The 448,282-nt window shown below is 37.0% G+C and overlaps 15 protein-coding genes, 41 non-coding genes and 2 pseudogenes across 61 annotated transcripts; 35 read left to right on the top strand and 23 right to left on the bottom strand.

Annotated features, from left to right (window-relative positions):
• Positions 1-47,296: 47,296 nt before the first annotated feature.
• On the top strand, positions 47,297-69,474 carry LOC114356169 (mucin-5AC). Of its 2 annotated transcripts, none has more exons than XM_028309289.1 (3): positions 47,297-47,315; positions 63,465-67,908; positions 68,121-68,439. In XM_028309289.1, exons 2-3 carry the CDS (start codon positions 63,465-63,467, stop codon positions 68,258-68,260), a joined length of 4,584 nt encoding a protein of 1,527 aa, XP_028165090.1. In that variant the 5' UTR covers positions 47,297-47,315; the 3' UTR covers positions 68,261-68,439. The 2 variants fall into 2 exon arrangements, with proteins under 2 accessions (XP_028165090.1, XP_028165088.1); XM_028309287.1 differs by having other exon boundaries at positions 47,298-47,315; positions 63,465-67,913; positions 68,121-69,474.
• A 1,515-nt stretch (positions 69,475-70,989) lies between these two features.
• On the top strand, positions 70,990-73,064 carry LOC114356171 (uncharacterized). Its single transcript, XM_028309292.1, has one exon. It carries the CDS (start codon positions 71,103-71,105, stop codon positions 71,619-71,621), a length of 519 nt encoding a protein of 172 aa, XP_028165093.1. The 5' UTR covers positions 70,990-71,102; the 3' UTR covers positions 71,622-73,064.
• A 944-nt stretch (positions 73,065-74,008) lies between these two features.
• Positions 74,009-98,913, top strand: LOC114356162 (glucose dehydrogenase [FAD, quinone]). The gene is made up of 5 exons (XM_028309277.1): positions 74,009-74,222; positions 95,486-95,771; positions 96,683-96,840; positions 97,320-97,434; positions 97,521-98,913. The coding sequence occupies exons 2-5, from the start codon at positions 95,493-95,495 to the stop codon at positions 98,847-98,849; spliced, it is 1,881 nt and encodes a 626-aa protein (XP_028165078.1). The 5' UTR covers positions 74,009-74,222; positions 95,486-95,492; the 3' UTR covers positions 98,850-98,913.
• Positions 74,741-74,854, top strand: TRNAL-CAA (transfer RNA leucine (anticodon CAA)). The gene is made up of 2 exons: positions 74,741-74,778; positions 74,810-74,854. It is a non-coding gene; the product is annotated as a tRNA-Leu (tRNA).
• TRNAE-UUC (transfer RNA glutamic acid (anticodon UUC)) lies at positions 76,001-76,072 on the top strand. The gene has a single exon. It is a non-coding gene; the product is annotated as a tRNA-Glu (tRNA).
• On the top strand, positions 78,334-78,407 carry TRNAN-GUU (transfer RNA asparagine (anticodon GUU)). Its single transcript has one exon. It is a non-coding gene; the product is annotated as a tRNA-Asn (tRNA).
• On the top strand, positions 78,960-79,031 carry TRNAC-GCA (transfer RNA cysteine (anticodon GCA)). The gene has a single exon. It is a non-coding gene; the product is annotated as a tRNA-Cys (tRNA).
• On the top strand, positions 79,825-80,027 carry LOC114356203 (small nucleolar RNA U3). Its single transcript, XR_003656197.1, has one exon. It is a non-coding gene; the product is annotated as a small nucleolar RNA U3 (small nucleolar RNA).
• On the top strand, positions 80,711-80,829 carry LOC114356184 (5S ribosomal RNA). The gene has a single exon (XR_003656181.1). It is a non-coding gene; the product is annotated as a 5S ribosomal RNA (ribosomal RNA).
• On the top strand, positions 81,317-81,509 carry LOC114356196 (U2 spliceosomal RNA). Its single transcript, XR_003656192.1, has one exon. It is a non-coding gene; the product is annotated as a U2 spliceosomal RNA (small nuclear RNA).
• On the top strand, positions 83,184-83,265 carry TRNAS-CGA (transfer RNA serine (anticodon CGA)). Its single transcript has one exon. It is a non-coding gene; the product is annotated as a tRNA-Ser (tRNA).
• LOC114356202 (small nucleolar RNA U3) lies at positions 83,718-83,920 on the top strand. The gene has a single exon (XR_003656196.1). It is a non-coding gene; the product is annotated as a small nucleolar RNA U3 (small nucleolar RNA).
• On the top strand, positions 84,593-84,711 carry LOC114356190 (5S ribosomal RNA). The gene has a single exon (XR_003656187.1). It is a non-coding gene; the product is annotated as a 5S ribosomal RNA (ribosomal RNA).
• LOC114356194 (U2 spliceosomal RNA) lies at positions 85,783-85,975 on the top strand. The gene has a single exon (XR_003656191.1). It is a non-coding gene; the product is annotated as a U2 spliceosomal RNA (small nuclear RNA).
• LOC114356183 (5S ribosomal RNA) lies at positions 86,444-86,562 on the bottom strand. The gene has a single exon (XR_003656180.1). It is a non-coding gene; the product is annotated as a 5S ribosomal RNA (ribosomal RNA).
• Positions 87,613-87,731, bottom strand: LOC114356189 (5S ribosomal RNA). The gene has a single exon (XR_003656186.1). It is a non-coding gene; the product is annotated as a 5S ribosomal RNA (ribosomal RNA).
• On the top strand, positions 87,778-87,896 carry LOC114356182 (5S ribosomal RNA). Its single transcript, XR_003656179.1, has one exon. It is a non-coding gene; the product is annotated as a 5S ribosomal RNA (ribosomal RNA).
• On the top strand, positions 88,385-88,577 carry LOC114356193 (U2 spliceosomal RNA). The gene has a single exon (XR_003656190.1). It is a non-coding gene; the product is annotated as a U2 spliceosomal RNA (small nuclear RNA).
• Positions 89,834-89,952, bottom strand: LOC114356181 (5S ribosomal RNA). Its single transcript, XR_003656178.1, has one exon. It is a non-coding gene; the product is annotated as a 5S ribosomal RNA (ribosomal RNA).
• LOC114356198 (uncharacterized) lies at positions 90,886-91,050 on the top strand (annotated as a pseudogene).
• On the top strand, positions 94,156-94,348 carry LOC114356192 (U2 spliceosomal RNA). Its single transcript, XR_003656189.1, has one exon. It is a non-coding gene; the product is annotated as a U2 spliceosomal RNA (small nuclear RNA).
• Positions 98,914-99,483: 570 nt separating the features above from the next.
• Positions 99,484-99,602, bottom strand: LOC114356180 (5S ribosomal RNA). The gene has a single exon (XR_003656177.1). It is a non-coding gene; the product is annotated as a 5S ribosomal RNA (ribosomal RNA).
• Positions 99,603-100,175: 573 nt separating this feature from the next.
• On the bottom strand, positions 100,176-100,378 carry LOC114356201 (small nucleolar RNA U3). Its single transcript, XR_003656195.1, has one exon. It is a non-coding gene; the product is annotated as a small nucleolar RNA U3 (small nucleolar RNA).
• Positions 100,379-100,778: 400 nt separating this feature from the next.
• Positions 100,779-100,897, top strand: LOC114356179 (5S ribosomal RNA). Its single transcript, XR_003656176.1, has one exon. It is a non-coding gene; the product is annotated as a 5S ribosomal RNA (ribosomal RNA).
• A 629-nt stretch (positions 100,898-101,526) lies between these two features.
• Positions 101,527-101,645, top strand: LOC114356178 (5S ribosomal RNA). The gene has a single exon (XR_003656175.1). It is a non-coding gene; the product is annotated as a 5S ribosomal RNA (ribosomal RNA).
• Positions 101,646-102,046: 401 nt separating this feature from the next.
• Positions 102,047-102,239, bottom strand: LOC114356191 (U2 spliceosomal RNA). The gene has a single exon (XR_003656188.1). It is a non-coding gene; the product is annotated as a U2 spliceosomal RNA (small nuclear RNA).
• A 447-nt stretch (positions 102,240-102,686) lies between these two features.
• On the bottom strand, positions 102,687-102,805 carry LOC114356187 (5S ribosomal RNA). Its single transcript, XR_003656184.1, has one exon. It is a non-coding gene; the product is annotated as a 5S ribosomal RNA (ribosomal RNA).
• Positions 102,806-106,310: 3,505 nt separating this feature from the next.
• Positions 106,311-106,466, bottom strand: LOC114356199 (uncharacterized; annotated as a pseudogene).
• A 514-nt stretch (positions 106,467-106,980) lies between these two features.
• Positions 106,981-107,099, bottom strand: LOC114356186 (5S ribosomal RNA). Its single transcript, XR_003656183.1, has one exon. It is a non-coding gene; the product is annotated as a 5S ribosomal RNA (ribosomal RNA).
• Positions 107,100-107,639: 540 nt separating this feature from the next.
• LOC114356200 (small nucleolar RNA U3) lies at positions 107,640-107,842 on the bottom strand. Its single transcript, XR_003656194.1, has one exon. It is a non-coding gene; the product is annotated as a small nucleolar RNA U3 (small nucleolar RNA).
• Positions 107,843-108,610: 768 nt separating this feature from the next.
• LOC114356177 (5S ribosomal RNA) lies at positions 108,611-108,729 on the top strand. Its single transcript, XR_003656174.1, has one exon. It is a non-coding gene; the product is annotated as a 5S ribosomal RNA (ribosomal RNA).
• A 663-nt stretch (positions 108,730-109,392) lies between these two features.
• Gadd45 (Growth arrest and DNA damage-inducible 45) lies at positions 109,393-110,969 on the bottom strand. 2 transcript variants are annotated; one of them, XM_028309282.1, is made up of 3 exons: positions 110,668-110,969; positions 109,829-110,045; positions 109,393-109,639 (listed from the first exon to the last, which is right to left on the bottom strand). In XM_028309282.1, exons 1-3 carry the CDS (start codon positions 110,727-110,729, stop codon positions 109,421-109,423), a joined length of 498 nt encoding a protein of 165 aa, XP_028165083.1. In that variant the 5' UTR covers positions 110,730-110,969; the 3' UTR covers positions 109,393-109,420. The 2 variants fall into 2 exon arrangements, with proteins under 2 accessions (XP_028165083.1, XP_028165084.1); XM_028309283.1 differs by lacking the exon at positions 110,668-110,969 and adding an exon at positions 110,139-110,491.
• Positions 110,970-111,045: 76 nt separating this feature from the next.
• Positions 111,046-164,352, top strand: LOC114356163 (electron transfer flavoprotein beta subunit lysine methyltransferase). 3 transcript variants are annotated; one of them, XM_028309281.1, is made up of 5 exons: positions 111,046-111,132; positions 151,813-152,005; positions 161,038-161,168; positions 163,469-163,656; positions 164,043-164,352. In XM_028309281.1, exons 2-5 carry the CDS (start codon positions 151,821-151,823, stop codon positions 164,184-164,186), a joined length of 648 nt encoding a protein of 215 aa, XP_028165082.1. In that variant the 5' UTR covers positions 111,046-111,132; positions 151,813-151,820; the 3' UTR covers positions 164,187-164,352. The 3 variants fall into 3 exon arrangements, with proteins under 3 accessions (XP_028165082.1, XP_028165081.1, XP_028165079.1); XM_028309280.1 differs by having other exon boundaries at positions 111,046-111,171; XM_028309278.1 differs by having other exon boundaries at positions 111,046-111,181.
• On the top strand, positions 159,968-160,086 carry LOC114356185 (5S ribosomal RNA). The gene has a single exon (XR_003656182.1). It is a non-coding gene; the product is annotated as a 5S ribosomal RNA (ribosomal RNA).
• On the bottom strand, positions 163,040-163,111 carry TRNAA-UGC (transfer RNA alanine (anticodon UGC)). The gene has a single exon. It is a non-coding gene; the product is annotated as a tRNA-Ala (tRNA).
• Positions 164,353-164,619: 267 nt separating the features above from the next.
• On the bottom strand, positions 164,620-193,611 carry Tmhs (Tetraspan membrane protein in hair cell stereocilia). Its single transcript, XM_028309286.1, has 4 exons — positions 192,944-193,611; positions 168,713-168,811; positions 167,886-168,032; positions 164,620-165,030 (listed from the first exon to the last, which is right to left on the bottom strand). The coding sequence occupies exons 1-4, from the start codon at positions 193,344-193,346 to the stop codon at positions 164,837-164,839; spliced, it is 843 nt and encodes a 280-aa protein (XP_028165087.1). The 5' UTR covers positions 193,347-193,611; the 3' UTR covers positions 164,620-164,836.
• On the top strand, positions 165,170-165,288 carry LOC114356176 (5S ribosomal RNA). The gene has a single exon (XR_003656173.1). It is a non-coding gene; the product is annotated as a 5S ribosomal RNA (ribosomal RNA).
• On the bottom strand, positions 184,549-186,171 carry Tektin-A (testis specific tektin). The gene has a single exon (XM_028309284.1). The coding sequence runs from the start codon at positions 186,080-186,082 to the stop codon at positions 184,565-184,567; it is 1,518 nt and encodes a 505-aa protein (XP_028165085.1). The 5' UTR covers positions 186,083-186,171; the 3' UTR covers positions 184,549-184,564.
• On the bottom strand, positions 188,091-189,902 carry LOC114356167 (tektin-4). Its single transcript, XM_028309285.1, has one exon. The coding sequence runs from the start codon at positions 189,799-189,801 to the stop codon at positions 188,305-188,307; it is 1,497 nt and encodes a 498-aa protein (XP_028165086.1). The 5' UTR covers positions 189,802-189,902; the 3' UTR covers positions 188,091-188,304.
• Positions 193,612-194,298: 687 nt separating the features above from the next.
• On the top strand, positions 194,299-209,485 carry LOC114356170 (ribosomal protein S6 kinase-like 1). Of its 2 annotated transcripts, XM_028309291.1 has the most exons (12): positions 194,299-194,568; positions 196,492-196,662; positions 198,032-198,130; positions 198,743-198,881; positions 200,210-200,809; positions 203,177-203,283; positions 203,783-203,950; positions 204,447-205,001; positions 205,512-205,618; positions 206,235-206,478; positions 207,342-207,437; positions 208,389-209,485. In XM_028309291.1, exons 1-12 carry the CDS (start codon positions 194,476-194,478, stop codon positions 208,515-208,517), a joined length of 2,508 nt encoding a protein of 835 aa, XP_028165092.1. In that variant the 5' UTR covers positions 194,299-194,475; the 3' UTR covers positions 208,518-209,485. The 2 variants fall into 2 exon arrangements, with proteins under 2 accessions (XP_028165092.1, XP_028165091.1); XM_028309290.1 differs by lacking the exons at positions 194,299-194,568; positions 196,492-196,662 and adding an exon at positions 196,770-196,857.
• Positions 209,486-219,839: 10,354 nt separating this feature from the next.
• On the top strand, positions 219,840-311,979 carry LOC114356160 (cell surface glycoprotein 1-like). Its single transcript, XM_028309276.1, has 14 exons — positions 219,840-220,191; positions 258,030-258,086; positions 294,862-295,153; positions 302,918-302,988; positions 303,186-303,283; positions 303,611-303,744; positions 306,020-306,241; positions 306,703-306,846; positions 307,197-307,274; positions 307,754-307,933; positions 308,525-308,716; positions 309,051-309,083; positions 309,456-310,364; positions 311,852-311,979. Exons 3-14 carry the CDS (start codon positions 294,994-294,996, stop codon positions 311,977-311,979), a joined length of 2,349 nt encoding a protein of 782 aa, XP_028165077.1. The 5' UTR covers positions 219,840-220,191; positions 258,030-258,086; positions 294,862-294,993.
• TRNAM-CAU (transfer RNA methionine (anticodon CAU)) lies at positions 256,547-256,619 on the top strand. The gene has a single exon. It is a non-coding gene; the product is annotated as a tRNA-Met (tRNA).
• LOC114356205 (5S ribosomal RNA) lies at positions 259,731-259,849 on the bottom strand. Its single transcript, XR_003656199.1, has one exon. It is a non-coding gene; the product is annotated as a 5S ribosomal RNA (ribosomal RNA).
• Positions 261,983-262,101, bottom strand: LOC114356204 (5S ribosomal RNA). Its single transcript, XR_003656198.1, has one exon. It is a non-coding gene; the product is annotated as a 5S ribosomal RNA (ribosomal RNA).
• Positions 272,868-272,986, top strand: LOC114356175 (5S ribosomal RNA). The gene has a single exon (XR_003656172.1). It is a non-coding gene; the product is annotated as a 5S ribosomal RNA (ribosomal RNA).
• On the bottom strand, positions 277,589-277,660 carry TRNAE-CUC (transfer RNA glutamic acid (anticodon CUC)). Its single transcript has one exon. It is a non-coding gene; the product is annotated as a tRNA-Glu (tRNA).
• TRNAE-CUC (transfer RNA glutamic acid (anticodon CUC)) lies at positions 278,657-278,728 on the bottom strand. The gene has a single exon. It is a non-coding gene; the product is annotated as a tRNA-Glu (tRNA).
• LOC114356197 (5S ribosomal RNA) lies at positions 291,437-291,555 on the top strand. The gene has a single exon (XR_003656193.1). It is a non-coding gene; the product is annotated as a 5S ribosomal RNA (ribosomal RNA).
• Positions 296,243-296,361, top strand: LOC114356188 (5S ribosomal RNA). Its single transcript, XR_003656185.1, has one exon. It is a non-coding gene; the product is annotated as a 5S ribosomal RNA (ribosomal RNA).
• On the top strand, positions 297,735-297,816 carry TRNAS-CGA (transfer RNA serine (anticodon CGA)). Its single transcript has one exon. It is a non-coding gene; the product is annotated as a tRNA-Ser (tRNA).
• TRNAR-UCG (transfer RNA arginine (anticodon UCG)) lies at positions 298,781-298,853 on the top strand. Its single transcript has one exon. It is a non-coding gene; the product is annotated as a tRNA-Arg (tRNA).
• Positions 300,424-300,505, top strand: TRNAS-CGA (transfer RNA serine (anticodon CGA)). The gene has a single exon. It is a non-coding gene; the product is annotated as a tRNA-Ser (tRNA).
• TRNAR-UCG (transfer RNA arginine (anticodon UCG)) lies at positions 301,443-301,515 on the top strand. Its single transcript has one exon. It is a non-coding gene; the product is annotated as a tRNA-Arg (tRNA).
• Positions 311,980-312,723: 744 nt separating the features above from the next.
• Positions 312,724-317,758, top strand: LOC114356159 (induced stolen tip protein TUB8-like). Its single transcript, XM_028309275.1, has 6 exons — positions 312,724-312,727; positions 312,896-313,039; positions 313,379-313,456; positions 313,861-314,040; positions 314,669-314,860; positions 317,655-317,758. Exons 1-6 carry the CDS (start codon positions 312,724-312,726, stop codon positions 317,756-317,758), a joined length of 702 nt encoding a protein of 233 aa, XP_028165076.1.
• On the bottom strand, positions 315,853-321,687 carry LOC114356174 (uncharacterized). The gene has a single exon (XM_028309295.1). It carries the CDS (start codon positions 321,656-321,658, stop codon positions 320,603-320,605), a length of 1,056 nt encoding a protein of 351 aa, XP_028165096.1. The 5' UTR covers positions 321,659-321,687; the 3' UTR covers positions 315,853-320,602.
• A 4,333-nt stretch (positions 321,688-326,020) lies between these two features.
• Positions 326,021-350,634, bottom strand: LOC114356158 (lachesin-like). Its single transcript, XM_028309274.1, has 4 exons — positions 350,446-350,634; positions 329,678-329,888; positions 328,847-328,946; positions 326,021-326,186 (listed from the first exon to the last, which is right to left on the bottom strand). Exons 1-4 carry the CDS (start codon positions 350,632-350,634, stop codon positions 326,021-326,023), a joined length of 666 nt encoding a protein of 221 aa, XP_028165075.1.
• Positions 350,635-394,969: 44,335 nt separating this feature from the next.
• On the bottom strand, positions 394,970-418,836 carry LOC114356172 (facilitated trehalose transporter Tret1). The gene is made up of 8 exons (XM_028309293.1): positions 418,650-418,836; positions 406,933-407,162; positions 402,836-403,005; positions 400,840-400,993; positions 399,747-399,879; positions 398,379-398,608; positions 397,777-397,971; positions 394,970-396,968 (listed from the first exon to the last, which is right to left on the bottom strand). The coding sequence occupies exons 1-8, from the start codon at positions 418,720-418,722 to the stop codon at positions 396,714-396,716; spliced, it is 1,440 nt and encodes a 479-aa protein (XP_028165094.1). The 5' UTR covers positions 418,723-418,836; the 3' UTR covers positions 394,970-396,713.
• A 12,403-nt stretch (positions 418,837-431,239) lies between these two features.
• On the bottom strand, positions 431,240-442,966 carry Gmppa (GDP-mannose pyrophosphorylase A). The gene is made up of 10 exons (XM_028309294.1): positions 442,782-442,966; positions 442,072-442,270; positions 441,580-441,748; positions 440,781-440,992; positions 436,576-436,669; positions 435,687-435,809; positions 434,901-434,987; positions 433,710-433,830; positions 432,940-433,083; positions 431,240-431,482 (listed from the first exon to the last, which is right to left on the bottom strand). The coding sequence occupies exons 1-10, from the start codon at positions 442,819-442,821 to the stop codon at positions 431,382-431,384; spliced, it is 1,290 nt and encodes a 429-aa protein (XP_028165095.1). The 5' UTR covers positions 442,822-442,966; the 3' UTR covers positions 431,240-431,381.
• Between the last annotated feature and the right edge of the window lie 5,316 nt (positions 442,967-448,282).

Genomic DNA, 448,282 nt, shown 5'->3' with positions numbered 1-448,282 from the left:
TAGTCGTCTTTTACGACACTTTATCTACGATCTTATTTTATAAAAACGTTTCTAACACGGAAAAATACACTTAAAAAATCCAATGAAAGTTAATCGTCTTAATGGCTATCAAATCGCCTTGTCTGTCCATCTCTTGCCATTCCTTTAATAGCAATAATAAGCCTTTTAGAAAGTAAACGCTATACGAAATTACAGTAACTTCATTGCGTTTACTACGTTGAGTTCTCAATTTCACCGATTTTAAGGCCCGTAATACAAAACGATGTTCAGAACTCGATTTAAACTCAAGTAAAGATGGTTGAATTCATTTCGGGTCAGTCATATAAAATGTATTGAGTACAGATTCATTCGTGAGCATCGTTTTATAATACGAAACTAAGGGGCTACGGAACGAAGCTCAAAGCTAGATTCAATTTCAAGCTTAGATTGAGGATCTCTCGTTACCACTACCGTGATTTGAGAGTCATAAAGGCTGTAATCTATAATTATATAAAGCTTTCATTTTGAAACGTGGAATTTGACCAGCCAAAAATCCGAGAACCGCACGACATCTGACTTTTTTTAATTAACTTAAACTTTTGTTTTTGTTTTAAAAATGCACGTCGTGTGTTTAATGTCCGGTGTCCCTTCTTTGCTCACCCCTTTTGAGAGATATCCAACTCGAGTCGATGTCTCTCCGAAGGGATGCGCGAAGCCTCAACAAGGGCTCTCGCGGAAGACCAGCTTCTTGACATGCCCTTACGAGCATGTCAGGATAAATGCTGAGCGGCCTATTGGCACAGAGGCCCACTATTTTCTATATTCTATTGTGATAATAACACTATTGTGTTGTTATTGTTCATAATTTGTGCTTACTGTGTTCAATAAAGTCTATTTCTTTCTTTCTTACATCTGTCAAATATCGCTCATAGACCATCAATTAATTGTTACACCATAAATATGTAGACCAATCACATGACAGAATCTATGACTAAGATTGAATCTACATGTAGTTTGGATTGTTTTGTAATACGGCCCTGTCTTTCATAACCTTGTTAGCGATGGCTTCCAATTTCTCCTTTTGAATAGATGCCGCGACATCTTCAAAACACCGAAACAACAATGACAGTGACGACCACTTAGTACCCAGGGCTGCCACCGCCGACATTGATTTATTATTATTTACTTTAAAATTTTGATGCCGTTAAAGGAAACACGTGGATTATTAATAGCCCAATTAAAATTGATATATTAATAACTTTTATTTTCATTAATTACATTTCATTCATCAAAAACAAAACGGATTTATTAGACCGTGCCTGCTTATTATTAGCATTTCTTATTATTTTTACTTAGTGGCTAAGTTTGCCAGTCTTTCCCGAGTTCTACATAGACATTATTTCCCAAAGTAAAAGAGGTAATTGCCAGAAGAGTTTTTATTGCCTCTTAAAAGTTTATCGTGTACCAACGCTGTAAAAATGAGCTGCTCTTCCTACTTAACATTTTTCTCTCTACCAAAAGCTATTTTAGCTTCACTGTCCATTCATTCATTGTCATTAGCTAGAAGTCAGTCAGCCTCCTCAAGGAATTCAAAAAATATCATCTAGTTTTCATCCAACCACCATCAGCTATCTTCTTGACATGATATTATAAGTCCTGTACTTAAACACATTTCCTCCACCTTTCATCGGTTCTTTAAGAAATAACTCTGTTCTGCAGCTTTACTTTATTAACTCTATTTATTTTATTATAAGTATTTGCTCTATTTATCTTTTTTTTTGTTGTCCTTTTTTTGCTAGCGCTTTAAAATTTTCATTTATAAATATTTATTAATTGCCTACTTATTATTAGGAAATTAGCATTTTCCAAAAGCGCCAGCCCTACGTGAACACATGTCGCTAATAGATACCACTTTCGCCGATGACGGGAGATGACGGACGAAAGTTGTCAACGCTAACTCAATTAACCGGTTATAACCAGTTACAACCGGTGTAGAAAACCGGAACCGGCCGGAACAAAGGTAGTTTGGATCTGATTAGCATTTCGGCCGTTAAGTAAGATGTTCTCACATAAATTTGCGAATATATGGTAAAAGGAAGTCATAATAATATGGCACCTACTCACAAAAAGAACCTGTGTTCTTAGTAGTAGAAAGAGTAGTAGAATGTACAGACATACATATCGTTGGTTTAGTGGTTAGAGCGTTGGACTTTTCCAATCTAAAAGGTTCGGGGTTCAACTCCCAGATGCGACAAAAAAATTGGCTTTAAGGACAAAACGGGATTATCTGAAGAAAAAATGAAACACTTAGACTAGGCGCAGACCACCGATTTTTAGTTGGCCGATAGTTAGGCCCGATTTTAAATTGTATGAAGAATCGACCAAATCAAATCGGTGTAATGTGCGCACTTCCATACATGCCCAATGAGGATCAGTACTGTTGTAGAAAATTNCGGAACCCTCGGTGCGCGAGTCCGACTCGCACTTGGCCGGTTTTTTATCTATCTGCTAAGTCAAATAAAGAAGGCTTCGCAGTAAAATCGTTCGCAGTAAAGTTTTTCGATGTAACGTAACATCGCAGTAACAAGGCATCGCATCGATATAACAAGGCGTCGCAGTATAATAACTTCGCAGAAAGGTTTTCGAAGAAACAAAATTCGATGTAACGTTTGTCGCACTCACGTAGGTAACCCCTCAAAATTTGGGTCAATACACACAGTCTTGAGTGCAGATTCATACTTGAGCATCATTTCATAATTAAATACGAGACTAACTGCCGATTTCTGAGTTGAGATTTTAAGCTTGAAAATACTCATTCTCTACTTAAGTTATGAAGCCTATTATCGTTTCTGAATTAATTTGAATTTATTCAAGCCGACCGAAGTCTCGAAGTTTAATTACTCTTAATTCAGAAACTAAATCCATACTTAAGTAGAAAAAACTCAACTCAGAAGGGAAAAGGTCCTCCTTTTTTTTGGAAATGCTTTTTCGAACCACAAACATTTGTTTAGACTTTTTAGACCAAACGCAGGACAATATCTAGGACTAAAATTGAATCTAGTATGACAAGTTATTTTGTAATACGGCCCTGTCTTTCATAACCTTGTTAGCGATGGCTTCCAGTTTCTCCTTTCGAATAGATGTCGCGACATCTTCAAAACACCGAAACAACAATGACAGTGACGACCACTTAGTACCCAGGGCTGCCACCGCCGACATTGATTTATTATTATTTACTTTAATAAACTTTGGTGCTGTTAAAGGAAACACGTGGATTATTAATAGCCCAATTAATTGATATATTAATAACTTTTATTTTCATTAATTACATTTCATTCATCAAAAACAAAACGGATTTAATAGACCGTGCCTGCTTATTATTAGCATTTCTTATTGTTTTTACTTAGCGGCTAAGTTTGCCAGTCTTTCCTTCTTCAGTCTTTTGTTCTTTTTAAGCAAATAAATGTATTCTTATTCCCAAGTTCTACATAGACATATTTTCACAAAATAATGAAGGAATTAATTGCCAGGAGAGTTGTCTCTTTAGAGCTTATCTTATCGTGTACCAACGATAATGAGCTTAACTGCTCTTCCCATTTAAAATTTCAATCTATACCTACTTAACTGTCTTTTGCTGGGCGTAAGGCTCCCCAAGAAAATATGATCTCGTTTTCATTCATCCTTTATCAACTATATTCTTGTCTTCTTGACATCGTAAATGTCCTCTACTCTAAGATAACGCTCCCTCCAACTTTCATCGGCTCTTTGAGAAATACACTCTACATTAATATGTTTTTATTCTGTTTTTTTTTTCTGGATATTTGGAAATGAAAATTCAAAACCAAAAGCGCCAGCCCTACGTGAACACATGTCGCTAATAGATACCACTTTCGCCGATGACGGGAGATGACGGACGAAAGTTGTCAACGCTAACTCAATTAACCGGTTATAACCAGTTACAGCCGGTGTAGAAAACCGGAACCGGCCGGAACAAAGGTAGTTTGGATCTGATTATCATTTCGGTGGTTGAGTAAGATGTTCTCACATAAATTTGCGAATATATGGTAAAAGGAAGTCATAATAATATGGCACCTACTCACAAAAAGAACCTGTGTTCTTAGTAGTAGAAAGAGTAGTAGAATGTACAGACATACATTTCGTTGGTTTAGTGGTTAGAGCGTTGGACTTTTCCAATCTAAAAGGTTCGGGGTTCAACTCTCAGATGCGACAAACAAATTGGCTTTAAGGACAAAACGGGATTATCTGAAGAAAAAATGAAACACTTAGACTAGGCGCAGACCACCGATTTTTAGTTGGCCGATAGTTAGGCCCTATTTTAAATTGTATGAAGAATCGACCAAATCAAATCGGTGTAATGTGCGCACTTCCATACATGCCCNCATGCCCTACCTTCTACCTCTTCAAAAGAATTATTTATGTTTGTATCGATGTATCATGGATCTATGTCAAATTGTCCACCAACTTGACTGCTCTCTCAGTCTATCCTCTGCGAAACATTTATTCTTATCCAAACCTATCAGGTAGCAGGAAGACGCTGGATGCAGGCCGCTACCAACCGTGCGTTGTGGAAGTCATTGGGGGAGGCCTATGTTCAGCAGTGAACGTCCTGTGGCTGAAATGATGACCTAAGTCTTTCTTATCTTTTGCAAGTAACCACTATGCGCCTATACCTACGAATGTAAACTACCAAAACTTTAAACTTGTAAAAACCACAGTAGTCATTATGCAAATGAAACGGCAAAAGTAAATTACCTGACGGTTGAGTGTGCATTTTGGCACTTTCTTCGTAATCAAGGAAACATGCACTTAGGTTTAAACTTAAATAGTTACGTAACTTATATACTAAAGACAGAGTTAATAAGTGCAAAATTAGCCTACGTAACAATATATTATGATTGCAATCGCTTTAGCGTATAAATGGCCTTTTTGCTAGTTTTATAGAGCTAGATTTAAACATCTCTGAAATACACAGAATACAAACATTCTGGCACTACGCAATATAATGTGAAAGTGTGGATGTATAGTATACACAGATGGAGTTTGTTACTCTATCACGCAAAAAGTTCTGTAAGGATTTTGATAATAGTTTACAGTACTTATTATGTGACTTATTAGTTAAATCTGTGCTATTATTATTGTTTAATACGTCAGAATAATACATAAATTTTCTATAATTAATAACGATCTGTGACAAACACGATAAACTTAAGAATACCAGAATTATTCAATTTTCAATCACAAAGTTAACCCAAGATGACTGTTCAAAGTTCGAACCCCGTAAGAGACAAGTTTTCGCTATGTTTACCTTACTTTCACTGGCTTCAAATGAAAGAGCATAATTTAACTGGCTAAAGATATAGCTCTACTGCATCATCATCATCATCATCATTTCAGCCAAGGACGTCCACTGCTGAACATAGGCCTCCCCCAATGATTTCCACATCGCCCGGTTCCCGCTACCTTTATGAGGTCGTCTGTCCATCTTGCATGTGTCTACCTCGTAATAAATTAATGCCTGCCACTGTCAGTGTGTAAAGTGCCTTGTAACAGTAAACTGTGTCAGATATTTCTTGATTAAACTTAATTAACTTCCGTTACTAGTAAATACATAGTATAGACCTAGATGTTTTAGCTCGAGAGTTGGCAGATTTATGTGTGTTTAGTTAGATAAACTTGGTCTTAAATTATTCTCTAAAGACTTTAATAACTAGTCGATAGCCTAATGAGGCTTTAATTAAAATGTAATAATCATTTAAGCCGTGTGGTGACGGCAGAGTAGAATACATTTGTCACCAACCCCTACTCTTCCCGCGGGTGTCGTAAGAGGCGACTTAGGGACTACACATCAAGCAGAGAACGGGCAGCAGCGCTCTCTGAAAAACATCAATCTTTTAAACTGCGATCTCCAACCCGCCTGCCAAGCGTGGGGATTATGGAAAAACCCTCCACTGAAGTGGAGGAGGCTCATAGTCCAGCATGACTGTAAATTTAGGAACATTTAACTTGTAATATCGTAACACTAAAATTGTTTTAATTTTGTTTCAGGTATGTACCCGGGACTACATCATACAGAAACAAATTAATTAAGTAAGTAATGTTATTTTTAACCAAAAGTGTGGTTAATATGACATTTAAACTATTCGTCCATTTTACATTTTGGTCCTTTTCTTTTTGCGTTATTATTTCCAAAGCGAACTGTTTTAAGAATTTATTTACTTCTTGCATACTTTCACAGGCTAATTAAATGAAATAAAAGACAATTATCCTTATAAAGCTTATGGCTAAGGATTAATCTCACCATATATGGCTGCATTAGAATTACAATCTTTAAATCTTCCCCTTACGTGGGCTGTAGACGTTGTAATTTGGCTTTGTCCAAAAACTGGTCAAGAGTAAGCTGAATTTAGAGTAAACTGTTTTGTAGAGGTCGAGATGGTGCGAGCTCCTACAGGGAAAACTATATGACCTGATGATGATTAATGGAATACATGCTATAAAAACTCATAAAACCCATTTATTTTTGCAAATAGGCTTTTAAAAAGCACTTTTACACGTCCCAGTATTAACCCTACCACTGCTTCAGGACAATAAATGGGCCAGTGCTGAGAAGAAGCAGCGCAAGAAACTCAGTCACTTGATGATAATAATAATAGATGCTAGATATTTGGCTACAAAGCAAAGCTCTATAAGGTTCCACGATTCACGTAAGGAACCCAAACACAATTAAGCGCACTTACTGTAGGCGTGTACAAGGCAACCGAGTCAATGAATAATAGCAACTAAATAACTCAAGCTGAGTGTAACCCACTTCGGNCGCGTCGATCAACAAGTTTTATTTGTATACTAATATCTAGGTATACTTCTATACTATCTATACTAATATTATAAATGCGAAAGTAACTCTGTCTGTCTGTCTGTCTTGCTTTCACGCTTAAATAATTGAAGCGATTTTGATGAATGGCATAGAGATAATTTGAGTCCCGGGATAGGACATAAGATACTTTTTATTACGGTTTTTGAATCAGGGACGCTCGCGATAGTTTTTCTGTGACAGACAAAATTCCACGCGGGAAATTCATTCCTAATTATATTCTTTCAATTGAACTTGAATCAGAACTTGAGTTACAGTTGATTTTTGAGCTTCGTTCAAAATATGGGCCATTATTAAAACAGTTAATTACGAAAGTATTTCCTGCTCTATAACGTGAAGCGTTGACGTATAAAATTAAAAGAGTTTTGTTATAAAACTTCAATGATTGATCGGCTTTCGATTTTAATTGCACAATTAGAACAATAACTTAGAACAAAAGTTTATTATTCTTAACGTAATATTAATAAAGTATCATTATTTACTTTAATAACACTTTTTAGTCATAAACTAACAAAATCACGTTTAATTACTTCAATATATCATTTTATACTCACAACAGTAACTGTAAAAAAGATCTATTCAAAAAATTAAGAATAGCATTTTAAGAAAATTAAATGTAGGTATCTTCCATTTTAATTTTTAAAGAGATTAATTATAATAATAAGACATACTAAAACACCAATATATCTGTACGCGTACAATATGTGTACGCGTTCAGCGTACAAAATCAAAATCAGACATAAGCGTCGCACTTACGAAGTGAGGGTTGCGTACAATATTATTGTAGGCATTTTATGATAATAATAATTAATAGCTTATTACAAACAATCTTTTTTCTTTTCTATATCTCTCGTGTTTAAATCTTACTACAAGTATTCTATGTTGCCAGTAGCAGATAACGAACAATCAATTACAGAAGAGGAAAATCATTTGTTTCTCAAAATTTGTCGCTGAAGAGTTTGTTTCTTTGTTTACTTGAACGTGCTTATCTCAGTAACTTCGAGTCCGATTTAAAAAAATATTTATGTGGTGGATAGCCCATTTATTGAGGAAGGCTATAAGCTATTATAACGTTAGTCGACAGCTAATAGAGGCAGAGCAGTAAAGAAAAATGTTGCAAAAACGGGAAATATTATTCAAACTATTTTCACGCGAAGTCGCGGGCACAGCTAGTGTGCAATACCTATAACTGAAAACCAATAGCCGTCTTACATAACGTCCAAAGTGTCAACGACCTCACCAGTTTGCGCGGAACCCTAAAAATTCAAATAAGGAACGTTACTCGGATGAGTGCGGCGCGTGCGCACATCTAGAGCACTGGGCCACGCGTGCGCGTTGTAACACGGCACGGTTTTGCAATCAATACGAGTTTATTAAACGAAATCAGGAAACGATAATGTTTATGTTTATTAAACAAGTGTATAACGTAATAGGTGGTAAATATCTTTTTGTAAGGCGGCTGGGTACTTAGCCGCATTGATAAATATGTATAAAGAGTGCCACCATATTTGGCTAATAATGGTTTATTGAATTTCGTAATGGCACAGTAATATAATTACGTGCATGCAGTCACAACCATGTATCAGCATTTTCAAAAAACATCCTACCTAGCTACATCTAATCGTACTTATGATGTCACAAATTCGCTATGCAGCAAAAAGATGAAGGCGTAGTGAAACTATCACATATTTTGCTAATAGTATTTTAAGTTACAAATAACAATGATGCACTAAAAGAAGTGGCAATCCAAATATGCCAATAAAAAGTTTTCTTGCATTAATGGACATTATGTTTTAAAGTTACATTGCAACTTAAAAAGGTCCAATTGAAGGGCATAGTTACAGAAGTCCTTAAGTCCAAAAACTGAACTTGTCAATATGCCATGTTGAAACAAAAAAAAATGATCACTGAAATATTTCTATTTAGGTTATGGGATAAAATGTGCCCATTCAAGAGTTTTCTTTCACTTTGTGGACGTTTTAGTAAAGCCTCATCTCTTGCATTTTATGTTAAGTTTTAATAAAACCGTAAGACAATGGAAACAGCACATTCCGTCTCAGTTCCCGCTGTATCTGGAGCGCTCCGCCAATTTCTCCGCGTGGTGGTTGAATTTGAGGAATTTTTTCTCTCTCTAATAGACAGTCTGCCGCCTTGTTGGGAGGAAATAATTCAATGATGATGAAGGAGAAAGACTCACGAATGCTGGAATTCAATGATGGTGAAGAGAAAAGACTCGAATTCTGTGCTTAAATAAGTAATGGCTAGATGAAACAGGCAGGAAGGCGTTGGACGCAGGCTGCTACCAACCGGGTAACATGGAAAGCATTGGGGGAGGCCTATGTCAGTGGGTGTCCTGTGGCTGATATGATGATGATGAGATGAAACCTTTGAGGGGACAATAGCCCAACGGCCTCACCGTGTCAGACTGCCGATTCGAGATTTGAAGAACACTAGTTCGATTTTTATCAACCACTGGACAATTTTGTGTCATAGAAGCTTGGTTCTGATTGACCTTTTATACCAGGAAAACATATTATTATCATAAATATNACGAATGCTGGAATTCAATGATGGTGAAGAAAAAAGACTCGAATTCTGTGCTTAAATAAGTAATGGCTAGATGAAACAGGCAGGAAGGAGTTGGACGCAGGCTGCTACCAACCGGGCAACATGGAAAGCATTGGGGGAGGCCTATGTCAGTGGGCGTCCTGTGGCTGATATGATGATGATGAGATGAAACCTTTGAAGGGACAATAGCCCAACGGTAAGGTGCCAGACTGCCGATTCGAGATTTGAAGAACGCTAGTTCGATCCCCGTCAACCGCTGGACAATTTTGTGGCATTAGAAGCTTAGATCTGATTGACCTTTTTATACCAGGAAAACATATTATCATAAATATACCGAAAGGTAAGCATTCAATGATTCTGACTGAAATAAAGCAAGTTTAAATATCGGAAATTGAAAGGGCTCTCACTCTTCCCATGGATATCTTACAACAAGTCAAATGTCAACTAAGGTAATGGACAAAATATGAGAACATCAGGCACCTCCACCCCATCTTGCTCGTATAAGAAGTGAAGCCCAAAGCCTTTTCCATTTGCCTCTAGGAAAATAGATAGAGTCTTGCTCCTACAGTGAATACCACATGACCTGATGAGGAAGTACATTAGAAAAAATTACAACCAAAGCATACCTATCACCAAATCTATAAATCGGTAAAATTCAGCCCAAATTAGTGCGATCCTATTGCGTCAACCTTTGCGCAACTAACAAGCGTGACTAAAACAAAAGGCACGTGTGCGCGCGGCGGCTGGTTTCGGCGAAAGTTCGAAAAAAAGTGACACGCGCAACAGGTCGGAACAGGTGCGGTGCTGTTTTTGTTTTGATATTAATGTTAATGCGAAAGTTAATCTGTCTGTCTTACACAACGAAGAACCAATTTTGATGGAGTTATATGGGTAGCTTCCATTCCAGAACCTTTCTGCCCCATCGGTCATCAAGTGTTCTGTGCCTTACTCACTGAAACTTTATGAAGCTTGCTAATCCGTCGGGTTATAACAGCGACTTTTGTTTCTGGAAGAATTGACCTTATGAAGGTTGCAGGAAGCAACTGAATGCAGGCCGCTTCCAACCGATTCCTCTGGAATTCATCGAGATAGGCCTAAAATTTCCCATGGCTGATAATGATGGTATTATCTTACACTATACCACATAACACAATTATGTACCTAAGTTATCTATAAAATAATATTTGCCTGTATTTACTTAGGACCAGCGCGTAGAGCAATGGTGGCCAACCGGTCGATCGCGACTATTAGTCCAGTCGATCGTGGAGGCAAAAAATACTACATGATTGTGTACTAAGCTATGCTGTTTCATTTAAGATTTCAAGAAGTATGTACTCGTAAGTGGTAGATCACCCAGGGTTTCGTTAGTAAACAGTAGATCTTATGTCTAATCAAGTTGGCCACCCCTGGCGTAAAGTATTATGTCAAATCCTTCATTTGCCCCTGGTAAATTAGAGAGGGTCATGTTCCTGCAATGGAGATTAAATTACCTGCTGATGATTTAGTACAAATTACTTCTCGTCACATTAACCCAGTCCTACTCGTTATTAAGTGGTGTCGGAAACCCTACCTCCAAACTACATCACATATTACTTGGTAAATTCTAGCGGAACTATAAAATTTACCATATCCCTATGCTTTACCAAGCTAGAAGCACAACAAAAATTCTTAAAGTAGGCTCACTTTACATTTTTTTTAAAGAATATTAGTAGCGGCCGCCCGCGACTTCGTACGCGTGGATCCCGTTTTACCGCCTTAGGGTTTGAATTTTGTAAAATCCCGTCTTAGTGAGCATCTACGTTCTAAAAGGAACCCCCATGCAAAATTTGAGACTCCTAGCAATTGTAGTTTCTGAGATTTCGTGATGAGTGAGTCAGTCAATCAGTGACGTTTCGATTTTATAGATATAGAAGATTTTTATTGTACTAATAACTAATCCCGTTAGCCCTTCGTGGTAAGCTAAACATGCTTGTGTTACGAGTGGGCTCACCACAATAGTCGAGCGGCGGGGACCGAACCCGCGTTCCTCGGATTCGAGTCGGCCAGTCCGACACCTTCACCGTTCAGCTATCGTGGTTTCATTCGTCATTGGATGAGGAAATGGGCATAATTAGATATTAATAATTTGTTCATAATAAGTTACTACATAATTTATAATTAATGAAACTGTCTGCATGTACATGAAAAATTGCGCATATTTAGTAATGAATAATTAGCAGTACATACTTACCAATAAAATTACTTTTATTGTTGCTAACGATTTAATTCATGATTTTTTCTTCACTTTCGAACTGCTATTACATGAGTCATAATATTGCAATGTTGTTATTTTTATTTTCGTTTTGTTTTGTGTAAAATAATACGTACCATAGATAGGTATTTTTGAGATTGGAAAATCCAAAATGATGTTCAGAATCACGAAAGGTCTTATTGGAGACTTCGTCTCAGCTAACTTTAGTGTAGAACACTTGCTCGATGGACATATGACCTGAAGAAGATAGCTGACAGTGATAGAGATGACTTATGTCCAACTGTGGACTACCATTATCTGAAATGAAGACTAGGTATTTGTATATTGTCAATAGATGGCGCTAAATCTGGGAATTATTTTACTGCAGCACAAAACATGTAGATGGACTGACACTTCTGTACCTCTAGTAGGAAAAACTTTCGAGTTCGTTTCGTTGCGTATTCAAAGTGTCATCGAAAAATTTTGTATGAAAAATTAAACAGCGCCCCCTATATTATAGCCGCCCTAGGGGGCGCTGTTTAATTTTTCATACAAAATTTTTCGATGACACTTTGAATACGCAACGAAACGAACTCGAAAGTTTTTCGTACTAGAGGTACTGGTTCAAGCAACATTATGCCCATAAACCCATATGTGGCAATAACTCAATTAAACCACCCAGTTTCAATTACACAATTACCGGTTTTCAAATTAAGGCATTTCATACTTAGACAAATACAATTTGCTATCTTGTAATCGCTATACTTCCGACAAAATTAGAAATCGAGTAAAAAAATAGGCATTTATTAAACGGCAATCGGAAATTGCCAATAATACATAAAGTAACTGGTTAAAATTACAAATTAGGCATATAATTTTTTCTCGTATGTAGCTTCCGTAAGATATTTTGTTTAAAACATTATTTTATTATACAACTTGTTACTTTCGCATACGAAGTCGTGGGCGCAGCTAGTAAATAATACCTTTTTGATAGAGTCAGTTTTACCCTACTCTGGAGATTTATCTGTTAAATGAACAGCTACTTTTGGATTCACTGGTCCATAGTAGAATACTACTAACTATGGCCACAGAATAAATCTATGGCGACGATCTGGTAAAGGTCGCGGGAAGAGCCTGGATGCGGCCAACGCAGGACTGTTCATTGTGGAAAACCTTGGGGGAGGGCTTTGTCCAGCAGTGGACGTCATTTGGCTGAAATTAACGATAAGATAAGATAAGAAGATAAGATAAGAAGCGTTTATTTGCCAGAATACGAACTATGACTGGTCTCTTCTCTCTAATACAATTTAACTGTCAGAAATTCGAACCCAAAGCGTTTAAAGAGAAAGAGAGTCAAATTATAACCCCCGCCCGTGCCAAGAAGGCATTAGCGTTAATTCTAAGGCTGGGTTGCGCCATCTTTCTTTAGTTATAACAAACGTCAAAAGTCTGTCAAACTCTATACAAATAATTAACTTAAAAAAAAACCGACTTCAATTCAAATGCGTGAACACAAAAAAAACTAAAAATTGAAAATATTGCGTATAAAAAAGTTCATCCCCAATTTTCCACCCTTGGGGGTTGTTTTTTCTACACAGCCGACACTAGCCTAGTTAACATGGGCTAGTGTCGGCTCATATACCCATTTACCTAACACCCTGTATAACGACACATTAAAGTAAAAAAAATGTGTATCGTATGTAAGTAATAGTAAAATGATATTGCAACAAGATTTTATAACCTGATGTGCATACATAGAGCTTACAAAAAGCTTCAAAATAACTTGTAACATAAACCTGTCACACCCACGAGACACTTTGTGAACCACTTTTAATCTGAAGTCGGAAGCTAAACTAATTACTTGAAATACGGCCGCAATTAATTTATTACTTCCTTTAAATAAGTTAATTTAAATATCACCGAAGATTGATTAATAGAAGGGTCCCTTCACTAATAAATTAATAGTAACATAATGTATGATTGTGACATGATATTAAATATACTACCACGCAGTAGGCCTAAGGCGAGACCTTAGAACATTATTATCACTCTGTAATTATAATCGTAGACAACTTAGTTATTCCTAGAAGTGAAATTGTAGAAGTAAGTTAAGAGTGAGTTAAGTTACAACATGTCGCATTGAATTTCCGCTTGTTCCCAAGTTTCCAACGAGTTACACCGGAACGAATAACATCTGTTACCCATCCAGTGACACTGTTACTTACATGTACTTACACATTAACCCCCTTACTAATAAAAAGTTACACCGTTGTTGAACACTGTTTTAAATTGACATTTCATTGTAAAACACTGTTCAACGATCGTGTAAGTTTTATTAGTAAGGGCCAAGGGGGTTAGTATATTTAATATCAGGATAAAAGATATTTCGTTATAAAGAAATAATGCCCACAATACATTAAGAATCAAAATACTTAAGTAATCCTACTGTAAAAAAATACAAGTTACAGTGTGACAGACGAGAAAAGGTGTGTCACACATTCACTTCCTACATCACTCTGGTAATCGCATGCAATTTCGCTCGCATAATGCAGTAAAATTTTTGCTGTTTTACATACTCTTGCAAAGACCCTCTCACAAAATTATTTCTGACCTTTTCAACAATGTTGCTGTCACAAAACAAACTTAGAAAGGGTTCGCATCATTATATTCATAGTATTCATACCTCAGAGGCCATGGACCAATTATACCACTTCAATAGTCCAAATTAAATTGCCCAAAGCCTTGTGTGGGCATCGTGAAGATCTCTCATTGTTCCAAAATACAAACAATGGTTGAAGGCTGCTATCTACATACAATTCAAACAGATCGTTGCGCAGGTCTAAGGTGTCGGTAAAGCACAATTATCTCGGTTTTCGAGCTAGATTTAAGGCTATTTTAAATGAGATCTAAGATCTAATGGGAGATCCTTCAACTGCATAGTTGGTCTTTCTATAAAGACAGTTTTTTGTCGTATGGTTCTGACAGAGTAGAATACGGGACTATTTTCACCTCTCCTTCCTACCGCTGCAACTCCTGTGTAGCCAGGATCTACAGCTTAACCGCCAATAAAAGAAAGAGAAAGTAAATTAGAACCACCGCCACTCTTCCCGTGGATGTCGTAAGAGGCGACTAAGGAAGAAATATGCGAACATCAGGCCTCCCCAACTAGTTTGATCAGCGTGGGGAGTGTAGACTAAATCTTCCATTTGCCTCTGGTAAATTAGAAAGAGTCATTTCCTGCAATAGAGACTAAGTAAATGACCTGACCATGATGAAAACCTCAAAACTCGATTTAATTTAAGGCCTAAAAAAACTAGACTGAGTCTTAAACCAAAAGGTGCAGAATGGTAAAGAAGCTATGGAACGCTTTCCTATGCGAGTCCGACTCGCGCTTGGCTGGTTTTAACACCATAGCATAGCAATAGAGAAGCTTACCTACGCATAAATATTCTATAATAATTACACTCGCTTCACTACAAGGTTCTGAGCTTGCAGTCCTACGCTCTCTGCGATCGGAGGTTAAATAAAACGCCTACTATTGATAAAAGTACATAGCTACTTAGGCGGTTTTCATTATACATGGGAGATGAGGGCATTGTTAAAATCACTTGGTAACCCCCCATATTGGTTAGGACATTGTAGGCTTGAATGAAACTGACTATCCGAAAAAGAACGTGTTTCAGAAGACACATTAAGCCATTGAGTCTTCAACTAGGATTGTGACAGTTATTGCAACCCATTGGATTAACTAATTGTTATATTAACGTAATTTTAAATGTAAACAATTCATGAGACTACAGTGCACAATGAACATAGAACCTCCATAGACCCATAAAGTAGTCGTTTAAGGCCCAGAACACACGGTGAAACGCTATTGGAACGAAACTGCAACTTCTAGTTACTTTTGAGTTGCATTTAAGTTTCTGCCATAGATGCCGTTGAGAGACGACACATGACGCGACCAGTTTGAAACCGGTTTGAAATAGCTAGAACTTGCAGTTTCGTTGCAATTGCGTTTCACCGTGTGTTCTGGGCCTAACTCCACAGGTACCAAAACCAAGATACCATAACCAGTTTGGTACAACGCCATATTCGGTGGATGTCAGGACTGATGTGGGTTTATTTCGTAACGCACTTGCGAAACCTAGCGGTTGGGTTGTAAGGCCTTTTACAAGCGGTAGCGGGAATCGTTTGGGACGATACATGCAAAGTTGCAGTATAACTATAGATAGGTTACTCGAAGTAATAGAATAGAAACCACCACTTCAAGACAAATGAGAGAGAAGAAACTCATAATAGAATTATTATCAACGCTTATTGCAAATAAAGCAAGGTAGTAAGAAGTCGCTGGATACAGGCCACTACCAACCGGCTTTTATGGAAATCATTGGAGGAGGCCTATGTTCAGCAGTGGACGTCCTGTGGCTGAAATGATGATGATGATTCCAAAGTAGCACGTACCAACTCCATGTGTGATTGACGCCACGCAATGTTGCGTTTGATGTACCGTATCCACTGTTCACTTTTCTGCAAAACATCTACTCTTATTCACTGATCTCTTGCAAGAAACACTGCCTACAATACAGGTTATACAGGAATTACATTTACCAAAACTTGTAAAAACCACAGTAGTTAGCCGTTATGCAAATGAAACGGCAAAAGTAATTTAACTGACGGTTGAGTGTGCATTTTGGCACTTTCTTCGTAATCAAGGAAACATGCACTTAGGTTTAAACTTAAATAGTTACGTAACTTTTATACTTAATATAGAGTTAATAAGTGCAAAATTAGCCTACGTAACTCTATATTATGATTGCAATCGCTTTAGTGTATAAATGGCCTTTTTGCTAGTTTTATAGAGCTAGATTTAAACATCTCTGAAATACACAGAATACAAACATTCTGGCACTACGCAATATAATGTGAAAGTGTGGATGTATAGTATACACAGATGGAGTTTGTTACTCTTTTACGCAAAAAGTACTGTAAGGATTTTGATAATAGTTTACAGTACTTATTATGTGACTTATTATTTAAATCTTTGCTATTGTTATTGTTTAATACGTCAGAATAGTACATAAATTTTCTATAATTAATAACGATCTGTGACAAATTTAACACAAGGGATGCAACTTTCATCAAATTCTCGTTTATACACGATAAACATAAGAACACCAGAATTATTCAATCTTTGTATTACAAAGTTCCCTGTAAGAGACAAGTTTTCGCTTAGTTTACTTACTTTCACTGGCTGGCTTCAAAAGAAAGAGCATAACTGGCTAAAGTTAAAGAATAGCTCTGCTGCTTCATCATCATCATCATCATCATCATCATTTCAGCCAAGGACGTCCACTGCTGAACAAAGGCCTACCCCAATGATTTCCACATCGCCCGGTCGGTAGCGGCCTGCATCCAGCGCCTTCCTGCTACCTTTATGAGGTCGTCTGTCCATCTTGTGTGTGCCTACCTCGTAATAAATTAATGCCTGCCACTGTCAGTGTGTAAAGTGCCTTGTAACAGTAAATTGTGTCAGATATTTGTTGATTAAACTTAATTAACTTCCGTTGGTAGTAAATACTTAGTAAAGACCTAGATGTTTTAGCTAACTCGAGAGTTGGCAGATTTATGTGTGTTTAGATAAACATAGTCTTAAATTATTCTCTAAAGACTTTAATAACTAGTCGTTAGCCTAATGAGGCTTTAATTAAAATGTAATAATCATTTAAGCCGTGTGGTGACGGCCGAGTAGAATACATTTGTCACCAACCCCTACTCTTCCCACGGGTGTCGTAAGAGGCGACTTAGGGACTACACATCAAGCAGAGAACGGGCAGCAGCGCTCTCTGAAAAACATGAATCTTTTAAACTGCGATCTCCAACCCGCCTGCCAAGCGTGGGGATTATGGCAAAACCCTCCACTGAAGTGGAGGAGGCTCATAGTCCAGCATGACTGTAAATTTAGGAACATTTAACTTGTGATATCGTAACACTAAAATTGTTTTAATTTTCTTTCAGGTATGTACTCGGGACTTCATCATACAGAAAGAATTGAATTAAGCAAGTAAGTCATGTTATTTTTAACCAAAAGTGTCGTTAATATGACATTGAAACAAAATATGGTTCATTTTACATTTTGGTCTTTTTGCGTTATTTTTTATCCAAAGCGAACTGTTTTCACAATTTATTTACTTCTTGCATACTTTTAAAGGATAATTAAACGTAATAAAAGATAATTATTATCCTTACAAAGGCAGTTTATGGCTAAGGATTAATCTCACCAAATATGTCTGCATTAGAATTACCTACAATCTTTAAATCTTCCCCTTACGTGGGCTGTAGACGTTGTAATTTGGCTTTGTCCAAAAACTGGTCAAGAGTAAGCTGAATTTAGAGTAAACTGTTTTGTAGAGTTTGAGATGGTCGTCTTCCTACAGGGAAAACTATATGACCTGATGATGATAAATGGAATACATGCTATAAAAACTCATAAAACCTATTTATTTTTGCAAATAGGCTTTTAAAAAGCACTTTTACACGTCCCAGTATTAACCCTACCACTGCTTCAGGACAATAAATGGGCCAGTGCTGAGAAGAAGCAGCGCAAGAAACTCAGTCACTTGATGATAATAATAATAGATGCTAGATATTTGGCTACAAAGCAAAGCTCCATAGGGTTCTACAATTCACGTAAGGAACCCAAACACAATTAAGCGCACGTCTGTAGGCGTGTACAAGGCAACCGAGTCAATGAATAATAGCAACTAAATAACTCAAGCTGAGTGGATAACCCACTTGTAGNCACTTCGGCTTTAGCTGCACTTGCCATATTGTTTTGTATAGCAAAGTATCATGCAAATGAAACAAAGAATAATTCGTCGAAATATAACGGGGTAAGTGTCAATTTTACTGGCATAGTAGTGTAGTTACTTACTTTGTTATATCTCAAACGGTGTAGGAACTTTTATAAAAGCTCCCGGATGTTTTAATACTTTCCGACAGTTTGATTTTACACAAACTTAGCCTAACCTTCATCGTGAATCATTTTATCTATTCAAAGATGAGAACCTGTAAAATTTACAGAGCTAATAGCAATATACTGAAAAAGACAATTTCTGAAACACGTACAAATTATAATCCACCATTTCAGCCCCTTTAAGATTTTTACGACAAAAGGTGCCCTTTGCCTTTTCATACTATATCTACAAATCAAAAATAAAAAATAAAAAATTTTATTCAACTTAGACCATAGTGGCACTTATGAACGTCAAAATATAGCAAATAAAAAAAAATACAACAAAATTAAGGCAATAAAACCTAACATGAAGACTTCAGACTTTCGCAATTGTGATTTAATTGATCAATCATGGATGAGCACATTGGACTGAATCGACTGAATAAACTATTTGTACTTCTACTACCATTAATACGTCAATCAAAACCTTCACGGATTACATTCATTCATGTACTGCCTATAGTACACAACTTTCTTCCATTTACTTTCCATAACTACAATAGCAATCAAATACCGATCTATACAACCGCAAACCGAGCTATAGTGTATAAAAACTACGAACACTATGAATGAATAGTGACAGTTTGTGTACATTTATTTATTTTTATAGACAGGGTGGTACTTAGGGAAGTTGCGAAAAAATGCCTGAAATAGAAATCCTTTTCGCTGTGATATTGTTTTTGTGTGATTTTTATGTTGTTGGTTAAAAATAATCATAAATAATTACTTAACAGTCGTAGACCCGCAACATAAAGCCTGCTAGGGTACTGTAACATTTGTCGGCCGTTTGGTGTAGTGGTTCAGAACGGACTACTATGCCGTGAGGTCCCGGGTTCGATTCCCGGTCGGGCAGAAATTGAATGATGAATTTTAATTTCTGTGACGGGTCTGGGTGTTTCTATGTATTTACAAAAAAAAAAGGATTTACAAAAAAAAAGTATTTAAGTATGTTTATATCCGTTGTCTAGTACCCATAGTACAAGCTTTGCTTAGTTTGGGACTAGCGGTGCAGTGTAAAAATGTCCAAGGATATTTATTTATTTATTAATTTAAGTTGATTAAAACCTACTAGACCTTGGACATTTTACCCTAAATCCTAACTTTTTTGTTTATGCAAAACAAGGCAGATATTTGACCACAATCGCACCTGATGTTAAGTGGGATGCAGTCTAGGATGGTACATATCTGCCCTGTAAGTACCTATTCACTCTCGCCTTGAAAAGGCCCGGATTATAGTTTTCAACTAAACAAAGCTTGTAAGCCGTCTAGCCCTAAACTTATTGTAAACTGGTAATTGGTAATGTCAGAATACAGATAGATGATAAAACAATGTAGCATGTCAGCTACGGTAACAATTCATGAAGATTTATTTATTTATATGACATTTCCACACTAACCGTCACTTTAAAACACTGTTCAACAAGCGTGTAATTTTTATTAGTAGGGGCAAAATAATTTATTCCAGAAACCAAGGTTGTACAATGTACAGTGTCGTTGAAGAATTTGTAGACGTGTAATAAACATTTAAATAAATCACTTTTCCTCACTTCCGGGGGCCATTCTACCAAGTGCGTGCCTGTCCATAAATTACTAAGAAGAAAATGCCTCGTCCAAGATATAAATCAGCCACCATAATGGAGTCTAGAGAAATGTAAGTCCTAGTTTTCTAATAGGGGAAACTTACAGAACAGCTGATGAAGCGATCTTGGTTCAACATGCAAATAAATAGTATTAAATGAATATCCATTCACTTATTTATATCTTCCGCAGTTATCGTAGCTTTATGCTTTATTTCATCCGACTTAGAAGCCACACTTTCACGTGTTGATTTTATACAGTTAATGGCCTCGTGGTTAGTCTCTTGATTCGGAGATTCGAGTCCCAGACTATGCAGTTTTTTAAATATCCATTTGAATTTTGTCTTCATCACAAGTGGACGTCTCTCTCTAATTCACCAGAGCCAAATGGAGAATTTGTATATGGCCTACATTTTTCACGCTGGAAAGACGGGTTGGGGAGGCCTGATGTTCACATATTTTTGTTCTTTAGTCACCTCTTACGACATCCACGGCAAGATTAAGGGTGGTCCTATTGTACTTTCCCTGAAAAATATGTTTAAGCCTTAAACAATCTTTTGTAGTTAAATGAGTGGTACAATGACCTTAACCCCCTTATTTATTAAAAGTTACACCCTAGTTGAAATCTGGCTTAAATTGTCATTTAGTATGGAAATGTCATTATAATCCAGACTTCATCCTAGGTGTAACTTTTTTATTATCACGTGACTAGTATGTTATAGAAGGAACTAATTAAATCTTTAATTACAAACTGATGAATTATCCAACATCTTTCACAGCTCCGAGAAATCTCTAGATGACATTGATTGTGAGTTTCTGCCATACAAAAACCATCAGTATTTCTATAACCATACGAGCTACCTGTTATTTGAAGTGAAAGTTCTTGACCGACAATAGTATGTGTTTATAATGTTTTGTAATAAACCATTATGGCCGACTGGACAGTCCGGAGCCCGGCCATTTCTCTTGGGAACATTTTAGGCATTGTTGGTGTCGAAATGACTGTCTGTGAATAAAAGANGTCTGAGAATAAAAGCACTACGTCAAAGTGACAGACATGTTGTAAGACATGAGGGTAATGCACAAAAAGCGTGTAATTTTCGAATATTACCGCCATTCTAAAGGTGAAGAAGAAAGAACCTATTTTGTTCCTTAAAAAGAGTTGCACTGACACTTTTCTTAGATAAAAAGATTGCAAAACAAACATAAGTGTATCGACACAGCATATAAGTTAACATTGTGGCTCTTATGCAGTTGTAAAAGGCACAATTTTGCAACAAATTAATAATTACAAAGTTATAGTGCTGCACTTTTACGCACTCACTGACGTCACGGGCCTTTTCTTTAGAAATTTGGCACGCTTTATCTCTTTACATTTTCATAAGTTTTAAAAAGTGAAAAATATGTGTCGAGTAGTTTTTGATAAGCTCACTCACGGACTAATTAAAACTCTTGCTTTTTTACCCAGGAAACATCCTTATTGCGTTTCACTGTGTGTTCTGGGCCTAAGTGTTGAAATGGGTAATATTATGAAGACCTTATCATAATGTATATTACGTACGCTAGTCCTATCCTGGGAAAAACTGATTTCTCAAGGCATTAAAGATTATATTAAGTAGTACAAACTTGGATAATAGTTAACTTTCATAACATAACGACTTACTGACACTAATCAATTACCAAAAGAGCTTACTTAACACATAAATACGTTACAACATCAAAATATCGCAAATACACAATCAATTTATTAAATCCACTATNACATCCCCATTCTAAACGTAAAGAAGAAAGAAAGGCCCTATTTTGTTCCTTTTAAAGAGTTTCACTGTCACTTTTATTATAAAAAAAAGTTGCAAAACAAACATAAGTATCGACACAGCATATAAAGTTAACATTGTGGCTCATATACAGTTGTAAAAGGCACAATTTTGCAATAAATTACACATAGTCAAAATGACAATGACCAAAAGTGGTCCAAATGTCCACCACTAATGAGACCTATATTAGCTTATAGTCCATTAAATACAGATTAACTTTCAGTATGGGGCGAAAAAAAAATAAGCTGTCAGTAAAAAGTTATGACTGTTTGAAAAATTGTAGTAGTTTACGCGCTAATCTCAGGAACTACTGGTCCGATTTGAAAAATTCTTTTTGTTATGGATAGCCCATTTATCAAGGATGGTTTTAGGATAAATAACATCACCCTACAACCAATAGGGGCGGAGCAGTAAAGACAAATGTTGTAAAAATGGGAAATATTATTCAAACTATTTTCACGCGTACAAAGTCGTAGGCACTGCTAGTATAATATTTAATAAAATTCATCTATAACCCCGCGCCACATGCGACATGTCATAACATGCGTAGATTAGTCCAAAATGTGCAATGGATATAATGATATCAAGAACATTTTTCGGATGAATAGGTAAAAAACAGACTTTTCATTTAGTCATAACTTTTTACTGACAGCATATTTTTGATTGCGGTTTGGTTATAATGAATTAGTATTTAGTAGACTATTTTACTACATAGGTCTCGTTAGTGGTGGACATTTGGACCACACTCCATACATTTTTGGTCATTGTCCTTTGGCATCTAAAATCGTATCAAATTAAAAAAGTATATAGAAGACTTCTATTAAATTCTAAGTGTTGAAATGGGTAATATTATTAAGATTTTATCATAATTCTATTACGTAGGCTAGTCCTATCCTGGGAAAAACTGATTTCTCAAGGCATTAATAAAGATTATAAGTAGTACAAACTTGGATAATAGTTAACTTTCATAACATATACCTAACTTACTGACACTAATCAATTACCTACCATACCAATAGAGCTTACTTAACACATAAATACGTTACAACATCAAAATATCGCAAATACACAATCAATTTATTAAATCCACTATCCAAATAATTTAAATTCTCGTTTAACCAGCCTTCCGTTTATGCAATAAACTTATGTTTTATTTAATCCGCGCACTAAATGACGTAAGTAGAAAGCATTTATTACGAAATCGTTTGTTTTCGTGGGAGTTTTCCTTTTGTTCAAGGTTATCTTAATCTTTTTGGGGTTAACGACCCGGCGATTTTGGGTTATTCGACTTTTGGAGCGTGCGGCTGGCGTTAGAAAAAGACGATTGCGCGTTTTTTGCGTGAGAAAAAAACGACAAGCGCTTCAGTGTGGCGGAAAAATGGCGTAATAGTGGTAATAGCGTTGTATTTTGATAGAGTAGTTAAATAAATATCGATTTTAATGTTTTAATTACAAAGAAAATTGGTCTTATTTGCTTTTATTTATAAAAAAATGTGTAATAACGTATAAATAAAAGCATCTCGTGTAAATCTATAACATTTACGATCTCTGTATTATACCTATTAATGTAAAATAAAAATTATATTATCGTATCATGGCAAAACAAGACGTGCAACTTCTAAAAAACTTCAGGTCACCGACCTAACTTTCATTTCTTTCTTTCATTGCCAATGCTAAATTGCTCGCGTTCAACTTTAACCTTTATGTAACTCTGTGTCACGACAGTACAAACGCCATGTCAAGGTAAAAGCGATTGCATCTTAATTGGTCGTAATAGATGTTATTTTGCAACGAAAAGTCTAATGAACTGTCGAAGGTATACCTTCCTGACCAATTTTTGCCTTTCCTGACAATCTTTACCGTACCGGAAAACGCAGCGTGAAACGTCCACCCACAAGGTGCACCGACGACCTGATAAAGGTAGCAGGAAGGCGCTGGACGCAGACCGCTACTAACCGTGCGATGTGGAAGTCGTTGGGGGCGGCCTATTTTCAGCAGTGGACGTCCTGTGGCTGAAATGATGATGATAACAAACGTTAAGGCCCGGTTTCTACCAAGCGGAGCGGAGAAGGTTTTGAATAACCAATCAGATTTCATTATTTCCACATCTCTTCTCCACTCCGCACAGCTGTCAAATTCTATAAAAAAATTCGTCCACCCGACACATCTCTTTTCTCCGCTCCGCCTTGGTGGGCATCGGACCTTATTCAAAACATTCTCCGCTACGTTCCGCCTGGTGGAAACCGCCTTTTGTGAAGATATTAAGTCCGTTCTTTTCTCATTTTCACAGTTACCCTAAGCATGTAGACTCTCACGGGACGATGTGTTTTTTTCTTGTTACTACATTGTTTTGTGTTGCCAGATTCTGTCAACCAACACTAATTACGTTGCGAATTATGTAATTTAATTAATTGCAACCATGTAATTCGTTGGGTAACATTAAAAACATATGATTTACGTTTTCTCGAAAGATATAAATATTTCAAGATGGAGATCGTGGAACCTGCTTGAGTCTCATATAATTTACAATAACTTATTACTTTTGAATTATTTTCGAAAATTATGAAAATTAATTATTATTAGTCTTCTATGGCTATGGGCGATGGAGCGGGCTACGCTCGGAGTTTCCCTGCGTGATCGAATCAGAAATGAGGAGTTCCGCAGGAGAACCAAAGTGACCGACATATCTCGCAGAATTGCTAAAATCAAGTGGCAGTGGGCGGGGCACATAGCTCGTAGAGACGATGGCCGTTGGGGCAGAAAAGTTCTCGAGTGGGGCTGGAAGACGTAGCGTGGGCAGGCCTCCTACTAGGTGGACCGACGATCTGGTGAAGGTCGCGGGAAGAGCCTGGATGCGGGCAGCGCAGGACCGTTCATTGTGGAAAACCTTGGGGGAGGCCTTTGTCCAGCTGTGGACGTCATTTGGCTGAAACGAACGAAGTCTTCTTATTACTATCTTACTAAATGATTGCCTCCGTCAGGCCAGTGTGGGAGTATAAAATCCTCGAATTACCTCTGGTAAATTAGAGAGGGTCGTAATCCTGCAGTGGATACTAAATTACCTGATGATGAAATGATTATATTTGTCCAGACGAAACAGGGGAGTCTAATCAAAATTTAGCGGAGAGGTGACTTGACTTAAGGTCCTATGTCCCCTAGATGGGCAAAGGGCGTCCACAACAGTCCTCCATCGCGTTCGGACTTGAGCTTCGCGTTTCATCTCGCTCCAAGTCTTACCGATGATAGGTGATGAGGAAATAACGAAATTTGATTGTTTATTCAAACACATCTCCTCTTCTATCTGCTTTACTGGAAAACTGGACTTATTTTATTACCTAATAAGCAGCACTAATGCTAATGTAAAATAAGCAAAGAAAGCTATCGCGTAAAATCGACTAAGTACAATCAGTTCCGATGTTTTCTCCGTTCACGGTTCACGGCCACCGTGTCACCGATTGTTCCCGTGAACTTTCTCACTGCCCCCGATATTTCGATGTTTTTTAAATAATTATGTTTCTTTAGGCTTTATGCCATAGTTTGTGTCTAGGTTATTTGGAAACGGAGGGTTAATTTATGAGGATCAGGAGTTCGATAAAGTTTTTTCAATCCACAACGAGGAAGCCGGAAAGCGCAGTGTAAGACGTCCACAAGGTGGACTGACGACCTCATAAAGGTGCTGGATGCAGGCCGCTACCAACCGTATGAAAATCACTGGGGAAGGCCTTTGTTTAGCAGTGGACGTCCTATGGCTGAAATGATGATGATGATGAAGGAAGCTCTTGGACTCACCTGATATAAAGTGATGATCAGGCTGAAAATGNACATGCCCAATTGCCCATACTGATCAACTGCCCGACTAAACTATCGGCCGACGAAAAATCGATGGTCTGCGCCTAGGCAGAGTTGCACCACCTAACTTTTTGACCGTAACTTTAACGATAGGTGGTGTTTTTGTATGGAGTTTGACAGATTTTTGACATTTGTCAAAGTTAAAGTAAGATGGTGCAACCCAGCCTTAGTCGCTTATTACCTACTAGCTATGCTTAGTTTAAGGCTATTTTCAGTGCGATTATTGATAAAAATTCTAAGATAGCTAAATATTTTTATTGAACTAATTAATTAATTATAAATTTTCTAGATGTCTAGATTGAGATATAATTAAGAAGCTCTTAATTTAGAAAAAATATGAAAACATCAATAACTTACTAACTATAAAACGTCGCGTCGATCAACAAGTTTTATTTGTATACTAATATCTAGGTATACTTCTATACTATCTATACTAATATTATAAATGCGAAAGTAACTCTGTCTGTCTGTCTGTCTCCTGTTAATTGGTAGGTTTTGATGGAATATATCAATGAAATTGAGATTTTCTGATGCACATTTATTGCAAGTAAGAACACTGTTCCTAGACCACAGTAATAGACAAACTTTTTTTTTTTATTACATAGACAATATTTTATTGCTCTATGACCAAACCATTCATCAACATACAGCCAAGAGCAATATTCTAAATAAAATTATTATATACTTAACAAAATGGAAGCAAGCTCCACCCGGAATCTTCAACCATCTAAACATCTGAAGAAGATCTAGCTATCTTACCTCTAACTGCCATAATATGCTTAAACTTTATTGTTTTGCAAAATTGACAGTTTTGGTTGGAACCATGACAAACCATAGGCAGGAATTTTTTGCTAACCTAGAGCTGGGAAAAGGTTTCCACCGAACTCCTATCCATCGCCAACGACAGACGTCCATCCATCAGTCGCGGTAGAGCGCTTAACTGCACAAAAAGGCATTTCAAAATCAATGCTGTTCTCATACATAGTAAAAGAGTTTACTGTTGACTGTCATGGCTTACTAGCAACAACTTTGAAAGAATGCGCCGGGGCAAGTGTCCGATGCATTTCCAGTAGCTGTAACTAGATCCTACACAATGCGTTGCGGCAAGCAGGATATTGCATGTGTCAGTTGCGTAGGACTTTTGTGATGCGTGATGTATAGGCTATTGACTCAAGACATGTGACATATGGCAAGACTGTAGATTGTCACTTTTGCTGAAAACCGGCTCCTAAGTTTCGGCTAAAGCTCTTACCTATGCCCATTTTCACCATCAATACCTAATTTTTAAGTGACCCCTTTGAAAATAAAATTCCTGTGTGTTAACTTATGTGTCACTATATGGGTCACTTAAAAATTATTAATTGATAGTGAAAACGGGCATCAGTGTTTTTAATTTTTAGTAGGGTTTAAGTCTTCTTCTCTTGATTTATTTATTTATTTAGACTTCAATGCCAAAAATATTAACATTAGGCTTGATTCGTTTCTACCAAGAACTGGTGTCAGACCTAATTAAGCTAAGTGACCTCTGAAGTACGGAATTTTATTTCTTTTATTCTTATTTAATCAGAATGATTCAATCTTAAATCTTCTCAAACTGGGATAAACACAGTGTTGTTTTATTTATCCATAATCCATTCTTGAAATCAAACCTGGGACATCCTAATAAACTCTAACTTTGAACTGATACTCTCAGTTCAATTAAAATCAAGTCATGGGAATTTTTATCTGCTACAAAACTTTCTCAAATAGCAAATTAGTTACAAATAATCAATCTGAAGGCAGTTTAAAAGGTTATGAAATTCTTAAGACCTTTTAATAGTAACGCAAGATTATTTTTTCATTTTATACATAGTAACATACTTTATACTTTGTTGTAACAGTTGTAGCTACCTTTACAATATTTGGCAACATCCATCACTATTGTACAACATATTGAGCTTCAATGATTGCAATTCACAATTTTTAATTACAATACAACAATGTTCTCACAATCAGAGAGTTATAACTATCGATGGGAATTTTATTTAATTAATCCAACTATTGGAGTGTTTAATTATCTATTTAATTGTCAATTAAGATTCGTAGAACGGAGTTTGTTTATGCAAAAACAAAGGGTCGATCTCGTGATCTGATAAGGTAAAGGTTGGAACTTCGATCACACAGGGTGATTCCGTTTCAGGGATTTCTAAATTTTTGTATTTGAATTTGAAAAATAATATATTTGTGCCTAAGGATGTGACAATCCTTCTGTTTATTTTGAAACTCAGCAGCTTTGTTTAAACTGGACATATTATGTCCAGTATAGAAGGATCTACATAACTCTAGCCAATTACAGATATTATCACTGCTAACCTCTAAATAAAGCTTGACTGAGAATAAAGGAGTTATTTTAGAAATGGTTCCATTTTTTTCACAAAAAAAAGTTGAATTTCTAAATTCAAATTCAAATTCAAATATTTATTTGCACAATTTTGGGTAAACATAGTGGTCTTAAAACTAGTATAACTCTTCCACTTTATTCGGCAATGTTTAAGCTAACTTCAATATGAGGATTTATTTATCGAACCGGGCGCCCGCGACTTGGTATGCGTGGACCCTATTTTACCTCCTTAGGGGTGGAGTTTTGTAAAATCCGTTCTTAGTGGATGTCTACACCCTATAAGGAACCTACTTGTCAAATTTCAAGTCTGTAGGTGTTATAGTTTCTGAGATTTTATGATTAATCAGTGAGTGGTATTTCACTTTCATAATTTGTGTTTTGGTAGCGCTTCTTATTTCTTTTTTTATCCACATTATTGATGAACATTGAAAGATAATTGAAAATGTCTAAGATAGTGAAAGTGATTTAAGCGATAAAATTAAATTAATGTAGTAGAAAGAAAAATTTTACACAGAAGATAAAAATTAATAAAATTATTTGTTACGCATTTTAGACAGTTAATAGGCATTTAAATAATTGAAATAAAATAAAACGTCTATTACGCATCACTTCTATAACCTAATTTTACATTAATTTTGTAACTACACTCTGCGTCAAATAAATCGCACCTCCCGCGACAAGCACTTTCAAACGTATGCGTCCCCACTTTTCACCGATATTGGTACCATTTAAAAGCCTAGTTCTAAACTTCATTTCATTAAAGGAAAGGTTTTTACCCCAAAATGAACCACCTAAGTTTAACCGTAACTATAACGATAACCGGAGTATTTTAAAGTTTGAGAGATTTTTGACGTTTTTTAACAGACTTCATAAAAGGAGGAGGTTCTTATAGTAATCAAATCAACCTGTGTAAACCTATTCTGTCTTAGATCGTTTAATATGTATCGATCCATTTACCGGACTTAAAAGTAACTGTACCTTAGAAGCCAAGGTCTCGGTTTTACATATTTATGTTTATAGGACTTTTAATTGTTAATTAAAACCCAATCATTTCTAAAGTTAGAAAAATAATGGTCAATTAGATCTTTCAAGAATACGCAAATATGCTTTGTACCATAACCATTACCATAAAAATATGCGTTTAAGTACATATTTTACCAAAAATATTTTAGTAGTTTCCGTTGTTTGGTAGCCATAGAGCAAGCTGTGTGCTTCGTTTGTGACTAGATGGCGGATGGATGTTTTTCCAAAGATTGTTTAACCGTATCCAAAAAAGGAGGAGGAGGAAATCCACTTTTTCTAAGCAAAGGTTTATTTATACAATCCCAACTAATATTATAAATGCGAAAGTAACTCTGTCTGTCTGTCTGTCTGTCTGTCTGTCTGTCTGTCTGTCGGTCTGTCTGTCTGTCTGTCTGTCTGTCTGTCTGTCTGTCTGTCTGTCTGTCTGTCTCGCTTTCACGCCTAAGCCACTGAACCGATTTTGATTAAATTTGGCATAGAGATAGTTTGAGTCCCGGGAAAGGACATAGGATAGTTTTTATCCCGGTTTTTGAAACAGGGACGCGCGCGATAATAATTCCACGCGGGCGGGCGAAGCCGCGGTCGGAAAGCTAGTAACGTATAAATAAAAGCATCTCATGTAAATCTCTAACATTTACGATCTCTGTATTATGCCTATTATGTAAAATATAAATTATATTTCATTCATGGCAAAACAAGACGTGCAACTTCTAAAAAACTCCAGGTCACCGACCTCACTTTCATTTCTTTCATTGCCAATGCTAAATTGCTCGCGTTCAACTTTAACCTTTATGTAACTCTGTGTCACGACAGTACAAACGCCATGTCAAGGTAAAAGCGATTGCATCTTAATTGGTCGTAATAGATGTCATTTTGCAACGAAAAGTCTAATGAACTGTCGAAGGTATACCTTCCTGACCAATTTTTGCCTTTCCTGACAATCTTTACCGTACCGGAAAACGCAGCGTGAAACGTCCACCCACAAGGTGCACCGACGACCTGATAAAGGTAGCAGGAAGGCGCTGGACGCAGACCGCTACTAACCGTGCGATGTGGAAGTCGTTGGGGGCGGCCTATTTTCAGCAGTGGACGTCCTGTGGCTGAAATGATGATGATGACAAACGTTAAGGCCCGGTTTCTACCAAGCGGAGCGGAGAAGGTTTTGAATAACCAATCAGATTTCATTATTTCCACATCTCTTCTCCGCTCCGCACAGCTGTCAAATTCTATAAAAAAATTCGTCCACCCGACACATCTCTTTTCTCCGCTCCGCCTTGGTGGGCATCGGACCTTATTCAAAACATTCTCCGCTACGTTCCGCCTGGTGGAAACCGCCTTTTGTGAAGATATTAAGTCCGTTCTTTTCTCATTTTCACAGTTACCCTAAGCATGTAGACTCTCACGGGACGATGTGTTTTTTTTCCTGTTACTACATTGTTTTGTGTTGCCAGATTCTGTCAACCAACACTAATTACGTTGCGAATTATGTAATTTAATTAATTGCAACCATGTAATTCGTTGGGTAACATTAAAAACATATGATTAACGTTTTCTCGAAAGATATAAATATTTCAAGATGGAGATCGTGGAAACTGCCTAAGGCTGATTTACAAGTACTTAATTTATAAACTTTTGTGTTAATTTATCGTACTTGAGAAGATTATTGGCTAAATAATTACATTTGCAATTCAACCTGTGGCATTTGGCATATGAATCATCATCATCATCAGACCATTTAGTCTCCAGTGCAGGAGGACGGGGTCGTCCAATGATAGTTCTCTAATTACCAGAAACACCCCCCACGCTGGCCAAATGGGTTTACGTGACTATTCCCACCTCTCGTTCCCACCGCTGCAACTCCTGTGTAGCCAGGATCTGCAGCTTGACTGCCAATAAAAACTTAACCAGTGAAGGTCAAGTTATGCAATTTGCATATCAAGGTAATTATAACTAATCGGCAGTATTAATGCCCGCGTTAAGTAGGCAAAGAAAGCTACCCCGCGTAAAATCGACTAAGTACAATCAGTTCCGATGTTTTCTCCGTTCACGGTTCACGGATACCGTGTCAGCGATTGTTCCCGTGAACTTTCTCACTGCCCCCGATATTTCGATGTTTGTTAAATAATGATGTTTCTTTAGGCTTTATACCATAGTTTGTGTCTAGGCTATTTGGAAAACGGAGGGTTAATTTATGAGAAGTAGGAGTTCGATGTTCTTAATTGTTGGTAGCAAGTTTGTAAAGTGATGATCAGGGCGAAGGTGGAAGCGAGCTTCACCTGGAACCTCAACTACAGAGGAACTAGCTAATAAGTATCTTATCTCCAACTGACGGAACATTACAAGTACCTAACCTAAATCTTATTGTTTTGCAATATTATCAAAGCCTTTTGGTTGGCACCAAAGCATGGATAGGTAGACATAGACCAGGATTTTTTTGTTAACCTACAGCTGGGAAAAAGATGTCTTCAAAATTCCCAATTCTTTCAACAATGACCCTATCCATCGCCAACGACAGGTGTCCATCCATCAGTCGTGGTAGAGCCGTAGAGCGTTAAACTGTATCAGAAGCATAGTTAATCGCAAATTCAATGCTGTTCTTATAGCAAAAGAGTTTACTGTTGACTGTCACGGTTTACTAGCAACAAATTTGAAAGAATGCGCCGGGGCAAGTGTCCGATGCATTTCCAGTAGCTGTAACTAGATCCTACACAATGCGTTGCGGCAAGCAGGATATTGCTTGTGTCAGTTGCGTAGGACTTTTGTGATGCGTGATGTATTGGCTATTGACTCAAGACATGTGACATATGGCAAGACTGTAGATTGTCACTTTTGCTGAAAACCGGCTCCTAAGGTTCAGCTAAATAAGCTCTCAGTGCCTTTTTATTGTCTCTGCTCTCTCCAATCTGTGGCGTGCTTATACTCACGTTGCTGGTTGTGTGCGAAAAACATGTATAAAATAATGAAATGTGGACCAGATCCGCACGCGTGCCTAAATCCGTATCACAGAAAAAAGGCACTCAGTGTTTTAAGTAAGATAAAAAACCATCAGCTAATATTATTACAGTGCCTAAAGTTCGGCTAAATAGTAGGATTCTATCGATTGGTTTCTTATAAAACTGGTCTATCAGACTTACATAGTTAAGCTCAATGGGACCTGAAGTATGGAATCTTATTTCTTTCTCTTATTCTTATTTAATCAGGTTGATTCAATCTTAAATCTTCTCAAACTGGGATAAACACAGTGTTTTTTTTATTTATCCATTCTTGAAATCAAACCTGGGACATCCGAATGAACTCTAACTTTCAACTGATACTCTTAGTTCAATTAAAATCAAGTCATGGGAATTTTTCTCTGCTACAAAACTTTCCCAAATAGCAAATTAGTTACAAATAAATCAATCTGAAGGCAGTTTAAAAGGTTATGGAATTCTTAAGACCTTTTAATAGTAACGCAAGATTTATTTGTTTCCATTTTATACATACTAGTAACATATTATACGTGTATACTTTGTTGTAACAGTTGTAACTACCTACCTTTAAAATATTTGGCAACGTCCATCGCTATTGTACAACATATTGAGCTTCAATGATTGCAATTCACAATTTTTTTAATTACAATCCAACAATGTTCTCACAATCAGAGAGTTATAACTATTGATGGGAATTTTATTTAATTAATCCAACTATTGGAGTGTTTAATTACACTGGTCAACACTGGTTTTGCCACACGAACCTTGATAGCTAATTTTGTTTTATCAATCTACCCTCATTACTAAAACACAGTTGTCATATGTCAATTAGCCTCATCTTTGTTGTGATACGGTAATACTCATAACTAGCACTACGGCAGTAAATTAACAGAAACGCTTACAAGTAAATCGTTATAAAAAAAAATTGTCGTTGAATTTCAACACTTTTTTGGATTTATTAACCCTGTCAACATGTCGAGGAAGTGTAATAATGATCCTAACTCTTTTTGTTATGTTTGCGGAGAACTTACATTCAAAAAACAAAGACGAAATTTTAAGAACTTGTGTTGGAGTGTTATCACCAATGTTTTGGTTTTTCTGTAGTTATCAAGACAAATCCTGGGCCCCTCATGTCTGTTGCATAATATCCTCTCATGTCTTGAACAAAGGTGCACGATCTATGCCGTTTGCTGACTTATGATATGGACTGAACAGCGAGATCACGTTTCTGATTGCTATTTTTGTCTCACTGACATAAAAGGTATAAATTACAAGAAAAAAAACACAGTTATTTACCCTAACTTATCTTCGGCTTTAAGACCAGTCTCTCATTGTAAAAAATTGCCAGAACGAATACCAGTTGCAACTACGTCTCTGTTGAGAACGACAATTCACAACCGTCCACTTCAGGTCAATCTGTTGTTCCTAAAAATTGATGCAAAGATAAAAGAGGGTAATTTTGTTGGCCCTCAAATTAGGGAGTTAATGAATGATTCAAGATTTGAAGAAAAATTAAGCGATTTAGAAAAAACTGCATAGGGAAGGCTTTTAAAAATGTTGTTATAAATTTTTTGGGTAACCACAAGAGTGTCAGCTACAGAGAGTTGGTTAGCGAGCTAGTATTGTCATATTAAGCATTGGATTGCAACATGTCACTTCAGATCCATTTTTTAGACTCTCACCTGGATATTTTTCTGACAATTTAGGGGCTGTCAGCGACGAGCACGGTGAGAGGTTCATCAGGTCATTTCTAATATGGAAAAGCGGTACCAGGGCATATGGAGCCCAATTATGTTCGCAGATTACTGCTGGACAATTAAAAGGGACCAACCAGAAGCTAAATATATCAAGAAAATCTTAGATTATTAAGTCATTTATAAAAAAATAAGCTTTTGATATACGAGATCTGTGTTTTTTCTTAATATTTTAAATTATTCAATATAATAAAATCCTTGTCTAGCAAATTTTTTTTAACTGTTTATTTTTTCTTACAATCACCAATTAAAGTAAAAAATATCACAAAAGTCCGTGTGGCACGATAAAGTTAAAATTTTGTTGACCAGTGTTATCTATTTAATTGTCAATTAAGATTCGTTAGAACGGAGTTTGTTTATGCAAAAACAAAGGGTCGATCTCGTGATCTGATAAGGTAAAGGTTGGAACTTCGATCACACAGGGTGATTCCGTTTCAGGGATTTCTAAATTATAGAATTTGAATTTGAAAAAAAATATATTTGTGCCTAAGGATGTGACAATGCTTATGTTTATTTTGAAACTCAGCAGCTTTGTTTAAACTGGACATATTATGTCCAGTATAGAAGGATCTACATAACTCTAGCCAATTACCGAATATCACTGCTAACCTCTAAATAAAGCTTGACTGGGGATAAAGGAGTTATTTTAGAAATGGTTCCATTTTTTTGACAAATAAAATATTTATTTCCTCCACTTTACTCGGCAATAATATGTTTAAGCTAACTTCAATATGAGGCTTTATTTATCGAATTACTACCGGGCGCCCGCGCGCGACTTGGTATGCGTTGGGACCCCGTTTTACCTCCTTAGGGGTGGAGTTTCATAAAATCTGTTCTTAGTCAATGTGTACACCCTATAAGGAACCTACTTGTCAAATTTCAAGTTTTGTAGGTGTTATAGTTTCTGAGATTTCATCAGTGAGTGGTGTTTCACTTTCATAATTTGTGTTTTGGTAGCGCTTCTTATTTCTTTTTTTATCCACATTATTGATGAACATTGAAAGATAATTGAAAATGTCTAAGACAGTGAAAGTGATTTATGCGAGGAAATTAAATTAATGTAGTAGAAAGAAAAATTTTACACAGAAGATAAAATTTAATAAAATTATTTGTTACGCATTTTAGACAGTTAATAGGCATTAAAATAATTGAAATAAAATAAAACGTCTATTACGCATCACTTCTATAACCTAATTTTACATTAATTTTGTAACTACACTCTGCGTCAAATAAATCGCACCTCCCGCGACAAGCACTTTCAAACGTATGCATCCCCACTTCCCAACAATGTTGGTACCATTTGGAAGCCTAGTTCTAAACTTCATTTCATTAAAGGAAAGGTTTTTACCCCAAAAATGCACCATCTAACTTTAATCGTAACTATAATGATAACCGGAGTTTTTTGTATGGAGTTTGAGATATTTTTGACGTTTTTTAACAGACTTTATAAAAGTAGGAGGTTCTATGTCGTATAGTAATCAAATCAACCTGTGTAAACCAGGTTTAATTATTTCTTAGATCGTTTAACTGTACCTTAGCCAAGGTCTCGGTTTTACATAATATTTATGTTAATAGGACTTTCAATAATAATTGTTCTATCATGTGCAAACCCAATCATTTGTAAAGTTAGAAAAATAATGGTCAATTAGATCTGTCAAGAATACGCCGGTATGCATCGTACCATAACCTTTACCATAAAAATATGCGTGTAAGTATGTATCTACCAAAAATATTTTAGTAGCTTCCATTGTTTGGTACCCATAGAGCAAGCTGTGTGCTTCGTTTGTGACTAGATGGCGGATGGATGTTTTTCCAAAGATTGTTTAACCGTGTCCAAAAAAGAAGGAGGAGGAAATCCACTTTTTATAGGCAAAGATTTCTTTATACAATATTACTTATTATATACTTATACTAATATTATAAATGCAAAAGTAACCCTGTCTGTCTGTCTGTCTTGCTTTCACGCCTAAACCACTGAAGCGATTTTGATGAAATTTGGCACAGAGATAGTTTGAGTCCCGGGAAAGGACATAGGATAGTTTTTATCCCGGTATTTGAAACAGGGACGCGCACGATAAAGTTTTTCTGTGACAGACAAAATTCCACGCGGGCGAAGCCACGGGCGGAAAGCTAGTTACAAGATAAGTAGCTTAATCACATTATTAGGGTTTGATACAGTTCCAAAAGTCACCGACCATGACTCCTGATATTTGCTCGTCGAATTAAAGAAAATTGTATCGCATACCGCGGCTTTCTCCGTAATGATTGTGAGAGTACCCCCCACTACACATTTTTGATTTTGGATCCAGTTTCAGTTTACTTTCGGTTTTATGTAAGCGATGTTTGTTTTTTTGGCGATTTGTTATGGATTTGAGTTTATTGGAGGTGTGTTGTTTTTGTTACGTGATAGATAATATGTAATGTATAACTTCATTAAAAATATGGATGTAAACTGGTCATGTAATTGGTGTTCCAAACAATCATGTAACTGTTGGTCCAAAAAGCAATCATAACACTTGGTTGGTGGTAGTGCTTGTTTTAAGTTCGCCTGACGAGCTACCACCAACTTACCTAAGTCTGTCGCTATAACAACAATGTTAACAGCATGCGTTCCGATAGTTATAGCTACGAGTAAGATGGCCAGTTCCTCTGTGGTTGAGGATCCTGTGTGAATTACGCTTCCACCTTCGACCTGATCTACCTAAGTCTGTTGTCATAAAAATGTTAACAATGAGTTCTTCCAGTTGGAGGTAAGATAGCCAGTTCCTCTGTGCTTGAGGTTCCTTTCTATGCAGGCCAAAAGCTTCCTCGTCTGAAAAATCTGCCTTTTTCCCACAAAATATCCATCGATCTCTACAATTTCATAATAAACATAATTCACCCAGCAGGCGGTGATAAATAACTCTGCTTTTATTAAATGGCCGCGAGGCGTTTTCACTTTCACCCAAACTGGTCGATTGTATAAATTTAGTCTGACGTATAAGGTCGGGTAAATACTGAATTTGGTATCTGGGGTCAGCTTACTCATCTTTAGAAAGATACTATACCCACCACTTGACCGCCAAACCTTATCTAATAAGGCTCAAAGATTTGCTAGATACGCGCTGCGATCTACGGACAGGTCATAGTGAGCGAACGCAGCTCGCATTATGTATTACAACATTATCGGGCTCTATACCTTGACCGCAGACCGCATAACGCATTCAATACTGCATTGTAACAAATCCTATTCTCAGAAGAAGAAGGAAGGAAGAAAAAATAGGAATTCCAAAGGGTCAATATCCAACAAACCAATATAGGTTTAAACCATTTACTTTCCATGGTGTAGTTACACCATGGAAAGTAAATGGTCCCTATGAGGACCCATAACGTGAATTGTTCGCACTCTACCTGCTAAATCACATAAAACATAACAGACGACGTTATGTCAAGCTAAACACTGGGTCATCTTTTGTAAATAAATAGGTAATTCTGTAGCGAAAATGTATGATAATAAGTCTAATCTGATCTTATAAATCCTATTAATTAATATTAATATTTATATTATGACATATCACGTCAACGCATAGCAATCATTTGTATATTTGGATCAAATATGTAATTGCTCAATAATGAATAATAAATAAATAAATAAATAAATAAAAAGTACCGGGAAACCTAATATCTACTTTGCAATGACATAAACGGTCCAAATATAACTTCCTTAGAAAGTAAAACACATGCTATCTCCATCTTTGTCGAAGCAGTGGAGCGAGATGGCCGCGCCTCATGGTTGTCCACTTTGTAACCTAACCATCACTTTTACTAGTCTTGTATTATATTATGTCACACATCATTACTCCACACTCTTAGTATAAAATTGCATTTGTCACAACAGCAAAAATACTAAGGTGTGTTACAAAACGTAGCTTAAAACTCAATTCATAGTACATAATTATTCTCGAGAAGTTGAATTTGGATATCAAGAGAAGAATCATCATCATCGTCATATTCGTTATTATCAAATCATTTAGTCTTCACTGCAGGAAGAATACCCTATCTTTTAGTTTACCATAGGCAAATGAACGGTTTTAGCCTAGACTCCCCATCTTGGCCAGATAAGTTTGGGGAGGCAAAGATTGGTGACAGAATCTGTTTCTGAGATAGAATCAAGTTTTGAGTATTGTTTGTGACATTATTAAGTTCACTCTCACGCAAAGTTATTCCCTTATTCTAACGTAATTTCCACACATTTCCATCTATCAAAGACTGATTTAAAGTCTAGTTTATTCAACCATGTTCTCTGAAAATCATTGGGCGAGGCTTATGTCCAGCAGTGGACTTCTGGCTAAATGATGATGGTAATAATAAAGAAAGTTACACGCTTGTTGAACACTGTTTTATAAAGACATAGGTACTATACATCACTTTAAAACATTGTTCAACAAGCGTGTAATTTTATTAGTAAGGGGGTTAGACTCAAATCAATCTTGGCAGTTCAAAAGTCTAAATCCTATACCTAGACACGTGACAACGTATCAAGCCAAGTTCAAGAAAAAGAACTGGCTAGCCAGCGCCGAGTGTAATATCACACGAACCACTTGGTGCCACTTTTGACCCTATTACTCAAAACCTCTTTAACGTAAACACATAAAACTACGTGTGTTTAATTATATTTTAATCTTCCAGAGATCTGCAACCCTATCTCCAGACACATAGACACAGATTCGAGCAGCTCTCTTTCCGGTAAAAGCGCGGATTACTGCTAACGAGAGTGGTTCTGGCCAAATACGATGTGGGTGTGTTCCGATACTGCGATTATACTGTGGCTGAGAGAGTGTCGTTATGCAATGGAAAAATATTGTCAGGAGTAGTACTAGTAATGAAAATAGGGGAAATTATAGTGTAGGTAGAAAAATAGTCCAACAGATAAAAACAGCTGTGGAAATACTAAAGGACAATGTTTGTTTGCTGTGTGTTGGTTCTTAGGCTACTTCTGACATTGTCCTTTTCACATGACCTAGACCTAGCACAAAAGTAAACAATGCCTTTAATAGGGNTATTAAGGCGAAAGGGTAAGAATAAGAGTAAGGGATAAAATTGATAAAGAAGTCAATGAATCCGAAATGAAATGAATCTGGAAATGCGGCTCTCACACATTGCCCCAGTTGGAATTCGAACCTGCAACCACAAGTGATGTTGTAGTATAGCACCTAAACCACCAATCCAGATGCTCCAAAAGTACAAAACTGCATAACTGCAGATTCTCTCTACTTTGGCTAGAGCAAATTGGTGATACCTATCTCTGGCACATAGGTAGATGTAGCGACTAAAATTACATTCAATTAATTAGAAGGAATTTCATTATCAAAGCTGCCTCACCTTTTCGTTTTAACAACCTTACAAAAAAGTATTACGTCACAAATTCTCTGACACGGGTACATTAAAGATCAACGTCCGAACCAATTAGAACCAGTTTGGTCCAGTTATTACGAACTGGACCGACCACTCTTCCTGTCTTTTTGATGCATTTTTACTGCACTTGGCGCGTACAGATTACGTTAGCTATGAGTAAAGGTGGGGTCACACAAGCATCCATTGAAGTTATTGGCAAGTAGCTAACAGCTAAATTAGAGATACACGGGTCTCATATAAAAAATGTCGCGTTGAGACCCATGTTTCTTACCCAACCCGTCTACTTTAGTTGAAATGGAACTCAAAAGTTTAAAATCTTATAGCTCTGTTAAGTAAGGTCCCCATGGTAAATGAATACTGCATGCATTATTTCTTTTCATAAAGATTATTTATATTGTCATAGGAGAGAAGTCGACCCTTAACTTCGAATTCATCTTATTTTCTTTATTTATTAAACGGAAAAAATATAAAAAGAATACAATTATGTCTAATTTGTCAAAAAGAGGGGATGAAAAGGGGAACTAAGGGTCAAAGTGGTAGGTCCCCACTTTGACCCTTAGTTTATAAGGAAAGTTAATAATTTCTTAGTAAGGTGCTATTCAAAACATCACAGTTTTTGCTATTAAGTACTTATTTATTATTATAAATAAATTAAATCAGTGGATCAAATAAAACCACATTGAAAAAAAACGTTCTAAGATAATAAATAGTTTAAGCTGTGTACCTAGTGAGCCTTATTCCCTCAACCATCTCAAGCCTTATTCCCTCAAACCAGACTTTAACTCTAAGATAATAAGGATCCTTTTACTCTAAACATAATTTAACCACCGCAATAAAATGTGAGTTATGGTCGCACCAATCAAGTCTATGATTTCTTCCTACAGTCCAAGATATATCGTACGTATTGACTTTCATTAGAAAATCGACCATTAACGGAATCTTACGGAACTAATAATGAATGAATTATCTAACTATGACTAAGCGAAATTAATTAATTATACACTAACGCTTATTGGTTATTTTATGAATGAGTAAGGCATAACGATTACCGGTGTGTTTTGTATGGAGTTTGACAGATTTCTGACGTTTGTTAAAGTCAAAGTAAGATGGTGCAACCCAGCTTTAGTTATTTAGAGGTATTTTTTTAATCACAAAAATAACACAGCTTAAATCATTTTAGATTTTGGTGGAAAGATGAAGCATCAAGTTTGGCTATTTTGTTTTATTTTCTAAAGTGCGTCCAGCGTAAATCGTAATATTTATTTATATGTAATAATGATGGATTGTGACCATGAAGGCTGATTTGCAGCACCTAACTTTAACCGTAACTATAACGATATTTTTGTATGGAGTTTGACAGTTTTTTGATGTTTGTTAGAGTTAAAGTCCTAAAATTGAATTTGAATTTTGTCTTTATGAATCTGCGGAAGAATGCAATTTCGAAGAAGTGCCCTAATAAAGATGGTACAACTTAGCCTAAGGCTGGGTTGCACCACCTAACTTTGACGATAACCGGTGTATTTTGTATGGAGTTTGACAAATTTTTGACGTTTGTTAAAGTTGACATACCTACCTAAGTACCTATTTACATTAGTGTAAAACTGTAGGCAATAATGAAACAAAAGAAAGTATCTTCTTTTGCAATTCTCTCAAGAAGTCCGCGTGAGGATTTGGTAGAGTCACTATCATTAATCTATTTTATCATTTTTACACCTTACACTAAAAGTTCACAATCTATTGAAGAACTAACATTCTGAGGTAGGTTGATGTGCCGTTGATACACATCCAACGATTACATAGATTAAATAACGCTCTACTAATTTTCAAGAGCAGTTGCAGTAAACACCGACAAACCGACTTTTTAAGCATTTAGAAATTCGCTCATAAAGTATAAATTCCCATACAAATTCTCCAATTGTGGAGTTTCTTGCCAAAGTAGTACAAACCTTAACACAACCAAATAAGGTATAAAATTGCTTTCTCAAACACACGTTTAACTGTTTTGTGTTATNTATGTTTTAGCAAAATCGACTGTAAAGTTTAAAATTAACAGTACAGTTTAATACTTAATAGCAATATGCAATCAAAAGATCTAAATTGGCACTTAATGTATGTCTTTAAAAATGTCTAAGTACCACCTAAATACATTAATTAATTAGATATTTGTATTTTCTTTTTAGTAGAAAAAATGCACAGAATAATAAATGAAACATAGTCTGTGTACTTAATTGTTACTTTCTTGGCCGACTTTCTTGAAATTATGGACTTCCACGGTTTACCCCCGTTGATATGTCTATCCTACTTCACAAATATTACATACCCAGCCCAAAGTAATATTAACAACATAATTAAATTAACAAACATTGTAACACACCTCATTACATTAATAAAGTTCCATAATATAACAAGAGATGGCGCTGTATGTACTCTGCATCGCAATGGAGTTTATTTTCCCCATAATTTATTAAATTAAAATCACGATCCTTTGCGATTATAAATTTTTAAAACTCTGCAATAGATCATGCATCATCATTATTAAGTCATAGGTTATACAATAACAAGTTATGTTAAGATTTCTAATTTTACGAAAAGTCGTCAAACACGGTTCTAAAAGAGGTCGCTTTTCACAATTTACATGATTTTACATTACACGTAGAACAAGTTAGGGCTAGTTTTGATACTATCTATGAACACATTTTACTACAAGAAGCTATTATGTGAGGTTTCGTTAATTTCCATAATGTAAATAGGTTGTCCTACTTACAAGTCGTCGGTACATAGTCATAACTACATAGTCATATCGTGAATTAGTTTTATGTCATGCCCTTTATATTTATTGAAAATTGTATTTAATAGTGAAATGAAATAAGTATATTCAGTACCTACAAAGGCTCTTTCCAAGTCACTTATAGAAGTCAATGACCCCGAATCAGCTGTTTAATATTTCCACTTATAAGATTTCACTATCGCTTTTTAAAATCTGCCTGTCTCAAAATTAAACTTAACTTGTGATTTTTCCTAGAATTTAAGTTCAATCTACTACTAAGTAATATTCTGAGCTTTAAGCTTCAGTCATTTTATACAATCAAGAATAAGAAACACTAGGTTAAAAATTATTCACATTGACATCCAAAAATATAGCCAATATCTATTCAGGCCATCATCATTTCTATGGTTTCCATATTGTCCGGTTGGTAGCGTCCTGCGTCCAGCGCCTTCCTGCTACCTTGAGGTCATCTGTCCACCTTGTGGGTGGACGTCCCACAAGCTTAAGTAATAAATAAATAGCAAATGCATATCAAACTAGACATAGCTACGTCTTAGTAAAAATACGGACGTTGTAAAGCTTTACATTCAATATCCTACATGTTAATCCAAAGTTATCGCACAAGAACTTTCTTTTACGCTAAAGGAAAAGTGTTTTATTGGTAACTAGCATTGCCCGCGACTTGGTACGCGTGAAAACTGTCTGAATAATATTGCCCGGTTTTGCAATATTTTTCTTTACTGCTCTGCCCCTATTGGCTGTAGGGTGATGTTATAAAGCCTAAAGCCTTCCTCGATAAATGGGCTATCCAACACAAAAATAACTTTTCAAATTGGACCAGCAGTTCTTGAGATTAGCGCGTTCAAGCAAACAAACTCTTACAAACAAACGCTTTGTAATACTACGTATTTGTACCGATTCATTTATTATGAAGTTAGGTTGGAATTAGACTTATCTTTAATTTAATTTTGTATCACCAATCAACAGAAAGTTGTAGGAAGACATAATGCCTAATAGAGCTTGAAATCTTTAGATTTAATTTGTAAGCACTTATCGTATTTCCTTTTAATTACTGGTGGTTATGTTTAGCAGTAAATAATAATTAAGTTATAACATTATTGTTCTGTTTTATTTAAGTAGAAATTATTTTTGCAGAGGTTTTTTGCTATTTTCAACATACTAAACTTGTAATGTTAGTTTGAGTTTTAGTTAAAATATACTTATTTATACGACATTCTATGTAGAATGCACGATATAATAAATTAATAACTAACGATCCACATTAATATTTCATATATTTATCTATCCTTGATGAAAACGGCATTAAAATCCGTTGTGTAGTGTAAAAGATATCAACGCACAGACAGCGGGAACGACTTTGTTTCATTGGTAGAGGCATCATACTATCTAAATATATAAAAGGAGAAACTGACTGACTGACTGACAGATCAACGCACAGCCTAAACGGCTAAACGTAGGCACTTGAAATTTGGAAGGGACGTAGCTTAGGTACCGTAGAGGTGCACTAAGAAAGGAATTCCCGAAATTCCCACGGGAATGGGAATTAGCGGGAAAAACGGGATTCACGCGTACGAAGTCGCGGGCGGCCGCTAGTTACGTACATATAGTATGATTATAATTACGAGTATGTTAGACGCATCGAACTCATGCATTGATAGTGTGAATTAGTGTGCTATTTCATTACTATTTTATTTGTGAAAAAATCCTACTAATATTATAAATGCGAAAGTTTGGATGTCTGGATGTCTGGATGATGTTACTCTTTCACGCAAAAACTACTAAACGGATTTTGATGAAACTTTACAGTATTATTGTTTATAACCCAGAATAACATATTATAGGCTATAACTTATGACTGATCTGACTATTTCACGCGGGTGAAGCCGCGGGCAAAAGCTAGTGTTTTATATTTTATTCTTCGTAACATACTTATGTAGTTCAGAAGTCAGTAACTTTTGTAGTAATTATTGAACCACAACTTAGCAGTTACCACTTATTAGCTATATAATCATGTAAAGTATACCAGGTCATCATGACCGCACGCAACCACAGTCCAGTGGGCAGTCGCGGTTCGGTGCCCGGTCAGTGCATCGTGATAATGATTGATTTGTTTGTTGCAGGTAAACGTGCTCGACAAGCTGTTAACTGGAGTTTGACACGCTGTAAACTGGAGTTTAACCGGTATTTAGCAAAATAAGTTGTATAATACGATGTGACAAGGGTCTTTTGGACATTGTTCGTACTGTTACTTTGCAATAATGAAGGGAAGTCAAACCTTAACTTTGAACTCCTCCTATGTTCTTCTGATTAATTTCGTTGCGGGTCCAATGACAGTTTAACTTTCCCCCGGGATAAACTTGACCTTCACTGGTTGGGTTTTTATTGGCGATCATGCTCTAGATAACTCTATAAGGCCTAACTTCACAAACTCTTGACTTATGGTCCTATGTCCCCTAGATGAGGCAGAGGGCGTCCACAACAGTCCTCCATCTCGTTCGGTCTTGAGCTTCTCGCTTGATCTCGCTCCAGGTCTTGCCGATCTTTTTCGCCTCGTCCGCTACAGTGCGCCGCCAAGTTTGCCTGGGTCGACCACGTTTGCGTTTTCCTAGGGGATTCCAATCCAGAGCCTGCTTAGGGATGTGATCGGGGTCCCTTCGGAGAGTGTGGCCAATCCAGTTCCACTTGCGCAGTTCACAAACTCTACACCTTAATAAAAATATGTGGCTTGTGCCCGTTTTCACCATCAATCCCTAATTTTTAAATGACCCCTATGGTAAGACATAGCAGGCGTTTTGTTTTCATAGGAGTCACTTAAAAATTAGGGATTGATGGTGACAACGGGCATTAGTTAAATAATTTCACAGACAAAAAAACGCACCAGATTTCATCACTTCTCATTACCGCTGAACTACTGAATTGATTATTTATAGCTGATAATTGATCTAAAACCAAATACAATGGTAGTCCATAGCCTTGAAGTTACACTGGTCAAGTGACATTTAACTGGATCACGTTCTTGTGGCATTTGATAAAGTTTAAACTTATGTTGTAACTTATTATTTGTTTAGATCACGCCTTAGCCTTATTTATCAGTGCGGTAATCTACTTCCCACGATGTAATGAGAATTATTACAGTCACAAATAACTTATGACAAAAACTAAACTCTTAGCTATTTGGTTCCGGCATAGTAGAACCCCACTCTCCCGTGGATGTAGTAAGAGGCAATAGAATCATGCGAACATCAGGCCTCCTCAACCTTTTTGGCCAGCATGGGGAGTGTAAGCCAAATCCTTTATTTGCCTCTGGTAAATCAGAAAGTTCCTGCAGACTAGACAAAAAGTCTACCGGACTAAGGCTTGATTTTTCAATAGTCAGATATTATGGTCAGAATATTATTTTATTATCTTTTTTTTTATTGTTAGGAAAACAAACAGCATTCTATAACACATATAGAGTTACCAATGCTATGTTAAATACAGTATTATAACTTGGCAATTAATTAAAACTCGAAATATCAAAGTTTATCTGAAGAATAAACTTGCCATTTTGACATATTTCCCATTCTGAAACTGCAATGAGTCAAACTTATTCTTCAGCTAAGTTATCAGACGATAGAAAATTCGGCCCTAAATGAAATTTATACAGTGTGTCCGGGCATGTAGTGATCAAACTTTAAGGGCGTAATCTATAGACAATTTTATCGACGAAAATACTTCAAATTTGGGGCTTGACGCATTTATCGCAAAATTACAAGGATTTAAGTTTTTAATTTTTAGTTTTCACCTCTTCCTTCAAAAACAAGTGAAAGCGTGGGTAGCTTAACATTAATAAGCAAATATTTTATATCATGCGATAGCCAATAAAATTATGTATTAGTAGAAATAGAAAACAGACACAAGTTTCATACATTTTATGGGAGTAAGAATGGATTTAATTAGAAAAATACATGACTTTTTTCACTTCTTTTTCAGTTATTTTCCAACACAAGAAAAACCAGGTCGTTAAAGTATGTTTTATTTGCATTGTATTCTTAGTGTTTGAGCTATTCTACAAAACGAATGTAAATTTAATAGTCTACGTCTATTAGTTTCGATGTAATTGTTGAACAAAGATACCCCTTCCCAGCGGTTTCCATAGTAATCGTAATAGGTTGTGTGATTCTTTCAGGCAGTGCATTTTCGCATGTCGCGTGCGCTATGGAAACCGCTCGGAAGGGGTATCTTTGATCAACAATTACGTCGAAACTAAAAGACGTAGACTAATAAATTTACATTCGTTTTGTAGAATAGCTCAAACACTAAGAATACAATGCAAATAAAATNTATATTTATCTATCCTTGATGAAAATGGCATTAAAATCCGTTGTGTAGTGTAAAAGATATCAACGCACAGACAGCGGGAACAACTATGTTTCTATGATAGATGCTTGATGCATCTGCCAGTACAATAATGTGCTGTCTAAATATTTAAACTCAAAGGTGACTGACTGACTGACTGACTGAGTGACATAGTGATCTATCAACGCACAGCCTAACCACTAGCTAGACGGATCGGGCTGAAATTTGGCATGCAGGTAGATGTTATGACGTAGGCATCCGCTAAGAAAAATTTTTACGAAACTCCACCCCTAAGGGGGTAAAACGGGATCCACGCGTACGAAGTCGCGGGCGACCGCTAGTTTTGTTATAAAAATATGAAAAAACGTCACATAATTCATCATCATCATTTCAGCCACAAGACGTCCACTGCTAAACATAGGCCTCCCCCAATTATTTCCATGTTGCCCAGTTGGTATAGCGGCCTGCATCCAGCGCCTTCGTACTACCTTTGTGCACATAATTCAGCAGTAGTAACTTTTGCAGTAATTATTGAACCACAACTTAGCAGTTACCACTTATTAGCTATATAATCATGTAAAGTATACCAGGTCATCATGACCGCACGCAACCACAGTCCAGTGGGCAGTCGCGGTTCGGTGCCCGGTCAGTGCATCGTGATAATGATTGATTTGTTTGTTGCAGGTAAACGGGCTCGACAAGCTGTTAACTGGAGTTTGACACGCTGTAAACTGGAGTTTAACCGGTATTTAGCAAAATAAGTTGTATAATACGATGTGACAAGGGTCTTTTGGACATTGTTCGTACTGTTACTTTGCAATAATGAAGGGAAGTCAAACCTTAACTTTGAACTCCTCCTATGTTCTTCTGATTAATTTCGTTGCGGGTCCAATGACAGTTTAACTTTCCCCCGGCATAAACTTGTTGGGTTTTTATTGGCGATCATGCTCTAGATAACTCTATAAGGCCTAACTTCACAAACTCTTGACTTATGGTCCTATGTCCCCTAGATGGGGCAGAGGGCGTCCACAACAGTCCTCCATATCGTTCGGTCTTGAGCTTCTCGCTTGATCTCGCTCCAGGTCTTGCCGATCTTTTTCGCCTCGTCCGCTACAGTGCGCCGCCAAGTTTTCCTGGGTCGACCACGTTTGCGTTTTCCTTGGGGATTCCAATCCAGAGCCTGCTTAGGGATGTGATCGGGGTCCCTTCGGAGAGTGTGGCCAATCCAGTTCCACTTGCGCAGTTCACAAACTCTACACCTTAATAAAAATATGTGGCTTGTGCCCGTTCTCACCATCAATCCTAATTTTTAAGTGACCCTATGGTAAGACATAGCAGGCGTTTTGTTTTCATAGGAGTCACTTGAAAATTAGAGATTGATGGTGAAAACGGGCATTAGTTAAATAATTTCACAGACAAACAAACGCACCCTAATGTCTTCACATGATTTCGTAACTTTTTGCTACTGCTTGAACTACTGAATTGATTATGGCTGATAATTGATCTAAAACCAAATACAATGGTAGTCCATAGCCTTGAAGTTACACTGGTCAAGTGACATTTAACTGGATCACGTTCTTGTGGCATTTGATAAAGTTTAAACTTATGTTGTAACTTATTATTTGTTTAGATCACGCCCTATTTTATCGGCCGGCTAATCTACTTCCCACGATGTAATAAGTATTAGCTCGTTACAAGTCACAAATAAGTTATGATAAAAACTAAACTCTTAGCTATTTGGTTCCGGCATAGTAGGACCCCACTCTCCCGTGGATGTAGTAAGAGGCAATAGAATTATGCGAACATCAGGCCTCCTCAACCTTTTTGGCCAGCATGGGGAGTATAAGCCAAATCCTTTATTTGCCTCTGGTAAATCAGAAAGTTCCTGCAGACTAGACAAAAAGTCTACCTTTCTAAGGCTTGATTTTTCAAGAATATAATTTTATTATCTTTTATCTGAAGAATGAACTTGCCATTTTGACATACTTATTTGTCCATACCGAAATTCTCAATGTGTCAAACTTATTCTTCATCTAAAGCTAAGTTATCAGACGATAGAAAATTCAGCCCTAAATGAAGTTTAAGATCATCTAACATAAAACCTACCTCAAAGTCCACTGCCTTGTCACATCATGGCTGCTGATTACACAAGCCGTTGTATCACTTTCAATCATGTAACGAAGAAAGAGGTATAAGTTACCTCGTCCATTCATCGGTGACACCTGATCATCAACAGATATCCGATCGTGGAGATGGTAGAGTAGACTATACATGTTGTTAAGAGGCGTGCTGAGGTTACTTCTATAAATACTTTTTAGGGTTCTGTAGCCAATGGGACAAGGGAGCTAATGGAAAACTAGTAATTATGCCTCCATTGTCTGTCTATCTCATATGCCTTACGTAGACAGTTGAAAATTTCACAGAATGTTGCCACTACTTATAACAAGAATGATTTATTTTATGTCATTTATTTTCTGCATATAGGCTTTTAAAAAGCGCTTTCCTTTTACACATCCCTCCCAGTATTACTTATAGCACCATTGCTTCGGGACAATAAATGGGCTTACCTTTCAAAAATGCTAAGAAGTATTTTTTTAACTGAAGGGAGAAACGTGTTTTTACTTGGAGTTTTGTTCGAGCAGGACGTTGGTTACAGTTCATCTTATAAGATAGTATGTATGTACCCTTCATTTGCGGGTCAGACTCGCACTTGACCGATTTTCTACGTGACTATACAGCCCGTGATATCAAGTACGACCCTATAACGAGTACACTCAATAATATAGAAGCTAAGTGTGGTCGCCATTGGCATTGTATGGGAACTGCCAGCTACAGAACAAACAGAAAGTTATGGTAATATTGGTTTTAGTATTGTCGTAAGTAGTTGATGAGTAAATACTTAGTCGTAAATGCTTAATGCATCGTTAGAAAGTGGGAAACCACTTTTTAGGCGATAATAGCCCAACCGACATCTAACTGCCGATTAGAGATTCCATCTAGGTATTTCTATTTTTGCCATAGGTCCTGAACATTACATCATCATCATCATCATCATTTCAGCCACAGGACGTCCACTGCTGAACATAGGCCTCCCCCAATGACTTCCGCACGGTTGGTAGCGGCCTGCATCCAGCGCCTTTCTGCTACCTTTATCAGGTCGTCGGTCCATCTTTGTGGGTGGACGTCCCACGCTGCGTTTCATCACACATCACAGTTCACCTCAAATATTTGTTTGTCAGATAGAGGCAAATGTATGATTTGAATAATACTCCCCACGCTGACCTGATGCTTTTCGCATAATTTTGTCTCTTAGTTGTATTTTCCGATATTCACAGGAAGAGTGGGAATGATCATAATCTACTCAATGTTCTTGTTGCAGTCAAAACTCATAATCAGTCAAAACCACTTTTAGCTACAAAAAATCAGTCTAAATTCATGAATGTTATAAAACCATTTTGAAGTCTAATTTTGATATATACAACGTGGTCACACACTCACACCTGCCTTAGGTACCACAGTAATGTTGCTTTTTATCTTTTATCATATTTTTAAGAAATCTAGGTATTTGCTAGACAAAATATAAGTAAAATCATTACTTTGTATGAAATTTGGACTGATTGGTAAAATTTTAAATCAGGCGAAAGCCTAAGTGAAAAGTGGTTTTGACTAACTTCCTTGGGCAAAACCACTTTTCACTGGAATAATCAGTCAAAAGTGATATAAACCAAGAGCATCAGTTAAAACCACTTTTGACTGATTTTTGCAGTCAAAAGTGACCGATTATGAGTTTTGACTGTAACATTCTGACGGAACCACTCGTCAATACTACCCCAGTATTCTTTAGTAATCATTCATTAATGTAAACATATTCTTCCCAACACCTCTCGCGGGCAATACACACTTTCACTGTATGTCAATTACTACAAACAAAGGTTCTGTGTGATTGAGCCATTGTGAGCTTCTCAGGATTAATGGGATTAATTAACCTGATGGTAATCAGTAATTAACGAACGTCAAGTAAAGGAGTGGGCAATGTAATATTTGAGATATTACTCGTGGTTTGTGTGGAATGTTTTTCGAAAACAAAATTTGAAAAGAGGTTTGAAAAGACGGGGCAATATTTTATCAACCGACTTCAAAAAAGGAGGAGGTTCTCAATTCGACCCGTATGTTTTTTTTTTCTATGTTTGTTACGCGATAACTCCGCCAATTATGAACCGATTTGAACAAATCTTTTTTCGGCATATAGGTAATACCTCAAGGGTGGTCCCATTTAAATTTAATAATAGAAAAAATAACCCCCAAGGGTGGAAAATTTGGGATGAACTTTTTTATACGCAATATCTCCGCCGATTATAAATCAATTTGAACGATTATTTTTTTGTTGAATAGGTATTAACAAAAGAGTGGTTTCATGCGAATTTGAAGAAAACATTTCACCCCCAAGGGTGGAAAATTGGGGATGAACTTTTTTATACGGAATATTTTTATTTTTTAGATTTTTTTTGTGTTCACGCATTTGAAGTCGGTTTTATTTTTTTTAAAAGTTAATTATTTTACCGAGGTCTTACTAGTTTTCTTTCTAGTACCTACTTTATCTAACTTGGAGAAGGCCTTCGTGGACGTCACTTGGCTGAAACGAACGAACGAACTTTAAAATAAGATAAAAACTTGTAACTGTACACTTGCGAATTCTACTGACTGTCAGTTGTTATATACGAAACATTTTCTCGTGCGAATTCATTGCGCATGACCATATTTTGTGTCTTGTAAGCCCGTTTTCACCATCAATGCCTAATTATTAAGTGACCCCTATGGAAACAAAATTCCTGTTATGTCTTACCATAGGGATCGCTTAAAAATTAGGGATTGATGGTGAAAACGGGCACTAATCTCCTAAACTTAATTTCTGCGGTACTCTTGCCCAGTACTAGCGTGCCTGTGTCTTAATAAAGCTACGTAAATTCTTAATTAAAACAAAATAAAAACAAAAGACAGCGCTTCTTATTTTAAAATCGAATTACGTAAAACCGATCGCAAAGCATGCATTTAAAGACGTTCCGTTCCACGCAACAAACGCCCGAGATGTGCGCCCGCGCATGTCGCGGCTGTTGGGTGCATCGCCTTAGCTCGTTTTACTGCAAAAAAGTAAACCGAATCAAGTTGCAGTACGAGTTTACTCATTTGAATAATTGAATTGAAAATTGGGTTAAATGCTAATTAAGTAGGGCTGCGCCATTAGAAAAGATATTTTGGAGTTTTTTCTTATGACTGCGTTTCTTTTCATGCATAATAATCATCACTTTTTAGCAGGTAATGATGAGCAAAGCAATTATAAAGTCTTATTAATGACTGTTCTAATTTCAGACCTACTGAACTTGGAGTTTTGGGCTGACACTGTGTAGGTTTGTTGTCGACACGAAAAGAAGAAGAAGACCTACTGAAACGCATAAATTTCAAAATAACCCAGAACCCTTTGTCGTAAAACACTTAAATGCCGTATTTTGGTTGCTTTTCCAAAAGCAATTTCTTAGGGCATCAACGTCGTGTGGGGCACCAAATGAAAAAACAAAAACCCAACTGCGTAAAAATGAACAGAACAAGACAACTTAGTGTTCACAAATGCAGTCGGAGGCATCAATGACTAGTTCTTTTGTTGGTGATAGGTAGTCTTAACTACCTTGATGATTAAGATTAAGATAAGAAGACCGGCATTGCTTTACGAGTAGTCTCCTCCACTGAAGAAGCACCGTCTCTAATTTACCAGGCATGCAAAAAAGACTTAAAGCATGCGAACTCATCAAAAATCAAAATATTACTTGTAATCAAATAATTACGGTACCTACTTTGACTTCCGTATGTGTGCAAAGGCACCTACATAGTTTATTTCCCATTGTCTGGTTTAAGTTTCGATCTTGATATTCTGTTGACCGAGTGATCGCACTGCAGTGTAACGCAACTGCAATCATTGCAGTGCGTTGACTCCGCTCTCGTGAGCNTTAACGACCTGGTTTTTCTTGTGTTGGAAAATAACTGAAAAAGAAGTGAAAAAAGTCATGTATTTTTCTAATTAAATCCATTCTTACTCCCATAAAATGTACAAAACTTGTGTCTGTTTTCTACTTTTACTAATACATAATTTTATTGGCTATCGCATGATATAAAATATTTGCTTATTAATGTTAAGCTACCCACGCTTTCACTTATTTTTGAAGGAAGAGGTGAAAACTAAAAATTAAAAACTTAAATCCTTGTAATTTTGCGATAAATGGGTCAAGCCCCAAATTTGAAGTATTTTCGTCGATAAAATTGTCTATAGATTACGCCCTTAAAGTTTGATCACTACATGCCCGGACACACTGTATATGTATAGGCTCCATAAGAGCATTTGACGATTTGTAAGTAGTAATATAATTAGTTTGCACAAATAAAGATAATTTTGATTAAGGATTTTTATGATCATATCCAACTTACAACCTGCCTTAAAGTCCATTCGCTTGTCACATCGTGGCTGCTGATTACACAAGCCGTTGTATCACTTTCAATCATGTAACGAAGAAAGAGGTGTAAAGTTGCCTCGAGACCATTCATCGGTGACACCTGATCCTTCCGACAACAGAAATCCGATCGTGGAGATGGTAGAGTGGACTATACATGTTGTCAAGAGGTGGAAAGAGCTTACTTTTTCAAATATTTTTTTAGAGTTCTGTACCTTACCAACGGGAACCCATTAACATGCCTCCGGTCTGTAAACATTTTGACTAAGGTGTAGTTTTTAAGTTGACTTACTTGACTTATGGTCCTATGACCCCTAGATGGGGCAGAGGGCATCCACAACAGTCCTCCATCGCGTTCGGTCTTGAGCTATGTGTTTGATCTCGCTCCAAGTCTTGCCGATCTTCTTCGCCTCGTCTGCCACAGTGCGCCGCCAAGTTTGCTTGGGGCGACCACGTTTGCGTTTTCCTTGGGGGTTCCAATCCAGAGCCTGCTTGGGGATGTGATCGAGATCCCTTCGGAGAGTGTGGCCAATCCAGTTTTTAAGTTAGGGCATGTAAACTAACGTAGAGTAATCTTGGTTCTTCGTGAAATATTCTGGCAACTTATTCACAATGCGAGCCATTATGGTCTCGGCTTGGCAAAATTTTAAGTTGCTAAGTATTGGTGATTCGTGTATATTTATTTATTAAAAAACTTCATTGCACACACAAAAAATAAGCGGAACTAAAAGGCGAACTTAATGCTTATGTCTGTTCTAAGTGATTCTGTTTGATTAAGAATAATGTTATTATAGTCACATCCAAATTCAAATTCTTTATTGCATTTATCATGTTGTAAGATAATACTACTTTAAGGATTCGACTCGCACTTGACCAGTTTTCTACATACTAGTGCCCTTGATCTCAAGTAGTACGATCCTACAAGCTCAATAATACTTACGTGCTAAGATTTGTCGCCATTGGCATTGTATGGGAACTGCCAGCTACAGAACAAACAGAAAGTTATGGTAATATTGGTTTTAGTATTGTCGTAAGTAGTTGATGAGTAAATACTTAGTCGTAAATGCTTAATGCATCGTTAGAAAGCGGGAAACCACTTTTTAAGCAATAATAGCCAGCCCAACCGACATCTAACTGCCGATTAGAGATTCCATCTAGGTATTTCTATTTTTGCCATAGGTCCTGAACATTACATCATCATCATCATCATTTCAGCCACAGGATGTCCACTGCTGAACATTCCTCCCCCAATGACTTCCACATCGCACGGTTGGTAGCGGCCTGCATCCAGCGCCTTCCTGCTACCTTTATCAGGTCGTCGGTCCACCTTTGTGGGTGGACGTCCCACGCTGCGTTTCATCACACATTCACCTCTAATATTGGTTTGTCAGATAGAGGCAAATGTATGATTTGAATAATACTTCCCACGCTGACCTGATGCTTTTTTTGCATTTTCCGATATTCACAGGAAGAGTAAATAAATAAATATCCTTGGACATTTTACACTGCGCTTCTGGTCCCAAACTAAGCAAAGCTTGTACTACGGGTTCTAGACAACGGATATAAATATACTTGAATACTTTTTTTTTGTAAATACATACATATTATACATAGAAAACACCCAGTCCAATACAAACAAATATGTTCATGCACACAAATGTTTGTACTGTGAGGGAATCGAACCCGCAACCTCCGGAATAGTAGTCCGTTTCGAACCACTACACCAAACAAACAAAAGAGTGAGAATGATCATAATCTACTCAAATGTTCTGACCGAACCACTCGTCAATACTACCCCAGTATTCTTTAGTAACCATTCATCAATGTAAACATATTCTTCCCAACACCTCTCGCGGGCAATACAGACTTTCACTGTATGTCATTACTACAAACAAAGGTACTGTGGGATTGAGCCATTGTGAGCTTCTCAGGATTAATGGGCGCTGGGAAAGGGCACAGCCTTTAACTACGGGTGTCTGGATAACAATTAACCTGATGGTGATCAGCAATTAACTAACGTCAAGTAAAGGAGTGGGCAATGTAATAATTGAGATATTACTCGTGGTTTCTGTGGAATGTTCTCCGAAAACAAAATTTAACAAAATGTACTAAAGAGGTTTAAAAAGACGGAGCAATATTTTATTTTACCGAATTGTTACTAGTTTTCTTTCTAGTACCTACTTTATCTAACTTGGAGAAGGCCTTCGTGGACGTCACTTGGCTGAAACGAACGAACGAACTTTAAAATAAGATAAAAAAGAAAAACTTGTAACTGTACACTTGCGAATTCTACTGACTGTCAGTTGTTTGTTATAATTATACGAAACATTTTCTTATGTGAATTCATGCGCATGACCATATTTTGTGTCTTCTAAGCCCGTTTTCACCATCAACCCCTAATTATTAAGTGACCCCTTTGAAAACAAAATTCCTGTTATGTCTTACCATAGGGATCGCTTAAAAATTAGGGATTGATGGTGAAAACGGGTACTAATCTCCTAAACTTAACTTCTGCGGTACTCTTGCCCAGTACTAGCGTGCCTGTGTCTTAATAAAGCTACGTAAATTCTTAATTAAAACAAAATAAAAACAAAAGACAGCGCTTCTTATTTTAAAATCGAATTACGTAAAACCGATCGCAAAGCATGCATTTAAAGACGTTCCGTTCCACGCAACAAACGCCCGAGATGTGCGCCCGCGCATGTCGCGGCTGTTGGGTGCATCGCCTTAGCTCGTTTTACTGCAAAAAAGTAAACCGAATCAAGTTGCAGTACGAGTTTACTCATTTGAATAATTGAATTGAAAATTGGGTTAAATGCTAATTAAGTAGGGCTGCGCCATTAGAAAAGATATTTTGGAGTTTTTTCTTATGACTGCGTTTCTTTTCATGCATAATAATCATCACTTTTTAGCAGGTAATGATGAGCAAAGCAATTATAAAGTCTTATTAATGACTGTTCTAATTTCAGACCTACTGAACTTGGAGTTTTGGGCTGACACTGTGTAGGTTTGTTGTCGACACGAAAAGAAGAAGAAGACCTACTGAAACGCATAAATTTCAAAATAACCCAGAACCCTATGTCGTAAAACACTTAAATGCCGTATTTTGGTTGCTTTTCCAAAAGCAATTTCTTAGGGCATCAACGTCGTGTGGGGCACCAAATGAAAAAACAAAAACCCAACTGCGTAAAAATGAACAGAACAAGACAACTTAGTGTTCACAAATGCAGTCGGAGGCATCAATGACTAGTTCTTTTGTTGGTGATAGGTAGTCTTAACTACCTTGATGATTAAGATTAAGATAAGAAGACCGGCATTGCTTTACGAGTAGTCTCCTCCACTGAAGAAGCACCGTCTCTAATTTACCAGGCATGCAAAAAAGACTTAAAGCATGCGAACTCATCAAAAATCAAAATATTACTTGTAATCAAATAATTACGGTACCTACTTTGACTTCCGTATGTGTGCAAAGGCACCTACATAGTTTATTTCCCATTGTCTGGTTTAAGTTTCGATCTTGATATTCTGTTGACCGAGTGATCGCACTGCAGTGTAACGCAACTGCAATCATTGCAGTGCGTTGACTCCGCTCTCGTGAGCGATTACTATAATCGTACAGTGCGTGCCAAAATTAGGTGTCGATTACTATTGCGTGTGGAGTTATGTGACTAGTGGCGATATTTGTGCTACCAGTTGCAGGGTAATTTTGTAATTCAGGAAGCAGAATCATACTTATTCGCCTTCGGGAAAATAGTTAGTGTCCGTAAAAATTGGGCACCGCCTTACGAAAATGGTGGTGATTGAATAAGTCTAAGTTAATATACCTGAAAGAGAAGAAAAATAAAAGTGAGCTTTTGTGTGAATATTTAGACAGTAATTTCCCAAACTCTCGAATTACGTAAGTGTTCTGTATGTAGGTACTTAGATACTTATCTACTTAGATACAAAAATGTTATCCAGCTTATTAACTAACTATACTTTTGTGACCTATATCTAAATACAGCTGGATAGGATTTTTTCGTCGACACAAAAACTATTTATTGATACATAGATTGTTTAAGACCTTATGTACGAGTACAACCATGGAATGGAATAAAGATAATTATAGACTATTAATAGGAGTTTTATTACCAGCTTTCAAAATTTCCAAATCCGGGCGATTTTTTTGTCCGGCACTGCACTTGCGCATCGCTTCCGTTCAGGCACGCGGATGATCACAAAAACTGATGCGGCCATCCGAGCGACATATTTTAACATTTTTAACGCGTGTCGAACTTTATTTTCCTATTTCGTCGCATGAACTGTATGAAATGATGTGAAATGTATTTGTTCCATTTTGAACAAGAAAAAAAAATAAACAAGAAATGGTAGTTCTTTGAGGGGCTCTCTACATGTCTCTAAATCTTTTGGGCTCCACTAACGCTTCGAGACAAAAATATGTATAACAAGATTGACAAATGGCTGAAAACTCTCCTTACAACGGAGACTGAGCCAGGTAATTATGTAATTGCAAGACTCAACTTCCTGTAATACCTATGTAAATAAATTAAGGTTCGAAGGCAATAAATACATTTTTTATTTTCATTTAAGAAGTACTGTTTCAACCAAAGGACGTCTACAGCTGGGCAAAGGCCTCAAGGATTGCCATAACGACCAGTCGTGCGCTACCTGCATTAAGTGACTCCTGAGTTCTTCAATGGAAGGCTTGCCTATGCCACGTCTTTTCGGTTTTCTCCTTCTTATTTGTTTTGCTCTTGGTAGAGCGATTGTGGTCACGTTGAGGCGTTGTTCACATCGGTTGTAGAGGCTCTCAAACAACACAACTCCCCGAACTCTCTTTTCGGTTATGATTCATTTGGTCGGCCGTTTGGTGTAGTGGTTCGAAACGGACTACTATTCCGGAGGTTGCGGGTTCGATTCCCGCACAGTACAAACATTTGTGTGCATGAACATATTTGTTTGTATTGGACTGGGTGTTTTAGTACATTAAAAGACGTAGACCACCCTCAAAATGTATAATTAGCCACTTTCTGCCTCAGTCCTACACTATGTCCGCCCAGACTATGTCCATTGCNCTTATTCGCTTTCGGAATTAAAATACAGAATATACATAATTACAAGTTACATAGAGAAAAATCTTAGTGAAAATCGAGCACTGGCATAACAAATGGTAGTGATTGAAAGAGTCGCTTGTAGCGCAAACAGAAAAAGATAGGAATAAATTCCATGGGTGATACAAACTTTCGAAATTATTTGATCCTTTCCCTTGCTTAAGTATGAATTTTATAGTAAAAGCTTTTTTTTAAGCTTTTGTTATAATATTATGTAGACAGTAGTTTTTATTTTTAGTTATTTATTTTTATTTAGTGTCCCAAAAGTATCTTCTGTTTTTTTATATAATCTTTTGTATCTAGACTATGTTATGACTAGATACTATGATACAAACATGTGCATCCAGTTTATTAAAAAGTATACTTTGTGACAAAAGCATTACCTACCTAACTAGAGGTGAAACTACACTGTATCTACGCAATTTATGTATTTGTAAGCTGTTTGTTTTCTGAATAAAACAAAATAAAATAAATACAGCATCATAGTATTGTTTCGACATAAAAACTATTTATTAGGAGGTTTAGTTGTCAAAAATATCAATTACAAATCGTCCGATTATTTTGTCCGGCACTGCACTTGCGCATCGCTTCCGTTCAGGCACGCGGATGATCACAAAAACTGCGCCCGCGGCCATCCGAGCGACATACGCGCACGCGCCGTTTTAACATTTTTAACGCGTGTCGAACTTTATTTTCCTATTTCGTCGTTTTGAAATGATATGTCTGTTCCATTTTGAGCAAAATTAGACGCATGTAAAACTAAAAAATAAACAAGAAAAGACCCTTGAGGGGCTCTGTATTTACTTGTGTTGTCTCTATATCTTTTGGTCTCTACCTACGCTTTAAGACAAAAATATGTATGACAAGTTTGACAAGTGCTGTGGGTCTAGACAAAGTGCAAATTATAATCGCAAACCAGTCGAAAAGTGGTCGAAAAGCCCCTTTTTTGTATGGAGATTTGACGGATTCGATTTTCGATTCGATCAAAAACTGCGTTTTGTCTAGGGGGGCTGAGATGAACTGTTTCAACCAAAGGACGTCCACAGCTGGACAAAGACCTCCCCCAAGGATTGCCATAACGACTGGGCAGACAGCCTGCATTAAAATGATTCTCAGTTCTTCAATGGAAGGCTTGCCTTTCGGTTCTTCTTCTTATTCGTTTCGCTCTTGTAGAGCGATTGTGGTCACGTTGAGGCGTTGTTCACATCGGTTGTAGAGGCTCACAAACAACGCAACTCCCCGAACTCTCTTTTCGGTTATGATTCATTAATTTAATTTCAGTGTGCTTACCATGAGTTTACGTTAGGTGTGCTCGCTAGCGACTGCGTAAAAAAATGACATTAATTGTATGACATATTGTGCAGCGCCCCTAGCGGCTACTTTCAAGAAACAAAATCTTCATAGAGATTTTTGACGTACTCGCTAGCGAGCACACCTAACGTAAACTCATAGTAGGTACACAGTACATTAAAGGACATAGACCACCCTCAAAATGTATAATTAGCCGCTTTTTCTGCCTCAGTCCTACACTATGTCTGCCCAGACTATGTCCATTGTNTCCATTGCCTGTCCCATGATTTGCTATTAAGCATGTTTAAACTTTCCGCGACTATGTCTTTATTTAACGTAGACTTTTCTTAAACAAAGTTTACCTTTGAAATGGATACTTAAAATAATGACGTTGGTTTTCAACCACAGCTCCAACGCATAGGATTTCTACATCTAAGTCTATTGTAATAGGAACTCAAATTCTAGACTTAGCTTGACTAAAGGTGAAAACGTAGAACAAACGCTTTCACTACACAAATCAATATGGAACTAAAATAACTCCGGTTAGATCATAGTGCTGTGGCGGAAGTGGTCTCGATCGTAATAAGGTAGATAATGAAAATAATATTATTATAGGGCGGTGATTTAGTTCCTGTAACATTTAAGTCAGTTATTCAATAGGTCTTTATTCTCCACTAGCGGCCGCGCCCGCGACTTCGTACGCGTGGATCCCGTTTTACCCCCTTCATCTATCTTACGCGGTTTAGATTTTTTCATACAAATGTTTTTTCTCGCTAACTCCCGTTCCCGTGGGAATTTTGCAATAGCCTGTTGTAACTAAGCTTTAAGTTTACTAAGGTACCTGCATGCCAAATTTCAAGCGTCTAACTTTTAAGCGGTTTAGATTTTTCATACAAAAGGATTTTCCCGCTAATTCCCGTTCCCGTGGGAATTTCGGGAATTCCTTTCTAAGTGCACCTCTACGGTACCTAAGCTACGTCCCTTCCAAATTTCAAGTGCCTACGTTTTGCCGATAATCACTGACTTGTTGCTCGTGGTTCTGATAAGGATCCAAACTAATTTTGCGCTTAGAGAAAACACATTTTTCTTTCCCTTTTTTCAAACTATTGACCGGACTCTTTGGAACTTCTGGAAGGGCTCGTTCCATAGCGACAAGAAAGCTTAGGTAGGTACCTATCTACTTACCTACATTGTGCCATTCCAACTTCTACTGTTTTCATCTTCTTATATCAAGTTTTGTATATCAGCATTAAACATCTTTGAGAAGTAGGTACAAAAACTATAATGTTCCAGTCCAGTTCCAGTCTACAGAATCTTTACTAAATCTCCATACAAAATTAACTTTTTTTACAAATTATAAATTACAAAATTAATTACTTCAACACTCATGAATGTTCACGAATATGACAAATCAATAATTGCGACGCTATGACATAATCTTCTTCAAAAGCACAAAAACTATTCCAATCTCATNGCATTGTCTTTTCAAGCGTCTAACTTAAGCGGTTTAGATTTTTCATAGAAAAGGATTTTCCCGTTAATTCCCGTTCCCGTGGGAATTTCGGGAATTCTTTTCTTAGTGCACCTCTACGGTACCTAAGCTACGTCCCTTCCAAATTTCAAGTACCTACGTTTAGCCGATAAACACTGACTTGTTGCACGTGGTTCTGATAAGGATCCAAACTAATTATTACTTTTGCGCTTAGAGAAAACACATTTTTCTTTCCCTTTTTTTTTCAAACTATTGACCGGGCTCTCTGGAACTTCTGGAAAGGATCGCTCCTTAGCGACAAGAAAGCTTAGGTACTTACCTACTTACCTACATTGTGCAATTCCGACTTCTACTGTTTTCAAGTTCTTATATCAAGTTTTGTATATCAGCATTAAACATCTTTGAGAAGTAGGTACAAAAACTATGGTCCAGTCCAGTACCAGTCTACAGAATCTTTACTAAATCTCCATACAAAATTACTTCAACACTCATGAATGTTCACGAATATGACAAATCACCAATTACGACGCTATGACATAATCTCCTTCAAAAGCACAAAAACTATTTCAATTTCAGGTCCACAGTACCTTTAAACTAGATTTCCATTCTCCATACAAAATTACTCCAACACCATGAATGTTCACGAATATGACGAACTACCAATTTCGAAACCACTACAAAACGGTAAAGGCCGGCGCTTGCGCAAAACTATGTAAACTATGTTAATCCTAATTAACCTTAAGTATTCCACACACCTCCCGATTTCCATTACAAAACGTCCACTTTAAGGGTACTTACACAATAAGGAAACCCGTGTCTATGGAATACGTAACTTTATAGCGTTTTACTGATTTGCATGTGTGAATCTTCACACGAAGTAGGGCTGCCTGCTTTTTATTTTTTCAATTATTTATCATCTCTATTTTGTGCCAAATAAATAATCGTTTCTTTCTTTCTTTTTAACTTTACTGGCAAAGGATATAAATATGTTTTTGAATACATGCTTGTACAACTTTTAGGCCCTTTTCGATCCACAATTTTATCAGTTTCCAGAATTAAGGTATTTCACGTTCATTGATTTTTTAAATAATAATGTCTTCAACCCTTTCGTTTCAATCTAAAAGATTTAAATTCTAGTATTCCACAACTTCAGGTCTTCGTACCGTTCAAAATTCAAGACATAAATCATCCTCTTTAATTATCTTCTTAACATCCAGTGAAGTAACCCTAAAAATATTCTTATGTGACAACACTGACAACCCTAAGAATACGCAATCCTGCGCACGAGTCGGTGTTCCGACGTGAATAAGATGGTGATAAACTCATGGTGTCCTAGAAAGCGTATGGCAAACGTCCATGGCGTACGGTTGGTCTTATAAATACGGTCATTTGTAGCCCAAGGTCACACAAGTGGTTTTACAATTGAATAACCGAATTCATTTCAAAAACTAAACATTGGACTCATTAATATTATCTTCCAAGAAAAGTCCTTTCTCTGAATGTCGTTTCTCAGAATGTCTCTTTTTTAAAATGACCCTTTTTCAAAATACCAAGAAACGAGTTCTTGAGTGGAGATCACAACTCCCAAGCGTAGTGATAGGTCTCCAGCTAGGTACAGTGTAAACTTAAGAGAGGTACTCGCTAGCAGAAGCTGGATGAGAGGAACCGAAGACATAGGAACACTAACAGAAAAGTCCTATTCCGCGTTCTTTATTCTCTTTTATCCCTTTGATTACACCTTATTGGAAAGCAGACTCCAGGATTATTGGAGCAAAAAATAAACCCAACCGGACACCCCAGAATAGAGGTCTGCTAACTTCAGACTTACGCTTGGCGGTATTAGAAACTTCAGGTTTCCATCAGCATAATCTCTCGCTGAGTATTTGACCACTTTCTCTCCTTCAATATCCATCACAAAACATTTGCTAACCACCTGTCCATACTGGCGCCTAAAATGGCCCAGTTATTCTCACAACAAAAAGCATAATAATAGCAATTGTATGTAAATAGGAACAGCTGTTATATCAGTAGACTTTGTAAACAAACATACATAACAAAATTGCGCAATGTGTGTGAAATATGCGAGCTGCATCTGATGGGTTCTTCAGATAGTTTTTTCTCATGGTTACATTGTGTGAGGAGTCACATAATTTGTGTGCCAGATTCGATGATAACATTCTTTGGACTTCTAGGAAATATTTTGATGATAAGGCGTTACGAGTATTCTTATCTTAATATAGCAGCCGGCATCCAAAGCTTCATCACTGTATTAACTGGCTTGCGATGATATAATTAATATGTGAATTTGTTGAATAATAAAAGAAATGTTTGTTTCTATGATAAGATTGAATGAGATTCCCAATCCATTGTAAGAACTATTAATGCTAAATAAATGAAAGTGAAAGCAGTTCACACTGATAGATTATAGTTAGGAATATACAACATCCGATCCATCGCTTTGAAATACTACAGTAGTTATTAACACAGTCTATTCATCTTTCCAGATGGCTCTCCACGCCCTGCATCGACTGGCCTGCGTGGTTGCTCTCCTAGCCGCGACTACCACACAGAAGGACCAATCAAGATGGTCCCGCCAGATCAGCTCCTATACCGCAGACATCAGCGACTGGGTCCCACTACCCGGCCCCGTCGAAAGAGAACCGCCCAGCCCACAACCTCTACCCCCAATCAAAAGACAAGCCGTTGCGGAACCTAGGATACTGACTGAACCATTCCCTGGATTCACCAGACCTACGGGATTCGGCCAGGAACTCCCGCCGAGGAATTATTTTAACTCGCCAGCGAATAGACAGCTGTATTTGCAATCAGTGCCGTCTGCGCCGCAGAACTATCTGACAGAACAAGGATTCGGGCAGAGCATCAGGTTTGGACTGTCTCAGCCAAACTTCCCTCTGAACCAAGGATTCGTTGCCCCTCAGTTCACATTCGACAATGTCCCCGCTGCTCCGCCGGTCAAGCCTCGACAACAACTACCACCTGTGCTGCAAAACCCTATCAAATTCGAAAGCTTCCCGAAAATTCCGTCCAATCAGGCAAAACCATTCATCAACCAAGGACTGCCCAAGCTGAAGCCCGAAGCACCGAAGTTTGTTGACGGTTACAGAGTTGAAAATCTTACCAACGACTACACATTCAATAAAAAGAAAGTACAGTCGTTACAGAAACTCAAGTATGAAAGCTTCGACAAGGCCCCTAAAATAGAAACGATACCTCCCAAGCAAAAAGTGGAGAGGGAAGAAGTGCAACTACTCTACGTTCCTTTAGAGTCTCTGAACAGAGGACAGTTTAACTTCAGAAGCCCTATTACTTCATCTCAATTAATGAACACTGACTTGTATTCTCAAAGTCTGCCAAAGCCTAATCCACTCAAACAACCATTCGCAAACGAAGCGCCTAAGCCTCTAGTGAAACCAGTAGACACATACAGTACTAGTCAGGAGTACTACTCCAACTTTGACCCTCAAAGAAACGACCAAGTTAAATATTCGACGAATGCTTCCCCATTCCCAACGGTCGCAGCAACAACTTCAAAGCCGAAGAAGCTGAAACCTCATCAGCCACCGCTGGCCATCTTTTTGACTCAAGATGCTCGTAAGGGAAATCAAATCAAAGTAGGAGATGTCCTGACTTCTTTGAAACATGCCGACACCATCGCTGTACTAGATACTGTTAATCCTTTGAACGCACCCAAAGTATTCATCGGACCCTCCACTTTGACTCCTCCAGAGAACTATGTGAGATTCGAACTGCCGTATTTGTCGAACATTGAAAACACGGACAAGAAACTTCGTCAGCTCCCATTCTTTGTAGCACCTTTGAGCTATAACACACCTCAAGGATTTGCGAAAATACCATTCCCATCGCCTCATGTGGGTTCTGTTGTCATTAACTCCCAGATCAAAGATGCCAGTCCACCTGTTGCAAGTGTGATTCCCAACTCATATACTGTGGCACCCCAGCAACATAAACAGGTGACTCAGAAACCGAGCTTCACTTACTACAGTACAGCTGCGCCGAATACTAACCCACCAGTTCCAGCTAACCAACGTCCGCATTACTACTCTTTTGAACCACAAGCAGTCACAGCCATCCCGCCACAGAAAGAGCCTGAAACTAACGCAGCCCCACCTAAGACTGGCTCATACTTCTTATCCAATTTGGATGACCAGTACAACCCACAGTACATTAATTTCCCATCTGATATAAACCAAGAGCCCGTAAGAGATTACAACATCGGAAACAATAATAGAGTACAACCAGAAACCACGTCAACTACGCCCAGAACGACTGTCAGTACTACGACAACTAAACAACCTTCAACGTATTCCAGTCAGCTATTAGAAACTCATAATCCCTACTCTATCAACCAAGCGTTCCACTTCAGCACTCCTTTGGACTACCACAGCTACTATGATGAGCCTTTCGTAACTCCAGGATTTAATCAAGGCCAGAAAACATCTCCTACTCCAGTGTCACCTCCATCTAGCCAGCCTCCTAAGCCAGAAGAAATCGTTACTGAGAAGCAGACGTACTACCAACAATCGTCGCCGAATTACGTACAAAACTATTCGCCAGAAATTCATCACGAAGCTGAAGCACCGAACTACAGATACCCCGTTTACAACACCAATGACTACCCAAGCAAGCCTGAAGTTTCAACTGAAAACAACCAGAATGTTAATCAACCAGCTGCTGAGCCGGTTCAACCTGAGATTAACCAGAATTACCAATACACTTCCCAAGAAAATGTCGGGTACAATCCCCCAGCTTACGAGAACTTGACTGAAACCATCATTAATAAAATAACAGGACCTCCATCAGAAGTGGAATCACCGAAACCAGTTTATGAGCAATATGAAACTAGCCAAGAAGGTCAACAAGCGCAATCAGCGAGTTTCCAATCATCGACAAGTACCACGACGACGACCACGACAAGAAGAACTCCTTTACGAACAAGAGGTCGCCCTAAGTACACCACCACTCCACGAACTGACTCTACTGAAACTCCAACTCGGTCCCCAGTCACACGTAGACCATTAAGAGAAAGACGTCCATTACCACCAAGAAATAGATATGAACCTAATAAGATCACAACAGAAAGAGCCACGAGAAAACCAGCAGAATCTGGCGAAAGCACCACAAAATCTACCAGGACAAGGACCAGAGGGAAAGTTCAGTTTAAGCCTTCAGAAAGCGAAGACTTCTACAACAAGAAGAACAAGGGAAATTATGGAAATCAGAAGGAAGATCTGGCTTACCAGAGAGATGTTCTACACCAAAACTACCCCGTTACCCTGATGGAAAGAATGAGCACTGTCGACATCGAAGCCATTACCGAACCATCTCCAAAAGAGACATCTAACAAAAACCTTGACAGTGGAACGGAAACGTATGACGCTGAAAATGCTTACACACATGAACACAGTTACATCGATAATGGATCCAAGGAAAATTCTCCGGTGTATACTTCTGGTGCGGAGTCACAAACTGAAAGTGCAAATAACGAGGAATACGTTTATCAAACCAGGAGCAGCTCTGCCCCAATTCAGGCTATTTCTTCTTATGAAGATTCTTTTGAAAAACAAGAGGACAAATCGTCCAGACAAACCACTGCTGAACAGCGGCCAGAAATAATTTCGTACGCTACAGAACCAGTCAGTTCAGCCACTGAACAAAGTCAACCAAGCTACCCTGGCAGTAATGAATATTCAACAAAACAGGAGGATACACAAACGTCAGAAGATGCTGAAATTACTAAAGTTAACAGTCATGAAGTGAATCATGAAACTGAAACAGTAGAGAATGTCGTTCAGACCACACCGTCATACAACAGAGTAAGAGTACGTCCTGGAGTTATTAGACAGTACCACCAAGCTTCTTCCACTGAAAGCACAAGGAACAAACCTGAACGTAGAAAGCCAGTTCAGGCTGTAACGTACCGACCAGCTTTTGATAGGAGAAGAACGACCATGCGAATTGAAGAAATTGAAGCTGATTTAAAAACTAAACAAGTCCATTCACGCCCTGAAGTTCAGGATTATAAGCATCCCGTTTACAGGCCTGAACCAACCACAGAGCCAGCCGTAACTACTGCTAGCTCTGCAGACTCAAACACAAAACGTGGACATTTCCGTAGGCGACGACCAGTTTACACTACGACTTCCACTGAATCGTCGAGCACGAAAAAGACTTACGAAGTCAAAAACAGATTCAGAGGCCGAAGACCAACTGAAAAACCTACAGAAAAACCTGAAGTTCAAACTGATGCCGCTCCGACGACCACAAGAAACATTGCATACAACAGGTATCACACCAGACCCAGACTTTCAGAACGATTCAACAAGAAAACTGAACCTGAAGCTGAGGAGTCCGAAGACCAAGAATCGAACTACTCAATTAATAGACCCAAGTACGTTGCTCCTGAATCTGAGCAGTGGTCACCGAAAATTTCATCTGACTCGTTCAAACCTTACAACCCAAATGATATTGCGGATGACACCAAAATCACACCAACTGAAGAAAAGTCTGACAAAGACGAGAGTGATCAAGATATAATAACGGCTAGAAATGACTACGATGACATCCTGATCTCTGTTACACCAGCCACAAATAACAGAGGCAATAAGAAGCTACCTGATATTCCTCCTACCCTAGAAGCATATGTAGAACAAAGCAAAACAACCAAAAGTGATTCGGCAGACTCGATGTCTACGTTCGAGACTATGCTAGAAGAGGTGATGAAAAGCTTAGAGGAACAAGACGAGGATGAGTACACAAGCAACGTCATGAAACACAAGGGCGGTGAAATTGGTGAGATTCCTCCTGAAAGGATAATATCCTCTGGGGAAGAAGTCACACAGAAACCAAAAACGGAAGAACCAGAAGCCACAACAACGGTCAATACTGAAGAGGATTCTGATTACTCGAGTAAGGTAATTGATTGATTTAAACATAAATTTTAAATTTTTTGTCATTGTTAAATTGAAAAGTTATTTTGATTGTTAGTAACTGCATCATTTGGTAAATTCCCATTTCACAATATTTGAATTAACTATTCCATTAAAATTAAATAATTATGATGATGTAGGTAACTGAAATATCTGTGAATTTGTAATAATTTGTCTATTGTTTACTTACAGGACCAGACCGAAAAAAGCCGTCGTCGTGGCTACTGGAAGAAAGTCAAGGTGCGCCCAGTCACGGAGTCCATCGAAACCGCCGAATCCCAGTATTACACCAACACCGTCAACCGCCTCGGAGAAGCCGTTCCACCATCTAAACTCACCCACGACAAAACCAGTAAATACGATAAACCCCGATTCTCCGTGACAACTTACAAACCAAGCTTCCAATTCATTAAAGACTTCTTCGATTCCGAAGACGATTTTCCTGAAGATGTCCTCCCAACGATTGACATCCCCAAAATTGACAAACATGCGCCTGAAAAGAAACCTGTAACGGAAGAAACTTATGATAAAACTGAAGAAATCAGAACTACTGAGAAAACACCAAGTCCTGGTGATATGGATTTGGGCACAGGATCTCCAGATCCAACGCTAATGGATAGCATGTATTACAGCACACCGACAGAGCCTACTTCCAGCGAAAACGTTCTATCGCTTCTCGACCGCGCCGATGGATTCAGCTTTATGGACTACCTTTTCGGAGTTACGTCAGCTGATAACAAAAAAGTTAAGAATGAAACAACGCTTGACCCCACTGCTACTACAGTAGCAACTGAGGTTGACATAACTACAGAACAACCTAAATCAAAGGCTACCACTACAGACAGCACGTACATTCCAGAGGAATTCACTGTGACAGATGATAACACGGAAACAGTTACAGAATTTACTGATATAAGGAAAATTGATACTGTAGAACCAACTGAAACTAACCCGGTTGTAAGCTTCGAGACATCCTCAGAGTCAAGCTTCATGAATCCAGCAAACGTTGTTAGTACATCAATGTCGACAGAGATATCACACGAAACAGAAATATGCTTTAGAGGCAAATGCATCAAAACTAACAAGGATCTTTTATAAGAAGAATTAAAGTTAACAAATGGTGCTAAAGACCTGTGTTCAAAGTAGTGAAAAAACTTTCGTTGTAGTGAATAAGTGGACAATCTAAATCTTAAAATATTAGAGTCAAAAAAATCCTATGCAAGCGGATTTATGTGATATTTTCGCGTATCTCTTCGTGAAAAAATGTTGCAACTTCAATGTATTTGGTATTGCTAGTTGTAAAAATACGTAGTACCGCATCGCTTCGCTTGCAACTGGAATTAGCTTATTCATTATAACATTGTAGACTTATATTTATTGATAAATTAGTTTTCGCGGTGAAATCTTGTAAATAGTGACACTCTTTACTCGATTCCACCTTTTTACGAATAATAAATGTTTTATAGCTAACAAAATATAAACTTTTAGAAAGTGGCCACTGCTAAAAGTTTTTACGGTGTAATATATTATTTTACGTTATTCTGCATAGTACAGTAGAACGCCGATTATCCGAACGCCGATTAACCGAATCGCCAATTATCCGAATCGGTCCTAAGCGTAATATAAAAAATTAAAACCAAGTAATTTTTGATTTTTTTGTTGGAATTCGGTTATATTTCAACTGAGCGTTATTGTAGCAGTTCTACTATAACGCCAAGTAGAAATATATCTGTTTGTTAAACTAATTAAAGTTTATTCTGTGTGTGACAGTTGGTTTTTCTCTAATACCAGTCTATGTCCGATTATCCGAATTTTCGATTATCCGAATAGACCCCGGTCCCAATTAATTCGGATAATCGGCGTTCTACTGTACCTTTAGATTTAAGAGTGATAAAATGCACATTGATAGGTTTTTTTACTTTTTGTAAAATAATATTTCGACTGAGAATAATTATTTTTATAACCACTCGTAGTATAAGAATATTTTTTCTATTTTTATACTTCAAATATTATTAATTTTTATTTATTTCTCTATTTACGTAATTAATTTCAAGACATGGAGGGCATTTTGTGTAGATTATGTACTTATTATTTTACCCCACCCAAAGCTAAATGTAATAAAAATAAAACAAATACGATAATCTTCGCTTGTCTAATATATTTTTATTGCCTTAATGTCTAAAATTGTAATTTTAAATAAAAAAATGTAAAAAATAACTACGTTTTATTATTTTTCCAGTAATTTTTAAAGTCCCTAAGTACAAGTATAGATCCATCAAGGTTTATTGTCGACACGAAAAGAAGAAAAAGAAGGCTAAGTTCGAGGCAAACACTGCATTATAGAAATAAATGCAATAATTGCCTGATTCACAATAGATTGTGATTTCGCAGGTTTGATTCCCGGTTTAAGTACAGGGTGGAATTTTGTAATGCCACCTGGAAGGAAAGTACTCTTAAAACTGTATTAGATACTAGATACTCAAAACGTTCCTTTATTTTTGAAAAGAAAGAGAACTGCATTTACAGATTTCCGATTTTTCGAATATTCGCCACCATTATACAATTTTTAGAAATAATTTAAGATTTCATGGTTTTCCTTTCATTTGATTTATCAAGTTGGTTAGAGAGATTTCATCCTTTTACTTAACTCTAACGATCGATGCAATAAAAATACAGGGTGTTATTTTTAACAAATTTTAGTTGGTTCGATTCCCGGGTTTCGCAAGAACATTTTTGGAAATATTTGAATGCATTTCTATTTCTTTTCAAAAATAAAGGAATGTTTTCTTTGAGTAAAATCTTCTATCTACGTATTAAGAGTACTTTCCCTCTAAGTGGCATTTCAAAATTCCACCCTGTATAATCGATTCAAAAAAGTAAATATTATGTACCTACTAAGCATAGACGTATAAGAAGTTGTTCTGTTATTGTTAATTATTGTTTTACCCAGGCTTAAAACATAAATAATACGAGTATTTCGCCATTATTTTCACAATCAAAAATTAATTTATTTACTTACGACTTTTAGCTTGAAACGGAATGCGCCGCGTTGGCGCCCGCTGTCAAAATGTGTTGTGAAATGTCAACACAAAAGTGACATAACAATTTGAGGTTAAATTCCGCCGTGTGTGCCGTGTTGTTTGGGTTTGATTCGAGTCAAAAACATTATCCAAAATGCACATCTTGGACATTGAAACCAAAATCAAGGACGACATGAAAGCGCTGGGCTGTAAATCGGACATCAAGATAAACTTGGCTTACCATCTCTACATCCATTTGGTGGACGAAAAACTCATGTACGACACCGAATACTGTTACAATAAAGACATAGACACGCTCTACATAGTCGCCAGACCGAGTAAGAACGAGAAAATTAACATTTACGTTCCAATTCCTACGTACGACGACATAAACTTGGAATTCATTAATAAAATCCAAGAGAATTTGTGTACTGTTGAGACCGGGCCTTCTATCAACCTTGCATTCATTGAGGGGGATTCTACTACTGTGATTTACACATTCACGAAGGGTCTCGTTGAGCGACCGCCGCCTGAGAAGATAACGGAGCAGCGGAAGAAAGAAGAACGCAGAAGCTTCATCAATAATGAGCTGAAGAAATACAAAAACGATATCATGAACAATGCGTTGAACGGCGGCTTTGTCGATGACGACGACTGCCAAGTACTAGACTGAATTGGTATTCACAACACTGAATGGTTAATTATTACATTTTTATGCTTCGTCGGAAGTTATCATATTATAAAACCTTTCAACTTTTACAAATGGCAGCCATATTTCTCAAGCACAGCAATTATTTTAGTATGTTAACACAAAAAAGAAACAAACCAAGCAGTTTATAATTTTCATTGCAATTGTTAAAATACTGAAGTGAAATTGTATGCTTTATTTAAATTTTTTAATCGTAAAATAACAAAAGTACTCATATCAGACAAAAACAAGTGAAGGTTATTGTGTAAGTAAGTGAATGTATTGATGTTATTGATTGGTCATCATGAAACATTGTTTAAAACAACAAATAATGTGTAAACCATTACTTTAACAATGTATTTGTAAAATCAAACTTAATTATGATTTGATTTGTATTGAATTCGATTACAAAATTTAATATGCATTTGTCTAATTGTAATGAAAACATTCAACAAAAATGTGCTGGGTAGTAATATTTTTTTCAGTTAATGTTAAAGTATTGACTCAGATTAAAAACAAGTGAGCTATGATATGAAAGAAGTCTCACAATGTATTGTATGGTGTTAATAGCAAAAAAGGTGCAAAGATTTATCAACTTCAACCTTCAGAAATAAGGGCTGCCGTTCTTAACTTTTTGTTCCAAAATTAAAATTAATTTATGTAAAAGCATTTCTATTTGTATAAAATGAGATTGCAGGTTTTTGACCATTCACTGTTCATAAAGCAAAGCTTCATGATAGAGTTTTGCAAAGATTACACTCCGCTAAACCCTATGGAAAGCCGGCAGAGCAAGAGGATCCTGGATTCTCCAGGGAAGTTAGCATGGTCCAAGAATCGGACAGAAATGGAGAAGAATCAGTATGATGGCTGAAAAATATTTGCTGCCAAAGAAAGGGCTCCTATGGTATTGGAGGGTCTAGGGTTGCCAGGTCCAAAAACAAAAGCCAACTCTGTGCTTCAAGTGGCCGTATGTTTTACCCTTAAAGCCGGACATATCACTGGGGGAGGGGGGTGCAATTAGTGTTATAGCTCACGAGTGAGTACTATCATCATCAGTTGCCCAACATCCTGATGCGTGTGCTTCATATTATTCAGTGGCTCGACTTTAAATAAAAAGCCAAACACCTGGCAACCCTAGAGGGTCTTGAAGTATTTTGGCAGGCTGTACATAATATATGCCCCTATGGTCATTGAAAAGGCTTGGATGGGATAGGAGCTAATGAGTTGGAGATGTTTGTAATGTAGGTACTAAATCGTAGAAAGTATGAAATTTTGAAGGTTCGGTGCTGCCTGTATTGATTGTTTAATTAATTTAAGACAGGAAAACTTGAAAAATGTAACAATTTGAACTCAATTGATCCCACACAGTTAATGTATTAATTTCATATATTTTTAATGTCAAGATTGTGAATAAAGTCGAAAAAAATATTGGTATTTTTTATTTTAACTGTTGAAACCCACAAAAATCAGTAGATTTAATTATTTAGGTGGTTCCTTAGGATAATTCTATCAGCATAAATTGGGACAGTGAGTCAAGTCGCCCTCTCGCAAAGTGAGAGCATATTTCAATAAATCTTTGGGAGAGGCAAATGCGTTCTATCTCCGTTTCACAGTCTCACTGATTTTGTTTGGTAGATTTTTTTTTTATATAGCAACACAGACCTGTGAATCGGAAGTAAATATGTACCCTTTCGATCCTTCCCTATTCCCTGTAAAATAAAATGCATGTAGTACATACTCTTATTTAATTTACCCCTAAATTATTAAAAAAAATATAGTTTTAAAGATCAGTAAAATATAATTAAAATACCATAACAAATGTCAGAGCCTAGAAGATAAGGGTATTTTTTCCTAACAAGTCTCAAGTTCTGGAAAGGTGGACCAATGACGTCATAAAGGTAGCAGGGAAGAGCTGAATGCAGGCCGCTACCAATACCAATCGATCAACATGGAAAGCATTGGGGGAGGCCTATGTTCAGCAGTGGACGTCCTATGGCTGAAATGATGTGATGTGATAATGATAAAGTCTCAAGAAGGTAAGTATTTCACATTAATTGCGGCATAGTGTTATAAATAAAGTTACATATAAAAAAAAAACATATAAAAATTATACATCCAAATATTCACGAGTCACGAACGAATCGTTCGTTCGTAATTTTTTCCCCACACATGGCAACACCATTTTGGCCAGTTTTTTTTCTCCGCTTTTGAACGCAGAAGTTTTTGTTTACTCTTTGCAAAGTAAATATTTCGCGATACAATAAATGTAATATATTAATAATGAATCGCAAGTGTTCTTAGTAAAACGTGAAATAAAGTATTTAATAACTTAATTGACTTGTTTTAATAGCAAGCAACCGATCGACAAAGAATCGTCAATATTTTCACTTTATACTATGTACAATAAAAAGTTAGTGCAGTGTTTATTTGTGTAGCAGAACTATTTATTTATTACAATATTTCATGTGTTGGTTATCCTAGTAAATAAAGATAATGAATTTTATAGGTGTTTGTGTTGTGTTACAAGTGCATTGTAAATCGTGTTAACTATGTTTATAGGCTCTGAAGTGGCTTCAATAAGGTGAGGTAAGTTTTCAGAAGTTTAAATTTTGTTTCCATACCTATTTTCTTTTAGAAAATGAAGAAAATTATTTGTTTTCTAAACACAAGTACATGGTTGGTTCATCCATTTCGTTCGTGTAGAGACACCTACATAATACCTGAGGAACTAAGATGTATGGTGTAACTTATTACTTACCTGCTTTTAAGTTCCATTGCGATAGAATAGATGGCACTGTTTACCAAAACAAACATTTCATGGTTTTCCACATGCAATTTATGTAATATTGAAGCTTATCTTGAGTAGAAAGCAAGTAATAAAATATAAATTAGGTATTTTATGGTTTTACTAATGTAATTTGAAAAACCTGTAAGTATTGTATTTTTTATTAATCACATAAAATAGGCTTTATTTCTTTAAGATATTTTGTTTTGATTATTACGTCACGCATCAGTTTTTACATGAAATCATGATATTTCATTGCCAAATTCGTATTACACTGTGCACCAAAATGTGATTGCCAATTTCGCCATCCTCGTCATATGTCAGGATGGCCGAGCGGTCTAAGGCGCCAGACTCAAGGTTACCTTGCCCACCAAGTGGGTCCGAGCTGTTCTGGTCCTCTCTGAGGGCGTGGGTTCGAATCCCACTTCTGACAAATCTTTTTGTTTATTTTTTTTACTTGTCATGAAGTATCTGAAGGGTATGCAATTATGCATTACATAAAAAATAAGTTTTTTTAACAATTTTTTAATAGAAAAAATAGTTTAGTGTAAATAATGAACACAATACATGAAATAAAAATTATTTAAAAAAAAACATCTGTGGAGTAGACCTAGAACAATAATAATAAATTGAATATTATTGAATGTCATTGATCCAGAATATAATGAAGTATATTAGCTGAAATTAAATGTGTAAACAGATACATAGTATTAGATGATAAATCAACATGTAAAAGTTACAAGAATCGAAGAAAAATATAAGCTCAGTTTCTTTGATCTTTTTTAATTTATTATTAGCACTTTTATCTAGAGATTTCATCACACAAACAATTTATTCATTTAATATAAACTGCATGACTATCAAATTGATTAAAAAAATCAATATTATTTTATCATTAATAAATAATAATAAATAATATAATAAATATCCTTAGACATTTTACACTGCGCTTCTAGTCCCAAACTAAGCAAAGCTTGTACTATGGGTACTAGACAACGGATATAAACATACTTAAATACTTTAATACTCATTAAAATATGTGAAATGAAATCTGTAAATTAAAATTTATTATAATAACATTTTTTGTAAGTACGCAGTAGTAACAATGAATGAAATTAACTTGGGAGTCGCATCTTAAAGTTAAATTACATACATTTTTAATCACTTGAAATTATCTTCTGTGGTTATTTAGCAAATTGTTTTTACCTAAAATTAGGATATTTTTCTTGTAATATACTAAAATTCCATATTGAAAACTTACTAGTATATCCAAAAAGCTATTTTTAAGTAATTTTAAGTTAATGTTATAAAATTTATTATCTTAATGTTTATTAAATAAAAAAGAAGCTATTACTTATTAATTTATTTGCTAAAAAATTGGGCACTTTATAAACGATGACGTCACTCACCATCGACCACTAATGACGCCTTTATGCACAGCTTTCCCTAACTCATCATTGTCCGTTTGAAAAACTACTTTAAGCTCACTAACATTAGTTTAAAAATTGCTTGACATAACAATTTGGTTCAGTGTGTTCGTCAGCGGTATATGAAACCGCATTTCGAATCGCTACTCAACTCCCGTATGGTCTAGTGGCTAGGATACCTGGCTTTCACCCAGGAGGCTCGGGTTCGATTCCCGGTACGGGAAAATCCTTTTTGCATCTTTTTTTAGGAAGTTTGTTTATTTATGCCTTGTAAACTAGATCTTTAATGTCTTTCTTGTAAATAAGTCTAGAAAGCCACGAAAATATTTTTTCTTATAGTCAACTCCATACGAATGCCCTTAAAAATTCGGCTTTTCTCACGAAATCTCTGATAGGTTTGACTTCAGAGCGGAGTGTGCTTGACAAAAGTTGGTTATACGGACCCCCACCCAATGACATGATAGATTTTTTTTATGCATAACAAGGCAAGTATTCGACCACAGGTAAACAATACTTGACTTGTAGATAAACTAGCTAAAGGGACAAAATTATTTTTAAGTCATACCTCTAGCATGAACAACTTTCGTCTTCGAATCGTTTGCGTATTCGACAAAATTCGATACTCAACCTTCGAATTAAAACGATAACGTGACAATTTTGATTCTCAAATTAAGTTTCGTGCAACCATTTCTCATACTAAGTTCACTTTACGACACGTTCACAAGGGCGTTGTTGTAGTTTTCGTACTAAATCTTTTTATGGCGATTCGAATATGCAAACGATTCGAACTCGAAAGTTTTTGTGCTAGCCGTACTGATCGAAACTTTTGTTATTATGAAAGTATTGTACTGATTTTAAAATTCATGCTCCGTCAATAAATTATCTACACATTTAACCTCGTAAGACCGAAGAGTAAATTGTGTCGACTTCTAAGTATCGCCGAATGTGCTTTCAGAAGAACGAATAATTTGAAGTAGTAAACGCCGAGCACTTCGAGTAAAAAAATTTCTATGTTAGAGATTTTCTTTTGCATTCATATTTTCAGGGGCCCTATATAATAGTGCATAGAGCTTATTTTAGGTGAAAAATAATAAAAAAATGTTTTCTCTTAAAAGAACATTCGGTATTACAGACTTTAAAAAGGAAAAGTAAATAAATTGTATTTTATACTTTAAAGTAAAACATAAATGTAACCTTATTAATAAATTAATACTACATAAAGATACAATAACGATATTAATAAATGTAACTGAAAAGGAACAACGGTTTTAATTTTATTTAATGTTTCATAATTAGTACTTTTAAAAGTACTATCGGTTTTATAACATACACTAATGATAGGTTAAAATGTACAAGAAGTAAATTGAATATTCATGTTAATTATAATATTTACTAAACTAAAAATTGTGAAAAAAAAATCGCTGATTTAATTCCTTTTAAGTTTATTAAAATGTGTTTTTAGCAGTAATTTAAGGTTAATTTACATTATTAACGTATAAAATCTTTATATTTTTGTTAAATCTTTAAAGATATTCCAAAAAAAAGTCACTTTTACTTACTTTTTTTTAATTTTTCAGAACCTCATAACTTGTGAACGGGCAACTTTGGATGCGCGCTGATAGCGTAGGATTATAGTCAACAAGCCATAAAACAAGGCTCAAGTAGTTTCAAAGCAAGATCTGTCAAGGCTTAGTCGAAATCGACCACTTTATGTTTCATTCCATACAACGAAAATGGAAAATATTTTTTTCCAGTCAAACTATTGGTTTTAGAGAAAAAATTGTGCAGCATTTATTCATCAGAATAATGTAATCTATCGATAGGTATTTTTTTCAAATAGAAATTGTGAAAAAAATCGCTATGTCCATAAATCGCAATTTCGCTCCATAGTGAGCCGTACTGATCGAAACTTTTGTTATTATGAAAGTATTGTACTGATTTTAAAATTCATGCTCCGTCAATAAATTATCTACACATTTAAAGACAAAGAAAAAGGAGCTAATTCATATCAATCACCTTATTCAAAAGAATCCCAAGTCGCATTTAGCGCGTTCTATAAAATTAAAGTTCGTATTGGAACCCTTTATTTCTTAGCCCTTTAGCGTGCTTTAGCACTATTATTTATTCTGTGGCTTTAGCCGAACGGTGAAAGAAAAGGACTATTGTAGTTAACCCACTGATAACAAGAACGGATTGCGTTCACTTTGACCTGACCGCAGAACGCATAGCATCCAGTGTGGTAAATTCTACATACCTTTGTTTGTCAGGCTCTTTTATTTTGAAAATGACCCTTTCCGTAGGCACTAGGCAGCCATTATTTTTTGAGCCCATGGATATTGAAAGCCCATTGTTGCCATCCTGGGGCTATATTCCATTCAACGAATTGAGAACATCCTCCTTTTGTTGAAGTCGGTTAAAAAGACTGACGTCACACGCGAAGATGCGGTCATTGTTAGTAACTCATATTTTCGCGGTGACCATCACCGCCTCCGTGGCGCAATCGGCTAGCGCGTTCGGCTGTTAACCGAAAGGTTGGTGGTTCGAGCCCACCCGGGGGCGCAATATTTTTGCATTTTTTTTTCTTAATCATATTTTTGTTAGTCGTTCTACTTCTAGCTTTTTTTGCCTTCCTATATTATTTTTAGTACGTTTACAATGAGCTCTTAAAATTAGTTTATTACATAAGTAATAAAAGTCATTGATAAAGGGTTTTAAAAAGCTTTTTTACATGTTCCAGTAGGTATAGTATTGGCCCTCCACTACTTCAGGACAATAATAAATGGCACAGACAGATCGTCATATTTGTCATAAAAAAAAATCCGAAATGAATCAATAAATCACCATTCTGTATGTGGTATTTTTTTTAAACGGCCAATATTTTTCATAATTTTAAATTTTTATCATTAATCACTGACTTATTCCCAGTTCCCAGCTCTCGTTCGCGTTCCCACTACGATTGTCACAGAGGCGTTCCTGCTAATAGGGCGGTGTACTTATGATATTCAGCCTTAAAGCTCTAGTATTACGGTTCCTAATTCGTTCAACTTTTATCGCAAGATTCTAGCAAAGCGTAGACGTTAACTAAAAGTTATTTTCGTCCGCTACATCAGCGGGGATATAGCTCAGTGGTAGAGCATTCGACTGCAGATCGAGAGGTCCCCGGTTCAAACCCGGGTGTCCCCTGCCGGGCGATCGTTTTTGTTTAATTTTCGTTTTATATTTTGTTTTCAAGGGGTCTATGTTGCTTTTTTTTACTAATGATTATCTTCTTTTATGAAGTCTTTGTTCTTTATTACCGCAATGCTTATAAAAGTTTTTAAATTTTAGTTTTTAAGTTTATGTAAATATAAATTACCTAATTATAATTGAATTAATAAAGTTAAATAAAAGAAAGAAAAGAAAATATGGCATAATCTTTCAACTAAATCTTTTGTCGTACGTAAGTAATGGATGCAATTTTTCAACGAAATTTAAATTATGCTGGCAAAACATTTCAATTTCAATAAACAAATCACTCCGTTAAAAAATTGCTTAGTCTTATTATTTCTTTGTATCTGCAGAAAAAGAAAACTAATCTTACATTGTCTGGAAAAATGGGTTAATCGTTTCATACATCTCTGTAACTGATTTAACCCCTGTGGTCTTATGTGGTTTACCCACTGCCACATAGAGGAAATTCTCTAAGCACTGCAATGTGTGTTTTAAAAAATAAATCTGTCATTCTGGTGTTCTCTGCATTGTCATTTTTTCTATTTAACTTAAAATTAAAACTAAAAAATTAATCCCAACTAATATTATAAATGCGAAAGTAACTCTGTCTGTCTGTCTGTCTGTCTGTCTGTCTGTCTGTCTGTTACGCTTTCCCGCTTAAACCTNTACCGCTAGGTGTCGCTCCGCTCTGAGGAGTGGTTTTTTAGCCCGCGGTGTCCAGATTTTTTTTCCCGCAAAGACACCGCGGCCGCGGCGACCGACGGACAAGACCTTACTTCATAGGATCATTTCTATAGTAAGCTCTTCGCTAGACCTTCACACTATGTGAAACCACCCTTAACCACGTTGATGAGACGTGGCGCGGCGCCCTGAGCGTGAGGCGGGCGGCAGTGTCCACTGCCAGCTCTCGATGATCGTTCGCCCTCCGCTTCGGCGGAGGGGGTGGGGCGTTGTCGCTGTCTGAGTGGTTATTTTTGAACCCTTTTAAACCAATGATATTTCCGTTAACTTCATGACCCAAATAAACCTCCTTCACTATTTGCATGTTATGACTTGACTCGGCTAATTTCCGGATAGTGTAAAAGCAGCATTTAACTTTTCCCCGGGACATTCACCTTCACTTGTTGGGTTTTTTATGGCGGTCAAGACGTGGATCCTGACTACATAGTTAGGAGTTGCAGTGGTGGGCAATAGTGATAGTCCCATATCTCCTTGTTGCGAAATACGATCTCGTCTAACGGCCAATATTAGTCCATTCAATTGTTTTCGACCAATGATTAGTTAAAGTTGCTGGTGCTGCCGTTTCAATCAACATAATAATATCATCGGTCATAAGTCACTGAATAACGCGGCATGTCCTTGTATAATTCGTTGCTATGGCGCAGTTACACTGCGGGAATTGATCGAGACATAAAACATAGTGTAAACAAACACGCACTTCAGTTACTTTCATCGTGGGTGTATCCATTCTTCGGTGTGCGTGCTCGCGCTTCTGTTCGATCAATTTCCCGCATAGTGTAAAACGAGCTAAAACGTTGTGGTATAACTGCGCCATTAGGCGAGTGCCTAAGAACTTCTCAGCAGCCCAGGAGGGAATCTTAAAAAATGCTATGTTTTTTTGGAAATAAATGATTTTATTCAAACATGCTGTTGCCAACGTCCATACCACGTTGAAAACACCGGTTCTCGTCCGATCACCGAAGTTAAGCAACGTCGGGCGCGGTCAGTACTTGGATGGGTGACCGCCTGGGAACACCGCGTGATGTTGGCTTTTTGCCGCGGCTGTAGAATGTTAAAAATTAGCTTTAACATGCAGTTTCCGCGGTAAATGCTGTTACTTTTATTAATTCTTTGCAAAAGGATGTTTAAATACCGATGGATTCTGTTATTTCGCAGTCGAATTCCAAACACATTTAGATAACTTTATTTTGTTTGTTTAATGGGGTGCGGTTTGCACATTTAGCCAGAGTCAAGTAAATTAAAATATCGGAGACGATATTAACACTCAGTCACACTCAGTCGTCCCAATGTGGAACGAATCGGCCCTATCAGCGGGGAACTAAACATAGTACCCGCCAATGGCGACAGAGGGCGATAGAGATCCACTGAAAAGCAACCCACCGCGTGCTCGGTGCTCAACAGCATTGGTACAAATGTCAACCCCGAGATGTCACTGTGCATCGAGAGGCCAAATCCTGTACCGCGGTGTCCAGATTTTTTTTCCTGAAAAGACCTTCTGCGGGTCGATCAGTATCGTCATCGCTTCTCGGCCTTTTGGCTAAGATCAAAGTGTAGTATCTGTTCTTTTCAGCTTAATATCTGAAAGTTCCCTCACTGAGGGACCAGTATATTAAACTGATTTTTGTCCTTTGAGAGGATGTTCGGGGCTCGCTCCACTCCTCTCACGGGTCGGCCCGGCATTGCAGTGCCGCCGGGATCGGCCCACATAAAACTTGCCAACGTTCTTATTCTGAAACAGTATTGGGTGTTCCAGATTCTAAAGACTTGCATTGCATGACACTGACGAAGTTAATGCGTACTTTTACTGATACCACACTGATAGCTGATAGTGACTGACACGTACGTACGTACATGCTATGCTATAGTCCTACTAATATTATTTTATGACGATATTGACAAACTAAATTTCACGCGGGCGAAGCCGCGGGCAAAAGCTAGTCTAAAAATGGAAGGAAAACCGGATGATGACGCAGACAATAAGTTGAGTAACTCAAAATATTCCTTCAGGTTCAGAATGTCCAATTCCCAAAATGTCCAACGGTTTCAAAATGTCCAATTCCCAGAATGTCCAATTCCCAAAATGTCCAATTCCCGAAATGTCCAATTCCCGAAATGTCCAATTCCTGAAATGTCCAGTTCCCGAAACGTCCTATTCCCAAAATGTCCAATCTACTATTATGATGGGTTTTTTTAAAAAGTCCTCATAGACTTTCTTAAAAATTAGTAATTAATATATTTCTGTACAAATGCATTTAGTTTTTTGCAAAATCGGCATATAAACATAAAAAATTGTATTATTTGCAAAGAGTACGTAGAAAAAATTTGTAGCTACTGCACTTTATACTCGTACAAGTATGCATAGTTATTTATATTTTTTTCTTTTGGCCTAAAAAGAAAAGAATAATTTGTAAATAAATAAATGATTATTTAAATTTAAATATGGTTATTTATGAAATATTTTTAAGAAAGCCTATGAGGACTTATTTAACAAACCCATCATAATAGTAGATTGGACATTTTGAGAATTGGACATTTCGGGAACTGGACATTTCGGGAATTGGACATTTTGAGAATTGGACATATCGATGGCTCCTACGTATACTGGCGTAAGTGAAAAAAGTAAATTTTACAGGAGAGCCATTTTAGTGGCCAGAACCATATTTTTGGGTCATATCTTCTGACCTACTAAAACGAATTTAATGAAATTTCACATTTAGCCTTAACATGTAACNGAAAATGCGCTACCGGTTTACCCACTGCCACATAGAGGAAATTCTCTAAGCACTGCAATGTGTGTTTTAAAAAATAAATCTGTCATTCTGGTGTTCTCTGCATTGTCATTTTTTCTATTTAAATTTGAATTAAAACATTAATTAATAAAATAATAAATATAAGTTATTACGCACATATACACAACGTAATGTGATATCTAGTTATAGCGCCATCTTACATGTGTGCGAAGAACTAAACTTAAAACAGTTTTGCGATAGCCTTCATGATGGAACATAAATAATTTACATGTTCATAATTTTATTATTAAAACATTTTAACTTTTCAACGTTTTATTTGATATCGATTGCCTTGCCTGATTAAAAAAACTAAAAATCAATATAAAGAATTTAAAAAACATCTATTTTAATAATAATAATTTATCTGCAATAATACCTTGATAGCGACATGTGCGTGCGAGAAAAAAAATCTTTAAAAAAAAGCAATAACACTTTTTATATTTTTTATTAGATAATTTTTTTTATTAAGTTAAAAAATTACTAATGATAAAAACTAACTTATCAGAAAAAAGTTTTTTTTAACAAAATAATGATATTGAATGATCAAAAAAATGAATTGGTGATATGTTTTGCAATTTCGACCTTCTGACATATAGCAGTCGTGGCCGAGTGGTTAAGGCGTCTGACTCGAAATCAGATTCCCTCTGGGAGCGTAGGTTCGAATCCTACCGGCTGCGAAGTATTTTTATAAAATAAAACCACGATTTTACGTGATATAAAAGCTTCAATATTTAATTTTAATCAACTGACCAAAATAGAGCAGTTCAGTATCATTTATTTGCAAACAAATTAGAAAAGTTTGCTGACCATAAACAGCTGCGAACCAACTAACCAATTTGACTGACCAATATTTTTAAACACCAAAATAAGATATTTTGCTAATCAATTTATTTATTGATTACGATACCCAATCACAATTCTATTAATACAACAGGCATGACATCTGTGCTCGTTCAAGTCAACTAATTGCCGAAGAAGTTGTCTGCTTGTTACAGCTCGTTCTTAGGAAGAGGTAGTATTGATCAAGCCTACCGCTAGGTGTCGCTCCGCTCTGAGGAGTGGTTTTTTAGCCCGCGGTGTCCAGATTTTTTTTCCCGCAAAGACACCGCGGCCGCGGCGACCGACGGACAAGACCTTACTTCATAGGATCATTTCTATAGTAAGCTCTTCGCTAGACCTTCACACTATGTGAAACCACCCTTAACCACGTTGATGAGACGTGGCGCGGCGCCCTGAGCGTGAGGCGGGCGGCAGTGTCCACTGCCAGCCCTCGATGATCGTTCGCCCTCCGCTTCGGCGGAGGGGGTGGGGCGTTGTCGCTGTCTGAGTGGTTATTTTTGAACCCTTTTAAACCAACGACATCCCCGTTAACTTCATGTCCCAAATCATTCTCCTCCATCACAATCTGCATGGTACTTTACCCCGGGACATTCACTTACACTGGTTGGGTTTTTTAATGGTGGTTCCTGGCTACATAGGAGTTGCAGTGGTGGGGAATAGTGATTAGTGATAGTCCCACTCCCATATTATCTCCATGTTGCGAAATACGATCTCGTCTAACGGCCAATATTTTCGACCAATGATTAGTTAAAGTTGCTGCCGTTTCAATCAACATAAGGAATAAATATCATTTACAGTCACACACATTAGTCATCGAATAACGCGGCATGTCCTTGTAAATTTCATGTTTGATAAGTTATTCGTTTTTATGGGCGTAGTCACACTGCGGGAATTGATCGAGACATAAAACATAGTGTAGGTACACACGCACTTCAGTTAGTTTCATCTTGGGTATGCGGCATACCCAAGTCCAAGTATACAGAAGCGCGTCACATCGAAGTATTCGGTGTGACGCGCTTCTGTTCGATCAATTTCCCGCATTGTGTAACTAATGAGCTGAAACGCTGTGGTATAACTGCGCCATTAGGCGAGTGCCTAAGAACTTGTCAGCAGCCCAGGAGGTAGTTCTTAAAAAATGCTATGATTTTATTCAATTGTTTTGTCACCAACGTCCATACCACGTTGAAAACACCGGTTCTCGTCCGATAACCGAAGTTAAGCAACGTCGGGCGCGGTCAGTACTTGGATGGGTGACCGCCTGGGAACACCGCGTGCCGTTTGGTTTTTTGCTGCGGCTGTAGGTATTTGTTAAAAATTTACTTTAACATGCAGTTTCCGCGGTAAATGCTGTTACTTTTATCAACCGACTTCAAAAAAAGGAGGAGGTTCTCAATTCGGCAGTGTCCACTGCCAGCCCTCGATGATCGTTCGCCCTCCGCTTCGGCGGAGGGGGTGGGGCGTTGTCGCTGTCTGAGTGGTTATTTTTGAACAATTTTAATACTCATTGTATAAGAGAGGACTAACTTGGCCTAAATTTTCAAGAGGCGGGCCCGCTATTTATACATTAGTGTTTTAGTGTTCCTGAGAACTTCACAGCAGATAAGTTCATAAAAATGCAATGTAAGGGCGCATTCATACAATTCATACGAGATACATCTTTAAATTTAATAATAGAAAAAACAACCCCCAAGGGTGGAAAATTGGGGATGAACTTTTTTATACGCAATATCTCCGCCGATTATAAATCAATTTGAACGATTTAAATTTTTTTGTTGAATAGGTATTATCAAAAGGGTGGTTTCATGCGAATTTGAAGAAAATATTTCACCCCCAAGGGTGGAAAATTGGGGATGAACTTTTTTATACGCAATATTTTCAATATTTAGTTTTTTTTGTGTTCACGCATTTGTAGTCGGTTTTATTTTTTTTAAAAGTTAATTATTAATTCTTTGCAAAAGGATGTTTAAATGCCGATGGATTCTGTTATTTCGCTGTCGAATTTCATGCACACTTAGATAACTTTATTTTGTTTGTTTAATGGCGTGCGGTTTGCACATTAAAGCCAGAGTCAAGTAAATGAAAATATCAAAGACGAAAATAATACTCAGTCGCCCCAATGTGGAACGAATCGGCCCTATCAGCGGGGAACTAGAGTACAAACACAGTACCCGCCAATGGCGACAGAGGGCGATAGAGATCCATTGAAAAGCAACCCACCGCGTGCTCGGTGCTCAACAGCATTGGTACAACTATCAAGCCCGAGATGTCACTGTGCATCGAGAGGCCAAATCCTGTACCGCGGTGTCCAGATTTTTTTTCCTGAAAAGACCTTCTGCGGTTCGGTCAGTGTGGGCATCGCTTCTCGGCCTTTTGGCTAAGATCAAAGTGTAGTATCTGTTCTTTTCAGCTTAATATCTGAAAGTTCCCTCACTGAGGGACCAGTATATTAAACTGATTTTTGTCCTTTGAGAGGATGTTCGGGGCTCGCTCCACTCCTCTCACGGGTCGGCCCGGCATTGCAGTGCCGCCGGGATCGGCCCACATAAAACTTAAAAACGTTCTTATTCTGAAACAGTGTTGGGTGTTCCAGAATCTAATGACTTGCATGCCGACTCTGACGCAATTAATGCGTACTATAACTGATACCACACTGTAGTGACTGACTCGTACGTGCTATCATACATAATAATAGTCCTACTAATATTATTTTATGACGATATTGACAAACTAAATTTCACGCGGGTGAAGCCGCGGGCAAAAGCTAGTCTAAAAATGGAAGGAAAACCGGATGATGACGCAGACAATGAGTTGAGTAACTCAAAATATTTTCGCAGTTGTAAAATGTTCCAAAAGCACTTCTGATCATTTCTTGAAATGTGAATTTCGCAAAATGCGAACCTTTCCAGGATATGGCTAATGTAAAAAAAAATGTAATTCTAAAATAAAATATAGAAACTGAGAGTTTGAGACTATCGAAGGCATAGGAAAACAAATTGAAATGATAAAATAGCAAAAAGCCAACATCACGCGGTGTTCCCAGGCGGTCACCCATCCAAGTACTGACCGCGCCCGACGTTGCTTAACTTCGGTGATCGGACGAGAACCGGTGTTTTCAACGTGGTATGGACGTTGGCGACGACGTAGCAGAAAAAAATCATCTATTTCGATAAAAAAAAAACTATTTATTAGACTTTTTGTTTTTAATGTTTTATTCACATTGCATTTTTTATGAACTTACCTTGTGAAGTTCTCAACTAAAAACTAATCAATGACAGACACTGTGTGTGTTCCGTTGTTTTGTCTGCCACCAAACATGAAATTCAAGACACTTTAAAATGTTGCAATAAAATTAAAAAATACTTAATTTATGAAATAGTATTAGTATGACAATTGAGATATATCTGAAAACAGATGAAGTGACCTACGAAAGTGAATAAAACAACAAAACATATCGGGTGTTGTGTTACCAACTCACTATTTCATTACCAGCTTGCGGCGATTATTATTATGACACACATGTTTAGTTAGATCTCCTTTGAGTTTTCTCAAAATAATAAACTTAATAAACTATTCAAGCATCAAAATATGCAAAAGCTGACATCTATGCCCGCCCGAGTAATTACTTGAGAACAGAAGTTGTCTGCTTGTTACAGCCGACTGCCCGACCCAGAGGCGGCCATGTTAAACAAGCTTGCCGCTAGGTGTCGCTGTGCGCTGCGGACTGATTTCTTAGCCGCGAAAAAAATACATTAATAAGGGCTGATTTTTCAACCGTCGGATAACTTTTAACTGAAGAATAAGTTTGGCACATTGACAGTTTTAATATGGGAAATATGTCAAAATGACAAGTTTATTCTTCCGTTAAAAGATATCTGACGATTGAAAAATCAGCCCTAACTTGAATTACTGATACTCGTTCATCCAAAAATTAAAGAAAAATCGGATGATTGGCTGGCCTTGACGCAGAATGCGCACTTCGCAGGATGAACACTCAACTCAGTATGTAAATTTCACAATTGGAAAATGTTCCAAAAGGAGCACTTCTTAAAATGTGAATTTCGCAAAATGCGAACTCTTCTAGGATATGGCTAATGTAAAAAACAAATGTAATTCAAAATATAATATTGAAACTGATGGAGACTACTATCGTAGGCATAGGAAACCAAAATGATGAAACAGCAAAAAGCCAACATCACGCGGTGTTCCCAGGCGGTCACCCATCCAAGTACTGACCGCGCCCGACGTTGCTTAACTTCGGTGATCGGACGAGAATCGGTGTTTTCAACGTGGTATGGACGTTGGCGACGAAGTAGCAGAATAAAATCATCTATTTCGATTAAGAAACNGTCGCCAACGTCCATACCACGTTGAAAACACCGGTTCTCGTCCGATCACCGAAGTTAAGCAACGTCGGGCGCGGTCAGTACTTGGATGGGTGACCGCCTGGGAACACCGCGTGATGTTGGCTTTTTGCTGCGGCTGTATGTATTTGTTAAAAATTAGCTTTAACATGCAGTTTCCGCGGAAAATGCTGTTACTTTTATTAATTCTTTGCAAAAGGATGTTTAAATGCCGATGGATTCTGTTATTTCGCTGTCGAATTTCATGCACACTTAGATAACTTTATTTTGTTTGTTTAATGGCGTGCGGTTTGCACATTAAAGCCAGAGTCAAGTAAATGAAAATATCAAAAACGAATATAATACTCAGTCGTCCCAATGTGGAACGAATCGGCCCTGTCAGCGGGGAACTAGAGTACAAACACAGTACCCGCCAATGGCGACAGAGGGCGATAGAGCTCCATTGAAAAGCAGCCCACCGCGTGCTCGGTGCTCAACAGCATTGGTACAACTATCAAGCCCGAGATGTCACTGTGCATCGAGAGGCCAAATCCTGTACCGCGGTGTCCAGATTTTTTTTCCTGAAAAGACCTTCTGCGGGTCGGTCAGTGTCGGCATCGCTTCTCGGCCTTTTGGCTAAGATCAAAGTGTAGTATCTGTTCTTTTCAGCTTAATATCTGAAAGTTCCCTCACTGAGGGACCAGTATATTAAACTGATTTTTGTCCTTTGAGAGGATGTTCGGGGCTCGCTCCACTCCTCTCACGGGTCGGCCCGGCATTGCAGTGCCGCCGGGATCGGCCCACATAAAACTTGAAAACGTTCTTAATTCTGAAACAGTGTTGGGTGGTTCCAGAATCTAATGACTTGCATTGCATGCCGACTCTGACGAAATTAATGCGTACCTTAACTGATACCACACTGATAGCTGATAGTGACTGACACCACGGTAATAATATCATACAGTATTGTAACTTCATATAAACCGACGAAACGCGAGTTTTCCTTCGAATTTCAAATCACGGGACGTGGTCGAGATCCAGAAGTTAGGGGTGTCGCGAATGTGCCGAACGGACGTCGATGGCCTAGTGTTGAAAATGACTAAGGTGATTGAATTTAACTGACCGTTTTAAACGATCAAATTTGTCAAAAACTAGTAATTAACTGTCAGAAATGGTCATTTTCAGTCAGTTCGATTTGAAATGAAAATTATATTGTATAAAACCAGCTTTGGCCCACGACTTCGCCAGCCCGAAATTAAAGTAACAGGTCATTAAGTACTCATTATGATTAGTAGATTCAAAATTATTTTAGTATATTTTTTAAAATTAAATCTACTAATCACAAAACAACACGCATTTTTATCCTATTCCATTCACAAAGTATGTATTTTGTTTGTCTAAATAAAAAAAAATTACAATCACAAAACTAGATAGAAATTCTTAGTGGACAGATGTAATTTGAATGGGTACCATAAGTGAGCAGCCCTATCGCATGTTGTCATACGGTGACGTACCGCGGGGCTGTTGACATTTATTTCAAAAATATGGCCGAGTTGGAATACTGTATAGATAGTATTACCGTGCTGACACGTACGTACCATGCTATGCTATAGTCCTACTAATATTATTTTATGACGATATTGACAAACTAAATTTCACGCGGGTGAAGCCGCGGGCAAAAACTAATCTTAAAATGAAAGGAAAACCGGATGATGACGCAGACAGAATGAGTTGAGTAACTCAAAATATTTTCGCAGTTGTAAAATGTTCCAAAAGCACTTCTGATCATTTCTTGAAATGTGAATTTCGCAAAATGCGAACCTTTCCAGGTGGGTCTAGACAAAGTGCAAATTATAATCGCAAACCAGTCGATAAGTGGTCGAAAAGCCCCTTTTTTGTATGGAGTTTTGACGGATTCGATTTTCGATTCGATAAAAAAGTGCGTTTTGTCTAGGGGGGCAGGATATGGCTAATGTAAAAAAAAGTGTAATTCTAAAATAAAATATAGAAACTTGAGAGTTTGAGACTATCGAAGGCATAGTAAAACAAAATGATGATAGCAAAAAGCCAACATCACGCGGTGTTCCCAGGCGGTCACCCATCCAAGTACTGACCGCGCCCGACGTTGCTTAACTTCGGTGATCGGACGAGAACCGGTGTTTTCAACGTGGTATGGACGTTGGCGACGAGGGAGTTGAATAAAATCATCAATTTCGATTAAAAACAACTATTGCATCTATTTCGATTAAAATGAACTTACCTTGTGAAGTTCTCAACTAAAAACTAATCAATGACAGACACTGTGTGTGTTGTCTACCACCAAACAAGAAATTCAAGACACTGTTTCAATAAAATTAAAAAGTACATAATTTACTAAATAATATAAGAATTGAGAAATATCTGAGAACAGAAGTGACCTACGAAAGTGAATGAAACAACTAAAACATGGGGTATTGTTACCGACTCACTTTTTGATTACCAGCTTGCGGCGATTATTNACATTTTATTATTATTATTACTACATTCAGTTTCCGCCACTACTTTTATTAATTTTTTGTAAAAGGATCCTTTATGTAACGATGATGTAGGTATTTTAAATAAAATATCAGAAAATTACTATTTTCTTTACTAAAATCATACATCTACTATACTAATGTTATAAATGCGAAAGTAACTCTGTCTGTCTGTCTGTCTGTCTTGCTTTCACGCCTAAACCACTGAACCGATTTTGATGAAAGGCATAGAGATAGTTTGAGCACGTTTGAGTCCCGGGAAAGGATATAGGATTGTTTTTAGAAACAGGGACGCGTGCGATAATTTTTTTCTAAAGGAAAGCTAGTCAGTCTAAGTGGAATCACATGTGGAACTAACTCGGTCCAAGCAGCCGCGGCCGTACGCCGTACGTACACAGAGTACATTAGTACGAGTACTACACGGACGGCGACAGAGGGCGCTAGGGCTCCGTTGAAAAGCAACCCACCGCGTGCTCGGTGCTCAACAGCATTGGTACAACTGTCAACCCCGAGATGTCACTGTGCATCGAGAGGCCAAATCCTGTACCGCGGTGTCCAGATTTTTTTTCCTGAAAAGACCTTCTGCGGGTCGGTCAGTGACGCCATCGCTTCTCGGCCTTTTGGCTAAGATCAAAGTGTAGTATCTGTTCTTTTCAGCTTAATATCTGAAAGTTCCCTCACTGAGGGACCAGTATATTAAACTGATTTTTGTCCTTTGAGAGGATGTTCGGGGCTCGCTCCACTCCTTTCACAGGTCGGCCCACATAAAACTTGATATCTTCCCATTTTCTGGATCTATGGTGTTCCAGATTCCAGAATAAAAGTTCAGAAACAACAACTAAGCTAGTATTTTACTACATACGGATAACCTGTTATTATAACAGTGCAATTGTTTATTATGATTTATTTGCGCATAAAACCCTATTAATGTTTATTTTCTGGTGAAGTTTAATAGAAATCATACATAATACATACGTACAACAACCTCATGTTATTATAGATATTAATGGCAAAATAAACAATTGTATTATTATCTATTTTTANGAGGGGGTTGGGCGTTGTCGCTGTCTGAGTGGTTATTTTTGAACCCTTTTAATACTCATTATGCATAAGAGAGGACTTGGCCTAAATATTTAAAAGGCGGGCCCGCTAGTAACATTAGTGTTCCTGAGAACTTCACAGCAGATAAGTTCATATAAATGCAATGTTAGAGCGCATTCATAGAATTCATACGAGATACGTCTTTGAAGATTAGTTAAAAAACACGATACGTCTTGATGGATAGATATTTCACATGGAATACGGAATCATGGAAAATTCACGATTCGTCAAAATATCCGAATTGATTTTCAGCGAATAATTATTTTTAAAAGACGAATTCGTATCCGTCATATTTCACGATTCGTGAAGCGTGTGAACACAGAGAGCAGAAATAACATGGCATGGGTATTGAAAAAAAAAGATTCGTAAAAAACATGATTCGTCTTCGTGTGAACCAGCTCTAAATTGTATTTTGTGGTTGTTAGGTACTTTTTCTTCAATGTTATCCACCGAAACAATTATTATCGAAATTGCCCATTCTTGCTTGAAGCAGTATATTATTTATATAATATTTGGCCTGTAATACTGTTCTTTGATTTTTTACATTTTTTAATTCAGATGCCACATACTGGCCATAGATTTCAAATTCGTCTTTTGATTCCTCCATCTGCTTTTTGGCACTTCTCATAATTTCATACGCTTCATTTAGACTATCGTCACACTTTCTCTTTTTAACTGTGGAAGCGGCGGCGGCGGCGGCTGTGGCGGTGATGTTGGCGCTGGCAGTTGTGATTACTTGTGATGTTATAGGTGGCGGCGGCACAGGCAGTGATGAATTCGACGGTTCCATTGAGCCACTCCCATCCTGTAATTATTATTATTGTTTCATTTATTACAGGTCCCAAATACTGAACAAGAATGGAGAAATAAAGCCCGCCAGTTCGAATTATTATGGAATTTTGCACATTGCATTTGATCCATTGATAGAAAACATATTGTTTCTGAAGCACCGTTTAACTCTGGCAGTGACTTTTTCAACCATAAAGAACAATTCAGTATTGTACTGCAGGCAATAGTCGATGCAGATTGCAACTTTATAATATGCGAACTGTGGTGCTAAAGTGGACAAAGACAGTGGACTATTTCAGGAAACTCGATTTTACGACGCATTGACTCAAAATAATTTAATTATTCCACAACCACAACCAATTACACCAAATGGTCCGAATCCACCTTATGTAATAATAGGGGACAGCGCATTTGCCTTATCTGAAAATATTGTGAGGCCATAAATTCTGGTCTTCACAGTCGAGGAACTATAAAACGCATTTACAACTACCGACTTTCCAGACCAAGAAGGATAGTAGAAAATGTGTTTGGCATATTATACACGTTTGGAACTAAAAAAAACCCGCGATCCTCAACGCCTGTGACAGCCTTATGTATGAATTCGCTCATAATTTTTTTCCATTGTTGCGATCACGAAGTTATTACTCTGAGTTTTTATTGTCAAATGATAGCAGTCAAAATTTCATATTTAGTTCGAATCGAGATTCGAACCGAATGTGCCGCGTTTCTATGTGATCGCAGTATAGATAACAGATAATATAAATACTCACTTTTCCCATTGTATCTGATGTTCCAGACGTTATTGCTGCACCACACAATAAAAATTGCAGCGGTTCAAACCACTGCCATTTGCTTTTAATCACTTCCTCGGAACCGCTTCCAGTCCTTTTTGATGTTTTAATTTTTTTCTTTTCACGACTAAATTGTGAGCGTAGAATATGCATCTTTGTTTCCACTTCTTTTTGCGACATATGCAATTCTGCAGCAATGTCGGTCCAAGCATATTTTTTTTTAAATTTATCTTTATAGTCTTTATTTGAAGTGTCCCAAAGAATACTACGTTGGTGATAAAGCTCTATGAGCATCGAAATTTGGTTGTTGGACCACACTGCCTCCATGTTTTTAAACTCGCGCAACACACGCCCACACCTGTTCACTTCTGTTTATAAACTAGATGTTTCGTCTTGCTCTCCACTCATAGCGGGGAGCACGGCAACATGTATCATAAACAATGTTTCATCACCTATGTTTATTTCTGAGGTTTATTTATTAAACTGTTTACAGAGATGATGAAACATTGTTTATGAACGGTTTATAAACAGTGTTTATCAACAAATGTTGCCTAATGAATACATGGCTTTATCAAATTCAGTTTCCGCCACTACTTTTATTAATTTTTTGCAAAAGGTAAAGGATCCTTTAACGTAACGATGTAATAAATATCGGAAAATTACTATTTTCTTTACTAAAATCATACATTTACTATACTAATATTATAAATGCGAAAGTAACTCTGTCTGTCTGTCTTCCTTTCACGCCTAAACCACTGAACCGATTTTGATGAAAGGCATAGAGATAGTTTGAGCACGTTTGAGTCCCGGAAAAGGATATAGGATTGTTTTTAAAAACAGGGACGCGTGCGATATTATTTTTTTTGTCACAGACAAAATTCCACGCCGCTGAAGCCGCGGGCGGAAAGCTAGTCAGTCTATAAAGTGGAATCACATGTGGAACTAACTCGGTCCAAGCAGCCGTACGCCGCGCCGTACGTACACAGAGTACATTAGTACGAGTACTACACGGACGGCGACAGAGGGCGCTAGGGCTCTGTTGAAAAGCAACCCACCGCGTGCGCGGTGCTCAATAGCAATTGGTTCAACTGTCAACCCCGAGATGTCACTGTGCATCTAGAGGCCAAATCCTGTACCGCGGTGTCCAGATTTTTTTTCCTGAAAAGACCTTCTGCGGGTCGATCAGTATCGGCATCGCTTCTCGGCCTTTTGGCTAAGATCAAAGTGTAGTATCTGTTCTTTTCAGCTTAATATCTGAAAGTTCCCTCACTGAGGGACCAGTATATTAAACTGATTTTTGTCCTTTGAGAGGATGTTCGGGGCTCGCTCCACTCCTCTCACGGGTCGGCCCGGCATTGCAGTGCCGCCGGGATCGGCCCACATAAAGCTTTGATAACTCTCCATTTTCTGGATCTATGATGGTTCAGAACCTTAAGCCTTTTTTTTTCCACCATATCACACAGGTCGTCAGAAGAACTAACGGACAGAATATCATCTAAAATGAGTTTGGCCGGCCCGGGCAGAATGCGCACTAAAATGATTGTAATTGTGCACGTCATGTGCATCTCGGGTAATAAAAGTTCAGAAACACAACTAAGCTAGTATTTTACTACATACGGATAACCTGTTATTTATTATAATGTTATTATGATTTATTTGCGCATAAAACCCTATGAATGTTTATTTTCTGGTGAAGTTTAATAAAAATCATAACCATAATGTACAACTACAACTGACGTCATGTTATTAATTATAGATGGACAAATAAACAATAATTGTAATACTTATTATTATCTATTTAATTTTATTCTTTTAATTTTTTACTCAAGCTATTATTAGTACGATGTGAATAAACCTTTACTCGTGCCCTTATTAACAGGGTTTAACTCACTTCGGATGCATATCGTTTAACAAAAGATAATTCGTTGCTGCTCGTATTTAATTGAGAGCGAATAAGCAAACATATCAGAGTGCAGTGCTGTATGGACGCAGTTTAGCGCCTTATACCTACTCGTAAATCGTGAGTGTTCTTTTTTATTCTTGTCTGCGAGTATTAATAAATTAATTTGAATTTTTATGCCCCTTGTGCAATATCAGCACACGGAACACCTGTCCAAATCCACGAAGAAATAATCGTTTTCTTTCAATAATTAAAGGACATTGATACAAAAAAGTAGGACCTACCTAAGCCTATTATACTCAATACCAAAATTGTTTATTGCATCCATAATGTTACAGAGGTGGTATGGTTTATGGTTTCTTTTTTTCAGCCAAATGACGTCCACTGCTGGACAAAGGCCTCCCCCAAGGTTTTCCACAATGCACGGTCCTGCGCTGCCCGCATCCAGGCTCTTCCCTCGACCTTTACCAGATCGTCGGTCCACCTAGTAGGAGGCCTGCCCACGCACGGTTTATGGTTTATTAAGGAGGGTCCATAATTGCCCGATAGGGATCGGGCATAGCATTATAGGAAAGAACTTGGTTAGTAGACCATTCTTATTTATTTTATTATTATTATTTTAGCTCCAAAATGGTGTGGGCGCCTCTAAACTTGACTGACATCTGTCCAGCCCACACTCAAGCCACTGCTTGCAGCCAGTTCGGATACATATTCCTGAACCTCGTCATCCGTCTGTACGGTGATGCGGAAGACAGGCGAATCCAGGAGGCAAAGGGATATTACGGTGATGGGATAGTCGAGAACTTGTATAATCATGAAGTTAAAGAGGAATATGACTTCATAGTGGTTGGAGCGGGAGCGTCAGGGTGTGTGGTGGCGAATAGATTGTCAGCGGTTAAGGACTGGAAGGTAAGCCCTTAGTTCAATCCCTGTCAGGACCACTGAGGTCTGTCTACTTTCTTCTGTAGTTTTTGAGGCGCACCTAAACTATACCTCGAAGTGCACCTTATTATATTTCCCTTTTATTCATCTTAGTAGAGATTTGGATCTATCCAACTCAAAATATTATTTGTGACTCCTATTGTTTTTTAAATAATGGGAACAGAAAACCAATGATGAAAAATAAACGCTCGCACTGGCAGTTAAATAGCCCTAACTGGATTTATTTCAAATACCTACAGTTTCGCCTAGTGAAGTATAAAACGTAGTATTGCATAAATTATATCGCATGCATGCACCTCACCACATGCTCAGTTAACTTTCTAACTTTTTAGTTAAGTAGATACTATTATGCTTTCGGACTGTTAGAGCGTTACTTTAAATTTTGAGCGTCATTTTTCGTTATAATAATGCAACCTAAATATTTATTATTATAGGTATGAAGGTAAGTAAGTATCCTTACTTACAAAAATGAAAATAACTTGCATGTTATCACGCTATTATTGTTAGATAATTATCTATATTACTAACCAATAAAATATAATAACAATTATAATTATTTTATTTTATTAGTTTTTTCCTTATTGCGATCGTTTTGTACGTATAATTATTTTCAAGATAATGAATAAGTTTAAATCTGTTGCATGTATCCTTTTGTAATAAATGCTTTGTTCAATTATTTTACTTATTTCTTTCATCTATTTGCTTCCAAGAATGACTTTAAGTTTTTAACCCATAACGGGGCATGAAATGTATAATTTTTAAAGTTATTAGCCTTGTGTTAGGCAATAACTTTTAATATACCTAATCTTACTGCACGTTACTTTATGGGTTAGTTTTGCCTGACCTAAACAGTAGATAGAACAATTGTATTCTTCCAGGTTCTCCTACTAGAAGCAGGTCCAGAACAGCCTGATATCACTCTAGTTCCTGGATTGAGCACAGCTCTCATTGGCTCCAACATCGACTGGAATTACCTGACGGAACCCAACGGACGCAGTTGTCTTGGCAGACCCAACCAGCAGTGCGCCTGGCCGCGGTACCATGTTTCATTTTTACTTTGCGCTTCAATTGCTATTAAAATTTGAGTAGGCGTTTAGTGTTATTTAGAAACAAAGCTCCCCAAAAGACAACTAAAAATAGTTAAGTGGCGCTTAGTATTAGTTTATGAGCAAAGCTACCTAAAAGCAGTTAAATAAGTAATTTAGTGTATGATTGATGATCCTTAATTAATATTTAATTATATATTTGTTGTATCTTTGCTAAAATTATATTTTTCATGAACATGACGTGAACTGCCGCTGTATTATAGTCTAACCTCGCGTGTTTAATTGATATGTATCGCTAAATTAACAGTTGCTTCAATGTTAGCCTTATTGCATTATCAGGTTACTCTTAATTTGCAAATGATTGGCGTAATTACTTTGTTTTAAACCAATATAGACCTTATGCACCTATATTTAACATGGTTGGTTTTTAATCAAAAGGAAATCGTTAATGGCTTTTTTAACTTTATAGTGGCAAAACTATGGGAGGGTCGAGTTCAATCAACTCCATGTCGTATATCAGAGGCAATAAAGTCGATTATGACGACTGGGCCGCCGCTGGAAACGTGGGGTGGAGCTATAAAGATGTAAGTATCACGTATCACCCCCCTTTTCCTTGAAAATGATATTATAATATGTACATAGCATACAAATTATTGCTTACGTTTTCCAGGTATTGCCCTATTTCAAGAAATCCGAACACAATCTAAACTTGGAGGCGTTGAATAGAAAATACCACGGTGTGGATGGAGAACAATACGTGTCCCGCTACCCTTACATAGATGACCCTTCTATTATGTTGACCGAAGCTTTCCACGAAGGTGGCCTGCCGTTTAGAGACTACAATGGTGCTGAACAAGTTGGCACTATGCAAGCCCAGTCTGTAGTTAAAGACGGGGAAAGAGTGTCTACCAACAACGCTTTCATCCAACCAATCAGGTACAAAAGGAAGAATCTCACAGTGAAACCCAACTCTGAAGCCATCAAAATACTCTTGAACGAACATAAAAGGGCATACGGGGTCATGTACATCAGAAATGGAAAGATTAGAACCGCTTATGCTAAAAAAGAAGTCATAGTCAGCGGAGGTGCCATCAATTCCCCGAAACTACTGATGCTGTCCGGCATAGGGCCTAAAAAGCATTTGGAGGATCTGCACATAGACGTGGTCAAAGATTTGCCTGTTGGCGAAAACTTACACGACCACGTCACGTTTAACGGTTATATCATTGCTCTACCTAATAAAACTAACACAATGGTTGATCAACAAGAAATTCTGGACGGCGTTTACGAGTATTCTCAGCAAAAATATAAGACAAACCCATTGGCAGGCAATGGGGCTGTTAATTCTATATCTTTCATCAAAACTGAGCCTGGTTTGCGCGCTCCAGATATACAGTTCCAAATGGATGTCACAGTTTGGGAGGAGTACATAAGAGAACCAGCGTTAGTCGACTCAGTTGCCATATTTCCCACTGCTTATTACACGGGAGTGTTGCCCCGTACGATGAATTTGGTCCCGAAAAGCAGAGGAAAGATTCTGCTTAACGCGACCAATCCTTATGGTCCACCACTGATTCATGCCAACTACTTCGGCGACTCGAGAGATTTCCTGCCTATAATCCGAGGTGTGAGGTTCTTGCTGTCCTTAGAAAATACCAAAGCGTTCAGGTCTAGGGGCGCGTACTTTGTGAAGAAGCCATTGAAAGTGTGCGATCATTTGCACTGGGGAAGTGATGAATATACGGTGTGTTTGGCAAAAGCGTACACTTCGTCACCTTACCATCCGGCAGGTACCTGTAAAATGGGTCCTAAGTCGGACAAAACTGCTGTGGTTGATCCAAGATTGACTGTGTATGGAGTGGAAGGCCTGAGGGTCATAGATGCGTCAATTATGCCAGTCGTGGTCAGGGGGAACACGAATGCACCCAGTATTATGATCGGTGAACGAGGCGTCGCCTTTGTTTTGGAGGATTGGCTTGGCAAATCTCATGTGTACTAGTGAAATTAAAGATGTGATTTTCATCAGTCCGCTTCTTATTTAAAATTCCTGTGATACAGGAGATACAGCCCATTGACAGTAGTAACTGTCAGTCTTTAGGTGCGGAACCTATAAAAAGGGCCAGTTGAATCTGGTAACGAAATAAAAGATATTTTTAGTAAGTTTGTGTATTTTATTAATAAAAAAAACATTGAAATAACGGCCAGGTACCTTTTATGAACTTGTTACTTGAACCTACAATGTGTTTTTTTGAAGTTCCGACGATGCTAACTATCGTATATCATGGAATCTATGAAGGATTAGTGAAAAAGCTATGTAATTTTATAAAAAAAAATAACGTGTGCTTATTCAAAAAGGAGATACATATAAGATTTCTAATAATTATTGCAAATTGCAAGCAATAAATTACAAATGAAATGTATAATTACTTCCTACACTTCATGCGAAGATTGGTAATTAAAAATATACTAAATTACTGGTAAGGGAAATATTTTATAGCATATTAATCATATTTTGCTAATCAACAATAATTATCTTGATTCTGCTACTGCTTGGTTCGGGTTCTAATTTTAATTAAAAAAATATGATAAAGTAGAACCAGTAATTTAACTCTCCATACAATGCAAAAGCAAAAAGCCAACATCACGCGGTGTTCCCAGGCGGTCACCCATCCAAGTACTGACCGCGCCCGACGTTGCTTAACTTCGGTGATCGGACGAGAACCGGTGTTTTCAACGTGGTATGGACGTTGGCGACAGTGAAGTTGAATAGAATCTTCCATTTTGAAAAAAGGACAACAAAAAAAAATACAATAAATAATTATTATTTTATGAACTTACCTACTGTGATGTTCTCAGAAACTCGACTAAAAAAACTATAACACTTGTGTGATTGTGTCTAATAAACATGAAAAAAAACAAATTCGCTACATCACATGGAGAAGTGGGATATGGAAATAAGATTCGAAATATTGAATGAATTAAAGCAAATGAATTATTCATGTTATTTAGTTTGGTCAAGTTTCTTTTTTTATTGATAGTGCTATGTTTGGTTGTATGTAGGTTTAAGTATGCAGTGCTGGATTTTCATTACTATGTGGCTGGCTATTTTATTCACTAAGCAGATATACACCAGACTTACTGTGACTAGGGGCCACTCTGGCAGATTATCGGGATAGTAGAGCTGAAAAGCGGGCCGCCGTAAAGAAAACAATTGAATAAACTGTTCCGAATTTTTAAAGGTCGCTGGCGGGCCGTCAAAAGAGGAAAGGACAGATATTATGAACCTTACCGACTACAAAATAGGACTTAAAAGGGTTCAAAAATAACCACTCAGACAGCGACAACGCCCCACCCCCTCCGCCGAAGCGGAGGGCGAACGATCATCGAGGGCTGGCAGTGGACACTGCCGCCCGCCTCACGCTCAGGGCGCCGCGCCACGTCTCATCAACGTGGTTAAGGGTGGTTTCACATAGTGTGAAGGTCTAGCGAAGAGCTTACTATAGAAATGATCCTATGAAGTAAGGTCTTGTCCGTCGGTCGCCGCGGCCGCGGTGTCTTTGCGGGAAAAAAAATCTGGACACCGCGGGCTAAAAAACCACTCCTCAGAGCGGAGCGACACCTAGCGGCAATCTTGTTTAACATCGCCGCCTCAAGGTTGGGCAGTCGGCTGTAACAAGCAGACTTCAGTACCTCTAGTACGAAAAACTTTCGAGTTCGTTTCGTTGCGTATTCAAAGTGTCATCGAAAAATTTTGTATGAAAAATTAAACAGCGCCCCCTAGGGCGGCTATAATATAGGGGGCGCTGTTTAATTTATGTTATCAAGTAATTTATGCGGGCGAGCACAATGTAAGAAATTACAAAATAGGTAGGTATGAAAAATAGTTGTTTCTTAATCGAAATAGATGATTTTATTCTGCTAACTCGTCGCCAACGTCCATACCACGTTGAAAACACCGGTTCTCGTCCGATCACCGAAGTTAAGCAACGTCGGGCGCGGTCAGTACTTGGATGGGTGACCGCCTGGGAACACCGCGTGATGTTGGCTTTTTGCTGGTTTAGTTTTTTGGTTTTCTAATCCCACGATAGTCTCCATCAGTTTCAATATTTTATTTTAGAATTAACCTCTGTTACACTAGCCACATCCTAGAAAAGTGCGCATTATGCGAAATGCACATTTTTAAAGTGCTCCTTTTGGAACATAATAACAGTGTGAGTCACGATAAAGTGTACATAATATGAAATTAGGTGAAACTAGACCTATTTTTATCGACAAAAATGAGGTCAAAAATTTTTGGATATTTTTTTAAAAAATTTTTTTCTTCCAATTACTTATTGGAAGAAAAAAAATTTTTAACGTAACAACACCCGTTGTTATACCCCATTTAAGTTGTTTCACTCACTTTCGTAGGTCACTTCTGTTCCCTCTCAGATATTTCTCAATTCTCATACTATTTAATAAATTATGTACTTTTTAATTTTATGGCAACATCTTAAAGTGTCTTGAATTTCATATTTGGTGGCAGACAACACACACAGTGTCTGTCATTGATAAGTTTTTAGTTGAGAACTTCACAAGGTAAGTTCATAAATAATGCAATGTGTATAAAAAAATAAAAACAATAAAAGTCTAATTAACAGTTTTTTTTATCGATTATTATTTTCTGCCACTTCATCGCCAACGTCCATACCACGTTGAAAACACCGGTTCTCGTCCGATCACCGAAGTTAAGCAACGTCGGGCGCGGTCAGTACTTGGATGGGTGACCGCCTGGGAACACCGCGTGATGTTGGCTTTTTGCTATTTCATTATTTTGGTTTGCTATGCCTACACGATAGTCTCTCTGTTTCAATATTATTTTTTTTACATTAGCCATATCCTAGAAAAGTTCGCATTTTGCGAAATTCACATTTTAAGAAATGATCAGAAGTGATTTGGAACATTTTACAACTGCGAAAACATTTTGAGTTACTCAACTCATTGTCTGCGTCATCATCCGGTTTTCCTTTCATTTTATTACTAGCTTTTGCCCGCGGCTTCACCCGCGTGAAATTTAGTTTGTCAAATTATCGTCATAAAATAATATTAGTAGGACTATATAAAGCACGTGTCAGTCACTATCAGTTATTAAATTACGCATTAATTGCGTCAGAGTCGGCATGCAAATCATTAGATTTTGGATCACCCAACACAAGTTTTATGTGGGCCGATCCCGGCGGCACTGCAATGCCGGGCCGACCCGTGAGAGGAGTGGAGCGAGCCCCGAACATCCTCTCAAAGGACAAAAATCAGTTTAATATACTGGTCCCTCAGTGAGGGAACTTTCAGATATTAAGCTGAAAAGAACAGATACTACACTTTGATCTTAGCCAAAAGGCCGAGAAGCGATACCGTTACTGGCAAACCCGCAGAAGGTCTTTTCAGGAAAAAAAATCTGGACACCGCGGTACAGGATTTGGCCTCTCGATGCACAGTGACATCTCGGGGTTGATAGTTGTACCAATGCTGTTGATCACCGAGCACGTGGTGGGTTGCTTTTCAACGGAGCCCTAGCGCCCTCTGTCGCTTATCCGTGGTTCCTTCCACATTGGGCTTGGGACTAAGTATTGTTTTAATTTCCGACATTGTAATTTACTTGACTCAGGCTAAATGTGCAAACCGCACGCCATTAAATAACAAAATAAAGTTACCTAAATGTGCATGAAATTCGACGGAGAAATAACAGAATCCATCGGTATTTAATTTAAAGATCATTTTGCAAAGAACTAATCGATTACCACGGAAACTGTATGTACGAGTAAAAGCTAATTTTAACAAAAACATAGTAGCAGCAAAAAGCCAACATCACGCGGTGTTCCCAGGCGGTCACCCATCCAAGTACTGACCGCGCCCGACGTTGCTTAACTTTGGTGATCGGACGAGAACCGGTGTTTTCAACGTGGTATGGACGTTGGCGACGAGATTGTTGAATTAAATCATCTATTTCGAAAAAAGAACAAGCTTAATTATAAAATAAACAGCAATAAATAAAATTGCATTATTTATGAACTTACTTGCTGTGAAGTTCAGTTCATCTAATTAAATAAATAAAACATTACATAAATATGTGTGGGATATTTTATGGAAATAGGATTCTATTTATTCATTATATGTACCATTATTAATTATTATTATGCATTACATCTATTTTGGATCATACATGGCGGTCCACGGTGGCCAAGGACTTAGAGCGTGGCCAGACAAATATTTTAGACATTCCGGGATAGACTGTCCTGAACTCCTGGCCAGGGTTCGAAAGGATAATTATCGTGATAATAACAGATGGATAATTATCGGTTGATAATTATCAACCGATAATTATCCATCTGTTATGAACAAAAAAATGCGCTCGTGAAAATAAACTGTATTCGAAGTTTTCGACCTTGTATTTCCGCACTTGCGTCTAATGGTGGGCGATATATCAACATAGATAGATATAAAACCTATCTATTTAGCTCCACAATGATCACTAGTTATCTAGCGTCAACATATTTATCTATTTTCCAAGCTTTATGTGACTAGCGATGGATACTTGACAACAATCAGCAACCAAATACATAAAACAACATTCGCAATCAGAATTCCTTATGAAACAATTTGACAAATGTATCTTATACTGTTGATAAATGCAAATGTGCCAGTGAGTACTAATCTGCGCGACTTGTGTCACCCCCTGATGCTTGGCACCCGGGGCGGACCGCCCCCCCCTTACGCCGCTACTGAGTGTACATAATATGAAATTAGGTGAAACTAGACCTATTTTTATCGACAAAAATGAGGTCAAAAATTTTTGGAGATTTTTTAAAAATTTTTTTTCTTCCAATTACTTATTGTAAAGAAAATGTACTTTTTGAAAAAAATCTGCTTTTAAATTCGTGTTTTTTTGGTTATTTGATAAATTTCTCCAAAAAATTCCCCTATAGGTAACAGGTGGTTTTTATTACTTTGTATTATTCTCTATCGTAATATTACCTTTGTAAAACCAAAAACCGCATGTCTCTATCCCTATCACAAGTTCACAACATTTGCTATAATCGTTTTAAATATCGTGACTCACACTGTATCTGAGTCGAGTGTTCATCCTGCAAAGTGCGCATTCTGCGTCAGGCCAGCCAATCATCCGACTTTTCTTTAATTTTTGGATGAACGAGTATCAGTGTCAGTAATTCAAGTTAATAATGTATTTTTTTCGGGACTAAGAAATCAGTCCTCGGCGCACAGCGACACCTAGCGGCAAGCTAGTGTAACATCGCCGCCTCAGGGTCGGCAGGGTCGGCTGTAACAAGCAGACAATTTCTGCTCTCAAGTAAATAACTCGGGAAGGCATAGATGTCAGCTTTTGCATATTTTGATATCAATAGTTTATTCCATTTAAGAAAACTCAAAGGAGATCTAAACATGGTGTGTTATAATAATAATCGCCACAACCTGGTAATTAAATAGTGAGTCGGTAAAAACACCCGTTGTTATCTTGTTATACCCCATTATGTTGTTTCACTCACTTTCGTAGGTCACTTCTGTTCTCTCTCAAATATTTCTCAATTCTTATACTATTTAATAAATTATGTACTTTTTAATTTTATTGCAACATTTTAAAGTGTCTTGAATTTCATATTTGGTGGCAACTAGAGATGGGTTATACTAGGTAAAAGACAATGCCGGAAATTGGCGTCTTTTTTTTTTCGCGCGGCCATCGACCTTACCTTGTTTTTTTATTACAAAATAGTGTAATAAACCAAACTTACTATGACATGTATACCTCTAAACTCAGTCTGAACTGAGTTACGAGCATTAGAAGTTTGATGATTTTCATACTAGATTTGCTTTTTGCGCGCAAAGTTTTGTAAGAAATTGTAACAAAATAGTGAGATTGTATGTGTAAACAAACAATATCATCTATTAAAGGCTCCAGACATCAGTATGGAGCAGAATCAGCGCAATAAAAAAATAGCGCAATATTTTGTTGCAATTTCTTACAAAACTTGCGCACAAAAAGCAAATCTAGTATGAAAATAATCAAACTTCTATTGCTCGTAACTCAATTCAGACTGAGTTTAGAGGTATACATGCCATAGTAAGTTTGGTTTATTACACTATTTTGTAATCAAAAAACAAAGTTTGGTCGATGGCCGCGCGAAAAAAAAAAGACGCCACTTTCCATACAAAATCTGGCATTGCCATTTGATACTAGGTGCACCTATTCCTAGTATTTATTAATACTCGATCCAAATACCTATTCCACCTAGTACGTAGTAACCACTAGTAACTTAGCATACTTGACGCGACTAGTGCGGGCTAATCCACGTAATATGACTTTAAAATACAATTTTTTTTTGAAAAGATAAAACCTTAGTATGAATAATGCAATTTGAAATTGAATAATAACTTCTCCCTTCATACTTCAACAGGCTTAGGACTGTCAACTTAAAAGTTGGCGTATTTAAAAGATATCAATTTCATAAAAATATTTACATATTTTTTCTTATTTACATGAATATGGTTTGACTACGTTTGTGTGCGTTTGCTTCGTCGCGCTCAAATTTGTTTGGTCAGACAGAGACGGAGTGAATCTCTACGTTCGCACATAAGCTTAGCGAGAAATACTAGGTGCGCGTAATACACGACTAGGGATTACGCAATAATAACCTCTATTACTTTGATGGTAGGGTCGGAAATCGTGTAATTTATAAAATACTAGGTGGATCAAGTATTTAAAAAATTGGAATAGGTGCCGCCTAGTACTGTAAAATACCTAGTGTGTGGATCTGTTCTAGTAAATACGTCTCATCTCAGTGGCAACACACACAGTGTCTGTCATTGATAAGTTTTTAGTTGAGAACTTCACAAAGTAAGTTCATAAATAATGCAATGTGTATAAAAAAATAAAAACAAAAAAGTCTAATTAATAGTTTTTTTTTATCAAAATAGATGATTATTTACTGCTACTTCGTCGCCAACGTCCAAGTCCATACCACGTTGAAAACACCGGTTCTCGTCCGATCACCGAAGATAAGCAACGTCGGGCGCGGTCAGTACTTGGATGGGTGACCGCCTGGCGTGATGTTGGCTTTTTGCTATTTCATTATTTTGGTTTGCTATGCCTACACGATATTCACATTTTAAGAAATGATCAGAAGTGCATTTTACAACTGCGAAAACATTTTGAGTTACTCAACTCATTGTCTGCGTCATCATCCGGTTTTCCTTTCATTTTTAGACTAGCTTTTGCCCGCGGCTTCACCCGCTTGAAATTTAGTTTTGTCAATATCCTCATAAAACAATATTAGTAGTACTATAGCATAGCATGTACGTGTCAGTCACTATCAGTGTGGTATTAGTTAAAGTACGCATTAATTGCGCCAGAGTCGGCTGGAACACCGAACCGAACACTGTTTCAGAATTAAGAACGTACTTTTCAAGTATTATGTGGGCCGACCCGTGAGAGGAGTGGAGCGAGCCCCGAACATCCCCTCAAAGGGCAAAAATCAGTTTGTCCCTCAGTGAGGGAACTTTTAGATATTAAGCTGAAAAGAACAGATACTACACTTTGATCTTAGCCAAAAGGCCGAGAAGCGATACCGTTATTGGCCAACCCGCAGAAGGTCTTTTCAGGAAAAAAAATCTGGACACCGCGGTACAGGATTTGGCCTCTCGATGCACAGTGACATCTCGGGGTTGATAGTTGTACCAATGCTGTTGATCACCGAGCACGTGGCGGGTTGCTTTTCAACGGAGCCCTAGCGCCCTCTGTCGCTCTCTGGGAGTACCATGTATGTACTCTAGTTCCCTTGCTGTACGGCTGCTAGGGCCGATTCGTTCCACAGCTGCACAGCTGTGGTTCCACATTGGGCTTGGGATTGTTTTAGTTTCCGACATTGTAATTTACTTGACTCAGGCTAAATGTGCAAACCGCACGCCATTAAATAACAAAATAAAGTTACCTAAATGTGCATGAAATTCGACGGAGAAATAACAGAATCTATCGGTATTTAATTTAAAGATCATTTTGCCAAGAACTAATCGATTACCACGGAAACTGTATGTACGAGTAAAAGCTAATATTTAACAAAAAATACAGAGTAGCAGCAAAAAGCCAACATCACGCGGTATTCCCAGGCGGTCACCCATCCAAGTACTGACCGCGCCCGACGTTGCTTAACTTCGGTGATCGGACGAGAACCGGTGTTTTCAACGTGGTATGGACGTTGGCGATGAGAACGTTGAATTAAATCATCTATTTCGAAAAAAGAACAGCAATAAATAAAATTGCATTATTTATGAACTTACTTGCTGTGAAGTTCAGTTCATCTAATTAAATAAATAAAACATTACATAAATATGTGTGGGATATGGAAATAGGATTATGTTTAATCATTATGTACCATTATTAATTATTATTATGCATTACATCTATTTTGGATCATACATGGCGGTCCACGGTGGCCAAGGACTTAGAGCGAGGCCAGACAAATATTTTAGACATTCCGGGATAGACTGTACTGATCTCCTGGCGGCGCCTCAGAACAAGGAGAGCCGACCCTAAATAATGGGAAAAAGGGATAGATATAAAACAAGAACTAATATCCGTGTGTACTGTACTTTGAGTGTGTGTAATGCTGGGTGTCTTTCTTTTCTTATGTGTCTGGCTATTCATAAGAGAATTTTATTAAAAAGTTAATAAGGCTGACGGCTGCTTAAGCTTGGCCTAACTAAGATCATTAGTTAGTAGGATTAAAAGGGTTCAAAAATAACCACTCAGACAGCGACAACGCCCCACCCCCTCCGCCGAAGCGGAGGGCGAACGATCATCGAGGGCTGGCAGTGGACACTGCCGCCCGCCTCACGCTCAGGGCGCCGCGCCACGTCTCATCAACGTGGTTAAGGGTGGTTTCACATAGTGTGAAGGTCTAGCGAAGAGCTTACTATAGAAATGATCCTATGAAGTAAGGTCTTGCCCGTCGGTCGCCGCGGCCGCGGTGTCTTTGCGGGAAAAAAAATCTGGACACCGCGGACTAAAAAATCAGTCCTCAGCGCGGAGCGACACCTAGCGGCAAGTTTGATCAATACTATCTCTTCCTAAAAACGGGCTGTAACAAACAAGCAGACAACTTTGATCACAAGTAATTGACTCAAACGAGCACAGATGTCAGCACTTTGTTTCTTTTGATTGATGCTTGAAGAGTTCATGTACTATTTAAAAAAAAAAGGAGATCTAAAGGGGTTAGGTATCATTATCATCATCATCATATTTGACGCAACCTAGTATTAGTGGCCCAACCCAACATGTGGTGTTTGGTAAAATAATGTTCTTAAGGCGATACCTCGCGAATATTGGGCGTTTTGAAGAAGCGCAGAATTAGTTTTAATCGTACTTTTCCCATAACTTAATATGTTCTTATTTTGAAATATGTCATATAAATGTAGTGTCTGGTCGAAGCCGAAACATGAATTAATACTAATAACTTCTGTTCTTTGTTAGATATTCTTATAATATTAACTAATGTATTTTAACTAAATAACCATTAAATTTTTGGGACCTTAAAGTTCAGTGAATTTTATGTTTGGTGTTCGGTAACAGACAACAACACTTTTTCAGTGTCATTTAATTGATTGATTTTTAGTAGATAGATTTCTTGCGAACTTCACCAGGTAAGTTCATAAAAAAATTAAAGGAGTATTATAGATAATTCGAAATGAATGATTTAATTCTCCTCTCTCGTCGCCAACGTCCATACCACGTTGAAAACACCGGTTCTCGTCCGATCACCGAAGTTAAGCAACGTCGGGCGCGGTCAGTACTTGGATGGGTGACCGCCTGGGAACACCGCGTGATGTTGGCTTTTTGCTACTTTTTCTAACTACCTATAAATAGTTTATTAATTTATTACTGCTATTGTTTTTTGGAGAGAGGAAAAGAAAAGATGTTGATAAAATGAAAATAAAAGTGAATTGAATTGGTAAATATAAATAAAAATAAAACGAAAAAATATTGATTATGCATAACTTTTATTTCTTTTTTTGGTTCAGTAACATTATTATAGTTTTTAACATTACAAAAATATAAAATATCTCAATATTTGTCTGTAATTCTTAACTTATGTATATTTTAGTTAACGTTACAATCCAATGATATAATATTACGTTATACTATTTCCCCTACAAGTTTTATTAATATTGAATCTAAAAATCATTTTATGATTATTATACGAATACATTACAATTTTAAATGTAAGTTCTTTCTGGGGAGTTACAGGTATCTATACAATTATTGCTAAAATATTATATCCATGCAAAAGTTATGCGACAACTTAGAAACTAAGTTTACAATACAAAATCTGCGTTTGGAAAAACTTCACAATTTCTCACAATCAAAACATTTGACCCAAAGCCCTTAGGCACAATGAACTCAAGTTCATAATTCCAATAATAGATGGCGTTAAACGCCAAACGGAAGAATGGCTTCCTATTTGAAAAGGCACGACAGGTGTGTCGGTATTTTTTTTTCTCTTGACAAATTTCGGTTTGTTAGATTCACTTTTCTGGCAGCTTGATGACTGGCATCTGTGAGTATCCCCAGTTGGTCTCGCAGTGGTCAATGAGGTCTCTCTCGGAGTCTGTGAGGATTGACAGGTCGATTTCCTGGCTGTCACTAAAGGGGTCTGTGTATGGGTAGTGGACCAACACGCAGCTGAAGTCCACCCCTGATGAGCAGCACCCCAACAACTTCTTCAATTTGGTCGCTGAATCAACCTGTGGACAAGGAAACGAGAACATTAATACATTGAATTAAAAAAATCCTCCTCAAAAGCATGCTTTTGAGAGTTAACACTTTAATTAGATAGATGGCGCTAAATAGGAGTGCGAAAATTCTCATCTCGAAAAATTTTAAAATAGAGTTATAATGATAGGTCAAATCAATGATAATCAAAAGATAATTACCTTGATGACATGAATGTCATTTTCCACACAGAAGGCCTGCAACAGGACTTCTTGCATATGAGTCGCGCTGTCGCCAGGTGGCGCCTCCGCGGTCAGGCAGAATAGGGCTCCATTGCAGTTGCTGGAGAGATACTGGATCGCGGGCAGGAGCCCTACGGTCAGCCTCTTCTCGATGCATGCCCTAAGCAGCACGGTCTTTATACATTGTCCGATTGGGCTGTAAAGGAAGAGAAATAACATTAGTTACTTGAACTTCAAAATGTAAAGAAACTAACGAAATAGTTATTTTGATCTATCTACCCCTACTAACTTCATAATTTGCGTAATTTCGAGACTTCTTTCCTTCTCCATGATTAGCACAGCACTGAATTTAGAGACCAAACTTTTAATTATTAAATGACCATTAAAAACAAATTAAAAAAGAAAAATTAGGGTCTCCCGCGTGACAGGCAGGGATACTGACCACTACACTACCGAGGACGTTGTGACAGTATAAGTATATATTGTGACCTTCAGTTAAAATTTTGAACTTAAGCGAGGTAATAAGGCTAATGACCTTTAATGAAGTTCTATGACCGTGCTAATTTTTCGTTGCAAAAATAATTACCTCGTTAAATATAATTAAGTTAGGTACTATGCTAATGTGGTATTTTATCGAAAGAACATCTTCATTGTCGAAGTTAATATTTTTCAAGTATTTTTCCTCAAACTTTGCTAAAGTCACAAGATCAATAAAAGCCTTATGAAATCTTGAATTCTGTTCGGAAAAGTTATTCTAACGTCGAAATTAAGAAGTTTTAAGTATAAAAATATATTACACAATGTTAAATAAAAATTACCTTTTAGCCGCAACTCCACTGAACGTCTCCGGTTTGACGGGAACAACTGAATCCTTGTACATCTTGCTTTTGAAGTTTATACTTTTTATCTCGTAATCACTAATTGATAGCACTTTCCACTTTTCGGTGCGAATTGTCACAGGCACACTTGCACTTGTCACAGTCAATCCAGTTGGCTTCACAGGTATTTCAATAGATAACTTGGTATTGGTACACGAGTTCCGAGCGTGCGTTATGTCACAACGATTTCACAACTTTGCGCGGGAAACAGACGTGGTTTCGCTCCGAGCGTTGGCAGCAGAATGGCCGCCATGTGACGCATCCACGTTTTTATACCCGCGTGCTAACGTGGGGTTTTTGTCAGTGTGTGCGTGGCGCCCTCCGCGGACAAACGCGAATTACTCGGAAATCCGCTCGTAGTGTGCTGTCTGTGTGTGTTTGTGGAAGAAATTCCCGATATCGGAGGCAAGTGTGGGGCATCCAGATAACATTTCTCTGCTGCAGGTTGCGACGTGTTTGTATCATCCTTGGATTTCCCTTCCCTGCCCCCCCTCAGTCGCTAGTAAACTTTATTTACATTTGTGTGCGTTGAACTGTTGTCGGCGCGCGCTAGTGTGAATTCGTGTATTGTCCGCCCGCTTGGGAATCCCAACGGTTTGGGTTTTTAGTCGGAGGAAATCGCAGTAAAATCGGAATTTGTGAGCGTAAATAAATTTAACAATTATGCTACTGTTGAGCGTGAAATTAGATAACCTTGATTTTGATTAGGGTAATCAGAATAACCCACTACAATCAAGATTAAAACTTACACGTTACAAAATGTAAACATAGGGGTCAACCAATGGAATCATCTCACGTGTATATTATTTTACCTACCTAAAATGTGGAACATCACATCTCACAATGACATGACTAATCCAATGTTATTGCTCAATCTCTCTTAAAAACTAAACAGTGTTGAAAATGTAGTAAAAACCCGATATGTTAATAACGTCAGTAATTTGAATAAATATTATTTTCGCAATTTAGGTAAGTTTTGTTTTAAATTTCAATACCTACCTATTCTCTGAAGTCCGTGCTAAAACAACGCTCTCCTCAATTCAGAAATACCCCGATCCTTTACCCCAAAATCCCAAATACCGAAATTCAGCCAAAGCTCCTTTTCAAATTATTCCGGGAACAGTATTTTTCCACATTAATACTTCATCATCAAATCATGAATTCTCATCATCAATCTACAACTCTACCTCAATTTGCTCCATTTTACCATACAAAAAGTATTGATTTGATTACTCATCCAAATTTTGGAAATTCTTAAGATAAAGTACGTAAAAGTGATGGTAAGGATAAGGAATGTATTGAATTTGTGCAGTCTTGAAGTATGAATAAGATCAGCTTATCAGGTTGTCAAGATAAAAAGCAAAATTCTTCTTGCATCCTGAAACTAAATCACGTAGAAACCTAAGTAAGTAATTCAAATAAAGGAAGACACAAATTAACAAATGCAAATGAAGAAAAACGAATTCATTTACTACAATGAGTCATCATACATTAGGCAGGTAACCAACCAAACATAGATGTAGAGTTAGATAGATACCTACATAATAGCTTATTGTATTTGCATTATTTTACGTATTTACAGATCTAAGAATTACCAAAACGTTGATTTCAGTTTGTAGCCAAGTATTTCTCCCGAACCCTTGGTCAATATTCCAAAATTCTTTCTACAATGGATTTAGCAGGATTTTGGAGTTTTGGGACTCGTGCTAAAACTCCATATGAATTCCCATTGGGTTTCAGGGCTTTGGGTTATCCAGGTTTACTAGGGTTTGCATGAGAACAGTTTAATATTGTAAACAAAACAATACAAGTCGCTAATAATAACGTTAAAGTTAAGAAAGGAAAACCCTCCGTGGGAAATACAGTCAGAGAATGGTGATTGGGTTTTGTTTATTTATTCTTGCTAATTGGTCTCGAGAACAGATAATAAATGAGTTATGAGACATGTAGGCTCTTTAAGAGCATCCATATTTGATTTGACTGTTCTGTTACTATGCTTTGTTTATCATATGAAAATGATTTGAGGTCTCGTAACTAATAGATCCAATGGTTTTAGCTACATTATCATAGGTGGTCGTATTCACATTTTGTCCTGTTAGAAAGGACTGTTCTAAAAGGAAATTGATTTTGATTTTGTAGCCCTCCCCCATTACCCAGTTAGAAAGGACCGTTTTAAAAGAAAATAATGTAGATTTTGATTTTGTAGCCCTAGCCTAGTAATCTATCATTTCGCTTAAAAGTGCCTTTGAGGTCGAATAATTGTCTTGTTCTTTATAAAAAAAAAACCTATCATCGGTAATCGTGCTTGATATCACACAAATTCACCCACGAGCACTAGTTTTAATCTGTGCCACGAGTTAAAAGGCCCACGTGCAGCAAATTCTTCAACCTGACACACATTCGTGTGTTTGTTTACAAATACTATCTCTGCTCGTGCAGTTGAACAATGACAATCAACGAGGTTTGTTAACATCGTTAACACGCGTCCACCAGGCCAATGATCTTACACGCCCTCATCACGAATCAGTTGTCAATAAACTTGACCCCGCATCTGGCGATGATTTTATAAACGATACTAACTGCGACATTGTTGATAATCACGTTAATATGGCTACGAGTGTAGACGCTCTTATCACAAAGTTTTGTCTAATTTGGAACACGCAGCATGATAGTGATATGATCGTGAATTCGTGATATGTATCGTACAATTTGGAACACAGTCATAGCATGGTTGTGATAGTATGTTATAAAAGATGATCGTGAAATGTAACGTAAAGTGCTATTTTGCCAGGTTTTCCGTTCTGTAGTCAAACGGGTACCCTTTAAGCTCCGCAAAGAAGTCACTAACTAAACTCGGAAACCTTTAGTAAAATAACACAAAAATTAAGTTTGAATTTTGAACAGTCTAACGACAAAAACTCAAGAATATGTAATAATGCCCACGCTCTAGCTATTACTTAAGTGAGCAAAAAAAGCAATGACTTGGCTAAATAAGTGTAATTAATTAATAAATTTCATAATCATTAATAAACAAACTACAATATTTAAGCAAACGTTTCAAACCAGTTTAGTGGGGTTTCTAAAAATATAATGCAAGTGACAAGTGAAATACCAGTTGAATTTGTAAATTCGCACTTTGAACTAGGATTAAAATAACTGACATTCTAAGGCCAAAACTTACGTAGGCCTATTATGATCATGAGCTTCAAAGGTCCAGATGTTGTAACTTCCTACAAGTCATGGCGCCTTTGCGATCAAGTGGCTAGATCGTAATTGCATAGTAATATCTCAAGAGTAGAAAAATTGTAGAATCTACACGGTAGATGTTCCCCAGTTTTATGACATTGCAGACTTGAAACAATCAAATTATTCGTAAATGTGCTTTCGTTCTTCGGAAGGCTTTGTATCCATATTTTGATTAAAATTCATATGATGAGAGTCATAATTATGTCAGTCTATAACTTGACTTATGGTCCTATGTCCCCCTACGTCAGTCTATAAAGTGTAGTTTAATTCAACAACCGAGAGAGCAACCCCAACCACAACGAAATATGTAGGGGTCTAAAAAAGTTACATTTCTGTGCAGTGACTCAAATTGTCGGAAGATACTGAAGTTAAAATGAAAGGAAGAGATATATTAAGCAACAATAGTTCTGGTCAAAGTATAAAAGAATTCAATCAAGTTAGGACAAGTTACAGTTCTGTAAAGCACTATAAGGGGGCTGCAGCTGCCGATAAGAAACGAAACCGACCTCTCCCAAGAGGGGGAAGGGCAAAACATGTTTGTGTGCTTAAAACTTGTTTTGACTCGCTCAAACAAGGACGGGGTCCGCTTTATTAATAACAATTTTGTTGAAGATAAGGAAAATACATTTATTTATTAAACTGTCTGCAATAATATGGGACAGTTTTTCAAATCTTTTCCATATTTTATCTAAATTTCCCCCTTTTTTGTACAATCGACGTACGTACGTAGGTAGAGTTTCTAAGGACAATCCTAAGAAACAAACGCACGTAATAATCCAACTGAATTTAGGTACAATAAACACATAGGTAATAATGATAAATTCACAGAATATCATTTTCTAGATAGGAATTAATCTGAATGCGTACGCAAATGCAAATTATAACATTTATGTCCCAGTGCAGATGTAGAGTTCATTTATTAATGATCTACATTATCATTATTAAGGTCAAGTGTGTTGCAATACCTACAAATCGCTTCTTGGGAACTTAGATTGTAGTTGTTTGTTGCTCATGTTGTTTTCTAGAATTTTTATTGGTCCCGTCCCGAATTGTTGAAGTCGTTTGAATATTACTTTTTGATCTTCATTTACTTAATTTACTTATTAGTGTTAGGTTGTTATCATCATCATCATTGTACAGGACGTACACTGCTGAACATAGGCCTCCTTCAATGATTTCCACATCGCCCGGTTGGTAGCGGCCTGTATCCAGCGCCTTCCTGCTGCTACCTTTATAAGATTTTATTTTGGGTTATTATCATCCACAATTTTACAATTTACTTAACAGAATTCTCGATAAATGATTTTGTTTTATTTTCTTTTTAAATATTTTTTCTTGTGTGCGTTTGGTTTTTAGATATATATTTTTTACTTAGTTGTCAACCTAGTTAATGTGTAGAATTTCCATTTGGTTTGTACGACCAGCATTCGTAATTATCGCAAGATGCGGGTGTTAGTCATTAAGTGCGGAAATTGGAAGAATTTCTTGTTCTAAATTGTCTAATTTGTAGAAAAAAAACAAAAACTAATAAAAAATTCCTATTACAAATCAATACTTTCAAGAAGCTTCTTCCTAAATATTCCTAAACATGACTGAAGAACTAAAACACAAAATTGGTTAGTAAGATAATAATGTAGATACTTGTAAAAATATTTACTCGGAAATTTTAATGATTATAAAATGGGATCGAATAACAAATTAATTTGAAATGTTTTGAACATTTTTGTTAAAAACATTTACTTAATATGAATGAGGCGTATTTATTATCTGTTTTGACAGTTATCTGAAATGGGAAAAACCGAACAGTCTTCTCATTATCAGTCATGTTTACATTGTTAAACTGCGATTTCTGAGATCTCTGAAAAATATAAAAAAGTTTAGTAATTTGTTATTGCACCTTTGAACTCTTAGAACAGTAAAAAACTTGACTTACAAATTGATGAAAATTTTAGTTGTTATACACTTGTATAATTTTATATTTAAATTAGGTACTTACCTAATTTCAATTTTATTTCTCTTTATTCAGAAAACACAACTCTTTAATAATACGTACAAGTACTACAAACATGGATTATTTTAATTTCATACAGCCAATAACGCAAGGCACAATACTTCTAAAAAGAAAGAATTTCTATTTAAATAATTGTTATCAATAACAAAATAGTCCAATACATAGTTTATTTCCTTTTATTTACGTCAGAGGATAATATTTTATTATTAACCTTTTATAATTACATTAACATTAAATAATTCTTGGTAAATCCTTATATTATCTAATAGAATTTAATTTGAATTGCACTAAAATTGTCCTGTTTTTGTTCCCTAATATCTAAGTATTTCCAGTAATTTACCTTAATTTAATATTTTAACATTATTAACAGCTCTTTTTGCACCAGCTAGCGTTCGACAGAAGCTTGATATGCCATTCGGATTTACGTCAATACTACTATCCTGTTGACAATAATAATCTTGTTTTGTTAATAAGCACTAAATAGTAATTAAATTCATTTATCTCGCTTTTCCGTGAATTAACCAAATCTCATTTTATCGGACATGTGGTTTCGTCGTGTTGAATTACAATAATAAAATTTCCTGGCGTTGTTTTGAAGCGGACTTCAGGATAAATAATGAAGTTTCATGAAAATGACGACGTATTCATTGATTAGGAACAATATAAAGTTATTCAGACAGAGAGGTAGAATAGGAAAATCGTCTTTCCGTGAATGTCGTAACAACTAAGAGGCGACTAGAAATAAGCGAACATCAATCCTCCCCAACCCATCTGGCTAGCGTGGGGAGTGTAGGCCAAATCGTCCATTTGCTCCTGGTAAAGTATAGACGGTCATCCTCCTTCAGTGGAAACTAAATGACCTGCTGATGATGATACTTTTTCTAGCAACCTCCATCACCAGTCACCACTCATAGCTTACTAGTCTCTTATATTAATCCTTCAAGCTCCGCGAATCTAGACACAATAGATAATCAATTGTTATGACATTAATTAATGCCGTCTGGGACTCAATCGGTTAATAAATTTTCAAAATCCTGCTTCCTGTCTACCAAATATGGACTAAGGAAATAAATCAAATAAATCGTGTAGATTGTGTATGTCTTTCCTCATTTAATTATTAGATAGGCCTATTTCAGGCGATATCCGCAGAATTATTGTTAAACTCATTTATTTGTACCTATAATTTGTTATATTATAATCGCAATGACGTCTATGGTTGTTAGAGAGGGATTGCCTGAAAAGATGGCAATAAATAAATTGGTACATAGACTAGAAAATGTATTACATCGGATGAGGATGGAGCCAATTCAGCCAAATGTCGTCCACGGCTGGACAAAGGCCTCCCCCAAGGATTTCCACAAAGACCGGTCCTACGCTGCCCTCATCCAGGTGCACCGCTGCAACTCCTGTGTAGCCAGGATCTACAGCTGGACCGCCAATAAAAACCCAACCAGTGAAGGTCAAGTTTGTCTCGGGGGAAGTTAAATTGTCATTGGACTCGCAACGAAATTAATCAGAAGAACATAAGTGGAGTACGAACGAAGTTGTCACCAGACTTTCCCCCAATTATCAAACCTCGCAAAAGATAATAACAATGACAAGAAATTATATTAGTTACACAAGTCGACTCTATTTCCAGTCGTTATGAACCCAGTTCGCAATTGACTTAGATAACTCTTCTAAATGAATTTGTTGTTGTTACGTCAATTTAAGTTAGAATTTTCTCAGAAAATTCTGAGCCCCGATTACGGTAACTTTTATAGCGTCTACAATCCAGACGCGTTTCTGATTCTGCGATACGATTGGTCAAAACAGCTGACGTACGCTGTTGAACGACCAATCGTATCGCAGAATCGAGAAGCGTGTCTGGATTGTTGACGTTAAAAAATACCGTAATCGGGGCTCTGTTTTGATTTGTGCCACGATGTAACTTTTTTAACTTCCCAAAGTACAGCTTGTTACCTCGTTAGTCTTTTGTAAGAAAGATATTTTGGGATATAAATACAAAGCCAATACTTATTGGTTTGGTAACTGTTGTTTTGTTATTATTGTATTACAACAGATTGTAGTTTATATTTTAAAAGTAGTATTTAAAAGATTGTTCTTAGGACACTCATCAGTACTCTACAATTTACTAGAAAATTCCTACAAAACATTAATAGTGCGATTTCGGTAGAGTAGAATAGGAACCAGGACCACTTTTCCTATTGGTTATTATGGGACAAATAGGCGAACATCATGTCATTGTCTCCTCAACTCGTCTGGCCACTGTACTGTACTGTACTGTAGGGGATGTAGACCAAGTCCTTTAGTCCTCCATTTGTCTCTGGCAAATTAGAGACGGTTCCTCCTATATGACCTGATGATGGAAGGCGCTGGACGCAGGCCGCTACCAACCAGGCAACATGGAAAGCATTGGGGGAGGCCTATGTTCAGCAGTGGACGTCCTATGGCTGAGATGATGATGATGATAAAAAATAAGTTGATAGTGCTATACTAGTTACGAGTGTTCTCTAAAGAAATATCAAAGAAGTTGGGTAATAATATAAAAAAAGGTTACCTAGAACTTTTCTCAGTAGAAGATGAGACAATAATTTAATCTGAAGCCTTATAACCTCCTACGCAAGCTACGCCTCTGGAAATTGCGTAAATCTTCTAACTGCTTTAGTCATTCTCTAGAATTTTACAAACGAGATTACGAATATGATGGAAACTAAAGAAATGGTGTCCTTGACAAAGAAAGTGCCCACGCATATAGAGCGTAACATCGCTCTTATTCTGCTCAGAATAAGGTCGTCTCAAGTTCAATCTGCCTCCGCAGTAACTATTGAGTACAGTCACCTATACATGACTACATTTTTGTTGGAATATCTCTCTCATCTATTAAAACTACATTAAGATCTATGCCAAAGTTTAGATTGATGTGCCCGTTCATATATAGTAAGGGCTTGTTCTCACAGAGATATCCCGTTTTTACAGGAACTGTTTTTTGAATTATCCCGTTTATTAGGTATACGTGTTTTAATACCGTTCACACGACCATACCGTTCGCAGTGTCCCGCAAAAAACCCGATCCGTTTCAATTTCAAATACACATGTGTTTACACGACAGTTTAGTTTTCCGGGATCCTGCTTTACTGTGTCCCGTAAAACTGGAATGAGCCCTTAGATTACTCAACATTATTATCGTAACGCGTGCCATTGCTAACGATAAAATAATGGGTCACGATAGTCACGAAGATAGTTCTGGTATTTCTCGACATTGAGGCCTTATCAGCCTTTACTTTGGCTCGTGATATTTTATACAAGTTATCATAAATCCTTTCGTAGTACAATCTTCGTTTACGTTATTAATTGCTACTTTACTACGCAGGGTGATGCAGGGTACTAATCATTCGCTATCACACGTGTTTACTCCTAATCACTAAAGTAATAAGCAAGCACTTGCACTCATCACTAATCTAATGAATACATACTGCGATAATTATTGAGTTCGTTATTATTTTTAATGAAAGGGGACCATTTTGAGATCACTCTTTAATTGTCTGTTTGTCACATATCAATTTTCTCACAGCAGATACATTTGAATATGGATGAACAATGGTCTTTATATTTCTCATGTCACATGTCTGGTCAGCGTGGGGACTTGGGGAGTGTAAGCTAAATCCTCCATTTACGTCTGGAAAATTAAAGAGCGACGTGTTCTTGTAATGACTTGATGAAATTTTGATGGAAGTAGTAATTAGGTAATGTAATGACCATTAATAAAATAGTGATTACGTTGATTGAGACCTACATCAACATTATGTGCTTCGTTGATTTCTGCCAACATTTTTGAAGTAGTTCAAGTTTTTTATGGACAAAATCATAGACTAAAGCTAGTAAATCACACGAGATTCTGCTACCATCATGGTGACCATGAGCTGCCAAATTTTATGACGTAAATTGTGGCAAAAAGCGTGTAATCCGCTACATCTGTTTATTATGTTTATTTTATTTTGTTCTACTGTTGCCATCTGAAATTACTACCTATGTGATTAGTGATTATTTTCAACCGACTTCAAAAAAGGAGGAGGTTCTCAATTCGACCCGTATGTTTTTTTTTTCTTTTTAGGGTTCCGTAGCCAAAATGGCAAAAACGGAACCCTTATAGTTTCGTCATGTCCGTCTGTCCGTCTGTCCGTCTGTCCGTCTGTCCGTCTGTCCGTCTGTCACAGCCGATTTACTCGGAAACTATAAGTACTACAGTGATGAAATTNAACTAGTGTTATTAGATAGGCCTAATTCAGGCGATATCCGCAGAATTATTGTTAAACTCATTTATTTGTTTGCAATGACGTCTATGGTGGTTAGAGAGGGATTGCCTGAAAAGATGGAAATAAATAAAATGGTACATTTTCTAGCCTAGATACAAATACAAATACAAAAAAATACAAAATATTTTATTTCATTACAAAAGTACATTAAATAACATACAGGGTTTGGAGTTTCCTTTAAGCATACAGTTGCTTGTGTTAGATATTATGTCGGATAAGCAGTGTTCATTCGTTCGTTATTCAGCCAAATGACGTCCACTGCTGGACAAAGGCCTCCCCCAAGGATTTCCACAAAGACCGGTCCTGCGCTGCCCTTATCCAGGTGCACTGCTGCAACTCCTGTGTAGCCAGGATCTACAGCTTGACCGCCAATAAAAACCCAACCAGTAAAGGTCAAGTTTGTCTCGGTGGAAGTTAAATTGTCATTGGACTCGCAACGAAATTAATCAGAAGAACATAAGTGGAGTACGAACGAAGTTGTCACCAGACTTGCCCCCAGTTATCAAACCACACAAAATGTAATAACAATGACAAGAAATTATATTAGTTACACAAGTCGACTCTATTTCCAGTCGTTATAAACCCGGTTCGCAATCGACTTAGATAACTCTTCTAAATGAATTTGTTTTTGTTACGTCAATTTAGGTTAGAATTTTCTCAGAAAATTCTGTTTTAATTTGTGCCACGATGTAACTTCCAAAAGTACAGCTTGTTTCCTCGTTAGTCTTTTGTAAGAAAGATATTTTGGGATATATGTAAATACCAAGCCAATACTTATTGGTAACTGTTGTTTTGTTATTATTGTATTACTACAACAGATTGTATTTTATATTTAAAAGTAGTATTTAAAAGATTGTTCTTAGGACACTCATCAGTACTCTACAATTTACTAGAAAATTAGACTAGATATTATGGGACAAATAGGCGAACATCGCAGGTCTCCTCAACTCGTCTGGTCACCGTGGGGGGTGTAGGCCAAAGTCCTCCATTTGTCTTCAGCAAATTAGAGACGGTTCCTCCTATATTGGTAATTATATGACCTGACGATGGAAGGCGCTGGACGCAGGCCGCTACCAACCGGGCAAAATGGAAAGCATTGGGGGAGGCCTATGTTCAGCAGTGGACGTCCTATGGCTGAGATGATGATGATGATAAAAAATAAGTTGATAGTGCTATACTAGTTACGAGTGTTCTCTAAAGAAATATGAAAGAAGTTGGGTAATAATACTACAAAAAAGGTTACCTAGAACTTGTCTCAGTAGCAGATGAGACAATAATTTAATAGCTAGCTGAAGCCGTATAACCTCCTACGCAAATGGAACCTACTACTACTCCTGGAAATTGCGTAAATCTTCTAACTGCTTTAGTCATTCTCTAGAATTTTACAAACGAGATTACGAGTATGATGGAAACTAAAGAAATGGTGTCCTTGACAAAGAAAATGCCCACGCATATCAAACGTATCATCGCTCTTATTCTGCTCAAAATAAGGTCGTCTCAAGTTCAAGCTAAGTCTGCAAACTAAGTATTGAGTAGGTACAGTCGCCTATACATGACTCTACATTTTTGTTGGAATATCTCTCTCATCTAAAACTACATAAAATCTATTCTAAAGCTTAGATTGATTTTGTGCCCGTTTATTATCGTAAAGGCTTGTTCTCACAGAGACATCCCGTTTTTACAGGAACTGTTTTTTGAATTATCCCGTTTATTAGGTAGTATACGTGTTTTAATACCGTTCACACGACCATCCCGTTCGCAATGTCCCGCGGAAAAACAATCCGTTCCAATTTCAAATACACATGTGTGAACCGACAGTCCAGTTTTCCGGGATCCTGCTTTACTGTGTCCCGTAAAACTGGAATGAGCCCTTGATTACTCAATGTCTAGCTTAATGTGCTATCATTATCGCAACGCGTGCCATTGCTAACGATAAAATAATGGGTCACGAAGATAGTTCTGGTATTTCTCGACATTAAGACCTTATCAGCCTTTGCATTGGCTCGTGATATTTTATAGAAGTTATCATAGATCCTTTCGTAGTACAATCTTCGTTTACGTTTTTAATTGCTACTTTACTACGCAGGTTAATCATTCGCTATCACACGTGTTTACTCCTAATCACTAAAGTAATAAGCAAGCACCTGGACTCATCACTAATCTAATGCATACAGGCTTTTAATCACAGTCATAGCGGCGAATTGGAGTTCCTTATTACATATTTTGAATGAAAGGGGACTACTTTAAGACCACTCTTTTATAATAAATTGTCAATCTGTTACAAATCAATTTACTCACCTACTACAGTCGCATTATTTTGAATATGGAAGATTGGTGTCTACTCGTATTTCATTAATCATTACCTCATTGAGGAATTTCCTTCCCCTCAAGAAGAGTTTCTCCTAACCTGTCTGGTCAGCGTAGGCACGGTAATACTATCTATACAGTATTCCAACTCGGCCATATTTTTGAAATAAATGTCAACAGCCGCGCGGTACGTCACAGTATGACAACATGCGATAGGGCTGCTCACCTATAGTACCAATTCAAATTACATCTGTCTTAGAATTTCTATCTAGTTTTGTGATTGTATTTTTTTTTATTTAGACAAACAAAATACTTTGTGAATGGAATAGGATAAAAATGCGTGTTGTTTTGTGATTAGTAGATTTAATTTTAAAAAATATACTAAAATAATTTTGAATCTACTAATCATAATGAGTACTTAATGACCTGTTACTTTAATTTCGGGCTGGCGAAGTCGTGGGCCAAAGCTGGTTTTATACAATATAATTTTCATTTCAAATCGAACTGACTGAAAATTACCATTTCTGACAGTTAATAACTAGTTTTTGACAAAGGACAATGACCAAAAGTGGTCCAAATGTCCACCACTAATGAGACCTATATTGGCTTATAGTCCATTAAATAGAGATTAACTTTCAGTAAGGGACAAAAAAAATAAGGTGTCAGTTAAAAGTTGACTGAAAAATTTTAGTAGTTTACGCGCTAATCTTAGGAACTACTGGTCCGATTTGAAAAATTATTTTAGTTATGGATAGCCCATTTATCAAAGATGGTTTATTTAAGGATAAATTTTAATAACATCACCCTACAACCAATAGGGGCGGAGCAGTAAAGACAAATGTTGTAAAAATGGGAAAAAAATATTCAAACCATTTTCACGCGTAGAAAGTCGTAGGCACAGCTAGTATAATATTGAATAAAATTCATCTATAACCCCGCGCCACATGCGACATGATGACATAACATGCGTAGATTAGTCCAAAATGAGCAATCGATAGAATGATACATTATCAAGAACATTTTTCGAATGAAAAGGTAAAAAACAGACTTTTCTTTCAGTCATAACTTTTTACTGACAGCATATTTTTGATTGCGGTTTAGTTATAATGAATCAGTATTTAGTAGACTATTTTACAACATAGGCCTCGTTAGTGGTGGACATTTGGACCACACTCCATACATTTTTGGTCATTGTCCTTTGATCGTTTAAGACGGTCAGTCAAATTCAATCACCTTAGTCATTTTCAACACTAGGCCATCGACGTCCGTTCGGCACATTCGCGACACCCCTAACTTTTTGATCTCGACCACGTCCCGTGATTTGAAATTCGAAGGAAAACTCGCGTTTCGTCGGTTTATATGAAATTACAATACTGTATGATATTATTACCGTGGCGTAGGGTAGGGAGTGTAGGCTAAATCCTACATTTGCTTCTGGAAAATTTAATACGGACTTGTTCTAGCAATGACTTGATGAATTTTGATGGTAGTAGTCATTATGTAATGGACATTAATAGAATAGTGATTACGTTGATTGAGAACTACGTTATGTGCTTCGTTAATTTCTGCCCACATTTTTGAAGTAGTTCAAGTTTTTTATGGACGAAATCATAGACAAAAGCTAGTAAATCACACGAGATTCTGCTACCATCATGGTGACCATGAGCTGCCAAATTTTATGACGTAAATTGTGGCAAAAAGCGTGTAATCCACTACATCTGTTTCTTATGTTTATTTTATTTTGTTCTACTGTTGCCATCTGAAATTACTACCTATGTGATTAGTGATTATTTTATGGTTGGGAGTTTCATGGACATTTGACAAGTAACAAAAAGTAGGTAGTTTTATCTAGACTAGACCCAGATACAGAAAACAGTAGAAAAGTTAATTTCAATGCTTCCATCCAGTCTTAGAATTTTGGCGTAAAATGGGAAGAAAGATGACACAGGGTAACTTGATTAGCCGTTCGTCTGTACTTATATCATTGGATCTACCTTGCCCACCTTTACTTCTTACACTTTTTATAAGTAGCCTTCTGTGATCTGTCTAGTAATCTTCATTTAATTTGACTGAGTCATAATTAAGACAAAGGAACAAGACCAGGGCTTGACTTTATCTGCCAGATATCTCGAAACAAATGAAACCAAAAGTTTTACATAATTCCTACTCTATCAGGGACTTTACCAGCAAGCCTAAACATCGCAAAAGGGCCAGCAGATTTCCCGAGGCTCTTCACCCCAGTATCGATCTTTCCTACAACCGGTCAAGGTCAGCCTGCCCTTCGCCCTTGCCCTTCTAATAATTGGAGCACATTCTACGAAGGGTTATGTTGTGGAACCCATCGGCTTTTCATCGAACACCCCACTTCGGGGAAACGGCATGATTTCCATGTTGATATTCGGTGATTGGTGACAGTTCTATCGAACTTTGGAAGTCGTCAAATATTTATATTATGTTCTTTATCAATTGTTTATTAAGGGTTTCCCTGAAACAAAAGCGAGTTCAGGGACTTTTAGGATATCAATTGTTTTGGTAAAGGACCGTCATTTATTTACATATTCATAATTATCAGTCGTTTTTAACGAATTGTTACACCACAGTTATCCTTCCTTACAATAATACTATAGATAGTTTTACAGTCTAAACAAGATAAGGTGATGATTGCATAAAAACGTCTGTGTTTACATAAAGCTCTTGTAGGCGTTTCTCTGTCAATGTCTTTATCAATATTAACGTTTAAATATTGCAGAAGATTACAACACTTTTCTCTGGACTTACATTTTGCACTCAACACAAGTTGCTTCGTTTTTAAAGGTTGATACTGAAAGGTTGGTAACCTGATTATGAATGTGTCAATAACAACATAATTATTCAGGTACCAATAAATATTAATGTAACTTAATTTAAAAGAGTCGCAAAAGCAAAGGTAAATAGTCTGCGAAATCCTTGGGTCATCAACACGGTCCTTCTGATGTAAAGCACGATGACCTTGGATGATATTATGAAACAAGAAGAGACGTAGTATCATGATGACTAATCACTAATGATCGTACAGATGTCAGCACTTCAAGCTGAACTGTAGTCTCTATGTTGTCTCTAATAGGAGCTAATGTGCAAGAAAACTTTGTAGTCTGATTTGATGGTTACTTTACTGTAAGTCTGGCGATGAAGAAGTGTACTACTAAGGCCCGATTCGACCAAACTTTTATCCGAGAATAACTCCTGGTATAACTGGCAAATGTCGATTAACTGACGATTTATTCTGAGATTAATATTTACTCTTGTTTGGTCGAATCTACCATAAATAAGCGGTAAAGAGTTCCCAAGTATAGCGTTATCCCAATCAAAAATTGTCTGCTTTATTAGAAAAATGTAACAAATTAATCCTCTATGAACTGAACACGAGCAGCTACTAAATGAAAGTAATTTACGGTAACCTACGGTAATAATAATGATGGATGCGAAAATAATCCCATGAGTAGAAAGACAGTCAACGTTTCAAGAATAATAAAATACGTGCAGTTTTAAAGATGATGTGTAGGAAAGGAATCAAGGATAAAAAGGCAAAAGATGTTTGGAAAACTTAAGCAAATATTGCTACAGTGTTTAGACCTTTACTTATCAGAAAATTCAGAAACGTGTATTATAATTATCGTTTCTGTGAAACCCTTTTAAATTAATGTAGGTATATCCAAACTTCTGTTGAACTTCAGGGCGTTGGTCTTTTCCTGAATTGTATTTTCATTTTCCTCTCCAATTTCGTTGGTAACACGAAAATCTAAATCTTATTACGAAGTGTAAATGCGACTGTTTCAATGAACTCTTGGCTCTTCTTCAAGAGGTTATTTCTGGATTTCAGATTAAACGCTCGTGTAATTTAGAGTTATAGTTTTAATTTATTAGGAATCGAAATTAGAAATACGGATATCAGATCATCTCTATTAAAGGTCTCATGGGATAGGTACCTAAGATTTAAAGAATATAGGGAAAATAAAACAAGGCAGCTATGCAGCGACTTATAAAAGAGATTGTGTTAATTATAGTATCACGCTCGATGGACCAAACACCTTTAGAAGATTTATGCCCGTTTTCACCATCAATAGCTTTTTTAAATTTTTAAGTGACCCCTATTAAAACAAAATTCATATTATTAAGTGTTACCATAAGGGTCACTTAAAAATTAGGGATTGGTGGTGAAAACGGGCATTAGTTGCTTTCTGGTGCTCCTTGGGACAACATAACCATATTTGTGTTAGTAACAGTTAATATTTTACATTATGAGCTCCATCGACCTGTTGTATAACCTGTACTACTCTTCACTTGAAAGCACCCACGCCTTTTTCATTAAAATCTTAATATAACTCGATTTTCTGAAATTCTGGAAACATCCTCAAAAACTTCCTTTACAAATGCGTAACGACGCAGTTTTTAGAGGATTATTTTTAGATTTTAAACGCTAGTGTGATTCAGGGCAATATTATTAGCATTCCGCTAATTCTCATATCGTTATCACAACTGTGTCTAACAGTCTGACAAGCGTTGATAAGATAAGGATTTAATCGATTGGGGCACCTTTTCAGAGGCAATAGAGGTGGTTTTGGTCTGGCAAGGAATTGCGCAATGATTGTTACTACGAATTCGCATTTTGACACGTTCTTGATAAGATAATAGAAGGTAAATTGCGCATTTGTCATGATAACCACAAGGTTTAGTTTGCAGTGCCGTGCGCGGGAGTTGATATTGATTTGGCGCCTTTGGCACGCGATAGTACGTCATTTGTTTGATTTATATCTACCTATGTGGTCTGTGGTTGTATGACAGAAGCTGTTACTGCGTTTCATTCATGAAATTATGAAGTTTTTATAGTATGATGTACTTACAAAAACTATTATTTGCTATGTGTCTCATCACGACATGTTTGTTTATTGTAAACTGTGGTCTCTGCGGAAAATATTGAGTATTGTTTAAAAAAATCTTTAGTTTGATTTCCAACATTAGAAAATTTTAATTGAACGAAAAAATTACTAGAAACTTTGCTGATTAGAGTACAGAAATCAGTCAAAAAAAGGATACCAACTTAATAAGGGTGAGAGGGAATTTGATTGAGGTCAAATTATTTGTGCCGTTGACACGAACAACACATTGGAAGCGATTAAAGAAGAAATATGTGATCATCAGGACTCCTCAACCCGTCTGGCGTGGGGACTGGGGAGTTTAGGCCATATTCTCCGATGTCTTTTGTGAATTAGAGAGAGTCGTGCTCTTGAAGTGGAGATAAAATGATCTGATGATGAAGATGATGATGATGATGATACAAAAGACACAAATGAAGAGGTACCCAAAGATAAAGAAGTGACGACTACCAATTATGTTAATGATTTATTTAGAATACTAGATTTGGAACACGGAAATCTAGTTATAGCTAAAAACAAACAAACCAAGACAAAGATGTGTGAAAAACTGTTAAAAGGCCAACATTGTTCGAAGACAATAGCAGACATAGTTTATTTAATATGTTAAAATCTCAAGAACAGTTCTAATTTTGATCAATTACCTTAAATATTGTAGCCAGTTTTGGTAAAATAGTGCAAATTAACATCACACCAAAAGTTAGCAGTTAGGTATATTCTGCGTTGTTATTGAATAAATATACCTACAAAATAGTCTTTAATGAAGGCATTGTAAAGGTCCTTCATCTCGGAAAAGGTAACAAAAGTTTTAAGAATTTAAACATTGAACATTAAGTTTTTCTTAATATTATGTGGACATATTATTTCACCATCTTTTTCAAATATTTCAATAGCAATTATAGTTCATTTAAATAATCAGTTTAATTGTTGCATCACAGTTTTCATACTTTCCTAAGGCATCTTCAAAAGATACGAGCGTTATCGATATCATACAGGCCAGTATGTCCAATATTATAATTCGGACCTTTTCAAGGCGAGAGTGAATAGGCAGGCCGCAGGCACTTACAGGGCTGGTAATGTACCATCCTAGACTGCATCTCACTTAACATCAGTCGCTATTGCGGTCAAATACCTGCCTTGTTCTGCATTAAAAAATATGAAAATGAAGCAACTAACTTTTTAAGTCCAGAACTCCAGATAGTAGGATTTCAAAAATTTCCGCCACCTCATAATTTTGAGAAAAAATTTCCTTTCATACAATTTATTGTAGGAATTTGACTAGTTAAACGATGATATGTTCAGTTGTACTTATTAATGATCATGACTGCTTAATTGTAATGAATCAATTAGTCAAAATGTCATTTGGTGGTCAACAACCATCGCGTTAATTATTGTAATGGTACTTTCTCTAAATATTAATTATCACTTCAATCCATTTGTAAACATTAACATCCAAAAAGTAAGAATTACACAACAATTTTCAATTTTGCTATGGAAACAGATTGTTGCAAAAACACAGCTACAAATAAGCCTTATCTATCTCTTATCACTGACTTGGCAACTGGACTTAAAATCAATGCACTTTGAACACGAGTAATAAAAATAGTAAACACAGTAAAACCCAACGATAACGGGACTATTCCCACCTCTCGTTCCCACTGCAATTCCTGTGTAGCCGGGATCTACAGCTTGACCCCAATTAAAATTTATTCGCTCCTCTAGTTCCCACCACTGCAACTCCTGTGTAGCCAGGATCTACAGCTTGACCGCCGATAACCCAACCAGAGAAGGTCAAGTTTGTCCCGGGGGAAAGTTAAACTGTCATTGGACTCGCAACGAAATAAGAACATAAGAGGAGATCGAAGTTAAGGTTCGACTTCCCTCCAGTGCAAAGCGGATGACATTTGATAACCTTTAAGAATAGACAATAAATATATACCACGGACAGTAAGCATTTCAACACGACAAATAAAAATATTTATGTAAACAGATAATATTAAGCACATTACCTAGTACCAATCACTAATTAGGTATGACAGTTCTCTGTAATAATCATTAAATATTTTCCAAGATAAGTAAGTTAATGATAAATGTTATTGACTGATTAATGAGGAATTTTATAATGAGGAAGCTATTATCTTTGCCATTTCCAATTATGTCTATTTTTAATTACTTATCGACAAATATTTCTAATAATTACTGAAATTCTGGATTTTTGCTGATTGATTTTGTGGGCTTTTTATCATTGATAATGTGGGCTTTTTATCATTGATAATGATTTGTAAGCCCTTCGCAAGAAACTGTTTTTTTATTTCGTTTAGTTCGTGTTATATTATTTTTTACTTCTTTGCTTTTTTCATTTTATTTTTTTAATTATACTTTTCTATTTTATTGGTTAATTCCCTACTTTCTAACCAAACAAATAGATTTACCTGTTCAAAAAATGTATCTGCTATACAGATCTTGTCTTGAATCTTTGATCATAGTTTTATTAAAGCCGAATTATTTATAGGCTCTTTTGAATGCGTTTGGTTTTACCGTCAGTTAAAGATTCTAAATCGACTCTTAAACCTTGAATCAAAACTCTATCATCGATTAGTCTAATACTAATATTTAGACTATACAGGCTTCAATTCTTTTAATACAGGCCTAAAACTTTTATTTGTAACAATTTCAAAAATTGTGCCCGCATCTGTCCAATCGGTTAGGGGAACTCCCATTTCAGTGCTAAATCAAAACTGTAGTTAACTTTGAACTGTAACTGCATCAGAATAAGGACTAGGAGTTCTTCCTCGATCATTGTTAATTCAAAGTGTGTCGCTACCATTCAGTTGGTGAAGTACCTTGTATTGTTATGGCGGGAAGGATTTACCGCGGGTAAATTGTGAGGAAACAAATGATAACTAATTTTTATTATGTCGAAAGTCCACATCAGACCATACATTTTTGGTGTTATAATCGCCTCTATTCCAACTGCATAAAATGCAAGTGTTGGCTTGACATGCCGTCGTGTGTACAATAGTGAACATTCCCTTCGGTTTTTTACAGCATGTAAAAGTAACATTGTGTCTGTATGAATCATTTAGATAAGTATTTACTTAATTATGCATTAGTTAGTGATGGAGATATTAAAGTTTTTACAACTCAAGTCCGACTATGTCCGACTCAAGACATAGAGGAAAAGCCAAGTTATAATCACCTTAAACATTTTAAATGGTTTACCATCACGGTCTCAAGATTAAGATATTGCTAAAACTACTACTTGAGTCCGTTTCTTAATACAATACAGCATGGGAATACAGAAGAAGTGTGAGTCAATATCAAAATACAAGACACGTTTTGACTATGGATTTAATCTATACCAATATTATAAATGCGAAAGTAACTCTGTCTGTCTGTCTCGATTTCACGCCCAAACCACTTAACCGATTTTGATGAAATTTGGCAGGGAGATAGTTTGAGTCCCGGGAAAGGACATAGAATAGTTTTTATCCCGGTTTTTGAAAAAGGGACGCGCGCGATAAAGTTTTTCTGTGACAGACAATATTCCACGCGGGCAAAGCCGCGGGCGGAAAGCTAGTTTTGACATAAAATGAAATAAGTATCTGCAAAAGGATTTCATCATCTCTCTCTTTCTATGCCTAATAAACTTTACCTTGTTATTATGTCTGATGGGTATTAAATTAACATGGTGTCTTAAGAATATGTAGAGCCTCTAGGTGGACCGACGATCTGGTGAAGGTCTGGAGGTGCCTGGATGCGGGCGGCGCAGGACCGGTCGTTGTGGAAATCCTTGAGGGAGGCCTTTGTCCAGCAGTGGACGTCATTTGGCTGAAACGACTAAATAATATATGTAAATCTCAAAACCTAGCCTTTTTCTTGGTGATATACAAATACAACTGTTCTATTACCCCAAAAACCTTGCCAATATCACCCAAAAACGGCCAGCTACAAGGTTACCCTATTACAGATCCGTTATGCGCGAGGCGGATTGTCCCACATTGGGTTGCGCAAGAGTGGCCGACGGACGTCACACGTGACACGTCTCAAGTTCAGACGTGGCCAAAACCACGTCGATACTTTCTATGTCCATGGTAAAGTGGGGCGATAAAAGATGGATATGCAAGAAAATACGAAGGAATTGAAATTAGAAGAAAATCTGGAAAAATTGTGTGAAAAGACGATTTCACACAATTTTAGAGACGGGGAAATTCAGGACCGAATGAACGTCACACGTGACACGTCTCAAGTTCAGACGTGGCACAAAACACGTCGATGCTTTTTTGTCGATGTTGAAGTGGGGCATAAAAAGATGGATAAATGCAAGAAAATTGGAGTTATTTTAATAAAGAGTTTATGAAAGGGTGTTTTTGATCCACATTTGGGTACTTTCAGGAAGAAATTGATTGCGGTACAAAATGCATGCGGTAATGCATTACGATTAGAGAATACAATCCCGAGCATGTTTTTCAATCCCGGGATTACGGGATTTTTGATGGGTAATCCCGGGATCCCGGGACTATCCCGGGATCAGCCTTATGTGGGAATTGGGTAGTATAATTTCTCAAAAAATGTTTTAAATATTATTAGTTGCAATAATCTATACTTATAATAAATCTGTAGAGAGGTCAATTCTGTACATGAAATATATTTTCAAAATAACTATCAGGGGGTGATTAGTGATCGATACTGATGCCAAAAATGCAATCAGTAAAATTTTTGTCTGTCTGTCTGTCTGTCTGTATGTTCCTTATAGAAACAAAAACCACTTGACGGATTTTAACGAAACTTANCTAGTTGACATGTCTTCTCTAGTACGTAGTACATTATAACTCAATGTGTTCTGCGTTGTTATTGAATAAATATACAAAATAGTCTCTAATGAAGGCATTGTAAAGGTCCTTCATCACGGAAAAGGTAACGAAAATTTTAAACGATTGTGAGTTTAAAAACTTTGTAATTACATATTGTTTTCTTAATAGATATGGACATTACACAATTTCACCGTCTTTTTGAAACATTCCAATATAAATTATAGTTCATTTAAATAATCAGTTTAATTGTTGCATCACAGTTTTCATACTATCCTAAGGCATCTTCAAAAGATACGAGCGTTATCGATATCATACAGGCCAGTATGTCCAATACTATAATTCGGACCTTTTCAAGGCGAGAGTGAATAGGCAGGCACTTACAGGGCTGGTAATGTACCATCCTAGACTGTATCTCACTTAACATCAGTCGCTATTGCGGTCAAATACCTGCCTTGTTCTGCATTAAAAAATATGAAAATAAAGCAACTAACTTTTTAAGTCCAGAATTCCAGATAGTAGGATTTCAAAAATTTCCGCCACCTCATAATTTTGAGAAAAATTTTCCTTTCATACAATTTATTGTAGGAATTTGACTAGTTAAACGATGATATGTTTAGTTGTACTTATTAATGATCATGACTGCTTAATTGTAATGAATTAATTAGTCAAAATGTCATTTGGTGGTCAACAACCATCGCGTTAATTATTGTAATGGTACTTTCTCTAAATATTAATTATCACTTCAATCCATTTGTAAACATTCACATCCAAAAAGTAAGAATTACACAACAATTTACAATTTTGCTATGGAAACAGATTGTTGCAAAAACACAGCTACAAATAAGTCTTATCTATCTCTTATCACTGACTTGGCAACTGAACTTAAAATCAATGCACTATGAACACGAGTAATAAATATAGTAAACACAGTAAAACCCAACGATAACGGGACTATTCCCACCTCTCGTTCCCACTACTGCAGAGCTGCAATTCCTGAGATCTACAATTTGACCCCAATAAAAAATTATTCGCTCCTCTAGTTCCCACCGCTGCAACTCCTGTGTAGCCAGGATCTACAGCTTGACCGCCAATAACCCAACCAGTGAAGGTTAAGTTTGTCCCGGGGGAAAGTTAAACTGTCATTGGTCTCGCAACGAAATTAAGCAGAAGAATATAGGAGGAGTCTTCCCTCCAGTGCAAAGCGGATGACAGAAGACAAAACAAAGGTTTAAGTAACCTTTAAGAAAAGATACCACGGACAGTAAGCATTTGAACACGACAAATAAAAATATTTATGTAAACAGAGTAAAACCCAATGATAATGGCTATTACGGTAATTAGCACATTACCTAGTACCAATCACTAATTAGATATGACAGTTTTCTGTAATAAGCATTAAACATTTTCCAAGATAAGTAAGTTAATGATAAATGTTATTGACTGATTAATGAGGAATTTTATAATGAGGAAGCTATTATCTTTGCCATTTGTAATTATGTCTATTTTTAAGTTTTATCGATAAATATTTCTAATAATTACTGAAATTCTGGATTTTTGCTGATTGATTTTGTGGGCTTTTATCATTCATACTACATAGTCTGTGAGCCCTTCACAAGAAACTGATTTTTTATTCGTGTTTGTTTTCTTCATTAATTTTTTAAAAATTATACTTATCTATTTTATTGATTTATTCCATGTTTATGCGTTTGGTTTTACCAGCAGTTAAAGATTCTAAATCGACTCTTAAACCTTGAATCAAAACTCTATCATCGATTAGTCTAATACTAATATTTAGACTTTATACAGGCTTCAATTCTTTTAATACAGGCCTAACACTTTTATTTGTAACAATTTCAAAAATTGTGCCCGCATCTGTCCAATCGGTTAGGGGAACTCCCATTTCAGTGCTAAATCAAAACTGTAGTTAACTTTGAACTGTAACTACATCAGAATAAGGACTTGGACTTCTTCCTTGATCATTGTTAATTCAAAGTGTGTCGCTGCCATTCAGTTGGTGAAGTACCTTGTATTGTTATGGCGGGAAGGATTTACCGCGGGTAAATTGTGAGGAAACAAATGATAACTAATTTTTATTATGTCGAAAGTCCACATCAGACCAAGTACCATACATTTTTTATGTTATAATCGCCTCTATTCCAACTGCATAAGATGCAATGTGTTTGGCTTGACATGCCATCGTGACGATAGTGAACATTCCCTTCAATTTTTTACAGCATGTAAAGTAACATTGTGTCTGTATGAATCATTTAGATAAGTGTTTACTTAAAATTATGCATTAGTTTGTGATGGAGATATTAAAGGTTTTACAACTCAAGTCCGACTATGTCCAACTCAAGACATAAAGGAAAAGCCAAGTGATTATCACCATAAATATTTTAAATGGTTAACCATCGCGGTCTCAAGATTAAGATATTGCTGAAATTACTACTTGAGTCCGTTTCTTAATACAAAACGGCATGATAGAATAAGAATAAGAATAAGAAAAACTTTATTTGACACAAAAAGAAAACAAAAAACAGAACAAAGGGACTTAAAACTATACATGTATATTTTTGTGCAAAAAGGCGCCCGCTCAGCATTAATCAAATGATTATCACCATAAATTTATGGTGATAATCATTTGATTTTAAATAATTAACTATCGCGGTCTCAAGATTAGATAATGCTAAAACTATTACTTGAGTCCGTTCTTAATACTTAACGGGATGGGAATACAGCAAAAGTGTGAGTCAATATCAAAATACAGACACACTTTGACTATGGATTTAATTTTGACATAAAATTAAACAAGTATCTGCGAAAGGATTTCCTCATCTGTCCCTTTCTATGCCTAATAAACTGATGGGGATTATTAAAATTAACATGGTGTCTTAAGAATATGTAGAGCCTCTAGGTGGACCGACGATCTGGTTAAGGTCGCGGGAGGTGCCTGGATGCGGGCGGCACAGGACCGGTCGTTATGGAAATCCTTGAGGGAGGCCTTTGTCCAGCAGTGGACGTCATTTGGCTGAAACGACTAAATAATACATATATAAATCTCAAAACCTAGCCTTTTTGTTGGTGATATACAAATACAACTGTTCTATTACCCCAAAAACCTTGCCAATATCGCCCAAAAACGGCCAGCTACAAGGTTACCCTATTACAGATCCGTTATGCGCGAGGCGGATTGTCCCACATTGGGTTGCGCAAGAGTGGCCGACAGACGTCACATGTGACACGTCTCAAGTTCAGACGTGGCCAAAACCACGTCGATACTTTCTATGTCCATGGTAAAGTGGGGCGATAAAAGATGGATATGAAAGAAAATACGGAGGTATTGAAATTAGAAGAAAATCTGGAAAAATTGTGTGAAAAGACGATTTCACACAATTTTAGAGACGGGGAAATTCATGACCGAATGAACGTCACACGTCTCAAGTTCAGACGTGGCCAAAAACACGTCGATGCTTTTTTGTCGATGTTGAAGTGGGGCATAAAAAGATGGATAAATGCAAGAAAATTGGAGTTATTTTAATAAAAAGTTCATGAAAGGGTGTATTTGATCCACATTTGGGTACTTTCAGGAAGAAATTGATTGCGGTAAAAAATACATGCGGTAATGCATTACGATAGATAAATTATTGCCTGGATTCAATCATGCAGTTTTGAAACACTCCAATCAAAAGACGAGGAAATGAAAAGTTCCAGTCCTAAAACTTGTCTCCCAGCCGTATTTCAAGAGCTGAGCTGAGACTGAGTAAGAACCATCGAAACTCTACCATTTCACACAGTTCATCATTATCAGGTCATAATATAGTATAATAGTATCCAAAACTGCATGAAGCGAAGACGGCTCTATCTGGGGGCACGGCAGTGCCCCCACCAAGTCGAGCAAAAAAGCGGCACGGCCGTACCATCCTTTTCTCGAAGCAATTCAGGCCATTTTCGACTGCCTGTAACTTCGTTGTGGATAAAACTAGAAGGCTGAATTTTCATTAGCTATGCAGGCATTGTAAAGACACGGTATATTTAAAATTTCATTCAATTTGAACCAGTAGTTTAAGAATTATAACGGGTCAAAGTTACTTAATTTTGTCACTCACTGACTCACTGACTCACTGACTGACTCACCGATCATCAAAATTCTAAGGCACTTCTAGCAGACCTAGAAGCTTCAAATTTGGAATATAAGTAGTGTTTGGTGTATGAATCAAGGAAAAACTAAAATATTTGGGGGCACGGTAGTGCAACCGCCAAGTCGAGTAAAATTTTTCAATTTCGGTCCAGTTTTCTAGATACATAACTGCTGTCTACAAAATACAAAAAGAAATGAGATCCCATCAAAAACAATACTTGTCAAAAAAACCAAGTCTCGCAACTCAGTTGTTCTACGGTAAAAAGTTGTGAGATCCATGTAATACCAAGTCCAGGCCAGGAAATCTTTAACGTTTTACATAAATATATTGACTTGGCCATCGCATGAAAACACGTGTAAATTAAATTATTTAGTGCGATGACCAAGTCAATATATTTATGTAAAACGTTAAAGATTTCCTGGCCTGGACTTGGTATTACATGGATCTCACAACTTTTTACCGTAGAACAACTGAGTTGCGAGACTTGGTTTTTTTGACAAGTATTGTTTTTGATGGGATCAAATTTACAGGAGCAAATTGAAGATTTGCATTTTCTACCATTATACATTAAAACTAATTAATCACATAGTCTGTAACTAAGGCGACTGCGCTTACCACAATGTAAACAAACATTGGTGAATCACAACTGGTTTTACAACATAACTATAGTTTGGGCTTCCCTGCAGAGTTGAGGTTTGTTTTGTTATCAATGACTGTGTCGGATTACTCATTTAAACATTACTAGACTAGACAGTTTAATCTTGATTATGTTTCTAAGGGCCTCGTTCATCATCTCTGAGTAAAGTGTCAAGTAGGCTACCTATCAACGAAACTATGACACTGACGAGACTTTTAGGTAACTCATTGGTCCTGAAAGAGCCCCAAGCATGATCTACCTCATGCTACGATAGTAAGAGTTATTACCGTAATAATCTAATTCTGAAACAAATCTCAAAACTCGATTAGAACTCAAGCAAAGATTATAGTTTGTAATTAAAGTAAAGATGAAAGCACACTATTCAAAACAGTATGTGTATTTCAAGACCAATCTCAAATTCTTGAGTCGTGACTCTTAGTCTTGAGATATATCAGACTCTGTCTCTACCAACGTTTCCCAACCTGCTAGTACTCGTACTATTCTTCGGGTTTAACCGCTCTAAAACCGTCAAATCAGGAAACCCCTTAAGCTAGAGACCTAATTTAATTTTTTCTCGAACAACAAAAACAGAGAACAAAGCTAAACTAGAGTAAAGATTTTCGTAATGATTTCAAATTCAAAACTGCGCAGGATATAACTGCATATAAAATTATGACCATGAATCATCATACACATACTTATTTTGATAACCGATAGCATATTTGAGTGACATTTAATGTAATCATATCATCAATCTATAGCACTATCGAATCGATCAGCAACGAATTCTCGCGATAGATAGATATGTAGGTAAATTTAGAATTTTACAGTATTTTCCCCAAATGATTCACTTTTGTTGTCAAGGTTAATATAGACTAGAGATGAAACGGATATCCGGCAACTATCCGGTAGGCCGGATATCCGGCCTAAATTTACTATCCGGCCGGATACCGGATAGTAACTCACTATCCGGCCGGATACCGGATATTAAAAAACTACGACAATTTCCTATTAATAAAATGAAATACATTAATTTTTCAGGTAAATATCAATAAAATGGCTTATAATAATGACGGCTTTTATTTAAAGACCAAAAAGTTACAAAAAGCCATTCTTCAAAAAGCCTTTCAAAAAACTANCCATGGGAACGGGAGTTAGTGGGAAAAAACATTTGTATGAAAAAATCTAAACCGCGTAAGATATACTCTTGAAATTTGGCATGCAGGTACCTTAGTAAACTTAAAGCTTAGTTGCAACAGGATATTGCAAAATTCCCACGGGAACAGGAGTTAGCGGGAAAAAACATTTGCATGAAAAAATCTAAACCGCGTAAGATAGACTCTTGAAATTTGGCATGCAGGTACCTTAGTAAACTTAAAGCTTAGTTACAACAGGATATTGCAAAAATCTCACGGGAACGGGAGTTAGCGGGAAAAAACATTTGTATGAAAAAATCTGAACCGCGTAAGATAGATGAAGGGGGGGTAAAACGAGATCCACGCGCACGAAGTCGCGGGCGGCCGCTAGTACTAAAATAAAATAAAAAAATATACAAATCAAAAGCCCTATTTAGAATTTCGGAATAAGAATCTTAGAAATATTGTAATATTGTAATGGAAATATTGAAATCTGTATTGTAATATCTTTGATACGAAATAAATATTTTCTTTTTTTTTGAAAATATAAATAACTTGAAAAATTCGAACTGCCTAAGGCGGGAATTGAATTTTCAAGTTATTTATAATTTTCAAATTAGTTTGTGATGCGACTCTTAAATAACTAAATATTTTCTTTCTTCTTTCTTTCTTTAAAAATATCAAAGCATCCAATGCTGACTTCCTAGCCTGCTTCGTAATTTATTTCCAATAAAAGCAGCAGCTGAAAACGCTCGCTCGGGTTCTACACTCGTTGGAGCTATGGATAAATAGATACTTATATGCTAATTCTAAGTGATATCCACGAACTCCTCCATTTTCAAACAGGCCCCTGTTAGCCCGTCGGGGAGTTACCTTTTGAGAAGGGGAATTACCTTATTGAAGTATTCCGAGTGGGAAAGTCCCTTCTAAGGTCTACGAAAAAGATATTATTAGGGCCGTACCTGTATAGTCCGTATACGTATCGTACCTTAGGTTTGTTTTTTATCGTTATATAATTTTATGCTAAGGTATAATCTAGGCAAGGTCATAGTCAAGGCGCAACGGATCGTAGAATGCAAAATAGACCTGTTTATATCAATCCCGAAAATACCGGGATTAGCCAAGTACAGTCCCGGGATTTTCGGGATCAGAAAAGGGTCGGGATCCCGGGATCCCGGGAATCGGGATCCCGGGATTGTATTCTCTAATTACGATAGATAAATTATTGCCTGGATTCAATCATGCAGTTTTGAAACACTCCAATTAAAAGGCGAGGAAATAAAAAGTTCCAGTCCTAAAACTTGTCTCCCAGCCATATTTCAAGAGCTGAGCTGAGACTGAGTGAGAACCATCGAAACTCTACCATTTCACACAGTTCATCATTATCAGGTCATAATATAGTATAATAGTATCCAAAACTGCACGAAGCGAAGACGGCTCTATCAAAACAGGAGCAAATTGAAGATTTGCATTTTCGACCATTGTACATAAAACTAATTAATCACAGTCTGTAACTAAGGCGACTGCGCTTACCACAATGTAAACAAACATTGGTGAATCACAACTGGTTTTACAACATAACTATAGTTTGGGCTTCCCTGCAGAGTTGAGGTTTGTTTTGTTATCAATGACTGTGTCGGATTACTCATTTAAACATTACTAGACTAGACAGTTTAATCTTGATATTGTTTCTAAGGGCCTCGTTCATTCCTTAAAGTCACGAGTATCAACGAAACTATGAACCTGATAAGACTGACGCTAAAATACTTCTAAATATTTATTTGCTTTAGTATTAATCAGGAAATTAGTACTCAAAACTTTAACGAAAGGTTTTGAAAGAAGCCCTAAGTCTTCTGGTTCAATAATATTAAAGAATGACAATCTATCTCCTGCTACGTCCTACGAGAATAAGAGTGAGTTCCGCAACGATCGCATTCTGAAACAAATCTCAAAAGTCGATTGGAACTCAAGCAAAAATTAGTGATTGTAACTCAAGCACACTATTCAAAACAGCAATTTATTTCAAGACCAATCTCAAATTCTTGAGTCGTGACTCTTCATCATCATCAACATCATCATTTCAGCCATAGGACGTCCACTGCTGAACATAGGCCTCCCCCAATGCTTTCCACGTTGATCGATTGGTAGTCGTGACTCTTCGTCTTGAGATTTAACAGACTCTGTCTCTCTCTACCAAAGTTTCCCAACCTGCTAGTACTCGTACTATTCTTACTGGGTTTAACCGCTGTAAAACCGTTAAAATTGTGGATCAGGAAACCCGCTCAAGCTGGAGACCTAATTTCATTTTTTCTCAGACAACAAAAACAGAGAAAAAAGCCATAGATTAAAGATTTTCGCAATGATTTCAAATCAAACTGCGCAGGATTAACTGCATATAAAATTATGATCATGAATCATCATACATACTTGTTATGATAACCGATAGCGTATTTGAGTGACATTTAATGTAATCATATCATCAATCTATAGCTCTATCGAATCGATCAGCAACGAATTCTCGCGATAGATAGATATGTAGGTAAATTTAGAATTTTACATTATTTTCCGCAAATGATTCACTTTTTGTTGTCAAGGTTAATAGATTTAATTATATTAATATTGTTTTTATCAATTAATTACTTGATTTGACCGATTTTAGGACTTGATTGCAAGGAGCTGTTGGAAATAGAAATCCAGTAATAATTCTGATAGATGATGGATGGAGTGATGAAGGATAATTTATTCATATTGAAGACGATGATGATCATGATTTAAATCATAATAATAAGGGAACAGGTTGCTATAGCTTGTCAAAAAGTCAAGAGAATGAACTTAAATCGGTTAAAATATCCAAACTGAATCCAACTACATATTTTGTATGTGTTACTTGGGTGTTACTCATATTTGTTGACATTTTCGAAGCCACATCATCAATAGTCATTCCTTAAGTAATAAAACATAATACTAATGTAATACGAAATAACACGAGTGTTCGATATTTGATAATGGTCTCAGATTTGTTTAATTGGCGACAATATTACTAATTCCGTTTTAATGAATCACCATCTACGAATAACAACTTTACCTACATCTGTGATTCATATTATTCAACTATCTTATCAACTTTACAACTATTTATAGCATCTTCTTTTAATTTTTTAATTGTATTTTTGTTTCCACAATTTGTTTTGTCAACATCATCTTTATTATTAGAAACCACATTGTTTTTATTAGTTTTGCTGAAAATAACTTTGTTTTTATATTTATTTACTAGCTGACCCGGCGAACTTCGTACCGCCTTAGCGTAGAGATTTTCTTAATATTTTTTTCCGTAAGAACCATCCTTGGACTTCCACAAACATTTAAAAAAAAGAATTATCGAAATCGGTTCAGCCGTTCACACGTGATGCCGTGACAACGCGAAACGGGTTTCATTTTTATATATATAGATAGACGTTTTATAATGTGCTGATATGGGTAGTTGTATTTACATAGTATTTGAAACAGAACATAATAATTTACAACATTTCATCATGCAAAACATGATTTACTTGGTACATAACTTGTTATTTGTTATGACTTGGCAAATAAACTTTTGCAAATAACAGTGACTCGTAAATAACTCTTTTGGCATGTGTGCATGATTAGTATTATTTTAATCTATCTTTTCGTATCTTTCTATCATTTTAATCGTATTATTTATCAAATTACCAGTAATCGTGAAGAAACTGTTATGCCAATATTTTCTATTTATCATTTATCGATCAATGGATTATTAATCCGATCATCGACATTGATCCGTTTATCAATATTTACATTTAAATATACAGTTAAGATAAACAAGTAGGTAGGTAGGTACTGCTTGAATCATTTCACAATGATTTCAGAAGTTGTTAAATATTTTTTAGGTTAGGGGGTCAGAAACTGAATCCACGTGCGAAAATAAGTAAACGTACCTACGAGTATTGTAGGTACCTACTTTAAATGCGAATACCTACTTATTGTGCTAATTTGTGTGGCATATTATTTGAAAACATTAATATTTAGCCTGTCTGTCTATGTTATGTCGAAATTGTAGTTCTCCTCTGCATTTTTGCATTCTTTGTGGAAAGTGAAACGTTTCTAAATCTACCAGTATCGGTCAGTAACTTAGCTGCTATTTTTGGTTATTTATGTTAAATATTTAATTATATTAATACCTTGTACCTACTCAATAACGGTAAAAACAATCTAATAAGATTGTTTTTTTTGACATATAGTATTTATCTAGTCTGCTATCAGAAGGCAATCCTTCTGATAGCAGACTAGCGATATACTCGTAGATTAATAGAGAGACTAGTGGAACCAACTGCTATAAAATCTGTCTAATCTGCGTTGCTAGTGGTCTATATCGATTGCAGATAGTGGACATCAAAAACATGTTATTCTGGACTTTGATAGGTGCGACTGTTATGTTATGAGGTCGTCTAGGCTGTCTACCTTAGATGTCCTACACGGTAGGCTACGCGGCCTCCATTCCAGAATTTTGCAGCCCCATCGGCCATCAGTTCTGCGTGCGATGTGCCCTGCCCATTGCCTTCAGTACTTGTTAGATCATAGCAGTAACATCATTACATGGCTGCTTCATTAGAGCTCGTTCCCACGCAATCAAATTTTACAGGGTTCATTAATGCAGGATCCCGCAAAACTTGGACTGTTATGTGTGTTTGAAATTCTAATCACAAAATCAAACCAACCAACCAAAACAAAAAAAAAACGAGTCGGATTTTGCGGGACATTGCAAACGGGATGTTCTTATGAACGTTGATATTAAAACACGTATACTACTACTAAACGGGATCTGCAACAGTTCCTGCAAAAAACGGGAAGTCTCCGTTTGAACCAGCCCTAATAGCCTAGTCTAGCATCATTGCTACGATTGCTTCATTAGTCCCAGACTCGTCATAACATGATAACACTAATCGCGTCAAGTCCAACGGGAACACAAAACATAGCTTTTTGATATGTTATCAGCAGTGTAGACCGGTGCCAGTCGCCGATGGCAGCGCCGGCCATGTGGCACCTACCGTGCCTCCTACTTCGCAGGTCACATGCTGCGGTGATGCTAGGGCTGTTTTGACGCCTGGTTCCGATAGCAGATTACCCAGAAATGATAAATTGGTAATGCGCAGTAATAGCAGACAGGCGTTGAGGAAATTGTACCATTACATGAATTATTATACCAACCGACGACATCGTAAAGGTAGCAGGGAAGCGCTGGACGCAGGCCGCTACCAATCGATCAACATGGAAAGCATTGGGGGAGGCCTATGTTCAGCAGTGGACGTCCTGTGGCTGAAATGATGATGATGATGATGATGTTGAGGAAATAGACAATTGAGAAATGGAAAGACAAAGAACTGATGCTGGGGTGTCCGATATTGATAACAAATTCCAGATAATGGGAACTTGGTTTTGCGCAGTAATTTTCACTTCACTGCCTTTAAAAGATAATAGATGAAGACAAGAAGCTGTGGACGAATAGAATATTCATCTCCTGTTGATCTTATCACAAATTACTAAGAATGTTGTGATCTTGTGCCTACTGCAAGTCTTAAATAGTTTATAAGACTAGGATCTACAGCTTAGTCATAAGATCTCAATGTAGGGAAATGACATTGAGTAGTCCCGTAGATGGTTTTCTTGGACAGGGAACATGGGCAGTTCTATCAGGTCTTACTTAGAACCACAAAGAACTGAGTAAAGAAAATACAGACAATATCTGGAGACCAATAAGTAAAACATACCTAAAAATTCAAAACAAGGAAGCGAAAGAAGCAATTGATTACCTTACCAAAGTCAAAGATGTCTTGAGTAACAACTGTGTCCCGGTACTAACATTTCTGGTTATTTTAACCCGGACTTAAACCACTATCGTCTAGCTATCTCCGGCTCGGTATTGCAACGCGTATATCCCCAATTGAAGCCGGACTTGCGCACAAGCAAGGCGTTGCAAAACTTTTTCACAACATCAATTTTGTCTATTTTTAGATTTCATCCATTGCTGTCAAAGAGTTCATGGTCGAAAAATTTGTTTATTTTGTTAATGACGTTCCTTGTCTCGTATTTTTCTACATCTTGGGATACTTTTAGCACTTCCTTACTTTTGATTTCAGTATTGTGTTGATACACTGATGAACGAAGAAATAATATAGAAATATAGAAAAACCTTTATTTGACATGAAAACACAAATGAAAATGAAGAAATAAAAGAAGAGAAAACATAAAAAAATACATTAAACACACAACATTACATTAAACATAAATTATCTCGTGCCAAAAAGAAGAATCTGATGTCTTCGTTCGTTTCAGCCTCAGATCATATGATCTGAGGTTTCAGCCAAATGACGTTCACTGCTGGACAAAGGCCTCCCCCAAGGATTTCCATAACGACGTGATCAGTCTATCTTGTTTTAAAATTTATAGCTTGTGCTATCTACTATTGACCTACCTCACTTACCACAATAGTATAAATCTTTTTTCCATTGTACTACGAATAGGTGTTACATAGAATTAAAATCAATTGTTGATTATCTATCGTGTTACACGAGTGACAAGGAAAAAGTCCAACAATCTTACAGAAAGGTAAACCAAAGTTCAACCGGTTCCATTCCACATTCACATAACTGTGTCAAAGCAAAACATTGGGCTTTACAATCGCGTGCGCACGCGCCTCCTTAAAATTCAGCACTTTTCCTTGGCAACTAAAGTTCTTTATCAATGTCACTTCTATTCTGATGATGATAAAGTTCTGATTTCTGCAGCATGTTTGATTATAGCGAAACCACGTGCGTCAGAGAAGTAACCGGTTGCTATTGTAATTTGTGAGGGGGGAGAATTTGTTTGGATCGATGTAGAGTGAAACTGGTTTAGTTCGTTGTTTATTTTCATCATCTTCATCACAGTCATCAGCTTTATACTTACTAAAATTCGTAAAAATCTTCGGCTTTGAAATATCACTTTTGTTTTTATCCACAACGGGTAAATTATTGGCTTGCATCTCACCTGATGGTAAGTGATGATCAGGCCGAAGGTGGAAGCGAGCTTCACCCGGAATCCTCAACCACAGAGGAACTGGCTATTTTCTAGTAACTTTTTTAAAGAAGTTGTTTGACTTTAAAATTGAATTCAATTTGCAATTTTTAAGGAAGGATAAACCAAAAACTCTGTCAATGCAACTAAGAATACATTAGAATACTGTTTGTTGATCATTTTCATCATTCATGTTATATTATAGGTGATTATTATCACAGTGGGTAATCTGGGTTTTACGATTTTATAAGTGATGTTGCGAACGTCTAATTTACACATGCGCAATCGTCCATTTATATTACAACCAGTTCATTCATAGTCCGAGCAGCGAGAAAACAATCTGAATTGAACTGTATTTCCAAAGAGGTTGGACTTAAAATTAAATGAAAGGATTCTTTATTGGGTCAATGACGTTTACAGACGTCCGACGTCACAAGTTTAGGAAAAGAATACGTGGAAAAGCAAAGGAGGGAATATTTAGACTTTTGTTGAAGGAAAAATACGTTGGCGGGAATATTTTTATTAGGCCGTGACATAAATTAAATATATAGGCGTTTTCCTTATGTTTATGAACTGCCAGGTTACATGGTCATCTAGGTTCTTAATCTTATGACTTCAAGACAGACATGACATGACATTTTTTCTGGACAACCTATTTATTCTGTGCTTCAAGTTTCAAGCTAGGTTAGGTAACAGCTACTAAGCTAAAAGCTTGAAAGCTTTGAATATTTTTTGGGTTGATTCAAGCTGCGTCACTGTATTTTTAAAGAGTATTGCCTTGCCACGGTGACACAACTGGTTCTGATTTTAGCCAAACCAGTATTTATTCTGTGAGTGATCAAACTGTATTTAAATAAAGACCTGTCATTCTCAAAAAGACTTATTGACTTTTTAAAAATTGCTTTAAAGTTAATTTCTTTTCTAACATTTTTTGAACCAAACGTTGCAAAGTAAAAATATTTGTCAAAAATTAGCCAAAGTTATTTGACACTGTGACATAATTACGTAGATGTAAACTAGCTTGTCAAAAACAAAACAATGCGCACGAGTCGTTCTGACGTGTTAGATGCTCGATAACAAATTGTTTTTATTTGAAAGCCGCAATAAATCAATACAGCGATACTACGGTTGTTAGCACGTAAAACAATACATGTATGACCGAAAATAATATGCAGAACGACTAAATAAAGAAACTGCACGTGTTTGTTGAAGTCTGAAGAGGTAAAGAACTTGTAAATACTGTTGTCCTATCGGCTGATTTAAATAGGCAAATACTCTAACGGGTAGTTGTAGGTTATTGGTGGTCAGTGGTTGGGGCTGAAAAGAAGCAGGGTGAGAAACTTTAGTCATCTTTATCAGCCTCTGTTTCAAAGGTTTACAATAAATTATAAATATTGATGCGAGCTTGTTCCTCCGCATACGAGTAAAACGGTAGATTAACAAAAAGGGCTTTTGAAAGAGGATAGTTTGAACTTCCTAGCCCCTGGACCTGAAATCAATGATCATCCAACCCTTGATCCCATTCTGCATCTGCTTTGCTTTACCAAAACTGCATTTAACGTGAACATGAATGTATTTTTGTCTTTTCTGCATTACCACGTTTTGCTTACCAAAACTGCACATGTCCGTGACTAATTTTAGACTTTAACCATTGTTTTAGTCGGGAAAACCATTATTTTCAGTAACTGTTATGTTTCTTCACGTGTTAGCCGACGCGTGCGCCTGACCTCTATGCATGTCACTTGTCACGATCGTTCAGTCTCAATCACGTTATGGCACACGCCTTTTTCAGCGATGCGCTGTGACGTAGACAGAAAACAATATGTCTCTCCAGTCACGTAGATCTTGTGTCTGAAGCTTATGTTTTAGCACTAACATGGTTTTAAGGACAGTTTTACCTACCTAGGTAACTATAAATAAGTTGGGAGTAGGTAAAAAGTTGATTCAGTCGCTCACAGCTCCTTTCGTATGGAATTTATGTAGCTGAAAATATAATGATGTTGATGCAAGTGAGTTCCTGAATAGTATATCTAATGCTAGAAAAGTTTCCTTCTGACCTATGGCTATATGACACAAGTGACAGTCCTCTTTGGAATGAAACCAGATGTGGAACGCCCACTCAAGGTGCTTTTTGGCATATACCAGCTGGATTTTGGCATATAAGTATCCACTGTCTGCTTCTTAGTTGAGGCTTGCCACCGGACCTGGTGTGACGATCACGACCACTCTAGCAAGAGTGTATATAGCGACGAAGAAGAAGAAGTCTGCTTCTTAAGTAGGTACTTATGGTTTATGGCACACGTGACAGGTCCTGACATACCTATGTCATGCAGTTCTACGTCCAGACTGCCAAGAGAGGACTTCCAAAATGACGTACCTACCTACTAACTAAACAAACATCTTTGTCCTCTATTTCCCCTGAATCCTTGAGTATACTTTCCACTACGACATCATCACATGACCGTTTCCTTTGACGTTCTTGAACAAACCAACCCAAAAAAGACGTCATTCTCCAACTAATCAACAACAAAATCATCCATCTACCCTTCAGACAACTAACTGAAGGCGTGTCTAAGACACAAAGCCTCTCATTGGTGGTTTCCTTCCAGTCTTACCATCGATAAGATACCTTATCTTATGCTAATATTTTGAATTCCATGGTGATCTGTCTGATAAGATATAACTTTCTTTCTTGTCATTCAAACAGACTGGCTCCTACGTAGTTCTTTCTCTGGAATATTTTACATTATCTTATTTCTCGATAGATTTTATGGGTGTTTTAAGTGACTTTACTAACTTAAACGACTTAATTGCAAATAAATGATTTCTTTCTTTCTTTCTTTTCAGCCAAATGACGTCCACTGCTGGATTGGAAATAATAAATAAATGATTATGATATGATAATTATGATTATGATTATGACTAAATATTATTAAAGCCTATTATGTTTAAAAATTCTTCCTATTCCAGATACCACAATGCTAAAGGACTTAGCATCCCTCATTGTAAAGCACACGGTCCCCTCCCGGCGCCACCTGACTCCAGAGCTGCTCCTCCGCCTGGTGACTCCTGAGTGTCCCCTCTGGCGGGCGAAAGACGNTAGTATACATTGTAAGTTTTATAGAAAACTAGCTGACCCGGCGAACTTTGTTCCGCCTTAATGGCAATAAATAAGCAGACTTTTTTTTAATTTCGAACGGGACAAAAAGTATCCTATGTCCTTCTCCTGGCTCTAAACTACCTCCCTGACAATTTTCAGCTAAATCGGTTCAGCCGTTCTTGAGTTATAAGTGGAGTAACTAACACGACTTTCTTTTATATATATAGATATTCATTATATCAAACCATTTTATATCAGTTAATAGTTATTTCTCTTAAAATTATTCGTTTTAAAATTATATTCTTCGTTTATTATAGTAAATAATTATTATATTAAACGATTTTATATAATTTGATGTTATATCCTCTAAGTATTATATGATATGTAGTTATATCATACATTACACACCCTTTTACTAAGAAATGTTGTTATTTTCACCGGTACTCCAGCCGCAATCAGTTGTTATACTGCCATTTTCAAAATAAATTGGCGGATTTTGCTTAAATATCATTGGGAGGCAGTCAAAAGTGTGCTTTCTATGGTACAGTGTTGACATATTAAGAAATCGATTTTATACTCTTATTTTATTGAATCAAAAAATAAAGTGTCGGTCATTGGTTCTTGTCGGTCATTGGTGCCACTACGTTAAATACCTACTGTTGTCCTATCGGCTGATTTAAATAGGCAAATACTCTAACGGGTAGTTGTAGGTTATTGGTGGTCAGTGGTTGGGGCTGAAAAGAAGCAGGGTGAGAAACTTTAGTCATCTTTATCAGCCTCTGTTTCAAGGGTTTACAATAAATTATGAATATTGACGCGAGCTTGTTCCTCCGTATACTAGTAAAACAGGGACTAAGGGCTTTTGAAAGAGGATTGTTTGAACTTCCAAGCCCCTGGACCTAAAATCAATGATCATGCAACCCTTGATCCCATTCTGCATCTGCTTTGCTTCCCAAAACTGCATAAACGTGTCCGTGACTAATTTTAGACTTTAACCATTGTTTTAGTCGGGAAAACCATTATTTTCAGTAACTGTTATGTTTCTTCTCGTGTTAGCCGACGCGTGCGCCTGGCCTCTATGCATGTCACTTGTCACGATCGTTCAGTCTCAATCACGTTATGGCCAGCGTTATGGCACACGCCTTTTTTCAGCGATGCGCTGTGACGTAGACAGAAAACAATATATGTCTCTCCAGTCACGTAGATCTTGTAGTGTCTGAAGCTTATATTTTTAGCACTAATATGGTTTTACACTTTTTTATAATCTGTCGTTTTACGGACAGTTATACCTACCTCATATAATATGTCGTGCAGGGGAAGGTTGAGGGCACAAGAGCGCGCGGCAGGTCGCCCATGCGCTGGACTGACCAGGTCAAAACCGCACTCAATGGTCCACTCCACGAGTGCACAAGAAAGGCTGCAGTGCGGGAGGAATGGCGACGGATTGTGAGGCTTGCCACCAAACCAGGTGTGACGACGACCACGGGCACTCTGCCAAGAGTGTAGCGACGAAGAAGAATACCTACCTAACTATTTAAATAAGTTGGGAGTAAGGTAAAAAGTTGATTCAGTCGCTCGCTGCACCTTTCGTATGGAATTTATGTAGCTGAAATAATGATGTTGACGTAATTGAGTTCCTGAATAGCATATCTAATGCTAGAAAAGTTTCCTGCTGATCTATGGCTATATGACACAAGTGAAAGTCCTCTTTGGAATGAAATCAGATGTGGAACGCGTGCATTTTGGCATACACCAGCAGGATTTTGGCATATAAGTATCCACTGTCTGCTTCTTACTTGAGGCTTGCCACCGGACCTGGTGTGACGATCACGACTACTCTAGCAAGAGTGTAGCGACGAAGAAGTAGAAGTCTGCTTCTTAAGTAGGTATACTTCTGGTTTATGGCACACGTAACAGTTTCTGGCAAGTTCTACGTCCTGAGTTCCTGACTGCCATGGGAGGACTTCTAAAATGATGTACTAGCTAAACAAACAGCTTTGTCCTCTATTTCCCCTGACTCTTTGAGTATACTTTCCACTACGACATCATCACATGACCGTTTCCTTTGACGTTCTTTATAAACCAACCCAAAAAGACGTCATTTTTCAACTAATCAATAATAAAGTCATCCATCTACCCTTCAGACAACTAAATGAAGGCGTGTCTAAGACACAAAGCCTCTCATTGGTGGTTTCCTTCCAGTCTTACCATCGATAAGATACTTTATCTTATGCTAATATTTTGAATTCCATGGTGATCTGTCTGATAAGATATAACTTTCTTTCTTGTCATTCAAACAGACTGGCTCCTACGTAGTTTTTTCTTCTGGAATATTTTCACATTATCCTATTTCTAAATAGATTTTATGGATGTTTTAAGTGACTTTACTAACTTAAACGACTACGATGGTGGCTTTATTATTATAATTATGGATTTAATTCGTCCATTAGATCCAACATGTGCGGGACTAATGCCACCCCACACCTGCATCTCCGGTATACACGGTGGAAACGATAAGTTCACTCGATCATTTCTAAACTATACAGGATATCGAAAAGCTTACTGATCCTGAAAGTTCTTCACGAGCTCTATCAAACGGTATTAATCTTCTTTTGTACATCTACACACAACCTATACGCTCACACTCATCATACACACGACACACACATTCACACATCAGTCTTCTCTGTTAAGTTATTAGGTAAACGCCATTCGTTCCGGGGGTGAGGCCCGTAGCACAGGTTTCTTTTTTGAAACCTATTTCAGGCACCAGTCCCTCGCACTTGAGGTTAGAAATCCTTGGCTTAATTTATATTGTATTGTGTACCTGAATTGTGAAGGGTAATAAATATTTTTTGATTTGATTTGATTTGAGTTACCGTTACCGTTTGATAGAGCTCGTGAAGAACTTTCGTTATCGTTTCCACCCTGTAGACAGGATCTAAAGCTTGACCTCCAATGAAACCCAAGGTTGAGCAGTCTCGGGGGATAGCTAACTGGTCATCGTGTAGGCAATGGAGACTAAATATCCTGATGATGATGATGATATCGACTTTATTTAGGGCTGATTTTTCAATCGTCGGATAACTTTTAACTGGCAATATTGACAGTTTCAGTATGGGAAATATGTCAAAATGAGAAGGTTCTTCAGTTAAAAGATATCTGACGATTGAAAAATCAGCCCTTAGATGAGTAAGGGTAGATTCGACCAAACAAGAGTAAATAAATCTCAGAATAAATCGTCAGTTTTGACATATTATTTCCCATAACTACTGAAACTGTCAATGTGTCTGTTATACCAGGAGTTATTCTTGGATAAAAGTTGGGTTGAATCGGGCAGGCAGGTCGAAAAAACCAAAAAACCTATTATTGTCTTACAACAAATATTTCTATTCCAGATCCCACAATGCTAAAGGACTTAGCATCGCTCATCGTAAAGCACACGGTCCCCTCCCGGCGCCACCTGACTCCAGAGCTGCTCCTCCGCCTGGTGACTCCTGAGTGTCCCCTCTGGCGGGCGAAAGAGGACGAGATCCCCTTCAAGGATCCCTTTTGGGCCTTCTATTGGCCAGGGGGACAGGCCACTGCAAGGTGAGATTCATCATCAACAGCCCTTTACAGTCCACTGCTGGACTATGAGCCTCCTCCACTATAGTGGAGGGTTTTGCCATAATCCCCACGCTTGGCAGGCGGGTTGGAGATCGCAGTTTAAAAGATTGATGTTTGTCAGAGAGCGCTGCTACCCGTTCTCTGTTTGATGTGTAGTCCCTAAGTCGCCTCTTACGACACCCGCGGGAAGAGTAGGGGTTGGTGACAAATGTATTCTACTCTGCCGTCACCACATGGCATCGTGAGATTTGGTTACATTTATTATGGGGTTGGGATTATGGGATAACTAGCTTTTGCCCGCGGCTTCACCCGCGTGAAATTTCGTTTGTCACAGATCGTCATAAATTATAGCCTATATGTTATTCTGGGTTATAAACAAAATGCGTGAAAGAGTAACAAACATCCAGACATCCACACAAACATTCGCATTTATAATATTAGTTAGATACTTTCTGGCTTTGTGGTATATTTTGTTAATGCATCTTTGAAGTACCCTTGAAGTTTTCACTACCTTGGGATAGTTTTAGCTTTTACTTACTTTTTATTTTAGTATTTCTGTTAGCGATTAAGAGAAACTTTGTGTCAAAATGGCGTAATGCTAAACAAAGGCCTTTCCCACGGATTTCCACAATGAGCGGTCCTGCGCTACCCGCATCTAGGTACTTTTCGCGATCTTCATCAGATCGTCGGTTCACCAAGTGGGAGACCTGTCTACATTTTTCATTCCATTTGGTGCCGGTAGAGTAAAATAGGACCACTTTCCGTCCCTTAGATGTTGCAAAATGCGACTTAGGTTACCCCTAGAGACAAATTATTCGAACAATCACATCAAGCTATTCAGGTTAGGTTAGGTTTCCCTAAGGTTGCGGGAAGCATCTGGATCCTAAATAGAGTTGCCGAAGCAGCCATGGCCCGATGTGTTCACGCGCACCGTTAGCGAAGAACAGGGGAGGTACTACCTGGTATTACTCCCCTGAAGCACATAAAGCCAGTCGTCGCTTGCTTAAACGGAGCGAGCCACAGTCTGGGGCGGAGCCGCAAAAATGTCTAGGCCGTCCAGCTCGGACAATGACTCGCAGTTCCGTCCCAAAGACTTCGGGAGGACACCGTCAGGTTTTAGTGAGCGCCCTGCCCATATGGCAGGGAGAGCCTCACATAACCCACTAGTTCCCCCGGGCCAGTGGGTATGAAATTTCATGCATTTACTGACGAAAAAAAGCACCTGGATCCTGAATGCGTTGCCCAGGACTGATCGTTGTGAAAGCCTTTGTCTATTGATAAAAGGATTTACCTATTTAGATGAAGGTTTATTAACAGTCGGGAAAACCATGTCCATATTCAGGAGTTTGAATTTGTTTACACACAACATAAGGTAGTTAAGGAAAATAGTTTAGTTGGGTTTGTTTTATTATTTGCGGAAGTATAGTATTATTCTAAAATAACTATCCTCGATGTTGTTATAAATATTCATGCATGAGGAAAACGTCTGGATCGCAAACAGTAGCGAAATACGAGGAATGGAGTATCCATTGCGAATTAGAAACATAATTAATATTTAATTTGTATGGGAGGAAAATAAGTCGTGGTGTAGGGGTTACTTTTAAGCTGGAGCCTTATCAAGAAGATTTCATGTTTGTTTGAATAATGTTTAATGTTTACTATAAGAACAGCCGCTACCAATCGATCAACGTGGAAAGCATTAGGGGAGGCCTATGTTCAGCAGTGGACGTCCTATGGCTGACATGATGATGATGATGATGATGATAAGAACAGTGGTGAAAGCGAGAAATAGATGCAAGTCAGTTCCACACATAGTTAAAACAAATTCTACTGTCTGTTCTGAAATTTCTGAATAAATATAATCATCATCACAATGAGTTAGATTAGATCTCTACGTGAAAATTCAGCTTTTGCTTTAAAGTTTAACTTCCCCGGGACAAACTTGGCCTCCACTGGTTGGGTTTTTATTGGCGGACAAGCTGTAGATCCTGGCTACACAGGAGTTGCAGCGGTGGGAAAAAAAACTAACTAGGCAGAACCTGCCTTGGCATTATCCTACGTCTTTATCAAAAAATTAAGTCCAAAAAAGGCAAAAGAAAAGACAGAAAGGCATTAAGTCCGCCTTATGTACACTGTTCTAATATGTGCATATAGGTTTAAAATAAATAAATAAAAACTGTTGCTCTATTTTGAATTTTGCATTCAATAATTTGTCTCACTTATGTCAACAAAATACGGTGTACGAAAATTATACCAACACAAGTTTGGTGAGTCATTCTTCCACGGCAATATTGACAACCCGAGCCGCGTTTTGAATATTCATCCAACGAAAACCATAGTTAATTTACAAACAATGATGTACAGAGAAATAATATTTTTCGGAGAACTCGTAAATATTTTGGAAAATCCACAATAGGTACCTAATATCCGTTTGCAATTGACATCTTTTTTTTGTGAATGAACACAATGATATTTTCTCGTTTAGTGTATTAAGAATAAGAAATGAGTAAGAATATTTAAAAGGTCAACTGTTTTCAAATTATTATACTTAACTCTTTATTTTGGAAAAACTGATGTCTTTCTTATTCTAATGTTTTTCTCAAAAGCTCACTCGTCACTCGTCAGTCGTCACGCCATAATGTGCGTTGCAGTTTTGTAACATCGCAGAAACGAGTTTTCGCTACGTGAGTCGCAATAATGTAGCGTTGTCATTTTATAAATCTTGTAAATATTTTTTTATAAAAAAGTGTGTAATTAATAGGATACCTAGATACTGCTAATTTGCAAGTACCAACAAAACGTAAACAAATAAAATGGTTGCTTGCTTACTGGTGTGGCGTGTAAATAGCCACACCAGGAATAAAAAATTGCGGGGAAGGAAGGNTTTGTGTCAAATGGCGTACTGCTAAACAAAGGCCTTTCCCAAGGATTTCCACAATGAGCGGTCCTGCGCTACCCGCATCTAGGAAATTTCCGCGATATTCACCAGATCGTCGGTTCACCAAGTGGAAGACCTGCCTACACTTTTCATTCCATTTCGTTCCTTTCGGTAGAATAAAATAGGACCACTTCCCGTCTATTCTTAGATGTTGCAAAATGCGACTTAGGTTATCCCTAGGGACAAATTATTCGAACATCACATCAAGCGATTCAGTGAAGGTTGCGGGAAGCACCTGGATCCTAAATAGATAGTCGCCGAAACAGCCATGGCCTGATGTCTTCACGCGCACCATTAGCGAAGAACAGGAGAGGTACTACTCCCCTGAAGCACATGAAGCCAGTCGTAGCTTGCTCAAACGGAGCGAGCCACAGTCTGGGGCGGAGCCGCAAAAATTTCTAGGCCGTCCAGCTTAGACAATGATTCGCAGTTCCGTCCCAAAGACTTTGGGAGGACACCGTCAGGTTTTAGTGAGTAGGCCCTGCCCATCTGGCAGGGAGAGCCTCACATAACCCACTAGTTTCCCCGGGCCAGTGGGTATGCAATTTCATGCATTTACTGACGAAAAAAAAAGCACCTGGATCCCGAATGCGTTGCCCAGGACTGATCGTTGTGAAAGCCTTTGTCTATTGATAAAAGGATTTACCTATTTAGATGAAGGTTTATTAACAGTCGGGAAAACCATGTCCATATTCAGGAGTTTGAATTTGTTTACACACAACATAAGGTAGTTAAGGAAAATAGTTTAGTTGGGTTTGTTGTATTATTTGCGGAAGTATAGAATTATTCTAAAATAACTATCCTCGATGTTGTTATAAATATTCATGCATGAGGAAAACGTCTGGGTCGCAAACAGTAGCGAAATACGAGGAATGGAGTATCCATTGCGAATTAGAAACAGAATTAATATTTAATTTGTATGGGAGGAAAATAAGACAAGCGGTGTATGGGTTAAAAACTCTTGAAAAAACTCTTTATTTTTGCAAATACATAGGCTTTTAAAAATCACTTTTACACGTACCAGTATTAACCCTACCACTGCTTCGGGACAATAAATGGGCCAGTGCTGAGAAGAAGCAGCGCAAGAAACTTACTAGCAGGTTACAGCTGGTATCAAATGAAAGTGAGAAATAAAATCAACTGTTAGTTGTTAGATTCAAAGTTGCTCCATCTATTTAACCTAAATGTATGGAATAGCTCTCTTGAAAATAGGACATTTTGGTAAAACTCCTGTAAGAACCAATGACCATTGCCCGATTTATTGTTTTAATTTAGCATTTCGAGTAGAAACTTTATTTTTGGCCAGTTGATGACTAAAACCAGATAGGTAATTCTCATGAAACCAACTACGAGATTCCAGCACTTCAACAAAAAACAGGTGCTCTTCTAGCTTCGAATTTTGCATCTTGTAAAATAATTTGTCTCAAACTGCACAATAGAGCTTATTATGTCAACAAAATAAAATAAGGTGTACGAAAATTATAATACCAACATAACACAAGCTTTGGTGAGTCATTCTTCTGTGGCAATATTGACAACCCGAGCCGCGTTTTGAATATTCATCGAACGAAAACCATAGTTAATTCACAAACAATGCATGAGACGTTGAAATAATATTTTTCGGAGAACTCGTAAATATTTTGGAAAATCCACAATACCTAATATCCGTTTGCAATTGACATCTTTTTTTTTGTGAATGAACACAATGAATATTTTCTCGTTTAGTGTATTAAGAATAAGAAATGAGTAAGAATATTTAAAATGTCAACTGTTTTCAAATTATTATAACTATTTATTTTGGAAAAACTGACGTCTTTCTTACTCTAATGTTTTTCTCAAAAGCTCACTCGTCACGCCCATAACGTGCGTTGCAGTTTTGTAACATCGCGTCGCAGTAAAGAGAACGTGCGTCGCAATAATGTAGCATTATCATTTTAGAAAATATTGTAAAAAAAATATATTGAATTATTAGATACACAAAAGGGTGTACTAGGTAAGTATACCGCTACTGCTAATTTCCAAGTACCAACAAAAACCATAACCCTCCTTCTGGCGCAGTCGGGTAATAAAATGGTTGCTTGCCATTACATAATCTAAAAATCTTTTCTACTACAAGTTGTTCGAATTAAAAACTTTTTTTTTTATTTCCCGCTGCTATAACAACCCAAAAACTGCCACGGATTATAAATACGTCTCATAATCGTAAACTACTTTGAAATTCTGGCCATATCACGTGAAAGCAGGATAAAACACATTCCTTTGCATACTCTAAAAAGGGACAGGTAGAGTCCTTGCTACCGTACCTTATCAACAAAAGAGAGGGCATTCAAACGGCTAGGGAGAGACAAGGATAGCAATGTCTGAGTCACTCAGGAATGTTTCAGGGGATGCCTGCAGTGTGAGTCATCGATTTCGGAGAAATACAACCTACTTTCTTCTAAGGATGTTTAGTTGAATTGAATGAGACTTTTGGGATCACCCAGGAAAACAAGGATGACTCAGTCTCGCAGTTGTATGGTCAAGGACATAGTGAATAAGCTCTCACAAAGCTATTTAACTTAATTTTTACACGGAGACGTAAAGTTAATTTCATGAAAATCCAAGTAGGTAGATAATTCGTTCCTTGTTTTATGATTTTCCTAAGTTTACTGTACCTACTCTACTACGGATATGTTTCGTGGACCCATTGGAATTCATCATTATGTATGTGTATGAAAATTAAAAATATTTCATGAAGCGCCGGTGGGAAAAGAAAAATAATAGAGTCGTGAAGAAAAAACTTATGAACAGTTTTTCCCAAAAACATACGGGAAAACTGAAAGTCCTTTTCGTATGGCTCTACATCATCGGGCACACAATATCATTTGATATTGTCAAAAAACTTTGCAATAATGTTTTGAGTTGAATGGTGCTATTCGATAAATTGAGAAAAAACATTGTTTAAAGTACAACTGCTCTATGTATCATTGGTTACATTAAAGTGGTTGCCTAGTTCATAAATTATTTATTCAATTTCCTTTACTATGATTGATGGGTATTACATTTTTCTAGTAATCCATTAATTTTGTCATAGCATAACAGTTTGTAAATGATTAAGCCAGTAACCACTAGTAGGCTGAGTGTACCGGCCTTGAGCCGTGTCGAGGCCGGGGTGTGAACTTGTGACCCAGAAGACTCAAGGCTACAGGTCCAACGACCTATACAGCCCTACTGTTGTTATTTGATGCAGCAGGTCAGTCGATATTGCAGAAAAAAAACTTTTTAAGATACTGTTTACTTTACTTAGTAGAACGAAAATTGGGAAAAACATTAAAAAAAACTCACTGAAAAGTCCAAATGAAGCCGATTAAAGAAAACTAATTAATATTTTATTTATAAAGTTATCAAGTTTTCATAACTTTAAAAATAAAATTCACAGAAATGTAAAAGTTCTCCGATATGAAATGCGAATAAAAATCACTAATGTTTCCATTTTAAAGTAGAGTAGGAGGGACCTCTACACATTGATTTAATTTTTGCTTTTACAAAGATGCAAATTTGGACAGTGCCAGGGTCTGGACCAAGTGTTGCCCAGAATCAACCCATAGTGCATTTTGTTCCTCAGGCCTATACTAATGTGTAAACCGAAGCACACTGAAATCTATCCCTGGAGTTAAGAGAAAAAAAGAGTTTTGTTTCGAATTATTTACATACAAAATATCATCGATGTATACGTACTACGCATAAGATTTCGCGATTTTGGCATTAAATAACACTCGCTATGTTGAACTTAAGCATACTGCATCCGTACACGTTACTTTAGTGCGATTTAGACATTCTTTAGGAGACGCCAATATCGTAAAAAGCGCAATCAACTGAAACTTCTACGAAAAGGCATAAACTCATTTCACAAAATAAATAAATTCCGATAAAAGCCTAGCCTCCTACAGGCGTTTCTAGAAACCAGACGAATCCAAAATTATTGCAGTTAACTTCTTGTTCCAACTATACATATTTCAGCCATTTTCCACTTCAGTTCTCAGACTTCCACGGTTTCTCTGAAACAAATATGCTGAGTGATCAGACTGGTTTTCCATTTCTAGCGATGCTATAACGAAATTCAGAATGAATTCAAAGTAAAGATACATAGACGTCTTCTTTATTTCATTAAACTGCGATTTCCAACCCGCCTGCCAAGCTTGGGGATTATGCTATGGCAAAACCCTATAGTGAAGGAGGCTCATAGTCTAGCAGTGGACTGTAAAGGGCTGTTGATGATGATGATGATGAACTTATTTTATTGTTTTTGTTTGACTTTGTTTTGTTTGAGTGTGAAACCTGATGCACCTATTAGTTATTGCATAATCCATAATCATCATTGTATTGTATTGTATTACATCACATTACGTAATAAATACATTGATGTCCATTGTCTACCGAATGATTTCGCTTATAAAATTACATCGAATTTTGTAAGTTAATATGTTATTTTTGTAGTTAATAGTAGTTATTTTATTTATTATTCAATTAAATGATGCTTTAAGAGACTGCACTTTAAACCATACAATGTTTCTAAATATGAAAAAACATGGCACACATTACGGTAATTGACCTAACTATTATGTATTTTAGAACTTGCGACCACAGTAACTTTTTCAAACACATCTCTCCGATTTGGTGGAAACCGGGCCTCAGTCCAGACATCCACGAGCACCCACGGATTCTCGGAACCACCCCTACCCTCCTCATCTCCCCAATTTCGGGGAAACCACCCGACCAGCCGTTAAATCTCCCGCAAATATGAATTCTAGGAATTCGGGGTGAAGAGAGTTCGAATGGACTTGTTTATGTACCTATTAATGAATTAGATTAGTTAGTCATACACAAAAGAAATTTTTTTGGGACCGTATCTATTATTCTGTATTTAGTGCCCATTTCATAATACAGACAAAAAAAATCAAGGATTTATTTTGTGATTCATATTGAAATTAAAACTGATTTTAATTTATAAATTCAACCTAGCTGTCGCCAACGACCATACCACGTTGAAAACACCGGTTCTCGTCCGATCACCGAAGTTAAGCAACGTCGGGCGCGGTCAGTACTTGGATGGGTGACCGCCTGGGAACACCGCGTGATGTTGGCTTTTTGCTACTTTTTATAGTAGTTAACTATCATTATCCTTTCAATTTACTTTTAAGTATAGGTATTTATTTTTTTACCCAAATCCTAGTAGGATTTTTTTTTTATATAATTTATTAGGAGAATCTATTCTAGCTTACTGTAATAGTGGTAACATGTAAGTGCTGCTGAAGTGCTGATGCGATTTATAATAAAAAGCAGATTTATTTTATAGAACGCAAAAATATCAGTTTTCAAGCCAACTTAGTTTCAGTTAAGTCTAGTATTAATAAAATATTAACACATGCTTTGATTAGTAGATTTCCATGCCTTCTCAGTAGCCGAGAAAAACCAGTTTAAACAATCAGACGTTGTTCTATTCAGCTCAGAAGGCAGTTCTTAGTATTCGAACAATTAGACTTGTCGATTTCGTTAAATTCGTAACATAGGAAAATTTTCCTATGCAAAGAGGCTGGCAATAGTGAATCAGTTCCATAAAAATGGTAATTTCAGTTAGGTATATTTATCGTTACTAATTAGTGCTAAATTACTTGAAACTAAGAACTTTAAAGTGCATTATAATAATTCTGTACTTTTCATTTTTTCTCATTTCCACATAATAATATCCAGGTCATGCTTTGCGCATAGAATTTAGATTTCTGCTAAATTATGTGCACAAAGTAATAAAATTTAAATGTAATTTTAATGTTTCATTGAAATCAGTTCAGTCATGTTTGGATAAAACACTTGCATATTTTAAACATCAAACTCCCTCTATTGCCATTTAAAAAAATCTCACTTGCACTGTCTTGCAGTTCTCAGTTGGTTTAAAGTGGTAGATAGTAATACTTGTAAATTATAGATGGCGCTATTCAGTGAATTTGTTTGTAAACACTGGTAGTAGATAGTTACTTTTTTGCAGAATAGATGGCGTTATCTTTTCAAAATATTTTGAATTATGGTTTTATTTTTGCAGATATATTTTAGACAATGGCGAATTAGTAAAAGGCCGCCGTGTGCTGGACATAGGCTGTGGATGTGGGGCTGGAACAATTGCAGCTGTCAAAATGGGAGCCAGTCGAGTTGTAGCCAATGATATTGACCCATGTGAGTTTTTGTACTAAAATAATTTGGGTATAGTTCATTCAACTTATGATGGTGATTTAGACAGATAAAACGTTTCGTTTTATGATTCTAACTTTCTACGAATAAAAATATTGAGTTGTAAAAATCAATTACTTTTGTGTGTTTTCATCCTTCCAAAATATCAATCACTAAGTAATCTTTCTCAATTAACCTAAACAAGAATTTCTATTTATTTATTAGTTTATTATTTAGAAAAAATTGTGAAAAAATATTAAATGAATTGTGTAGTGTTTGTATCTACGTACTAGATAGATACAATACGCTGTCTCACGTACACAAGTGATAGGCAGTCACGTGACGTCGTTACGAGTGGGACGAGTCAGTCGTACGTAGAGATGTGCCGCTGAGAAAGTTCTCGTTCCCGGCAATATTCCCAGTGAGAATATTCTCGAGAACCGAGAACGCTCCCGGGAATATTCTCAGTGTTCTCGACAGAATACATTTAGTTTTAATTTTAATTTTGTTGTTTATATGTGATATTTTATTTGTAATGTTTCGATGTTTTATTAACTGGGCGTTAAGACTAGTCGTTATAAACAAGGCATGAAACGTGTGAGTGAGATATTGCTGTCTTGCTCACTCTTTTCGTGGCGAACGCGTACCGCCGCTTTAGGACTCGGCTACGGTATTTGAACATAAGTGTGCCTCTGAGTTTTAAGGCCCTTGCCACCCTGGCGGATTGCAAGCGGATTCAAAGCGGATTCAAAGTGGATTTAAGGCGGAGTGGCAACGCGACGGAGAAGCCGCGTGAAAATATCGTAAAGCTACCCAAAGGCTGCCCAGCCGAGCTGGATTCGATTATTGACCTTTTTTTTCGAAGTTGGACCTACCTAACTGGACTGTTTGTCCCAGGTATACATTATTGTCAACAACCTCGAGTGTAGTCTCTAACTTTTAGAGGAGTGGGTGCAACATGGTCTTTAGACATGATTTTTAAATCTTGTCCATGTTCATTTTGAGACCCACTTGTTGAGAGACTCTATTGAGGCCATCGAGCATTGTGCCTAGATCTTCCACGATCTCAGCCATGACTACGATATCGTCTGCTGTCTGGGTGATGTACTCGCCGTTGATATTTATGCTGAATCCGCTCCAGCCCAGAAGCTTGAAAACATCTTCCAGGGCGGTGGTGATGACGTCTCCCTGTCTCACCCCTCGCTGCAACTGGATGNGCATATATTTAATTCTTTGTGATTTATTTTGTACCACTAAGAATATTCACGTTTATTCCATTTCCAGATAGTTCAAATTCATAGATATAATTTTGATCAAGATTAAAAATCAAACAAATAAAAGGCGATTAGATTTTTAGAGAAAATATTCTCGATTCTAAAAAATATCGATTAGGTTTATAAGGAGCGCCTCACTAAATAGAACTGTCATAATCACCATCTTACGCTGAATGGACTATAGTATTTAACTACAAGTCAAAAAATCATCCTTTTGCCACAGATAATATAAAATACTAGTCTTTTGCATACTAATAAAATCCGAATTCTAAGCAAAAATACTGATTTTAAGTTTATTCATTGGAGATTTCTCTCGAAACTAACAAATTTTTGGCTGAGTTGCACCATCTTACTTTTCCATACAAGAAGCACCGGTTAAAGTTAATGTTACGGTTAAAATTTGATGGTGCAACTCAGCCAAAATGTTGTACAAATAAAATAAATAGTCAACTCCCATGCAACCTCTGTGGATTGAGTGAGTTTACGTCAAACGTTCTTACTAGTGAGCACGTTAAAAAAATGTAAAATATGCGTTATGAAAATTTCAGTTAATAAAAAACAAACGACAAAAAAAAAGCAAAAAGAAGAAACTTCAACTTAATGTGGAGATGCCGGGGATCGAACCCGGGGCCTTTCACATGCAAAGCGAACGCTCTACCACTGAGCTACATCCCCTGTTATATTCTCTGACGAAATTAACGAATAGTTTGTTTGTTCGTTCGTTTCAGCCAAATGACGTCCACTGCCGAACAAAGGCCTCCCCCAAGGATTTTCACAATGACCGGTGTGGAGTCCTGCGCTGCCCGCATCTAGGCACCTCCCGCGACCTTCACCAAATCGTCGGTCCACCTAGTGGGGGGCCTGTCCAAACTACATCTTCTGGCCCGTCCGTGGTCGCCACTCTAGAACTTTTCTGCCTCATCTGTCATCCATCAGCTTTGCGAGCTATGTGCCCCGCCCACTGCCACTTGATTTTATCTATGTCGGTCACTTTGGTTACCTTTGGTTCTCATTTCTAACGCTAACTTTCAGATGCGATAGCCGCCACAAGCATAAACGCTATATTGAATGACGTAGCAGTCGAAACGAATTCGAACGACCTAATTGGTACGAATTGTGAAGAATTCGATACAATATTGATTGGAGACATGTTCTATGATGAAGAGTTCGCTAATGTCTTGTTTGGTTGGCTGCAGGGTGTAAGGGGAGAAGGAAAAACTGTAAGTTATAGTTTTGTTAACCCAACCCTTGGTATCCGTGGCTTTTTTAAAGATTGAATTGATTTTTGAAATGTATAATGGGCTTTAGAAATTATGTAGTTATAAAATATAAATAAATAAGGCAATTTGCTTTTATTTTGCACATGTTTTTGACCCTCTTTTTCATTGAATTTTTCTGAAATTCAATTCTTAATTAAATTAACTTTAATGTAGGTAGTTTTACCTACCCATTTTGATTTATTTATAGGGGTTTCAAAAGTTAAATGTGTAGTAACTACTAGGTATGCTAAATAATTATTGTTCCAGGGGAAATGCACGAAAATAAATTACAATCATATCCTAGCTAGGTACATATTTACTCATAAATATTTCTTGTCATATTCCAGATACTGATTGGAGATCCAGGCCGCCATGGATTGACTAAGAAAAGACGACAGCACATTGAGTTGATAGCTAAATACAATTTGCCCCCCGAAAGCTGCATAGAAAACCACGGGTTCATAGAAACATCGCTTTGGAAACTCAAATAAAAAGACTTTTTGTACTTAAAATGTTTATTTATAAAAATACAACAAACTACAATTTAAATTGAGACCCAAAATATATTTTTCTATTCGTTGTTATATCGTTGAACTTTGTGATTGAACACAAAATGTTTTGGAATGTTTAGAAAATATTAATGGTAAGTAATTTTATGTTTAAAATATAATAAAATTTTATGTTTTTACAAAATCTATTAGTAAACAGTACAAGTATTTACATGTATAAAAATATAGCAATACTTAAGCTAATAATTAATTTAAATTCAGGTAAAGTACACTTAAGAAAATAAGTAGGTATTAAGGTAAATTAAGATTAAATTGTAGATTTTGAATACTTTTCGAACAGTCGATGGAAATTAATTTTAAAAGGCACAAAGTGGCATTTAAATTTTTTAATAATTTATTATTGAATTTGCTTGCAAACAAACATCATCTGTAAGACATTTGAGAATCCTTAAAAACGCCATCTAGTTTTATCTGATGTACTTCATTCACAAATAATTTTGCTCAGCGCCATCTAGCAGAGAATAGTAGAAGTCTCTTCTACCTGTAACATATGTACTTTGAAACGATGAGCGCCATCTAACGGGGAGTAGTCGAACTGTCTTCTTAGTTTATTTTCAGTGAAACAAAAAATTCTACAACTGATAGTTATGCATAGTGTTTGCATAAATCCCGTGTTTGGATCTGGCCGTTCTGCCAGAGTAGTGGGAATAAGTGTCCATATCCATAGGCGCGTGGGGATGCATTATCAGAACGGGCTGCAGGGCGAGAGACTTGCGAGAACCCGACACAGATGTCGCGTCGGTCACGTAAGCGTTGTTAACTTCGCCTGTAAAGAAAAACAAATTCCAAATTAGAATTAGCAAGCAAATTAATTATTTGTTTGTTGAGAATTAGCTAGATAAATGGTTATAAAGTAACTTTTCTGGCATTTATTTGATCTGATTCTTAATTTTAAAGTTACAGTCGCCAACGTCCATACCACGTTGAAAACACCGGTTCTCGTCCGATCACCGAAGTTAAGCAACGTCGGGCGCGGTCAGTACTTGGATGGGTGACCGCCTGGGAACACCGCGTGATGTTGGCTTTTTGCTACTTTTTCTAGCTAACTATCATTGATTTACTTTTAGCAAAAGGTATTTAATAAGCAGTTAAAATAAGTGCCTATTTAGGTATTTAGCGCGACTTTTACGACGCAACAACAACGTGCAAATCCAACACAATTCGCTGCCATCCTGCGAAGAATGTAAATTGACACTGTTTAAGTGCACCTTTGTCACATCCCAATATGACCTTTACCGCCTTGTTTTAAAGACTAAACTCGCGTTGAATGCCCTTAAACCTAAAGAATGCACAATGAACGATTTGCCACTTTTCCAGAAGCGAGGATTCCAATGGCTACCTTTTATGGACCTTATTGCCTGGTAATAAATGTTGTTTTACAATCGATGGGTCTGTGCCTGCCTGCGTATGCGATTCTGACCGTTAGCATATTCATAGGGAGTGGCTGAGATGTTTTGTCGATGTCATTGGAGTAACTTGGAGAAAATTGGTGTCATTCTGTTAAGAATGACACCAATTTTCTTTATAAGTAGGTAGTGATGAACTCATAATAAGTAATTTATTACCTAACTTAGAGTAAAGTAGGTACATAAGAAGTACCTACAGTTAATTAGCAAAGTAGTGTGATGAGAAGAGACCAAAAACAAACGTCCAACCACATAAGTACTAATAGTAAGCGAATACGGCTTTCATTGATCGTTCTTTGAATCATGAATTACTAGGCTTAGTTTTTTGTATTATTATTATTCGATATCCAAAATTAAATAATGTCCCCTTAATAACTCAAAATCTATGGGAAATGGGAATGGGAAAACTAGTCAAGTCCAGTCTTTAGAACAGCATTGAATTCCTCACTTCCTTTGCCAGTCGTCAACCACGCATTTTCACTTATATTTTTGATGGGATTTGATTACCATGGCCTGATGGCTGATTACGTACCAAGACAATCATGTTACCAATAGATTAGGTCATCAGTCCACGCTATAATTCGCTCTATAAATAGCAAAAGTAAAACCTACTCACTTGTCATGGCGTTGCGCAACTAAGCATGTAGGGCGGATGTTTCCGCCCCAGTTGCCTACAAGCTAGGGCTGTCTTTAGCTAGATACAGTCCTTGGCAATAATCGCCAACCCGCTGGATAGACGGCATCATAAAGGCTACTGAGTCCACCATCCCACCATGGTCCAGTGTATTCGCGACGCCTCTAAACGGCAGAAATTGAAGCACATCGCAAGGAGAGCTACCCTCAGCGCAACCGCGACCACTCTGACAAGAGTGCCCAACTAAGAAGAAGTCCTGGCACGGGTCTTAAGGGATGCTGATGCTGATCAACCATTCGCAAATGTTTTGAGCAGACCGTGTTTAAAATCAGCATTAGTACAGCACAACAGTAACTGGTATTCAAATGTTATTGTTATCATTTTTTGAGAGCGGACAAGTTGCCTCGATCGCGTTCTTGGACATTATGCAAAAAATTCATAAATTCGTATAATGCGAAAGTTACTCTTTTTGAACCACTGAGCCGATCTTGATAATGTCTCAAATTCTCAATCATAGTCACAAACATTATCATCCAGCTGTTTTTCAAAAGGGGCGCCTGACATGAATGCGTTAAAAAGTATTTATTAATATGACAACTTATGACGCGGGCAAAACCGCGGGCTATAAGCTTTAAGTATTTAGGCAATTTGGCTCTTTGACACGTTTCTATATAATTTCACAGGACATTAATCCTGCCAATTATTTCAACCCTGCGCACCTAAATATAGAGTTGTATATGACGCCGCGTGCGCAGCTGCGGTTTCACTGGGCCATTCGGAATCATAACGCGTGAACTTTGTAAAAGTGAAATGATGACGACATCATGCAAATGCTCACACAATTGATGGCTCAATTTGGGGGCAATTTGGATGAATGAGGAGTTTTGAAATTGCTGGCGAAACGCTTTCAAAGTTACGGAAAATTGCCATGATTTTCCAAAAAGTTGATTGTGCTGAAATGCAGAGTTGTGAGTGACATCATCATTTCAGCCAAGCTGTCCACAGTTATACAAGTCTTGTGGAATCCAAGGGAGTAGAAAGGGACCCTTGATGGTGACTAAGGGATAAATAAATATGTAAACATCAGGCCTCTCTAACTTTGTTCAGTATAGGGATATTAATAAGGCAAAATCCTCCGTTTATCTAAGAGAAATAGGGAAGCCTGCTCCTGCAGTTAACAATCTGATATTCCTTGCTTCGTTTACTACAGTGAAAATCAATACCCAAAACTTCACCCGGAAGATCGCTACTTTTTTTTGAAGTCGGTTAAAAAGTAAAAAGCATGGCATGGTTTGATGTGACCAAATATAAACTGAATGCCAATGTATTACGAGTACGTAGTACGTACTTATACTGCTGTACGTTCTGCTTCTTCTCAGCACTGGGCCATTTACTGTCCCGAAGCAGTGGCAGGATTAACACTGGGACTTTTTAAAAAGCCTACTTGCAAAAATAAAATAAATGTTTTATAGGGCTGGTGATGATAATCAACCATCGATCAATGTGAGACCTAACCATTAACTTCCATCTTCTGTACCACATTTAAAGCAAATAAATGATGATTCTGATTCTGAAGCATACCTTTGTAAAGCGAAGGCGGCGGGTACCCGCTGTCAGGCTGGAGCCTCACGTGCCTGGTGGCCAGGATGAAGGCCAACGCCGCCAGCACCACGCCGTCTAAGCAGCCAATGATGGCCAGGATATACGCCCAGCGCACGTGGCAGCGCCCTGGAAACATGTGATGTTATGTTTGCTAAAGCGTACCATAATAGTAGGGTTCTTCATTTCAATCAAAAGAAGTCCACTTCTGGACAAAGGCCCGGTCGCAGGCTCAAGGATTTCCACAGAGACCGGTCTTGCCCCGCTTGCTTTTCTGTCACAACGGGTAACAAGTTCCACGAGCTGCCCATGTGCTTATTCGTTTTGGATTACCTACGTGTCTTCAAAAAGAACCCTAGAAAAAAACCATTATAACTAAGTATATGTAGGTATAAGATACTCGTATCTTTGTTTTTCGTCCGTGTAAACTAAAATTGAGACGAATACTATTTACTTGCTTGAAACAGAAAAATTATGCTTTTATGGTCTTCACAATAAAAATATCATGGAATTTAACTAAATAATGCATGCAGCATTAATTTTGACACCATTAAAATTTCCGTCAGTAAAATCAATACTTACTAATTAAATTCTATTCGTTAATGAAATTGGCAATATCAAAGCTCTACAGAAGAGTAATGGAAAAATCTGAAAATCGTTACTTTGTAATTCAGACTTTTTATTAACGAGTCGGGGAAATCTAGTTGATTGATTGAGCCTAAGTAGTTGACTACACTGTCTTGGCAATTTTTCAGGTTAGTGTGGTGTGCAATGAAAAGTATTGTAATCTATGTTATACTACCACATACCTATGTTATACTGATCTGCAGTGGGCCCGCAGGTCTCTTGGACGGACGTCTCGTTCCACGCCGCGGGGTAGACTGCTACCCCGGCTACCATGCACACCGCTGTAACAATACAAATATCAAATTAGAGTTATAATATAAAAAACGGCAAACTGAAGGTTCGGCCAAACCAAGGCGATTACAGGCGATCAGCCGGCGTACTTAAATGCATTGATCGCCATCGCTGCACGCCACCTGATCGTGTGTGATCGCGTTGGTTTGTCCGAACCTTAACGCGATCAGCCAGCCTGTGTGCGCGATGGCGATCCTACTGATATCTACTGACAGCCATCGCCATCGTGCACGCGGGTTGCACGCGTTGGTTTGGCCGAACCTTAAGATAATCTTTTACTTTTTAGAGAGCACGAAACAGCGTCAGTTACACCACCTTAACATTAACTGTAACTTTAACCGGTGTTTTGGAATGGAGTTTGACAGACTTTGACGTTTGTTATAGTTTAAGTAAGATAAAGATGGTGCAAGTTGTGTAACCTAGGCTAAGGCGCGTGCCTTTGTCCGAAACGATGGTCAGATCGGAATCTACAATCAAAACTTATTGATTGTTTATTGAACTTTATGTACCTACACCCAAACCCTTTCTCTCTTGCTTAATATCGTAACGTAATGTCAAAAAATAAGTAGAATGAATAAAGCCTATAGCCATTTTTAATTGTAAATGCAAATCCACCGATCAGCATATCAAAAGCGAGGAAAGTCGCTCTACGGCCGATGGAAAGCCTTAATAATCACAATTTCTCTGCATCTGGGCCGATGAAGGGAAACTCGATTCTTTCGATACGATACAGTGAATCTGGTAAATTGGAGACGATTTATAATACTTGATGATCTAGAACAACAATTACAGATAAATAATATTCACAGAATGCCGACTTCGCACAATTTTGCGGTCTTTGAGCCTTTATCAAAGAATTTCTGCGTGTGTCACTTTCGGAGAAACTTCTATTCGCTGTTATTTATAAATTTTACTTTTTATTAATATTTAAAACTCGTGTACAGACTCTGGTAGGTACTTGATAAGCAATAAGCACATTTTATTGTGAGTGCGAATACAAGAAAATGGAAATCAGATTTTTTGTGTAAGGTAAGACATTCAAAATCTACTGAAAACTCAGTGATTCCAATTATTTCCAACATTAGGTAACTTTTCTAGTAGCTATAGACTTCACTAAAGAATCCTTGCAAATACACGTATTACCTACTCATTTTGATGGTTAAGAAGAGATTTGACCACAGAAATAATCTAAAGATATTTATTGTTGCCTTTTGGCTTTCAGTACGCTGCTATGCTATGAAAATCCTTATTAGCTAAAGTTCATCAATTTCCTCACAGTGAATTTAATTTCTTAAAATGTACCTATTTTGATGATGTCATAAAACACCTTAGCAGTGAACTACCCTTTACCGTGAAGATGTAAATGTCATAAAACATTATCTTAGTTATTTATTTAATAAAAGTTCATGGCTAAATTGTTCAACGAATCAATTGTATGATATTATAAACAACCTGGCTAATAATACCAACAACTATCAACATTTTGACTTGCTAGCCTTCACTAGCTCGTATAAATCCAGTCTAAAACAAAAGATTAAAGAGTACGACTTCCGAAATTGTGCAATTTGCTTTGTTTCAGCTCGTGCCTTTTTCTGTATTGGCAGTCTAGCTCATTGTTTGGTTGTTCTGTCCCTATTGTCAAGAGTTCCACCTGTAGTCCTTGATCCGAAGTGCACAATGCAAGAGCACAAGTTAGATAAACAATGAAGTCTATCTGCGCGTGCGCAATTTTGTATGAATAGGTTACGCGCACTAGGTTTGTAATTAGGTAGGCGATTTTCTGTGCTAGGGAAGACTAGGTTCTAGGATTATACTAGATTACTATGGACGGCTATCAGTGGACCAGCAATTATTCAAGATTGATCATTATAAGAAATAAGTACTGTCTTTAGTTATCTTTCGTTGCATCGCAAATTCTTCTGTGACTGTGAAATTGATAAATTGGCTTTTTAAAGGGACATTCCTCAAAGATTCAAGTTGGCTATGGCACTAATGTCGTGAACTTGTGACCTACATTTTGAAATAACTTGAAAAAATCAAATTGCGTAAGTTTTTACAACCCACTCGATATAGGAAGATCAAATCACAATTTTCTTAAAATTAGCAACCAAATGTTTAAAAGAAATCATAAAGTTTTTCATAAATTATCCAATATCCAACGGACAGGTTTTTTGCAATCACAATATCAGCCTTCCGATCATATCTTGTAGTTAACCAAGCAGAGATATCAATCAAAACAGCTCGAGAGTCAAACAAAGTAATTACAAATAAGTAAACTTTCAAGTAATTACTTGTAACGAAGCAATCGACTGGAGAAACTCTAGCTTTTCCCGATTAACTTTAAGTCAAGCTTTCTCAATCACAACTCACTTTCGTTAAAATAACAAGCTATTAGCATTAAAAATCCAAACTTTAAAATGTTTATAGGTTCAATTTTGTAATTGATTTAAATTACGTGAATTCTTAATAATGTGTGAAAATACTTCATTAAAGGCAAAGTTTAAAATGTCTGTGATTTGTAAAAAAAACTCCTTTGTTTCTATTACCTCATAATAATGTCATCAAGTTGAAAACAAAAACACTCGATTGATTACGTCACTTTTCAGATCGATTACGTGTAAAATGTAAGCATTATTTAAGTANTGTACTTTGATGATGTATAATCACCTTGGTGGTGAACCTCCCACCGCGTGAAGATGTAAACTAACTTATTTATTTATAGATGATAAAACCAAGCAATTCATGGTCAAATCGTTGAACGAATCAATTGTATGATATAAACAACCTGACTATTAATATAATACCCACAATTATCAACATTTTGACTTGCTAGCCTTCACTAGCTCGAATAAATCCAGTCTGGTAAAACAAAAGATTAAAGAGTACAACTTCCTAAATTGTGCAATTTGCTTTGTTTCAGCTCGTGCCTTTTTCTGTATTGGCAGTCTAACTCATTGTTTGGTTGTTCTGTCCCTATTGTCAAGAGTTCCACCTGTAGTCCTTGATCCGAAGTGCACAATGCAAGAGCACAAGTTATATAAACAATGAAGTCTATCTGCGCGTGCGCAATTTTGTATGAATAGGTTGTGGAATAGGTTACGCGCATTACCCTTTGTAATTAGGTAGGCCATTTTCTGTGGTAGGGAAGACCAGGTTCTAGGATTATACTTGATTACTACGGACGGCTATCAGTGGACAAGCAATTATTCAAGATTGATCATTATAAGAATTAAGTACTGTCTTAATTTATCTTTCGTTGCATCGCAAACTCTTCTGTGACTGTAAAATTGATAAATTGGCTTTTTAAAGGAACATTTCTCAAAAATTCAAGTTTGCGATGGCACTGGTGTCGTGAACTTGTGACCTAAATTTTGAAATAACTTGAAAAAATTGAATTGCCTAAGTTTGTTCAGCCTATCCGATATAAGAGAATCAAATCACAATTTTCTTAAAATTAGCAACCAAATCGTTAAAAGAAATCATAAAGTTTTTCATAAATTATCCAACATCCAACGGACAGGTTTTTTGCAATCACAATATCAGACTTCCGATCATAATAATTATAGTACCTACGAGATATCTATCAAAACAGCTCGAGAGTCAAACAAAGTAATTACAAATAAGTAAACTTTCAAGTAATTACTTGTAACGAAGCAATCGACTGGAGAAACTCTAGCTTTTCCCGATTAACTTAAGTCAAGCTTTCTCAATCACAGCTCACTTTCGTAACAATAACAAGCTATTAGCATTAAAAAATCCACACTTTAAAATGTTTATAGGTTCAATTTTGTAATTGATATAAATTACGTGAATTCTCAATGTTAATAATGTGTGAAAATACTTCATTATAGGCAAAGTTTAAAATGTCTGTGATTGTAAAAAAACCTGACTCCTTTGTTTCTATTACCTCATAATAATGTCATCAAGTTGAAAACAAAAACACTCGATTGATTACGACACTTTTCAGATTGATTACGTGTAAAATGTATTAATTGGTAAGCATTATTTAAGTATTTTAATTGGTTACAATTACCTACAAGTTTTTAATATTGATAAGTTACGAATTATTAATCTCTTGTCAAATCAAATTCAATTTAATTATCAATTAACTTAATTACTTAATTTGTTTCAATGACCAATAGTTTGACAGTCATCAACCAACTCACTAAGGGATACAAACAAAAAACCAGTATCCCTTATAGAAACCCACACTTCTGTCGACTCGATTATCAATGCATTGCTGAAGATGGACTCTTCTGTTCCCATGAAATGCATTAATAATGTGGCAGAACGAAGTCAATAAAGGACATAATGACCATTCTCGTTTGTAGGCCCAAAACACATAGGGTAAAGTCATTCATTTTGCCAGTCATTGGACACTTAGAAAGTTATTGGGCAGTTATTTACTGAATTAAAAATAGCATTTCTATTTCAACAACTGAGAGATTCCGAGTGATGGAGATAAAAGGGCGTTTTTTTAAGGAATATTCATTGTATTTGAAGGAATATTCATTTTAAGAAAATTCAAGGGTTGTTTTGTCCAATGAATGGCAGCGTCCAATGACTGTCGGTTTACCCTACCTACCACAAACAAGAGTAGGGTTACAGGGGGCACAGTGACACACGGGGTACAGTAAAACAAGTTTAATATTTCTACCTCTTTTTATCAATTTATTTTTACTGGCCACACTGCTTTATTAAGCGTTCGCACTGCCATCTTGGTGCAGTTGTCTTTTCTCAATTTGAAAGCTGCCTGTTGAATTCTTGCAAAAAAACTGATTTTTGAAAGTAATTCGTATCTTTTTTCACGAAAAAGATTTCGATTTTATTAGTACACTGTTTACCAAAGGTATGTATGGCTATTTTTTTAATAATTCTTGCATATTTCTTGTAATATTGACATCAGACGAAGGCCGGTGTTTATAACCTAAAGAATGTTATATGTTTTTGTGTTATTGAAGGGGGTCATGGGGTACAGTGAAACGGGGCACAGTAAAACATGTTTCAGTGTAAGATAAGTTTTTTGTTTTTAGAAAACACCACAATGGTTCGTAACCGGAAAAGAAAAACGGATATAGGGCTTCCTAATGAAGCAGATATGAACTTATGAGAAGCAGAAAATCTGAAAAATGTTAATTTTAGCACATTGTATAGGTATTTCAAGAAAAAAAAGGAAAACCGAGAAGAAGAGGGACAGGTCGTGCGATATACGCCCAACTACAAAGTGCGAAGAGTGTTTACGGACTGTGCCCCAATCTGTTTCATAGTACCCCTACCCTAGTTTTACTGTACCCCAGATCTGGGGCACAGTAAAACAAAAAATTGATCTCGAAAAAGTGCCAATAATTTAAGATTACTTATAGAAACATGTAGTTTGATATTGTTGATTATTAAAGGGATAGCTAATGTAAATTTTCTTGAAAAGAGTTTATTAAAATAGTAAGATATTTTGTTTCTATGAACAAAAAACGTTTTTTTGTTTCATTGTGCCCCACCTTACCCTACTAGAGCTTATCGCTGGTGTTTGTATTGTAACTATGGTGCACGCCAGGAGACACGCTCCAGCGCCCCTAGTACCTAGAAAAGTTGGTGCCTGTAGTTTGAGTTTTTTCTTCTGCAATACTGATGCTGGTGCTAGCAGCGTGACCAATTAGTTCCCCAATAACTCCCAGTAACATGACAGGATTGACAGATGATGGAAACTGGACTGAACTGGAAGCGAATTGAAATGGAAAAGGTTTATTAACCTATACACGATAGAAGAAGAGCTCGAATAGTTAACCAGATATAATTTCAAAATTTCAATAGGTAGGTAGGTACTGATATCTAAAAATCAAATTGATAATGCACCCTTTCTTCTTGCTTTGGCGGCTCAGCAAGCGAATCCGTTAGGTAGCCTGTCCCAAAGATATGGTCACCGACAGCTTTAAGACTTATCAAACGGTGACATTGGGTAGCTTAGGGCACATTTCTCAGATCTGACTCATCTGACTGAACCATTAGCGATCACGGACTAGAAGACACTGCATGTGCCTACCTAACTATTAGGTAATCTGTCGCAGCGTGACTGATTGTCATTACCCGTGTCTGATTACCTTCACAGAAAACAATTTAATTTTGTGATCTGAGATTATCACGAAAGTAGACGGTGCATTACCACTTGATGCAGAAGGCACAGTGCGGTTCTGTGGTGTTCTACAGGCCTACCTATATCCAGCTGTGAACTTCTAAAGGCTCTCCATAAGTATAAATTTGCTCGATGCAAATGACTCATAGCTGTCCAATGGGGCGATCTATGGGGAGGACTATCCAGCGTGGACTTTTGAAGGCTGAAGATGAAAAGCGACCAAAAGTGGTCAAGACCAGTCATTAAACACCATGAGTTGAGTAAGAACAGTTGGTAAGTTAGCTTTTATAATTACATTAATTGAGGATTGAACGCAACCAGAACCACTCGACCGGAGCGCGCAAATTTACTAATGGTAACATTTTTAAACTCATCCACACCTACTTAATACGTTAATTAAAAACCCGCTAGCCACACTATTAATTTACTATCCGACAAGTAATGTTATTAAATCCAAGCAAATTCTTGTTATTTCGTAATGGACGCTTAGCTTCACAACCGCGAATGTTAACGTTACGGTCCAGAGCGTTGGGTGGGAAAAAATATTATTTATTGATGTTGGAACTTGGAAGAGTCACGCACACCTTTCGGTGAAGGAAGAACCCCTACTCTTCCCACAGGTGTCGTAAGAGACTTTAGGGACACATCAAACAGAGAACGGGCAGCAGCGCTCACTGAAAAACATCCATTTAAAAACTGCGATCGGATCTCCAACCAACCCGTCGCCAAGCGTGGGGATTATATCAAAACCCTCCACTAGATATAGTGGAGGAGGCTCATAGTCCAGAAGTGGACTGTAAAGGTCTGTTGATGATCAACTATCAATAGGACGGCTATTAAATTATAGTTGGAGCAGTTGACAGCACTATTATTATTATATTTACCATGCTTTCCAACTTCTCAAGTGAAGTTTCCACCATTGCAGATATCTCTTACAGAAAGTCTTGTGAGATAAACATTAAAGTATAACAAAGGCAATTGCGCAATTTATACTTTAACAATAGAGTTATTAAGTCGTACCTAAACATAACAAATGTGTAATTTTTCAAATTTAATAAGGTCTAATGATGTAAAAGCTGCGTGGATTAATACCAAAAGTCACTCTTGTGTCTTTCACGCAATGAATCAATTGGGATGATAGTATAGAAATTATGGAAAGGGGAGATTGGGGGAGGACATGTTCAGCAGTGGATGTCCTATGGCTGAAATGATAATGAAGATGATAATATGTAATACCTGGTAATACCTATGTGAATGACGTTGCCTTTTGCCGTCATAAAACTTGAAGATAATGAAAAACTAAAAAACTAAAATTAAGGAAGTGTAGCGAAATGTCATCGTGTGGTTGGCAATACTGTTTTCGCTACCAACATGAAGACTCGCTAGGCAGGCGGCCGCCAGATGACACTTCGTACTATTAGACTCGCCCGCGAATTATAAATAATTTGTGCAAGAAAAATGTACTGTGTTTAAGCTCATGAATAAACCACGTTATCAAACTTAGCGCGAGTTATATTTTCATAGAACCTCTACAGAAGTCACTGATACAAGATGTTTTATGGTGCCCACCAACCGGCACCAAATTGGTGACCCCGACGCGTCTGACCACGAAACAAGGATACAGTGAAAATACATTACTGNTAATACGGAACAAGGTTAACAAAACGCTTTGAAGGTTAACAGAACGCTTGAACATGGAGAACAAAACGTTTTAAATGTCAATTGTCATTTTTTGACATGTTTAATCTGACTGATACTGACAGAAAAAAATAATAATGTTTAAAACAACGAAGTGATCAAAATAATATTATCGTTTTATCTTTTATTCAGGATGATTTTAAAGGCAGTTACTTTCTGTTGGATTGATGCTCATTAGATAATACGCATCGCGAGTGCTCGCCTAAACAAGAGATATTCTTTTNTGCAAATTTTACGTGTAACCAACCACATCCAGTGTTTCAAGAGTTCAATCAGACTACGTTAACAAGCAAGATTTAGGACTTCTATTCATGAGGATCATACAGTGAAAAGGACATGCAAGTAGTATCATACGTAATAAATAGTTTTGGTAGTTCAGTAAGTGTACGGCATAGTTGGTGTTTTTGTTTTGCCGATATAATATCATTGTTTTGCCGCCATTGTCCCTAAAACAGCTGTGTGTGTTTTTGCATTGTCTATTGTCTGAAACTTTTTTAAAAATTTTTTTTTTAAAGAGTTTTGTTTTTACTATTCAAAATTCTGCGTATTGTTGTTGCACAAAAAAGGTTTTATTTTCTTTCTTAAGTTTAATTAATTTAATTGTTTTCACCTAAATTATAACATTTTATTTTTAAGAATAATCTAACCAGGTTTGTAATATGGCAGAATTTAAAGAATTACAAGATCGTTTGGAAGAACTTTTAGTTCAAAATAACGCATTTCTGCAACAAAATGCGGATTTACGAAATAGGCTTTCCGCGCNGTCTGTCTGTCTGTCTGTTACGCTTTCCCGCTTAAACCTCGCAACCGATTTTGATGAACTTTGGCATAGAGATAGTTTGAGTCCCGGGAAAGAACATAGGATAGTTTTTATCCCGGTTTTTGAAACAGGGACGCGCGCGATAAAGTTTTTCTGTGACAGACAAAATTCCACGCGGGCGAAGCCGCGGGCGGAAAGCTAGTTATTTAAGTATAATAAGAACCAGCCGAGCTCAAGTGGAACTTGCGCATTCCGTTATCAGAAAAAACGGTGCAAAAATCGTGTCTGTTTCTATACTCAACACAGGCTATGCATGTGGTCATTTATTATTATTTTTCGGGTTAAATAAAAAAAAATATTAAGCCGCTTACCGAGTATAATGTTGTCGCATTCCACACATCGACTGCATATTTGCATTTGTTTGCAGTTTCTTACTAATATTTTGCCATTACAAAAATTGCATGTCACTGGAATTTATCACTGTGCGAAACTAAAATTAAATGACATTGACATTTGAACTTCAACTTTTATGGTTATGGCCACAGATATGGATTAGAGTAGATACAGCAAGTTGCTCGTCAAAGCGTGCCATTCCGATATGTCCAAATGGACATACATGGTCGAGTGATGTTCACGTTGTTAATTGTAATCCGATTACAACAATCGGTTACGATGATTTTACGAGGATAGTAGTACGAACACGGTAGAAAGAAGAAATTATTAACGGATTGAGAATTGTAATTAACAGCACAAGTAACAAATAATTAAATTAGAATAAAGTAGCAGTAGAAGAAGTATAAAGTAGCATTGTTTTTAATACAGGAAATAAAAAATATCGGAAATAGTTTAAATCAGAGAAATAATGATAAAATCACAAAATTTTAACACCAATTCTTCACTAACCAAATGTCACATTATCAATAAGGTTTTGCATTATTTTATTTACAGCAATATTTTTAATTCCTTTAAAAAACACCACCCACAGAAAATAATCTAGAAATATCTTCAAAACTAAGTATCCTGACTTAGCTTTATGAAACTAAATGTATTGGCAAAACTACGCATTTTTACATTTATTAAAAACTAGCTGACCCGGCGAACTCTGTTCCGCCTTAAAGGCAATAAATAAGCCATCGCAATTTTTCCTTATTTGCTCACCGTTTAAGACCTACCCTGGACTACGACAAACATTTTAAAACCAAAATCAGCTCAATCGGCTCAGCCGTTCTCGAGTTTTAATCAGACTAACGAACATCAATTCATTTTTATTTATATAGATAATAAGCTTGAGTTACTCTTTATTTTATGAAACTAGGTCTGGTACCTACTAGGATTTAAAAGTATGAAATTAAGTATAAATTACTAGTAGTACTATTTAACATAATGGAATAACGATCATTACTTTGATATACGCACAGTAAAAATATTATTTGCAAATTAATAATAATATAGAATTTATTTTAATCCACAGTTAGACTAGCTATAAATAGCAAAATATCAGTTTTATCGGAATTAATTAATTGTCGAATCGAGTCACACGATAATTTCGATGACTTTGCGAATGCAGTACGATGATACGATTATTTTTACATTGCGGCAATCACTAAAATTCGCTAAAATGACACTAATGACGTTTAAAAAGTGGCACGCTCGTCTTCATACAAATTTTTTGACAAGCTGCATCTATCCATATCTGTGGTTATGGCTAATATTCTTTTTCTGTGCTTGAATCGGCCAATACCAGGTTTAAAGAAAAAACACATAACAAAGAGTATATCATAAAAATCGCGAAACGCACTGATTTCCATTTATTTATGGATCGATGACAACCCAGCAAATAGTTTATAATAAGGTTTTGGCGTTGATCGCATAGTGAGTGGATGGTGAACTACTAAAGATGGCGACAGCGGTTTGTTTGTCAGTGCCATCGGAATTTAACGAAATTCTCCATTATCCGAATTTTGCGGATATATGTTGTCGACTCAAAATCGTTATTTTTTTATGCTTTGTTATTCATATAAGGTTTCGATCCAGTCTACCGTACCCCTTGACGAAATTATTAATATAGATTTTAATTGGTTACAATTACCTACAAGTTTTAATATTGATAAGTTATGAATTATTAATCTCTTGTCAAATCAAATTCAATTTAATTATCAATTAACTAATTACTGAATTTGTTCCAATGACCAATAGCTTGACAGTCATCAACTTACTTGGGTTTGGTGGCAGTCCAACGATATAAAGAGGAGACTATAATAACGCTATTACATTCTTCTTCCATATCTATCAGATCCTCAACATGAGTAGATTGAGTAGACCCTCAGAAAGAGGAAAAAGAAGTAGTTTTGTTGAAATGCTTTCTGACTTGATTACCTATTAGTAATTTGGTGCCAAATAAAAAATTTTTCTTTCTTTATTTCTTTCTATGCATAGTTGAAGTTGAATCCTTCTCCTTCCATGAAAGTCATTAATAAGCAGTAGATATGGGTAGTTAGCTCAAGTTAGCGACGTCAATAAAGGACAACAGAATGACCATTCTCGTTTAACAAAAGCCCAAATCACATGGTCTAGCTAGACTACAGTAGAGCTATTTCACGTCATTTAAAGGATCATTAATGTGACCATTCTCGTTTGACAAAGTCCCAAAAGACGTACTCGTACCTACCTCAAACTAGAGTAAGTACCTACTAGAGCTTATCGCTGGGTGTTAAGAAATACTATAGTGCACGCTAGGAGACACGCTCCAGCTCCCCTAGTACCTACCTAGATAAGTTTAACCTGTACTTTGAGTTTTTTCTTCTGCAATACTGATGCTGGTGCTAGCAGCGTGACCAATTAGTTCCCAAATAACTCATAGTAACATGACAGGATTGACAGCTGATGGAAACTGGACTGGACTGGAAGCGAACCGAACTGGAAAAGGTTTATTAACCTACACGATGGAAGAAGAGAACGAATTTAACTAGATAATTATAATTTCAATAGGTACTGGTATCTAAAAATCAAATTGATAATGCACCCTTTCTTCTTGCTTTGGCGGCTCAGCAAGCGAATCCGTTGGGTAGCCTGTACTAAAAATATGGTTACCGGACAGCCTTAAGACTTATCAAATGGTGACATTGGGTAGCTTAGGGCACATTATTATTATTATTGTTATTGTCCGTGTTGCATAATCTTTTCTTAAAGGTTTTAAACCTTTGTTTGTCACCTGTCATCCGATTTGCAATGGAGGGAAGTCGAACCTTAATTAAGAACTCCTCCTTCTTCTTAATATCAGTTTAACTTTCCCCCGGGACAAACTGGACCTTCATTGGTTGTGTTTTTGTGGCGGTCAAGCTGTAGATCCTGGCTACACAGGAGTTGCAGTGGTGGGAACGAGAGGTGGGAATAGTCCCGATTAGCTTAGGGCACATTTCTCAAACAGATCTGACTGAACCATTAGCGAGCACGGACTAGAAGATACAGCGTGTACTTAACTATTAGGTAATCTTACTACTTAACTATCAGTCTGTGGCAGCGTGTCTGATTGTCATTATCCGTTTCTGATTACCTTCACAGAAAACGATTTAATTCCGTGATTTGAGATTACCACGAAAGTAGACGGTGCATTACCACTTGATGCAGAAGGCACAGTGCCGTTCTGTGGTGTTCAATAGGCCTATATCCAGCTGTGAACTGCTAAAGGCTCTTCTTAAGTAAAGGGAACCCACTTGATACAAACGACAGGGCGATTCTGTGGCGTTCTATGAGAGGACCTATATCCAGCAGTGGACTACTGAAGGCTGAAGATGTGGACGCGGCCATAAGTGGTCAAGACCAGTCATTAAACACCATGAGTTGGGCAAGAACAGTTGTTAAATTACCTTTTATAATTACATTAATTGAGGATTGAACGCAACCAGAACCGCTCGACCGCAGCGCGCAAATTTACTAATGGTAACATTTTTAAACTCATCCACACCTAATACATTAATTAAAAACCCGCTAGCCACACTATTAATTTACTATCCGACAAGTAATTTGATTAAATCCGAGCTGCAAATTCTTGTTATTTCGTAATGGACGCTTAGCTTCACAACCGCGAGTGTTAACGTTACGGTCCAGAGCGTTGGGTGGGAAAAAATATGATTTATTGATGTTGGAACTTGGAAGAGTCACGCACACCTTTCGGTGAAGGAAAGAGGCGGCGAATGAAGAATTTTCAAGTCAAGGGATCTAGACTTAGCACTTTTTGATCGCTGCCAAAATCGAATCCCTTCGCGGAACGAAGTACTAACTGTCGATACTGCTATTAGCCGATAACATCGATTCTATTCAAGATCAACTATTAAGCCGTGTGGTGACAGCAGAGTAGAATACATTTGTCATCAACCCCTACTCTTCCCACAGGTGTCGTAAGAGACTTTAGGGACACATCAAACAGAGAACGGGCTGCAGCGCTCTCTGAAAAACATCAATATTTCAAACTGTGGTCTCCAACGCGCCTGCCAAGCGTGGGGATTATGGCAAACCCCTCCACTATAGTGGAGGAGGCTCATAGTCCAGCAGTGGACTGTAAAGGTCTGTTGATGATCAACTATCAATAGGACGGCTATTAAATTATAGTTGGAGCAGTTGACAACACTATTATTATTATATTATTTACCATGCTTTCAAACTTCTCAAGTGAAGTTTCCAACATTGCCGAGAATATCTCTTAGAGAAAGTCATGTGAGATAAACATAAAAGTATAACAATGACAATTGCGCAATTTAATACTTTAACAATAGAGTTATTAAGTCGTACCTACAACATAACAAATGTGTAATTTTTCAAATGTAATAAGGTCTAATGATGTAAAAGCTGCGTGGATTACCAAAAGTCACTCTTTTGTGTCTTTCACGCAATGAATCAATTTGGATGAAATAAGATAGTGTAGAAATTATGGAAAGGGGGATTGGGGGAGGACATGTTCAGCAGTGGACGTCCTATGGCTGAAATGATAATGAAGATGATAATATGTAATACGTAATACCTATGTGAATGACGTTGCCTTTTGCCGTCATAAAACTTGAAGATAATGAAAAACTAAAATTAAGGAAGGAAAACTGATGATTTTTAAGGAGTTCTAAGGTACGAAATTCGTTTTCCAAATGGAGTAAGGTACCTGAGCAACCGCTCAAAAAATGTTTTTAAACACTGAAAAATTCTATGTTGACCCATATCAAACGATAGAAGAAGAGTGCCTCAATGCCCTCAATCAATTTAGTCTCCAATCAAACTAGTTTTCACTTAATTTACAAGTCAAATACTTAGCTGACGCAATCTGCAACTACCAAATGGACCGCAAAAACCGATAAATAACCAAAGTCACAATCAACAGGCTTCGGCCGTTTATTAAGACATTGTGGAATAGTCATTTAGGTAGATATTACATAATCTGCCTTTGTCTGTCGTTGATTGGAGCCAGTGCAATGCCATGAAGACCTTTTCTTTGAGAACTCTACATTTTCTTAAAACAGTGTATTCTAGCACAGATTTGAGGGTATCTATGGGATTTTACAGTGCTGCATTATAGCTATTGTCTACATAATAATAAGCGTGTGCTTCAAAGGCATAATATTAACATAGAGTACCTACATATAACATTCAGGATTAATTACGTAATTTGAGCTCTTTCTGTTTTTTTTCCCATGGTAAATTTTAAGATACCTACTATTATTATCACACCAAGTGCAGACCTTAATAGTGGATTTTGTGGAGGTGGTTTCCGAGTTCGCTTTGTATGGTATTTTATCTTACAAACAATTAATTAGGTAAGAAGTCTCTAAAAGCAAGCTAAGACCACACGGCATATCATAATAAAAGTTCAATTTTTCAGCTAAGAAATACAAAGATAAAGTTTTTTTTGTAATTTGTTACTTTGTAAGTATTGCAATATGCAACATCACTTTTTCTAGATTTACAAGTCAAAGATCATCTTCACTAATCAGGTTATGCAGTTATTAACGCATATCCGTATTACTACACTCGCAATTCCGCAAATTATATTAATTTATTCGTTGACCCAACTAAGTTATCAAAAAACTCGTTTGACCGTCTAAACGTGACTCGACCTAATGGTATGGTCTCTATGATCACGTACGGTACCTGTAGCTCCATCAAAATGTAGTAACAGTAGTAAATGTGATACACGCATACTGTTAATGCATTACTAATGTATGAATGATACTAGTAATATTATGTAGATTATGTAGGTATATAATTATGTAAGCATGTTTGTATGTAGGAGTCATTGGATTTTACATATTATTAGTCAGTATAGCATGGCTAATGAAGGTTTTTTGAAAGACTCCTGAAAACTAAGATCCATAAGGTTTTACACTCATTTCTGGAGTAGATAGATAGAACTATCGCTTTTTACAAAAATAAACAAAAGATACCTCGGAGTCATCAATCATAAGTCCTGCCTGAAACACTGTGACTGGGGCCTCTTATGGAGGCTTACGCTTCCTCCCCCACTCATGTCTTAGGACGCTACAGGGACCACTTTAGGCTTTTAAAAACCAGGTATCAGGTAACCCACCCTGTAGACTTTCAGTCAGTTCTCATCACTACTCAAAAACCTGTCTTCTCCAACCCCTGAGTAAGTACGTAGAAATGCAACTTTGTTTGCAAAGTTGTTCAGATGACGATTCATGATGCTAACAGACAACCGGATTGCTTAAATGGCAAAGTGTGGCTGTACTACAGCCACACTTTGCCATTTAAGCAATCCGGTTGTCTGTTTAATTTTATGCAGTAGGATAGTACAGCCGCTGTACTATCCTACTGCATAAAATTAAAAATGTAATTTACATAATTTTCTCACGATCTAGGTCGAAATGACCTGATTATGCCATCTGATACTGATCCATCAACAATACACACATTCTTCGGCTGACAGCCAAAAGTTTGGAGATAAGTGCGAGCGGCCATCTTATGTAACGGTTGAGTAATAATATCTCATAATATATTTGCCACTTAATGTGTCTGTGTCGGTTATTGTTGACTTTCTAATAAGCCGAAACGCGAGGCTTTGTTTTTGTTACTTTTCTGAAAAAAAAAATCAATGTGTACCTATTAGGTATTTTAAAAGGAATACAACAACAGTTATTGAACAACGAATTTATTGCATTATCCACCAGCAAATTCCTCGGGTTTGGGCATAAGAGCGCGCACTCGTGCGCACCTGTCTTTATCAATGTTTAAACTCTTCCGTTTGCAAGCGATCTCCTTCTCCAGCTCCCCTCTATACTTCATTAACTCCGATCTCACGGTTTCTGCTTCTCTAGTCTTATCATTCAGGGACTCACAAGTCTCTTTTATAAATTTAGCTTCAGCTATCAAATTGTATTGCGCATCATCTCTACAGTTTTCAACTCCTGGCCTTTCATAGTTCCTACCGTGAAGCCTGGTCATAACTAATCTGGCTCTATCATTACTCTTTCTCAGAGAATCCTTGAGGTAGTCAATAAGGTTCTCAACATTGGCTATGGTTTGCAAGTTATCCTTCAAGTTTTCTTCCAACTTTTCACACAGTTCTTCTGTAGCTGCAACAGTTTCAGCCAACGCCGCATTCGTTCTGTCAGCCTGCAACTTCATGTCCCGACTTCCATTGACTATTGTACTCGATAAAAATTGTCGAAGCTTTGCAGATTTGTCCCTGACCTCGTCGCAGTTCCTTATACTCTCTCTGCAGTAATGTTCCCAGTAGTCATACGTCGACGCGTTTTCAGGCCACCTCGCCACACCAGGGTGATTTAGCAATAGGTTGGATTCAGGAGTCAAAGTCAGGTTCTTTCTATCCAACTTCAAACTCACCATCTTGTCACTCCAGTCGAATTCTAGCGCTGACTTCGCGGATTTGTTCATACACATCTGAGTTTCAACTTCTGCTAACGTGGTGTTAAAAACTCGTCTGATCTCTCCCACGATAGCGACCTCCTTAATCAGTTCCTGTTCCGCATCATCTCTGACCAAATCTGGTTCGTAACGATGCGTCCTCAACTCCAGACACTCGCGAGAGATCATTTCAGGCAAGTTCAATATCCTGCAAGCGCCCTTGAGCCGGGCTCTCTCGTCGTCAAGAACATCAATCTCTTTAATCATCGCATCAAGAGCTTTCTCGACTTCTTTCTTCCAGCGCGCCAGTTCTTTGACTCGATAATCCAATTTCTTGTTCGTCTCCGCCTGCTTGTTGTCCATAGCGTTAAAAGCATCCGAGATATCTTTGCGCGTTTTCGCTTCAACGGCCTTAGCTTTATCAGTGGCTCGAGGCGTGAGGACAAACTCGTTGTGCTTCCTCCACTCCCCAGTGGAGTATCTTGTGATGGAGTATTTGTCGACAACCGGTCGTACTCCAGTCATGCCTGCTTGTGGAGTCCAGTCGACGTGACCGGCAGCCCAGGGCCCTATAGGACCCATGCCTAAGATATCTCCACTGGTGCTGTCGGTCGGCTGTGGGAGATACCTTGGTGGCGCTCCAGGGGGATATACCTTCGGTTCTGGTGGCCTGATGCATCCTGGGACGTACGGGGATGCATGAGGATTCTCAGGACCTCTAGAGGCACCAGCTGCGGGGTATAACTTCTCCTCTTCCGGAGGTTTTGCTGTGGCTGGACATATGTCGGGACAGGTCAAATTTTGCGCCATATTGACGAGAATTTGGGTGGATTCACGGGGTTATTACATAAAAAGTTATGAAAATTAAAAATTTTAATCCTACATTCATATTGTCAAAAGACAAAATAAGTGTATCAAATTAGTGCCAGCTGTCTAAATTTAATTTTTATTTGTCTCTATGGTTAGTTGAAACGAAAGCGGTTTAGCAAAGCTGTAATAATAAGGTTGACTATATTTTGGAAAATGCAATGATTTGAAGATTCCAACTCTACGTTCTACCAAACAGGAATGAAAATGATTTCAATTTCATCTGCAGGTGACTAAATACCTAACGTAAAATATTCTAAACACTCTGCTGACTCCATTCTAGTTGTAAGCCTGGGGCTATTCTCACTTGCCTCACTGCTGGGTTAAGCAATCGCATCACTCCTCTCCATGGGACCCTGCATTGTTTTCGATCCAACAGAAAGGTCACTGTAACTAACAGTGTTCGCCGTGGGAGCTTACAAATGATGCGATTGTTCGACATCTCGCTTTTTGTGGAATTATAACTAAGTTCCTCTATTCCGGGACTGGCTGATGTTTAGTGCACTTTTTTGATTAATTGATCGTGTTTGTTTGCACTAATGAGTGGTGGAAACTTGAAAGGAAGCGATGCGTCTTCTATTGTCAGGAAACACTCGTCAACACTATGCGTGGGTGGTTTCGTAAAGAAATAAAAGTAAGTATCGAGGCAATTTTCTAGATCTATCGGCCGTGTCGAATATTGTAAAAGAATAAACCTTTCGGCTTTTTAAATGCGATAATAACTATCTATCGGGTGCCTTTTCACACTTTATAGGTACCACTGCACGGATCCTGATGGATAGAAAATAGGGTAAAAGAGACAGTTTGAGACCCAGGGAAAAACGTACCTAGTCTTTAATTTTCATTCCAGTTTATTCCAGAGACGTCGCAATTTTTTGGTCACAAGCCGATATTCAATGGGTAAAACCGCAGGCAAAAGCTAGATCCAAAATAATCCTCTGAATCTTAACCTCTTCAACTTTAGACAGCAATAATACTTTCATGATGCTCACCACCAAGTTACATAAGTGTTGAAAGACGAACAAAACAATATTTAGTGAAAGGCCTACCGCGATGTGGGTTCAGGACCTCAAATCTATTTGATAACAGTAAAGTGTGTTTGGTTTACGCAATAAAATGAGCATGTTTATGTTACTCCTTNTACTTCTACAAGCAATAAAGAAACTTTACATTATTATAGACATCGAAAGTAGGTTTATGCTATGTTTTATTAAAGTCCACGCGGGGGAAATGTCAGAAACAAGTAATAGAATTAAAGTGCCAAATTCATACGCACGATAGTCATCAGTAAAATAGAAGATCGTGTAAAAAAGAAGGCAGCACCTACTCTTAGGTACACTACACCTACCTAATTGGATTACTTATGTATGACTGTTACTTGAGAACGACATCTGTTGCACTACTATTATATGAAAAAGTCCGTACATTAGCAAATATCAAGCCCAAAGACAGTTGTAAACCTTATTTTCAAAAGTACAAAATTCTACCCTTGCCTTGTATCTACATTTTAAATATTTGTAAATTTGTCCGCTCCCACTTTGAGTTTTTTACCAAACGCGAAGAATCATGTCCACAATATAATTTGAGAAATAAAAATAAATTAAAAATACCAACCATCCGCCTAAATTTATCTTCTTCAAGCACATACAATATGGCCATAAAAATATACATAAGTATAACAAATTGCCCGATCATTTATTAAAAGAAAATAATAATAGTAAATTCATAACAGGACTAAAAAAGCTACTAACTACGAAATGCTATTACACCATAAAAGAATATTTATTAGACGATAAAATTCATTAGCGATGTACCTAAACTATAATTTTCTATCTATAAAAAGAAGCCTCCTCTCTTATAAATTTTTAGTTTGCAGCGCCCAACAGGGTCCTTAATGATCTCCAAATATAACTATGTAACACCTAAATGTACTACATATTAAGGAAGCAATAAACGTATTGAGTATTGAGTGTTGTAGTTACGCGTACAGAGAACAGAAATGAAACAAAGATGTGTAACTTTAAATAAAATTTACATCCCAATGACACGACAATAGAAAGTATTTAAATTAGAAAACAATCTGCCGTTGTATTGCCAATTTTGTTTTGCATTTTACATGTACGAGAAAATTTCTCTAACAGTTTCTTTACATTTAGTGTTTAGTTCTAATAGCCAGCCAATTCTGAAGCGGTGGGATAGTGAGAGCGAACCATTCCGCATCTCTCTCTGTCAATATTCAAAGTTTTCCTCTTAGACGCAATATCCTTTTCTAGGGCAATCCTTTTCTTCAGCAAATCTGATCTCACGCGCTCAGCGTTGTTTAACTGCCCAAGAAGAGAAGTAACAGTTTCGTGTATCTTTTTTACTTCTTCAATCAGGCCCAAATGAGGCTGATCACGAACGCTTTCTCCATGAGGTCGCCAGTTGTTTCTGTTATCCAACCTCGTTTGAGTCAGCTTCATAGCAGCATCCATTTTCCTGATGGAACTCTTCAAATCGTCAATCAGGGCTTCCATATCAGCTATTCTTTGCAAAGTGTTCCTTAAAGTCTCTTCCAATTTCGTACACAACTCCTGTGTGATCGCTACAGTTTCAGCTAAAGCCATGTCAGTCCTATCTGCCTGGTTCCTCAGTTTTCTGCCACCGTTGACAAGAATGGCGTTCAAACTGCCTCTTAAATCAGCTGACTTCTGTCTGGCAGCTTCACAGTTCTGGACATTTTCTCTACAGAAGAACTCCCAATACTCTAAAGGCGCTGTGTAATCTCCAAACCTTGTAGCACCTGGTCTGAACATGATAGTATTGGATTTAGGGGTCAACCCCAAGTTGATAGCTTCAGTATTGTAAGCCATAGCTTTGTCACACCAGTCGTATTCAATCCTGTGTTTAGCAGCTTTGTTTATAGCCATTTGCGCTTCGATTTCATCCAAAGTATTTTTCAGTGTTTGTTTTACTTCGCTGACAAGCTCCATTTCTTTGATCAGCTCTTGTTCAGCAAGATCTGCTACTAAGTCCGGTTGGAATCTGTTCGAGCGGAGATCGAGACACTCTTTGGAGATCGATACAGGTAACATGAGGACTCGAGACGCGCCTTTCAAGCGTTGTCTTTCGATTTCAAGCTGTTCCACTTCATCGGTGATGGCTTGACACGCTTTCTCGACTTCGACTTTCCACCTGAAGATGTCCCTAGCCTTCTGTTTCAGTCTCTTCGTATTTTCGCTCTGCTGTTTGTCTATATTCCCGAACGCTTGCATCATTGAGGTCTTAGCATTGTAGTCGACGATGTTAGACTCAGTTATGACTTCAGGGTCCAAGACACTCTCGTTGTGCTTCCTCCATTCGCTTAAAGAGTATCTGCTGATGGAGTATTTATTGACCCCTGGTCTGGTTCCAGTCATGCCTCCTAGTGGAGTCCAGTCTACTTTCCCGTCTTGTCCTGGCTTGAGATTGGGGAGGTATTCTTCCCCTGAAGGTGGGGGTCTGGTCGACTCCTGTTCTTCTGGCGCTTGAGCAGCTGGGCCAGCTTCAGCAGCAGCTGCTTTGGCGTCTTCAGCTTCTTTCATTTCTTCCTGGACCTTCTCAGGACTTTTTGCTGCCTTTTTAAAGGCGCCGATGTCATGGCACACTTTGGGGCATTTATCTGGCTCAGGGAACGAAGTCATGTTTGCAGATTTTTAAGCGATAACCAAAACTATAACAGCCAAATTGCTAATGTAAATGCTCTAAAAATTAACTTATTTTCTAAAAAAATGTGGACAAATAAATTGACAGAAACCGTCAAATCAGAAATATTTTTTGACGCATCCAATCAACCAGTTTGGGGTTAATCGCCACGAAGGTCGAAAGTTTTTATCCATCCTTTTTAAATTAATCCCGAAATACAGCCCCTACATTTCAAAGTTTCACAAGGTCAGTCAACTTCAGCAAAATTTTTTCAACTCATGTTGACAGACGATTAATGTGGTTCACTTTCTAATGGCACTGGTCATTTCACATCCTGGCGACGTTTTTATTGCCCGAGTTTCTGCTAAATTACTACTACAAACATAACACAATCTTATGCATTTTATGAACACTTTGGTTTCACTTTAAACCGGTCAAAAATATGCATAATAATAATAATATTGTATAAGTTATCACTGACGAGAGTGTTTACTCACTCTATCTTGTAGTCACTTTTCGGGAAAAGTTAATTAATTTAAAGTTAAAGGCGGGAAAAGTTTCCCGCCTAAGATAAGGTAAGGAATCCAGTTTTGGTCACTAACTAATCTTCCTTTGCAACCATTTACGATATTAAAAAGAAATCGTTTGGTGGTAAAATCTTTTGTGAACACTAATTACTGGGTTATTCTGTGCCTAAAAGCGAATATAAAACCAAAATGGAGTATAGTGGAGCTACTTATTGTAATATAAATTTAATGAATAGTGCACAATATTTAATAACTGTTAACTAAACTAAGATTAATCCGTGAAATTGTAGGCGATGTGTATCGAGATCAAATCTGTCATTATTATATCACACTTAGCTTTTACTTTTAACGTCGCAGCATTATAAAAGAATTCACAAACGCGCGTGCTAAACAAGATCTATGAATGATATAATTTTGATACATTCTCATTATTTAATATTTAAAGCTATGCCGATAAAGGCAACATAATGGCGCTACAATTGCATTGTAATAAACGCTTGTGTATTTTTAGAAAGGCAAAATTGACCTTGCTCTGATCCGTTTTTAATAAATTCCCATCTTTATGTTCAAAAACGACTGTACCAATATTTTATTTGTATCTAAGCGGCAACAACCTTAACTGACCATTTTAGCTAGACGCAACAATGTAGAGAAAAAATCTTATTGAGAGAACTAAGATTTTGAAGGATAAATAGTTTAGAGTAACTAGCTAGGTATATTAAAATGTCATCACGTGCCTTATTTGGTATTTGTTGTTGACCCAAATGGTAGAGAGAGGAATATATTTTAGGACTTATTCAAGACAAGCGTCTACTTGGTGTCCTTTTATTTATTTCTGCCCAAAGAATCATTACTGTACAAACTTAAGTTAAAAAGGAAAGGAACTATAACGTTTCTAGATCAAGATCCAACATTAGTATCAATTATATCTGGGAAATCTTCGTTCGTGTCTCTCTTCGCATTTCATAATTAGCATGTTACTGCCTTATGAATGTGATGTACCTACCTACCTACAGAGAATGTAGTTCACTATTGTACGTGCTCGCGAGGATTTTTCCGGTCACGTAGCGGTTTTGTGAACTCCTCACAAACTTCATGAGGTCATACTCGTATGTTTGCAGGCTTCATTTTTATCTAATCGTCCATCGTTCCAGTTCCGACAAATGTCAATGCTGAGCTATTGCCTTTATAGAGTATTTACATACAATAGCACGCAAAAGTGCTCCGTTTATTATGTTCAGGATGGAAGTCAATCAATCGAGACTAATGGTAGCCGTTGAATTTTAATAGCCTAGTCAATATGAATCAGGCGTTTTAATGACCGGTGTTTAAGTTATACAGAGAGTTTATTAATTACATGAAACGTCTAGTTAACTGAAATTAACTGTCTTATTAAATGAAATGTGATCCGAGGTTTAGAGAGTAAAAAACGGCTTCAGAAGGTAAATGGACGTTTGTAAAATAAATCAAAGAGAATTTGTACAGGATTTAGGAGAAGCTGGTCCCATTAGAGACGTGTGTATTGTCACACTGCAATATAACACGTGCTTCTCAATTTACTCAACCAGTTTCATGTGCCAAATTCGTAATTACTAATTACCCAATAAAAATGTCACCGTAGGCTTGTAGTTGCAGTATTGCACACTTAACGAGAGTTGCTTGCAGCCGTTTTGCTTTTTCGAATTCTTGTTGCATGACAGAGATGTTTCACCGGTTTTGCTGACGTGATTTCTCGCTTGTTACTCATTCTACTTAGTTGGGCTGGAATGTGCCGGGTTTAGAATTTGAGAAACTACTTCTGCTCATGAGCTTCCAAGAAAAGTATTCGAGAGTTTAAATTATTTAACTGAATCATTACCAGTTCCGTAATGTATTACAAAATTATATCTTAAACGATAGAATGTAAAACTAGGTGATTATTAAGTTGTTAGAAATAATTAAATCTGTAATAATGTTACACAAGTTGTTGAAACTAGTTATCAGTGCGTTAATAATTATAGTGTTCTGTTTTTTGAGACGTTTTTTCAATTTCATGCTCGATTTTTAAACGGAAATAGTTGGTAATTAAGAAAAGAGTTACATTTTCTTTTTAACTTTAATCGCCAGAACCGAGAGATAATAAGAATTTGGTTTGATAGCACATGAATATGGTCCGAATATGACCTCGACTTTTCAATCGATTACTATCTTTAGGATCAACACCATACAGGTCATTATGAACTTTGATGGTGTGTTACTTACGGCGATAGCATCTGCTGCTCCTCGCCGGATGTTTAAGAGGCTTTGCACCTGTTTTCTTTTCTAAAGTACTAGTCGATTTAGTATCGAGGTTCTGCGTAAGGCACTCGTTTGACTGGCAATACTTAGCAAGGTCAATTTGAGCTTTTAGCAGTAAAACTTTCCCTTTGGTTGAAGTATCGATTGCAGATTGTAATAAACAAAGACAAATAAGTGTATGTCTTCCTTTACAGAAATGGTAGTCAGGTACTACTGTTCTATGGCATCCAATTCAAGTTGACTGGATTTTTATGTATGCTATTATGAGAGGTGTTCTTTGGCATTTCTGAAAATTATCGCAAAAGCGTGGATCTTACTTGTGAATGATGATACTCACCAGATAAAAGCTGCAACCATCCACAGATATGGAACACCGTCGTCGATTGACAAAAGAAGAATAACAGCATCGCACAGATCGTAAACAAGGCCAATGCGACCGCTATGCCCACTAACACAGTCGCAATCTTAAACACCAGTCCATTTATCGAGAAAAACTCATCGAGTCTTCCTTTACAGTCCTCAATAGCTTCATCAGACTTGCAAACTTGCCACAAACCGAACTTCCTTGGATACTCAGTCTCTAAATCACCAATCCATTCAGGTGTCACGAACGCGACAACGCTTATGATCGCGTAGCAAATCGTAAATATCGCCCAGAGCACTCCGATAGCTTTCGAATTACGGACATAGTTGGTCGCGTATAAATGTGACGAATCCACGTACTCGATTTTCGAACCCATCTTGACGGTATCCGGGTGTAAATTTGACTTTTTCGGGCACTTCACAAAAACAAACAACACTTTATTGGTAGCACATTTTCGCGGAAAGTTTTAATGTCACATGGGGTGTTATAACTTGGAAGGTTGGCGACAAATAGTTCCATTCATGTCTCAAAGGAAAAGTATTATTGCCAACTACTCGAGGACGCGAGAAACACGACACGACACTCAAGCCCGCACAACCTCTCGCCGCACGCCATTCGGTCGAGTGAGGGGGAGTGGGGATAAGTAATGAAGCTACAAGTTTGACCTATTGCACGCTACCTAGCACCTTCTTATTCTACTTGAATTCGTTTCATTGCGTCAGCTGTTTCCTTTTTGTTAACCACAAGTCTAATTGCATTTTATTGGACATTACAACCATTTTTTGCATGTTCTTGTTAATTTTTAAGAGTAGATACCTACTGGATTATAAATAAACGTTGCACAGCAAAGTGAATCAAGTAAACAACATTAACAACTAGTACAATCTAGTGGTTGGAATGCGCATTAAACGCGTAAGCTGTAAGCGCCATCTACAGTTACTTAATAACATTAAACCTTACCTTTGTTTGGTTTGCCACTGACGACGATAGGATCATTTACCCTGCTATTCAAAAGCATCATCTACATAGTTCAACGTAATACAGACACGTTGTACACGCCAAATATGTTCCAAGTTATTTCAATTAAAGCGTTTTTCGTAAGCGTGAATTTGAATTTTCTTTTCAAATACATACTTAAAAAACTTTAGTTGTATTTTTTATTGACGAAATTATAAAAATATGTAATGTGCATCTGAAAATGCATAGAACGGAACGCATTTGATGAACTTCATTTGTGAAGCACGTCAATTTCAACTTTAATTTCAAAGGCGTAGAGGTGATTTTAGAAAAAAATATATGGGCATTATTGACAGCTGAGACAACACACTTGCTTGTCAAACTTTCAATTTTATTCGGATTTGCGATTGTATGGCACGACGTTTTGCTTGTGCGTGTCTATAAAATTGAATATCTCATCTATTTTCCTAGAAAATAACGATGATTAATATATCGGCTAACTACAGTGGCAGTTATTGTGGTTTACCATTGGAATAAATTGGTATAAAATGTCTGCAAAAGACAAGTGGGTACGCCGGTTCTCGGTGGACGAAACCTCCAAACACAAGAATGGATTCACTATTTACAAGATTACTTCAGTTGTGAGTACCTCCAATTAATAATTTAAACCTTTGTTTAATTGCATTAACGTTCAATCGCGAAACGGCTGAAAAAAGTCAACAGGAAGTCGACATTTATAAATGTATATTTTTACGCTTATCCTTTATTTATTCCTTGATAACGAGCTCAAATTGGAGTTTCCAATGTGTATATAGAACCAATTTTATTTATCCTGCTTAAACTCTACCGATAAGAAAGTACTACTGTCCATTGTCTACTGACCAATGGGTTTTTGTAGTTGTGTAATATTTTGCAATTCTATCTATAGTGAAGCTGATTAAACATTGAAATTTTCTAAGGATATGCAGTATTATGTGCCCATGTCTGTTATTAATATTTAACTTTATAATGAGGGTATGAGGACTATGAACATGAATTCGAATTAGTTACAACTGTATAAAATAAATCTGAACGGGACAGTCAATCCCAAAAAAAGATATCTGTGGTCATATTATAATTACTGTTCTTTTGGTGTAGATATTTTGCAGTGTGCAAATTGCATACTTCTTTAGATATTTATTTTCTACATTCTAAACCTCAGAGTCCAATTAGAAAAGTATTAATTATTTATGTTCTTCTCGGTGAAAGAAACTAGAGTGAAAGTACAAAGAATATTTTTTGTTTCATTTTATTTTGCTTTCCCTGATACTTAATAAGAAATAGAAAAAATATTGACTCAGTAGTTAATACTTAAATAATAAGACTTTCTTATTAACTACTAATCGGAGTGAGTCACATTTATTTGATTCTAATCAATCCTAATGATGATTCTAATTAATTAAACATGCAGCATCCTCTCCTCTTTCATCGCAGACCATTTATTTTAGTAAATTGTTTTACTTTGGGTGGATTCGACCAAACGAGTAAATATTAATCTCAGAATAAATCGTCAGTGTTGACATATTTCCCATACTGAAACTGTCAATGTGCCAGTTATACCAGGAGTTGTTCCCGGATAAAAGTTTGGTCGAATCAGGTCTTAGCAGAACAAATTTTGGAGTTTGATCCATGACTTTCTTGCTGATAACATATTGCTCTCTCTTTCTCTCTTTATTCTCTCTCTTTCACACAGCTCAAAAGCCACTAAATGCACTCAATAGATTAATTCAATTGTAACAATTATACTTCAGTTTTAATTACTGCTTGTGGTTTGTTTGACATTGAAGTTTGTAATTAATATTATACCACTAAAACCGCACAGCATGGTCAATGAAACGTCAAGTTAATATAGCATCTTACTTAGTTGTAATAGGTAATATTTTGCATTAAAAATTATAGTCTTATTTGCTGATGACTGTACAACAAGTTAAAAAGTATTTTTACAATAGAGAAAAAATTATCCTTGAATGAATCATAAGTGATACATTTCGAGAATGTTAAATCTGTATGAGGATAACTTACATAATTATTATTGTTGATCCAATTCCTTCGTTCTACCTACTACATATTATCTTATTTATCATCTAACAATCATATTATTATGAATCGGTCAGTCCAGTCCACACTAAGCAAATATTTAGCTTTGCTTTTTTCTAAATTTACACTGTTGAAACCCGGGCAGTTACATAGGTCTCTTATCATGAATGAATCATTATGAAATAGATATTTATGTAGTGTACTTTTCTATTTATAGAATGCAATTAGTCGTAAGAAAGTATTTTGAAACAATTTACATAGTAACAGCAAATAAATTCCTAATTAAAACTTTATTGACACACTAACAACAACAATAAATTAAGCTAAGTACCTAAACAAGTAAATATGTATCAAAGGGTGCTCGCTTAATTTTAATCAGGTCTTCATAAATATTTTTTGGTTTTTCTGGTTTTCAGCGGGAAGTCCATTCACTGTTATACTTCCTTTCAGCCAATGACGACAAAATTAACCTACAATTCCTATTCCAGCTGTTCCCTATAGAGTCACCCGAAGCTGTGAGCGTGGTGTCGGTATGGAAGCGCTACAGCGACGTGCAGCAGCTGCATAAAAGTATGCGATCGCTGCACGCCGGCCTGCGGCTCCGAGGGACGTTCCCGCCACTGCAGAGGCATAGCTACTTCAAGCGCTTTCAGCAGGAGGTAAGAAAGTGGCAGAATAGAAGTGATTGCGTCACATTTTGTGACAACATATTGAGCTACTCAGATACACTGCTTATGGAGGTACATAGTAGTTACATTCATAAGAGCATGCGATCGCTGCACGCCGGCCTGCGCCTCCGAGGGACGTTCCCGCCACTGCAGAGGCATAGTTACTTCAAGCGCTTTCAGCAAGAGGTGAGAAATTGGCAGAATAGAAGTGATTGTGTCACATTGTGTGACATATTCAGCCAGTTAGATACATGGCTTAGAGGAGTATATTATCGCTGCACGCCGGCCTGCGGCTCCGAGGGACATTCCCACCACTGCAGAGGCACAGTTACTTCAAGCGGTTTCAGCAAGAGGTGAGAAATTGGCAGAATAGAAGTGATTGTGTCACATTGTGTGACATATTCAGCCAGTTAGACACATGGCTTAGAGGAGTATTATAGTAGTTGCATAAAACATGCGATCGCTGCACGCCGGCCTGCGGCTCCGAGGCACGTTCCCGCCACTGCAGAGGCATAGCTACTTCAAACGGTTTCAGCAAGAGGTAAATGGGACTATTCCATCTCGTTCCCACCGCTGCAATTCCTGTGTAGCCAGGATCGGGCACTCCAGGATCAGGGGCACATAGCTCGTAGAGACGATGGCCGTTGGGTCAGAAAAGTTCTCGAGTGGCGACCACGGGCTGGAAGACGTAGCGTGGGCAGGCCTCCTACTAGGTGGACCGACGATCTGGTAAAGGTCGCGGGAAGAGCCTGGATGCGGGCAGCGCAGGACCGTGCATTGTGGAAAACCTTGGAGGAGGCCTTTGTCCAGCAGTGGACGTCATTTGGCTGAAAGGAACAGGATCTACAGCTTGACCGCCAATAAAAACCCAATCAGTGAAGGCACAGTCTTTTTGTAGAGGCACAACTACTTTTAGGGGTTCCAGCAAAAGGTTAAATGGCAGAATGGACTACAGAGATAAGTGACTGTGTGGCACATTCCAGCTATGGGACAGCAAGGTTGCAGCACTTGCAGCAGCATGGATGCCAAGTATGTGACTTACGTCCATCCACTTAAACAACTTATAATTATAACTCATTTATTTTTGTAAATAGGCTTTTAAAAAGCACTTTTACAGGTTGTATTGTATACAGTACTAGATATAGGCGCCCAATCTGGAAATCTTTGGGGGAGCCCTATGTTCAGCGGTGGACGTCATTTGGCTGAAACAAACGAACTAATTATTATATTTGTCTGCGACGTTGATGCCTGTCCATCATAATGAATTCAAGATGAAATTACGTCCTGCTACAGTCGGCACCGCACCGTTTACGCTCACTTTCACCGCTAATTGGTAATTAATGTAAATGTTCCGTTTCAGGTGATAGAGGAACGCGCGAAGACCACCAAGACATTGTTGGAGTTCGTCGCTGAACACAAGCTACTGTTCACCAGTACGGACTTTGTTAATTTTCTGCAGGTAATTTTGATTTTTAATTAATTTTTTTGCTTATTTCACTGACGCTTATTTAACTGAGTGTAAATTTTCGCAAAAACTTTTTTAATTACTATGTTAATTTCAAATTAAGGTCATATTTTATTAAAGAAAATTCTTCTTTTAGTTCTTTGTTGTTATTGTTAAATACTTTTATAGTGATTATTTTAGAACAAGATGGAGCTGTGTATGTCTAAAATTACATTATTTACTTTTCAAAATTAATCATAATAGTGCATATTTGAAGAATACTGATGTTGCCAATGTTGAATGTAGAAACAATGCATGATTTGGTTTTAGGAACCACGATTTCGCCAATGTTTCGACAAAGTTACAGTACATAAATAAACATTGAGTGATTTTATTTTAGAGGAATTTAATTCTGATTTGAAGATTACTTGAGGGTAAGCCTAGGCGCAGACCACCGATTTTAATTGACGGATAGTTGGGTCGGGCTGTTGATCAGTATGGAGATGTATGAAAGTGCGCACATTACACCGATTTGGTATCGGCCGATTCTTCATACAAATTAGAATCGGGCCTAACTATTGGTCAACTAAAAGTAAGAGGCACTAATTTACTACCTCACTTTCACAGACAGGCTACCCCGAACCGGAGCCCCAAGCTGGAAGCGTCATCAACGCGATCAGGTCCTCACTCCACCTGCCCATCGAGGAGACGCCACCTTTGGAGTACCAGACCGACGATGATGATGCCAGGAGCCCTGCACATAGTGGTGATACTATTTCTTTTTGTTTAGGCTTGGCATATAGGTCGCACGACGAGAGTTGAGACTTGAGACCGTGAACACAAGCAAAGATTTGTATTATTTTGTATGATGCTTGCAGACATTTAGCCTAGGCGCAGACCAGCAACTTTTAGTTGGCCGATAATTATATTGGGCCCGATTTTAATTTTTATAAAGAATCGGCCGATACCAAATCGGTGTAGTGTGCGCATTCATACATGCCCAATGGGCATTGCCCATACTGATTAACAGCCCGACCCAACTATCGGCCAACTAAATGTCGGTGGTCTGAGCCTAGGCTTAACAAGAGCGAGGTCGCTAATGTATTTGATATTTGAACTTGAATGTGTAATGTGTAGATGTTTGTGTTCTGTATTCAAATATTACATCAGTAAAGAGCGAGCTATACCAGGCCTGTTCATCTCCGCGAGTTTACATCGAAAACAAAACACGCACGATGGCCCACCTACAGGATACTATGCGACAAGGCCTCACATACGAGCGAACATTGATTCACGCACGCGTGTTCTTGTGTATGATAGAAGAAAATAAAGAAAATGGTGTACTAAATACTGTGCAGTATTTAACTGCCTAAATAATAATAAAACACATAATGTATTTTTTTAAGTTGCCTCAAGACACTGAGAGGTAAATAAGTAGTTAATAATATTATTCATGATAATTCATGCTAAATCATGTATTTCCTCCGCCATTTTCCGCAGTTTGGCACCTCACGTCACATCATTTTACCGAAGTCAGCCCTATAGGTGCCTATAGCTTCGGCGCAGTGCCGATCACTGACGTTTGTCAACAAAATGGTGCTAGACTCTTGAGACAGGCCAAATTACACCATATTGTTAATGACATTTTTTTAAATACCTTCGCGAAGTAAAACTTCTGTACGTAGTACTTATTATTATTCTGTGGCTATACTGAAAATGAGATGCGGTTTCATAAGATGCTCTAGTTTCATTATTTCTACTGGTCATATGTTACAATCTTTACTTTTATGAGCTCATTTAAATTTTAAATGAATTGGTGGGTTACTTAAATATTTTTTTCTTTTCGTTTCTAAGTTTCGGACCAAGTTTTCCTTATTTCTACGTTGCAAAGTCCAACGCAAAAGTTTAAAAGTAATCAAGTTTCCTTAAATAAAATGAAAACAGGTTTATAAATCATTCTGTTTAGAATAAAGATACTATACCTACTTACACTTTTTGAATTTGTATTTTTGGCGTCATTAGAAACTACCTAAGGTAATTCTTGAATGTTATTATGTTCTTGTCTTTAATATACCTTTTGTTTTCAACTTCCAGCGAGGCCACAGCAAGCGCCACAGGCCACAGACCAGCTATCCATAGACGAAACAGACTTCATATCCCAAATACCGATATACGAAGCAGCCGACGTCGAAATCCGTCAGTCCCCAGACCAAAAACTATCCGCAGCTGATAGTTTCGAGTCAATAAACTCTTTGGACAGCATAAACAGCGACCTCTATGACGAACTAAGCAAAGTGACCATAGACAAACCGAGGCCGTGCGTCAGAAAGAATGTCTTGCCAGATTTGATCCTTTTTGACGCACCATCGACTTCTACGTTTGAAGATTACCACACTATGCCCAGAAGTGGCAACACAGATTCGGAGACTACGTCTCTAGCGTCGAACGTCTATGGTTCGATGACGTCAGTGAATGAGATTGAAAGACGAAGCAGCTCGAAGTTGTCTTTGTACAGCAAACGGAGTGTGCTGTCTCTTTCTAACGTGGAGTGTAAGACGAAGACGGAAGATAGTTACGTGTTTGAAGCGGGTTATATGCTGAATTTGGCGGCGAGGTGTGAGAATATGGGAGACTTCCAAAGGGCATTCGAGTGTTACAAGTCTGGTATAGAGAAGATGCTGATTGGTGTTCAAAGTGAGTACATATTTTTTGTATTATGACGTTTTTATAATGACATTTCCATACTAAATGTCAATTTAAACAAGTGATCAACGCACAATAGTTAAAAATAAAAATACCCATCCCAAACCCATCAGACTAAACAAATACAGTGTGAGTCATAGCAAATGTTGTGATAGGGATAGAGACATGCGATTTTTGGTTTTACAAAAGTAATACGATAGGGGCATTTTTTGGAGAAATTTATCAAATAACCAAAAAAAAACACGAATTTAAAAGCAGATTTTTTTCAATAAGTTTTTTTTTTAAATTATTTGTTGGCATTTTTTGAGTATTTTATGTATTTTTTTAGTATTGCCTATTATTTAGCATTATTACTGTTTTTATTTTATCAAGATATACCTCTTAGTTTAAAAGTTATTACGGATTATTAAAGTTTTACAATAAGTAACCGGAAGAAAAAAAAATCTATAAAAAAGTAAAAAAAAAAATATATTGACCTCTTTTTTGTCGATAACAATAGGTCTAGTTTCACCTATTTTCATATGTGCACTTTATCGTGACTCACACTGTATACTTGTGGCCAAAATATTGACTTCTCCGTATTGAAGAAGTTAGTAAACTGAACTGTTTTGACCCATTTCTCAAAATGACATCCAGAGTTGACACAATTTATATTACGTTCGAAGAAATTCTACATCAGTGTCCCTAAAACTGAACCACAACCTCTGATTCATAAGATTCAAATTCGCCTACCCCTTGAAACTTGTCAAATATGAAGCCATAAAGATGTGAATGGTGAAATCTGACAAACTCAAGTACATAATGTATTTCAAACATTGTTTTAGTGCTTGTAAAACAGTGATTCATCGATAGATCTCGGCTGGATATCGTAGGGTCGTGATAAATATTGATAACATGTCGATAACGTATTATCAGCTTCTAGGGCTGTGGCTTGACTTTAAGCGGAAAACTAGTACGACGAGTCTATTCCCACCTGTCGTTCCCACCGCTGCAACTCCTGTGTAGCCAGGATCTACAGCTTGACCGCCAATAAAAAACCAACCAGTCAAAACAGTACGAGTATACTTAGGTACTTACTTCTCTAAAATTAACACCTCATTATTACTCCAAAAACTCAAATACTTTTAGTGTTTTTAAAATAGACCTGTTTTTAATATTTAAAAATTAATTACGTTTTGGTACTTAAAAATTCAGTGAACCAGTGACGTCACAGCTTTCTGTAGTCAGGCATACTAAATGTGTAAGAAAATTATTTTTATGGAAATAACTAATTTTAATTTAAAGCCATTCATTACTTATACTAATGTAGAAACGACTACTTGTTGTTTAATTACTCGCCTAATAAAAACTACATTTGGAAGAATCAAAACATACTACTCAAAATAAAAAGAAACAAGGAAGGAAGCATTTCCGTAGTACAAGGTCTCAAACAAAACAGCGTATTCTTCCGCCAACATTGTTCATACAAAAAAATGCTTTTGTCTGACAACAAAATATCAGTCGACGTGTATCTGAAGTCTCTATTTGGAACTAGTTCGATAGAAGCTCTCAGTGAGGCCACAGCCTTACAATTGTCATGTTTGACATCTAGGCTGGTCGACAGACATGGATTTTGTGTATTTGTGCGATTATGTGCTGGAATATGGAAATAAAAAGGCGATTACTTATAAAACTACAGGTAAAATACTTTTATGATTTAACGTCAATCATAATTTATTTATAAACTTTTCTCTTTCATATACAATTAGTGTTATTTGTTTAAAATTTGAGCTCCATGCTTGACCTATTTAGGTACAGACAATGGTACATCAAAGTAAATAATGTGTCATCTTAATTAGTATAATATGTAAGATTGAGTAAATCAAATCATAAATATTTAAACACTACACACTGTTTGATCAGTATTTTGGCACTTATTACAAAAATAATTATAAATAAGGGTTCCTTGTCAGGACTACGGAACCCTAAAAAGGGAGCCCTTAAGGGGCACTTGTCTACTTACATGTCTCTTTATCTTTTATAACAAACAAAACTGTATGGTCTTAAAATGAATTAGGTTTGGATGAGATCTAAGACTTCTCTTTTAAATTCTGGACTTTTTACACAGCGCCTTTTTCCCAAACTAAGCAAACATTATGCATTGTACAGACTACGGTAACTGGGTAATAGTAAATTAACTCTACGATAAAAATAAAAAAAACTTTTATTTAGCGCCAACAAAAGTACCTAATGCATGAAATTTAAAAAAAGACATGCATACCTACTCCCCTTTGATTGGTGGTGTTCAATACTCTATTGATCTAAGATCTCTTTAATTTAATATTTCATCAATAAAATGTCTGATCTCTCTGTTTCCAGGTGACTCAGACCCTCAGAGGAGGGCCCTCATCAAGGAGAAGACGAACAAGTACCTCTCCTACGCCGAGGCTATCTACAAGAACCACCTCTGTGATAACGAGCAAAGCGTGAGTGTTCAATTAAATAGACATTGACTGTAATATTCTAGGAACAAGCTTGAGTCCTTTTAGGTGTATTTATCAAATTAGTTAAAAAGATGATTAGTCTTACAAAATTGGTGTACTACAATATAAATAAATATACAGGGTTGAAACGATGACTGTAGAATTTATGAGAATCTATAGCTTTTGCTTTATTTAGTTACAGATCGTCATAAATTATAGCCTATATGTTATTCTGGGTTATAAACAATAATACCACAGAATAATAATAAGTACTACGCACAGAAGTTTTTATTCGCGAAGGTATTTAAAAAAATGTATGCTCAATGTTATTAACAATATAGTACTACTACTTCATGGAAAATCGACCACAATTTTATATTTCCATATTTTCATGAGCAGTGAAGTGACCATGATAGGTAAATAAGCGCTTTTTGTTTTTATATCTATTTGCAATAATTAAATGCCATTTATGACTTAAAATATACCCGTCTCTCTCCCCCAGCTGCTGCCAGAGCGAGACACAACATTAAAACCTCTGCACTGCCCCCTGCCGGCCGCTATGCTCAAGCGGCCGTACGAAGACTTAGCACTATACAGGGTGTTAGCTGTTCTGAGTTCAAGTATTATGCTAGTTCTGCATAGGGAGGAACAGACTTGCTATGCTATGAAGGTGAGATGTTCAAATTCTTTAGTATGTAGACGCATTTTTAAGTCATTTTTTGTCATCAGGTACCTTAATAATTTAGTCTCCACTACAGAAACATTTAATTTCTGCAATATGGATTTCTTTTTAAAGATTATTACTAATTATTGTTATTGCACTAATTACTTACTAATAGTCCCGTTAGCCCCTCGTACTAAGCTAAATATGCTTGTGTCATGAGTGATCTCACTCGTGACACAAGCATATTTGTGGTGAGCTCACCACAATAGTCGAGCGGCGGCGGGAACCGAACCCGCATTCCCCAATTTAAATGTTATTCAGTAATAATATTTTAAAAACGTGGCAGAATAAAACCGACCCTTTTTAATAAAGCCTCCAGAATTTAAATTAAATACAAAGCTAAATCTCAATTTGAAGAATGGAACAGAAATTATGTTTCAATTAGCTGTCAATTTTTTACTGTGATAAAAAGTATTTATATTTTTGTTTAATTTCTTTCCAGGTCATCCAAAAAATCCCGCACAACCTAACGGAATTCGACGAATACTTCTTACAACGCACCAAAGAAACCCGCGAACCAGTTTTACCAACCGTTATACCATACATGGTACCCCTCCACGCGTTCATAGAAACAAACAACCTAATATTTCTAATACTATCCTACGCCCCAGGCGAAAAACTATTCGATTACATCAAAAACTACGCGAAATCCATCCCTAATACCCCAGCAAGAGAGGTCAATTTAGAAAACGTGTTCTCCGAACCGAAAATCAAAACAATTGATGTCGAAAACGATAATATTGAAGACAAAGTTGAAGTAACAGATGTCAATGTAGAAATAAATGAAGAAATAGTTAATAATAATGAAGTAGAAACAACCGTTTTGGACAATTCAGACCTTAGTGTCAACGAAATAGTGTCGAATTCTCAGAAATTGTTGAAGAATGTTGACAAAGTGTTGAGTGAGATGAAAGGTAAAGACGATACCAAAGTGGGTGATAAAGTGAACATTGATAACTCTGAGAGGAGGGACGTTGTCACACCAAATGTTAATCGAGTAAGTATTGTTTAATTTAATCTTTAATGTACTAACGACAGTGCATCAAGCTAAACACTAGTATATTATGTAGTGTAGTTATTATATGGGCTACTTTACAACAAAATAAAATATGTATAGTCTATTGTGCTGTCGTCTATACTTTAACTATTTCTAGTATCATTATTTGGGTTTCTACAGTAAAATTGCATGAGGGGGTCCTTTTTCACAATGCTTAAGTCATAAACACTACTGTTTTAAAGAAAATTCATTCATTCGTCGGCTATAAACAATTTTGATATGCCCAATTTGAGTATAATAAAATAAAAATTCAGTCCAATGACTAAAAAACAGAACCAGAAATGACATCAAAAGAAGAGGAATAGCGTTTTGGAAACTTCCTTTGCCCTCTTGTTTGCTCGCAAACAACACATCCACTTGAAACTAAACACTGTAGCTTCTTTTGGAATGGCAATAGGTGCTATTTTTCTCCGTTATACATAGAAGTTATAGTTTAACCATAATTTCCAGCTTACTCCAAGGCCGAGAGACGTTCTACCCCCATCAGCTGTTTGCAAGTGGGGTGCTGAAATACTGACGGCCATTGAGAGCTTACACAACTGTGGTGTGATTTGCAGGTATGTTTGTAGTTATTTAACTAAAGATAACTAAGATAAATCTGGAAGCCTGTAGGCCTAAGATGCGCATTGCGCGCCGCGATAAGCGTTTATCACGCCACTTTATCGATGTTACACGATAAGCCCATAGATTTGTCGTCTAAAATCATCGATAAGATTTTATCACGGAGCGCATCCTAGCCCGGCTGGGGTCTCAAAAAATAAATTTTAGGCTACCTGGACTTCTAAACTTTTCCAGGCCATAAATCGCCTAAATTGTGTCGTGCCGAACTTGTATTTCTGATGATTTTGAGTCTTTTTCTCTATACAATTGTTCAAAATTCAATTTGAAGTTCAAGATATTAAAAAGATATGTGCTTATTTAAAGCAATAATGATTTTAGTGACACTGCATGGGTTTTATAACGCGGGTGTGTTTGTTTTTCATCGAAATCTCCCAGTTTGAGATGGTCAATGTCATAAAAAGTCAGTTTTTTATAATTATGCTTTCACAAAGCACTTATAGACAATGGAAAATAAACATGTGCTATATTATTTATTAATTCCGCCCCGAGATACTCTCCAGTTAAGTTTAAACTCTGTAAATTCGAATTAAAACACCCTGTATTATTTCACAGGGACCTAAACCCTTCAAACGTGCTCCTCGGTTCTCACGGACAAGTGATCCTAACCTACTTCATATCCTACCCCGGCTTGGACATGGCGCTGTCCAAAACGCGGCCGAAACCGGGCGACGTCAACATGTATGTGGCGCCGGAATTGTATTACAACACTATTGTGGATGAGAGAGACGTGTCGAGCGATAAGTTGTGCGACTATTGGAGTTTTGGAGCGGTTATGTATGAACTGCTTTGTGGGGTGGTGAGTTTTTGATTTATTTATTTATTTGTAACTAGCTGACCCGGCGAACTTTGTTCCGCCTTAAAGGCAATAAATAAGCAGACTTTTTTTAAATTTCGAACGGGATAAAAAGTATCCTATGTCCTTCTCCTGGCTCTAAACTACCTCCCTGACAATTTTCAGCTAAATCGGTTCAGCCGTTCTTGAGTTATAAGTGGAGTAACTAACACGACTTTCTTTTATAGATAGGAAACGTAACTAAACGTAAACGAACTAAAATCGAAGTGGCAAGGGCAGGGCACATAGTACGCAGAACTAACGGCCGATGGGGCAGCAAGGTTCTGGAATGGAGGCCGCGTACCGGAAAACGCAGCGTGGGACGTCCACCCACAAGGTGGACCGACGACCTCATAAAGATAGCAGGAAGGCGCTGGACGCAGGCCGCTACCAACCGGGCAACATGGAAAGCATTGGGGGAGGCCTATGTTCAGCAGTGGACGTCCTATGGCTGAAATGATGATGATTTGTAATAGGTTTACAAACAGTTTATATTAAAGGACTATTTTGTTTTATATGCTTGATGGACAGATGACCTTAAAAAAAATTTGGAAGTGGAATGGTTGGAAGTACTCTGAACCTGAAAGCTAACGATTATTACAAAATTAAACACTGAAACTCAACGTTTTACACGATAATGTCATGCTAAGTTTAAATCAGTGTGTTTCTTAGTAAGGTTATGGGCCCTATAAACTTGCAAGGTTCAATTATCTCGATTTAACTATAAAAACTTCAATTCAATTATAATAATATCAGTTCATCTATATTGTAGTACTTGTTGGGTAATTTACTTTCTAACTGTAGTAAATATGTATTTTCTTTTTCAGCCTTTATCATACTACCACAGGAGTGTCTTCACGAGTCACACCATACTACAACTGCCCGACGGATTGTCGGTGGAGGTGGAATCATTGCTAACACAGGTATTAAATTATAATAAGCTCTTTTATTAATTTATAAATAACAGATTTAACGCTAAAAATTATTTGACCATTGTGGGGATCGAACCCGCGATATCTGGCGATGTAGTTCGGCACACGATCTACAAGGCTAGACGGACTATAAAATCTGAAAATAGCTTTGCAATAAGAAACGTAATAAATATTGAATAAGAATTTTTGCTGTCCCAAAAAAGAGAAAGAACATAACATGATATCATGGAGCCACAACTGTGGATGCGGAAAACGCAGCGTGGGACGTCCACCTGCAAGGTGGACCGACGACATCGTAAAGGTAGCAGGAAGGCGCTGGACGCAGGCCGCTACCAACCGGGCAACATGGAAAGCATTGGGGGAGGCCTATGTTCAGCAGTAGACGTCCTATGGCTGAAATGATGATGATGATGATGAGAGCCACAATTTTTGCATTAGTTTCACCGGCCTGTATCGCAGTAGTTGAGTTGAGCGAACATTAATACTTAGGTTTAACCACATTACAGCTTCGATCTTTTCCAAATGGCCGAACAAGTTAGGAATGTGCGTAATAGGCTAGTTTCCTAAAAAAACTTGTAGTCCGTCAATCATATTTTTAAAATAATATTGGACACGCATATTTTATTTGTTTGTTTCATTCGTTTGAATTACAAATAAAATAATTACGAATTAAATAATTATGAAGTAATAATTAGAAAGTTTTGGTGCGTTGAAGTTCCTTGTGACGTCACACCGTGTTACACTTTTAACTACGCCTTGACGTCACGGGCCTCTTCTTTTGAACTTTAGCGCGCTTTATTTTCATTAGTTTCAAAAAGTGAAAAATACGTGTCGAGTATTTTTGATAAGTTAATTGAAGGACTAATTCAAACTCTTGCTTTTTTACCCAGGAAACATCCTTATTTCATTAAGTAAAGACCTAATATTATGTTTTAATTCCAGTTATTAACCTACGAACCCTCAGAGCGTCTAGGCGCCGGCAAAGACGGCATAGACGAGATCAAACGGCACCCTTACTTCAAGGGCATCGACTGGCGGCACGTCTACGACACCTGGCTGGTCCCGGATTGATGCGGTTCACCGAAAGATCACGCGCAATCGGCAACAGAGTTGCACTTAGTCTGGTAAGGCCCAAAATGTAGTATTTAGTTAGGAAGTACTCAATTGAGTAACAAAAAACCAATAGTTGCAAGACTCAATTCATAAATAACTTGAAAAAATCTAACTGTCTAAGGCGGGAATCGAACCCACGACCTTTTGCTTGCCGGACGGCTGCTCTTCCAACAATTCTAGAAAATGAATTTATTGGTAGCCCTGAAAACCGACTAGATTTTTTCAACAAATTTTCAGTCAATTTTGTTAGCCTAAATACGCGCCGCGATAAGCCCATACATTTGTCATCTAAAAACTTCGATAAGATATTATCACAGCGCTTATCCTAGCCCGATTGATGACGTCATAGTCCCTATTCCCATATAAATTCTATGGTAGTCAGTTACGTTTTGACATCTCATAAAAAGTATGTCAGTTGACTATTAATGTGTCTACTACACTATTTCCTACTAAATTAACGCCCGTATTCACAAACGATGCTTGCTTAAGTGAAGCAGCAAATCGAACGCACAGCGTTGAATAAAGCTCTGTGATTGGTTCTTGTGTCACCCTGTGCGTCCACGCGCACTGTGAGACCTCATAGTAATGTTTGTGAATACGTAACAAATTAAGTAGTCGTGGCTTGATTTAGAGTAGCATAATCAACACATATTCGGAAACAAAGATGTATTCATAAATGTTATAATGTTATTATAATTATGATACTGAGAAATGGGCCTTACAAGTATATACTTTAAAAAAATAGACTGTTTGAATGTTATACGGTAGTTTACTAGTCCTGATTGTAATAATATTATGCAGTTGATAATAATGTTAGTAATCTGTCTCTAAACAAAGTAAATTCCACAAGACAACTTTTTTTATCCACAACGAGGAAGCTCTTGGCCTGTATCTCACCTGATGGTAAGTGACGATCAGGCCGAAGGTGGAAGCGAGCTTCACCCGGAATCCTCAACCACGGAGGAACTGGCTATCTTACCTCTAACTGCCGGAACACAACAATGCTGTTAACATTGTTATTATAGTGACAGACGGACTTAGAACAAGCACTACCACCAACCAAACTGAACAGAAAAATCTGCCCCCACTGGGAATCGAAACAGGGACCTCTGCGTCTGAATCAGGTGGTCTTACCACTAGACCACAAAGGCGGTTGAACATTAACTCTATATCGATTGACAAATCGCTTCGCATTTTACGATCACGTGACATATCGAAAGCTTATGTCATTTTGACATGGCGATTCGAAAAGCGATCATTACTTTGTTTAGAGAACAGAACCGATTTTGCACTATTTCATACTGTTCGTACATAAATATTCTAAATGAAACGTATAGGCTAAAAGTTTTGTAAGAGTAGACTTTTGATAACTTTAGACATTGGAAATAATTAGTCTAGCCTAGCAACATACATCAGCCTATTGAGTAAAAGTTCATAATTATTGCCCTACATCCTATATTATTGTCCTGAACTAGTAGTAAAGCTAGCTTTTAACAAAATAATTTAAATGAGTATTGAAGAAAGCCAGCGTATTAAACCAGCAATTAAATGTTGTTGTCACTTTTTCTTCTTATTGATTGAAACGAGAAAGAATTTAATAAAAACGCATGAAAAAGTGATAACACACCCTTATAAGTATCTCTGGAGAATTTCATTACAAAAAAAAACATATTTTCCAAAATTTATATTTATTATGTTATTCAAATTAGGTTATGTCTATTATAGGATCATATTTTGGTACATTTATAAATATTGGTATAATTAGTAATTCAACCAATCACTAGCTAGAATGTATGTGTGAGTATGAATGTAGTTATGAGTGTCCTTAAATAATACGAACTATAGTGTTTTTGATATATCATTATAATTGTTGCAATTCACGAAGGCGAGTGAGCTTTACATGAGTGTGGTAAAAACTCATAAACTCATTTATTTTTGCAAATAGGCTTTTAAAAAGCTCTTTTACACGTCCCAATATTAACCCTACTTGCTTCGGGATAAATGGGCCAGTGCTGAGAAGAAGCAGCGCAAGAAACTCAGTCACTATTGTCAGTCTCCTTTTCAAGGGCTTACAGTCTTTAAAATATACAAATTATATGTAAGTATCGATGCGAGCTAGGTAGTTAAACATTCCAAACATTTTTATCTTTTATTACCACCCTGTATAATCATCAACTTTATAGTAGCCCTTTTTGTGGTGTGGTGGCTCGCTACTGTTCGTTTTACAAAAGTTTTGATAGACATTACACTATCGTTATGTGCATGTAAACGTACACACAAGTAAGCTCACTCGCCTTCGTGAGTTGCAAGAACTATACAATTTATAAGGATTGAGTGAATACAACGTGTCCCAAAATTCAAGGATAAGCCGGCGCCGCAGGNGACCGGCGTTGAAGCGAGACGGCAGCATACGTCTTCACGGGTGTGCGAGTGACGCAGATGTATTGTGGCGGCCGCAGCACGCATGCGCCAACCATTCGGTCACGTTCAGTCAAGTCGGGGTTGGCCCAATCTCATAGGCGGAAGCGGATCGCTCCGAAATCTAAGGCGGTGGTCCAAGTTAGGAATGTGGCGGATGGCCGCCACAGACTGTTTGAATGTTATACGGTAGTTGACTAGCCCTGATTATAATAATATGCAGTTGATAATAATGTTAGTAATCTGACTCTAAACAAAGTGAATTCCGCAAGAAAACGTTTATTATACAGGGTGTTAGGTAAATGGTGATATGAGCCGACATTAGCCCATGTTAACATGGGCATATAAATGGTATGGTGAAGTTAGAAATTTGATATCATCATTTTAATTTTCATACAAATTATTTTTCTATAAAATCCGATTTGTATGAAAATTAAAATAATCAAAATGAAAATATCAATTTTCTGACTTTACTATACCATTTATATGTCCATGTTAACATGGCCTAGTGTCGGATCATATACCCATTTACCTAACACCCTGTATTGATTGACAAATCGCTTCGCCTTTTAAGATCACGTGACATATCGTAAGCTAATGTCATTTTGACATGACGATTCGAACATCGATTACTTTGTCTAGAGAACAGAACCGATTTTGCACTATTTCATACTGTTCGTACATAAATATTCTAAATGAAACGTATAGGCTAAAAGTTTTGTAAGAGTAGACTTTTGATAACTTTAGACAATGGAAATAATTACTCTAGCCTAGCAACGTACATCAGCCTATTGAGTAAAAGTTCATAATTATTGCCCTACATCCTATATTATTGTCCTGAACTAGTAGTAAAGCTAGCTTTTAACAAATTAATTTAAATGAGTATTGAAGAAAGCCAGCGTATTAAGCCAGTAATTAAATGTTGTTGTCTCTTTTTCTTCTTATTGATTGAAACGAGAAAGAATTTAATAAAAACGCATGAAAAAGTGATAACATCCACATGTAACCCTTATCAGTATTTCTGGAGAATTTCATTAAAAAAACATATTTTTTTCCAAAATTTATATTTATTTATTATGTTAATAAAATTAGGTTATGTCTATTATAGGATCATATTTTGGAACATTTATAAATATTGATAAAATAGTAATTCAACCAATCACTAGCTAGAATGTAGGTATGATGTGTGAGTATGAATATACAGGGTGTCCCGTAATGTAACGTCAAGCCGGAACTAGGTGTTGAGGCAAGTTGTGCTGGTTATCAGAAAAATATAAAAAAAAATCTATGTGGCATATTTTAAAAATAATAGGCATTTAAAAAATATCAAAAAATTCTACTCCAGGTGACGGTCCTTTTGCTCGTGTTGCCACAAATCTTCACTTTTTCCAATTTTTTTTTTTATTATGTAACCCTGAATAATGCTTCTCTAAATTGTTATCAAAATTACAAAACCAGCTGCTCCAGCTTGGATGAAAAAAATACATTATTCTCAAAAAAAAATTCAAAATAAAAATTTTGCCTAGTTTAAACTGACTGTACTGAAAAAAAAATGTACTACGCGAGTGTGGCAAGTGACGTCATAATTTGGCGCATTTAGTAAGGATTCCAAAATGGTATAACACTTGGTAAATTTTTGCTGTGATTGTCGACAATTTTTGTTTTTTTTGGAAATAGTCCCGTTTTTAACTTTATTTACCTTGGTTAAAAATTATTATTCTAATGTGCCCAAAATTCAAGTTTCTGTGACTGACTACCGTACAGTCAGTCACAGAAACTTTTGTCACCATGACAGTAATTAGTAGTTGACATACTGTGACAACTGTGCTCTGCCTGCACTTGTACTTGGTAACAGGGATAATAAGGATATGAAGTTTCGGTTATGGATACGGTTACGGATATTAGAATAATATTATACCGGTTTCGGTTACGGTCACGGATATGAAATCATTTCAGATTATCCGAAAGTCTCGGATAATTTCGGTTACGGAATTATTAGAATTTCAAAAATGTAGGTATAATACAAATAGCAAGATGCTGCGTGAGCGTGACCCACATAGCTACTTTATGTACCAACTAAGACGACACCTATGTATGATAAAGGTAAAACAGGCTGGCATATTAGATGGTGCCAGCGAATGCCAGACAAGTTGGTAACAAATATTAAGATTTAAGGTACAATTCCAAGACGGGCCGCAGACCGCAAACTGCAACCGCAAACTGCAAAACTATGAAATCGGCAGCGCGGCATTGCAGCTGCGGCGTGTATACTGCAGATTTCATAGAGTTTTGCAGTTTGGCCTTTATCCGAAACTATCCGTAACTTTTGAATCAGTTTCGGTTACGGTTATGGACATTTTTTTATTTCGGATATCCGATAGTTTCGGTTACGGTTACGGATATCCATAACATCCCTGCTTGGTAAGATGGCCCTCTCCGTCCCGCTCATACCTTTTAAAATGGCTTCTCCACCTCACTTAAGCCAGAAACTTGAATTTTGGGCACATTAGAATAATATTTTTAACCAAGGTAGATAAAGTTAAAAACGGGATTATTTCCAATAAACAAAAATTGTTGACAATTACAGCAAGAGTTTACAAAGTGTTATACCATTTTGGAATCCTCACTAAATGCGCCAAATTATGACGTCACTTGCCACAGTCACGTAGTACAATTTTTTTCAGTACAGTCAGTTTAAACTAGGCAAAATTTTTATTTTGATATTTTTTTTTTGGAATAATGTATTTTTTTCATCCAAGTTGGAGCAGTTGGTTTTGTAATTTTGATAACAATTTAGAGAAGCATTATTCAGGGTTACATAACAAAAAAAAAATTTGGAAAAAGTGAAGATTTGTGGCAACACGAGTAAAAGGACCGTCACCTGGAGTAGAATTTTTTGATTTTTTTTAAATGCCTATTATTTTTAAAATATGCCACATAGATTTTTTTTTATATTTTTCTGATAACCAGCACAACTTGCCTCAACACCTAGTTCCGGCTTGACGTTACATTACGGGACACCCTGTATGTAGGTAGTTATGAGTGTCGTTAAATAATACAAACTATAGTGTCTTTAATATATCATTTTATAGTTGTTGCAATTCACGAAGCGAGTGAGCTTTACATATGTGGTGGCTCGCTACTGTTACTTTTTTAAAAGTTTTGACAGACATTACACTATCGTTATGTGCATGTAAACGTACACACAAGTAAAGCTCACTCGCCTTCGTGAGTTGCAAGAACAATACAATTTATAAGGATTGAGGAGTGAATATAGATCCATTCTTTGCATGATAATTTCGTTCACTCATTCAGTTCAGGTTTAATCGTAATTTAATTTAAAAATATGCTATTTATTACTCTATTCCATTCGTTTATAATGTTTGCTATTTTTAACGGAATAAGTATTTATTAGCTCGCGTAAAATAATCAAGTGAATGAATGAATGATGGAACGAAAGTTTGACAGCAATGTCAAATTGACAACTAATTTCAGTTATTTAATCTCATTCGTTCCTTATTTTGCTTATCGTTTATTTAAACTAATTTCGTGTAAATCTAGTCCTATTAATTTTGGAAATAAAGATCCTAAAATGCGACTTAAAAGTATTAAAAATACAAAAAATATCATAGTTATTCTTATTTTTAGTACAAAATATATTTTACTCTTATAACTTATATTGTATTTGCGTGTATTATCGTAGTATTTAAGTTATAATTTTATAATGCATTTTATAGAATGATCTCACTTGGAATTGTTATTCAAAATTAATTCAATATTATGTTGTAAAAATGTTGCAAAAATTTCAATTTATACTTTTTTTTTTTTTTCATAATAACGACAATGTATTAGTTGTAAATTAAGTAAGTAAAGTTAAATCATCTGGAAATCAATTTATTAAATTTTAATTAATTGCAAAGTATTGCAAGAGTTACTTGGTGTGACTTAATTTGGCACATTTAACGGTTCAGTAATGTTACCTACTTTTTTTAAATATTACAATTAATTTTCATACATAGTTGCAAAAGTTATAAACAACGTGTAATTGTACTTAATTAAATGCCTTTTACCGGCTCCTGGTTAATTTCAGATAGTTATTTGAGACCTTTAAACAAATCGTGTTTAATCTGACAGATAAGTTCCTAACAGGCTATCAGGGACTTCACCAGAAAGTGGTAACAGGCCGTAACTGTTAAAAATAATAAGTTAGATCAAAGAAAAAATCATGAAATCAAAGTAACGCTCATTATAAAAATAAATTTGTCTGAAAAATTGCGCTATTTCAATGAGGGTTTTCGCGAATGAAAAATCGCGAGGACGCGAGGTCCAAATGCTGCATGATTGGTTATTTTTGACATGACATTGACAGATATGTCAAAATCACGCAGCAGTCAGACCCCACATCCACGTCCTGCCATCTAGCGGATCTTTCATTCGCGAAAACCCTCATTGCAATGAGGATCAGTACTGTTGTAGAAAATTCAATAAAACTAGTATCTACGTTAATCTTTAAGACATAAGAAAGATATATCTTTTTGAATTATCCAAATCTGACCATTACTTACGAAGATATTAAGTAATAAACATAGGCCGTTTTTGCCGCTAAAAGTCAACGTACGCAAGGCCGCGTGACGTCATTATATCCGAATCGAGCGCAGCCGGCGTACTAATGGGATGGAAAATATTTTTTTCCGGCTAAACTATCAGTTTTAGAAAAAAAAAAATTACCTATCGATAGCTTACTTTATTCTGATGAATAAATGTCATTACAAGTTTTTCTCTAAAACTGATAATTTGGCTAGAAAAAAATATTTTCTATCCACGCAGTACGCCGGCAGCGTTCGGATCGGATATAATGACGTCATCTTCCCCGCGCCGGGCGGTCAGTGAACTTTTTTAGTAATTTGGCCATAACTTCGTCAATTTTTGTCGTAGAACAAAAATTTTTGCACTGTGTATTAAGGATTTCTTAGCCCTATAAATCTGCATTCACAGCTAAAAATCGAAATGATCCTCATTACATGTTGTTTTTACAAGTTAATACTTCTGACCTGAATTATATGTATAATTTATAGAATACATAATGAGTATTATGGTATGTGCAAAAATTGTTTTCTCTAAAATTATGTAGTAGTATTTAGCTTCTTGTAGTCACTTTAGATTTAAACCGATCTGTTTCTCTATTATTATTATTATTAGTTAGTGCTGTAATGTACAAAACCGGGTAAACAGACCATAAATAAAATATGTATTTTTATAAAAATGTAGTTTTATTTGGTGTTGGGAAAGTTGGTGACATTTTAGAAATATATTTTAGGAGGAATGTGGGGTAAGAATGGTTTTTCTTTGGTGGCTATGAATTACTTACTTGATTATAGGTAGATTGGGCAAAAATAAATTAAAAGGTGGTGTTTCGGGATTCACAGAACTGAAAACAAGTAGAATTTCTTCTAAACAATATTCAATCCTTTTTTTATCATTACAAAGCATATTTTTGGTAACATCAGTCGTGCAAAATCTGAATTTCAGAACATAAACGTTGCAAAACTGTAAGCAAATCACTCGGAAACTAAGAAAATCTATTGTCCCTAAGGAAAATGATCAAGTGGACAGAGTTTCATAAGATTGTATGCTCTTGCAGCTAAAGTTATTTTCCTACATCATATTTTTGATATCTGCCTGGATACAGTAAGTACCTGCAGAGAGAATTAAAAAACAATAGACTTCACACAATGGCAGCCAAACCAATCAATCATTGAACTGGCGATCCCACGGAACAATGGGCAATAAAATTATCAATCTCTCACATAACTATTTATCTTTAAATCTATCAATGCATAATTGAAAACAGTTTTCTTCTGTAGGTCGCAGTTTTTATTAATTTATTATTATGGTAATAAGTAAACTGGTGAGATACCTATATCGTAAAAAATTATGAAATACTGCCTCACATACAATGGTGACTTTTACCACTATACAGGGTGTTGATTTCAATCCTCGCCATATTTATTTGGGTGATCTGTTTGACTTATCTAAACGCACTATCAACCAAACAAAAATTACAAACGAAAGTGGATTTTTTTGCGAATATTTTCCGTGCCAAATCAACTGTACTGTGGCTCGCAATATTGCAATATGTTTACACTGCGGCACCATCGAGCTACGCGGATCGCTCGCTATCATGTCGGATTTAGCCTACTGAAGGAAGTCACGTAAAGTAGGTAGTGTAAATAGGTATTTTTCTTTGACAAACTTAAGTTAAAGTTCGTTTATTTTCAAAGTTATTTTTTTTATAATAATATGATCTATGATCAGAATAAGCTACATTATCAACTCCCTAAATATGGCGAGAATTGAAATCAACATCCTGTATAGAGATAAATCTTTGTGTGCCTTTAGACAAAAAAGTTAATTGCGCAATCGCAATGATCACTGGTATAAAATTATATTTCCGTACTAACTAAATAACAACATAAAAGCTAGAGTGCTACCGTATTTACTCACAAGTTGGCGCCACTGTCGTGAAACAGGGTGAAGACCTTTCTTCCTTTTTTACTCGTATGTATCTTTGATGTATATCTAAATATATAACTCAAAGGTGACTGACTGACGACATAGTGATCTATCAACGCACAGCCCAAATCACTGGAAGGATCGGGCTGCAGAAATTTGGCATGCAAGTAGATGTTATGGCGTAGGCAGGCATACGCTAAGAAAGGATTTTACGAAACTCCACCCCTATTTAAGGGATCCAAGTCGCGGGCGGCCGCTAGTTAGATACATAAGTGACTTTTTCATCCCACTAAACACGCTCGATCGCGTATATTGCATAACTGTTGTAATAAAACCAGTAATTACAGCAAAAACAAACTCTTTGTGGATGAGTCACGTGCAACAGACGTTATGCGTGATTTTATTGCTATAGAGAAAGCAGTAGCGAGCCCGATATCAGCTGTTTCGTGATGAGCCATCAGGCAGGACGTGTATTGAAATGAAATTAAATAGAATAGTTTATTCAGTACATAAGCCCTTTCCAGGGCACTTATACACGTCCTAAATATACATTGCCCTAACGCCACTTCGGGGCAACATCATCATCATCATCATTTCAGCCGTAGGACGTCCACTGCTGAACATAGGCCTCCCCCAATGATTTCCACAATGGCCGGTTGGTGGCGGCCTGCATCCAGCGCCTTCCCGCTACCTTTATGAGGTCGTCGGTTCACCTTGTGGGTGGACGTCCTACGCTGCGCTTACGTGGCCTCCACTCCAGAACCTTGCTGCCCCATCGGCCGTCAGTTCTGCGTACTATATGCCCTGCCCATTGCCACTTCAGCTTACTAATCCGTTGGGCTATGTCAGCGACGGGGCAACATAATATGAGCATATTACATAGGCACATATTACAAGGTTAGTAACTTTACTGTTTATAACCGAAATCGGTTCAGCTGTTTGGTCTATTGCGGGTTTATACACAGAATAATAGTACCTACGTTTTTTTACAAAATTAAGTGTTAAACTAAAAGTTAAGATACGCTGCTTTGTTGCGTGGACCACTGTAAGAGATTTCGAAACTGTTTTTTTTATGTCCTAGGTTCGATTCCACTTGTGTCACGCTAGATAGTGAGCTGACAGCTGGTACAGCTTAGGGTATGCTTCGGAGAACTGTTTTGGAACTTTGAAGGTACCTTACCTACTTCTTATGTATTTTGCTCAAATGGAAAATGCAAGTAATCGCATCAAATTAATCTGACTACAAAGGACAACTTAATAATAACTCGACCAACACTTAGCTAGGAAACATATCAGTAGATTTAATATCAATTCTGAGCCTTGTTGTACTAAAAATAAAGACTAGTTATTGAAATAGCACGATCGGTGTAGGGAAGTCACGTACGGCGTACGGGTGACGGAAGCAGTGGACGTGAGTGACAGTCGGTTTTCTAAACAACGCATAAATTGTATTCAGTTTTCTATGTTAACGCTTTGGTGTTGCGTAAAAATCTATAGGTTTGGATACCATCTTTTTATTTTATTTTATTGTGACCTAAGTTTTATTCAAATAAGCATGCTATTAAAAGTTATTGGCTACTCGATAATAGATNCACTGATGGCGCTAGTAGTAGTAAAAACAAGTTTTAAAAAATAATTTAATATAATAAACTTTGTATCATTAAACTTATTGTTTGTTTCTTTGTTTCAAGGTAATAGTCCGTATTTTGCAATTTTAATTGTGTAGCGAGTCCTATGAATTTCTTGAAGGTCCACGCACAGATGTCGCTAAGATTGCCTTGCTCCACAAGTTTTTCAACTTGTAAATATTTATGTAGGCCGTTGTCTACAGCAGAATGCAAAGGTTATTACGTCACTGATTCCGCCTCAAAATATCAAGATTCCGCGCAGGCTTTCGAACAAACTTCGCCATGCACCATGCATACCGGCCGAGGTCGAACATTTCTTCTAAGGTGATCAACTCAATTGCTTGAAAAGTTTGTCTACTTTGAACATTATTACCGGGCAATAAAGAAGCCTTTCAATTTAAACTCCTTCGCCATTCATTTCGTTGCGCTCCAAACGATTATCCGCCGTTTTGCCATGTGATAAAACATACAACCGCCCGTCAGTCCGAGATGAAAACCTTCAAGACATTTCAACACCCCGTAAGTTTTAAAACGTATAGCAATGGTGCTAAGGTAGAAAATAGACTAGTAAAAGGTCCAAGAATGTATAAGCCGGTTTTGTAAAAACGCGTTCCCGTTAAGGCGTATTCGTGAGAGGCAACGACCATTTAATTCGTTTGTGTAATAAACCGATCTTCGGAGAATGCTAGTCAACGATTGGTTCGCAACAGTCGTTCTTTCGCCGCGGAAAGGTGCGAGCGTTGCGCGCACGCACGTTGTTAGTGATTGTTTTATAAATTAACTTTTTATGTGGATACGTTCGCGGACGAAGAGAGAAACTGTTTAGTGAACTTTTGCTTACATTTATAAACATTTCAAAGATAGATATTTAGTGGACGTTACCTGTTTTATAGAAGTACAGGTATCGAGTGGAATTTCTTAACACATAAAACGAGTTTTCTTCCCATCGGCTGTATGGATTTTGTAATTCGCATAATTTAGTAATATTCTATCGTTCGTACGTAATTTAGGTGTGTTCGAGTGGATATTAGACCCAATCTTCGAGTGTTTTTTGTTGGAATCCAATTAGAAAGGTAAGTTGTTGCCTACACAGTTGCCGCTTTGTACCTTTGATTATAACTTAAATAGAGTAAGCAGGTGGTTTCTACGATACCTTTCTGTTGTTTATTATAGGTACCTACTTACTAGTTAGTTGAATCTTGAACCTTACTCTTCCCCTTCCAAATGAATAGGTACCTAACTCTTAAATTCCTAACCGTACCTAACTGGTATTGGCTGTGAAATTTGTTTATTTTTAGTTCCTTGCAAAAAGTTTAGCAATCATTAATTTGATTGCCCGTGGCTAAGAAAATAAGTAACTGGCGTGTAATTAACTTACAAGTCATTCAAAGGAGGTCAGTATAGGAATTATTAAAAATAAATTATGAAATAACATGCAAAAAGTTTTAATTTTGGCTGAACAAATTGCACAATGCGCAGATCTCGAAAGCCAAAAAAGAAACAAAAAAGTTTCATACCTACAACTGCCGAAATATTTGAATTTCGAAGGAACTGGCATGAATTCCAATAATCCAAACAGGTGACAGTCTACAGTTAGTTTGCTAGTACCTACAGTACCCGTAGCACGAATAAATATCGTGGCGCGCGTGCCGCTACGGTGCTAGTTGCGACGATTACGAGATGCACAGGGCATTGGTCTGTAGGTGTTAGAGCATTAACTTAAGAGGGGTGTTCTTCTTAAGGTTTCTTAAGTTTGAATATATCCACATATCGAACTTCAGGAGATGCCAGCAGCCCTTCGAGAAAGGAAACTTACCCAAAGAACACTTTAAACAAATATTGTCATACAAACGCGGGAGATCTTATTGAGAGATGCCTAAGTTATGGCGTCAATCATCATCACCCTCGGAATCTCTTGGTAAATGCCTAAGGTCAGCTTATGAATCGTGTATTAAAGCATTGGAATTTTCTTCATAAAAACTCATTAATTTTTGTAAAAGGCTTTTAATTACACGTCCCAGTATTAACCCTACCACTGCTTCGGGACAATAAATGGGCCATTATCTGAGGCCAGTGCTGAGAAGAAGCAGCGCAAGAAACTCAGTCACTTCTATTGGAATCTTATCCTTCAAGTCGTGTCGACAACAAATCTAACGCCCGTATTCACAAACATTACTATGAAGTCTCACAGTGCGCGCGGAACGCACAGGGTGACACACAAACCAATCACAGAGCTCTATTCGAAGCTGTGCGTTCGATTTCGGCATCGTGGGTCAAGTGAATACGGGGAACAGTCACTACTATTGGAATCTTCTTGTCGTGTCGACAACAAACCTATACAGTGTCAGCCCAAAACTCGGCTACAAGAGTGGCGTTTTCAGTATCATAACCGTAGCATTGGAATAATATTGTAAAAATTGGTGGGCGATATCAAGAGTTAAAACTTAAAACTCTTTTAAAAGAACATTTATTTGTATAGGTACCACGCTTTTAACCCTTCTGGTACAGGATCAAAAGGCACCCCACACAGTCCTATTTGCAAAATATAACGACTTTATTACTAGAAGAGAAACCCACATATTAAATAATAAACATGGTTTACCATGTAGGGCAATTACCATTTCTAGGCAAGTATAGAAGCTTCGAACAAGATTTGCATTTTTATGGACTTGTTGAAGCAAGTAATGCATGATGATTGATGTCTGATACTAATATGGATAAGGCATTCAGTTTGGTTAATTATTTTCTTTAAATAATTGCCAGCACTTCTTTATCTTCTGAACAGTTTCTCACTAAAAAGTGCGTTAGCAATTAGCATAAACTTTGACAACTTATTAGGTCACCAAAACTATCCCAGTCATTTTGTGGCTGCTTGGTTCAGGCAGAGTTCAGTTTCCATTCCATACATAAACTCACATAAACTTGATAATCGCGACAGGTTCTATTTCGAAATCACTAAAGACCGAAGAAAGAACGACGCACAAAAAAATGCTGGAGCGGACCGAATTCGGAGTATTCTTTTTATGTTCTGTGGTTAAAACTGTCACTTAAGATAGCTACTTACTTTTTCCAGGGAGGCTGGTAGCAATTAAAATCAACGGTGCCAGAAGTAAACCATAGAAAAAAAGGATAGGTAGTAGTTAAGCATTGGGTTTGCTAATGCCGTGTGTGTAATAATCTTAATTGATTAGTTAAGTTCGCATAGCAGGCGAACGACTAGCGGTTTGCACGCAGTCGTCATAGGCACCCCATAATCAAGCGAGTCGCTGAAGCATCGCCAACCGGGACTTCATTATACACTGAGAAACCCCATGAAATTCCTCAAGCAAAAACCATGCGGAAGAACATTCCAATGCATTTCCATCTACTTGCATAATAAATACAGTGAGGGGGAAAGAACAATAAAGATTAAACTTCTGAGTTTCTTGCGCTGCTTCTTCTCAGCACTGGCCCATTTGTTGTCCCGAAGCAGTGGTAGGGTTAATACTGGGACGTGTGAAAGAACTTTTTTAACACGATCGTGCAAAAATAAAATGAGTTTTATGAAACCTAGCCTTTAATATATTAATGTGACTCTACTTGAAGGATTAGATTATTATCTATCTCCGATATTAGAAAACAAGCAAATACCTAGGGCGCATCATTCTAATGTTTGTAGTAGTTAGGTGGAATTTGTGAAGTTTATAAAAACCTCAATTTAAGACCGCAATTAAAACTAAATTAATAGACCTAAATAGACTGCTCTAAATTAAAATAATAATAATAAGAAACGTCAGTAACGTTGTTTGAAATTTATCTTTTTTGCCTTTTAAAAAATGATTTAATTACGTACAACTTCTATCAACGTTTATTCTATGAGTTACAAAGCTGAACAATCGATGAGTACCTTTTATAGTTTTCACAAACAAGTTTACAAGGAAATCCAATTTTATACCGCTCTTATCTAATAATTTACCATAATTCATTGCAAGACCAATGCCTATTGCATTTAAAATTAGTTCTTAATGAGTAAAACATCTGCAAATTAATAACAAAACCAAAATGGACGCGTGACTCCCCAAGGTTATTGCAAATAAATGTAAATTATAAAAACAATGTTAGTTTGCAATTAGCATTCGTAATAATTAACGAAAAGTTATAACATTGAGTTTGAGACAGACAGTAAGCAACGCGTTGGTAAAATGCATATTTTTTGCACAAAACAATTTAGAATAAGGAAGTAAACCAAAATAATGCTCTGTACACCTAGGTGTACCTACTTATTTTTTTGGTTAATTATTTGCATTAATCGATCAATTGAGCAATCGGAAATATGATTTTTTTTATACTCAGGTACTTACACAGACTTAGTAAGTTTTACGAACCGCGAAATAATGTTAAAAGTCCTTAATTTTCTATAAAAAATATTTTATTTGTAGAAAACACTTGACTACCGATCGATCAATCAAGTGATTAATAAATTATTTATTTTATTCTATTACAAAAACCATAACTCGAAAACATTTACGTCTATTCGGCTTATTTATATTTAATAGTCTTGTCGCAGAGGTCAAACTTAAACGGCTTGAAATGATTCCAGCAGCCTTCGTGGTAATGGCGTCCGCAAACATTGCGTAATAGATCTTCTTGTAAACACGAGATTTGAACACGATTAGAAACGTGTAGATTTCTTAAAACATAAAAAAACAATTGAAGAATTAAGTTTATTTTCAGAAGTAATACAGACCTATAGGTTTTATGTAGAAACTTACAAACCCCTTGTGCACTATCCGGCTCGAAGGACCAGAAAAAAATGCTAAACTATATAACTGTCCAGCTCCAAGGACTATTCTTCGATATTGCTGTGGGCCTTTGTAAAATCCGTCTTCTTAATTACCTACGATTGAATAAGAATTTAGAAACGGTAGACCGTGGAAGGTTTTCCGCAACTCTACTGACTATTGAGCATTTCAAAGGTAAATCTTCTTTATTTATTATTCAAGAGGTTTAGAGTTAAAACCCGTGGACATGACAACACGATTGTGTAGAGAGATTAGCGATTTACATAAAAATAGGAGTTATGCAAGGGAAAGTTGTCGGTTGTCGCCGGGTTGTCTGTCATACGCGTAATCTTTGTAAATATTACCCAGTTTACGCATGTTTGTTCATAAAAATGACAAATAGTCTACCACCAGCTACCCATTTTGGGTTTTTCTTTCGCTCTCATCAAATGAAATTCTTTGCGATAAAACGAGACGATATGACTTGAAATGGCTTTACTAGATCGTTTCATCTCGAAGACGCGCCCCACCATTCTTCCGCTAATGTTTGAGTGTTATCGGTACACGCTAAATCATCCATGAGTGCACACGCACACTACAATAATGATTCTCGAATTGAATTGGAAACGATCTATAACTATTAGACTAGTATTATATTATCTGTGCTATTAGCCAGCTGAAACTGTGCACCATCATTTCAGCAAAAATAAATTACAGTTGTAGTTGACACCATCAGTCAAATGATATGGGTATTTTTATGAGCTGTAAAAACGCTATTTCATCATAGAACATGGTAGGGCAATAGGTTTTTCCGTGCAAAACACTTGATTGTTTTTTAGAGAACTTAGTAAGAGTTGTACAGTAAAATTATACTTAGTGGGCATATAAGTTTAAAATCTTCCCTGTAGGTAACACCAAAGTAAATTTTCATTGCTTACACTGCTGAGAAAATCGTACAAACCTTGTATGAAACTGTACCTCTAGTAGGAAAAACTTTCGAGTTCGTTTCGTTGCGTATTCAAAGTGTCATCGAAAAATTTTGTATGAAAAATTAAACAGCGCCCCCTATATTATAGCCGCCCTAGGGGGCGCTGTTTAATTTTTCATACAAAATTTTTCGATGACACTTTGAATACGCAACGAAACGAACTCGAAAGTTTTTCGTACTAGAGGTACTGTACCTCTATCATGAACAACTTTCGTCTTCGAATCGTTTTCGTATTCGACAAATTTCTCACACCAAGTTCACTTAACAACACGTTCACAAGGGCGATGTTGTAGTTTTCTTACTAAAACTTTTGATGTCGATTCGAATACGCAAACGATTCGAATTCGAAAGTTTTTCGTGCTAGCCGTACTGATATTGTATTTCTCACGATGGAGACATAATACAGACAGGCTAGAGATGTGTCAGTGTTTACTAACGAAGTTTAGTTTGCCGATAATATTATGACTGGAGATTTCCTAAGCACTGGCTGTGGCACTGGCTATGTTTAGGTTTAATGCCATTGCAGCTGCAATAGATTTTTACCTAAGAGGTATCTTAGTTAATAATACTAAGATTAATTTAAGACTAATAATATAATTAAAAAAATCTTTCATAAAGCGCTTTTACGATAATGTCCCAGTATTTTATGAAAATACTTTTGTGAGTATTTCTTTGAAATGAAATTGTAACACACACAATCCAATGTAGGTACGAGTATCATTTTACTCAGCGATTCCTTAGGCCTATAGTAGACATGCTATTTTAGCACCGGCGATCGTTGGATCATCGCATTGGACGCATCGAAATCGAGCGTTTTAGCGACTACGCGAGCTAGCGATTTCGCGATTTAACGCGTACGGACGCAGTATCGGAATCGCGTTTCTGCTTCAAGTTCCAAAACTCCCGCGTTTGTGTGCAGTGTGTTGCTGCATTCAGCTTCAAAAAAGCGGCTAAATCGCCGACTGCTAATGCTAAAAATAGCGATGTGTGCTGTGTGTGACTCTTATTGCACACACCCAACAATTTATCGAGAAAACTGCGCAAGTCTAGCAACTTTTTATGCGTTTGCGCAACTTCTAGGACCTGCAAATCTGCAATTAGCGCGTGCCTTCGCCAGGTTTCCGTACAGGGCCAATTTGTGGATCGCTATAACTCGCTAAATTACTTTCACTTTTCTTACTTGATTAGCAGAGATAGATAACTGTCAGAAAAACGTAAAAATGCACCTAAATTCCACAAAACCGTTAAACGCGCGTTGAACACTGGATTAAAATTACATTTCCATACTAAATGTCAATTTAAACAAGTGTTACGCACGTTTAACTTTTTAATAAGACCTAAAAAATATCATAAATGTTCACATGATTATTTTACTTCCTGATGATGACCATAATTATTATTATAAAACATTTCATAGTGTTTCTTTAGTCTATTGGTTCAATATAGTGTTATATTGTATTGTAATTTGTGAGCAATATTGCGTTGAGCAATTAAATTTTGAGACTTGAAAAACCAGTTAAACAACAAAATCAACAGTAATAATTGTCAATAAAAACATAATTCGACAAATATTTACTTATAATCTGCAATAAAAATATCTTCCCAAATAATAAAAGCCGTCAATTCTGGCTTCCGACAATATTTCAATCAATAAACTACATTTTTATGGCCACAATCCATTCAAAGATACACTTTTATCGGCTGTGTTGGTATAACTTTCATACGCCCTGCATTTCTGTCGGCGAACTTAACAACTTTCTCTTACATAACTATGTTTTATGTTAATTCTTTTATCATGTAAATCTCGCCGTGTTCTTTCTCAGTCTCAGATGTCTCCACGCCCAAAAATCTCATAGTGTAGTAACATAGTTTATGGTAGACTGTCGTAAGTATAAAGGGAGGAAACGATAAGTGATCTCACTCGATTATTTCTAAACAAAAAAATGAATTTTCATATACATAGATTCAGATGATTCTGTAACCCATTATATACCGTTTGATAGAGCTCGTGAAGCACTTCTAGGATCAGTAAACAGTTTTTCGATACCTTGTATAGTTTAGATATAATCCAGTGAGATCACTTTATATCGTTTCCACCTTGTATAAGTAGGTACTTTATTTATTCATAAGATTTATCTACAATAACATAAATTCCGTCCATAATGAGCCTTGAATTGAATAGCTAAGCAGATAATATTGCCGTGTTCAAATTAACAAGGCATTAAATAAACGGAGTGACAGAAGTTATTCTGATTATTTCCGACTGTATCCAATCTCTATGATTATACCTAAATACCTTATTCCAGGGGTTCCCAAAGTGTGCACCATAGAAAGGAAGAGGGGCGCCGTGAAACAATCCTTTCGCCGCGTTGGCGCTTGAAACAGTTGATACCCTATCCCTCCCATATCTTCTTTACCCGCCCGTCTTTCGACCGTTTCTTTTTCAAAGGGTAGGGCACCGTGAAAAGATACTAAATTTTAAGTGTGCCGCAGAATGAAAAAGATTGAAAACCCCTGCCTTATTCCAAGCTTTGATGATTGTTATTCGCCAGGCACGGATCCTTGCGAAATTTAGCGGGCTACAGCAAATTAGAGCTGGTTTGCAGCTATTTAAAGAAAATTGCCAGATGGGTTTGAAAATTCTGCTCATTACAAGCGAATGTGTGGTAATTACGAATATTTTGTACCACTTAAAACTGTAAATGTTTCAAATAAATAATCATTTTGCTCTTCTAGCATAAGAAGTACCTATTAATCATCACCATTTTAGGTACATCATAATTATTTCCTAATGACTACTTCCATCCCATTCTGTTATTGATGAGACCAAACAATAGCCATAAGCTATCTGGTACTCAATGTGCTCCTTGACCTATAGGGTTCTTTTGCACGTCTCTCTTTCGTCGTCCCTGAAAAATTCTGAACCATTAGGTACTTATAGGTCTAACGTACCATATTCGCCATATTGCCATAAAAAGTAAAAAAGACACATTACAAGTTACGCCACTTTTAAATACCAGTTTAGAGATACGATCTGTTTAATAACTGTTGAAAACTAAACCCTGGGAAGTCCTACTTTAATAATAAGTGAAATGATATCATCGTCGTTTGATCTCATATTATTATGATGTCAGATACCTTCCGCGTTGCGGCGAGTTCAGCGGTTTCCATCTTTCTCAACTTGAGATAATGCGGTTCAAATTAGTATCAAATTACCGTAAATTATGTGTTTATTTCAAGTAGAGTTACTTAAGTAGAATTGGCAAATCTGAGGTCATGGGTAACGATTGTTACATTAAATTATGCGTATGTATTGAAAATTAAGGTTTTTGATGCTTTTAAGGCAAAGGAATATGTTACAGAACTTCTTCGTAATATTAATCAGCATTATGAAAATATAATAGATTTTCATCATCATCATCATTTCAGCCATAGGACGTCCACTGCTGAACATAGGCTAATGATTTCCACATTGCCCGGTTGGTAGCGGCACAGATAATATAGCGGCCTGCATCCAGCGCCTTCCTTTATAAGGTCGTCGGTCCACCTTGCTGGTGCGTACTTACTAAATTATTATGTTATCATTTTAAATAATGATGACGGCAAAGAAAGANGATGCACAGGGCATTGGTCTGTAGGTGTTAAGAGCATTAACTTAAGAGGAGTGTTCTTAAGGTTTCTTAAGTTTGAATATATCCACATATCGAACTTCAGGAGATGCCAGCAGCCCTTCGAGAAAGGAAACTTACCCAAAGAACACTTAAAAACAAATATTGTCTTGGTAGGTACAAACGCATGAGATCTTTATTGAAAGATGCCTAATGGCGCCAATCAGCATCACCCTTCTTGGGGGTTTCTTGGCGTTGATGATGGATGATACTTTGTTAGTAAATGCCTAAAAGGGTTAGCTTATGAATCGTGTTAAAGCATTAAAAAACTCATAAAAGTCATTTATTTTTGCAAATAAGCTTTAAAAAAGCACTCTTACACGTCCCAGTACTCCCAGTATTAACCCTACCACTGCTTCGGGACAATAAATGGGCCAGATGCTGAGAAGAAGCAGCGCAAGAAACTCACGCCCGTATTACTATGAGGTCTCACAGTGCGTGTGGACGCCCAGTGTGAACCAATCACAAAGCTCTATTCAACGCTGTGCGTTCGATTTGCTGCTTCACTTAAGCATTAAGCAAGCCTCGATTTGTCAAGTGAATACGGGGAACAGTCACTACTATTGGAATCTTCGTCGTGTCGACAGCAAACCTAATACAGTGTCAGCCCAAAACTCCGCTACAAGAGTGGCGTTTTCAGTAGCAAAATCGTAGCATTGGAATAATATTATTATTGTAAAAATCGGTGGGCGATATCAAGAGTTAAAACTTAAAACTCTTAAAAGTACATTTATTTGTATACCATGCTTTTAACCCTTCTGGCACAGGATCAAAAGGCACCCCACACAGTCCTATTTGCAAAACATAACCACTTTATTACTAGAAGTGAAACCCACATAATTATTAAATAATAAACATGGTTTACCATGTAGGGCAATTACCATTTCTAGGCAAGTTTAGCTTCGAGCAAGATTTGCATTTTTATGGACTTGTTGAAGCAAGTAATGCATGATGATTGATGTTTGACATAAATATGGATAAGGGCATTCAGCTTGGTTAATTTTCTTCTTTTGAACTTTAATAAACACCAGCACTTTTGGCTATCTTCTGAGCAGTTTCTTACTAAAAAAGTGCGTTAGCATAAACTTTGACAAGTTAAAGTCACCAAAACTAGCCCAGTCATTTTGTGGCTGCTTGGTTCAGGCAGAGTTCAGGTTTCATACATAAACTCACATACACTTGATAACAATCGCGACAAGTTCTATTTCGAAATCACTTTAAAGACCGAAGCACACCGAAGAAAGAACGACGTACGAAGAATGCTGGAGCGAAAGGAATTCGGAGTATTCTTTTTATGTTCTGTGGTTAAAACTGTCACTTAAGATAGCTACTTTTCCAGGGAGGCTGGTAGCAATTAAAATCAACGGTGGCAGAAGTAAACCATAGAAAAAAGGATAGGTAGTAGTTAAGCATTGGGTTTGCTAATGCCGTGTGTGTAATAATCTTAATTGATTAGTTATGTTCGCATAGCAGGCAAACGACTAGCGGTTCGCATGCAGTCGTCATAGGCACCCCATAATCAAGCAAGTCGCTGAAGCATCGCCAACCGGGACTTCATTATACACTGAGAAACCCCATGAAGTTCCTCAAGCAAAAACCATGCGGAAGAACATTCCAATGCATTTCCATCTACTTGCATAATAAATACAGTGAGGGGGAAAGAATAATAAAGATTAAACTTCTTAGTGACTGAGTTTCTTGCGCTGCTTCTTTTCAGCACTGGCCCATTTGTTGTCCCGAAGCAGTGGTAGGGTTAATACTGGGACCTGTGAAAGAGCTTTTTTAACACGATCGTGCAAAAATAAAATGAGTTTTATGAAACCTAGCCTTTAATATAATAATGTGACTCTACTTGAAGGATTAGATTATTATCTATCTCCGATATTAGGAAACAAGCAAATACCTAGGGCGCATCATTCTAATGTTTGTAGTAGTTAGGTGGAATTTGTGTAGTTTATAAAAACCTCAATTTAAGACCGCAAATAAAACTAAATTAATAGACCTAAATAGACTGCTCTAAATTAAAAAATAATAATAATAAGAAACGTCAGTAACGTTGTTACTTTAATTAGCAAAACGATTGAATGTTATCTTTTTTACCTTTTAAAAATGATTTAATTACGTACAACTTCTATCAACGTTTCTTCTATGAGTTACAAAGCTAAACAATCGATGGGTTAAACCTACCTTTTATAGTTTTCACAAACAAGTTTACAAGGAAAATTAACTTTACACCGCCACTTATCTAATAATTTACCATATTCATTGCAAGACCAATGCCTATTGCACATTTAAATTTAGTTCTTAATGAGTAAAACATCTGTAAATTAATAACAAAAACAAAATGAACGCGTGACTCCCCAAGGTTATTGCAAATAAATGTAAATTATAAAAACAATGTTAGTTTGCAATTAGCATTCGTAATAATAAATGAAAAGTTATAACATTGAGTTTGAGACAGACAGTAAGCAACGCGCTGGTAAAATGCATATTATTTTTTGCACAAAACAATTTAGAATAAGGAAGTAAACCAAAATAATGCTCTGTACACCTTTAACCTTTGACTTTTGACTTTGACTTTGAAATTGAGCAATCGGGAATATGATTTTTTTTATACTTACACAGACTTAGTAAGTTTTACGAACCCCGAAATAATGTTAAAAGTCCTTAATTTTCTATAAAAAATATTTTATTTGTAGAAAACACTTGACTACCGATCGATCAATCAAGTGATTAATAAATTATTTATTTTATTCTATTACAAAAACCATAACTCGAAAAAATTTACGTCTATTCGCTTATTTATATTTAATAGTCTTGTCGCAGAGGTCAAACTTAAACGGCTTGAAATGATTCCACAGCCTTCGTGGTAATGGCGTCCGCAAACATTGCGTAATAGATCTTCTTGTAGACATCTACGAGTATTTGAACACGATTAGAAACGTATGGATTTCTTAAAACATAATAAAACAATAGAAGAATTAAGTTTATATTCAGAAGTAGATTCCGACCTATAGGTTTTATGTAGAAACTTACATGTACATTGTACAAGGACTAACTAGATAGACTAATGCCCGTTTTCACCATCAATCCCTATTTTTTAAATGACCCCTATCAATACAAAATGTCTGTTATGTGTTACCATAGGGGTCACTTAAAAATTAGGGATTGATGGTGAAAACGGGCATAAGCCTCTTGTGCGCTATCCGGCTCGAAGGACCAGAAATAATTGCAAAACTATCCAGCTCCAAGGACCATTCTTCGATATATCTTTCTCTGTAAAAGCAATCTTGCACACCTCGGAAGATCGGATTTTAAACTAAATTAGTTGTAGAAAATTATTTGACTAAAATGGTAGAGGTTTTCCGTTACTCTACCGACTATTGAGCATTTCAAAGGTAAATCTTCGTTATTTATTATTTTTGGGCTTATTTTAACAAGAGGTTTAGAGTTAAAACCCGTGGACATGGCAACACGATTGTGTGGAGATTAGCGACTGATTTACATAAAAATAGGAGTTATGCAAGGGAAAGTTGTCGGTTGTCGCCGGGTTGTCATACGCGTAATCTTTGTAAATATTACCCAGTTTACGCATGTTTGTTCATAAAAATTACAAATAGTCTACCACCAGCTACCCATTTTGGGTTTTTCTTTCGCTCTCATCAAATGGAAATTCTTTGCGATAAAACGAGACGATATGACTTGAAATGGCTTTACTGGACCGTTTCATCTACGAAGACGCGCCCCACCATTCTTCCGCTAATGTTTGAGTGTTATCTGTACACGCTAAATTATCCATGAGTGCACACGCACACTACAATAATGATGCTCGAATTGAATTGGAAACTATCTATAACTATTAGCTAGCTGGAACTATGCAACATCATTTCATTTCAGCAAAAATAAATTATCTACAGTTGTAGTTGACACCATCAGTCAAATGATATGGGTGTATTTTTATGAGCTGTAAAAACGCTATTTCATCATAGAACATGGTAGGGCAATAGGTTTTTCCGTGCAAAACACTTGATTGTTTTTTAGAGAACTTAGTAAGAGTTGTACAGTAAAATTATACTTATTGGGCATAATATACGTTCACTGCTGAGAAAATCGTACAAACCCTGTATGAAACTGATATTGTATTTCTCACGCTGGAGACATAATACAGACTGTCTGTTACAGACAAGCTAAAGATGTGTCAGTGTTTACTAACGAAGCTTAGTTTGCAGATAATATTATGACTGGAGATTTCCTAAGCACTGGCTATGTTTAGGTTTAGTGGAACTGCAGCTGCAATAGAATTTCACCTAAGAGGTATCATAGTTAATACTACTGATACTACTAAGATTAAGTTAATACTAATAATACAATTCAAAACTCCATACTAATTTTTATAAATGCGAAAGTAAATCTGTCTGTCTTGATTTCACGCCTAAATCACTGAGCCGATTTTGATGAAACTTGGCATAGAGATAGCTTGGGTCCCTAGAAAGGACATAGGATAGTTTTTGTCCCGGTTTTTGAAACAGCGTCCCTGTATGTGCGATAAAGTTTTTCTGTGACAGACAAAATTCCACGCGGTTCGTTGCTGCATTCAGCTTCAAAAAAAGAGGCTAAATCGGCGACTGATAATACTGAAAACAGCGATGTGTGCTGTGACTCTTATTGCACACACCCAACAATTTTTATCGAGAAAACTGCGAAGTCTAGCAACTTTTAATGCGTTCGCGCAACTTCTAGGACCTGCAAATCTGCAATTAGCGCGTGCCTTCGCCAGGTTTCCGTACAGGGCCAATTTGTGGATCGCGATAACTCGCTAAATTACTTTCACTTTCTTACTTGATTAGCAGAGATAGATAACTGTCAGAAAAACGTAAAAATGCACCTAAATTCCACAAAAACGTTAAACGCGCGTTGAACACTGGATTTAAATTACATTTCCATACTAAATGACAATTTAAACAAGTGTTACGCACGTTTAACTTTTTAATAAGGCCTAAAAATATCTCACAATGTTAATTTACTTCCTGATGACTAATATAAAACATTTCATAGTGGTTCTCTAGTGTATTGGTTCAATATAGTGTTATATTGTATTGTAATTTGTAAGCAATATTGCGTAAAGCAATTAAGTTTTGAAACTCTTGAAAAACCAGTTAAACAACAAAATCAACAGTAATAATAGTCAATAAAAACATAATTCGACAAATATTTACATTTATAATCTGCAATAAAAATATCTGCCCAAATAATAAAAGCCGTCAATTCTGGCTACCGACAATATTTCAATCAATAAACTACATTTTTATAGCCACAATCCATTCAAAGATACACTTTTATCGGCTGTGTTGGTATAACTTTCATACGCCCTGCATTTCTGTCGGCGAACTTAACAACTTTCTCTTACATAACTATGTTTTATGTTAATTCTTTTCTCATGTAAATCTCGCCGTGTTCTTTCTCAGTCTCAGATGTCTCCACGCCCAAAAATCTCATAGTGTAGTAACATAGTTTATGGTAGACTGTTGTAAGTATAAAGGGAGGAAACGATAAGTGATCTCACTCTATTATTACTAAACAAAAAATTTAATTTTCATATAGATTCAGTTGATTCTGTAACCCATTATTTATACAGTTTGATAGAGCTCGTGAAGCACTTCAAGGATCAGTAAACAGTTTTTAGATATCTTGTATAGTTTAGAAATAATCGAGTGAGATCACTTATCGTTTCCACCTTGTATAAGTAGGTACTTTATTTATTCATAAGATTTATCTACAATAACATAAATTCCGTTCATAATGAGCCTTGAATTGAATAGCTAAGCAGATAATGTTGCCGTGTTCAAATTAACAAGGCATTAAATAAACGGAGTGACAGAAGTTATTCTGATTATTTCCGACTGTATCCAATCTCTACGATTGTACCTAAATACCTTATTCCAGGGGTTCCCAAAGTGTGCGCCGTAGATCCCAAAGTAAAGAGGGGCGCTGTGAGTCTTTACGTCGCGTAAGCGCTTGAAACAGTGGATACCCGATAGGGTAGGGATACCTCCTACATCTTCTTTACCCGCCCGTCTTTCGACTGTATTTTTTTCAAAGGGTAGGCGCCGTTGTGACAAAACACTTTTGTGAGTGCGCCGCAGGATGAAAAAGATTGGGAACCCCTGCTTTCCAAGCTTTGATGATTGTTATTCGCCAGGCACGGATCCTTGCGAAATTTAGCGGGCCACAGCAAATTATTAGAGCTGGTTTGCAGCTATTTAAAGAAAATTGCCAGATGGGTTTGAAAATTCTCCTCATTACGAGCGAACGTGTGGTAATTACGAATATTTTGTACCACTTAAAACTGTAAATGTTTCAAATAATCATTTTGCTCTTCTAGCATAAGAAGTACCTATTAATCATCACCATTTTAGGTATATCATAATTATTTCTATTGACTACTTCCAACATATTCTGTTTTTGATGGGACCAATCAATAGCCATAAGCTATCTGGTACTCAATGTACTCTTTGACCCATAGGGTTCTTTTGCATGTCTCCTTTTCCTAAAAAAAATCTGATCCATTACTTATAGGTCTGTCTACGCACCATATTCGCCATATTGCCATAAAAAGTAAAAAAGACACATTACAAGTTACGCCACTTTTAAATACCAGTTTAGAGATACGATCTGTTTAATAACTGTTGAAAACTAAACCCTGGGAAGTCCTACTTAATAATAAATAAGTGAAATGATATCATCGTCGTTTGATCTCATATTATTATGATGTCAGATGTCTTCCGCGTTGCGGCGAGTTCAGCGGTTTCCATCTTTCTCAACTTGAGATAATGCGGTTCAAATTAGTATGAAATTACCGTAAATTATGTGTTTATTTCAAGTAGAGTTACTTAAGTAGAATTGGCAAATCTGAGGTCATGGGTAACGATTGTTACATTAAATTATGCGTATGTATTGAAAATTAAGGTTTTTGATGCTTTTAAGGCAAAGGAATATGTTACAGAACTTCTTCGTAATATTAATCAGAATTATGAAAATATAATAGATTTTCATCATCATCATCATTTCAGCCATAAGACGTCCACTGCTGAACATAGGCTAATGATTTCCACATTGCCCGGTTGGTAGCGGCACAGATAATATAGCGGCCTGCATCCAGCGCCTTCCTTTATAAGGTCGTCGGTCCACCTTGCTGGTGCGTACTTACTAAATTATTATGTTATCATTTTAAATAATGATGACGGCAAAGAAAGGNGTCATTCGATATGGCGTAGGTAACCCATTTAAATAAGTAGTCACGACCAATTCACAATTAGTGAAACTGTCATCGCTTTACAATGCAGTTGCATCGGCAACAGACCAATGCGTATGCAATCGCAGAAATGTCGTCATTTGTTACTTGTAGAATTTCAAACGCGGCCGTTAGCAATATCGCGTTAAATAATGACTGCCAGGGCTGGGCTGGGCAGTGGGCAGAATAAATGAATAATAAAATATCAAATTAATATTTGAAATTGAATGATTATGATAACTTGAAAGTTTGAAACGGAGCAAGAGAACAAATCAACAATATTGTGGTCTGTTTACAAATTATAGTAGTTAAAAATATAGCAGCTTCAGTCAATACTCTCATCGAGATGTCGAATACCAAAACTAATCGAATTATCTTAGACAAGGTTACATTTGTGACAGAATCAATTTTGCGAACGATTCACGGAGCTAAGTAGGCTAGCTCTACGTAAAAAAGGATAGAGCGAAGCGATTATGAAATAAAAATTGCCACAAATGTCACTTTGTCTGGGAAGGCAGCATACATAACTTTGAAATCGAGTCACTAAAGGTGGTAAAGGTGATACGATTAATTTTCTAAAGTTTGGGGCAACCCTGCGCGTGTGAGTTGGTAATTTCTCATGCCAGTGTCGCCCTGTAGCAGTTTCGTAACCGTATGGGAAGTATCCATGCTTTATACCATGCCTTTTGTCTGACCGGAGAACATCGCCCAGAAGTTCCAGTATTGTTTCTGTATCAAATTGGGTTTTCTCCTTTTAAAAGTCGAGAGAATTGGATCAACATTACAGGAACTTCAATTACAAGTTCTGGAATAGTAAACCATCCAAGCAAATTAATTTCTATTATGATATTTATGATCCACCCACAACACAACTGTTGTTTACTATTTTATAGGTGAACGGTAAACTGCATCATGCTCGATTTAATGGCCAATGTACGTACAGCATAATTAATACAGTCGATTTTCAAACGTATCTATGAATTGATGTTCGTTAGTCTGATTAAAACTCGAGAACTGCTGGGCCGATTGAGCTGATTTTGGTTGTTTTAAAATGTTTGTCGTAGTCCAGGGTATGTCTAAACGGTGAGCAAATCGGCGCGCGATATTGTTTTTCTGTGACAGACAAAATTCCACGCGGGCGAAGCCGCGGGCGGAAAGCTACTTATTAATAAATAAAAGTGTTATTATGTAAAAATAACTCAAAAGTTCTTCCTTCTGCACATTCTTGCTGAAGGTCGGAATCCCAATCAGGTCCGTCGGCGATTACATTGTATTTGTGATCATGAATCATCAGAGCAAAAAGTCAAAAACCAAAGGACGTCCAAGGATAACTGGTTTCTTCGCCAATTAAATTCCTTCGGTTTACNAAGAAAGGTTTAATTTTTGAACACTCATCGGTTGGTCAATATTATCCTCAATAGACATGCTAATAATTTCAATTACTTCAGAAGTATTTGCATTGCGAGTAATGTAATTATGAATATGAACACATCTTGTTTGTTTTAATTGTTTGCCGATCGCACTCGCTCACCTGTTTTCTCGGATGTTTGCAGGTGTGAGGCATTTTTCTAATAGTTTTAATCGGTAATAAAACATTATAGATTATTAATATCTTCAATTACGATAACAATCTCAAATAAAAAATAATAAATGGTGCGTAGGTATTGGGGAACCTATTTCGAGTAGGTAATGTATTGCTAAAGGCTGTGATGATCTGAAATATTTTTTTCAATTATCGGTAGGTACTCAAGTCAAGTCAAACTTATGCCTTGAAACCTTTCATTGGTGTAAATATAACCCTGTAGAAACAGAAAAGTATATGGCTGCTTAAAAAGTTATTATTTTGTTTTTTTTTTAATTGAAGTTACAGCTCAGCTTTTGCCAATGATTTTACAGACACTGGCTGGATATCGATACCAGGCACAAAATAAAAAATACTCAAATAACTTTAGGTCTAACCACGCTATATTGAATATCGCTTATTGGCAATTTCAGTTACAAGAAGTCACATCTGAGTCATTGTGAAAAAGTCACAACAACATGTAATTTAAATAAGTAGTCACGACCAATTCACAATTAGTGAAACTGTCATCGCTTTACAATGCAGTTGCATCGGCAACAGACCAATGCGTATGCAATCGCAGAAATGTCGTCATTTGTTACTTGTAGAATTTCAAACGCGGCCGTTAGCAATATCGCGTTAAATAATGGCTGCCAGGGCTGGGCTGGGCAGAATAAATGAATAATAAAATATCAAATTAATATTAGAAATTGAATGATTATGATAACTTGAAAGTTTCAAACGGAGCAAGGCAACAACTCAACAATATTATGGTCTGTTTACAAATTATAGTATGTAGTTAAAACATTCAGTCAATACTTTCTTCGTGATGTCGAATGTCAAAACTAATCGAATTGTCTTATTTACCATCCCTAGACAAAGTTACATTTGACACCGAATCAGTACCTCTAGTAGGAAAAACTTTCGAGTTCGTTTCGTTGCGTATTCAAAGTGTCATCGAAAAATTTTGTATGAAAAATTAAACAGCGCCCCCTATATTATAGCCGCCCTAGGGGGCGCTGTTTAATTTTTCATACAAAATTTTTCGATGACACTTTGAATACGCAACGAAACGAACTCGAAAGTTTTTCCTACTAGAGGTACAGTTTTGCGATCGATTCCCGGAGCGAAGTAGGCTAGCTCTATGTAAAAAAGGATTGTAAAATTGCCACAAATGTCACTTTGTCTAGGGAGGCAGCATACTCGTACCTACATAACTTTGAATCGAGTTATTTTTTTGGCGCAACCCTGCGCGTGTGAGTTGGTAATTTCTCATGCCAGTGTCGCCCTGTAGCAGTTTCGTAACCGTATGGGAAGTAATGCTTTAAACCATGCCTTTTGTCTGACCGAAGAACATCGCCAAGACGCCAAGTCCAAGAACTGTTGCACCGTTTGTGTATCAAATGTGTAGCTTTTCATAATTTAAAAGTCGAGAAAATTGGACCAACATCCCTGAAGGGACTTCAATAGTATAAAATATGCAAAGATAATATTATGATCCACACACAACTCCTGTTTACTATTTTATAGGTGAACATCAAACAAACTCGATCGAATCATGCTCGATTTAATTGCCTATATTAACCTAATTGTTGTTACTACGCAAGTACTACAACATATAAAAGTGTTATATTATGTAAAAATAACTCAAAAGCGCTTTCTTCTGCACATTCTTGCTGAAGGTCGGAAGCCCAATCAGGTCCGTCGGCGATTACATTGTATTTGTGATCATGAATCATCCGAGCAAAACGCCAAAAACCAAAGGACGCCCAAGGATAACTGGTTTCTTCGCCAATTAAATTCCTTCGGTTTACAAACGTAGNCAGCTTTTGGCAATTATTTTACAGACACTAGCTAGATATCGATGCCAGGCACAGAAAAAATACTCTCATAACTTTAGGTCTAACCACGCTATATTGAATATGGCTTATTGGCAATATACATATTGAATATTGCTTATTCGCAAATCGCAATTTCAGTTACAACAAGTCACATCTGAGTCATTGTGAAAAAGTCACAACAACATGTATTGTAATTTAAATANACGTAGTTTTTGTAAAACGCAGGATCTGACGTAATTCGTTGATCTTCAGTTTTCGAATTAGTAAAACCGAATATTACAGTCGTACATTGTCCAGTATATCAAACTATCCCTAACCCTGAATATTATCCTATTTCAGTTGTTAAGCATTTACAAAATGTAACCAATAATGTCGTTTGTTCGTTTTAGCCAAATGACGTCCACTGCTGGACAAAGGCCTCCCCCAAGGATTTCCTTAACGACCGGTCCTGCCCTGCCCGCATCCAGCCAACCTATAATGTCATCATCAACAGCCCTTTACAGTCCACTGCGGGACTATGAGCCTCCTCCACTATAGTGGAGAGTTTTGCCATAATCCCCACGCTTGGCAGACGGGTTGGAGATCGCAGTTTAAAAGATTGATGTTTGTCAGAGAGCGCTGCTGCCCCATTCTCTGTTTGATGTGTAGTCCCTAAATCGCCTCTTACGACACCCGCGGGAAGAGAAGGGGTTGGTGACAAATGTATTCTACTCTGCCGTCACCACACGGCTCAATAATGTCAATAACTTTTAAATCATGATAAAACCTAATGGAAATTTCGGCATATTACCATAGTCTACTCATCTCTTAAACACCTACATATTAATCTATTTGACGTTCATACTGGAGGTAGGTCATCTCGAAATCCGGGCATCACCTAACCTTTACAATAGCAACAATGAACATATCTCATCCTCAATCTCTGATCAGGTTCACCATTGTCTCCTATGAGCTATAGCCCGTCTGCAAAATGGCCGCGACTTAAAACAATACGTTGCACAATAGCAAACCGTATTGATCGTTTTTGACTTCTTTTCTCGCCACGCACCGTGGGTTTACGGTGTTTTTACTTACGGTGTCTTGACGCAATGCCTTTGATTACTGGCTGTCATTATGGGAATGAGTCGATGGTTGGGTAAGGAAACCCCTGCTGGGATTGGTAAATCTTTTCTTTTACAGTTTTCTTCTTCCACTTACTTTCAATTTCAAATGACAGTGTCGAAAGATTCAGAAACTTTTGTATATTTTGGACATTATTTTCCTATAACTTTGTCACATAAGGAGGTCCTTCTTTCTTCATTTCATTTATTTATCAAACGCATGGTTACAGCTTACATGGTCGCCAGGTCCAAAAACCCAAACCCCGGACTCGGTGCTTAATTTGACCGGTCATTTTACCCTAAAAGCCGGACATTCATGATTGTTCTTTTAAGGAAATATTGCTTAGTTTATTTTGTATTTTACGAGTATTTTCTGCATTAGTATTTATTAAGTATATCGGCAGATGAATTTGAATTGTGAACACATCGTCTAATAGCTAAAATTATTCCCAGAGATGTTCTCAGTGTTCAATCAAATGGACATCTCACTCAACACCATAATAGTACAGCTCTGTTAGACTACACGTTGCAGTTTTTGTGCTCGGTGACCTCAGAGACCGGTTCTTAGTTCATTATGTGGTAACGCGTGCGCAAAAGGCACATTGATGAATGTGTGGCTGAGTAAGGATCCGGTTGAATTTTGATGAAGAAAAAATCCTTCGGAAATAAGAAAAGACCCAAACAATACCATGATTTTATTTAATAAAAAAAATATTAAAACACAGGACAGTTATTAATCTACATCTCTATAAGATTCTCTAAATCAAGCAATATTTTCGGCAATATTGGCACTAAAATAGTGTACAATATCAGGTCAATGCCTTTAATTTTGTATTAAAAATCTAAGGAAGTTCAAGAATGTAATATAGCCGCGATATTCACTCACACTATTTTCACACACTATATTGCCATTTGCCAACCATGGCTGTCAGCAAGTCATTGTTTCAAAATATTGCTCACTTTTAACCTTTATGGCATGTGTGGGCAAATAACCAGTAGATAACCAGGTTCATTCATTTCGATCTGCGGTATTCGGGTGCTATACTGTGGTGACGTAACGACCTGCGCTTGCACAGCTTGGAACAGGTTGTGCTGTGGCTAGGGTTGCCAACATTGGAGCGAAGAATAGTGTAGGGCTACCATTCTAAATTGACTTCTAAGTAATAGAGAAGAAAGCTATTTAAATCAGATACCTACATTGAAGGCAATTGAACGTGGTTTTTAGCCTTGCTGTGATGAGAGATCTTTCAAATACTGATTTTCAGCCATGCTCAATTCTTTTGAGAATTCATTGATCAATAGAGTATGGTCACTATTATGAGCTATGTAGAGTCACTTGGTTTAACTTAATTTATTGAACAACATACATCAATCAGTAGTATCAGTACTTAAACATAGCTTTTAGAGTAGGCGCACACCGTTGATTTTTCGTCGGCCGATAGTTTAGTCGGGCAGTTGATCAGTATGGGCATGTATGGGAGTGCGCACACTACGCCGATTCGATTTGGCCGATTCTTCATACAATTTAAAATCGGGCACAACTATCGCCAACTAAAAATCAACGGTGTGCGCCTACTCTTAAACCACTGTTCTTCTTACATAGAGTTGTCTTGCAGAGATATTACCATCTAAATTGTGCCATTTCAAATTGTTGTTTTACTTCCATTTTTAACCGACTCCTCTGTCTGTATAATTAATCTATCTATGAATGAATTGCTATGGTTCGCGCGTTTTTATCCGCGATAAAAATTGAGAAAAGTCGGTCAGTTACAAAATACATCGCCCTGACTATAAAGTTATTAAAATACCTTGAGTTACTTTTATTTGAATCATTCCAGAACAGAGTAATATTTTGGTAGAGTCAAGTCACCCAACTAGTGTTCTTACAGAAATAATCGTATTATTTACTACCTAAATTATTTAAATTATCATTATGTTATGACGAATTTACTTAAATGACGCCAATTATATGGTAGCAAATTAATGTTTGGAAAATACTAAGTAAATTCTATTTTTCCTTATTAATATTATTTAATTGATATGTTGATAACATAGTTATAATACCTACGTAGTTTGTTTGTCTACACACTTGATAAAGAGAAATGTGAATCACCATTGAATTTTCCATTATTTTATTGCAGACAGCACATAAAATTGTTGCCAAAAAGACATTTTAAGAGTAAGCTTGATGTATTTTCATAGATACAGTAGCTAGGAGCTCTACAAGTGGCAGATTTCTTAGCAATAAGTATTCTCAAGTCGTCATCATAATCATCATTTCAGCCATAGGACGTCCACTGCTGAACATAGGCCTCCCCCAATGCTTTCCATGTTGCCCGGTTGGTAGCGGCCTGCGTCCAGCGCCTTCCTGCTACCTTTGTGAGGTGGCAAAGGCAAGTACTGGCATTTCCCTTCCAGTGTAATTCTCAAGTACTTACATTAAAATTGTTCTTTAGCAGGTGTTGACGCAATTTTCACAACTCATAATAGCTGAATATTACGTGAATATTATGAGAAAAGCAACTACCTATTTTACCCATACAAACAAACGAGCGCATACCTAATTAATTAAGTTTAGAATGTGGCTTATATGTTGCTGGAATGTTTGCAACATTGCAACCTAAGAAAAACCGGGGCAATTGCATAGTGACACAATTCTATGCACCATTCACGGTGTTGCGGGCACAGTGGAGTTGGGTGTAGTAAGTCAACTTTAATGAAGAATGTTAGAAAAAAGTTAAGGTAGCAGGAAGGCGCTTGATACCGGGCAATGTGGAAATCATTGCGGGAGGCCTGTGCTCAGCAGTGGACGCCCTGTGGCTTTAATGATGATGAATGCTAGAAAACTTTGAAAATCTGTGCTGGACTAAGATTAGTTCACTGAGTTGCTGAAAAAGTTACGATAAGCAATAAGCATCAACAACTCATTTAGTAGATTGAAATTGCGTAGAGGTGTAGATGAGCAGATATGTCGCGAGATGATACGTTGATAAGTTGATGTCAAGTGGCACAAACTAAGGAAGTCAAGTCTCAGTTCAGGACGACCAATTTGTCCAGTACCAGTAAGTAAATCTGAAGTCTCTGCAAAAAATAAATAAACTGTTACAAAACTAAAGTTTTCCAACTTTTCGTTCCGTACCATATTATGAAAATACAAATTACTCAAGAATGAAGTCGATTCCAGAATGACTGAGCTCGAGTTTAAATCAAGTTTCCGCTTTCGTATCACCTGTGGATTCCAGTCAGTCTTACTAACTGATCTTACTGCAATAATACTCTGCACTGTGGCGTGCACAACTCATATGGAATACAAAAAATGTCGCCTAGATAAGTGATACGTTCACTTTTATTGCAAGATCGAAAGGAAACTGTGAATAATGTACTGACAACAGCACATCAAGCTAAAGCATCTTATACCGTTGGAATAGAAGCTATTTTGCTACAAAAATAATATGTAGCCTGATGTAGGTACTAGCAAGCATGCTGTAGGTCCGATTACGAGTAGGTACTAGCATTGGCACTAATGACAAATCTACATGGAATAATGATTTGAATTTATGTTTAATGTGCAGCTAAAATGTTGTCGCGATATTTCGCTTAAGGTAAATAGTGCACAGAATAATAGTACCTAAGACCTCTAGTATGTAGGTACCTACTTTAATTTTAAAAAGTGGAGAAAAGGCAAGCCTTTGCTTCAAAGAATTGATACAACTCTACTAAAAGCTCTTTCACTTTAGAAGTAGTGGTAGTAGTTCCATCAGCTAATAACAATGTAATTTGTAAGGTTTCATCAAAACAGCAGGTTTTCGCATAAGAGGACAACTATCATCCACTCTTCTTCTTGTCGTGTCGACTACAAACCTATAGGTTTGTATTTTAGTGTAGGCTGACACTGTATACAGTGTCAGCCCAAAACTCGGCTACAAGAGTGGCGTTGTCAGTAGCCTTCATTAAATCTTCTTGCGTGTAGTTGTTTGGGCACGCTGGGCACGACATCATGTGCTTCATCGACTGGGGAACAAAACCGCACCTGCATTCCAAGCTTGATTCACTCTCATTGACAAGCTTTCGCGTTTATAATCTATGTATGTATACCTATAGCCATCTTCTGGAAGTTGTACAGCTGCATGTAAAGGCATTAAGTACGTGCATGTGTCACAAGGTCAGAACGTTCAAACCCGAAGACCTTAGGGCCATCTTGGCCAATCGTATGTGTAATTGCTATTTATTACCATCCTATTAATCTATTTGTGGCCGTAGATAAGTTGTTAAATTGATTTTATTTATATTGATAGCAAGATCATTTGGTTTGACGAGTTTGGTTTCTTTCACATCTGTGGCTGAGTTGTTTGCACTGTTTCTTCTCAGCACTGGTCCATTTATTGTCCCGAAGCAGTGGTAGGGTTAATAATACTGGGACGTGTAAAAGTGCTTTTTAAAAGCCTACTTGCAAAAACAAATAAGGTTTATCAATAAAGAACAAAATACATAAGAATAGTGACTTAATATGGACCCCTGAAGAACACCATGATATTTTACACAGAATTTCAAGAACATTGCAATCAAATTGATTCCGGGATGTAAATTATAGCATATAAATTACGATAAACATCAACGTGTATGTAAACGCGGTATTCTGTAGGCTGTAGCTTGTTAGCCTTGAAAATAATGTGTACTAAACGCTAGACACTGCAACTATCGGGTCACGATTTTGGTTCTTCCCATCTTCATTAATTGGATTCAATTAATTGATGATGATACCTATCTACGTTGATCAGCTGCTCATTCATTATTTTTTGTGAGATTTTGAACATTTTTTGGAAGACTTTATGATTAGTGCTGACAGAACTTACTCGTAAAATTTATTAAATGTTAGAAAAATATTGGGTATTCACTATTCACATTGTTTCATCTACCTCTGCATTTTTGTGGAGCCTTGTACTAATCTGAGTAAAGCTAGGACAAAAACGACTGCTGATTGATTTTAATACATTTTAAAATCTTATTTAAAGCTATAGAACAGATTATTCGCCTCATTAGGTCATTTAGCCTTCACTCTTCACGATGAGCAAACGTGTTGTGGAGGCCTAATATTCGTTTTTGTCTCTTAGTCGCTTTTACGACATCCACGGGAAGTTTGGTAGTGGACCTGTTCGGCCTTTTCTTACCACTATCACGGGAATATTCCCACCTCTCGTTCCCACCGCTGCAACTCCTGTGTAGCCAGGATCTACAGCTTGACCGCCAATAAAAACCCAACCGTGAAGGTCAGTTGTTCCGGAGGAACGTTAATCTGTCATTGGACCCGCAACGAAATTAATCAGAAGAACATAGGAGGAGTTCGAAGTTAAGGTTGGACTTCCCTCCAGTGCAAAGCGGTACTAACACTAGGTACATAATAACAACGTTCTGGCTTCATAACTCTAAGACAAAGGGCCAAGTAACCGTTGGATCACGCACAGATTGCGTCTTCGACTCCTCGACCTTGGAGATGATGATGACACGCCGCAAAAACAACAATATACCTACCTAACTAGGCGGATCATTTGTCTTCTGATGTTTTTAGGCCAAGCTAGAAGAGGCTCACGAATATCTGTAAATTATTTGACGATCCTATTTCTTGATTATTTATCTACTAGTCGAATTAGGCAAAGAAAAAGGATCGGTTGGAAAAATCTTCAAAAGTACTTGACCTAGCTTTCTGAAACAAAACACTGGAAAAATTGCGCATTTTTATTTTCAACCGACTTCAAAAAAAGGAGGAGGTTCTCAATTCGACCCGTATGTTTTATACAAGTAAAAAGCTTAAATTAATCCAGTCTTTAATTCGTATAGCTAGGTCGGGTACCTACTTTTGAAAATATTAAAGATTTCTTCTAACTGACCCTTTTTCTTTGCGGCCCAGACCCAGTGTATTTCTTGCTTGATTTCGTGTCAAAATATCGCTTTGCGCTGTCTTTTCTCGTCATTAGTGTCCTGAAAGGTAGGTAAAATTATACAGGGACTTGAAAAAACCTACCTAATTACGAGTTAAAATTTCCTGAAACAAATCATCTGCACATCTGTTCGTAATCTGCATAATTTGCCAATTTATTTAAACGTGTAGAAAGTTGATTTCGCGCCATTTTATATGGCTCCCTCATAAACATTCCAAAACATCTCATATTATTATTATTACATGAGAAGTCACGCGAGCTCCGGGTATGGGTTTCAGAATGATGGCAAAAAGATGAACGCTTCATTTGGCAAATCTGTGGTTAGGGTTACCATGATGTTTGAAAAGTTTTGACTCAAAACGCAAAGTTAGAGTCCGGAACTTCGGACAAATCAGAACATAGAAACTATGTTCTGTGGAATCAAACCCTCCACGTTAGATTCTGACAAATTATTTGGTTTTCGATTTCTCTTGAGTCTTTTCCAAATTGATACGAAATCATCATTGATGGCAATCAGTGTGCCTACCATGAGTTTACGTTAGGTGAGCTCGCTAGCGAATACGTCAAAAAATTATATGAAGATTTTATTTCTTGAAAGTAGCCGCTAGGGGCGCTGCACAATATGTCATACATTTAAATGTCATTTTTTTACGCAGTCGCTAGCGAGCACACCTAACGTAAACATGTGCGTTCCCTTCGAGAGGCCACTGTGGAAAACGAAGGTTTCGTATACATAAAGATTTAGCAGAACCTCTAAAACAAATGTAGCCAGAATTATAAATTTGTAGGTGTTGTAAGTTGGACGCTACAACCCGCCGAATGTGGTCCCTCAGATGAACTATGTCAAATACCAAATTACTGAATCTGACCAAATAAGATGATTTTCATGAATGGTAATATTTAGGAGGTAAATCGTAGGGCTACATACGAAAATAAGAGCTCTGGATAGTTACTGCAAATAAAGAAAATCCAATCAGACGATGGGCCCTCAGTTCTCCAGTGCACAAAATTTACTTTAATGCTACAAATTGTAACTTGAGACTAAGTTTCTTTGGTAAGGTTTTAATTTTAGCAGAAGTAGCCACAATGCTACCCTGAGAGTACAGGGTTTATATATTGTACTAGTACAGAATAAAAGCTCTAGTAAAGTGAGCCCTCGGGCCACACGTTTCAGAAAATAGTTATCATATTTAGAGACAAGGGGGAAGGTGTATTAATTTACACATAATAATATAAAAACGTAGTCATTTCGTAGTACAAACTTGAGTATCTGGGTGGTGTGTAAATATTTCCTTTCTTGAAATAAAACGGACTCATTTATGTGTGAACAAAATATTTGTATTAGGGTAACCACACATCAGAAAATAAATGGATAGCTAGAAAAAGTGTCCCTACACAACCTATACCATGATTTAAAAAATTCAAGATAAAGTTGTACTGTTAAACATTTCTATAGATAGAGCATAATAAAAAAAAGTATACTGATAACAAAATCACCTTGTATACAGGACGATTTTTAGTCCATCGTCGAATTCAACTCGGCTGGGCAGCGTCCGCCGGGAAGCTTCGCGATATTCTCACGTCCGAAATACCGCAGTGTCTTAAGAACTGTGCCACAGCGTACTGAAGGAGATAGCCGAAAGTGGGGATTGTCCACTGATCGGCCACATGCTCAGTAGGACGAGGTCGGTTTTAGAAATAAGATACTAACATTAGCCTAAGTTTTTACTAACATTTATGGATCTCTGTTATCTGAATTACCTAAATAATTTTATTTTATTTTATTTATTTAAGACTGACCACTACNTCACGCGGCCATTGATTGGCCATAAGGCATGCCTTCTGGCCAATCACAGCACTTTTAAGCCGGTTGCACATGTCGTAGACTCTCAGTCGCTTTGTTTTTACACAGTTGAATGTGTGTGTGGGAGCTGTGGTGGGGGAAATGTGGGGACACTGGTTCTCGTTGTAGTTACGCGCGACTTCATATCTATTCTCTTTCTATGATCTGAGGTAGCGATGAATAGTATAGGCTGTGGTATAGGGTTACCATTAGAATGTTGTTTTAAGTTATAGAGAATAAAGCTATTGGACTCAGCCTTTGTATTGAGGAGAGATCACTATACACTACAACACTACAACGATTTTCAGCCATGATCTATAATACTCTTGAGATGAAAATGAGTCACGATGAGGGCTTAATAGAGAGTAGAGTCACTATTATGAGCTAGGTAGAGACAAATGTAATTAACTCTTATCTAGCTAGTAAGTATCTATTTATCTGCAACTTATCAATCAGTTAACATAGCTTTTAAACCACTATCTTTCTTACATCTGGTAGTCTAGAAAGAAAGAAACATTTATAACAATAGTTGTCTGGTAGATATCACTACCTAGCGTTAAGGTTACCTAAATTGTGCCATTCCAAGTTGTTTTTGTCCTTACGCTTGCCCATTTTGTGTGTGTCTATGAATGAATTGATATGGTTCGTGCGTTTATCCGTAATAAAAATCAAGAAAAGTCGGTCAGTTACAAAATACATTGCCATGAATATAAGGTAAAGGTTTATTAATGTCTTATGTTATTTTTATTGATATACCTAGGTAATAATATTTTGGTGTGCGCTTACAGTAATAATAGTATTAATACGAAATTGAAATTATTTACTTAATAAATTAAATTATCATTATGTTATGACGAATTTACAATTGAAATTATTTATCTATCTATACTTATAATAAATCTGTAGACTAGAGAGGTCAATTCTGTACATGAAATATATTTTCAAAATAACTATCAGGGGGTGATTAGTGATCGATACTGATGCCAAAAATGCAATCAGTAAAATTGTTGTCTGTCTGTCGGTCCGCCTGTATGTTCCTTATAGAATCAAAAACTACTCGACGGATTTTAACGAAACTTGGTACAATTATTCTTCATACTCCTGGGCAGGTTATAGTATACTTAGGAATTCCCACGGGAACAGGAATTAGCGGGAAAATCCTTTTGTATGAAAAATCTAAACCGCGTAAGTTAGACGCTCGAAATTTGGTATGTAGGTACCTTAGTAAACTTAAAGCTTAGTTACAACAAGGAATTCCCGAAATTCCCACGGGAACGGGAATTCACAGGAAAATCCTTTTGTATGAAAAATCTAAACCGCTTAAGTTAGACGCTTGACATTTGGCACATAGGTACCTTAATAAACTTAAAGCTTAGTTACAACAAGGAATTCCCAAAATTCCCACGGGAACGGGAATTAGAGGGCAAATCCTTTTGTGTGAAAAATCTAAACCGCTTAAGTTAGACGCTCGAAATTTGGCTTGCAGGTACCTTAGTAAACTTCAAGCTTAGTTACAACAGGATATTCTAGATACAAAATTCCCACGGGAACGGGAGTTAGCGGAAAAAACATTTGTATGAAAAAATCTAAACNATTTTAAGTGTGTGATTATAGCTTACTAGATGACGAAAATTTCTGCGTTCTGGTCTTATCTAAAGGTTCTCAAATAGAGGCCTGAAAATGCGGCGAAATGGTTCCAGTAAAGGATGGTACGGCAGTGTTTGCTTCGCGCTCGACTTGGCGGGGGCACTGCCGTGCCCCCAGATGAAGGGGGTAAAACGGGATCCACGCGTACGAAGTCGCGGGCGGCCGCTAGTACTACATAAATTATCATATATTGTTATGACGAAGTTACTTTAATGACGCCAATTATGTGGTCGCAAATTAATGTTTGCAAAATAATAAGTAAATTCTATTTTCCTTATTAATGCTATAATTTAATTTTATTTAATTGATAACATACTCGTACCTACGTAGTGTGTTTGTCTACATACTGGATAAAGAGTAATGTGAATCACCATTGAATTTTCCATTAGGTGTAGACAGCACATAGCTGTGCCTTAAGTAAATAAATAAATAAAATTGTTGCCAAAAAGACATTTTAAGAGTAAGCTTGATGTATCCTCATAGAGACAGTAGGAGCCCTACAAATGGCAGATTTCTTAGTGATAAGTATTCTCAAGTCGTCATCATCATCATCGTTTCAGCCATAGGACGTCCACTGCTGAACATAGGCCTCCCCCAATGCTTTCCATGTTGCCCGGTTGGTAGCGGCCTGCGTCCAGCGCCTTCCTGCTACCTTTATGAGGTGGCAAAGGCAAGTACTGACATTTCCCTTCCAGTGTAATTCTCAAGTACTTATATTAAAACTGTTCTTTAGCAGGTGTTGACGCAATTTTCACAACTCATAATAGCTGAATATTACGTGAATATTATGAGAAAAGCAACTACCTATTTTACCCATACAAACAAACGAGCGCATACCTAATTAATTAAGTTTAGAATGTGGCTTATATGTTGCTGGAATGTTTGCAACATTGCAACCTAAGAAAAACCGGGGCAATTGCATAGTGACACAATTCTATGCACCATTCACGGTGTTGCGGGCACAGTGGAGTTGGGTGTAGTAAGTCAACTTTAATGAAGAATGTTAGTAAAATAGTACTTTAATAAAAAGTTAAGGTAGCAGGAAGGCGCTTGATACCGGGCAATGTGGAAATCATTGCGGGAGGCCTGTGCTCAGCAGTGGACGCCCTGTGGCTTTAATGATGATGAATGCTAGAAAACTTTGAAAATCTGTGCTGGACTAAGATATAGTTCACTGAGTTGCTGAAAAAGTTACGATAAGCAATAAGCATCAACAACTCATTTAGTAGATTGAAATTGCGTAGAGGTGTAGATGAGCAGATATGTCGCGAGATGATACGTTGATAAGTTGATGTCAAGTGGCACAAACTAAGGAAGTCAAGTCTCAGTTCAGGACGACCAATTTGTCCAGTACCAGTAAGTAAATCTGAAGTCTCTGCAAAAAATAAATAAACTGTTACAAAACTAAAGTTTTCCAACTTTTCGTTCCGTACCATATGAAAATACAAATTACTCAAGAATGAAGTCGATTCCAGAATGACTGAGCTCGAGTTTAAATCAAGTTTCCGCTTTCGTATCACCTGTGGATTCCAGTCAGTCTTACTAACTGATCTTACTGCAATAATACTCTGCACTGTGGCGTGCACAACTCATATGGAATACAAAAAATGTCGCCTAGATAAGTGATACGTTCACTTTTATTGCAAGATCGAAAGGAAACGGTGAATAATGTACTGACAACAGCACATCAAGCTAAAGCATCTTATACCGTTGGAATAGAAGCTATTTTGCTACAAAAATAATATGTAGGTAGCCTGATGTAGGTCCTAGCAAGCATGCTGTAGGTCCGATTACGAGTAGGTACCTACTAGCATTGGTAGTAATGACAAATCTACATGGAATAATGATTTGAATTTATGTTTAATGTGCGGCTAAAATGTTGTCGCGATATTTCGCTTAAGGTAAATAAAATAGTGCACAGAATAATAGTACCTAAGACCTCTAGTACCTACTTAAATTTTAAAAAGTGGAGAAAAGGAAAGCCTTTGCTTCAAAGAATTGATACAACTCTACTAAAAGCTCCTTCACTTTAGAAGTAGTGGTAGTAGTTCCATATAGGATGGGATTTTGCGTACGTCCTATTCGAATGCATCAGCTAATAACAATGTAATTTGTTAGGTTTCATCAAAACAGCAGGTTTTCGCATAAGAGGACAACTATCATCCACTCTTCTTCTTGTCGTGTCGACAACAAATCTATAGTGTCACCCCAAAACTCGGCTACAAGAGTGGCGTTGTCAGCAGCCTTCATTAAATCTTCCTGCGTGCAGTTGTTTGGGCACGCAGGGCATGACATCATGTGCTTCATCGACTGGGGAACAAAACCACACGCACTCCAAGCTTGATTCACTCTCATTGACAAGCTTTCGCGTTTATAATCTATACCTATAGCCATCTTATGGAAGTTACACAGCTGCATGTAAGGGCATTAAGTACGTGCATATGTCACAAGGTCAGAACGTTCAAACCCGAAGACCTTAGGGCCATCTTGGCCAATCGTATGTGTGATTGCTATTTATTACCATCCTATTAATCTATTTGTGGCCGCAGATCAAGAACTTGTATCAATTTAAATTATTAAACTGATTTTATTTATATTGATAGGAAGATCATGAACTACGAGTTTGGTTTCTTTCACATCTGTGACTGAATTTCTTGCGCTGCTTCTTCTCAGCACTGGCCCATTTTGTCCCGAAGCTGTGGTAGGGTTAATACTGAGACGTGTAAAAGTGTTTTTTAAAAGCCTACTTGCAAAATAAATGAGTTTTATCAATGAAGAACAAAATACATAAGAATAGTGACTTAATATGGACCCCTGAAGAACACCATGATATTTTACACAGAATTTCAAGAACATTATTATCAGATTGATTCCGGGATGTAAATTATAGCATATAAATTACGATAAACATCAGCGTGTATGTAAACGTGGTATTCTGTAGGCTGTAGCTTGTTAGCCTTGAAAATAATGTGTACTAAACGCTAGACACTGCAACCATCGGGTCACGATTTCGGTTCTTCCCATCTTCATTAATTGGATTCAATTAATTGATGATAATACCTATCTACGTTGATCAGCTGCTCATTCATTATTTTTTGTGAGATTTTGAACATTTTTTGGAAGACTTTATGATTAGTGCTGACAGAACTACCTCGTAAAATTAATTAAATGTTAGAAAAGATTAGCTCTTGGTATTCACATTGTTTCATCTGCCTCTGCATTTTTGTGGAGCCTTGTACTAATCTGAGTAAAGCTAGGGCAAAAACGACTGCTGATTGATTTGAATACAATTTAAAAGCTATAGAATTGATTATTCGCCTCATTAGGTCATTTAGCCTTCACTCTTCACGATGAGCAAACGCGTTGTGGAGGCCTAATATTCGTGTTTGTGCCTTAGTCGCTTTTACGACATCCACGGGAAGTTTGGTAGTGGTCCTGTTCGGCCTTTTCTTACCACTATCACGGGAATATTCCCACCTCTCGTTCCCACTGCTGCTACTCCTGTGTAGCCAGGATCTACAGCTTGACCGCCAATAAAAACCCAACCGTGAAGGTCAAGTTGTCCCGGAGGAACGTTAATCTGTCATTGGACCCGCTACGAAATTAATCAGAAGAACATAGGAGGAGTTCGAAGTTAAGGTTGGACTTCCCTCCAGTGCAAAGCGGTACTAACACTAGGTACATAATAACGTTCTGGCTTCATAACTCTAAGACAAAGGGCCAAGTAACCGTTAGATCACGCACAGATTGCGTCTTCGACTCCTCGACCTTGGAGATGATGATGACACGCCGCAAAAACAACAATATATGCCTAACTAGGCGGATCATTTTTGTCTTCTGATGATGGTTTTTAGGCCAAGCTAAAAGAAGAGCACGAATATTTATTTGACGATCCTACACTAGACCAGATAATAGTAACTCGACCGCAAAGAAAAGGGTTGTTTAGAAAATCTTCTATGCCGACTATCTTCAAAAGTGTCTGATCTAGCTTTATGAAACAAAATATACTGGAAAAGCTACGCATTTTTATTTATCAAAAATGAAGAGCTTAAAATTAATCCAGTCTTTAATTCGTAAAGCTAGGTCAGTAGCCCAGTAGAATTAGATTTTAAATCGGAAATAATTCCTACAAACGAACCTTAGACCAGGCATATGGCTAAGCAATGAAATCGTACAGGAGAGTACAAGGAAGAGGGGCAGCCACATCAGGTAACACAGAGTCGTTCAGGAGAGTGCCAGGAAGAGGTGCAGCAACCGCAGTTAAGTAACGGCTGGGACGAACAAGGATAAGCGAATCCAACTCGTGAGCCTTGACAGGGATACGCTGGTCAAGGCGACCCTTTACAAGGCTTGGGAGCCTACGGGTGACGAGCTATTGGACGTGGAGAGGGTCATAAATTATACACATATTTTCTACTTAGCCGAACATTTGCACGAGAACGGTTTGTCCGAAACATATGAATTTGGTCTTATTTAATGCAGGATTAAATGCCCTTCAACTGTCAAGAAGACCACTTTTCGATAGGGTAAGTCCTTTACGCGGTATAACTGGAAAACCGAAAAAGCGCCCCTTTCGGGGGCCCCCACCACTTAAGCACAACTCCGTCGAAGTCGAAAACCTAGGAGAGTCTTTATGGGCAACTAATGAAGCCATTGAAGGACTAAAATCTTTAGTAGGAATTATTTCCGATTTAATCCATTTTTGTGTTTAATTCTACTGGCCTACAGGTACTTTTGAAGATTTTAAAGATTTCTACTAACTGACCCTTTTTCTTTGCGGTCCAGTGTATTTGTTACTTTATTTCGAGTCAAATTATCGCTTTGCGCTGGCTTTTCCCGGCATTGGTGTCCTGAAAGGTAGGTAAAATTATACAGGGACTTGAAAAAGCCTACCTAATTACAAGTTAAAAGTTCCTGAAACAAATCATCTGCACATCTGTTCGTAATCTGCATAATTTGCCAATTTATTTAAACGTGTAGAAAGTTGATTTCGCGCCATTTTATATGGCTCCCTCATAAACATTCCGAAACATCTCATAATATTATTATTACATGAGAAGTCACGCGAGCTCCGGGTATGGGTTTCAGAATGATGGCAAAAAGATGAACGCTTCATCTGGCAAATCTGTGGTTAGGGTTACCATGATGTTTGAAAAGTTTTGACTCAAAACGCAAAGTTAGAGTCCGGAACTTCGGACAAATCAGAACATAGAAACTATGTTCTGTGGAATCAAACCCTCCACGTTAGATTCTGACAAATTATTTGGTTTTCGATTTCTCTTGAGTCTTTTCCAAATTGATACGAAATCATCATTGATGGCAATCAGTGTGCCTACCATGAGTTTACGTTAGGTGAGCTCGCTAGCGAATACGTCAAAAAAATATATGAAGATTTTATTTCTTGAAAGTAGCCGCTAGGGGCGCTGCACAATATGTCATACATTTAAATGTCATTTTTTTACGCAGTCGCTAGCGAGCACACCTAACGTAAACTCATGGTAGGCACACAGACCCAGATTGATTTTGATTTTTGATTTTAAACTTTCATCAGCAGCAGGTCTTCGAAACTTGGAAAGGTGCATCTGTTTTTTTTGTTATTATTTTACTTTTCATACTTGAACGTTCTTTCAGTCAGAACTTGAGTCTGTATGATGAACTTTTTCTTAACTTGTATCCCCTCCCGGAAAGGAAGTATAAGTCCGGAAAAATCCATACAAATGGTCATCCTAAAAACTGTAGGTAGGTAAGTAATGATTAAGTTGAGTTTGGTGCTTAGCAAGTGGGCGGACGATTGTGCGTAATTGTTACCACTAAATTCGTGTTAAGGCATCGCTTTTCAAGTTATTTTATTTTGTAATGCTGGATTATGTAAAAATTTAAAGCCATTTGTTAGCTTTAAAAATGCGAAAAAAAAAAACAATTTTACATGAACAAAAACTTCTTGAGATTAGTTAGAATAATAATAAAAGTCAATCGCGTTTTATGAAATTCAAGTCTTTTGAATGTATTACAGCTGCATATTAGTAGTTATTATTTTGTATGCGATCTTCTCCATACTTGAGTAAATTTTTTTCTGAAGTTTTTAAGTGTTTATTTATATCTGTTTTACGTAATATTATTTAGCACAGTCTGTGCCTTAACCACCCAAAAAAATCCTTACTAATAACCGCTCAATTTGCAAACCGTAAAAAGTGACGATGACGCAATCATTTCAATACTAGCTTTTGCCTGCGGCTCAGTCCGTATTTCGCTGTCAGGAAAAAAGTTTAATAATGCTTTATAAACGTGAAAAATAAAAAACGTTACTTGCCGATTTTTTTTTCTGTTTTGTTCTTATTCAATTCGAACCTACATATAACTTTTGTCCATGTCCGATGTCCGAAATTATTGTTCTAGCGGCTTTTATTTTTATTCGTGCCAATTTTACTACATAATATTTTGTTTTGTTGTTATTCAATTTGAATCTACTGTTTTTTCAATGTGCAATTTTCCTCACACGCCCATTCAAGCTAACCCAGTCAAGTCACAGCGGCTGTATAATTAAGTGAAAGTGCTATGCGTAATGCTAACCACTCCATACTCCATCAAGGATGTCCAGTGAATCCACACCTGTTTCCGAATCAATGATTGATTGAGTTGTGGCAAAAAACATAAAATATTAACATTTGTCTATGGCATTGGCCAAATCACTTTGTTTCAAGACGGAAAAATGACAGAAATAAAAAAATATTGATAGAAAAAGCGGGATGTTGCTTTTTCAATATGATGACCTATTTTGCGGAATCTCCCACCGGCCTCGGTAGCGCAGTAGGCAGCGCGTAAGTCTCATAATCTTAAGGTCGTGAGTTCGATCCTCACCCGGGGCAATATTTTTTATTTTTCATTTTCAAATTATTATTATTTTTTCAAAGTCAATACCAGCCCCCCTAGACAAAACGCACTTTTTGATCGAATCGAAAATCGAATCCGTCAAAACTCCATACAAAAAAGGGGCTTTTCGACCACTTTTCGACTGGTTTGCGATTATAATTTGCAATTTGTTTTATTATGTTGAAAGAATCATGGTGTATGTTACGCCATGACATGTATAGCGTGTACGTAAGTATGCAAATCTTATTGAACAATGAAATACCCCTATAAACTAGTTGACCTTCATTTCTCTGATACCAAATACCAATGCAGCGGTATACCTCAATGCAGCGGTGGTATTATAGAAATAAAAAGAACTAAACATTAAAAATAAGAACTACAAAAATCACGCTTTTAGCTTTGGGGCATAATTTTTTTCAAAATTGCAAAAAAGCGCCATCTCTTGAGTGGTTGTAGAATTAATCCAATATGAAACTGGCTCATTCATAATTATTTTTAATCGCAAGATATTGTTAATTTAATTTAGTATTATAGGTATTATTTATTATTATTATTTATTTTATTATTTATTAGTATTGGTAGATTTAACACATTGAACGCCAACGCGGTCAATGTTGTCCGACACTGCACTTTCCTACCAGGCCAAGTAAAAATTTCAGTTTTTTTCAATTTTCGTCGATTGTTTTTTTTTGTTAAATCGTTACATTATAAACATAAATAAAGGATTTTATTAACATATAGTTGTTTTTGAGTCTCTACATCGAATTATTAAGCGTCGGACATCATTGATCCCCATGGCCCCAGCGAGCGAAAATTCGAAAATCCGTTCCGTAGGGCCGCGCGGTCATGTTGTCGACCATCCCCGCTCGCATCCAAAAAAAAAAGGAGAACAACCAAAAAAATAAAGAGTTGTACATTGGTAGGTTTTTGATATATTATATTACGCATAAATAGGAATATTATAAGGTATAAAATGAGAAACAAATAAGTAAACGATATGTTTTAATTAATAAACCGTTATTATCTTGCTAAAAAGTTGATAAATTTGCAAAAATGCATTGTATAATTACCATGTTTCATTGCGCTACCGTTATCCACATTTTTTTTTCTAAGTCCGAGCTTTACCTGAGAACCAAGTGACGTACACTAATCTTGGGAGCCGCGCGGGTCAGCTTATATGAGAATTATTGAAGAAATGCTGTCCATCGGCTCAATACAGAGGTTTAAACATAGGTCTGACTCGCGGTCATCATTGTCCGACGCGGCCCGAACGGAAAGTTAAAGTGTCGCCCATCATTGTCCCCCATGGCCCGAACGGAACAGTGCCATTTTTAGGCTGGCAGCGAAGGTGTTAAAGAAAAATTAACTAACTTGAAATCACTAATTACTGTTTCTTTTTGTTTCAGGATACAGTGTGAAAGTGATCCTGAAAACGGACTGCTCACTGCTCAACGCAAAGCGATGTAAGTTCATAATTTAACATTTCTGTTTTTACAATTTCCGATTACCGCAAAACCATTTGCATTACCATTTTATTGTTTGATATTATCGCGATTATTTAACCGATATTTCAAAACCGAAAACTATTACCATATCACTAGGTCATCTTTAACGAATTTATAAACGGATGGTGTTTAACTTTGGCAATGCATACTTGACCAACTTAGTTTTCTTGTTATTTCGACAACGCCGATTCTTATTCTAAAGCCATAAGTGTGGTAATATTAGTTTTCACTGTGGCGTTGTTTGCGCTAGTAATTCGGTCCTGTATAACCAAACAATGAGCATATTATGTAAAGTTAAGGTCAGCTTAAGGCCGGCGAGATCGTGTTTTGTATATTTTAACTGTACATAACATTTTTATAACTGTCTTCATAATTTAGATGTTGCACGCGTTTCATTCATACATTCAAGTCTTCTGCAATAATAGTATTTAGTAACTTAGAGTATACTAGGTTTGTGCGCGTAGAAATAGTTATCAATTCGTCCTGTAGAGGGATCTCAGACTCTAACTAAATCACGCTCTGTAATTAGTAAACATGTCGAAAAAATACACTAAAAAAGTGTAAAACTGTGCGGGCTTCATATTTTTTAGTCCTATTTTTTTAAGGCAATATTTTACAAAATCCCTGTTTCTCAAGTATTTTTTTATACTTAAGTATTTAAAAATGAGTTTGATATAAATATAAGTACTCATATAAAAAAACACGAATTAATACTCGTACTTCGTAACGAGAAGTGTAAAAATAATACACTTAGAACTTTCTCCAATAATTTGAACTGATCTGATAATTAACTTTAAATCAAAAGATTATTGCTGTTGTAAAATTATTTATACATCCTTTATTTATTATTTTTAATATAATATGTAATTATAAATATGTATTATGTACCCACGGCTTCGCACGCGTGAACTCAATTTGTCATAGATCATTGTAAAGTATAAGATGTAATATGTTATTCTGATGTATAACCAATAATACTGTAAAGTTTCATCAAATTCAGTTCAGTAGTTTTTGCGTGAAAGAGTAACAAACATTTAACATCCATACAAACTTTCGCATTTATAATATTGCTAGAATTTTGTGACTAACGTAATCTAAGATTTAATTTCAAATCGTGATGATGAACTGCATCTCAATGTCATAAAGTTAAATTGAAGATAATAGACATAGACCAAAGACACGTATTGATGACACAGTGGTTCTAGATCATAGAAGCAGCAAATATGCGCATATTTGCGTAACTGCGCACGATTTGAACGCGGCATTGGACGGTGCGTGACATAAGTGCAGACCACAGACAACACAGATTTTAGGCTAGGGTTGTATAGACTAGGCTTTTTTATTTGTGTTATTATCACTGTTAAAAAAAGATCTAGTTCTTAAATACGAGTTAGAAATACAATACACAGTTATTGTGTTGTTTTTAAAAATGACTGCTAATGTAAACAAGCGTCTCTGTTTTAAAAATTTTGGTATCGGACTTCGCAGTTCGTTTAAAAAATTAAACAAAAATGAAAACAATACTGCCATAATGTAAGCCAACTATGAAAAGGGTTCCAATTTCTATCCAAGTTTAAATGCATTTTGGTTGAAATAGCAAAAAGCCAACATCACGCGGTGTTCCCAGGCGGTCACCCATCCAAGTACTGACCGCGCCCGACGTTGCTTAACTTCGGTGATCGGACGAGAACCGGTGTTTTCAACGTGGTATGGACGTTGGCAAGTGCGAGTCTGAATTTAAGAATCACTTTCCCTTCAGCCTACAAAAATAGTACAGAAAAAAGTGACTTATCTAATAATAGCAAGTGTGAACCCTGAACAAGAGCAGTTTTCGTGAATCAGTGTTTAACACTGCATTCTTAGGTGTTCGTGTGATAATAACTGCTCGATGTCGAGGTCTTTATCAACGCTATACAATACCAACGTAGTATTGGTTGAATTATTTTTAAAATAGCCATGTATTTTAGTTTACAGTTAGATTAAACATATTACAATATGGGTCAATATTTTATTTCTTGCATTTATTATCAATCCAAAATATTTTGTAGTAAGTATCTACATAATTATGTTTAACTACAACATTGATTGGATTTAAAAATTCCTTCTCATTATAAATTACTTATGTCACTCTCCCAAGAATAAGTGGATAACCTCAAAATTTAAATTAATGCGTTTATTCTTTATATTTTTCCACTTTCTGAGCATATTTCACGTATCAGACGAAAAGTGATAAAACCGGCTTTCTTAAGTTTCTACAGAGATACGTAGCTATTGTGGAGACCGCCCGCCGGGTTTCGTTTTTGGTAAAATCACGTTTCTCCACACAAACTAGTTTCGATGTTTTTTCTTCAATTAAATTTTGAAGCCTTGAGAAATGATTTTGCGGTACGCCTCTTTGTGAGTTAATGACCCAATCTATAGACAAAAACTTGATAGTAATGAGTGAAATTGGTGTAAAAACAACTAACTAGTAACTTTGTCGCTTTTCCATTATTAACTGAAATGTTCATCCATCCATTATCTGAAATGTTTGTAGCTATTGATGGGTTTTTATTTATAATTTGTCTTGGTGTGGAATGGGAAACAAATATGTACAGGTATTTAGCAGGTTAATGTAATGTCTAACTGTGAGTTCAAAAATACATCGAATGTAGCTAAATTCTAAAACTATCCATTTTCATACATTTAATCACTGATTGGATTGCAAAATTGTGTATTAAATACCAGAATGCCTTCACAAACGTTATGTAATAAAATTGTAAAGTAGCTGATTATGATATTCACTTAATTGCAACTTTTATGTTATTATGTTGTATGTACGGGTTAAACCGGTTGTAAAAAAACTAATTAACCTTTTATTTTGAACGCGTTTACGCACAACTTGACTCATTAACTAGCGAAAATGTAACATTGTAATTATTTTCCACAAATAATGATTTTGTATGAACAATATTTTATGCGTCAATTAATGTTTTACCTAAAATTAGGTCATTCACATGCATAATAGAAACATTTAATTGCTTATTTATGGTCTAAGTAACATTAACTTAGTAATTGTGTACTTAAAATTCATAAATTATGTATTAGCAACCCACTTTCTTTCAATATAGCACGATATGCAAATATAGTTGAAGTTTGAGTTGGGCCATTATTTTGAACACTTGTTATCATTAATTTGGTTTACGTAATAGTTGAGATTGGTTTAATTGTGTGTTGGCATTGATATAAACAACCATAACCAATACAGCTGCCGACAAAACTAGTTGTCTAATTTGTCTATGCCTTTCCGCGGTTTAAGTCAGATTGCAGGTTAAATTGATACGTTTTGCGAATTATTTAAATCTTATTGGGGTACGTATTGGTATAGACAATGTAAATGCTATTTCATTTTCGTAATTTGGCATTCCAAAATTTCCAGTCTCAAAAAACGTCTTACATGTTGCCATAAAATCAAAAAATCTTACGCTCTTTGCCATCTAGACATGAGATTAATATGAATAACTCAACCTACAATACAAAGGGCGACCCAAATTAAAGCTATAAAGGCAAAACAATCAATATGCCAGGTTACAACACAAGTGTCACCTACAAACGAAATAGCGAAGCATTACGCATGCTTGCTCGACCTTGAGGGTAGGTTATGTGCTCATTTGCTCAGCCTCAGCGTAGGAAGGCATCTCATTGTTAGCAATTAGATTTTATTAAACCCACACGCGCATTTTTTGACACGAAAGCGTGAATTTTGAGCCATTAACTAGCAATGGGAAAGTGACCCAAAAAATTCTAGCTTTCTAGATGAAAACTTTTTAGCATCTTAAAATTATTTATAGATCTGTTATGCAAACATAGCAAAAAGCCAACATCACGCGGTGTTCCCAGGCGGTCACCCATCCAAGTACTGACCGCGCCCGACGTTGCTTAACTTCGGTGATCGGACGAGAACCGGTGTTTTCAACGTGGTATGGACGTTGGCGATATGCAGATTGAAATAAAATATCATTTTGCTTTATTCCAATTTAGTCATCTATTAAAAATATTAATAAGTGACTGACTAATTATTCAGTCAGTTAATTAATATCTGCAGTCAGTAGTACCGATATTTTCAATCAATCAGTAAGCCTTTTAATCCTGAACCATTTATGTAGTAGGTATTAATTAATTTATTTTAATGTATTTGACATCGAATCTCAGCACAGATATGTACCGGACACGCTATTATTTTTGTAGACTAATCAAAAGTGACCTTAAGGAGTATAAATTAATGCATATTTTTATTTAATCTAACATCCGACGTTTCATAGAAACTGACAGCGATCTTTAAAAATACGCTACCTTGCCAGTGCTATAATAATAAAAAAATTGAAGCTAGAATTATGTACGACAAATTGATAAAAAGAAAAAAACACGTTTTTCATTTATGTCATTTTACGCACGGGCGGTCAAACGAACTTTGTAAGGGACTCGTGACCGCTGTTTTTTTTTACAAAAAAAAAAACTACAAACCAGTTTGAAGTATTGAACCGTTTGGTTTTGGTAAAGGAAGATTGAAGAAATACCCAGTAGTTTCTTTGTGTATTAAAACTTTTTTGATTTGATTTAGATTGTAGACGAAATAAAAAACTTTTCTTTATTTTTTTTAAATCGAAAGGTGGTAGGCCGTAGGTCCCTTCCAGCTATGTCAGTCGCCTATAGCATAGGTAGAATCAAGTCTGACACCAATACACCATGATTATGAAGTCAGCTGTTTTACCAAATCTCAGTCAAGAAGAACAATAGGAGGTAATAAGTGATGGCAGAACCTCAACAAATATTATTATAAAATAACCAAAGTAAATGAAACGATGGAGTTGATAATGGCAAATCAAATCGCAAGGGTCAACCTTGCGCTGCAGGTGGCCATAACTTTAGTTCGTAAAGTTGAATGCCATTTCACTTTCGTAACTCTTTTATTATCACCTTTCACGCTGACCGGTAAAAGTTTGTTTTTACCTTTTGTAAATCAGATTCGGTGTAACTTTATTAATTGTAACGTAACATAATAATTATTATTATTGGAGTAAAAAACCACCTTTTAGACTTGAAATGCAAAAAAAAGTTAGTCGTTTTTCTGTAGGTGGATGTATTTTTAATAATAAACAGTCGCCAGCATATCAAACTATGTAATTAAGATGCTACAGTACCTATCTCCTCGCTCGTATACCTACTCATTGATGAATGATTTATAATCGTACTTACTTTTTACTTCATCTAATAGTTATAAACACAAATATTTAAATGTAATCAAGAAGCCATTATTCTTCGTCGGCCTGTGTAAGAGATAGCCGCCATTAATCGTATCCAAGCGTATTAATTTTGATCCGCGAATCTTCAGACACATTCCGAAACGGTTAAGTGGACTGGCGACTTTTCTCTACCATCATTTACTAGTGATGTAACATTTAAAGTTCACACTCTGTAACTTAAATCCATTCTTAACCTAATTTGCTAGTCCTACATGATATTTTTAACTCAAAATTATTCTGTTTTTTAAAGGGTTTGTACACCTTTAAAAACTTTTCAACCTAACCATCCCATGAAATCTGTAAAAAATAATTTGCTGTTCGTCAGTCTCGCTAAAACTCGATAACGGCTGCGCCTATTTACTCTTAGCTGATAATATTGGTTTTGAAATGTCTGTAGTCCAAGGGCAGGTTTAAACGTTGAGTAAATATGGAAAAAATAGATAGATGTAGGTGCTATGAAGTTCATCTGATTCTAGTTGTATGATAAATAAATAAATTAACCAAGCAATAAATTCGAGTTGATATTATACATCACTACTCCGCACCTGCAGAGTTACACAACCACACTCCACAGACCGATTGGCGATTACGCTTCATTTCGACTTTAACATATAATTATATTTGCGGCTTGGAATTCCACATCAAGAAAACGAAAACGCGGAAAGTGGGATACGTGGTTATTCGTCGCGGTCGCCTGCCATTTTTCATCACCAACTAACGGTGCAGTCCTGTTGTCCCCCCTGCTTGGCCCCCCTGGGGGAGCCAACAGGATTTCGAAATCCTGTTGTCCCCCCTGGCTAGGGGAGACAACAGGACTAGATTTTTAATCAATGATTTGAGGACTGTTGTCCCCCCTGGCAAAAATTATTTAAAAGCCATATATTTTTATAACATATAAGAAGGACTGGAGTATCTGAATGAATGCCAAATTGCCAAACTGAATACCTAAACGTATGTCAAATAATAATTAACATTTGGATAACGAAAAAAATATAAGTTCTTGGTACCGGTAGTACTTATTATTATTCTGTGGTACCGGTACTATTTTAGACTATTTCAAAATCTGCTTTACTTGCTTTTAACAGATCGTTATGAATTATCCCACGCCTAAACCATTGAACCGATTTTGATATTTAGATAGTTTTGAGTCCTGGGAAAAGTCGTTGGACAGTTTTTATCCCGGTTTTTGAAACAGTGATGCGCTCTATATTTTTTCTGTGACAGACAAAATTTTACACGGACAAAGCCGTAGGCAAAAACTAAGTACCTCTATTATGCTATTCTCATCTATAAAAAATATTATCTACTGTAAAGTTTATCAAGTGTAAGTAAAAATCCGTTTAAAAGTTTTACGTGAAAGAGTATCAAAGATCCATACTCACAAACTTCCGCATTTACTTACGACATTAGTAGGTAGGAGGATGCTAAAACTGAATAATTTTAAATCTATACTTAGGTATNCTAGTTAATCATAATATTCAACAAATGACTTGCTCAGTGACAGTGATACAACTAGCAGCCGCCCGCGATTTCGTCGTATTATTTTCTATCCTACATATTATTTTCTATCCTTTAATAAATAAATTCCGTTCTTAGTGGACGTCTACACCCTATAAGGAACCTACCTACCAAATTTCAAGTTTGTAGGTGTTAGTTAATACCGGCCGGCACCAATACCTATCAAAATTGTAATTATTACCTACTTGACAAACATTTAGGTATTCAGTTTAGCAATTTGGCATTCAGTCAAATACTTCAGTTTTTCATAAATTATGCTATAAAAATTTATGGCTTTTAAATATTTTTTGCCAGGGGGGACAACAGTCCTCAAATCATTGATTAAAAATCTAGTCCTGTTGTCTCCCCTAGCCAGGGGGGACAACAGGATTTCGAAATCCTGTTGGCTCCCACAGGGGGGCCAAGCAGGGGGGACAACAGGACTGCACCAATTTTACGCTTTTACTTGAGTATTTTTCGCGATGTAGTAAGTGTGTAAACATGATTTCATGAATCCAAATACATTATGATTTTTATTTATTTGTTGTAAACGAAACTGGTTGCGAAATTAAAACTAACTTTCAGGAAAATGTGTTAAAGGAAAGTGTTGTTTTCAATGTTTTCCTTGTTTTCTGTAATTAATCATCTTATTTTTTATTTATCGTTTACATTCACCGGTGAGCTCACAATTTGTGTTAATACACTCAAATATTCTACTTAAAACAATAATTTGTAAAAATTATGGTCAACATACAATAATTATTATGACGATGAATATAAGTAAGGTACAACAAATAATTTTGTAGCACGTACGTTGACATGCAGGCAACTATAAATTGAGCCCAATGATTATTAGAATACCATCAAGGCAAAAGAATTCAAATTTGCAAAAATCATGAATTCGCATATAATCTGTATAATATATAAATCTAATTGGAATTCTGTTGCATAAAAAATAAGTCTTTAATCATTTATGGGTATCTACGAGTAGTTAACCACAGATAAGGAACCGGTCAAGTATGTCTGGTGGATGTTTGGCCTTACTATAAAAGGTTTTTCTTGTAACTTGCGGTTGGTTTTTTAAACTTGTTTGCGCCAAGGGCTTGCGATTGCAGTATCTTAAGGTGGTAAATGGAACCACTGATTTCTATCTACTATCACTATAATTCTACGAGAATAAGTAACGAAGTTTTTATTTATAACAGAAACCACAACCCTGCTGAAATACCTAACCTAACTTAGGCTGAGTTATACCACCTAACTTTGACGATAACCGGTGCTTTTTGTATGGATTTGGACTGATTTTTAATGTTGGTCAAAGTTAAAGTAAGATGGCCTACAACCCAGCGTAAAAGACTAACAAGTTATTATATTTTTAGTTTTCTTCACAAGTATTTCTAATTGATACAATATACTTACTTAGGTAAGTATAACATTTTTATATCAGCTTGTCATGCAAAATTAGTCATAATTTGAAAAACAACACATTTTTGAGTTGGTACACTATTTTGTCAGTGATGCGAAATGTTTTTTTTTAAATCAGTTACTTACTTTTTAGTTAATATTTATTACTATTAATTAATTTCGCTTCTAACAATTTCATACATTTGTGACGTTAATTTTACAATATACTAACCTGTCATAGCATTATTTTATTAACTTTATAGTTGTAACTAAATGTAGACCAGTTGTGCCACGCACTAAAAATTATAACCAATCTTGAAAAGTTATCAATTATTTTAATTAACAGCTGGTAAGACGAATTACTGTTTTAGTATTGTTTAGAAAGTAAAATTAATAGAAACGTGTAAAGTATCATTAATCTCTCAAATTACTGGTTACTCATACAATTAACTTCAATTCTTCAATTAAAGTTTATCTTAATTAAAGTCCGGTTTCAAAATTCAAATTAGTTTTCAAGTAGGTACCACTACCTACCTACTAAACACCAACAATTTACTTTCGCTAAAAAAGCAGTTTTAACCAACTTAAAAAAAAACGGAGAAGGGTGTTTTGTACTTATGTTACTTGTTAACTTATACAGAAGTGCGTCGTCCGCGTCTTTTTAAATGTGTCTAAGGGTGGTTTTGTCTCAAAATTTAGTGCAAATTGAAAGGTAGAGCAAAAACTCAAAGTCTCTACAAAACTAAAGCCCATGGTCACCCCAAACACCATTATGGGCAAAAAAATAGGCCAGAATGAGCTAATTACGCGAAATAGATCGGTATCAGTATTGTGTGTTTAGATAATCCGAAGTGACGTGAAAGCGACAAACGCACTGCTAGAGCTCGTTCTAGAATAGTGGTTCTTAACCGGTGGTCCGCGGACCACTGGTGGTCCCTGGAGGCATTCCAAGTGGTCCACGAAGACATCGTAATAAACAAGTGACGTGACGTGATGAGTCGAGTCAACACAACGCAAACGGCGCACAGTGGGCGAGAAATCGACCTCCCTTTTCATAGGATTTTGAAAAAAAAAAGTGGTCCCTGACAAGACAGAAATTTAGTGAAATGGTCCCTCGTGACTTAAAGGTTAAGAACCACTGTTCTAGAAGAAACTAGTACCTATTGCATTTTCATTTATAATTTAAAGTTCTTATAACTTGTAATCAGAACTGAAACTTATAAAAATATTACAATAAAGGTTGAGTTTTAAAGGTTCCCATAAACCTTTAAAAGGTACTCGCTCTTTTCCTGCCTCTTCCCTGCAAGTTGTTGTAATATTACATTACACAAAATGTTATTCTGTGCTTCGAGACCAAGTAAAAATTATGGTGTTATTATTGCTGTCTAGATGTGGAATCTGGTTCCTTACAGTTTCAAGAAGATTAACCTTGATACTTTTAATTGTTGCAGTATTTGTATACCTACTTAATTAAATCAAAAATGTTTATAATGTTTCTTTTACGGGATAATTTTCACCTCTCGTCCCCACCTCTGCAACACTTGTGCTTGTGTAGCCAGGATCTACAGCTTGACCGTCAATAAAACCCAATCAGTGAAGGCTTTTAATCTTATGTAGGTATTTGTCTACTTATTGGTCTATCTATCATGGACATTAGGTATCATCATTTCAACAAACTTCACTGCCAAAGTCCCACGCAGTCATACAAACTTAAGGCTGAGTTGCACCACTTAAACCGTAACTATAACGGTAACCGGTGCTTTTTGTATGGAGTTTGACAGATCTTTGACGTTTGTTAAAGTTAAAAAGTTAAAGTAAGATGGTGCAACCCAGCCGAAGTCTTAAGGGCTGCCACGCAATTACCCTGTCAAAAATACTCAAGCGTTTCGTATTTACTATTTATTTACCGATCACACACTGAATGAACCCGTGTCAAGGCTTCTTACCTAACCGACCCACGTGTTGCCAAATAGAGGCAAAGACCTGTGGAATACAATAACGCACAATAAGAGACTTCACACACGATACTGTTGGCCAATAATGGCGCGCAAAGATTGATAACTCTGCCACAGATTAGTATAGTTACTGACTCTGCTCTATTTGTATTTGCCACACTGGGAATCTGTCATGAAAGGCTGACTTCGGCCTACGAGTAGGTAATTCCCACACCTCGGTTCTGCTGGAGTATCATCCATGTGTGTCAAGATTTAGACCATTTCAGTGGGACCTCTGATGATACACAAAGCAGTGGTTGAAAGAGTTAGTCTGCCCGACAGATTTGACCATAGATATCTAGCTGTCGCTAGCAAAAATATTATTTTCTTTCTCTAACCAAAAAAAAACAGTTGTTAAAACTTAATTCTGTTTCAACTTAATCCTTACAGTTTTATCTCTTATCAAGATCGTGACTTCATCATTAAATGACAAAAGTTACAAAGAATTTCTAAGCTAAAAACTTTGTTATGTGACGTTTTCTGACGTTACTTATTAATTTCAAGATAGTTTCCCAACCAACCTACGTTTTTCTGGAATAGTAGTGTATCGTGTGGTGTCAGACTGCCTTCCAATGATGGTGGGGCTCATTATGGTGTGTTGTGTGAGACGGCCTCAACAATCATGTCGGCAGTATAGTAATTTATTACTTATTAACGACTCGGATCGATTACTACAGCACGATTAACCGTATTGAGGAAGCGTGGACTGTTATTTGTTCGGTAATTGTTATTGTAGCCGAATCAGCTGTAGATCTATCGGATTCGGAAGCGATTATTGTAAACTTTACATTGAGATACCTATTCTGTCTATTTCCTATTGAAATTCCAAAGTATTTGCGTTTTCTAAAACATTTTGTTTAAAAAATTAATTATTGGTTTTGCACTATGCTCCTATTTTGTGACTATGCTATGCAGCAGTTGCAGAAATGCGTCTGAGTGTTGTTTTAAATCAGATAAGTATGAGGAATTTATTTGGTACTTTTTTACTTTTGAATATGACAGTGCTGTTGTTTGTACTCATCCAACTTAGTATATTTTATTATTTTTACACCATGTTTTATGGTTTTTCTTTCTGTTTAACTAATTTCAATTAATATTAATCTGAATCATCTCAAAACAAAAAAACATCAAATATTTCCAACTGTTTCCAATTTTCCCAAATGACAAACGTTCCAAAGGCTATTTATTCACTATGCCTTTGCTTACCTTAGGTTCGAAAAACAACTTTCCTGCATATTCTCGCGTAGAGCGTGGGCGAAAGTGTTGGACACTCGGTATGCTGTGCCACGATGTTTGTCTTCCATGGGGCTATTGAATGGTATCGATAGAGTCGCAGTTGTTTGAATGTCGATAAAAATATCGATATTTTATTTATAGCGATATCTATCAAGTAAAAAAAATAGACATAGACAATTTTGTTGATATTTTAGGGTGATATTGGGTTGATATTTGTGCTTTGTGCGGCGTACTTCTTGAAAGTCAAAGAATAGAACTTAACTTCGATTAGATTTGCAAATCTTAGGTTCTGTTGTTGAAAATGCAATGTAAATGTAATAATCTCAGTGAAATCTCACCATGGTCATCATCCTCTGTGGTTGAAGAATTCGGGTGAAGCTCGCTTCCACCTTCAGCTTCGGCCTGATCATCACTTTCCATCAAGTGAGTTGCAGGCCTAGAGCCTCATCAAAATTGGTTGATCTCTTCTCAGTCATCTTCTTTAGATTTGTGTATTCAGTTATTGTTTTAAAATTGGAAACTACTTCGATATTATCGATATTACATGATGGGTTTTTCGATATGTCGTAGCATCCCTAGCTCTTGACGATTCGGTTTTATTGGTTTTGGTTACGAAATGTTGTGAAGAGCTATTTATACGTCAGCATTTGTAGAATCTGGAGTTCTTCACTTTTCAGTTTTTTCTTGGATTTACTACTGAAAAGTAATAACTATCAGACATTGTACAAGTCTTGATCGGATAATAAATAAGTCAATAATTCGTAATAATGAAACTTAAGCCGTGTGGTGACGGCAGAGTAGAATACATTTGTCACCAACCCCTACTCTTCCCGCGGGTGTCGTAAGAGGCGACTTAGGGACTACACATCAAACAGAGAATGGGCAGCAGCGCTCTCTGAAAAACATCAATCTTTTAAACTGCGATCTCCACCCCGCCTGCCAAGCGTGGGGATTATGGAAAAACCCTCCACTGAAGTGGAGGAGGCTCATAGTCCAGCAGTGGACTGTAAAGGGCTGTTGATGATGATGATGAATGAAACTTTATTACATACGAGTATTATTAAAAATATTTCAGAAAATAATTTGACAACTTTTTCTTGGCAAAAGATATAGTAGAGTTTTGTTTGATTTACTCCGAATTCTTACACAATATAATTAATTGTGCTCTTGCCAGCATTTTTTTATATTCATAAATACTAGCGAGTAGCATGTTTATTGATTGATGAATTGACTACTAATTATAAAGACACTGACCGCTTCATTGTTTACCTATTTCTTATAGTGCTAGTCGCTAACTCGCTACTACTACCTATTACATACTAGTTTTTATCCGTTACGCAGCTTCGTAAGCGCGAAATTTGGTCTCTCGCAGTCTCTATAAAAACTTTTCTTTCGTTATTTTCTTACGAAAGTTTTAAGTAGAAGTTGTGAAGAGATCTTTAGTCCCTTAGGTAGATAGGTACTAGAATTGTGACTCTCCTTATCACGTTTCGTGCCTTATTTCTCCGATCACATTTGAAAGAAGTAATGTTCACGAGTGGACGACTTATGGCTGAAATGATGATGATGATGATGAAGTTTTACTTAAAAGCCTAAGGCTGAGTTGCACCACCTAACTTTGACCGTCTTTAACGATAACCGGTGTGTTTTGTATGGATTTTGACAGATTTTGTCAAAGTTAAAGTCAGATGGTACCCAGCCCAAGACTATGTTCTTCTTTAAGCTCCAATCTACCAAAATAATCATCATGCTTCATTAGTTTGGTGATGAAAATGTAACAGACAGATTTACAGAGCAACTTTCGCATGTACTTACTAACTATTAATTTATGGAGGCATAGTAAATAAAAAATAAATAAATAAATAAAAGTTTATTTAACAACTTTAACATTTTTTACATTTCTTACATTGCATAGTGTATCGATCATTGACCGAATGATAAATTATTACGGGAATTACTCAACGAATTATCTCAAGCGGCGGTGCGTGAATCGAAACGCAACAGATTATGTCAAGATGACAGATCATACAAAATGGCGGTTCAACTTTAATGATGGGTGAATTATTGGGTTTCATTGTTGGAGAAATTGATTGATTCTTAGTTGAGAGAGAATTACAAATCGGGGTATTTCACACCTAGTTAATTAGAGCTGTACTTTTTATGCATGAGGCTTATAGACTAAGAGCTAGGGAACGCCAGACCTGCGTCATTAATAAAAGCTGAAAGTTTGTCAGTGGATGCTCCCAGTATAGATTAGAATGTTGATGCATCATGAAGTTTGGGTCATCGTGGCTTTAACAATATTGTCTGGCAAGGAGTTAGAACTGTCAAAACTATCTGGCTGATGAGGAAACTAGTTCTGAAGTTCGCCAGACGTAGGTCTGGCGTTCACCAGCTCTTAGTCTAGGTATTATGTCATCATACCAATAGTTAAGCTAAGTTAGTTTAAACTTAGCTCGCACAGCTGACTGACGCAGTTTCTTTGCAGTTTGCTTGCACTTTGCAGACTTCACATACTAACTATGGGATGACTATGTCTATGGGAAGCTATAAACTTAGCTATTGTCTGCCAACCGCATTCAGCAAATAATTGAGGCAGTCGAAAAGTGATTGTTTTAGCAGTATAAGACTAGACAAAAAGTTTCAAAATAGTTGAGTTTAAACCAAAACATATTGCAAAATAATGGTCCTTGCAGGATATAAACCTTCGACACCTTTCTTTCTATAACTTTAAAGCAGTCGATCAATACAAATTGATAGTTAATTCATCCCAATCACTATAAAATTGACATGATTAATCAAATAACCTACGATATCCAACCAAATACCTACTTACGATGCAGTTTCAAAATCAATGAAATAGTGCGCTGAATTCATCAATCAATATATTGCTATTTCACGTTATTCACTATCGTAATAGTATATTTATTATGTAGAATAATCATTATCAATGACATTGACTCTCTATCACACTAATATGACCTCTATTTCTATACACTCACCATTGAATTTGCGAAATCACCTGCCATTCATTCTCACGGCTTTATTTTTTACTTCTCACACCTGTAAGCAAAGTAGGTGACTCGAAAATTGTAATTAAAACCCAAATCGATGTTGGCCAACTCGATTACGCGTCATGCAAATTGTAAATCGATAGTGTCTCAATCGATGTTTCGGATTTGTGAGAGTCGGTAACATTTACGAAACTTCTGCTTCGGAGTCACCAACATGCTTGCCAACATTGAAAAAACCGCTAGACTTCTTGGCGGGAAAGTGAAACGTCATGTTTAGCAAAGTAAATGATGTTAAAATTCGCTTCTTCTGTCGCCAACGTCCATACCACGTTGAAAACACCGGTTCTCGTCCGATCACCGAAGTTAAGCAACGTTGGGCGCGGTCAGTACTTGGATGGGTGACCGCCTGGGAACACCGCGTGATGTTGGCTTTTTGCTTCTTTTGATAAAAAATACAATATTTAATTAAAATTGTTACGGTTTTGTTTGGTTATTTTAATCAAGTACCCATAACAATAAATCACACAATTTAGAAAGTCTTGGATCAAGCAAGCAATGACATTGTAAAAAACTTACAATGGAATTTTCTAAAAAAACGTAGACTTTTTTGCCTTTACTCAAATGTCAGAAAAAGAGTTCGATCGTAAATTGGTCAATTAGTAGGAGTAATCATTTTATTTTTAGAGCCCTTCACGGTGTTCAGTGACATGGAAAAACTGTAATGATGTAACTTACGAAATCAACAGAGAAAAACTGTATGGAATGGACTGTATTTAAATTGATTAAAAACGCATCCCTGAAAATCTACAGAGATTATGCACAAGATAGAAATGAATTTCTATTCTTATTTTGGAATATTAATATTTACTTTAAAATAATATATCGCACGTTCATAATCAAACTGTCACTATACAAAAAAGTCGATTTTTCAGGAAAAGCATTTGAAATGCTCAAATTTTAAAACCTTTGCAAAATGAGCAAAATGCTATTAAATGTTTTGTTTTTTGTTAAAGACCAGTAGTGGCTTATTTGGCTTTTACGGAAATGTAATTATCTTTCAAATTATGATAATGGTTTATTTAATATTTAATTTTTTCTCTAAAAATAGTGTCACTTTTCCACTAAAATTGAGACTGTGACAGTTTTCAATTAAAAACGTGTTAATGTTGTATTATTAATTCCGGTAGAAATGTCACTATTTTCATATAAATTTGACGATGAAAAATTGAAAAATGATTATTACTATATAAAACTAACATAGAAAAATCAGTAATTTTAATGAACTTAAAACTTAATAATTTGGATTAAGTGGTACCAATGGTAACAGTAATAAATGTAAATTCTCGATCAGAAATAAATACGTTACACACATGAAATTACTATAAAATTACATCACATAAATCAATTTCTTAGAAAATAAGGTACTCTCTTGTTCAGACAGCCTTTAAACAACCAGACCTTGATGACCTCGACGAACTTGACGAACTAGATAGTGATTTTTCATGGGAAAAAGGCACAGAGAAGTAGGTTTAAATTCTGGATCATTATCCAGCGGCCATTACCTCTGCGAGCTATGTGCCCCGCCCATTGCCACTTGATTTTAACGATTCTGCGGGCTATGTCGGTCACTTTGGTTCTCCTGTGGATCTCCTCATTTCTGATTCAATCACGTAGGGAAACTAACTAAGCATCGCACGCTCCATCACCTTTTGGGTGACCTCTCAGATTCATAAAATATCACTGGCAACACACACTGATCAAACTTTTGTCTTGAGGCACTGCGTATTTCGGACGTTAGAATATCACGAAGCTTCCCGAACGCTGCCCAGCCGAGTTGGATTGACGATTGACCTCTTTCTCGAAGTTGGGCCTGCGTAACTGGACTGTTTGTCCCAGGTCAGTAAACTTTCGAGTGTAGAGTCTCCAGATAAGTGGATACTACATGGACATTTGAAATGTTTTTTGTTTTGTCCATATTCATTTTCATACTCATTCATCAGGCCCACTTGTTGAGAGGCTCTACTTAGGCCATCGAGCATTATGCCTAGATCTTCTACAGTCTCAGCCATAATTACGACATCTTCCGCAAATCGAAGGTGGATTATGTCCTCGTTGATATTTATGCTGAATCCGCTCCAGTTCAAAAGCTTGAAAACATCTTCCAGGGCGGTGTTGAACAGTATCGGAGATATGACATCTCCCTGTCTCACCCCTTGCTGCAACTGAATGAGTTTCGAGTCCTGATCCTAGAGACGAACCGACATTGTGGCGTTTTCGTACAAGCCTTTCAACACTTCGATGTATCTATAGTCAATTTGGCACCGTTGGAGAGACTGTAGCACTGCTCAGATCTCGATCAAATCTAAGGCTTTTTCATAGTCCACAAACGCTAGACAAAGAAGTAATTACCTTGATAATTTCTTTGATTTTACTAGTGTTTGGATTGACTGGTGGCATTTTTGTTAGATAAAATTATAACTACTTAGTCATTTAAAAATATTTCTTGTTGTTTTAATATTTCACTATTTGGATAAACACAATATTCTACGAAGTGATGAACAATCTTTTTAAAAATGTAAGAGAAATATTGTCACTTTTTGTTTTAAGGCGTTTTTCGTATTACTATATTGTGACTTATCTTATAGTTTTGGAGTAAAAGCGTCTTTATGCTAAAAATGACGTTTTTCAACACAGAGTTTACATAACTATCACGGCGTGCCCGTCCAGATCCCGTCACTACTAAAAACGTGTCACTGTTACTCACAACAAATGCCGGTTTTCCCATTAAACTCCATAACGACACGAGTTATATCTGCCGAACTATTTGAGCTTTAAGCGTGGGATTTTTACAGCATGCACTTTTCGCGGAGCGCTGATAGATGGCGATGTTAACTCAATTTCTCCCAATTTCGTATAGTGACGGTTTGATTATGAACGTGCGATATGGATTTTTACAGGGACTTTAGTTTTTCAAGTTTACAGAAAACAGTTTTGCTAACTACTTACTTATTTAAGTTTTTTTTAGATTGAAAACATGATTTCAGAATGAATTTCTATGGCAAGAGTTACCTACATAAAATAAAGGTATTGATTGGTAGGTACTTTACCTACTATGTCATCTGTGTATGTCATAGAATCTTTCTCATTCTGATTTTTGTAACTATTTTACCTTTTGGGGATATAAAATAGCCCTTCTATCTCGATTCGCATTAATTACTATTTGAGTTTTTTTTTCTGCAGAAATACGCAAAGTATTTAATAGGTAGGTAGTCAATAGTTTAGGTGGGCTTTTCTTCCCGTTTTTACATCATAATAGGTAGGTACCTACCTACGAGTCAAAAAGATAAATCTATGGGGTTCAAGCCGTTCAGACACTACCACTACGTTACTACAACAATAAACACATTGTCATGACGTATGCCTTTCGCTTGATGAGCCAAGGAAGGTCACGTCATACAATGATACCATCGTTCCCACCAGCTAAACGGAAGAACTTGCTTCCTACTTGCAATTACCATAAATCAATTAAAAATGACCCCTATCACTGAGCAATAAGAGTTGAAAGTTCACGCTGAGTTTTTCGCAACAATATTGCAGAATTATAAAACCAAATCACTAAAAACAGTCGTGAGTGTTTGCAATAAAGATCAAAACTATAAAAAAGCATGAATCGTAGAGTCAATCGGTTCGCCACGACTATTTCAAGGTGTTGTCGTCGATTTTACACTATTATTATGATATTTGTCTATTCGGTGCCCGTTTCTTAATTCGGTCACATATTTCACGAGCGCATCGGATTTTTGACCGTGTCGGACACGCAAATTGGTTTTAAATTGTGATAGGTACCTAAATAGTTGTTATTACTTAATTTTTTATTAATTCCTTGTAATGAACCACAGCTTCTTTTCCTTTCAACTTTTTTTTGACTGCAAAGATTACAAACGGGCCAATGTTGATGTTGTTCCCGCCATTTAGAAATTGCTAACTTATTTTGTCCCTTGTATTGTGAAAAACTAAAAAATTGCAAAGTATCATTCATTACAGCGTACAGTGTAATTAAATAAAAATTGCGCTAATGTTGTTTTTTACTAAACACAATTTACAACTAGATTTACTATCAACGATGTAATTGTATGTAATGAGGATCATTTCGATTTTTAGCTGTGAATGCAGATTTATAGGGCTAAGAAATCCTTAATACACAGTGCAAAAATTTTTGTTCTACGACAAAAATTGACGAAGTTATGGCCAAATTACTAAAAAAGTTCACTGACCACCCGGCGCGGGGACGATGACGTNCAACAGTACTGATCCTCATTGCACGTGATTCTCATGCTTGTTGCGAAAAGCGCGCCTCGATTAGAACCCGACCTCTTTCGATAAGACCGGCAATTAAGTACCGCTACTCGCTGATAGATGGCGTTGCGTAACAGTAAAACTATTTTAAAAGATGTATGATTAAGTGCGTTACTGTGGAATTTAAACTTTAACATGTAAGTACATAATAAAGTTAACATTATTTTTTTAAAACAACATTAATTTTAAACAGGGTAGATCAGCAATTAATTGCATTATCTACCACATCATTAGCACCAGGGGGCAGCACTACACTTGTTATTAAAACAAAATGACTCGCGCTTTATTTCAATTTTTAATTGAGTTGAAAATATTGATTAACACTAACAATCTGTTATCGTTACTGCTCGCCTTGAGTTGAGCTAATGATAAATTTATTTTATTTATTATGATGTATGATTTTGGCTCTACAATATTTAATTTTATGAACATTCATTTACATTATTATCAGGATATTGGCTCTTCTAGCTTCTAGGCATTCCGTTTTTTTTTTAAATTTATTTACACTCAATTTATTGAAAATACTCATTGCCAATTTTTTTCGCCAATTTTCTGATACTCCTCCACCTTCGTGCCTTGAAATTCGCCGCTCTATCAACTTTAAATAATAATTTGAATGTCGCTTCGAAATAGTTCATTTAAATTTAAATACCCATAGAAAAGAAACAAAAAGTAAATTCCGATACCGGGAATCGAACCCGAGCCTCCTGGGTGAGAGCCAGGTATCCTAGCCACTAGACCATATCGGATATTGGTTGTGATGCCGAAATACTAAGTTAGCAACTACCTATTTACAATATTTATTTCTGACTGAAACTGACGCCCGTGTTCACAAACATTACTACGTGATTACTATGAGATCTCACAGTGCGAGTGGACGCACAGGGTGACACACGAACCAATCACAGAGCTTTTGACACGGTAATACTATCTATACAGTATTCCAACTCGGCCATATTTTTGAAATAAATGTCAACAGCCCCGCGGTACGTCACGGTATGACAACATGCGATAGGGCTGCCCACCTACAGTACCCATTCTAATTACATCTGTCTACTTAGAATTTCTATCTAGTTTTGTGATTGTAATTTTTTTTTTNTATTGTGAAAACCGTGATCTACCTTATGCTTTGATTTGTGGGTAACGGTGGGTAAGTATGTGAAGTGTCAATTTGACCAAACAAATTATTTGGGATATAATATTTGGCAAAATAAAACATTTGCTATATAAACATTTGCCAAGTAAAATTTTGCCAAATGATAATTTGACCAAATGAATTAGTTGCGAAAAGTACAGTTGCTAAAAGTTAATTTGGGAAATGACACTTTGGCGATAAGTTGTTTGCGAAGTGAAATTTGGCGAAAAGTAATTTGGCCAAACGGAAGGATACCAACAATCTGTTATCGTTACTGCTCGCCTTGAGTTGAGCTAATGATAAATTTATTTTATTTATTATGATGTATGATTTTGGCTCTACAATATTTAATTTTATGAACATTCATTTACATTATTATCAGGATATTGGCTCTTCTAGGCATTTCGTTTTTTTTTTTAATTTATTTACACTCAATTTATTTAAAATACTCATTGCCAATTTTTTTCGCCAATTTTCTGATACTCCTCCACCTTCGTGCCTTGAAATTCGCCGCTCTATCAACCTTAAATAATAATTTGAATGTCGCTTCGAAATAGTTCATTAAAATTTAAATACCCATAGAAAAGAAACAAAAAGTAAAAAAGATCTTTTCCGATACCGGGAATCGAACCCGAGCCTCCTGGGTGAGAGCCAGGTATCCTAGCCACTAGACCATATCGGATATTGGTTGTCATGCCGAAATACTATGTTAGCAACTACCTATTTACAATATTTATTTCTGACTGAAACTGACGCCCGTGTTCACAAACATTACTCACACCAGTACTCGTTGGTTACACTGTAACCTAAAATACAGGGCTCTGCCCTAACTTAGGAAGCAAAGCTCAATGTTTTTAGAATCATAATATTTTGTAAGATACATTAATGTCTGTACTTAAACATTTGTTGCTTGTTTTTATATGCATGTACTTACTTTTGAATAAATAGATTTGTATTTGTATTTTGTATTAACCTGTATTTTATTACAGATAACTTAAGTACTTTTGTGTACATATTTTGATTTTTTAATGTGTTTGTACATTGTTTCTTTATAAACTTCTCCTGATAATATTATAGATACTTAATGTGTGAAACAATGACAGTGTGACTGGATGGGATTTTATTCCCAACGAGTAACAGTAACAGTGTTACTCGTTTGGGTGACTTATAATTGGGAACAAGCGGCTAAAAAGTTGAAGCAGCCAAAGTAACAAAAAGGTCTCTTCCAGTAAAATTGTATCCCNGTGACGTTTAGCATCTGGAACATGAACCATGACTTCGCATCCAAAGATTCTAAGGTGTTTCAAATTTGGCTTCTTCCCGGACCATAACTCCTCAGGTGTAGAGATTGCAAAATCCGGATTTTTCTTAAATCCGGTTTTTAGGATTTGTGTTACGTACAAATCCGGATTATCCGGATTTTTCGAATATTGGGTAAATTTTTTAAACCATCAATTTAATTTAAATGAAACGTAGTTTTTTTCAAAAAGATGTAAGTATTTGAAGAAAAGCGTTTTATTTTATTATCGCGCATGGAATTTATTCTTCTTTTTTCGGTTTGCGCTACAAGCTTTCGAAATTATTTGAACCTTGCATTATTTTTTTCGTTTTAGTACAACTGTATTTCAGAATAAAAACTTGCTTGTACCTATAAAATATTTTTTTTATTCTTCTTCTTGTCGTGTCGACAACAAACCTACACAGCGTCAGCCCAAAACTCCGCCACAAGAGTGGTGTTATCAGTAGCCTTCATTAAATCTTTGGGCACGCAGGGCACGAAATCATGTGCTTCGTCGACTGGGGAACAAAACCACACTTGCACTCCAAGTTTGATCCATCCAAGAATCCCCACCTGACACCTGAACAGATTGTCCTTACTACGGCAGACCTGTCCGAAGTCTATAAAGNATAGTCAACGACCTGTCATCTGTCATTACGTAGCAAGAACGCGCCAATTTCAAATTACTACAACACTCTCTCCAAATTGCAGCGTTCCTCATTCTAACAGTTAAACAATTAATAGTAACAAACAAAAACAATAGGTAGTTACTTTATACATACATATTACTGAACAAAGTATGACAGAATCAAGTTTTATAAGTACAGTTACATCTTACAAATACCTAATTTACTTCTTAGATATTGAAATTTACTTTTAGCTAAGGGTTTAGTAAATATATCAGCCCTTTGTTCATTACTACTTATATACTTCAGAGCAATTTCTTTACTTTCATATTTCTCTTTAACAAACTTATATTTAATATCTATGTGCTTGCAACGTTTATGATAATTTTCATGTTTTATGACAGAGATTGCACTTTGATTATCTATGTTAAGTTTTACAGAATCCTGATAATATTCATCTATATCTAACAAAAGTCTCTTTAACCAAATAACTTCTTTTGTAGCACTACAGGCAGCCATAAACTCCGCTTCAGTTGTAGATAGTGCTATCGTTTGCTGACGTTGACTGGCCCAAGTAACAGCAGCACCATTCTTAATGAATACATATCCTGTCATTGACCTTCTTGTTTCAGTATCATTAGCGTAGTCAGAATCACAATAACATTCTAGTATATTGTTGTGTGAAGGTGTATAGTATAGGCCATAATCACTAGTTTCTTTGAGGTACTTCATTATCCGTTTTACTGCATTCCAGTGACTACTATCATAACTATCCAGATATCGGCTGACTAAGCTAACCGCAAACATTATGTCAGGCCTGCTGACTATAGCTAGATGCATCAATGAGCCTACAGCCTCTCTGTATGGAATGTTTCTATCTGGCTCTGATGTATTCTTTTCCAATTTGATACCTGTTTCTACTGGTGTACTGTTTCCATTGGCATTAATCATATTAAATTTATTCAGCAATTTTTGTACATATGTAGTCTGATGTAGAAATATATAGTTTTCTCCTTTCTCAATTTCAAGGCCAACAAAGTTTTTAGGTTCACAGACTTTTATTTCAAAATTTTCTTTTAGATCATCAATTACTTTGTTCAACACACTTTTATCTTTAGAAATGATTAGGCCATCATCCACATACAGTATTAGGTACACTTTACTACCATTAAACTGACCAGTATAGATACACTTATCTGAGTGACTATTGGTGAAACCAAATTTCTTCAACACAGAATCAAATTTTTGATTCCAGCACCTGGGTGCTTGTTTTAACCCATATAATGACCTTTTAAGTTTGCAAACATGCCCTTCAGGTACATCTAAACCATCTGGTGGATTCATATATATATCTTCAGTTATGTTTCCATAGAGGAAAGCAGTTTTAACATCAAACTGTATCATTTGCAAGTTATCCTGACACACTTTAGAAAGCAAAACTCTTACAGAGTCATACCTGACAGTTGGTGAGAATGTCTCTGTGTAATCAACCTGGTGTTTCTGTGAGCATCCCATGGCACATAGTCTTGATTTATACAGTGGTCCTGATGGTGTATCTTTCACTTTGAAAACCCACTTACAGCCAATAGTTTTCACTCCATCTGGCTTCTTCACCAACTCCCATGTTTCATTCTTACTGTGTGCTTGCAACTCTTCCTCTATAGACTTAATCCACTTCTCTTTATCCAGTGATGACAGAGCCTCCCGGTAAGTCGTAGGCGTCTCATTTTCTTCGTGTTCTCCACCTTGACAGAGGTAAGTATTAGATTCATGTTTTCTGTTTCTTACTTTATTTCTAAGAGTTATATTACTAGGTCCACTAATATTTATTTCTTTTTCAGGTACATACTCGGGATCATCATCGGAGAAGAATGTTTCTTCATCATCATCATCATCGGATAATGTTACAGATGAGTTATTTAACTCTCTTGTGCTTTGATTTGTTAGCCCAACAGATTCATTAATATTCTTTGTTTCATCAGCACATATTTTAACATTATTTGTATTTTCTGTTAGTGGAACCATTGAATACTTTCTTTGTATGGAATTTTCCAGAAATACAACATCTCTACTGATAAGGATTTTCCTTGTTTTAGTATCTAATAGTCTGTAACCTTTAGTGACTTCTGAGTAGCCAATAAATATCATTTTACTTGCCTTAGGATCCAGTTTGTGACGTTTAGCATCTGGAACATGAACCATGACTTCGCATCCAAAGATTCTAAGGTGTTTCAAATTTGGCTTCTTCCCGGACCATAACTCCTCAGGTGTAGCGTATGAAATGGATCTTGTCGGACAGCGGTTCGTTATGTACGCAGCTGTCGCCACTGCTTCAGCCCAGTAGTGTTTCTGTAAATTAGCATTAAGCAACATACAGCGAGCTCTCTCCATCAATGTGCGATTCATACGCTCCGCTAACCCGTTTTGTTGTGGGGTATATGGATTAGAAGTTTCATGTACAATCCCACAATTTTGCATGTATTCAATAAACTCATTACTCAGATACTCTCTTCCATTATCAGTTCTTAATTTCTTTATTTTACATTCAAGTTGATTTTCCACTAATGCTTTAAATTCTTTAAATTTACTGAACACTTCAGACTTGTTTTTAAGTAAATAAATAAATACTTTCCTGGTATAGTCGTCCACAAATGTGAGGAAATATTGCGCTCCTCCAACTGATTTCACCTCCAGTGGTCCACAGATATCGGAATGTACAAGTTCTAGAACCTTCTTAGCACGAGAACCTTCCTTGGGAAACGGCAGCCGAGACTGTTTTCCTTCTTGACAAAATTCACATATCATATCCAGCTTATTCTCAGTAAGCTTGACACCTTCTGTACATTTGGAGAGTTTATTCAGATCAGTCATATTGAGATGAGCCATCCTTTGATGCCATAAGTAGCTGTCACTTTCCTTTGTATTACATGCATATGCTTGTGCACTACTTATGTTCAGACGATACATGTTATTTACTAACTCACAAGCTACAACTTCTTCTTGAGATTTGTTGAATATTTTACAGCCTTCATTACTAAACAGTACTGAACATTCTTTCTTTATCAGCTGACTCACGGAGAGAAGATTGCTTGCTAACTCAGGCACATACAACACATTGGTGACTTGTATGGTTTGTGTTTGTCCTTTACTATTACATATAGGCAGATCTATTTTTCCACAGCTCTTCACTTTTAGCATTTTATCATTAGCAATACGGATGCTTGTAATTGGAGGTGTTGATTCATCATATAGCCAGTCCTGCCTCATAGTCATATGCATGGATGCTCCTGAATCAACAAACCAGCTATTACTGTCATATGCTGCAGCGGATGCCGAGAACACAGCGACATATCCAGTTTCTTTGCCTGCCTCTTTGCCTTGGTCCTTTTTCTTTGTTCTGCAATTTTTACTTATGTGACCATACCTGTTGCACTTGAAACAACGGGGACCTTTATTAAACTTCGGAGAATTATCAGAATCCTTTTGTTTATATTTACTTGGCTTACTTGCATACAATGCAACTGACTCGGAGCTCTTTATTTCCTGTAAGAGCTTAGTCTTCACAGAGTCTGCTGTAATCGGCACACCAGAACTTTCGAGGGCCATAATCATTGGCTTGTAGACTTCGGGTAATCCAGCAAGGAGCAAAGTACCCAGCCACTCATCATTGATATCAAATGATATGTTTCGAAGTTTATGTGCTGCACTCATTATTCTGTTAATGTAATCTTCAACATTTTGGCAATTTTCTAATGTTGTTGTAATCATATCTCTCAATAAGCCCACGCGTCTTGTCAACCCTTTGTCGTCGAAAGCCTTTTGTAAATTGGTCCACACTTCTTTAGCCGTTTTTGCCTCTTGTATATGTATGTAATTCACTGAGTCAACCAACAATATAATTTTTGCCTTTGCTTTCAGGTCGAGCTTTGAATCAACAGGTTTGCCTTCATTTTCAATACAGCACCAGAGGTCTTCGTGTTGTAAATACGTCATCACGGCAAATCTCCATGTATTGTAGTTATCTCGACCAACTAACTTTTCGATAAGAGTCATTGCATTTGAAGACATTTTGTATGAAAAATATTTTTTTCACACACACCACGCGGCTTTTTGGTTAGGTCGTGTCAGTTTTGATGACCGGCGACTTTGTTTTACGTTATTTCATTGATATAACTTTTCACTGATACTTATTACAAACAGATTACTGCCTGGGCCCATAACCTGTTGTAATTAAACGACTTTATAATTAATTACTTGAGTTTTATTAAACAGAACAATGCACATTACAGCAGTGATGGCGCAGACAAGAAAAAAATAGTCAACGACCTGTCATCTGTCATTACGTAGCAAGAACGCGCCAATTTCAAATTACTACAACACCCTTCCATTTTTGTTCCCGCGGAATTATCTGCTAAATTAGATTGCGTTTCGTTCCACCGAACGCGATCGCGATGTAACAAGATTGTATTGGATAAATTAATGGCAAATGTGTTTGTCTGCGTTTCGCTTCCTGTTTAGACGTGACAACAAACTTTTGATAAGGAGACTTGACGGAGACTCGATTGCCTTTAAGATAATCTTCTTGAATACGTGAACCGAAAAAAGTCATGTTTTAAGTCAATGGAATTGGATTTGGAAGGATATTATTTTATTTCTTTATAGCTTATTATACGAATCGATTTACTAATATAATTAATAAAGACATGAGATATTAACGAAGATTTACTCGTACTTAAGAGATCGATGAAGTTTACACTAACGTATTTTATAGCGCAAAGCTATAATTTCTGTTTTGATCGTATATTTAGGCTAAATCGGAATTAGTACGCTCGTATATCGTCGTACCTCGTTGGAATTTCCAAACTTCAATAAGCAGTAAAATCTATGCCTTGGCCTGACCTACATCAACAAATAATACGAAGTAGGTAGCGACGGTCTTATGACGTTGGTTCCGTTTGGTCGCGTAAAGTTGGTAACACACGGCCAGTGTCGGACATTTCCGCCACATTTCCGCGCGGCCACCGCTAGTCGGCGCCTTACCTGTGCAGGGCTGCCAACATACAGGAAAAACAGTTTTCTATTTTTCTGATACATCGGAAAATCTGTCGTTCAAGAGAGAATAAAGTGAAAACTAGGATGGAATGTTATTAAATAAATGTAGTGGCATAAGTATGTAATAGCAATTTTATGGAGTTTCATTACATTTCAGAGGAACGTAATTTTAAGATTTGTATTGTTTAAAAATTATGAGTAGGTACTAAGCATGTATGTACAGTCACGGAATGAAAAGGTTCGTCAGTTTTCAAATTGATTCCTTCAACGAATCGCGAGCACATATTACCTTTTGAAACTATGTTGTTTCAGCCAAATGACGTCCACTGCTGGACAAAGGCCTCCCCCAAGGTTTTCCACAATGAACGGTCCTGCGCTGCCCGCATCCAGGCTCTTCCCGCGACCTTTACCAGATCGTCGGTCCACCTAGTAGGAGGCCTGCCCACGCTACGTCTTCCAGCCCGTGGTCGCCACTCGAGAACTTTCCTGCCCCAACGGCCATCGTCTCTACGAGCTATGTGCCCCGCCCACTGCCACTTGATTTTAGCAATTCTGCGAGCTATGTCGGTTACTTTGGTTCTCCTACGGATCTCCTCATTTCTGATTCGATCACGCAGGGAAACTCCGAGCATAGCCCGCTCCATCGCCCTTTGGGTGACCTTGAGCCTTCTTATGAGGCCCATAGTAAGCGACCACGTTTCGGATCCATATATCAACACTGGCAACACACACTGCTCGAACACTTTTGTCTTGAGACACTGCGGTATTTCGGACATGAGTCACTAGCTTCACGTCTGTACGCAGTGTGCGAGCGTTGAAGGTTGCCAGGGCCAGAGGTCGTGCCGTGTGGGGACGGCCGTAAAAGAATACTTTTCCCCACCGCCGACAGGAGGCGTGTCGTAAGAGGCGACAAAACCCCTGTAGCACCAGACGGGCAGCAGCGTCTGCGTGCGAAACCAAACAAAAAACTGCGATCGCCAACCCGCCTGCCAAGCGTGGCGATTAGGGCAAAACCCTCCAGAATGGTTTTACAAACAATAAAACGGCCCCTAGTCCCCGGCGGCCCCACTATCCCGTACCACGGTAGCGGTCACGGTAACGGTGGGGCAAGGGGTGCGAAGAATCCCCGGGGGATGCCAAGCTACCAACACCGACGACCTCTTTGAAACTATGTTACAGAATAATCTCAAATTAGAGAAAATAATCTTTAACTGTTCGTCAGTAAAGTTCAAAATTATTCAGATCAAAGTTGTTTGACGATTTATCTTGTCAAGAAGATTATTATGATTGATAAACTAAAACCTTCTTGTTGGTTCAACCTGCCATTATTATGTCTATTAAATAAAAAAAAACTATTGTCAATTGGTCAATGTCATCATTGCATTGCACTGATGGGATAGAAAAATAAACAAGCAAAACCTTATTCGTCAGCAAACGTCATATTTATTTAAATGTTAGCAGCACTGTTTCTTGCACTGTTATGTTGGCAGGTTTGACTCTTTGGTGCAAGCGAAAACCGACACTAAGGTGACGAACCTTTTCATTCCGCGACTGTACTAAAGCTGAGTTGCAACACCTAACTTTAACGGTAACTATAGGGATAACCTGTGCTTTTTGTATGGAGTTTGGCAGATTTTTGACGTTTGCCAAAGTCAAAGTAAGATGGTGCAACCCAGCTTAGTATTTGTGTGTTTACAGCAACATTGAAATGTGTTAAACGAGTAGTAGTAGGTAAGTATATTATACCATTATTAATGAAGAAACATAAAACAATATATTAGATGACCGTAAGATACGTGCCCAGCAGTGCCGTAACTAGGGCGGTGCCAGCGGTGCCCAGGCACAGGGCGCAGACCCTGGAGGGGCGCAGAAATGACCAGACCAGTATCTAGTTTTGTTTCATGCACGCTCTGCCCCCCCCCCGTAGAAGGTTACTTTTTATTCAAAAAGGTTACATTTTTTTTATATTTCTCGCACCGGGCGCATAAAAGGCTAGTTACGGCACTGGTGCCCAGATAACAATAAAAGTAAAGTAAAATAACATTTGTCGATCTGTCAGATAAGTAATTCCATCTATCTACAGTTTCCGTAGTTTGATATCTTCATTCAGTGATAAAGTTGACGATAGTGGTTTTTAAAGGTCACACACTCAACAACAAAGGTCTACGTTTATCATATTGAAATAAAATAACTAGCCTCTTTTGACCTTTTAAGTATACAAACGATATAAAAATGTCGTCATATTAGTATAGATGACCCACGCTGAACTGTCCCACCAAACTCAATGGTATCATCGTTCAACTATAAGGTTTCCTACATGGCAAAAATCGGAACCAGCGATCCGGTATTGACGGTGGCGCCCCGCTGTCAATGTCATGGATAGGACAGTTCAGTAGTGGAACTAGGTAGCTATACAGTAGGTAGTTGTCTATCAAAGTTTGTTTAAGGTTTTTTTAAATTGCCTATTGTTTTTGGTACTTCTATTTTATGTGCAAGTCGCTCATTACATTATTGTAGCTTTTCATTAAAAATAATGCTTTATAATAAAGTCAATAAAAAATACGTCTCACTCTACATAAAGTGGCAACCCCCAGTTTTGGTAAGTAACACGTATCGAGCCATTGGTCGCTTCCCTCGCAAATGGAATACACGGCGCCCGAAGGAGCTATTCACAACGTATTCAGCCCAGCTCGTGGATACAGTCCACAACTATACGTGTTCGTTGAAAAGTAGATTCTATTACAACCAAGTAATAGAGTGCAGTGTTACTTGATGTGCCGTCTGTATGAATTCGTGGAGACCACAAACTAGGTCGTTGCATTTTGGTATAATAATTGCATATAAGTTAGGCAGTGAACAAGTTTACCTAAATTTATGGTTTATGGAACGTTATTTAAATAAATAATGTGAATCAAAAGTTGAAAAAATAAAGAAATAAGTGGCTACTTATAAGATTACCCACTTGTAAATCTAGAATGCTAAATAAAGAATTATTATTTTATACATACTGCTAAACAAGAATTTTGATGTAAGTAAGTATAATACAAGTAAGTACTAACTTGCAATGATACTATGACATGTTCAGTCACATTATACGCATATTGCAGATAACTTTCAGGGTTTTTTTTTTAATGAAAAGTCAATCTAAAAGCATTGGTGTACTAGGTACACATCTTTTTAAGATTATCTATAATATAGGTTTATAAAAGAGTGCAAAAGTTAGTAAGTAGAGAAGTTGAATCGCAAACTATAAGTAATCGATCAATTACAAATTGATTGATACGTGTCAAGGCGCTATCTTTCAGCGATAAACTTTTTGTCACGTTATTTTCGCCCTGTTATTTCTATTTATAGCTTGATGACTCCGATCAAATTGTTTTTTTTTGTGTCTGTGGTATATTCACACTATAGGTCTAGTTCATAACTAAATCAGTGCCTGAGGTATTCCGCGGCACGGAGTGTTTTTGAGACGTCAAACGACATCGAGACTTTAGATGTGCTTCAAAGTACGAGTATGCTACGGCTCCGTGCACGATTACAGCGCCAACTAGCGTCCACAACTTTGAGGGCTCTGTCACATTGACATTTAGGTCGTATATTTGTGAAAAAATATCGAAATGAAGAAATAACAAATATTTTCGACTAATAAGTTGTTGTGATACCACGATTTGGATGGAAAAAAGGTTTTGAAATCATTTTGGTCATTCAAATCAAATGAGGTAAGTCCAAAAAGTGTGTTTAATTTTTATTGTGTCAGGGTTTGTTTACTTCATTTATAGTTGTAGTTTTACAGTAAAACAAAAAGAAAAAGCTACTTTAACGGTTTCATTATATAACAGTAAATATATTTAAATGTTCCTGTATCGCTGGTAATAAATTAAATATCGTTTTCAGATCGAAATGAGTTTGTTTTGAAGACCGGATTTGTGAGTGTTACAATCATGGTTACAATATCAAATTCCAACCACAAACCGTATTTAAAGGAAAGTTGTTGGTATTGGCTGGTCAAGTCCGAGATGTAGAAGAATTAAGAACAAAACAAGGACAGAGTTCAATAATTCACGCTCTCATCATAAGGCAAACATCTGTGCTCAACAACTACTGTGACTCATTTTTGTACAACCACGTTGTATAGTCTAGTTATTTCCAAATTGTAAACGGTTATTAAACCAGCCTTATCGAAATACAGTCCACTCTTTTATTTAAGTTCCCAGTAGGACCCTTTTCATGCGATTAATTAATGATATTAAAATGTAATAAGTAGAATCGCTTTGCCATTGACAGATACATCGGATGACAGAGCTTACATTATTTCTACTTTTGACCACCATGAGCGCTGCGATCGATTATGTTTCCCCCACCTAGTACTTCGCACCCAGCGAATCACGTCATATACAGGGTGGAATTTTGTAATGGCACCTGGAGAGAATGAACTCTTAGGCTGGGTTGCACCATCTTACTTTTACTTTAACAATCGTCAAAAGTCTGTCAAAATCCATACAAAATCACCGGTTATCGTTATAGTTACCGCTAAAGTTAGGTGGTGCAATTCAGCCTTAATACTGTAGGTAGAATAAGAATAAGAATAAGAATAAGAAATGGCATTGCCAGATTTTGTATGGAAGGTGGCGTCTTTTTTTTTTCGCGCGGCCATCAACCAAACTTTGTTTTTTGATTACAAAATAGTGTAATAAACCAAACTTACTATGGCATGTATACCTCTAAACTCAGTCTGAACTGAGTTACGAGCATTAGAAGTTTGATGGTTTTCATCTAGATTTGCTTTTTGCGCGCAAGTTTTGTAAGAAATTGCAACAAAATATTGCGCTATTTTTTTATTGAGCTGATTCTGCTCCATACTGATGACTGGAGCCTATAATTGATGTTATTGTTAGTTTACACATACAATGTCACTATTTTGTTGCAATTTCTTACAAAGCTTGCACGCAGATAGCAAATCTAGTATGTAAAATCATCAAACTTCTAATGCTCGTAACTCAGTTCAGACTGAGTTTAGAGGTATACATGTCATAGTAAGTTTAGTTTACTACACTATTTTGTAATAAAAAAATAAGGTTTGGTCGATGGCCGCGCGAAAAAAAAAAGACGCCACTTTCCATACAAAATCTGGCATTGCCATTTGTATGCGACACGTAATAATATTTAAAAAAAAAATTAAAATATCCTTGGACATTTTACACTGCGCTTCTAGTCCCAAACTAAGCAAAGCTTGTACTATGAGTACTAGACAACGGATATAAACATACTTAAATACTTTTTTTTTTGTAAATACATACTTATTATACATAGAAAACACCCAGTCCAATACAAACAAATATGTTCATGCACACAAATGTTTGTACTATGCGGGAATCGAACCCGCTACCTTCGGAATAGTAGTCCGTTTCGAACCACTACACCAAACGGCCGACAGTACTTTCCCTCCAGGTGGCATTACAAAATTCCACCCTGTATANTTACCGTGCTTTTGATTTGATGCTTGCAAGCATCGTTTGTGAATACGGGCGTGAAACGCTTGAAACAGCTTGTTGTTACCAATGAGTAAATTTTTTCATTAAAAAAATCTCATCCAGTCACACCAGTACTCGTTGGTTACACTGTAACCTGTATTTTATTACAGATAACTTAAGTTCTTTTGTGTACATATTTTGATTTTTGAATGTGTTTTGTACATTGTTTCTTTATAAACTTCTCCTGGTAATATTATAGATACTTAATGTGTGAAACAATGACAGTGTGACTGGATGGGATTTTATTCCCAACGAGTAACAGTAACAGACAGTGTCACTCGTTTGGGTGACTCGTTGGGAACAAACGGCTAAAAAGTTGAAGCAGCCAAAGTAACAAAAAGGTCTCCTCCAGAAAAATTGTATAATTAATTAGGTACATTGTAATAAAACGACGGCAAGTCAAGCTAAACGCATCTTAATAGTAATTGTAATAGAAAAAGAATAAAAAAATTATAACCTGTAACTGTCGTCTGTTTTGAAGACTTTATCTTCAGAAACAATGCTAATCTCAACCATATTTAGCAATAATACAGTTGGTAATATAATAAAAACGCCATGGGAGTCTATTTGATAGCGGTTTCACGTCATATTGAAATCATTTTGTGCTATGGGAAGTTATTTGCCATTGCAGTTATGGGAAATTATACTTTATCTTGTAAGTTATAGGGTTTACTTTGAAGTATTTTGCGGTTTTGTGGTGTAGAACGGTAGTTGTTAAAAAGATATTGATACAGGAAGCGCATAACAGTTATTTAAAGGGAATAGAGATTAAACTTGAATGAACTTAACCACAAAGTGCATAGTTACTTTCGATTTCTAGTGCGTTAACCATTCATAGACTGACTACTAAAGAATTTGAGTGTAAATAAAATTAAGTGATGTTAAAATTCGACCAACTCTTCGCCAACGTCCATACCACGTTGAAAACACCGGTTCTCGTCCGATCACCGAAGTTAAGCAACGTCGGGCGCGGTCAGTACTTGGATGGGTGACCGCCTGGGAACACCGCGTGATGTTGGCTTTTTGCTTATTTTTTAATGAATTTCGTAGTCCACTAAAAATTGCTAGGTAATATCATAATTTGGTTGAAAGATACGAATGGACGGAAAATTTTTAAGACAAAAAATCGTTTTAATTAACGAGTCTGTTAGTAGCATCAGTTAATTAATTAAACAATGATTTTGTACCCCTAATTGAGAGTAAGTTGTATACTTTACAGAGAAAGTCATAAGTTAGGAATTTTACCGTCATCGTGTAAACATAAAGAGAGAAAACAAAAGCTAATAATATTAATACAAGACATCAGTGAAAGTGGATAGCCAACAAACTGTGACGGAGTGATCCTCCTATACATATCCGAGCTTTTTTCAAGCCAATTGATACTGAATTCCAAGATCATACGGTTGCAATTACTTTGAAAACCACCTGTTAAAGGTGTCGATACACCTAAGCGTTAAGTTGTAACAAAATTCATCATTCGTAGACAAACAGAAACTTACATTTTGTGTTAATACTGTAACTTCTGTGCACCAAAGGGTGTTAAGTGTGTAAATAGTTCGTTCGCTTCAGCCAAATGACGTTCACTAGATGACTAGACAAAGGCCTCTTCCAAGGACTTCCACAACGAGCAGTCCGGCCTGTGGTCGCCAGTTCGCCACTCGAATTTTAATTTTAAAGTTAAATGTCACGTCCATGGCAATGAGGGTTTTCGCGATTGAAAAATCCGCCAGATGGCAATACGTAGACGGGAGGTCTAAATGCTGCATGATTGGTTATTTTTGACATGACATTGACAGATATGTCAAAATCCACTGCCATCTGGTGGATTTTTCAATCGCGAAAACCCTCATTCATACAGTGTGAGTCACGTTAAAGTGTACATATGAAAATAGATGAAACTAGACCTATTTTTATCGACAAAAAAGAGGTCAAAAAATATTATTAGTATTGCCTGTTATTTAGCATTGTTACTGTTTTTATTGTATCAAGATATACCGCTTAGTTTAAAAGTTATTATGTTTTATTTACAATAAGTAATTGGAAGAAAAAAAATTCTATAAAAAATTTAAAAAAATTCTCAAAATTTTTTTGACCTCTTTTTTGTCGATAAAGATAGGTCTAGTTTCATCTATTTTCATATGTACACTTTAACGTGACTCACACTGTATAGAAATAATGGAAAAATCCAAGGTTCAATTCACGATATCTATGAAAAAATATCCTGCCAAACTGTGTCCCCATTTAATACTCATTGTAGCGCTAAACCATTGTATCAGCACCTTAACGTATACGTCAATAATAACATCAATTTTATTACTTACACCTTAATGTTACGTTTCAATTTTCAATGTGACTATTTGTAAATTGTGTCATACATTATTAGACCTTATTGCTTTCATATTACGAGTTATTACGATTGAATGAGCACCTGACAGGTATACTTTATGAATGAGTTTATATCGTCGTAAACTAATTTGAAATATTGATATTGAATTTGAAACTTACGAAATGAAGCGTTACATTTTGGTAATGTGTTACATTTTTACATTATTAATTGTTTTATTTCAAATATGTATTTATTGACAAAAGATTGGGAAGTAGAATTTTAAAATCACTCAATTGGAAAAATTCCATGTAGGTATAATGGTGATTAAAATTTATAATGTGTAACTTTTATTCATTCTTGCCTTATAAAATGAGAATAAGTTTCTTAGCCTAATACGTCACCTTTGACAAAAAAGTAAAAATTATAAAATCCTCGTACTCGTACCTACTCTCCATAGTAATATTTGCCCCCACTGGGATTCGAATCTGCTGCTGCAGCTCGCTATAATCCGTCATACAAAACAAGCCAGGTTCTTCCAACTCACTTTTCAACGTGGAAAAACTTTTCCTCAAACAAACTTAAATTCTAGTTTAATAATCACTATCTTTTTACATTGTAGAGAACTAAATTGTTTTGTTGCAACAATAGCGGCAATATAACGAGAGAGATCGCGGCAATCAGCTGATTATGATTGTAACTAGCGTGTAGGGTTACCATGTTGAGAAACATTATTATATTATTTCAAGGACGCTGGCTGGAGTATTGATTAACACTTTATTTCGTTAATAGAGGATCAAATACCACCAGTCGATGGAGATAATTTTTGTGACCAGCCAAAACTCGGTTTCTTCATAAAGTTGGTTATTAGGTACCTACTTCCGTTTATATGTTTCTTAACCTTGGCATTAGGCAAACTGGCACCGACAGCTAAAATATCAATCATGGATAATTTTGTCCTAATAAATAATATAAAACAAAATTACTTTTGTACTTTTTGAAGTGGGTTTTTTAAAATTAATTTATTCAAACTGACTGAATGACCATTTTGAAATCAAATTAAATCAAATCTGATATACCCTTTGTTGCACATTAAAGTATTAAAGGAGTACTTAATGCCAGTGTAATTATGTAACTACATTGTCATACTCTACTTACTCTATTAGTGACTGTATTGCTTGCGCTGCTTCTTCTCAGCACTGGCCCATTTATTGTCCTGAAGCAGTGGTAGAGTTATGGGACGAATAATGGGACGTGTAAAGTAAAAATACTTTTTAAAAGCCTACTTGCATAAATAAATGAGTTGTTTTTGGGTCAAACAGAAATCAAAAATGTCCTCCAAAACCTCAAATCACGGTCACCCTACAAGTACGTGGTCCAATTTTGCCCGCGGAATGGGCCAGCTGTACAGGCTCATTACATTAGAAAGTACCATATCAATGTCTTGACGTCAACCAACGTGGTTGTTTACTTGTTATGTCATTTATATTGGCGGAGAAATGGTGGCAGTGTAATGAACTGTCCGTACTTTACAATGTTATTGTCGTGTGGCGTACAGTTTAATTATTCTGTACGGTTAGTAGTCTCGAAACAGAATCACAATTGGCAACAATGAAATCTTGTAAGCAGTAGCTGCAAATCAAGTCTTTTTAGAGAGCTGAGAGGATATGAAATGACACTTTTGTATTAAATCTAAAATATTGTTATTACAAAAACAGCTACGCGAGGAGATACAAATCTTTCATAGCTTATGTTGAATCGAATATTAAGAATAATTTCAAATTCTAGGGTAGAGTTCGACCCATTTGGATTTAGAATCTTTAGAGTTGTGTTGTTTGTGACTCCACAAAAGTATCCGTACCTACTCTATGTTCAAACTTTTATCTCTTCACTTTAGTTTGTTTCACGATTAACATACTTAACAGTTAGTTAGGTAAACACTATTTTGTTGTAAATTGTCCCTGAAAAATAATAAACTCATAAATTACTTTTCTTTTGTTTCAGATAGTCGACGAAAACAGCTGGCTGGAAAAATGACGCGCAGAAGAAGATAGCGTTCCATTTTCAAAAATTCAAAAGTGCCATGTGTGGGTGACAGTGTTGATCACAATGAGTGAATGAAAAACAAAAAACAAAATGGCGTCGATATCGCGAGTGACACTAGTGAGTGTGGTGGCTTGTGCCGTGTTTGTGTGTGTGAGTGGACACGTGGCGTTGACGTACCCTCCAGCTAGGAGGTTCGATTTGGACTTTTTGGACAATTCCAGGACGAAACCGCCATGCGGGATGCCCAAAGGTAAATGAAAATTTTTTACTTGCTTAGATATTTTAACTACCAGGTGTATAAACCTTCCATGAAACTTGTTTGTATTATTTGCCGAGAGATGTCACTGTACTTTGAGACGCGTAAAGCTGTACCGCGGTGTCCAAATTTTTTTCCCCGGCTTTATACATATACCGGGAGGATTTTGACCTTTGAGAACCATTGACAACTTGTGTCAAGCATTAAATTGTCACCTTCATATTGACGTCTTATTTATACCTAGATAAGAGTCCCTTAAGTGCACAGAGTATTATTCACCAGGTTTATTATTATAGCGTTTAACTGAGTAGGTCCCTGCAGCAGGAATCCTGCGATTAAGGAGAGACATGTGACCTAATAGAGCTATTTTGGCCGTTTGTTCCCAACCAGTCACACCGAAACGTGTAACACTGTTAATGGATTCGAAAAAATCCCATCGAGTCACACTGATCACCATCTTCCCAACGGTTCACACACCGATTGAGTCGGCATTAATTAATGTCATAACAATTGATTATCTATTGTGTCTAGATTCGCGGAGCTTGAAGGATTAAATACCTTAAGCCTAAACTGTTCAGTAAATTAAAAAAATGTATTTTAAATCCTTTTATCTTCCGGGATTTAATATCAAATTACTTTTTCTCTTTTGAACTAGTATGTCCAGAAATAGAGTGAGGTATAATTTTAGCAAATGTCACGGTCTTGGAACGTTTAGAGGGCCTGTTCTACACAAAACATGTCGGCAATATAATTTATAGTGTCACCCAGTTACCTACATAAATGTTCTTCACGCATTGAAATATTATCGTACATACTTCGAAACAGCAATAAAACGGCTATAAAAACTATTATAGCAACATAATGTTACTTAATGGTTTTTCTGTGTAATAAATAGTACAATTTATTATAGGTATTATTTGCAAACCGGTATTTAATTAAATGCCTAGTTTAAATGATAAAATTATTTGATTAGACCAGGGCTTCCCAATCTTTTTAAGGTTCCGTAGTCAAATGGCAAAGAAAGACTTATGATAGTCGCTCGCATTCTATTTGTACTTCTACCCAAAATTCGCCCGTTTCTTCGCCAACGTCCATACCACGTTGAAAACACCGGTTCTCGTCCGATCACCGAAGTTAAGCAACGTCGGGCGCAGTCAGTACTTGGATGGGTGACCGCCTGGGAACACCGCGTGATGTTGGCTTTTTGCTATTTTTTTAAAATGATGATCATAATGCAGAATTTTCATTTTAATTAAAGTAAAAATCACTGGCTTATAACCGTACGAAGTGTAATCAATGTGAATTTTTGATCACCGCTCTTCTATGTTGACAAAGTCGCTGATAAAAACAGCGATAACAGGTTTGTTTATAAATAGAGATCTAGGCATGCCGTTGTGACCTAGGTCGTTGACCTCTGCCTCACGCTGCAATCTCACAGTCGGCTCCAATATAATGTGGCAATGTTTATAAACATTATAATCTGGGCCAAAGATTATTATCTGTTGTCTAAGTAATAGCACAAAATAGTTTTATTGCATTTAATGAAAACATTTCAGTTGAAAAAAAAACTTTTATTTTTTATCTTTTTTTTTTCATTTCATTTTCAAAACTGTGTGTGTGCATTTTCCGGTTAATTTCTGAAACGGCTTGAGCGATTTTGATAAGAATAAGGACGGAATGGGGCTTTGTGGAAAAAAAAACACTTTTACTGCACTTCTTCATTTTGAACAGCAAATTGAAAAGTAACTGGAATTTTAGGGCTAGAATGAAGTATTGCTCATGTCTTGGAAAATTAAATATTGAAATTACTTATTGCCTTAATAGCGTCAAGTTTCAATCTTAGTCAATCTTTTAGTTTGCAAGATTTCAGATTTTATTGAAACTGACTGTAGTGTTTTTAGACAAGGTACAGGCAACAGCACATCAAGGTAACGCTGTGGTAGCATCTGATACAGTTGTAATAGAGGCTAACTTACAAAAAACTTGTCTGATTTGACAGACTGTACTTACATTTGATGAAATCTTGTTTAATAGTACCTAATGTCTGAAACATTTAATTTTTATTTGGTCGATTTACTTTCAAGGCTTGTGTTGGTACATAATTGATTTTTGAATTATTTTATTTTTTTGAGATAATTATGTGTTGGATTTTACACAATAAAAACAATAAAAAACCAATAATAGTTCCATCAATGTTATCAACACCAGACAAATAATTAAATTATTAATTAAATTAATTAACGATAACTGTTATATTGCGCAATAATTTAATAACGAAATATTGGACTTATAAAAAAATTAAAAAAACTATACAGCGAGGAAACGCGGTACTCTCGCTTCCTTTTTTACAGCATTTTTAAGACGTTTTTTTTTATTAGCAAAATAATTGAAAGGGATTTTTTTTTACTTTTTTGTGTAAGTTGCATGCACGTTACGTTTCATGATTTTATCGAATTTAATAACAATGTTATTAAATAAAAACATTATGTTATTGTAACATATCTTTTCTGCAGTTGGTAAAATGTAATAAATTTGGCCGTAGTAAGGTCTTAATAATTTCGGCCTCGATCGTCAAGCAGTCGTGGCCGAGTGGTTAAGGCGTCTGACTCGAAATCAGATTCCCTCTGGGAGCGTAGGTTCGAATCCTACCGGCTGCGAAATTTTTGTTTTGAATTGAAAATATATTTTTGCTTAATTAATTTAATTATATTTTATGTATACTACTGCTAACTAGTAGTTAATACATACATATTTCATATTGCATAGGTTTATCCACAGTAGACTGCCATGGACTGAAATTATTTTATAGAGCGTCCTCCTTAGGGTACCGTAGTCCTGACAAGGAACCCTTATTGTGATATAATATGAGCCTGCATTACATTCAGAATAGTACTCAGTGTCATTTAAGAATTTAAATATCAGAGTAAATGGAGGGGGTTTCTTCTTCATCAGATAGAATAGACAAAACATAAAATAGTGGAGTGATGATTGTATTTTCAATCTTACATATTTTTCAGCAATTCAGAATGTCTAAGGATAACTATTGCAGTGAGGGTGGTTGTTCATTAATGCCAATCGATATAACGATATTAGCAATCCTGTGAAACACTCAGATATTGCAATTGCAACCCAAATAGGTAACCTAATATTGATTGCAAAGTAAGAAAATTAAATATCTGTGTCAGTTGGTTTTTCCCATGAAATTTTATTTAAAACTTTAAAACAAGTTCATCCAATTGAACTGAAGTGCTTTCATGAGTATTTCTATGAGAAACAAACCTATAATAGCTTCTAAGATAAATTATGGAAAATTCAGGCCACGTATTTTCATAAATTCATACTCTATGACTCTACCTTGCTTGAAATAAGCTCCAAAATCGTGTGTATCTTCGAGCTTTCGAGGCAGACGCTGCCTTATTGATCGGTCAAGGGGTGACTCCTGGAAAACACCGCTTGGAAAATCAGCTCTATCTGTCTTTGTCTCTCGCATCTCAATGTTATGGTGGGCGACAGAGATGGGTAGAGTCGAATATTTTGGAATTGTTCTAAGGGTAGGGTCCTCAGATGCGCGCGCAAGCCTTACTAGCCAAAGGTTCCGTAGTTTTGGTCGGCACATCAAGGGACCGTGTGGCCTAATGGATAAGGCGTCGGACTTCGGATCCGAAGATTGCAGGTTCGAGTCCTGTCACGGTCGAACTAATATTTTGTTTTTGATGGCCATGAGCTTTTCCTGCGCGCTAGAAGGGTGAGACTAGGGTTGCCAGGCGTCCGGCTTTAGCCGGACATGTTTGGCTTTTTAGGGTCTTGTCCGGCCAAATATTGCCTTGTCCGGCCTGTCCGGTTTTTGTTAGGCTTTTTATTTGGTTGCCACGCCAGGCGAAAGTCGAGCCACAGAATCAAATGAAGCGCACACATCACGGATGTTGGTTTTGCAACCGATGATGATAGTACTCACTCATGAGCTGAAACTAATTGCCCCCCCCCCCCCCCGTCACATGTCCGGCTTTTAGGGTAAAATGTCCGGCCAAATGAAACACAAAGTCCGGCTTTTGTGATTTTGGACCTGGCAACCCTANTTTTTAACCTTTAACCGACGACGTGATTTTTTTGTCACGCCGTCTGCGACGTGCGGTCTGTGGGACCGCTATACTGTTTACTCAAAAAGTAATATTTTTTTGTATAAAAGTATATTGGTTTTATATTTTTTGAGAACATTATAGTATTACAAATAAACATACGTATAATTTGCGAGGACTCAATGTATATTTTTTATTTAAATATGGCTAAAACTTTTTTGACCCTTAATTTCATCGAAATTACACTAGAGCTCAATAATACCTATATAACTTGTAAATTTTAATCAAAGCAAGAAAAACTATACTCCTTCCTAAATATAGTGAACATAATGAATAAAATAAAAATAAATGACACGTACATTACATGCACAAAAAAAAATTGACGTAGGGTAAACATCAGGCAAAATCAGGACATTTTTTTTACTGCATGCCAAGCATTTTCGGAATGCATAGGTAACACCTGTAAGATAATTTCGTTTTCAATTTAGATGGACTAAAATGTACGTCTTTTTTGCAGCTGGTGCAATGACATCAGGCTGATTTGGCATGTCAGAGCTTAGAATACAGTCACTGTTTGCTTTACCACCCGTTTCGCGGTATTTTTTTTACAGACTACCATCTTTTACGTAATATTATGTTCAAATATCAATACATCATTAGGAAATGTCTTTTCCTAGGTTGTGGCGGCCCAGGATCCATCATTTTTACGAAAAATGTGTCGTCTAAAACAAAAACACCATTTTCAGTATGGTACAAAAATGTCACGTAGTCTGCGACGTGCGGTCCCACAGACCGCTGTTGAACTTTAAATCGAATTATCTTATTAAAACTGCTCTCGTCGATGTAACCACTTCCTGTAATGGCGTTTGGGCAACTAAACTCGAAGGTACTGAGATGCTCGGGACACGGGAGTAAGTAGAACATTGCAATCCAGAAATTTCAAAAACCGGAGCGGTCTGTGAGACCGCACCTCGTCGGTTAAAGGTTAAGAAGACGTTTTTTTATTAGAAAAATAATTGAAAGGGATTTTTTTTTTTAGTTTTTTGTGTAAGTTGCATGCACGTTACGTTTCATGATTATCGAATTTAATAACATAATGTTAAAAACATAGCTATCTTTTCTGCAGTTGGTAAAATGTAATAAATTTGGCCGTAGTAAGGTCTTAATAATTTCGGCCTCGAGCGTCAAGCAGTCGTGGCCGAGTGGTTAAGGCGTCTGACTCGAAATCAGATTCCCTCTGGGAGCGTAGGTTCGAATCCTGCCGGCTGCGAAATTTTTTGTTTTGAATTGAAAATATATTTTTGCTTAATTAATTTAACTATATTTTATGTATACTACTGCTAACTAGTAGTTAATACATACATATTTCATATTGCATAGGTTTATCCACAGTAGACTGCCATGGACTGAAATTATTTTATAGAGCGTCCTCCTTAGGGTACCGTAGTCCTGACAAGGAACCCTTATTGTGATATAATATGAGCCTGCATTACATTCAGAATAGTACTCAGTGTCATTTAAGAATTTAAATATCAGAGTAAATGGAGGGGGTTTCTTCTTCATCAGATAGAATAGACAAAACATAAAATAGTGGAGTGATGATTGTATTTTCAATCTTACATATTTTTCAGCAATTCAGAATGTCTAAGCATAACTATTGCAGTGAGTGGGTGGTTGTTAATTAATGCCAATCCATATTAGAAATCCTGTTAACCACATAAATTGCAATTGCAATCCAAATCTTAACCTAATATTGATTGCAAAGTAAGAAATATCTGTCAGTTGGTTTTTCCATGACATTTTACTTAAAACTTTGAAACAAGTTCACCCAACTACACTGAAGTGCTTTCATGAATATTTCTATGAAAATCAAGACCTTTAATCGCTTTGAAGGTATGTGGATATATATCAGGCCGTGTATTTTCATAAATTCATACTCTACTTTCTTGAAATAAGCTCTAAAATCGTGTGTATCTTCGAGCTTTCGAGGCAGACGCTGCCTTATTGATCGGGCAAGGGGTGACTCCTGGAAAACACCGCTTGGAAAATCAGCTCTATCTGTCTTTGTCTCTCGGATCTCAATGTTATGTGGGCGACAGAGATGGGTAGAGTCGAATATTTTGGAATCGTTCTAAGGGTAGGGTCCTCAGATGCGCGCGCAAGCCTTACTAGCCAAGGGTTCCGTAGTTTTGGTCGGCACATCAAGGGACCGTGTGGCCTAATGGATAAGGCGTCGGACTTCGGATCCGAAGATTGCAGGTTCGAGTCCTGTCACGGTCGAATTAACATTTTGTTTTTGATGGCCATTAGCTTTTCCTGCGCGCTAGAAGGGTGAGAGAGACGGTCATAAGATCTAACACACAAAAGGCTAAAAAACGGCAAGCTGAAACCTTATTTTTGACTTTCACATAGTTAACATCAAAGCAAGGGCTACTGATTACTTTTTGACAATCATACAGGTTCCCAAGCAACTTTTGATAGTCAAAAGAACTAGAAAGTCAAGGGACTTTCTGTATTCAGAAAATTCTATAGCAACATTTAAGCTAATGGCACACAATAGACTACACTCATTGTCATCAATTATTTAAAATCGAAAATATCGTAAGAAGTAGGCCTATAGAAACCAAATCCTTTGAAAAATCGCGAAAGTGTGGCGACTGGCATTACATTATTACTATTTACTACAAGTAAAAGTTTAAGCTGCTAGCTGCTGCGAGTATACACGTGGTGTGGAGCCGGCTTTTACCAACCAAAACCATAATATAACTTCTATCAATACTAGTTTTTAATTATTTAAATTTAACGCAGGCCGCTACCAACCGGGCAGCATGGAAAGCATTGGGGGAGGCCTATGTTCAGCAGTGGACGTCCTATGGCTGAGATGATGACGATGATGATGATGAATTATTTAAATACTTTCTAATCATAGTGCTTTAAACTTGCAAATGAGGTTCTTTTCATTGATACAACTTTAGCAAAGCTTGAGACTACGCAGCGCAGTCCCGTAACCCAAAAATGAAATGGTTTGATTGAGTAAAGGGTAATGTAGGTAGGACCTAGGTAGTTACTGACTGTGATAAATGATATTCGATGTGTCTCCAATGTTACGGATACAGTTAGTCTATCTAACAAAAATAAAGTTGCAACTTTACTTTTGAAAGCACACGTTTAATGAAATTGCGCTCTCTTTAATTAAAGAGCTATAAACCTGTTTAGGTAATACTAAAAATAAGTATATTACACCTACTCCCAATATGTTTTATGAGTTTTTAAATTAAAGTCAATCAGAATTTAATGAATTAGTGAACCTTCTTAACTTATCTCAAATCTAAGTTGTCAAGTTATCTAATTTGATTACAGTTAAGAGGGAAATGGGCAATTAACGATGGGAACTGTGTTTTTTACGTAACCATAATGTTTTGTTGCTTTGGTTAAATGCCGAAGAATAGAAAATCCAGTTAGTGAAGTAATTTTCTCAAGCACAATGAGTTTCATTTGGAACCGTTTGCGCCACCTGTGACCGGTTGTGTAACTAAATGGTGTCATCTTGAGGTAGTACTTCTACTCGCCGACAGATGGCGCAAATTAAATATTTTAAGATTGTTAATTGATGAGAAAAAAAATGCTTGTTTTTTTGGCTAAGATTATTAAGAAAATGATTTNATTGTTTTGTTTGTTTCAGGAACATTAAAAACATCATTTGTTGCGGGTTCAACATTTACAGTCCATTGGCATTTGGCGTATGCGCATCGTGTAAGTTTCTTTCAAATTTGTATGTCACATTTAACCAATAAACATAAGAGGATGTTTAACCTTGCCTTTTTAGGGAAATTTAGAATGGGGCAAGCTTGTAAGGGGTAAATGGGAATGCCACTTATCTTGCATTTATTGATACTAAGTATGTCGATTGATATAAACTCACGATATCTTCTACATTTATGTGTTGACAGGGTGGATTCAGTTTGAGAATATTAGATGAGCTGGAACGGCCAGTTCTGGACCTGACACCGAGAGCAGCTGGCTCTGAATTCGTGCGAGATGACGTTACGTAAGTATAACTTAATTATTTATCGTTCGTTCGTTTCAGCCAAATGACGTCCACTGCTGGACAAAGACCTCCCCCAAGGCTTTCCATAACGACCGGTCCTACGCTGCCCGCATCCAGGTTCTTCCCGCGACCTTCATCAGATTGTCGGTCCAGCTAGTAGGAGGCCTGCCCACGCTACGTCTTCCGGCCCTTGGTTGCCACTCGAGAACGTTTCTGTTCCAACCATTGTATTTCGTTGCAACTTTTTACTTAAAAAATAATTAAAATTAAGATCTAGATCTATCCTACACGAATTCAATAAATTACCAATATAATTAAACTTTTCAGCGCCCAGAAATACGAAGTCCGTCTGCCCGGCGACTTCACCTGTGAGAACTGCACGTTACAACTGCAGCGGGAAGCTGGTGAATGGGGCGCCAACTACCGGTTCTGGTCCTGCGCTGACATCGATATTGTGCCTCGTAAGTTCATCTTCAGGGGGCGTAGTGTGAATTTACATAAAACGTCCTGACTAGTGAGCGCGTTAAAAATTTATGAAAATTTTAGTTCTTGAAAGTTTCCGCTAGGGGCGCTGTAAATTTTTTTCGCGCTCACTAGTGACGACGTTTGATGTGAACTCACACTAAGCCCTCAGGTCATTTTGTCTCCTTGTCATTCTTGCCATTTTGTAAGAACACAGCCTTTCAATTTACCAGAAGCAAATTGAGGATTTTTGGCCCACAATCCTCGACATAGGGCAGACAGTACCTCTAGCATGAACAACTTTCGTCTTCGAATCGTTTGCATATTCGATAAAATTCGATACTCAACCTTCGAATTAAACGATAACGTGAAAATTTTGTCTCTCAAAATAAGTTTCGTGCAACCATTTCTCATACTAAGTTCACTTTACGACACGTTCACAAGAGCGCTGTTGTTGTTGTCGTACTAAATCTTTTGATGGCGATTCGAATAGGCAAACGATTCAAACTCGAAAGTTATTCGTGCTAGCCGTACTGGTTGGGTTGTTGCATGTTTATTTCTTCCTTAATCGCCATTTAGGCCCGGCTTCTACCAAGGCAAAGTGGAGCGGAGAAGAGAGATGTATCGGGCGGACTCATTTTTCTATAGAATTTGACAGCGGATACGGCGCGGAGCGAAGCCTTGCGGAGCGGAGAAAAGATGTGAAAATAACGAAATCTGATTGGTTATTCAAAACACATCTCCGCTCCGCTCAACCTTGGTGTTAAACGAGCCTTATACCTCGTCTTATGTGCCGTACGTCAAAATGTTCTTTGGGGGAAGCTTATGACACAGTGATGAAGAATGTTATGAATGTCAGTCAGACAGCCAGGTTCCTAAGACTGGTTTTCACACCCACATACCTCTAATACACAATACTAGTTTTTGGTATTTGGTCACTATTAAGCAACCACTACAATTAGCTGAATTCTTTTGTTGATTAGATAAAGATCACTTGTGTGACAGATTCAAATGCAAGGTAATGAATTATTCAAGATTTATAAGTACCTTTGGTATGAAGAAAGTAGCCTTTTGATTGACAAGGACGATCTTAATCTACAGCAGGTTGTTTTGAAGTTATGATCAGGCTTAATTTTGATGTGACATTTATGTAAATATTTGTATAAATTACATTTGGCCTTGGTAGCAAGTTTCCTTGAACAATGTGAATAGTTATTGTTTATTTTCAAAGACAATAACAACGAAATTATCAAGGCTAATATTATGGTTAGCTTCTTAATATTCCTTAGTAAATTAAAGAGATTAAGGTATGAGTACGTACGACATTTCTGATGGTTTAGTGTCTTTGTGTGGTCTTTGTTTCTTCTTCTTTTGTTCAAAATATCTCATTCGCTAATATTTTCTCTCGATTGTAAATTATTAGGTACCTCATAATAATGACACCACAACCATTTAAGCATAAACTTAACATCTTATGGTCATATTATAGAACCATTATGGTTGGTACATAATAATTCCCATACATACCTACATAAAAACCTGTTTTACAATTACCTTTATTGAAATCGAAAACTGGTATTATCCACGCTTAGGTGATTGCAAAATTATTACTTAACAGAGATGGTCACTGAAGATAATATTTTGCTGTAATAATGGTTATCTAGAGTCACAATGAATGGTTTTATGAGATTGCGGTAAAAGCATTGGTGCTAAAAGCTAACAAATTAACGGTAATAACTGTGAGAAAGTTCTTTTGCATTAGGAAGTGGAGTGTAGGTGTAAATTATGATTTTATGATGTAAGGCTTGAAACGTCTGCTTCAAAAAATGAAGAGTAAATAAAGATTCACTTTACTTAACTTTGAAACTTATGTAAAACTTGTTTCTTACGTCAAGGCTTTCTAGTGGTGGCAGATTTTTTTTAGTGAAATATCATCAGGTTCAAAAACATTGCTTTTTTTCTCTAAGTATACCAGTTTAAGGGTTAAGAGTTTGAATTTTTTTGAGATTAATAAATTCAATGTAGGTACGCTTTGCAGTTCCAAATCACGTATTTTTCCAAATCACGTCACGTATTTATTTACTGCTTATTTAATCTTTAATAGGTCAGCTATGCATGGTCAATATACGACGACAGCACATCAAGCCAAATACTGTGGCATTTAATGCAATTATAACTTGAAGTAGGTGCAATTTTGCATCAAATGTAGGTAGTCTTCATTCTACTACAAAACAGCTGGTATTATAGCAATAACAATATTTTATTACTCCACAGGCAAAGACTACCATGAGACCTGTTCCGGCAAGGGTTTCCACATCCTAGGCCGTTGCAAATGCAACAAGATGTACTACGGGTCTCGCTGCCAGTTCTCTGACGAGTGTCTGGAGGACACCGACTGTGGACTCCGAGGGAAGTGTATGGAGACCAACTCCACTGAGGCTCCGGCTAAAGTGTGCTATTGTCCGTTTGGGTTCTACGGGAAAGGGTGTAACAAGAGTAAGTTTGCATGATATACCTACATTTTACATGATTTACTACGTTTTTAGAGCGTCCGTGTCTTTATTATGCTTTGAAGGGCATAAATCTACCCTGGTTTACTCTAAATACGATCAGAAAGAATTGTATATTCGAGTGTTAAATTTGACGATAGTGACAACTACATAGTATTATTTGCACTGAATTGTGATAAAGAAGAAAATTAAAATATTTGAAAAGAATTTGCTTCATGATTTCTAGTTTACCCTTTTTCCTTCTTTTTAAGGTCGGATTAATGTGAAGTATGGGCCATAATTCTACTTACAAACCGTCCTTAACAATCCATTATTTCATTTTCGTTCAAAATGTTAACCGTACTACTGCCATCTAGTGTCGAGTGGCGACACTAACCAGATAGCGCCATCTATTATTTATTTCTAGAAACAAATTCACCTTTTTGACGTGTTATTCTTACTTTTCAGAGGCACCATGGAAGGACAAAAAGGTGAACTTAGGTCTTTACACAAAGAAGGAGCTTTCAAAGGAGTTTAACTTGTACTGGAGGGTGCTGAAGGATGAAGCGGAGATTGAGGTCATCATGATGGTCAACGGAACATCGTATGCTGGTAAAAAAACTCATGAAACTTATTTTACTTTTAGGCTTTTAAAAAACACTTTTACACGTCCCAGTATTAACCCTACCACTGCTTCAGGACAATAAATGGGCCAGTAGCGAGAAGAAGCAGCGCAAGAAACTCAGTCACTATTGTATTGATTTTAAAAACGTTGAAAAATGTCTTGCCCTTTTTATACACGTCTCTTTAGTTTAGTGGTTTGAAAGTTGACGTCTCTAGGTCCTAGCTTCGATTCCTAAATGGGTCAGAAAATGAATTCACTGTTTTTTAGGCCAATTCATTTAAGTTTGAAGTGAAATGTGAATAAAACATACCTAGTTAATCCTCTTTTCTTTTTTTAGGTTTGGGCTGGCGACCAAGTGGACTGACGAAAGAATGTAAAAACTTCCCGGTGTTGGGGCCTTCTATTGATGAAAAACGTAAGTTGAGTGAATGTGTTGAAGTATAGTCGACATCACATCAATGTACACTTTTTAGTTAGAAGAAAGAAAGAAAAATATTTATTTGGTACTAAATGTTATAATCTATACTTAATACTAATATTATAAAGCTGAAGAGTTTGTTTGTTTGTTTACTTGAACGCGCTAATCTCCGGAACTACTGGTCCGATTTGAAAATTTTTTTCAGTCTTAAATAGCCTATCATCACGCTACGATCAATAGGAGCAGAGCAATAATGAAAAATGTTGCGAAAACGGGTTTTCACGCGTACGAAGTCGCGGGCATAGCTAGTTACACACACACAACACACACACACACACACATTAGAAAACTAGAAGCGATTTGCAATTTGTTACAAGATGAAAAAAAAAATTCAAAACCATATTACGTATTTGTGTCGTTATTATTTTTGTATTTAAATTAAATAAAATAGCACCTTTACCACATGCTACATGTAGAGAGTACACCAAAACCAGAGCCGTTACCCGAACCGGAGCCCAAAGCGGAACCGGAGCCGAAAGCGAAGCCAGAGCCATCGGCGGAACCCGCGGCCGAACCAGCTGCCGAACCCGTGGCCGAACCGAGCGCTGAACCCGTGGCGAAGCCCGAACCGAGCGCCGAGCCTGAGCCAACGGCAGGTTAGGATATAATATGTTACCTCTATTACGTTTAATTTTCAAGCTTGTATCTTAGACTTTAGCCAAAATGTTTTTGTATGCGTTGTCTTTACCAGCTGATATTTCATTCCCAATTAATGAAAAAAGGATTAAAGGATTGCCCAAACTCTTAAAAAAATAAAAACTGTTGTATTAATGTTGTTGGTAGGTATACCTCAATAAATAAAATAAAAAATAAAATAAAAATAAAACATTACTAGGGAACGTGTAAATCGGTAGAGGACTCTAATTTATGTTCGTTCGTTTCAGCCAAATGACGTCCACTGCTGGACAAAATACCCCACGGATTACCACTAATTCAATACTCAATATGTTTATTGCTTCCTTAAGTACATTTAGGTGTTACATATATTTGGAGATCATTAAGGACCCTGTTGGGCGCTGCAAACTTAAAATCTAAGGAGAGGTTCCCATGTATTAAACTTCATTCATTCATGTATTAAATTAAATAAATAATGAGAATATTGCAATTATTCTTTCTAAATAGTATCTTCACTCTTTTTACTTCTGATAATGCTATTTTTAAAATAACCCTAATTTCACGTTTCCCAGAACCCAAACCCGAGCCAGAACCCACTTCAGAGCCGGCGCCCGAGCCAGAAGCCACTTCAACTTCTCCAATAGAGAGCGATAACCGCAACAAGCGCGTGGCGATGCACTCGCTAGACGGATTCGACTTCAAAAACTTGGGAAACGACGTCACTGTCAAGACGAGCATATCGTACAAAGTTTCTAGTTCTAAAGGTAACAAACACCTTTTGATTTGTAATTCGTTACAAGTTTTCTTCTACAAAGTACCCTAGATAGGATGACTATCGCACGTATTCACAAACGATGCTTGCTTAAGTGAAGTAGCAAATCGAACGCACAGCGTTGAATAGAGCTCTGTGATTGGTTCGTGTGTCACCCTGTGCGTCCACGCGCACTGTGAGACCTCATAGTAATGTTTGCGAATACGGACGTATAGCTTTAAAAAATATAACTAACCTCACAAACTTATAACTTATAGTTTATAATTATGTAGCATCTTGGCCTGGTTGACAGAATTTTTAATATTCAACTGTATTATTTTTTACAGGACGCCGAAAACGCGAAACGTCAACCAACAGCAGTAAGTTCCAATACCTTTAAATGAAGCAATTATAAATACAGTAATAAAAACTGCACTATAACACACGAACGCTAAAAGCAGGCATTTGCCACGCAAAAACAGCACATAATTGGCAACAAACTAACAGTAAATGTATAATATATCACAGGACACATAGCCTCAAAATTTGACTAAAGCACGTTTTGTTAAGTCTACCTATTTTTAGGCCAGCTAAATGTTTCAGGGATGATATAAAATGGGCGTCATAGGGTCCCAATAGCTATGAAGCTTGAAACAGCGTGTAAGATGTCATTATACCCCACATCTATGGGATATGTGGTCTGTGAGAAACACTAATGTATATAATGCTGCATGGTCCCCTTATTTTTGCAGATGTGGAAACAACGACCTCTTTTGTCCCAGAAACCACCCCTATCCCTGAACCCGAACCTACCTCCGTGCCAGAACCCACCCCAGAACCCAAAACTGAGTCTACCCCAAAGCCTAAATCTAAACCAAAGTTTGCACCAAAGTCTAAACGCTTACCACTTAATCATTCCGCGCTGAATCCCATTCCGGGATCTAAATCGGTGCCAGAGCCTAAGGCTGCATCTAAGCTTGAGGTAGAGCCTACTCCTGAACCGAAATCAGAGCCTGAGCCTACCTCAGAACCCACTTCTGAGCCAGAACCCACTTCTGAACCTACATCGGAACCGGAACCTACAGCTGAGCCTAAATCTGAGCCAGAACCTACAGCGGAGCCTAAATCAGAGCCAGAACCTAATCCAGAGCCAAAATCTGAGCCCGAACCCACGGCCGAACCCAAATCTGAACCTGAACCGTCCCCAGAACCGAAATCAGAGCCCGAACCCACGCCAGAACCCAAGTCAGAGCCAGAACCGTCCCCCGAACCGAAATCAGAACCAAGCCCTCAACCAGAGCCAAAAGCCGAGCCTGAGCCTTCCCCGGAACCCAAATCAGAACCCGAACCCTCCCCAGAACCCAAATCCGAGCCAGAACCCTCCCCAGAACCCAAATCTGAGCCAGAACCTTCCCCAGAACCAAAGTCCGAGCCAGAACCTTCTCCAGAACCAAAATCAGAACCCGAACCCTCCCCAGAACCAAAATCAGAACCAGAACCCTCCCCAGAACCCAAATCTGAGCCAGAACCCTCCCCAGAACCGAAATCTGAGCCAGAACCATCCCCAGAACCCAAATCTAAGCCAGAACCATCCCCAGAACCCACTAAAGCCGAGTCGGATACCGAGATATTGCTAGTCAAGGGACTTACCGAAGAAGCAGGTAACGCACTAGCTTTGCACTTAAAAAGTATAGTCTGCAGCAATAATAATATTCTACAGCAATTTAATACGATAAAAAACAACAGTGATCTACTTATAACATTATTTAGTTAGTGTGCTGTACCTAGTCGGCCATTTTTGTTTGCGAGATTGCAATTTTTTATTGGAGCAGACTATACTTCGGTTGTTTGAGTTGGTACATAAGTAATTATGAAACGAAATGAGAAATATTAATCATCAGTCAACTGTACCCACTTGAACAACTTATTTCCATTGATAAAATAAAATAAAGAACTAAAAAAAATACTAATTAAGAAGATTAAAAGTTTGGTAACAATTTAATTTTATCGATGGATTATATTGAATTATATTTGTATAGCATTTATGTATAGCACAGTAGACATTAATATAATTAATTATTACTGACATAGAAACCGTTTACTAAATTAATTACGTTTGAAGAAGACTAATGTATTTGTTCTGTGACTAATTTATCTTAATCCATAATAAATAACTCGTCTTTTACCATAAAAAATAATTTCCAAATGTAGAATTATTCCTAGATGAAGTAAAATTGTAAAATGTTGACTCAAAGTTTTGAAATTGTATTTTATTAAGACCTTATTCATAAACGACTCTCAAATCTAACTAATAAATAAATAAACTAAATAATATAATGACATCTGTCATTGGTCCAAATATTTCAGTTCGACCAATCACTAACTTTACTTTGACCAATGACAATCTAATCTTTTCTTGAATCCTAGATTCATATTTTGATCGTCGTTTGTATACGGCCCATAATCTATCTTTGTGTTCTGCACAAGTAGGTAGGTACTACTTATCTTTTTATCTTTACTTTTTTTCTATCTGTGTCTGTACTTCTATGCTTCTTTATTCTATGCTTCTTCGTGCCTTGCCTTTGCTTCGCTTCGTTGTTTCAAGTCAATCTTCCTTCTGTCCTTACCCTTTCCTCTGATCTTTTAACTGATGAACTGATGTTTTAATTGTGTATTAACTTTCTTATGTTCTTTTCAGCGATAATTAATAACTTCCACAATTAAATAATTTACTTATTTTCCTGTTCATTTACTAAAGACTTACTTTTTTCTTAGATTATGCAACTTTGGAATAAACAAATGTACTTATCTAACTAAATTTCAAACTTCATGGCGATGACTAATTTCCATATTGTGGATTACTTGTTGGGTAATTTTTCCTGACAAAACATGTATTTGAGAATTACACTCCTAAAATTAATTTTAGCCAGCCATCATTTACAAATAATATTTAAAACACATATTTCTATAGTCATAGAGCAGACAATTACAATATGACTGAGCTATAAGCGTAGTTCTACTTCAAATCATATTATTACTATACAAACTGTTCTTCATGGAGAACACGCTAAAAATCTGGGCCCATAATCAAAGTACATCGTTATTTGTCTTTTAGACCAGTGTCCAATACGATTGTTGGTGATTCCAGGCTACTTCCCTGCACACGAATACACTCCCAAGTTCGATTTCAACCCCATGGACTGTACCGATATCGTCATAGGCACCGCTAGAGGGAACTACCATCGTGTGCTGGACTATTACACTAGAGACAGGTAATGCTAGAGTCATCATCATCATCTCGGTCTATATTCCACTTTGATCACCTGGCTTTGATCACCCAGGTGATCAAAGCGACAAGACAGGTGGACTTCCAGCGACAATTTAGACTTTGATCACGCACGGATACGATGCCCTGGGTGATCAAAGTGGACCCCAGTTAAATTATTATTTTAGTGTCCTTTGATCTACGAGTAGATCCAGAGTTTACGTTCAATTTTAAACCATAATATCGGATACTATACCCTCGCCTCGCCCCCAAGTTCATAATAAACTAAACGTACCGTGATTTTTGGCCGTTTTCACAATCAATCTCTAATTTTTAAGTGACATGGTAACGCTTATCCGGAATTTTGTTTTTATAGGGGTCTCTTAAAAATTTTGATTAGGGATTGATGGTGAAAATCATCTATACAGGGTGGAAACGATAAGTGATCTCATTCGATTATTTCTAAACTATACAAGATATCGAAAAACTGGTTACTAATCTTGAAAGTGCTTCACAAGCTCTATCCAACGGTACCAATCTGGGGGCACGGCAGTGCCCCCGCCAAGTCGAGCGCGAAGCAAACACTGCCGTACCATCCTTTACTGGAACCATTTCGCCGCATTTTCAGGCCTCTATTTGAGAACCTTTAGATAAGACCAGAACGCAGAAATTTTCGTCATCTAGTAAGCTATAATCACACACTTAAAANTAGTTTACCCTTTTTCCTTCTTTTTAAGGTCGGATTAATGTAAAGTATGGGCCATAATTCTACTTACAAACCGTCCTTAACAATCCATTATTTCAATTTCGTTCAAAATTTTAACCGTACTGCCATCTAGTGTCGAGTAGCGGCACTAACTAGCGCCATCTAGTATTTCTCTTAATAAACAAAATTCACCTTTTTGACGTGCTATTCTTACTTTTCAGAGGCACCATGGAAGGACAAAAAGGTGAACTTAGGTCTTTACACGAAGAAGGAGCTTTCAAAGGAGTTCAATTTGTACTGGAGGGTGCTGAAGGATGAAGCGGAGATTGAGGTCATCATGATGGTTAATGGAACGTCGTATGCTGGTAAAAAAACTCATGAACCTAATTTATTTATGCAAGTAGGGTTTTAAAAAGCACTTTTACACGTCCCAGTATTAAACCTACCTCTGCTTCAGGACAATAAATGGGCCAGTGCTGAGAAGAAGCAGCGCAAGAAACGCAGTCACTATTGTTATTGCTTTTAAAAACGTTGAAAAATGTCTTGCCCTTTCTATTCATGTCTCTTTAGTCTAGTGGTTTGAAAGTTGACGTCTCTAGGTCCTAGCTTCGATTCCTAAATGGGTCAGAAAATGAATTCACTGTATTTTAGGCCAATTCATTTAAGTTTGAAGTGATATGTGATGTCCTATGTTCTTTTTTTAGGTTTGGGCTGGCGACCAAGTGGACTGACGAAAGAATGTAAAAACTTTCCAGTGTTGGGGCCTTCTATTGACGAAAAACGTAAGTTGAGTAAATGTTTTGAAGTACAGTCGACAGCATACCAAGCTACACTTTTTAGTTGACTTGCTTGACTGAAGGTCCTATGTCCCCTAGATGGGGCAGAGGGCGTCCACAACAGTCCTCCATCGCGTTCGGTCTTGAGCTTCTCGTTTGATCTCGCTCTAAGTCTTGCCGATCTTCTTCGCCTCGTCCGCTACAGTGCGCCGCCAAGTTTGCTTGGGGCGACCACGCTTGCGTTTTCCTTGGGGGTTCCAATCCAGAGCCTGCTTGGGGATGCACTTTTTAGTTACAAATAATTAATTAGAAAACTAGAAGCGATTGCGAATTTGCAATTTGTTACAAGATGAAAAAAAAGATCAAAACCATATCACGTTTTATCTGTATCGTTATTATTCTTATTTTAGAGAGTACGCCAAAACCAGAGCCGTTGCCCGAACCGGAGCCCAAAGCGGAACCGGAGCCGAAAGCGGAGCCAGAACCATCGGCTGAACCCGCGGCCGAACCAGCTGCCGAACCCGTGGCCGAACCCGCGGCCGAACCAGTGGCGAAGCCCGAACCGAGCGCCGAGCCTGAGCCAACGGCAGGTGAGAATATTTGAATTAAAATCGATTTATAACACCCACCCGATAATTAAAATAAAGGAAACCATAAGTACTAGAATAAAATTATTGAAAATAAAAATAAAAAACCCAACTGCGTAAAAATTAACTAAAAAGATAATCGTTCGTTTCAGCCAAATGACGTCCACTGCTGGACAAAGGCCTCCCCCAAGGTTTAAAAAGATAATAAAAACAAGAAAACTTAAGTGTTCACATATGCAGTCGGAGGCATCAACTACTAATTATTTTGTAGGTGATATGTAATTGATGCCTCCGACTGCATTTGTGAACGCTAAGTTGTCTTGTTTTTACCTTTTTAATTCATTTTTCGCAGTTGGGTTTTTGTTTTTTCAATAATTATTTTATTTTAATCTTTTTAGTTGACGATTATTTTAATTTATAGATTTGCTAATTCCGATCATGGTGAGTTTTGTTTGGGTATAGGGATTATCTTAATATCTTTCGAAAAATAAAACACCCTTAATCAAGTACATAATAGGCAAAAGCGAATCGTTAATTTTAGCTCGGTGCCCTCCCTGAACGTGATAATGTTTAAAAAATAGAATGAGAATAATTCAAATTCAATCTTATTTTAAATTTTTCACATTTTTAGAACCCAAACCCGAGCCAGAACCCACTTCTGAACCGGCGCCCGAGCCAGAAGCCACTTCAACTTCTCCAATAGAGAGCGACAACCGCAACAAGCGCGTGGCGATGCATTCACTAGATGGATTCGACTTCAAAAACTTGGGAAACGACGTCACTGTCAAGACGAGCATATCGTACAAAGTTTCTAGTTCTAAAGGTAACAAACACTTTTTGATTTAAAAATTATAAATAACTTGAAAAAAATGATTTGTAATATTAGTTACAAATATTCTTCTACTGATAAGTGATTATCGCCCGTATTCACAAACGTTACTTGACCTGTGCGTCCACGCGCACTATGAGACCTCATAGTAATGTTTGTGAATACGGGCGTATAGCTTTTTANTGTGAATTGTGTCAAGCATTAAATTGTCACCTACATATTGACGTCTTATTTATACCTAGATAAGAGTCCCTTAAGTGCACTGAGAGTATTATTCACCAGGTTTATTATAGCGTTTAACTGAGTAGGTTCCTGCAGCAGAAATCCTGCTGTTAGGGAGAGACATGTGACCTAATAGACCTATTTTGGCCGTTTGTTCCCAACCAGTCACACCGAAACGTGTAACACTGTTACTCGTTGGGAAAAAAATCTCATCGAGTCACACTAATCAGCCTGTATTAGGACATTTTTGTTTACGTTTCTGCCCAACGGTTCACACATTAAAATACCTTTAGCCTAAAAACTGTGCAGTAAATTAAAAAAAAATATTTTAAATGACACCTAGAATTTAATATTTTTTTTCTTTTTTGGACTGTATGTCCAGAAATATCTTTTTAAGGCGAGAGTGAATAGGCACTTACAGGGCAGATAAATGTACCATCCTAGACTGTATCCCAGTATTCCCAGTTAACATCGGTGCGATTGTGGTCAAATACCTGCTTTTGTTATGCATAAAAAAATAGAGTTAGTTAGGTTAGGTTAGGAATATTAGCAAAATGTCACGGTCTTGAAACATTTATAGGGCCTGTTCTACACAAAACATGTCGGCAATATAATTTATAGTGTCACCCAGTTACCTACTAAATGTTCTTCACGCATTGAAATATTATCGTACATACTTCGAAACAGCAATAAAACGGCCATAAAAACTATTATTTTATTTATTTATTTATTTATTTTATTTATTTATTTAGAAACTCAACAGCTGTTTTACAATATTCATGTTAGTTTGATGAGCATTAAATCTAAGCCAATTAAAGAGTTTCCTAGCTGTTTAAATTAGTTCGTACATTATTACATTTTATCAGGTAATGAGTACCAATAAGCGCTGCATCCTCAACCATGCCTAAAAATAATAATCATGATTGAACATGCAGCGCTCAGGTTATACAATCTTAGTGTAATTAAATTTAAATATAAGTAAATTTGGGTAAATTATTACAACCCTTAAGACATCAAAACAATTAAATATTAATTAGGCAGACCTTAAATGTCCCTAGTTATATATATTTATATCCCACAATAACGTGATCACTGAGTTAGGTAGGTATAAGATGCACCGTGTGGTCAGAACACATAGATAGGTATATTAGGATTTCTAGGAACCCGGCGCATTAACTTGTAAAATAATATGTCTCATTTCCTTCTTCAGTGTACTCTTACTCACATTAAAGAAATCAATGTGTTTATACTTAGAGTTGTATGTTTTATGCAAACGAGTCATAACACTGTTCTGGGCATAGTTGGTACGATGCTTGGGTATGGCCAACAGCGGGGTGTGTCTAGTCCGAAATTTAGGTGTACAGAAGCTGATCATCGATAGAAGATTGGGTGAGTCTAGATTGCCTCGCAGAATGTCGTACAGTAGGCACATGTCAATAATGTCGCGTCGAGATTCAAGAGGTAATAGATTGAAATGGCCACAGTCTTTTACATAGCCCTCGCGACGCCGTGATTGCTTAAAGTTTAGGTGGTTAACGAACAATTTCTGAACTTTTTCAAGACTAGTTTTATATTTAGCGTATTGAGGAGACCAGATGGGACTAGCGTATTCCAAGATGCTACGACAGTATGCGTAATATACAGATTTCAAACTTTGAGGGTTTTTAAACGCCTTACAAATTCGCATTGTGAAGCCCAGATTACGGAAAGCTTTATTAACTATGTAATCTATGTGCTGTTTGAACAACATTTTTGAGTCAAGATAAATGCCCAAGTCTCTAACAACGGAAGTTCTCTCTATTATCATGTCATTAAAGCTGTATGGGTATGTCAAAGTTTCCTTTTTACGGCTGAAGCTAATGCATTGGCACTTGCTGATGTTGACTGTGATTTTATTATCATTATAGTATTCCTGTAGTCTATTCAAATCGCTTTGCATCTGTATGCAGTCATTAATTGACGATACCCTCGTAAAAACCTTTTTATCGTCAGCGTAAAGTAGGTGATTGGAATTTTGAAAACACTTATTAATGTCGTACACATACGCACAGTAAAATAAAGGGCCAAGATGCGAACCCTGCGGTACACCGGATGGAACCTGAACAAAGTCAGACTTAAAACCACCCACCACAACTGCTTGAGACCTGTTCGTTAGGTAAGATTTAACCCACCTGAGCAAATCCCCACGGATTCCTAATTCGAATAGTTTGCTGAGTAGGATGACGTGATCCACCCGATCGAAAGCTTTTTCAAAATCGGTGTAGATCACGTCAACCTGACCGGCGCTCTCCATACCGCTCAGCACATAGCTGCAGAATTCAGCCAGATTTGAGGTGGTAGATTTACGCCTCAAGAAACCATGCTGATGGTGTGATATACCACTTGTAACTGTAGAGTAAATACTGTTGTATACAATTCTTTCAAGGAGTTTACTTAGTGTATTTAAAATTGAGATGGGCCTATAATTAATAATTTCTAATTTTGAAGATTTTTTGTGGATCGGAACAATGTGGGCTTTTTTCCAGATAGTTGGAAAAACCCCGCTGCATAATGATAATTGAAACAGTAAATATACGGGATAGCACAGAACATCAGCGCAACGACGAAGAAACACCGGCGGAACACCATCACAGCCAGCCCCCTTGCTCACGTCAAGAGTTTGAAGCATGATTTTAAGTTTGTCTGGTGAGACGCTCGTAGTAGCTATCACATCTGTGACGGTGTCCCGCTCAACGCTATCTATTAGATCTACATCATTCGACGAGCCATTAGAAAACATTTTTTGGAAAAAGTCGTTGAAGCCATTGCAAATGTCGGAACCATCCACGAGTGTATCTCCTAAGTAAGTGAACTGCTTCGGATACTGAGAGCCGCCTCTTCTGGATTTAACAAACGACCAAAAAGCTTTCGGGTTGATCCTAATATTGTTTTCAGTGGCTTTTAAGTAACTATTATAGCATTCTCGTTGTACTGTGCGTTCACGGCTGCGTAGCATAACAAATGTGTCGTAATCACGTGGGTTCCCATAGCGTTTCCATTTTTTATGAATTTTACCCTTTTCGCGTATGATTTTAATTAAAGCTATATTATACCAGGGAGGATATTTGCTTTTGAGACCATTTACTTTTATCGAAGGGATGTAATTGTCAAAACATTCGTATATTATTTTGTAAAACTTTTCCAAGGCCTCATCAATCGTTGCATTACTAAACAAATTATCCCAGTCTACCTTATTTAGGTAGTTGATTATGGCTGGATAGTCACAAGTGTGGAAATTGCGGCGCGATGTCGATTGTTCTTGAAAAGGTGTGATAAACAAATCTGTGATGCAAACGTGCAGCGGTGGGTGGTGTCTATCCTCAATGCTCAAAAGAGACGTTGCCCTAGCAACCACAGAGTTCAATGTACAAAACACCATGTCGAGACAGCGTCCCCTGTCGTTGGGAATGTAATTAAATTGCCTAAAGCCCAGGTAGTTCATAGTTCCAACAAACTCAGATGCCGCGTCCTGCAAACCCGAAACAACATTATTAAGTAACATTGGATGGCCATTACGCCACTCAAAGCAAGGCAAGTTGAAGTCTCCCGTTAATAGATATGTGTCACTAGGATGCTCCTGGGTTAGTTGCATAAGAAATGACTTAATTTCGTCTAACTGTGCTGGGATATTTGAATAATCGGGCGGTAGGTACACTAGAATTATGTGTAAATTGCTATTTGTACCAAGGGTGCGCGCGGGCACGGTGACACATTGTAACTCTGTGTAAGTTTTAGAAGAAAAATTGTTAACGACTTGAGGACTGAGATTACTCTTTATGCAAGTCATGACACCGCCTCCTGACCTTTTATTTGTTTGAGACAGATCACGATCCGCTCGAAAAACGTCGTACCTGGTATCGCAGAGCTCGGCGCTAAGGATATCGTCCTGAAGCCAAGTCTCAGTGAATAACAAGATATCATAATCACTGCAAGAGATACTATTATATATTTCCAAACACTTGGTCCTGAGACCTCGCACATTTTGATAAAAAATTGTTAGATTATCCGCGGATTTATTCACGTTGAGTGTAAGTGGTCAAACCCTATGAACAGACTACACTGATTATACTTTAAAATAAGAATGTGAAATTGAAAAACGGTGCCACGGCGGCCCGTCAATAAAACAGGGCTGTAGTCAGCAATATTTACCATTAGTAAGACGCCTACCCCAGGTATGCAATAAATTATATTTTGGTAAGAATAGTAAAAGAAAATACACACATCACAAACAGTGGCCATTGGTAGTGAAACGCACTGATTAATCGAGCCATAACCTACCTTCATACAAACGCGTTCATGTATGTACCCGTGTGAGATAGTATTGTGTATGTAACTATAACGAGTATGTGGTAATATGCTATGTTCAGTTTTTTGTATAAAAAAAAGACTGTATAGCATTGCCGTGAGAAGACCATGTTTGTGCGCGGTTACCGTCTCGCATAGGTATGGTTTGGTTTTAGGAGACGCATAAACACCATCAAGTGAATAATAAGCTGGCCGGCTACTCATGTGTATTGTCATGGTTGACTTAGTTTGACAGAATGACTCACACACCAAATCAAATAAAAATGCAAGCGACAGCCCATTGCGAATTAAGTTTAAGTATACGCCCGTCGTTACTAACCTGTCCATCACAATTACAGCCGTCCCGTTCGCTCCATAGTAATAATAATTGTAATAAGAGCCCAGCTGTAGCACCAAAACAGTGTGGGACACAATATTAATATCTGTAATGTGAGTAAGATAACTTATTTTACATTCGAATGAACTCACAAATATTGAGTATTGTGCAAAAAATATAGTTAAGTTTATACCAGAATACAACACACAACAACATCCCTTAGGCCTGCATTTAGCAGAGATAGCACTCTGTAAATTACAGCACACATAAAATATTGCACCAAATAAATATAATTCCTTTTTCATATGACAAATATGGCAAATATCCAAACAAATATGCACATCCGCATAATGAATATATACAATGTGACCAAGATAACAAATTTTACATTCGAATGAACTATCAAATATTGAGTATTGTGCAAAAAATATAGTTAAATTGTTGCCAGAATACATTACACGACAGCGTCCCTTAGGCCTGTATTTAGCAAAGATAGCACTCTGTAAATTACAGCACACATAATATACTACACCATATAAATATAATTCCTTCCTCACATGACAACTATCCAGATAAATATGCACATCCGTATAATGAATATATGCAATGCGACTAAGATAACACATTTTACACACGAATGAACTATTCATTGAGTATTTTGCAAAAAATGTAGTTAAATTGTTACCATAATACATTACATGACAGCATCCCTTAGGCCTGTATTTAGCAAAGATAGCACTCAGTAAATTACAGCACACATAATAATATACTGTACCATTCAAATGTAATTCCTTTATATTATGACAACAATGGCAAGAAATAAGTAACCACCGAGAAACAATAGTTAGCAAGAGTCACTGTATTTTATCAAGTGCAGAGGCGTTACGGATAAAGATAGCTTCACTTGTTTCGTTTTTTCTCATATAGATTCTTCCCGCACGAACCCACACAAACTTGAAGTTTAACTCCTTGCCGCGTTGCCTGGCAGCGGCATGAAGTTGCTTATTCTCGTAGGACAGGCTTTCCAAAACAAAAACAGGTGTCTTATTCTCGGGGTTGAAGCCAAAATCCGCTGTGCTTAGCTTGTTCTGCGGGTTTTCCTTGTTGTATCGTGAGACCGCAGACAACACGGTGTCACGCAGTCTAGGTGAACTGAGTTTAGCAATAATTGAGCGTGGTCTAGTGCTGTTGGGGTTAATCTTGGCTATCCGAGAGCAGTAGTGTATGTCTTGGTCATTAATAGTGCAGTTAACGGTGCGCCCCAGCTGTTTGACAATTTGCAGAACATTCTCAGTTTTTTTGTCAGGAACACATTGTATTTCTAAGGTCGAGGCGCGCGATAGTTGGTCCAATTGCTGTAATTTACCGCTGAGACTGTTCACTTCTGTGCGTAGACAAGCATTTTCTTTCTTTAGAGTGATTATTTCTTGTTGTTGTTGCTGAAGTCCCTCGGTCATTTTGTCAAACTTATCACTCATAAACTCGATTGACGTATTGAGGTTAGTAATTCTCTCAGAAAATGTGCTGAGGGTGGACCTTAGTTCAGCATTATTTGTCTTCATGAGGTTTAGCATTTCTTCGCGCAGCAGTTCTCTGAGCTCGGACCGTCGTATGTAGTCATCTTTGTTTGTTGGAACACTTAACTCCGACTTGCCTGGTGCTTTGCGTCGAGTGACGTTGAACGAAATCTCAGCCTGCGCCGTAGGTGTAGACGGGCGTGCAGGATGTGCAGAATTGTCGACTTTCGGTTGTTTACTCATGCATAGTGGGCACAGCCACTTCGTGGTCGCATCTGGAGTAAGACCTTGCTGCATATTGAGACACAAGAGGTGATAAACTCCGTCGCATTTCGAGCATTCAATGTAGTCCTCATTGTTTACGTCTAAATTACACGCCGAGCAAGTCTTCATTTTGTGGGCGCACGTAGTAAGAAAGAGAGAGCAATAAAATAAAACTTTGAAAAGATTTAAGAGGGCGTCGGTCCGGAATACATAATGATTTGCATATGAAGGTGCTCGTGGAAAATATACGGGATTAAGTATGTTAAACTCGTTCCAGTTTGTGAAGTGCCTAGGTAGGCTGACTAGGTAGTCAACTTTGTGTCTAAAATATCCTCGTTCTAACTTGAAATTAAAATTAAAATTGTTGATGGAAAATTTCAGAACGCGACATTTTTAAAGTACCTACATAGTAGGTTCACTGTTATGAGTGCTTAAAGCTTGACGTTTTGGCTATGTTTTTACAGCCATGGTTTTAACAAAATTGGATTTTTTAAGTAGACTATCGTTATGCGGAGTGACGTTGTGAACTTGTAGGTCGGTGTCATAAATATCAATGTTAAATACTATGACGTGAAACGTCATACAAATTATAATTAACAAATAGGGTTTCTGCTCGAGCTTTCTCGAACTCGAGAAAACTCGAGAAATTTGGCTTCATTCGAGACGAGAAAAAAATTAATGGAGCTCGAGAATTCTCGAGTCTCGAATTTGAAGCTTTAATATTCTTGAAAGCCTATTTTCTTAGACAAAAGTAAGATTTTAATTATTTAATAGGTTAACGTTGCTTTTAGACTGGTCTAGTCTTTCCTTTTTTACCCGACTGCGTGACGCAAAGGAGTGATAATGTGTTCAACAGCCTATGTATGTATGATTTTGAAGCACTATAGAGATCAAACTCCTGGGTCGATTTTTATGATTCGCTCGCACGTCAATCGATTCCTCTCAGTCCGGCGAGTGTCACTAAAGACTATCGTTAGATTTGTTTTAACTGAAAATATATTACATGGCCGATTTTTGGCGCTATAATATGTATTAAACAAATATCTCAAAACCTATCTAGTGGGGTATCAAAATAAAGGGTTTTTAAATAGCTTGCAAAATGTATGTTCTTTAACTAAAAGATTAAAATAAAAATATTATTGAAAAAAAAAAAACAAAAACCCAACTGGTTAAAAATGAACTGAGAAGATAGAAACAAGTCAGTGTTCACAAATGCAGTCGGAAGCACCAAACACTTATAATCATCATCATCAACAGCCCTTTACAGTCCACTGCTGGACTATGAGCCTCCTCCGCGACAAATGTATTCTATTCTGCCGTCACCACACGGCTTATCACCCACTACTTATCACCAACAAAAAAAAATAGTCATTGATGCCTCCGACTGCATTTGTGAACACTTTGTCTTGTTCCTATCTTTTCAGTTCATTTTTACGTATTTGGGTTTTTGTATTTCTTTGTATATTAGATTTAAAAAACCTGTGTTTTTAGCAAATTTCAATCGATTTCAACAATTTTAATTAAAAGACTCGAGACCCGAGAAAACTCGAGACTTAGGCCTCGAGAATTCCCGAAACTCGAGAAAAAAAATAGGTCGAGAAATCAGAAACCCTATTAACAAAGCTGCATAAAATTAAATATCGGCACCTAAAGTGTATTAACAGCTAAGCTACAATACAAACTCAACACACATGAAGTTCGGTAACAGTAAGTGAAGTTTCGGCGAAATGTGCTATTAATTATTATTGTTGTTAATGTGCAGAATATTCAGTTGGCACGTAGCAGCCCTGTTTTGATAATTAATTTAGTTATCAACTTATTTCAGCTTTAACACTTCATAATAACAATATCAAACTATTTAATCTGCCTTTTATTTTGAATGAATTTTAATTTATGTGTAAAATTGGTTGAAAGGCGAAGTACCTACTAAAGAGTAAGAGTTCTTGTTAAAAACCCAACAACAAAAAGGTTTATTCATTTTAACTCACTTTTTTCAATCAGACTTTTGTTTATAATGAATTTATATTTGCTCCTTTGTGTGTAAAATTGGTTAAATAGCGAAGTGTTATAAATAAGAGAATGTAAGTAAAATCCCAATAACAAAAAGGTTCATTCATTTTAACTCACGCTTTTCAATTTAATTTCCACTTCATGTCCAGTTTTTTGGATATTATAACTCTTTGTAGTAAAATCGGCCGACCGTTTTAGAACGTAACACGGTCAAATTAGTAAACGACATACCTATACTTAGGCTGAGTTGCCCCACTTACCTTTAAAACTAACTATAACGATAACCGGTGCTTTTTGTATGGAGTTTGACAGATTTTGAAAGTTTCTTAAAGTTAAAAAAAGATGGTGCAACTCAGCCTAAATGTCACTCTAAAGCAGTCTACACACCAAAAACGGCGACCAGCCGGTAGGTATAAGTTCTTTTTTCTTCGTTCTTTTTATGTTCTTTTGAAATAAAGCTTTCGGGCTCAGTGTGTAGAATCCTATATGTGCCTCCTTTCTCCCTTCTTCCCCGAAGCGTTAGGGTAGATTCTCTCTGAGAAATTGGTTCCCAAAATCTTCGCTTCGCAAATTGGTCTATCTAAAGTGCGAAATCCAGTGAGGCTCAGACCGCACGTCGGAAAATCTAGGCTTTATCGCTTGAAGCAAACGGAGCGTTACGCTCGTCAGAGAGCGTGGTCGCAAACTCGCAAACCCAGCGTGGACTGTGGACGTATCACATAGCTTTCATTGTACATACATATCTCTTACCACAATGTAAAAGCTCCTAGGTATGTAGGTAAAGCTTACGTAAGTTAGTTAATTCATATTGTTACGATCAACTTTTACGTTCATAGAACAAAAGTTAAAATATTTGTTTTATTCACTCAGACGTATTCTTTGCGTATGTTTCCCTTTTCTCTTCAATTTGGGTTGCATGTTTGCATATTCATTTGTTTTTTTTTTATACGGCGCTGCTAGTTTTACGAGTATTATGCGACCAGGCCTACCACTTACTGTTGAAAAGATTCTTAAATTGATAACTTGTACTTAACCCAAACACCTACTGGTTCGTTCGTTCGTTTCAGCCAAATGACGTCCACTGCTGGACAAAGGCCTCCCCCAAGGTTTTCCATGATGAACGGTCCTACTGGTAACCAACTATAAAAGTAGAAAAAACTAAAACTATTTCATAACAGATACTTAATACCCAACCGAAATGAATAATATGCTATTTACGGGTAACTCCTTGTCTTCTTGTTAATGTAATAATCTGTGCAGATTCGAGATATGCCGTTTCCAGGAAATATACCAAGAATATTCCAGGTTTCGATCTATTAATTATTTTAACAAAGTAGTCTTGTAGTTCCGTGGAATCAGTGAGTCTGTATCTACTCAGAAGTAGGACGTAAACTGGCTTTATTTTGTTTGCTTGTCTGGGAATTCCTTGTTTTACTTCCCGGCATTATTCTATTTATAGACTACCCTATATAATAATTTCTAACTATGTTATCGACTTTCGATAACCAAGTACCTAGCTGGTCTCAGAAATGGAGTGCCTTCGTATAAGACATTAATACTTTTTATCATTTATTCCTGAATGCATGCGATTTTTATGTGTTTTTTTTAGTTCTTCACTTTATCTGCTATTTCGATTCTAGGTGCTATTCGTTCGGGTGGTCTAAGTGGACTACTTCTGTTGTATATCGTAACAAAATCCAACTAATCTTACTAATATTATAAATGCGAAAGTTTGTGTGGATGTCTGGATGTCTGGATGTATGGATGTTTGTACTCTTTCACGCAAAAACTACTAAACGGATTTTGATGAAACTTTACAGTATTACTGTTTATAACCCAGAATAACATATAGGCTATAAGTAATTTATGACGATCTGTGACAAACTAAATTTCACGCAGGTGAAGCCGCGGGCAAAAGCTAGTGTGCTCTAAATGTCTTATTTACAACTTAATGTATTTCAACAATGTCTCCAGCCAATATATTGTTTTATCTGTATTTCAACCGACTACACTGAAGTCTCGTAGGCTCTAGTTTCATGAATGATTTTCCCATGTTACGTCAAAATGAAGCTAGCCAAATAATGCAAATAGTACCTAAGGATCTGCAAACTTCTGGCGAATCGAGTACACATAAACCTCCATATTACAAAAAGTTAGACTCTGGTTGAACTCTGGTTTAAATTGTAATTTTTTAATTTTTTTTATGCATAATAAGGCAGATGTTTGACCACAATCTCACCTGATGTTAAGTGGGATACAGTCTAGGATGGTACATAATAATATTATTTGCTCTGTAAGTGCCTATTCAGTACGGAAATATCATTTTAAGCCAGTGTTCGTCTCGGGTTTAACTTTTTTGTAATAAAGTCCCAAGTGTTTGAAAGTGTGCATTCAGTTTTCACACGCACACAGACGTGATAATAAAATATCATTTTTTATCCTCCTACTTATATTGTAGATTTTCTTTTCTCTCTAATTTTGTTACTCACCAGAGCTACTAGGCGCGCAGGTGTAGTTCCCAGAGTCCCTCGGCGAAGCGCGCGCGATCAACAGACGGCTTGTGCGCGTGCGCTGCTCAGTCTCCACGCTAATGCCTCCTCGCTGTGCGTAGTTCACCACGTGCGGCCCGCGGTACCAGTAGATGAAGCTGTTGGAAATAAGTGTCTTATTCAAGGGACAGTAGTCTTTGTGGCCGCGATTATAGAGCTTTATTTCATATTCATTGTTGGCATCTTATATCTACGTTTTAACCAAAGGTCCAAGTGGTGGACAGAGACCTCTCGGATTCTTAACTCCTATAACGGCTAGTCCTACGAAAATATACAGACCGTGGTAAATGCAGACGTATCAGCTTGCTATATAAACAACCTCTTTGTCATCAAATAATATCATCATTGTTGTTTGTAATAGAATACCTACATAATATTTTTATAGAACAAATAATATTTGAAACCCTAGCAGGGGTGGTAAACTTGAAAGGCAGAGCATTAGTAATTCCAAATGAATAAAGCATTCGCTTAAATATGCTTATACTGTAAAATTCAAAGACATTAGAGAACATTATGATCGCATTAGGGTAAGGGCACAGATGCAAAGAGAAATAAAAATTCGTAATAAAACCCCTCCTTATTCCCTGAAAATACACGTTAATGTAACTGCGTACATTATTCAGTGAGAGACGTATCCTGGGAGAGTACCAATAGCGAGTCAAAGCTGTTTCTAGTTTTTGGTGTGAACGCTGCCAAAATACAGGTGAAAAATCTTTGGAAGCGCTGTCGAGGGACATTGATTAAAAAAGTTCGGAAAAATGCCCGTCGGAACATATGCAACAATGTTTTAACTTCCCGCCATCTGAAATGTTCGGAATTTTTTAACCAAAATATCTGAGGTGAAAAAGGGTGCAATGTTTGTGACCACATTGAAAAATACACGAATTTATTAGATGACTAGCCGCCCGCGACTACGTACGCGTGAACCCCGTTTTATTCCCTTAGGTGTTGAATTTTTAAAATTCTGTATTAGTGATTACCTCCGTGCTAAATGGAACCCCCATGCAAAAATTTGAGATTCCTAGCACTTGTAGTACCTATCTGAGATTTTCCATAGTTCGATTTGAAACTGAATTTAAAATGGTACGACCAAGTGAGTGCCACAGTGTTTGTGAGAAAGTAAATAAAAGGAGTACGGCGTTCCTGTCGCACTAGGGCTGTAAATTCTGCCGGTTTTAAAATGCTGTTTTGCGAAACAGCGCCGTTTTGTAAAACGAATCTAGACGTAGTTGGATTAGAAAAAGTCTGCACTAACATACGCGCCATTTTGGAATGACATTTGCGCGGCACGACCGACGTAGTGGTTTCAATTCTGTTCGGGATTTCGGATTTAGATTCAGATTGGCATTATAAATGGGCTCTTAAAATCACCCTCTTCTGTTTTATGATGAAGATTCTTAACTTATTTCCTAACAAAATGCATCAACATTGATTAAGTCGTTTAGACGACAAAACGTGACAAGCAGCCAGATAGTTACTTTCTCCTTTATAAATACTGTAATAATAATAAATGTTGATCCAATAATATTTACTCTATGTCGATATTCCAAGGTTAAACATAGAAATTCCGATTCCTAGAATGTCTACGTTAATGATACGTCTCGTCTAGATAATTTATTGTGACCCCAGCTGACCCACGACCTTTCTTACTGCTCTTAAGTACATATTAATGAATCCATACAATCCGAATGAGATAATACAGAGTAGCGAAAATATACAAATGGTAGACGCTAAAGCAAAAAATAATAATTTTCGTCTTGTTATTTACTTAAGTTATTTTCATCACTCTATTTGCCACCAGCGGAAATCAAACCCACAAATGCACGTATCTAAACCACTAGATACCGTCGTAGGTTATCGTCAAACGAAAAAAGGGTAAAGTCGCGGTTTTCCGTACTTCTCGATTATTTCAAATGCATGAAATATCATTTCAATTCTGTATCCATTCAGTTGAATTGATTTCAATATGCTCGTGTGATAGTTACTTGGCAAATTGAAACGTGAATTATTGTGAACTCAAGTGCTTAAGAAGGGACATACGCGTCTATTTATGACGTGTTGTGACATGACGATTACAATTTCATGGAATGAAAATAATATTATTAATACTGGCAATATTTTGCTATTTTAATATTCGCAGCCTAGAGACAAATATTATGATGCTTTAGTCTTAAGTTTTCAGTCGTCTGATAACTTAAATAAATAATTGACATTTGGACAGTTTTTCAATCCAATACATCAAAGTCAATTTTATTTATTTGGCCTTTGAAATAGGGCTAGACTACTTTAATCAGATAACCCCAATAATCAATAACCCAATAACATTCAACTCGTATTTCACAATTTTGCAGCTGACACAAAATAAATAATTGAAAACCTATACATTTGACATATAAAATAAGCTAATTGATTGACTTACAAACCGGTCGAGTTAACTGCGTACCTGACAGTCTTGACGTCAATTATTTATTTTGTGTCAGCTGCAAAATTGTGAAATACGAGTTGAATGTTATTGGGTTATTGATTATTGGGGTTATCTGATTAAAGTAGTCTAGCCCTATTTCAATAGCCAAATAAATAAAATTGACTTTGATGTATTGGATTGAAAAACTGTCCAAATGTCAATATCATCATACGGGTAAGCGGGAGGAAGAGTCGCATTCCAGCAAGGTGAGCAGTTAGCTCGATCGGTTTGTATTCTGGTGATTTAACAAGAACGAACAGCTTAAATTGCATTTATGGTGTATTTTTGACTTACCTAGGAGGGTCAGGGGCGTGTCGGGCTATGCAGGTCAGGTTGATATCTGAGCCAGCTCGCACGAAGAGCTCAGGTCCTGACAGGATCTCCGCTTTTGATACTGAAAGTAAGGAACCAGGTTAAAAAGTGAAGAGGGATATTGGATCTTTGGGATCGGGGTCTTTGTCGGCATCATCATCATCATCAGGTATATCTACTACAGGAGCACGACTCTCTATTAAAAAAGTTTTTAAATTATTTTGAACTGACCTTTCTATTGCAGGTAATAGAATATTTACCTTCACCGCAAAAACTGTCAGTTTTACTTACGCTCAAATTAAAATTTAACTACGATTCCTCCTCCACTAATACATACTCATTCATTATGCGAGCTTGTGTTCTCAGTATAACATAATGTGCGATTCAATATTCAGGATTGTTAGAAACGTATCGCGTATTACTTATGCATGCCGAAGTTAATTGATTTAGATTGATGTTTGTAGTGGGAACCTTTAGGATTTGTAATTAATTACGTAAAGGATTTCATTAAAAGTAACCTTTACGTCTAAATGGATCTGACAGAGTAAAAGAGAACAGAACCAATTCCATTCTTGGACACTTTCCCCATAGGACAAATGAAGTAAAATTAGGCCTTCCCAACTCGTCAAGGAAGCGTTAGGAGTCCTCCATTCATCGTCATCATAATTTCAGCCAAAGGACGTCCAGTGTCCACTGCTGAACATAGGCCACCATTTTCCTCTGGCAAAATACTACGATTAGACTTGATGATAACGATGAGTCTTAAGTTGATTTTCATGCAGAAATGGCACCAATAATGGAATTAGAACTTACCAACTACAGTCAGCCGAAAAGACAGGCTTATCTTTGGCTCAGTGGACACTTGGCACTCGTAGCCGCCAGAGTCACGGGGCTGCGCCGGCGCAACGCGCAGCGTCCACTCGTCAGAGCCATCTGTGTGGAGCGCCGCGAACCGCGCGTCACTGCTGTACGTGTGCACCCCCACTGTCAGAATGTGGAGGTCGCGTTTGCGGATCCAGGATACCTGTGGAAGAATGTTATTAAATTAGCAATATTTTTTTTCAGTGGACTATTTAAATAAATAAAAAATAACATGTTCCAATTCACTGTCTAAAAACAGTTTGACCTCCTCTGGCGGTCAAGCTGTACTTAGATCCTGGCTACACAGGAGTTGCAGTGGTGGAAACGAGAAGTGTGAACAGTCCCGTTTGGGACAACGAAACAGTGTCCTGGATGCTGTATGATGCCGGAGGCTGCATTTCTTATAAATAATTGCTTACGTACGAGCTATGAAACCTGGTGTAAACTCTTTTAATATTTGCGTTTAATTAAACTTAAAGTTCTTTCTACCTATGTATTGTCTAAAGCTATTATGGCATTTGCGCGTATGTCTGACGCGCAACTTACATAAAACGAGCTTTTTCACGCTTGAAAAACGCTAATTTTGTAAGAGCTTTGAATGTCAAGGCGACTTTATTTCATTAGCCAATTCCAAGTAAATAGGATTACTTAGTCCTTGATGAGAACTCAATTATTGGAATGCCAAGAATTCAATAGGTACTAGCTTATTCTGTGTAAGTAATATTAAAATAATTTACAAAGGTGTTTATGTTGTATCCACTTCACAACAAATTATTGTAAAAGGAAAAAATAACTTAAAAGATTTTCATAAATTTTTAAAAACTAAAAATTACATCGTATTTTTGTAAAGTTACAAAAACAGACTGTTATTTTGTGTTTTGAAAATTTTTGTGTTTCCAATACCATAGTGTGTCCTTACTTGTATAGTGTTAAGTTAATAATCCTGTCGCGTTTGTACCTCGTTTATAACACAAAAAAGTATTTTAGGTGTTGTTCCGTCATCGTAACTTTTCGTTTAATTTTCATAATAATCGCGGGTATCGATGTCTCTGCATAAGTATCAATGTAGTGACAAAACGCAGTCAAACTAGGCTGCTTATGCGCTCCGTCCTTCGAGTTGGATTTTTATTGACAACTTGAGGGCAGTCACGCTTTGGAGGCCGCACCGGTCACATCGCCATCTTCTATTCGTATCTAACGGGCCCGTCGACGCGTGTGCTAGTCACCCTCCCATGTGATCTCAACTTACCTCATCATCTACACGCCCAAATGTGCTAGAAACCGAAGGAATTCCCAACTGCTGTTACCCAAACTCGAGGTGGAACTGTCAACGATCTACTCAAGGTACGTGAGTGCATAGTATTTTGTCATTGCGTACTGCTCGTACAGAACATCGATCCCTTTTTACCGGCAAGCCTTCTACGGTTTGATCCAGGTGTAGCAGGAAGCCACCAATCGCCTTTTAATCGTGGTGCGTTTGCTACATCCTTTTTGGTGCCGAAACCCGGGACAGTTTCCACCTAGCACCTGTAAATTGTACTGTATCGCGTTCCAAATATCGTGGTATTTCTGGTTAAAATACTTGGCAATTAGTAAAATCTATTCATTTCATTCAAGGTTCAGTGTCTCTTGACCAAGCGGAACCCTCGCCGTTGAAGGTTCTCGGCCTTAAATGGGACCCTTCATCCGATTCTTTTCTTTTCTCAGTAAAACCTGAAATTAAACCGTGCACAAAACGTTCTATTCTAAGCGAACTCGCTCGGATTTTTGATCCCCTAGGCTTTCTTTCACCAATCACAATCCAAGCTAAATGCTTGATCCAAAAACTTTGGATTCTCGGTGTAGATTGGGACGAAACGCCACCTATCGAAGTCGTCCGTTCATGGACTTCTTATTCCGATCAACTTCCGAATCTTACTCGTCTTCGTACACCACGAAAACTTAATCCGTTTATCGACGACTTTGGTTGCCTCAGGGTGGGCGGTAGACTTTCACGCTCAGGGCTGGAGTATGATCACAAACATCCTGCTCTGGTACCCTCAGATCATTCGCTAACTGATCTAATACAAATAAAAGCGGCTAAAAGTCATTCATATCGGGTCGTTGGCGATCAAGTCTTAACTTTTGAAGAGCTGACGACACTTTTCGTACAAATCGAAGCCATTTTAAATTCGAGACCGTTGTGTCCCGTAAGTGCTGATCTCAGCGATCTGTCAGCATTGACACCAGGTCATTTCTTAACGTTAGAACCGTTAACAGCGGTCCCCGATGAAGATCTTTCTTCCATTAACATTAATCGGCTTCATCGGTGGCAGTTGTTGCAATCTTTCCATCAGAATTTCTGGTCCAGATGGAAACACGAATACCTTAACTCTTTAACGCAACGCGCTAAATGGACGAAAGATTCAAAACCATTGGCTGTAGGATCGATGGTCATCATTAAGGATGACAATCGAGCGCCGTTACACTGGACCCTCGGTAGGGTACAGCAGCTCATTGCTGGAGCTGACGGAATCGTTAGAATCGCCATGGTTAAAACTGCAACCAATGACTTGATTCAGCGTCCATTGGTTAAGTTATGCCCTCTGCCAATCGAGGCCTAACTTAATTTCAATCTCGTATCGTATTCGTATCAAATCGTTTTTCGTAAACTTAGTTTTAGTTTTATCAATAGTTTATCGTATACATATATCGTTTATCAGTCTTAGCGTTAGTTATTAACCAGAAAATACCATAGATATTTTGGTGGGCGGGATGTTCCGTCATCGTAACTTTTCGTTTAATTTTCATAATAATCGCGGGTATCGATGTCTCTGCATAAGTATCAATGTAGTGACAAAACGCAGTCAAACTAGGCTGCTTATGCGCTCCGTCCTTCGAGTTGGATTTTTATTGACAACTTGAGGGCAGTCACGCTTTGGAGGCCGCACCGGTCACATCGCCATCTTCTATTCGTATCTAACGGGCCCGTCGACGCGTGTGCTAGTCACCCTCCCATGTGATCTCAACTTACCTCATCATCTACACGCCCAAATGTGCTAGAAACCGAAGGAATTCCCAACTGCTGTTACCCAAACTCGAGGTGGAACTGTCAACGATCTACTCAAGGTACGTGAGTGCATAGTATTTTGTCATTGCGTACTGCTCGTACAGAACATCGATCCCTTTTTACCGGCAAGCCTTCTACGGTTTGATCCAGGTGTAGCAGGAAGCCACCAATCGCCTTTTAATCGTGGTGCGTTTGCTACAGGTGTCGTCACATATTAGATACTATTTAATATCTTGTCATACATAATAAGCGCTTCGCATAATGTTAAAAATAGCTGAATTACCTTTCTGCTCAATATCTGAATACGGTACCCTTTCCAATAAGGCTTCGTCATCCTGATATTTTCATCACGTTCTGTGAGACAGATTCCCGTAAAAGAACCGAGTGGAGCGTGCAAGAAATATGAGAGGACACATTTAAGTGTGCCCAGCTACGTGACGCGACAGTAACGTGATTATGACGCGATTGGCGATTGATATAGCAAGATTCTGACAAGCTAATCCACTGAAGAGCGGAGGAAAAATACATAATTTCGTCTGGTTTTTTATCTGTGTCGCAGCTGAGTTGAGTGTCCCACTGGTCTTTAAATACACCCAAGAGACTAGGCTGTTACACGTGAAGGAGCTTTTAAATTTTATAATCTTTTGAAATATTTAAACGAATTTCTCCCTTTATTAAAATATCGGTATAAGGGCATTTTAATACGGTAAAGGATAGCCTATTTTACTCGTATTTTTCCATAAATTCGTGAAATTCTATTTTCGTCATTGCGCAACGATGAGAAATTGTTACTTACGACAACGCAATGCCAGTTTATGGTGTTGGATGGATGTCTGTTAGATTTCCACGTAATAAGCACAAAACGGAAAATTTAAACTTCACTATACAATGCAAATAGAGTTATATAAATCGTCAATAATAATGATGGGAAATAATAATAACGTAAACAAATATCATTAAATTAAAACCAAACAATCCCAAAAGAAAAGACGTGGAACAACACAGATATGCGGAAATAGCAAGGTCATAACCAAGGTAGTTCAGTAAATTTGGAGATAATAAATACCCCACAGTCGAAGAAAACAATACTATCCCAATTAACAAAGTATTAACTGCAATTTGGTTGTTTAACTACGCAGGGCGGGCTTATCGCTTTCCGGGCGGCGCGCTGACTGGCAATTTTCCCTAATTTTCTATGTTGTGTGTAAATGCTTGATTTATATTTCGTCAAGCACGCTCTCGTATAGAGCTCATGCAAGTAGGGGTACCATGATGTCAGGTCTGCAAGGACTAGTTTTGAATTTTGAAATAGATTTTCTTGGGTCAGCAGTACGTCATTCATCGTCATCATCATATCAGACGATGGCAGACGTAAGCCTCTCGCTAGGAACGCTACAAAGCAATGCTCTTTTTTCATCATGCCGCTGCCAGCTATCTTTGTACCCACCCTTGTTAGGTGGTCAGTTTCTATCAATTATCATAATTTCTTGCTAAAACACTTGTATGAAAGACACTGAACCTTTACGAAATTAATAAACTAAAGATAGTGCGGCCTAATGGCCGCACTATCTTTAGTTTATTAATGTTATGCTTCTACAAGCAGTCGGGGTAGGCTGTGGTCCAGTTGTGGGACAAAAGGCACTATTCTCACCTCTAATAGGGCTTCAACACGTCTTTTGTCATGTTCATGAAAACTAAACTGTCCAACACCAAATTGTAGTGTGGTCACCCTACATATCTCGATATAATTTGTCTCCAGGGAAATTCTCTGGCGTGGTCTTACGCTGAATTAGATTTACATTCCGCTCTGTGGCTGGAATCATGCGTTTTATCCGGACAAAACATCCTGGGTAAACAAACTCCTAATTAATTTATGCCTCTGTCTATTTGAACAGTCTTTGGGCGACGATTAAATATTGGGCCACATTTGAAATAATATTTCTACAGTTGGGTAAATGTGTGAAATGGTTCTTGAGGAACGTAGCTTTTTCATCAGCATTCGTATCTTTAAAAATTGGCGTTAAGTAGTTTATACCTACTAGATTCCTATTTAGTTACTTTGACAATACTCGTATTAATGGGTTTTGTTGATGTTCTGCATTTGAAACTTAGGATAACTATCGTACCTATAACTATCATATCTTACTTAGGGCCGATTTTTCAATCGTCAGATATATTTTATCTGAAGAATAAACATGCCACTTTGACATATTTTCCATACTGAAACTGTCAATGTGCCAAACTTATTCTGCAGTTAAAAGTTATCCGACGATTGAAAAATCAGCCCTTAAGCATCTTAAATACTATACATATAAGCAGGGAATAGTCTGCGGCACGCAGATAGAGTCGCGCACAAAAGCTGCGACGAATATATTCCTACAAAGTCGCGAAAAGCTAAATTGAAATTCCTTAAAAATACAATTTTGGCTCGCATGCCTGTTGACAGTTTTCATATTTCAAACAAAGATCATAGATAATCGAAATAGGGCTATATAAAATTCAGAAATAATGGATACGAGCCTTAGAATACTGGATAAGCGCCAACGTAGAACAATAAAGATTTTAAATCCACGGTCTAAGTGATTCGAATATAACTTTGCAATCGTAGTAACAGCACCAAAAAGGGTGAAATGAGACTCTATTTCATGTCTGTTTAAAGGGATGATTTTCAATGCCTACTTAATAATTTAAAGGGTCTGTTAACATGGAGTGGGAATAACGAATATATTCAAAGGAGAGGAAGGACGAAATTAAAGGGCTACTTCTCCCGTTACAGCGCTTTGATGACGCTTTAGCATCGCGTAACATCGATCAGGGTCGAAAACCGTTTGATTTTAGGCGTAACCCTTTGCGCCCAATAACAGTTTATGAAAGGAAAGGCGCCATTGTTAACCGGGGCTAAATTGTCATACAGTATTTTTACAGAATAAAACAAAATCACACCGCCTGCGGCTGGCTTCGTTCCAAAATCGGCTCCGCGGGCCTCGACCCAATTCTCTGCTTTATTCTCGCGCGACGATCACGCGACATTTCCTATTGCACTTACCCGGGCTTGTACGGGAAATCAAATCCCACATACGAACTGTTAAGCCGTATCGCCAATATACGGACGGAACACCGCGTCGGACGTATTGACGGCGGCTAATGGAATCCTTATTGCATTTTATGGCGCTATTGCCTTGCCGGTGCCATTCCGGAATTTTAAAATCGCTTACACACCTTCGTTCGTGTTTATCTACGGCTCTTCCATATTTAAACCAGGGCTTAGACGCGGAGGTTGCTCATATGAAAAACAATTTGCGGGCAAAGCTGAATTCAATTTGGAAACACGTGAGATTAGACTTTGTAAACTCGTGTATCATATAGGTGTGGAATAACTCTCGCCCGGGGGCGTATAAATAAAGCCGATACGAAATTACTTTAAATTGTTGCGTACATTTTCGGTTACAATGTACCCTGACCTTTATACGGTGTTCAATGTTGCGTGTGGCGGACAAATAGAGACTTTGCCGCGTTCGCCCAATTTTTACGGTAACTGTGGCTGTAAGTTACTGTCACGGTTGTGGCCAAGTTTGGCTGGAATTGTTTTATGTAGGTACATTTATAACCCGCTGTGTAAACGGTGTAGCTCTTGCATCGTAAACACGTCATTTTTGCCCGTGCCCTGAAAAAGGTGTATTATGATTTACTTCATAAAAGAGAATTAACTTTTCACGAGGCGGTCGTGGGGTGTGCCGTTCAACGTTCAAGGTGCTATCATCATTATGTATTAAGCTTTGTTGCGTTGAATAAATTTTTCAATGTAGGTAGGCAGTATAACGCTATGTTCTAATATGCATTTCATTAATTATGACACACCATTAAATTGGTCATACTGGTAGAGTTAGTGCGTGTTCCTTCTTTTATAAGACTGTCGGGAGTCTGCGATTTTGACAAAGATTTGTAGAAAGATATTTTTTCTTTAACATAGACGTGGAAATTCAATTTAAAGCTCTTACGTAAAACATTATTTGTTGATTGTCAGCAAGTTATAAGCCAGCAAATCCAGAATAACACCGCACCGTGATGAGCTGAATAAATCGAATCGCGTACGAAATCCGCAACTCAACCCAGCTATTTGAACAAAGTGCCCGCATTAAGTCCAGAAACTGCGGGCACACTTCATATATCGGAACTGGGACTTGGGAGTTGCAATGAAACCTCAATCTAGGACGCAGACTCGCTGTCGACTAAGTTTGATTTACAGCCTTCACGCTTTGCCCCGTCCGTCGTAAATCGAAAACGTCAAAGAAAGATTTGAATCCATCTGTTCCATGACGTCGGGTTTAGAATTGGTATTTCTAGAAAATACAGGACCAGTTAGAAGGGGAACAACAAGTTATAACTTTAACCTATGTAAGTATACCAATTTTTTGCCCTACCAACTCAATTTAATCATCAATCGTCGTGCAATCGAATCATCTATTCTAATATTATAAAGCTGAAGAGTTTGTTTGCTTGAACGCGCTAATTTCAGGAACTACTGGTCTGATTTGTAAAAGTGTTAGATAGCCCATTTTTCGAGGAAGGGTTTAGGCTTTAAACCTTACAGCCAATAGGGGCGGAGCAGTAAAGAAAAATGTTGCAAAAACGGGATATACGCGTACGAAGTTGCGGGCACAGCTAGTCATGACATAATGCTCTTTCTAAAGGTACCTACGTTTCATATTGTGTACATATACGAGTACTTCAGAAAGTAATAACTCTCTCTCTTAGTTACATTTTCACGATTTAACAACAGAAAAGATTAAGCAGATATATTTTCTTAAGATAGTTTCATATCTCTAAGTAAAGTAAAACAAAGTCTACTTTATCCTTTGAGATAGCGTAAAAGATCCAAGAAATAAACTCGTAGATTACACCTAATTGGTGTAAAATATGAAATATTCGTCTACAGTTAGTCTTATCTAACAATTGAACTTTGACCTCCAGGTCGACTACCTCCCATTTAATAAATGCATGCCTTTTAAGATTCAAGACTCTTTTTAAAAAGCGATCGCGACAGTCGCTTGTTATACCTATTTACTGAAATTACTAAATTCCAACATCATTCTGTTGGATCTAACCTTTTATCTTGGATCAAGTTAAGCTATCTCCAGTTGATTTTATTAGAACTTGCGATGAATAATTGACATTCTAAATCAGATAAAGGAATACCGAGTAAGAAAGTGCTTAGAGCAGTGGTTCCCAATCTTTTCTGGACTACAGGCCTTAATGATTACTTTGTGGTTCTTATGGACCATGACGTAAAACATAAAGAAATGAATTCAATTTTAAAATAACTTTACCTTAACAAGAAACTCCGCATGTAATATGAGCAACGTATTGGTTTTTTTCGATCTCTTATGTTGCTAACCAAAAATTTACTCCAAAAGGACCATTTGTCCATTAAAAAACAATAGCTATTTGGACACACCTTAAGTCTATGCACACATACTTAATTTAGGGCACTGGGATTGATATATTCTCCACGGAGTCCCATCTGTCTGGGCCGGCGACCGCAGGCCTCACGATCCACTCCTTTTTGGACTCATTCATAAATCACCACTCACCTATCATTGGATTTGGGCAACCCTTCTAAATCCACCAATTTTGTCGCATCTTGCAGTTATTTTACGCTTTACGCTTTACTTGGACTATTCATGACTACTTATCTACTTATCTACTTTGAATCATGCACATTACATTTGCAATTGTCTATGTACTCGAGTTTTTACGAAAAACATGAACAATTTAATAAGCAAAAGTTGACGTGAATATAAAACCTAACTTAATCTGCGGTTGTAAAAGATTTATCAAGCTCAATTTTCTTGTTTTCTACATAAAATACACGTAAACAAAAATAAAAATAAAATATTGCCGTGTTTGTAGGCAGGTACACTTAATACTACGCATATTTGGATCCTCATAAGTTATAAAAGTTGTTGTTGAAAGTTGTGGGCACTTTTTCAACAAGGTAGACAGATGACTTTATAAAAGTTTTGAGATGCAGGCCGCTACCGACCGTTCAATCTGAAAATCATTGGCCTATGTTCAGCAGTGGAAGCCCTGTTAAGTCTGTCATGATGATGAAAGCTTTTGTTTTTTCAAAATTGGCTTTAACTTTATATTCTTTCATTCTAATTACACAGTAAATTGGTAAATAAGAAGACACGTGTAGAGTATATTGAACTTCATAAGCACGAAATCGCGGAAGTGAATAAATATTATGTAGAAAAATGATTGGCCAAAATTACACATTCGAATGAGCAATCATTGAAATTAAATCAACCATTGATATACGAGCACAAAAATCTTGTTAAAATATCAAATGAAAAGGACAATCCGTGAAGTTGTTTCATTGTTTGATTTTCCTGAAAGTTATTGGTAGAAGTTGATCACTGAAAATACGTATAATTTTATCAATTTTAAGTATAATATTTCATTTTTGTGTTTCTGTGCCTGAAAAGGAAAAAAACCGAACCTTATGGGATCAACACGAGTCTCAACGCGGTTGAAATGGAACGCGAAAGTTTAAAATCTTATACGATCACTTTTTCGTCTGTCTGCTTAATAATATTAAGATTATTAGATATTATCTACTACTACCACAGCTACTTACTACTACCATATTAATTACACATATTCTTTATTTTACACACTTCAAAAATGAAAAAAATATTCGTCTACTTTTGTATTTTTTAATTGTACAGTAGTAGATATAAACTAGCTTTCGCCCACGCGTGAAATTTAATTTGTGACAGATCATTATAAATTATAGCTTAACCTTTAACCGACGAGGTGCGGTCTCACAAACCGCTCCGGTTTTTGAAATTTGTGGATTGCAATGTTCTACTTACTCCCGTGTCCCGGGCGTCTCAGTACCTTCGAGTTTAATTGCCCAAACGCCGTTACAGGTAGTGGTTACATCGATGAGGGCAGTTTTAATAAGATAATTCGATTTAAAGTTCAACAGCGGTCTGTGGGACCGCACGTCGCAGACTACGTGACATTTTTGTACCATACTGAAACTTGCATTTTTGTTTTAGACGACTCATTTTTCGTAAAAATGATGGATCCTGGGCCACCACAACCTAGGAAAAGACATTTCCTAATTATACACCACTAAATTTTAATCACCGAAAAAAAAAATTCTGGGTAATGAGTTATTGATACTGATCCCATTTGTGCAAAAAAAAGAGTAAAATAAAGTGACTCAAAATATCCCCCTAAAATTGGTAATTTATTGACACACGCGTCGCTAGCACTATTTAAGTACGATAATGTAACACTTATTAGAATTAAAAATGGTCTAAGTTAGCTAAGTATGTAATAATAACACTGGAAGCGTGGTCGAGGCGTGAGCGAGACAGACAGATCGATGCAACGTGCGAGCGCGTACGACTACTCTAGCGAGCAGCGGAGTGACCCAGCTGTGACGCGTAAAATACGGACTAACGAAAATTTAATAAAAAAATTAACTTCATGAAAACCATTTCTTTTTCTTTTGCTTTCAATATTCCACACGTTTCTACATAACCTGTTAAAATTTTTTCGGTGATAAAAATTTAGTGGTGTATATTGATATTTGGACATAATATTATGTAAAAGATGGTATCTGTAAAAAAAATACCGCGAAATGGGTGGTAAAGCAAACAGTGACATGTATTCTAGGCTCTGACATGCCAAATCAGCCTGATGTCATTGCACCAGCTGCAAAAAAGACGTACATTTTAGTCCACTTAAATTGAAAACGAGATTATATTACAGGTGTTACCTATGCATACCGAAAATGCTTGGCATATGGTAAAAAATATGTCCAGATTGTGCCTAATGTTTACCCTACGTCAAAATTTTTTTTGTGTATGTAATGTATGTATCATTTATTTTTATTTTATTCATTATGTTCACTATATTTAGGAAGGAGCATAGTTTTTCTTGCTTTGATTAAAATTTACAAGTTTTAAAGGTATTATTGAGCTCTAGTGTAATTTCAATGAAATTAAGGGTCAAAATAGTTTTGGCCATATTTAAATAAATAATATACATTGATTCCTCACAAATTATAAGTACGTTTATTTTTAACACTATAATGTTCTCAAAAAATATAAAAACAATATACGTTTATTCTTAAAATGATTATTTTTTTAAGTAAACAGTATAGCGGTCCCACAGACCGCACGTCGCAGACGACGTGACAAAAAAATCACGTCGTCGGTTAAAGGTTAATATGTTATTCTGATGTATAAACAAAAAATAGTAATACTGTCAAGTTTCATCAAAATCCGTTCAGTATTTTTTGCGTGAAACATACATCCATACAAACTTTTGCATTTAATATATTTTATTAGTACCCAGCATAGTATTATAAGCTCCATTTATATGTTCGTTTCCTTGTGACTTCTCTTTTTTAAGGGAAACCATAGTTTGTTATAATGGATCTGTGTTTTCGCTTGGGTCACTTGGGGGCTTCCCAAACACAATCATAGGGCAATAACAGAGGGACATCAATGGGGAATGTGAAATATTTAATGGACTTCCCGAGTAAATATTACGCGCAGTAGTTGTTTTAGTAATTTGTTAGTTTGTGCCGTTTATGGGGTTATATTGGTCATAATCAAAAAGTTGTTCGGTTTATATCAACACTTTGCTAATATGGGCTTCATATCTTTATCGTACTCCGCGGTTTATCTTAGGCTGGGTTGCACCATCTTACTTTAACTTTGACAAACGTCAAAAATCTGTCAAACTACATACAAAAAACATCGGTTAACGTTATAGTTACGGTCAAAGTTTGGTGGTGCAACTCAGCCTAATTTTCTATAGTATTTTTACACACTTTTAAGAACATACCCTAATACTGAGGTAGTCATTAATCTATCATCAGTCATCGTCATAAATGTCTTTATTCGTATGGTAAATAGTGCTTAAAAATCGTTAAGTATATTTAAAAAAATATTAATAATAAAAGACCTGAATATTTTCCAATATTATATGGATACATTTAAGCAAGTTAATTATGTGTTTTAATTTCCATACTACTACTTTGCCTGGCCCATTCCCATTTTATTTGGGGTCTTTTTTTTTTTAATTTCCATACAAAATCCTAAAATGAACCCCAAAAATCTACTCCCTGAATTACAAAGCTGTGACAAGGGACGCGTCTGTTGGGCCGAATATCAGGAGTAATTTTACGAGATTAGTATGTAAATGGAGTTAATTCACTCGTAATCCTCGTTCGTTCGTCGTAACGTGTGTTCCGGTGACAAATGATCGAGTTGAGTGTTTAGATTTTGTTAGAAAACGAAGGATTTCTTTGATGCATTAAGACACACTTAAGGTTCTTTCGGATACTCGTATTAAGAGCTTTATCGTCGATTTTTTGTTCGACATCATTATTTTTAATGTAATGGTATCTTTTCTTATTAAAACTGAAACTGCAACAACAGCATTATTATTAAGACTCATTCAGATAAGCACCTTTTCGACGCTTAGGGCGGTATTAACATACGATATTTTGTACGCTACATTAATTAAAGAACAATTTGATTCCTATCTGCGTCATATAATCTCAAACAAAGCTTAGTTTGTAAGTACTGAAACCCAGACAACGGATATAAAAATGAAGATAATTTTTTCATATTAAATTAGTTAATTATCCCAAAAAGATATGTTCATGCCCATTGCCCATGTTTTTGTATTGTGCGGAGATCTATCTGCTACCTCTAGCGTAGGCTCTGAACTACTGATCAACGTTATTGAGCAATCGGTCGTTTTATTGGGGCGCCGAATCAGGCGCATCGACGGAAGAAATAAAGAAAATTCTTTACACATTCAGTGTGGTTTGGTGAGCATTTTCCTTTAGCCCGAGACCACACGACGTCGTGCCGCTCACGCGTCGCATGTATGGTGTACGCCAAATTAAATCCGAGGCGCTGACATATGGCGCCATGCGGCAGACGTTTAGTATGGGGAAGTGATTTATTTGTGATCGCTATATGTATGTACGAGTACCTACCCCAATATGTTATCTGGATAACAGATTTAGATTTATAAATCTATAGAAGCCTAGGCGCAGACCACCGACTTTTAGGCTGAGTTGCAGCAACTTACTTTGACCCTAATTTTAACAAAATACGGTGCTTTTTGTATGGAGTTTGACAGATTTTTGACGTTTGTTAAAGTCAAAATAAGATGGTGCAACTCAGCCTTAGTTGGACAATAGTTGGGTCGGGCTGTTAATCAGTAGGTATGGAGATGTATGAAAGTGCGCACATTACACCGATTTGGTATCGACCGATTCTGCATACAAATTAGAATCGGGCCCAACTATCGGCCAACTAAAAATCGGTAGTCTGCGCCTAGGCTTATTACTCCCCGCAGGCTAGTCTGTCGATAGTTGGGCCCGATTCGTATATGAAGAATCGGCCGATCCAATGTGCGCACTTTCATACATGTCCGTCCATACAGATAATAACAGCCCGATCCAACTATCGGCTGACAAAAAGCCTGTAGTCTGCGGCTAGGCTAAATCAACTCAACTTTAAGCAACTAAATTGCCCTTCAAATTGGCTTTAGAAGGCGTTGTATTGTAAGTTGCATAAAGCAGTAGTAAAAACTTTTAAATGAGTGAATTGGGGTATTAAAGTTTGTTTGAGGACCTTTAATTGCTTGGGGTATGAAAATTAATTTACTTTTGGTAATATTGTTTAACTTTAGGGTCATTCGTTAATGTAGTAATATATCACTTTTGACAAGGTTTTTCACGCCTATTCTTTTAATATAAATTGGATTATTAACTATACCAATTCCATATTTTTCCTTAGTAGGTATTTTGTAGTTATGAAACTTTCAAGATTTCATTCGCAGAATTTTAAGTTGTCGCATGAGACCGCGGTAATAATTGAATTCTTTATCTCGATTTGTTGTTCTCCGGAGACAAAAATGCAGTTAGTATCAGATAAGTGTATCTAATTTCCGATTCCAGGTGAGTATGTAAAGTTATGTACAATTATTGCTTCTGGCCATAAATCATCGAGGCAGTTTATAGGCTACATAACGTTAATATACTGCGCTAATTAACATTGTACTCGGAAGTGTGTACATAAGTAATTGCCTGCTTCAATGAATTATGTATTTCTGATTACTAAATTGCTGTGAAAGTAAGCAAACTCGTAAAAGGGATGTAGTTTGGTAATTAATTTGCTCAAATAATCGACTTTATTTACGAGTATTTGTTGAGACGTACAAAAAACAATTTGTATTACAATTCAGATGTTTCTTGGTAAACGTTTGATGAAAACGTTGTGCTACAGATCAATTGAATTTCATCAAATTAATCGGTAGCGGAACGTGTTTCCAAGAACGGCCAGAAATCATAGACAATTAAGATGAGCTTACAGTTTTCATAGGAAAATGCTTCGTGAATAAAAATACCTAAGTAAGAAATAAAATAAGCTTTGTGTAAACCAACTATCGATATCGATGAAAAATTATTGATCAATAATATTTCCAGACAACTTATCTTTCAATACAATAACACAGCAATAATGAAGCAAGCCTTAGGCAATTTGAAAGACAGAAAATAATCTTTTATACAGCTAAGTAAGAGTCATGCCAAATAAGTAGTACTTTTTATTTTAACTTATTATGTAAGATGTCTACCCACTTGGTTCAGCCCTGTTATTAACAGAATTTATTATGTTAACCTTCAATTGTGTTTTGGCGTAGTCTTTATGGGATACCGATTTTTCCAGATCAAAGAAAGAAAAAGATTCACTGAGCCTTCTTAGGCGAGCCAAGTCAAACTATTGTCACGAAGAAGTCGTTCAGTCGAAATGCTCGGATGTACTTAGTACTTGTACTAACATAAGAACTTGAGTCTTATCCTTGAGTCGGCACTAGACTGCAAAGTTAGTTTTTAGACTCTAAAGGATATTGTAGTTATTCTTTGTAGTTATAAAAACTAGTCAAGTGTGAGAGAGGCTAAGGATCAGGGGTTCTGAACAAAGTTATATTAGACTATTTGGTCGAGTGAGTGCTTTGAAGATATAAATAGTCGACCTGGATTTGACTTATTTTTCAGCACTCAGCTACGTGACCGTACTATTGAGGATTTATTTCTTGAAAGTGAGAAACGCTTCGTTTAATTCAGGCGTGGTTTCTTTTCTTAATGCGCGTTGAAACATTTTATAGTATACTCCATAGCCTAATATTCAAATAGACTTAGTTTTTATTCTTGCAAATTCGCTCTTATTTATAACTTCATAAGGTGGCTACAAAGCTTAGTTACATCATTGTACCTTCGTCTGAAGGACATGATTCTATTCAACTAGCTTTTCTAAGCGGCTGCTCAGATTTTGTCATAATAAATTTTAACGTAACATTTTACTGGAAATATTTTCCAAGCTGAGACTTACCATGATTTACATTTTAAAGGATAACATGTCTGTCTATCTATTAATTTTAGAAGTTTCACGTAACTTCATTTATAGGTAATCGATACCTAGTAAGTCAAATAGGATCATACTATGTATTTACCGGATACCTTAATTGGTACCGAGTTCAATTGCTTTAAAAGAGGTCTAATATGATTTCAATTATCTTCAAAGTGTGATTACGGTTCCATACCTCCACTTAGTGTATCCACAACCAAAAATAGGCTGTAGCTTCGACCGTTCCGAGTCAATTAAGGTATATTTTCCATAATACTCCTGTACTTTTTGCCTAAAGTGAATTAGCGTATTGCTACTTTAAGAGTTTCTTTATGTTACGCAGCTGATGTTATCGCAAAAACACATTATGTCAAATGGTTTCCAAGGGAAGGGAAACATTCAGTCGCGTGAGTAATCTTATAATGGTTTCTTTCCTTTTGTAGTTCGGGCCTCTAAAATACGTAAATGTATGCAAAGCACTTTTCCGAGTATTGCGAGTTATCAGATAGCTGACTTGGCCGTGATGGGAGAGGGTTCAGTTAGTTCACTTTGTATAGGCGCTAAACACTGTTGCATCTTTTGTACTGTACCTAATAGGTGTTACTTATTTTATAACAAAAATACTTATACAGCATGTGCTGTCAATCATCAACGTGGAAAGCATTGGGAGGCCTATGTTCAGCAGTGGACGTCCTATGGCTGAAATGATAATGATGATGATAATGTGCTGTCAACTGCAGGTACAGTCTACTTGAATTTTGCTGAATTTTGATTTACGGCTCAAGATTAACTTGATTTGCAAGACAGACTTGAGACGACACTTTTAGTATAAAGCTAAGCTTATGTTGACATGATCTTAACAAACTGTGAAACTATTACCCAACTTGACGGCTAAAATGTCTCTATTGGAGAAATTACTGTTCAAAACAATCGATTCTTTTGAGCCATCTGCCATTATTTTACTTGTGGCACATAGCTGACTAAACGGTGAATAAGCGCGGCCCGAGCCAAAACCGCAAACTATTTTCTTGCGGCTGATGCCGTAATATTATGTTAGATATTTTTATCACTAGCCGCCAACAAGTACGGCCAAAGTATAACCTACACAAAAAAGGGAAAATACCTTGAAAATGAATCCAGAATTCCAGCCAGCTCAAAGCCTAAGTGCTTGCACACGTTGACTCGCGGGCGCGGGCGCGGGCGCGGTGACGAAATATCAAACATATGTAGTGATTCCAAGTGTTCACGTACGAAACGCACGTGCGGTCTAACTAGCGGGCAAGCTAGCGACTGGCGCGCGCGGAGCGCTCGCGGTAATTTCAACGCGTGAAGATGTTTGTGTGTGTTCATGTCAAACTAGCGGCGGCGCGCGCGTTTCACTCACGACGTCAGGTAAGTTCAACCAGTTTGATCTTGTCGCTAGAAACGATAGCACGTTTTTATCATGTCGTTCAATACAGAAGAGTTTATTAGTGCTATTCAGGCTAGAACTCCTATTTGGCAAAGTAAGTCATCATATGAACAGAAATGTTGTTTAGTTGATAACGATAATATTAATTAAATTAAATAATAAAGAGGAACCTTGTTTGAATTTGATTTTGATTGAAAATTATAAATTACTTACTAAGAAAATCTTTTTTTTAAACTCACCTTATAGTTACAAAACACCAATTCTAATTTTTAGCATCTCCCACTTCAGGTATGAATTTTCGGTTAAAAATAAAAGATCGTCGTCCATAATTCGACCTCTGACAATACGTCACAATCGCGCGAACGCCTGGTCGTCAATATGAACACGAGCTCGCGACGTTACCCGCGCCCGCGCCCGCGCCCGCGCCCGCGCGTGCCTACGTGAACAAGCACTTAGGGCTTGCACACGTTGACTCGCGGGCGCGGGCGCGGGCGCGGTGACGAAATATCAAACATATGTAGTGATTCCAAGTGTTCACGTACGAAACGCACGTGCGGTCTAACTAGCGGGCAAGCTAGCGACTGGCGCGCGCGGAGCGCTCGCGGTAATTTCAACGCGTGAAGATGTTTGTGTGTGTTCATGTCAAACTAGCGGCGGCGCGCGCGTTTCACTCACGACGTCAGGTAAGTTCAACCAGTTTGATCTTGTCGCTAGAAACGATAGCACGTTTTTATCATGTCGTTCAATACAGAAGAGTTTATTAGTGCTATTCAGGCTAGAACTCCTATTTGGCAAAGTAAGTCATCATATGAACAGAAATGTTGTTTAGTTGATAACGATAATATTAATTAAATTAAATAATAAAGAGGAACCTTGTTTGAATTTGATTTTGATTGAAAATTATAAATTACTTACTAAGAAAATCTTTTTTTTAAACTCACCTTATTACAAAACACAGTTACAAAACACCAATTCTAATTTTTAGCATCTCCCACTTTAGGTATGAATTTTCGGTTAAAAATAAAAGATCGTCGTCCATAATTCGACCTCTGACAATACGTCACAATCGCGCGAACGCCTGGTCGTCAATATGAACACGAGCTCGCGACGTTACCCGCGCCCGCGCCCGCGCCCGCGCCCGCGCCCGCGCCCGCGCGTGCCTACGTGAACAAGCACTAACTCATCTTTCGCGTGGGAGGTGTCACCCGCCACAACTTTTAATATCAATTTGAGATTACCGAAATGAATTTGATGTTAAAATCAACCGTATTACACAGAAAATCTTTTATTCTATTATATATTTTCACATAATATTTTCGCTGTATTGAAACTTAGCAACATACTCGTACGTAGTTACTATTCTATAAATATTTAAATCGCTACGTTAAACTGGGTCGATGTATCAATTCACGGAATCTGTCTTACCCAAACTTGAAGCAAAGCTTTGGAAATCTGAATCGGCTTATGATGTTGATGAAATAGCGGTTTTGAAAGGCAAGAGTGATCGACGAGAATATGATAGCTCAATCCTTCAAGTGTCATGTGTTTACTGTCGAAGGGCTAGACAAATCGGCCCTCATCTTGTTCCCTCACAACGTATTAGGTTAGGACACTTGCGCGAAAGACATTTGCGCGAAAGACACTTGCGTGAAACACATGAGCGCGAAAGATACAAGCGCGAAAGACACACAGTCAAGCTTTGTTGCCGAGGTAGTGCCTTAAGAATTTACATATTAAATATGGGCCGATAAAACTCAAAAATAAAAATATACCAACAGAATCGAGAACCTCCTCCTTTTGTTGAAGTCGGTTAAAAATGTTGTTCACTGTTATGATTTTCACGATGCTCGTGTCTTTCGCGCAAACGTCCATTCGCACTAAGTATCTTTTTTTTTTCTTTTTTTTTAAATTTATTTAGGAAAACAAACAACTGAACAATAGGTACATATTTTTTCTTAAGATAGTTCAATTAATATACAGACTAATTGGACAGTCAACACCGTTATCCTAGTTTAATAAAATGAACATGCAATGTACGTACCCTACAGATACTTAATAAATTACCACTACTAATAACATAAATGCGAAAGTGTCAACAAAACGCAAAGGCCACTTCGCGAAAGTGTCCGTGCGCGCAAATAGCTTTTCGCTCTTGTGGATTCTATTAAGTGTCCAGGTCCTTCGCGCAAGTGTACCAGAACCATCACAAAGCTCCGGCTTACTTGCTCCTGCTCGTCGCCTTATAAAATAATGATACAACCTGCTATCGCGCTGAAGAATAATTTTTCATCAAAATTAATGGTCGTTATCTGACCTGGTAGCGTAAAAGCGCTCTCTACAAACTGTCGGACACGCAGGCATCATCGATAATGTAACGATGAAGTTATAAATTTTCACCCAATCGATGCTTTGATCGCGTTTAGGCGGTAATTAATTTTATTGGCACTCCAAATTCGAAAGTTAAAATGGGAATTAGAAACTCACCCTTGAAGTTTATTAGGCTTTGGGGCAAAATAAATTTTCGACTTTAAATGTGTGTTATTTCCTCTCACTTTTAAACATCAAGTACCTAAGTGATTTAGAGAAGTTACACGTGTACGTGTAGGCTTTAACTTTATACACGTGTCCGCTGCAAAGGTATTTGAATAGCTCATACATTTATGCGGTATGGAGAAACCCTTCGAGGGTATATTATGGTATCCGTACCATTACGTTATTATGAACGTGCTGCGCGGTGAAAACAATTTACTCTAGTTAGGAAATCATAAATCATTCCTTGGAAATGTTATGAAAATTTCCAAGTGGTCTCTCATTTAGCCGCATATTCAGATAAACAATGTTTGTTTATTTCACTTTTTTTTACTTTTTGACTCAGTTACTTCTAGAACTTAGAATAGGTATCTATCAAGTGTATTATGGTTTTTAATGTAAAGACTTGATTGGAGAAACAGCATAAACGAAGAACAATTTAAAAGACTTTCAAAAAGATTGAAAATACATCCAGTACCATTCCGTTCTAATAGCAAAAGTAGATTGTTTTGTGTATTTCGTTCCAAATACTAACACACTAGGGGTATATGTTTCAGCAAAAAGGAACAACAATAAAAGTGCGTTCTCACGGTCCGTTCACGCTACACGGACGTTGCGCTGCTGATGCGAGTTTGTAGCGTTCTTTATAATACTGCGCGATATATCAAAGCGCGGCTTATGTCAATGCCATAGACGTTTGTAATACCCCAGGGAACTAAACACAAATATTCCATCTCGCTATTAGAGATGACGTAAAATAAAGGTTTGTTACTTTATTTCGAGATTTAACCTTATAATTGCTTGGACTTTAATTGGAACCGAACGTCCACGCTTGGCGTGACATTTAGAAATACGACAATCTTCTTACCAGAGCTTCTTTTTCTACCTACTTCAAGACAGCTCCTTTACAGTTACAAAAAAGTATACTTGATGCGTAAATTGTCTCGTACTCAGTAAAACCTTTACTTAGTTCGGGACTGGCTGGAGAATGCAAGGTGCAAGATGTTTTCAGCGACACACTTTTGTTTTTGAATAAATAAATAGAGCTATGTATTATATTTTTTCTTTTATATTTTCAAGTTCAAAGTTCAAATACTTATTTTCCAAAAACACAGTAATAACAGACAATATTATAGTAGGACCATGTGTTCAGTCTGCTCGCAGACGTGCAAAAATTACTGTGTGTAATGTATGTGCAAAAATAACGTGTCTGTGTGCAAAAAAGAATTTTAAGTTTAGTTAAGAATATTTATTTTAATGATTATTATCGTTTACTTACCGCTCGATCAGCCAAGTTCTTCACGCGGCAGTGCATGTACGCAGGCTGGCCGACCGCAGCCGTGTAGTCCCTCTTTGTACTGTTGTCAAAGTACGGCTGGCCCATCTCCGCCGACTCCGTGGCGTTGACCACCGACTCCACGGTGGTCTCCGTGGCCTCGCTGGTCAGTTCGCCGCCACCGGCCGACATCCCTGTGGAAAAAGTTTCTATGAAAACACGCCCGCTATTATTTATATAACCAGTAGGGCAAAGCCGGTGGAGGTGAGATGTGCGGAGATGAGCGGCACTTCCATTTAGTGGGGGATTGGCGCTCCACCTAGTGAGGGACTGACGATCTGGTAAGGGTCACGGGAGGTGCCTGGATGCAGGCAGTGCAGGACCGGTCGTTGCAGAAATCCATGGGGGAAGCTTTTGTCCAGCTGTGGAAGTCATTTGGCTGAAATGAAAGTGGAGTGGAGCGGAGAGGTACGGTGACTTCTTCTTTTTCTGAGAGGTCTTCTTCTTTCCACTTTACTCCGGACCTAGTACAGTGACGTGTTTTGTGTGAAAACACTGCACGTATCTTTTCAATCGTTTCTATTGAAGCTAAGCGTAGACAAGACATAAAGTAGTAGTAGTAGTAAATAACAAAATTATTACGTTTATTCAGACGTGTAAGTAACAATGTTTGTTGCTTTCCCTTTTTCTGGTTGTGGATGCCATTAGATTGAAACAGACGATGGAAGTGGTTGCTTTAAACACGTCTCGTCTTCTCTTGCCTCGTCTCAGTCTTAGTGTTTGATGGAAAACATCAGCAGGTTATCAAAGGTACACAGTAAGGATTAAACTGGTAATAGAACTGTAGCTAGTCTTGTCTTAATTGCTGACAACTTGCTGAATACAATAGTTGCCACATTGAACTAGTTAAGCCTTGTTCTCTAATATGGAATACGTCGCTGTTTACATTGGTGAAATAAACGAGCGTCTTAGATTTCCTGGATTTTGAACCGGGTTCCACATTCGATGTTATTGAAATCCATTCTAGCAATTTAATTTAATCCCTTCCAAGAAACTCTCCTCTTGCATAGGTGGTATCTACATGTGTACGAGTATGTTTGGTAGTTTAATGTTAAGATACACTGATGTATTTGGACATTCATCAATATCCATATACCTAAGGCTGAGTTGCACCACCTAAATTTGACCGTAACTTTAACGATAACCGATGTTTTTTGTATGAAGATTGACAGATTTATTGACGTTCGTCAAAGTTAAAGTAAAATTTTGCTACCCAGCCTAAGAGTTTACAACGATGTTCACTTCAATGTAATACTTTAATAGTTTTTAAGGTTCTGTACAAGTTTTGTACAATGTAATCCTCATGCATATCCATTTGTCACAAGCAATTTGCTCGTTAACCTTTTGTTCAAGAGGCACTCACTCTTTTTAAGTGTCACAATTTAAGACGTTGTATGAGCGTCATAACATTTACTGATGCTTAATCAAAAGCAACATGAAAATGAAAAGAATAAATCCTGGTTTAGGTTAAACTGTGATTAGATTATTCGCCGTAGATAAGTAAGAACTTTCGGAAAACGTAATTTAAAACACAGCAAAAGATTCATTGCATTCTAAAAGTCCCAGTTTTATTTTCCTGTACTTCTACCATAACACTGGCAGACAGAGTGGGGTTGTGTGTATTGTTGCGAGCATAAAAAGCCTGTGTTCAGCTGTGAACTGATACCCGTTGATTTATCGGTTTGAGGAACGGGTGAGTTAGGGCAAAATGGACGGCGGAAAAAAATGTGGCAATATTTACTGCAGGACTGGAGGTGGTGTGTTAAGTGAACTGCCACTGTTGATGAATAGCTCAGTGAGCGGTGTGAGCGATAGTAGACCACGAAAGGCAAAAGTTGACGGAAACTAAAAGTTTCTGTGTTTTAGTAAATAATACTAAAATGATAAAAAAGTCGCCTGACCTGAATTCAGCTGATTTCGTCGACAGGTTTGAATTAAAAAATCGTGGTAATTAACCTACGCAAACACGTTTAACTATATTAATAAAATTATTTAAGAAAACTTAGTCTGATATTCTGAGAATTCTGACTTGTATGTACCTACTTGTTGCTGCATTTTGAAATTAATTTCATGTTTTTTTTTTTCAAATTCATAAAAGCGCGGTATGTAATTATTAAGCAGTCATGTTTGTCTGAAATTCTGTCCTAAATCTTTAACTCTAACCATAATGAAAAATCTTTAACTCAATCATCCTACAGCACATTTTATATAAAGTACGTAAAGCCAGTAATTTTCATAAATAAAGAAAACGAGTCAGTTTAAATACATTTGAGTATCCAACAAATAATATTCTTCTCACAGAACCAGACCTAAGTTATCGTGCTATTCCGCCCATGAATGACATTCCACGAGCACAAAGCGCTTTGCTCTTTCTGTCGCGAGCAGCTGAAACTCGTTGCTTGCCGATTTCTTCCCAGAATCCTGACATTAGAGGCCATTTCAAGGTGTTTGGCAGGCACTTAACACTTTAGTAGCAGTGTACCGTCATTGGTTTGTTATTTAAAGGAGAATTGAGATTTTAGAAAACTGAAGGCATGGTAACAGGAAGAAATAATTCAAACGCACAAAAATGTATTCATGGAACCACAATTTTGCAAAGGTTATGTTAAAGAAACAATTTAGCAAACATCTAAAAAGCATGACGTAATAGAGTTAGATTTACCTAACCATGTAATAGAGAAAAACGCAAGGTAAGAAGAAGAAACAAACCATAATGGTCACACTGATACTAGTAACTTACATACATAGGGTAAGAAATAAACATCTAACAAGCATGACGGTAAAGAATTAGATTAACAGAGTAAACTAAAAAAGTGAAAACTAAACAAAGTTCCTTAAATGCAACCGCAGTAGTATTTAAGGAATACAAATACGTAACACGAAATTCGCAGTTTAAAATCTCAATTGTAAAATGTATTTTTGCGAATGACGGACAATACGGACATCACTCTCACTCTGTGGGAAAATGCAACGTTAATTTATTATTCCGACAGCTTCGTTATTTCACTTTGGTTTAAAATTCTTTGGCCATTGTGGATGTGCACTTAAAACTTTTATTTTATTTTTTCTAGGATAAAAAACTACATCTGTACATCTACACTGTTTCATGTAAAGGTAGAGAGCATATTATTTCAATTTCGTATAATGTCACCGTAAAATTAAAAATCCGTCAGTCGGTAGTAATATTAGATTCTTTAACCTACTGTTAGTTTACAATCTCACGAGTTAATACAGTGTGAGTCACGTTAAAGTGTACATGGGTAGTTCTACTCACGGTGGAATTATTTAGGACCATAAAATGAATCTCCAGTTTTTGTTAGTAACCAGTATAAACAGTGACTAAAGACCGAGAATATACTACAAAATATCCAATTTTTAACGGGCCAGACAAAATTATGATGAATATTGATTTTATAGCGGTTTTTCTATTTTCGATGGACAGGGAAGTGAGAACATATACAGGATAGTGAAAATTTAACTGAAAGATGCATTTGAGTGTATAGTCTTTATTCTAAAAATAATAAAAAATACTTTTATGTGCATCATAAAAGTCCACTATCAATTGAACATGGAAATCATTTAGGTTGCTTCTTTTTCCGTCACCTGATCTCTTTGACTTTTCCCTACTATTCGTATCTCCTTCTATTATCTTCCTCTTCTTTCCTCGACGCTTTTCTTCGACTGGAAACAATTCGTTAGTATCTATTTTCGGCATCTCCAGCAATCCATCAGGATCATCAATGTTCATTCAGTCCCAGTACACTCGTAAGGTCAACCAAGTCTGATGAATCAAAATACTGGTGTTGCAGGCATTACTGGTCTCAGTTTCAGATTCAGTTTAAGCGTCATCAACATTTGCTTTCATGGAAGAATATTTTACGATGCCTATTTGGAAGTGCTCGCACACGTTACTGCAAAAACAGCTAAAAGTTTGTATAGAGTCAAGCAAGTCAAAATGGAGTATCCAGTTTCAATGGAGTGTATGCATTTGCCTGCACTTAGTGTATTTGTAAAATGCCTTTATATGGCAGTAAGTTTTGCTGGTTAGTCGATATTAACTTTTCCATTTTCTTCGTAAACCCAGGGAAATGATACACAGGGAAGTGAGATTTTTGATGTATTTTGCCAAAATCATGAATTATATAAACTTCATATCAAATTTAATATTATCAGTCAATGGACGCAAGCGAGTTTGACAATATTGTTTCATAATTGCCCTAAAATAATATAAAATACTGTTATAAATACGTAACAGATGAGTGAGAAGTTGTCTGGCCCAGACACGACAGACGATGATAACAGCGTAGCTGCGTCTAACTGACTGACGATTTGGGCGAAATAAACGTTTCACTAGGCGAACTTAACTGCATACTTAAATACATAAGAACGACAACGTGGCTTACCCTTTGTTTTGTTACAGATTTTAACGTGTTTATAGGTGGCAGGGAAGTGATACTTAATTCGTGTCGCCTTTGTTCAGCAATCAAAAAATTATGTAAATAGGGAATTCAAACATAATCCATATAGGTTAAATGAAAGATACACTAATGGTTACTTTCAATACAATGTTATTTTTGACTAATTATATTTTTATATATTTTTTATTGTGATTTACATCACGAATTCTGGATTGTCACCCCACAGGGAAATGAGAATTTTTCCCATTTGAAGCCATTTTTGTCTGGGATGTTTTTATTAAAACGTGTTGAAATTCAGTGACCAAGTACTATGTGAGTTAAACTTTATTAATACCCTAAAACGAAAACAATTGATTGGTAATTTAAGGAGCTGCAAGTTGAGCCCCGTAAAATTCCCTGATTTGTAGAACTACCCACATATGAAAATAGATGAAACTAGACTTATTTTTATCGACAAAAAAGAGGTCAAAAAATTTTTGAGATTTTTTTAAAATTTTTAAAAATAGGTCTAGTTTCATCTACTTTCATATGTACACTTTAACGTGACTCACACTGTATTATGAAGTAGGTACCTATATAAGTAGTAACTTAGTTCGTAATTTCACGCTGACATTCTATTTAATACATCAATTACTTCTGATGATAACACAATGTTCAGCTTATAATTCTGTGGTTCAGCTGGAAGTGATTTTATCTTGTGACCTACAACCAACATCGCGAACAAAGCATAGAACATAAAATTATATCTAGGACCACCTATATTACGGCCATAATATCTTATCTACTCTAAATCTCACACACACACACTTATTCACTCAAAGTTCGCTTTTGCTTGTTTTTATTCTCATGTAATAGGCCTTTATATTAATCAACTTTAACTTCAAAATTATAATTATAATAATGTAACAACATCTGAAATAGTTATAAACCTAGGGTGGAAGACGCTGGCAGCTGTGACACAGTGTATACTAGTACAGCTGTCAACGCTAACCTCTTTGTAATAATAATGTTGTTCAAGCTCCATTATGTACTTAGATTAAGAGATTATTGTAAACAGGAGTATATATAATAAATTATTATATTATTATATATTATATTATCTTGCCGCTCAACAACTCGATCGCAAAATGTCTTATAGCTTCGTGTGGGCCATTGTACCGTCACATAGGAAACATACAGGGTAAAATTAAAATTGTTGGCATCCTTTTAAAATAAGACTGTACTTATAATGATAATTATATTGTAGTTACATTCGCCAAATATGAGACAAATAATAAGAGTCTTATTTCAAAAGAACATCAACGATTTCAATATCACCTTGTATTTTGCTACCTAACTGTATCCAAACCCTTACATTTTCCCCCACAATTAATTTCACCTGCTCGAAATATATGACTGAACTTTCACCTTAAGTGATTTGTCAATACTTTCAATCGTTTTTAAGTTTTCGTCTGACCTTTCCCCGAAGTTGGAACATTCCTCGGACCTGAGGCCAGTCCATCATCCTGACAGCTGCCAATAACAGTAAACTCTTCTTTTATCACGGTCAAATTGTAAGCCGATGACGGGGTGCCATTTTATTTTTCATTTTGGCGAGAGAAACTTTATCACTTCGTCATCTATTAAAGTTGGGGCTGACTTGTCATTTCCAGTAGCCAATTTTGGATGAACTTTTACAAAGAATGTGCTTGAACGAAATACGTTTTTATCATGTGTATGTGATAATGTTAAAAGGTAAGTTTATCATTAATGTGATTTATAAAATCAAACATCTAAAATTGACTTCATACCACGAAATATTTTCTTGTAGACCATATAGGTACTAAGACCATACACTACATGACAACACTACACATTTTTTTTATTGTTCCTATAGAAAGAAGTGAAGCAATTGCAAACTTTGCAACACTTTGAATTTGAATGCGCGTCGAGTGTCAAGCGAGCATCTTGAAATCTGCTTCAACTGGAATAATTATTTCTGCGTAATTCTTGGAAGGGAAGACATCGTATTATTTAATATAAAACACCATAACGGCATTATATTGTTAAATGTGAAAACATTTTATCCTAAATATTTTCGTGTAAATTGACTGAACGAGATTACTTGGAAAATCTTATTTGATAAATTTTTACCCGACTGCGCGACACAAATTAGTGGTAATGTGTTTTGTCAATAATGTCTAGTTAATGAAAAGAAAAAATATCTTTTGAAATAAAAAATGAGACCAGTAGAATAATTCTGAAGAGTTAATCTACGTCAACCAAAATAATAATAACAACGTTTACTAGGCATTCCTATTTTATTACATTTCATTTGCGAATTGAGTGGAAACATTTTTATTATTCATTGAGAGCTAACAAAGCCGAAACACGAGAAAAGGAAAGACAATAACAAGCAACTAGATTTTTGGAGGTATAATTAATCTTTAGGTAACGAGGGCATTGTTATAATATAATGAAATCTAGGGCAAGTCAACGAGCTCCTTTTGTATGAGTTAGTTTTTATAATCTTTATTCTGTCAGATTGTAAAAAATGGGGAACATGATGTTGACTTACTTAGTTCTTTTGTTCTTTCTAAGTCATAATTTGATTTCAGACATTTACCTAAGCTAAGTTTTTAATTTCCTGACTAAACTGAGTTTTGTTTAAAAAGAAAACGCTGTGTGTTAGACACCGAAGCAGAGCGGAGCGGAGAAATGTTTTGAACAACCAATCAGATATCATTCAGATTGAATGAAATTGACAAAATTTTAAATTGAAAAGTTTAAATTTAATCTGATTGGTTAATCATTTCTACGCCTTGGTGGAAACCGGGCCTTATCTGGGAGTCAAACTCGGACTCAATCTCGAAGTCTCTCTTCTTCAATCTTTTTCCTACAAGGATTCAATGATATTTACGTAGCTCATACGCTGAATAAATCAAAATGTTTACTTATAACGAATTGTATTTAGGAAGGTATACATAAAATATTATTATGCTACGCCGCTATCCAATTTATGAAAGCTTGGATTATTGTTCCTGATACAAAGGCTAGAAAATATATGAGTAGGCATTTCTGGAACAACAGTAAGAGGCTTAAATGAGTTAAATTAAACGGAATTTATGAGCCGCAATAACACTTAATTTGTTCCAATTGCTTGTAAATTAATAAATTTTAATAAAGTTGACAATATTTTTTCATTTGAATGGATTTACCCTGAATTCTATAGTACGTGCTGCTTTAAAGGGGCCATAAATTTTCTAAAAATATTGGGGTAAATAATTTTAGAAAATTATCGTCCGTATTCACAAACATTACTATGAGGTCTCACAATGCGCGTGGATGCACAGCGTAACACACGAACCAATCACAGAGCTCTATTCAACGCTGTACGTTCGATTTGCTACTTCACTTAAGCAAGCATCGTTCGTCAATACGGGCGTAGCTGCGTAAGTAGGTGTCTTCAAACTAAGGACTTTTTATGAGGATTGATACCTAGATGGATGGATGTGTGTTACTCTGTCTCGCTTCCACCACTGAAACAATTTGTATGAAATTTGGTATACCTAGATTAAGACACAGGGTAAAACAGGAGAACCTCGTGTGATTATGATTTTCTGTGCAAGACCAACACTCCTGCGGGTGAAGACTGAAGCCGAAAGCAAAAGCTAGTTAAGTCCAGTTAACTTTTATCCACGAACTTAACGAGGCCAAAAGATTACCTACTTACCGTATCTACTGACAAAAAATATTTTATTTCACAACGTTACATCCAAATTAATAACATCAAATGAATAATTCTTTATTCCCAGAATTGAAAAGATGGTACCTTGTACATCTGATTAATTTGATTCTAGGAATGTACGAAATACTCCTCAAATTATGATATCAAAACGACAATATTCAAATTCAAATTCTTTATTGCTCCATGTTGGTATATAAAGGTTCTTACATATAGACCCATAACATGGACCCTGATAACATGATCTGGAAGTAATGACGAAATGAAATTATTAGATTTATTTTTATATATTTTTCAAATCCGAGTTTTGCTAGACCAAAGGCCGCTTAGTGATGCCTTGGTGAATTCAATCTTTCTGCAAGTTCCATTAACACTCATGTCAAATTAATAGTTGTTGTGGTCGTTCTCAAGCTTTTTGTCTATTGGTTTATGTAAGGGCCCTCGCCTACGGCGTTTTACGAAACGCGCGACAGCATCGCTACTAACGCGCGTTAGTCGCATTTGCAACGCACTACAAAGGTGATGGCAACGCGCTACTAACGCGGTACAGCAGCGCGACTGCATCGCTACAAAAAGTCGCCGTGGGCGAGAGCCCTAATAGGCCAGTAGAATTAAACACAAAAATTGATTAAATCGGAAATAATTCCTACAAAAGATTTTTTTGCTTTAATGGCTTCATTGGTTGCCCATTAAGACTCTCCTAAGTTTTCGACTTCGACGGAGTTGTGCTTAAGTGGTGGGGGCCCCCGAAAGGGGCGTTTTTTCGGTTTTCCGGTTATACCGCGTAAAGGACTTACCCTATCGAAAAGTGGTCTTTATGACGGTTGAAGGGCACTTAATCCTGCATTGAATAAGACCAAATTCAAATGTTTTGGACAAACCGTTCCCGCGCTAAAGTTCGGAAAAGTAGAAAATATACGCATAATTAATTACCCTCTCCACGTCCAATGGCTTGTTACCCACAGGCTTCCAAGTCTTGAAAAGGGCCACCTCAACCAGTGTAACCCTATCAAGGCTTACGAGCTTGATGCGCTTATCCTTGTGCGTCTTAACTGCGGTTGGTGCACCTCTTCCTTGTACTCTCCTGAATCAACCGACTTCAAAAAAGGAGGAGGTTCTCAATTCGCCCCGTATGTTTTTTTTTCTATGTTTGTTACGCGATAACTCCGCCAATTATGAACCGATTTGAACAAATCTTTTTTCGGCGTATAGGTAATATTTCAAGGGTGGTCCCATTTAAATTTAATAATAAAAAAACAACCCCCAAGGGTGGAAAATTGGGGATGAACTTTTTTATACGCAATATCTCCGCCGATTATAAACCAATTTGAACGATTATTTTTTTGTTGAATAGGTATTATCAAAAGGGTGGTTTCATGCGAATTTGAAGAAAATATTTCACCCCCAAGTGTGGAAAATTGGGGATGAACTTTTTTATACCTACGCAATATCTCCGCCGATTATGAACCAATTTTTTTTGGTCTCAGTGTACTGCCTACCTTCAGTGGTAACATCAAGGTAATAATTAGTTAACTAAAAAGCAAGAAATAAGTAAAATTTTATAAAAAAAAAATAAAACCGACTCCTAAAAACCTACACTAAAACGTAGAAAAATAAATTCTAATTACCTACTTATTTATTAGGACGAATTATTAATATTTATGTAGGTATACCATGATTGATACTTCTGGAGTCGGTGCCAAGATTATGAAACACGTAAATGCAAAAATTTTTGGCGTCAAACCTTAGACCAGGCATACGGCTAGGCAACGTAGTCGTGCAGGAGGATACAAGGAAGAGGGGCAGCCACAGTAGGTAACACAGAGTCGTTCAGGTGAGTGCCAGGAAGAGGTGCAGCAATCGCAGTTAAGGAACGGCTGGGACGAACAAGGATCGGCGAATCCAGCTCGTATGCCTTGATAGGGTTACACTGGTTGAGGCGCTCCTTTTCAAGACTTGGAAGCCTGCGGGTAACGAGCCATTGGACGTGGAGAGGGTCATTAATTATACACATATTTTCTACTTTGCCGAACATTTGCACGAGAACGGTTTGTTCAAAACATATGAATTTGGTCTTATTTAATGCAGAATTAAGTGCCCTTCAACCATCAGGAAGACCACTTTTCGATAGGGTAAGTCCTTTACGCGGTATAACTGGAAAACCGAAAAAGCGCCCCTTTCGGGGGCCCCCACCACTTAAGCACAACTCCGTCGAAGTCGAAAACTTAGGAGAGTCTTAATGGGCAACCAATGAAGCCATTAAAGCAATAAAATCTTTTGTAGGAATTATTTCTGATTTAAAAGCTAATTCTACTGGTCTAATATGGTGCCTATCTATTATTATTTAACCATTATGATNACTCCGTCTAAGTCGAAAACTTAGGAGAGTCTTAATGGGCAACCAATGAAGCCATTAAAGCAATAAAATCTTTTGTAGGAATTATTTCCGATTTAAAAGCTAATTCTACTGGACTATAAGATGTCAAAAACATTTATACAGGTGCGCAGTAAAATTATAGAGATATCTGTACATTGTATGTACCTAATTCGTCGTCAGAATCTGTCTTCCGTGGATCAATAAACAGATTCCCATCGCTGGACTGTTATGATAGCACTCCTAACACAAGCTGGTTAGATTTAGCTTAGAGGGTTTACCGGGAATTTCAGTAATCTGTGCATTGCAAATTACTAATTCTACTAATATTATCCTATTCTAATCTACTTCGTATCATATCCTACTAATATTATAGAGGTACGAGTTTGTGAGGTTGATCGATTGATAGACGGATAGATGGAAAGTACCTATGGAGATATTTTGAGACCTGGTAGTAAACCTAAAGGAAAGTTTTTCTCCCGGATTTTGGAAGAGATAAAAAATTTCTGTTTCAGACTCTAAACATCATCATCATCAACAGCTCTATACAGTCTACTGCTGCACTGTGAGCCTCCTCTTACTTTTAGTGGAGAGTCTTGGCATAATCACGTTTTGCAGGCAGGTTAGAGACCCTAGGTAAATAATAAAAAAAATGCTCTGAACTTGGAACAAAAGCATATAAGTTGAAAATAGCGGCAATTACAGCATGTAATGTAGGGTTCGGTAAAGTTAGCGCCAGAACACTGCTTAATGGCGGACGGTCAGTTAAACCTAGTTAGCGTACGAGCCGCTTCTGAACTGACTTTGAGAGCTCCATTGGATTTGATAAGCGTCCGTGCGTTTCATCGTGTAGTCCACATAACGTAGTTGTCACTTATGAATTCATAAATAATAACCTTTTCGTATTTTCACTTGTGACTTTTATTGGTAAAATGAGCCTCAATTACGCCCGTATGTATTCACAAACATTACTATGAGGTCTTACAATGCACGTGGACGCACATGGTGACACACGAAACAATCACAGAGCTCTATTCAACGCTGTGCGTTCGATTTGCTGCTTCACTTAAGCATGCATCATTTGTGAATACGATTTGTATGTTAGTTGAAATAGCCATTTCTTAATATCCATGACCTTTTCAATTATGGAACAGTAGGAACGAAGTAGAAATATAGCAAAAAGGACTTGGCGAACGATCACTTAGTTGAATCTATTACGAATGCTATTTTGTCTACGGGGGCTTTGTCGATTCAAACTTAACAGGGAATGTTACAGGAATAGGTATTTGTTATTGTCTGCTTATGAACATTTTGATGAAATCGGCTGGGGATCCAAGGACGATACCTACTTGTGTAGGAATAGCTACACATCAAAGCCTTATTCTCGCAATATGCACAGAAACAGGCATGTTTTATGTCGATATTATTTTTGAAATATCTTGAACAAACTTCGCTTGTGAAATTTTTGTCATAAAAGTTATCTCGTAGCCCTCGGGAGATGTATTCTTTCGGGATAATAAGAAACGTACGAGAAAATTAAGGTACGACGTTGAATCTTGTCATCATTGGAAGAGGGTTTAAAATAAAATTAGGTTTAATACAAAGATAATGTGCATCTGGTAATTTTGCCTATTCGACATTTTGTTTAATTTTCAAATGGAAAAATACTTTTCTGCAATAAAACAAAACTAATGCAGACGACAAGGTATTATTAAATGTAGAATCTCGTACCTACATTCTATAAAATTTTCTTTTAAACACCAGATGGAGACAAATATTTTTATTTTTGCCACTAATTAGGTAGCTTAAGCTGGTGCAAGTTTCAAGAGGGGACGCTGAAAAAATTTTGCTCTGAAAGCTTTCCAATTAATATACCCTAGTTAGCACAAGAGAGGTAGGTTTCCGTAGTGGGTTACACAAGTCTTCCAAAAGACGATATTAATCATAGGGCTAGTATATTCTGTCTTGATAAGGATTTACCGATTAAACCTGCCTGATTTACCGACAGATTCAAGTCTGCGATTAGTCCAAATATTGGAATTTAACCAATCAAAACTAAGCTGAAGTTTGAATCAAGTTTTCGCTTGTAATCTCGCTCGTAAGATCTACAGTTACAGGTTCCGTCACTGGGTCTCATTCTTAATAAATCTCAGAGTCCTGAGACCTGTATTTACCTGAGTAAATACAGGTCTAGTGCCTAAGTTGGTCAGTGCCTGAGTTAGGGCCACGGCAGGGTGTTTTTGAGACGACAAACGTCAGCGAGACTTCAGATAAGATTCATATTTTTTTTTATTTTATTTTTTTTATTTGTGGCAACCAAACCTCTCTGGGAGGTTTATTTCTGCCAATGTCGAGTGAAAAATATTGACATAGTTATCAATAGAACGTGGGTGTTTCAGTTCTATTGATTTTTCATGGATTCCGTGGAGTTAAGTATGCCCGTAAGCAGGTTTCGAGACGCCACCGGGTCCAAAGCGGGTTGTTCATACGACAACCCACTCGACACTCGATGCGCGCTCAAATTCGAAGTATTTCAATGTTTTTTATAATTTATCACTTCACTGCACTTTAGAACACAAAATAACACCAAATTTGTACACTAAAGTCCATTAAATAATAAATTGAAACCATTAAAACAGATCGACCATGCTTCCCGTTCAACTACCCTCCACGGAATCTCCAGATTCATATTTGTATGCTTACCGAATACACATACACGTCAGTCAATGTCATCCCTCCCAAGCCGCTCCCATACCTCAGGTACTGATTGAGTTAAGTGCTAGACTTATAACTATAATGTAGAGTTGGTAAGAGAAAGAAAACTCGCACTCAAACTGGCTGATAACAAGACAAAGTGAGTACAAATTGCAACCCTCTGCCATTGTGTTAAGACCTTAACATGTTGGATATTGTATTGGTTAAACGTACCACGTTCACCAATATCAGTCCGCACAGTCAATTGAGGAAGTATTTTCTAAATTGCCTGACTGGATAAGGCAGCGACTTCTGCTCATGTGGTCACAAAAAGAAAACTTGAAATCAAACTTTCTGATGATAAGACAAAGTTAATACAAATTGCAACCCTCTGCAATCGTGTTAAGAGTTTCAAATAGGTCACCAATATGAGTCCAGTCTTAAAGAAACTGCATCGAGTTACCGCACAGCCAATTGAGAAAAGCTTTTCTAAATTGCCTGACTGGACAAGGCAGCGCTTTCGTGATCACGAAACCGCTGCCCAATCCAGTCGCCATTTTTATCCGTTAAGCCCCGAAAACCTAATCAAGAATTTAGGTACAGGACCTTTTTCAATTAGCCGAAAAGGTCCACCAGCTGCCAAAGTAAGTGTAGTGTGCCTTCATAATAATATACCTGTTTTATACGTTGTTTAGTTTTCACATGTTGAACGTGTAGATTTTTCTCTGTAAGGTTTTTTCTTTCATAGAATGACATTGTGGGCGTGGGCTGTTAGTAAGGCTAACAATTAAGATAAGTGCTAATCAATCTTGTAACACTATGTACATATTCATATAATTAATATTCGGGTGAGGGTGAGCCCCTCAGGAAACTAAATTTATACCCTCTGTAAATAGATTTAAAGGTGCCGTATAATTTAATACTTTGATATTTTTCATAAAAGAGACACTTGACAGCTTGATGGATAGTCAGCTTGTGTAATATTCCCAAAGGCAACTCATGGCGAAGTGGTCTATATTTACGTGTGGGAGATCGTTGGAGGAGTCCCCAGATAAAAGTAAACGTTGCAATAGTGAATAGACCATTTTTATATTATCATGCATACGGCAACATGCTATGCAATGGCGGCTTATTCCCGAAAGACCACGACTCTATTGTTTTTCTTTTTCTACGTGGTCCATGAAATTTTAATATGATATTTATTGAGCTGTGGACCTTTGGGAATAAGCCCAATGGCTGGTAGTTTACAAGAAGTAACATAAATACAAGTGACACACCATGATATCCAGACTTGCGGGAAACATGCTTCCTGCAACCTTTAAGTAGGTACTCGTTCTAACACCTAAACTCCTTGGCATTTTGATGGCAATTTTGCGATACTCTTTTATATAAATGTCATAATGGACGGCTATAAAATAAGAAAACGTCGTAAATACGGGGACTATTTGGCTCAGTCTGCAGAAGGCACATGGCTAAGTGTTGGATATTAACACTCACATTATCTGCAGGTAGATGCAATTTGTGGAAGTGCCAGGTGTCGGAAGCTGGGACTCCTGCCAATATTACAGTTAGTTCAACATAAGTTAGGCCGAAGGCTAAACCGATTATAGATCCAATTTTATTTAAAACCCATAATTCGGTACGCAAACATGAGTACACCGATTTATTAAGCAGTATTCAATAAAGCTGGCTGCAAAGCTCGTTTACTTTCACGTAAATTATCAATTTATTTTAAATAAGTGTTATTGTTTGCTTATTTACAGCCAATTCGTTCGCTTTTATTAAAACGATGCGATACAATTATGCAACATAATTGGTTTTAAAAAGATATTACTGAAATATTATGTAATATTTACGTACCTACTACTTTATCTATACTTATAATAAATCTGTAGAGAGGTCAATTCTGTACATGAAATATATTTGCAAAATAACTATCAGGGGGTGATTAGTGATCGATACTGATGCCAAAAATGCAATGTAACATTTTTGTCTGTCTGTCTGTCTGTCCGTCTGTATGTTCCTTATAGAAACAAAAACTACTCTACGGATTTTAACGAAACTTGGTACAATTATTCTTCATACTCCTGGGCAGGTTATAGTATACTTAGGAATTCCCACGGGAACAAGAATTAGCGGGAAAATCCTTTTGTATGAAAAATCTAAACCGCTTAAGTTAGACGCTTGAAATTTGGAGAAGTTAAATTTAAATTAGATGAAGGGGGTAAAACGGGAACCACGCGTACGAAGTCGCGGGCGGCCGCTAGTACTTAATAAAAAGCCTTGACTTGATCACAAATCTCGACAAATTCGTTGTCGTTGTTTTCAATTTACTTTTAACCACAATGAATCTAGTTTTAGTGCAATAGCTCACTACAATCCCATAGGTCGTCGTCGTAAGTCGTAGGGATGTCGTGCCCCGAGTGCATGAGCAACTGCACGCAGGAGGATTTAATGAATGCTGCTGACAACGCCACTCTTGTAGCAGAGTTTTGGACAGACACTGTGTAGGTTTGTTGTCGACACGATAAGAAGAAGATCCCATAGGTATTGCATAGATAGAGGTTAAAAGTGCGGGCAGCACATCTAGTTGTAACGAGTGCTTTTTTAACTAAAATAGATGATGTGCCTCTAATAGTGCGTGCGAGACAAACAATTGTTCTACCCAAGTAAGCCAATTGTCTAACCAATTCACCCACATTGTGGCGTGAGCGAACAGAACAAAAACTTCCCGCAGTTTGCGTCAGATCCTTCCTTTAGGCTTCATTCATTAGATCGCAATGTAGATTTTCTTTCTGTAGTTATTTTTGTTATTTGTAAACGCGTCTATTGTATTCGTCAAAGCTTTTTTGTATGTTAAGGCTTTAAAGACCAGACTTATATTTACTTTTTCTATATTATTAGAATTATGTTAACTCATCCTAGAATGTCCAGTTGCGGTCTATAGGTTGCACCACCTTACTTTAACTTTAACAAACGTCAATAGTCTTTCAAACTCTATACAAAACTCCAGTTACGGTTATAGTTATGTTTAAAGTAAGGTAGTGCAACTCAGCCTTATTGTGGTTATTTTATGTAGGACTCGAGTTATTATTGCCAAATTTTTTCAATACGCCAAATTTTTTATTCATCTTTGAGTTTGCTCATTAAAATTGTATCAGACTATTTTGTGAACAACGATTTTGACTATGGTCCTCTATCGAAACCGATCGTTGTTTATTCGGACGAACAATGTTACTGGTATTCCCAAAATTGCTTTTTCCATTGCCCTCTGCTCGATTCGGAGAACTGCAGCACATTCGACAATCACCGTTGTTTTCACTGTACGAAACACCTGTACAATCTGTAACTTCACTAACTGGTTATTTGGTTTTGTGTTCTCTGATTTCTAGATTCAGTGGGCTAATTCAAATGCATTTGTCGAGAGTAGAAATCGTCTGTCAAATAATTTTCTAGTAATCAATTTTGAACTGATTGTCAAGGTAATACAGTTGAAAATTGAATAACAAAGCCAGACTACGCCTAATGTCAGATCAGCCGATGGTAGATGCCAAATTTCCAATATCGCGTATGAAGACGGAGAACTTTGTCAATATAGTGGTACATAAGGGTCATAATTAGTGGATGCCGACGATTTTCGCGCTGTCATCTCAACGACAGCCCACCCTTGTCGTTAGAGCAGTCGACTGGATAGAAAGCATGGAATTAACATGGTGATTGATAAACTAGGTGCAAATAAGCATAGGTATTTTATAACCACAGAATGCTTTTTGCTTAAATTTGAAAATAAAGGATATTGTTCTGCGTCCATACATCGTTCGCCCCAAGACCCCCAAGCAATGAAATAATGATTTTTATATGTGAAATTACTTAACGATTGTCACCTTATACTCCACTAGCTTTTCGCTCGCGGCTTCGCGCGCGTGGCCTACATTAGGTACCTACATATTTTACGGAACCCTATTATTTTCCAAAATAAAATTTAGCCTGTTACTCGTGGATAATGTAGCTTTCGAATGGTGAAAGAATTTAATAAAAACGGTCCAATAGTTTTTGAGTCTATTCATTACAACCAAACAAACAAAGTTTTCCTCTTTATAATATTAGTGTAGATACTTAAAGCACGGATAAGCGGGAGATTCGTTACAATAGGAAAAATGCTTCAGATTTTGAGGTTATTAGCATAACAGAAGTACATTTCCATTTTCTATCTTCTATAGGTACTTATAATAAATCTGTAGAGAGGTCAACTCTGTACATGAAATATATTTTCAAAATAACTATCAGGGGGTGATACTGATGCCAAAAATGCAATCAGTAAAATTTTTGTCTGTCTGTCTTGTCTGTATGTTCCTTATAGAAACAAAAACTACTCGACGGATTTTAACGAAACTTGGTACAATTATTCTTCATACTCCTGGGCAGGTTATAGTATACTTAGGAATTCCCACGGGAACAGGAATTAGCGGGAAAATCCTTTTGTATGAAAAATCTAAACCGCTTAAGTTAGACGCTTTAAATTTCGCACGTAGGTACTTTAGTAAACTAATTCCCACGGGAACTGGAATTCGTGGGAAAATCCCTTTAAATGAAAAATCTAAACCGCTTTAGTTAGACGCTTGAAATTTGACATGTAGGTATCTTAATAAAATTAAAGCTTAGTTACAACAGGATATTGCAAAATTCCCACGTGAACGGGAAAAAACATTTGAACGAAAAAATCTAAACCGCGTAAGATAGATGAAGGGGGTAAAACTCACACGCTCACTTAACGATGCTCATAAAATGTACAAACACGACTACTCTACACACAACTCTCTCTCACCACTCACACACTTACACAATACACATACACACACACACACACTACAATAACAAATCCTAGTGTTCCTTTTCCTTTTTTNTACTTTTAGTGCAGCCCTCGTACCGCGTAAAGGACTTACCCTATCGAAAAGTGGTCTTCTTGACGGTTAAAGGGCACTTAATCCTGCATTGAATAAGACCAAATTCATATGTTTTGGACAAACCGTTCTCGCGCTAAAGTTCGGCAAAGTAGAAAATATACATATAATTAATGACCCTCTCCACGTCCAATGGCTTGATACCCACATGCTTCCAAGCCTTGTAAAGGGTCGCCTTAACCAGTGTAACCCTAACAAGGCTCACGAGTTTAATTCGCTTATCCTTGTTCGTCCCAGCCGTTCCTTAACTGCGGTTGCTGCACCTCTTCCTGGCACTTTCCTGAACGACTCTGTGTTACCTAATGTGGCTGCCCCTCTTCCTTGTACCCTCCTGTACGATTTTATTGCTTAGCCATATGCCTGGTCCAAGGTTCGACGCCACAAAATCAACTTCGTACGAGTGAAAATAGTTTAAATACTATATCCCGTGCTTGCAACATTTTTCTTTACTGCTTCGCCTCTATTAGTCGTAGAGTGATTATATATGTCAACGTGAAATTGTGAACTCTGTCAGTTTATAATATAACGCGTTAGATTGTAAACTAATAGTGGGTTAGGTTAGGTTAGATTGTAATTTAACTACGTCAGATTATAATCTGACGGAATTCACAATTTTACGGTGACATATATATCCTATAGCCTTCCTCAATGTATGAGCTATTCAACACAAAAATAATGATTTCAATCAAACTAGTAATTCTTAAGATTAGCGCGTTCAAACAAACAAACAAAAAACTCGTCAGCGTTTCAATATGAACTTGTTGTTGTTGATTTTTGGCGTCGAACCTTAGACCAGGCATACGGCTAGGCAACGTAGTCATGCAGGGCAGTTAAACTTCAATTCTAGTTGTACAGTCTTCAAAAATTTCAAAATAAATTGCGTTTGGCCTTATTAACTACATTATCAAATATTTCTTGAGCTGATGTTGATGAGTCAGAATTGGTAGAGACAGAATCATCTACTTCAAAACATAGATGACGCAAAAATTTGAATTTTACATGTATTTATTTTTTTATCTTCTTTGATATCAGTTCAAGTGGTTGCTCAGAATGTTCAATTAGCTGTTGGTTATTCTTCCCTAAAGTTGTATCTATTTCCTTACAATTAACATTTTCACTAATAGATTTAATGTAGGATTTTCAGTTTTTGTGTTTGCGTTTGAATTTTTATCAATTTTTTCAAGCCAAACCATATTTTTCAGCAATTTATCTTGTAGATAAATTGTTGGATAGGTACATCTTGTACAGCTTTGATCGCTTTTTGTAAATGTTCTATGCTATATTGAACTTTTGGAGTCTTTGGCATACTGAAAATGAAACATTAAAAGTCATTTCAATATTTATGCCTGTAAATTGCAAAACAAATCTAGCAATGAGCAACTTAAACACTGCTACTGCATGGTGGCAACACTCTAATAATAATTGCCCTGGGCAATAACTATACATTAACATATGGCAATAACTGAAATTATGGTGGGCAATCACTAAAAATATACAGATTAACACTAGAAAGGCCGCCGTCCCATTTTTGTCCCACTCACGAGTTTGATCGTCTCTAACTTTTTTATTTTTCAACGAAAGTCCATGAAACTTTTTGACTTTTCCTGATTTATTGAATTTTATCATTTTTTAATGTTTTTGATAATATAACATTATTAGAAAAAAAATTAAAATCGGTTTTACCTAGAAGCGCCACTGGGTCATTTTTGTCCCACCCTGGTATTTGCAACAATAATTCGATGAAGAGTCATTGTTTCGAGGAAATACGAGAATGGGGAGGTGAGGAACGTTTAGGTGACTCGTCACAATGCAGAAATGTAAATATATTGTACTAGTTTTTGCCTGTAACTTCACCTAGTAAGAAATTAAGTTTATCATAGAAAGACCTAATTTCTTGACACCTATCGCTGTTATTTGACCAAATATCGGAATATTATTGTTAATTATAGGCTATATTATGTTATTCTGAAATATTAACAATAAAACTGCAAAGTTTTATTAAGATCGACTTAGTATTTTTTGCGTAAAAGAGTGAAAAAACAACAATCGATCTAACCATGAATCCACACTCACTTAGTTCAAGTTCAAGGCTTATATCCACCCATTCATCCTTCCTATCCGTTCATCGGTTCATCCATCCATCAATTCATCAATCTTTATTAACTTTTACATTTATAATATTAGTAGGAAGGTGACTTCAAGACATGGGCCAGTTCATACATTGTATGATTTGATACATTTTTAAAATGTGTGACTTATATATTTTTTTAAATTAAACGTACATACTTTTCATTGTAACTGGTAAAAAATTTCACTGTGTGTGTACGGATAACAGAAAAATAACCATACCTATAGAAGTTCCTAAACACATAGTAGACCAGAGAGACAAAAAAACCGTACAAAAATCTTTGTGCAAAATGTGCACTATTATTTGTAAGATATTTATTATTTCTTCAAAAATAATAATGAATAGTTAAATTAGTAATTTCATAATTTTAATACAGTATAACACTATGTAATATGTGACTATTTTAATATGAAACCAAAAATATCTGTCTTTAATTAATTCAAAATTAAAATTGAATACATTTATATTTTTAAAGAAATAAGTACATATTGATTTAACTGTATAGATAAACCATTTTTTAAGGATACTACAAATAGTTTTAACCATAATGTTCATGCCTGAAACTAAAAAATGTTACAAAATATATGCTGGGACAAAATTGACCCAGCGGCGCTTTTAGGGGGGTCGTAATCTTCGGCACTTCTAGTGTTAACGTGCAGTGATTACCCACCGTTAAAATGACTGTTAGAAATCAAATTTTATCAGTTATTTTCATTGATAATGGAGAAAACACTTATAATTTCATCATGACTATACACCATTAGTTGAATATTAAATAACTTGCAAAAAAAAATTAACCTCTAAGCAAGTAATTCCTTAGTAAAATTGTTAAAGTCTTTACCTGTCTGAGTAACATTTTCACCCGTCTTGACAAAATCCGCCATAACTGTTTTTTTTAGTGTTTCCTATTGTAAATTTTAAATCTACTGTTCATTGATCTCGGAGCCATCTACTTAGTAAATTCAAATCTAACTAGAGTGATTCAAAGTTAGCACCTGACAATATTATTCTTAAAGCGGGCAATCACTACCAGTGGGCAATCACTCTCTGGTTTACCCTAATTAACGTGTGTCCAATGTGTCAATATACGCAATTTGAAATTTACCAAGTGTTTTCATGAACACAAAGAACGCAAACAGGTGCGGTCTGCGTTCACTATAACCACCATACAGTGTGACAAATACATGGTCATTGTCATTCACAATTAAAATAGTAAGTAATGTCAATTGACATTAGCTGCATCGCCATCGCTTCCCCTATTAGATGCGTTCTACTTACTTGACTCACCAAAGTCGTCTGCTTCAAAAGAAGTCCATTCATAAATACAATACAAAGATTCCATTCAAAACTTGAATAACTGGTGTAACAAGAAGTTTTTTAAGGACATTAAAAAACTTAAAGAAAAGGGACCAGCTGCATTTTGGGTGAATGATGAACAAACGACGGCAGTACAAGTGAGGATCTTATATATGGTAGCAATAAGGTGTTATTTTGCAACAAAAAATGTGTTGCCTACTGTACATCACCCCTGAAATTTTGATTGAATACCGAGTTATTAAAGATTTTTGTTGTTTATGTCCTGGGTGGCTATTGTGAAAGATATCAAAACTGTGAGACAAAGAAGTCTGGCGAATCATAGAATTCTTCACACGTGTCGATTGTAACAATAGTGGTTAGAAACTGATAAGAAAGAAACATTTATTGCCATGGACATCGCAAAAGACAAAAGAGGTAAATTAAAAAAAGCAAACAAGACAGAGGTAACACATAAAACTTACAATTGAAGAGAAAGTAAACTGAACAGCACCACCACAGCGATGCCCATCGCAATGGGACCCCACTCAGCATTTGCCGTGGCCCCCGGTGAGGAAGGCCACGACGCTGGTTTTCAGTGTGCTCTTTCTTTCTTCACATGCCAGCTGCGCTGGTGGGATAAGCTCCACTTCTCATTAAAAAACATAAGACTACCTTTGTACCACATAATCTTTGAAAAGGTGAGAATCGGTTTGACCCTCTCTCCCTCCCTTAACGTCTCACGCAATTAATAGATGCCCCTATGTATGTATAGGTGGTTAATGTAACCAATATATTTTGAACGTTATGATCTCTTAAACATTTAAAGGTAAAAAAAGACTTTTAGATTTCCTGGTCGATTGATGAGCACGACTCTGCATGGCGCCGAGAAAAAATAAAGATGAGATGAGACCATCGTTTTTGTAATAATTACATGACAAATTCAATGGAAACCTTAATGCGAATAATACCTACACAATTATAATAATTTTATCATAAAATTCATTTCAGAAGATCATTCTAATGCGTAATGATGATTCTCAGAAGTGCCAAAATGAAGAGATCTATTTTATATGAGTTCGTGATTTAACCTAATAAGGATAAAGGAGGCACCCGGTTGAATCTAGCACTATAGACGTTATTAATTTAATATTTTATTTTCCTTCCTCGTCGACCAATTTTAGGTTATTTTACTATGCACGCCAATATCGTTAATAGTTTACAGAAAATAAACACTTGAATAAATAAAGATTTCCACCTTTCAATCTACGGACTAAACGAATTTTCATTTGAGTTTTATTATTAAGGAATTTTATCTCTTTTTTCCCTAGAACTCGATTAAGGGTAAGCTACAGCAAAATATCGAAAATCATCAAAATACAGAAGATCAGTTGTATGTTTTAACGAAGGAAGGAAGTAGTAGAAATAACCAATACTTTCTGCTAAACTTCAGTTTTCATTGCATACAAAGTCTGTGTTTAGTGGCTAAACAGTCAATTATACCAGAGGGCTTAGTGTGAGTTTAAATTAAACGTCGACATTAGCGAGCGCGTTAAAAAAATATAGGTAAATGAAGATATTAGTTTTTGAAAGTTTACCACGAGTCGTAGACGAAACGTAGGCAGGCCTCCCACTAAGTGGACCGACGATCTGGTGAAGGTCGCGGGAAGTGCCTGGATGCGAGCGGCGCAGGACCGGTCTTTGTGGAAATCCTAGGGGGAGGCCTTTTTCCAGCAGTGGACGTCTTTCGGCTGAAACGAACGAATGAAATAGGTTTATGTGTTACTTACCCATGAGGGCCATGAAGAACTGATTGGCGAGGCCATCTCGGTTGAGGCGTTGGAACCATCGCGCCGACAGTAGGAACATACTCGGACCTCGTGCGGTGTGGCCCTCAATGGCTCATGCTTGGCGTCGCTGGTGGCCTGCAACAAGAGAAGTTATTAATAAATGGTTCACATAAATAATTATTGATGAGATTTACAGTTTTACTCAAAACGTTGATGATACTTATTAAAAACTGTAGAAACAAGAAACAGAAAAAGGAATTTGAAACGAGCTCAGATCAACGGTCAGATAACCCAAGACCTTTAGGGGATGCCCCCAAATAAAATGGGAAAATCACCGAAGGAAATGAAGACGAAGAATTTATTATTACAAAAAGTGTTCCTTTTAGCAAAAATGCCTGCTAATGTTTATGTCAAACTAGCTGTGCCCGCGACTTCGTCCGCGTGGAATAATGACTTTGGGTAGGCACTTTTAATAATTTAGTCTAATTATTTTACAAATAGCTTTTGCCCGCGACTTCGTCCGTGGAGTAGTCGAAAACGTTTTCATACGATTATTTTTAAATGTTTTAACGTTATTATCTAAATGTTTGAATACTTTTAAAATTTAAAAATCAGGTTAAATAAACATGAAAATATTTTTTTCTTATATTTTATGAATATGCAGCTCGGCCTTTGATCCGGTGAAAGTTATTCGGTGGTATTATTTTTTACAACGAAATCGAAAACTACACCTACCGCAGTATTATTGGTAAACTTTTTTTTATATTTTCCTACGGGTGCTAGAATCACCAAGCTTCCAGCATGCCACTGGCCGTGGGAGAAGGAGCTTTTCCTCAAGACTACTCCCACTACCTCAAGGGCCTCCGCCAAAACTCTCGCGCGAAAATGAGTTTATGTATATAGCGCAAGCAGGTGCCCGCGGCATGACTTTCATGCATTACTATGCATTGTTGGGCGAGCGCACGCAGCGGGCACCCACTCCGAGGTTAAGTGGAGGCCCCTAGAGTATGGTAGTCGTTAACATGACGTCATGATTGTAAAAAAATGCACTAATGAGTAATTAATATCAACTTTGAAGCAAATCACCACTAAAATAACTTTCTACCCCTTTTTAACATAGTTAGGGGGTGCATTTCACTAAAATACGAAACACGTCTTCCATTAATTCTGTTATAGAATGCTTATGCAAAATTTTAAGTAGATTGGACGAAGGAATCTCGTTATTTCATACAAACTTTGCCCCTCCTTTTTACCTCCTTAGGGGTAGAATTTTGGAAAATCCTTTCTTATCAGATGCTTACGTCATACAAAGAACACACCGTCCAAGTTTCAGGTCTTTACGATCAGCGGTTTAGGCTGTGCATTGATCCATCAGTAGCGCGCGTAGTACTTGATCATTATTTTGCTGCGATGTGATTTTAAAACTGCGATATCTCCTAAGATATTTATTGAAATCGAATGGTGTAAAGGGCAAGAATGTTTAAAATTAAATACTTGTGGTGAATAATTTATTTTTTTGGATAAGGATTAATATCATGTTTATAAAAACACCTTCGCAAATAATGCATTATTTTAAAACAGATTCTTTTTGCATAAAAATGGTTACTATGAGCCAACCTTAAAAGATAGACATATGCTACCGCGGACTTTTTTAAAGAACTTTTAAAGGGGAACAATCCTGTCATACATGATTTTTGCGAAACTTTAACCGTTTACGCAGCGTCAGCTCTCAAAAGGAAAAAAATCACTGATTTGAAATATTCTTGATTCGTGCTCCGCTCCTATTGGTCTTAGCGTGATGATAAATAGCCTAAAGCCTTCAGGAACTAACGGGCTATTCAACACAAAAAGAATTTTTCAAATCGGTCCAGTAGTTCCTGAGATTAGCGCGTTCAACCAAACAAACAAACAAACAAACTCTTCAGCTTTATAATATTAGTATAGATAATATTATGTAGGTTTTTTGTTAGAAGCACAAATAACTCTAGAATCAAGTAGACGTTTAAACTTTTACTGCAACCGTGACGTTATCGTGGTGGAGAGCCTTCTGCGGTGTGATGTGGCTCATAAGCTTTAAAGATAAATAAATAAGACTTAGTCATGGAAAATCATAAACAAACAGGTTTGAGGTATTCTTCGAAGCGCACCCATTTTCATCATCATCATTTCAGAGTGCACCTAAATTATTCTCGCAGCGCACCGTTAAGCAGAACTTGCGTGCGTATCTAAGGTGCGCTTAAAAATGGGTGCGCTGCTTCAAAGAATTAGATCACAGACAGGTTTTCACAAAGTGATTCTTTCCACTGGAATTCGAACCCAGAACCTCTGGTTGGTGGGAGAGTCTAACTCTCTTTCTAACTTTAGTTTAAGCACTGAACTCACTCAGTGCCTGAGGTATGGAAGCGGCACGGGAGGGGTGATATTGACATAATATGACGTAACAGAGCATACATATTTGAAACATCTGAAGTCTCACTGACGTTTGACATATCAAAAATGCCGCTCTCATACCTCAGGCGCTGACTGAGTAGGTTTAGCCAAACCAACGCGATCATACGCGATCAGCCGGCGTGCAGCGATGGCGATCAATGCATTTAAGTCTGGTCGCAATCGCTGCACACCGGCTGATCGCGTTTTTGACTGAACCTTTAAGCGCTAAAAGTATACGTAATATGGCAGTTTCGTACGAGTAGGTACTGTATTAAACAGATAATTTATCGTTTTAGTTTACTATATTTGTAGGTGACATTAATTTAATAATAATATTTCGCGTACAACTCCATTGACGGAGAGCGATAAAGTGTTCCCAGAATTCGACGATTAGAAGCAGTGAGATAAACTTCGACCTCGTCCATATTTTTAGCCCATTTTGATAGTTTATTCCAGAATGTTCAATCAACTTGACTTATGTTTGCTCGTATTTTATTTGGCTCACTAACGAATGAGTTTCCCAATCATGAATAAAATTATCAATAACACCAAATTAGGTCATTTGTCATAAGGACTCTACACACCAAGCATTTCTTTTCTCTTATGTTCTGTGATTAATAATATATCGTTGAGGGTCCAATGACAGTTTAACTTTCCCCCGGGACCAACTTGACCTTCACTGGTTGGGTTATTGGCGGTCAAGCTGTAGATCCTGGTTACACAGGAGTTGCAGCAGTGGGAACGAGATGTGGTAGGTAGTAGTCCCGTAAGTCTTTCAGAAGAACCATATCGACGACTTGTAGTTGCTTTAATTTTTGACATGTCAAAAGCCGACGACTCATTTTGGTGAGTCGCCAGGTTTGATGTGTAGACAGCATTAACTGGACCTTCGTTGATCACCACTTCACGTGTCAGCTCTCGTGGTGTACTCGCGTGACAACTAATTGGCTTCGACACTCTTCGAACCCGCGACAATTATGCTTCTAATACCACATAACTACTAACTTGTCCTTTGTCTCAGTAGTAAAATACATTTTAAATGTATTAACAGCACGCAATAAGAACCTACAGCTTAGAATTATCTTATCTGTGCCAAAACGTTCTGTGTGACCCAGTGTGTCATTTAAGTCACAAAAAAAATAAAAAATAATAAACTCTAGGTACTTACTAACTAATATTATAAAGTTAAAGAGTTTGTTTGATTGATCTCAGGAAGGATTTGAAAAAATATTATTGTGTTGTATAGCCTATTTAACGAAGAAGGCTAGGCTATAACAGCAACAACAATTACGCTACGAGCAACATCAGGAGCGGAGCATTAATGAAAAATATTGCTAAAACGAGAAAATTCCGATTTTCTCTCGCACGAAGTCGCGTGCACAGCTAAAGCTAATACTTGTACCTACTAAAATCATCATCATCATCATCATTTTAGCCACAGGACCTACTAAAATAATGTTCGGAAAAACAACATAAAAGTAACGTACTAAAATTAACTAGATAGTTGTTCGGAATCTAATGTTACAATGTTTGTTGACAGTTCCAATGATAACTCTGTTTACATTTGGGCCAGTGATTCTGCTCTGAATCACAATAATCCGGAGATCTATCGCTCGCATGATTCATAATCACCGTGACATTTGCTTCAACATTGGCAAGAGATAATTTGTTTAATGTCTATTTCTCAACACGCTGCAACCACGCGCCGCTCATGCCCGCTTTACTTAGTTATACTTAACATAAATAACTAACATACATAGGTACATTATAGAGACAAACAAAATTGATGCATCTGTTTGTAACATCTAAAAAACAGAGTTTTACTAAAATGAAAGTTGCGTTACCTACGCACATAAAAAAAATTGTCAAGTTTATCACTTTGTCACTGTTTTTAATAGGACTATCACTGGCAGAGATAACAAAAAAACTTTGGCCACTTTTAATTAGACTTGTCGTCACAAAATTTGTAGTTGATCGTGAGGTAAACCGCGAGCAAGAGTTAGTTTAACAAGCAGAAAAACTACCACAGGTACGTGTACGTGTGGTGGTTAAGACTTGCGTCATATCGTGGTTAAAGTCTTAACCGACAGTGATGGGTAGAGGTAATTAGATCAGTATCGCTGTCACCTCTGTAGTTTAGTGGTTAGAGAGCTGAAGTTAGAACTGGAGGTCCGGAGTTCACTTCCTAAGCACACAATGAAACATTACGTGTAATGTATGTTGTCAATTTTGAACTGAACCGATCGAGACGTTTAACAACTACTTATGTATAAATGGTAGCGAAAAATGCTTGATAACAGGATCAAATTCTGATCAAAATTAGAATCAAGATCCTGATGATTACTATATGCAAATAATCTGAAAAAGTTTATGTTTCTGAGTCTTTAGATCTTGCCCTCACGGTTTCATAGTAACAAACAAATTCGCAAATCGCAAGTCATAGAGACCTTAACGAGCATAACTAACTCAATGGCAGAGAACGGCAATAAACTGAATATTAATTACACTTGACCTCATTGTGGACAGGAATCTACACTTCCGACCCGTAACATAATGTCTTTGTTGCCATGTTTATACTTCTGGTTGTAATAGCTATGCGTGTGGCTCTACTTGTCACGAAATAGATTGGATTAGCACTGATACGATAATAATGCACGAGTGCACAAGAAAGGCTGCAGTGCGGGATAGTGAGACTTGCCACCGGACCTGGTGAGACGTCCACGACCACTCTGGCAAGAGTGTAGCGACGAAGAAGAAGACGATAATAATAATAATTGTTTTTATTATAGTTGTAATTCACGAATGCAAGTGAGCTTTACATGTGTGGTGGCTCGCTACTGTTCGTTTTTCAAAAGTTTCTATCACTATCGTTATGTACAAGTACACGTACACACACAAGTAAAGTTCACTCGCCTTCGTGAGTTGCAAGAACTATACATACTTACTTACAATGACTAGGAGAACCATTAATATTAGGTGTTAAAGTATAAAATTGCCGTTTTGTATGAGATGATATCCATCCATATATTTTGAGGATGCGATGATATCCAGCCTCTGTAACATCTTTGGGCTAATTCTGATAGCGCTCAACAAAAATCGACTGACTCTTATAAAATAGATGAAAATAATTAAAAATGAAAATTAGAGAGTTTTCTACCAGAGGGTAGAAAACTTAATAATGGTAAAAAGCTCAACTGAGAGGGACCACTTGGAAATTACTGATGAAGTTAGATTACTAGCTGCAGAATAGCTCTATTTGTTTGCTATAGAAGTCTTTTTTTCATGGACAGAATGATTTACCTGCTGTATTACTGGAGGCTGCTGAAACCTCTAGCTGGGCAGAATGACGGAGGATCACTGATTACTGTATTCGAAAGCACTACGAGCTACGTCTGAAGGAGAGGCCTAGAGGCAATACACTAATCTCAAAGTGCCAAATACTGGTCAAAATTTAATAATTATTTTTGATTTGATTAAGGGCACTTTCAAATAAGATTTGAGAAGGACGTCTGTCTTCCACTTGAAAAACTTGGAAAATGCTTTAGAATAAACAATTAGAATTATCATCAACATCTAGTGACGTCCTCCTCATAATGTCTAATTTGAAGTAGCTCTTATAGCTGATGATGATGTTGATAATGAAATTTCCCAGCAATCATTTGCATATCACATGTACACTCTAGTCGTCATAATTTAATATGGTGTAACAATTGACTCAATGTTACTAACTAGCTTTTGCCCGCGGCTTCGCCTACGTGACTTTTGGCTTGCTAGCCTATGTCACTCGAGGATAATGTAGTATTCTAATGGTGAAAGAATTTTTGAAATCATTCCAGTAGTTTTTGAGTCTATTCGTTACAAACATACAAAAATACAAATATTTCCTCATATTATTAACATCAAGTACGAATATTGTAACGACCATCCGATAACTTTTAAAGAGCACGCTATCACTAGTAGTAAATAAAATAGTATTACACACAATAAGGCCGGTTTCCACCAACGCGGAGCGGAGCAGCGAAGTGTTTATAACCAATCAGATTTCTTTATTTTCACATCTCCGCTTCAGTGGCAATGGATCGAGCGGAGAAGAGAGGAGAAATGTCGGGCTCACTTGTTTTTCTATAGAATTTGACAGCGGCGGTGGCGCGCGATGCGGAGCTGTGCAGAGCGGTCCGGTGTTTTGTAAACAGCAATAGACTGACAGCTGACAGCTCACACATCTCCTCTCCGCTCCGCTATGGTGGAAATAGCCTGCCAGCTTCGCCGCACATCTCTCGTCTCCGCTCCGCTCCGCATTGGTGAAACCAAGCCTTACTATAGAAGTGAACCGGTTACGACCGGATTGCACCGGATGAGCGGCGCGCGCGCATCGTGTCGGTGCTTTGGAATTGGTATCCAATTTAGCGGGTACATTTATCACAATGTTTTATTATTTTTTCATTAGATGTTGCATCGTGTTTGATCGTCTGGCATCTTAGATTAACTTCCTTTTCTATTTGTGTTGATTGCTGATAACAAGAACAACTCTGTGATAGTCGATGTTATTATTTCGCTTACATACTATTTTCATGCAAAATACGATTTAGATAAGAGAATCGAATTTGTCCAGAAGTAGTGCCAGGGTTAAATTATATGTATAGTAACCAGTAGGTATATTTTATGGTTTTGTATTAGTCGACAAGATGCATAATATGTATAATTTTCACTCAGTTATTCTAAACCTACACACACATATAGATAATAAGACGACTATCGACATAATAAGATACGGCATAAAGTTTGAAGCATTTTTTAATTTAGTCCAAAAATGTGTCATAGACATTAAATGCAAAAGCTGTCAGTAAATGAACTAATTTGTGAGTTAATTTCATGAACTAGGCACATCCTGTCTTTAATTATTTTCACTGTTTCAGGCGATAATAGGAATTGCAGTTCTACAGTTTTGGTATCTGTTAATCCGACAGACCGCTAATTCGATTCCTACTGTTTGTTGGACTATTGTGGTGAACCTACTCATATAACACAAGCATGATAGCCAAACTATGTATAAATGAAATCTTAAAATATGTTGCCAATTCGTTAAAATTCTGTTTGTTTTTTAAAACATTAAACTTCCTTCCAACAGGCCAATCTCATCAATCATTGGGCGATATTCGGCAGTGGACTTCCTGCAGCTGATAATGATGATGATGATGATGACATCTGTCAATAGGCTAGTTTCCTAAAAAAATATTTTAGTCCGTCAATTTTAATATAAAAAAATTTTGGACACGTACTATATTTTTAATTGTCAATCAAACAAATAATTACAACGCTATAGTGCGTTGAAGTTCCGCGCGACGTCACAAAGTGCTGCACTTTTACGCACTCACTGACGTCACGGGTCTTCTCTTTTGAACTTTGGCACGCTTTATCTCTTTACATTTTCATTAGATTTAAAAAGCGAAAAATATGTGTCGATTAGTTTTTGATAAGCTAACTGACGGACTAATTAAAACTCTTGCTTTTTTACCCAGGAAACATCCATATTTGCTGAAGTTCAAACATCTTCACGCGGGCCGCGTGTGCTCTTTATCTATTACTTATGAACTATTGATCTTCTATACTGATCGTTCTCTCAGTTATCGATCGTGATTTACGTCTGCAAATTGTAAACGGTCGCTATTGTTTTGGGCATGATAAGGGCCGAGTTTTATTGGACCGATAATAAGATTTTTTGTAGGAACTTGTATTGAAGTACAGTCGCGGAATGAAAAGGTTCGTCACCTTAGTGTCGGTTTTCGCTTGCACTAGGTACTGTAAGAGTCAAACCTGCCAACATAACAGTGTAAGAAACAGTGCTGCTAACATTTAAATAAATATGACGTTTGCTAACGAATAAGGTTTTGCTTGTTTATTTTTCTATGTCATCAGTGCAATGCAATGATGACATTGACCAATTGACAATAGTTTTTTTTTATTTAATAGAAATAATAATGGCAGGTTGAACCAATAAGAAGGTTTTAGTTTATCAATCATAATAATCTTCTTGACAAGATAAATCGTCAAACAACTTTGATCTGAATAATTTTGAACTTTACTGAAGAACAGTTAAAGATTAATTTCTCTAACTCGAGATTATTCTGTAACATAGTTTCAAAAGGTAATATGTGCTCGCGATTCGTTGAAGGAATCAATTTGAAAACTGACGAACCTTTTCATTCCGTGACTGTACATATGTGTATACCAACCAATATACGAGTATTTAGGGTTTTACATTTGATAATTAAGAATGTAGAGACGGGAGATTGAAAAAAACCGACTAAATGCGAGTAGGACTCGTGCACGGTTCCGTACAAAACTTTTAGGTAAGTAGGTAAGTTGGTTCCTGAAATTAAAGTTTTCGAGCAATAATGGCAAAAAATCACGATTGTTGTATGGGAGCCCCATAAATATTTATTTTGTTTTGTTTTTAGTATTTTTGTTGTAAAGCGGTCACAGAAATATGTCTTCTGTAAAAATTTCAACTGTCTAGCTATCAAATTCAATTCAAAATGATTTATTTCTTAAAATATGGTACAGTGATAAGGTCTTAACTATTACAATAAAGGTCCATCATATTTTGCCATGTGGCATAGAAATGTCAGATTAATGTTTTATGAGATATTAAATTAATTTTAAAATTCAAAATTTGTCATTCAGGAAATCGTCTATAGTATAATAACATTAAAATTTGTTTTTCAATAGTAATGTCAATTTCTTTTTAAATAATTGAAATGTTAACTCTTTTAAGTCATTTGGTAATTTATTGAATATTACTGGACCCATACCGAGAACGCTTTTCCGCAACAATGCTGTATTATAGCCACCTACACTGAGAGCGTTTTGGTATTGGGTACGCATTGGTCTAAACCTAGGTTGCGAGAATTTGACAAAAAGATGGGGGTTGGATTTATCGCAATTCAAATACTGCCTGGTGACAGACAGACATACAGAACAGGGAATCTTAGTAATTCCAACAGGGTTTCCGGTTATTGGTTATTGCCTATCCTAAAAGCTAGGCAAGTGTGAAAAATAATACCTATGCTAAATACCCAATACTTAATGTTTTATTAATCATGAAAAAGTTATTGTTCAATACCGAAAGATTCCATGAAATTCATGACAATGAGGGTGACGTGCTATGAAAAATACTATTGTTCAAGTGATAAATAACGTCATACAACAAGTATTAATGTATTTACTAATGTTTATTACCTATTAAAACGTAATAGTTTTTGCTAACGCTGTGCCAAAGAATACTTATTATTACTGTGTTGAAATGTTGACAATGGATGCCTGATTTTAATGTTTTTGTCTGAAATTTTAGAGTCTATTGTACAATTAATACGTCGTATTACCTATTTCTTTGGAGTCTTTTAAATAAAAGTAGAGTAAACTAGTTGAAAAGCATACCAAATACGATGATCCCTTTAAGCTGTACAAATCAAGTATGTATCATAATTCAATGCAATTCAAACTTACATCGTTAATAATTTATTACCATTCAGAATCAGAACTATTGGAATATTTTTTTGTAGGACTCTTAGGCTGGGTTGCATCTCACTTTAACAAACGTCAAAAATCTATCAAACTCCATACAAAAATACCGGTTATCGTTAAAGTTAACGTAAAGGTTACCGTAACTTTAACGATAACCGGTACAACGGAGCCTTACAGTAAAGATACGAAATAGCCTTAAAATGATAACAAAATATAAATGACTAGGTTGTAGTAATGGATTTGTAGAAATATTTAACTGTATGTTAATTTCAATTCTATATTACATTAAATATAAGGTATTTTTAATTTTTAAGCTCTTTCGTAGACAACCTAGACAAGTTACAGTAAATAAGACTCCATGGTTGTGTAGTTAGGAATGCTTTTGAATTTTCTACCTAAGTCTCCGTTGTATTTCCTACAACCAAGTCCGTTTGTATACCGTTAGATATAAATAAAAAAATATTCTTCAATTTCAATCGAAATCCTACCTAAATACCTAATCATGTAAGTATTATATTATGTCCGATATCATTTATTTATTCAAAGATTATTTATTCACAGAGATTAATTATAATGTGGTAAAATAAATGTGGTCCAAAGTTAAAAAGACCTATTCACGTAAAAATAAAATCTTATTAAACACAAAATTGTTTTAAAAAATGAGCTAAAAACAAAACACGGTCGATGTTTTGATGAAAACTTTCCACATTCTTATAATTTAAGAAAATGTTGTACACTCATAAGTGAAATACGACGTTGTTCATGTTCGTTAGAGCTTAGTTAATTTTGGGTTGAATATTAAGATGATTTATAGTGAGATCAAAATATTATCAAGTAAGATATATACAGTTTTTGTCAATTCGTTTGGTAGGTAATTTTACCTCGTTCAGTTAACAGCTTAATAAATTAGGCTGATGATAAATTTATTTTATCGATGTGGTCCCTAACCCTGAATTGGAGGTATTTTTCGAAGTGCACCCATTTTGAGGCGCACCTAATGAAGCGCACCTAAACTATTCGTTTAAGTGCACCTTCCTTCAAGGTATGTTCCGCGATGTATGTTTTAAAGCGTGCTAGTCGGTGACTTGCCGTCAGTTTCGAGCCTGTGGCAGACCTTTTTGGAGTCAAATTCTATTGCTCATATCTTAGACGAACTGTCCACTCGCTAACAGCTATCCTACAAACATTTCTGGGCTCTTGCTGGACGTCGATATCACTCAAATAACGATTTCATAGAGAGTTTGACATGAAAAAACGGTCATCCCTCTGCGATGTGCACCGGCGCTGTTCAGAACTTGGTCTCGGGATAAAGCCACCAGTCTCCTGAAAGCGTCTTAAAACTTAAGAAACCCAAGACTGGCTTATGTGGCTGAGCCCTTCTTGCAATAGTGCAACGATTTGTGCTGCTTCTGAAGGTGTAGAATCCCAGGTAAAGTATCAAAAGAAGCGGAGATGTGTAAGGATCAACGTGTGAAAGCAAAAATCCGAAAACACGTGCTTTTATAGGGGGTAATAAATAGGCCGCAACTCGCGACGTATCAAACAGTTGATACATGTCGTTTTCCTTACTTCTTTACATCAGCCGGGATATCTTTTTAAATACTGGTGTGATTTAAATGAATTTAGTATCAATTTAAAGTTAAAAGTTTAATGTTTAAAATGGTGCCACTTTTTTGTTACTAACAAATTCGTTAGTTCACAAGATCGCGTGGAACATGGACCTATAAAAAAAGGCGGACGGAACTCGCGCTACAACAAAACTGTGACGCAAAATTTTGGCGTTTGTCTATTGTGTGAGTGAATTTAGGGATGCCATGTTAGCCAAAACATTTTACCCATTTATTTTAAGAAAAACATAGATCGGCAGATGTTACTTGGATATGTAGACAGAATTATTCCGTGCCATTTTAAAACGTTGAGTGCGAAACCAGGTCTATAGACCTTGTGTACGTCTCGCTTACCGTGCGGCTAAGAAAATTATAGTCTTCCTTGTCGTGCGAAAGGCATAACTTCAATTGGGTCCGGTGTAGGAAAGTGATGAATATATATCTATGATGTATTCTTAAAATAGAATCCAATGATGTACCTACCTTAATACCAGGTTTTTAGACCTGGTACCGCACGGAAGTAATAAAATGTCTTCACAATGCGAAACCAGGTCGAAGCACCTTGTACCCTGCGCACCTGGTACCGCACCCCACGCTAGCTTCGTGCAGCCAGTGTTGCCTCGCATTCGTAAGAAACGCACATGTCGACATGGCGTCAAGAGAAACAAACAAAATCAAAACTGCAAATTGATTATAATTTAATTTGCTACACGATTTATTGCTAATTTAAATAATGTTTTTCGTGACAAACATTTGAAGTTGTAACTAAATGTTATTAAATAATATGTTTTCTTTAAATATAGCTTATTTAAGTATTTATGCACGTATGTCTTATTTGTAAAATATTTAGACTAAATTATTAAAACATCTTTGTTTGTTACTTTTTTAAATTTTTATTAAAACTTAATTTAAACTATCGATATTTGTATTTCACATCCCTAGAATACCCACCAGACTTCCCTACTTCAGTGCGGCACAGGGTGCATAAGCCTTGTATTTTGAATATAGCTATAATTTTTATACTAAACAAGTTATTCACGAACGCCTTCAGGTGTATGTCAATAAATGCATTATCATTAATATTCAAAGAAAAAAAACACAATATCTTTTAACATGAAGCCAAAAATAAAATTAATATATCTTAAATATTACAAGGTCTTTAAGCCTTGTGCCGCCACAATGTAAGTTTTAATACCAGGTTTACTGACCTTGTACCGAAGGAATGGAAAGTATTAGAAAGATACAGCCGCAGCAAAGGTGTTAAAAGGATGAAAGGTGAATGCGTTGAGGTAGGCGCGAAATTTTCAATGTTCAAATTTTCTTACATTGTTTGCAAGTCAGTGTGTCAGGGTATGTACATAATGTTGATCAAAAATGATTCACGCAGTTACAAATTACGAATCTTGTGTACATTATAATCATAATCTTATGCATCATCAATATATTATTATTATCTCTGATAGAATTTTTTTAACATACAACCCAGTGGCGGCGTAGCATGGGTTGGCACCCGGGGCGATCACCCCCTCCCCCCGTCATAAGTCCTAAGGCACCCCCTGGTACCCCCAGGATTTTGGGGTTACCACCTATCCAAAGACAATTAATCCATGACATAAACCGCAGATTTGCCATGCAGATGCGCCGGTGAGTACTAATCTGCGCGTCTTGTGTCTCCCCCTAATGCTTGGCACCCGGGGCGGACCGCCCCCACCGCCCCCCCCTTACGCCGCTACTGATACAACCTGACACTGACTTGCAATCAATGTAAGAAAATTTGAATTTTGCAGTTCCACATTTTTGGGAAGGATCAAATTTGCCTATGAAAATATATCCCATTAAAACACAATTATTATGATAAATTATTTTATTTCCATAGTATGCGTAATAAATAACTAAAAAGTCCTAAAAATATTATTAATTTCCCATATTTCGGGTAATTTTCCCACGTAAATAACTGAGAACACTGGTCTTTGACGTATCAGTTCCACATTTTTGGGAAGGATCAAATTTGCCTATGAAAATATATCCCATTAAAACACAATTATTATGATAAATTATTTTATTTCCATAGTATGCGTAATAAATAACTAAAAAGTCCTAAAATTATTATTAATTTCCCATATTTCGGGTAATTTTCCCACGTAAATAACTGAGAACACTGGTCTTTGACGTATTATTTTTTCGAGTGAATGACGTTTGATTTCAATTAATTTCAATATTTTAATGTCGGGAAATAAGTGATTGGATTATTATTTTGCCTGTGAAATGTGATTCCTTAATTTTTGTTTGTTCGAACAGAACGGTTTTTACACAATTTCATCACACAAGACATGTCGTATTCGTGTTGTTTTTTCGCTGCTTAAATGTGTCAACTGTGTGAAGTTTGCACTCGAAGTGGTGTATCAGGGTGTGAATGTGTGCGTGCCGGCCTGTACGTACAGGCAAGCTGGTGTATCCTAATGTCACAGTATTTTGTTGATGAGAATCCGTCCGACTTTTTTTATAGGTCCATGGCGTGGAAACAACTTCATGTAAGTGATTCCATACTTTTGCTCGCAAGTGTAGAAGTAAAACGGTTCAGTTATAATAAACTGTCAACGTATGTTTTTTGCTAGCGAAAAATGACAAGAATGTAGAACGGAGGCGAGCCCCGCTTCTCACCTTGAGCCTACACTAACAATGTGCAATGCCTCTGGTACTAAACATGAGCATGAGCTTAAGATCAATTTTAACTTTTAACTTTTAACCGCTAAACCCTGCACTTCACTGAGCATTATGACAACCCGTGAAATTGTGTAAAGCAATATCGTTATCATTTGACAGTTCATAACGTACGATAAAGTCAGTTAAACAAAGCGTTTGACAGAATAATCGTACGTTATGAACTGTCAAATTATTACGATCGCTTTACACAATTCCACCTCCGATTAGGAGTCGGTAGGCCGAGTCGCTGGAATAAATTTTTGAATAGTTTTTCTTCCAGTAACTGGGCCCACTCTAAGATTCTAGAGTACTTTTTTGTTGATTTGGTATTCAATTTATTAATAAAGACATTGAAAGTGGGCCAAGTCACTGAAAGACTCGAGCATAGCAAGCTTCTGGAGTAAGGTTTTTTAAGATGTAATACATACATTACTAAATGTCCCGTTAACCCCTCGTGGTAAGCTAAGCTTGTGCTACGAGTGGGTTCACCACAATATTCCAGTGGCGGCGAAGTTCGAATCCGCGTTCCTCGGATTTCGATTCGGTCAGTCCAACACCGAAACCATTGGGCCACTGCTGAAGCTTATAAAGATATGTCGCAGTGGCTTTTTTAATCAAATCCTCAGTAACACCTAATAATATACGTCGTTGTTTGACGAGTGGTATTCAAGGTAAGCATATCAGGAAGTTTTTTTTCCATCGAAATACATGGCATAAATAAAATAGAGATTTTTTATTTTTGCTATAGGTGACGATAAAGGTCAGTGCAAAATGCTTTACAGACAGATTACTTGCTACTTATGAAGCTCTACAAGTAATCAATAAAATAAAGGTCAAATTAGGTGTCAAACCAATCGGATTCAGCAGACGAAAAGTGTACTTTTAACTCTAGCAATTTAACTTTAGTTTTAAATTTTGCATTCATGGACTAAAGCTGAGTTGCACCACCTAACTTTGACCGTAACTTTATCGCTAACCGGTATTTTTTGTATGGAGATTGACAGATTTTTGACGTTTGTGAAAGTTAAAACTATAATAGTCTCTTTTGATATGCATGGACTAACATTGGTTTAACGATCCTTTTTATGCTGGTGCACAGATTATTAAGTATTTTTATAAAAACTTTTTAAAAGAATAATACTTTTTAATAGGTAGTCCCGTTAACCACGAGGGGTTAACGGGACCATTATGTATGATACTAAAATGCTGCATGCTGGTGTTACGAGTATTATTATTAGAGATGAAACGGATAGTTGTTTGGCCGGATACCGGATACCGGATATCCGGCGAGCTGCTAGGCCGGATAGCCGGATATCCGGCGGCCGGATAGTTGTCCCATTGTCATGTTTGCATGTCGTAACGAGTTTAGCGCTGCACAGGTGCTTCGAAAGCGATCAGTAGGTCTAGTAGACTAGACAAGTCACACTTTTCGAAAATCGAATTCGTTCGAATAGAACGTCAGATTTTGCCACTCGTCTAAGGGGCAGATCAATTCGGGCGATTTCGGTTGCCATCGTGAGTGTGTGATTGAATAGCGAAAATTCAATTGGTTTACTTGCTGCGTAATCTGAATGAACTGCATAATACAGGACGACTTTGAAATCGTTGGCATTCTTTTTAAAATAAGACTAAGTCCCCAAATATGAGTCATATCAAATGAATTGAAATTTCAATATTTGAAATCTTGTACAGACAACACATCAATCTTCATATTGTGGCATCTTATTTCAATGTAGTAAGTGTTATTTTGCAACAAAATGTATAGGATGATGTGCTGTTGACTGTACAATAGTTTTAAACTCTTTTTAAGAGCACACTAATACAAATACATAGAGTTAAAATAATGACAAAAAATCTCATTGGAGTTGTCTCATATTTGGGGAATGCACCATGTATCATTAGTAGTCTTATATTAAAAGGATGCCAACGATTTCAAAGTCACCCTGTATGTCATCAGACCATCAGTGAAAAAAAAGATCGCCTATTTTATTTGGCAATATTTCGACATTAAAATATATTTACTATTTATGTATTCGTCATTAGAGTGAATAGCCCAGAAAAGAAATTAGTTTTTTGAAAGGCCTTAATATGGCTTTTTTGTACCTTTTTGGACTTTAGATAAAAACCGCCATTATTATAAGCCATTTTATTGATATCTGACTCAAAGATTAATGTGTTTCATTTTATTATAGGAAAATTTCGTAGTTTTTTTAATATCCGGTATCCGGCCGGATAGTGAGCTACTATCCGGTATCCGGCCGGATAGTAAATTTAGGCCGGATATCCGGCCTACCGGATAGTTGCCGGATATCCGTTTCATCTCTAATTATTATTCTTTATACAATTTATGATTAAGGTATAAAAAATATCGTCGTTGCCCGCTGATGCATCTTTCAGGTAAAGGATGGAACACTTTGTATAATGTCGTAAGGGATAAACGGATGACATAACAGTAAACCATTTTTTTTAACGAGCACCTGCTACATTATAGAGTTAGGATAATTTAGAGGGAACTATAACATTATAGCAGCAGTAATAGTAGTAGATAGCAGGGATATTACGGATAACCGTAACCGAAACTTTCGGATATCCGGAATAAAAAAATATCCGAAACCGTAACCGATTCAAAAGTTTCGGATAGTTTCGGATTTACCTTTATAGTTAATGCCATCTAGTATCAATTTTTATTTTTTTATTACTTTTTAATGGATGTAAAATTGTGTTAGTTGTCCAACACGGTCCATCAATGAACCGTGTTGGACAACTATTGCAATTTGCATTCTAAAGCACAGATATCCGTAACCGTAACCGAAACTTTCGGATATCCGAAATAAAAAAATATCCGTAACCGTAACCGAAACCGGTATAATATTATTCCTATATCCGTAACCGTATCCATAACTGTAACTACATCCATAACATCCCTAGTAGATAGAAGTATTTTTTTTGGTATTCACTAAGGTAAACACGAGTGACGCGCTAGCATAACTTTCTAATGACAGACAGATTGTAATTAATGATAAAATCTCTCTATCGATTTAATATGATGATCAAAATATCGATACTAAACTTTCGCTACAATTGTGTTGCAACTATTTTAAAATAAAAATACTTCTCTTAAATTATTTGTAATGTAGGTAGACAATTTGTTATTTTCTGAATAATAACGAAAAAGGATACCAATATTAATAACTTTAGTCATTCTGTAAAATATTTAAAATATTTCATCACTGGAATTCACTGGATCCAATATTTGATTTCTAAATCAAATTATCTTATCATGCAAGATAAGTTGCCCAATATGGGTAAAACAGGACAGGAGAACAGGAAATGGTCAGTTATGCATCATAGGCGTAAAACTAAATTATTTAATTGAAAATCTTACCTAACACATTTTCTTCTTTTGGTTTAGTTTTGTAACCAAAATAATATTTAACTCAAATTGTCAATCACTGCACAAATAATTTAATATTATCCACTGGCACTAAAATAAATTATAATTTTATATTTAAAACCTCTTTTTTTATTCACAAAGGTTCCAATTTCAAAAATTAAAAACCACTCGTTCGAATTAAAAAACAATCGATCGCGACGTGTTCGAATTTTAAATCGTACGCAAGCGTGTGTCTGCGCGGGACTGCATCCATTCACTGACTTGCTGGGTAGTTCCGCAGGCTCAATTTAACCACTCGACTCGTAAATGTAAACAAACAAAAAAATCCGTCGTTGATTTGTTGTTAAACGCAGCGGGCGCGATTTCCGCGGGTTCTCCGAAAGATATGAATGGTTTTATTTCTTTTTCACGTGCACACTGGCAGGTAACGAAACTTTTTTTATTGGTGTCATTACTTTTTATGGGTTACCTTTGGGTTGGTCGGTTCAAAAGTTTCGTAATAGAAAGATTTTACTTTATTGTAAGCCTCATTTAACTGGTTTGGTAATAAATAGTTATTGAAAAAATGCAATTTAAATATTTTAGTAAGTTCATTCTCATGAGGATCTCATGTGTAACCGTCTTGAAAAATATTTGACTGTAAAAATTAGTATAAAGTTGTCAGTTATGCTAGTGGAAAAATTATTTTTTTACATTTGATAAGCTGAATGAAACACAATGTTTTTGGTACTGAAAAATATTTTTACAGTTAAGTATTACTGAAAAATCTTATTGTGAAAGAATTTGATACCTCGTCGTGGCTAATCTGTGAGAGGCATGAAGGATTTTAATTTCTTTTTCTTTCTAAGTAATGGACTTAGCCGAATGTTTTGGTTATCAATTCTCGATAAAAATATTGTTTCCGTATTATTAGCATTTTTATCATTTTACAGCGAATTTAAATATTCAGAGAAAACTTTTTCTCGAGATGAATATAGGTATCCATATCGATTTAATAGGTTGTACTTAGGCCCAGTTTTTGGATTCAAAGTTAAAATAACAAATTGTTAAATTTTGCTACTGATTGTTAAATATTAACAAAATGTTAACTAATAGTTAAAGAAATGTACTAAAAGTCAAGCTAACCATTGTTCGAAAAAATTTTTTTTCTGATATTTAACCACTTGTCATTTGACATCTGTCAAATTTGACCATTGGTTATTTTAACTACGAATCGAAAAAACCGGGCCTTAGGTAAAATTATCAAAGTAGTTTGAAAACAAAGTAATTTTAAAATTCCTCAGATCATTATAATGATCTGAGTAAAATTCAATAACTTATCTTCATGAGTGATAAAACTGAACTACTATTTGATCTAATTAATATTCAAAGCGTGCTCAGGCAACACTATAAATCTGTATTTTCCGTAAAATTGTGGTTTTGAGGTAAACTTTAAACTAAATGTAAGTTTATTTACCTCAAACTTGCAAAATTAACAACAGATTTTAAGAGTTCCTTATCCTAATTTTTTTTAATATAGTCACGGCACCCAATTTATTTAACTTTTATTGTTAGTTTAGAAACACCCACACCGTTTCACAGCTTCGGTACACATCCTCTCTTCACTCATCTTCCTAGCACATCTCACTATTCTATGATGGCAGCCAAATGAGGGTTTTCGCGATTGGAAAATCCGCCAGATGGCAATACGTAGACGCGAGGTCCAAATGCTGCATGATTGGTTATTTTTGACATGACATTGACAGATATGTCAAAATCCACCAATCACGCAGCATTTGGACCTCGCGTCTACGTATTGCCATCTGGCGGATTTTTCAATCGCGAAAACCCTCATTCATAAAAAACTCATTTATTTTTTGTAAATAGGCTTTTATCCGATTTACCGGTCTCAAATATAGCTTTCCCCACCACCACTTCAGAAGAACATAAGTACCCACTTATGGGCTGGTGCTGAGAAGAAGTGGCAGAAGAAAATCAGTCAACTTTGTCAGCTAAAGGATCTATTTGCCTTTGATATTTTTCTGTAAAATAAGTAGTTAAGTGGTTACTTAACTAGGTACTTACTTTTACATTTACTTAACTCCTGAATTTGGTTAATTTCAGGAGTTAAGTAAATACATTCTGTGATTTGAAGATGTTCTGTAAAAATTATACTAATCGTGTAACAAAACAAGCTCTCTGTTATACAAGGTGTCCCAGAATGGGTGAATCAAACTGATACCCCTATAAAATGAAAAAAAAAAAAATGAGTTGGGGTTTTTTTTTATTAAGTGCTCTAAACTCGAAATCTAGTCATTATTTTCAAAAGTTTGTTTACAGATAAACGAAGCGATCATGTACAATTAATATTTTTAAGAAAAAAGTACAAATAAACTCCAAACGCAGCAATTACTTAGGCAAAGCTGATTTATTTTCACTTTTTAAAAAAAAATTTTTTGTTTCCTTATGCGCTTTATTTTTTTTTTCATATTTTTTAGGGATAGTAACATTAGTAGAGCTACCTCCCCTATCAGTTTGATTCACCCATTCTGGGACACCCTGTATGTGAGTTTTTATTATTTATCTAGAATAGGTATTCTACATTAAGACCCATCGTTCGTGACTTCGTGCTTTATCTACGTAACTCTAATTCACGCGAATTTTATCATTCTAAACCGATTCTTACACGTACTTAACTTCATTGTATTGATTTTGCTCACTACCTACGCATTGAATAATATTTGATTTGTGGTATTACTCATTATGGTATTATTTGTATGTGAAAAATTATCAGAAGTCATTTAAAATAAGTAGGTAGAATTTGCAACAAAAAATTAGCTTAGCAGTCTTACCAAATGTCCTGGAGTGTAAGAGTAGGCGCACACCGTTGATTTTTAGTTGGCCGATAGTTGTGCCCGATTTTAATTTGTATGAAGAATCGGCCAAATCGAATCGGCGTAGTGTGTGCACTCCCATACATGCCCATACTGATCAACTGCCCGACTAAACTATCGGCCGACGAAAAATCAACGGTGTGCGCCTACTCTTACTCACGAGCACAGCGTCATATGACGTAGGTAACTAACGTGCAAAGAAAACTAGTAGCGAAAGCTTTTACTTAAGTTTTGTATTTTTTTCTTTCAACGTAGTTTAAGTAAGGTCTACCTAAGTGTTTCTGTGTGGCCATAAGAGAAGGCCTATCAATTGAACAAAAGATCTTACGTTTTGCCATTAAAATTAACGTAGGAGTAGAAATTCATAAACTTAGGTTTACGACTTGATTGTTTGAAGTTTTCTTAAAAATCTTTTATTTTTGATGTGAGGATCATAACGCATATAATTGTAGGTTTAAAAAAGAGAGCTAACTTTACATTAAATTACGAGTTCAATAATGACAAAATTAAATACTCACGATGAAATTGCATGAAAAGGAAAATGAAAAACGTCGTGATATAGCCACTTGATGGACAAGTTTTGTGAACCAAATTGTTTATTTCAATAAAATCTCATTAATACCACATTTTCGTGTCGGCTAAACGACATTTAGCCATACAATATTTACACACACAATTCAATTCAAATTCAACAAACACACTCCCAAAACTTTTCAATTGCATTAAATAGGTAGATACTACATTTATAGACCACTATATTTTTACATGGGTCCCTTATTTTGTATTCAATATTTATATTATAATGGTATTGATTATAACTTATTAATCTAGTTCCAATACCATAACTACACTTAAGTATAAATTCGATAAACATTTCAACACATTGACTTGAAAACAATTAAAATATTATAACCTATAATTTTATTATAGCACGACGAAATTAAGTATTTCAGCTTAAACAACATTTCTACATTCATTTACATGAATATAATCACATTTTTTGAACTTTTCTACATTGTTCAGTATTATGGCTTTAATATTTAGGCTTGCTTACGTAAAAGTGCACATAAAGGCCAACAAGGTGAAGTGAATAAAATACACAGGAGCAAAACTTTAAACTTATAAATAAAGAAAAAATCTTTCACTATACAAGCAGGCAAAATAACTTTGCTCAAACATCGATAAATATAAATTGAATGAAATTTTAATAAAGAGGTTATTAAACTTTATTATAAAGTTTCTACAAATTCAGCACTCAGAAATGAATGTCTACTGAAACAATGATGATGTCATCTAGGTACATTATGTCTCCACCAAATCGAGTTAACAAAGATTTAAACTTTAAAACCGTCGATGGGCCCACTCTAGCTATCGATTTAAATGTGAATGAGCCAGCCCATCTCTTTTAAACTCTTTATGAAACGTGCATCAGTGAAAAGTATGTCAAACTTAATTTGGTAAAATTCTGAGACTAATCCAATAAATTATGGATGAATATCAAAAATCGTCTGACATCCTAATACTAATGCGTTTCGAAACGAAGTTCTAGATGCTGAGTGCTTCATTAATAATTTTATTCAGGTAAATGAGAAGCTAAATAATTTGATAAATATTTGAGAAAAGTACATTAATGTTGCAATAAAATTGTATTGTTCGTAACAAGCTCTTCATTATACTTACTTACTTAAATATTTAAGATTAAATAATGACTTTCAGTCGACTTTAATGTTCAATTTCTTATGTCTAAGAATAATTATTTATTTTTATAACTCATGTGAAGTTCTTTGATAAATAAAGTTAAACATTTAACTCTTAAATCTTATTCACTAGTGCATTTTTATATTTTCAATAAACTTATTAAAAAGGCAGACCTACATAATGACCATAACATTAATTTTCTTGAGAAAAATGTTGACGATGTAAAAGTTAAATAAGAAAAAGGGTTGGCAGTATTCAATTTAAGGTCCAGCCTGGCAAACTCGCAAATACTCTGCCTTTGGTAAAAGGTATTCGTCTGTTTGTTTCATTTCTGACATCAGAAAACATCAGTAGAAGTATGCCTTGTCGAAAATTAGGACTATTTACAAGTGTAACAATATCTACCAACCCTTTGAGAAACTACTGATCAGAATCAGGTCTGATTTAAATGCATTTTTTCAATTGCAATAAAACATAATAAGTCTTCCTTCATCGATTCAAGGATCAGCCAAAATATAAATGTCACTAGTACCACTCATCCTGAAAGAGAAAAACAGTTTATCTCTCTCACACATTCAATAACACAACCTCTCTTTCCCACTACGGCACTGCTTCAGTTTTGTTTGACTTTTTGCCTCTCCGTGACAGTTTCCCATAGATTTCTTCTACAGTCTTATTCCTGGTCTCTGGGAAGTCGACTGTGGTGTAGACACAAGCGCTGAAGCATACAATGGCGAAGAAAAGGAAAGTCCAATGGATGCCGATCAGCTCACAAAGGTTCGTGAACCACTTCATCTGGACGAAGTTGCTGAGTTTGGCGCAGATGTTTGTGAAGGCCGACACTGTGCCTCGTAGCTGAAAAATTAATACACAAATTACTTACTTGATTGAAAAATTATTAAAGCAATGACTCGAGATTCTTGAGTAGGTATTCAGAGACCCCTATGTGTATGTGTATTGCTGTACCATCATCATTTCAGCCACTGCTGAGGGCTGAGTGTGAGTTTTTTTCAGTGAGCGCGTCAAAAAATGACATTAAATGTATGATGGATTGTACAGCGCCCCTAGCAAGAAACTTTCAAAAACTAAAATTTTCATACATTTTTTAAACGCGCTTGCTGGTGAGCGCGTTTGTAAAAACTCACACTCAGGCCACTGAACATGCCACATACAAGGAACCTCAAAAAATGCGATCTACTGGTTTTGTCTTACAGCTGGTCCAGCTGCTATCAGCTATCTTCTTGAGATCTTCAGTCCATTAAAAAGTGTAACATCTCAAATCTGGTTTACAAATTATATATTGAACTATAGATCAAGTAGGATATATCTAAACCTACAATTGGAACCAAGATTAAATATAAATAAATAAATATAAATATCCTTAGACATTTTACACTGCGCTTCTAGTCCCAAACTAAGCAAAGCTTGTACTATGGGTACTAGACAACGGATATAAACATACTTAAATACTTTTGTTTTTGTAAATACATACTTATTATACATAGAAAACACCCAGTCCAATATGTTCATGCACACCAATGTTTGTACTGTTCGGGAATCGAACCCGCTACCTCCGGAATAGTAGTCCGTTTCGAACCACTACACCAAACGGTCGATTAGATCCTGGACGATCCAAAATCTTAACGTAGTTCTATCAACTTACTTGGAAAGTGAAGAGATCGGTGATAATGATGTAGGATATCGGCTGGAAGCCAGCAGCGTCGCAAAAGATGCACAGGCACATCGCGAAGACTGGCAGCCAGCCTGGCAGCCAGATGCCGTTGGCAGTCACGTAGAACCAGGCGGATAGGATCAGCATACCCACGCCCACGGCGAATGAGGTGGTGACCAAGAGAAGCTGGAAAATAGAACAGTGTTTTTTTATTTAAAGGAAAAAAATATATTTTGACATTTAGATATTCAGTTTTACCAGTGTAGAAGACATTAGGAACCTGTGAATCTAAGAGATGCATCTACGACTTAATAAGCAATGCTATCAGTGCAATCTGGCAAAGCTCCGGTTTAATTAAAAATCCCAGCGATGGGATTTGCATCAAACCTTAATAATTTGAAAAGTTGACTTGTGGTTGTCGTAGTTACTATTTTTTAACCTTTATTATGTAGCATTTATCGTTATTGATTGTATTTTGAACCATGGTATTACCTACAGTCATACGGATTTAGCCCAGTTATGAGTTACACCAGGCCTGTTTGTTACTTTATGTAAATTCAACAAACACTGAAAGTGAAATAAAATTTTCTGACCTTTCGACCAGTCTTCTCCACAATACACGTCGCCAACGTGGACCCTAATAGCTGGACCAATCCGATCAGCATGACTTGCTTGTTAGGACTGAGCTTCAAACTGATGGTCTCGGAAGCCTTCTCGAAGACGAACCCTGCGTAGATGAGCACGATGAGGTAGCCGTCGAACTGCTGCGTGATTTTGATGATCAGCGTGATGATGAAGGCCTTGCGGGTGGGCTGGTCACGTACTGAGGATATAAGAAATTTTATTTAGATTTTCGAGCCATTTTTTCTAAATTATTTTACCTATGGAGAAATAGGTTAGACTAATTACAATTTCAAGGTACAGTTAGCGTCAAATACATAGTTCGTGACACCCAAAGTAGCCAAAAAAATTCGAAACACGTCTATGTCACAATGAGAATAAGGTTGTGTTGTCAACTTTTTGACCACTTTGGATGCCATGAACTATTTGACACTGTATTTGTGGCTCTCAATAAGGCAAGTTGTCATAAATAAATTTAACGACCACCTGCAGACTTCAAAAACGATAGGTAAGTAGTACATAATTGGATCTTAGGTTATATGCAACCTAAACTATTATAACATTCTATCAGGGCAAGTACCAAGTCAGAAGGATCAAAGAAGAATCATACATGTCTAAACATGTATGATTTTTCTAAAAACACGTGACCAGGAACATTTGTGTCACTTTTCCCTGGCATGTTTAGGTCAGGACATTTGTTTGTGCCCCTCAAGTGTCGTGGCTATTGTGTCCCTTAGTAGGTATATGAGAGTTGATTCCAATTCAATAAAATACTCACGGATAATCCCCCAGACGGACTTATGCTGGGCTACCCGAGCAGAAAAACGATTGCGGCTTTGAGATACGTTATTGGGAAGAGGTAGGAAACCAAACTACAGTAGGATAGGATTTAAGATCTTAAATCTTGGAATAGAAGACTGAATAAAGGGAATCGGACGTTAGTGTCCGCCTTGGTCTGTTTTTCCATTGCTACAAAACCTATCTCTTGATCCCTAATACGAGTATCTTTAGCGATAGGTAGACGTCATGTCATGGGGACTGTTGCTGGCAGTTTGGCCAGCAATCCTCTTTTAATATTGTTTATGGTTTTTTACTTTTTTTAAATATTGTTTTTGGTTTTGAAGTTGCTTTTTTACTGTCTCTTGTGCGGTCTAGTTTTTACGTCTTGAGCTAATATACTGTTTTGGTTATTTGGAGTTTTTCCTTGTTTAGCTTCTTGCATAATAATCACCACCAGCAGGCCTATCTCAGAAACATACAGTCCACTCCATAGCCCTTTTAACAGGGACATTATATCTTTTAGTGTAAGATGGGTTATTCTAAATCAATAAAGCACTCACGGATAATCCCCCAGACGGACTTAGTGTCCGCCTTGGTCTGCTTCTCCACCCGCACGAAGCCATCGATATCCTGCTCCAACGCGCGGTCCACCGTCGACACGCCTCGGAGCCACGCCATCACTGTCTTGGCTTCCTGGAATATAAACATACAATCTGTACTAAGTTAATATTATAAATGCGAATGTAACTCTGTCTGTCTGTCTTGCTTTCACGTCTAAACCACTGAACTGATTTTGATGAAAGGCATAGAGATAGTTTGAGTCCCGGGAAACGACATAGAATAGTTTTTATCCCGGTTTTTGAAACAGGGACGCGCGCGATAAAGTTTTTCTGTGACAGGCAAAATTCCACGCGGGCAAAGCCGCGGGCGGAAAGCTAGTAATTAATACTTTGGAATGTTAATTGGCAATGAGATTCTATGAATTTCTATGGGAATTTTATTATTAATTTTGGAATGTCACGAGAATGTAGATTCCAGAGAATTAATTAACCAGACCAAAGTGCAAAATTCACTGCTCTAGTCCAATTAGTGGATGTTCGAAGGTTAATAGATTGCCGTGGTTTAAGGGTCATGGCAAATAACGCACCGTAAGGTTTTCTTTCTTACCGATTCGGATTGAAAAGATTTTTGCCAGGTGTTTAGCTTTACCACAAGCTGTATCGCTTTTGCACTTGATCAACGAATTTAGCATTAGATGTGCACAATGGTCAAAAATGTGTTAAACGAGCATGTTATGTAAAATCTATAGAATCTATTGTCAGGATCGTTACACGCTTGTCAGGCTATCTTTATATGCTACTGAAAAAATCTGTTAAGTAATTGCCTAATTCAACATTTCCGATATGAAACTTTATATGAGCCTATGAATGGTATCGTAGGTTCTCTATAACGTCGCCTTAGAGTGAAAACTTCGGAAACGCATTTTTAACAGCAGTTTTATTTTACACTTAAGAGGTTTTCACTCTAAGACGTTAAGGCAATCTTACATAGCTGTGATTTTGCTATGAACTTACGAGTCTCCATTTGAGTACCTAATATCCTTATTCAAAGAAAAACTAAGCCTTAAAAATACAGATATTGAACACTACTCACTTCAATCTTCCCCTGCTTGACGAGGAACTCAGGAGTCTCAGGCATGAAGAGCAGCACGAAGAACACCAGTGTCGGCACCAGGAACCCGATCCACAGCATGGCGTTCACGCTCAGGAGATCAGCACACACGTAGCTGGCTAGGTAGCCTATGTTCCTGGATTGTAAAAAAGTCATAATGAGTCGACGCAAAAGTTTTTTTAATCCCAGGTGTGACATAAATATTTTTTTAAATAATTTAATTTCTAGGGCACGGTTTCCCAAACTATGGGTCGCGACCCAGTGGTGGGTCGTGAGCGAACATTGAGTGGGCTCTGCCTGTAGAACGACACACCACCCTACCCATCCAACCGCTGGGCAGTGGGCGAAATTTCCTATAGGTGGGTCCCGAGTTGGGGAACTTGTATTAGATGAGTCGTAGCCCAGACAACTTTCGGAACCACTGTCACGGTAATACTATCTATACAGTATTCCAACTCGGCCATATTTTTGAAATAAATGTCAACAGCCGCGCGGTACGTCACAGTATGACAACATGCGATAGGGATGCCCACCTACAGTACCCAGTTTAAAATACATCTGCCTACTTAGAATTTCTATATAGTTTTGTGATTGTATTTTTTTATTTAGTTAGACAAACAAAATACTTTGGGATTGGAATAGGCTAAAAATGTGTGTTGTTTTGTGATTAGTAGATTTAATTTAGTAAAAACTATTTAAATAATTTCGAAACTTTAATAATCATAATGATCTGTTACTTTCATTTCGGGCGGGCGAAGTCGTGGACAAAAGCTGGTTTGATACAATATAATTTTCATTTCAAATCAAACTGACTGAAAATGACAATTTGACTAGTTTTAGACCAATTTGACCGTAAATGACGGTCAGTCAAATTCAATCAGTTTTGTCATTTTTAACACTTGGCCACCGACGTCCTTTCGGCACATTCGCGACACTTCCGACTTTTGCATACCGAGCGCATACCGAGATTTGAATTTCGAAAGAAAGTTCTCGTTTCGTCAGTTTATATGAAGTTACAATACTGTATGATATTATTACCGTGCCACTGTTCTAGGGTATTGCACCAGTTTATGCCATGTGCTTCTGGCAGAGTAAAATAGGACCACAGACCACCTCACTCTTCCAGTGGATATCGTAAGAGGCGGCTAAGGGTCAAATATGGAAAAATCTGGCGTCCCGAATGTAGCTTCTAGAAAATCAGAGATTCGTGCTCATGCAGTGAAGATTTAGTTGGTCTCTATTGCTTAGTTTAACTCATATGTCTCTATTGCTTGGTTCAATGCTATTATAGTGAAAGTACAAGGTTTTTTGTTCCAAAATAAATTAAAGGCAAGCAAATTAATTTATGTACTGTCAGTTATACTACTCACATTTTTAATAAGAAAAGGCAATGCAATGCGTTGCATACAAATAATGTGTTACATTGTTATGATTTAACCGTCAGTGATGCATAAGAAGTCATTGTACACTCTTGGCCAAAATACGTGCTGGGTGAATTAAAATCTCTTAAGGTTCGGCCAAACTTATGCTAGAACATGCGATGACGACGATTCATCGTTGTAGTTAAATAGGAGTACAACACAAGTTATTTGTGACATTGTGACACTGTGACATGTCATACACTGTACAGTGTACAGTGTACAGTGCAACTAACTTGGTTCATTTGCTTTTAGACTAAGAGCTGGTGAACGCCAGACCTACGTCATTTTATAAAAGCTGAAAGTTTGTCAGCGTATGATCCCAATATAGGATAGAATGTTGGTTAATCATGAAGTTTGGTTCATCGTGGCTTTGGCAGCTATCCTAAAAAAACTGTCTGGCAAGGAGTTCGAACTGTCAAAACTGTCTGGCTGATGTGGAAACAACTTCTAGTCATTGTCCAAATATTATACATAAAAATTAGATTTTATGGTATCATGAATATTACGGATCTCCTCATTCCTGATTCCGATTGATGAAGACTTGAAGATTTGCTCACCTATTCAAGATCAGCAAAGAGCCCAGCGCTCCCCTCAGGTCAATGTCGCTGATCTCCTTGAGGTAGATCGGCAGCACGATGTAGCACGCCGAGCAGGGGATCCCGGCGATGGCTCGTGCCAGTATCAGGGCCCAAGGTTCCAGGCATATCAACTTGATCTGCCAGTACACCTGGAAAACGAAGTTTACGGTCACTAAAGATTCAGTCAAACCAAGTTTACGGTCACTAAAGGTTCAGTCAAAGCGTGTGATCGCGTTGGTTTGGCTGAACCTTAAATGTTAGCTACAAAAACGTTGAAAAATATTGTACTTTCTGTAATTTGTCGTCCTACCTGATCGTTAGTAATTCAAATTCAAATTGTGTTTCTTGTGAAATCACAGGTAGGTACATAAGTCAGGTCATTAAATTTGTATGATAGATCAGCTGTGTTCCGCCGCATGGGCAGACAATAATGTTACCAATGAAATTAAAGTTTTATAAATTAAACTAGCATTGACTATCTATCAGGTCGTTTGCCAATATTTACCATAAATGCAGCTAAAAAGTCACGGAAAAACACAATCTGCAATTTTGTTTTACCCATAAAATATTATCTGTCCTCTTCAATTCGACAGGCATTTTTTTAGCTAGAACTACTAAATAGCAACGAACACCAACCACAAAATGTTCGAAAGCTAGAAGAAACACATCAGTTTCATAAAAACAAAACACAAAAAACTTAAGATAAACAACGGCACCTATCGCTTTATTGTTTGTCGTACGGAAGAACGTTTTTAAGCAGGTTCAATACACTGCTCTTTCAAGCTGGACCGGTAGTCATGGTACAGTAACTTGAGCTAATTTAAATTGGTTACTTTTGTCCAAGGGAAAGAAAGAGGAAGGAACTTCTATTCTTGTTTAAGAAGACAATCTTAATCACGTTAATTGTTCCGATTAAGGAACTCTCTAGGGTACAGAGTATCAGGATTACGGAAATACTTTTGTACGGGGATCGAACCCACGACCTTTATTTAGCAGTAAGTTCAACTAACTACCACTTTAATAGTTTTTTCTCCGTGTATGATATCTCTAATGTCATCTAGGTACGCTCTTAAATAATTCGATCCTTAGCATCGAACTTCTTTAAATTAATTTTGACTAAATTCCTAGCGAGTCCAAAGACAGAACTACTTAACCCTTGAGACTACTAAGCCTTTACTTACTGGTTGGATTTTATTTCGAATTGTCCAGTTATTGGTAGGTAAGTAACTATAATTGTAGTCGTCTTCATAAGATCTTCGAGTCTTCGAATGATTTTAATGTTGATCATGCAAGGCTCGCGAAATGCTAAACTAATATAAAATTTTAATTAATTCTGGTTTAATTACGACGTTGCAATCGAATCTTCTTGTTTATTCAACTTAGAGGGTCCAAAGTAACGTTGTGGTTTTCCTGATACGTTAATAAGACAGATCTGGAAATACCCAATTAAGGTTTTAAATACCAAAATAAGCAGTATTTAAGATTGAAAATGATATTACTTCTCAGTGGTGACTCCAAAAAAAGTATTACATATTTTTTTGAGAATTTGTATCTTACTCCTTGTAGTACAGTCGCGACCACATTCCACATTTTTCATACAATATAAACGCCCGTATTCATAAACATTGCGCAAACTATGAGGTCTCACAGTGCGCGTGGAGACACAGGGTGACACACGAACCAATGTTAGAGCTCTATTCAACGCTGTGCGTTCGATTTGCTGCTTCACTTAAGCAAGCATCGTTTGTGAATACGAGCGTAAGATTACAACGATGATATGTTACATATTTTGTACAATGTACATCATTGACTCATTGATTTTAATAGTAAGGCGACGAACCTCTTTGTTATTTACAGCTTATAAGCTTTTAGTACAATATTTTATCTTGACGTTGAAATGTTATTCATCATTGTCCATCTTCTTTCTTCCTCCATTCGTTCTCTTCCCTCTTCGTATATGTTCAACTGGTTCATGCTTATTCATGCCATACTTTGAGGTTCTATACAATATGGACTATGGTGTACGATGGGCAACAAGAATATCAGTGTGCCTACCATGAGTTTACGTTAGGTGTGCTCGCTAGCGACTGCGTAAAAAAATGACATTTAAATGTATGACATATTGTGCAGCGCCCCTAGTGGCTACTTTCAAGAAATAAAACGTTCATAGAATTTTTTGACGTATTCGCTAGCGAGCTCACCTAACGTAAACTCATGGTAAGCACACTGATGCTATGAATTGTACAGTCACGTCAAATAGTTCTTGACAGCCAAAGTAGACAAAAAATTTTCAACACGTCTTCCAGCGACTTGGGCCACTTTTAGTCTAAACCAAGCTCTAAGGAAGACTCCAATTGGAATAAATTTGTGTTATCGACTTTTTAGCCACTTTGGGTGTCACGAACTATTTGACGCTGACTGTACCTTGATATTTTTATCTTTTGAACATTTTAAAGATCAAACCACATTATTAGCATAGAACAGGTAGGTAATGGTTTCTCAGAGTGCATCAGAATCGATCAGTGTTATCGCTTGCGCACGCGCCGCTTGTTTTTATAGCGGCGATTTGTCTTTTTATTGACATTGGTTTTTGTATTGAATACTTTGGGATATTGCGGTGTGAATACTTCTATTTGTTTGTGGAGGAAGTTTATTTTTATAGCCTGACCAGGAACATAAAAACCCTGGCATAGAGGCGCGGCAATTGCATTTGATATTGCAACACTGAGTACAGTCATACCTGTGTTAAATTAATAAGCTAACTTTATGTATCAGGATTCAGGATTACGGGCTAATTTGATATTTTTATAAATTAACGAAAAAATATTATTATAGGTAACCTGGTTTAAATAAATAAAATGAAATTATCAATCGAGCTAGTAGGATTTATTTTATTATTCATCAATAATCAAATTCAGAACTTGAATATTCAACTGCAATGTCTGCTCATGAACGCTTCAAACTCGGTACTTCTTTCCCAATTCCATAAAATTCAACACTTAGAAAGTGACAATTTTTTTAAAAATAGGTAGTTGAAACAAACCACAGCTAATTTTCATAGTGGACTGTACTATACGATAAACATGTCAGTCAATTTGACAACCTTTGTCGGAAACATTATTCAATGAAAATATTGTCCGAACCCTTAATATTTCTCTTCGACAAATACTTTAAAATATTGTGAACCACTTTTCTTTCACGACTATAAAAAGATTTTAGCAATTTTATTCACAAAATCTATTGCGCACATATAAAATAAAGTTTGTTTACACTTTGACAGCAATAGACTGACACGCAAGGTGACATGTCAATGAAGTTTTCAGTTACTGTTGCCATTAAAAGAAATTAGTACCATTAGTTTTCCGCAACATGGCGAGGGTTTTTATGTTCCTGGTCAGGCTATACGCGTTTTGATCGGGAATGTTTGGATGAAATTGATATTGAAAATGTCGATAGTCAGGTAGATATTTAAAACAAAACTGACAATCAGGATATAACAAGTTGGAATAGCGCAGTTCAACCGGTTTTGTCGTTAAAAATAGATGAAAATGTTGGAAGCTGGATTATGCTGGTGACGAATATAATGATCAATGGGGGAGTTTGCCCGAAAAAAGCGCTTGGAAGCGCTTATAAGCGAAATGGCGATTGCTACGGCAGTTTTCGGCGAGGACACGTTTGCTATAGCTTCAATAGTGACGTATTTCATTCATTTTAGCGTGACAGCGCTTACCGCTTAGCGATCGCCATTTTGCTTACGAGTGCTTCCAAGCGCTTTTTTCGGCCAAAAGCCCCCATTATTTATCTTCAAGATAACGCCGGTTTATTGCTGAGCGAATTTCCATACAGATTTACTTATAATTCCCTATACCTACTGATAGAGTTTCAAAAGATGAAAACTATACACTTCGAACTAGGCCAGTCTTTCCCAAAGTGGGCGATAACGCCCCCTTGTGAGCGCTGCAGGCTTAAAGGGGGGCGGTAAGAGACCCAGAAAAAAGTAGACTAAATAAGTTTGGGAACCGCTGAACTAGGCTATTAAAATGTGAATCAGAAACTCTCAAATAGAATGTACTCACGATCAAAGACAGAGTTGTGGCCAGCGTCATCATCTTCCTCCCAAACCTATCCGTCAGGTAGCCCATGGGTGCCCCAAAGATGATGGCGGTGATGTAAGTGACCGACGTCATCCAGGAGATGTCGCTGCTGGTGAACGGCTCTGGTGATGGGCCTTCTGAAGACTGGAGTAGCGCGATCATCGGTGATAACCAGCCTTGGACCATCCCGAAGCTTAGCAGGGGTATGGTTACTGGAACAAAAAGGACATCAACAGGTCATTTAGTCGTCACTATAGGAGCACTCATCATCAAGTCATTCAGTTCCTACTGGCCCACTGCAGGAGATCCTCTCCAAGATACCAGAGGCAGATGGAGGATTATTTATACTCCTCACGCTAGCCAGAGGGGTTGGCGATGAGAACAAATATTCTGTCTAATTTACCAGAGGCAAATGGAGGATCTCCTCATTTCTGATTCGATCACGCAGGGAAACTCCGAGCATAGCACGCTCCATCGCTCTTTGGGTGACCTTGAGCCTTCTTATGAGACCCATAGTAAGCGACCACGTCTCAGATCCGTATACCATCACTGGCAACACACACTGATTATAGACTTTTGTATTGAGATTTGGACGGATTAAACGGACTTATTAGAGACTGAAAATTCTTGAAAAAGTTAATTGTTCAACTGCCATCGATATCGAAAAAGATAACTAGTATAGTAAAACAGTGCGGGATTTTTTTCAGAGACTTACCTATTACTTCTTAGTGCTCACTGTAGATTGATTACCAGCTATTTCGTTCTATCAGTATACCTAATATGAACATAATTATTATGTAGTTAATGTGATAAATTATGTAAGTTGGTAGGACTGTATCAATTTGCGATGAATTGAAAATCATGTCATGCAGTCATACTATTTTCATACAGACAGTTGAAATTAGCTTAAAAATGACTCTTTGCATTATTTATTTAGCCGAAAATTTACTTTATCTATTTCTAAACATATTTATAAAGCGCATAATTGGATTGACGCGTCATTCAACGTCAATAGAAAAATAATTATCTGTGCCTCTAGCACGAAAAACTTTCGTCTTCGAACCGTTTGCGTATTCTACAAATTTCGACACAGCCTTCAAATTCAACGATAACTTATCTATCTCGACTGTCGAATTAAGTAGTGATTCAATATCTCCAATATCTCATACTAATTTCATTTTACGTCGCGTTCACAGGGGCGCTGTTTAAGTTTTCACTTCTCATACTAAATCTTTTGATAGCGATTCGAATACGCAAACGATTCTATGTCAAAAGTTTTTCGTGCTAAAGGTACTGAACTACTGATCATATTAGTTTATAAATTACTACATTTCGAGCCAGTTTTTACTATTTATACATAAATAGTTATAGCTTTTTTGTGTCGTGTGAATTGCAACCATTTGAATTCATTTAGCTCATATTATGTAATAGATTAGGTAAATGCCAAAATTGATGACGACAATTTTACAAGGTCAATAATACTGCACGAGGTTGCAAAGTAGTTTAAAATTTAACGAATTAAGAAAATCTGTTAGGACCATCATTTGATAAGATATTTATTTGTGTCTTTAAAAGGGGTCACTGACGCACTATCACGAAATCTTAGAAACTACAAGTGCTAGGAGTCTCTTGCATGGGGGTTCCTTTTAGAACGTAGGGGCTCACTAAAAGGGGATTTTGCAAAATTAAACCCTTAAGGGGGTAAAACAGGATCCACACGTACGAAGTCGCGGCCGACCGCTAGTGGATAGATAAGAATAAAACACTTTTTGTACATCACACAAACCATATAAGATAGAAATACACGCAAAGGAGACGACACAATTCTTATCGACTGTCTTATCGTTATGAAGAAAGCTTAAAAAAAGCTATTTGACTTTTTTGTTTTATTAACACACAATAAAATCGCTTGATAAGTAAGTAGCTAATTCTTTTATTCATACTGTAGCTTATTTAACCTGAGTCAAGTTAGGTTAGGTTAGGTTAAGAATAAGTGTGGTAGTGAAGGCTTTGTCCGGAATCCCACAGTTCCTTCCCACATAAGGCGAATGACGGAGGACCGGGGTCTTTTTAGTGGGTATGCCTTTGTCCTTCTGACTTGGTGAGCCCCACATAACCTACCCTGTCCCCGCAGGATAGGTATGCAATTCAATGCATTTTTTCCCCGAAAAAAAAAAAAAAAAAAAAAAAGGTTAAGAATAAGTGTGCCTCCCCCTATAGGTAGAAGTTCCATTTTGGCCCGCGGCCAGTAACTTTTTAAAAGATTTATGTCTACGTGTTACTGAATGACTCTTTACCGTACGGTACCTATTGCTAGACTTTAAACTTTAAAGGATTAATCTTTAAATTTAAAACAGTGTTGAGTAACAATGTTTTGCCAAAATCTCCCTTACACTCTGCATCATACCTACCATTGTTTTGTCTTGACCATTTGTCTGCTGTCTGTGTGATCAGCTGCAGTAGGTAATTAAGTTAAATTTTATTCAGGTATGAAAAGTGTTCGAGGTAAGTATATTAATTTTCCTTGGGTAATAACGGCACAGGTAAACAGTCTTAAGTTTTGGGACAGGAGCAGGACATTAATAACACTTTTCTTGCAATCGTCACATCATCATCATCATCATTTCAGTCACAGGACGTCCACTGATGAACATAGGCCTCCCCCAATGATTTCCACATCGGCCGGTTGGTAGCGAGCGGCCTGCATCCAGCGCCTTCCTGCTCCTTTATGAGGTCATCGCGGTCCATCTTTTTCTTGCAAAATCGCACTTATAAGGCCAGTAAGACAGTTCTGTTTAGCTTGAAGTGCCATCGTCCAATCCAATTTTGTCCAAAATTCTACGTCATTGGACAAAATTCTACGTGCTCACGGACCAGGCTTTATATATAATTCATCATTTTTTATCACTATTGTATTAGGTAGGTAGGTTTTTGAAAAAAAAAAGAACAAACCAGTTGTTAATTTATCACGATGCAATTTTTATGATTCACCACTTCCATTATTTAGCAGGTAACTTACGTATTCATTTTCTATCTGCACTTGTGTTTATATGTATTGGCAAAGCTGTTAAAACTAGTTCAATACAGATGGAAAACCAACTACTTATGTTATTGGTAATAAGTAACATGAAAACGTTATTTGTTTTTTGGTGCAGCTGACAATGTATCTGTCATCGTAAAATTAAGAATTCCGCCAGATTATATTCAGACGTAGTTAGATAGTCTAACATAAACTAATTAACTCACTGTTAGTTTACAATCTCACGCGTTATATTATAAACTGACGGATTTCACAATTTCACGTTGATATGGTCCAATTAATTTCATTAATTAATTTTATTTGGTTACTTAAAAAGTGTTAGAAGTGAAAATTGTAATTCAGAAAAACGAAAAGAAAAGAGAAAACGCTTTCAAAAAGAAAAATAAATTACAGTTTACAGTATGTAACTGCAGCAGACTAAATCTACTTAAATTATTACCTATAACACTTAAAAACATGAGCGTTAATGTGTACAGTACAGTGTAATTAACTCAAGAGTAGAAAACGTTTTAATTTTCAAAATTTTTAGCAGGTGGTTGGAGGTCTTTGTACTACCATCATTATCATCATCATCATTTCAGCTACAGAACGTTCACTGCTGAACATAGGCCTCCCCCAATGACTTCCACATCGCACGGTTGGTAGCGGCCTGCATCCAGCGCCTTCCTGCTACCTTTATCAGGTCGACCATATTTGCTCAGAAATTAGGATGATGTTTACTAACCCTTCTTTGAAAGCTTTTGTCCGGCACTTGACTCTCAAATCATGATGATGATTTTATTGAAGTGTACTGTACTTAACAAAACCAGCAATCATAACTGATTTCGAGTTCAATGAGCATACTTTAGTGATGGCGTGACACAAATCGAGGGCTATTTGTCCCATTGGTATTAATTTCCACTAATGCTTGCATTTATAGACTAGTACTAACTACAGTGAATTGAGATTAGAGCAAAGTTGTAAACGCGAACACGAATGCTGTGATAAGGCTAGTGGCACACAGCGAGGCAAACTACGCTGGACCGTAAAGAAAAAGGGTCGGTTAGAAAATTTTCAAAATTAAATGTCTTCAAAAGTACCTGACCTGGCTTTAAGAAATATAGACTAAAATATTTCAACCTTTTTTTTTAAACATATGTACAATATATCAAAAAGATTAGTTTTTGCAGTGTGTTTTGTAAACTGAGGATAAGTATTAAAGATTTTCTAACTGACCCTTCAACCCTTTTTCTTTGCGGTCCTGTGTTTTCAAACGTTTAGGCGTGTAAGTATTTTGTTTAACTATTAACTTTCAAATTATTAGGTACCTGCAGTGAATACGATTTTGGGCATGTTTAATTGGTTTGTGTTAATGTTGTAAACTTTTTTATATCCAACTCCACCATCGCTAGTGAAGACTGATAAAACGTTTTCGTTATTTATTTACGCATTTTGTTTAGTTATTTGAAGTCTCTATCTATACCCTTCAATAAATTAAAGGTGAAAAAGGTAGCTACACTTTCCAAGTGGTCGTGCAAGTTAGCTAAATAAAATAAAAGAATGACTACTGATTTTCACTCTATTTGCTCACCAAATAAACAAAAAAACGCACGTGTAAACCTCACGTTTTTGATTCATTCATGCACAAGTAAAATACGTATAAATATTAACATATTGACAGATTGTTTGCGTGTCTTGGCCATAAATTATTCCAAGAGGACAAACAGCACAAAAGACAAAGTGTTTTAATAAAATGATAGTAAATAGTCCAAATTATATTATGTATGAAGTTTTGTATCCGATTCTTGATAGACAAAACGGCAATGGTGGACCGACGACCTCATGAAGGTAGCAGGAAGGCACCGGATGCAGGCCGCTACCAACCGGGCGATGTGAAAATCATTAGGGGAGGCCTATGTCCAGCAGTGAACGTCCTGTGGCTGAAATGATGATGATGATGAAACAATAATTTTATTAATTGTAAACTATGCCTTCCTTAATTGTAAATTTTTATTAGGTAGCTGTGCTAGAGGTAATTAATATTCAAATACCTAATTCTTTTACCGATGTACACTATTGTACACTAACTTGCTAAATGTAACGAAGCAAGCCTATATTGTTTCATAATTCCGTGGAACCACATCCATCATGTGCTCTGCTTAAATAAAAAAACAGATGTTTGAACACATCCATCATGTGATCCTAAATAAAAAAATGTGTTATTATGTATACAGATGTTTTTATTTAAGATCACATGATCGTTCAATATGTAAAGTAGCAGAAATAAATTTCACACATGACTTTGTTTCCGAATTTAAGATTCGATTCGAACTCGTTAAGAATTAGTATTTTGCATCACAATACAACAAAGCCAATTAGCACGAACGTTTGCAAATCAATTTAGACAGTGTGACTTATGAGTCAGTTTTTGCTATAAGTTCGGTTTTGCAACTAAAAAATATTCTGATGTAGACTGTACAATCTCCATAAACCTAGTGGTAAGACTACATGTCACAAACACAGAGGTACCGGGTTCGACCTATACTGGAGGTAAAACTAGAGGCTTGTTCTAAGTCCGCCTGGTTAACATGGTTTTACAAGATATCATACAATTTGTACCTATGACATCATGTTGACTTAATTAGTCATGCAAACATTAAAAATAGATAGGGATAAAGGTAAACATTAGGTACCACAACACAACAGCTCTAAAGAAGTAAGATAACCAGTTCCTATGTAGTATCCTCCGCTAAAGCTCGCTTCGGCCTGATTATCACTTTCCATCAAGTGCAGGCCAAGAGCTTCTCCGTTGTGGGCTTTTAGATTAATAAAGCTTAGCTAGATGGATAGTCTTCATACAAATGCTTCGACAAATGTGAGGAAAAATCTTGTCATTACTGTTATGTCATTAGTGTCAAAACGTTGTTAAAAATGTTTAAATTAAGGCAATTTTTTCAACAGTGAGAGATTTATATCCACATTTATCGTAATAAAATGTTATTATTTAAAAAATATTTATAATGATATTTAAACAACTGAAACAAAAAAGTTTCAAGTTTCAAGTGGACCCTAAAAGTTGCCTCATTTTTCGTGCGCTTACTATATAACTAGGCTTTATTAATCTATGGTTGTGAAACTTGTGGGTAATACTCTCGGTGTGCCCACCGCCTTTAAGCTAGTTTACGAGGATCGTTCATTGATAAAATTAATTACAAAAACTACCTACTAGAGTCTAGAAGCGGCGTCGTCAAAGTTTTTTTACTTTATAGCCCATAATTGGATGCCGTGAGTAGCCGGCGCCATTATTATTGCGATTAGGGTCAACGTATTAATGGAAGTAAACATTGTTAAATGGGCTTTGATGCTAATTCTAAAGAGGTAAGGTTTTGTAGGTACTATTTTTAGATATTTTCCCCTTCTGCTATGCTTCTGCCCATGGGGGTCCTAGGGGCAAGTCATATCCAGCTTCTGGCCTGGGGGGACAAGTCAGATTTTTTAGGTCAGATAGATAGTTTGAATCAGTTCCTTCAAAGCGATTTCACCCCCCCACCGGGTAAGTACGCCAATGGACATAATTGATGTTAAGTTGGACTGAGGATCTGGTGGATCCTCGGTCCAACTTAACATCACATTAATTGCCTGGATCTGGTGCCTGGATGCGACCGGCGCAGGACCGGTCTTTGTGGAAATCCTTGGGCCTTTGTCCAGCAGTGGACGTCTTTCGGCTGAAACGAACGATGTTAAGTTGACATTAAGTTAATAATCACAATGAAGAACCTCTAATAATAATCGGTTAAAAAAAGTAGAAAATATACAAACACAATCTAGAACTCAGTTATCAATTCATCAGCCCAAGTTGAAAAAACTAAACACAATAAAAACCAGCCACGAATTAAAACGTGTTCCATGCCGTTTTATATTTATTATCTACTGTTGTTGTCTGACCTATGACAAAAATATGGACTTGATTAAAAAAATGCAATTTTCAATGTCATTATTTCGTCTTAATTTCTATCGGAGGCGCTGTAATTAATAACGATAGGTTTATGTAAGTAGGCCACGGAATGTAGAATCAAATTAAATCAATTAACTAACTTCTCGATTGATAACAGTCTCGACATAACGAGTTAGATAGGTACAGAAGAAATAAAAGATCGTTTTTATCAAAAGTGCATTTCAATTCAGTACCTAACCTATACATACATAGATACACCGATTAGTCGACCCTTACTTAACTTCGAACTCCTCTCGTTGCGGGTCCAATGACAGTATAACCTGTGGTATAACTTTTCCCCGGGACAATCTTGACCATCATTTTGTTGCATTTTTATTGGCGGTTAAGCTGCAGATCCTGGCTACACAGGAGTTGCAGCGGTGGGGACAAGAGGTGGGAATTGTTTTTTATGCATCGGTTACAAGACCTTACATAATATTTTAGGTCTCGATATTTTTTCGTGACGTTTGTTTCGAGAACTTTGCGTTTAAAAATTCTTTACACCTAGTACTGTATAGTTTTCCATAGCTGGGAGTCAACGAGTGAGGTGAGCTAAGTATTTGTTATTTTAGCAAAGGCTTCTAAAATGCAAGTGAAGTCAGGGTTTGAGCAGATATTAAACACTTTTCGAGTGAGAATGGGATCCACATTTTGCGCACAATTTTACAAATCAAAAGAATGTATAACTTGTTTTTTCGTCTGCTTTAGTATGTCCTAGAATTCAATAACTTTCACTGCACAAAACAAGTCTATGGATTTTCTACTATAAATTCCTCAAATCATTGGATATCGTAGAATTGGACAAAATCAATTGATTGGTTTGATAATTAGTTATGTTAACATTAGGCCTTGGGAAGGCCAGACCCGTCTGGCCAGCGTGGGGAGTTTTGGAGGATCCATTTGCCTCTGGTAAATTAGAGGGGCATGCTCCTGCAATGGAGACTAAATTACCTGATGATAATGAAATAGTTCGTTCGTTCGTTCGTTCGTTTCAGCCGAAAGACGTCCACTGCTGGACAAAGGCCTCCCCCAAGGATTTCCACAAAGACCGGTCCTGCGCCGCTTGCATCCAGGTACTTCCCGCGACCTTCACCAGATCGTCGACCTGCGATCTGCGATCTGCGTGATCGAATCAGAAATGAGGAGATCCGTAGGAGAACCAGAGTGACTGACATAGCCCGCAGAATCGCTAAAATCAAGTGGCAGTGGGCGGGGCACATAGCTCGTAGAGCTGATGGCCGCTGGGGCAGGAAAGTTCTTGAGTGGCGACTACGAGCTGGAAGACGTAGCGTGGGCAGGCCTCCCACTAGGTGGACCGACGAATGAAATAGTACAATACCCAATTTATTTATTAATCAAAGTATTTTAGTAAATTTACATTTTGTAACGATCTAAATTTTTCAAAACTTTTTTACCTTTTTTATCAACAGATGGCCAAGGTATTGCTTTGAAAAGCATTAAATGTTTTTTTCTTCATACCTACCTAGACAAATGTTATGTGTAACAGCTGTACCTACCTACTCGTACACATTTAATTTTTCACGGTTGCCGTTGTTAAGACAAAAAAACTCAATAGTTTTTTATTTTCATTTAAATAATAAAAAACTCCGTCAAAGAATTACCTAAAAATTAAACTGTAACTGAAGTGTTTCATTCAAAAGTTCTTAAACTAACCATTGTTTTCCATCTTTGTTTGATTACAAAGACATAAAAATCACCGGCATAATTATTTGATTAGAAGGTGCTGAAGGCAAAAAGTTCAATTCAAAGACCGGGTCAAGTTTTAGAACACAAAATAAATCGTATACTACCTAATAAATAAAAAAATTTGGTCAAATCTTTCTTTCTCTTGTTGTTTTGAGATTTCTTAGGTACTTATCACTTTTTATCTACTTACTTACTAATATTATAAAGCTGAAGAGTTTGAAAAATTCTTTCAGTGTTAGATAGCCCATTTATTGAGGAAGGCTATAGGCTATACAACATCACGCTACGATCAGCAGGAGCAGAGCAACAATGAAAAATGTTGCGAAAATGGGTTTTCACGCGTACGAAGTCGCAGGCACATCTAGTCACAAATAAAATGATACAATTTTTAATTAGATAAGGGGGCTATTCACCAACTCGACACGACCATTTATTACAGACTGGACTGGAGATAATGACGTGTGTCCAGTTTTGTGAATAACCCAAGAAAAGAGCCACTTGCTGGTTGTCACCAGAGTAAACGAGACGAAGTCAATAGAGGGAAAACTTGTCGACTAATTTTAGATTCCGATTACATTTACAGAATCGAGTGGACTGTTGGCCGTCGACCTTTTTGTTTATCAGTTTTTGATCGGCATTTCAATTAATAATACAGTTTTCACAAAAAACCCAAAGCCTCCTTATTTATTATTTTATCGTAACTTAGGTACGGGCCACTTATTATTCCTATGCCAATGAGGTAATGTATTCTAAATTAACCGATGAGATCCTCAGATAAGGATCCTAACTAATGTATTTAACGACTTTTCAGTATTTTACAAAAAGGTAACATTCAGTAAAAGAAAATAAAGAAAAACGTTGGAATCAAATTACTCTAGGTACCTAGTTACCTAAGTTTTAGTTTTGTTTCAAATTGAATGCAGTTTTGGAAGAATTTCAATTTTCTTCTGGACAACTTCGCGCATTATGTTGTCAAGATCCATTTTAATTATTAGAAAAGAAAAATATTTAGTTCAGATCGTATAACCATATTTTTGATCCCTAGGTTAAGTAAGGTTTTCTGTGACAAACCAAATTCTAACATGGACATAGCCACGTTCAGAAGCTACTACACGACTAGCAATATAATTATCCTAATAGGTGATAACAGTGATGAAACTTGACCATGACAATTGGTTCAAGAGGAGTTGAAAGGTCACGTATCACGTTAATATGTCACAAACTTAGCATAGCTATCTATTGTTTTCATTGGCCTACTAATCGATCGTTTTAACTAAATACCATCCACTACTGGACAAAGGGCTTCCCAAGGATTTACACATGGACCGGTCCTGCTGCCCGCATCCAGGTGCTGGACAGCAATATCGTCAGTTCACCCAGTGGGAAGCTTACCCACACCGCGTCTTCCAGTTCGTGGTCACTCGAGAGCTTTTTTTGCCCTACGAGCTTTCTATGTGCCTTTGGTTCTCTTAAGGATCTTCTCAATTCTTCTTCTTTCATTATAGGACGAAACAGATTATGATGGAATATATTTGATTCTTTTCCCATTGTATTTTAAAGGCATAATTCCAAGGTCAAAATCTACGTGCAATGCGCAATTTAAAAAGTAACAGCATACAAATGCACAGCCATGCAAAATTGAATGACAATGAATGACAAACAAACAAGTTTAACTGTATCATGTATGGAGGAAAAAATACCATACAATTTATTATATTGAATAAATTAACTGTTATTGATTACTTTTCTTTGGACGACATTATTTATTGAGTAAATTATTATAACAAAGATGAATCTATAATTTATTGGTATGAAGAGAAAGAGAAAGCACCTTTCTCGAATAAATGTTTTATTTTTTTGTTGTTATTATTATTATTTGTTTATTTTTGTGCTACACTACACCTGCACACACCTGTTTGTGGTTTCACTTGCGCTGGATTATTTATCTGTTTTCATAATACTTTAAAATACACACGAAATTGTTTGTAAAACAATGCATTTTTATTAGTTACTTATTATTACTTTAATTTGTTATTGCGATAACCATTCATGCCGAAATAAGTTTTTCTGCTTCGATCATTATTTTATTCTCATATATGACCACTTGGTTTGTTGTTGCTCTAACTAATTTGTGTGCCCTAATGGTCATTAGAGCTGCGATCGGGATTAAATTGTAAAAAAATAAACTTTAGGAAAGCTCCTAGACTAATAACGTATACTTAGTTTATGGCTTATAGAGCAAAAACTACTTGCACAAAATTCTTCAGTTTCTTGAGTGTTACCCAGCGAGCACAAGTTGCAAGTTTGGATGGTCCAGACTGGTCCTTACTCCATGAATAGGTCGGACCAAGAAATAAATCACATTTATGCTTTGCAATTTTAGGATTTTTACTGTTGATTTCTACTCGGCTAAAGAAAATAAATAGTTACAGATTTTTTTCAGGCATCCTTCTGTTCTTACATCTACCCTCAAATTACTTTTAAATTTATCAAATGAACCCTATTTGCAATTATAAAGTTAACTTATCAATAATTAGCTGTAGACATTGGGATGCTATGATGATTTTAAGTTTAAGCACAAATTGAATTATTTTTAAGCACAAAGTTTCACGGTGTTTGTTAAAATTGCCAACTTAAAACCTAGGTAGGGTTTTAAGTTGTATGCTGGGCATTTATGTTTTCGGTAAAATGCTGTCTAAATCGGTGTAGCAATTTACTTGTAGTTACTTTATGGGCATACTCTAAACTCAATTTTCATTTGTAGGTAGATATGTGAATTATTTTTGCATCTAATAAAAAACAGATTGTGATCATTTACCTACTTTCTGTGTAAAATAAAGGAAAATGCCTACATAATATTTATGTTTAAAATATAAATATTTTTGGATCCGCTATTTTTATTTTTACAACCCGTTTATCCCTACCTTGATGACGTCTGCATTTTAATCTTCCCAAAATTCAATCAAAAATTCAACTCACAGATAATGGCGAACAAATATTGGTTAATCCGAGTCCCATTCTGCCACATGAACTTGCTCAGTAAAAAATTCATTTTCACACAACTCAACGCAACCTATGACCGGCCACCGGTGCGTCTGAGAAACGACTGAGGGTGCTAAGATGCGCGGACGCCTGTTTACGCCGCGAAACTGTCAACAAACAATACATTTTTGCGCGTTGATGCTGCTGAATGGTGACATTCCGGTTGATAGACGATCCTTCTGACGGGATGTTGGATGGATGTTGAAGCAGATAGGTTTTATATGCCAGTATTGGAGGATTCCGTTGACAAAGCTTTTATTAGGAGGTCAGAGGTTTAAAAATGTAAAGGGTACCACTACCACACCACTACTTAGTTAAGTTAGCTTGCAGTTTGTAAAAGTGAATCCGCAATTTTCTTCTCACTTGTACCTACATAATTAATAGTCAGCAGGAGACCTATAGACACCCTTTGAGAACCCTTTTTTGTCGATAAAAATAGGTCTAGTTTCATCTATTTTCATATGTAGATACACGTAAACGTGAATCACACTGTATAAACAGGGTAACATAATCTAACAAAAAAGGTCGTGGTAATAAGATTTTAATCATGTGAAGGCTATTGATTGATCGGTCTACGGAATGATTGTGGTAAATAGTTGCATAATTTAGCTTCTAAATTGACATTAATATTATTGAGTCATAAACGAGTTATCTTTTAGCATGGCATTGGATTATCGGAAGAACTATACAAAGACGCTATCAGTGTCTATAGGACCACATTTTTTTAGTGTCAGGTAGACAGGATAAAAGTCCCGTGAGTCATCTATCTGTATTAAGGCAACCGCTATACTGAGTCCTGCCTGTAGCTAAAATAATGATGATGATGATGATACTGATTGGTTGATGTGGCTAAACTATCAACAAACAGCTCTAGCAACTCGACGAATTGCGCTGAAATTCAGCATGCATCAACAACAGCATGATAGGTAGGTCAATCCATCCATCCACTAAGAAAGGATTTTCCTAAGTTTTTAACCATATGATATTTTTTGAGTTGAGATTTGTTTTTAGCTTAAGGCCGGGTAGCAGAGAAAATGGCGTAAATGAGGTTTTCATTATTGTGCTCATCTTCTACTTATAAGACTAGCTTTCCGCCCGCGGCTTCGCCCGCGTGGATTTTTTTCTGTCACAGAAAAACTTTAACGCGCGCGTCCCTGTTTCAAAAACCGGGATAAAAACTGTCCTTTGTCCTTTCCCGGTACTCAAACTATCTCTACGCTAAATTTCGTCAAAATCGGTTCAGTGGTTCAGGATCAGGGGATTGAAACAAGTTTATTCCCTTTGTCCCCACCAGGCTTGTCCCCACTAGTGGGAAAATAATCAAGGGTCCAAAGTTTAAAGCGGGCGAAGCCACAGTCAAAAGCTAGTAATTTCAACAGGTGACAATCACGTGGAGTGATCACTCTAAATCACGCTCACGAGAGCGTGTGCAATATTTAATGAAGTCTGTTAGTCAATTTGCAAAAATACATAGAAGTTTAGCTATTCAATTGATTCTTTCACTAACAATGTCACGCGGTACGATAAATATCTTTTCATAAAGATACATACTAAGTAGGTAGGTACTACCAACTTATTATTATTCTGTGGTACTACCTTTACATTTGTCATGGACTTACTATATATGTACTTTCGTTAGTGTAGTGTATAATTTTAATTACCTATGTCGGTTACAGTCATCGTTAGAAAAATCTGGCAATTTTAAAAACAAAATAAGACTGGCGGACATTGACCAGTGTGCCTACCATGAGTTTACGTTAGGTGAGCTCGCTAGCGAATACGTCAAAAAATTCTATGAAGATTTTATTTCTTGAAAGTAGCCGCTAGGGGCGCTGCACAATATGTCATACATTTAAATGTCATTTTTTTACGCAGTCGCTAGCGAGCACACCTAACGTAAACTCATGGTAGGCACACAGTGCTTATGAAGGTTTTGATTTTATGGTGACAAATAAAAACCTTATTGGTAAAATGTTATTAAATAAAATAAGAAGGTATTTCTAGTCTTAGCTTCTTAGGTTATGAATAAATTACATGATGAACTTATTTGCTTCTTTATCAAAAAAATACAAACCTAATGGCGCGCCATGGCGCTACTGTACTGAAAACGCGAAAGCCGAGCGAGCGAGCGGCGCGCACAGATTTTGACGCAGAATGTGCACTTCGCAAAATGAGCACTTTTTAGGGTTCCGTGGTGCTGATAAGAAACCCTTGTTTCATACTGATATCATAGAAACAAACTCTTTAGCCTTTACACTTGTACCTATAATAGAAAAGTTCTCTTTTGCGAAGTGCACATTCGGCGTCAGATCCGCTTCAAACACGGTTGAAATCTTATGAAGTTGGGATAACAATGAATAGGTGTACGAGTATGTACACACGGCCACACTGTTAACTATCCATTTCCGTTTTTGCTCTCGCTCTCATCAAATGGTGATTCTTTGCGATAGAACGAGACGACAATACAGGCAATGGATAGTTAGCACTGTTGCCGATGGTACCTACGACAAAAAAGTAATAATAGGTATGCTGTCGACTGTACAATACAGGATATACATACCTACAGACGTCATCAAATGCGGAGCTGCATGTGTTACAAAAAATATTACGACGCTTCACTTGTTTAAAACTTATACGATTAAAGATCAAAGAACAATAGGCGAACTTAATGCCTTCTGGTATTCTCTTCCAGTTAACATTATTTACGAGATCGAATCAGAAATGAGGAGATTCATAAGTAAGTATACGCATAACTGACGGCCTATGGGCAGCAAGGTTCAGGAGTGGAGGCCACGTACCGGAAAACGTAGCTTGGAACGTCCATCCACAAGGTAGACCGATGACCTCTTAAAGGTGGCAGGAAGGCTCTCTGGATGTAGGCCGCTACCAACCGGGCGATTGTGGAAATCATTGGGGGAGGCCTATGTTCAGCAGTGGACGTCCTGCGGTTGAAATGTTGATGATGATGAAAACATTGAAAACATTAGGGTCATACATACGTCACGAAAATACCTCAAAATTGGTCATCGCAACAATTATTTTCAGTTACTAGATGTAACTGGTTAGACTGGTCAGTTAAAAAATTGGTGCCTTCACCCTTCATTTATTACACTTTAGTGAATGAAATGACGTGGTTGGGAGCAATTACCTCAATTACATTGTCTAGGATCTTGACATTGAAAAGTTCATTCATTTATTTACGAGTCAAAGTCAAAGTCAAAGTCAAAATTTTCTTTATTTGTTTAGACTAATAAATAGTTCTTACAAATCGTCATTTTGCTCTTAAGGAGCCTCTACATGTCTCATAATCTTTTTACCCTACCAGCGCTTCGAGACCAACATTTGGCAAGTGCTGAGAAGAAGCGCCGCAACAAACTCAGTCACCACTGTCTGCCGGTTAATATAAATAAATAGAAATAGCAGTAGTAGGTACATTCGATTCAAGAGCAGTTCACTGAATTTACCATGCAATCTTGTATAGTGTATCTTATAAGAATGGGTATACCCATTCTTATAAGATACACCATAACGCAATTTTNGTTCTTTACATTTTCGCCAATTAGGTACACGATCACATGTTCGCCAATTAGGTACGCCTAATTAATTAGGCTAGGTTAGGCACGTTTGACGCTAGTTCAACAATGGGAATGAGGTACATTGTGAAATGTAAATTAATCGTGTTCTTCAAAGAAAAGGTTTTAGAACTTGGAAACTTTCAGCCATTATCATCTAATATGTTATATGACTCATGAGATACAGCCTGGTGACAGAAAGATGGCCCCTTTGTGTACGGAACCCTAAAAACGCCTAAGCGAGGCGATTTCGGGATGACAACATTCACGTAATAGTAACTATTTCTAGCTAGGAACCTTGATAGTGGTAGGTACTTATACAGGGTGGTATTTTGTAATGCCACTTGGAGGGAAAGTTAATACTGTATATAGAAAATTTTACTCAAAGAAAACATTCCTTTATTTTTTAAAAGAAATAAAACTGCATTGAAAGATTCCCAGAAAGCTTGCTACACCCGGGAATCTGTTGAAAATTACAACGTGTACATTCTTATTGCGTCGATCGTTAGGGTACTTTCCCTCCAGGTAGCATAACAAAATTCCACCCTGTATATCACGAGTATGCCTGTGATTTGCTTTAACTATTTTAGAATAATGATAATGCGTATTACCATACTATAAACGTACGTGGCGTCCATGATGATATCACAGAAATTAATTTGTGTACAAATGAAATAAGAGCTAGATTTTTGCAAGTATCGGTGAAAACGTCTATGATTGTTGACACTATAATCGGATATTTGCTATATTTATTAGGAACGCGATGAGGTTTGATGTAATTGAACTGAGTTATTAAGTTACGATAAAGATGGGAAATAAATAATTAAATAATGTTTATTTAAGAATCCATTTATTCCAGTTTATATAAAATATTTATTTAATTAAAATAGAAAATTCGGGACTATAGATTTGCATTAGTATAAAAGATTGTGCTAAGAACAGACCAACCCATCTTTATACCCGAAAGTCAAGCTTTCTTCAACATTAGTTGTAACAATATAACAACATTTTTTGTGGTATAAAAATGAAATTGGTCAACCACTCACTAGTTGGCGCCACCGTCTAAAGGCTGCAATACACGTTGGCCGAGCTTAGGCCAGGCCTGGCTCACTCCGCGCGGTACATCCGATAATTACCTACAGCGAAGCGCCCCGCCGGCGGGTATTATATCAGTCGAGTGTCACGAACGCGCCCGTCAGGACGCGCTGGCTTGCGTTGTAGTACCTAATTCTATGATCGACGTATTATTTAAAAATGGACATAAAGAGAAAGAAATATTGTGCGGCGTTCGGGTGTTTAAATTCGAAAAGAAATCTACCGGATTTGTTTTTTTTTTCGCTTCCCAAAGATGCTGAAAGGTATGTTGGCCATGTAGGTAATCAATAATTCTTAGGATAGTATAGGAACCTAACCTACCATGACTAGAATGCGTTCGTTCGTTTCAGCCAAATGACGTCTGGATGCTGGACAAAGGCCTCTCCCAAGGTTTTCCATAATGAATGCGTACTTACCTACATATGTACCTCATTAAGCGGGCAAGATAGAAATGGGTCTATAATTGCCAGGGTCGGTTTTGCTACCAGACTTAAATAATGGCATTAGTCTACTGTGTTTCATGAGGTCGGGGAAGATTCCCTTCTCTATGCAATTATTGAATATTATCGCTAACTGTGGGGAAATTATATCAATAATGTGTTTGACTATCTTGACAGAGATGCCCCAGATATCAGTTGTACTCTTTACATTTAAAAGATTAAAAGTTTTAGTGATATCTAATGGAGTAATATGTTTAAAAGAGAAGTGCGAGTCACAGGGTGTCACGTGGGTTTTCAATATTTCTTCAGCCTCGGAGGGAGATGACTTTAAGTTGGCAGTTGTTGCTGAAGCTATATTAACAAAAAATTTGTTAAAAGCTTCTGCTACATCTTTATCTGCAGATATCAAATTATCGTAAACTTTGAGAGAAAAGTCATTATCTCTTGGTTTTAGTTTACCAGTCTCTCGGTTGATAACATTCCAAGTTTCTTTTATTTTATTACTGGCGTTTCCTATCTTGTCCCGAATATAAAAATACTTAGCCATGAAGCAAACTTTCTTAAAAATTTTTGAATACTTTTTCACATGCTCAAGAAAAGATATACTATTATTATACTTTTTCATGCCATAAAGCTCATATAACGTATTTCGACTTTTGTATATTCCTTTAGTAGCCCAGTCACTAAACTTAGATTTGGTATTTGGTTTTAATGGCTTTACAGTAAAAACTTTGTCATGTTCGGTTGGGTTTTATTTTCGGTCAATCTGTAAATCCTGGCCATAGGGAATATTAAGAATACATTTGACAAAAAAAAGAAGCATTACAATGGACATCAACACAAAGACAGAAAGGTACAGTTGTGGCACATAGGCAATAATAATAAGAAAGAACTGTTAAGAGTGAACTGAGAAGTGCCACCTTCTCGATTCACGCTGCAACCGGACACCACCACTCAGCATATGCCGTGGTCCACAGTGACGAAATCCAAGAGTCGTGGATCACGACGCCGGGTTTCAATACGCCTCTTGATATATTTATATTCTTTTTAAATAATACATCGCATTTCATTTAACTTGATACATTGCTTGTACTATGTACTTTGTTTCACCACGCTGACTCACAGATCACTATAAAACAGGTTTTATTATCATAATATTCCTACTTTAATAGCGACATTCTTTGAACTTTGATTGTGACTGTGAGAAATGTGTCATTTGAACTTTGATCACCAGCATCACACGACTTTTAATGACAACGATTAATAAATGCTACGAATTTTTTTAAGAATCTTCCGGATTATTGCATTTATTATACCAGCCGGGATGGATGCGCACCGTGATAAAATCTTATCGATGTTTTTACACGACAAATGTATGGGCTTATCACGTAAAATCGATAAAATGGCGCGGTAAATGCTTATCACGGCGCACATCCTAGGCCTACTCGATAGTATTTCGTTCATCGATCTTTTTAGTAGCTCTAGCTAGAACATCAGCTAAAAGCCGCATTTTATGAAGTTGCTCTATGCATGCAGAAACTCGTATTCGCAAAGGTTTACTGCATGTAAACAAAACAACCGGTTGTTGTATATTTTTGTACACTACGGTCAATGTCAACGCCAGTTACCTTTGTGTACTCGTTTAACGCGGTCTCTCCATCATGCGGGTTGTAAAACGGGTTCATTCTTAGCATGCGTAGAGTGTTGAAAAAGTTAGTTACACAAGTAACCCTGTGTAGATCCAGATACACCTAAAAAATTAATACAATTCTCGGCTTTGGCTGGCACATGACACCGTGCACCGTAGCGTTTGTTCTTTGGTCACCTCTTGCTTTGAAAGCCTTCGTCTTAGAATGTTTTCAATGCATACAGAACAGCGAAAAGTATGTTTGCATACAGAGGGCATTTAAGGCTGTCAGTGTCAATCCGATTCGAGCCATGTCAGACGCCCATGGCTCGTTCAATCTAACACCAGGGTTGTGGTCTCAGTTCTTAGGACCTCGATAGAAGAAGAAAAGTAAAAAATACTCATGTTCCTTTGTTCTTTCCAGCCGCGTCGCCGACATGTTGGAGGTGCTCGGCGAGCGCGTCGGCGGGTGGTGCGGCGGCCGCGAGTCCTCCGGCTCGCTGCGGCAGGCGGTGCGCGCGCGCCGCCGCCACTACAACGACATCTACACCAAGCTGGACGCCGTCGCCGCGGTGAGTGACGTCACGTACAGACGGGACCCGGGTCCTCACACGCTGCAGGCCGGCGAGCCGTCGGCGGGTGGTGCGACAGCCGCGAGTCCTCTGGCTCGCTGCGGCAGGCGGTGCGCGCGTGCCGCCGCCACTACAACGACATCTACACCAAGCTGGACGCCGTCGCCGCGGTGAGTGACGTCACGTACAGACGGGACCCGGGTCCTCACACGCTGCAGGCCGGCGAGCCGTCGGCGGGTGGGGCGGCGGCCGCGAGTCCTCCGGCTCGCTGCAGCAGGCGGTGCGCGCGCGCCGCCGCCACTACAACGACATCTACACCAAGCTGGACGCCGTCGCCGCGGTGAGTGACGTCACGTACAGACGGGACCCGGGTCCTCACACGCTGCAGGCCGGCGAGCCGTCGGCGGGTGGTGCGGCGGCCGCGAGTCCTCCGGCTCGCTGCGGCAGGCGGTGCACGCGCGCGCCGCCGCCACTACAACAACATCTACACCAAGCTGGACGCCGTCGCCGCGGTGAGTAACGTCACGTAGAGACGGGACCCGGGTCCTCGCACGCTGGAGGCCGGCGAGCCGTCGGCGGGTGGTGCGGCGGCCGCGAGTCCTCCGGCTCGCTGCGGTGATTGACGTCACACGCGGCTTGTAGACACTGGTCTCATGTGCTGATACGCGGGAGGTCTCTACTACACAACAACGACACTTACGACATACACCGTCATCCGTCTTATACCGTGCTCAAAACCTCCGATTAGTTACTGGGAAGCCTCCGCACAAATATTGTATAAAACTTTTTGTCAATAAAGAATTTTAAATTAAAAAAAAAAAACACTTCTTTCTCCACTTCTGGAAGAACCATCTTGATCCTTCGTATACAATTTCAGGAAACGTCCGAAATTACGGGACGATGACAATAAAGGTCAAAAGTTTATCCAGGTGGAAAGATAAAATTGGACCCGCAACGAAATTAATCAGAACATTGGAGGTGTTCAACAAAGCAAAGAAGGATCGACTTCATCCAGGGCAATTTCTAAATTATTTTATTTGTGTGTTTGTATCACACTATTCAATCTCACATTTTTTGCCACGTGCCAAATTAAGCAATGTTTTCATTCAGATAAACGACAAAAAAATAAAGTTCTTAGTTTTATCAAATTTTTATTACGCATGTAGCAGGGTCACTTAAAAACGCATTTACACTTATCTTGTGAATTCTTGTGCTTTATCTTTGAAACAGCTGTGCCACTGTAACAACATGTGACTAAATGTTATTATATTATACACTAGCTGACCCGGCGAACTTTGTTCCGCCTTAATGGCAATATAAGCAGACTTTTTTTTTATTTCGAACGGGATAAAAAGTATCCTATGTCCTTCTCCTGGCTCTAAACTACCTCCCTGACAATTTTCAGCTAAATCGGTTCAGCCGTTCTTGAGTTATAAGTGGAGTAACTAACACGACTTTCTTTTATATAATAGACTAGCTGTGCCCGCGACTTCGTCCGCGTGGAATAATGACTTTGGGTAGGCACTTTTAATAATTTAGTCTAATTATTTTACAAAGGCCTATGTTCAGCAGTGGACGTCCTNTTTTTCGCTTCCCAAAGATGCTGAAAGGTATGTTGGCCATGTAGGTAATCAATAATTCTTAGGATAGTATAGGAACCTAACCTACCATGACTAGAATGCGTTCGTTCGTTTCAGCCAAATGACGTCTGGATGCTGGACAAAGGCCTCTCCCAAGGTTTTCCATAATGAATGCGTACTTACCTACATATGTACCTCATTACATATAAGTACATTAATTATTTTTTCATTAGGCAGCAACCCTAACAGCGTAAGAAGAGTTCAGAGGCACGCGATAGAAAGAGACAAAACTTGTAGGTGAATAAAATTGTAGGTACGTAGTGTTGTGCGACCTGAATTCCACTGTATCGCGTCGTAGCAAGACTCGCATTTATTTAAATCGTCTTGCGGAGTAATCCTTCTGTACCTGTACTATTACTTATTCTGTGCTTAGGCCAACGCGATCGTAGTCAAATTAACACAAGGCAAGTGGTACTGCCTCGACGTTTGGCAAGTTTGTCTAAAACCAATGCAAACCGCGTAGACAAACATGTGAACACTATTGGCCGAGTGCGCACGAGCGCCTTTGATTAGTGCTGAAAAACCGACAACGTTCCGAAGTGCGGCAAGTGGTCGCGAGTGATCGCAAGTTGTAACAAGCTACGACAAATGAGACTATATACACGTTGGCGGTTGACTTACCTCAGCCAACTAGGAGAGCGAGACCGAGCGACAGCAAGACAATGCAAAAGACAATGCCGGAAATTGGCGTCTTTTTTTTTCGCGCGGCCATCGACCAAACTTTGTTTTCTGATAACTAAATAGTGTAATAAACCAAACTTACTATGATATGTATACCTCTAAACTCAGTCTGAACTGAGTTACGAGCATTAGAAGTTTGATGATTTTCATACTACATTTGCTTTTTGCGCGCAAAGTTTTGTAAGAAATTGCAACAAATTTGCGATTGTATGTGTAAACAAACAATATCATCCATTAAAGGCTCCAGACATCAGTATGGAGCAGAATCAGCGCAATAAAAAAATAGCGCAATATTTTGTTGCAATTTCTTACAAAACTTGCGCACAAAAAGCAAATCTAGTATGAAAATCATCAAACTTCTAATGCTCGTAACTCAGTTCAGACTGAGTTTAGAGGTATACATGCCATAGTAAGTTTGGTTTATTACACTATTTTGGAATAAAAAAACAAAGTTTGGTCGATGGCCGCGCGAAAAAAAAAAGACGCCACTTTCCATACAAAATCTGGCATTGCCATTTACTGTCTACACCCAAGGTGTAGGCGTTCACTCGGCGACGCTCGGCCAACATGTATTGCAGGCTTAAGCTACCGCCGCAACAACAAGCTACAAGCCGTAACTAGCGAGTGACAGGACCTTGCTCTAGTAGCGCCAACTGATGAGCGCTGAAGCGGTATGAAGAATTAATGCTTCAACCACACCAACGCGTGCAGATCGATCGCCATCGCCAGCGCGATTATAAATAAATAAATATAATATATAAATCTTTAGACAATTTCACACATCGCCAGCTAGCCCCAAGCAACTTAATGCTTGTGTTATGGGTGCTAGCTTAACGGATATACTACTTATATACTTTTTTTAAATACATACATATTACACATAGTAACACCCAGACCCGTCACAGAAATTAAAATTCATCATTTCAATTTCTGCCCGGCCGGGAATCGAACCCGGGACCTCTTGGCATAGTAGCACGTTCTGAACCACTACCCCAAACGGCCGACTAAATTATAGCAAAATGACAGGTCGCGTGAACTGTCATGGGTCGCGCGACCTGTCATTGGCCTTTGATCGCGCCTGCGATGACGATCTGCACGCGTTGGTGTGGTTGAAGCTTAACGCATTTTTGTTCACCAACCGAGCTAGGATCCGTGCTACGATAAAATCCTATGGATGATTTTAAACGACACAAATATGTCTTATCGTGCAGAATTGATAAAATGATTCTATAAAAGTTTATCGTGGCGCGCATCCTAGGCCAACAATAATGACGTTACTGTAGACTGTAGAGCATTGGTTCCCAAACTTATTTGAGACGCGCCCCCTTTCGACCATACAAAAAAATCCGCGCCCCCCCTCCTCCAGTCAAATTATTATTGGTCGTATCGAGCAGTCTGGAATGCATTCTCTCAGCTGTCGCAGGTTTCTTATACTTAAATACACAGATGGCCCGCGGCCCCCTTTAAAGTTCCCAGGGGGAGCGTAAAGACCTTTAAATGAAATAATAATGATATTAACCGTGTTGTTCTGCATTAATTCATAAAAATATACGAAACTTACATAATATGTATTCTATTTTACATCTTCGTTCGTTTCAGCAAAATAACCTCCACTGCTGGACAAAGGCTATTTATATCTTAGAGTAACGAAAATAATACAATACAAATATGTGCTTTACTTATTGTCTTATGCATATAAGTCTTTTTTTCAGATGAATTTAATATTTGAAGTTAATTATTTCATAAATTTTACTATTTACAACCCGGTCGAGTTAACTGCGCACCTGGCAGCCGTGACGTCATATCGACGCTCTGTACCTCTAGCATGAATGTCTGTCGTCTTCGAATCGCTTGCGTATGCGACAAAATCCGATACTCAACCTTCGAATTAAACGGTAACGTGACAATTTTGATTCTCAAAATAAGTTTCGTTCAACCATTTCTCATACTAAGTTCACTTTACGACACGTTTGCAAGGGCGCTGTTGTAGTTTTTGTACTATATCTTTTGATGGCGATTCGAGCACGCAAACGATTCGAACTCGAAAGTTTTTCGTGCTAGCCGTACAGTACCTCTAGTACGAAAAACTTTCGAGTTCGTTTCGTTTGCGTATTCAAAGTGTCATCGAAAAATTTTGTATGAAAAATTAAACAGCGCCCCCTATATTATAACCGCCCTAGGGGGCGCTGTTTAATTTTTCATACAAAATTTTTCGATGACACTTTGAATACGCAAACGAAACGAACTCGAAAGTTTTTCGTACTAGAGGTACAGGTCAGACAGGGCGAACGCGGGTAAGTAGGAGGGAGAGTCGAATCCAGCGAGGTCTTATGAAGTTGTCATAAATAAGTAGCATTTTGCACAAAAATGTATGTTTGGTTATTGGCTGTAAACACAGCTATACTATCTTATCACTTACTTTATTTAAATTGCAAATGTGATTTTGTTACGTTTGTCCTTCGCCTATAAAATATTAAGTGTCATAGCCAAACCAATAAACACAGGGTGTACGTACAATAACGTTTGTACGTAATGCGGTCATATGTTTAATGATGCATTTCGTAGCGACCAAACATAAAACCAATGAAAAATTACATTTTTGTCAGTTTTCCACCAAAGACAAATAGCTGTCAAAACTAATTCTAACACTGACCGTACAAAACAATAATGTTATTTTAAAAGTCAACAAGCAAAAAATATCTTTGAACGGTCAGTTCAACTGTATTGCATTGCAATAAGTGCTATTTTGCTCCAAAAAATTATTTGACGCGCTGTCATCTGTACACTCTAGATATGCAACTTAAGACTAGGCGCAGACCATCGATTTTTAGTTGGCTGATAGTTGTGCCCGATTTTAAATTGTATGAAGAATCGGCCAAATCAAATCGGCGTAATGTGCGCACTTCCATACATGCCCATACTGATCAACTGCCCGACTAAACTATCGGCCGACCAAAAATCGATGGTCTGCGCCTAGTCTAACTCTCCAGTCATATACAAACTTTTTGGTATTTCTACTTGGTATGTTATAATTTGGAGATACTATAAAATAATTTCGTGCTTGAAGCTCCTGGTCAGATGCTTGTGTGGTAGTACTATGGAGTTGAGCAGGATCGTCTCGGCCGGGACCACAACTCCTGCGCCTGTGGATAGAAAAATAGTTTAAAATAAATAACTATGAGTTAAATTGCACATAAAAATGCGAAAGTTCTACTTGTGTTCACCAGTTGGCGCCACTGTCAAGTAAGATACGTCATTCGACAGTGGCGCCAACTTGTGAGAGTATTTGAGAAAAGGATGTTATGGATATCCGTAACCGTAACCGAATCTTTGGGATATCCGAAATAAAAAAATATCCGAAACCGTAACAGATTCAAAAGTTTCGGATTTTAAATTAGTTTTTGTATAGCATTATAATTATGTAAAGGCATAACAGCCTGATTTACCTTTATAATGCCATCTAGTATTCAATTCTTTCTTTCTTTCTAGTATCAATTTTTTTATTACTTTTTATTCGATGTAAAGTGTGCGGTCATGAATGAACCGTGTTGGACAACTATTGCAAATTACATTCTAAAGTACAGGTATCTGTAACCGTAACCGAAACCGGGATAATATTATTCCTATATCCGTAACCGTATCAATAACCAGTGGCATAGCATGAGTTGGCACCCGGGGCGATCACCCCCCGTTATAAGTCCTAAGGCACCCCCTGGTACCCCCCAGGATTTTGGGGTTACCCACCGATTCAAAGATTGAAAGATAATCGTGCCAGTGAGTACTAATCTGCGCGACTTGTGTCACCCCCTGATGTTTGGCACCCGGGGCGGACCCTCTCTAATAATTATTATGTTTGTACGCTTTGGAGCTCACGGGTCAAAAGTGGCCCGGTCCTTTATAAGGCTTGCGTGGGGATACAGATCCAACACGTAGAGGCCGTTTTAAGCGCAAAATCATCGACAAAAGTGAAAGTGGTGCACATGCTGGATCTAGTCTCTGACTATATCATGGGATGTAGCCAGAGACCAGCCCCAGCCTGTGCACAGGAGCTATTGCAGTTATTGGAGAATGGACTAGGGTTATGGATGAAGGATGGAGGGACTGGTTACTGGGCTATGGATGGAGACTACGGGACACCTGCCTGGTTCATAGTCTCTGACTGAAAAAATGGCAGGCGGTGACTAGCCAGCGACTAAATGGCCCCCCCCTGGCGTCATGGGTCGTATAGACCGGACTGAGGGGCAACATTGGCGTCTGCCAGCTCAGGGGTGTAGAGAGGTGTGCTGCGCTTTCTCCGGGGTTACTCGCGGCGTTATGCCCTTTAACACTTCCACCCCTGGAGCATATAGCTCTAGCGACTCCACCGATTCAAAGATTGAAAGACAATCGTGCCAGTGAGTACTAATCTGCGCGACTTGTGTCACCCCCTGATGTTTGGCACCCGGGGCGGACCCTCTCTAATAATGATCATCATGCACCTGGGCTTGCCGCTGTAAAGCCTCCACTCGCCGTCAGTTCTGCGTGCTATGTGACCTGACCATTACCACTTCAGTTTTCTAACCGTTTAACATTTAATCGTTGAAAGTTTCTTACTCCTTACCAAGAATGGTGATAGAAGGATTGAGTCTCCCATCAGTATTGAAGAGCGGCGTGTTGTCCATCTTCGCGAAAGGTTTGTTGGGATCAGGATCAGAGGGAGTGCCTTCCACGCGAGACCATTCACCCACTACTGCTTCCTGGCCCACTGGAAAAATGAAGTAATAAAATAAATAAATAATATCCTTGGACATTTAACACTACGCCATTTAGTCTCATACATGCTTAGTTTGTAATAGTACAAGTACGATTGGAAGGTCATTTGTTGTTGACTTCAGACCGCGAAGCGATCATCGCTCAGCGAATATAATATTTAATAGCTCTTGCGAGGCTAGGATGCGCGCCGTAATAAAATTTTATACATGACTTTATACGACAAACGTATGGGTTTATCGCGTAAGAGTAGGCGCACACCGTTGATTTTTCGTCGGCCGATAGTTTAGTCGGGCAGTTGATCAGTATGGGAGTGCGCACACTGCGCCGATTCGATTTGGCCGATTCTTCATACAAATTAAAATCGGGCACAACTATCGGCCAACTAAAAATCAACGGTGTGCGCCTACTCTAAAATCGATAAAATGGCGCAATAAAAGCTCATCCTAGGCCTACAAGTCAAGCGGTCGAAAATAGGGTACATTTACAAATATCATGTCGTTGTTTACTTTTCTAACAACTTGGGGCAATTGGCAATTGAATTTGAAGAACTTTATGATTGGAGACCTTTTGCAAATGAAATAAGATTTATATTTCTATGGCTAAATACTATCTACTTACCGACTGAATACATAACCAGCGCGTGTTCGTTGATGGTGGCGTTGTTGAGAACTATCGACTCTTTGATTCTAACGCCTGCCTTGATTGTCACTCCCGCGCCGATGGATACGTTTGGACCGATCTGTACACAAAATAAAACACTATATTTAATGCTAAATTCAAAACCTTTTTACTACATTTTAAATGTTCTTTCAAGTGGACGGTTAAACATTCTTCAGTGATTGAGTTTTAGCCATTTATTAGAAATTGAATTTACTTGAACGAGCATTCTTGGACTAAGAATACCATTATAACTGACATAGCCCACAGTTCCAAACTTAAGTAGCAGTAAGCGGGGCATATAGCTCGTAGAACAAATGAGGTTGGGGTTGAGGCAGATAAGTTTTAGAAATGCAATCACACTTGGTGTAGGCAGGTCACTCCTTACTCTTACCACAGAATAAGTAATAGTACAGGTACAGAAGGATTACTCCGCAAGACGATTTAAATAAATGCGAGTCTTGCTACGACGCGATACAGTGGAATTCAGCTCGCACAGCACTACGTACCTACAATTTTATTCACCTACAAGTTTTGTCTCTTTCTATCGCGTGCCTCTGAACTCTTCTTACGCTGTTAGGGTTGCTGTCTAGTGAAAAAATAATTAATCTACTTATTTGTAATGAGGTACGTATGTAGGTAAGTACGCATTCATTATGGAAAACCTTGGGAGAGGCCTTTATCCAGCAGTGGACGTCATTTGGCTGAAACGAACGAACGAATTCTGAACAGTAGTCATGGTAGGTTAGGCTCCTATAATATCCTAAGAATTTTATTGATTACCTACATGGCCAACATACCTTTCAGCATCTTTGCTTTACCCGAACGCCGCACAATATTTCTTTCTCTTTATGTCCATTTTTAAATAATACTTCGATCATAGAATTATAATCATACTTCAACGCACGCCAGCGTCCTGACGGGCTCGCGCGTGACACTCGACTGATATAATACCCGCCGGCGGGGCGCTTCGCTGTAGGTAATTATCGGATGTACCGCGCGGAGTGAGCCAGGCCTGCTCTTACGATGTAGTGAAGGTCGCGGGAAGCACCTGGATACAATCAGCGTAGGACTGGCTGACTGGGATGGTCTTGAAAATTCTTAGTCCAGCAGTGGAGTCGGAAAAGGAGGATAAATACGGATGAAACTTACCACAGCAGTGGAGTCCACAACAGCCGTTGGATGTAGGAACACATCGGGCAGTATCTGGCAGGACGCCGCACCGTTGTCGCGGCCATTCTTGTGTAACTCCAATTAATGTCTGTTCGCGTATATCACGATACCACGATGCGGACTTTATTCAGTGTTGGACATCATTTGGCTGATAGAGGGAGGACAACAATACATACCACAGTAGTCAACCTGGTTAAAGTTGAGCGAAGCACTAGATACTGGCAGCAGTCACCTTTCCGCACATCAGTTTAGACTAGTCTAGTCTAACAACACTTTTGGGGATCATTGGATTTTGTCCAGCAGTGCAAGAGAAAAGAGGATGAATTTGACTGCGAGGCAGATGCCAAATGAAAAATGAAAACAATACTTACCACAGCAGTGGAGTCCACAACAGCCGTTGGATGTAGGAACACATCGGGCAGTATCTGGCAGGACGCGAGTCTAACAACTTATCTTTGGAGATCATGGGGGAGGCCTATGTCCAGCATTTGTCACTAAAATTCACTAAATGAGGATAAATTCGTCTCAAAGAATAAGTTACACATACCACAGCTGTGGAGTCCACAACAGCCGTTGGATGTAGGAACACATCGGGCAGTATCTGGCAGGACGCGAGTCTAACAACTTATCTTTGGAGATCATGGGGGAGGCCTATGTCCAGCATTTGTCACTAAAATTCACTAAATGAGGATAGATTCGTCTCAAAGAATAAGTAACACATACCACAGCAGTGGAGTCCACAACAGCCGTTGGATGTAGGAACACATCGGGCAGTATCTGGCAGGACGCCGCACTGTTGTCACGGGCGTTCCTGTGTAACTCCAGGTAATGTCTGTTCGCGTATATCGCCGAACCAGCTGTTTTTACTTGCGACCACCAGTTAGTCACCTGGAATGATAATAATATTACTCATTCAAGAACAAATCATTGTACCGCGTGTACAGATGGCAGCACAAGGTAAACTTGCAAAATAGCACTTATTGCAACAATTTAATTGCAATGTAATTGCAATGTATCTGTAAATGATGTACTAGCTTTTGCCCGCGGCTTGTGCCGCGTGAAATTTAATTTGCCACAGATCGTCATAAATTATAGCCTACTAGCTTTCCGCCCACGGCTTCGCCCGCGTGGAATTTTGTCTGTCACAGAAAAACTTTATCGCGCGCGTCCCTGTTTCAAAAACCGGGATAAAAACTATCCTATGTTCTTTCCCGGGACTCAAACTATCTCTATGCCAAATTTCATCAAAATCGGTTGCGAGGTTTAAGCGGGAAAGCGTAACAGACAGACAGACAGACAGACAGACAGACAGACAGACAGACAGACAGACAGACAGAGTTACTTTCGCATTTATAATATTAGTTGGGATATGTTATTCTGGGTTATCGTACTAATATTATAAATGCGAAAGTTTGTGTGGAATCTGGATGTTTGTTACTCTTTCACGCAAAAACTACTGAACGGATTTTGTTGAAACTTTACAGTATTATTCTTTACTAGCGGCCGCCCGCGACTTCGTACGCGTGAAAGAGTAACAAACATCCATCCAGACATCCAAACTTTCGCATTTATAATATTAGTAAGATAATAAGTACCTATGTCACAATTTGTGGTGTCTTTGAATCAATACAAGGCAGTAAGATTCAAAATTTACCTGCATAGCATACAGTTTGTTGGTGCCAGCCAACTGCGCTAAGACGTCTTGTTCCCACGACATGTATCCTGGATGACCGTTTTGTCCATTTCCACTAAAATAAAAGTTACACATAAAACAATATGATACCTAATATTAACCATTACATCATTTTCACATGCTTTGTAAATATAAACCAAGATAGTTTTAAAGCCAATGTAGGATTGTGCATCAAATATTTTATCTGTAAAATCTACAATTTTTTTGTGACACAGGACATGAATATAGTCAAAATGTTCGTAATTTATTAAAGTGAAAATTGAATCTTTGTGGAAATCCAAGGGGGAGGCCTTTGTTCAGCAGTGGACGTCATTCGGCTTAAACGATTGAAGAANGTTCATTAGCTCTGGTAAGTATAATAAGGTGCGCAGAATCCATGCATTGTAGTTCAAGCAATCATGGATAATATGTTTTCTGATTATTACAATCGTTTGGTATGTATTGGGCATGACTAATTCACTTTTTTCGAATGAGCGATCGAAGAGAGCGAATGGTGAAGAAAAAAGTGAATTAGAATGCCCAATACATACCTACTTCCCTCTCAACACAAGTGAAGTATCTGGGCATCACCTTTGACCACAAATTGAACTGGGCGAGTCACATTGAAAACAAGACAAAGAAGGCCTGTATAGCATTTTATCAGTGTAAAAGACTCATTGGTAGCCAGATGGGGTCTTAATCCTAAGATAACACTTTGGCTCTACACATCAGTTATCAGGCCCTCTGTCACTTATAGATCAGTTGTCTGGTGGCCCAGAACAAAACTATCCAAAGTAAGATCAAAAATCCAAAGCCTGCAACGTCTAGCAAGCATAGCGGCCACTGGTTGCATGAGAACCACACCATCGGCATCACTTGAGTACCTTCTGAATCTTAGACCCTTAGATCTCATCATTCAGGAGGAAGCGCAAGCAGCCGCTCTAAGACTTAAAGGAAACGGCCTATGGAAGCAAAACAAGGAGACAGGACACTCTGCGATCCTGCAGAAAACCATAAAAGAAATACCTCTCACTGAGGCACCCATCGACAGGATACCCTGTGAACACATTTTCGACCGAAGATATAATATCCAACTTACAGCGGAGACGCGAGATTACTCTGGAATCAATGAAGTTAGGATATACACGGACGGCTCCAAAACTCAAACGGGTACAGGAGCTGGTGTCTTCTCGAATGATCTTAATATAAGAATATCAACAACATTAGATAAACACAATACAATTTTCCAAGCAGAATGCATTGGAATTACCAAAGCAGCACAGGCGGTAACAGCCAGAGACATCCGAGGTCTAAACAGCTCTTAGTCTATAGTATCTCAATCTCAGTGCCTTGGTTCAATTACAATACAATTTAGCACCAAAGTGCTCGAAAAGACAAATCCAACAAACCCAAACTCGATAAGTTTCCACCGTTTCGTTTAGGAATTCCTATGGCCACCTCCTGACTCCATCATCAGGACCCTGGACATCATCTAGTACAAAAGTGCTCGAAAAGACAAATCCAACGAACCCGAAATCGATGCGATGCCGCCGTTTCATTTAGGAATTCCTATGGCCACCTCCTGACTCCATCATCAGACCAGCTTAATGGTACCTACCATAACATTGCATTTTCATCGTACTTACATAAGTATACTAAATTTCAGCTCAATCGGTTGAGAACTGGTCTTAAATTCAGTTGCAAGATTTGTCCCACACATACTTATAAGTGAAGTCAATATAAAGCTTGTAAATAAATAAAAAATAGCATTTTTTATATCGTTTCGTTCTGGTTACAAAGACTGTTGTTTTGGGTTCTGGAAGTTCTGGAAGCCCGAACGTACTTGTCAGAACGCGGTTTTCTAGTGTTTTTCAGCGTGCCTGCTGTATCTTTTTGGTAAATAGTAGGTACTGGATTAACGATTAACGGACTTAGGATAATTTAACGGAAGTTAACGAGTCCGTTAACAATTTTTAAAGTTAACTTAAAAGTTAATCCGTTAATAGAAATGTTAACTTCGTTAATTAACGATTAACGGATTAACGAGTTAATGCCCAGCTATGGAGATAGGACACTCTGCGATCCTGCAGAAAACCATAAAAGAAATACCTCTCACTGAGGCACCCATCGATAGGATACCCTGTGAACATATTTTCGACCGAAGATATTAATATCCAACTTACAGCGGAGCGAAGCGGAATGCGGTTCCGGACGTATCGAAAAAGTTCTCCCGCAGCCTCATCAGACTAAACAGGGACAGCATCCGCAAGGTCTTAAGTGTCATAACCGGACACTGTATGCTAAACAAGCACCTATACAACATAGGTGTCACAGACAGCCCACTGTGCAGGGGGTGCATGGAGGCAGAGGAAACACCGCAGCATGTGCTCATGGAGTGCAGTAGCGTGGAAGAACAACGGGCTCAATTTCTTCGATCACCATCGTCGCTACAGGAGGCCTGCAGCAGCCTAGACGGGCTGCTCGCCTTCTGGGGGGATCTGGGGTGGTTGGAGTAGGAAGATATACCACAAATCGCGCACAATGGCCCTATCATGAGGCTAAGTGCGGTATTCGATTGCCCTGCAAAACTAACTAACTAACGATTGAAGTAAAATAGGATTAATAAAATAAATGATACTTCACTTTATTTTCTGTTTTTTAAGATCAACTTTTGCATACAGGTTTTAATAATAATAATAAATCATTTATTTGCCAGAATACGTTTACAAATGGTTATAAAAAGAGAAGTTTCCAACATATTCTATCGTACATACGATGTGCAAATATTACAAAAAATACGGTTATGTTTTTAATATTAAAAAGTAGTAGGTATCATTATTATAGCCTGACCAGGAACATAAAAACCCTGGCATAGAGGCGCGTCAATTGCATTTGATAGTGCAACACTGAGTACAGTCGTACCTGTGTTAAATTAATAGGCTAACTTTATGTATCAGGATTCAGGATTACGGGCTAATTTGATATTTTCATAAATTAACGAAAAAATATTATTATAGGTAACCTGGTTTAAATAAATTAAATGAAACCATCAATCGAGTTAGTAGGATTTATTTTATTATTCATCAATAATCAAATTCAGAACTTCAATATTCAACTGCAATGTCTGCTCATGAACGCTTCAAACTCGGTACTTCTTTCCCAATTCCATAAAATTCAACACTTAGAAAGTGACAAAAAACTTTTTAAAATAGGTAGTTGAAACAAACCGCAGCTAATTTTCATAGTGGACTGTACTATACGATAAACATGTCAGTCAATTTGACAACCTTTGTCGAAAACATTATTCAATGAAAATATTGTCCGAACCCTTAGTATTTCTCTTCGACAAATACTTTAACACATTGTGAACCACTTTTCTTTCACGACTATAAAAAGATTTTAGCAATTTAATTCACAAAATCAATTGCGCACATTTAAAATAAAGTTTGTTTATACTTTGACAGCAATAGACTGACATGCAAGGTGACATGTCAATGAAGTTTTCAGTTACTGTTGCCATTAAAAGAAATTAGTACCATTAGTTTTCCGCAACATGGCGAGGGTTTTTATGTTCCTGATCAAATTATCGTGAACTTTGAGAGAAAAGTCATTATCTTTTGGTTTTAGTTTACCAGTCTCTCGGTTGATAACATTCCAAGTTTCTTTTATTTTATTATTGGCGTTCCCTATCTTGTCCCGAATATAACTAAAAAGACTTAGCCATGAAGCAAACTTTCTTAAAAATTTTTGAATACTTTTTACATGCTCAAGAAAAGATATACTATTATTATACTTTTTCATGCCATGAAGTTCATATTCATATTCATATTCATATTCATATTCATTTATTTATTGCATCACATATGTNCTACTGGTCAGGCTATAATTGAATGTCATGCAAATGTCAGAAAATGATTATGAATTATTGAAATAGCACAAACATATTAGGCATTAGATTCATACAATGTCAATGATACATAATGTCATATTTTAAGAAATTTTTAGATGTCAAGTACAAAATGTCAAAAAGATTTTTCTGTCAGGAATTCATTGACTGTGTAATACATCTTTTGTTTTAAGAATTCTAATAAATTATTTCTAAATTTAGTAAATGTCAATGTTTTAATATCTTCGGGTAATTTATTAAATATTTTTATTGCCATACAATACAATTTTAATATCCTTACCTATAATATCCATTCTGTTTCTTCTCAAAAGCCTCGGCCATAGTGTGGAAGACTTGCAATGAACACACATACACCCCACAGTTGATCAACGTTGACACGTAACTGTTCGGTTTCTCCACGTAATGGTTCACCGCTTTGGTGGCTGGGTCTCGGACCATGCAACCGTAGTGGATCGACTGCTGTCGGGTTGCTTCTGTGCCCATTATTGTAACCTGAAATTGGTTATTTGAAAAGTAAGTTATTGTTAACATAGTAAAACTTAAATTCAAATCACATTTAACTTAATGTTAACAGTTCGTAATATTAATCTAGGGGCAACGGGGTTCGAACTACCGACTTCGGCAAGTCCAGAATTGGCAGTTCGACACCTACAGTCAAACAACTTTGAAAAGTCAAGTGCCAAAAATCTAAACTGATAACCCAGTATGACAGTAACGCCTTTCAGTCAAAGTCTGGGACACTGGTGTTGTCTGCTTGTTCTGAACGAGTCACACCCACACGAGTAACCCTGTTACTTTTTGTCCCAACGAGTCACACTGCTACTGTTAGTGAGCTGCCACACTGGCGGATTACAAGCGGATTCAAAGCGGAGCGGCGACGCGGCGGACGCGCATTGTGATAAAACATTTTAAAGAGATGTCCCATCGAGTAACGGTGTGACTGGATGGGATTTTTTTCCCAACGAATAACAGGGTACTTGTTTGGGTGTAACTCGTTGGGAATAAGCGGTGTTGTCCAGCTATTGGGCTATTGTCACCCCGATGTTTCTTAAATTATATTGCTAAGCGTTAATCTTTACCAATGCATCATTTCTCTCTGCATGGAAACCCCATAACTGCTTCAGTGGGAAGTCTGCGCAGACATCTCCGTTCAGCAGGAAGAAAGCAGACGGATTCCCCGCTCTGACTTGATCTCTGAAGTGGTACAAACACCCACCAGTACCAAGTGGAGCGAACTCTTGTAGGTACCTAGAATTGAATAAATTATGTTTGAAATTTCCATATGGCCAAGGTAATGAAGATAAGAATGCTTATTGATTTAACTTGACTTTAAGTAAGTAGGTAACGGTTAAAACTAAAGGTAATAAAAGGCTATAGTAAAAAATAAATATTGTTACTAGGCATTTTATAGTTTCATACTTGTATAATAATCTATACTTAGATCATTTATAGAAAGTTAAAACATAAAAAAAGTGAATAAACAGTCTTGGTGTCCTATAACATTCCTATAAGTTCTTACTTTGTTGAGTTATTACAACACACACAAACATTATCATTATTTGCTGACTCACCGAATGATAACGTGATATTCCTTCTGCATATCAGACACAAATTGTGTCATAGTGTTCGTAGTATAAGAACCGATGATAAGGATCTCTTTGCACTCCTCTAGCTTGGCACATGCTGCGATGTGGTGCTGGATTAACGGTAAACCAGCGATGGGGAATAGGGGCTTTGGAGTGTCGAGGGATAGTGGACGGAAGCGCGTCCCTGAAAAAGATATGTAATTGGTTTCGTTAAATTGTAATTGTGTAAAATAAAGGTATTCAAAATGTGTAATTAATGTGCTTTGATTCCTAAACCCGTCAATTATTGAGCTACTACAAATCCGTAGTAAATGGGTAGATAACATTGTGAAAGAGTGAGTCACTAATTTATTTCTAGCGCAATTAAAGGTCTTGGTATATGATAAACTATCAAGAATAATTTATTATCTGGTAGACATCTAATCAAAATATTTATTTGTAGTTTATTACATCATTATAATTGCTGTTCTAAGATATTATTCAACACTTGATAATAAAGTTTTGTAAGTGGTCATAACCTCTGCGCAAATAGAGATATTGTTTTGTATAAACTGCAGCGGGATTCTATACTATATTAGCAGTTGGATATGTAGTTAATTGCATTGAGATAAGCATTATTATAACTTTAGTTAATGACTTGGTTTCTATTTGTTTGCATGTTACCGGTGACGTGACACTGTTAAAAGATTTATTACCTTTTTGAGGCCCGCCAATAAGTATCACAGCCTTCAACATTGTGCACAATAATTAATGACACTTTCTAATAATGATATCGCAACTAAGAATTGTAGATTTGTAATAAATTAGCCGCAAAATTTGCTAAAATTACACGTCAGTCCTAACTCGAACGTAAACACAACAATCACTGACAGTGACAGATGTGTTGTGACACTAGTGATGTACATGAATTTGCATATTTTCATTTGGTCGATACCGCAATAATGCCAACCGGTTTCAAGCTTGACAGATTTTTATCTTGACTAGTCTATCTTATAATATCTATTCTATACTTATAATAAATCTGTAGAGAGGTCAATTCTGTACATGAAATATATTTTCAAAATAACTCGATCGCTACTGATGCCAAAAATGCAATCAGTAAAATTTTTGTCTGTCTGTCTGTCTTTCTGTCTGTCTGTCTGTCTGTCTGTATGTTCCTCATAGAAACAAAAACTACTCGACGGATTTTAACGAAACTTGGTACAATTATTATTCATACTCCTGGGCAGGTTATAGTATACTTAGGAATTCCAACGGGAACGGGAATTAGCGGGAAAATCCTTTTGTATGAAAAAATCTAAACCGCGTAAGATAGATGAAGGGGGTAAAACGGGATCCACGTTTACGAAGTCGCGGGCGGCCGCTAAAAATAAATAAATATAGCCTCAGTATAGCTTTAAGAGTATTGCCACCACGAATTATATGTATTATGCTTCCAGACTAGTTTACAAAAATAAATTAATTTTTAGACAAACTTTAAGCGAAAAACAACTTGAGTTTTTACAACATTATAACGCTCACTCACACACTCACCGAACCGGGGCAGAATGTAAAACAATTTTAGGGCCCCATCAGGATAATCAATTAATGCGAGTTTAAATAGGTATTGCTGTATCGGTATTCAGTAAATGTTTTTAAAACAACACCTCTCCCTAGGCTTTGATGGCAACACAGAGTACAAAAAATTTTATGGGATAAGCGCCATCTATGATTTCTATCTTAAAACTCTAATTTTGCATGAAATGTTTTAGTTTCATCATCATAGAGGACGCTGGCGAGCAGTTAAACTGCACGATATTCTGTTCAGTGAATAAAAATATTTTTATCACTTTCGTTTATTTCACTGAAGTGTGAACTTATTTATTTATTGATTTCGTATAAAAGTGATTATTATGTAATAAACATTGTTTATAGAACAACAATCACGGGATCTATATTTTTTTTTATTCTATTGAATCAACACTGATCATTATTGATCAACAACAGATACATAACTAGCCAAGTAAAATCAACATGAATGGTACCTACCTATTTACTTTGAGACAATAAAGATAAGTCCACTGCCAAACATTCAGTTAGTCTCACTCAACTCTTAATCCTACTTGTCACATAAAACAACGAGGGATTCAAAATAATCCAATCAATTATTTGGTTTTGACGTCTATAAATATTAGCGAGGCGGTGACGGGGCGTGTGTCCATTGTCCATAATGTCCAATTCCCGGAACTAGCGACCGAAACTGGAAGGACATCAGACGATTTTTTTGGAAATTAGCATTATTTTCAAGGACATACGATGCATTATTCATTAACATCGTCTTGATGTGCTGTCCAAAAAAAAAATAAAGATTTGGCGATTTTTTTTTTAACAATCTTTGTTACATTACGATATATTTTCCCTCAGTAAGTAGTTGGGTTTGTTGGATTTTATTGGCGCTCAATCTGGCTACCTAGTCATAGGGCATAGATCCATGCACTTTCATTCTTCGTCACCTGCCGTTGCTGTGTTGGCAAATGGAAACGTATCCAGTATCTAACTAGAGGTGGGGATTTGCTACCTACAGGAATACCGGGATTTAACTATACCAAAGTCGACGTGCCGTACATTTAAATAGAAACCTAATGTTACCAACGCGTACCTAGGTTACCTAGACTTTTCCTAGGCATTACCGCATAATACCTACTTATCCCTTTCAGCACAGAATAATACGAAAGTGCGTTCGACTTTGAAAAAATCTAGTGAATTGGTAAATCAATTTTACCGCGCCAAGACGCTTCCGATCGATCGTACGGTTCGATATATTTGCTATTTTTCATACAAAAACTTTAAATGGCGTTCAGTCGGTGCTGTGTTGAGTGACAAAGATGGACGTGTACCTGACTGCGGGAGGCGTGAAAAGTATTAATTTATTTAAATTACTTCTTTTGTGGATTTCAATGAATTTTGTGCGTATTAATTTAAATTATATCCTTAAAAAATATAATTCGCTTTAATTTTATAAAAAAATAGATGTAACCGAGTACCAGGTACTCCTAAAGTTCTACAGCACGAGCGTGCATGTCGGGACGATGTTTGAATTTTTGGTAATGTAAGTAATGGAAACCTTTCGAATCTTTTAAAGGCCTGAACATCAGATTTACTCTAGAATAAACTCAAGAATGTCTCCGAGACACATAACCACCAAATAGTACAAATCCGCTGTAGAAAATACAGCCACCAGTGAAAATATCGAAAGGATACCAGGATTCTAGTACCAATAGATGAACCAAAATGATCCCTTTTATGAAAATATCTAACCCCATGTATTATTGAATAATAGCCTCGACATCTGGGATTCAAAAAATATAAATTATTACTAAAAACGAAAGCTCAAGTTCAATTTTAAGATGCTACTACCCCCAAAATTCAGGTTTTGACAGAGTTCTAGGTTAGGGCCATGAGCTATTTTTGAATTTTTTTGCAGAAATTAGTATCTAATTACGATATCATGTCTTTATGAAGAACAATAAAGCTCCTTATATCTAAAATGTCTTTTTTTAATTAGTTTAAATTGTAATTGTAATGAAATAGCTATTCATAGGTTCATGACGGATTGATATGATCGTGCGGGGGGGTTTAGGGGGGTTAAAGTCACCCCCTAAATTTTTTCGCTATTTTTCTCTATTTACTAAGATCCTTAAGACCCCAGAAACTAACGCGATTTTTTAGAAATCGTCAAATTTTTCTCTCGTGCTGAAAGGGTTATACCCCAAAAAACCTAAAAAATATTTAGGTATTATTATAAGCTTAGGCATTAGGTAACCCATATCGGTAAGGAATAAATATCTGATTTTTTGTTACCCTATGGTAGGTTTTAAATAATTTAATTTTTATTGTATTTATAAATCAAAAGGTAGGTAAATCTTACTGCTTCTTGGTATCGGAGAATTTGGAGGTGGATCGACGATCTCATAAAGAACACTATGGAAATCATTGAGCCTATGTTCAGCAGTGAACGTCCTATGGCTGAAAACGATGAAGACGATAATGATGAGAGATAATCTATGGAAAATCATAGGCTGGGTTGCATCATCTTATTTTAACTGTGACAAATGTCAAAAATCTGTCAAAATCCATACAAAAAGCACCGGTTATCGTTATAATTACCGTTAAAGTTAGGTGGTGCAACTCAGCCTTAGTTATTTTGAAATAAGTTTCATATTTTCTAACTTAGTTATTACCCTGAAACGCGGCCAGACGGTAAATCGGACAACAGACACGTTGTAACCAAGTGCCTGAAATAGCCAAAACCCACATCGGCACAAATAAACCCTTTGACGAAGGTGATCAGTAAATCAATGTTCGTCCAACTGCTAAGGTTTATTCCACTTTGTTCACCTGGGTAAAATAATTCCTAGGCGACCGCCTTAGTCGACTCAATTCAACTGGAAAATGAAACTAGGTAGGTAGGTGAAGTGGTTCCGAGGTGAAATGAGGTAAAAGATACACTTTTTCACCCAAGTGATATCACCCAATTTTCCGGAAGGGACTGTGGTAGTTGAAGGCTTTGTCCGGATTACCATAGTTCTGTTCTTCCCATCAAGGCGATCGACGGAGCACCGGGGTTATTTTAGCTGGTATGCCTCATCATTCGGACGAGGGAAGGCGCATATAATAAGTTATACCCAGGGGACAGGGTAAGCTGTCCCCGTAGGGTTGGTAGAATAGAATAGAAAAACCTTTATTTGACACGAAAACGATATCAGTACGAAAGTTAATATGCATTTTTCCCGAAATAAAAGGTGATATCACCCAGGTGAACAAAGTGGAATAAACCACTGTTAAGCCGGTTTGACTGAGTAATCGGGCATTCGTTACCGCGCCTCGGTAACGGTAATCCGAAGTGTTCATAAGGATTAATTGAATTACAATAATAATTCCGAATCTAGTCTAGCATGTTTATTATTCTGCGGCTGTAGGATTTTGAATTTAGAGTTTATTTAACGCTAATATTGGCGCTTAACTTTGTAGAACTAACTAAATTTTCATTTATATAACTCGCATCGTTATTTAAATAAATTAATGAAGCATTAAATATAATTTTATTCTAATGATATAATTATGATTGCTAATTTTAGATTTTTCATAATAAGACATTCGGCAATCGCATATCAAAGAATGTTTAGATATCTGTTACTTCAAAATTGTCTAGAAAAGTATATTTCGTACTTTTCCCATTATCTCGAACAAATCCTTTGCCTCTCGAAAAAAACTCGTTATTTCTTTTCTATTTAGCATAAAAGTGTCGTATTTCTCTTTACATCTTTCTTGAAGCTATTATGAAAGATTTAGATTTATTGAAAAAGTTTCTCGACGTGGCTTAGTGAAAAAATTAAAGCTGCTCTGTACCGATGTCTAGGTAAAGGTGTGTTCACATTGTAGCGGGGCGTACGCGGGGCGTGCGATGTTTCAGTGAAAGCGAACTTAATGCCATAATATGGAATCTGTTCCAGTCCTTACGCCTAAATTGGAATTAGAGTAGATGGAGAATGAAAATTTTGTTTTCGAACTCCCCTCCTATGTTCTTCTGATTAATTTCTTTGCGGGTCCAATGACAGTTTAACTTTCCCCCGGGAACAAACTTGACCTTTATTGGTTGGGTTTTTATGGCGGTCAAGTTGTAGATCCTGGCTACACAGGATTTGCAGCGGTGGGAATAGTCCCGCGATACCACTTCAACCCTCGTTGGTGCCGCTGTCTTCACCACTAGCAAGCAAATGACAGTGATATTACTCCACAGTGGCGTCCATTGGTGAGGGCTATAACGACAGCCCTCTTGGATTTTTTTCAGCACTGTGTTTGGGGAAATATTATGCAAATGGACTTTTTTGTTAAAGACAATTAAACGTTTCCGCCAAATTGAACATTACAGTCGAAGCACTCGGATAAATTAAGACGGATGTTCTGCTTACCCTTATTTTGGGTCACTCGCTTTGTAGGGTTTGTTCAGGCGATAGCACGTCAAGCTAAATACTGTGCATCTTATGTATTTGCAATAAGAGCGGTTTTGCAAGTAAATGTATAGTAGGCAAGTACTTACTATGTGTTGTAAAAGATTCATCAATATGATCACTACCTAAGTAAAGTTTGTACGGAGAAAATACGGAGTATTGCGTATATTGAAAGTTTGAAAAACGCAGACTTTAACATTTTATTT

Source organism: Ostrinia furnacalis, unplaced genomic scaffold, assembly GCF_004193835.3.
Source record: "Ostrinia furnacalis isolate ACB-3 unplaced genomic scaffold, ASM419383v2 OfSCF2698, whole genome shotgun sequence".
Classification (NCBI taxonomy): Eukaryota; Metazoa; Arthropoda; class Insecta; order Lepidoptera; family Crambidae; genus Ostrinia; species Ostrinia furnacalis.
Note: the sequence above shows the minus strand (reverse complement) of the source record. Positions and strands in the feature narration are given on the sequence as shown.

Excerpts from the sequence above, each read along its gene's own strand:
- LOC114356169 (XM_028309287.1), top strand. The coding sequence starts at position 63,465 with ATGGCTCTCCACGCCCTGCATCGACTGGCCTGCGTGGTTGCTCTCCTA. Across the intron at positions 67,914-68,120 it reads ATTCTGATTACTCGAGTAAG|GACCAGACCGAAAAAAGCCG; the intron begins GTAATTGATTGA and ends GTTTACTTACAG.
- LOC114356171 (XM_028309292.1), top strand. The coding sequence starts at position 71,103 with ATGCACATCTTGGACATTGAAACCAAAATCAAGGACGACATGAAAGCG.
- LOC114356162 (XM_028309277.1), top strand. The coding sequence starts at position 95,493 with ATGGTGTGGGCGCCTCTAAACTTGACTGACATCTGTCCAGCCCACACT. Across the intron at positions 95,772-96,682 it reads CAGCGGTTAAGGACTGGAAG|GTTCTCCTACTAGAAGCAGG; the intron begins GTAAGCCCTTAG and ends GTATTCTTCCAG. Across the intron at positions 96,841-97,319 it reads CAGCAGTGCGCCTGGCCGCG|TGGCAAAACTATGGGAGGGT; the intron begins GTACCATGTTTC and ends TTAACTTTATAG.
- Gadd45 (XM_028309282.1), bottom strand. The coding sequence starts at position 110,729 with ATGTACAAGGATTCAGTTGTTCCCGTCAAACCGGAGACGTTCAGTGGA. Across the intron at positions 110,046-110,667 it reads AGTGGAGTTGCGGCTAAAAG|CCCAATCGGACAATGTATAA; the intron begins GTAATTTTTATT and ends CTTCCTTTACAG. Across the intron at positions 109,640-109,828 it reads ATGACATTCATGTCATCAAG|GTTGATTCAGCGACCAAATT; the intron begins GTAATTATCTTT and ends CCTTGTCCACAG.
- LOC114356163 (XM_028309281.1), top strand. The coding sequence starts at position 151,821 with ATGCTAAAGGACTTAGCATCGCTCATCGTAAAGCACACGGTCCCCTCC. Across the intron at positions 152,006-161,037 it reads GGGGGACAGGCCACTGCAAG|ATATATTTTAGACAATGGCG; the intron begins GTGAGATTCATC and ends TTATTTTTGCAG. Across the intron at positions 163,657-164,042 it reads TAAGGGGAGAAGGAAAAACT|ATACTGATTGGAGATCCAGG; the intron begins GTAAGTTATAGT and ends GTCATATTCCAG.
- Tektin-A (XM_028309284.1), bottom strand. The coding sequence starts at position 186,082 with ATGGCGCAAAATTTGACCTGTCCCGACATATGTCCAGCCACAGCAAAA.
- LOC114356167 (XM_028309285.1), bottom strand. The coding sequence starts at position 189,801 with ATGACTTCGTTCCCTGAGCCAGATAAATGCCCCAAAGTGTGCCATGAC.
- Tmhs (XM_028309286.1), bottom strand. The coding sequence starts at position 193,346 with ATGGGTTCGAAAATCGAGTACGTGGATTCGTCACATTTATACGCGACC. Across the intron at positions 168,812-192,943 it reads ATGGTTGCAGCTTTTATCTG|CGGTGTGCATGGTAGCCGGG; the intron begins GTGAGTATCATC and ends GTATTGTTACAG. Across the intron at positions 165,031-167,885 it reads GCCGCCTTCGCTTTACAAAG|GCGAAGTTAACAACGCTTAC; the intron begins GTATGCTTCAGA and ends TTTTCTTTACAG.
- LOC114356170 (XM_028309291.1), top strand. The coding sequence starts at position 194,476 with ATGTCTGCAAAAGACAAGTGGGTACGCCGGTTCTCGGTGGACGAAACC. Across the intron at positions 198,131-198,742 it reads ACTTTGTTAATTTTCTGCAG|ACAGGCTACCCCGAACCGGA; the intron begins GTAATTTTGATT and ends TCACTTTCACAG. Across the intron at positions 203,951-204,446 it reads AGACTTGCTATGCTATGAAG|GTCATCCAAAAAATCCCGCA; the intron begins GTGAGATGTTCA and ends ATTTCTTTCCAG.
- LOC114356160 (XM_028309276.1), top strand. The coding sequence starts at position 294,994 with ATGGCGTCGATATCGCGAGTGACACTAGTGAGTGTGGTGGCTTGTGCC. Across the intron at positions 307,275-307,753 it reads GCCTTCTATTGATGAAAAAC|AGAGTACACCAAAACCAGAG; the intron begins GTAAGTTGAGTG and ends TGCTACATGTAG. Across the intron at positions 308,717-309,050 it reads CAAAGTTTCTAGTTCTAAAG|GACGCCGAAAACGCGAAACG; the intron begins GTAACAAACACC and ends TATTTTTTACAG.
- LOC114356159 (XM_028309275.1), top strand. Across the intron at positions 313,040-313,378 it reads TAATGGAACGTCGTATGCTG|GTTTGGGCTGGCGACCAAGT; the intron begins GTAAAAAAACTC and ends TTCTTTTTTTAG. Across the intron at positions 313,457-313,860 it reads GCCTTCTATTGACGAAAAAC|AGAGTACGCCAAAACCAGAG; the intron begins GTAAGTTGAGTA and ends TTCTTATTTTAG.
- LOC114356174 (XM_028309295.1), bottom strand. The coding sequence starts at position 321,658 with ATGAAGACTTGCTCGGCGTGTAATTTAGACGTAAACAATGAGGACTAC.
- LOC114356158 (XM_028309274.1), bottom strand. The coding sequence starts at position 350,634 with ATGTCGGCCGGTGGCGGCGAACTGACCAGCGAGGCCACGGAGACCACC. Across the intron at positions 328,947-329,677 it reads TTTTCGGCTGACTGTAGTTG|TATCAAAAGCGGAGATCCTG; the intron begins GTAAGTTCTAAT and ends CCTTACTTTCAG. Across the intron at positions 326,187-328,846 it reads CACGCCCCTGACCCTCCTAG|CTTCATCTACTGGTACCGCG; the intron begins GTAAGTCAAAAA and ends TATTTCCAACAG.
- LOC114356172 (XM_028309293.1), bottom strand. The coding sequence starts at position 418,722 with ATGAATTTTTTACTGAGCAAGTTCATGTGGCAGAATGGGACTCGGATT. Across the intron at positions 397,972-398,378 it reads TGGAGAAGACTGGTCGAAAG|CTTCTCTTGGTCACCACCTC; the intron begins GTCAGAAAATTT and ends TCTATTTTCCAG. Across the intron at positions 396,969-397,776 it reads CCGATCTCTTCACTTTCCAA|CTACGAGGCACAGTGTCGGC; the intron begins GTAAGTTGATAG and ends TTAATTTTTCAG.
- Gmppa (XM_028309294.1), bottom strand. The coding sequence starts at position 442,821 with ATGTTGAAGGCTGTGATACTTATTGGCGGGCCTCAAAAAG. Across the intron at positions 441,749-442,071 it reads GAATATCACGTTATCATTCG|GTACCTACAAGAGTTCGCTC; the intron begins GTGAGTCAGCAA and ends ATTCAATTCTAG. Across the intron at positions 433,831-434,900 it reads TTGTGGACTCCACTGCTGTG|ATCGGTCCAAACGTATCCAT; the intron begins GTAAGTTTCATC and ends TTTTGTGTACAG.